This window comes from Schistocerca gregaria, chromosome 2 (genome assembly GCF_023897955.1).
Source record: "Schistocerca gregaria isolate iqSchGreg1 chromosome 2, iqSchGreg1.2, whole genome shotgun sequence".
Taxonomy (NCBI): domain Eukaryota; kingdom Metazoa; phylum Arthropoda; class Insecta; order Orthoptera; family Acrididae; genus Schistocerca; species Schistocerca gregaria.
In genome coordinates this window covers 344,511,075-345,087,790 of record NC_064921.1, presented here as the reverse complement: position 1 = coordinate 345,087,790, position 576,716 = coordinate 344,511,075, and the positions used below count along the sequence as shown (strand labels likewise).

Below are 576,716 nucleotides of genomic sequence, written 5' to 3'. Positions count from 1 at the left end.
TGATATTTAATAACACTGTGAGGATTAACTAGTTGTTAAGAAGCTGCATCAGAGCCATCTATAAACAGTATTGAATTTGAAGTGAAATGTAGTGTCCCTGAAAAAATGTCTTTTATGCAGTTATTTGCAACTGCTGCAATATCATTCTCGCAATGAGCTTTTAAACACCAAAGCATTCAAAAATGGAATGTTGTTCAGCCAACTGGTACAGTATTTTTTGAACTATTAACTGAAGTGCTTCAGAAACTAGATAATGGCAAAAATGTCATTGAAATATGTCTAGATCTCTCTTAAGGCTTTTGATATCATGGATCACACAAAACTATTGCCTAAGCTTGACAACATGGGAATTAGAGAAACATCTAACAATATGTGAATGACCTAAACAAATTGAGTTAGAACATCATCGCTAGTGGGAAAGATATGGAAATGTTTCAGAAGTCTACAGCAGAGACACTGAACAATATTGAAAACTGGTTGTCACAATAAATTGGTAATAAATGCAAGAAAGAATTGCTAATAAATGCAAGTAACGCAGTGGCACTGAATATCCATAATGTGAAAAAAGGGGAGCAAACTGTTCAGATTCAGATATCTGACAAAGACCTTCAAAATATACACAACATTAAGTTCTTTGGAGTATGGCTCCAAGATAATCTTAAATGGGGGATGCATATTGAAAAAGTCTGTAAGAAATTAAACACTACATGCTACTTAATGAGAATATTAGAGGGATACTGCAACAAAGATTCTCTGAAAAGTATGTAGCATGCCTATAGATACTCCCAACTGAAAACTTGAATTATTTTCTGGGGTAAATCTTCTCTTAGCCAAAAGCTCTTTAGGCAAACAAAAAAAAATAAAAATAAAATATTAAAGAATAATTGGATGTGTAAAATGGAACAAAATCTTTAGACTACTCTTTAAAAAGCAAGAAATCCTCCCACTTCCATGTATATATGTGTATGAGATAACAGTGTTGTGAAAAAATATTCAATGGAAAATCTCACTCTCTTCCAGAAAAATGAAAATATCCATTCCTATAAAACCAGGCAAAAAGGAAACTTTCCTTTAGAGCCCACACTACCATCCTGAATAAAATAGGAACCCTGTATTCATTAAATGAATAAATGACCTGGCAAATTTCAAGTCAACTGCTAAGGCATATTTGACTCATCACTGCTTCTATAGCCTCTTGAGTTCCTTCAGGAAGGTCACTAATGATTTGTGTCTTTGCCTTAGTGATGTATCATACAAATGTTACTAGAACTTTAATGATTTACCATGTAAATGTTGCTGTAATACAAATATTAATCTGCCACTACAGTACATGCTCTTTCTGCTTTAAAATATCTACCCTTTATTTTTGTACAATACTTGCTCTGTATATTGTAACTCAGTGATCATTTAATGTAGAAATAATGGAATTAATGCAAATTTAATATTATATTTTGTTATAAGTTGACTTGCCCTACATCATACTATACTATTTGTGTACTTTATGATTACCAGGACCAATAAAACTCTAGAGTAGGGAGTAGAAGTGAATCGAAGACATAGTTGTGACTGTAATTAAAATGAAACAGAGGTGAGCAGGGCATGTAGCCAGGTGAAACAATGGTGTAGATGGGCAAAAAATGGTCTTACTGGACTCGACATTTGTAACCGGTGAGGATGGCTGTAACTGTCAAACCACATTTACTAATAAATAAAAACGAACATCTGGGTAAAATGTAAAGAATAATTTGGTGTGTCTGCTTCAGAGGAAGAAGCATCTACTTGGATGTGGTCATTGGATTATCAGTCTGATATATCCTTACTTCTATTTCCTATCTTTTATTTCTTACTTCACTCAGATTCTTCACATAAGTATCTTAAGTTCTTTCCTCTTGCTTCTTTTTTCTTTAAGTTTGTTATTTTGGGCATTAATTATATCTTTTCTTGATACTGCATGCACCAGACAATTATTCTTTAAATACAATGACATGCTACACTGATAACTATCACAGCATTCAAAAGCATACCACACGCACAGTGAGTAGTAGCACCCCTTCATAGCTATATCTGTCTTTTTGTTTGTGGTCCACCAAATGAAATATAGTATTTGGTACTCACCAAACGTCCAGACTTCCGGCACAAAGAAGCATACTTGAGCCAAGTGTACATATCCTCCTGTGGAGAAACAACAAGTGTACGCACTTGTATGATGCGTTGCCAGTCTTCTACTACACGCTGACATCCCTGTGAAATTGAATAAGTGATTTGCAGTGTTTTGTAACTGTCCTTTAATTTATAGGTACACAGCAAATGAACATGAATATAAAGTTTGAAGTGAAAAAAGAAAATCAAACATTGTGAAAGATCATGTGACATTACATTGTTCAATTATTATTATGCTGAAAGAAGTGTAGAGTAAATAATAGCTAAACAATCTAAAGCTGGTAACAGACAATGCAAATGTTAGACCATAAAGATGCTAGAATAGCACATTGTTAACTGAAGATCCCATTAATTTGTATAAGAAGTTTAATTTAAACTACATTTTTACTGTCATACCTTTACACAGTCATAGGCATTATAAGAAATACTATTATTAATTCCGAGAGCCAGTTTATAGTTAAAATCTCTTCAACAGATATCATGTATATATCTCAAAATTTTGCTAGACAAAAATGTACATAGTAAATACTTTGACAATACATTCCTCAACTGCAATTACCAGGCAGAAATGAAGAGGAAAATCATAAATATAATAAAGTAGCAATTGACTGTATGTGTGCGGGCACTACACACATTGTCACTGTTATAAGAAATGTAAGTGGCCACATAAATACAGTGTAGCGATGAAATTTCTGAGGTTTATGCAGACTAACCGACAGAGCATAAATTTTCAAGTATCCAAATGGGTTGATAAGAATAGTTTTATGCACAATAAAAGGACAGTTTTATGCACAATATTTCAAGAACATGTCTTGTCTTCCTTTAAAAGGTGCTGTGAGTAGCCCTATATGTGCTTGGTGCCTAACTCCAATTAGCCTACAACACCTGTTGAAGACTACCAGGATCTGAGCTAATGTTACAGTTCATAACTGCAAATTACCTTGGTCTGACAATGAAATTACATATGAAAATTACTCAAAAAACAACAAAATTGAAAAATGCAGTGTCAAATGATTGGGAAAAATAAAAATTACAGGCAGGATCTCAAAGCAGAATATCCAAACTCGAGCTAGAATGGATTCTTAATTTTGACAAAGATTTTGTGACAAGATAAATTCTGAAACAAAAAAAGAAGGCAATAAGATGCAGCAAATCAACAGCAAATATGATTTAAAATTAAGTATCATTGGAAGATTCCCAGAAATAATGTTACAGATGCAAAATAAATAAATAAATAAATAAACTAATCCTCAAAATTTAACCTAATCACTCTTTAAAAAAGGAATTCTCATTTTAATAAAGAATAATGACTATGAACAAGAAATAAGGGAAAAGGTAACACAAATAGCAAATATAAGTGAAAACAATATATTGGGATTCTGCTCCATCTGCAAGTCTTAACAAAAGAGGCAAGACTATTAGGAACAAATATCACGCAAAACAGTCTATACAAAGGCAAGAAGTATGCCCAACATTTATTCAACATTAGTTGTTGTGGAACCATTAACTTATTATGGTATTTCTGTTAAACATAACCCAGCACACACAATATTATTACTAGAAATTCTTTGATGGCAAAGGATTAACTTAAATTAAGAATCGTTCCAGGCAGGATCTGTTTGGTCTAAAGCCTACTCGAAACTAACCAATTACAGGTTCTAACTGTTCATGGGCTCGATCAAGTAAACACTGTGGATGAATTTTGTACATGATCTGGAGAAGAGAGATTCCTCGATAGTTATTAACATTGCTTATATCCCCTTTTTTTATGCAATGGACAAATTAGGGCAGTTTTCCAGTCTTCAGGCATTTTATCAGTTTGCCAGATATGTCCTATTAGTTAAGTGATCTCTTATACTGTTAGGTTCAGCTGATTTTATTAGTTCTGCAATTATACCATCTTCTCTGGATGCTTTATCATTTTTAAGTCTCTTAATTTGTTTAGTTATTTAGATTTCATTGGGTTCTTTAGAGTTAGGGTTGGTGTTATTAGTCTGGTGCAGTTAGATTACTAGTAACAATATTGTATGTACATTTTGAAAAGGCCTATGACTCAGTTGATCTTTCTTCCAAATTTTAAAGGAACGAGGGCTAGATAATAAAACTCTAACACTGATTAAGGAAATGTTAACTGACACTAGCTCTAAAGTTAAATTCATGGAGAAATTCCTGAACCATTTGATATAAAGACTGATATTAGACTGGAAGATGGACTCTCCCCATTACTGTTTAACTGTGTTTTGGAAAAGGTGATTACAGAATGGTGAGAGCAAAAGTCGAGTCAAAATATAGACTGATCAATCAATCAAGTTAGGTAGAAGTAATATTAAAGTAGACTGCCTCACCTTTGCAGATGATCTGGCAATTTTAACTAGGGATATTACCACAGCTCAAAAACAAACTGAAATTCTTACAGAAAAAGTAGAACTACAAATACCATTAAAAAAAAAAAAAAAAAAAAAAAAAAAAAAAAAAAAAAAAACGGAATATATGACATTTAACAAACAAGCAACACAGTTTTTGAACACGAAATACGGAAAAATAAAAAGGGTTTCTCAGTTTAAGTACTTAGTGCAAATCGTAGAAAACAGTCTGAAAAAAGCTGCAAACGAAGTTCGGGCAAAAAAATGGCAACTGCATTCAGATTAATACAAAATATTTGTAATAAAGAGTCACTTTCTAAATTCACTAAACTTAGGCATTACAGCACCGTAATCAAACCTGAATGTCTTTATGGAGCAGAAACTTTATTTTAAATAGAAAGAGGGATACTGGAGAAATTCAAAAGAAAGAAGAAAGATTATTAGGAAAATATTAGGCCCCAAAATTACTGATGGATAAACTTATCGACAGAGAAGTAATAAGGAAATAGAAAAATACAAAGACATACATGCTGACATGAGAACTCGAAAACTTTAATTTTATGGGCACATTAAAAGAATGGCACCCACTAGGTTGACAAAACAAGTAGTAGAATTCTGTGAAAACAGAAGTAAGGCCAAAACTGAGCCAATTAAATGGATCCCTGTGATTAAGGAGGATCTTAAAGTAGCCTGTATAACTAAGACAGATGTTACATGTAGAAAAACATTCAGACAACAGATATTTTATTGGGAAATTGGTCTGAGGGAAATTAGAAAATGGACTGGAACACCATGGCCTGATGAGCAAAAGAGACTTCCTTCTGAAAGGGTGAAACAAATTTGAACACAAAGGAAGGCCAGCCGTCAAAAGTGACACTGATTGATTGTATGTCACATGGTCCTATTGGGCCCATTCGTGGAGAATAATAATAATAATAATAATAATAATAACACAGTACCACCATCAAATAAGCTTAAGTAAGATAAATGAGTTTTTAGACTTCTGCTGAACCACGCAGTGTGTTACCTGAAGCCTGTCCCACCACATTTTTCTTATTGTAGGTCGGCGCTCTGGAACTAACTTATACTGAATCACTTCCTCAAGTTCTGCCAACATCTGCACGGACACCATTGCACCATATGCACGTTGGTAGCTTTCTCCTGCCATTGCTGTGAGCTCAGTATCTAGTAGATCACGTGCTGAATCTATAAGCTGGACAGATGCAAGAAATATACATTTCTTAGTCTACAGAACAAAATTTATAAAATGATGTACTCTAACGATAAGGCTGTTGTCTATAACAATAAATAGACTGAAACTTTCTTCCTTAATGAATAAAAACCGAGCATGTTTCAATATAAAATTTTTGTTCATTGCAATAGGTTCTCCCTCTTATGCTTTTATTAAAAGGTAACTTTTATGTAAGAAGTACTTATGTCAATAGTTATTACACTTTAACATAACAGGTGGGTGGGATATAAAATGGCTAGGGCCATAAAATTCACTTCTGACCATCCAAATTGCAACACTATGAGGACAGTACACACAAATATCAAACTGGCATTGAGTGCCTTGCAAGCTTGGATATGCAAATGACAAGCATTTCATTGCAACGTAGGTAGGAGTTACACTAACCCACATTCTGTGTGTAAGGATGGATTTTACAGCAGGTTTCTCATTCAGAACTCTCAACGTTGGCTGCTTGTGAGATCACATTATGCCTTGCATCAGAAAGAGAAACATACATTAGGCCATGTTGGAATCTGAAAAGGGCAGGATAGTGGCCTATGGAGACATTTGCTGTTCTGTGATATTGCTGCTCAAACATATGGGACTCTCATGCGAAAATGGAATATATTGGGTTCAGGCCCTCAACAGCCCTGCATGACTAGTGCCCAAGCTAACAGATATATCATTCACTTGACTGAGCAGGATTGCAGAGCCACATAACATACATTGAGTCAAGAAATGAGCTCGTTTTCATCAAGACAAGTATCCACAAGGACAGTGTGACAGTGTCCAGAGCGACTGTCATCATTGCAAACATTGTCACAGCTACCCTCGAAGGAGCAGAAGACAGATATGCGCTGACAGTGGTGCACCCAATGACAACACCACACACGAGTGGCATCCTGTTGTCTTTTCAAATGGATTGTGGTCACATCTTGATGTGTCAAGGCTACTGACTGTGCCTTTCCATGTCTTCATTGCATAATCTTTCAACAAGATAATTCAACAACGGATTTTTCAGCCAACAGCAGAGTATGCTCTGATTTGAAACTTCTTGGTTTTTATATTTTGTTAATGAACTATTTGACTGCTCAATATAAACTTCATGATTTTTTATATTTTGTTAATGAACTTATTGACTGCTCAATAGTGTTGGTTTCTTTTCTACTCAAGAATTTTTTTTAAAACCAGTTTGATCCTACGTTAACTGAGTTAAGCAACTGGGGATCCATTTGCAAAGAAAAAGAAAAGTCAATTAATGTGAGGAAACTAATACATAGTGCTATAGCAAAGCAGTCACATTCGAAACAGCAATGCAATCATGTACGTACTCCTAGGGGTATACCATGTAATACTTGGATGTAGATACAAATCTTTTGAAATGTGTGTTCACTATTACATAGTGAATATTCATTCTCCTTATCTGATACCTAAATAGTGATGCGACCACCAAAATTAGAAAACATTAAATGGAAAAAAAAAAAAAAAAAAAAACATTTAAGATACCGTAAGCTCACTTATTGAGGAAACAAACTACTGTGTATTGAGATAATGGTAAGTAGACATAAAGATCGATAAAAATATATGTTTAATGAGCTCTTTTTAGTAAGACGAACACTGCCACTGAACAACTCAGTTGCCAGATGCGTGCAGAAAATACTGGATACATTCCTAAGACTTCTCATATTTAGCATATTTTCATGTGAATTGTGAAGTACATTGTAGAAAATACATTATTATTGCTCATCTGTCAGTTAAAAAATTAAATTTTGATTACATGAACAATTAAGCAAGTTAGTTTATAGTGAAAACAAAGATTTCAAGACTTACCAAGCGGGAAAGCGCCAAGAGACAGGCACAATAAAATAACACACAAATACACACACAAAATTTCTAGCTTTTGCAACCAACGGTTGCTTCTTCAGGAAAGAGGGAAGGAGAGGGAAAGACGAAAGGATGTGGGTTTTAAGGGAGAGGGTAAGGAGTCATTCCAATCCCGGGAGCGGAAAGACTTACCTTGGGGGGAAAAAAGGATACGTATATACTCGCACGCGCACATACACACACACACACATATCCATCCACACATATACAGACACAAGCAGACATATTTAAAGGCAAAGAGTTTGGGCAGAGATGTCAGTCGAGGCGGAAGTGCAGAGGCAAAGATAATGTTGAATGACAGGTAGGGTATGAGTGGCGGCAACTTGAAATTAGTGGAGACTGAGGCCTGGTGGATAACGAGAAGAGAGGATATACTGAAGGGCAAGTTCCCATCTCCAGAGTTCGGATAGGTTGGTGTTGGTGGGAAGTATCCAGATAACCCGGACGGTGTAACACTGTGCCAAGATGTGCTGGCCGTGCACCAAGGCATGTTTAGCCACAGGGTGATCCTCATTACCAACAAACACTGTCTGCCTGTGTCCATTCATGCGAATGGACAGTTTGTTGCTGGTCATTCCCACATAGAAAGCGTCACAGTGTAGGCAGGTCAGTTGGTAAATCACGTGGGTGCTTTCACACGTGGCTCTGCCTTTGATCGTGTACACCTTCCGAGTTACAGGACTGAAGGAGTGGGGAGGATTTCATGAAGGATGGATCTCATTTCGGGGCAGGATTTTAGGAAGTCATATCCCTGCTGGAGAGCCACATTCAGAGTCTGATCCAGTCCCAGGAAGTATCCTATCACAAGTGGGGCACTTTTGGGGTTCTTCTGTCAGAGGTTCTGGGTTTGAGGGGATGAGGAAGTGGCTCTGGTTATTTGCTTCTGTACCAGGTCAGGAGAGTAGTTGCTGGGTGTGAAAGCTGTTTTCAGGTTGTTGGTGTAATGGTTTAGGGATTCAGGACTCGAGCAGATTCGTTTGCAACGAAGGCCTAGGCTGTAGGGAAGGGACCGTTTGATATGGAATGGGTGGCAGCTGTCATAATGGAGGTACTGTTGCTTGTTGGTTGGTTTGATGTGGACGGATGTGTGAAGCTGGCCATTGGACAGATGGAGGTCAAGGTCAAGGAAAGTGGCACTGGATATGGAGTAGGACCAGGTGAATCTGATGGAACCAAAGGAGTTGAGGTTGGAGAGGAAAGTCTGGAGTTGTTCTTCACTGTGAGTCCAGATCATGAAGATGTCATCAATAAATCTGTACCAAACTTTGGGTTGGCAGGCTTGGGTAACCAAGAAGGCTTCCTCTAAGCGGCCCATAAATAGGTTGGCATACGAGGGGGACATGTTGGTACCCATGACTGTTCCCTTTAATTGTTGGTATGTTTGGCCTTCAAAAGTGAAGAAGTTGTGGGTCAGGATGAAGCTGGCTAAGGTGATGAGGAAAGAGGTTTTAGGTAGGGTGGCAGGTGATCAGTGTGAAAGGAAGTGCTCCACTGCAGCGAGGCCCTGGACGTGTGGGATATTTGTGTATAGGGAAGTGGCATCAATGGTTACAAGGATGGTTTCCGGGGGTAACAGACTGGGTAAGGATTCCAGGCGTTCGAGAAAGTGGTTGGTGTCTTTGATGAAGGATGGGAGACTGCATGTAATGGGTTGAAGGAGTTGATCTACATAGGCGGAGATACGTTTTAGGAAGTAGGTAGAAGGCAGGAGTGCGAGGTGTTGGTGGGGTCAGGAGTTTGATGGAGTCAGGTGAAAGGTTTTGTAGGGGGCCTAAGGTTCTGAGGATTCCTTGAAGCTCCGCCTGGACATCAGGAATGAGATTGCCTTGGCAAACTTTGTATGTAGAGTTGTCTGAAAGCTGACGCAGTCCCTCAGCCACATACTCCCGACGATCAAGTACCACGGTCGTGGAACCCTTGTCAGCCGGTAGAATGATGATGGATCGGTCAGCTTTCAGATCACCGGATAGCCTGGGCTTCGGCTGTGTTGATGTTGGGAGTAGGATTACGGTTGTTCAAGAAAGATTGAGAGGCAAGGCTGGAAGTGAGAAATTCCTGGAAGGTTTGGAGAGGGTGATTTTGAGGAAGAGGAGGTGGGTCCCGCTATGATGGAGGACGGAACTGTTCCAGGCAGGGTTCAATTTGGATAGTGTCTTGGGGAGTTGGATCATTAGGAGTGGGATCAGGATTATTTTTCTTTGTGGCAAAATGATATTTCCAACAGAGACTATGAGTGTAGGACAGTAAATCTTTGACAAGGGCAGTTTGGTTGAATCTGGGAGTGGGGCTGAAGGTGAGGCCTTTGGATAGGACAGAAGTTTCGGATTGGGAGAGAGGTTTAGAGGAAAGGTTAACTACTGAATTGGGGTGTTGTGGTTCCAGATTGTGTTGACTAGAATTTTGAGGTGTTGGGGGGAGTGGAGCCGGAAGTGGGAGATTGAGTAGATGGGAGAGACTGGGTCTGTGTGCAATGAGAGGAGGTTGAGGTTTGTTGGAAAGGTTGTGGAGGGTGAGTGAGTTGCCTTTCCGGAGGTGGGAAACCCGGAGATTGGATAGTTTTTTAAGGTGGAGGGTGGCATGCTGTTCTAATCTATGGTTGGCCTGTAGGAGGAACAGCTATGAACAGCTGGTGTGGATGTGGGAGAGGAAAGATTGAGGACTTTGATTTGAGATAGGAGTTGACGGGTGTGTTCATTGGCCGAGTCGATGTATAGGTGAAGGATTAGGCGAGTGAGGGCTATGGATTGCGCAGTTTCGAACTGGTATAAGGACTGATGGACAGAAGGATTGCAGCCAGAGATGGGAACTTTAAGAGTGAGGCCTTTGGGGGTAATGCCAAATGTCAGACAAGCCTGAGTAAATAAAATATGGGAGCGTAATCTGGCTAGGGTGAAGGCATGTTTGCGGAGGGAATGTAAATAAAATTTAATAGGGTCGTTGTAGGGATGTTGTGAGGTTGACATGGTATTAGAAGGTTATCTGGATACTTCCCACCAACACCAACCTATCCAAACTCCGGAGATGGGAACTTGCCCTTCAGTATATCCTCTCTTCTCGTTATCCACCAGGCCTCAATCTCCACTAATTTCAAGTTGCCGCCACTCATACCTCACCTGTCATTCATCATCATCTTTGCCTCTGCACTTCCACCTCGACTGACATCTCTGCCCAAACTCTTTGCCTTTAAATATCTCTGCTTGTGTCTGTATATGTATGGATGGATGTGTGTGTGTGTGTGTGTGTGTGTGTGTGTGTGTGTGTGTGTGCGCGCGCCCGCGCGCGAGTATATACCTATCCTTTTTTCCCCCTAAGGTAAGTCTTTCCACTCCCGGGATTGGAATGACTCCTTACCCTCTCCCTTAAAACCCACATCCTTTCGTCTTTCCCTCTCCTTCCCTCTTTCCTGAAGAGGCAACCGTTGGTTACGAAAGCTTGGTTGCGAAAGCTAGAAATTTTGTGTGTGTGTTTGTGTGTTATTTTATTGTGCCTGTCTACCGGCACTTTCCCACTTGGTAAGTCTTGGAATCTTTGTTTTTAATATATTTTTCCCATGTGGAAGTTTCTTTCTATATTATTTACGTCATTAGTTTATAGTGATATATACTGGGGTGACAAAAGTCATGGGATACCTCCTAATACTGCATTGGAACTCATTTTGCCTGGCTTAGTGCAGCAACTTGATGTGGCATGGACTCAAACAGTCACTGAAAGTCCCTGCAGAAATACTGAGCTGTGTTGCCTATGTAGCCATCCATAATTGTGAAAGTGTTGCTGGTGCATGATTTTGTGCATGACCGACCTCTCAGTTATGTACAATAAATGTTTGACGGGATTTATGTTGGGCAATCTGGATGGCCATATCATTCGTTTGATTCCTAAAACCAATCATGAACAATTGTGGCACGGTGACATAGAGCATTGTCATCCATTAAAATTCCATTGTTCGTTCTTTGGGAACATGAAGTCTATGAATGGCTGTAAATGGTCCATGACTGGTTCAGTTAAACCAGAGGACCTAGTCCATTCCGTGAAAACACTGCCCACACATGTATGGAGTCACCACAAGCTTGCACAGTGTCTTGTTGACAACCTGGGTCCATGGCGTTGTGGGGTTCTGCACCACAATTGAACCCTACCATCAGCTCTTACCAACTGAAATTGGGACTTGTCTGACCAGGCTGTAGTATTCGAGTCATCTAGGCTCCAATTGGTATGGTCGTGAGCCCAGAAACTGTCCTAACCGATACATTCATTTTACCTTCCACATTGATTTCTGTGGTTATTTCATGCAGTATTTCTTGTTTGTTAGCACTGACACCTCTATGCAAATGCCACTGGTCTAAGTCGTTAAGTGAATGTCGTCGGTTGCTGCCTTGTCCATTGTGAGAGGTAATGCCTGGCCTGACACTTGGTATCCTCAGCACACTCTTGGCACTGTGGTCTCAGAATAGTGAATTCCCTAACGATTTCCAAAATGGAATGTGCCATGTGTCTAGCTTCAACTACCATTCTGCATTCAAAGCCTCTTAATACCCACCATATAGCCATAAACAAGTCGGAAACCTTTTCATGTGAATTGCTTGAGTACAAATCACATTTCTGCAAATGCGCTACCCTTTTATATCTAGCGAATGTGATACTATCACCATCTTTATACGTGCATATTGCTATTCCATGACTTTTGTCACCTCAGTATGCTGGTGTGATGGGAGGAAACTATGAACAAATGCTGAGGTGTTTTCCTGTAAAACTTCAAACATGCAGCATTATAACTTGTGGTACTACTGTACTGATTGCATGTACCTGTTGTGCAACATGATACTGTTCTCGGTGCACAGCTAACACGGCACGATAGAATGCCCCATCTTGTGAATCTCTTGGTACACAGGCCACAAATTGCTCCATAGCTTCCCACTGGCCAAGACCCCAAGCTGAGGCAGCAGCCATGCGGGACATCCTTTGTCGCCCATCTTCATCAAAGTGGTTCCAGTTCTTACGAGCTACTTCGTGCAGTTGACCCCTTTGTTTCAATTAAAAATTACTTTTTACATTAAACAATAATAATTTATTGCTTTCCTGAATACAAAATTATTCTACTAATCATATACACAAACACACAACATAAGTATATCTATTAAAAAATTTAGAGTATATTATGTTAAAGAACTTTTTTTATGAGAAAAACAGTTTCAATTTCTTTTGTTTCATGATCAGTCACAAAGTTACATCAGTGTTACTAAAATGAAATGCAAGAAATATAACAATGCCTTTAGTAGTGATCATCTCATATTTCAGATACATGTACATTTACAGTGATCATAGTTTTTTGTATTGAACCAATTTTATACATTAAGTTAATATATACACAAAATTCATAGCTTTCTTCCTATTTCTTGAACAGGTGACTTTTACAAGCATTTTACATCTTTGTCATCACGCCTATCTTGAAGGACATTGTCAAGTATGGTGAGTGAATGTTTTAATGGCATTCTCAACTGAGAAACTTTTTCTGAAATCCAAACTGTGATTTATTAAAGATATTATTGCGTACTATTCTGGACTACATCAGACTCTCAAAAATTTTGGAAAATGATGTCGGTAATGAATGCGTTCAATAGCCATTGATGTATCTCCTGTCAGATCTTTTAAAGCACTGTTTAACAGTGGTGTATTTCAATCTCTCTAGGAAAATGTTCTGAGTCAGTGACGGATTACACATTTTGTAAAAGACACAACTTATTATGTGGGAACAACTTTTTAGTGTTGGGTTGGAAACACTATCAAATCCAGATGAGCTTTTATTTTAGTGCTAATTTATAATTTTTTACTTCCTGGATGAATTTCACTCTGCAGTGGCGTGTGAGCTGATGTGAAACTTCCTAGCAGATTAAATGTGTGTGCCGGACTGGGACTTGAACCCAGGGCATTGCAAAGCAAGGAGATGTACTGGCAGAAATGGAGATGTGAGGACAGGTTATGAGTTCTGATCAGGTAGCTCATTTGGCAGAGCACTTGCCCATGAAAGGCAAAGGCTCCAGGTTCAAGTTTCAGTCTGGCACACATGATGAAGCAAAATTAAATGGACTGCAACACAAATTCCAAAACATCAATTTATGAATAGCAGATGAAATGCCAAGGAGAATAACCTTGGACCATAACAAGTGAAGTGGATTTAAGGAGCCCACAGTTTATTTTGTTTGTTCAGGTGGAGGGAAAGAAAACAAATTTCATCGCAGGAATTCTGCAAAAGACTGCATGTGCTACAATTTAAGAAGGAAAACAACAATTTACCAACACAGCTTCAGGAAAAGTGTGTTTAATATAAATGAGAATGGAATTATCAGGAGTGGTAGGATAGTACTCACAATTACTTACTGCTCATCACGTTTGATCTTAAGTACTGCTTACAATTCTGAGACAAGACATTTGTGTTTTTTTTTTTTTTTTTTTTACAGCAAAACCGCCAATGACAGAAAATTGGGGAAAAAATTACGCAGTCACAAATTTTTGTATAGTGGCAGGATGGGGTGCCATGAACAACATACTAGAAATCCTGACTGGTGTGGTGTGAGGCTGGGGAAGGGGAGCAGTTAAAGGTCAATTTTTAACATTTCTCAAATTTATACAATGGAGTTATTTTAAGCTTATTAGCTGAGTACTTATTTTCAGTTATTAAGAGAACTATTACGTCAAAAAGTTCAACAGCTGGAGCTGTCTACTACACTGGAGAGCCTGTTCCAAGTGTAACATGTTGTCAATATGTATTTGATAATGTTAAATTTTGTCCACTATCAACAGCTGAAATATTTTTCATGGCATGATAGGTACCAAATAGATCATCCCAGCCTCAGCTCTCTCCCCACATATGAAGAGGCTCAGTGCTTAAACTGGCTCCCTTTGCAACAGAAGTAGGTCATTTAGGTATTGTGGAAAATCGGATATTTAAACATAAGTCATGCAATGCATTAGAGAAGATTACTGCCTAGGCTTGAACATAATCAGTCCACTGCAAATAACATATTCACATCTACCTTGCAAGATATACTGTGGATGTATGGAAAGAGCCTCCACTCAGTGCAGCCCATTTCTATAAGTGCCATTAATTTCTGAGTGTAAGAATTACACAGTCTACCATTAACACAAGTTATGGTGAGGGAAGTGCAGTTACTTTCTGATCACTCACTAATTCTAAATCAAGTGAATATAACATGGTCACACGGCTATACAATACACTGTCAATGAAAGACAGCAGCAAAGTGGCACATTTACCAATACCACCCTTTTCTCACCAACACAGTCTAGGTCACTGGCAACATCACACCAATAAATTAAACACTTCGCAACCACTGCTTGTAGGAATGTATTTTACATAAAAGCTCACTTAACAATTGGAAATATGTACTCACTTAACACTAAAAACAGCACTATTATATAAACTTGAGTACAGTGAAGTTCTTTTGACTACTCACATAAGAGAACTTGACAGGAAATGCTGAGAAGGTATAATAATCAACCTGTAAACTGAAAAGTGAGCAGTGCTCATAGTGGGTGATGTTGCCGTTCCAATAGGAACATTGTAGTTGCCATACAAGATGACTAAGAATCAAGTTTCCCATCTAGCAGTGTACAACATTGTGCAGAGATTTACATAGAATCTATCCACATTCATTTCTTGTGTTAGTATTACTAGTGATCATTACCATATGACATTTAGTGTTAATGCACTTTGTGGAAAGTACCCTTGCCCCCTCCCCCCAGGTATAAATACAAGCTATCAGCAGTGATTCATACGGTGAGCTGCAGAAGCTTCTGTATAACTTTGTGAAACACCCTATAGTTGCTTCTTGTGACACAGTGGGGTATAGAGAGTAGGGACTCACCTTCTTGCTCTTCAGTTTGCAGACCTACAAAGGAAGTATGTGCATGACCACAACACAATGATCTGCCATCCTTCACGCATCAACTCAATTAATCCCTTAATAGGGTTCTACTTCACTTAAAAATTGTACACGTTTGAAATTTGTTCTTAATCCACTTTTTTTAATAATAATCATTGATTTTATACCATTCAGTCTGTGATTTTTCCATCCTCTTTTTAATACCGTATTTACTCGAATCTAAGACGCAATTTTTTTCTGGTTTTTGTAATCCAAAAAACTGCCTGCGACTTAGAATAGAGTGCAAAGTAAGCGGAAGTTCTGAAAAATGTTGGTAGGTGCCGCCACAACTAACTTCAGCCGTTGAATATCATGCATTATCCAATGAAGTAAATACAAATTCCGTATTGTTCATCTTAGAATGTAGCACCATTTCATTGTACTACGAAAATCCGACTGGCAAGACTGTTTGGTTCTGCATTTTTTCCTACCTGTGAGAAGAGATGGTTGCTAATAGCAACTTTTATGAATTGTGAATCACATGCAGTATTCTCTTCACCATAAGAATAATACGAATATAAACATTTTGCCATGTATTCTTTTGTGTTTGCTGCTATCTCATTTAAATCCTGTCTGCCTAATAAATCAGAATGTGACAAACAATCCATGACACAGTACAGTAATGGATTTTCAGCTTAGAGTGACATAAACACCTATAACAAAAAGATCGTCACTTATGAGATCAAAGAAAAAGAAGCAATCAATTCAAACTAGACGAAGCACGTGAAAAAGGAAGGGTACCCGTATAAATACGGATGGAGCGCCTGACACGTAGCAATGGCTACCTGGTAAAGCTTAACTGCTAAGCTTACGACTTGAACCAAACTACTGTAGCTGTATCATCGTTCATGTGACTTAAATTGTGTCTCATATTAAAATGGACCAACTTTGTTTCGATTTGGAGGTGTGGCCTAAAACTTTCCTCTCCCCTTGAATTTAGAGTCTCAAATTCCAGGTGCGGCTTAGATTCGGGAAAATTTTTTTTCATTGGTTTCGAGTCTCATTTTTCAGGTGCAGCTTAGATTCGGGTAAATACAGTATGTTGTTCATGACACTCTCTCCTACCACCGTACAAAGATTTGCAACTGTACGAATTATTTCTGTTCTTCATCCTTTTTTGGTTTTCATTGACTGAGTTACACATATAATTTCTTATTTCTCTACCGAGCAGCTATTCTTTTCATTTTACTTTACCACAAACAATACACTCCTGCTAAAGCAAGAAAATGCAGACAGAGAATACATCCTTAAACAACTCACCATTCACCAAGGGCTTCGAGGCATCGCATTTGCCCAAGTGCTAACTCAACATCACCAGGACATTCATCTAGACGCTCTTCATATGAAATAAGAGCTTTCTCCCAGTTATGTAGTTTCTCATACCACCTCTCTTGGACTTTGAGATCTGCACCCTGGTGATTCATCACATATTCAAGCAGACCTGGATTAAAAAAAAAAAAAAAAAAAAAAACGATCAATATTACATTAACACCAATAATAATAATCATATATGCTTATCATTTCTCAGTGGTGTTTTTTTGTTGGTACACCATATCTCCCATATGTCTTAATCAAAATTAATGACTGATATATCATTTTCAGGATTTGGTACACCACTAATGAGTTCTTTACTTTATTTAGGAAAGCATTTGTACGTGCAAATAAACTGAATTACACCAATAGTCATCATCACAGATGAGCACTATTCACTTCTCTAACTTAATTTATACTTATTAAAAACAAAGATTCCAAGACTTACCAAGCGGGAAAGCGCCGGCAGACAGGCACATGAACAAAACACACAAACACACACACAGAATACTAGCTTTCGCAATCAATGGAAGCAGAGGGAAAGACGAAAGGATGTGGGTTTTAAGGGAGAGGGTAAGGAGTCATTCCAATCCCGGGAGCGGAAAGACTTCCCTTAGGGGAAAAAAAGGACAGGTGTACACTCGCACACACACACATATCCATTTGCACATACACAGACACAAGCCAAGCTTGTGTCTGTTGTGTAAGGATGGACAAGTATATTGTGTAGGTTTGGTGAACGGCGGAATACCACTGTGGGAGGGATGGGAAGAATAGTGGGCAGGACATTTTTCATTTCAAGGTATGACAAGAGGTAATCAAAACCCTGGTGGAGAATGTAATTCAGATTCTCCAGTCCTGGGTGATACTGAGTTATGAGGATAATGCTCCTATGTGGTCGGACAGTGGGGCTTTGGGAGGTGGTGGGAGACTGGAAAGATAAGGAATGTGAGATTTGTTATTTCACAAGGTTGGGAGGATAATTATGGTCAGTGAAGGCTTCAGAGAGACCCTCGGTAGATTTCAAGAGGGACTGCTTGTCACTCCAGATGTGATGACCATGGGTGGCTAGGCTGTACAAAAGGGACTTCTTGGTATGGAATGGACGGCAGCTGTTGAAATGGAGGTATAGCTGGTAGTTAGAAGGTTTGATGGAGGTACTGATAAAGCCATCTTCGAGGTGGAGATCAACATCTAGGAAGGTGGCTTGTTGGGTTGAGTAGGACTAGATGAAGAAAGTGGAAGAGAAGTTGTTGAAGTTCTGGAGGAATGTGGATGGGGTGTCCTCACCTTCGATCCAGATTGCAAAGATGTTATCAATGAATCTAAACCAGCTGAGGGGTGTAGGATTCTGGGCATTTAGGAAGGATTCCTCTTAGATGGCCCATGAATAGTTTGGCATAGGACAGTGCCATGCAGGTGCCCATATCCATACCCCGGATTTGTTTGTAGGTAAAGCCTTCAAAGGAGAAGTAATTGCTGGTGAGGATACAGTTGATCATGGCAACTAGGAAGGAGGTTGTTGGTTTGGAATACGTTGGGCATTGGGAAAGGTAGTGTTCAATAGCTGTAAGGCCATGGGCATTAGGAATACTAGTGTACAGGGAGGTGGCATCAACAGTGACGAGCAGGGCACCGTATTGTAAAGGGACAACTTTGGAGAGTCGGTGGAGGAAATGTTTGCTATCTTTCGTAGGAGGGTTGGTTCCAGGTAATAGGTTGAAGGTGTTGGCCTATGAGAGCAGAGATTCTCTCGGCGGGGCACTGTAGCCGGCCACAATTGGGCATCCTGGGTGGTTAGCTTTATGGACTTTAGGAAGCATGTAGAAGGCAGGAGGCGGGGAGTGGTAGAGGTGAGTAGAGAGAAGAACTGTGGGAAGAGGTTCTGCGATGCGCCTGCCCGCCGCCAAACCTGCAGCACTTCACTGTCCTCCATGCCCACCATACTGTCCCTCCCCCTCCCTGCCCCAGCCTTCTCCTTATCCCCACCCAGTCGCCACTCCCATCATGCACTGGTGCTGATGCTCACCATGTGGTTTCAGTTGCCTGAGACTGCAGGCGTGTGTGTGAGTTGCATTTGCGTGAGTGTGTGTGTGCGCGTTTGTGTGTCTATTGTTGACAAAGGCCATTGGCCAAAAGCTTTAAGTGTGAATATCTGCAATTCAGGATCTCTGCTATTTGGTGAGTGGCAACTTTCCTCCTCATAATATTATTACAATTCATCCTGGATTTTCCATTGATGAGACACCGATTCCCCATTTGACCTTATGCTTTATTAATGGTCATAGTGAAGGCTTTTGCTATGACCATTAATAAAGCATAAGGTCAAATGCTTCAAAGGGCAGGTTTGCATTTACCAGTACCTATTTTGCACATGGACAACTGACCAGATTGCATGTTCAGTGATATTTACATTAGTGCTGAAGACATGTACAGCCAAAAATGATCACAAAATAAGTGCTAACATTCTTTACAAAGAAGTTTGGTAAATCAGAGACAATATATGCTTTCTACATGTTTTGAGTAAGCCATATCATACTGAATGACGTCGATTTTTTTATAGTGGACTATAATTTGATACTAATATTGATGACTGATCAGGATCAAGCGCAAAAAATTTGCAAGGATCAAATAGTAATAGTAGTACTAGTATTTATTATAATATTTTTTCTACATAATGAAGACAGATGAAAAGCTTAAAAACTACTGCACTAATAGTTTACCTGCAGCTGCTTCTTTCTGTTGCAGTTTGTTGTTAATGGAGATAAGTGCCTCAAATACTTGGTTATTTGGTTCTTTGTGAAACTCATCCTCTTTATAATGAAGTGCTTTTGCATATGCTCTGCAGTGCATTGCACGTTCTCCTAACAACTGTGGATCCAGTGGCAATGGACCCTAAGAGGAAATTAATTCTGATAATAATATACACAAAAATTCACATAAGAATACTCACTTATCTACCATAAGCAGACATTTAAATGGCAAACAGATACTTTTGAATAAATGGAAATATAATGATACAATGCTAGAAATTGATATTTGATTTTCATAAAATGCTTTTATAAGATGGTAAAAGTGGGAGTTGCTCAAACGTTTGTGATGATAGTGTGAATAACAATACGCTAAAGCTGTACTGCTCCATTACTTAATAAACCATTTTCAAAAAATAGAATTTAGTATTTTGGTCTTCACTTCTTCATCATTTATTTCATTCCTGGTATGACCAACAAATAAGTGGTTAGGATATTTCCACCTGTTGCTTAACACTATGAAAGTTTTGGCAAATTAAGTTTTGCTTCCAAATTTATTGAATATTTCTTGCATTGCTGCTTTTAAACTGGTTTTGAAACTGTCTTTTTTTTAAGTCAGCAGCTTAGATTTGGAAAGAAACTCAGCTTTCACATACAGTCTTCTTGGAAAATAAATATGTAGCATGTTTGCTGCAGTATTCTGGAGTTCACACCAAAGATCACTGACATATTCCTCCAATGTGGCATGAAATTTTGCTGCTGGTTGAAGAGACAAAGACTAAGCCATACTGGGTGTCTTCCAAAATGTATTTGCATTATCAAAGTTCATTTTTATCTACTCTTACCTACCACTAGTACAGCAACAGTCATTTTTTACATCACGTAGTGACACAGGAAAAATACGTGTAAAATATTATTATCTGTGTTGTTTCTATTTCAAAGCCAATCACAAAAATTTTATTCTTACACATACTGAATCTTTGATTAAATGAAGATACATACCTTATCACAGTGTTCCATGAATTCTGCAAGGTTCAGAATAGTCTGTGTTATTTCAGGAAGGTCTGGAACCATAAGAGCCTGTTCCAAACTCTGAATTAGCTCATCCTGTAGTGATTTGCTAAGTTCAGTCCAGCAGGAGACAAATGCAGCATTGAAAAGATCACGTGGTAATTGAGAATATGTCTGTGCCAGAGCCCAACATGATCTGAAACATTTAAAAAAAAGAAAAACAAATGATACACTGTAGCAAGCACATTTTTCTGTCAGATATTGATGACTGTATCCAGCCTATTTCAAATAAAATTAGAAATATTTCGTAGAACACATTCAAAGTATATATCAAAACAGTCACAATTATGATTCTTGATGTTTTTAAACACTTAATTACTTTCATTTTTATGTTTTCTGGCATTCCTTAGTTACTTCTAAATTCTTAGGAAGTGATTTGTTTACTGCAGCTAAATGAGAGGCTGCTTTCCCTTCTTTTTATGTTGTTGTTGTTGTTGTTGTTGCGGTCTTCAGTCCTGAGACTGGTTGGATGCAGCTCTCCATGCCACTCTATCCTGTGCAAGCCTCTTCATCTCCCAGTACCTACAGCAACCTATATCCTTCTGAATCTGGTTAGTGTATTCATCTCTTGGTTTCCCTCTACGATTTTTACCCTCCACGCTGCCCTCCAATACTAAATTGGTGATCCCTTGATGCCTCAGAACATGTCCTACCAACCGATCACTTCTTCTCGTCAAGTTGTTCCACAAACTTCTCTTCATCTACATCTACATCCATAATCCGCAAGCCACCTGACGGTGTGTGGCGGAGGGTACCCTGAGTACCTCTATCGGTTCTCCATTCTATTCCAGTCTCGTATTGTACGTGGAAAGAAGGATTGTCGGTATGCTTCTGTGTGGGCTCTAATCTCTCTGATTTTATCCTCGTGGTCTCTTTTCTCTGATTTTATCCTCATGGTCTCTTCGCAAGATATACTATTCAATACCTCCTCGTTAGTTATGTGATCTACCCATCTAATCTTCAGCATTCTTCTGAAGCACCACATTTCGAAAGCTTCTCTTCTCTTCTAGTCCAAACTATTTATTGTCCATGTTTCACTTCCATACATGGCTACACTCCATACAAATACTTTCAGAAATGACTTCCTGACACTTAAATCTATACTCGATGTTAACAAATTTCTCTTCTTCAGAAACGCTTTCCTTGCCATTGCCAGTCTACATTTTATATCCTCTCTACTTCGACCATCATCAGTTATTTTGCTCCCCAAATAGCAAAACTCCTTTACTACTTTAAGTGTCTTATTTCCTAATCTAATTCCCTCAGCATCACCCGACTTAAATTGACTACATTCCATTATCCTCGTTTTGCTTTTGTTGATGTTCATCTTATACCCTCCTTTCAAGACACTGTCCATTCCATTCAACTGCTCTTTCAACTCCTTTGCTGTCTCTGACATAATTACAATGTCATCGGCGAACCTCAAAGTTTTTATTTCTTCTCCCTGGATTTTAATACCTACTCCGATTTTTTCTTTCGTTTCCTTTACTGCTTGCTCAATATACAGATTGAATAACATCGGGGAGAGGCTACAACCCTGTCTTACTCCCTTCCCAACAACTGCTTCCCTTTCATGTCTCCCGACTCTTACAACTGCCATCTGGTTTCTGTACAAATTGTAAATAGCCTTTCGCTCCCTGTATTTTACCCATGCCACCTTTAGAATTTGAAAGAGAGTATTCGAGTCAACATTGTCAAAAGCTTTCTCCAAGTCTACAAATGCTAGAAACGTATGTTTGCCTTTCCTTAATCTAGATTCTAAGATAAGTCGTAAGGTCAGTATTGCCTCACGTGTTCCAGTATTTCTACGGAATCCAAACTGATCTTCCCCGAGGTCAGCTTCTACTAGTTTTTCCATTCGCCTGTAAAGAATTCGTGTTAGTATTTTGCAGCTGTGGTTTATTAGACTGATTGTTTGGTAATTTTCACATCTGTCAACACCTGCTTTCTTTGGGATTGGAATTATTATGTTCTTCTTGAAGTCTGAGGGTATTTCGCCTGTTTCATACACATTGCTCACCAGACGGTAGAGTTTTGTCAGGACTGGCTCTCCCAAGGCCGTCAGTAGTTCCAACGGAATGTTGTCTACTGGGACCTTGTTTCGACTCAGGTCTTTCAATGCTCTGTCAAACTCTTCATGCAGTATCGCATCTCCCATCTCATCCTCATCCATATCCTCCTCCATTTCCATAATATTGTTCTCAAGTACATCGCCCTTGTATAGACCCTCTATATACTCCTTCCACCTTCTTGCTTTCCCTTCTTTGCTTAGAACTGGGTTTCCATCTGAGCTCTTGATGTTCATACAAGTGGTTCTCTTATCTCCAAATTTCTCTTTAATTTTCCTGTAGGCAGTATCTATCTTACCCCTAGTGAGATAAGCCTTTACATCCTTACATTTGTTCTCTAGCCCTCCCTGCTTAGCCGTTTTGCACTTCCTGTCGATCTCATTTTTGAGACGTTTGTATTCCTTTTTGCCTGCTTCATTTACTGCATTTTTATATTTTCTCCTTTCATCAATTAAATTTAATATTTCTTCTGTTACCCAAGGATTTCTACTAGCCCTCGTCTTTTTACCTACTTGATCCTCCGCTGCCTTCACTACTTCATCCCACAAAGCTACCCATTCTTCTTCTACTGTATTTCTTTCCCCCATTACTGTCGATTGTTCCCTTATGCTCTCCCTGAAACTCTGCACAATCTCTTGTTCTTTCAGTTTATCCAGGTCCCATCTCCTTAATTTCGCATCTTTTTGCAGTGTCTTCAGTTTTAATCTACAGGTCATAACCAATAGATTGTGGTTAGAGTCCACATCTGCCCCTGGAACTGTCTTACAATTTAATACTTGGTTCTAAAACTCTGTCTTCTCATTATATAATCTATCTGATACCTTTTAGTATCTCCAGGGTTCTTCCATGTATACAACCTTCTTTCATGATTCTTAAACCAAGTGTTAGCTATGATTAAGTTGTGCTCTGTGCAAAATTCTACCAGGCGGCTTCCTCTTTCATTTCTCTCCTCCAATCCATATTCACCTACTACGTTTCCTTCTCTCCCTTTTCCGACAACCGAATTCCAGTCACCCATGACTACTAAATTTTTGTCACCCTTCACTATCTGAATAATTTCTTTTATTTCATCATACATTTCTTCAATTTCTTCGTCATCTGCAGAGCTAGTTGGCATTTAAACTTGTACTACTGTAGTAGGTGTGGGCTTCGTATCTATCTTGGCCACAATAATGCATTCACTATGCTGTTTGTAGTAGCTTACCTGCATTCCTATTCATTATTAAACCTGCTCCTGCATTACCCCTATTTGATTTTGTATTTATAACCCTGTATTCACCTGACCAAAAGTCTTGTTCCTCCTTCCACCGAACTTCACTAATTCCCACTATATCTAACTTTAACCTATCCATTTCCCTTTTTAAATTTTCTAACCTACCTGCCCGATTGAGTGATCTGATATTCCACACTCCGATCTGTAGAACGCCAGTTTTCTTTCTCCTGATAACGACATTCCCTTGAGTAGTCCCCGCCCGGAGATCCGAATGGGGGACTATTTTATCTCCGGAATATTTTACCCAAGAGGACGCCATCATCATTTCATCATACAGTAAAGCTGCATGCCCTCGGGAAAAATTACGGCCGTAGTTTCCCCTTGCTTTCAGCCGTTCGCAGTACCAGCACAGCGAGGCCGTTTTGGTTATTGTTACAAGGCCAGGTCAGTCAATCATCCAGACTGTTCCCCTTGCAACTACTGAAAAGGCTGCTGCCCCTCTTCAGGAACCACATCTTTGTCTGGCCTCTCAACAGGTACCCCTCCGTTGTGGTTGCACCTACGGTACGGCTATCTGTATCGCTGAGGCACGCAAGCCTCCCCACCAACGGCAAGGTCCATGGTTCATGGGGGGAGGCTTCTTTTTATACGAACCATTTTCAATGGCCTGCAATATATGTTTCTTTTGTATATAACAATTGCTTCACATAGCAGTTATAGATTTGTTACTACATTACAGGTTTTTGTTAGTCTTTTGCTGTTAGGTGCGAAACAACTTTTTGTAGCACAAGTTTTGTGAGGTTGAATGACCTTTTTTTCCATTTAAAATTTTTGGACTTATTAGTGCCCATGTACCATCGATGAGATGTACTTAGTTTCGTACACACCATGTCCGATTTTTGTAATTTTATGAGCACGTCTCAATTGACTTCCACTGTTTACTGTGTTTTGTTTTGGTTTGTTTACTGTATGTAGTATTGCCAACTGTCACTCTGTGTTTTCCTTCATCTTTTGTTTGTGTTGTAGTGTCTGTATTGTTTAATCTTGTTTTGTTTGTTTGCAATGGGCATGCATATTTTTTAAGTTATTGTTTAGTCTGGGTATGTTCTACATCTCTGTTTGTTATTGACCAATGAGTTTTTACTTATACTGATTTGGTCATTTGTTACTTTCTTGTACATTGCATGAGCTCTTTGCATGTGAAAGTTTCCTGTAATATTGGTTCATGTCCTAGCTTTATAAGGTGTCCAGCAAAGCTGGAGTGGCTATTTTCGTATTTCCAGCTTCTTGTGTGTTCTTTTATCTAGCTTTGAAATGTATGCCTGTCGATTCCCAGGTAGATGGATTTGCAGTCTTGACATTGTAACTGACATACGTCGGCTCCTTGGTATTTGTCTTGTTGTTCCACTGGTGTTTATAAATGTGACTGGAGTGTATAATCCTTGTTTCTTCAGTACATCTGCTGTTCTGTGTGTCAATTTGCGTCTTTATGTCATCATTTCTTTTTGTTGCTCATGTCATGGGTGTTCCCGTTCCGTGCGTTTGGGTGTACGGGAATATCTGGGTTGTTTGTGTTCTGTTTATTTTCAATTTTTGTTAGTTTTGTTTTAATTTTGTAGTTGAGTTCTTGCATTACCTGCGTGTTACATGCACTGGTTTTGTCTCTGAGCTGTATTGTTTCTAATTCTTTTTCATCATTTTCTCCACCGAGTGGGATTTTGATCAGATGTATTGTATGTTGGATACCTACTAGTTTGTGGTTTACTCAGTGTTTCCGTGTGGCATGTATAATTGTACCTGTTGCTGTTGGCTTTCTGTAGATGTGAAATTGTGCTTATTATAGTATCTCTCTCAACTATATTTGTTTATAATGTAACTGGATAGATAAAAAATCTACTCACCAAGCAGTGGCAGGAGAACATACACATAAAAAAAGATTTTACTTTGCAAGTATTTGGAGCCACCGGATCCTTCTTCCAGTAGATGGATTGAAGGAAAGGAAGAGGGGTGAAGGAAAAGGACTGGAGAGGTTTAGAAAAAGGGGTAGAGTTTTGTAAAGTAACCCAGAACACCGGGTCAGGGGAGACTTTTACCGGATGGAATGAGAAGGAAAACTGATTTCATGGGGACTGCCAAAATCTCATTATTTCATTTTGTTATATTTGTTAGTGTGTTTCTTTTTCTATGGTGAGCTGAATATAAAAATCAAATAAATATTGTTCCTGAAATGAATATTTTTATTTATACTGTTTATGCCTGCATGCATGAAGCTGGTTTACTTTCTCTACTGATTCATCTACCATACTAAGCCATTTTCAGTTGAATTTCAAAATAAGGGTTTACGGAACTTCCTAGAACTGCAAATTTTGGGGTAGACTCAAAACTGAATATAGACAATTTATCATAAGCCAACATACAACGGACCTAATTATCATGACTGACTCAGGTCACCCAGCTGCACAATAATGTGTGTATTTTACATGTTCTATTGGGTGGCAAATTTATGATTGGAGAGTGTCACAGTTAATATAGAAATTAATAAAATAGTACAGGTTGGTTTAGCTAATGGGTTTGCAGTTTAAAAAAATTCAGATTTAGATAAAAAGATTTACAATAAAGTACAGAAGCAGACAACCTTGAGGTCGTCAGAGACAGAGTACAAGCTCAGATTGTTTGAAGGACGGGAAAGGAAATCAGTCATGTCTTTTCACAGGATCTAGCCCAACATTTGCATGCAGCAATTTGGGGGAATCACACAAAACCTAAATCGGTATGTCCAGATGTGGGTTTTAACTGTCATCCTCCCAAATGTGCCTATAGTGTGTTAACAACTGCACCACTTCGCTTGGTGAACTTCTGTGATACAAACCATCACTAGAAATGAAGTATTATTCACAGCATAACCTCAAAAAATGTTGAAATGCAAACTGATGACAGATATTCATGTATTCAACATCACTCTTCCATGCCAACGCATTTTCTTTATACTTTTTCCCACTCCCATCATTCGTACACCAGTTCTTTCAGTATGGACTTAATGTTGTGTTCATGGTTTTCTTAATTTCTCCACCCTCATAGAATTTCTTCTTTTTTGATTTGTCTAGCTCTGGGACTGACATCTCACATGATGTTCACAACATCACTCATGCCAATCTTTGTCTCAATTTCAATCTGAAACTTAGAATGTTGATTGAAATGATTATACTGGTAATTGCATTAACCCTTTGACTGCTGCGGACGTGTTAGCTCATCATGCCTCGCCGTTCCCCTGGCGCCCCTGATATGTAAACACACGGCTTTGGGTCTTCCCTACAGCATTAAGGACGTGTTTACGCGGCCGCACCACAGGCCTTCCCACCATTAGGCACGAGTTTAGGCACGCTGAGTCACAGCTACCTGAGCGCTACGGACATGTATACATGCAGAGCTGTCTTTCCGTCCTGCTCTTCTAGTAGCTGTTCAGTGGTCTAACTGCGTAGTTCGAGAGTGCTGTGTTCACTCTTTGCAGAATTTGACTTAAATTCCTGTATTTTCATCAGTTTTCATGTCTTTTATATGAGAAATGTCACATCATCATGGTTGCACAGATAAAGAAATCCTGGATATGCTCACTAAGAGTGACAGTGAGTGTGAATTATTTTATGTTGCTAACAGTGATGAGTCTTCAATAGAATCTCGAAGCTGTAGTCCTGAGCTCTTTACATGACAGGGGAGAGCAAGAATTAGTCCTCAGCCCTTTACATCACAGGGGAGAGCAAGAATTACAGTCAGCAGTTACTCTGAATCTGAGGAATCAGAAAGTGATTGTGAAATGGTTCAGAAAAGAGCATGCTTAAGTGACACATTTGACTGGAAGAAACCGATTTCCAGCCATTAAACCATTACTTCGATGACTCGAGTTCAGGATACAAATTTCAATTAGATACTGACCCAAGCATTCTTTAATTTTTTCTTTAATATTTATGTCACAAGAACTGTTGCAATTTATTGCAGACGAAACAAATCATTTTTACGTTTACACCAGAGAAAATACTACAGAATCTGTGAATTCTCAACTGTCAAAGTAGAAAGACACTGGATTTGAAGAAATGTATTGTTTTGTTGCTGTTTGCCTTCTATTGACACAAGTTAAGAAGTTAAAAACAAACAAAAAAATAATAAAAATAAATAAAAATAAAAAAGTTGTTACATTAACTTAATTATGCTGTTAAATTAACTTAATTATGTCATGTATTGGAAAATTTTGACTCGTTCCACATCATTACGAAATATCGTATTCATGATCCATGGAACTAGTATTAATCTAATCTAATCTAAGTGATTATTGGTCCAGAGATACACTTTTGAAGAAACCAGTTTTCAGTGAAATTATGTCCTGAGACCGTTTTTGTCTACTTCTGAGAATGTTACACTTCAGTGATAACGCTGGAAGTACTGGAGGCAACAGCCAATTTAAAATTAGGACGATTGTTGACAAAGTTTGTACAACATTTTGTAATTAATTTTGCCCACATCACAAGCTTTTTATAGATGAAAGTCTCTTGCTGTTCAAAGGACTACTATCTTTTCAGCAACTTATTCCAACCAAGTGAAGAAAATTTGGAATAAAGATATTTGTACTATGTGACTGTCAGAGAGGGTATATTTCAGATTTTACTGTGTATACAGGTTCAACAACAGAAATTGGGTTCCACAATGTGCAAAAATGTGGCGACATAGTGGCAACTCTTATGGGACCATATTTGGAACAGGGTCATATTCTATATGTCGATAACTGGTAATCCAGCCTGGACCTGTTCCCCTTGCTTCACAACCATTTAACACCTGCACATGGCACTGTTCGTAAAACTGGCGCAACATCCCAAAACTGCAGAAGAAATTAAAACAAGGAGAAACTGAGTTTAGGTCCACTGAAAAGGTCCTTGCTATCAATTGGTGCAATAATAGAGAGGTATACATAATGACAACAAGCCACACAACACAAATGGTTGACACAGAGAAGACTGACAGAAATACTGGTGAAAAAATAAAGAAACCGCAATGTATTGTAGATTACAATTCGAGTATGGGTGCAGCTGACCGTGGTGACATGGTACTGAGCTCAGTGGGATCAGTGCGTAAGACTGTGAAATGGCATAAGAAATATTTTTTTTCACATTCTGGATTTGTGTATTCTAAATGGTCATGCTCTCCACTGGTCGGTAAAAGGGCAAAAAATGACACTCGCAGAGTTTCACCTTCCTCTTGTAAGGGAGATTGTAGAAAAATATGATACGGAATGGAGAAAAACTGGTGGGGGAAGGCGTTACGATGACAAGAAACCTCTGCAATTCACAGGGAGACATTTTCCGGCTGTTATCATGAGTGAGCATTCACAGAAAAGTACGCTAATGCGCAGATACAGGGTTTGCACGAAACAGAAAGTGCACTGAGAAACTATATACAGGTACCTGTGCAAAACTAGCAACGTTCCATTATGTGTTGCACCCTGCTTTGAGACTTATCATACAAAGAAGCATTACTAATCACTGGTCCAAAGCCCAGATCAAAAAGAAGGATGGGAAATAGATGCAACAGGTGTAAAATTATTCAAACGAAGCCTGACTTCTTCATATGTAGCAGTTTACTGGCAAATGAATGGACTTGGTGATTGAGATTGTGCAATATCTGTACTGTGGCAAATATAATTATGCCGAGCACATTGCGCCAGTATAACAAAATCTATACATTAATCTCTGTGAACAATACATTTAAATCATTAACACGTAACATGGACAGTTATATTCTTTTATCCTTAGTAATACAAATGTAGATCACACTCAGTTTACTTGTACAAAACATATTTTCCATAACTGATTTAAACACCTTTAATCAACGAGAAAGAAAATGCCAAAGTTAAAACTATTTTCTAAGTGTGATTTTTCTTGCTACTTTGCCTCTGTTGCTAGCCAATACTGAAAATTAAACTCACTGTTCTGGGGAGGGTGGGGGGCTTAAAATTTGTTGTTCGAATGAGACTGGCTTTGAAGCATTAACGGAAAATGGTAGGGGAATAAAAATTTTTATTCCTTATCGTTGTGCAGTCAATTTATTGCACTCTAAATTTCATTTTCATCATGCGTTCACACTACTAGACATGCTAACCCGAAGTTTAAATTGTTTACAGGCCTGATTTTTGTGCTCAACTTTCATTCCAGTTGTACAGCTTTGTATGTTTTACGGAGCATAGTTTTTTAGCAAAATCAGAATGAAAATACTTTTGATGTTGTTACAAAATCTTCAATTTTGTGCTTAATTCATTCAGTACTGAAAAGAGCTATGGAAATGAAACTTTATATTTAAGAACCTTATGTTCTTAGGTTGCTACATTCCAAGTTTAACGTTCGTCACAGCATTAGTTCCGGAGATGCAAGAAGCCAAACTTCAAAATTTTTTCGGGCGCCTATTTTTTTGGCCGATTTACCTACAATTTTCTGGCTCAATGTGGCTCATAAAATTCTTTTCATTATTATTCTTAAGAGAATGCATAAAGTTGTACTAGATGGCCAAATTTTATTTCTTTACAAAAGCTATTGCCTGAGATATTACAGCTTAAAGGTGCCAAAAATTCACGCTGGCTCTGCACAAGTTGTATTCAGCCAAAAAATATTCAGCACAGAGCAGGTTAAGCAGAGTGGGCCAATCCGGTCCCGGCAGCGGTTCCGAGAAACAGGCACACAGTGCAGGTAGATGGATTATGCTACAGGCTTCGGCGCCTCAGCGCGCCAAGCCTTCAGCAGTCAAAGGGTTAAAGTTAAATCATTATACACATCACTTGTGAAATTAACAGTGAATAACATTATCTTAAATTTGAATTGTTTAGCTTATTAATCAGAACCTAAGAGAATATGATTTTGTTAAGCTTTGTATGTGATAGATATAATAAATGCCTTAAATATGCTATTAGATAAAAGATTCTGTAATTAATGTCACAAACCTGCAAATCAATTAAAAATAATGTAACTTCTCATTTTTAAAATTAAAGTTCTTACTATAAAATACAAAACCCTAATTCATGCATTTGCAGGTGGTTTTGAAACCAAAATGCGTTTTTGTTGAAGGATAGTAGTAAACCTTAATACAATCACATCTGCACAAAAGAAATCCGCCCTTGACTAATCTGTATGATATGCTAGACCTCATACACTGCCAACTTCAATCAAATGCGAAACTTTGAGCAGAGAATATCACCATGTCTTCCAAAGTCTCTCTACCCAAAGTTGCAGGACTAGCATCTCTATGAGGAAGGATGTCATGAAGAGCCTAAAATTTTAGTTTCGTAATGACTCTTTTACTTCACATTACAACAAAAAAACATTCCTGACATTAAAGTTGAATTGGTTCAATAGTCAGACTAAGGTATCTGCTATTTGCTGATGATACTGTGCTGTTTAACTTATTAATGAACAACTTAATATGAGAGTTACAAATGTTAAAAGAAACACTGTTTGAAATAATGATGTTATTAACAATCAATGAAACCATGGCAAATCCAGGATGGCATGTGAGAGTCTTTTTGTTGTGCCTATCTGCAACTAAGTATCTTCGCTATATGGTGAACTGTAACAATCAATGAATTCTTTTAAGTGCGTTAACTGCTTCAAAAGTGGCATTAAATATTTTCTCCTCTTTCTTACATAATGTGCACAGCTGCACAGATTTTAATATTTCTAGTATATACCTAAGGGCTGGAGATGGTGACTCTTTCAAAAGCTCAATACTCAATCTGCGAAGCCATTCTAACCAGTCATCCTTTGATACTCTCCTTGTTGCAGTCCAGGCGCGTTGCAGATTGGCTGGAGAAACATGCAACTGAAACACAAAGTAAATATTTCAGTAGACACAACTGTACACAGAAATAGAAAATTGGGCAAAGCCCAGAATAACTCCCAGAAAGGCAGATCATTATTCACCTTTACATTAAGTAGTAAAAAAAGAAATGTTGCTCCACTGGTGTATGAAATTGACTTTCTCTACCACTGAAAGCTGCTCCCAGCAGACGGGTAGGGGAAAATGCAAAAAAAGGGCTGAATACTTATTCATTGTTAATTTAGCAAGTAATATGTATTACAATTTATATTTAATCAATTGCCAGTACAAATGTTGCAATCAACATTCTAAGCTTCAGATTCAGATTGAAACAAATTTTTTAATGAAATTTATGAACATTATGCTGCTTATTGAAAGAACAGGCAGATAGAAAAACCCATTCTACAATGATTAGCAACAAAGGATAAAGATTATAATTCACAGCATGGGATGTTAAAAAGTGTTGCTTGTACCTAAAGAGTACATAAAAAGGAAACAAAAATTGTCTCAGATAACTTAGGTGCTCACCTTGTAGATGAAAATGGGTGAGAAGTGTGTCATTCAATCCTTATCATGAGATCAAAATTGTTACTATTGGGTTAAACAAACAACAGTTTGCAGTTGAATAGCTTTTAATGATATTTGATAGCGTGTCAAAATATAATTAAAGTAATACAACATAGTTTCAATGTCTGCAGTGAAATGTTTCACAAAAGTATAAGTAAATATGCATGTCGTCATGTACTTCTCTTTTTATGTGCTACTGTATGCCATAACAACTTGACTTAGAAAAGCAATAACTTGGTAAACATAAATGTTACAAGCATTAACTACATAGAAAAATACTTGTAGCTTTGTATACTATCAGCTGCTGAAATCCTTGCTTCAATATCTAACACTATTATGAAATTTTAAGAATACCTATTTCACTGAAGGGGTATCTAAATTTTGTGCCTTCTGGGTCTCTGAATGTCTCCCCCCCCCCCCCCTTTTTTTTTTTTTTTTTTTTTTTTTCAGCTGTTCATTGACTAGCAATCAATTCGGCAATAATGACACCAATAACTTTGCTTTACTGTGTTCTGATAGCAATAACTTCTCTCTTCACGGGACTAGAATCTTGTGTCCATTGTGTCCATAACAAGTAACATTAAATTATTATCAATAGACATAAGAAAAAAATAGACATGGGAAAAACAAACTTTAGGAAAAGTAGCTAGTCAGGCGCTCTTAGAATTTTTTGGGTACATACCTTATGCCTGCAGTAAACTTCTAGAAAATCTTTTGCACCATAATATAATTTTTAGAGTCATTTTACAACCTTGTTGGTGTATCCCAAGATTCCAATCTCAATACATGCAAACTGGGTTTGCTCAGTCTCATTGCCAGTGGCACACAAATCATTGTGTTTATGATGCAAGCAGTGCTACAAGGAAAGAACATGCCTCCCAGTGCCACATACCGCCATGTGGTAACAGCCAGCTTCTTCCAACTTGGAATAAAGATGCCAACACATCTAGTGAAGAACCACTTGCATGTGCTATCTTCAGCCGCATCATCATAAGACAGCGAGTATCTTGATGGTGTGGAAGTTTGTGATAGCAACCGTATGTTCACCTGAAGATGTGGGTTTTTGTGCCGCAAAACTGGTAGTGATCCAATAATGAAGGACTAAATACAGCTGATGAAGTTATTAATACCCAAGATGATTACTCATAGCTGTGGCTGACCCATGTACAAGGTCGTCTGCGCAACCCTAAAAGCCTCCTACTGCTTCAGGAGAGATCTGAGCACTGCCTCCATGCATGACAACACAAGGAACAACCAAGTGGACTCAGCACATGCAACTAAATGCCTTACTTGTCACCAATTGTGTCACAACACAGGACACAACTGACAGTGTGGCCACAATTAATCAAGTTTATTTACCTACACAGAAATGAACAACAAACATGGAGGCTGATAAAAGTAAATAGTAAGAATACATCTAAGAGCGAGTTCCTGCTGCACTGTTCCTATATAGAGGAAGGCTACCATAGATGGGATGGTGGTTGCCGTATGATGTGCACAAGTCCAGTGACCCACGGATGGTGGTTTCTGGCAGCCAGCCCACACAGATGGCATTGGCGGATAATTTAAAGTTCGCTGCCCAACAAAATGTTACACAACAATATAAAGAAACAAAAGTCACACTATAAACCCGAAAAATCTCTCTACTGATAACAGTTGATTCAGTACTCACAACACTGAATAATTAATCCATGTGAACTATTTATCAATGGTTAAGATCTAAATAATATCACACAGTAGCACACTAAGCCCTCCTTTTTTCCAACACAGACACATTACTATATTGCATCAATAGCTTCTTCTTTACACAGTCCATTATTTATAAATATTTTCTTTATTGAAGATTGAATCTGCCTGTGGTTTAAAAATTGCATGCAGATATTAATACACTATTTTTAATGCAAATGCAGTATAAGGACCTAGTGACATTTGCTACTGAAAGGGTATGAGATTGCAACAAAAATTAAATGACTAGTCATCACACTCACTCTTTTAATTGGTGGTGGTTCTGAGGAAGTGTGAGCCACATCACCTCTCTTTGGTCTTGACAGTCTTGGCTCAAAGAGTAAGGAATCATCTGGTTCGACCAAATTGTCATCCTAAATTAAAGAAAGATACAAAAGAAGAGTTTTTACAAGACAAACACTGACACTGACTCAAAACAAATTTATTAACACTCTGTGATAAAACTGCATAAATAGTGGTAGCAGTAATAGTAACAGTAATGATCAACAATATAACTGGTACTTAGCTGACAGCACTGTCACCATAGCAAAAAATTGACTGTCTATAATATTTAAGATAAAATGCAGTTTAGCATGTATGTACAAACTAGCCTCACAGGTTGACTAGCAAGTGTGATCAAAAGAAAAACTGTAAAAATACATTTGTACACCCTTCTGTCTTTCACATGACTAATTTACTGCATGTTTTGGATGTTTGTATATTAATGCTCATATGTTGCCCAATCACTGTACTATCCTGTAAAATATTTACTTCATTTCCAAAAGAGGATTCCAGATTTGTCAATAATACACAAATAACTTTTTTCAAAATTGTCGCTACTTGCTGTATTACTGTTATTCCTTAGAGAAGAACCCTAAATGTTCTATAAGCATCTGAAATACTTAGCTCTGTGGAAATGATGATTGTACAGCAACATTTCACTCTATCTACCTCAACAGTCATAGAAATTTTTAACAAGAAAGAGGGGGGAATAAAAAAGAAAATCGATAATACTGGTATGACGTACCCTATGCCATGCACTGTACAGTGGCTAGTGGAATATATACATAGATAATGCTCGCAAGATTAAAAGAACTGTCAACAACTTATCATTATACATAGTAAGTTTCTATGAAAAAAGATAATTAGAATTTGTGCCATGCTACCACGCTATGCTAAGTACCTCAACAAAGGTTGCACTGATGTGCAAGCACAGTGGAAAGCAAATCTGTATGAACAAGAAACCAATTTTAGTTGATTTCTGTAATTTTTTCCATCCCAATTGGAATTTATTTTCCGAAGTACCCAGTTATTTAAAATGAGTAAATTTAACAATGGATGACTTAAAAAATATTTTTATTCAACCAGTATCAAGCAAGGTAGCATAATCCTTACTGCCTTTGGTGGGTTATAGTTACCTTCCGATACGGTAGTATTGCAGTTATTGCAAAACTTTCAAAAACATCGACATACTTTATGCAAGAACATCTAAAAAAATTCTGATATATCTGAGACAAATAGTCTGCTGTTGCTGTTTGTTTAAGATTATCAAAGTGTTTTGAAATGCTCTTGTACAGTATATGTCATCTTTTGCTGCTTTTTGACTAATTGTATTGTGACAATTAAAACAGTAGTGCCACATCAGACCATGGCTATAATCACCAAAATCATTACTTGTGACTGGAGTAGGATGTGCCAAGACGATATGCATTGCACAGGTCTTGCATTTGAGTCTTCCACAGGGATATGACCCAGTGGCTAGGGGATGGAACCGGATGTGGCATAAGGTTTGTCTTATCCCTGTGGAAAACCTCGATGCAAGACTTATCCGATACACCCACCCAAAAATTCTGCTCCACTCCAGTCACATACCAGACTTATCTAATCCCATTACAGGCAGGGCGCCCTGTGAAAATAGGCATGTCACGTACCAGTTTGGTTGCAATTCTGCACAGTATTTTATGTGGGCTTCAGCACCAACCAGTGGTTCAACCGAAGTAATGGCCACTGCTAAACTGTGGTCAAGAACAGAGATGATCACCCAATGGCAGAACACACAGCTGAGCACCTCATGCTCAATTTCAATGGCTACTTCACAACCTGTGTCATTTCCATTCCTTCCCCCCTGCCTTCCCTCCCCCAACACCAGCTTCTCTGAACTTTGCAACACATCCATTATTTCCATAATCCTCCTGGCCTGAATCTCCACTAGCTCTCTGTCCCATGCAAACCTCCATCCTGCCTTGGGAGGGAGGTGTTATGCCCACTGTGGTGATACCACTCCATGACTTCACTATGACATGTATATGCCCAGTTTCAACCGTTTTGGATGTCTATCAATTTCCAAGGTGTACCGAGATCTGAGAAGTAATAGATGCCTTATCAAATTTTGTCATTTTAGTTGAAGCTCATATTTGATGGGTTTTATATTATAACTTTGTGTTCTATGAATGTACACCATTTTAAATATTGAGGATCTCTCAAAAACACGTCAGTTACTGGTACTAAAACAAACTAGGTACACCTCAGAATAAAAAGCATAAAGAAAAGGAATTAAAAGGTAACTTAGTCTCAGCAGTTTATAAAGTATAAAGGAAAATTTACAATCTAGTTATTTCAAGAGACTTCTTTTGCAAACAAGAACATCTTCAATTAAAGTACAAAATGTATACTGGTACTGGTACAGGAATCTTCCTGCTGCTGTTTTCTCTTGTAGTTTCAGTTATCCTCAAGTGCAAGGGAAGAAGTTCAATTTTCTTGCAGTGAACTGTAATTTTTTGTACAAATTACAACATACTTCACACAACCATTACACTTTTACTACTGGGAGAATTTATTGTTAAGTACTTTTCATAATACTTAGGTAAATACCAAGTATACAGTTGACAGAATTGCACTTTCATAGAAAGAAAATGCAGTAAAGTTTCAAAAATTGCAGTCACTATACTAATTGAATATTCAGTTAAAAGCTTTAATTCACATGCAAGAATGGCTATCACACAATGACTCTCTATACTTACAATCTTTTAATGGTTTCAGATGTTTATTATGGTGATACTACCATCATTATTCTGGTGTACAAAGCACATATAACTTTATATACATAACTAAACTACTTTACATTACGTGTATGGTTGCCAAATGAATAAACAAATCAATTAAAATGAGGTCAATATACAGGTTAAATCGAATAAGATGAGGCAACTGGGGGGCAATATGCAAATACCTTTCCATTTATTAACATTAACCAGGCATAAACAATGATTGTGCATTTGCAGACAGAATTTCTGAAATGAACATAACCTGGTTAATCACACATTACTTTCACGACTGGAAATAATTAGGTATTGAAAATGGCAGTCAGTCATACAATTTTTAGAATTACTACATCACATTAGCAAGTATACTAGAGGTAAGCTTCATTCCATGGGAGGCTCACCACAGTCAGACTTCATAAGGCCATCAACATTCCCAATGGTTGAAACTGGGCAGATAAAGGCCGTTGTGACATTACGGAGAGGTACCGTAACAATTCAGTGACCCTACCCACATCATCCTTCCCACAGTCTTCTTCCTTCTCTCTTCTATCAAGCCCTCCTAATTCACTCCTTCACATCATTATCACTGTCATTGCTCAAACTCACCAGTGACTGTGCCCATGTCACATTCTTATCTCACGCACTTGCTGCTTCTCCCTTCCTGTTATGTGCATTTGTTTCCTCCCTCCCAGCCACCAGCCAACCTTCCTGGACCATCCTTCCTGCTCATTGCTTACTTTCTTTCTTTGCCCAACTCCACTTGAAACAATCCCTCATCCTAGTCAAGCTGCACAACTACAGTCCTGGCATACTGTATTTAGCTGGCACAATTTAGTCACACAGGGGTGTACATGCATATGTGTATATATGTTTACTTTAGCTCAATAAAGGATTCAGCCAAAAGCCCAAGAAGTTTTCAGTCTTGTTTATATGCCTGTTGATGACTAAACCATTCAGCAAGTTTTTACCTTTCCTTAAAAAATAAAAAAAGTTAAGTTGAAGACTCATAACTGAGAAGTGATTCACCCTTCAGCATACAGAAATGCCTTGATTGATCTTCCATTTCTCACTTATGAACAACATGGAGAAATTGCTCTATCCAGTTTCTGTATACAAAACTCAAAAAACAATACTGTACAACTAATGGGTTAGGAGAAATGAAGCAATGGTTCATAACAAAACGCTTTTGCAAATGTATTCTTAAAAAGAGAGTGGAAATAAAAGTAGGAAAAAATTATTATGAGCCTTTCATAACTTCTGAGTATGCTTCACTGATACAATTTTCCATTCTGGTTGGACAAACCTATGGATGCAATTCTAATGCCATACATCTCCCAGAAATGTGTGTGGGAGGATGAAAGATCTCACCTACATCTACATCTATGTGATTACTCTGCTATTCACAATAAAATAAAGTGCCTGGCAGAGGGTTCAATGAACCCCCTTCAAGCTGTCCCTCAACCGTTCCACTCTCAAACGGCGCGCCTGAATAACAGGCACTTAAATTTTTCTGTGCAAGCCCTGATTTCTCTTATTTTATCGTGATGATCATTTCTCCCTATGTTGGTGGGTGCCAACAGAATGTTTTCGAAAAACGCGTTTGCTTTAATGATTCCCATTCCAATTCACATATCATGTCTGTGGCACTACCTCCCCTATTTCATGATAATACAAAATGAGCCACCCTTCTTTGTACTTTTTCGATGTCATCCGTCAAGTCCCACCTGATGTGGATCCCATACTGCACAGCAATACTCCAGAATAGGGCAGACAAGCTTGGTTTAAGCAGTCTCTTTAGTAGACCGGTTGCACCTTCTAAGTGTTCTGCCAATGAATCACAGTCTTTGGTTTGCTCTACCCCCAACATTATCTATGTGATCGTTCCAATTTAGGTTATTTGTAATTGTAATCCCTAAGTATTTAGTAGAATTTACAGACTTCAGATTTGTGTGACTTATCACGTAATCAAAATTTAGTGGGTGTCTTTTAGTACTCATGTGAATAACTTCACACTACTCTTTATTCAGGGTCAATTGCCACTTTTCGCATCATACAGATATCTTATCTAAATCATTTTGCAATTTGTTTTGGTCATCTGACGACTTTATACGATGGTAAATGACAGCATCATTTGCAAACATCTAAGAATATTGTTTTCTACATCGTTAATATAGATTAGGAACAATTAAGGGCCTATAACACTTCCTTGGGGAACGCTGGATATCACTTCTGTTTTACTCAACGACTTTCTGTCTATTACTAGGAACCGTGACTTTTCTGACAAGAAAGTCGCACAACTGAGGTGATATTCCATAGGCACAGTTTTGTTAGAAGATGCTTCGGTGTCAAAAGCCTTCTGAAAATCTAAAAATATGGAATCAATTTGACATCCACTGTCGATAGCACTCATCACTTCATGAGTATAAAGAGCTAGTTGTGTTTTGCAATAACAATATTTTCTGAATACGAGCAGACTATGTATCAATAAATCGTTTTCTTCGAGGTACTTCATATTGTTCAAATTCAGTATATGTTCCAAACCCCTACTACAAATCAATATTAGTGATATGGGCCTGAAATTCAACGGATTACTCCTATCACCCTTTTTGGGTATTGGTATGATCTGAGCAATTTTCTAGTCTTTAGGTACATATCTTTCTGTGAGTGAGCGGTTGTATATAATTGCTAAATATGGATTTATTGTATCAGCGTACTCTAAGAGGGACTTGACTGGTATAAAATCTGGACCAGAAGCCTTGCCTTTATTAAGTGATTTAAGCTGCTTTGCGACACTGAATATATCTACTTTTATGCTTGTCATCTTGGCAGTTGTTCTTGATTGGATTTCAGGAATATTTACTTTGTCTTCTTTGGTGAAGGAGTTTCAGAAAACGGTGTTTAATAACTCTGCTTTAGTGGCACTGTCATCAGTGACTTCACCATTGTTATCACGCAGTAAAGGTATTGATTGCATTTTGCCAGTGGTGTGCTTAATGTATGACCAGAATCTCTCCGGGTTTTCTGCCAGATTTCAAGACAGAGTTTCATTACAGAAATTATTAAAAGCATCTCGCACTGAAGTATGTGCTATATTTCGAACTTCGGTAAAACTCTGCCAGTCTTGGGGATTTTACGTTCTTTTAAATTTGGCATGCTTTTTTCGCTGCTTCTGCAACAGCGATCTGACTCATTTTGTGTACCATGGGGGATAGTACCATCACTTATTAATTTATGTGGCATATATCTCTCAAATGCTGTTGATACTCTCTCTGTGAAATCATTCCAAAACTTTTCTACATTTACATGATCAGATCGGAAGGAGTGAAGAATGTCTCTTAAAACGGCATTAAGAGCATTTTTATCAACTTTTTACAATAGATAAGATAAGGAAATGCAAGTTGACAGAAAAGTAACATTTGCAACATTCACTTTAGAGATACTGAAGATGAGGATGTATCTCAGCAGTGTTTAATTAATATTTTATTTGTAATCACACAAGACTGAAACTCAGAAATGAGATGAAACAGAGGATTAAACACTAAATTTTCTGTAATATACCAGTACTCCAGTGATCATGTATTATTTGCATGGCGAAAGTGCTCAGTATGCAATTAAGGCAATTACTAGAAAACATATTGCCTATACTATATAAAATAAATTTATAACAAGTGCCATATTTCAATTTATTTTTCAATACATTTCATTCATGCACATTAGTAGCAACTTTATTTGCATTACTAAGTCAAAAATTATAAAAATTCACAAACATTATGGTGCATCATATGTAATACCTGACTAAGGCCCAGATCAGATAGAGTATTGTGGCTTCAATGTTAAAAGCTGCTAAATACTAATAAATCATTGCAAAATCACAGAACAACATGCAACACTAAAAAGATATATAATTTTAACAAAAAAAATAGTTTTTTTTTCTGATTTGGTTGCATAGCCTATTTCGAATTTCTTTTAGATGACACTTTTTCCATTAAGACCGAATCTGTTAGTTTATTCACAACACTACAGGTCAATTTCAGCTGTACAGCCATTTTTAAGTGAACAAGTCCATTTTTGTGTTACGGTATTGAAGTTTTTCCGGCAGTTTGAATATTATATCATTTTTCTGGAGTACATTTGGGATGTTATTAACTATTGTACTGATATTTTTGCTAACAACATTTCAGCCATTCTCAATGTGAGCCACTTGCAATTTTAAAGCACTTTGGAATAAATGCACATACATCCAAGATAACACTATTGGTAACAAGAATGTCAATCACACATAAAACCTTATGCCTTTAAGTGTAAAACAAAGCTAGTGCAGAGTCAGTGAATCCACAGTGCTTATGAAGTATTTGGTTGATTACTGTGGATGGCACACGTTGGAATAGAAGGAGTGAAGGTTAGAACAAAATATCCTTTGAGAGCGCAGACATTAAATGAAGGGTTTCCATGATTTGTCAAGGTCTCTGTTCAGCAGGCTGGCTGTTAATTGTATTTCCACAGCATTCTTGACAATTGAATCCCAGTAGGATGATATGGTGGCCACTATCTTAACTTTTCTGTAGACCAAGGTACGGCCAGTGGAAATTTGTTGGGTTCCAGTAGGCAAGTGAATCGCTGGTGTTCAGTGTAACAGTCTTTTACAGTGTGTGTTGTCTGTCCTATGTACCATCTGCCACACTCACAAGGAATTTCATATACATATGTCTTTTGTAAAAGCATATTGTCCTTCACAGATCCCAGAACAGCTATTCTCTTGTTCGGTGGAAGGAAGATCACATCCACTTAATTCTTTTTTCTTGCAATTTTTGGTGAAATATTTCCCACATAAAGTAGAGTGACCATAGATTTTACATCTATTTCTTATTGCTCTTCTTCTGGTCGGTCTGGCATTTTCAACTGCAGAGCTCTCTTAATTTGTGGTTCTATGTATTTATTCTTCCATAATATTTCTTCGAAGTGTACCATTTCACTATGTAGGCTCCCAGTGCCGGATTTATTCAAAAACTGCCAGAATAATGAAGAACAACAACTTGTATGAAATCTTCCTTCCACCATCCAAGACAGCAGCTCTTCTGGGATCTTGCAAGGATGACCTGCTATTACAGAAGGCAAGTATATATTCAATTCCATGTGTGTGTGTGTGTGTGTGGGGGGGGGGGGGGGGGGTAGAACTATGCAATAAGTACTGTAATAAAATTGAACACCAGTGATACACTCACCTACTACAGCCCAACAAATCTACAGTGGGTGAACATTGTATTTCCAATGGTCATTTCTTGGATAATGGAAAACTTAAGATACTGGCCACAGTCTCATCCTACTGTGATTCAATGGTCAAGGATGCTGTAGAAATACAATTAGCAGACAACCTTCTTAACAGAGGAGGGTTTCCAGCTTGACAACTGACGGAAAACCTTCATTTCACATCTGCGCTCTCAAAGGCTATATTGTTCTAGGCTTTACTGCCTGCCACCCCAACATACGCCATCCACAGTAAGCAATCAAATGCTTTGTAAGCACTATTGATTCACTGACTCTGCACTGTCTTTGTTCTACTCTTAGAGGCATAAAGTTTTATCTATGACTGCAACTTTCGTTACCAACAATGTTATATTGGATGCATTTACATTTATACCACAGCATCAAGTGCTTTCAAAATCTTGCTAGTGACCCACCTTGAGAATAGCTGAAAGGTCATCAGCCAAAATATAAGTACAAGAAACAACAATATCCTGGATGAACTCTTGAAAAATAATGGTATAAATCAATTAATGTTTGTCATACAACATCAAAACAACAACGAGATCATACAATCGGACAACGTGTCATGCAACTGGTACTCATGAAAGCATGAGATGCAAAACTGGGCACAGTACATGTGTTCACTCATGCTTACATGGTTACTGACTGTGACATAAATTATACTGCTAGATACAACACTTCTTATTTGACTATCATAAAATACATATTCATGAACTAATCAACTTAAAAAGGCTATATAGCCATTAGTGGTTTAAATAAGAAATAACAAAGAAATTGAATGTGACATTTTTTCCCAATCTGTATATAAATTCCAAATTGTTTGGTTCCAGGTTGATGATAATATGCAATTACACAATGAAAATTAGTGCAAACAGTGTAGGGTGCAGGGACAGCCCTCTAATCCTATAGTGAGGACTTTGGGAGCAAATCACAGAAGCACCGAAACTCCAAACAGTTGCATGATACTGTTAGCACCCATAAGGTACTGATCTCAATGGATCAGTTTATGAGCAGGTGTGTTAAGGTGCTGTATTGATCCCAGGATTTATAAATTACATGCACTCAGATCTGGGCTGTGCCTGTGAGCATAACTCTCTCAAGGTTTTGTACTATTCATGTATCCCACTAAACACTTTCGGGCTTGGAAGGCTAGTTTGCCAAGAGGAGGACTGTCAAAGACACCGCCACCAAGTGAAAGTTCCTGAAAAGCCAGTATTCCATTTACATAAAACAATATTGAGAGTAATGGAGTCTAATACTCCTGCAACAGTTGCAGGCCATGTGGCATACCCACCTTCTTGTGTGCCTTAACAACACGCATAATGAGAGTTACTGGGAGGGAGAGGGAAACAAACACGACTCAAGTGATGGATCGGAGTAGTAGATATAATTATGACAGTAACAAAAATGGGTGAGTGGGATATTTAGCCAGGTGACTGGATGGTAGATGGGCCAAGAAAATTCTTTGCAATGTTCCAAGAGAAAGGAATAGACTAAGATGACAACATAACAGGGAAGGGATAGATGACATAGAAAACATCCAGGAAGAACATAGCTGAAGCCCATCATGTATGAGTATCATGGATGCATATAGATGAAGCCCACAAGGCGTAGTGAAGTTCAGAAGAGACTTTTATCAGCAGGGACGTCAAATGGTTGCTGCTGCTAATGAGAATAATGATTTAATGGAAAAAAAGTGATTATGTATAGATATGTTAAATGACATGTTCTGTAAATGGAAAAAAGGCATACCTCCTCACCAAGCAGAAAAACTGGTAACAATGGCCAAAGAAACAAATAAATCATTAGTGAGAGGTAATGAGTAACATCACTTTTCCACACTTTAAATATACATTTCTAATTTTTTTCTCTGAGTCAGTTTTGCAGAAACAAAACTGAAACATAAAGATTACAGCTTATAACACTCAATCCTTACATAGTATTTATTAAGAAAAGGTCTACATCTACATCTATAGCTGACAAGCCCTCTTTTAGTGTGTGTCAGAGGGTACTTTGTGTATCAGTGTCACTTCCCCCTCTTCCTGTTCTAGTAGTGTATGGTTTATGGGAGGCACTATTGCTGGTAAGCCTCCATGTGGGCTCAAATCTCTCTAATTTCACCTTAATGGTCTTTCACTAGATATGCGTAAGAGGAGGTGATATACAGAGGGGTCCAAAAAATGTATCCACTGTTTAAAAGTCCATAACTTGCAAACTAATTCGCCGATTTCTCTCATTTTTGGTGAAAGTGTAGCTCAAAGTCCAACTTAAAGATATCACTGTAGGTGTTCGAAATGGTCACCATTAACATCCACACACAAACGATGCTGCGAACTGCAGCACGAACTACTGACTATACGTGTTCAGTTGGATATTTGCACATGAATGTATGATGGATTCTCGAAGTTCATTCTGTGTGCATGACTTTTGTTGATAAACGACTTCCTTTAGTGTTCTCCACAAGTAAAAGTCCAGAGGAGTTAGGTCTGGGGAATGTGGTGGATACTCCACAGCACCTCTATGACCTATCCATCTTGCTGGTAGATTTTTGTCGAGATACGCCCTAACATGACTTTGGTAGTGGGCTGTCACACATGCTAAACAAGAAATATCTTCCTGTCTTTCTTGTATTCTTACTTACAAATGCTTCCAGTAAAGCTGTACTGGCCTCATGATCACATATTCCCTTTTCTGTGCTAACAGAGTCGAAAATGAAGATTTGATTTTTTCTTTGTTCTGGAATACTCAACACTTCAACAGCCACACACACACGAAATTGGTTTTAACACTGATTTATTAGATATGGTCCCGTTGGAAGTGGTATGCCAGTCCTCCAACATTTAAACCAACTTACACGCCAATTCCAGCCAGTTATAGGAGGACTACGAAGAGTAACACTGTAGCAAGGACTCGGAATCACAGTGCAGTTCACCATTTTTCACATTACCAAATATTGTCAGAGGTGGGAGAAGAGGTAAGTGACAGATAACAATCCTAGGAGTGACAGGGGATTAAAACCCAACAACTGGACACACAGTCTGGCACTCAAACCTGTGACATTTAAATACCCAAAAATTCAATGGAGCTGCATGGTCAGGAGTAAGAGTGTGGTTGGTGTGTGTGTGTGTGTGTGTTTGAGAGAGAGAGAGAGACCGGGGGGGGGGGGGGGGGGGGGCGGTGGAGTCAGTGTGTGAATGCATGCATACTCCCTCATAAATGCCTGACAAATTATGTGAAAGAACAGCTACTATCACCCTTTTCGATGTGCCTGCCTGCTGCTAAACACCTTCTCCATTCATTAATTTATATATGATACATGCAAAGTTTTGCATATCAGATGACATGAAATTGTTACACATAAGATTCACAAAATTTTTAACACCATGTGTTCTATTACATACAGGCATATAGAACAAAGATTTTTCATCACTCAGAAAAGAAAGTCACCCAGAATCTTTTAAAAGTTTCATCTTCGGCAACAACTACTTCCCTGGAAAAAGCGCTCCATGTTCCAAAAGCAAGGGGACTTGAAGCTTATATATAAATCTGATCTGATATTATCTAGCAAGTAAATGCTATTTTTTTTCCTCTAGGTTACAGCTTCATTCGGAAATACTTCAGATAATGATTTTCTATTTGTGAGCTTGTAAGAAAAAGGCCATCTCCTATCTGCATGAAACATCAAAATGAGGCATTATGTTTATTTGTCTGAGCTGCTAATGGTACTTTTGGCACTTTATACATCCCAAATTGCACAGCTGCTTTCATATAGGCCCCCATGTTTCAATCGGCTTAAGTTCTACTATTTTTCAATTTCATTTCAATAATTGAGCAGACACAAGATTCACTGAAAGTAGGTTTTCAAATAGCTGGCACTGTTTCTGCTCCAAGGACAAAAATTCAATGTTCATCTATCAAATTACCTCAGTGCTCAAATCACGCCACATTATTTAAACTTGAGCTTTCAAACAAATTCACCCTCTTCCTGATCAGGAGCTGATTGGCTTATTAGACTGAAATGTTTTGCTAAACTGGAGCTCTGTGTTAAAATCAGTGGTAGAAATTTGCCCATGCACTATTAAATTCAATAGAGACAGGCTATAATCTTAGTGGACCCTGGGGGACAGCTGCCGTAGGCAGGAATTCATTCACAAACAAATAATATTAAATACTTGGGCTCAAAGGGAAGTGGTGGTGCTATGGGTGGCCTCCATTCTCCTATCGCCCTGGGGTAGGGAGAACTGGACTCTCTTCATTGTCTGTGGCCCACATTTATGCATTCATATCCAACCTCAGGTGACATCACACGATCAGCGAGGAACTTCTGTGAAGTGTGGAAGGTAGCAGTCGAGGTACTGGCGGACGATAAGCTGTGAGGAAGGGTCATGACTCGTGCTTGGGTAGCTCAGTCAGTAGAGCCCTTGCCCGCAAAAGGCAAAGGACCTGAGGTCGAGTCTCAGTTGGGCACACAGTTTTAATCTGCCAGGAAATTTCAATATGAGGTCTGCTCAAAAAATTCTGGAACATTCGTAATTTTGTGCCAATGGTGTGTTCGAGTGAAATACAGTTGGCATAGCTGCACGTCTGTGTTTAATGCATAACTGACAGAAATATCATTGTTGTATGTCTGTTAGTTAATGTTCAGAACTGTATAGAGTAGAACATTGTGTCGCACAGTTTGTGAATTTCAAGATGGCAGAGTTACACTATGTGACCAAAAGTATCTGGACACCTCCAAAACCACATGTTTTCCGTATTGGGTGCATTGTGCTGCCACCTACTGCCAGGTACCTCGACTGTTGACTGACAGAGACCGCTGACAGTTGAAGACGGTCTTAATATGTAATAGGCTGACGTCTATCCAGACCATCATGCAGGAATTCCAAACTGTATCAGGATCCACTGCAAGTATTATGACAGTTAGGCAGGAGGTGAGAAAACTTGGATTTCATGGTTGAGTGGCTGCTCATAAGCCACACATCACGTTGGTAAATGTCAAACAACGCCTCGCTTGGTGTAAGGAGTGTAAACATTGGACAATTGAACAGTGGAAAAATGTTATGTGGAGGGACAAATCATGGTACACAACATGACGATCTGATGGCAAGATGTGGGCACGCCAAATGCCTGGTGAATGTCATCTGCCAGCATGTGTAGTGCCAACAGTAAAAATTCGGAGGTGGTAGTGTTTTGGTGCGGTCATGTTTTTTCACAGCACAGGCCTACATTGATGTTTTAAGTAGCTTCTTGTTTCCCACTGTTGAAGTGCAATTCGGGTTGACGATTGCGTCTATCAACATGATTGAGCACCTGTTCATAATGCATGCACAGAGTCCTGACCTGAATCCTATAGAACACCTTTGGAATGTTTTGGAAAGCTGACTTCATGCCAGACCTCACCTACTGACATCTATACCTCTCCGCAGTGCACCACTCTGAAGAATGGGCTGCCATTCCCCAAGAAACCTTAGAGCACCTGACTGAATGAATGCTTGTGAGAAAGGAAGCTGTCATCAAGGCTAAAGGTGGGTCAACACCATATTGAATTCCAGCATCGCCGATGGAGGGGGCCATGAACTTGTAAGTCATTTTCAGCAGGGTGTCCAGATACATTTGATCACGCAGTGCTGAAGAGCTGCATTAAATTTCATTTGGAACCCAAGAAAATCTTTGCAGTAGCACACCAAACGATGTAGGAAGCCTACAGTGATGTGTACTTATGCTGTACTCAGTGTTACAAATAATTCACACTGTTTAAAAATGGTCAGACGGAAGTTAAAGATGACCCTCATTCAGGATGCCCTTCGATGACTACTGATGACATCATATCGGGAACATCAATGAATTTGTGCAGTCAATCAAAGACTGGCAATTCAAGAGATTGCTAAGGAATGTGAAATTTTAATTGGATCATGTCATGAAAGCCAGATACCATCTTGGAATGCATTGTGTTACCTGTGGCTAATGAGTGAAGAAAGACCTTCGCCTTGCAACCTGTGAAGGGATTTGGGAATGCACAAATGAGAACAATATGTTCCTGAAGAGAATCGTAACTGATGATGACACTTTTTTTATTTCCAAAGTTAAAAATCCCATTGAAAGGACAAAGATCTGCAACAACAGATGAGAGGAAAGAAATTTCGCAGATGGCGCTTCACGCAATCCAGTAGGTTGCATACCAAGACTATTTTCGGAAGTGGAAATGGTGTTGGAAGTAGTGCACCAATTGTGGAAACAAATATTTCGAAGGAGACCATGCACAATAAGTAAAAGATATGCCATCCTCACAAACTCTGAGACCAGTCAATGCTCACTTCATCATGTTAAGCAACACAGCAAACGTTATAGATGATGGATATTAAAACTGTCACACCAGAAGAGAAACACTTAACTGACTTGACATTTGCCAAATGTCGGCAAATGTCAGATGGAAATACAACTACATAACTGGATAATGTAAGGTTCAATGTTCTGTACAGTCTACATAGTTGCGCTGCTGCTTTTCTATATGATAAAGGCAATTATACCATATCAATTCAATATATTACCTTTGACCACATGAATAAAGAACAAATGGCCATTTCCTGCACTGTAGACAAATTTATGAGTGGCACTGAAAATCAGTAAAAGATAGTTGTATATGTAAATGGAAAAGCATAGATCATCAATAAGCATTAGGAAAGCTGCAACAAAGGCACAAAATAAGCTTGGCACTCCTTAATCAACAGTGTGGCATGTCCTGAACCATAAGCAGCACAAAACTGCCACAGAAGCTACAGCTTTTGAAAACACTATTGGTACTGTTCTAAATGATATCCAACAGGCATGTTTTTCTTAACTTTTTTCCCTCAAATGGGACATTTCACTTGTCTGATAAAATTCAGTGCCATAATGTTAGAATTTGGGTGTGTGAAATCTTATTAGTAGCCATTAAACATGAAGCAAACTTACCAAAGGTTAATGTTTGCAATAATATTTCTGTACATAAAGTCTATGGTCTCTTCTTTTCATGAAGGAAACTAAGATGGATAATATTGTCTTTACACACAAGAGAGTAGTGGGTCCCCCTCAGCTCAAGATGATGTGAATAAGTTCATTGTGGATGACTTCATTGTTCACAATGACATCCAATTTTACCTGAACGCCACGGAGGGTTGTAAGTGGTGAATGAAATCATGTTCATCATCAGAGACTTTCTAGTACCCTACAGTTTTTATCTGTGAAAGTATATAAACAGTAAATTGTTTGTACTATCTATACCTGCCACTCTACAAGATCTGTAATGCTTAGTTATTGAGGCTGTAAATTTAAAAAGGAAAAGTAGCAAGTGATCACTGCATGGTGAGAAATGGTCAACCAGTTTATCATGTAATATTCTCTGCTCGTGGTCACTGCAATATACTTTAAACTTTTTGAACTCTTTTCAGGTATTCAGTTGAGTCATGTTACCCAAATGGTGTGAATTTCAGAAAGCTAACTTGTTGCTGTCTTCAGGTGGTTATGACGACTTTCTTCCATGGGCATTATCTTATATAACCCCTCCCTCTTGCTGTCGATCTAGCATCCATGGTACGTTTGTGAGCTCCACAAGTGAGGTGGAGAGAAAAGTGTGTGGTTCAGATATGATCCGTGGTCCTCAGTCCCTATGCCACCACTACAATGGTCAGGACACTGTCAATGCAGAGGAGGCACATCTTTTTGGTGTGGTGTCAGCTCTTCAGTTGAAGTAATGAGTAGATCTTCCCAAAGACTCTCACTGTGCTTCAATTACACTATGGGATGGCTCTCAAACCTTGCTTGTTTGGAAGCCAAAGGTATTTGAAAGTGATCAAAGAACAGTTAAGTTCTGTGGGAAAACTTACCCAGAGTACGCCAACTAAAGAGTTGAGACCACACCACATTGTTGTTCTTCAAGAATACAGAAATCATTACACTGTGTGTAAATGTGACAACACAGAGCATGCAGAACAAAGAGACAGCATAATATTCTTCTACAGAGTTCATGTTTCCACTGAATTTAAATCATAATGTTTGGGAAATTTTAATGGTGGGCTGTGGACAACTAGATTTGCAGTACAAAGAGTGTTGACAACCTCATTAACACACTGGTGCATATCATCATATACTTTTAAGAACCACAGCACATTCTAAGCTAAAGTGTTGCCCTACAGTCCATCAGTTCAAAAACTTGAAAAGAATAACTATTCATCTGTCTTTGTGTGGAACATGCATATCTGGATGCTGGTCTCTTCTATGTATGATATTGTATTATGAAATTGGCTGACAGTTTCAAAATGTGTTTCACATCAGAACTCTATTTCAGATCTCTGGTTTTCATGGTCAATGCTCTTACAAATTAAACTATTCAGGCATATCTCACAGTTTTCAGCTGCTAATACATCTCTTCTACTTTCTAAGCTGTATGAAGTTCCCCTACATATGTTGTTGGAGTAGCAACCATATGAGAACCTCTGTGATGTTCAGAAAGTAGGAAGAGCTACTAGGAGTTTTCCAATATAGAATGGAACACTGAACAACTATCACATGAAAACCATGCTCTATTTTATTCTTAGTCTGTCCCTTCACAAGATCTGATGTCAACTGAAGACACATTGGTTCTCAGTAAAACAATAACAGTATCCTCAAAGTTGCTCAGTTCGAATGAACGAGATATTTTACAAAGATGTTGACTTTAGATGGGTGGGCATTCCAAAAACAAACATTCAAGATATATTCATCCAAATGTAGCACAAGAAGCAGCAGGTGCTGGCAGTGATGCAGTACTTTTATGTGATCTCAATATCAAGCTGGGGATTATAGAGGGTACTGTCTTCCTCTAATTTCACAACACACACACACACACACACGTAGTTTCTCTTCCATGTTCTCTTCATCCCAAAGCTTCAAAGCTAGATTTAAGCACTGTCAATCTTCTGTGCAGTTTATATGACTTTGATAACAGCAGACTTTTAACATGTATCAGTTTTAATAGCCATAAATTGGTTACGCAAACTCATTTTCTCATGTCTGAAATGTCATCCTGGAAACACTGCTTAGAATCTAGGTTGACAACCAACTTCCGATTTACATATCTGAGTGACAATGGCAAGTACAACTCACTTCAATTTGTCATTAAAGTAGAAGAAAGCTCTTCTACCTAAAATTAATATTTTACTCTTCCTGAAAAAGAATCCAAATAACAAATAATTCATAACAATATTCTTAAAATATACTCTGGCTGAAATCTGAGCCCAAGTCAAAAGAAAAAAAAATAATATATCAAAGCTTCCTTACCAGGTCACAATCATCCCACATGTCCAAACACAAAGGTTTAGCTAACTGAAAGTCAAGATAAATGAAATTTAGACTACTTTTATAAACTCTGTTTGGAATACATGAGAAAAATTAAAGCCACATATGTGCACAATTTTGTTATGATACGAGTAATGTCATTTAATATAACCTGAGAATAAGTGAATTCATGCTGTGTGTCAGTGCTGGAAGGTTATTGCACATATCGTCACATTTTTTCTGGAGAAATTAATGGTACATTTATATTTTGTTTATAGACTATCCACACACATTAAATATCTTAAAAAGCATGGTATCCTGTTCAGGTTCCCACAAAAGTTAAAATATGGAATCTAAAGATTAGTATAGCCTACTATTAAGTTCCACATCAACACTAGGGATTTTATTTAATTATTATTTAAAAAAAAAAAAAAACTGTTCTTTACATCAGCGAGCATTCCAGACTTCGCACTAGAATTTAATTTTTAAATCACTAAGGAAAATACAACACGAGCTTATGAGCTTTATAAATGAATTACAGGAAGCAAAACATAGAGGATACAGGAATATATTTTCAAACAACTGTATTAAAATCTGAAGTAAATACTCTACACATTTGTCAACTAAATTTACTTCTTTTAATGTATGTAACGCTTAGGAAATAAAATACAGAGAACATTTTAATGCTAAACTGTATGAAGGTCGTAATAACAAGGTGCAGATAATATCGCATTGATCAGCAAACCCACAACTTCTTATTGTTAGTTAAATAATTATGTTTAGCAAAGCGCACTCCTCTAAAATAATCTCATAAAAATATCGTAACTAGAGCACCAGGTTTTACATACTTTGAAGGGTGAAGACAGGTCATTGATTAAAGTGTCATTTCAATACCAAGCCATTGCATAAACAATTCTATTTCTTATTTTTTTTAATTTTTTAGTCATAACAGCAGAATATTATTACGAACATTACCAGTTCCAACTACATATCTCGATAATCCATATGTCACATATGGTAAATAGATTCAGGGGGTGAGTGTATAGCTGAGACTAGTAATGGTTGTTACCACGTTCTGCAGTTATGGTTAAAAGAAATAAAAGGAAGCATGTAATAAATCACTAACTTTTCTTTTTAGACGAAATTTATCTTTTTCCTTTGTATAATCTTCTCAGAAAGGAACACATAATAAACAGTAAAAAAAAGTATACTTTCTGCTGCTGCTAATGATTATTTGTTTAAGGAGACCAAACACCTAAAGTCATCAGTCTCGTATACTCCCCTCCATGACAGAATCAGTGTATCCCATCTGTCTACATCCAAAGTAAATTCTGCATGCTAGTGCGATACAGTTTTCTAAATGTTTTTGCCGATGCATCTAGGATGGGACATGGATACCAGCCCAGTATTCACCTAGTGGGATGTGGGAAATTGCCAGAAAAAACACATCCACACTGACTGGCACACCGACCCTTGTCGTTAATTCACCAGGCGCATTCAAATCCATGGGCAGCATACCTCACCACCCCGAAAGTGGGCGCTTAAACATGCACAGCTATGCGGGCAGGAAAGTATACACTTTATCTTAAAAATTACTACCATTTTATCCACTTTATAATGTACTTTGTATTACAACCAAGAACAGACATTACTTTCTCCAGGACAAAATGCATATTTAGCAGGACAGACACACACTGACAACTGAGAAATACTGGACAAACCACAAATATTATAATAATAGAAATACCATGATGGAAACAATACACAATAATGAGGCAAGACAACCACTCAACTGAGCTGATTTTTGAGTGACACAAGAAATATGTAATAGCTCTTGAATGATACTAACTATTAAGTTACCCTATGCTCATGATCCTACTCCCATGGAACACTACCATTTAAAGCACCCTCCAAATATCGAACCACCACACCATTCCTTGTCCTTTTGATCATCTACATTCTGACCCTTAATTATTTCTCCTTCAACAACATTTTAAAAAAATATGTGTCGAACTGACATGGGTAGCTGTATGACACATGACACATTCCTATAACAGTTTGTGTACAGGTCTCTTAGAGGAATCCTTCCTATTCACTTAACACCTAAAACCCATTGCCTGGTTTACACGCACTGACAGAATCTTCTTGATGTGGATCAGTAGGAAGGACAGCACCTGGTTTTTCATCCACAATCTGTTCCACATTAAAAAGTTCCTACCCTACAGCCTCAGCACCTGCATTGCAAAGCATAAAGTTGGCAAATATGACAATTATTCTTCCAGAATCTTTCCAGACAGACAGTATCCCATCCAGCTAGTCCAGAGACGAATTTCCCATAACCTCTCCCCCTGTGCCATCAAAAAGCCTATTGCTGCATCATTCACAATTACTCCTTTACCACACAGGACACATTGTCCGGCAAGGTTTCATTTATCTCCCATCATAGTATTCTATTGCCACCCAATCTATGGAGTGTCCAAGTTCTATGACAACCACCCATTCTAAAACCATATGGGTCTGTTCTCTCTGGATGACCAATCTGTAACATCTGCTCAATATACTCAGCTGACATCTACTGCAACCTTGTTGGAAACCATTATTATTCTATAAAACCTGCTCTTCTAATGATGCCCTATGGGGCACAGGCACCTGTCCAAAGCACAAGGCCACTGGAATACAATACATACAATATGCTAGGGGTCAGCTGCCCACCAGACCCATGTGTGAAAGCAACCATGTTACATATCAGCTATGCTGAAATTACCGAGCAGAATTCTATGAAGAGATGACAACTAATCAGCTGTCTTAATCACACAAATGACCACAGCCAAAGTGTGACTAACCTCAAACTCAAACTTTCAGTTGTTGAACACCACAGACTTCAGAACGTGCTGCAGTACTCTTGCCATATCTGGATCTTCATCTCCCCCTTCCCAACAGGCACAAGCTCCTCTGAACTATGTAAATGGAGACTTTCCCGCAACTTATCCTTTGTTTTTGCCATCTCCCAGGTCTAAGCCTCTGCTAGTCCCCATACTACTCCTTCCATTCCATTGGGTTTCCTTCCTGTCATTTTCTGCATCACTCCTCGACTATCCAAATACTGTAGTTCTCTTTCCCCAGCCCTCCACACTTTCTCTCTCATATAATATTACGCCCTTAGTGAGTCTACTGTGTTTCTTTTTCATGCCTCCCATCCACCCTGCTCCCTCTTTCTACATCTACATGTGCACTCTGCAAACCATTGTGAGGTGCATGGCAGAGGGTATCTCTCATCGTACCATCCACTTCCATTCACATATGGAGCGCAGCAAGAATCATTGTTTGAATGCTTCTCTGATTACAGTAATTATTCTAATCTTATACTTAAGATACCTATGTGAGTGATGCACAGGGGGTGGTAGTACATTCCTAGAGTCATCATTTAAAGTTTGTTGTTGAAACTTTGTGAACAGACTTTCTCCAGACAGATTATGTATATATTCAAGAGTTTTCCACTTCAGTTGCTTCAGTATCTCTGTGACAACTCCCCTATGGATTAAACAAACCTGTGACCATTTGTGCTGCCCTCCTCTGTATACATTCCAATATCCCCTGTTAGTCCCATTTGGTATGTATCCCACACACCTGAATAATATTCGACGGGCAGTCAGATGAGTGATTTGTAAGCAATCTCCTTTGTAGACTGGTTGTACTTTCCCAGTATTCTATGAATAAACAAGTCTACCACCTGCTTTACCCATGACTGAGCCTATGTGATCATTCCATTTCATATCCCTACAAAGTGTTACACTTAGGTATTTGTACAAGTTGGGCAATTCCAACAGTGACTCATTGATATTATAGTTATAGTACACTACATTTTTTTTCCTTTTTTGAGTGCACTATTTTAATTTCTGAACATTTAAAGCAAGATGCCAAACCTTGCACAACTTTGAAATCTTATCAACATCCGACTGAATATTTATGCTGCTTCCTTCAGACAGTATTTCATTATAGATAACTGCAACATCTGCAAAAAGCATGATGTTACTATTAATACCATCTGCAAGTTCATTAATATACAACATGAACAGGAAGGGTCCCACCACACCTCCATGGGGTACACTCTAAGTTACTTCTACATCTGACGATGACTCCATCCAACATAATATGCAGCGTCCTCCCTACCAAAACAGTCCACAATCCAGTTACAAACTGCACTTGATGCCTCGTATAATTGTAATTATGACAATAAGCACAGGTGTGGTACAAATGCTTTTTTTGAAATTGAGAAATACTGCATCTACCTGATTGCCTTGATCCAAAGATTTCAGTATGTCAAGTGAGAAAAGTGTGAGTTGGGTTTCACATGACATGTTTTCAAAATCCATGCTGGCTGGCATTGAGGAGGCCATTCTATTCAAGATACCTCATTATGTTTGAGATCAGAATATGTTCTAAAATTCTACACCAAATCAATGTCAAGGATATTGGATGGTAGTTTTGTGGATTACTGCTACTACCTTTTTTGTAGCAGGATGTGACCAGTTTTTTTTTTCTCCCCTAGAACTGGGCATGGTTTTGTGTTCGAGGTATCTACAATAGATTAATAGTTAGAAGAGATGAAAATTCAGAATAGAATCTGACAGGGGCAACATCAGGTTCTGGAGCTTTGTTCAATTTTAACGATTTCCACTACTTCTCAACACTACTGACACTAACACTTATTTCTTTCATCTTTTCAGTAGTATTAGGATTAAATTGGGGCAGTTTTCCCAGGTTTTCTTTTGTAAAGAAACATTTGAAACAGGGTTAAGCATTTCAGCTTTTGCTTCGCTACCCTCAATTTCACTTCCTGTCTCATTTACTAGGAACTGCTCACAACTTTGATTTCACTGACATCCTTCACATATGATCAGAAATTCTTTGGTTTCTGTAAAACATCATTTGACAATATTCTGTAGTGGTGATCATTGAAGGAATCAAACATGCTCTCTTGACAGCCAAATGCATTTCATTCAGCATCTCCCTATCTGTATCTCTACACTTCGTTTTACACCAATTATGCAGCAATCTCTATTACTTTAGAACTTTCTTTACAGTGATTGTATACCATGGAGCTTCCCTCCCATTACGAACTGTTCTACTGGGTACATATCTATCCAGTGCATGGTCAACTATTATTTTAAATTTGAGTCATAATTCCTCTACATGCCCCCCCCCCCCCCCCCCCCCCCCCCTGAACCATGGACCTTGCCGTTGGTGGGGAGGCTTGCGTGCCTCAGCGATACAGATAGCCGTACCATAGGTTCAACCACAACGGAGGGGTATCTGTTGAGAGGCCAGACAAAGATGTGGTTCCTGAAGAGGGGCAGCAGCCTCTTCAGTAGTTGCAGGGGCAATAGTCTGGATGATTGACTGATCTGGCCTTGCAACATTAACCAAAACGGCCTTGCTGTGCTGGTACTGCGAACGGCTGAAAGCAAGGGGAAACTACAGCCGTAATTTTTCCCGAGGACATGCAGCTTTACTGTATGATGAAATGATGATGGCGTCCTCTTGGGTAAAATATTCCGGAGGTAAAATAGTCCCCCATTCGGATCTCCGGGCGGGGGCTACTCAAGAGGATGTCATTATCAGGAGAAAAAAAAAACTGGCATTCTACGGATCGGAGCGTGGAATGTCAGATCCCTTAATCGATCAGGTAGGTTAGAAAATTTAAAAAGGGAAATGGATAGGTTAAAGTTAGATATAGTGGGAATTAGTGAAGTTCGGTGGCAGGAGGAACAAGACTTCTGGTCAGGTGACTACAGGGTTATAAACACAAAATCAAATAGGGGTAATGCAGGAGTAGGTTTAATAATGAATAGGAAAATAGGAATGCGGGTAAGCTACTACAAACAGCATAGTGAACGCATTATTGTGGCCAAGATAGATACGAAGCCCACACCTACTACAGTAGTACAAGTTTATATGCCAACTAGCTCTGCAGATGACGAAGAAATTGAAGAAATCTACGATGAAATAAATGAAATTATTCAGATGGTGAAGGGAGACGAAAATTTAATAGTCATGGGTGACTGGAATTCGAGTGTAGGAAAAGGGAGAGAAGGAAACATAGTAGGTGAATATGGATTGGAGGAGAGAAATGAAAGAGGAAGCCGCCTAGTAGAATTTTGCACAGAGCACAACTTAATCATAGCTAACACTTGGTTTAAGAATCATGAAAGAAGGTTGTATACATGGAAGAACCCTGGAGATACTAAAAGGTATCAGATAGATTATATAATGGTAAGACAGAGATTTAGGAACCAGGTTTTAAGTTGTAAGACATTTCCAGGGGCAGATGTGGACTCTGACCACAATCTATTGGTTATGACCTGTAGATTAAAACTGAAGAAACTGCAAAAATGTGGGAAATTAAGGAGATGGGACCTGGATAAACCGAAAGAACCAGAGGTTGTACAGAGTTTCAGGGAGAGCATAAGGGAACAATTGACAGGAATGGGCAAAAGAAATACAGTAGAAGAAGAATGGGTAGCTCTGAGGGATGAAGTAGTGACGGCAGCAGAGGATAAAGTAGGTACAAAGACGAGGGCTGCTAGAAATCCTTGGATAACAGAAGAAATATTGAATTTAATTGATGAAAGGAGAACATATAAAAATGCAGTAAATGAAGCAGGGCAAAAGGAATACAAACGTCTCAAAAATGAGATCGACAGGAAAATTAAAGAGACCTTCGGAGAGAAGAGAACCACGTGTATGAATATCAAGAGCTCAGATGGCAACCCAGTTCTAAGCAAAGAAGGGAAGGCAGAAAGGTGGAAGGAGTATATAGAAGGTTTATACAAGGGCGATGTACATGAGGACAATATTATGGCAATGGAAGTGGATGTAGATGAAGACGAAATGGGAGACACGATACTGCGTGAAGAGTTTGACAGAGCACTGAAAGACCTGAGTCGAAACAAGGCCCCCGGAGTAGACAACATTGCATTAGAACTACTGACAGCCTTGGGAGAGCCAGTCATGATAAAACTCTACCAGCTGGTGAGCAAGATGTATGAGACAGGCGAAATACCCTCAGACTTCAAGAAGAATATAATAATTCCAATCCCAAAGAAAGCAGGTGCTGACAGATGTGAAAATTACGGAACTATCAGTTTAATAAGTCACAGCTGCAAAATACTAACGCGAATTCTTTACAGACGAATGGAAAAACTGGTAGATGCGGACCTTGGGGAGGATCAGTTTGGATTTCGTAGAAATGTTGGAACACGTGAGGCAATACTGACCTTACGACTTATCTTAGAAGAAAGATTAAGAAAAGGCAAACCTACGTTTCTAGCATTTGTAGACTTAGAGAAAGCTTTTGACAATGTTGACTGGAATACTCTTTTTCAGATTCTAAAGGTGGCAGGGGTAAAATACAGGGAGCGAAAGACTATTTACAATTTGTACAGAAACCAGATGGCAGTCATAAGAGTGGAGGGGCATGAAAGGGAAGCAGTGGTTGGGAAAGGAGTGAGACAGGGTTGTAGCCTCTCCCCGATGTTATTCAATCTGCATACTGAGCAAACTGTAAAGGAAACAAAAGAAAAATTTGGAGTAGGTATTAAAATTCATGGAGAAGAAGTAAAAACATTGAGGTTCGCCGATGACATTGTAATTCTGTCAGAGACGGCAAAGGACTTGGAAGAGCAGTTGAACGGAATGGACAGTGTCTTGAAAGGAGGATATAAGATGAACATCAACAAAAGCAAAACGAGGATAATGGAATGTAGTCAAATTAAATCGGGTGATGCTGAGGGAATTAGATTAGGAAATGAGACACTTAAAGTAGTAAAGGAGTTTTGCTATTTAGGAAGTAAAATAACTGATGATGGTCGAAGTAGAGAGGATATAAAATGTAGACTGGCAATGGCAAGGAAAGCGTTTCTGAAGAAGAGAAATTTGTTAACATCGAATATAGATTTATGTATCAGGAAGTCGTTTCTGAAAGTATTTGTTTGGAGTGTAGCCATGTATGGAAGTGAAACATGGACGATAACTAGTTTGGACAAGAAGAGAATAGAAGCTTTCGAAATGTGGTGCTACAGAAGAATACTGAAGATAAGGTGGATAGATCACGTAACTAATGAGGAGGTATTGAATAGGATTGGGGAGAAGAGAAGTTTGTGGCACAACTTGACTAGAAGAAGGGATCGGTTGGTAGGACATGTTTTGAGGCATCAAGGGATCACAAATTTAGCATTGGAGGGCAGCGTGGAGGGTAAAAATCGTAGAGGGAGACCGAGAGATGAGTACACTAAGCAGATTCAGAAGGATGTAGGTTGCAGTAGGTACTGGGAGATGAAGCAGCTTGCACAGGATAGAGTAGCACGGAGAGCTGCATCAAACCAGTCTCAGGACTGAAAACAACAACAACAACCTCTACATGCTCCTGCCCTGTGCTGAAAGTTTCAAGTTCCTGATTGAGATATGGCACTACTAATTTTTTTTATCTACTTTACTGAATACATGTATCTTTCTGCTTGTTTTACTTGTCCTTTGTACTGCATTAATTGCTGCTGCCACAACCGTGTCATGGTCACTGATACCAGTTTCGATGTAGACATCCTCAAAGAGGTCAGGTGTATTTGTTGCCAGTAGGTCCAATATATTTCCATCATAAGTCAGTTTCCTAGCTATCTGTTCTAGGTAGTGTTAGTGTCCACCACTAACAAAATTATAATTTTCTCAATTAATTGTTGAATGATTAAGGTCTCCACTGATGATTACAGTATGATTGAGGAACTTACATACGAGTGAAGTGAGATTTTCTCTAATGTTTTCTGTTACATTAGGAGATGAGTCTGATGAGTGATAGCAAGATACAATTATCCTTTTGTGCCCGCCCTTGATACTGAGTCTTGCCCAAACAACCTCACACGTAGCTTCAATTTCTACTTCAATCAATTTGGGTTTTTTGTTTACTGCGACGAATGCACAACCTCCATTTCCTATTTGCCTATCCTTTTGATATAAATTTAACTATTCTCCAAAAATCGCACTGCTATCAGTTTCAGGTTTCAAACAGCTTTCTGTACCAAGTATTATGTGAACTTAACTGCTTTTCATGAGCACTTCAAGCTCTGGCACTTTGTTGCAAATGCTTTGGCAGTTTACTATTACAATCTTAATGTTCTCATCTGCGGGAGACATTTCTTTCTCTCTTACACTGATACTTCTAGGTTTTCTACAGTTATTATCTGGATTGGATGGAGAGTTGCTTAATCTCAAAATCTCTTGTGTACACCCCACACACAGTCAGCTACCTGGGTAGCAGCTTCTTATGTGCAGTGCACAACTGACCTATTTGGGGGGGGGGGGGGGGGGGCTTCAGTTCTCAACCCTATAGGCCAAGTGCAGAAAGTTGCAGCCTAGCTTGCCACAGAACCACAGGGACATGATCATTTCTGGGGATCATGGTTTTCTCAACCTTCTCTGCCAGTCGCTGAAATGACCCAAATATGACCTCGGAGCTCAGATGACATGCGTCATCTGTTCCAATGTGCCACTATCTCCATTTGGTTGCACCTGGTTCCCACAATGGCTGCTGGAATATCCTCTTCAACATGTTGAATGAGGCTCCCAGGCATATACATTGAGTGCACCTGGTGTCGTTTCCTGTCCCTTGCTGCCCTATGGGGTACCATCATTTGAACTACCAATGATTAATAAGATCTCTATCCTTTAGTTTATCTCCTCTTGACACCAGACAAAACAGTTTCTCCAAAACAGGTGAAGTGAGTCCCACTGACTCTGTTTCAGTTTCAGTGAGAGAGAGCAACTCAAACTTGCTGATTATGGGGATCGGTACAACAACCTTAGTCCTTCCTGGTGCCCATCCTCCCTATACAGGAGGCCTAGATCTACCACTGACCCGCCACTCGGAGTCAAGTGGTCAATTAAGGACAGAGCCTGTACTTTCTGCAGAGGAGACTGTATTGCAGACTTTCTAGACTATGGAGCCACTACTTCTCAGTCAAGTGGTTCCTCAATTGTCATCATAAGGCTTAATGTATCCCATATCAGTAATCCCAAAAAATAAATAAATAAAAATAAAATCCTTGGCAGCTCCATGAATTGAATCCTAGTCCTCCACATGGCAGCCATTTATACTGACCACTCCTCCATGGAGGTGCACCTTTATCAATGGCCTGTGTCTTTTTGTCAGTCTTACACATCTTCTCACAATGCAAAGACATTAACATGCATTTACTATTTCTGTAATTCAAGGCATTTTTCTCCCTTCACATTCAACAAGATTTAGGGAAATGCAAAAATTAAGTAAAGAACAATTATAGTGTTTCAAAGATTCCAAGACTTACCAAGCGGGAAAGCGCTGGTAGATAGGCACAATAAATAAAACACACAAACACACAAACAGAATTTCTAGCTTTCGCAACTGAGGGTTGCTTCTTCAGGAAAGAGGGAAGGAGAGGGAAAGACGAAAGGATGTGGGTTTTAAGGGAGAGGGTAAGGAGTCATTCCAATCCCGGGAGCGGAAAGACTTACCTTAGGGGGGAAAAAGGATAGATATATGCTCGCGCACACACACACACATACGCATATCCATACATACACAGACACAAGCAGACATTTGTAAAGGCAAATAGTTCGGGCAGAGATGTCAGTCGAGGCGGAAGTACAGAGGCAAAGAAGTTGTTGAAAGACAGGTGAGGTATGAGCGGCGGCAATTTGAAATTAGTGGAGGTTGAGGCCTGGCGGATATCGAGAAGAGAGGATATACTGAAGGGCAAGTTCCCATCTCCGGAGTTCGAATAGGTTGGTGTTGGTGGGAAGTATCCAGATAACCCGGACAGTGTAACACTGTGCCAAGATGTGCTGGCCGTGCACCAAGGCATGTTTAGCCACAGGGTAATCCTCATTACCAACAAACACTGTCTGCCTGTGTCCATTCATGCGAATGGACAGTTTGTTGCTGGTCATTCCCACATAGAAAGCATCACAGTTTAGGCAGGTCAGTTGGTAAATCACGTGGGTGCTTTCACACGTGGCTCTCCCTTTGATCGTGTACACCTTCTGGGTTACAGGACTGGAGTAGGTGGTGGTGGGAGGGGTGCATAGGACAGGTTTTACACCGGGGGCGGTTACAAGGGTAGGAGCCAGAGGGTAGGGAAGGTGGTTTGGGGATTTCATAGGGATGAACCAAGAGGTTACGAAGGTTAGGTGAACGGCGGAAAGACACTCTTGGTGGAGTGGGGAGGATTTCATGAAGGATGGATCTCATTTCGGGGCAGGATTTTATGAAGTCGTATCCCTGCTGGAGAGCCACATTCAGGCACTTTTAGGGTTCTTCTGTGAGAGGTTCTGGGTTTGAGGGGATGAGGAAGTGGCTCTGGTTATTTGCTTCTGTACCAGGTCGGGAGAGTAGTTGCGGGATGCGAAAGCTGTTTTCAGGTTGTTGGTGTAATGGTTCAGGGATTCAGGACTCGAGCAGATTCGTTTGCCACGAAGGCCTAGGCTGTAGGGAAGGGACCGTTTGATATGGAATGGGTGGCAGCTGTCATAATGGAGGTACTGTTGCTTGTTGGTGGGTTTGATGTGGACGGATGTGTGAAGCTGGCCATTGGACAGATGGAGGTCAACGTCAAGGAAAGTGGCATGGGATTTGGAGTAGGACCAGGTGAATCTGATGGAACCAAAGGAGTTGAGGTTGGAGAGGAAATTCAGGAGTTGTTCTTCACTGTGAGTCCAGATCATGAAGATGTCCTCAATAAATCTGTACCAAACTTTGGGTTGGCAGGCTTGGGTAACCAAGAAGGCTTCCTCTAAGCGACCCATAAATAGGTTGGCATACGAGGGGGCCATCCTATTAAAGGGAACAGCCATGGGTACTCCCTATTTATGGGTCGCTTACATCTCTGCCCATACTCTTTGCCTTTAAATTTGTCTGCTTGTGTCTGTGTATGTATGGATGGATGTGTGTGTGTGTGTGTGTGTGTGTGTGTGTGTGTGTGTGTGTGTGTGCACGCGCGAGTATATACCTATCCTTTTTTCCCCCTAAGGGAAGTCTTTCCGCTCCCGGGATTGGAATGACTCCTTACCCTCTCCCTTAAAACCCACATCCTTTCGTCTTTTCCTCTCCTTCCCTCTTTCCTGAAGAAGCAACCATGTGTGTGTTTGTGTGTTTTATTTATTGTGCCTATCTACCGGCGCTTTCCCGCTTGGTAGGTCTTGGAATCTTTGTTTTTAATATATTTTTCCCATGTGGAAGTTTCTTTATATATTAAAAACAAAGATTCCAAGACTTACCAAGCGGGAAAGTGCCGGTAGATAGGCACAATGAATAAAACACACACACACACACACACACACACACACACACACACACAGAATTTCTAGCTTTCGCAACCAGCGGCTGCTTCGTCAGGAAAGAGGGAAGGAAAAGAACACACACACACACACACACACACACACACACACACACATGCATATCCATCCATACATACACAGACACAAGCAGACATGATTCCAAGACTTACCAAGCGGGAAAGTGCCGGTAGATAGGCACAATATGTCTGCTTGTGTCTGTGTATGTATGGATGGATATGCATGTGTGTGTGTGTGTGTGTGTGTGTGTGTGTGTGTGTGTGTGTGTGTGTGTGTGCGCGCGCGCCCGCGAGCATATACCTATCCTTTTTTCCCCCTAAGGTAAGTCTTTCCGCTCCCGGGATTGGAATGACTCCTTACCCTCTCCCTTAAAACCCACATCCTTTCATCTTTCCTTTTCCTTCCGTCTTTCCTGACGAAGCAGCCGCCGGTTGCGAAAGCTCAAATTCTGTGTGTGTGTTTGTGTGTTTTATTCATTGTGCCTATCTACCGGCGCTTTTCCGCTTGGTAAGTCTTGGAATCTTTGTTTTTAATATATTTTTCCCATGTGGAAGTTTCTTTATATATCTGTGACCCTGCACAAAAGATCACTGTACTATGTCAACCTATAAAATGAGCCAAATGACAAGACTGTCAAGTTTGAATGGAGACAAGCATAGGACTTAATGAAGATGGTCTTCTGTATCAAAGAAATCCAGGCCCTACAGAACACAATGCTGCTACAATGATAACACACACAACAAATGGGATGAAGGGAAAATGGTGAGTTTTAAATTTGGCTGTGGATGAAGACGAGCATATGATATGACACTCATTCTATCTGCATGGCAGTGATGGATCACTAACTACTATTTCTGGTTTTGGTGCACTACTGAATCAATGCCATAAAAGTTATCTTGCTTTATTCATAGTTTGCTGGAGGCTGCTGTGCTGTGGACTGTGGAAGCACTCTTTTCACAGGATAACTGGCTATAATGGAGTTATGAGCACACACAGTAGCATGTTAATTAGCTAGAAATTGTCTTTTATGATTGTCTTACTTCTGTCTGAACTACAATGTTTCCTAAGGAAGTGCGAAATGCTAGAGATGTGAATATTATCTCATAGAGAACATTTCCCAAGTATTTTAAGCATTAATCGGTATTGCTTGGTAACTGCTGAGTTCAAATTGGTAGCATTCCACCATCAAGCTGCATTTGAAAGAAAGGATGCTCATCCAAATATTTAAAGAAATATTCACAATGTTTTCTCTATACTTCAAATTCCACTTCCTTGATATGTTGCCAAACGAACAATTCTTGGCTCTGGTACACTATCAGAGACTCAGTGAAGCCACAAAGTAGAGGAGCCCTTACCCCAAAGTAGAGGAGCCCTTAGCTTTTGTGTGTGTGTGTGTGTGTGTGTGTGTGTGTGTGTGTGTGTGTGTGTGTGTTTTATGTTCCATAAAGAATACAGTGATATTGAACAGATGGCACTGAAAAGCTGTTCAAGTGAAGATAAAATAACTAAGTTTTGTTTATTACGTTATATGGGGCCAAATGTTGACCTTAACATGCGTAAAAGAGTTGCCCATTGGCATGCCACCACTTGACTCACATGCCAGCATATGCTGACTGTGCAAAAGATGGCACAGTGTTCTTTGGTATGCTTAGTTTAAATAAATTGTTAGTGTGTAGTGTCACTTTTGGGAAACCTGTCCAGGACAAAATGCACCCAACAACAAAGCTATTCACCATTGGTTCAACCAATTTCGAGGTTCAAGCTCAGTTACTGCTTGTCACGTCTTTCGTGCAATGCCCAATGTAACAGAAAATGTTACTTTGTTTCCCATTACAAACAAAAATATTTTTAAATCAGAATTTCACTTGCCCTTTCAATAGAGTGCTCCCACATTAGCATCATCCAATATTTGTTTGATTGATAATATGTATTAACAGGAACAGTAAAACATGGAGAATAAACAGCAATCCAGCAGCAGCTAAGCAGTGCTGCATGCTTGGCAGTAGCACCAGCGCAGGCACAGGCCAGGACAGTGCTGTCACTGCCAGAGTATTGCTTATTCTTCAAGTTTTACTGTCCCTGTTAACACAGCGATAAAACAAGTACCACACAAGACTAATCTGGGAGAGTTCTATCAAATGGGCATGCAAAATTCCATTTTAAAACTAATTTGCTTGTAATGGGGAACAAACCAATGCTTTACATTGACACTGGTCATCGCATGAAAAACATAACCAGCAGTAACTGTTGATGCTGACTCCATCTATACAATGCAAAAATGAAACTGCAAATATCTGTTCAAATGTCAGAGTAAATGTGCATGATGACTCGTAGGAGAGTCACCATGTATAGATATTAAAAATCACTTCTTTTTTGCTACTATAAGAGTTAGCTAGACTAAATTTAAATGATTTTGGGTGATTTCGTCAGAGAGTTTAAAATTTTCATGGGCAGTAATGTATCTGTGGAGAAATCTTGAACATTTAGCACTACCAAAATTTTTTCTTGGCATAAACTAGACATTCAGTTATCACGAAGTTCACATGGTGAATAACAGTTCAGTATTTTCAATTATGTAACACAGGAATAATTACCCACATAAAACAGTCATTTCCTTCATTATAAGCATTAAGACATTGGGTAGAATACAGAAGTACCAATATTACTGCCTGACATCCACCAGCAAACCTTACAATAATGTACTAAACACCAAATTTCAACATAAAAATGTATGGCCATTTCTCTGCATGTAATAAAAATTTGTCATGTTACAAACTGCAGTTGGAAAGCCATAACCCTTCCGTCTGCCTCTATGAATAGCTATGCTAAAATGCGACACCCTCCACTACACGGCTGCACAGTGTGTTCCTCAGCACAATGTGATCAACTTCAATAGTTCCCAGAATTGAGATTTTCACTCTGCAGTGGATTGTGTGCTGATATGAAACTTCCTGGTAGATTAAAACTGTGTGCTGGACCGAGACTCAAACTTGTGACCTTTGCGAGCAAGTGTTCTATCAACTGAGGTACCGCAGCAAACCTCACAATCCATCCTCACAGCTTTACTTCCACCGATACCTTGTCTCCTACCTTCCAAACTTCACAGAAGCTCTCCTGCGAAACTTGCAGAACTAGCACTCCTGCAAGAAATGATATTGTGGAGACATGGCTTTGCCACAACCTGTGGGATGTTTCCCAAATAATTTTCACTCTGCAGCACAGTGTGCTCTGATATGAAACATCCTGGCAGATTAAAACTGTGTACCAGATCGAGACTCGAAATTGGGCCATGAGTCGTGCTTGGGTAGCTCAGTTGGTAGAGCACTTGCCCACGAAGGGCAAAGGTTCCAAGTTTGAGTCTTGGTCTGGCATACAGTTTTGATCTGGCAGGAAGTTTCAACTTCTATAGTTGTTTCACTGCTCTCATATCTTGTAGGTCCCTTCTTCTAAAACACAATTTCTCTGGAAGACAGACATGGAAAAGAAGGCATCCATTGCTACAACACTTACATCCTTCATTACCACAAACCCCCCAGGTTACCTCTTAGATAGCCTTTGTCCACTACCTCCTTCTGGCTCCTTCCTAGTCCCCTGCCCACTCCTACTGCATCCCATACTGCCCCTGTAAGTTCATACTTTTTTGCCCGTTACTTTATTTGTATTTATAGAGCTACCTCTTTTTATTAAAATTTTCATTAGCTATGATCTAATTCAGGCACCTAGGATAAAGTCACTTTCTGCATAAAAGTGAGAGAAATTTATAGAGGATGTGTATGGTGGATGGAAATAACACTCTCCCCACAAAAGTAAGTAAGTAAATAAATAGACAAATAAAAAAAGTGTACTTTCAATCATTCGTGTGCAAATTATCCAGCTTGCAGATTATTTGCATATCTAAAAAAAGAAAAAGATATGTATTGCACACATAGGGACCAGCAACATTACAGGCCAGTGGCAGATGATATGCCAGACCAACAGCAGAAGACAATTGCAACGAGCCGTTCCTAAGCGGGTGCAGACATTGGCCACCGATGCTGGCACTACTACTCGTCCAGCATACACCGTATCAAATACATGCTTGGAAATATCTCAATTATCATGTTTTTTGATTGTTCACACTACTGTAATTGTAAACCATGAGTATTATGAGGCTATCAAATATAACTAAGTTCATCTGCTGGCATGAGGAGGTAATCCAGCAGAAGTAAAGCTTATAAGAAGAGATGAGACAAGCACAGAAAACCATTGTATGAAGAAAAGGTCAAGTTCAATAGTTGTCACCTGTTCCTGTTCATTCTACTGTGTCATCCTAAATATTTTAGTCAGGCAGAGAAGGAATAGAGATAAAGTTGTATCAACAACACCATAAGAGAGACAACATAAGCTTGGATTACAGAAGGATGGGCTAGATAAAGACCATGAACTTTTCTTAGAAACAATACTAACAGTAATGTGTCTAGTTATAAAAAGGGTGACAAAGAAATACTATATACATACTGATGTTTGCCTATTTAAGTTAACATTAAGGAATTATCAGAAATCCAGATGCTCAAACAACTTCTTGTGCAATGCCAAAAGATGGTCCGCAAAGGTTGAAACTAGCAGCACATTTTAATAAAGGCTACACAGCAGATGTTAGTGTTTATAAACATGTCTTTCCTTATACTAAAATATGTCTGAAATGATTTAGAGAAACCCCACAAACTTATACCTGGATGACTGGACAGGTATTTCAACTCCTCTCATATGTAAGTCTAGTGCGTCTTACATACTCTCCAAATATTCTATTAAGCATGATAGTGAATTATGGTCAAAGGGTTGTCTTTACTGTAGTATTACTGTACACTTTCAGCTTCATGTTTGCATACAAGAAATCAAAGCTAATCTTAAGATTTTAATTGTATTTTAAAGAAAGTATTTCTATGAATATTCATGCAGAGAACATTCATGTTTTGTAGAGAACAAATCAAACATTATTTTAACTGAGTTGCAAGACATCATGCAAAACGTGAAATATAAATTAAAAATTCAGTGGTGAACTTCTCAGTACCTAAGTGCTGCAGATATATGTAAAGTATAAAACATGAAAGTTGTGTAAAAACATTTACAGGTTCTGAAGTGTGTTGTCTAATGATCTGTACAATTATTCTTAGAATTCTTTAATATTTCTGCACAAAATGGTATGTAAAGCCATGGAGATCTTAATGTGGAGGATTTCATAGACATTTAAATATAAAATGTTTTAAATAAATAGGAACAACATCTGATCAAAAGTATCTGGACACCAATTTGTAGACATTAATACGGGGTGTGTCACCCCTTTGCCTCACAGACTTCGAACATGGTCAGGTGATTGAGTGTCTCTAGTGTCATACGTCTGAAAGTAAGATTTCCACACTCCCTAAACATCCCTAGGTCCACTGTTTCCAATGTGATAGTGAAGTGGAAATGTGAAGGGACATGTAAAGCACCAAAGCGTGCTGGCCAACCTCCCCTGTTGACTGACAGAGACTGCTGATAGTTGAAGTGGGTCTTATGGTGTAATAGGGTAATAGGCAGACATCTATCCAGGCCATCACACAGGAATTCCAAACTGCATCAGGATCCACTACAAGTACTATGACAGTTAGTGGGGAGGTCAGAAAACTTGGATTTCATGGTTGAGTGGCTGCTCATAAGCCACACATGCCTCGGTTGGTGTAAGGAGCGTAAACATTGGATGATTGAACATTGGAAAAATGTTATGTGGGGTGACAAATCACGGTACACAATGTGGCGATCCGATGGCAGAGTGTGGGTATGGCAAATGCCCCGTGAACGTCATCTTCCAGCGTGTGTAGTGCCAACAGTAAAATTCGGAGGCGGTGGTGTTATGGTGTGGTCATGTTTTTCATGGAAGGGCTTGCACCCTTGTTGTTTTGCGTGGCAATAACACAGCACAGGCCTACATTGATGTTTTAAGCACTTTCTTGCTTCCCACTGTTGAAGATCAATTCAGTGATGGCAATTGCATCTTTCAACACAATCGAGCACCTGTTCATAATGCACAACAATAACATCCCTCTAATGGACTGCCCTGCACAGATTCCTGACCTGAAACCTACAGAACACCTTTGGGATGTTTTGGAACGCCGACTTCATGCCAGGCCTCACCTACCGACATTGATACCTCTTCTCAGTGCAGCAATCCCTGAAGAATGGGCTGCTATTCCTGAAGAAACCTTCCAGCACCTGACTGAACATATGTCTGCGAGAGTGAAAGCTGTCATTAATGCTAAGGGTGCGTAAACACTACACTGAATTCCAGCATTACTGATGAAGGGTGCCACGAACTCGTAAGTCATTTTCAGCCAAGTGTCTGCATACTTTTGATCACAGTGTGTGTGTGTGTGTGTGTGTGTGTGTGTGTGTGTGTGCGCATGCGGGCGCGCTTTCGTGTACGCGCGCCCGCATCACGCACGCACGCACGCACACACACACACACACTCACACACTTTGTCACAAAATTATGAAATGTCCATCTGGTCATTGACATGTCTGTTTGCTGTATTCTAATTTGTGCATTGGTTGTGGTGTAACAACCATTTGCAATTGCAAGATATAAGGATGATATCTCCAGTTGTAGTACATATGTCCTATTTGTTCTACCTAAGTACCACATGTTATGACTCTTACATTCTGTTCTGCCAGTTGTGACTCTTCGATTCCTTTGTTTTAATTTTTCACACCCATTTATTTGTTTTTTTTTTTTTTTTTTTCATTTTTGTCAGATGTCTATGCAGCATCTCGCCTCCTCCCACTCTTCATTATATTTACTTGTGATGGTAATATATTCTTACCACATGAATCATATTTTATAACTCATGCGTACAGAAGGAGAACAGACTCTTCAGTGAACAGATGGAAAATTCAATAGGACATGAAGTGGGTTTGAACATGAATATCTGTGTTTGCAGTCCAACACCATGACCACGCAACCAGGCAGCATGATTGTTGCACATCTTGAGCTTGGACTGTTCACTGTTGGTATTTTCCTTGTTTTCTCACGGTTCGGTACACCTTGATCCTGTTTGACCTGTGTTCAGTTCTTAACGAGCTATCCACTGGGCCATTTTAACACAAAATCTGAGAGGGGTGCACTGGGGAGTTTCACTTGTCAGCTGACATCAAACTGACTCCCCATTCGAAGTCACCTGAACTCTCCTGAGCGACCCATTCTGCTGTTACTTTGTCTCCACTGACAACAAAATACTCCCCACCTCCTTTTATAGTGTCGTATCTGCCTCTCATGACATGTAGTGGTGAATTCCACATTTAACAGGGATGGTCAAGTACTTTTGATCAGATTGTGTATATAAGAATGAAATGTTACAGACTATATTTTAAATACATCAAAACCTAGAAATATAAGTCACAACTCCCATGGAATCATAAATGCTATCATAAAGAATTAATACTTGAGAGTCATTTATTATGGGAATCATAAAGGTCTGTAAAAATGAATAAATACTTGAAAGTGGTTTATTATGGGCTGTGTTCTACTAGTCCTGTCGTGTTGAAATTAAATTTTCTGTTACTTTTATATCATTCATGAAGAAAGAAATTGCACATAATACTAAAATCAGATTTCAGAATATGTGGACTCATCTTCAAACTTCTCCAGATCTCTCAAACCAACCTTCAATTTTAATTTTATTAATCACATAACTACAAATGAAGGGATCAGAAAAGGACAAATTTTGTTAAGGTTAACAGGCAAATCTACAGTGAACTGAGCATCTCAATATGCAGGCAAGCATTGACTTTTTATACATCCTTTTCAAAAGCAACACTAAAAATGATCAAATATAGAAGTGCAACTAGTAAAATATATCTAGATAAGTTAAATCAATATGCAGAATAGTTGTAACATTCAAACACTACATATTTGCCAATTACTTTGCCATTAAAATTGAAAGAACTGTACTTACTGTAACAATTTTACAAGTGAGGAGCTCATATCTTTGGCTGTAGATCTTATGCTTTGCAATAACTTTCTGCACAAGAGGAATAAAGATTTGGTATTTGCGACCAAGTTGTGTGACGAGGGAACAGAGTGTCTCCATTGCTGTTGTCCGAAGCTCTGGTGACGAATCCAATGTACGGACTAATGGATGTATAATTCTTGAGGCAAAGTCAGAGAAATCAAGTGTGTCAGCAAGGTGATCCACAGTTTCAAGAGCACAACGTCGTACTGGAGTGGGACAGTCTGGTGCATCAAACAGCCGAACAACAGGTGGCAAGATGAGATGCAGGTAGTCATCCAAATTATTTCCAAACTTCTGAAGGGCATTGAGTAGCTGTAACAAAGATATATAATTTCAATTTTCAATGATACAGGGACAGACAGATGTACAATTGTTGGACAAAGAGTGACAACAGAAAATCACAGTCAGAGTCAAAGTCTGGTACAATAGTGACACAAATGAAATACGTCATTTTACCCAGATTACATTGAGAATGTGTGAAAGAGGAATTATGAGTTGAAATATTAAACAAAAATACAACCTTCTGTATTCTAGACCTATTAAAAAAAGTTTTTCTGCAATTAAAATATACTGTTATTGGTTATAGATGCACTACATAGAACCGTAACATAGAAATTTTTGCTGGTCATCATTGTAGCTGAATGGTCAACCTGTAAGCTTCCTACATAAAGGTGCCGAAGTTTGGTTCGATTTCAAGATGTAACAGGTTTTTCCTGTCTCTTCCTTGCCATAAGAAACACATACTATATGGAAAACATCCCTCTACTCTGATGAAATGCAGTCAATTTTTCACAGCACATGTGACACGTATATCAACAAAAGCCAATTGTGGCAGCAAGTACGATATAGCTGACAGCAACATTTGCAGTTGCCACCTAAATGGGATAGCTCTGACTTCTATAAATAATAATAATAATAATAATAATAATGAAAATAACAATAACAATAATAGTATATTAATTCCAACACAGGTTATCAGAAGGGAGAAGATTATCAAAAGCTAATTATTCAGTCTACATAGCAGTAGCAGAATGAATACTGATGGTTTCTTATGATAATATTATTTTGACAAGGGGAAGTTGACCTGGCGACACTCTGAGATCGATGCAGTTTTTAACACACTGACTGAGGCCACTCAAAAGTAACTTTTTCAAAAGAGTTTAGGTCACTAGGATTTATTTATATATACAAAATAATCATAATGCATATAGTTTCACATTATCATTCAGACTGTCTTTTCCTGAACTCTGTTTTGACAATTTGTTGGGTGTGAAAAGTCATAAAAGTATTCAAAACACACAAAACAATCTTCTGTGGCATGCTTACTGAATAAAAGACACTTTGAAGTATGAACATATCACGAATAGAAACTGGGATCATATTCATGAAAAGCCTTGTCTGTGTAATTTGTTAATGGTATGAAGCAGCATGAATGACACCATGAAACAATATGTGTTATGATTATTTATAACTGCATATTGTGTTATTATTGTACTATCCTGTACTTTTTGTAAAAAGTAAAGTAAATCTTCAATTTTATCACATACTTTTCACTATCCACAAATAATTTAAAAAATGTAAGTGTTGCGATTTGACTCCATAATTTCTTGGTCAGTAAGTAATCACTTTAATTGCTGTAATACTCTCCAATTGAAACTAGTAAAACATCCAAATATGGTGACTGTTGACCTCAATTTTGTTTTGAAAACTAAAGCCTAGAGACTAAAACACTGTGGACACATTTAGAGAGACTAAATGCTTAACTTCCTTGTAGAACACATTACCTGAAGTCCCAAGAAAAATGCTGTAATACTGTTCACAATTATGCATATCCAAGACATGTACTGGAATCTTAAGCTCCAGGAATGGCTGAGGAAATGCCAACTGACTATATGATAACTTTCAACTGCTTCAACAAACATTTTAGTGTAACAACTGAAAGTAGGGAGCAGTAGAAGACTGAAACACAATACCGTTCAGGGGACATGGCCTTGTTTATTGATGGATCAAAACCAGACGATGGTACTAGATCCAGGTTATACAGAGCCACAGTCTAGAGTAGAGAGCGCAATCACTTGAGGGTAGTTGGCCATGGTACTCCAGGCGAAGATATTTGCTATCGAAGTGCACACAGAGGATTATCTATCCATGTGCTACAAGGATCATGGCATCTACATTCATTCAGAAAGCCAAGCAACTATGAAATCTCTATCAGCCAGAGCAACCACATCATAGATCATTGCAGAATGCCATGAATCCCTTGTGAGCCTAGGGGAAAGTAACAAGATAAAACTGCTGTGGGTCACCCAGGAATTAGTGATAATCAACAGGCCTGATAGGAAGCCAGGACAACTCCTTTTGTTGGACCAAAACCTGTCTTAACCATCACTAAAGTGATAGTAAAATCAAAACTATGTAGCTAGGTCAGGAGAGCAGTATGCACTAAATTCCAGAAACGAAAACACTGCAAGCTAATGATGTCGAAACCACATTTTAAGAGATGTTCTGCAATCTTGGTCTTGAACAGGAGGCAAATTAAACTGATGGCAGGACTAATTATTGGCCATGGGAACTTCAGGAAATATCTGCATAGAAAAAGAAGCCCTTAAGTGTAGACTATGTGGTGCGGGGGATGAAACCACTCTGCACTTTATCCTCTCATGACAAGCACTTGAAGCTTAAGGACACAAAATATCTGCTTCATTACGTTCTGAAAAAATAGTGTCTGATAAAGACCAAGTAAAGGGCTTCCTACTACTCTGCATGGGTGCTGGCAGGCTTTATTAGAGTAACAGGGAAAGAAACTGCACAATAAATTCAGTTTTGGTGGAGGTAACATAGGGTTAAGAGCACTGTTGTTTTGTCTCCTTGAGTAAATCATATCACTTTATAACAGTGGATGGCAAATTCTGCACACAGCTCATGAGTGCACAGCGCTACATGTGTGCTGCCCGCGTGCAATCGTCGACCGGGGCAGTGGCGACAGCCGGCAGGTTGCAGTAGTGTAATACCAGGCTAAGCTGCGGACGTCGATGCAAAGCGACCACCACGTAGTGAACGTTGCATTTCAAGAACCGGAAAATGCTCAGTGAATCAAGGAAATGGAGAAGTGGAGATTTGATATCTTTTAAAGAGGAATGAGAGAATCATTTTTTTCTTTGTGCAAAAACGTGAAAATTCAAAATGTTTAATTATCTGGCAGTATTCTCACTGGTCAGCAGAAGTTTAGTATTGAACGCCATTATAATAAATTTCACAAGGATGAGTACAAATTATTGTTGCATTCTGAGCGGATGAGGAAATTGACTGAGCTTAAGAAGAGCGATATGACGATACGAGATGAATGTGATGTAAGTTGCTGTTGTCTCGAGAGATCTGCAACTTTCTTTCGTCTTGTCTCTCATCTAACCGATTTAACATTTTATGGAGCATTATTTTCAGTTTTTCAGAACGACAACAATGATAGCCCAGCGGTACGTGCAAGTTATAAGATTGCACTTAATATAGTGAGAGCTGGAAAACCATTTGCTGAAGATGAGTTCAAAAAGGAGTGCATCAATGACTGCTGATTTACTTTGTCCACCGAATACAAATCAGTTTTGAGTTATCACTCTTTCTCGGCGGACTGTAAGTCATCATATAAATGCCATGGCAGGTGACATTTACCATCAATTAAGGAGTGCAGTGCAGGAGTTTACTGCTCTTTTCCATCGCACTTGATGAGTCCAACGCGCAATTAGTGATTTATGTCCGCGGCGTGGACACTGCTCTGCACATAACAGAGGATTTTTTAGATATGATATCTTTAAAAAGCACGACCACCAGTGCGGACATTCTAAAAGCCTGTCGATTCAGCTGGCTTAAACTGGGAACATTTGGTGTCAGTGACAACAGACGGAGCACCTGCAATGCAATGAAAGGGGAACAAATGGGATTTGTTGGGTTACTGAGGAAAACGCTACAGCATAAAGAAGAATCATTGTACAGCATCAACTGCATTTTGCACCAAGAAGAACTCTGTGCAAAAGCAGCAAAACTGGGGGACATCATGCAAATGGTTATTCGGGCAGTTAATTATTTGAGATCCCACGGGCTTACACATAGACAGTTTCAAACATATTTAGCTGAAATTGGGGAAGAGTAAAGTGACATACCATACCACAGTGAAGGCCGCTGGTTTAGCTGCGATAATGTACTCAAAAGATTTTTTGAGCTGAGAATACCAATAAATCAGTTTTTAAAGGACAAAGGAAGGTACGATCCCAAGTTAGAAGATCCAGAGTGAGTTGCCAACCTTGCATTTTTAGTGGACATTACTGGACATATGAATGCACTGAACACAAGTTTGCAAGGAGAAAATCCGCTAATTTGTGAAATGGCTGAAAAGGAGCAAGCTTTCACTAACAAGCTTGAGTTGTGGGAACGACAGCTCTTGTCAGGGAACGCAGTGCATTTCCCTACTCTGTCTACTGTGCGAGAATAGAATTGCAAAGAATATGTTTCCATACTTAGTGCAATAAAAGAGGAATTTCTCAAGTGATTTGGGGATATATCATATTTATCTCAAGCTTTTGAATGATGCTTGAGACCATTTGCTGTTTCTGTAGATGATATTCATCCCAATTTGCAAATGGAATTAATGGATCTATAGTGTAATTCTCACCTGAGAGACAAGTTCCTTTTGGCAAGACGTGTAATAGACTTTTATCACGACTTTACACAGCAAGAGTTTCCTCGTGAAGCCGTGAAGATAATGTCAATGTTTGGCTCGACATACGTTTGTGAGAGATTTTTTTTCTGTTATGAAAATTAGTAAGTTTCAATTAAGATCAAACATCAGTGATGAAAATTTACGTAACTGTTTGAGTTTGTCCGTATGTAGAAATTTTGTTCCAGACATTAAACGTAATGTAAACTCCACCTGTGATAATTAAATAAAACATATCATAGGTAATAGGTACTTGTTCAAACCATGATTTCTTTCAAGCACTCCTACTAACCTTATTCCTTCAGTCAATAAAGCAAGCTAGGAAACAAAATGCTTATGGAGGAAGGAGCGAAGAGACGGTATGGTGGGGAGGGAAGAGAAGCGGGTGGCCAACTTGCCCCTGTGTGCACGCAGAATACCTGTTAACTTCGCACGAGCAAGTGCACCACACACGTGCAGGATTCCTGCCCGCCCCATTAAAGAGTGTAACTGAAAAATCATTTACACTATATACATGTATTATTGTCAATCACTTTTAGTTATTATATATCTACACGAAAAATCATTTACACTATATACATGTATTATTGTCAGTCACTTTTTGTCATTATATATCTACACGTAGAATTTCCACACTGGGTTTCAAGGTGGAAATCTGTGTGCTTTTTAGCAATATATTGTAGTTGATAATAAATATTTTGCTTCTCATGTTTCTGAGAAGGGAGCAATGCCTGTGATTGTCCAGAATTAAAAGACAAAATACAGGCTGAATACTAAATAAGATACAAGTAATATAATTATTAAAACACTAGATAAATTATTTGATAGGATTCATCAACAAGGATAAAACCAGAATTCTCCTAGTTCAATTGGACAAAATGCCATACATTAATATGAAAAAATGTGGCTGTTGGTGAACAAAAAAAATTCTGCTTGTGATACTGCAGAATGATAATCAGAGTAATGTAGAGTTTGAAGCTGAGTATGTAATACATGTACCCATAAATTACCATAATCCATTCATCATCATCATCTACATCATCTTCTAGAAAGGAAAATCATGTGCAAAAGGCATAACTCGACTTTCTAAACTTCTTGAAAAATGAATTGCATTATAAAGAATGTCCATAAAAGAATGCCCAAGCTACAAATTTTGATAGTATCAACTACAAGCTTTGTTGCAGCTGAATGGCAACCCCTGAGTGTAAAGCATTTTGTGTTCTGCAGTTTGCTAAGAGCGAATCTGTCATTTCAGTTCAATGGGAGTTTCATTTAAAGTTTAACTAAGATCCCCCATGTGGCAGAAACATCCACTAATGGTAGAGTCAATTCAAAATTACTGGATGGGCATGTCAAGGGAAAAGCACAGGACAACTGAAAGTGTCTGAAGAGGATGTTGACTGTGTCAGAGCACCTTACCTTCATAGTCTTAAAAAGTACGTTCAGAAAGCGAGTCTTGAACTTCAGTTGTCAAAGAACGACAGTACGGAACGTTTTAAGAAAACGTTTAAAGTTGGTACAAGTTTTAAAGCCAGATTACTCTTGTGTACTTTATAGCATTACAAATGAAGTGTTGCAATAGGTGTTCAGTGATGATGCAACTTTTCATGTAAGTGGGAAAGTAAGTACTCACAATGTTCGTATCTGCAGTCAGAACATCCTCAAGAAGCTGAGCAATATCAAAGGGATTCCCCAAAATTAAATGTTTTCTGCACTTTGTCCTGATGTAAAGTGTACATACAATTTTTTTTCACTAAAGCTACCATAACAGGTGTGGCTTATATGAATACATGGTACGACTGGCTCTTTACCCAATTAAAAGGTGAACCTAAAACTTTATTTGGAAATCAGATGGTGCCCCTCCCCATTAGCATCTCTTTGTATGAGACTGGTTGAACACTGAAGTCTCTGATCACTGGATTTGTTGTAATGGTCAATACGATGCAGCTCTTTTCCGCTGGCCTCCACCTTCACCTGACCTCACACCATGCATTTTTTCCCTTTAGGGGTTTTATAAATCATTGTGTCAACTTTCTGGCACTAAATAACAATTTTTCAGAGTTGAGACACAGAACTGAAGAGGCTATGGCTTCCTTTATTCTGGACTTGATAAAATAAAATAATTGTATGGCATTGTTGGCCGTGAGGCCCCATCTGGGGAAATTTGGCTGCCGAGTTCTAGTCTTATTGCAGATGATGCCACATTGGGCAACTTGCATGCCAGTGATGAGTATGAAATGATGATGAGGACAACACAACACTTAGTCCACGAACTGAGAAAATCTATAAATAATAAATAAATAATTCTTTTGGCCAAGATAAAGGTACTGCATATAGCTTGTGATGAAGCAAGCTGGGATATTTTTACTTCCCCTCTTGTTTTGCTATCTGCCTCCTTAAAGTTCATTTTTTCATTAATTACCATTAACATATGTGAGTATAATCTGCATTTTCATAAAATAGAAAGGCTGGCCCTCAGTTTTAAAGAACAGTTCACCAGATCTAATTTTGTGCTTAGTTTTGGGTATGTAATTAATTTCCTGATTTACTTCAACTATTCCTAGTTAATATCTTTGTTATAGGATGAAATCCATAATCATTTTGTAACTTAAATTCTGTTGTTGACTTATAAACAAATATAAATTCTGTACTAATTATAAACATTTGGAAGACAAAACACTGGCATCTTTTAAGTGTTTATTTGGCTCTATTCAAAAACATGTTAGCAAAGCCAGCCCTCCATTAATTCCAAAGTAATTACCAGTTTTGTCAAAGCAATTTTTGCATAACTATATATGTTAATTTCATCATTTAAACAAATAATTCGGCCTAACTCTCGTAGTAGAAGAAACTGTTAAAAGGAATGAATTTTAATTTTTTAATGTATTCAGTTAATTTAATGAGTGATGTTTTAATTGTAATTTCAGTAATTTAAACATCAAACAGTGTATATTTTCAGTACCTTTTATTGTGATGATATATAAAGGACCAGTTTTTGATCCTGAGACAGTCAGTCCACAGCCAAGTTTCAGACGAGGAACCCGTATTGGTTAGATCAACAGCAATGCATCAACTTAAATGTGAAATAAGTGTAACATTACCATATTATGTGGCAAAAACTGTGAACTATGTTGTTCAGTTTTTACTGTGCATAGATATTCAACAATAAGGTATTGTAACAGTAAGCTGACATATGCCTGAAAACTATTAATGGGGCTTGTCAAAAATTAAACAACGGAGGACTGGCCATATAAATTGCGTATATTGGGGAGCTGCTAACAGTGAAAGTAAAGAACTGTAAAACACAACTTTGCATCTGTTGGCTACATTATTTGCAGCAGTCAGTGTTGAAATCCCCCCCCCCCCCCCCCCCCCATCCCGACCATTTTTCAGCCAGTGGCACAACGCAGTACGCCGACACTGAAGATCATCAACGAAGAAATAAAGCAGGCGAACGTCATAAGCTCCTAATTTACTTTTCCACCGTATCTTGGAGCATACTTTATTAAAAACCTCTGATGTTATTCCTGCAACTTTTAACATCCCACAGCAACTACAAAAATAGAACACTAAAAGTCAGCAATACTAAGAATTTGAAATAATGCCCTTTGCATAGTTTCTTTTAATTTTTTTCATACAAAAGTAACATATTTACCTTCACTGTCACAGCCCTATCCTTGCTCACATCATGTGCAAGAACGCGAAGGATCTGAGGCATCAGCTGAGGAAGATAGATCTTAAATTCTGCTCCCAAAGCCACAGCTATATGTTCTGCTAATAAAATTAATGTTGTCTGCAAGGGACTGTTTATAGTCCAAAATTCCTGAAACATACATCACTTTCATCCATGTGTGTTGAATACCAACAGCAGAAAAAATTAGTATGAGCAAACAATCACTTATAGCGTATAGGAGGCATTGAAAACCACCTTCATCTTCTTTATCGAATTTCTGTTCTTGATGAAAGCTTATACACAGTACACAGGACTCACATGTACAATCAATCAATCTCTCTCTCTCTCTCTCTCTCTCTCTCTCTCTCTCTCTCTCTCTCTTCTATCTTCCTGTTTATCTATCTTTCTCTGGGGATTGTGATCTAACTGTTGAGAGAAGTTGTCTTAGCTGCAGATGGGAACTGAATTTGTGTTCATACTAAACTTATTTTAAAAGGTATGTAAATAAGAGATCTTGCCACACAGTAAAACATGGATTACAGTCAGTTGAATTTTAAAATTTATAACCATATGTATCCCTTAAACTTAAATCCATTCCTTAAACCTGAACATACATACCTTTATCAAGGTGAATATGTCATCAAGGTAATTTCTGATATGCTGTCTGACTATAGCTATCAGAACTGCCAATTGTTGGAATAAAAATTCACGAAAGTTGACATCGGCTGTCCGCACCACATTGAGAAAACTTGGCATTACTTGAGAAATGTATGGGACACATTTAATACCAAGTGATTTAAAGATAAATGTTACAGCCTGAAATATAACCACAAGGCTTATAAGTACTTGGAAGAAGAAAAATTCCAGTGGTTTGTCATGTTCCAATAAACAGTTATTTCAAGTTACAAGTCTATTCATTATTCTCAAAACAAGATAATAGGACTATTACATTTATATATTTTTTGTTAGTAGCATAAAAATAAGCAGTACACTAAGATATCGTTCTACTACACTGCTTAAGTGTGACAATGTTTAAGCAGTTTGTGTGTGTGTGTGTGTGTGTGTGTGTGTGTGTGTGTGTGTGTGTGTGTAATGTTCAAGTGATGATGATAAATGTATTAAAATATGTTAAATTGGTGAGGTATATTTAAATATATTTGCTATGATATTATGTACTATGAAAAATGTAGCAGAGTCAGTGAGAATACAATGAAGTAAAATATTACAAATCTTATACTTCTGATAGATTTTTCTGCTAGTTACAATCTAAATATTACAAAAAGTGACAACAAGCTGCCAAAATTGAAAGAAGCAACAGCAGAATGTACTGCAGCACACAGAGTAAAATGTAATGCTTTCACACTTTCATAGCTGTATGAACCAAAGGGAAAAAGGATAGAGAAAAAAGTGTTAAAGTGGCACAAGTAGTAATAATATAACTTGAAATACTGTTACAGTGTATCACATAACTGGGCAAGGACTGACTAGGCAAAATCATTTATTTATTTGCTACTTGCACATTCTGATTTTTTTCAACAGAATGCAGTACTTTATGTACACGTTGTACCTGCACTGTTGATATGAAATGAACACATTTTATATGAGTTCATGTGATTGCAGATTATTTACATTCGATCTTCATGTAAACAGTAACTGGTGAACATGTTTGGTTTTTACATAATAAATACAGACAATATCATTTTAATTTTTAATAATATGACATCCAGCAATTTGAAAACAAATGCTATCCTTATGGTCATTACTCTGAAAGTACAAACAATCAAAAAGTAAGTTAGTGTAATTTCTTGACATAAACTAAGGCTATGACAGTATTTAAAATATGGGTTAAGTGGTATACTTCACTGAACTGTACACATTACATAATAATTTAATGGCTTCATGGAAGACTGTCTTACCTGCACAACCATTGTGTGATGTTGTGACAGTGTTGGATCGCGTATAATCCTCATCAAAGTTGCTATAGCTATTGCTGGATAATACTCTTCTAGTGTTGAGGAACTCATATTCACCAACATTTCGCTAGTGGACAGGTCTGTGGGTAACAAAGAAAAATACATATGAAGCTTGCTGTTCTGTTAATACAAAGAATTTTCTCATGGAGGTAATGACATTTAAGAAATTAAAACAAGAAAAATGATAAATGCATTTCATTAAAATGACCATGGATGGTATTTTAAAATAACAAACTATCACACTGAAATAAAAGAAAGCAGTCATTAACCAAAAACTTAAATTGGACACCACAATGATGTACTATAGGCTGTTCACAAATGAAAGCAGTCTGCGCAGGTCGAAGAACGGATGGAGATTGCAGTGTTGCAGATTCCAAGTGGCATTTGCGGTATGCACATAGAGGGGTTTTGCACTTGAAGAGAACATGTATCCTGCAAATTATGGTTCTCACTTCTTTATGTAGAATGCATCACTTACCACCATCATCAGCTAAGACAACATGCACCAAATGGAATAAAAATGCATTAAATAACTCGTGCAACCATGTTTAAAGTGCACACCTGTTGTGATATTCACAACAGAGAGCTCAGAACACCACTGAACACTCACTGGCTGTCAGACAATGCATGATGTTGGGTGTGCAGAAAAGCATAAACTTGATTACCATCATTTGTGACTCCAACTAATGGTCTAATTCAAGTGTACATGCCACTCTTCAGTTATGGCTTCACCAATAGATATAAAAGGGGACATAAAGTTTAATATGAAAAACCAACCACAGGCCACATTGTTTTTCTTTTTTTACTGAACTCTAAACTTTTTTTTCTTTTAGTGGGATACACATCCACACAGTACTTGGCCACACTTTCCCATGTACACAACCCCAAACAGATTCAAAATAATTTAATACAAATTACAAAAAATGGTTACAGAAACCCTTATATCTCACATAATCCAGTTGGTGCAACTGACATTATAATATTGAATAATTTGAACTGTCAAACACAAACAGAAGTTCACCCAGTAGCACTAATAATTACCACCGGTAAGGAAGCCTAAAAAAAGTTGGAACTTGTTTCCACACTACTTACTCAAATAATACTAATGATAAAATGCAATCAATCACCTATAGTTGACTGATGTATGGCACATAGAAACAGGCTACAAAAAGCAGTATTTACATTAGCTTTCAAGCTCTGCCTCTTTCTCTAGCAAAAGTACACACATTCACAGACACCAACAAACCAGACACCCAGACATGCACACCCACATCCGCGGTGAAACTGACTGTTGATTATCAATAGCTGAGAGCAGTTGCCTGGGCAGATGGAGGTGGGAATGGGGTGTGGAAGATACACGAGGCAAGGAGGGGTAGTGGGGTAGTGGGATAGTGTGAGTCAGGTTTTTCAACAGATAACTCAGCAGCTGCACAAAAATATGAAAGGGGTTGAGATGGTAGAGCATGTAAGTGGTAGACAGAGAGGGGGTAGTGAGCGAAGGAAAGTAGAGGAAGGTGGAGATGAAGAGGGAGACAGGGAGGAAAGAGAGAAAGGGGTAGGTGAGGGAAAGGGGGGAGACTGTGGGAGGGATGGAGAGAGAATCAGGGGGGGGGGGGGGAGAGAAAGGGAGGGGGAGAGAGGAAGGAGATGGGGGAGGAGGGAGGGAGGGAGAGACAGAGAGGGAGGGAGGGAGAGAGAGAGAGGGGAGGGAGGGAGGGAGGGAGATAGAGAATGTCTGCATGGGAGAAGCGGCAGGAGAGGTGGTGAGAGAAGCCGTTACATGGTCTGGATGGAGAGGGAGTGGTGTGGACGGAAGAGAGAAGAGAAAAGTTAATGTTAGGTAGCAGGTGTGCAACCCATGGTCTAGGGCTACTTATCAAAACTTCCTGGGTCCTGGGTTCAAATCTCACCATTGCTTAAATTTTGAATAAAAAATCACCAGCAACAGTAGCCTATGTCCTTCAGTATAAGAAGTCAATCTCATTCTGCCAACTGCACTGCCAAAGAGGGTGGACGAGAGGACAGCGGTTCAGGGCACTCTCTTGTCCTTGAAGTGGGAAAGTGCCCTTAAAATGTGGAAGAACCAGCAATGATCATCAGGATGTAGAAGGAAAGGAAAACATTACCTTACAGACACATAATGTATATCCACAGGACACGGGGCCTATAACTGAAGAAGTGATGATCTCTCCATTGGCAAAAGATACCAGATTTGTCCATCATTTGGATCTCTGGGTGGGGATTGCCAAGTGGAAGGTGACCATGAAAAAAGACTGAGTAGCTACTGAAAGGGTAACATTCTACAAATCGGGATGGGAAATGTTAAAGTTCGAAAACAGTAGGGAAGGAAGAAAATCTGAAAAGAGAAATGCCAAGACTCAATCTAGATGTAGGGGGGTCAGTGAAGTGGAGCAGAAAGAAGACAAGGATTTCTGGTCAGGTTAGTATAGGGTTGTATCAGCAGCACCAGAAAACAATACAACAGGAGTAGGATTCATTATGAGTAGAGAAGTGGGGCAGAGAATGACTTACTTTGAACAAATCAGTGATAGAGTTGTTCTCAACAGAATCGACAGCAAACCAGAACTGATAACAATAGTTCAGATATACAAGCTGAATCTGCAATCATAAGATAAAGAGATACAGAAGTTATTTGAGGATAATGAACGGATAATTCAGTATGTGAAGGAAGATGAAAATCTAATAGTCATGGGGGACTGGAATGCAGTTGTAGCGGAAAGAATAGAACAAATGGCTATGGGAGGATATGGGCTTAGTAGCAGAAATGAGAGAGGAGGATGACTTCTTGAGTTCTGCAACACATTTGAGATAGTAATAGTGAATAGTCTGTTAAAGAATCACAAGAGTAGCAGTTATATTTGGAAAAAGTCAGATGTGGGAAAATGCTTAAAGTTTTCTGAGGCTATAAATGAATAGCTCAGTTGGCAGTTCAGCTGAAAAGGAATGGACATCTTTACAAAGAGCAATCACAGAACTTGGAAAGAAAAGTGTATTTACAAGGAAGGTACACTATTTGATCAAAAGTATCCAGACAATCACAAAAACATATGTTTCTCATATTAGGTGCATTGTGCTCCCACCTACTGCCAGTTGCTCCATATCAGTGGCATAAGCAGTCATTGAACATCACGAGAGAACAGAATGGGACGCTCTATGCAACTCAAGGACTTTGAACGTGGTCAGGTGATTGGGTATCACTTGTGTCACACATCTGTACATGAGATTTCCACACTCCCAAACGTTCCTAGGTCCACTGTTTCCAATGTGATGGTGAAGTGGAAACATGAATGGACATGTAGAGCACAAAAGCGTACAGGCTAACTGTGTCTGTTGACTGGCAGAGAGTGCCGATAGTTGAGGAGGGTCTTAATGTGTAATAGGCTGACATCTATCCATACCATCACACAGGAATTCCAAAGTGCATCAGGATCCACTACAAGTACTATGACAGTTAGGCGGCAGGTGAGAAAACTTGGACTTCATGATCAAGCGGCTGCTCATAAGCTACACATCACACCAGTAGAAATGACACCTTGCTTGGTGTAAGGAGCATAAACATTGGACGATTAACATGGGAAAAATGTTGTGTGGAGTGACAAATCATGGCATACAATTTGGTGATCCGATGGCAGGTTGTGGGTGTGGCAAATGCCTGGTGAACGTCATCTGCCAGCATGTGTAGTGCCAACAGTAAAATTCGGAGACGGTGGTGTTATGAGGCACTCGTGCCTTTCAAGGAGGGGGCCTGCACCCCTTGTTGTTTTGTGTGGCACTATCATAGCACGAGCCTACATTGATGTTTTAAGCACCTTCTTGCTTCTCACTGCTGAAGAACAATTCGGGGATTGTGATTGCATCTTTCAACACGATCGAGCACCTGTTCATAAAGCACAGCCTGTAGTGAAGTGGTTACATGACAGTAACATCCCAGTAATGAATTGGCCTGCTCAGAGTCCTGACCTGAATCGTACAGAACACCTTTGGGACGTTTCGGAACACCGGCTTCTTGCCAGACCTCACCGACTGACATCAATACCTCTCCTCAGTGCAGCACTTCATGAAGATTGGGATGCCATTTTCCAGCATTACCAACAGAGGGCACCAGGAACTTGTAAGTAATTTTCACCCAGGTGTCTGGACACTTTTGATCACACAGTGTAACTGCAGATAAACGATGGGTAACAGAAGAAATACTTCACTTGATCGAAGAAAGAAGGAAGTGCAAAAATGTTGAGGGACATTTAGGAATATGGAAATACAAGTCACATTGGAATGAAATAAATAGGAAGTGCAGGGAAGCTACACAAAAAATGTGATGAAATCGAAACCTAAATGATTATCAGAAGGACTGGCTCAGCATATAGAAAACTCAGGGCAACCTGTGGTGAAATTAAAAGAAAGGGTGCTAACATTAACAGTGCAATAGGAATTCCACTGTTAAATGGATAGGTGAGAACAGACAGGTGGAAAGAGGACACTGAAGGCCTCTATGAGGGGGAGGGCTCATCTGATGAAGTGATAGAGGAAGAAACAAGACTCAGCAGGAAAGAGTTAGGGGATCCAGTATTAGCATCAGAATTTAATGGAACTTTGGATGACTTAAGATCAAACAAGGCAGAAGGGATACACAACATTCCATCAGAATTTCTAAAATCAAGGGTGTGTGAAACTGGAGAGATACCATCAGGTTTTTGAAAAAACATCATCCACATAATGTTACAGATAGCAAGATCTGACAAGTATGAGAATCATCACTCAACCAGTATATCAGTTGCTGACAAGAGCAATATGCAAAAGATTAGAATAGAAAACTGAGGACCTTTTAGATGACAATCGCTCTGGTTTTAGCAAAGGTAAATACACCAGAGATGCAGTTCTCACATTGCGCTTAGTAACAAAAGCAAAACTGAAGAAAAATCAAGATACATTCACATGATTTGTTGACCTGGAAAAAGCATTTGACAATGTAAAATGGTGCAAGACATTCAAAATTCTAAGAAAAATAGGATTAAGCTAGAGGGAAAGATGGATAATATACAGTATGTTAAAGAACCAAGAGGGAACAATAAGACTGGGAGACCAAGAATGATGTGCTCGGTCTAAAATGGCTGTAAGACACGGATGTAGTCTTTTAGCCCTACTGTACAATCAATATTTCATAGTAGTAAAGACAGTAATAAAAGAAAGGTTCAAAAGTGGGATTAAAATTCAAATTTAACTCATATCGATGACAGAGTCACTGTGGGCTTTGCTACCATCAGTGGAACTGAAGGAGAATTACAGGAGCTACTGAATGGAATGAATAGTCTAATGAGTATAGAATAAGGAATGAGAGAAAATCAAATACATACAAACATAATGAAAAGTGGCAGAAATGAGAATAGTCAGAAACTAAACTTAAGAACTGGGGTTCATACAAAGTTAAGGAATTCTGCTATCTAGGCAGCAAAATAACCCACAATGGGTAGAGCAAGGATGACAAGAAGAAGTTGACTAGCACTGGCAAAATGGGCATTCCTGGCTAAGAGAAGTCTACTAGTATCAAACACAGACCTTACTCTGAGGAATACATTTCTAAGGATGTACATTTGGAGTGCAGCATTCTAGGGTAGTGAAACAAGAACTTTGGGAAAACCAGAAAAGAAGAGAATTGCAGCATCTGAGATGTGGTGCTACAGAAGAAGGATGAAAATAATGTGAACTGATAAGGTAAGGAATGAGGAGGTTCTGCACAGAATTGGCAAGGAAAGAAATATATAGTAAACACTGACAAGGAGGAGGAACAGGATGATATGACATCTGTTACACATCAGGGCGTAGCTTCCATGGTACCTGAGGGTACTGCACAGGACAAAAACTGTAACAGAAGACACAGATTAAACAATGGAAACTCCAGGTAGGAATATCAACAATGTAGGAATAGATAAGACTGCTCACATGTAGCATTCGGCCACAGCCTTCGTCAGTAAACACACACACACACACACACACACACACACACACACACACACACACACACACACAACTCCAGCATCGCAGACTGGAATACAACATCATGTGGAATGTATGCTGCTATCTGGAGTGGGGTAGGAAGGGGAAGGAGAAAGTATAGTAGTGTGCGGGTGGGGAGAGAGATGAATGATGTCTGCTGGAGTGTGTAGTGACTAGACTCCAACAGGTACAGCATCAGGAGTCTTGGGGCACAGGGGTGGGGAAACAAAGGAACAAAAAACAAGAGGAGTGAGGAAAGACAGGCGGATGCATTGGCAGAAGGCTGCAAATAAACAAGATGGGAGATAAGAATGGTGAGGAGTTGATAGGACATAGAAGGTGGAAACTCTTGGGTGGAGAGTATGGGGACTGTAAGTTACCTGCTTTCATAGGTGGCCTGTCCCCTGACAAATAGGACAAACCTGTGACACAACTGGTATAGGAAGTGCTGGGTGGGTGGATTGTCAGGTTTTGCACCTGGATCTTCCACAGGGATGATCCTTGTGGCAAGGGGTTCAGATTGGGTGGTATAGGGATGGACTAGGATGTTGCAGAGATTGGGAGGGTGATTGAACACCATTTCAACGGTGGGGGTACAGGTGGGGATGGGTGAACGGGGGGGGGGGGGGGGGGGGGGGGAGTAACTCGGGTAGGATGTCCGTCATGTCAGGGCACGGCGATTGGTATTCAAAGCCCTGGCAAAAGATGTGGTAGTTGTTCCAGTAAGGAGTGCTACTGGGTGACGAAGGGGACACTCCTTTGTAGCTGGTTTTTAGGGGTGGTGGGAGGATCGGAATTGTGAGGGGAAATGGTACGTGAGACCTATTTGCAGACTATGTCTGTCAAGTCATTTACCAGAATGATCAACGGAAAATCTCATATAAAGATGTGAAACAAATACTAACAAACAGATAGAGGGGCTGGACAGTACTTACCTCAGCTCAGTACAGCCAATAGATACACAAAACAGAACAGAAAATTTACGTATCCTAGCTTTCGGAACTTTTTTCCTTCACCAGGGAGGAGAGAGGGGGAAAAAATGGGGAAGAAGGGAAAATGGATTCAGTTACTCACAAGCCAGGTTATGAAGCAACAGGGGAAAGGTAAACAGGGAGGGTAGCAAAGATGGAGGCATGGGTGCCAGAGGGAAGCCAAAGATATTCTACTGTAAGTACTGTGCCAGCTTCAAACCAAAGAGGATGCATCCAAAAGTAAAGAGGTATATAGGGTGTTACAAAAAGGTACGGCCAACATTCCTCACACACAAATAAAGAAAAGATGTTATGTGGACATGTGTCCGTAAATGCTTAATTTCCATGTTAGAGCTCATTTTAGTTTCATCAGTATGTACTATACTTCCTCGATTCACCGCCAGTTGGCCCAATTGAAGGAAGGTAATGTTAACTTCGGTGCTTGTGTTGACATGCGACTCATTGCTCTACAGTACTAGCATCAAGCACATCAGCACATCAGTACATAGCATCAACAGGTTACTGTTCATCACAAACGTGGTTTTGCAGTCAGTGCAATGTTTACAAATGCGGAGTTGGCAGATGCCCATTTGATGTATGGATTATCACGAGGCAATAGCCGTGGTGCAGTACGTTTGTATTGAGACAGATTTCCAGACCAAAGGTGTCCTGACAGGAAGACATTCGAAGCAATTGATCGGCGTCTTAGGGAGCACGGAACATTCCAGCCTATGACTCGCAACTGGGGAAGACTTAGAACGAAGAGGACACCTGCAATGGATGTGGCAATTTTTCGCGCAGTTGACGATAACCCTAATGTCAACGTCAGAGAAGTTGCTGCTGTAGAAGGTAACGTTGACCACGTCACTGTATGGAGAGTGCTACGGGAGAACCAGTTGTTTACATACCATGTACAGTGTGTGCAGGCACTATCAGCAGCTGATTGGCCTCCACAGGTACACTTCTGCGAATGGTTCATCCAACAATGTGTCAATCATCATTTCAGTGCAAATGTTCTCTTTACGGATGAGGCTTCATTCCATTGTGATCAAATTGTAAATTTTCACAATCAACATGTGTAGGCTGACAAGAATCCGCATGCAATTGTGCAATCACGTCATCAACACAGATTTTCTGTGAACGTTTGGGCAAGCATTGTTGGTGATGTCTTGATTGGGCCCCATATTCTTCCACCTACGCTCAATGGAGCACGTTATCATGATTTCATACTCTACCTGTGCTGCTAGAACGTGTGTCTTTACAAGTACGACACAACATGTGTTTCATGCACGATGGAGCTCCTGCACATTTCAGTCGAAGTGTTCGTATGCTTCTCAACAACAGATCCGATGACCGATGGATTGGTAGAGGCGGACCAAGTCCATGGCCTCCATGCTCTCCTGACCTCAACCCTCTTGACTTTCATTTATGGGGGCATTTGAAAGCTCTTGTCTACGCAACCCCGGTACCAAGTAGAGACTCTTCATGCTCGTATTGTGGATGGCTGTGATAAAATACACCATTCTCCAGGGCTGCATCAGCGCATCAGGGATTCCATGCGACGGAGGGTGGATGCATGTATCCTCGCTAACGGAGGACATTATGAACATTTCCTGTAACAAAGTGTTTGAAGTCATGCTGGTACATTCTGTTGCTGTGTGTTTCCATTCCATGATTAATGTGATTTGAAGAGAAGTAATAAAATGAGCTCTAACATGGAAAGTAAGCGTTTCCGGACACATGTCCACGTAACATATTTTCTTTCTTTGTGTGTGAGGAATGTTTCCTGAATGTTTGGCAGTACCTTTTTGTAACACCCTGTATAAGACAAGTGTCTGGCACAGTTGTTAGCTCAGTTACTGCTGCTATAATGGATGAAAAGATGTGTGAATGGCTGAAGACGAAAGGGAAAGAGGAGAAGACTGAAGAGTAAATGGGAGTTGTGTTTATCTTTATACTATATACCCATTTACTTCTGTATGCATCCTCTTTCGTTTGAAGCTGGCACAGTACTTACAGTAGAATATCTTTGGCTTCCCTCTGACACCCATGCCTCCATCTTTGCTACCCTCCCTGTTTACCTTTCCCCTGTTGCTTCATCATAACCTGGGTTGTGAGTAACTGAATCCACTTTCCTTTCTTCCCCTCTTTCTCTTCTCCCTGACGAAGGAACAAAGTTCTGAAAGCTAGGATACGTAAATTTTCTGTTCTGTTTTGTGTATCTATCGGCTGTACTGAGCTGAGGTAAGCACTGGCCAGCTCCTCTATCTCTTTGTTAGTATTTGTTTCAAGTCATTTACCAGCTTGGCTGCAATCATTGAACAGCTTCTTATATTTGTACGTCTACCAACCAGCTGTCCACCAGGATGAATGGCCACTGCAAAACTGTGGCTGAAGTCAAAGTACACCACCCTGTGACACAACATGCAGCTGAACATAACACACTTGATTTCAAGGGCTGCTTTATTACCTGGATCCTCCCCTCCACCACCAGCTATTCTGAACTGCACAGATGCGAGTTATCCTTACAACATATTCTCCACTCCTGAAATTATCCTGACCTCAACATACGGTAACTACTGTCCCCACCCCCTCCATCCCCTATGTCTTATCATCTCCTCCCTATTCTTGTCTCCCACCCTGTTTATTTACAGGCCTCTGCCAATGCATCTGCTCATCTTTTCTCGATCCTCTCATTTTTTATTCGTTTTTCTCACACCTCCCTGCCCCATAACCTCCTGATGCAGCGCCTGCTCGAGTCTAGTCCCTGCACACTCCACCAGACAGCATTCGTCTCTCTCTCCCCATCTGTAAACTACTATCTCTTCCCCTTCCCCACCCCTCCAGCTTGCTACTTGCATCCCATGGGACTTTGCATTCGAGCCCGAGATGTTGGAGTTGTCAGCCATGTGTGCATGAGGCATGCTTGTGTGTGTGTGTGTGTGTGTGTGTGTGTGTGTGTGTGTTGCCTCTCTTTACAGAGGAAGGCTGTGGCCGAAGCTATATTCGAGTGTCTTTTAATTGTGCCTATCTGCAACTTGACGTGTCTTCTTTATGGTAAGTAGCAGTCTATCGTTTTCTACATGGAAGACAAAGATAGGAACACACCAAACAATTGAGGACATAGGTTTCAATTGTTTCTCTGAAATGAAAAGCTTGACACAGGAGATGAATTCATGAGAGGCCACATCAAACCGTCTTAAGATTGATGGGAAAAAAAAAAAAAAAAAAAAAAAAAAAAAAAAAAAAAAAAAAAAAAGGAGAGAGAATGAGAGAATACACACATTGGTGGTGGGGGGGGGGGGGGGGGGGAGAATGGCAGTACATGATCACAATGGAGAAGGAGTGGCGTTGACAGAAGAGAGAAGGGAAACAGGTTGGTGGAGGTTTAGACTAGGGGGATTGAGAGTGTGCAGGATATGCTGGAGAGACATTTCCCATCTGCATAGTTGACAGAAACTTGTGCAGGAAGAGAGTATGCAAATAGCTCATGTAGTGACGCAACTGATGAAGTCATTAATGCTGTTGTGCACAACGTGTTTGGCAACTGGATTGTCAAATTTTCAGTTTTTTCCAGTTTGGTCATCGCCATTCATGCATGTAGACAGTTGGTTACTTGTCATGCCAACATAGAATGCTGCACAGTAACTGCAGCATAGCTGATATATTACATGATGGCTTTCACATGTGGTGCTGCCTTTTATAGGTTAGGAAATGCCTGTTACTGGACTTCAGTGGGAAGTGGTGGGTCGGTGTATGGGGCAGGTCTTGCATTTGGGTCAACCACAATGGAATTACCAATGAGGTGCAGGATTGTAATAGGGATGGACAAGAATATTCTGTAGGTTGGGTGAGTGGCAGAACACTACTTTAGGTGATGTGGGCAGGGTTTTCGGTAGGACATCCCCCATCTCAGAACACAAAGAGAGGTGGCTGAAACCCTGGTGAAGGATGTGGTTGAGCTTCTGAAGGCCAGGGTAACACTGAGCAGCCAGGGGAGAGTTGATCAGTGGCTGGTTAACTGGATTAATGGCGCCAGAGGAGCAGGTGGCACAGGAGAGTTGTCAGTCTCTAGTACGGTTATTGGAATATTTCAACAACTTCTACTTTCTACTGTGGACATGGTGTCCACAGGTGTTGAGGATGTAAGGAAGAGATTTTTTGACATGGAATGGGTGACAGCTGTCAAAGTGGAGGTACTGATTGTGGTTGGTGCACTTAATATGAACACCTGTATTTATAAAGGCATCTGAGAGGTGGCACTGACCCAACGTGTATAAGTCTTACTACTTCCTAAATGTCTCACCTTTAGCCCTAAACCCATATTTAACTGTGCTGGACTTGCAAAGGACATTCTTTCTTTTACTCATTCTCTGCAGTAAAAATATTTCTTTGGCAAAACCCCACTGAAAACAGCCATCCAAAAACCCAACAAAGTACCTTGTTTAAAATAGTTTCAGTCTCCCTTCAACTGTGACCCTCCTCCCCTTACACAGTCATCCACTGATAAACTTTCAAGAATTCCTCACTTTTATCCTGGCTACAGGTTCCTTTCCTAAATCCCTTCCCAGTGAATACAACATCACTCCTATGGAATACACAGCTATCTGTAACCTGAAAACCAATCCAGACCTTATCCTCCTCCCACAGGCAAAGGCTCCACCACGATGCTCATCAATCACAGCAAGTACATGGATGAGGTTCTCCACCTACGATTCAACATCTCTGCATACAAATGTTACAACTATAATCTCATGCCATAAGTCCAACAGGAGCTCCAACAGTTGCTCAGGGACTTAAATCTGACCCAAAACTTGGCTGCATCTCTCTCCTCTAACCGGCAACCACCCCCACTCCTACCATTTATGCACTCCCCAAACCCAACCACCACAGTTTCACCTAATGACCATCCCATTTTGGTTGAATGCAATGCTCTCACAAAGCAAACCTCTGCCTTTGTTGACCAACAACTCTACACTATTTCCAGTAACCTCTCACCCTAAATTCAAGACATCACTCACTTTCTCCACTACATTTCCACACTTCCTATCCTGTTACAATCGCACTTGTTCTTGGTCACTGTGATGCAACATTTTTATACATCAACATCCTCCATGCCCAAGGCCTCTTGCCCATGGAACACCACCTAGCCTAACATCCTTCTGATACCTTAATTTAAACAAAATTCCACATGCCACCTTTAAATGAAAGGTGCAGCACAAGAAGCTTCTCTTTGGTGGTAAATGCTACCTATACAGGTCACACTTAGATGTATTTTAAAAAAATAATGAGCTAAAGGGAATTATCACAGTTGTAAATGCTAAGACAGTGAAGCTCAATGTAAAAACTATAAATAACAGGTCAGTAAAAGACGAAATAAGAACTATGTTGTACATACCCTGACTTGACTCTGCTTCGCTCTTACTGTCACTCATGGAAATTAAAGCAGTTGACTCAACCTGAGTATCAATCTGGCCTAGATTCATTTTGTGCTTGTATGGATCCAGTGCTCCTAAAAGACCTAGAGCACGTATTGTTCCTCGTCTGAAAAGACATAACATTGTAATACATACTTGTACATAACAAGATCATCATAAATAATGACTAGGGATGGGCTAAATTATTATTAATTATGAGAAATAAGTTATAACATTCCAGTTCCAAGCTAGTACCAGGTTCCAACAATCTATTAATCATTTAATAGGCTTCACACAGCTCACGGGGTATACTCAAACCTGAAAAACAATTTACAGTATTGTAACAAGGTTTTCTAAGTTTATTACATTGCTATGGAAATAATTTTGAATTTTGTTATATATAATATTCTAAATAATGTATTTACTCTTGGCCCAAGAGTTCATATTTAAAAACAAAATTTTTGTACACATAAAATTGAAAATTGCTATACTTTACTTTGTTATAGTATATCACATCTGCATAATGTGTGAGTATAAAATTTTTCGCAAGAGTGCACAACATACACTGAACTGCAAGCATATTGAGGTGTCTGCAAGGGAATGGTATAACAGTGGCCTCTCATATTTTCTCGGTACATCAAAATTTGCAGCATCTGAAGGACACAACTTGGTCGGTCATGCTATAAATGAAAAAAAACAACTCAGCTCTATACTTGAAAGTACACCAATGATGAGTAATGGAACAGTTTCAATGTGATAGGTAACTGTTCTTGAAACAACGATAACAGTATAACCGTACTTTTACGTTCCCAGACCTGAAGTTTTCCTGCCGTTTATGACACTTTTCATCATTCCCGTCAAATTTCCTATGTCCACAACTTTAATTTGCACCCAATTTTGTGTCAACATATTTATTATTTTCCTTTAATTTGCAGATTATGAAAAGATGTTCGTGGTGAAAAAATATGACATTGGCATGATGATGGCCATCCCGTAGTGTTTACAAAAATTTCATGGTTAAGTTTCTTGACACTGAGCACATTTGAACCCATAAATGAGTAAAAGTTGAAACCCTATGTGCCTTATCTCCCACCACTGCACTCTATTTGGCATGGAGGCTGATGGGAGTAACTAGGTTCATTTGAATAAAGATATTATGATCAATCATGCAGAATGACACATATTCAAACTCTACAGAAAATATTTATCTACATATTTGCACTAGACAACGAGAAAAATTCTCCTAACGCGTAGTGCTAAGCATGAAAAATATATAACTAGTGCAGTATTTCATTATTTAAATAATGAATGACAGCTACAGACTTTCAAAAACATTGATTATGATGTATGAAATTGAGTCAAATGTTCCTACTTCCCAGACAGTTATAAGTTCCAGCTACATCAGTGGTTTTTATTAGATAATAAACCTTAATTAGATAATAAACCTTAATTAGGTAATAAACAAGTCACTGACAAATCTTTTGAAGTCTGTTATGCGCATATATCATACACAAAGTGTGAAAATGCAAGGGGTATTCTACACGTAGCTTTTACAGCTTAAACATTTCCCACATTTTATATTTTCCCACATTCTACACGATTATTTTGAAGTAAAATATGTAAAAGTGGAGTTTCACTGTATGTTGCAAGCATGCAAATGACACCCTGACTACATGGAGCTATATGTGTTTAAAAGGTTACAAGATGGAACTCTATTATAGTGACAGGGCACAAATGGTATGCTTTCGTTTTAAATTAGTGAAATTTTTATGTTGAGGATAATATTATTACTTGCAAAAAAAGGGGTGAATAGTGAAAATGCAATTTTCTGTTGGTGAATCCTAAAACACAAAATTTCAATATTCTGAAATCTAGGAAAAAGGAATCTGCTTGTTGCTCTTCATCCACAATTCACACGATATTGTGCATGAGAAGGGCAAGCCGAGTTTGGCAGAAACATTACTTTCTGAATACATGCTGATTTGTGGATAGAATCAGTTGTGTCACACTGAACTTTATTATATTCCAACTTCAAATTTGTTCAGGAAATCTGTAGCAAACCATTGTTAAGGTTATGCATCTGTATTTTGCCGGTCTGTCTTTTATCCTTCTTACTTATAGCTTGCACTTTTTTCTGGTCACTTGGGACTTGGTGATGGGCAAGTGATTCATGATAAATGCAGGCTAAGTAAGGGCTCAGTACCTTTGGGTATTCTCTTTAAGACCAAACTGAGATTCCATCTGGACTTGGCAACTTATTTGTTTTCCACTGCTTCAGCTGCTTCTCAATCCCAGAGATGCCTATTCCTACGTCCTCCATACGGAAGTCTTGTGAGATGGTCAAAAAATGGTGCATCTGTATGACTCTCACTCATGAATGACTTTTTAAATGCAAAATTTAAAACTTCAGATATCACCACACCAGACTGGGTGGCAAGTGTTTACGTACATTATCGGAAAGATCCTTCACTAAGGCATGATGGTGGAAGTAGTTGTATGCTTTGCAAATTGATCTTTTTGCAGACACACATATTTCTACTAAGTTTCAGCTGTCGACACTGTCATGTTCTTTTTTGACCCAAGACCATAACAATCTCTGCTTCCTCAGCATTTTTAAAATTTTGTAATTAAACCGTGGTGGGCTATCACTGACCTTAATCCACTTATTCAGCACATATTTGTCTAGTATGCAATTTATCAGTTTCAACTTTGCCCATGATTCCTCAGTGTTCATCAGCTGGGAACTAAATGGTGTCCATTCACTCTTTAAGTATGCTCTGAGCAATTGCTTTCCTGTTCTTTCCAGCTTAAATACTCTCATAGCCTTCTTCACTGATTAACTTTAACAACCACTATTGCTGTGATGACATGATCACTAATCCCTCTCTCTATACTGACACTGTCAATGAGGTAAGATTTCTATGTAGCTACAAGATCTAAAATAGTTCCAGTGTGTGAGAGTTGTGGAACAAGCTGATCAAGACAGTTTTTGGAAAACACACTCAGAACTGAAGTGCCAAACTACTGCTCAACATCTCTGCCATATGGTGAATGGTAATTGATCATCATATAGATTCTTAAAAAACAAAAATGTGTAGTAAATTGTACAAGAACTAATTTGCAACTTACATTTTGAAGTATCACATTTGTCCTAATTTACATGAATTTTATGTATCTTTTCTTTACTTTATTGCATTTTTTTGCTAATCATGAATAAAATCTCTACATAAACTTTGAACTTTTGTAAATTACAGTAATTTTTAAAGTTGTATACAGCTGGCGAGGTACACGCAACTACCAACAAAAGCTGAATCAAGTGAAGTAACGTACAGGAAATGACACTGCAAACGCAGTAGAATATACAGTTTCATTTGTTCTTTAAAGTTAAATGGTGTTCTTTTATGATGTTACTTACCGTATGACAGTCTGCTGCTCAGTTTTCAGGAAAGATATAAGCGTATCCAGGAGTGTAGGGTATTGCTCATAAGGTTTTACAACATGTCCTGTGGCACCTACAAGTTGGCCTAGAGCCCAGAGAGCAACACATCGCTTCTCTGGGGAACTTGCGTCTCCTAGCATTTCAAGTAAGATAGAAAGCAGCTCTGGCATCCACTGCTGCATTTCATTTCCATTGACCTTTAAAGTGGCAATAACAACAAGTAATAATAATTAGCATAATACAGTGTTGTCATAATATAATAACATTTATTATTATTTATCAATTGTCTGATGCAGTGTAAGTGCTTAGCTGTTATACTGTCCAAGCATTCTAACTTAAATAACACATCTTTGGCAAATAACAGCTGTTCCAAATATTTACAAACTCATGCAGTAATTTAAACAAAGAGTTTTGAAATTGAAATAAATTATCTAATACTCATACCTCTGCAAGATTTCCTATTGCTGTGAGAACGCTTATGACAACTCCTGGATTTGGTTCTAGATCTCGTAGCTTGGGTACTAAGACCTTAAGAATGGGGTCCATATAGTGCCGAATGAGACGAGGGGCATGCACAACCAAGTTGTCCAACATTCGGGATGCCTGTTCCTTATTTCGTCCCATACCACTGTGTTCTAGCTCTGTCAGTAACTGAAAAAAAAAGGACCAAATAGACACAACGAACAGTTATTGACACATGATAAGAGACAAACACATTCTTTTCAATGTCGTTAACATTAATTTTAAATAATAATTAAATTCTTCAGTTTGTTAAGCCATAAAAAAAGCCATCTCCACAGCTTTCAGTAGTGGTCATCCCATTTCACACTTTGTATGCACTCTAGTATTCAGACCAACCTTCTGGTTGCTGCTGCTGTTTTTAGATGCGGTACAACAAATTGATTATGACAGAAGAAGACAATTTACATGTTGAATGCTGATCATTAAAACAATAAAGAAATTGATCTGACTCCATTTTACTGATTTGACAGCAACAGATAATACACTTTCATCTTCCTAGAATCGCCATGAACTACAAGCCCACTGCACAGTCAAGTGTCTGACATCTGAGGACAAGATGATTTCCACAACAGGCTATGCAACCTACTCCATGAATTGGAGCCGGAGAAGGAACAGGAGGAGGAAGTGGAGGAGGAGAATACTACACTCTGATCTTAGGCAAAAGAGATGTCAGAACCACTGATGTGGCATATGCACCACACCCCATGTTTCAACATCTCAATTTTTCTACAAACTCAGAAAACTAGTAATGCTATGTGGACCGACACCTATCTGCCTTCCAAAAAAGCAGTCAACACAAGTACAACACTAATTCAGTTACTGGTAGAAATGAGAGAAGAGTAAGTACCCATGACCTATCCACAGCATTCCCTAAGCTGGAGTGATCTAGTGAAGCCCGTTATTTCACCACCTAACAATCTTTTCCATTGAGTTCTCTTATATAAAAAACATAGGCTGTACTGGATCAGTATGCTGTCAAAAATTTCTGAAAATTACAAAAATTGTGTAAATCAGGTTGATGGCCACAAAATATTACTCACTAGTACAAAATGCAAATTCATTTCTGCAGCTGAAATTTTTCTTACGTCCTCAAATACCTGCCCCATACCCCACTCTAATACCTGCTATACCTGTCCTATTGCCAATATATCCTACTCCATTAGAGGAAGCAACACTTAGAGAAACAACCATATCACATATCTCAATGTTACTACAACCAGTACATAGCTTTCTATGTGAGCAAAGGCATGTATCAAAAAGAACAACTATCCCAAACATCGAATTGCAACTACTATAAGCTATAACATGTAACTGCAAAAGAATATTACTCAGTATGCCTGGGGGCCTTGTTCAACTTGCTGAAGAGGCTATTCCAGCAGCCACTCAGGGAAAAAGGTGTAATCAACTGCAGATTGTGGCCCGTGTTGGAACAAATGATACCTGTCAGCTGTGTTCCGAGGTCATACTTTGGTCACTCCAAAGTGTGGCAGAGAAGACTGAGAAGACCAGACTAGCACGTGGAGTTTCAACAAAGCTCACAATTTGCAGCATTGTCCCCAGAATTGATTGTGGCCCTTTGGTTTAGAGTCAAGTGGAAGGATTTAACCAGAGACTACAAAGGGTCTGTGACAAGCTAGGCAAGCAAGGCAGTGACTTCCTGAACTTGCACCATATGGCTGAGAACTGTAGGGCCCCCTAAATGGGTCAGGTGTGCACTACATATCGGAGGCTGATACTCAAGTAGCTGACTGTGTGGGATGCACACAAAGGTTTTTTAGATTAGGCAAATCTCCATCCAATCCAGATACCTGTAGGAAACCCAAGTGTACCAGTGTAAGATCAAATGAAATGCCTCTCACAGGTGAGAGTATCAAAATCCTAATAGTAAAGTGCCACAGTTTGAAGCACTCATGAAAAGCAATGAAACTTACATAATACTAGGTACAGAAAGCTGGTTGAAACCTGAAGTTGATAGCAGTGAGATTTGCAGAAAATTTAAACTTATATCAAGAAGGTAGGCAAATGGGAAATGGATGTGGTGTATTTGTCTCAGTAGACAAGAACTTCAAATCCATCGAGATAGAAATTGAAGCTGCATGTGAGATTGTTCCCACAAGACTCAGTATCAGGAGTGGGCATAAAATGATAATTGGATCCTCCTATAATCCAACTGACTCATCTCCTGATGTAACCAAAAACTTGTAAGTTCCCCAATCAAACTGTAATCATTGGCGGAGGCTTTAATCATCAAACAGTTAACTGGAAAAATTAAAGTTTTGTTAGTGGTGGGCATGATAAGACATCCTGTGAAACTTTACTAAATGAATCCTCTGAAAACTACCTAGAACAGATAGTTTGGATCACCACTCATGATGGAAATATATTTGATCTAATGGTAACAAATAGACCTGACCTCTTTGAGGAGTCCACATTAAAACTGATATAAGTGACCATAACGCACTTATGGCAACAATGATTACCAAAGTAAAAAGGACAACAAAACAAGCACAAAGATATATTCAGTAGATAAGAAATCAGTAGTGTCATATATCAATGAGAAACTTGAAACTTTCGGCACAGGGCTGGAGCATGTAGGGAAACTATAGTTCAAGTTTGAAAGCGAAAACTGAGAAGACCAGACTTGTGCATGGAGTTCCAATGAGGCTCACATTTTGCAGCATTGTCCCCAGTATTGATTGTGGCCCTTTAGTTCTGAGTTGAGTGGAAGAACTGAACCAGAGGCTACGAAGGTTCTGTGACAAGCTTAGCAGTGACTTCCTGGACTTGCACCATATGGCTGAGAACTGTAGGGCCCCCTAAATGGGTTAGTTGTGCACAACACATCAGAGGCTACTACTCAGGTAGCTGACTATGGGATTCACAGGACAGATATGTGCCCATGTGCAGTTTTCACAAAATCAATTGGTAGTCAGGAGCTCATATTGTAAGCCAATCAACAGGTTGTAATAATACTTAAGAAGGGTTCTCTTTTTATGCAAACATACACTTTTTAAATGGAACAGTGTCTATTGACACTAAAAAAGTAAAAGTAGGGTAAATTAGAATGTCAGTGGTGTCTGTTGCAGGATTCTAGTGTGACTCATTTACGAGATATCGTATTTTCAAAAGTTTCCATACCAACACTTATTTGTCCCATTCAACCTGTGTAGATGGTAGGTACAATGTTGTTATGTTTCCTTACAATGTACTTGTGTGTTCCTTGAGTGCACTGTGAGTGTGTGACAGTCCAAGCAGTAGGTTGTGGTGGACGATGCTCAACCATCTCGGCAATTATTTATCAAACTCTTCAACCAGTTACGTGAAAGCGGTAGTGTAACACATAGACAATGAATAGGAGGAAAACAATGAACAGAAGGAAAGAAGTGATGACAGAGGAAGGGGGAAATTCATTTTCTTGCTGCTGTTGCAGTTGACCCACATGTTAGCTCCCACACAATCGCACAAGGAAATGGCACAAGTCACACAAGTGAACTACAAAATCTCCATCGATATAGGTTCCATCCCTATTACATCTTCCTCCATCAAAAGATGCATGGGAACAATTACAAGAATTGTTTTAACTTCTGTGCATGGGCATTATGGCAGGATATGTCAGATGTATCATGTATCTTGTTTAGCGATGAAGCCACATTTAGCAATCATCGCCAAACAAATCGCCGAACATGCACTACTGGTCTGTTGACAATTCCCCCTTGGCTTCAACAGGTGGAACATCAGTGTCTATGGAGTGTAAATGTACGTGTGTATGGGGGGGGGGGGGGGGGGGGGGGGCACATGCGATTTGTGGGCACTCAACAGCAAGGTTATCAGTGAGCGAGTGTAAACTTGTGGGGTGGGCCAGTGGACCATCAGCTCATAGGTCTGTTTCTCAGATATGGAACAATAAACATGCACAAGTATCACAGCCTCCTGACATACTATTTTTCATGGATGCTAAAAGAGGTTCCTCTGCAGACTAGGAGGAACCTGTGGTACCAACATGATGGCTGTCCTGCCCACAGTGCATGAAGTACTGCAGCATGCCTTCACGAATTTTTTCCAAATCGTTGCATTGGATGCAGCGTCTACAAGGACATACCAACCCAACGGTATGCAATGATGCCTGATCAGTCATCTTTGCTGAAATGTAGCAAATGTGCAGCACTCATTTCACACCAGACTGGAAGCATATTATCGCTGTCAGTGATCATTTTGAACACAACCTGTGATGGTCATCTGTCTCATAACTGACCAGAATCCATGTAATTAGCGTATGCACTTGTGTTGTTCTTTAGTGTGTGCTACTACATATATTGCACAAGTGTCAGTGTTGGAACTTTCCAAAATACAATATCTTGTAAATAGCTCACACTAGAATCCTGCAATAAACACCACTGACATTCTAATTTAGTCTGTGAATGTTAATAGGCATTGTTCTATTTAAAAAAGGTTATGTTTGCATAAAAATATACTTTCTAAGTATTATTACAATCTGTTGATTGGCTAACAATACGAGCCCCTAACTACCAATCCATTTTGTTAAAACTGCACATGAATAGCACTTTGCATTTCCACAATATTTGTGGTGCAAGTTTTAGGTGTTTCACCATGTACTTGCTTAACCTTTCCTGAAATACATGACCTTAGTATTCATGTCATTATGAGTACCTAAAGAACAATAGCACTTGCATCTACAGTATGGAGATGGCAGCTATTAAATGCTATGTTCTTTTGCTGCATCCTGTGTACAGCCTGTTTTCAGTATAATACTTATATTTAGCTGGGCTGATTACAGCAGCTTCTGTAATTTTTTATCTGTCTTTGAGAATTAAAAGCGCAATTTTTGATATTGTATCCTGGCAAACAGGCATAATTTAAGAAACAACATCTACTCCACAACAGGTAGTAGTAGGAGTATCTGAACCCTATAGTTAAAGCAGATTCATGTTGTTAAGTGCTTGCAGGCTACAAAGTCATGCCTCATTTCTTTACTACCATCGACAGAGGAAAAATTATACTTTCTTGATGGACAGTCTTAATGAAAAACATAGATGAACATTATAAATCAATTTTCTGTGTATACCTGTATCAATGTCTTTCGAAGAGAAGGCATTACGTACGCAGGATTCATCGAACTAAGGCGGCCAATGGTACAAATTGCACGCTCTCTTATTTCAAATACTTCATCATTCATTGCAACAAAGAGAGCACTTAAATTTTCTGCTTGAGCTAGGTGGCTGTCGAAGCTGTGGTCAAGAGAATCAAGGACACAGTACCTTACATCTGCATCTGAAAGGGAATATTTGTATTATTAAAAAGAAATACAAACTAACATATGGAAATACCAGAGACAATTTTGTTTCTGTCAGAAACAACACAACTACTAGAACACAGATTTTCTTCACTGAAGCAGTTAAGCAAGTACATAAATCGAGGAAATAGCAGAAACACTTGAAAACGTTTAACATATACTCTGAAGATGACAGATCACTATTCATTCAAGAACACACAACACCGAACATTGAATAGCTAACAATAAATATAACACTTCAGTTATTAATCTACTGATTCACCATGAAGACAGGTACAATTAACACTACAGTTAATTTAGACTGTTTTCACAGGCTCTTTTGACCATTGATCAAAGGTTCAGAAGGAGGAAATGTTTAAGAGTAAAATATTTTATCTATGTTGAGGTACAGACCACTTGTTCAGTTGGAGATGTACAGGGTGATTAACGGTTCAATAAGCTTCTTCATATCACAGAATATCATAGCCAGAAGCCAAAACGATTAAAAAAAAAAGTAAATAAATCTCCTACCTCAACAACACAAGAACTTGTGGAATATATACTGCAAACACTTGACAGAGAGGTATCCTATGGAGTATCCTATGATCTATAAAAAAATTTCGACCTAATTACAAAATGCTCCTTGAAAAACTGAAATTCTATGGGTGAGAGGCAATTGATTCGATTTTATAAAATGCTACTTAATGAAAAGATAACAAAAAGTGGAAATAACAGATGAAGAGAGAGATAACTACTACTCAGACACAGGGATGACCCAGAATGGCATGTCACAGGGAAGAGTCCTATGGTCACTGCTGTTCTTGATATACAGGGTAATTATAATTAAAGTTAAACTTTCAAAACACTGTAGAAATAATACCACTGGTCAGAATGATGTCAAATTGGAACGGAATATTATCGGAGAAGGGGGAAGGACTGTCTCAACTCAGGATCATGCTCTGCTTGTAAAGCTGTATTACAAGAATGATGCCTGTGCGCACATCACTCTGCAGAAGTTCTGGACACTGAAGGGATTGAAAAAAGGCATTGGTCTGATGACTGCCTTGGGTCTGGAGAAAATGATTCAAAAATTCGAAAAGACTGGTTCTTTTGGTGTACAAACTGGTAGAGGGAGGAAATGAATTGATTCAACATCAGTGGATGCAGTGGCCACAGCAATGCAGGAGGAGACGAGTGGTGGTGTGCAAACATGTAGTGCACAGAGAATTGTCAGAACATTGGACATACCCGTCAGCAGGGTGCGTAAAATCCTACAAAACATCCTTGTTTGCTATCCATTGAAAATTACCAATGTGCAAGAGCTGCTTCTGTTGGCCTGCCAGCAAGAGAGTCCTTTGCTTTAGAATTTATTGCTTGCAAGGAAGTGGACAATGATTGGCCATGGAAGATTTTGTGGACAGACAAAGCCCACTTCCATCTGACAGGACATGTAATACACAGAATTGTCGAATTTGGGCAATGGAAAGTCCACATGCAAATCAACCATTACCACTTTGTCCTGAAAAGGTCACTGTGTGATGCCGGTTTACGGCATCATTTAACATAGGGCCATATTTTTTTGAAGAGACACATGTGCTTCCGGTCCTGTTACCTTTACCATCACTGGTAAGCACTATGAGTGTCTTTTGCACAACAATGTCATTCCAGCTCTCCAACAGCGTGGATGTGATCATTTTTATGCAAGATGGTGCACCTCTGCAAATTGCTAATCCAGTTAAGCAGCTGCTGAAGGTCATTTCCAAAATGCTAGAATTATCAGCCGCCATTTCCCTACAGCCTGGCTATCCTGATCACCTGATCTTAATCCGTGTGACTTTTGTCTATGGGACTATCTGAAAGATGTTGTGTTCAGTGTTCCGATTGCACACTTAGTTACATTGAAGGTATGCATTGCACAACACATTCTGAATGTGACCCTGGAAACACTTTGATCAGTTGTGGAACATGCTGTTTCTCGATTTCAACTTGTTGCAGAAAACAGTGGACAGCATGCTGAACATGTTTCATGCCAATCACACAGAAATTAATAATCCAATTTGATTTTGATTTATGTTTTTTGTGCGGTTTTTGGCCACAGGACAATTAAAAACCAATGTGATTGATACTTTTTATGCAGTTTTTGGCCTCAGAATAATTAAAAACCAATTTTTCCCGTCCATCCATGGAGGATGAGCTTACGTAACTAAAAGTACACCCATGCACAACGGGTAGTACAGTTTGCTTAACATCAAACATACAGGCACCTTAGGCATTATTAAATGATTCATTTGCAATTTGTAGTCGATCACATGCAGCTTTACTGTATGAAAGAATAATTAGTGAACGCATTATTGTGGCCAAGATAGATACGAAGCCCACACCTACTACAGTAGTACAAGTTTATATGCCAACTAGCTCTGCAGATAATGAAGAAATTGAAGAAATGTACGATGAAATAAAAGAAATTATTCAGATAGTGAAGGGAGACGAAAATTTAATAGTAATGGGTGACTGGAATTCGAGTGTAGGAAAAGGGAGAGAAGGAAACATAGTAGGTGAATATGGATTGGGGCTAAGAAATGAAAGAGGAAGCCGCCTAGTAGAATTTTGCACAGAGCACAACTTAATCATAGCTAACACTTGGTTTAAGAATCATGAAAGAAGGTTGTATATGTGGAAGAACCCTGGAGATACTAAAAGGTATCAGATAGATTATATAATGGTAAGACAGAGATTTAGGAACCAGGTTTTAAGTTGTAAGACATTTCCAGGGGCAGATGTGGACTCTGACCACAATCTATTGGTTATGACCTGTAGATTAAAACTGAAGAAACTGCAAAAATGTGAGAAATTAAGGAGATGGGACCTGGATAAACTGAAAGAATCAGAGGTTGTACAGAGTTTCAGAGAGAGCATAAGGGAACAATTGACAGGAATAGGGGAAAGAAATACAGTAGAAGAAGAATGGGTAGCTCTGAGGGATGTAGTAGTGAAGGCAGCAGAGGATAAAGTAGGTACAAAGACGAGGGCTGCTAGAAATCCTTGGGTAACAGAAGAAATATTGAATTTAATTGATGAAAGGAGAAAATGTAAAAATGCAGTAAATGAAGCAGGCAAAAAGGAATACAAACGTCTCAAAAATGAGATCGACAGGAAGTGCAAAATGGCTAAACAGGGATGGCTAGTGGACAAATGTAAGGATGTAGAAGCTTATCTCACTAGGGGTAAGATAGATACTGCCTACAGGAAAATTAAAGAGACCTTTGGAGAGAAGAGAACCACGTGTATGAATATCAAGAGCTCAGATGGCAGCCCAGTTCTAAGCAAAGAAGGGAAGGCAGAAAGGTGGAAGGAGTATATAGAAGGCTTATACAAGGGCGATGTACTTGAGGACAATATTATGGAAATAGAAGAGGATGTAGATGAAGACGAAATGGGAGATATGATACTGCGTGAAGAGTTTGACAGAGCACTGAAAGACCTGAGTCGAAACAAGGCCCTCGGAGTAGACAACATTCCATTAGAACTACTGACGGCCTTGGGAGAGCCAGTCATGACAAAACTCTACCAGCTGGTGAGCAAGATGTATGAGACAGGCGAAATACCCATCAGACTTCAAGAAGAATATAATAATTCCAATCCCAAAGAAAGTAGGTGCTGACAGATGTGAAAATTACCGAACTATCAGTTTAATAAGCCATGGCTGCAAAATACTAACGCGAATTCTTTACAGACGAATGGAAAAACTGGTAGATGCAGACCTTGGGGAGGATCAGTTTGGATTCCGTCGAAATGTTGGAACACGTGAGGCAATACTGACCTTACGACTTATCTTAGAAGAAAGATTAAGAAAAGGCAAACCTACGTTTCTAGCATTTGTAGACTTAGAGAAAGCTTTTGACAATGTTGACTGGAATACTCTTTTTCAAATTCTAGAGGTGGCAGGGGTAAAATACAGGGAGCGAAAGGCTATTTATAATTTGTACAGAAACCAGATGGCAGTAATAAGAGTCGAGGGGCATGAAAGGGAAGCAGTGGTTGGGAAAGGAGTGAGACAGGGTTGTAGCCTCTCCCCGATGTTATTCAATCTGTATATTGAGCAAGCAGTAAAGGAAACAAAAGAAAAATTTGGAGTAGGTATTAAAATTCATGGAGACGAAGTAAAAACTTTGAGGTTCGCCGATGACATTGTAATTCTGTCAGAGACGGCAAAGGACTTGGAAGAGCAGTTGAACGGAATGGACAGTGTCTTGAAAGGAGGATATAAGATGAACATTAACAAAAGCAAAACGAGGATAATGGAATGTAGTCAAATTAAATCGGGTGATGCTGAGGGAATTAGATTAGGAAATGAGACACTTAAAGTAGTAAAGGAGTTTTGCTATTTAGGAAGTAAAATAACTGATGATGGTCGAAGTAGAGAGGATATAAAATGTAGACTGGCAATGGCAAGGAAAGCGTTTCTGAAGAAGAGAAATTTGTTAACATCGAATATAAATTTATGTATCAAGAAGTCGTTTCTGAAAGTATTTGTTTGGAGTGTAGCCATGTATGGAAGTGAAACATGGACGATAACTAGTTTGGACAAGAAGAGAATAGAAGCTTTCGAAATGTGGTGCTACAGAAGAATACTGAAGATAAGGTGGATAGATCACGTAACTAATGAGGAGGTACTGAATAGGATTGGGGAGAAGAGAAGTTTGTGGCACAACTTGATTAGAAGAAGGGATCGGTTGGTAGGACATGTTTTGAGGCATCAAGGGATCACAAATTTAGCATTGGAGGGCAGCGTGGAGGGTAAAAATCGTAGAGGGAGACCGAGAGATGAGTACACTAAGCAGATTCAGAAGGATGTAGGTTGCAGTAGGTACTGGGAGATGAAGCAGCTTGCACAGGATAGAGTAGCACGGAGAGCTGCATCAAACCAGTCTCAGGACTGAAGACAACAACAACAACAACAACAACTATTAAATTATGATGCTTAAAGTGCCATCTATTCTACATTTTGTAAATATTTATTTTTCTTCTGCTGTAAGTTTTCCCCCCTTCTACGATAATACTCCGTTGCAAGTTGATGTCATTCTGACCAGTGACGTTATTTCTACAGCAGTGTGGAAGTTTAACTTTAATTATAATCACCCTGTATAGGAGAAAGAAACGACTATGACCTGTTAACAGAACTGTACTGGACTTTGTCTATGATGGTTTCAAAAGCTCATGCAAAGGAAAGATGGAATATGCTACAGTGATCAGGAGGAAAAAGAGGCATAGATAACTGGAGACGTGCAGAGGGTAATTATGTCATAGAATACTAGGCCAAGAGAAGGAAATGCAAAAATAATCACTGAGGAAGATGAAAGTTTCAGACAACGGGATGAGAAATAAGAATGGACGTAGGAAAGTTGCAGTGTCACATGAAGAAGTATAATCAATGCATGAAAAAACACAGTGGAACTATAGACAGGATGAAACAAAGCAATCTGGAAGAAAAACAAAAGGGAACAAAAACAGAGAACTCTTTTTCTTGTTGAGGGGAGAGGAGCCTTTGTCGTGTGAGGGAAGAGGAGAGAAAAAAGGGGGGAGGGGGAGAGAGAATACCACACAGCAAAATTAAAGAGAGAAAGGATAGCACAGCTGGTAGAAGTGTTGGCCATAACAGGTAAGCATGTGGGTGGATTCAAGTCCTATTGCAGTAAACAGGTTTAATCTGCTCGGAATTTCACAAAAGTGAACATTCCAATGCAGGGCAAAAGGCTGATACACAAGGTATGGGCCTGAATGAAGCTCTGAGGTGGATCTTGAGTTATGCCTCGATTGCTTAATTATTAAGAGCATTGCCTAAAAACAGCAAAGGTCCCGGACTGAATTCCAGTTCAGCACAAAGTTTCAACAAGTAACGCTGTTTCAAATGAAGCAGGGTATGTGCATAAAATTCTGGGGAGATCAGTATTGAACCAAAAGATTATCTAATGATATCCCCCACAGCAGGAGATGAAATATTAATTCATACCATTGACATAGGCTACTGCATTAGAACTGACTGTCTACAACTGCAAAGAAGCTGTCAGGTAATAATCATGGTAGATATAATAAAATTCATGGACAGAACATATAAGAGAATTCTCAACACTGACTTTAGACCTGTAGTAATGTAGTAAGAAGCCGTTGCAATACATTTCCCAAATTTTTGTGGGTAAATTATGCTCTATAAAACTGAACAGTGCAGAGACCAAGTACAGCACCTACCTGTGTCAGTTATCCCAACAACAAGCAATTTTGAAAGAACTGCTGAGACAGTTGCAGTGACAGTTTCTGAATGCTTGCTTGAAGCTCCTTGTAATGCAAGGTGTAACAGGCGACTACAAGTTCGTACAGCTTCCAATCTCACTTCCTGTTCATTTCGTGACAGAAAATGGTCAGCACACTGTCTCACAAAATGCAGCAGTGAATGTCCTGTAAAACACAGATATTATCTGTTTACATGTATAGTATGAATCAGATGAAGACGATAATCTAGATACTATATTTCACCAAATCACTACATCTAAAATTTTATGAACTTATGTTACAATGTTGTTACATTACTGATTTGACATGGAATGTAATAATTCACTTTTTTACACATGTTAACATCTCTAATTTTATCATCAGTCCCTAAGCGTAACATGTAAAGGGAACAATAGGGGGATTAATACATTTTTGCATCTTTCTGCAAAGAATGGCTCTTAAATGTTAATGTTTAGGAATAGCTCTTCACATCAAACATTCCCAGTCAAATATCCTGCAGTGTGGCTCCAGTGCACGACTAGTGCAGCATACTATTTTTATGTTTCAGTTTTATTCATATTACAGATTTTTGGAATAACTTAAGAGATTTTATTGTTGTAGCCACAAACATATCAACACTGGAGCACTTTCTCATGGTACAAACAATGGTGGCTCCTACTATGTGATGAATCACTTGCTCATTCATTCCATATTCTCTGCAGGGATTAAGAAGCAAGTCACAGCAAACATTTTAATAACAGCATTGTAAAGATCAGTGTCATGCACTAAAGTGTTCAGAAATGTGCTCTTCTATTCATTCTACATATTTAAAGTTTTACGACAATATGTCAAAGTATGTTACATTCTTTATTTCCTTCCTTTTCTATTCAATTTATGCCACTCTTCTCATATATCCTCATTGCAGCAGATGGAATATCTGCACATATTACAATTTCTTGGTGGCCTGAACTTCTGTTTTTCAGATGCCACAATATAGAGAAAGCCTCTTTAGGGTCAGCAGTAGCAGATATCAGTCCTTTACACATGAAATGAGTTCAAAAAACTCAACAAATGTTTGCAATTCAGAATACATTAAGGCACAAACAGAATTGTAGCAAGTGCCCAATTATTTGTTAATGACCAAAGGAGTAAGAGAAAAATTCTAAAATCATTGAATATTAAACAAATTATGTAACTTCCTACCATCAAAGTTGAAACTGCCCAAAGTTCTGAGGGCTAATACAATGCTTGGTACATCCGGTACCTCTTGGGCATGCAGAGAGAGTGGTACAACTGCAAATCCAGGCGATGGTAAATGACGTGGCATACCAGGATGTCTAAGTGGCATTTGCATGAGTACCTGTGATAGCATCCTTAGCAATCCTGCAAATAAATGATAGAATTTCAGTGTGCAAATAAATGGACAAACACAGTAATAAATAAATTATCATGAGATCTGAGCACCAATAATGGGGTAAGGAAATTTCAGGTGAGGGATGGAAAGATGTCATAATCATCAGGTAACAGAGTGACAAATTTAACAATACAGACTGTTTAACATCTTCTTAAGGACTGGGGAACTATTAACCTCAATAGGAAAAGGGCTGACATAGTACAAGCACAACATACAAATGGCTACTGTCTCCAACCTCTGGGGCCCCATATGTGACTGGTTAACAATCCGGACTCAGTAGCTGCTGACAGTAGCCTTGTGTGTGTGTGTGTGTGTGTGTGTGTGTGTGTGTGTGTGTGTGTTTCTTGAGGGCTTTTTTTGTCTGAAAACTTAAATGTTTAGCAGTATTTTCATTGTGTCTGTCTGCAACTCAGTGCCTCCATTATGTGGTGAGTAACAATCTAACCTTTTCATATTGTTGTTACTCCATCCTAGACTTTCCATTGTTTGATTTTTCCACTGGCTTTCCTTCTACTCCACTATCCAGTGCTGTTTTCCTTCATTACTATCCCCTAAAGTGTTACTTTACTCAATGTCTGCACTTCTTTTTCTCATCTTTCCTTTGTTTTACTGTCAACTTCCATACCACACAGGCTTTGATTTTTGAGCCCCATTGTATCAACGGTCTTGTCCACATACACCACACAGCCATGTGAACACTTGTATTGTTGATGCAGCATCTCATGTCCCACATTCTTCCTACTATTATCATTATTCTGGACCTGCAAATTGATCACACTTTCTCCCACAACCTCGCATAACTTTCTTGCGTTATTTTCCATACCTTCCTTTGCTACACGTACCTTGTTGAACCCCGCAGCTCAGCCCCCAGCCCAATCTCCTACTTCCTCTCTCTCTCTCTCTCTCTCTCTCTCTCTCTCTCTCTCTCTCCCCCCCCCCCCCTCCCCTTCCCCTCTTCATTTTCATGTTTCGCTATTGGCCCTCTTCCCTCAGGTTTCAACCTATTTCTTTTTTCACTTTATTTAATCCATTTCATCCTTTTGCAATTTTTCCCCACATATTTTTATGCACTTTTTGTCCTTCTCTATGGACCCATACTCCTTCCATGTGTGCCAACAAAGAAAAGTTTCCCTGTCCATGGCCAGAACCCAGTCCCAGTGTTGCTGCCTACCTCATGGAATCCATCCCAATGGCATGACCATCAAATTACTCATCTTCAGCAACAATCCCTCCTTTCACAATGGTTCACAGTCGGACCCCAGAGGCCAGAGTTTGAAGAAAGAATTTTTCGTTGGGCCTCTCTGCGACTTAATCCCTCCTCTATGTAGTGAGTAGCAATCTATCCTTTTCATAGTCAAAATATCGTCACATAATGAAGAAAATCATCACTATGTGGCGAATTTTGTATCAGTTGTGTAGTAAACTAACATAATATGTGTGTTTGGGATTTGAAGTCTCATCAAGAAGGGAACCACTGAAACAGAGGCAGACCAAAGATAAACATTTGCTAGGTGATTTCACATCAACAACCTGCTGGACTATTCTTTTCCTCTAAGGACATCATCACTACTTACTTGTAGATTTATATATTGTAATTGTTTATTATCCTCACTTAACTTATATTAATCAAACAACTTGGATATTGTTTTCAACAAGATGACGTACAACCTCAATGAGTTATGGAGGTCCATATCTATAATAATATCACTTTTCCTGCACAATGGATAAACATACTAGATTTTTACACAGACTATGTGACCTGTCTTATGGAATACAATGACTGCCTAGAAATTTTTTACTGTATAATACAGCCTCAGATCACACAAATGGTAGAATTACTATTTTTGTCTTATTACCAGGTAATCACCAAATGACTTGGATACACCAAATTTTCTCCATGGCTAATGTCTAAACAAATCTTGTACAAGGTGCAGAAAACCTCTTTTCTTATATGTGCATTCTCCTGGAATCACTTGGTGAGTAGATTTTTTTGTCTATCCAATTATGTAATATTATGAAAAAGATAGATTCCTATTCACCATATAGCAGATGTATTATGACACAATAGACACAACAGAAAGACTGTCAAACAAGTTAGCTTTTGGCCAGAAAGGCCTTCCTCCAAATCAGACAATCACAAACACACACACACGCAAACACAACTCACACACATTTGACCACTCTCTCTCGCTGCCGAGGCCAGACTGTGAGTAGTCAGGAAGTTAGACTGAGTGCACCTAGCTGCCCTAACCTCGCAGTCTAGACTTGGCAGCCAGAGAGAGTGGTCACAGAGGAATGTGTTTTTTGCCAAAAGCTAATTTGTCTGACAGTCTTTTTGTTCTGTCTATATGTGACTCAACATCTCAGCTATACAGCAAGTAGCAATCTATCCTTTTTGTAATATTGTAAATAGAGATTGTGATGTACCAAGACTTGCCTTCTGAAATATCCCTTTTCAACTGTGGTATATTTGCTGCAAGTTCTCTCAAAGCCATTGTCAATGCTGGGCTGAGACCTGTGGCCAACATTGGTTCCAGGAGATCTTTCACATCCTGTCGTATCATCAACCCAACTGCATGTCCAAGGAGAGTGATACACACAAATACTGCTGGTTCCAAGGTGGCTGCTCGCTTTTTACTTGGTGTATCCTGGAAGCAAGCAAGCACACTACCTTATAAAAAATGTCTAAAGAACACATTGTACTTTATAGAAAAAAATTAACAAGTCACAAACTATTAAGAAGAATAGATTATGCAATTATTTCAAGATTTCATAAACCCGTTTCATATTCTCTCTCCTAATAGTCTAATACACATAAAGCTGTGTGTGTATTTTGTTCACATTTATGTCCCATATCAGAAAAAAAGTTTTCATTTTTTAAAAGAGTTTTTACTTTTACATGTAAACAGGATATAATTGGACATGCATATAGCATACAGCTAACACAATTGCAGTGGCTGATACAGAATTAAAAGCAATTTGTATCAGCCAAAACGACAAAGCTCGAGGTTAATTTGGGACATAGATGAGATACAGGTGACCAGTTAAACAATGGAAACACCAAAACAACCAATACTAGAATCTCACTCAACCACCTTGAGCCTGTCATGCAACTGAATCTTTCTTACAGATCATCATTTGCATTTGATAACCTAAAATAAGGATATAATCATTAGCTGTGTCTGTCCTTGGAGACCAACAGCTCAACCAAGCATAATAATGAAATGCCAGAAACTCAGTCTTACCAGATACAACTCAGATTGAACTGAACAGTCCACAATGGGTACATAGCAAACAGATAAAATCTGAACCTCACAAAGACTCATATCAAGCCATTTCAAAGAAGCAAAAATGGCTTAGAATGACTACCTTTTACCAGAAATAGTCCTTAACACTCATATTTTAAAGAAAACACTATTTACAAAATTCTTTGATGGTCAGAATGGATAAGGAGTTAAAAGAGTCAGTACATAAATAATTTAATTAAGTAGTTCAGTACAGCATGTTTTGCATTTAGAAGAGTCTCTCATTGTGTTGACCTAAAGACAAAAAATGTTGTTCTTTTTCTTTTGCTTCTGCTGTTTTTGGGATTTCTCTTGTGCAGTATACCTAAAGTCAAAATATGTGTTAACTTAGCAAATGCAAGGAGTAAAAGCATTGTGCAAAACTGTTAAAAACACATTAGCACAGCTCTCTTTAAGAATCTTGGAATACTTTCATTGACATTAACTCACACAAAAATAAGATTCATATAGACATTGATTCCTTATTGACAGTTCAGAGAGAAGTTTTTTACTCTGATAAAAAGGTAAGAAACAAGATCCTGTCTTATGTACAGCACAAAATTGGAAACTCCGACCACTTTAAATGACAATAAAAAATATAAAAAAGAAAAAACAGTGAAATGAAGCCATAAAATAACATGTGCTGAACCTGTAAGTATTTAGTCACGAATAAAGGACAAGTCTTAGAATTTATTTTGAAACTGAATCTAGGTAATCAAATTTAATGCATCAGATATATAATGAGAAATTCAATGAATCTGGGAACAAGTGCATTAAAAAACTGCAAAATTTTCTACAGTAAAAAGATATCCATATCCAAATCACAGACATCAGTATGACATATGTCTCATGACTGAGGAAGGGAATTTGACAGAAGGAATATATTTTGCCTGTGTGCAATGAAAGCTGCTATTTTTTTCACTTCTGAAATTAATCTAACAGCAAAACTGATGTAATATGCACATATCTGTGCTGAAAACTAGTCATGAAAGTAATCTAGCAGCAAAAACTGATGAAAAATGTACATTTTTGTGCTGAAAACTAATCACTTCCTAGAAATACTACACTCCTGGAAATTGAAATAAGAACACCGTTAATTCATTGTCCCAGGAAGAGGAAACTTTATTGACACATTCCTGGGGTCAGATACATCACATGATCACACTGACAGAACCACAGGCACATAGACACAGGCAACAGAGCATGCACAATGTCAGCACTAGTACAGTGTATATCCACCTTTCGCAGCAATGCAGGCTGCTATTCTCCCATGGAGATGATCGTAGAGATGCTGGATGTAGTCCGTGGAACGGCTTGCCATGCCATTTCCACCTGGCACCTCAGTTGGACCAGCGTTCGTGCTGGACGTGCAGACCGCGTGAGACGACGCTTCATCCAGTCCCAAACATGCTCAATGGGGGACACATCCGGAGATCTTGCTGGCCAGGGTAGTTGACTTACACCTTCTAGAGCACATTGAGTGGCACGGGATACATGCGGACGTGCATTGTCCTGTTGGAACAGCAAGTTCCCTTGCCGATCTAATAATGGTAGAACGACGGGTTCGATGACGGTTTGGATGTACCGTGCACTATTCAGTGTCCCCTCGACGATCACCAGAGGTGTATGGCCAGTGTAGGAGATCGCTCCCCACACCATGATGCCGGGTGTTGGCCCTGTGTGCCTCGGTCATATGCAGTCCTGATTGTGGCGCTCACCTGCACGGCGCCAAACACACATACGACCATCATTGGCACCAAGGCAGAAGCAACTTTCATTGCTGAAGACGACACGTTTCCATTCGTCCCTCCATTCACGCCTGTCGCGACACCACTGGAGGCGGGCTGCATGATGTTGGGGCATGAGCGGAAGATGGCCTAACGGTGTGCGGGACCGTAGCCCAGCTTCATGGAGACGGTTGCAAATGGTCCTCGCCGATACCCCAGGAGCAACAGTGTCCCTAATTTGCTGGGAAGTGGCGGTGCGGTCCCCTACGGCACTGCGTAGGATCCTACTGTCTCGGCGTGCATCCGTGCGTCGCTGCGGTCCGGTCCCAGGTCGACAGGCACGTGCACCTTCTGCCGACCACTGGCGACAACATCGATGTACTGTGGAGACCTCACGCCCCACGTGTTGAGCAATTCAGCGGTACGTCCACCCGGCCTCCCGCATGCCCACTATACGCCCTCGCTCAAAGTCCGTCAACTGCACGTACGGTTCACGTCCATGCTGTCGCGGCATGCTACCAGTGTTAAAGACTGCGATGGAGCTCCGTATGCCACGGCAAACTGGCTGACACTGACAGCGGCGATGCACAAATGCTGCGCAGCTAGCGCCATTCGACGGCCAACACCGCGGTTCCTGGTGTGTCCGCTGTGCCGTGCGTGTGATCATTGCTTGTACAGCCCCCTCGCAGTGTCCGGAGCAAGTATGGTGGGTCTGACACACCGGTGTCAATGTGTTCTTTTTTCCATTTCCAGGAGTGTATATTCAGGGGATGCAAGTGAATATTTTCATATTTTATGTCAAATACAACAAATATATCCACATCTTTGTATGACACAAGGCTGAAAGAAGAGTGTCAGTGAAGAATTTATATTCTGTATTGTTCAGTTTCTAGAATAGCAAGACATCTACAAGAATACAATTCTAACTTACCATGGCTGTTCATGTGAGAATAGGAAGCAGATTTCAACAAGTGATTTGGCTAACCTTTCTGTCTGACTTGTTCACCAACCAGTAAGACCTCGACTCACTTCACCAATACTGCCACTAGCTGTGATGCTAGCAGTGTGGCATAGTGCTTAGTTTCGCTGACTGGCATGCTATGAGTTGTCATTTCAAATTTTGTATTGTATCAAAACATGTGGTGTTTGCTAGAGATCTTTTCTGTGAGAAATCTATAGCATTCAGTGAGAAAAATTTACGTGTGCAATGATATGAATGCAGTGGAAATGTATTCACCTCTGTTGTACAAATGTAACAAAAACAAACACTCGAAACTGACATTTCATGTAAGTCACATCTAATGAAAATCTATAACACAGCCATCTATGTGGTGTGCTTATAATTATGTATTATTTGTATTTTAGGACAATTAATCTGTGAAAAAAACATTGTAATGAAAGCATGAACCATCTGAAGATGAATCATAATGATTCAAAGCTGGTAACGGTACCCTTTGAATGATGGAACTGAAAATAAATTTGTGGCTGGTTGCTATCTCAACACCGTCAACATTTGTCTTCAAATAACAGCCATGGTCTCCAACCATGTCATCATATGACAAAGTTGAATTATAGTTGACCTGTGAGGTGAAGCCCATTACTGAACCTTGGATGAAGTCATTCCCCAACAATCCAAGCCATTTCCCACTGCCAAATGGAGTTACCAGCTGCTGGTCCAGCCACCAAATTAAGGAAAATTGAGCAAGTAGACCAACTACAGAGGTGAGGCTGCCACAGATGAAAATCCTCCGTGGATGACAGTCACCAAGATGTCCAGAAATCTCAGTGATGTCATCATCGATGAAAAATCCATCCATATGTTAGTCATCTTAGGAGCTTCTTTTTCTGTAAAGTCAGATGCTTATTGTCGTCAGATAAAGAAGACTATGTTCCTTGATATTAAAAAAAAAATTGTGCTGAATTCAACAAATACGTCCACCCAACAGAAACATGAATAGCAAGAATCACTATCAATGACAGGACACAGCCCTTTTAATTTGTCATTTTAACAGATTGTAATCTCAGATGGGATTTCCTGCAGGCATCACAAGAAGATGAGAGCTCCAGGCCGAAGGGGCTATTGTGACAAGCACACACAATGAAGATCACTCAATGCAGATGTTTGCTGCTGAAGATGATGTTATTCCACGATCATCACAGAGACAAGTTCCAGTCACCAGTCAAGCTGTTCAGTTAAATTGTGAAGCGTTTGTCAATTGCAAAAAGCTATTCGGGTTGACAAAAGAAACCTACACACCAATGATAATCATAAGAACTGTGGGTAGTCAAAGAAAATTTTGAATCACTAATAATTGGAGCAGCCACAATTCATCCCCGAAAGGTACGTGCATAGGAGGAACAGCTGAACTAGTCCAGGAAGGGCAGCTTGGTGTCACCCTACGATTGTATGTAACACAGGGGAGGAAGCTACTACTGAACAGCCAACAAGGTCTGGCCTGACCAAGGAACAATGTCGGCAACTGATAGTCGTACTGCATCAATTTTCAAACCCAAAGCAGGGAAAAGGCAGACCAAGCAGTCCATGGCAAAACACCATATCAACACTGGGGATCACCCACCAATTAGTCAGCACTAATATAGTGTGTTGCCAGCTGAATGACAAATAATCTGGCAGGAAGTGAAGAAGATGCTGCAGGAGGACATCACTGAACCTTTAGAGTCCTTGGTCCTCTTCTTTGCTGTGATCCTTGTGAAGCAGAAAGACGGTACATGATATTTCTGCATTGGTTACAAAATCAAAACAAAAGATGTCTATTCACGTAGGACATTGATGACGCCCTAGACTGGTTGAAAGGAGCAAAGTACTTCTCAACAATGGACATGCAGACAATCTACCATCAAACTGAGCTTGATGAGGCTGACCAGGAAAAGACTGCCTTCATAGCCTGATGTCTTGTATGTGTCTAAGTTATGCTGTTTTGACTGTGTAACACTCCAGCCACATTTGAATATATGATGGACAATCTGCTTCAACACCTTAAATGGACAATGCGTCTTTTTTATCTGGTTGGCACTGTCATTTTTTGAAGACATTTGAAGAATGTCTAAGCCCCCTGACAACTGTGTTGAAGTGTGTCCAGATTGCTGGCCTTAACTTGAATCCGAAAAAGTGCCACTTTGTCACCAAAGAAATACAAGGGGCATTTGAAAAGTCCGTGCAAAGTCCAAGAGATGGCCGCACCAGAACGTATCAAGATTATTTTTAGTTATTAGCATCTTTGGAAATCATGCACACCAAGTTTAAGCCGTATTGGTCTATTTCTTTGTGTTTAGCATTCGTGTGAATAAAGGAAGTTGAATGATTGTCAAGAAATTGAAAAGAAGAATTTTGTGTGGTGATTAAACATTACTTTATGAAAGGCAAAATGTATCAGGAGACTAAAGATAAGCTTGATGAACATTGTGGTGACTCTGCACCTTTGATTAGAACAGTTTATAACTGGTTTCAAAATTTTCTGAGCGGCCATATGGGCACAAGTGATGCTTAATGTTCTGGATGCCCTGTGGAGGTTACAACTCCAGAAATCACTGATAAAATCCATGATATGGTGATGGATGACAGAAGAGTTAAGGTGTGTGAGATTGCTAGTGCTATGGGCATCTTGAATGAATTGGTATGTAATGTTTTGCATGAACATTTGGACATGAGAAAGCTATTCGCAAGATGGTTTCTGCGATTGCTCACGCTTGACCAAAAATTAAATCATGTGAAGTGTTGCAGGGATTGGTTTGCAGCTGGTCAGGAAGAATCTGCAGGACTTTAAGCGTCATTTCATCACTGTGGATGAAATATGGATACATTAATATACTCGTGAGACCAAACAACGATCTAAACAATGGGTTACCAAGGGAGAGTCTGCACCAAAAAAGGTGAAGACCAGTCCTACAGCCAGAAAGGTTATGGTGACTGTCTTTTGGGATTTGCAAGGGATAATCCTGATCAACTATCTGGAAAAGGGTAAAGCTATTACAGGTGAATATTATTCATTTGTTATTGGACCGTTTGAAAACCGGGCTGCAAGAAAAACACCGGCAATTGGACCACAAAAAAATCCTTTTCCATCATGACAATGCACCAGCACACACCTCAGCAGCTGTGGTCGCAAAGTTAATGGAAATAGGATTTCAACTCGTTTCACATCCCCCCCTATTCTCCAGACTACTATTTGTTCCCCAATTTGAAGAAATGGATGGCAGGACAAAGATATTATTCAAATGAGGAGGTGATTGAAGCAAGTAATACCTATTTTGCACACTTGGACAATTCCTGTTATTCGGAAGGGATCAACAAATTAGAATAGTGTTGTATGAAGTGTTTAAGTCTGAAAGGAGACTATGTCAAAAAATAAAAAGATTTACCCCAAATACGTAAGTAGTTTTCATTTTTGCATGGAGTTTTCAAACGCCCCTCGCAAAAATATTGGAGCACCTAGTTAATTGTGATGGAATCCATCCTGATTCAGAGAAAATAAGAGCAGTCATAAATTTTTCAGCTCCTCAGTACAATCATGATGTGAAGAGTTTTCTTGAAATCTGCTCATACTACTGATGATTTATAAAGAACATCAACACAAAGGAAAGTCCCTTGGGAGAGCTACTGCAGGGAAATGTCAAATTTTCCTCTAAAAAGGCACAAGAAAGAGATTTCCTTGTCCTTAAAGTGGCACAAACATCTTCTCAAACATTGTATGACAAGATTACCAAGATAGAACTTCACACAGATACTGGCAGTTCTAGTGGAAATTTAGGAGGGCACTGAAAAGGTGTTAACTTATGCTTTCAAGAGTACTCTCCAAGTTCGAAATGAACTACTCTACAACCAAGAAAGAGTTCCTTGCAAGTGCTTAAGCCATCAATAAATTCTGGCTGTATTTACTTCGCAAACCATTCACTATTGTTGACAAGCCTCCATTCTGTATGCTGGCTCAATAGCCCAAACAAGCCATCGGATATATTGGCAAGATGGGCAATGACACTTAAGGAGTACAACATCACAATCATACACAAAAGCAGGCAGAAACCAAAGGACGTTGACAGCCTTTTATGGAATCCTTTGGTGGAAATCAGTAGAATAGATGCAATCTCAGTTCAATGATGTAACTGCTGAACACTGAACAAAGGAGAATTCCAACAAGTAAATGGAACTTTGGACATCTGGAACTATGATCCAACGGGGCACAAATTGCTGTTCATCATACCATCCCAACTATGGTCAGCTACCCTGAATTATTTCCATGATACTCCAGCATCTGGTCACCAGGGACTGGTGAAGATTCTAGACAGGCATCACTGCCCATGCCACTACTGGCACACTAGACATTATGAGAGCCACTATAAGGATGCCAACAATGGAGGCATGTGCTGCAATTACCTCAGGGACATCTGGTACAGTCTTGCCTGAAACATCACTATTCCACCATCCACTCTCGAGGATGTCCTGAAGTAACCGTACCTGAATCTATGGATGACACACCACACTATTTCACCTGTTATGTTGGCACCAAAGCTGTGCCAACTGCTGGAGAAATTACAAAATTCCTTGTAGAAGACATCATTCTGAAGCACTGAGCACCCTATAGGATGATTTCTGATTGTGTTACAGTTTTCTAGTTGAGACTAGGATAAAAGGTGGGTTATGACACCACCCACAGGATGACAAATGCCTGTCCCTCATAGACAATAACCTCACAGAACACTTTAATAAGACATTGGCAGATATGCTCTGATGTCCAGGAGAAAGAACGAGTGTGCTGTAATGCCAAGCACCAGACAGAGAGATACAGTTCGGGAGGCTTGGTATGGATTTTTCTGTTTATGTGAAAAATAGTACTATCTGAAAAGTTATTAAAGCATTAATTTAGGCCATACGGTATCCTTTTAAACTTTTTGGACATGACATATTAAGTCAAGGATTATTACATTTTGTCAGGAATACAAAAGTGCAGATATGTCATCCATATTTTCTGCATGAATCCCTACTCATGTGCAGGTAGATGATGGAAGACTCAAAAAGCTGAAGACTCTCTCAACAATTTTGAAGCTTCGACAGGAAGGGCTACCTTCACTGCTCATTACTGTGAAGAGGTTGTGGAAACATAACCAGAGTGCAAAGACCTGCCAGTGGTGCCATACAGAGGGTAGCTGACAAGATGTAGATCCAGGGCATGTAATGAGCTCCAACAAGAACTTCTACAACAGTGGATCACTATCTCTCCAGGAGAAGGGGTAGTGTCATGAGTTGTGGTGCTACCAATGTCGCATTGTGATTGTCTCATTGGATGACGTGCTGCAACCTGACTGTAGTTTTGAAATGGCAATATGCCCAATTTCTACATTATGTTAACCATATATTTTTCAAAACTTACAGAGACCTTCCCTCTAATTTAGCACCCATCATATGCAGGATGATGGTAATTTATTAAAATGTACAAAGACAATCAACAGAGAAGACTAACAGCCATTTCTCCAACATGGAAATATAATTTGCTTGAGGCTTGAATCCTTGTCGTGTGTGAAAACACAGTCAATAGACACAAACAACAGCCACCTCAGCATCAGAGAAAGATAATTTGCTTGCCACATGAGCCCTTGTATGTCATGTACCATGCAATACGTAAGTGTACTCTCCATGATCACGACCACCTTGTAACAGATCAGTTCTATTTCCAAAATTTATATTCACCTATGCCTGTTATTATACAAACCCACTGCTTATCTCTCACATTGCTCTAATTTTAATTGATTCTTCCCAACCACTTTCTCCTTAAAACTTCTATCCCACAACTACAGTAAAGTCAGGAGACTGAGAAGTAAAGCTTTAATTCCAAGTAGTATATCATCGTCACTGAAGAAAATATCCCCATATTACTCTATCTGTGATGTCTATCTCGTGAGTAAGAGTGATAGCATTGATATATCTTTGCTTCCAATTTTATAGTACCAGCAATATCACATCTCACCACAAAAAGTTATAGAATGTAAATGGAAAAAGCTTGAATAATTATATACGTTGGTGTCTAAATTTACCTTTGATGGTAGAGAAGCACGAATAACATCCATTATTTTTGGCAGGTAACTCTGTATATCTTCCTGAACAGCCACTGCAATTAGTCCAACTGTTGTAAAGGCAGCACTACGGTCTTTCTCACGAGTTCGAAGACTTCCAAGCAGAAACAACATTGTTTTGTTCAAATGTCTGAAAACAGAAAACATAAAACTATAACAGATGCTGAATTCTGTCTAAATGTGTAGCTGTGGACTTCAAAATTTTTTATCAAATCTAAAGAGTGAGCAAATATATCAACATCCTAATCAGGACAGATCTGTCACATAGAAAATTTATGTAATAAATTGAAATCTGTTGGCAATTAGAAGAAAATGCTTATGGGGAAAAATCCAATATGCAACTGAATGAGTAATACCAAAAGTGACAAAATCCTCAAACAATACCTTCAGAGTTTTCGTGAACGATGAGCTGAAGGAACAGAACATCAGAGGAAACCTAATGAAAAAATGGCAGAGACATATGGCACAAAAAGCTCAAACTATAAAAATATGAGAGGCAGCAAATACTCTTTACAATTCAAGTTCTATCAGGCATCAGAAGACATTTTAAGTGCTAGCACAAAATGGACATAACAGATGAGGAGTGTGTGTGTGTGTGTGTGTGTGTGTGTGTGTGTGTGTGTGTGGAGACGGGTATGGGGGGGGAGGGGGGTGTAAAGAACAGAGAAACATAGAAACTGACTATAAGAAGACTGGAGGGCAGTTTATAATCTTTCTTTAATATGAACACAGTTGCCTTTTCACCAGTTCATTTGTTACATAAATGGAAGTGCAGAAGCTGCTATGCATAAATGGAAGTACAGAAGCTGCTAAGGATCATGCTGCAACACATAGAACTGACATGTATGAAGACACAGTAACATTTCTACGCCAAGAGTGCAACATAATTCCATCATCTTTCAAAAGAGCACCGGGAAAAATTATGAGGGTTATTCAGAAAGTAAGGTCTGATTTCTTATATAACATAAACTATCAAAGGTTTTTTTTTTAAAAAAAAAAGAACTGTTTTTATTTTATTTCTTACATGTTCCTCTGATTTTCTGCATAGTTTCTACATTTGTTAAAACATATATGTAATAACATTCTATAAATGTTTGTATCTCTAAGACACGGATGCCTGTTACCTTTGAGGATAACCAGTCTTTAACTGCTTCTTTCAACTCATAATCTGTTGCGAAGCGCTTGCCACTGAGAAACTCCTTTAGGTAGCAGAACTACCAAAAATCGCTTTGGACTGTACGGTGCATGGATAGTCTGTTCCCATCCAAAAGATCTGATCAGAGTCTGGACGTGAACAGTAGAATGGGATCTGGCATTGTCAAACAGCAACAAAACTCCACACTTCAGAAGACAACATTGTTTATTCTACACTGTATGTCAAAGTTTAGTCAGGGTAATGCATATTTATTGTAGTCCATTGGTGCATAAACACAACTAACAAGACTCCATATCTATCACAAAACATTATTGCCATAAACTTGTGTAATGGGTTTGTCTGTCTGACTTTGACTGGTGATGCCATGTGATACCATTCCAGACTGATGTTTTTAGACTCCTGGGTCAAGTGAGAAACAACACCTTTTATCCCCAGTGATGATAACCTTCTTATGATATTAGTCCAAAAAACCAAAAGAACAAGACATTGTTTCCCAGTATGCCGCCTGGGAACCCAACATGCGCACCATTTTCAAAATTGCAACTTTGCAGAGACAATTTTGTACAAAGTTTTTCAACTCACATCTGGAAATTCCACTGCTAAAGTTGAAATTGTGATCGCTGGTATTAATGAATCTTTTCATCCATGGCTTTGACCAAATCTTGCGAGATCAAAGAAAACAGAGAGAAAAGTCATGAAAGCTGCAGATAGACAACATGGAACAATACATAAACTCTCTCAGTATTAGAGGATGGTGCAGAAGTGCACTGGAGATGGCAGAATGAAGAAAACTCATTGAAGAGGCCAAGATTCAGGCAGGGTTCTAATGCCATAAGAAGAAGGATAACAAGAAGAAGAAGAAGAAGAAGATGATGATGATGATGATGATGATGATGATGATGATGATGAACTAAGGTGGTCATTGCTCCAGGGGATGAAGCATCTTCAACTGCTGCAACAAAGAAATTTCTCAAATCTTCCAAAGTAAGAAATTGTGTAACTTTCACTGCAGCAGAATCTGGTTTCCTGCCACAACTGATTATTTAGCTTCAAGAAATAGGGCAGCCTTTGATGAAGTCAGTGAAAATGTTGACTGATGCAGTGCAAAGATTCAAGGATTTGCCAGGGAAATGAGTTTCTTTAGTTATGGAAAACTGTAAAAACAGTGTTTTCAAAAAATCCTAACTTTGTCAAAAGTTAGAACCACATCAACAAAGTGGAAAAGACAGATTACTCCTTACTGCAAAGATGACATGTTAAGTTGCAGGCAGGTGTAATTAAAAGACACTTACACACAAGCTTTTGACTGCAGCCTTCATCAGAAAAAGAAAGACACACACACACACACACACACACACACACACACACACACACACACACACACACACTATTCATTTACATAAGTGAGCACACCTAATGCACACATAACCACCAACTCTGGCAACTCGGACCAGAGACACTTAGGCCAGAGCTAGCAGTCACGTGTATGTGAGGTGTGCTTGTTTAAGTGAATGTACAGTGTGTGTTTATTTTTCTTGCAAAGGCTGTGGCTGAAAGCGTATGGGTAAGTGCCTTTTAATTGTGCCTGTCTGCAACTTAATGTGCCATCTTTATATTAAGTAGCAGTCTATCTTTTCCTATAGCGTTGATAGTCCAACCTGGAATTTCTATTGTCAGAAACATATCAAAAATTCTACAATGTGACAGTCTTGTTGCAGTGAAAATGTGCCTTGCAATAGTTTAGTGTTTTAAGTTTGCTCCAATTACCTCTGTAGATGTTGAGAGCTCATTATTATTTTTTTTTTCATGTGTTACCTGACATGAGAATCAACATGACTCCAGAAATATAAAAAAAAAAAGCATTTGGTTGTCATGTACATCTGACTAGCCACTACAGCACTGTAATGCATATTCTTTCAAGAAACACATTCTTATTTTTTTATTTTTAAGTACAATTACAATTTGATTCAAAACTTTAAATTTAATTTAAAAACACAATATAACTTGATATCAACATGAATATGCAGTTTTTGTGATTATCTTAACATGCCCTCTAGTAAATAAACAAGCACAGCATAAGATTTTTCTGTATTACACTTTGTTGCATATTTTTGCTATTTACAGACCCTTTTCACCTGCCTGTTTAAACATTTTATATTGTCCCAACTTCCAATCTATTTCTAACCACAGAGATTCACACAAAAATCAAACACTCAGTTTAATGTAACATACTATAAGTACAGAGATTCTCTTTAATATACATAGTGATTATAACAAAGTTCAATCTCAAAACACTGCAAAAAAAGAACTGCTGTTCAGAACAACGTCAAATTTGAAAGGAATATTATCGAAGAAGGGGAAATTTAAAGAAAATTTTCATGCTAGATGGTGCTGTAAGCATCATAATGTAAAAGGGTTCAGCTACAAATGACAGATTAATCACAGTATGACAACTATGATGGGAGTTGCGCTTTAAACCAACCATACTGTACAAATGGGCAACACCGCAAAAGTCTGGCATTCAACAGTAGTGGCACTGTTAGATAAGCCCATCACTATGGCAAAGTACTACTGCCTCAGATGGGAAGAATATGTTTTTAATTGTCCTGACACCAAAAATCACACAAAAAGCAACAATGACATCAGTTTTTAACTGTCCTAAGCGCTAAACTGCATAAAAAGCAATAATTAAATCGGTTTTAAATTATCCAAGAAACCACATAGAAGCCAACAGTTGAATTGGTTTTTAACTTTCATGAGTCTGGCACAAGACATATTCAGTATGCCGTCCATCATTTTCTACCACAAGTTGAAATCCTGCTCCAAGCTCAAATCGAGAAACAGCATGTTCTATGACAGATTGGAGCGTCTCAGGGATGACGTACAGAACACTTTGTGCAAAGCTTGCCTTCAATTCAGCTAAATTTGGAAACAGGGCAATGAACACAGCATCTTTCAGATGACTCCACTGTGAGTGGTCTGAGGACAGTTAAAAACTGGTGTCATTCTTGCTTTTTGTGCGATTTTTGGCATCAGGACAATTAACAACAGATTAAGATGAAGTTCTGAGAGCCACCTTGCATAAAAATGAGCATACACATGCGTCCAGGCTGTTGAAGGGTTGTAATGTCATTGGGGTGCAAAAGACTTTCATAGTGTTTGCCCGTGACAGGGCATGTAACACGATCTCAGGACCCATGTCCTCAGAAAATTATGGCCCTACAATAAACGATGCCATCAAGCTGCACCACCCAGTAACCTTTGCAGAATGAAGTGGTACTGGTTGATGTGCAGGCAGATTTTCCATTGCCATATTCCTTAATTTGGTGTACTGGCATGTCCTTGGAGACAGAAATGAATTCATTTCCCCACGTAATGTTCCATGAGCATTCATTGCCCACTTACACATGAGCAAGGAATTATTATTAGCAGGACAGCATGAAGCTCCTCCTGAACATGAGTAATTTTGTGTGGACAGCAATGCAGGATGTTTTGTAGGATTTTATGTAATGTGCTCACAGGCTTTTCTAAAGTTTGGGCAATCCCTGTGCACTGCATGTTTGCACACCACTGTTCGACTCCTCCTGTAATATTGTGGTCACACTTCAACTGACACCAGGTTAATTGTTTTCTACCCTCTGCTGCGCTACACATTTAAATAGAAGACTAAAATAAAAAAGTCTTTTTGAAGTTTGTAATTATTTTCTACAGACCAGTGACAAACATCAGACCAACATCTTTTTTCATACCCTTCAGTGTCTGAAACTTTTACAAAGCTACTGGCACACATTCCCAGTTCTTGTAAAAGAGCTTTACCAGAAGCACACATTCCTGCATTGAGACAGTCATGTTGAGCTTTTAAGACACAAACTGAGGAACAGCTGTGTATCCTATTTTGCATATTCTTCTGTTCACAGCAGTTGAAAATATTTGTTACATTATTTTCTGTTTTCATAATGTTTCGACCTTCTTCAATAACATTATGTTCAAGTTTGACATCATTCTGATGAGAAGTTCATTTTTACAGCATTTTGAAAATGCAACTTCCTTGTAATCACCATGTCTATATAAGTAATATGTAGGTGCTTATATACTCTAACAAACAAATGTATATAATTTAATTTATTCATCTTAATATTAGGCACTATCGACATAACAACTTAAGAGAGTCGAGTATCAGAAGAAAATAACAAAATCATTAAAGCATACAATATTGTATATCTCAACTCAAATTTTAATTCACTGATTTGGTTGGAATATTGAAAACTGAAATAAAAAGTAGGCCTTCCTACAAGGTAAGACAGCTGTCTGCATGGCTTTTAACAGATGCTACTTACGCTTGGACAAACTTCTTCCTGTTGAAAGCAGACAGGCGGGGCAGGACTGCAAGAAGTGTGTGCTGGATATGTGGATTTCGAATTATGCGTTGTGACAAAACTGCATTACAAATTGTATCAAAGTTTTCTGTCATCAGCTGCCGACATGCTGCACTTTCATACAGGCTTGTATGGTTGTTACTTGGTAAAGACACCACAAGAGGACTATGCTGCATTTTTGGTGACCTTAACCACAGCAACATGGTCATTGTCTCCTGTATAAAAGATAAAGTATAGTTCGTATACTATGAGTGACTCGTACACACTACATATTTGCTTCATACTGATGGAGACAACACAGTTTATATATTTAACCTGAAAGAAATCAATGTCAGCCAAAATGTAACTTCAAAAGTATACTGCACAGTGTTGACATAAATCAAGACTGAGGATACATTTCATCATGTTGCCTAGATATGATCTAACAAAGCACCAAAAGAAAATTCTCCTAAACTTATGAGATGAATTCAAAGTCTACGGTTAAATCACACTTGCAACACCAGTGTCTTACACTTATTCTGCATGCTGTAAAAACTACTGTCTCTTTTATTTCTTTTCACATCATAGTATCACTGGAAGAAAGAGAGTATTTATAGACACACACCCACAATTCAGTGAATTAAGAAGTTTGTTCTGTTGACCCATGACAACCAAGAGGCAGTTCATAGCAGCAACCAGATTGATAACATGTTTCCTCATTCCCGAAAGATGTTTGGCCACTCTCACCTAATGAACAAACTCTGAGGTTACTGAACATTGGTTTTGTGATTAGACTGCAGGACACCAACCCTTAACATATAAAAACTATGAAATGTTAAGTGGCCTTCAGTGTAACCTATGGGAGGTTAATCACCACTTGTGATATATACATAAACTGCCTGGTGAATAACACTGAAAGTCTCACGAGGCTGGATGATAACATATGTAATAAAGTTACGTTTCAGTAACACTGTCGCAAAATGCAGGAAGATGAGTAGGTGATTCATACTTGCTGTAGGGACTGCGAATTACTCCTTAATACATATAAATTTAATGCATTCCATATAAACAGGCAGAAAGACCCATCATTCTTCGAGAACATATTTCATGAGTCAACACTGAAATTGTCACAACTGTTAAGAATCTAGGTGCATGCATCCACAACAATGATTTATGAAATGAATGATTTGAATGATTTATGAAATTAGTTATTAATCTGATAGCACCTCCAGGTAGGGTGGAGAAGATTAATGAAAGAGCAGCATGCTGTGTTATGGTTTCAAGGCTCATCTAACTTCAGAAGCAGATGTTATAAGAAACCCATAATGAATCAAGGAGAAATTTATTTGTAGTATTTTGAGAGTTCATGTTCTGCGAAGAGGCATGCAACATTTTACTTCCTCCAACATATAAGGGGGGACTCCACCGCACAGAAATGACCATGATGGTAAAATCAGATAAATTTGAGCTCACACGGGGGCTTACCAACAGCCATTCTTCCAATGCATCATTCAAAAATGACCCTGAAATGGGAGGAAATGACAGTGCCCCCTGAAGTACCCTAACCAAATATGTTCCCATACTTTTGAGTGATAAACAAAAGGAAAATTGTGTGTCAGTTTGCACAGAGTTGAAGGATCATCTTCATTTAGGTCTGGACTTCATGTCCAAAATTGTAAGTGGAGTTGGGTCTATGCATTTGAAACTGAGACAGAAATTCAACTTCTCAATGGGAACTCAAACGACTGAATCTTCTCACCCTACAAAGGCATGTCAGTCAAACCTGAATATCAAAGTCATACTCATTGTTTCTTTCGATACTTAGGGCATAGTGCGACCAGAGTTAGTTCCAAGGGGAATAACCATAAATGCCAAATTTTACAAGGGCATACCGCAACATTTGTGAAACAATGTATGAAGAAATAGACAAAGAAAATGGGCCAATGGCTTCCTTCTTCATCACACCAACATGTCATGCCACAACTCACATTCTATTCACGAGCGTCTGGCCAGAAAAAGTCTTCCTGTCTGTTTACGCCCACCTTACTCACCATATTTTGCACTATACGATTTCTGGCTCTTCACAAAAATTAAAACTGTACTTAAAGGAAAATTTTTTGACATCATTCCTGATGTTGAGAGGGCCATAACAACAGCTGAATGGTCTTCCAAAAGAAGCCTCTCATGTATTCTTCCAGTCATGGATTCAACATTGGGATACACACAGTGATAGTCAAGGGCAGTACTTTGAAGGAGATTAAATCAATTTCTGTGTCAGCTTATTACTTTGTTCCTAATACAATTATTCACCTTTTTTATCACACTTCAATTAGTACAGATATTTATATTAATTTGTTGACAGAATCTTTCAAAATCATGCAGCTGGATTATGGTAACACCAAGCTGTAAGTGAACAATCTTATAAATATCACAGAACAAAACCTTCTGAAAGTAACAAGTTGTGAACATACTGACGAGCTATTGCATAAGAAATATACAATATAGTTTGAGATTATGAGTAAGTTTCAAATTTCTAATTTACAAATGTTTCACTACAGCATACCATGTTTACACCTCCATAAAATGTCTGCTGAATTCAAGACTGGCATAAATGATGAATCCTCTTTATATCTGCTGAAACTGTGCTATGAGCACTATGATGGGCGTATCTTACACCAGTCTACTGACAGGTTTTGTTGAATCTTTTCTAGCAGTAACCTTAACTCCTCAACTGGTTCAGATTTAGTGAGAAGACCTAAATGGAGAGAGAGATATCACACTATCCTCATTTCTCCAAATTCTCAACACCTCTTTCCCCATTCACTTTGATAAACCCATGGCTCAGCATGACATCTGCCTTGATGTCAACCTCCAAATTTTTTTCTCATTATTGCAAGCAATATTTCAACTTCAACAGCTGCCACCTGTGACATACTGGAATATCCTTCATATGCAACATGGCCACTCATGGATGCTTCATTTGCATTGACAAGTGGTGCTTCTTCAAGTGTGCTGGAGGTCTCACCACATGCTTCACAAGCTGAAAATTCTCTCTCTACTTCCTCTGTATCAGATATCATAAGCCTTATCTCCAAATACGCTCAGTACCTCTCATATAGCTGCTGACCTTACACAAAACGGCACTCTCTTCCATCACTCAGAATCACCATGGACTGAAAGATAGTAACAAGTGAATCACATTCTATGCTAGAGCTTTGATCACTTTGTATCATAGCTTGAGTAATATATGACAGTGTTTGTTGGTAATGAGGATCACCCTGTGGCTAAACATGCCTTGGTGCACAGCCAGCACATCTTGGCACAGTGTTACACCGTCCGGGTTATCTGGATACTTCCCACCAACACCAACCTATCCGAATTCCGGAGATGGGAACTTGCCCTTCAATATATCCTCTCTTCTCGTTATCCACCAGGCCTCAATCTCTGCTAATTTCAAGTTGCCGCCACTCATACCTCACCTGTCATTCAACATCATCTTTGCCTCTGCACTTCCGCCTCAACTGATATCTCTGCCCAAACTTTTTGCCTTTAAATATGTCTGCTTGTGTCTGTATATGTATGGATGGATTTGTGTGTGTGTGTGTGTGTGTGTGTGTGTGTGTGTGTGTGTGTGTGAGTGTGTGTGTGTGTGTGTGTGTGTGTGTGTGTGTGTGCGCACGAGTATATACCTATCCTTTTTTCCCCCTAAGGTAAGTCTTTCCACTCCTGGGATTGGAATGACTCCTTACCCTCTCCCTTAAAACCCACATCCTTTCATCTTTCCTTCTCCTTCCCTCTTTCTTGACGAAGCAACCGCCGGTTGCGAAAGCAAGAAATTTTGTGTGTGTGTTTGTGTGTTATTTTATTGTGCCTGTCTACCAGCGGTTTCCTGCTTGGTAAGTCTTGGAATCTTTGTTTTTAATATATTTTTCCCATGTGGAAGTTTCTTTCTATTTTATATATAATGATGATGTAAATAAAATAGAAAGAAACTTCCACATGGGAAAAATATATTAAAAACAAAGAATCCAAGACTTACCAAGCGGGAAAGCACTGGTAGATAGGCATAATAAATAAAACACACAAACACACACACAGAATTTCGAGCTTTCGCAACCGGCGGTTGCTTCGTCAGGAAAGAGGAAAGAGAAGAAAAGATGAAAGGAACGTCGGTTGCGAAAGCTAGAAATTCTGTGTGTGTGTTTGTGTGTTTTATTTATTGTGCCTATCTACCGGCACTTTCCCGCTTGGTATGTAGTTCCAGTTCCCATTAAAATTGTTTTCCTTTAACCTAATCTCAACCACCTCCTTTACAACAGAATCCCAATATGATGATGCAGTAGCCAAGACTCTCATGTTTTTAATCTGAATTTATGATCTTTTCCAGGCAATGCCGAGCTATGGCCGACGCACCCGCCATTACAGGGAACATCATACACTCTATATGTCGAAGAGCTATGTAGTCTTTAACTGGGCAGTATTGTCTGGAAAATAGTTACAGAAGACAATTTGAAAAGATGAGAGTCTGGGCTTATGCATCGTCATATTGAGAGACCATCATACAGGAACTGGCAGAGGTTAGACTGAACAGCAACGATTTCAACAGAGACTAGGTGTACAAGTTTATCAGGGCATGTGGGAGAGGTCTAGATATTGAACGAAAGCAAAGATGGGTGATTGACACTTATATGGAGGTGGGAGCGACAGTTTCAAACATAGCACCGGCCCCTCATGCCACGTGACGTCATTGGTTCTGCAGTGAACTGGAGCTGCTGCAAGTAGCACAACTCACCTTTTCCGCATGTGTCACTTCGGCCCTCTTTAATTGGTTTCAGATTCTGCAATTGTGACCACATAAGCGGAATTCGAAGCCAACCCTGGCAGTGACCAATTTTTACTCCTGAAGACAATGATGGAGATAGCTGTTGAAAGCTCGAGTTTTTTATTTGAAATGATATAGCTTGTAAATCAAGAAGAGTTTATTCAGGCATCCCACCAAGAAAGGCTCTCGAGGACATAAGTGTCAATGAGTTGGAAACGCACTCAAGAAAGACACAATAGTTTCTTCTTGGGGTGTTAGTCCCACAAGGAATATAGAAAAGCTTCCATGAAGTCTGGAAAGCAGGACAGGGGAACTGGCAGAAGTATAGCTTTGAGTCATATACTTGGACAGCTCAGTCAGTATGGGATTGCCCGCAAAGGTGAGGTCCTGGGTTTGAATTTTGTCCAACATACAGTTTGAAATTGCCAGGAAGTTTCACACCACACATTCTACTTCAGAATGGAAGATTCATTCTGGAAGCTCGTGACAAGATTAATACACTTTTGCTTGAGAAGTTGTAAATTATGTTAACCCAGGATCCTGAGCAAATTAATTTTTTTAATGAATTTATGAATGAAAAAAAATAAAAAAAAGAAAGAAACGATCATATGGCACTGATGGCTGGGAGTCCATCTCGGGAAGTTCGACTAACGAGCTGAAGTCTATTCAGTTGACACCACATTGGGCAACTTGCGTGTCAATGGTGATGATGATGATGATGACACAGCACCCAGTCCTTGAGCGGAGGAAATCTCCGACCTGGCCAGGAGTAAACTTGTGCTTGCTGCACGGCAGACACACACATTAACCACTCAGCCACAGATAGCAGACAAATTTATAAATGCATTTATAACTTTCAGAAGTATATCAGCTTGAGTCTCCATTTTTCTTTCTTAAAAATATGTACTAAATTTATCATGAATCAGTTCTACATCAACAATACCCACATCTCATTCTGAGTGCATGGCAGAGGGCACTTCCCACTGTACCACTTATTAGGGCTGCTTCTCATTCCACTCACTTATGGAGCATAGGAAGAATGATAGCTTAAATGTCTCTGTGTCTGATTTAATGTGTTTAATCGTGTAATTGCATTCCTGATGGGAGCATATGTAGGTGGTTGAGCATATTCCTAGATTTCTCACTTAACACCGGAGAATCAACAAAAAATTTATTAAAAATTTCAGTCAAATGTTTTGTGAAATGATGTTTCTAAAATTAAAAAATAAACTAGATTACAAAAACATCTGACATACTTCATTTGTTGTACAAAGTTCTGAGCATCATTCAACAACACATCAAATGTTTCTATAACCTATTAGTTTTCTTTTTTTTAAAAAAAAGTGTTATTTAACAAAACATTTGACCAAATTTTTTTCTATTTTTCTTTTCTTCTCTTTTTTATTTTCAAATTTTGATCAGTAAGCATGCTCTTACCAGCACCTCGTTAGATTTCACAGCATCTTCTGTACTGAAATCTTCTGAATATAGTATGTGCTTCAAAGGGAGTTAATTTAAAAATAAAATACTAAACCAGTGCAACTTTTTATGCAAAATAACTACAGCTGGAGGAGATGAACTTTCTGGCACCTCATTTCCCTTCCTAATGTCTCCTGGTTTCAAATTGTCCTAAATTTAGAACTTGATTCAAAGGAAGACTTTTTAACAGTTAAATATAACACCAATGTAGCTTTTTATGTGCAGAATGGCAGGCCTTGAAGAGATGAACTTTTGGACACTTCATTTACATTGCTAGCAGCAGCTGTTTGTGTAATACATCAATTTTCTCTCAAACAACTACTTAAGTTTTTCTTCATTATGGTACCTGATTACTTTCAATCAATCAAATACTTTTCTTTGTGGAACTAAAACTCACACTAGTCAATAGAAGTAAGCATCACACTGGTGAATTCAATTTTCTATTTCTCCATTTTCCACTCTTCGCTTGACAATGAAAACTGGGTAAAAATTCATTGTTTACTTTCCCCTCAAATCAAAAATTAAGTAGTAGGCTTTTGTTTTTTATTTTATTTTTATTTATTTATTTTTTCATCAAACTAGACATCATCTATTCAATTTGATGCCTCATTTGTCCATTTTTGAGACTTTGGCTATGAAAAATCGGACAAAATTTTTTCCTCAAATCAATAATTACTTGTTTCTGAATTATGCTGATTGCTTTCAAGCAAACACTTATTTTTCCAAAACTAGATCTCACACTGATCAATTCGTTACCCCATTTGTCAATTTCCCACTTTCCATTCAGCTGTGAAAATTCAGACAATATCCCATTGCATAATTCACAGGAAGCCTTATTTTTGCTCTGTTCTAACATTTTACCAAAAGTTGTTCTCAATATTTGAGAAAAAGCCCAGCTCATATCCATCTCCAAGAAGGTAGCAGCAGTAATCCCTGGATAATTATACATCAGTATCACTGACATCCATCTGTTGTACAATCTTTAACATATTTTGAGTTCGAAACATAAAAAGGTAGTTCACTGTATTCCATTTCTTCCTCAACAAGGCTTTATTCTCTTCTGATAGCAAAATACATGAACAATATCAATTTATGTTTGACAACACTTTTAAAAACTTTATGGTACCTAAAAATGTAACAAACAGTGTAGTACTGTTAACAATGTGTTAACACAAACCCAAGTGTCACTAGTTTTCTCAAATGTCGGTAATTTGGATTGTGCATAAAGTTATGAAGGGCAGGCTGCTGAAATGAACAATCAATCTAACTTACCAAAACTTGTGCATTAGGTTCTTCATAATAATTTTGGTTCTTCCTACCTGCAATGCAGAATTCATTCTCCAAATCATATAATATTCGTTGTCTTCAGAACATTTACCACTTTCAACCAAAAGATCATCTTGTTCTGAGCTATTATTACAAGTGTTCCTGCATTTGTTACTTTGACAAATGATATCTATGAGTATTCCTATTTACATGTTTTTGCACACATGTGAAAGGAGGAAGGATATGTACAACAGAAAACGGCAGTTGATGCTAAAACAAACAACCTTCAACATCACTGTTGCACACAACGTTGGCATATGTGTGAGCTCAAATCTCACTAATTTTACCTTCATGGACTTTTCATGAGATACAGGTTTCATTACATGAAACACAGAAACATGTTACACAGTAGCAACAAATAAAGAACTTCAACTGTCCCCTAGCCCTAAACAATGCGAGTAAGAAAAATTAAACAACTATTGTCACAACTTACAAATTAATAGATATTTCAATAATTCAAAATAAACTAAAAGGGAATAATTTATTTCCTACATATTGAGAATTTCAGGCTAAAACAAAGTGAATGTATGCAGTATGTTGGTCATCTTCAATGTGTTAGCGCATTAGAAGATCTATTCAATAAAAGCCATGAAATATTTTAATAATTAATCACATTAACAATTATGATACATAAATTTAAATAATGAAACTGAGGGCAACAGTACAAGTGAAATGATGGTCCAAAGAATCATGAATGTCTTTCTTTTTTTTTTTTAGAGCATCGTTACTTATAATTACCATGTATAGTTTCTGTTTAGGTTGGTACAGACTGAAAAATACACAATGAATAAAATGGAGTGATTTATGAAACATGCTGTAGCACACGTTATTTTGTAGAAGTGCAATTGTTACAAAAGACGTTTCAGTTAGGAAGCAAATGGTCTGAAACAAAAGTATACATATATTTTGGTTTAAAACAAACAAATAATCACTTACATTATTTTGAGGATTGGGTTGGCAGACAATTTTTTCCATCAGTCCTTCATAATTTCGTTCCCATTCAGCATTACTACACCGCAAAAGTTCATTAAGGACAAGTAAGGAACCATGAATTCTATCATCCCGGTTCACTCCCTTTTCTCTTGTGTATATATCTTCAAATCCAGTAATTGCCTCATCATAGCACTGTTTATACCTGAAAAACAACAAACAAAAGACTGATAACTGTTAAGACTGTTAATCTGTACAAATAATCATACTGGCAGTAATTGCCAAACAGGTGGTACCAGCAAATATTCTCACCATTAGATTACTGCTAAAGGTTAAATTTGTTTGCGGAAGACATAGTAATTCTGTATCAAAAGGAAAAATTATAAAATTATGAGAGAACTGATGGCCAGTACTTCCATTCAGGAGGTAATATATTTATATTTAGCACAGTAAAATCTCAGTTATCCATGAGCGGATTATCCACGGCCTGTTATTTCTCCTTTAAGATGCTGAAAATTTTTCATTTACCTCGGAGTGATCATCAGTGAACAATGATATCACCTTACAATACAAGTGTAGTAAACAATTTGCTGCTCGAACACCTCAAGCACTGGATGGCACTATTATAGTGAACATTTTAGTCACTTGGCTTCTGTTAGTATCGAACAATGTCTGGAAATCACAAACTGGAAATAATACAGAAACTCGAAAAAGGAAATGGTACAGATTTACAATGTGAATGAAATTACAATCTGTGATATTTGTAAAAACAAAGAATCTGTGATATTTGGAAAAACAAAGACAAAATATTCAATCTGCTAACAGTTCTCATTCATCTAGAGAGTTGTCAATGCAGAAGGTTATTAAAATGTCTACATATGCAGAACTGGATAAATCCACGTAGAATGGTTTCAGCAGAAAACAGAAGAGGGCACACAACTATGTGGCCCAATATGCAGCAGAATGGTCCAGTTTTTCTTCGAAATCTTTGGGATTGAAGTAGATTTAAATGCAACTTCAGAGTGAGTAACAAGATTCAAACAGCATCTTGGCACCTGGGAGATTGCATGAGAAAATTTAAAGCTGGAGAAAATATACCACATGGATGAAACTGGGCTGTTTTGGAAGTGTCTACCAACAAAGACTTTAGCTTTCGAGAGAGAGAATAGTGCACCTGGCTATAAATCAAGTAAGGGAACGATAACTGTGTTCTGTAGTGCTAATGGTACAGGATCACATAAAGTTAAGTTTGATACAACAGGTAAATTTAAAAAATAATGCTGAGTTTAATTATGACATTGTAATTAATTTTACATTAATGTGCACTTCAACTGCAGGTTATTCGTGGAATTTCATTATGCATGGGTTTCAAATCCCCAATTACTGTGGATAACTGAGAGTACACTGTACTGCCAATAGACGTGCATAAATATAGATGACACTATTGTAAGTTTTGTCCACCTCAGTAGTTCAATGGCATGCGTACCTAAGTGTTATGTGGAAGACTCGAGTTCAATTCCCAGTGCTGCAACACACAAACATAAATATATATGACACTATCGTAGTTTTTGACCACTCCAATAGCTATATGGTCAGTGTATCTGAGTGTTAGAGGAGGTGGATTTGAGTTCAATTTCCATGGCTGCAAGGGATTCTTTCACAGTAGGAGAGCTAGAACGGGATGCACTCAGCCTCATGATGTCAACTGATGAGTTGCTTCAGTGACACGTAGCAGTGCCAAAGTCTGGTAAACTGACAATGGCAGGGAGAGAGAGATGCTGGCTCCTTGTTCCTCCATACCGGATCTAAATGATTGAATGACGCCATTGGCAGAAGATGATATGGAGGATGGCCAATATTGAATGACTCAACAGGGCCAGTACATGGAGCTGGTATTGCAGTTTTTGGAGGCGTTAGTTCCTTACTTCTTGGGAGTGGAGGGGGACAGAGTGGAGGCATAGGTTGGGGGCGGTTAAAAATGGAAAGCAGCAATGATAGAAAATTATCAAGAAAGAATATGTACAACTATGAGTACAAGATATGTATAAAAGAGTGTTACACAGATATTCATGGACCCAACATTGAAATTAATGGAATGAACATAGAACAATACTGAGAAAACTAAGAAGATAAGTAAAGAAATAATCCTGTCTCCTTTTTATATTACTTTTACAATCACAAAACTATGTAAAAAAGAACAGCATTAATAAACATCCTTGGAAATCACAATCTACTTCTATATCTACACTCCACAGGCCGTCTAAGGGTATGTGACATAGGGTCTTTCTGGTAGCATTACCTTTCTTCCTCTTCCCAGTTCCATTCACAAATGGTGTGTAGAAAGAGTAGAATAGATTGTAAAACTCCATACATGTTATAATTTCTCTGATTTTCTTGTTGAGGTTATTAGGCACATGTGGGAGGGAGTAATGTGCTCCCTGACTTTTCCTGGAGTATACACCCCCAGCATTTCAGCAGTAAACGTCTTCGTGTTGTACAATGCCTCTCTTGTAGCATATGTCACTAGAGTTTCTGAGCATGTCTGTAATACCTGAATGACATTGTGATGAATGTGCTTCTCCTCATTTAATCTTCTCTGCTTCTTCAATTAATCCAATCCAGTACACATCTTCTTTAATGGATATTTACATTTCTATAAGAGTCTTCCAGTCAGTCTCAAGCTGGCATCTGATTCTCTTAAAATTTGCTTTATGTGGTTGATCCACTTTAGGTTACTCTGGACATTTACTCCTAGATATTTTGTGGTAGTTCCTGTTTTCAGTTATTTGTTGCAACAGTGTAATATAACAGTAGTGGATCTATTTGTGTACAATGCATTATGTTGATTTACACTGAGTTTCAATTGCCAGTCCCTGCATCAATCATCAATCCTCTGCAAGGCTTCGATACAGTCTTTTGGTGTTGCTACCCTCCTACAGACAAAAACATCATCTACGAAAAGCCTCTTGCTGTTTCCAGTCTTACCCACTATACCATTTATACGCGTAGTAAACAGTAATGGCTCTATCATATTTCCTCTGGGTACTTGTACCTCTTTTCAATTTGTTTAATTAACAATGACATGTTAAATTGTGTCCACAAGAAAATCCTGAATGCAGCCCCAAATCTTGTCCGACACTTGGTAAACTTGCATTTGGTACTCTAAACAACAGTGCTGAACTGTAACGAATGTCTTCCCGTCACTATTGGATCTCATGGATGAACAGAACTTTGCGAGATTTCTGCTTGCAGAAACCATGTCGATTTTTATAGTGGAGACTACTGCTCCTCAAAAACATCACAAATGTGTGGGCATAAAACCTGTTCTACAATTCTACACAGACTGACATCAGCAATATAAGCCTATACTTATGCACTTCCGCCTTATTACCTTTAATGAAAATGGGAAAGCCTTGTGCTTCTTTTTTCTAACTGAATGGTAGCCTTCGTTCCTACAACAACCAATGATAAACTGCTACTAGAAGGGAAACAAATTCTACTGTTCAGTCTCTGTAGAGTCTCACAGGTTTCTCACTCACTTCAGATGCCTTTCCACTATTAAGTGGTTTTAGTTTATTTACTTTGAGACCACTTGTCAAAAACTGCCATTTTGGCATTAGTGCGAACATTGAAAGGAGGAACTGTGCTGGCGTAAGCACACCGGTCGGCAAAGATGTAGTGCAAAGATCAATAGTAGGCACTGGATCATGAGAGAGGCCAAAGACACACTGACAAGCAACACGTTACCAACGCCCTCTTGACAGCAAGTATTTAGGCCACCACCACTGACCACAGGGCCTAACTAACTCACACTCCATTTATGTATCTGTCAGTTTGATCGCAGAGTGGGTGTAGTTCATCTCAGGCTACAACAGTGGATAGCAACCAGACTTGGACTAAAGTTTGTAATAGCAAGATTACCGATACTGTCTGCAAGAGGGCTATTGCTGATGAGCTTGTACCACAACACATGGACTTTATTCCATGTAAATAAAGAACTGTATTAATCCACATGTGCATTTGTGTTGTAGAAAGAGGACCACCCATAACAAAATCCTCTTCCTTGCTTCCTTGGTACAAGACCCTATAGGAACCACATTATGATCTTCCACTATGAAGCAGTTTTGGAAGATGGAATTAAGTATTTTGACTTTGTCTGTCATCTTTTGTTTTTGTTGCAATGTGGCCACTGAGCAACAGAACAGGTAGTTTTGATCTGTTTACTAGATTTATGTAAAACTGAAACTTTTTAAACGAATGCCACAATAGATGATCAACTCTAACAAAGTTACACAATTCTAATCATGTCAGAAATAGAACTAACTGATTCAAATGGAAGGTGGCACACTGGGCTGAATTGTCACTCTGTGAAGTTTCCTTGTGCAACTGTTGCTGTGCAATGAACTATGGTCTATTTCTTTTATTTTGTGGCAATTGTCACTGGATGACCTGTCCCACTAAGTTGTTTCTATCACAAGTAGCACAGCAGCCACAAGATTTACTGTGCTGTACTATACTTTGTTTATTTGTGTGGTAAAGCCTGAAAACTGTGTAGTATCATCCTAAGACAATTTCTTAAAAGAAAGTACACAATACAGTGCTGACCTACTGTCAGCTACAAGTGTATGGTCCGTTATTTATTTGCATGTGTTTTTAAAGTCAAAGCATTACATGAATAATGTGACATACATTTACCTGTCGTGTACATCCCTTACAGTACGGGTTACTGGAGTACATAAATTGTCGGGAATGTTACATGTTACAAATTGTACAACTGTCGGTTTTATACATGTGAATGGCATTATCACTCTGTACATGTTACTTATCCTTATATTTTTAGTCTCCAATTTTAGAGTGGAACACTTCTGACACAATGTTTCCACATAAATTCTTTACTACCTTACATAACTTAAATAACACTTTAATACATTGTGTGTGTGTGTGTGTGTGTGTGTGTGTGTGTGAGAGAGAGAGAGAGAGAGAGAGAGAGAGAGAGAGAGAGAGAGAGAACATGAGAGAGAGGGAGAGGGGGGGAGAGAGAGAGAGAGAGAGAGAGAGAGAGAGAGAGAGAGAGAGAGAGAGAGAGAGAGAGAGAACATTCCTGAAAGACTTCACTGGTTTCCCTGTATGAATCAGAACATTTTATATACGTACGATGCAGCATTCAGGAGCACACACACACACACACACACAGAGGCAGAGAGACAGTAGGTAATGTGGGGCAAGAAGCATGTTTTAATTTGTTATGTAGCATGGCGTCCCACATTTGGACATCACCAAAAACAATTGGAACCACAGTCACACATAAAAATTGATTTAATTAGTTGATATATTAATTGAACATAACTGATAACTTACCACAATGGTTTCTGGGTTTGTTTAGCTGTTTCACGCTGTGTTGTCACGACAAGTGCAGCCCTGAGTGCCTCTACAGCTCCTTCGCGAATAACTGCTTTTGAATCACGAATAGCATTAAAGATGAGATCAAAGAATTGCTGAACTTGTTGAAAGAAGTATGTTGGCATAGAAACAGCCAGTTCCCTCAGTACTAAAACCTGCAAATTTAAGACATGTGTATCACAACAGCTCATTGGAGATACATTTAAAAATTACACACTGATGCATCAGGAAAATAAGATTGTATATAGTAAGTCACTAGAAGTTTACAGTAACAGAGAAAAACCCAAAGCTTTATCTTTGGATTCATAGTTATAAGAGAACTCAGGCTGACATAACAAAATCTCATGTATGAGACAACCTAAGATAAACTGGTAACTATACTCTTTGATCTTTATTATGGTGTGTTATGGATGGAAACTTGGGTACCACAGTCATTTCCAACCTTCCTGTTGCAGTTACAAATGGTGCACGGTACTGTTGGTAAGCCTCCATTTGGCCTTGAATCTCTCTATTTTTATCTTGATGGCATGCTTCCTGATGTTAAGCCGAATTGTTGTTCTCATCTTAGCCACCATATTTTGACATTCAATCTGTTGTCTTCTTCAAGTTATACTGTTATGTGTACTCACTGGAAGCGTAGCATTAATCAATCACGTCGAGAAAATCTGAGAGACCACATCACTTCACTCTACAGGCAGATGTTCCACAGTGTACACAAGTTGGATAAGCTGTGCCACAAGAAAGGTGGTCTTCTCAGTATGCTAACCTTCCTAATCCCATGTCAAGATAAATAAGTAATAAGTTAAAAAGCATCAAAGGACATTACAGATGTCGAGAGTCAAAACTGACTATAAACAGTGGCGTCAAACAGGCAACAGTTCACTGCTTGGTTGGAGTCCAGGAAGCAAGTACACATAACACAATTTTTCGCAGCACTTGAAGGAAAAAAAACTGACTCAGTTGTCAACATATTGTGCATAAAATGGGAATAACAGTTTGGCTGAACACCTAGAAGAACACCAGTAATCAATCATACTGAGAAAATCCGAGGGATCACATAATTTTATCTTCATGGTCTTTTTCTTAGATTTACATGGTAGGAAGCTATCTATCAGAATTTTATTAGCAATCCACATTGAGATGCAACATGCCTCTCTTGTAGTGTCTGCCACTGGGGTTGTATGAACAACTCAGAGGTGCATTCACACGTACTAAATAAATCTGTGACAAGACACACTATTCTTCTTTGGGTAATCTCTCTCTTTCCTATTAATCCTACTTATTAAGGATGACAGACTGATGAACAATGCTCAAGAACTGGTTAAGTGCAAGTTTTGTAAGCCTTCCCATTCATGTGTGGCATAACCTTTCTGATATCCTTTAAATGAATTTCAGTTTGGCATTGGCCTTTCCTACGATTAGTTTTACATGGTAGTTCCATTTTAAATCATTATGTATGCATACTTCAAATTAATGATGATGTAAATAAAACAGAAAGAAACTTCCACATGGGAAAAATATATTAAAACAAAGATTCCAAGACTTACCAAGCGGGAAAGCGCCGGCAGACAGGCACATGAACAAAACACACAAACACACACACAGAATTACGAGCTTTCGCAACTGGCAGTTGCTTCGTCAGGAAAGAGGGAAGGAGAGGGAAAAATGAAAGGATGTGGGTTTTACGGGAGAGGGTAAGGAGTCATTCCAATCCCGGGAGCGGAAAGACTTCCCTTAGGGGAAAAAAAGGACAGGTGTACACTCGCACACACACACACATATCCATCCGCACATACACAGACACAAGCAGACATATTTAAAGGCCACGTCTCCATTCGTCCCTCCATTCACGCCTGTCGCGACACCACTGGAGGCGGGCTGCACGATGTTGGGGCGTGAGCGGAAGACGGCCTAACGGTGTGCGGGACCGTAGCCCAGCTTCATGGAGACGGTTGCGAATGGATCTCGCCGAAACCCCAGGAGCAACAGTGTCCCTAATTTGCTGGGAAGTGGCGGTGCGGTCCCCTACGGCATTGCGTAGGATCCTACGGTCTTGGCGTGCATCCGTGCGTCGCTGCGGTCCGGTCCCAGGTCGACAGGCACGTGCACCTTCTGCCGACCACTGGCGACAACATTGATGTACTGTGGAGACCTCACGCCCCATGTGTTGAGCAATTCGGCGGTACGTCCACCCGGCCTCCCGCATGCCCACTATACGCCCTCGCTCAAAGTCCGTCAACTGCACATATGGATCACGTCCACGCTGTCGCGGCATGCTACCAGTGTTAAAGACTGCGATGGAGCTCCGTATGCCACGGCAAACTGGCTGACACTGACGGCGGCGGTGTACAAATGCTGCGCAGCTAGCGCCATTCGACGGCCAACACCGCGGTTCCTTGTGTGTCCGCTGTGCCGTGCGTGTGATCATTGCTTGTACAGCCCTCTCGCAGTGTCCGGAGCAAGTATGGTGGGTCTGACACACCGGTGTCAATGTGTTCTTTTTTCCATTTCCAGGAGTGTATTATTATTGTTAGCAATTTGCTTTTATAAGCTGATAAGCCTATTGTGCTATAGTTCTTGCACTTGTGTGCCCTTGTTCTTTTCAGTACTGTGTGGATGGTAGGTTTCGAAAAGTTTGATGATAGTCTCACAGCTTCTACACACCAACTTGAATAATGTTTGCTTGACATTCCTCCAAATGGTCTTAAAAATTTCAAAGTGATGTTATTTACCTTTCTGATTCATTTTATTAAAAGTCTTCCAAAGCCATATTAAACTCTGACTCTAATACTGTGTCCTCTGTGTCTTCCATACCGACTCCCTTTTGTACTTCTATCACACCATCATACATTACCTCCCATGTAGAGGGCGCAAATGTACTCTTTCCATGTATCTGCTCTCTCCTCTGTGATTAACAGTGGAATTCTCATTGCATTCTTAATGATGAGATCTGTGCTTTTAACATCAAATACAGCTGTTTTGACTTTTATGTATGCTAAATCAGTCTTTCAGAGGACCATTTCTTTTTCAATAATGTCATATTTTTCCTGCAGCTATTTCACCTGGGGTTCCCTGCAGTTCCTATTTATTTCATTCCTAAGTGATATGAAGTATTTAATTTGTTACCCAATGTTTCTTGGGAGTTGCCTTCCTTGTACCTGTTTTTGTCTTTGCGACTTTTGCAATTGCCTTTTTTAAAGATTTCCATTGCTCTCCAGTTGAACTGTCTACATTGGTAATCAATTTTTCTACAGTTTAGAGAGCTCCAAACACATCTCATCATTCTGTAACACTTTAGTATTCCACTTCTTCACACACTAATTCTTTTGCATGATTCTCTTACACTTCGTCTACTCTTCATCATTACTTATTGTGATCAGAGTCTGTACTTAATCCTGGCTACACCTTACAGTTCAATACCTGATTCCATAATCTCTATCTCACTATGATGTAATGCAGCTGGAATCTTCCCAAAGTATACATATAATGTTCATAATTAAAATATATCACACAAATGTGGCAGTAAAATTTTTAGCAGAGTCCAGTGACTTGTCCTCAAATTTTTCCACAAATAAATTAGCTACCTCAGGGAAGAGAGAGCTTCCCCATAGCACCACATCAATTTGCTCATAATAATGACATGAAGGTCTGATCTTCTGGGCTCAAAATACTTCTAAATGGTTCATCATCAAACGCTCTGTGATTTAAGAAATTCATCGTACATTCTCGCACAGGTTCAACTTGTATAAAAGGAAATTTACTTTGAAAGTAATACTTTTCAATCCACCATTCGCAATATTTTCCCATACCCTATTAGAAATAGGTTCATTTCAGTAGTCGTCAGAGAGCACCAAGTAACAGGCACCACCGTGCTTTGGCAGCTGCTATGACACAGGAAATCTGTATGTTTGTACGTGTAAAACATTAAAAGATCTTATGTTATGTCAGAAAAGAAAAAAGACATCAGAGGATAAGCCAAGAGCATCGGAATTCCATGAACCATACTAAAATGTCACATTTAAAGTGCACATTCGTATGTCCAGATTGCCAATGAAGTAAGCCTTGACCTGCTATTAAGCTTTTCAGTGTCGGTTTTGGGATGTAAATTTTCTTGGAGTACCAGTACTGTATTAATTCATTTTTGATTCTTTATTATGGCATAATTCCATACATACTAGAACACGAAAACGTGCACTTGAAATGCAGTGAGCAGTTGAAATTAGCCAATAGCATCGAACTAAACACTTTGTTTCAAACACAATGATTGCCTCAGTGTAAAAGATTAATAAAAACCAAATTTCTTTAGCAAACTGACAAAGATAGCTTCATTGTTCCACAAGACGATTAATGCATGGCTGTCAGTAAAGTAGAAATAAAATAAAATCTGAAACTAATAATATATATTAGCCTTCCATACTTATGTGAATGTATTTTAATTCACTTGATAGCTCCTGGCCACAGAAATCCATTTTATTTTGATTTGATGTGTCAGCAATAAACGAAGAGGAAACAGCAAAATCACTAAATGTAAACAAGGGTCACATGGAGACTACACACTTTCCCACTATAATTCAGACTGCGCATCAGCCTCGGATCTACGATATTTCTGAACCAGGGCAATGCTAAGATACTGGCGCACCCCCCCCCCCCCCCCCATGCGAGGGGCGTTTGAAAACTCCATGCAAAAATGAAAACTACTTACGTATTTGGGGTAAATCTTTTTATTTTTTGACATAGTCTCCTTTCAGACTTAAACACTTCATACAACACTATTCTAATTTGTTGATCCCTTCCAAATAACAGGAATTGTCCAAGTGTGCAAAATAGGTATTACTTGCTTCAATCACCTCCTCATTTGAATAATATCTTTGTCCTGCCAGCCATTTCTTCAAATTGGGGAACAAATAGTAGTCTGGAGAATAGGGGGGGATGTGAAACGAGTTGAAATCCTATTTCCATTAACTTTGCGACCACAGCTGCTGAGGTGTGTGCTGGTGCATTGTCATGATGGAAAAGGATTTTTTTGTGGTCCAATTGCCGGTGTTTTTCTTGCAGCCCGGTTTTCAAACGGTCCAATAACAAATGAATAATATTCACCTGTAATAGCTTTACCCTTTTCCAGATAGTTGATCAGGATTATCCCTTGTAAATCCCAAAAGACAGTCACCATAACCTTTCTGGCTGTAGGACTGGTCTTCACCTTTTTTGGTGCAGACTCTCCCTTGGTAACCCATTGTTTAGATCGTTGTTTGGTCTCACGAGTATATTAATGTATCCATATTTCATCCACAGTGATGAAATGACGCTTAAAGTCCTGCAGATTCTTCCTGACCAGCTGCAAACCAATCCCTGCAACACTTCACATGATTTAATTTTTGGTCAAGCGTGAGCAATCGCAGAACCCATCTTGCGAATAGCTTTCTCATGTCCAAATGTTCATGCAAAACATTACATACCTATTCATTCAAGATGCCCATAGCACTAGCAATCTCACACACCTTAAATCTTCTGTCATCCATCACCATATCATGGATTTTATCAGTGATTTCTGGAGTTATAACCTCCACAGGGTGTCCAGAACGTTCAGCATCACTTGTGCCCATATGGCAAAATTTTGAAACCACTTATAAACTGTTCTAATCGAAGATGCAGAGTCACCGTAATGTTCATCAAGCTTATCTTTAGTCTCCTGATGCATTTTGCCTTTCATAAAGTAATGTTTAATCACCACACAAAATTCTTCTTTTCCATTTCTTGACAATCACTCGACTTTCTTGATTCACACGAATGCCAAACACAAAGAAATAGACCAATTTGGGTGAAACTTGGTGTGCGTTCTTTCCTAATATGCTAATAACTAAACATGACCTCAATATGCACTGGTGGTGCCATCTCTTGGACTTTGCATGGACTTTTCAAATGCCCCTTGCATGTTCAAGGAAATGTAAGACATGTTATTTGGTCTTAAGTGTGAGAAAGTGCAGTGCCACCCCTCTTCCCACAGCATTCTTCTATTGCACATCACTGAATTTCACTCTGTAGAACTGAAACGTGTATTTTGAACTGGATGCCATCAAACTATATTCAGGACAGTGGAAATTAAAATGTCCTGTGGTGCCTCTCCTGCTCCAGTCGCCCGGATTGACATCCTGCTCCTCTTTAAAAAAAACGCAATTAATACTGGATGGGATTATCTGTGATCAGGAGAACAAGAACTATTGCCTGTTAACCAATAAATTTCTGTTTTGGGTGATATAAAATTAAATATAGGATACATAAAACCAGTAAAGACAAGAGACAAGCAATACAGTACACATTTCTTCAATCCTTACCTCCTAGCATTGTTTTCTCTCTAATATTGCTTTACATGGCACACTTTCCTTTCTGCGAAAGAATCCAATACCTCATCAAAGTTCATCAAACGTTTTGTACATGAAAAAATCGAAATATCGTTGTCTAATACTGCGTAAGCTGCTAGTACAAATAGTACCTAACACTGGTGTGGTTTCTCGATTTGATTACGTCTCTTTTGTCACTGTCTGCTACATAAAACAAAATAGGCCTTTCTAACACTGCAAAAATTGTAACAAACACCAAATAAATGTGACTGTTTTGGCACAAATGGTCATTTTTATAACACAACAGAATATAATTCACAAAGACCAACATAAAATGCCTATTAGGCCTACTACAAGCAAAAAGCATTATGTCAGAAAATAGTTTCACATTTCATTCATATGCTCCAGTTTCTCGAGCATGAGATCAAAAAGTAGTAGATTTTTATATAAATTTGGAATCATCTTATTCTTACCTAATTTGTGTTATGTCCCTTTTTTTCTCCTTCCTCGTTCTAACAAACAATCTTGTCATGACTAATTCTGGAACTATTCCTGCCTTCATCAAAACTTATTCGCTGGTTAACTTCACTAACCCTGCCAGAACCTCCAGTTTAGTTATCCCTGATTATTTTCCGGTTAGGCATTGTTATGTTCGCACAAACCATTTTCCACACTACTTCCAGAATAGAACTTAAGCGGCTGTACAACTGGCTCTTAATAGTGTAGCAATCTGGCCAAAAATGTTCTGACAAAATTTCATTTTTCTGGATACACCAAGAAGATAATACATAATCTTTCTTACCTGTTATTCCTGTTAGTCATTTATTTCCACTCTGGTCATCTGAATCTATGGATTTCCCTAATAATTATAGCAACACTTATCATTCCCAAACCAAATCAGACAGCGATTGGCGTTCACTCTTTCTCTTTACTCCGCTCAGCTTGTATAGCCCAGTCCCCTTTTGCCTGCAGTAAAGTTTATTTCTAGATGCAACAAGGATTCCCCTGACAGAGATATCACGTACACTATGCACGCATTCAAAAATCAACTTATGATTTTTTTTAAACTATGGAACCAAACTGCTGATGTCATCGGTCCCTAGGCTTACACACTACTTAATCTAACTTAAAACTTAAACTAACTTACACTAAGGACAACACATACACCGATGCCCGAGGGAGGATTCAAACCTCTGACGGGTGGTTGGGGGGGGGGGGGGGGGGGGGGGGCAAACCATGACAAGCCACCTCAGGCCTCAGACTGCATGGCTACCTCACGCAGCTTATGATTCATTCAGAAATCAGCTTACAGAGTGTGTTCAAAAACCAACAGGGGTGCAAATCAAAATCATATGAGTAATCGATAGACCAATGTGCGCTAGATGTGAAACAAGGTTTTTTCTCCTCAAGAGTATGAATTTGGTGCCCCCCCCCCTCCCCCCTCATAGATCCGGGCCTGCTGCACATCCAAGAATCTGGCAGCTTGGGCGCAGCAATAAAATTTTACCTCATTGCATCTAGCTGCTTGCTCCGACTCCTTACACAGCCAAGAGCGACATTTCTGTAGCCAGAAACAGGGAGAAGGTACTACTGATACGCCACTCAACTGCGCATACGTGTGAGCCCACTTGTAACTGCTAAAACAAATCTAATGTAAACAGTTGTGACATCATGCTCATGGGAGGCAATTTGTTGTTATGAAGCACTGCATAGCTTCCTAAGGGCTTTGACACATTTTGCTGTTGGCAAACGCTTATATGAGCACTGTGTTTTGTTGTTGTATATGGCACATTTCCTTTGCAATTTACATTTTATTTTTGTTTTTTTCTTGTTCACGTTTTATTGGTGCAGTATTGTTCTGCAGTAGTGGTATACAGTAATATCCTTTGTTAGAGGACTGATTCTTACCGGTCAAAATTACAAAAAATTAACTGAAAACTAAAACAACAAAACATTCCTGGAATTCTAAAAAAATTCCCAGTTTTTTCCCAGTTTTCTCCCAGATGAAAAAATTCCAGGATTTTCCCAGATCCCAGGTTGTATACACCCTGTAAATTATCATCTCCCTTTACATTCTGAATTACACATTTAGTATCTTCATATATTTCCACTGTCTCTATTCCTTCTGCTTCTGACATTAGAATGTATATTTAAACTATTGTTGTTGGTTTGCTGTTGATTCTTATTTAAATCTACAAAAGCTATAAAGAAAATCTTTCTAAATTTCTCTGGAGCCCAAGCTGATCTTTCTCACAGTCGGCTTCTATCATTTTTTCATTCTTCCATAAATAATTTGTGTCAGTATGTGCAAACATGACATAATTCGGTAATAAGCACATGTGTCAGCACATGCCTCCTTTGAAACAGAAATTACTATGCTCTTCTTAATATCCAACAGCACTTCACCCGTCTCATGTATCTTCCATAAGAAGGTGCAATAGTTTTGTCATGACTGGATGTATCTTGATAATTCTGAAAGGATGTAGTCTACTTTAGGAGCCTCGATTCCACCAATGTCCTTCAGTGCTCTATCAGATTCCTCTTGCAGAATCAAATCTCCTATGTCATCTACATTTAATTCTTCTTCTCTTTCTATAAGATTGTATTTGAGTTTTGTTTCATTTGTACAGAGCCTCTACATATTCTTTCCACCCTTCAGCCTTCCTTTCTTTGCTTAGTACTGTTTTCCCATCAGAGCTCTTTATATTCATAATAGTGCTATTCTTTCTTCCAGAGAATCTTTTCAGTTTTTCTGCAGGTAACATCTATCATTCTCCTAGCCATTCATGCTTTTACAGCCTTGTGTTTCTTATCCCACCATTCCTGCTTTGCTATTTTGCACTTTCTGACAATTTAATTTTTCAGACATCTGTACTGTCTTTTTTTCTGCTTCAATTTGCTGCATTTTTATATTTTCTCCTTTCATCAGTTATAATCAATATATTGTGTGTTATCCCAGGATTCCTACCGGGCCTCATCTTTTTCCATGTTGGGTCCACTGCTGCCTTCACTAGTTCATCTCTCAAGACTAACCATTCAGCTTCTATTCTATTCCTTTCCTCTCTTTTTTAGTGACCCCCCCCACCAACCACACACACACACACACACACACACACACACACACAAAAACACACATTTCCCTCCAATACTAAATTGGTGATCCCTTGATGTCTCAGAGTGTGTCCTAACAACCAATTCCTTCTTTTACTCAAGTTGTGACACAAATTTCTTGTCTCCCCAATTCCATTCAGTACCTACCTCATTTGTTACATGATCCACCCATCAAATCAGCAGCAGCCTTCTGGAGCACCACATTTTCTCTTCTTGCCTAAACTGTTTAGAATACATTTTTCACTTCTGTAGACGGCTACACTGCAGAGAATTAGCTTCAGAGAGGTCTTCCTAACACTTAAGTTAATATTCAATGTTAACAAATTTCTCTTCTTCAGAAATATTTTTCTTACGATTCCCTGTGAGCATTTTATATCCTCTCTACTTTGGCCTTCATCAGTTACTTTGCTGTCCAAATAGCAAAACTCGTCTACTACTTTAAGTGTCTTGTTTCCTACTCTTATCCCCTCAGCATCAACTGATTTAATTTGATTAATTCCATTATCCTTGTTATGTTTTTGTTGTTGATTGCACTTAAAGTACAGTTACCTCTATTGTAGAGGTACTCAGAGCCGCACCACCTATCTAATTTAAGTTTTGTAAAACACAGTCAATTCTCATACTGTGGCACGGCCCAGGTGGCAGATGGTGGGGGTGGGGGGGGTGGGGGGGGGGGATTGTCCTAACCAGCCTTGCTGGCACACATGATCAAAATAAAATAGCTCTCGTGGACCAAACCCACTCCACAATATCATTCATCATCCCACCATATTTCATTTATCACTTTTCCAGATCACATCTGGAATCATAAATCCTGACCACGATCAGAACACTGATCACTGATCAAACAATCAGCACAACATGGAGAGTCTCATTAGAATTAGAGAATCCACCTTCTTGGGTACAGAGCATCATGGGTCCAAGAAAAGTCCTTTGTGGGGTGGACATCAATTCAGATCATTACATTCCAAAGATAAAAATGAAGTTAACCCCAAGAAAGAAAACCAAACCATCAAAATCCATTAGAAGGAGAAAATATGACCCCAGCTATTTAATAAATAATGTGTTGTATTCAGAGAAATCCAAAACACTTCAAAGCGATGAACTGGGAATAATTATTGATAAACTGAAAAATATTGTCGAAGAGATTGCTCCCATCAGAAGAAGAAGAAAGAAACATGTCTAGTGGAATGAAGAATGTGATAAAGCAATACAGAATAAGCACAAAGCATGTCTGAATGGCCAGCAAAAGAAAACTGAAAGATCTCGAGAAGAGCTAATCACTGCCAGAAGACAAACAGCCAAGGAAATCAAAGGAGACCACCAAAAAGAAACCCTCAGTTTCAAAGAGGAATCATTCAAACAACATAAAACAAGGGACTATTTTAGGACATTCAGAAAATATCAATCAAGGTATTACACCACCCACATTCATGATGAAAAATAAAAATGGGAAACTAGTACACAATAATCAAGACAATGCCAACATTCTAGCTGATCACTTCAAAGAATTTCTAAATGCCGAGGAACTGAAAGAATACCTAGATTTTGAACCACATCCAAAAAAACAAAACACTTCCAGAGAAGATTAAATCACCAGATCTCAGTGAAGTGATCGAAGCAACTAGTTGGCTCAAGAGCTACAAAGCAGCAGGGGAGAATCAACTGGTCGCAGAGCTGTGGAAGAACGCAAATAAAAAAACACTTCGAACCTCCATGACCACGTAGTAGACATAAGGAATTCTGAAAAAATGCCAGAAGAGTGGAATACAGCTATAATCCACCCAATACACAAAAATGGTGATAGATTGGATCCAAACAACTATCAGGGGATTTTGCTGCTTGATGTCACATATAAGATCTTGTCTAGAATTATCTTTACAAGAATTCAGGAACAACTCCACCAATAACTTGGAGGTTATCAAGGAGGATTTTGTCCTGGAAGAAACTTTCCAGATAAAATTATCAGCCTTAAGTGCATCATGAAACATCAAAGAGTGATAAACAAGATGTTCGTCACCACTTTTGTTGACTTCAAGAAAGCATATGACAGTATCTATTCCGAGTCATTACTTAAAAACCCCGGAAATTGGATTGCCATCTGAAACTCATTAATCTTTTTGGACTCACCCTTAAAATACTAAATCAAAAGTTAAATTCAGAAAGGAACTACATGAATCATCTGAAACCTGGACTGGACTTCGACAGAGGGATGGTCTCTCATGACTACTATTTAACTGCACACTGGAGAAAGTCATGCGAGAGTGGAATAAGAAATGCCAACCAAACATCAAGATTGGCAGAAATACCAAACTCAATTGCCTGGCCTTCGCTGATGATCTAGCGCTGCTCGCAAATAGCGCGGAAGAGGTTGAACACCAAATTGAAGAACTCGAAAAAACAGCAGCAAAAGTTGGACTATGGATCTTGTTTGAAAAGACAGAAATGATGCCATACTTCAAGGTTGAAACATCAGCCATTACAATGAATGATAACAAACAAATTAAAATTGTAAATAAATTCAAATATTTTGGGGAGGTTATAAATTGGAATGCAAATGAGGAAATGTCAGTAGAAAGCAGAACAACTAAACTGAAACAAGTGCAACGCATCACATGGCCAACATACAAGAAGAAATGTCTCTCGATAAATGCAAAATTCACATACTACCATTCTGCTATTAAACCTGAAGCAACCTATGCGACTGAAACACTGTTCAAGGTGAATACCAAATCAACCACAGACAAACTACAGAAGGCAGACAGAAGAATCCTTAGAACAATTATAAACAAAAAATACCAAGTAGAGAGACAGTGATGACTGTTACCTAACAAAGTTGTATACCAAGAAACTGAGTCAATAATTGACACAATAGGAAAAAGGAGGGTTGCTTTTTTCTGCCACATTTCCAGACTACCAGAAACCAGGCTACTGAAATGATTGTTCACCTACTTTTGGAAAAGTAAGACCAAGAACAACTGATACAAAGAAGTTCAAGATGATTCAGATGAGTTAGGCTTGACAATGCAACAAACTGAAGGTGGAGAAGAGAAGAAGATCCTGAAACACAATGACCCGAGATTCAAACTAAAGACATTTACAGGCAAAAAATACACCATAACTGATGAAGAAAGGGCAGCCAGGTCGGAAAGGATGGGAAAGTTTTGGGAGCAGAAGAGGAAAGCCAAATCTACAACTAGCATTAAAATTGAAATGTATATGGATTGAATAAAGCGCTCCAATGTGGTCGTAAAATGTGTAAATAAATAAATAATTGTTGTTGCTCTCATTAGTGTATTCATTTTGCCTGATGGAATTTAAAATTTTAATAGTTATAATTTTTTCCTTAAAAAAAAAAAAAAAACTTGCGGATGTGTGTGTTAAAGACAGAGGAAGCTTAAATGTCTTATTGACAACCAGGTCCTAGGAAACACCACACGCTCCAAATGCATAAGTGAAGATATGGAAATGTGCTGTGTTCTTTTCAATGGAACCATCCCACACTTGCCTTAATGTAGGATCTTATCTAGGTATCTAGGGAATAAATGTCATATATCACTTTCTGTATGTTAACAGAATGTTGCTGTTCAATATGAGAACACTTTAATAGATAAAAGCTGCACAAGAATAAAACATTTAATGTTGGAAATTACCGCTGCAAGTCGTTTTCCCTCTTGTCGATCTCCACTGAGCCACTCAAATGCACGCTTTACCTCAAATTCAACATATTCAGCAGCATACGTTCCAGAAACTAGGGCTAATTTTCCTACTGTTTTTGCTGCTAATTCCATAACAGTGGTGTCATTTGATGGAAGCAAATTTCGAAGGTAATTTGCAAATCTGCTCACTCTTGTATTCATGTTTCCAACATCAGCATTGATCAAACACACTGTTGACAACAATGGTATTTTATTATACACATAATAAACAATTTAGAATCTTTACAACACACATTTCAAAGTAGTTCAGACACAAAAGTGTAAAGCAAATGACATGAAATGAATTAATTGAATGCATATCCTTAGATTAACTTACCTATTGCCAATATTCCACCTTTCTTTTCATTAACATCTGAGCCAGAGACCATTTCAAAAATATGATGATTGAATTCATCCATGAATGAAGTCTGTTCCTCCACAGACACTTCACGTAACTCTGTTTTCACCTGGAATTTTTTTTAAAAAAAGCATGTGTATCTGGACAATATTCACTGACAGGTCAATGGAAAATAAATCAATTACCTTAGTACAGCAAAAATTAATCCCACCATTCTCCCTGCTTCTAATATATAAGCAAATGACACACACATATTTAAGAATACGAACCATGAACAAAAAAATCAGACTAATAACAGCATGCACATGTATTAAGTCCCTTCTTCTGTGTTATATATGTGAATGCATACGATACAATAAAAAGGATCCTCTTCTGAGCAACTGACTATATTTGCAATGTGCAGGCACAGATGAGTAGAAATCGCTTCTCAATTTAACTACCCAAGCTAATTTAAATAATCACTGTCTGGCTGCAGTCCAGGGAGCAAGTACACACAACAGCAAAACTCACAGCAGCTGAAGAAGACATCAGGGTCAGCCGTCAAAATACTGTGCATAAAATAGAAATAACAACTCGGCAGCACATTATTGACTTTGTTCAGTTTTTTTCATTTTGTTTTTATACATAAAAGTCTTGATTGATTATTTATTAATTTAGCTTTTTATTCATTAATTACAGATTACATCTGTGTACTAAGATAGGGCCCAAAAGAAAGAAAGTTACACGTTTGACAGTTCATCAATGTTCTTAGAAACAGAGCAATAGCTCAGTTACCTGCCTCTGTAGCTGATATCATTAATACTATGGCTGTGAAATTTATAACCTAGAGGCAGGCAGTTTGTATCATCATACAGTATTTGGAAGGTAATGGGAGGAGAGGCAGTTCACAATTCCTGATCACTAGTCTGTGACTCAGTGTCCTAAAAATGTTCATAGTGCTTAGTTTCTTTGCATTTTCTGTTTGTTATCACATGAAACATGTCAAGTTTACATAAAATATATTTTTTCTGTAAAAACATACATGCTGGTCATTTTAATCTTAAATTAAAACAGAATTTGATGAATGTAACCCAACCACATATGTACTATCTACTCAGAAATCCATCTATACAGTAGGGGTGGTTGTCAAGTAGAAAATATTTAATTATTTTTTTTTTAAACTTGCATTACTGCTAACATCTTTAATTGGTAAGGAAGTTGGCAATTTATTTTTATGACTGCACACTTTGCTCTTTCTATGCAGAAGTACGGTCAAGTTGTGGGAAGTGGAGTCTGTTCCTGTTCCTATTGTTATACTTGTGAATCCTATTATTATTTTCAAATACTGTTTGATTCGTCACAACAAACTTTATAAGAGAGTAAATGCATAGTGAGACTGTTGTTAGAATGTCTAATTTTTTAAACAATTACCTAAATGAAATTCAAGGATGCCATCCTTACAGCATGTTTCTGTGCACTGAATACTTTGTGGCTATGTATGAAACTGCCCCATAAAATTAGTCTGTACGGCATCAATAAATCAAAGTATTCAAAATAAGCTTATTTTCAAACCTTTTTACCACCAAAACCAACAATTATATGTAGAACACCTACTGATGAGCTGAAGCATTTGAGAAGCTCTATAATAAACAATTTCCAACCGTAGTTCTGATCAATCTCACACCCCAGAATTTTGAAGAACTAGTTTTACATACTTCCTTTCCTCAAGCTGTATCGTTATTGGTAATCATATACCTTGCCTTGTGCATAACAAAAAGAAATGCTTTTTCTAACTTAAGTGACTGATCATTTACGAAGAACCAATCAATAATAATGTTAAATATTTGATTTAATGCTTGTTTTGTAGTTGCAGCACTTTTGGGCTTGATAGGAGTGAGTGCACGTGCACACACATGCATGCATTCATGCGCGCACACGCGCACATGCAGAGAGAGAGAGAGAGAGAGAGAGAGAGAGAGAGAGAGAGAGAGAGAGAGAGAGAGATCCATTCAACTTACACTGGCTGGCAAAAATATCTCAAGAATGGGAGTGGTCCCAGAATTGAATCCTGTGGAGCTCCAGTAACATTTTGTTTCACTGTTTGGAAGATTTATCATGAAGATGCATAACCCACCTGATAGGAGTGGGCCTTAGCTTCATATCAGTTAATTATGATGTAAACCACTTATTGAATACATCTCAGAAAGCATAAACTTCAAGTTTTTCCACATGAATGCTGTGATTTACACAGTTAAATGACTAGGCAGATTAAAAAACGTTACTTGCAGATACACTCAACCGTTTTTAAATATCATTCACTACCTTTTTGCAAACTTTTGAAAGGGAAATTAATAATGAAACAGACTGATAATTAGTAATAACCATCCTACTACTTTTCTTCAAGAGGGATTTAATACTGACACACTTCAGTCTGTCCGTGAATATACCTTATGAAAGGGATACATTAAATGTATGACTGAATACAGTAGCTTTCCCAAAAAGAGCGCATTTCCAATGTGTTACATGGAATGTTATTAACCTTACAAGAATTTTGCTTTTGAAATAATTAACTGTTTTCCTGATTTACTTGGAATGAGTTGGGATGCTCTCGAAATGATTGGATGCTTGTGGTGTTCATTGTTGCATAAACCGTAATACTTTTTGCTTTGAGCCCATTGTACCGAGGTTCTCAGGAACATTTAGACAGATAGAAGCCTCCATTTTCTTTCTCACTATGCAGTATACGTTTTTTGCTTTTGTTTTCTTAGCTCTGACATAACATGTAAGCTTTTTGATTTTCCAATAATTCTTCTCAATATAGAACAATGCCTCCTATAATAGGAAAGCAGTCATACATTGGTATTTATTCTGGTGATCCTGTATAGATCTTTCTTTCTTTTACACGATATTTTGATGCCTGTTGTTATACACATTTTCTCTGATATTCTACTGGTGCTGTATTTGACAGTTTCAATGGGCAACAATAGTTTAAGATGTAGAGTAATTTATTTAAAAATGTACTAAAAGACACTACCCTTGTTATCTATTAACTAACCACAGTTCCTGTCCCTTTATCACTAAGCACCAAGCTCATTACTGCCAATGCCACCTCAGTCAACACAAACATCCGCAATGCCCACTGCCTTGCCACCACTGAACACTATCTTTCCCAATGCTCGAATGACTCCAAACCCACAACGTTCCCCCTGGTTGCTGTGACCAACTATATCTTCACCTTCACCTTTGAATGCACTACCTACAAACAAATCTGTTGAATGGCTATGGGCACTTGCTTGGCACTATCCTATGCCAAATTACTCAAGGGTCATCTAGAGGAATCCTTACCAACCATCCAAAATCCCGAATCCCTCACGTGATTCAGATTCAGTGATGAAATATTCATAATTCTGATCAAGGGTGAAGACATGATACACATTCCTCCAGAACCTCAACAACTTTTCCCTCATTTGCTTCACCTTGTCCTCATCAGTCCATCAAGCTGCCTGAAGGAGGGCTCAATCAGCATCTCCATCCATATCAAACCCACCAACCAAACCCATCAACTCCATTTTGCCAACTGTCAACCATTTCACACCAAAAAGCCCTCTCCATACAGTCAGATTTGCAGGAATGAGCAGTCCATGAAATACATCCAGAGTCCTGCCCAGTCCTTCACAGATAGAAATGATCCTCTCCACCCAGTGATCTAGTGAGCTACCATTCCCCTTGTACCTACTGACTGGTAACAAAAGGAGCTCGTGACTTAGTACTACGCAGAACTGGAGCGAATGAATTATGTTCTCTGCCTGAGTTTCATCTACCTCTCATCATGCCCTGAAATGACAAATATTGGCCTCACTGCCCTCCTCACCCATCCCACAGTGGAAATCCATCATTCACCCACCTTAGGCTGTTTCCTTCTCTGCTCCTTTCGCATCTCTGAACCCAACCTCTGCCCCAAGTCTCTCATATGCCCCTAAAAGACCAGGTTGCAAGACATTTTCTATATATCCTCCCCCACAGCCATCTACTCCAGTTCTGTCACAGGCATTTCCTACCCTATCGGAGAGACAGCCACCTGTGAAAGAAGCTATGTAGACCACCAATTCAGCTGCAGCCACTGTGCAGCATTCTAAGCAGGCACAGCCACTCACATGCAATCTGTTTGCATGAATGGCCCCCATCAAACTGTGGCCAAGAGACAGCTAGAGCACCCAGTTGCCACTTGTGCCATGTAATATGATGAGCTTGACATCAATGGCTGCTTACAGCCCATGCCATTCTGACCTTACCAGAAACACCAGCTTTTTTGAACTGCTCAGATGGAAACTATCCCTGCAATATATCCTTCATTCCTGCAACCCTCCTGGCCTCAACCTTTGCTAGCCCTGTTCTCCATCCTCCAGCCTCACACACACCTTCTACCCACCCGGCACAGACATCTTAGTCCTTCCCCTTTCTACCTCTATCCTCCCCCCCCCTCCCCACCCTTCTATCACCCAGCAGATCTCTCCAATGTTACACAATCATCCTGTTCCCATCATATCAATGCTTCCAGAGACAGCACTTTCCCCAACCCCTATTGTGCTATTGCTCCCCTTCTCCAACCCGTACTTATACCGTACCTTCACTAATGAAGATCAACCAAAACCACTACTCACCCCTGTGTGAACACAGTGTCCAGGGAGAAAAGTGGTGATACATACATGTGTCTGATAGCTAAAATCTTGTAGTGTAAAAATGTGTGTGTGTATGGTTCAATATCTCCTCTAAATGGGTTTCTTAGTTAAATATGATTTACAAAAAATGGTTCAAATGGCTCTGAGCACTATGGGACTTAACTTCTGAAGTCATCAGTTGCCTAGAACTTAGAACTACTTAAACCTAACTAACTATGGACATCACACACATCCATGCTCAAAGAAGGATTTGAACCTGCAACCGTAGCGGTCGCGCAGTTCCAGACTGTAGCACCTAGAACTGCTCGGACATTCCAACCGGCTATGATTTACAGATGTTGTGTTGTCTATTATGGCTAATTAATCATCATGGTCAGATAACCCATTTAAAACTGGATGAACACTAACTAATTTGTTGTTATACCCTCACATACAAAAATGTTGTCTGTTAAGGTGGTACTGTGGTGCACAATAATAAATTACTATATCATGTGGACTCATTCAAAAAATTAATCTCAACATCCCAACTCTCACTTACTGTCAGGCATGGGGCATAATAGGCATATGGTTTCAATTTTGTAAAGAACTTTTGAAGATTTTCCTACAGAGCTCTGTAAAGCTTAATAATTAAATCTGTGCGATTACAAAATTTGCTTCCATTTGTTGTTCTGCAAAAGAGCTACTTGTGTTTATATGGTGCTCAGTCTAGTAAAGGACATCAACTAATTCCTGCTTCCTAGGTCATTAATATAAACAACGTGATTATTAACTTTGTTTTTCAAGTGTCTAATTTTTTGGAGCATGATACTTCATGTAGTTAAGGCTATAGTAGCAGTACTATTACATAGGACACCATTACAGCAAGCAGAAGTGTAACTATAATCACTGATGAATAAAAGAATCCGACTTGCAGATGATTTAAAAAATAAAAAATTAAATCCCAGCTTGTCATGTTATAGCTGTTGAAGTATATTCAAGACATGATAATCTCTAAGGAAAATAAAAGTCTAGATCAGAGTTGAAAGGAAGGTTTCGACTGAGGTTAGTTTTATCTAAAAAAATTTTGTTACTAACAATATTTTAAAGGCAAGGAAATGAACTAATAGCTCCCATTAAGAGTAGGTTCAAAGATGATAATCTGACGTTATAAAAAAATAATTTATTGTGATCACACATTTTATCTTGGCTCCTCTGTGATTGGTGGTTGTCAGTTGAGTTCATGCTGCTCCGGAATGTTTACAGTTGTTACCAGCCTCAGTTACATAACAGTACTGTGTGCCATAGCAATAAGTAGCCATTGTGGATGCAGTGCTGATCTACATGCAGTGTTGTCAATGTTAATTTATATACAAAAATGACTGAAGAAGCTGTACCTGTTCCTTCTAATGATTCACTATCAACTTTTATATGACTTCTGAGATGCGTTAAACCATAACATATTCATTTTGTCCAAGAGTCATTAGCTGGCTGCTCTGGGAGAAAGAGATGGCACTAGTCTCAGCAGCCACTGTGCTACGAGCCAACTGCGAGCTTCAGCTACCAGCATCCTATGCTCAGGGGCCAAATACAAGCACGCAGTCAGCCTTTTATTTAGTGGAATGTTTGGATTACTCCAGAAAAGAAGCATAACAAAAGGTGGAAGGTGATGGGTGTAAAACAAATAAAATGTTAAACAGTTAGTGAGTGAATTGCTATATTTGATTTACAGTTGATATATCTATAACTGAAACTATGAAAATTCAGAATCTTCTACAGCAGAGGAGTATTTGAGTAATTTTGATTTGTAGAATCAGAGATAATAGTATATATTTTGTTGTTTTAGAAAACAGCATGCTTACTTGGCTTTACAGTATATAATTATTTGATGAAAACCATTAAATAACGTCCTTTTAATGGGACAGTTAATCTTATATTTTCTTGAACACATTAGCTGCTGCACTCAACTGAAGAGGTAATCAACTACTGGACATGAGTTACAATTGTGCAGAAGTAGTGTAATATATACAAAACAGTTATACCATATTTAGACAGGACATAGGTTGTCAGGCTATACATCTATTACTATCATAGTTACTGTAGAAACTTTTCATTGGAAACAACATACGTGCAATCTTTTAAGTAACCTTGAGTATATTCGGATTAATGAGTCAAGTGGAATATCTTTATATTGGAAAGAAGGACAGCACTAACCAAGTACAACTTACGAGGAAAACTTTGAGGAAGGGAGACAACACACGTCAAGTGATGTAAAGTGGATATATTTTGACCACTGTGGTTACTCTGACCACTCATACACCAAAGGTTTTACAGCTCTCTGCTGGTTCTCAGTTAGTTGTTTAGTATATACTTGGTGGTAAAGTTCCATCAATATAAGCTAAATGGCACCATGTTGTGCCAGCTTTCTCGTGCAACAGTTAAAAATAACGGAGTGTGTTGTGACATAATTGTAAACAGAAAAGTGTGTTAAAATCATGTTGTCGAAAATCCAACATCATTTAATATAAGGCGTTTTCAACTACATCATATAAGCTACGCAATTAATTCTCAAAAAGGACCCCTGATTAGCTTTTTGTTCACATGTATGTATCTGCCACTATATTATGATTCCTGAGGTCATGTGCATGACTTCTCCGTTTCGGGGTTAGTTTGACCACTGGTCATTTTTAGCCCAGGATTACAAATACAGAATTTATTAAAGACTGCTGATGCCAATGAAAGCTGAAACCAAGGAATACAAACATTAACCACTGCTATGAAGATAAATGATAATTTGTGATTGTTAAGGTGCCTACAACCAAGAAAAACAGATGTCAGTCATATATTGCTCAAATTGCAAGTTGTTGTGGTTCAGGCAGAGATTCAGGTACTACACATAATGTCAAATATCTCTTGAAACAAGGAGTGAAGTTTGTTTGGCCACAAAGTGCCAGACATTGTCTCGATTAATGGAGAACCGATAACCTTAATTCTAACTGTAACAGACATTTTGAGATGAGGCTTTAGGTCTAAGAGACATGAAACCGAAGGTATTATGCTCAGCTAAATTTGGAGCTATGTGTGTGGTACTCCAACTTAGTACCTGTAATTATGTTTATAATTCCGATGGTGATGTATCTCACTTTTATGTACTGTACTAGGTTTTTTCCTTTTATAAGGCTTCATAAAGCGCTAAAGAAAACTTAAGATCAGTTTTTTTTTCCCTCGGTGGTCAAAGTTTCACTGTGTTTTTGAAATACTGACCACAATGGAATGGCAGCTAACTGTTGTGGTGGAAGTACTGGCTGGTCAATGTACCCCCAAATCCATGCTAACTTCGACCACCTACTGTTTTTCCATTATTTTCTCTGCATTTCAGACAGTGTTCTGTACTAATTCATACATAATCTTTCCATAAAAAGCCCCTATTTTCACTAACTAAAATATCACAGACATTAAAATACAGTCATGATAATCCCACTGAGTACCTGGCTTACAGTATGTTAGAGATCACCCATGGATAATATGTCTGAAGGAAACACTTGGCTGAAACCAGCTCAGCCAGACTAAAAAACTCCAAGAACTCATTTGTTGCCCGTTACTGGAAGCACCATTGGTATTACACTTTGTCATGCACGTCACAGTGGTTTGCAGATTATAATTGTAGGTGTAGATCACGACATTCAGGAACATAAAATTACAGTTTTAGTATATTCATCCTGAATGAGAGTCACTGTGTTAACAACTACACCAGTTTTCTGTAAGTAAGACCTCAGCTGTGATGTATCCAGACACTGCAGCCAATACTCTATTAATGACATTGCAAAGCATGCTGAATAATCTGATTGATATTTTTATGTGCCACTGTAACACTTTCTTCTTTTAAACATACCGGTAAGTCTTTTGCAGAATGAATCAGACATGAGCTATTGAGCACTCACTAACACTGCATTCAACCAAAGTAAAAAGTCTCAGTTCTATAATCTTTATGAGCTTATTGTTTACTGAATACACTGTGATGCTACACATACTTTAAGAAAAGTTGATGAAAACAATTACAAGATATAAGATGGTGGTTTGATAAGACTGGTAAAATAGCAAGTAAAATGCTTGTTTCATAAACAACTCACTTCACTTCTTGACATAGTCTCCTTTGAGGATACACTTGCTCCAGAGATCCTTCAAGTTTTTTCATCCCATCAGAAAAATAACCTCAATCAAACTCCATAAAATACTCGTTGACTGCAACTATGGTTTCCTCATTTGATGAAAATTTGTTTTCAGCAACAGAAAGTTTCAAGTTTGAGAACAGGATGTAGTCATTGGGGCTAATGCTGGTGACAGGGGTGGATGAGGAACCAATTCAGAGTACGATTTGCGCTCTTTTACCATTGTTATCACTGATGTATGGGATGGTGTATACTGAATGGCACTTTTTTTTGCACATCAACCTTGGTCTTTTCTTAGCCAAAGCAAGTTTCAAATGATCCAACAATGTGGCATAATTGGGTCCAGTTATGTTCTACATGGTTCCACATAATCTGTTACGATTATTCCTTTAGAATCCGAAAAATAGTGGCCATCAAACTTACCAGCTGACATGATGGTCTTTCTCTTCTTTGGTGCATTTTCATCATACTTTGTCCCTTATTTTGACTCTGGTGCATAATGATGGATCCACATTTCATCAACAGTCACAAATCGGAGCAAAAATTGTTGCAGATTGGGATTAAACAGCCCCAGATATTGTGTTGAAATGTGCCAGATGTGCTTATGGTCAACTGTGAGCAATCACAGCACACGTCTTCTTCATAGTGAATTCTCCATGAAGGATATTATGCTCTCACTCAGTTGAGATGTCTACAATCACAGCAATCTCTCACATTTTTATTCAGTGACCTTGCAGTACCGTATTAAGGTTTCTGTCAATGGTTTCCTTTGTGGTGACCTCAACTGGTCGGCCATAGCACACTTCGTCTTCAGTGCTTGTCCAACTACATTTAAATTCATTAACCCAAAAGTAAATGGTCTTCAGTGATGATGCAGAGTCCATGCGAACTTCATCCAGTTCTGTTTTGACCTGTGCAGCAGACCAACCTTTTAAATGAAAGTGTTTGATAACAGTATGAAACTCAGTTCTCTCCATTTTCTATCACAGTCGACAAACGACCAATGCAGACAGCTATCAACAATTAAATGTATGCATCACAAATGTTCCATTGTTTTATGGAAATTTACCAGATTTATCAAATCATCCTTGTATAATGAAAGAATTTCAGCTAGTTAATTAGTTTCATTTTTCATGAATAATTTGTATAAGTCATAATTATGTAGAATGAGTCGCACTACATGCACATTACATATTCATATGTAAATATGACTACTATTTCCAATATTTTTTTGGGTGTACAGTTGTGAGTTAGTAATTACTACCCACCACCTTCTGCACGGTACAAAAATAGATATTGTCACACAGAACAGACCATGTTGTCAAGGAGAAACTTTTCCATTATATTTTCAAATTTAATTTAGTTGTCAGACATTTTATATCATTTAGTAAGTGATAAAAACTTTGGTGGAACATTATGTCCCTTTTGTGCTAAACAAAACCTTAAAGAGGAGTAATGAATGTCATTTTTCTTATGGTATTGTAATTATGTACATCATCACTTCTTTTGAACTGCAGTGGATCATTTACAACAAACTTCATGAGGGAATAAATATACTATGAGGCAGTAGTCAAAAGGACTTACTCCTTAAAAATGTGTCTACAAGGTGGTTGTGAGTGAGGACCAAATGCCACAAACTTAGCAAAAAATGAAAAAAAAAACACAAATACTTAAAATATCTTTAACACTGCTTACTCAGTAAAAACAAACAGATACTTACATAATGGTATAGATCTCTTGCTGCCTTAAACCTGACTTCATGGTGTCGGGACTTCAGTCCCGTCACAAACTGTTGCATTAATGTATTTGACATCTTGACCCCTCAGTGTTGCCTATAAAAATGCACCCAGATAATTACACAAAATTAAGAAGTATTCTGAGCAATAATGAGAAGTTAACTGCATTACTTATTCATCACACACACACACACACACACACACACACACACAGAGAGAGAGAGAGAGAGAGAGAGAGAGAGAGAGAGAGAGAGAGAGGCACATATTTGTAGCTTATGGTTTCTTATGTCTATGGCACACTCTAAAAAAGTCTTGCAATTATTTTGTGTGACTTCAGGAACTGTATAATTTAAGAGACAGGTAACTCAATTTCACAGTGGCACAGCTTTGTTACCTGTTTCAAAAATGTTGTCTAACTTTTGAGTCTACATGAGAAGATAAAAGAATCATCACTCATATTCCCAATTGTGCACAACGATGTGTTAAAAGTCATGTTAATTTTTCAGCTTCTCTTCTAATTGTTATTGCAGTCTCTGGTGATAGAAGCGGAGAGAGAAAGGGAGGGGAAGATGTTTCAATATCTGCAAAAACAGCACAATATGCAAAAAATTCAAAATTCTGTGAAATTAATAAACACAGCAACTTAAATGATGTTTAATTCTTTATGGAAAATAGCTGCAAGATGATGGCAGATTCATATCACTGACCACAAAGAACAATGAAATCTTCATAACACAGGGAGAAAAACATGGCTATCAAAAGTAGATCCATTGGATTTGCATACTTCACCAAGAGACAGTGCTTGCAAAGTCTTAGAGATTTGGTCGCTGAAAACAAGTGACTCTTCTCACTACCTTGGTATTTCAACCACAGTACTTAAATCTTGCTGGCTTGGAAGTGGCGCTCTGTAAGTTGTTAACACTGTAATCAGTCAATGTGACAGTGTGTGTGTTGTGTGAAAGAGTGAAATAGCAATGGTTACTTCTATTTACACAAGTGGGGGTACATAAAATGATACCTACCTACAGGTAAGCCTCCCTCCTCCCTCTTCTCTAAAATTTTTTGAGAAAGTAGCTTCTAAAGAAATACTTCTCCGACATTAACAGTTTAAAAATTGCTAAGTTTAGCTTTCATAAAGGCATCCTCTACAGGGAAAGCAATATATTATATCAAGAGTCCCAGATCTGCTCAAACTGAACAATAAAGTTAACCTGCTGGTATTTTCTGCGAATTTGTCAAGGAGTTCAAATATGTAGATCACAAAATTCTACTAGGGAATAATCATCTTGGGGTTGAAGCTCTTTTTCTGTGTTTGCTTTAACAATACGTATGTTTTTGTATAGGGTCTGCCTTTAGCAAAACACAATTTTGTTTGTTAATCCAAACATGTTTCACTGCAGTTGCAGCATCTTTAGTGGGCTTTTGTTTCTCATCTGTTAAAGATAATGATTGCTCTTTACTGTATGTATACATGTACCTATTAGTTTTTAAATAATAATAATTACAGATATTTGAAAAAACATGTAAATTATGAATTCATACCTTTTCACCACATGGTATGGTTTTTCTGATGTGTTGTGTTTCCACAGTGTTCTACAGTGACTGTTTTGTTCCACAGTTTGTCATCTGAACCACTCACATCCAAATTATGATTTGAAATTGTTATTTCTATGCCTGAAATTAATTAATTCATGTATGCGTGTGTGTGTGTTTCTACTTACATAATGTTTCACTTAAGTTTTCTTTTTCCTCTTCTTCATCACTGTCAAACACTATATACTGAGTCGCCACTGTTTACAGCTGGTAAACAGTGAAACAGCGACAGTGGCAACTCAACACACACACACACACACACACACACACACACACACACACACACACACACACACACACACAGAGAGAGAGAGAGAGAGAGAGAGAGAGAGAGAGAGAGAGAGAGAGAGAGAATTAATTAATTTCAAGTGTAGAAATAACAATTTCAAATTGTAAATTTGGATTAAACAATTTATCTACTTTAAGGTGTAAGTAGTTGCAGATGACAAACTGTGGGACAAAACAGTCACTGTAGAACACTTTAGAAACACAACACATCAGAAAAACCACACCATGTGGTAAAAAGTTATGAATTCATAATTTATGTATTTTTTCAAATATCTGTAATTATGATTTAAAAACTAATAGTTACATGTATACAAACAGTAAAGAACATTCTTTATCTTTAACAGATGAGAAATAAAAGCCCACTGAAGATGCTGCAACTGCAGTGAAACATGTTTGGGTTAAAAAACAAAATTGTGTTTTGCTAAAAGTGGACCCTATCCAAAAACATATATATTGTCTACTAGGGAAATTAAAATTTCGTGAGATTAAAGGCAGCCGCTTACACTGATGGAGTCATATGTTAACAACAGAAAACAGAGGATTACATTAGCAAATGATAACAGACCAAGAAAACAAAATCAGAGTTGGGAAACATTAAATCTGGAGTCTTGAATTGTAAGGTATTTGATCCACTCACAATCTTGACTTACATGAATGATTTGTCAAAGGCTTTAGAAGAGTCTTCAAAAACAAAACAGTAATGTATCTGATGATACATATATACAGAAAAAGGACCAAACACTTAAATACTTGACACAGGCATGTCAGTATTGAAAAATGCTTACAACTGGTGCGTAGCAAACATCAGAATTGAGCAATTTTGGCTGTAGTTTTGTGCCATAATGTAATGGTGGTGAGATTTATTATGTCGTATGCATGCAAACAGAAAGAGAACAGAACTCTGGCAATATTTCTCGGTATCTATATGAGTTTTTGGAATGTATGACAGACTAATCTATTTCGGAGCCCAAGGTCTATATGATGACAGGCTAATCTATTTCGTAGCCCAAGGTCTATATGATGGAAGGTGACAGTTTGGTCTATGAGTTAGCAAAGGGATATCAATCACTTCAGTTAAACTAACTTCTAACCCTACAAAAAAACCATGTTAACACAATTTCAAACAAATAAAAAATACTTACAGTTAATAGAAGGAGATTAATGGGCAAATAAAATTCTGTGTGAAATTTCCAGGCACCCAGATGGATAACAAACTGAAGTGAGACAAACAGGTGAATAAGTTAACCTAAAGCTCAGTGTTGACAAATTTGCTCTGATAAATTTCTTTCTCTCTCTCTCTATCTCTCTTCCCCTGTGTGTGTGTGTGTGTGTGTGTGTGTGTGTGTGTGTGTGTACATAGGCCTATATTCGGTGCAAGCTTTCACTCAATACTCTCCTACTGCATCATCTTCTGAGGCAAAGAGGCTAAGCTAAGAAAAAATAACATAATCAATTTATAGAAGGCTGCATGAAGTAGAGCGCTAATACATGCCCAATGATATTTGAGGTCAGTAATAAGAGTGAATTTAGGTTGGGCTACAAAATATACTGTCATAATACTAAAAGTGAAAATTATTTGTATACAGACTATACATCTATGTCTATAGTACGCATAGGAGTTCTATATTCTACTGAAAAACTCATTAAGTGATTGTCAGCAGGCATCAGGCAGGAGGGCTGAAAATCCCAAATATTCAAAACTAAAGTAAAAGGGTGCCTTATTTGAAATTCGTAAGAATATTTAAACTTGAAAATGGAAACTCCAAAAACACTTATTTTCATATTAAACAGGTTCAACTCTAAATGATCTCTCAATGAATAAATAAATGAAATGAAAACAAGAACTGTTAAGTTTGAAGTAGGCCCTATAAAAACAGCAGGTAAGTCGTGTACAAGTAATTTTTTTTAATAACTAGTTTCTATTTATAAAATACACTAGAAGTAACTCCTGTAATTATCAGTTTGAGTAGATTATCACCAGTAAAAATTAGTTGCTAGTATATTTTACACAAGTAGTCTGCAGTAGCTGCTTCTGCAAATCAATGTATAATTATATTCATTCCAGATCTCTGAAGGCCCTCCATCATCAGAATATATGGAACACAATGACTGAATGAATGGACCAGAAAAACTTCAGCTGCCTCTTTTTTGTGCAATGGATGCCATGTTTTATAATACTTTGATCCCTAATTAAGTATCATCTAAAACCAGCATTTTCTATGTGGAAAATGATACAAAGTGTTCAACAACTCAGAATCATGTGACAGGACAAGTTTGGCATGTTGCTACAAAATAAGAGAAGATGTGTTACTTGTATATATTAACACGTTCCATGAGTATGCTTCAGATGATAATTAACTCCTTAACCCCTCCCCTGCGAAAGAAACTGTACATATATCTGTAACAAGCCACCAGCAAATCTAGATTACCTGCAGGATCAAAATCAACTGCTGAAAGATTAAGATGTGTGAGATGCCCAACAACTCATGAGTAACACTGAAACACCCAGTGCCCAACTACCGTATCTTTGCCTCCAAACTAAGACTTCGCTGCTTTAATAACAAGACCTTGAGTGACTCAGTTACTACACTACTGTGGGTCCCATGAACAACATGAGCCATCTGTATATTTCTTGGAGTATGACAGCTTGTCACATTGATGGTGTTTGGGACGTTTATGGAAGTGTATGTTATAGCTGTACAAACTGATTGTACATTTTGTTTATAACACATTATTTCTTTAGGCTGGTGGGGGAGGTGTCAATTCATTGGAGGAAACAATCTTTTGGACAGTGCTGCATTGTATGCTGTCAGAATACATTCTTATGTACAGAGCTTGTAATGCAAAAAGGTGTTACACACCAAACTCACTATTTAGAGCAAAAGTTTCAAGTTCATTGTAATTTTTGTAAGACAATTCCAAAGCACTTAATTTTGTGAGAATTACAAACGTTCCATCCTTGGTAAACTACCTGCTTATACATTTTCTTCCCAATGGCCTCTTCTGTTACATTTTTAAAAGATGTAAGACTGGCTGAAAGCTACAAAATATATTTTAATTTTACCCACAATACTCCCAGCAGTCGTGATTACACTGAACACGTAAGAGGTATAACATGATAAAGCCTTTCATCAGAAATATTTCTGCTGTATTTCTTTTATGCTCAATACTCATGCCCGTACCTGCAAATTACAAACGGAATTTGCCTCCAGGCATTAACAACTACTAATATCTGTTACTGTAGCTGATGTTTATTGTACTTCCTGAGGACCTAAAATATATTTTCGGATCTCTGCAAAAAACATTTGTTTATGAAATTTCTTCGGTTTTGGCCTGTATGTTAAACTTCTGTTGTGGAGTGACATAGTGTGCAATACATTTAAGAATAGGCCTAATTATACACATATCTTAAAATAATAGAAACATGATGCCCCGACCGGTGTCAATGCTGTCAGTCAAAATTTACTTGGTGCATAGTATCAACGCATACTGTTTCGTCCCCTTACCTGTAGATAATGTGGTGTAACTCTTAGTTTTTTGAATGAATTAAATTCGTGGAGGAAAATTTGGTCTCCCTGACAAAATTTATAAGGGGTATTAAATACTGTAATCCCAGTTAAGAAAAAATACGTATTTTCTTTAAAATACGATTTTCCGAATGATGTATCGCACGTCGTATGCGATACATCTTTAATTTTTTTGTCTTCCGGATAAGTACACTAACAAAAACGTCTAAGAAAACCCAATGTCAATAAACATTTCAAAGATATTCGACCATAAACGAAAATAAATACGATGCATTCGACAGAACCCAATCATAAATTCAAATTTCAGAGATAACGTAATATTTGAAATATCTTTGATCACTGTAGAGTTTTCGTGTAATTTGTGCTGAACTTGGAAAGTAAATTCTCAATCTTGTCAAAAAAGGAAATGTGTCGGTTTTTAAATGTACATGGAAATATTTATAAATTAAAAAGAAACTTTTACATACGGCTGTTTATCTCAACAAAAAATATACAAATAGAAATGGGACAGAATAAAAATAATTAAGTTATTCAGTATATTTTTATACGCATCGTTAAAGAATAAAATGTTTCATTTTTGTATGAAAAATATATTCACAAGGATTAAAAACAAAACAATTTTTCAACAGAGCGTTCGTTGTATTTTTGCAACTTTTTAACGCTATTATATTTCATATTAGACGAGTTAGGTGTTGCTATGTGATGCCCAATTTTGTGATTAAGTGTTATTGCCGCTTAGTATCATGGACAAAGTAAAAAGTAAATCCAACAATTACTTGTTTTTCGTAGCCCTATATACTTGAAGTATGTTCAGGTTTTTCCTGGAATATATTAAACAGTTATATTATGTTATCACAATACCTCTACTGGAAAAATATCTCGTAGGATGTTAGGACAATTCATTAGGCTTTCCCAGCGATCTGTTGACATTTTGAGGAGTCGGGTGTTCTGCCAGGTATCAGTATTGTCTGTGTACAATATTTCAACAACAGGACTCATTGTTTTCTTCAAACATACCTGCTTTTCTCAGATAGCATCTGATGAAGCCAACATTTCACACTGTAGAAACATTGTGCATGGACAACACTGATATTCAGCAGAACACTTTACACTTCAAGTTGCATTTCTGCACTTTTTTCTACACAGCTTTAGCTAACATTTTAATTGTGTAAGTATCTTTAACAAAAATTAAGTATTGTAGGAAAATATTATTTCAATGAACCAAATTTATATAAAATTTTGCAAACAACAAATTAAATGAATCGCTACAGCAAATAAACAACAAGTAGTACAAACGTTCTAAAAATCTGAAAGTAAAACAATAATCTAATTTTTTACTTCAATTTTTTTAGAAAATTTATACAATCTGCACCCCAAAGTGGAAATCACACTAGGCGAAGAACTATGGTACAGTACACAGATAACACTGGATAGATTAAGGAGAGGAGTTGCAAAATGTAAAGTAAATATGATTAGGTGGGACTACTCTGGACATGATCGTGTGACTGTGGAGGAACACAGATGTCTGAACATTTCCCCATGTTCCTAAAAACGTAGTTTGCTTGGACAACAGAATATCTATTTTTATGCTATGACAAGGCTCTTAAAACTGCAAGTTTTGCGAGAAGGGAGTTTAAATGTCCTTGCTCAGACACAGAAAGGAAAGGAAAGCACATATGAACCCACTGTGCATTGGTCTTAGTATTGTGTATAATAAAGAACAGATTTTATTGTTCTTAATTAATTCTTAATAGTGAATAAATTATTAAATTGAAATAAAAGATAAAGGGCTATAATCAAGAGACAAAAAAATATTCCTTTCAGAAATTGAGTTTTTATTATAATTTTATTTTTCTTTTCCTTGTGTTGAGTGACACTGAAGTCACATTTAGCAAACATCATATTCTTTCGACAAGTTATTGTTAGCTAAAGTTGACAATCTGATTATGCACTCTCTGGTATTGTCGTAAATATCATCAACACTATTTCGATGTTTGGATAAGTACGTCTTAAACCTCATTTTTACTAAAAAATAAAAAAAAACATGAAACTAATCCAAATAAGAAGTGGGAGTGTACATCCCTGTAATAGTGATTATAAACTTCAAAAGTAGAGGCAGCCATGTGCACATGTTCTGTTGTGATGACAGACAGGTATGGAAGAGCTGGCGTGAATGTTTTGACAGCTGAGCATGGAGACTGAGCTGGGCAGAACTCATTAGCCGCACTTGTGTAGTGGTGTCAGCAATAAATGGCAGCTCCATTAAAAGGTAAATGACCACATGGTCAGAAAAACGTGGGAGTGCAGCCTTTGGTGTGAAACATAATTGCGATGGCTGAATTGAGTGCCCAGAATAATTATCAAATAAAATTAACTCCAACAAAATATGGACACAACTAATGGGAAAGAAGCCATTACTATGGTTAGAAAGAAAAAATTAACAAAATCACATGATGAAAACACACACATGATCTGAAGAGTAGTATTTAAATTACTTCAAATTAAATGTAGTATATGTAAATTAAAGTTTGAAATTAACATTGCGATAACGCCATAAGCGATTTTCACAAGCAAAGTGTCTATGAATAGTCAACATTGAGCATTAACGGACGATCATAGTAGATTTTTCATAAACATTATCTATTTTAAATTATAGACTAAAATGTGAATTCCATTCATAAAAGTGTGAAGTTGCAGCTGAATAATAATGGAAACATTGAAAGTAACAGCAGGATCACGAAATAGATATAGATAGGGAACTTTCAAGTTAGTTTTAATTGTTTATGTACATTAGTGACAACACAATGTAATGTTGTGTTTACTTGAACAAAATCACTATTTGTGAACAAATTATTTAAGGCAAAGAAAAAATAACAATAACAATAGAAAGCTGAGGAAATTTACATACTAACTGATGTGTGATACATATATGCAATATTAAATTTATAATTTTTAAGTATGTTGCAGAAGTCAGATGTGAGTGTATGAGTGTACTTGACTTGCATCAAGGTGAGGGCTTAAACAGGGGCAGCCATCTTGTGCATGGTACTTTTTGGTTCAGATATTGATTCAGTCAGAACTGAGTTTTGGAAGACACAGTATCTATGTTGCGGCAGTAAGTTGTGTTTCGGGTGAGTCGAAATTTTTCTAAGTGTTGGTTTGTGTACTTGTGATATTTCTTTATGTCGATAGTGAATACTCAGAAATATTTTCACACTGTAATTACACTGCACTTTGTGAAGAGTTTTTGAGGCAAAAGCAATACGTTTTTCAGAAGATCCAATCTTTTGGAGCAGCCCTGCTTTGACCATAAGATGATGCATCCATGGCTAACATGGCTAACTTATCTGGGTCAAAGTAAATCAAACATCCACAGTTTAACAATGCTTCTTTCAACGGCTGAAATGTGTTCTGGTATTTTTGGACCCCACAAAAGGAACGTGTTTGCCGTTTAGCTGTTTAAGTGGAGCAGCAATTTCCACAGAATTAGGAACAAATATTATAAAAGTTTCCCCATCACTGGTAGATTTCTAATAGCAGCCAAGTGCAATATAGTCTGATGTATACCCTGTGCCTTTATTATGTGATCTAAATAGTTCATTCTTACTGGCAGCAGGAGCACTTTTCCTTGTTGCACTTTAAGCCAGTAGCGGAAAGAACCTGAACAAACAGTCTAAATTTACTACTTGTTCAGTAGGCATATGACATTCGACGACAATATCGTCCAGATAGTTAGTACAAGAAGGGACTTTCGCTGTTAACTGTTACAGGAACCACAGAAAAATTGCATTTTCTTGCCATCCTTGCAATTCCTGAGCAACTTGCTCACATATTGCATGGGTATAGGTCATGTGCGAAAAAGTAGCACCTTTGCATTGTCCTTTACAGTGACGTGTACTTGACAGTCTTTTGCATTTCCTTTACCTGATTCAGATAGTTCCTTGTACTTACTACACAGGTTCGAAACGTTAGTGCACCACTGATCTGTAACCCATTGTTCTGAATGCTCAAATTGAACAAATCAATCAAACCCAAGTATGTTTGCATTGCAGGGAGACAAAAGAGAAGTAGGCTGCTGTACCAGTAGGATACTGATTTCGGAATAAGTGCCCTTATTTATAAGGAACATATAAGCACCAGAGTCCAACTGGAACTTAATTGTGTTATGTTCCAGTTTAAAATGAACAAAAAGTTTATTTGCCTATTGTTGTATAGCGCTGGAAGATTTCCACAATGTAGAATTATTAGGTTCAATTCGAGCCTGAATGAGTGGCGCCATCCACACAGCAAAGCTGTGGCTGACATGTACTAGCTCAATGGAAGCTGTCACATTTACCCTGTCTGACACGTAAACATACAATTTGAATGAGACCTTCATGTCCACAATGAAAGCAACTTGCATCATTTCAGGGACAATCTTTCTCATCATGTCTCGAAAAGCACTGAGGAAATGATTTTCTCCTATAGATTTATAACACATGATGTGTGCTACGAGACTGAAAGCTTTTACTACCGCTGTTCTTACTCTTCTTACTAATCGTCTGAGAGTTTTCTGAACTACTTGATCGCTATCCTGTAATGATACTGAGTGTCTGGTGCACTAAAAACAATATAAATACTAGATGCCTCAAAATCAGTTTCTACATCAGACAGAACCATTTTTAAACAAGGGCCGACGGTTTTAGAATTACAGAATACACTGTGTAATAGCATCACACAACGTTACTCCACTAGAACTAATTCCATACAAACATTTAAACCTGCAATGCCTGGTGACACCTTGTGGTTCAACTATCCACTGTTTCACTGAGCAGACTGCTGCTTCAGACGATAAATTTAAACCGTGTAGTTGCTCCATGGACTCGACTGTCATAATATTCTTTTAGTAATTTCGCAACATCGTTGTATGTGACTTTCTCAGGGACAGTTTCGGCATACAGTTTAACACAGAGTTTGTATACTTTGGGACCAGCGTTGGACAATAAGTATTGCGCTCCATACCTTTTATTTTGTAGGATGTGAAGTGTGCCTCCTGTTGTCCAACAATCTTCCACCCTAGCTGTGGAACAGGCGAAGTTTTGCAGCAGCTACTGGGAATGGTGCTTCTTGTTTTAGTAGTAAAGACGTCAGCTGTCCAACAGTGAGCAGCAGGCATTCTATCTGCTGCACCTGAAACTATGCTAAATTGATCACAAACATTTCCTGTGCTGGCTTACACACTGTGAAACTTGGTACATACACAAATACAAGAGAACACAACAGGAACAGCAAGAAAAACGTGAACAACTCTCGCACAGGTGGGCAGCTGGCCTGGAATTGGAGCAGCTTAAGCCCCATTCATTGTCCCTATTTTTCATGAGCAGAAGAAACTACTTTCATCTATTCATAACTGTGGATTCTTTGATTGGACTGTGAGGAGGCAAATCAAACTAGACTACATGAAATATTAATTCACTTTACTAAATAAATGAATAAGAGATTACTTAGCTTTGCCACAGGACTGCTTGATAATTTACCATTGCCATTGAATATGAGAGCATCACTTAATGCACATATTAAAAATATGTTCTCTTGGAGTGCAAAATGCACCATTTACAAAAGTACATTTAGTCTTAAACTTTAATTGTCACTGTCCTGCATGATGATGCTGACTGCTGCAGCTCAGTTGACGAACTGGATATGAGCTCTTACATGTTCGAAACTGTGTTGATCACAGTATGAGGGTGCTGCTATGATGAGAGGTAGGCATGGTCTTCTGGAGTCCCTCTCATTGGTTGTTGCTGATTGCAAGTATTGTCTCATACAAAGAAACTCATAGAATAACCAATACTCATCACTATTGTTGAAGGACTTTCATACTCATATGAGAGATCACAGTGGCTAGAACAGGTGATGAATGTTTAAGGGCGAAATATTTGTGGTGTTCGCTATTTCAGTCATATTACCCCTGCCTCCGAATAATGTGCTAAGTAGCATAGAGGCTATGGATACCCTGTGTTTAGTTTCTCATCTTCTCTATTGTTGACTCCCCATTTTTCACTTCACTTCCTACACTACTCTCTGAACATGAGAGCGAGTATATTTGTTTTCAGCAACATAAAATCCTGTCGATACCAGTACATAACATGATATGCTGAAAATGTACTGGCACTTTACTGATACTAGTATACATGCTGATTAGTTCTGCCAGGCTATATGGACTGTATAGTGATGGATTTTGTTGCATTATATGCTCAAAGAGCTTGATCGGGTGGGGGATCTCGAGTAGCTAACATCCAGTATCATTATTATTGTGTACTTCACTCGATCCTGTGCCACATCCAACCAATATGCAAATGAGAAACTATTGCAAACGTTATGTTGCACATTCCCTAGCAATTGACCTTATTCTTATTGCAGGTTCCATTTCTAGTTACAGACATGTGAATTCTATTCAGTATACATCCAGCCATGGGGGAGATACAGAGATTTGAAATTCGTCCAACCAGCTCTGTAGGTGGAACCCATTCAGAGGACTGCAAAACACCTCCTATTATCTCACAGACAGGAAATGTCTAAAGGTAAACCCTTCTATTTCCTGTTGACAAAAAGTCTACTGACATGTCCCCCATACCACAAATAGGGACCACACATGAATCTTTGGACTGTGCTCATCTTCTTCCTCATGTTCTGATTGTTAAAATGTCATCCATTCTGTTCTACACTGCATATGTTGATTCCACTACCATTTGGATCACCTACTTCTGTACTACCTCTTCCAGACATTCATATAATTAGTGGTTAAGTCTTAGTGTCGCTTATTGATGTTATACTGGCCTTGCTTAAACTATAATAATGACCTAATCTCTTCTGACCCAGAAATTAGAGTAGGTAGAGTGCCTTCTTCACTTCTCTCTTCATTGCGGTAGGTAGAAAACAGGGCTACCAGCATATTTTTTGTGTCTGGCCTATTTTCTATCTATTATCAACTCAATTCCAAATCAATTTGAAGCACACCCTTTACATGTAGAGAAAAATAAAATAAAAAACTAAATTTCATTAACAAAAATAAATAAAAAGGGCATAAAATTACATATTTTAACCGAATATAAGGATAGATTAAAAATCAGGAGAAATAAATTTAAAAAACAGGGAAATAACATGAAAGAATCATATTTTTTGAGATTAAATTTTAACACTGTAGTCATATTCTTCATTCCATTGTTTATTAAATTTATTCTTATAAATGGAGGATAGAAAAAAACCTAAAAATAAAAGCATTAAAATAAAGACCAAAAGAATTAAACATTAAAGGATTTTCTGAACTAACTACATCTAAGCTTATTGAACAAATTGTTAAACATAGCGATGTTTTATTAATTTTTTGTAATCATCTTATATATGAAAGTACACATAAACATTTAGAATTTAAAGAATTACATAATATACATTTAGAACATGAAGCATGTAACATTTTATTGTTGATTATATTAAAAAAGAAGTATTTCAGTGAAAGTTATTTTTTTTCCTACAAATTATGTGAAAATTTTATAAGAAAGTTTAAAGCCAAAGTAAGCTCGAATTATATTTCACTATATCAAACATCATCAGAAGATTTTATTAAAGAATTTAAATGTAACGTATACTTGTTTATATTTTTGTGACTCAAAAACTATCAGAAACTTGTATGAAAGAATTTAAAGAAAAAGTAAATTGACATTGTATTTCTAAACCTAAAAATTATGAGAACATGTTATTAGACAATTTAAAGATTGTGTAGATTGTCGAATTACACACACACACACACACACACACACACACACACACTCACACAATTATAATTTATAATGAAATTATGTGAATCAATATCAGTGTTTCCATTCAATTGTGTTACTTGTTTAAAACCACAAAATGAATGATAAGCTTTTAAAAAATTGTTTGGTGGATCTAAAGCCCACTTTTCTTAGACAAAAATTGCATTTATACCATTTATAATAAATACTATGTAATTGAACATTATCAAACAATAAGCAATCAATTAGTTCATTATTTTTCTTTTTGTTTGAAAAATATCAAAAGTAATATAAGTCATATCAAACTATGTTGACTTTACATCTATTTCAGAAATATTTTTATTACTCAGTGCATGATTTCTATAGTTCAAAATTCAAAGAAAGATAATGGTTTTTTAGATTTTTATTCTTTGTTGTTTTAACTGAAGGCCATAATCGCAATTATATTTACAAATAGTTACTCTGATTTCCGTATTTTCTATGACAATTTTTCCTTTGTTTGGTAACATAGCTTTAATTTTGATCTAGTATTATTTTTATCAGATCACTGAAGAATTGCATCATTTATACTTGAACTGAAAGTAAAAAAAACTATCAAATCTCATTACCACATTACTTCTTCATATTCTTTAAAAAAACACCAAATATTTCTAATGGATAAAGTTCATAACTTCTTTTACTTTTTATTTTACCGATTTTAAGAACATGCCCTTTAACACAAATTATCAGAAAGAGATGGAGCTAAATTTAATAAAACTGATTAAGAAATAAAAGTATGTTCTACATCCAATAAAACATAATTTCCCTTTATGTAGTTTCAAAATAACATATGTTTGTAACACAATTTTCAATTAATTTTTATATGTTTTCCATCTTGAGTAAGGTAACCTGAACCATCATTCTGAACGATTTTCAAATTCATATACTATTTAGCATGATCAGAATCAACCCAACCATCAGCAGTATTTATATTAATTTCTACATCTTTATTAGGAGTCTTCAAATTATTTTTGCTTCCCTTATTCGCTAGAAAGGAATAAAACTGATAGCTGCCTCTTTTGATCACTTAAAAAGATTACAATTTATTATCAAATTAGATAATAAAATTAATTTTATATCTGACTATTATAAACATTATCAAAACCAAACCATTTAACAAAAACTTTATTATCTCTCTTCTGTATTACTTTTCCCACAAGATATACATCTGGAAATTTTGTTTTTTTCTAGTTCTTGTTCGTAAAAATTTACTTCTTCTCCATTAAAATCTTATAGTTTGAATTTGATTGAATTAGAATAAAAATTTAGTCAACTTCAAAAATTTCTTTTGACCAATTAGCTGTGTAGCCTTTTTCAGAAGTTCCATTTGTTTAGTTATTCATACTTCATCGTCTATTTTATATTTAACCTAGGTTCTTCAAAATTTGTTGCATAAACAGTTTGTAATACTTTCTTTGCTTACATATATTGGCTTATTTTTTATTATCTAATGTTCTGTATTATAATATTCAGCAATTAATTTAATAACTAGGCAAATTTATTTATAGTTTCTTGTATGTTACTTATTACACATTTTTCTTCTACTGTTCTATTAAATCTTTCAACAAGAGATAGTTTTACTTCAGTAATACTTGAATAAACATCACATATATTTTTGTAAGTCGTTGAAAACATTCATCATAAAATTATTTATTATATATTTTAAATTTATTATAAAATTGACTTTGTAAATCTCATGGACATCTTTGCTTAAAATTTTGTCAAAAGATGCTGAACTATTTTTAGTAGTTTTATTTTAAATTAGAGTTGATCAAGAATATTTTGAAAAATAAGCCATAAATCGTGGATTAAGAAATATTTATATCCATGTTATTCATTAATTACTTCTTCATGAATATAATTAAATTGTGAACGATTAGCTACAAATTATTATAATAAATTTAGTTTTTATAATAATACAATTAAACAAATTCCATCCTTCATCTTCCATTTCTGTTGTTGTGGTATTTGGATGATGTGTCTCAGTAAATTTATCTCATTTCAAACACCAAATATGATGGTCTGAGTGGTGTTCAAGGTTCTTGATTGCTATAAAAGATAAAAATTCACAAAATATAATTATTTTTATACCTAATGGAACAGTTTAAACCACATGCTATAATTTTACAATCAGTAAATTTTATTTGTGATTTTTTTTTCGATTGCTTAGCAATTGTTATTTTATAAAATTATCATATACACTTAACAAAATATCAAAATCATTAAAAGATAAATTTTTATCTCTTTATGGTAATGACAACAACTTTCTATGGTGAAATACATACTTCTTCATTTCCAGCTTTAAATGAAAATTCAATTATTTGTTTATCATAGATCTTATTGGAATCAATTAAATTCATCTAAAGGATAATTAGGTGTTGTATTCATGTTATGTATCCTACAAGGGGTTCATTACTATTCACTAGCGCACTTGAGCAGATTTAATTTCGATGGACTGCTCACGCACTTCCTGTGATATGGAATATCTAAAATATAATCACAGGTCAGAGCAGTGTTGGCAATAAGTCGCCTTTAGTAGCTCACAGACTCAATCGTGATTTGTAGCTCACACAGAGCATTTGAGTTCAGGACTTCGGAAAAGGCAGTCCAGCAGTTGACTTGTGTTGGGTCGGTTGTGCATAATGATGGCAATGGCTGAGTGATGTAGTATAAGGTAAAAAAATGTTCTTTATTGCTGCTTGCATATGTTAATAGCCACAATTTATTTAACCACAATGGTAGTGCTAAAGTCCCATGTAATTCCTTGCATAAATGTTTCAATAATACCTTTTGTTCTGAAGAAAACTACTCCCAGTCATTTATATGAGTTAAAAGATTTTATGAATTTTTCCTGTGCATACTCATGTTGATTAAGCAAAAGATAATCAGTTGTTTTCCTAAAAATGAAAATCTAGTGGCCAGCATTGCACTGGGCTGTGCCAAAAATTTCTTATAGGAGCAGATATATAGATAGCGTTATTCAGTGACATCATTGTGAGGTAAGAATTTGTCGTTTATTCAGGATGATTTCACAGGGCCATGATGCAGGGTTACTGACGTCAAAACTCATTAATCTCGATATGCAGTCAGTTTTTAATGGAAGGTCACATTAGAACTTGAAATTTTATTATTGGAAAGAAATTTTTCTATTGGGAGCTTACACAAAATGTAAATATTATATTTATTTTTCTGTTGGGGGATTACAATCTTTTTATAATAATCTTCTATAGCACTATTTTCTTCACACTCTGTAATAACATAATTATTAAATTGTGTTAGAATACTCTACATTCTGCTTTAGTAAACGGATTTTAATTTTCTATTTTTAAATACTTGTTGGTAACAGCATCATAGCCACAACTGAATCACTGCATCTACTTATCTTCAATTGTTAAAAGTGATAGAATTCTTACTTTTTGAAAAATTGTGACCTCATTTTTGCTGAAACTTTTTATTTACTTTCTCTATGTGTAAATCAATTTCATTTTTAGTTTTTCTATTTTGTGTTTATTAATTTTTTAATCTAATTCTCCTAATTCTTGATTATTAATTTTTATTCTATTTCTGAATTGCATTCCATTAAATTTTCTATTTTGATCTATTTGATTTTTTATATTTTTAATTCATGTTAGAAATTTTTGGTTCTTATTGTTTATTAATTTTTTTTATTTCTCCTAATTCATATTTATCAATTTTTTATTATTTTATTCATTCTAACATTTTTCTAATACTTCATACATTATTTTTATTTTAATTCCAAACATGGTCATTTATTAAATTGCAAATATCTTGAATTTATAATTATCTGACAATAGTGTCAACAAAAATAAACACAAATGTCCACAAATGAATTTATCAGAATGTTGTAGTCTTCCAATGTTATAATACAAATCATTTTCCCTACAAATTACTTATTTCTTCTGCATATATTCACCATAACGATTCAAAAGTAAATTTTAGTACTTGTTTTATAACAACAAATTCAGTGTTAACGAACACTACTAGAAATATATAAATTATCTTAGGATAGTCAATTTTCTGACTTATTAGGTATTTCATGAGTCATAAAAAGCCTCTACAATGTTTACTTTTTAATTTGTTATGGTTATTCTATATCAAAATTTGATAAAGCTTTATTACTGTTAGTTATTGTTTGAAATTTTTTATTCTGCTTTTGTTCTGTTCCATTGCTAAATTATGACTAATTTATTCTTCGATTTCTTTAGCTGTTAGTTTTTTATTTATTATTGTGTTTGCTAGTGTATTGGCTAGTGTACTAGCTGCATCTAAATATTGCAATGTTGCCAATAATAGTGGTAAAAATCCACCTTCTTGTATTTGTTAATCCATAACAATTTTTTCTCTTTCTTTATAATTTTTTTACCTTTTTTTGAAATACCTAACATCGTAAGTTATTTTCTCCTTTTTCGTCTTGTTTTTCCTTTGTGTATCAGCTAAAAAAATTATTAATACCATTTAACTGTTCATTATCTACTTTAACTTTAAATGCTTTAATTTAGTTTAGACACTTGCTAGCAAAGTGTAATGAACTGTAAAATTATTCATTTAATAAGATTAAACTGATATAAATTTTGACTATTTAAACTTTCCCAGCATATTAATATATCAAATTCTTGTTGGATTTCCAGCCAGATCAAACTGTCATATGGACACAATATTTCAGTGGTCCACCTGGTTGCCATCATCAGGAGAGACAAGCTATGTTGCTCTCGCTGATAACAGATTCCACTCGCAAATAACTTCACCTTTATATGTATCAATGTATATAAATTTATTATATGCATAAAAATATTTTCTCACCTGCTGATGGTGGCCAGGTGGACCGCTGATTTATTGTGCTCAGATAACAGTTTGATCCAGCTGGAAACCAGACAAGAATTTTATGCGATATATAATTTTGTTGGTGAATTTTATAAAAATAAATCAATTATTCAAAATTTGACTAAAATTATTTGGAAGATTTTATTTCGATTAAAATTTGACATAATATGGATTAAAAAGTTTTTACAAACATTTTAATCAAATTTTGATAAATAAATTTGTAAACACATTTTATCGAGTATAGAAAAGATTTTCGAATTTTGCAAAATATTTACCTGAAAGCTGGTGTTGGATTTTTTTCACCAAATGAAGCATATACAGCATACATTCTTTCTTGTGGAGTTAATTGTAGTTTCTATCTGCTTCATACTTTTTTCGAATTCTTTGTTATGACTATATGATACATCTCATTTTTACAAGCTTCATCTAACGAATTTATTTATTACCTCTAGCTAAACTCTTTTCTAATTTTGATCTTATACCACAATAATTATAGCCAGGCAGGTGTATTTCAAAAGGTGGTTTATTAATTAAGTGTTAACTAATGCCTTTCCATATTTTTTAGTTTCCATAATGTGTGATACATTTATTCAAAAATCTAATTAAATAAGGTATACATTTTGCATCAGTGATAGTAACATCACTAAATTTACTTGTTAACACTTTTGTTCTTCTGAATTTTCTTTGTTATAATTTCTAATTTGAACTAATTTTCTCAATGAATTAAAGCAAATCTGTCGATTAATTGATGGATATCATTCATATAAATATATTCGATTGTTTTTTTTAATTTTTAAATGCCACATTGTCCAAATTTTTCATGTAAACTTCAATTTGAATCTAAAACTACCGTTAATTTTACTAGATAATAAACATTGAAATTTCTTTTATTAATTATTTATAGTCATTGCCTTCACTTGATAAATATATCCACATAATGCGATAAATCAACACCTTTAAATTTTTTATTCATGTCATTCATAGTGTTCTACATTTTAGTGAAAAGATTTATTAATTTATTTGTATCTTCACATGTTTTATTATCAACCACTAATTTATCACCAAAAATTATTATATACTGTCAAATCGTAATGCAAAAACCGCATCTACACTATAATTAATCAAATCTAGCATTTTTTTACTTACATTTGTATTTTTAGTATTTAATGCTTGTTCAACATCTTTAAACTTTTTCATCTTTAACCTCTTCTTCACATTTATTCAGTAAGTCTTGTATTTCTCATTTGCCCTAAGGTATAAATGCTAACACATCGTTTTACTATTGGCATGTCCTTAAATTCTTCCAAATGATATTATTGTTGATTATAAGGAACATTTAGTATTTTACCTTTTCTTTTTTCTTCAATTGCTTTTACTAAATTAACACCTCATTTTTTCATTTACATCAATAACAGGTTGATATTTCTTATATTTTTCTTATTCTGTCCTAGGTTGTTTTTTCTAACTTTTAAATTACTCTCATAATTAATCTTTATTTTTCAAGTTCCTGTAGCTTTTTTAAAAACTCTGGATCATATTTTTAAATATTTAATATGGGTTAAAAATAAAATCATTTATTTTTAACTATTATGTTTAACAATTATGTTGTTTTCGTTTTTTGTTGTTAAAAACGTTCTTTAAAATTGATGTTGATAAAAATTATTAATTACATCATATTGTTTATGTTGCTTAAAAATGTTTTATTGGAAGTCTGCATTTCCCTTCATTTAGTTTTCTAGTCATATGTATTGTAATAAATCCAAATTATTTAGTGCACATTTCTTTAAATCGCCATCGTTGTTCATGATATATACACTGAAGTGCCATAGGCACTGGTATAGGCATGCATACTCAAATACAGAGTCATGCAAACAGGCAGAATACAGTGCTGCTGTTGGCAACCCCTATATAAGACAACAACTGCCTGGTGAAGTTCTTAGATCAATTACTGCTGTTACAATGAAAGGTTATAGAGATTTAAGTGAGTTTGAATTTGTGTTATAGTGTACATGCAAGTGATGGGACGCAGCACCTGTAAGGTAACAATGAAGTGAGGATTTTCCCATATGACCATTTCATGACCGTGCAACAAAAATCCAGTAAAACATCAAATCTAAAGAAAAACATCATGCAATAACCTACTAATTCGACGGAAGATAACCATTAAGTGTGACAGAAGTACAACCCTTCCACAAATTGCTGCAGATTTCAATGCTATAGCCATCATTAAGTTATTCATGTGAACATTTGACGAAACATCATTGACATAGGCTTTTGAAGGTGAAGACCCACTCGTATACCCTTGATGACTGCATGAGTCTAGGCTTTACACTTCACCTCAACCTGTCAACACCAACATTCGACTGTTGACGACTGTAACTATGTCGCCTGGTCAGGCGAATCGCATTTCAAGTTGTATCGAGTGGATGAACATATACAGGTATGGAGACAGCCTCATGGATGATGGACCCTGCATGTCAGCAGGGGACTATTCAAGCTGTGGAGGCTCTATAATGGTGTGGAGCGTGAGTAGTTGGAATGATATGGGACCCCTGATACATCTAGATATCACTATGACAAACAACACTAACATAAGCATCCTGCTCGACCACCTGAACCCAATAATGTCCATAGTGCATACCGACGGACTTCGGCAATTTCAACAGGACAATGCAACACCTCACACATCCAAAGTTGCTACTGAGTGGCCCAAGAAACAGTCTTCTGAGTTTAAACACTTCCCAGACATGGACTTTAGTGAGCGTATCTGGGATGCCTTGTAATGAGCTGTTCAGAACCGATTACCATCCCCTTCACACTTTTACGAATTTATGGACAGGCCGGCAGATTTCATGGTGCCAGTTCCGCCCAGCACTACTTGATACATTAGTTGAGTCCATACCACATTGTATTATGTCATTTCTGCATGCTAGTTGGGGCCCTCCAGGATATTAATCAGGTGTATGAATTTCTTTTGCTCTTCATATCTGTATCATATGACCTGAAAATATTTAATAATTTAAAATTATCTAAAATTTTTGGTATATTTGATAATGATTGGGTTATACAAAACAAACTATTCCTTTATGTCTTCATCTAGTATTCTGATTTTCAAGAGTAAAACCTTCAAATAAAAAACCTGAATTATATTCATGTTCATCTAATAGTAAAATTTCGTCTTAATTTTAAAAAGGTAGCAAGTTCTTGTTATATTAATTTTCAAGTTTTTAAATTTTTTATAAATTCTCTCTATTCTGGTTGATCAAAACTTTTAGAATAAATATATGATTGATTAATTTTATCTCAATTTCATCATTCAGAAGCTAAAATATAATTATCAGCCATTAATGTGATTTCTGCATATACACTTGGTGCTGTTATTTGAATGTAATTCTGTAAAACTTTATCACGTTTATCATGTATCATGCTAGGATTTCTTATTTTTGGTTCCTAATTGGTTTTATGGCTGCTACATTTAATTTAATTAAAGAAAACTTTATTAATATTAAACACATTGGTTATTTCAATGAGAAAGAATAAATCAGTTGTTAAAAAAGTATTATCTGTTAGTATTGGAGACAATTATAAAAAATTTAAATGTGCTACTGTGTTAGCTTATTTAGAATTGTTTTAATTATATTAAAATAATTGTAATAATATACAAATCTCAAATTTTGAATTAATTTTTCTAAATATGAATGGAATCATTTTTTAAAGAAGTTCACCTGAGTTAAGAATTGTACAGTATTGGTTTGTAGGAACTGTATACTGCACTGTGAACTGACTCAACAGGCAAAGCACAACTGGAAGAAACACCATTCAGTAATCTGCAAGAAACTTCTTTGAGTTGCGAGAGGTATCTGACAAAGGTCCACGCATTTACCCTTGATGACCGCACACCACAGAACTTTATGCCTTGCCTGGTCTTGTCAGGACCTACATTGGATTGTTGTTGAATGGAAAAAAATTGCCTGGTTGGACAAGTCTCATTTCAAATTGTATCAAGCACATGGATGCTTGAGTAGCTCAGATGGTAGAATACCTTCCCACCAAAGGCAAAGGTCCCAAGTTCGAGTCTCAGTCCAGCACACAGTTTTAATCTGCCACGAAGTTTCATATCAGTGCACACTCTGCTGCAGAGTGAAAATCTCAATCTGTAATATTCTTGCTGTTAAGCGTTAATGGGCCTGTGATTCTAATATTTTCACTAAAAGGTGGAAAATTGTTCTGACATTGGTGTCGTTTTTGCAAAAAGGGGCATTCCAAATAGAAAATGCAATGGAATAACTTTTTCTGCTATTGATGAAATTGGGACACTATTGTTTTCTCAAAACGTTTTGCAACGCGAGAAATGGATGTGTCGCCAAAACAGAAAAAGCTGTTAATACAGATATTACACACAACTGATGCTGTGTTTTGATTTGTGAAGTCTATTATGGCACTGTCTGCTAAATAAAAAAATAACAGTCCTTTTCGCTACTGCAGCAGCTGTAACACATGCCAGGTAAACAAGACTACTTTTGTACGAATCGGCATTTTAATGTGCCGAATTTACGTAAATAATACAATGGAATTCATGAGGTACTAAAATTGAATGCATATTACTACAAATAAATACTACCATTTAAGAAAACAGAGAAATATTCTCACCTGTCCGTCATATGCTCCACTTTCTCATGTACAACACTGCTAAATGAAGTACAGTTTCTTTTGATAAGCAAAATCTGGATATAAATTCGTAAACGGCGTCGTCTCTCTTTCTTTTCTTTCCTCACTCTCATGAACAGTTCAGTAAAATCTCGTCATTGCTGCCTGCAGCTGTCACTATACCTGCCACATTGAAAACTTATTCCCCAGTTAGGCTCTCTTATTGACCATAAATCGCTGGTTAAGTTACCTCTAGTTATTCTCCGGTTATGTGTTATTTCGGGTTCGTACAAGGCGTTTCTCGTGCTATTCCAAGAATGTAGCTTAACTGGCTGCTAACCAGAGGTTTAACAACCGACTATAGTCTGTGCTTCCCATTCGATTCTTAGTTCTTTCTGACCTGGATGGCAAAATTTCGAAATTTCTCGTCCAAATCATTTTGTATCTTATCAATCTTGGCCGAAAGCCATACACCAATTTCTCTAAAATACTGTGCAGAACGTTCCTGCTGCCTTTTTAATTCAGTTAATTGTCCACTTATATCATGGTACAACCTTTTACATCAATAACAGACTTTGACTAAGTCTTGATTCGTGCTCATTATTAAATTCTTAAGGCACTCCATCAATGGTGCTTGGTTAGCAGATCCATTAGCCAACAAATCCTGCTCATGCATTTGTGTTTCTCTTGCCACACAGAGCAAAGCTTGAAAGCCTGATACCTCAGCATAGTTATTTCCACAGATTAAAGATGTTGCTTATGCACAGTCTAATTCTACACTTGTACCACTGCCAAGAGATGCAGCATCCTTACTAATATCCATGGTTTTCTTTACGACAACCAAAGCTTTATCATCCTGTTTATTCACAACAAAATAATCCTCCAAAATTTATAGACATACATAAACATTTCATTACAACCCTTTGCAAGCAACGCAGCAAGACAAAGAAAAATAGTCGGACACGTGAAAGGAAATACGTTAATTAAGTACAGCTTTGCGCAGTACGACAGTTTCTTAGGGGATTTAAGCGATTAACACATGAGTCCAATGCAGGGTTCACAATGTAAAAGGTGTGGAACATGAGGAATGGTTGGGGTGGAAATGTACACTGTCCAATCATTGATGTGACCACCTGTCAAAAGCCTGAATAACCACAGTTTGCAGCACAGACAGACGTTCAGGAAGAAAGTTAATGAAGTTCTGGGGCAGTGAAATGCTATGGCTGCGCTAGGTTTCTCTGTTGAGGATTCATGGCGCCAATAGTCCAGTTGAGGTGGTCCCACAGATTCGCGTCTGAGTTTAAATCCGAGTAGTCTGATGGCTATGGGAGTACGATAAACTCATCCTGATACTCTTCAAACTAGATATATACACTGCAAGCCGTGTAACACGTTGCACTGTCCTGCAGGTGCATGAAATCATGCTGAGGAAAACCAAACTGGGTGTAGAGGTGGGTATGGTCCCCAAAAATTGATGCATACTTGTGTTGATACATTGTGCCTTCCAGAATGACGAGATCACCCAGGGAATGCCAGGGAAACATTCCCCACACAGTAAGGCTACTTCCTCCGGACTCATCCCTTCCCAGGATTGTTTCAGGGTGTTTTCTGTCAGACGTTTCTCGCTGATTGAGCATAAAACGTGATTCATCAGAAAAGGCCACCTTTTGCCACTCAGTGGACGTATTGGCGTGCAAATTCCACCCTTCATCACCGAGCGAGGTGGTGCAGTGGTTAGCACACTCGCAGTCAGGAGGACGACACTTCAATGGCGCCTCCGGCCAACCTGATTTAGGTTTTCCATAATTTCCCTAAAATCGCTACAGGCAAATGCCGAGATGGTTCTTTTCAAAGGGCACAGCAAACTTCCTTCCACATTGTTCCCTAATCCGATGACCTCACTCTCTGGTCTCCTCCCCCAAAACAACCCAATCCACCTTTCATCATCAATGAAGAACACCAGTCAGCATGAGTGCATGAACCAGCACCTGCTGTGAAGGCCCATACAATGCAAATTTCGCTGAATGGTCTTTGAGGAGACATTTTTGATAGCCCATTAGTTCATGTGAGTTGTCAGCTGCTCAACAGTTGCACTTCCATTTGCCACTACGCATCTCCACAGCTGTCGTTCATCTTGTCATCTATGGCAAGTGGTACACTATAGTTGCTATAGCTTTAGCTAAGATGTTACGTGGCAGAACGCTTATGGTAACACAGTTGCTATAACTTTAGTTGAGATGTTTCACGGTAGAACTCTAGTGGTAACTTTAATCATGATTACCATGTAATTACTCTGTTTGCACCAGAAGCAATGGCATTATGATTCCATTCATGTTGTTGCACCCCAGAGTGCATTTAGTGTGATAGCAAAAGGCAAGGCAATAGTCGAGTGTTGCCACACAATCTCCAAACGAGGGAGCAAAAGAGCAAACACTGCAGTATATCATAACAGGTCAGTATAAAATACCGCTCCAAAGGTCCAGGCCCCGAGCTCGTAAAACCAGAACAATTATAAAGCCATCACAGTCAGCCAAGGTACGCTATTGAGTCCAATAAACCAGGGAAAATTTGCTTATCAACCTAGAGCCACCGCATGACAGGCACAGGCTCTACTTCTTAAATAACAGGGCTTGCAGAGCTCACATTCACATTCACAATCTGTGTCACAAATACCAGAGAAACTGATGGTCTATTGAGTTTTCGCGGAATCGCGACAAGTTGTTGGATGACAGTCCACCTGCCACGTGCTTGCTGACTTCGACACTGGGAAGACACAGCCATCCAAATGCAAGCCACAGTTTTTGTCTGCCATTGCAGCCTACTTGGACATTGCAGATGGGGAGAAGACGATTGTGCCATCAGCGCTCCTCCAACTGAGGCTAATAGAACGGCAAGGAGAGAATGAGATAGCCTTCACCTCGACCTATAGTACATTCTGGGTATCATGACATCAGCATTACTACTTTCGCACCTGTAGTGTTGTATTACATATCTCGCTGACAGCAGCAGCAGCACTTATCTATCTCCAAGGCCATTTCAGGAATCATGACATACAGCCACTTGCCAAGGCCACCGAGGGGAGGACGAGAGAGCTTCGTGCTTCTGCAGTTTGTGTGAAGCACTCCCTCACCCGAGCGTCACTCCTCTGCAGCCCATGGCATGTGTGTTGTTAGAATGATCACAGCGCTGCATTCGCTATTTTCGTGGGAAAGAGAGTGGAATCTAGTTCGTATGCATGTTATATATCTCTCACATCTGCGTCAACATCTGACGACAAGCACCTCCACACGCCTACACTTTCCATTGTAGGTTGTCATAACGAAGTGCCCGTCCCCAGTGCCTCACACATGTGCTAGGTTTCACGGATACCAGAACCAACGCTTTCATATCTCCAAGGCCATAACGGGAAAACAGACACTGTGCATAGGTTGTACTTCACAGACGCCAGCATCGCCCCTTTCGCATCACTCCCGAAATCTAGACACCACACACTCGTGTGCACTCTTGCACCTCGGTCCCCATGACGTCACAACAATATAACTAATATGTATGAAGTGCTGTGTGCGTTGAAATTGCCTATCCACATAAGAAGCACAAGAAATTACTGTTAATATTCATCTTCATCTACCTATAAATTTTACTATGTCATGTATGACCCTATACTTGGCGTTTCTTTTTTCTTTTTTTTTTACTTTTACAGTAGCAGCAGGTTGAAGATTTTTTCAAATATCCATGTACCACAGCTCTCTCGCACTGCATTTGCGCCTTACCGATGACAACAACTGATGAAGAAGCTGGCTGTAACCATTAGAAAAAACTCCACCATTCTCAAATCATGCTGCTAAGCATTCAATTTCTCAGTATTTACATTTTTCTTTATATTTTTGTCCACTACATGATGTTGGCAATGCTAACGATGAACTGATTGAAGAAACTTGTGGTTGTTGCTTCTCTAGCAACTGTAATTATAATATTGCAAACAATTATGTATTAAGAAATAATTGTTGTTGTTGAGTGGTCAATCTGAAACCTTCCAGTGTCTCTAGGTCTCCTCCAAATGTTAGCGATAGTTAAATTGTGCTCTGAGAAAAATTCTAATAGGCGCGTTCCTGTTTCATTCCTTTCCTGAAGTCCATACTCACCGACTATTTTTCCTTCTCTTCCTTTTCCTACTATTGAATTTTGGTCCCCTGTGACTATTGCATTTTCGTCTCCTTTAACTATCTGAATAATTTCTTTTATTTCATCATACATTCCTTCAAACTCTTCACCATCTGCAGAGCTAGTTGGCATATAAATGTGTACTGCTGTGGTGGGTGTGAGCTTCATGTCTAACTTGGCTACAATAATGTGTTCACTATGCTGTTCATAGAAGCTTATCTACATTCCTACTTTCTTATCATTATTAAACCCACTCCTGCATTACCCTATCGTGTCTTTGTATTTATAACCCTGTATTCACCTGACCAGAAGTCCTGTTGCGCCTGTCACCGAACCTCACTAATTCCCACTACATCTAACTTCAGTCTACCCATTTCCCTTTTTAAATTTTCTAGCCTGCCTGCAAAGTTAAGGAATCTAACACTCCACTCTCCGATCCGTAGAACGCCAGTTTGGTTTCTTCTGATGCAAACATCCTCCAGAGATTTTCCCAACCACAGATCAATATGGGGGACTATTTTACCTCCCAAATATTAACTATACAGTAGAGCTGCATGCCCTTGGGAAAAATTATGACTGCAGTTTCCCCTTGCTTTAAGCCATTCACAGTACCAGCACAACAAGGTAGTTTATTTGGTGTTACTATCCCAGATCAGTCAATGATACACACTAGAACTGAACAGGCTGCTGCTCCTGTACAGGAACTACGGCATGCCGGCTCTGACTCTGAGGCGCTCATCAGCCATAAAGTGTGATATTCAGCACGCCACCTACATAGACACAGGTAAGATACTAATAATAAGGGCAGTAAAGGTTGCAAATATATATTTACTGTGATCGGTAAATAGTTTACCCACTTGCGAGGGAAATGTCATAGGGTAAAGATGTCACAACACATATCTCCCCTCCCTCCTGTGAGGTAGTGTAAGTATTAACGCTGATGGTGATGAAAAAAGAAAAAAATAAGCTTAACTAATAATACGTGTTTCCCTGCAGGCGAGGCGAAGTGGTTGCAGCAGCAGCCACCTAATGTAAACATAATGCTGTCCAACCAAACCTCCTTTTTGAACACCAGTGATTGTAAGCGTTTCAGTGTAGGTTTGATATTGAATAAAGAGTTCTACCCAGTGGTAGTATCTGATAACCCTCGATTTAGTGGTCTAAGTAATATTATCCATGGATATATTATGTCCACTATGCACTGTGTCAATGCAGACGTCAACCTTGTTCCATGGAAGTGTTTACTCTCGATTGGTGACACCGTATTTGCAAACAATCTCTGTACGGGACTTCCCTGGTAGAGTTAAAATAATTAAAAACTTGGAGTGTATACATATGCAGGAGTTTAATGAATACAGCATGATCTAGAGTGTCGACAAAGGTGGCAGTCATATGTCTAATAATGGCTCACAATGTAAGTGAACAGTTACCACCATGACAAAGTGGATGAAACGAATTCACCACAATGGTCTTGTATTAAGCCACTGGTCCTGTAGTGATGAAGGTAGAAACCAGAAAATCAAGACGAATGGATTATTACTTACTGATAATACACATTCTTTGATTATTGGGTCTTTGGGTAGCGCAAAATCTAGTCTTGCTCTAACCCTGTTAACACATCCAAAGCGAGTCAGCTTCGAGCATATATATATATATATATACTCCTGGAAATGGAAAAAAGAACACATTGACACCGGTGTGTCAGACCCACCATACTTGCTCCGGACACTGCGAGAGGACTGTACAAGCAATGATCACACGCGCGGCACAGCGGACACACCAGGAACCGCGGTGTTGGCCGTCGAATGGCGCTAGCTGCGCAGCATTTGTGCACCGCCGCCGTCAGTGTCAGCCAGTTTGCCGTGGCACACGGAGCTCCATCGCAGTCTTTAACACTGGTAGCATGCCGCGACAGCGTGGACGTGAACCATATGTGCAGTTGACGGACTTTGTGCGAGGGCGTATAGTGGGCATGCGGGAGGCCGGGTTGACATACCGCCGAATTGCTCAACACGTGGGGCGTGAGGTCTCCACAGTACATCGATGTTGTCGCCAGTGGTCGGTGGAAGGTGCACGTGCCCGTCGACCTGGGACCGGACCGCAGCGACGCACGGATGCACGCCAAGACCGTAGGATCCTACGCAGTGCCGTAGGGGACCGCACCGCCACTTCCCAGCAAATTAGGGACACTGTTGCTCCTGGGGTATCGGCGAGGACCATTCGCAACCGTCTCCATGAAGCTGGGCTACGGTGCCGCACACCGTTAGGCCGTCTTCCGCTCACGCCCCAACATCGTACAGCCCGCCTCCAGTGGTGTCGCGACAGGCGTGAATGGAGCGACGAATGGAGACGTGTCGTCTTCAGCGATGAGAGTCGCTTGTGCCTTGGTGCCAATGATGGTCGTATGCGTGTTTGGCGCCGTGCAGGTGAGCGCCACAATCAGGACTGCATACGACCGAGGCACACAGGGCCAACACCCGGCATCATGGTGTGGGGAGCGATCTCCTACACTGGCCGTACACCTCTGGTGATCGTCGAGGGGACACTGAATAGTGCACGGTACATCCAAACCGTCATCGAACCCATCGTTCTACCATTCCTAGACCGGCAAGGGAACTTGCTGTTCCAACAGGACAATGCACGTCCGCATGTATCCAGCGCCACCCAACGTGCTCTAGAAGGTGTAAGTCAACTACCCTGGCCAGCAAGATCTCCGGATCTGTCCCCCATTGAGCATGTTTGGGACTGGATGAAGCGTCGTCTCACGCGGTCTGCACGTCCAGCACGAACGCTGGTCCAACTGAGGCGCCAGGTGGAAATAGCATGGCAAGCCGTTCCACAGGACTACATCCAGCATCGCTACGATCGTCTCCATGGGAGAATAGCAGCCTGCATTGCTGCGAAAGGTGGATATACACTGTACTAGTGCCGAGATTGTGCATGCTCTGTTGCCTGTGTCTATGTGCCTGTGGTTCTGTCAGTGTGATCATGTGATGTATCTGACCCCAGGAATGTGTCAATAAAGTTTCCCCTTCCTGGGACAATGAATTCACTGTGTTCTTATTTCAATTTCCAGGAGTATATATATATATATATATATATATATATATATATATATATATATATATATATATATATATATATATCCGCTACTACTGGAGATTTTGATGGGATTGAGGGAGTAACATACCAGACGTTCAGTGAAAGCAATGGTATTCCACTGTCTGAAAAGGCAAAGCCAAATACCGTGCCATACACTTATTTGACGATATCATAGTGGAAAAACACGGTGAGATCCGTAGATATTTCTGCTTTGTTCGCCATATGCAAGGAAGTGCACTTTATGTGAGCCAGTCACATTCAAGGATCTCGAAGTAGTTGGTCCGGAATAATGTGAACATTATGATTGCTTCCAAACAGGACAATCTGAATTTAAAGCTTATTTACGAAGCACATGTAGGAATCGACATATCAGCCTATGCATTAGTTACCATATGCGTGGATTGCTGGAATAACTCGCAGTACACCTTTTTGGTTGTAGCTTAAACTATGAAATTGAATGAGAGTTCATATCGACGAAACTTCGATGAGATTCCTCATAATAGGTAGTGTATTAAAATGTAACTGTATCAATATACTGTAGGCTATGGACAAATTTGTGCGTGTGCATGTGGATCTGTAAGTTGACAGAAAAGTCGAGGCAATCAACGCTAAATTAATGGAACTAGACAATCTTATAAAGGCAGGTAGCTATAGATGTCGAGGAGTTGAAAGCTAGAATACATAAATGTAACTATATGTCAATGAGAAAATTGAAGAAATCAATACAGAATTAAGGAATTTGCCTAGACGTATCAAGGCGATAGGTACTGCACCTGACTCCCATCATCACTAGTAGTCTCAAAGTATTCATTAGTTGTACGCTATCTTAAAAACGACTTGGTATACAGCAGCGTGTAGTCGACAAACCATAAAGTTACTGAGGCCCGCAAGGCTATTCGACAGAAGTTACAATTGTTAAAGATAGGACAGTTGCAACGAGATCGGCGTCTTTCGGAAACATTTAAACCAGTAGCTGACAGTCTGAAGGGACTGTCTGACTCTAGTAGGGATGGTGGTAGAAAAGAAGAACGAGAAGAAGAAGACGATGGGGGAGTATATGCTATTACTGAGTCCATTAACCGTTACAGTTCTGCTGAGTTAAACAACATACAGGGTCAGCAGGACCAAATGATGTATGTTGTGTATACATCCAGTGCGTTTAATGAGAATGCAATACGAGTTGGGAATAAGGAATTTGAGAGAACGAGTGGTTTCTTAGAACTAAAATTTTTGAAACTTCGAACATCAAGAAGTGTACTCCAAAAGAGATAAAGGTATATGATCAAATATAACACACGCATAACGGACATGGGTCGAATGAAAGCCTCAAAGAGTGACAAATACAAGAATATAATTAAACCAGCATTAACAACTGCTCATAGCGTAGTAAATGGGTTGAAGTTCAGCAAAAGAGACTATAATCTATCGCTGGAGTATATACACTGCTGGGAAAAAAATTAAGGTTTGCAGTTGACTCAATATGTATCGTTGCAATAGTGCATATGAAGTACATGAAATGCTTACATTTATGGACAATAGCACAAGCGGTTCTGAGGTACCAGGTATGCTGAAACACCCATATGAGTACAAGGTGTAGTCTTCACAGGCGGCAATGCAGGCGCTGACTCTGACATCCAGTCGACCGTACAGATGGCGAATACTGTACCGGAATATGTTTTTCTACTCCTGCTCGACTCGTTCACATTGTTCTATAAGAGTTGTTGGGTGACGGGTCACACAAGTCACTGCTCGCTTCATCATATCTCACACATGCCACATTAGACGCAAGTGTAGAGATCGTGCTGGTCAGGGAAGTTGCGGCATGTCTTGCAGAGCAAGTTGCGTTTCATGGGCAGTGTGTGGGCGGGCGTTATCTTCTGGAACAACACGCCTACCTGTTGCAAGAACGGACTGCCAGTCTCGCTAGCGGGATGACAGCAGAGCTCACCATCTGCAGCATCGTCGACAGGACTGACTGCGGACCTTTGGTGCAGAGCTGAGTGGAGGGTCTGAATCAGAGGCTGAGACGGTTCTGCGACCGTGTGGGCTGCAGATTCCTCGACTTCCGCCATAGGGTGGTGGAGTTTTGGGTTCTGCTGGATAGGTCCGGAGTCCACTACACGCAGCAAGCGGCTACACGGCTAGCAGGGGTTGTGTGGCGTGGATTGGGCGGTTTTTTTAGGTTAGATGGCCTCGGGCAAGTAGAGAAAGGGCAACAGCCTCAAAGGGTGCGGGGCAAAGTCAGGACATCCGGGGCCCAAGCAGCAATCGGTATTGTAATTGTAAACTGTCGAAGCTGCATTGGTAAAGTACCGGAACTTCAAGTGCTGATAGAAAGCACCGAAGCTGAAATCGTTATAGGTACAGAAAGCTGGCTGAAGCCAGAGATAAATTCAGCCGAAATTTTTACAAAGGCACAGACGGTGTTTAGAAAGGATAGATTGCATGCAACCGGTGGTGGCGTGTTTGTCGCTGTTAGTAGTAGTTTATCCTGTAGTGAAGGAGAAGTGGATAGTTCCTGTGAAATATTATGGGTGGCGGTTACACTCAACAACCGAGCTAGGTTAATAATTGGCTCCTTTTACCGACCTCCCGACTCTGCAGCATTAGTAGCAGAACAACTGAGAGAAAATTTGGAATACATTTCATATAAATTTCCTCAGCATATTATAGTCTTAGGTGGAGATTTCAATTTACCAGATATAGACTGGGACACTCAGATGTTTAGGATGGGTGGTAGGGACAGAGCATCGAGTGACATTATACTGAGTGTACTATCCGAAAATTACCTCGAGCAATTAAACAGAGAACCGGCTTGTGGAGATAACATCTTGGACCTACTGATAACAAACAGACCCGAACTTTTCGACTCTGTAAGTGCAGAACAGGAAATCAGTGATCATAAGGCCGTTTCAGCATCCCTGAATATGGAAGTTAATAGGAATATATATATAAAAAAAAGGAGGAAGGTTTATCTGTTTAGCAAGAGTAATAGAAGGCAGATTTCAGACTACCTAACAGATCAAAACGAAAATTTCTGTTCCGACACTGACAATGTTGAGTGTTTATGGAAAAAGTTTAAGGCAATTGTAAAATGCGTTTTAGACAGGTACGTGCCGAGTAAAACTGTGGGGGACGGGAAAACCCACCGTGGTTCAACAACAAAGTTAGGAAACTACTGCAGAAGCAAAGAGAGCTTCACTCCAAGTTTAAACGCAGCCAAAACCTCTCAGACAAACAGAAGCTAAACGATGTCAATGTTAGCGTAAGGAGGGCTATGCGTGAAGCGTTCAGTGAATTCGAAAGTAAAATTCTATGTACCGACTTGACAGAAAATCCTAGGAAGTTCTGGTCTTACGTTAAATAAGTAAGTGGCTCGAAACAGCATATCCAGACACTCTGGGATGATGGCATTGAAACAGAGGATGACACGCGTAAAGCTGAAATACTAAACACCTTTTTCCAAAGCTGTTTCACAGAGGAAGACCGCACTGCAGTTCCTTCTCTAAATCCTCGCACAAACGAAAAAATGGCTGACATCGAAATACGTGGCCAAGGAATAGAAAAGCAACTGGAATCACTCCAGAGGATAGTCCACTGGACCTGACGAAATACCAATTCGATTCTACGCAGAGTACGCGAAAGAACTTGCCCCCTTCTAACAGCCGTGTACCGCAAGTCTCTAGAGGAACGGAAGGTTCCAAATGATTGGAAAAGAGCACAGGTAGTCCCAGTCTTCAAGAAGGGTCGTCGAGCAGATGCGCTAAACTATGGACCTATATCTCTGACGTCGATCTGCTGTAGAATTTTAGAACATGCTTTTTGCTCGAGTATCATGTCGTTTTTGGAAGTCCAGAATCTACTCTGCAGGAATCAACATGGATTCCGGAAACAGCGATCGTGTGAGACCCAACTCGCTTTATTTGTTCATGAGACCCAGAAAATATTAGATACAGGCTCCCAGGTAGATGCTATTTTCCTGGACTTCCGGAAGGCGTTCGATACAGTTCCGCACTGTCGCCTGATAAACAAAGTAAGAGCCTACGGAATATCAGACCTGCTGTGTGGCTGGATTGAAGAGTTTTTAGCAGACAGAACACAGCATGTTGTTATCAATGGAGAGAAGTCTACAGACGTTAAAGTAACCTATGGCGTGCCACAGGGGAGTGTTATGGGAGCATTGCTTTTCACAATATATATATAAATGACCCAGTAGATAGTGTCGGAAGTTCCACGCGGTTTTTCGCGGATGATGCTGTGGTATACGGAGAAGTTGCAGCATTAGAAAATTGTAGCGAAATGCGGGAAGATCTGCAGCGGATAGGCACTTGGTGCAGGGAGTGGCAACTGACCCTTAACATAAGCAAGTGTAATGTATTGCGAATACATAGAAAGAAGGATCCTTTATTGTATGATTATATGATAGCGGAACAAACACTGGTAGCAGTTACTTCTGTAAAATATCTGGGAGTATGCGTGCGGAACGATTTGAAGTGGAATGATCATATAAAATTAATTGTTGGTAAGGCGGGTACCAGGTCGAGATTCATTGGGAGAGTCCTTAGAAAATGTGGTCCATCAACAAAGAAGGTGGCTTACAAAACACTCGTTCGACCTATACTTGAGTATTGCCCATCAGTGTGGGATCTGTACCAGATCGGGTTGACGGAGGAGATAGAGAAGATCCAAAGAAGAGCGGCGCGTTTCGTCACAGGGTTATTTGGTAAGCGTGATAGCGTTACGGAGATGTTTAGCAAACTCAAGTGGCAGACTCTGCAAGAGAGGCGCTCTGCATCGCGGTGTAGCTTGCTCGCCAGGTTTCGAGAGGGTGCGTTTCTGGATGAGGTATCGAATATACTGCTTCCCCCTACTTATACCTCCCGTGGAGATCACGAATGTAAAATTAGAGAGATTCGAGCGCGCACGGAGGCTTTCAGACGATCGTTCTTCCCGCGAACCATACGCGACTGGAACAGAAAAGGGAGGTAATGATAGTGGCACGTAAAGTGCCCTCCGCCACACACCGTTGGGTGGCTTGCGGAGTATAATAAATGTAGATGAAAAGACTGGATCTAACGACATTCTACATGTACCAAGGCTGGTTAGCGTCCCCCCCCCCAGAAACACGGAGTATTAACAAGAGTTGTAGCTTATAGCGCCCCAGACAACAAGGCCTGGAGTGGGGCAGTGTGTTCTGGACGAATTCACCAGGTCTATGATATACAGGCAAACGACCATCACTTGGGTGCAGGCAGAATCTGCTTTCTTCGCTGAAATCCATGGCCCGCCATCCCATCTTCCAAGCCATTCTCTGACAGCACCAGTCGAGCTGTGCACGTCGATGCTGTGTCATGATAGGAAAACGGGCTAGAGGTGTGAGTTCCCGTAGTCCCACTGCTAACAATCAGTTTGGAATAATCCTTATCGACACGCCTGGGCTCACAAGCTCTCTGTGCTGTGGTAGCTGTGCAGTATGCTACTGCTGCCCTTACAATATGGCGATCTTGGTGGGACATCCAGGGCCTCGTCTACGGATGTGAGAATATTCACCTGACCACTGATACCAGCATTGTTGCACAACCGACGCAACAAGTACAGCTTGTGTCTTAACGGACCATCCCGCCGCTCAGAAAACCACAACATGACCCCTTTCAAAGTCGCTCAGTTGGCTGTAGAAAGCACCTGTGCGATTCCGTGGCATGATGGCCACTAGCTCCACACGTCTGCACCACATTGAGCCTTCTGACTACGAGCATTCCCTCGTAAATGATAGACACAGACGGTGCTCTACTAGCTATGCCATTACGCCATCTGTAAGAGCTGGGGGTTGAAGAGCACACAAGTCACTTCTTGCCCCATCATACTCCACACGTGCTCGACTGAGAGATCGTGCTGATCAGGGAAGTTGCTGCACATCTTGCGAAGCACGTTGAGTTTCATGAGCAGTGAGTGGACGAGCGTTATCCTGTTAGAACAACGCGTCACCTTCCTGTTCCAAGAACGGCAACTTTATCATCAGCACATCTACTATCCGCCTGGTGACGTGTACTGTCATCAGATCAAAATTGATGTCGTCTTTTCAAGTGCACTATTTTTTTCTGGCTGTGTATATTACGATGACCCAAATAAAATCACACATCCATTACGACTACTTGCAATTTCAGTTGCTGCGTGGATACACGTCACATGAAAGAAATAATATCGATCATATCTGAGCTTCGAGACAGATGCATCGTCAAATGGTTTTGGAGACAATTGCTCATGAGATACACGGGCCTGCACACGGATCATTCCTGTGCTGACATGTAATAATACAAGGATTGGATGATTTATGACAGGCTGATCTTATAGGTATGTGAGACTATTCACGATTGAATAACAGTTTCAAGTACATTGTAATGATTGTAGCTAACATTCCAGATTCGCTTGAGCTTTACCTGTGAAGGTAAAGATGGGGAAAGAGGTTTCACAGGTTTGAACAATTGCTGCAGACTGGAATGCGTTGGAGCTCCAACAACCCTCAGACTAACCGTGGAGGCAAATTTTACAATAGGCCTTTCAAAGTGGTAACGGAAAGGTATGAGATAAATAGCTACTCAACATTTTGCCATTTGAAAGCTAGTGTTGTTGAACAGTTGAACAGAACAATCATAAACCGGATGTGGAAGCAATCTTATCTTCAAGGGATGTAAAACTGGCCAAACATCCTACCACAAACCATTTACGATTATAATCGCACTACTCACCATACAATTAACAAGAAGCCTACTGATGTCTGTTATTCTGTAATGATGGGCTTTTAGATATATTAAGACGGAGGATCCATACAAGCAGAAGTTCAACATAGATAATTTGGTACATATTTCGAAGTTCAAAACCACGTTTCAGAAGTCCTACCTAGCGAACTGGTTAACCGAGATATTTACAGTTTCTAAGCTGCAGCACACAAACCCGAAAACATACATGTTAAAGGACAGCAATGGCAAAGATACTGCAGGGAGGTTTTACACATAGGAAATACAGAAGAACTCCGAGTGGACATGTTCCTTGTAAAATGGGTCATAAGATGTCGAGGGAACACGGCAGAAGTGAAAAGGTTTGGCTTCTCATCAGTGCCAACAGCTGCGTAAATGCTCACAATTTGCTATGTAATAGGTCACGCAGACCTCAAACCACATAGTAATGGTCCATTAGTGCTAGTATTCTTGAGGTAATCTACTATTCGAACTTAATATTCCTGGATACTATTTTTGTGGACCTGGAACGAAACTGAAAACGCGCCTAGCTAGCGATAATCAGGGAATTTATATCCCAAATGACGCATGCAAGGATCATGACATTCTTTGCACTACAAATAAAGATCATTGCATTGCAGAGCAAAGGCTGATAAGGCTTGACAGATACGTTGAAGAAAGGACATTAGTATAGGACAATATATTGCATTTGTGGTCGATAAGACAATGTGTACCAAATTTAAATCGGGTGCTAAAATAGCCTCCCAGCTAATAATGAATGCAGGTCGTTACACACTAAAGAAGAAGAAAAGAAACCTACTAGGTATTTAAAACATTACATACAGTCAGCGGTGACAGCGGTGAAAGGTGCCTTGGGGGCAGAAAGGAAGAAAACGACGCATTAAAACGCCCAGGGTCCTGCCAATACCATAGACAACTGGGGGAATTATTCTATTTATAATCCCTGAATTTGTTGGGCTGTCATTGGCTTTTTAGCTGGACGAGCCGCTGCCATAACTCACGCAGTATACACTGAGAAGCAGCTACAGGAAGCTAAAAGGCATAATATGATCATGGAGGTTATCGTTATCGGTAAAGGACTGTATTTAAAACCATACAGGGAAGGGCTCGGATAGTACGTAAACAAAAAAAGCCAAAAGCGATACTACCAGACAGACCAATTACAAACAAAGATCTGCTTAAACTCGTCAGAAAACTCGGATTTCGCGGTATGTTTATGTGGAATAAATTGCCAGCGGCGATGTGGAAATCCAAAGAATGTGGGATTGACAATTTAGATGTTGTCAGGGGCATGGCATTCGGCAATTAAAGACCGCCTGAGGAACTGTGTCGTTACTTTACTGACAGGAACCAGGCGTTGTACAACTTTTAGCGCTAGCAGGACTTCAATACATACCTCTGTAGACATTTCTGCCTAATGTTTCTTCTGACAACTGGATAGGAACAAGCAGTATGCATGCCATTGCATCATTCGAGATCGAGATGCGATGTTGTTCACTCTAACTGTAAAAGAACGTTCGTCTACATTAAAAGTGAACTACTTTCCTCCAATAGATCTGAGCAAGAGGAAGTGGACTATAGCACTGATCAGGCTGGAAACAGTAGCATTGCTAATGTCACTGACGTAAAAAATGAACTGTATCTATGGAGTGGGGAAGTTGTGGTAATATCTCCTGGCTCCTATGACTCTAACAATTTAAATGTGCGTCTAAACCGATTTGTAAATGGACTTTAGTTACATTCAAACATTCATACGTTTAAAACAGAGATAAAAACAACAGAAAAGACTGAATTTTAGTCAAAAAGGCTCAATAGGATCGCTGCTAAATTTCTCGAGAGGACATGTGCTGGTGCATAACACTGATAAAATTTAGAAGTCGAATCAGACAGTGGACGTTCTGCCAGTCAGTACGATTCATATAGAGTGTAATATCTCGACGAATTTGCACATTAACGACAAATTAGTCCATACCACACATATTTCCCTGCACTTTTTGGTTATAAAATTGCGGAAGTTCCCAGTAATCCATTGCGTCTGACTGTGATTTTTCAGACATTAGACCATTTCGACCTGGATACCATAAATCAGAAAGAGAATCGAGTGACTTCCTCTGGTGAGGAAATTGTTGTAAGTTTTAATACAGAGCAAAGCTATAGGTATTGAGTATAAACACGGCGTACCCAACCGTCGGAAGTCCACTCGGCCTTAGGCTCGGAATGCCTATAGAGATGATGTTTCGTTGAATGGTTCGCACGCTGACACTTGGTGATGGCCCAGCATTGAAATCTGCACCAATTTGCGGAAGGGTTGCACTCCTGTCACGTTGATCGATTCTCTTCAGTCGTCGTTAGTTACATTCTTGCAGGGTCTTTTTCCGGCGGCAGCGATGTTGGAGAAAAAAATGGTTCAAATGGCTCTGAGTACTATGGGACTCAACTGCTGTGGTCATCAGTCCCCTAGAACTTTGAACTACTTAACCCTAACTAACCTAAGGACATCACACACATCCATGCCCGAGGCAGGATTCGAACCTGCGACCGTAGCAGTCCCGCGGTTCCGGACTGAGCACCTAGAGATGTTGGAGATGTGATGTTTTACCGGATTCCTGATATTCACAGTACACTAGTGAAACTGTCGTATGGGAATATTCCCACTTCATTGCTACCTCAGATACGCTATGTCCCATGGCTCATGCACCGACTATAACATCAAGTTCAAACTCATTTAAATCTTGATAATCTGTTATTAATTGTAGCAGCAGTAACTGATCTAATGACTGCGCCACACTCTTGTTGTCTTATATAGGCGTTTCCAATTGCAGCACCATATTCTGCTTGTTTACATTTGTCTACATTTAAATAAACATGCCTATACCAGTTTCTCTGGCATCCTAGCGTGGGTGTGTGTGTGTGTGTGTGTGTGTGTGTTGTGTGTGTGTAATTTGTCATGATACTTATAGACTGCTGTGATGAGTGTGTTGTGTGTTTCAGAATTACTCGACGATCTCATATTGCCACCATTGCATGATGTGCACAGAGCCGAGCTTAGAACACATCAGTCATCGATGCCTGCATTACCTCTGTCTAGCGGAAGTGGAGTGATGCCATTTACGTGTGCATCAGCCCATAGGGGCCATCTGGCTACCACTTCAGCCTACCGGTAGCAGGACAGTACCACCAACGTCTATGTCACTCCTCTGGGGCCGTCTGGCTGCCGCCCCCTGCCTAGTGGTAGCAGGGTGATACTTTCCACATCATTACCGTCATCCCATCACAGATCTAGCAGTAGCAGCCCCGCTGCCCATCTTGTTCATCAGTACCAGGTAAATCACACAACCACATTAGACTACTCTGTGGTTGCTAGTGCTATCATGGATAGGTTCTTACTGCATTTTATGGTAGAGTATTAACCATAGAGTAAGTTTGGTTGGATACAAAGATCCTTAAGTGGAAAGCCACTGAGCTTTTATTGATAAAAAACAACTTTTCACTTTTATTAAGTCAAAATTTATTACAATTCAAGTTTTTTCATTCATTGGTGCTTGAACGTACTCATTTTTTGCAATATCTTTAGTCACTAAACAGTTAAAAAGAAAAAATTCTTCCTCTTCCTTTTTTTAATTTTAAAATCTCAATGGGCTCTATCCCACTTAGACTTCGAGCAAAGCAAAAGTTTATTTCTTAATAACAGGTTGCCAGGCCAATACTCTCAAACGTTTAGGTCACCAATTAGAAAACATTGACAGGCCTTACACTTTCAGTAATGAGATATTTAGTCTAATAACTAAAAAATTTAAAAAAAAGTTACAAACATTCACTGGCAGCCTGCCCCAAGCAGTTGAACACATCCTAAAGTCTTCTGCCCTCATGAACAATTAACACCAACATGGATATAGTCCCACAAGATAAATCAATTAATATTCTAAGAAAGACCATCAAAATTCGTAGTAGCAAGCGAAGTTTAAGTTAGAAGGCATTAAGAAACACTTAAGCAATGAAGATTAATCTTACAGTTGAACAAGAATTTTCAAAATTTTACTGAGCACTTGCCCAAATCATTATGCATCTAACTGACTTCCACCCACAGAAGTAGTTAACATAAACATGGACTATAGCTATTACAACGTTTAAGGAATTGAGACACTAAATTTCTTTATCCAGATTATAGTCGTAGGCAGTGATACTTATACACTCCTCTATGAGATCCAACAGACAAATTTTTTATGTCAATTAAATACATCAAAACAAAAACCTTTAAAAAAAAATACTGCAACAAGAGCATGTTAAGAAAATCGCATGTAATAAAACAGAAGATACGAAAAATAACAGCATCAATAAAACAACAGTACAAATTTACAATAGATTTGCTTCTAGAAATACAAGTGGAGTGTACATGACACCATTCCTTGTTCCAGTGCTGGCTCAGTCAAACTGGGTTAGTGGTGGTTTTATTTTTGGTTTGCCATTGGTGCCACCTGCCATTACCTCTACACTCCGCACTAATAATAGTAGGGAATCCGGTTATCCATAATAATGCTAGAGAATCCGGTTATAAAGGGGATCTAAAATAGACAGAGACTCTTTACACAGCTTGGCAGGCACATCCGCCGTAATTAATCTCTGCATCTCAGACTTGCACTAATAACAATGTTCATAGACTGAACAGAGGTATGAGAAAAACTTCTTGCTTTAACACCTTATTAGACTTATAGATGAGCTTGCAGCTCAACGCTAAACAGCATGCAAGTGACGCCAACACTTGTAACAGACTTAATTCTTCACGCTGGGATTCAAAACCAGAGCATAAAAGGTGAATGTCATTGACACTAAAGGTTAGGTTAGGTTAGTGTTGTTTAACGTCCCGTCGACAACGAGGTCATTAGAGACGGAGCACAAGCTCAGGATGGGGAAGGAAATCGGCAGTGCCCTTTCAAAGGAACCATCCCGGCGTTTGCCTGAAACGATTTAGGGAAATCACGGAAAACCTAAATCAGGATGGCTGGAGACGGGATTGAACCATCGTCCTCCCGAATGCGAGTCCAGTGTGCTAACCATTGCGCCACCTCGCTCGGTGACACCAAAGAACAAAATTCATAGCTTTGTGAGAAGTAGCAGTGCTAGACAAGCTACGAAAGATGCTCACCATTCATTCCACTACAGACAAATAAGATCATAACAGAGTCTCGGTATTGAAATGGTATGCACGCCTCGTACCACAACCAGCAGACCAGAATAATACCAGCCACTATTGCTCTCCTGTTCTTCGGTCAACTACGACTCCATGAACAGCACTGCCCAGTCCAGCTGTGATGAAAAATGGCCACACCACAAAGTCATCACCTGGCCCTCACGCTAACCGAAAACAAAATAAAGTCATCACCATACTTTCTGTGCACTGCTTGGCAACCATTCTTCCCTTCCTGCACGCCCCCTGGACCAGAGGCACAATACCTCTGTCCATGATTGCGATGGCAGAGAAAAATCAATACAGACACAGCACTTACAGTCACGCATTGATAATGTCAATGCTGGGCTACAAAATCCGACTACCTTCCTCCATGCCAGTCAGGCAGTGTTGGAAAGGAATCGCCATGAAATCATCAACAGCCATCGGTATCCCACCATCAGGTGCAAGACAGTGCTCCACAGTGAGCTGTCCACCACTCTAAAAAGGTAACAATGATGCTGCAGAGGTAAGCGTGGTCAAACTTTGGGGGAAGGACAGAGTGATATCAAAAGACCTGTCAGTTGCAGAATGGTATGGGACTTCTACCCAGAGTGTCATACTGAAACGTTTTTCCAATATGAAGGGAAGAGGCCCTGGAAAGGTGCTCAGCCTTGTACTCCATTTTGATGAGTACTCGCATGTTTTTGATTTAGTTAATGGGGGCCGAGTTTCATCCCTCTTCCACATGATATTGACCCTATCCAAGCATTTATTAAAGTCCAGAATGTAGATGAGAGGGATGAATATTGCTTTGCATGTTCACTTCTGGCTTGCGATAGTCATTACTCAAAAAAATTCAATCAACAGCATGAAAAATCACAAAAATAATTGCTTTGGTTGCATCGCAATACGTCAATTACATCCCGAGAAATTGAGAAGCGAAGTTCACACCTAATAAAAATGAAGTGCACAGGTAGCGCACGTCCTGAGACTCAAGCGTGCACCTCACGCTGCCTGTAATCGTGATGTGATTGACGTACTACGTCAATGGAGTGTTAATGTGTGGTGTGGTATTGTTTGACAACACATCATTGGCCCATATTTCATTGATGGCACTCCTAAAGAGGGATAGTTTAGCCCCTTACTTGAGCTGTACCTTACTTGAACCGGCCCACCTCTTATAATGTGTCAAAAATGTACACTACTGGCCATTAAGAAATGCAGATGATAAACGGGTATTCATCGGACAAATATATTATACTGGAACTCACATGTGGTTACATTTTCACGCAAATTGGATGCATAGATCCTGAGAAATCAGTACCCAGAACAACCACCTCTGGCCGTAATAACGGCCTTGATCTCCTGGGCATTGAGTCTCGCAGAGCTTGGATGGCGTGCACAGGTTCAGCCGCCCATGCAGCTTCAACACGATGCCACAGTTCATCAAGAGTAGTGACTGGCGTATTGTGACGAGCCAGTTGCTCGACCACCATTGACCAGACGTTTTCAATTGATGATAGATCTGGAGAATGTGCTGGCCAGGGCAGCAGTCGAACATTTTCTGTATCCAGAAAGGCCCGTACAGGACCTGCAACATAGGTTGTGCATTATCCTGCTGAAATATAGAGTTTCGCAGGGATCGAATGAAGGGTAGAGCCACGGGTCGTAACACATCTGAAATGTAACGTCCACTGTTCAAAGTACCGTCAATGCGAACAAGAGGTGATCGAGAAGTGTAACCAGTGGCACCCCATACAATCACGCCGGGTGATACGCCAGTATGGCGATGACGAATACACGCTTCCAATGTGCGTTCACCGCGATGTCGCCAAACACGGATGCGACCATCATGATGCTGTAAACAGAACCTGGATTCATCTGAAAAAATGACGTTTTACATTGGTGCACCCACGTTCGTCATTGAGTACACCATCGCAGGCGCTCCTGTCTGTGATGCAGCGTCAATGGTAACCGCAGCCATGGTCTCCGAGCTGATAGTCCGTGCTGCTGCAAACGTCGTCGAACTGTTCGTGCAGATGGTTGTTGTCTCGCAAACGTCCCCATCCGTTGACTCAGGGATCGAGACGCGGCTGCACGATCCGTTGCATCCATGCGGATAAGATGCCTGCCATCTCGACTGCTAGTGATACGTGGCCGTTGGGATCCAGCACGGCGTTGGGTATTACCCTCCTGAACCCAGCGGTTCCATATTTTGCTAACAGTCATTGGATCTCGGCAAGGCGAGCAACAATGTCGCAGTACGATAAACCGCAATCGCGATAGGTTACAATCCGACCTTTATCAAAGTCGGAAACGTGATGGTACACAATCCTCCTCCTTGCACGAGACATCACAACAACGTTTCACCAGGCAACGCCGATCAACTGCTGTTTGTGTACGAGAAATCTGTTGGAAACTTTCCTCATGTCAGCACGTTGTAGGTGTCGCTACCGACGCCAACGTTGTGTGAATGCTCTGTAAAGCTAATCATTTGCGTATCACAGCATCTTCTTCCTGTCGGTTAAATTTCGCGTCCGTAGCACGTCATCTTCATGGTGTAGCAATTTTAATGGCCAGTAGTGTATCAGAATGATGGATGTCCTGCTCATAATGTTTATTGTTGCGAAATGACAGCTAGCGGTACAATTAGTGGTAACAAACACACTTGGTTTCACGTTTCTAAACCTCACAAGTTCTGAAATGTGTGGTTTGTAAAGGATAGCAACGGCGTCACAGTTTCTGACTTAATGCATCGCATGTAGTACTGTGCACAGAGCAGGGGTTGCCTGCACTGGCGCCTGTATCCTGCCGTACACATACCAATATCACCACAGCATGGACTACCTTTCAGTGTACAAGTGTCTCCTAATCTGGTCTGCTGAACTGCTCTCGTACTGTAACGTAATTCACATACGTTGCCACGTTAAAAGCTGTTTTCTTGTGGCTTGTTACATATGCCGTCTAATAATCGATAATCCGGCCTTCAGTAATGAAGAAAAACTAGATACGATTTTAATTTATGGCGAACGTCACAGAAATTCAACCGCAGCTGTGACACTGTATGCTGAACGCTACCCAGATCGGCGGGTCCGTCACGTCGAACCATTAGTAACTCCTGCAAGACACTCACGGAAACAGAAAGCTGGGCTCCCACAAAACGTAGACGTACAACGCCAGCGACTGGCAATGGGAACGAAATTGCTGTGCTGGCTGCTGTAGTACAAGGGCAGATCGGCAAGTAACAAATATTACCAAAAAGTTTAATAGGTAACAAAAAATTCACAAATGAACTTACATCTTTAACCTACTTCTCTATGTAGTCACTGACGTTCTCAACAGATTTATTTGAGTGTGGTACCAATTTTAATACGCCCTCCTGTATAAGTCCATTTGGTTGGAGTATAGCCATCTGCAGACTACTGATTTCACTTCTGCATCTGTCGCAATGTGTCGGTCAGCCAGAAATTTCTTCGTGGGACCAAAGAGATGAACGTGCGACGGTGCACATCCCACCCACATTTGGCGATTTCTCACAAACAGGAGTAGTGACATGGGGGCGAACATTGTCATGAAGAAGTTTGTCACCGTCAGCATTAATATTGTGACGTTTGTCACGAAGAGTACGATGCAACTTAACCAAAGTTTTAATGTAGGGTGCAGCATTCACAGTGGCCGCATGTTCAGCAAAGTCCTCCAATAACATACCATGCATATCTCAGAACACTGACATAAGCACTTTCCAAGCAGACTGAGCCATTTTGAACTTTTTTGTACCGGAGAACCAATATGTTTCCACTTCATAGAGGCTCACTTGGTTTCAGGCATGAAGTGGTATGCTCGCAACTCATCGCCAATGCTAATTCCTTTCAGAAAGTGATGCCTTATGTTGGGTTATTCCAGCTCGTCATCATTCGTTGCTGGCCCCTTGTGGTTGTCTGTCAGGTTCTTAGATAACCAATGAGGACTATCTTTATGAAAGTTTAACGTGTCATGAACAATGTTGTACAAAACACCATAAGAAATGTTGAACTGCAGTGATAATGTTCGCAGTTGCACATGACGGTTGATCAAAATTGCTGCCTCAGTGGCTCCGACATTCTGCAGGGTTGCAGCTGTTGCCGGCCACCAGCAGTGGCGAATCACTAAGGATCGCACAGCCCATTTGGGAAGAATGGACACCACCTGGAGACATCTCTACAGCCCATGCTCTCGTCCCCTTATAGCCACGCATGTCCCTGTGAATTTCTCTGGGTTTCTGCCCTTTGGCCCACAAATAACGAACTAAAATTAGCAGGTATGCACAATTTGATGACAGTAACATGCGGGCCATGTTTGTTTCGTTGGTCAGGGTTCTCTCGTCAGGGTTGCATATGAAACAAAATACCCTCTGTAGTGAAAACTTTATATCATCATGAAATTTCAGCATTCCAGCTGCAATACCTTGGCAGAAATAACAATAATAATAATTAGAAATGATTTATGTAATACATACCATTAATCTCCATGTTCTCAGCTCATTGTTGCTGGTGGCGTGTCATGCTGGACGACAAATGATGGTGTCCACGCAATCACATTATTATTTTAATAAATGCTGGAGGGGTGAGGAGCTGAATGTGTACGTCATTGGGTGCAGAGTGGCGGCGCTCGAGGTGTGGAGGTGTGCTGCCTGCAAAATGCAGGAGCAAGGGCGGAGTGAGCACTCCCCTCACCTCCTTAGATGTAGCATGCGGTACCTGATATGACCCTGAAGGTAAGGAAGAACTGACGTTGCTGTCAGTGAAATATAACATGTGCAGTTGTCTCGGCTGTACTATGACACTGCAGATAAAAACCTGTGATGCTGACGTCAAGACTCGCACAATGACCTCCTTGCTCTACTACTGAGGATCGTTCGTGGATGATCTGCAAGCTGTCCTCACCATACTGTCCAGGTGTGGTGCATTTGTGCAGCTCCCTGGCCATACTGTGAGCATCTGCTGCAGTCTTGGGGGAAAACCAGGGCCTGTCCTAAACGACAACTGATGTGGACTACGCAGATGGCTGCACGACAGGTGTCTACGAGAGCAGTGAGCTGTAGTGCCACGCTGTGTTGTCGAAACATCCTGCAACTAAGAAAGCCTACTCATCTCCCCCGCTGCATACCTTAGCGGCGGCTGCCACTCATCCACCTGCTGCGCCAGCGTCACGACTCACTGAGGAGGCTCATCAGTGGTTCTCCCCAGCGTACCCCGAGGCCCGCAGGCCACATGACGCTACAAGGCAGCTAAATTCTTCCGTATAACCATTCTGACAATAAAATGTCATTCTAGATAACGCTGTGTTACAGCGCTCCGAGGTGTAGCACCCGAGAACTCCACATCACGGCTCTGCTCCCTGATCGGGTCGCTACAGTACTAACGTGCTAAGCTCTGTCGCGCTGCCCCTGTCTAAGTGTTTGTATTACGCCACTGTTCATGTTAACAATTTTCTTTCCTAATTCTCATTTCCCAGAATGCACCTCATTTGTTTATTATCTCTCTCTCTAGGGACTAGCCGATTTATCGATTTTATCATTTGTTTCTCAATGTTTTTCATGTATATTTTCTTGTCCTGCAGCAAGATGCGTTAGGTACATAAGGAAAAGCCCCAGCAAGCTACGCAAAAGCTAAAAAGCAATGATAATAAACACTAGCGCGATCTCTGTAAGCGTCGGAAAAGATGTATTTTGCTACGCCGGAGGGCGAATGATAAATGATAAAAACTTCGTTCACTTTTTTTGTCAATTATTACATAGACTCTGTCTTTAGTTCTCGTAGGGAGAAGACGTATTTTTTGTGAGAAGTGTGTAGTGTACATTGTGTTGTCTGAATAATAATTTCTATGGAAGTGTGAAGTGTGAGAGTTCTTTTTAGTGCAAAACCACGAAAGTTTTCTTTTCTTCCGCGCATTATGCTAACGTCATGTCACTGTAGCTGCCTGCATCTGAAAAGGAAGTCTGATAAAAATCAGTATTGTATCCACGGTCAAAAGTGAGATGTACTTATGTCGGAAGAAGGAGCATATAACTAAGTTCCGTAAATTTCAATGGCGTGAAGAAAGCAAAATCGACGTAAGTTCATGCTGCTACTAAGTTACAAATTACAAGATTTGTAATTTAAGACTGAAAGACAATTAATTCACTTCAAAATTTATAAAAATCGAATTTGTTAGTATTGTGGTTGATTCCATTAATAATAGTTGTAATATTTATTATATATTGTTTTATACATATATTTGCACAGATGGTAGCTTGCCACATAGCGTAGAATTGTGGGTAGGTTAAGTTTCATTCTTTGTGATAAGACTACCTTGCATTTATTATGATTTATCATCAGTATATAAGATTTATTTTCAATTCATGGTCTGTTACTGGTCTGTAGTTTTCCTCCTGACCCGGCCATTAATTAACTTATACATGCAGCCAATAGAATCACTTGCTGCAGAAGAAGAAGGCTGATGTGGCCATGGCCCAACGATTAGAAGACTGGTAGGTGACAGCGTTTTTAGCAGCTGGTAGGGAACAGGCATTATGCATCACTTAAACCCAATCACTCGTCGAGAAAACGCCATAACGGCTACAAAGTCTTCAGCGGTTACCAATGCAGGTCCTTATCAAAAGACCCAACAAGAACACCACATAAATTCTAGTCATATGTTTCCTGTCAGTGGCACCAAAGTTAGTGTCCAGACAATCACGGATGACACAAGCATGGACGTTGATGGTAACTAAGAATAAGGAGAACTGATGATAATGACGATGATGATTAGTGATTTGGGGCAATAAGCAGCTGTGTCATCAGCGCCCTTGCAGGCAATGAAAGAGGTGTCGGTGGCAAAGAAAATCTATGAAGTAATTAACGACAAATCTGAAAACCGAGGTGTATCAATAAACAAGATTTAAAATACACCCTGACATTGTGAGATCCATAAAAGACTAACCGTAATATCAGACTAACTAGAATATAATAACTAAATAAAATCAAGACTAAATGCTAGTATATACAGTGTCAAAAAGCGGACGTATTACTGTGGCTGGTTGACTATTTACAAATAACGGGAGATCAGTTTGCCCTGCTGCACATTAAAATCTCAGACCCAAAATTTAGGGACAAAGCCTAGACTTCGCATAAAGTCTTAAACAAGAAGCTCACTTGCCTTATTATTAGTAAAAATTTATACCGAATAAATTAATAAAAGATGATACTGATACCCCATGGTACACGAAACATGTCAGAACTCAGTTGCAGAAGCAACGCAAAAGGCATGCTAATTTAAAAAGAACACAAAATCTTCAAAGTTGCCCATGTTTTATTAAAGCTCGAAACCTAGTGCCGACTTCAGTGTGAGATGCTTGTAATAGCTTCCACAATGAAACTCTGTCTTGAAATTTGACAAAAAATTCGAAGAGACGTTAAAGTACGCCACCGAAGACACATTACGTGCCTTCACTAAGTGATACCAGTGTTAATAATACCGATGACAGTGTCACTAAGTGGAGCTCTTAAACACAGTTTTCCGAAATTTCTTCGCCAAAGGCCGGCCGCGGTGGTCTCGCGGTTCTAGGCGCGCAGTCCGGAACCGTGCGACTGCTACGGTCGCAGGTTCGAATCCTGCCTCGGGCAATGATGTGTGTGATGTCCTTAGGTTAGTTAGGTTTAAGTAGTTCTAAGTTCTAGGGGACTGATGAGCGCAGCAGTTGTGTCCCATAGTGCTCAGAACCATTTTTTTCTTCGCCAAAGAAGGTGAAGTAAATATTCCACAATTCGAATTAAGTACAACTGCCAACATGAGTAACTTAGAAGCAGATATCCTCGGTGTAGCGAAGCAACTTAAAGCGCTTAATAAAGAAAAATCTTCCGGTCTAGACAATAAACCAATTAAGTTCGTTTCAGATTACGCCGATACAACTTAGCAGTCATGTACAACTGCCCGCTCGACGAAAGATACGTACAAGAAGACTGGAAAGTTGCACTCCATTCTCAAGAAAGGAAATAAGAGTAATCTGTTCAATTACAGGCAAATGTCACAAACGTCGATTTACAGTAGGATACGGAAACACGTACTGTGTTCGAACGTTATGAATTACCTCGAACCCAATCAGCAAGGATTCAGAAATGATCGTTGTTGTGAAACACAACTGGCTCTTTATTCGCAAGAAGTAATGACTGCTGTCGACAGGGGATCTAAAATTGATTTCATATTTCTAGATTTCACGAAGCCTTCTGTCCCCGTCCATTACAGGAGATTTCTAATAAAATTGGGTGCCTGTGGACTACCGCTTCATTTGTGCGACTAGATCTATGATTTCGTGTCAGAGAGGTCACAATACGTAGTAATCGACGAAAAATCATCGAGTAAAACAGAAATTATATACGGCGTTCTCTAAGGAAATGTTACAGATTTTCCGCTGTCCGTAACCTACATAAACGATTTGCGAGACAATCTGAGCATCCTTCTTAGATTGTTCGCTGATGATACTGTCGTTTACCGCCTAGTAAAGATCAAAATCAATTGCAAAATCATATAGACATGATATCTGTATGGTGCGAAAAGAGAGAATTTTCTCTTAATAAGAAAAAGTGTGAGGTCATCCACATGTGTACGAAAAGAAATCCGTTAAATTTCGGTTACGCGATAAATCACACAAATTTAAAGGATTTCAATTCACCTAAACACCTAGAAGATACAATTACGAACAACTTAAATTGGAACGATCTTATAGATAAGATTGTGGGAAAGGTGAACCAAAGACTGTTTTATTGGCAGGACACTTAGAAGATTCAATACGCCCACTAAAAAGACTGGCTACATCACGCTTCTGGTAGAGTACTGCTGTGGAGTATGGGATCCTCACCAGACAAGATTGACGGAGGACATTGAAAAAGTCCAAAAAAGGGCAAATAGTTTTATATTATCGTGAAATAGGGAAGAAAGTATATGATAAGCGAGTTGGGATGGCAATCGTTAAAACAAAGGCGTTTTGCGTTGCTGTTAGATCTTTTCACTAAATTTCAATCACCGATTTTCTCCTCTGAAAGTGAAACAAATATCTTATTGTCGCCAAACTATATAGGGAGAAATGATCATCATAATAAAATAAGAGAAATCACGTACAGAAAAACTTCAGTGTTAAATTTTCGCTCGTACCAATAGAGTGTGTTACGGAGAGAAATAGTCTGAAGATGATTCGAAGAACCCTCTGCCACTCACTTAAGTGTGAATTGCAGAGTAACGCTGTAGATGTAGCTGTAGACTCGAAATGGAGGGCAAGTCTTGTGTCAGACCCAGAACTGCCCTCCCGTGGTCCTATACAGTACTCGCTTACTTACTCCTTGGCGCTACAGCCCGCGTAAGGCCTTGGCCTCCTGGACAACCTCCGCCCACTCTTTTTGCTGGCTCCCTTGGCTGTCCATCTTCTGACTCCCATTCTTCTCAAGTCCTCCTCCAAGTTGCCTAGCCATCTGGTCTTGGTCTGCCCCTTATACGGCGTCCACCTGCTCTTCCTTTGAAAACTTTCTTGATTGTGCTGCTCTCCCCCATTATTTCTACATGTCCCAACTAAGTTAGTCCATTACTCTTTATTTCTGTCACGATATCTGGTTTGTTGTAGAACTCTCTGATCTCATTATTTCTGATTCGGCAAAACCCCCTATCATGCACTGGCCCGAAGGTTTTCCTAAGTATCTTCCTTTCGCATCTTTGCAATAGCTCCACCTCATTTTGCGTCTATAGTCGAAGTCACCGAACCATACATCACGATAGGTCTCACTACTGCGCGATACACTGTCAGCTTCAAATTCCTTATGTTGAATCGACACGTGTGTTCCACATCTGTGACACACTGGGGACTCCTCGTAAAGTATGGGAAAGCCATATGTTCAGTTCCAAATGTTCTTATACAAAGGAAGTTACTGATGTACTGTCCCAGTTTAATTCTCCCGCCACTACAACGGTGAGTGACAAAGATATTAGTTAAGACCAAAGACTTACAGACATTGGCTGCGAGTGGCCATTGATTTAAATCAATGTGGTAAGTTGAAAATTTGTGCCGGACTGGGATCCAAACCTGGGTATCTTGCTTACTAAGTAGATGCTCTGATCACTAAGCCATCCGTACACAGTGTTCATTGCAACTGCATAGACTATCCTAGTATACCTCCCATCAGATCCAAATTCTCACCTACTAATGCAGTAGTGATCAGAGCATCTACCTACTAACCAGGAGACCCGGGTTCGAATCCAGGGCTGACACATATTTTCAATTTTCCCCATTGCTTTAAATCAATGCCCACTACCAGCCAATGTCTGTAATTCCATTGTGTCTTAATACACAATGGCTGCTGGATCAAAATGGTGGTTTGTTCTTTCGGATCAGGTTCAAACTCTTATGGGAATCGGCCGCGAATGATGAGAATAATGGGCAAGAGGCACTACATTTGTATTGCGTGGATAAGCTGAGAATCTGTGTCTGCCAGAAGGCATGACAGGATAGTCCGTGCAGTTGCGATGAGCTCTGTGTTTGAATGGCTTAGTGGTTGCCGGCACGGTGGCTCAGCGTGTTCGGTCAGATGGTTAGCTGCACTGTGTAATAAACAAACTGAATCGATGGATCAACATTGAACTCGAACAGGTGTCACGAGACTTCCGTCCCGAACAAACGCAATGAGCAACAACGAAAAAAAAATTAGATTAAAAATTAAGATGTCTGAGCATCTGCCTAGTAATCAGGAGAACAGGGTTCGAATCCCAGTCTGACACAAATTTTCAACTTACCCCATTTATTTAAATTAATAGCCACCAACACCGGCAGGAAATGTCAGTAATTCCTTTGTGTCTTAATTCATAATGGCTTCTGGATCAAAATGATGTTTGTTCTTTTAGAAATGACAGAAAGAATAGACACTACATGTATCATGAGATACTAGTGTCAGTGGCACTGAGAAACAACTGAAACCACTAAAACTAAACAAGAAGCCAGAATCCGATGAAATCAGTGTCAGTTTCTACATAACATATGCAGTCGAGTTACCCTATCTATTAACAACAATACACCATAGATCCCTACATCTATATCTACAATGAAGAGCCAAAGAAACTGGTGGTGGTGGTGGTTAGTGTTTAACGTCCCGTCGACAACGAGGTCATTAGAGACGGAGCGCAAGTTCGGTGTAGGGAAGGATTGGGAAGGAAATCGGCCGTGCCCTTTCAAAGAACCCATCCCGGCATTTGCCTGAAACGATTTAGGGAAATCACGGAAAACCTAAATCTGGATGGCCGGAGCCGGGTTGAACGGTCGTCCTCCCGAATGCGAGTCCAGTGTGCTAACCACTGCACCACCTCGCTCGGTCAAAGAAACTGGTACATCTGCTTAATATCGTGTAGGGCCCCTGAGGGCACGCAGAAGTGCCGCAACACGACATGGCATGGACTCGACTAATGTCTGGAGTAGTGGTGGAAGGAACTGACACCATGAATCCTACAGCGCCGACCATAAATCCGTAAGAGTACGAGGGGGTGGAGATCTCTTCCGAAGAGCACGTTGCAAGGCAGCCCAGATATGCTCTACAATGTTCGTGTCTGGGGAGTTTGGTGACCAGAGGAAGTGTTTCAACTCAGAAGAGTGCTCCTGGGCCACTCTGTAGCAATTCTGGACGTGTGGGGTGTCGCGTGGTCGGAATCCACAATGGACATGGATGGGTGCAGGCGATCAGACAGGATGCTTACGTGCTTGTCACCTGTCAGGGTCGCATCTAGACGTATCAGGGGGTCCCATATCACTCCAAAGTACACACGCCCCTCACCATTACAGAGCCTCTACCAGCTTGAAAGTTCCCTCCTGACATGCAGGGTCCATAGATTCATTAGGTTGTCCCCATACCAGTACACGGCCATCCGCTAGATACCAAGCAACACGTTTCCAGTCATCAACAGTACAATGTCGGTGTTGACGAGCCCAGCCGAGGCGTAACCCTTTGTGTCGTGCAATCATTAAGGTTACACGAATGGACCTCCAGCTCCGGAAGTCCATATCGATGATGTTCCGTTGAAAGGTTCGCACGCTGACACCTGTTGATGGCCGAGCATTGAAATCTGCAGCAATTTGCGAAAGGGTTGCACTTCTGTCACTTTGAGTTATTCTCTTTAGTCGTCGTTCGTTCCGTTCTTGCAGGATCTTTTTACGGCCGCAGCGATGTCGGAGATATGATGTTTTACGGGTTTCACGGTACACTCTTGAAATGATCGTACGGGACAATCTCCACTTCATGGCTACCTCGGAGATGCTGTATCCCATCGCTCGTGTGCCGACTATAACACCACGTTCAAACTCAATTAAATCTTGACTACCTGCTATTGTAGAAGCAGTAACCGATCTAACAACTGCATCAGACACTCGTTTTATATAGGCGTTTCCGACTACTGGGCTGTATTCTGCGTTTTACATATCTCTGTATTTGAATACGCATGCCTATACCAGTTTCTTTGAGGCTTTATTATACACTACTGGCCATTAAAATTGCTACACCAAGAAGAAATGCAGATGGTAAACGTGTATTCATTGGACAAATATATTATACTAGAACTGACATGTGATTACATTTTCATGCAATTTGGGTGCATATATCCTGAGAAATTAGTACCCAGAACAACCACCTCTGGCCGTAATAACGGCCTTGATACGCCTGGGCATTGAGTCAAACAGAGCATGGAGGGCATGTACAGGTACAGCTGCCCATGCAGTTTCAACACGATACCACTGTTCATCAAAATTAGTGACTGGCGTATTGTGACGAGCCAGTTGCTCGGCCACCATTGAACAGACGTTTTCATTTGGCGAGAGATCTGGAGAATGTGCTGGCCAGGACAGCAGTCGAACATTTTCTGTATCCAGAAAGGCCAGTACAGGACCTGCAACATGCGGTCGTGCATTATTATAGTGAAATGTAGGGTTTCGCAGGGATCAATGAATGGTAGAGCCACGGGTCGTAACACATCTGAAATGTAACGTCAACTGTTCAAAGTGCCATCAATGCGAACAACAGGGGACCGAGACGTGTAACCACTGGCATCCCATACCATCATGCCGGGTGATACGCCAGTATGGCGATGACGAATACACGCTTCCAATGTGCGTCCATCTCGATGTCGCCAAACACGGATGCGAGCATCATGATGCTGTAAACAGAACCTGGATTCATCCGAAAAAAAATTACGTTTTGTCATTCGTGCACCCAGGTTCGTCGTCGTGCCCACCATCGCAGGCGCTCCTGTCTGTGATGCAGCGTCAAGGGTAACCGCAGCCATGGTCTCCGAGCTCATAGTCCATGCTGCTGCAAACGTCGTCTAACTGTTCGTGCAGATGTTTGTTGTGTTGCAAACATCCCCATCTGTTGACTCTGGGATCGAGACGTGGCTGAACGATCCGTTACAGCCACGTGGATAAGATGCCTGTCATCTCAACTGCTAGTGATACGAGGCAGTTGGGATCCAGCACGGCGTTGGGTATTACCCTCCTGAACCCACCGAGTCCATATTCTGCTAACAGTCATAGGATCTCGGCCAACGCGAGGAGCTATGTCGCGATACGATAAACCGCAATCGCGATAGGCTACAATCCGACCTTTATCAAAGTCGGAAACGGGATGGTATGCATTTCTCCTCCTTACACGAGGCATCACAACAACGTTTCATCAGGCAACGGCGGTCAATTGCTGTTTGTGTATGAGAAGTCGGTTGGAAACTTTGTTCATGTCAGCACGTTGTAGGTGTCGCCACCGACGCCAGCCTTTTGTGAATACTCTGGAAAGCTAATCATTTGCATATCACAGCATCTTCTTCCTGTCGGTTAAATTTCACGTCTGTAGCACGTCATTTTCGTGGTACAGCAATTTTAATTGCCAGTAGTGTAGAAGAGCACGAAAGTACTGCACCAGCCGCTCAACATTTGAAGAATACCTCCGACATTAAATCCATATATAGGCATGACGTATGCATGTCGCAGCAATGTATTGATTAATAAATATGCATTACAGTTCGTTAATTTGCTCTGCACAGTTTCAGCCAATTATGTGTCTCTGATATATACTCATATCCCTTAATACGACTGAGCGAGGTGGCGCAGTGGTTAGACACTGCACTCGCATTCGGGAGGACGACGGTTCAATCCCGCGTCCGGCCATCCTGATTTGGGTTTTCCGTGATTTCCCTAAATCACTCCAGGCAAATGCCGGGGCGGTTCCTCTGAAAGGGCACGGCCGACTTTCTTCCCTATCCTTCCCTAATCCGATGAGACCGATGACCACGCTGTCTGGTCTCCTTCCCTAAACAACCAACCAACCTTAATACGATGCCAGGTCTTATAGGTCATATAGAAGTTATTTCCTCGATGATAAGATATGTGTTAGTCCACGATGACATGTCATTTAGGCAGATTTTTTTGAGATTTCAAATTGCACTTGAGAATGGCTACAAAGGGTAAATCATGATTGCGTGAAATAAATGAGCACAAACCTACAGTTAAATGGCGGTAATTTCTTTCAAAGAAAATAATGGAAAAAATCAGAAATAACTTCATAGCACTTCGATTTATATTCTGTTAACAAATTCCTCTTCTTCGGAAATGCTTTCCTTGGTAGTGCAGTTATGCATTTTATATCTTTTCTACTCCGGCCGCGGTCATTTATTTTAATGTACAAATAGCAAGTCTCATTTACTGCTTTTAGCTTTTCATTCCCTAATGTAATTCCCTCTGTACTGCCTCATATTTCAGCTATATTTCATTCACCTTGTTTTACTTTCGTTGATATGTTGTTGTTGTGGTCTCCAGCCCGAAGACTGGTTTGCTGTTGTTCCCCAAGCAAATCTCTGTCGGGAAAGCCTCCTCATCTATGCATAACTAATGCAACCTACACCTATTTGTACCTGTTTACTACAGTCAATCCTTGGTGCGCCTCTATAATATTTACTCCTACCCATACACACATACCCATTACAAAACCGACGATTTTTGATGCCTCCGGACGTTTCCTACAACCGATCTCTTCTTTTAATCAGAAGATGGCATAAATTAACTCTAATCTCATTCTGATTCATTCCTTCCCCACTACTTATTCGACCCACCAGTCTGTCTTCAACATTCTTCAATTTCAAAATACTCTATTCCATTCTAGTCTGCTGTTTACCGCCCACGTTCCACTTCTGTATAAGGCTATATTTCAGGAAAGACTTCGCAGCACTTAATTTTTTATTCGATATTAATACAAATAGTCTTCTCCAGAAAAGCTTTCTTCATGATAGCCTCTATGTTATATCCTCTCTACATTTGCTTTTATTAATAATTTTGCTGCCTAAATAGAAACACTTATTGACAACGTTTAGCGTCTCGTTTACTAGTTTTATTCTCTCGGCATCACCTAATTTACTTCGACTACATTCCATTACCCTTGTTTTACATTTGTTGACGTTCATCTTATAACCTCTTCTCAAGACATCATCCATTCCGTTAAATTGCTTCTCCAAGAATCTTGCAGCCTCTGACAAAACTACAATCTAATCGGCAAAGTCAAAGTTTTTATTCCTCTCTCTGAACTTTCTCTTTCCAAATTTCTCGCTGGTTTTCTTCGCAGCTTGCTCAGTGTTCAGGTTGAATAACCCTGTCTTACTAACTTCTCTTACTGCATTCCTTTCATGTCCTTCGACATTTATATGTGCATTCTGGTTGTAGATTATCTTTCACACCCTGAATTTTACCCTTGCTACCATCAGAATTTGAAAGAGTGCATTCCAACGATCATGGTCAAAAAGCTTTTGTCAATCTACAAATGCTAATAATATAGGTTTGCCTTCCTTCAGTCTATGTGCTAAGATAACTCTTAGGTTCAGTATTTACACATATGAGACTAATGTCACCAGAGCCCAAACTTTTCTTCTCTGACTGTTGACACGTATCGGTGGGTTGTACATGTCCAACATTCAGCTTTCACATGAGAGCAGATTTAAAGTTTTCAGATCATAATTATGCAGGGTGGTCAGAAACAGTCTGAAAAGCCTGTAAGGATGTTGTAAGGTAGGTTGTGCTGAGTTATAATTGTTAAGAAAAAATCGATACGTTGCGCCATTTCCGATTTAATTAGCATTGAAGTTAGCCGACCAGACCTTTGCACGTGCAGTTTCAAGAGACTACCAGAGACGGAGTCGCCAAACGTTTTCTTCGTTTGGTTGCCTAAAACTGAACAAGAGAGCGATACAAAAATTGGACATGGGACGGTAATAAGGATCGAACCTGAGCCAAAAGCTGAGCAGCACGTGAAATATAATCCACGCTAGAGCAACAACTGACAGTAATTGTGTGTGACGGTCCTCTTGAATCTTCGCGCACGTCTGCCTGATTGGCTAACTTCAATGCTAATTAAGTCGGAAACGGCACAACGTATCATTTTTTTTCTTAACAGTTATTTCTCATCACAACCTATTCTGCAACACCCTTACAAGCTTTTCAGACTGTTTCTGACCACTCTGTATATTTCTTGAGTAAATTAGAGCATGACAACAGCTTGTAAATGCAAACTTTCTATCACAAAGTATAAATCTGATGTTGAAAGGTTTTAACTAACTCAAAAGTAAACCTTTCAAAATCACTAGCTTGAAACAAATTATCTGGGAAAGGGAAATGATATTAAATATCAGCCTGAATTGTCATGCGTGTTAAAAGCACCACTTCCGAGACGGGGAGATTGCCGATCCCAGACCGAATCCGGCCGGCGAATTAATGTCCATAGTGGGTCTACTGGCTAGCCTGGATGTGATTCTTAGGCGGTTTCCCACATCCCACTAGGTGAATACCAGGCTGGTATTCAAGATCCGCCTCAGGTACACGCTAACGTTTAGAAAACTTCCGCTCTCTTTCACGCGAATAACACTACACGCAGACAGAAGGGGAGCACATATTCCCTCCCAGAGGGTAATGGGGGGACTAGAGGAAGGGCATCCGGCCGGCCACTCCTTAAACAGACCATGCCGGGTGTGTTAATAATCATGCCAACCATGCGCCGATGTGGGACAAAGGCACAAGAAAAGGAAGAAAAGTACTGTGTTTAAATGAAAGTTAACAATACACTTAAATGAAAGTTAACAATACACTCAAAAAAACTGAACTGTTACTCCCGTTTATTGTGAAGGCATGAAAATTCGTACAACGCCTTTATTTTGGTTTCGCCATGGTTTCGTCAAACTGTACATCACTGTTTGGAACGTTGCCACGACCACGTTGTAAACTTAGAAAGAAATGACGCTGTCCAGGAGGTATAAAGTTCAGTACATCCGCCATATTTTTTGTTTCCATTTGTGGCGTATTTTCCATCGGGAGAAGCTGTTTGAAAGTGAGGCCGAGCAAATCTCATTGACAGGCGCCCATCCCGGTTTCCAGAAGCACGCCATTTTCAAAAATTAGGCTCCTGGATTTCAACCTTGACATCCAATGTTTATTTATGAACACATACAGGCTGAGTCATTAACTATTGCCACCAAGAACAAATCCAAAAATATGATGGGAGCTGAAAATCATTTGGAACAAATGTTGCGTGGGGTAACGTGCGCCATAATATGACGTTGGTTTTTTGTTGCTAGGTGGGGTCGCGTCAGAGATATGAGGGTCAACTTTGTTTTTTTAAATGGGATGGTATAGTTTGGTACTTATTTTCTGATAGCAGCTATCGAGACGAATCCAATGATGTGTAACAGTGAGGTCTTTGGAGGTCTACGAAGGTCACAAAGGCGGCATGAACGTCCATTTACAGAAGGTGTTCGAAGTGGTGACCATTGTTATCAATGCAGTGCTGCAATCTTCTTATCATGGATTGAGTAGTATTCGTTATAATTTCGGCACTTGTCGAAGCACATGCCCTGACACTTCTTTTTCGTATATCGTGCAAATAGTAAATGTTCGCCGAATACAGCGTGTCCATCTAACGTGCCTTGACATGTAAACACCATTCGTCGGTTTCGCAATACAACACTAACAGGAACGATAAGACTAGTATTGTCGAATTAAGCGAATGTGAATTATGTATTCCTTTGAAGAACAAGTAGATATGCTTCTCTTTTACGGAGAATGCCAACGAAATTCAGTGAGAGCTAGAGACTTATACGGTAAAGATATCCTCAACTTACTCACCCTACACGTCGTTCATTTAAATATGCGTGTGATAAATTAAGAACAACTGGATCTTTAACGCATCGGAAACATATCTGGCAAAGGAAAGTTACTACCGAGAAAACAGAAATCGGTATTCTTGCCACTGTGGTTCGAGATCCTTGTGTTAGTTCGCGTCAAATAGCAAGGGAATCTGGCATGAGCCAGAGTAGTGTTGTTCGAGTTCTGCATCGCCATAAATATCATACTTACGATATCAGTTTCCACCAAGCATTAACTGGTACGGATTGTATGCGTAGCATTGAATTTTGCCGATGGGCTCAACTTCAGATTCAGAGGGATGACACATTTATTAATTTTATTTTATTTACTGACGAGTCTACATTCGCGAGCCGTAGAAATGTTGATTTGCGTAACATAATTATTGCGCAACAGAAAATCCATGTTGGCTGCGACAAGTTGCAAGATCGTGGTCGGTGAATGTATGGTGTGGGATTCTGTTGGACAGAATTATAGGCCCCTATTTCATAGAAGGAAATCTTAATGGTAGAAAGTACACAACATTCTTGCGAGAAACATTAGGTCTGTTATTGGAAGAAGGAACAGAATGTGGTATCAACACGATGGGAGTCCGGCACATTTTTCGCTGATGGCTAGAAATGAGTCGCAGAGACAATTCCCAAATCGTTGGATTGGACTCGGAGGAGACGTCTCGTGGCCGTCTCGTTCGCCAGACTTGACGCCTCTAGATTTCTTCTTGTGGGGATTCGTAAAAGACATTGTTTAAACAGACGCACCAATACACCTGAAGATATGCTAGAGAGAATTGTCAGGGCATGTGCTTCGATAAGTGCTGCTGTGATAAGGAATACCACTCAATCCATCATAATAAGATTGCAGCACTGGGTTGATACCAATGGTCATCACTTCGAACACCTTCTGTAAATGGACGTTCATGCCACCTTTATGGCTTTCGTTGACCTCCAAAGACCTTACTGTTACACATCATTGGATTCTTCTCGATAGCCGCTATCAGAAAATTAGTGCCAGAGTAGAGCATCCCATTTAAAAAAAACCGAAGTTGACTTTCATATTTCTGAAGCTACCCCACCTAGCAACAAAAAACAACTCATACTACGGCCCCCGTTGTCCCATGCAACTTTTGTCCCACAAACTTTTCAGCTCCTATCATATTTTCGGATTTATTCTTGGTGGCAATAGTTAGTGACTCACTATATATATATATATATATATATATATATATATATATATATATATATATATATATATATATATTCCATCGCTTTATTGTACATGATTTGCCGCATGTTCTCGTTGTGAGACTTTCTTTAATGCCTTTGTCAGAAAATCTGAACGTTGCATTTCGTAACCACAAACTTACTCGCTATGGGGCCTTGGGAGCAGACCTGACAGCCGTGAGCACTTGGACGTACACAACTCGACTGCCGAGGCGCTCAGCAGTTCCGTACACAGTGAGCGAAGAATTGAACTAGGACCCACGCCGCAAGTCAGGTACAAAGATCTGCCTGTCTAGTAATGATAAGAAGTGTCAGCCCATTTTTCAATTTTTGTGGCTTGCACCACTTGGAAGTCAACTCTTTTTTTTCCTTTATTGTTATTCCCCCCCTCGCCACTATACCCTATAGGGGCGGGGGTGCAGTGGCAGTAGTGAAAAAATCCTGCTTTCAGCTAGTAGAAATTGCCTATAACTTAGATTCTAAAATAAAAAAAAACAAGTTGACGTATGTATTATGAATTTAAAATTATTTTAAAAGATGATAGATAAATAAAAATGTCGTGTGACTAGGGCCTCCCGTCGGGTACACAGTTCGTCGGTGCAAGTCTTTCGATTTGACGCCACTTCAGCGAATTGCGCGTCGATGGGGATGAAATGATGATGATTAAGACAACACCACACCCAGCCTCTGAGTGGAGAACATCTCCGACCCAGCGGGGAGTCGAACCCGGGCCCTTAGGATTGACACTCTGTCACGCTGACTACTTTTTTTATGATATCATTTTGTTCTGTATTGTTCGTTGGATTTGTCCGGCTCGGACGGTCGATGACACCCGTTGAGGTTCTTCGTTGATCGTTCACTCAGTTTTTTTGTTACAGAGGGTAGCTAACGCTTTGACCGAAAACGCTGAGCTACTGTGCCCGCAGCACTCAGCTACCAGGGGGCGGACTTAAAAGATGATGTTAATGGGAGTAATATAATGCTGTTTTCATTGATTGTTTAAAAACAGTGATACAAATGAGAACAGACCGCACAGTGAAAAAAAGACTTGAGAAATACTTGAAGAACACTAAACACTTGAAAAAAATTGAATGTGACAGAAGATACACTGGCCATTAAACAAAACGAAGCACCATACACTTCCGCTAAAACGGGGAAAGGAGCTGCCCTGGGAAGCTAGATTATAGATGAAAATAAGGTTGGGCATGGAGGGTGGTGGGAGAGTGGTGACGAAGAGGTCTGAAGGCTGTAAGAGGTGGTGACGTGAAGGAGGTGGCTGCTGGAGACAAGGAGAGTGGGGTGCCTGATATTGGGATATACAGATCTGAAAGGAAAATGGGGTGGGGAGAGGAGAGACAAAGAAAGGAAAAAGTAGGAGCTGTGGCATTGCAAGAGGGGGAGGAGGGAGCCCTTGGGGGGGGGGGGGGGGTGAATGGGGGGGGGGGATGGATTCTGACTTGGTAGGACGGGTGACGGGTAAATGTCGAGGCGGAGCTCATGGTGTGGAAAAGGGAGAGGGTTGAAATTTCTTTGGAGGAGGACGTGGAGGGCGTGCAGGTGGAGGGATGGTGGGATGTGTAGGTAGAGGAGTGGCAGCGCACTAGTACTGGGAAGGAAGTTTACGGGTGGTATAGGTTATTAGGTGTTCCGCGTGAGTGACGAGAGATGGGAATTTAAAGAGTTCGTAAAAGGTTCTCGTAAGGGATGGGAACCAGCCCACCTGCGTCTGATTGTACCTGGAGGGAACATTGGCAGATGCGCTAATGTGGGGGGCTGCTCTCGCAGCACTGCGCATGCGCATAGCGAGCGCGGCAAGGCGCGCAGGTGTGTTCGGCGGCAGCCGCCAGGCTGAGCCGCAGTCGCGGACGCCGCTCACCGCCGTCTGGTGTTCGTCCCCTCAGCTCACCTCCGCCGTGTTTGTTTACCGTCACGAATCTATGCTCGCGTCGCGTCACTCCGACCGCGCTCCCGAACGCACGCTACGCTAGCGATTTCGCATACAGTGAATTTCCTGCAATCCACAGTGACTTCTAACATGCAATAAAACAGTTCTAAGTGCTCCGAAAACGACGCCGAAAACAATACGCCTTCGAATGCAGCGGCTGCAGTAAGTAACAAAATGTTTGAAAATGCTTCGTTCCACATTATTTCTATCTCGCGAAGTAAGTGCGACTCGAGATCGTCATTTCATTCCGCGTATTTTATACGCCACTAATTTCTAGCTAATTAGCTGCAAACGAAAATATTGTTGATGTAAAAATGTTGGCATTGCGGTACTTGCTACTTGTAATAACGCTACACTTGACACTTTAACCTGACGGCATATTCTGAGAATATGTGACTCCTTACTAAAAGAACTATCGTGAATTTAACAGGAAACGCATAGTCAGTTTGCGAATTCAAACGTAAACCATTCTTCAGGTGCTTCGGTACTATCTACGATCTATGTAAATATACATCAATGGATTTGTTGACAAATTTTTGGTAATTCGCAGAAACTGCAACATTGATTCAATGAAAACTAGACGGAACAACGACATGCACTTGGAGAGCCCTTCATTAAGCAATGTACGAAAAGGCGCGCACTATTCAGTAGGTTGCATTACCAACTGGCTTCCAGTAGGACTAAAAATAACGCTAAGCACAAAGTATTCACATCGCAGTTGAATGGTTTCCTCATATTCTGTACCGGAATTCCTCGCGATCGTTCAGCACTGTACTCTGTAATATGTTAATTATTCCTATATTCTTACAATTTTCTCGTGTTTAGTAATTATTTTCATTATAAATGTTCTAATCAACATCCTATAAATTAGGTACTGACTCGTTCCATGATAAAGTACCTTTGGTCCGTGTGGTACCACGGAACCTGATAAATAAATTTTAGAGTATGACATACAGAACCATTCGACATTCAACGTTTTCTTCCTTAATACGCCCTTGTATGCAATACTGAGGTATTGGTGCTAGATTAGTTTTACCATACACAACACGTTGACTATCGAATGTAATAGTAAATGTAGAATCCTTCATACAAGTCCAGAGCACAAAAAAGAAAAATCACTAGCGCGTACATTGTTAAGAGTCTATCGACATGTTCCCTCATTTAGTAATTGTCCTAAAGCCGAGGATAAATCAACCGATTTTACCCCAACATATATAGTTTTCGGCAGGTGTTTGGTTGGCTTATTGTATTAAGGAAGAAAGTTGTGCTTTAAACGCCTTTCTGCGACGCTGACATTGACGTTCTTACAGCGCTGTCTCGTCAACTTTGGGACACACGTAGTTTGTTGTTCGTGTGATGTAGGCCAACTGACACAAAAGGCCGTCTCACGGGAAGCTGGACGAGACTGTGAGAAAGATATGAAAGCTTTGTTCCCTATGGGAAGTTCAGATAACGATCATTTCTCATCTCGTCTTCCTCTGACAAAGGACGTCAAATCCGCAAATGAAGCGGGAATCGGATATTTGTGTTACTGGTTGTTAGGAAAGGTTTACAGTGCTCAGACGTCAAACGCTTTCTGTCCCTAACAGTGTTTCGGAGATAGTCATTTGTTATGTCCTACCGTAGCATTACACATTTACCTTGACAACACAACTGATTTCAGCTGGCCTGTTTCCGACGCAGGAACTTCTCTGTTGATATGCATTGCTACAATACATCGCATATTAATTTGATAAATACTTTGAAATAGAAAAGCATAGCAACTACAATAGAACATAACAAATTTCTGTAACTGGCATAAGATTGCGATCTCGCGGTCAGTATATCCCCGATGTTGTCACGCATTTGCTGTCAACGCGATAAGAATTGAAGTATATTTGTCACGTACATTTTCAAACTGAATTCACAAATACTTCAATTGTACAGATTTCATTTTCAAAGGTAGCAACTGGCGTTCAGATTAAAAGGAAATTATCTTTAGCTAGGTGACATGTGTAAGGAACCATGTAGCAATCTGCAAGAAGCGAGATATTACGTGGGTCACGTACGGCTGCATAGTCTGTACAAGCACCCATAAAAAAAATTTGCTGGGTTCGGGTCTTTTTAGCATATGGTGTCGTTTAAAAGGTGGTTTATCTGGGTAAGCTCACTGCAAATGATGAAAAAATGTAGACAGTGAAACACGAAGTAGACGTCCTGGCAATAAGGCAGCTCATCTGGATTAGTAAGCGATTGGCATGGGAAACTAGCTACAAAACCTGCCATTAATGTCTTTAATATTTCTTGAAGGCGCTAGATATATTGATCACTACTTCTGAAAGCAGATGGTGGTTTTGGCCACATACAGAGCCGAACAGGCAACCATTCAACTAGACAGAACTACTGACACGTGTGTGTGTGTGTGTGTGTGTGTGTGTGTGTGTGTGTGTGTGTGTGTGTGTCCGACGTAAGTTTTGTTAGTTAGGCACATTATAATTTTACGGAGATGTGTCAGGAGAATGGTGTGGCTGAAGTGTTCTTAGCATGCAGTGTTTATAGCTATTCCTCCTAGTTTGTATGTGTATTTCGAAATAGTAAAAGCGAATTAAGGTTTCTTGAACGAATTTGACTATAGTTACAAGAAACTGTCTTCATCTACATTACAGGTCACTGCTTTCAATTGTATCACACCACGGGGTGTCGTTTCACTTCATTAACAGTTGGAGCGTAGATGTAGGTTAATTAAGCATACATGATTTGCAACCGTTGCAAAAAGGGCGCTGAAGTTTTTCATTACGTGTATGCTTTACGATTTTGTCTTTCTTTTAATGAACTGCAGAATCGCATGCCCTAGGACGTTGCACATTTTCTTTCCTTAGATGTATCATGTTGCAAGGGAAACACCCAGTCGTCAACTAAGCTTACCGATACCGTATGTTACCTTCGTCTCGTAACATAATAATGTGGTATGTGCCGTCAAACGTTCGTGAACACAAAGAGAACATGACACTGACTCTTTCTATCGTGTATGTGTTGTTTGGAAAGTAGGTTCTAGTGTCACTATACTGTAACTGGGGGTCTAGATTAGGTTGAAAGATGACATTTTTGCCGGGAGTTACAGAGGCGGTATCGAACGCTTTGGTTAAGACACGCTTCGCTTGTGTTAAAGCAGTATCTCGTCTGTTCTACGAAAAATCTACCAAATACGTTAACGTAAGTCCGCTATTGTGCGTTAAGACTAGTTGCTGCTAGGCATTTGAGCGCAGATTCCAATCCCAGTGTATCATTTTATGAGTTTTTCTATTTGTGTTGCGTACGTTTGCCGATGACATTGTAATTCTGTCAGAGACAACAAAGGACTTGGAAGAGCAGTTGAACGGAATGGATAGTGTCTTGAAAGGAGGCTATAAGATGAACATCAACAAGAGCAAAAACGAGGATAATGGAATGTAGTCGAATTAAGTCGGGTGATGCTGAGGGAATTAGATTAGGAAATAAGACACTTAAAGTAGTAAAGGAATTTTGCTATTTGGGGAGCAAAATAACTGATGATGGTCGAAGTAGAGAGGATATAAAATGTAGAATGGCAATGGCAAGGAAAGCGTTCCTGAAGAAGAGAAATTTGTTTACATCGAGTATAGATTTAAGTGTCAGGAAGTCGTTTCTGAAAGTATTTGTATGGAGTGTAGCCATGTATGAAAGTGAAACATGGACGATAAATAGTCTGGACAATAAGAGAATAGAAGCTTTCGAAATGTGGTGCTACGGAAGAATTATGAAGATTAGATGGGTAGATCACATAACTAATGAGGAGGTATTGAATAGAATTGGGGAGAAGAAGAGTTTGTGGCACAACTTGACTAGACGAAGGGATCGGTTGGTAGGACATGTTCTGAGGCATCAAGGGATCACCAATTTGGTACTGGAGGGCAGCGTGGAGGGTAAAAATCGTAGAGGGAGACCAACAGATGAATACATTAAGGAGATTCAGAAGGATGTAGGCTGCAGGAGGTACTGGGAGATGAAGCATCTTGCACAGGATAGAGTAGAATGGAGAGCTGCATCAAACCAGTCTCAGGACTGAAGACCACAACAACAACAACAACAGTGTTCTCTTATTGCTATAGTTGTCCACGGTGCTTACCAGTGATACCCGCTGATTTGAGTACTAATACGGGGCTGCAAAAAATGCGGACAGTGTCTAAAAAAAAGTAAGACAAATAATTGACAAACCATTAACATCGAAATTGTTTGCCATATCATTTTTAGTAGCGTATTGGAAGACCGGAATTATGATTCAAAAGTATACCACTGGACGAGCTACAGGCCTTAGACTGTAGGGAAGATGCTCCGTAGAGGGTTTACATATTCCGTATTCAGCAATCGTATAAAACTGCTCACTCGATGACAAAATCCAAACCTAAAGAACAGAAAGTTGCACACGTCATGCCAATACACAAGAAAGGAAATAGGAGTAATTCGCTGAAATACCGACCCATATCACTACCGTCGATTTGCAGTAGCGTTTTGGAACATATACTGTGTTCGACCATTATGTACTAAGATTTGTTGACACGAAGTCAGTACGTATTTAGAACATATCGTTCTTGTGAGACACAATTAGCTGTTTATTCTCAAGAAGTAATGAGTGCTATCAACAGGGGATCTCAAATTGATTCCATATTCCAAAATTTCCCGAAGACTTTTGACAGTTTTCCTCATAAGCGCTTCTAATAAAATTGTGTGCTATGGCGTACCGTTTCAGTTGTGCGAATGGATTCGTAATTCTGTCAGAAACGTCACAGTTCGTAGTAACTGGCGAGAGTCATCGCGCGAAACAGACGTGATATCTGGCGTTACCCCAAGGAAGTGTTACAGCCCCTCTGCTGTTCATAATTTACATATTTGGTTTTGGAGGCAGTCTGAGCAGCTATCGTACATAGTTTGAAGGTAATGCTGTCATTTTCCGTCTAGTAAAGTCATCAGATAATCACATCCATTTGCAATATGATATAGACAAGATAGCTGCATGATGCGAAAGGTGCCAATTGACACTAAATAATGAGAAGTGTGAGGTCATCCACAACGGCACTAAAAAGAAATGCGTTAAATTTCGATTGCACGATAAATCATACAACTTTGAAGGCTGTCAATTGAAATGAACACCTAAGATTTTAAATGACTGAGTTGGAACAGTCATACAGATAACGTTATGGGGAAGGCAGACTGACTGCGTTTTATTGGCTTAAAAGATGCAACGGATCTACTAAAGAGACCACTTGCACGTCCTCCGCTAGGGCCGAGCGAGGTGACGCAGTGGTTAGCACACTGGACTCGCATTCGGGAGGACGACTGTTCAAACCCGTGTCTGGCCATCCTGATTTAGATTTTCCGTGATTTCCCTAAATCGTTTCAGGCAAATGCCGGGATGGTTCTTTTAAAAGGACACTTCCCTCCCCATCCTTCTCTAATCCGAAAGGACCGATAAACTTGCTGTTTGGTCCCCGCCCCCGAATCAACCAATCTTTGCTAGAGTATTGCTGTGCGATATAGGATCTTTACAAGATAGAATTGACAGATTACATCGAAGTTCAAAGAACGGCAACTCATATTATGGCGAAATAGAGGAAAGAGTATCATGAATGATACGCGATCTGGGGTGGCAATCAATAAAACAAAGGTGTAAATATGTGGCGAGATTTTTTCATGAAATTTCAATCTCCAGCTTTCTACATCGAATGCGAAAATCTTTTGTTGACGCCCATCTACATAGGAAGGAATTACCATCGTAATAAAATAAATCAGAATTAGCACGGAAAGATTTAAGTATTCATTTTTCCCACGCGCTGTTCGAGAGTGCAGTGGTGGTGAAATAATCTGAAGATGGTTCAATGAACTCCCTGCTAGGCAGTTAAGTGTGAATTGCAAGCAGCAATGTAACGCATATGTAGATGTCTTAAGTGTAGTGCGAAATACCGCTGCTGCACGGTCCGAACTTTCTCAACGTAGGATAGAGTTCTTAAGCTAGAATTTGTGGTCTGGCTCAAATAGCACAGGGTGTCTCGTGATTTCGGTGGAAACTTGAGAATGTAAATAATAGTAACGGGAGAACATTCTAGAAGATAGCATTCAGAAGAAAAGTCCAATTAGGAACAGGTGACCAAACCATTGCGATTCTCATTCATGAGGCCAGAGCTGATGGGTTGAAATATTAAACCCTGAACAATTTTTTGGAATTGCTCTAGATTCGCGATTTAGAAGTGTGATATACCTGAGATCTACAGGGTGTTTAAGAAGCGATAGTCAATATTCAGGCATACGACAGGAATCAACATTCGAAACTTGGTAGATACTCTAATCCGTAAATGCGGGACCGATTTATTCTGGAGAAAAAATTAGTTCCAATGTTGGCCACCAAGTGAAATTCTAGCGCTTTAGATTGAATGTCAGGATAACGTACACACTGTGATTTGACGTCATAGCGAGAACGAACAGTGTGGCTATCAAGAAGGGGGACCGTGCGCTGTTAGTCAAACTGTTTTATGTGAGCGGCAGTAGTTACGACGCTGTACTCAGAGCGTGTCACCCGATATCATTAAATGTTGTTGTGGTGTAATTCGGGAACACGGGTCAGCTTGATGTGGCACTTGTAAGAGACGGAGTAAGTTATCGAGGAGATTGCTTTTGCTGTAACTGTCCGTGCAGCACGTAACCGGTATAGTGTTAGTGTAGTGTCACGAGAAATGTCCAGCTCATGGTCAGCAGTACGGAAAATTTAGCGGTCTCCTTTACTCTGGTACCCGAAGAAAATCCAGACGTTGCAGAAACTGAAACTTCATGATCCGTAGCAATGTTCTGAATTTACTCTTTGGTTTCTGGTACGGATCGAAGCGGACGATATGTGGCTGGGCAATAGTCTATGGAGAAACTTGGCAAAGTTTGCACTAGAGGATGCAGTGTACACACAGAACTATCGAATTTGGGGTACTGTTAAGTCAAATGTTGTCCGCGAAGAGGTATTGTACTCACCGTAAGTGACGCTGTGGTGTGGATTCACAAGCGCCTTTATTCTCGGTCCGTTCTTCTTGGAAGAGGTGTACGGTGACATCTGCACGTTATCGAAACCTCCTTATACAGCGTGGTATTCCTGCTTTGGAAGAGCGCAATTATGTCGAAACCACTGTTTTCATATAAGACAGGGCAACACATCATGCCGCTCGCCCAGTGAGAGATCCGCTTTATGCAACCTTCCACGCACGAGTTTCCTCCAAAGGTTTCCCAGCGCTGATAACCTCGTTGTTGAGCGCCTGTAAGCTCCTTCTTCCAGGTTTTCCAACTGCATGGCCTGCAAGATCAGCTGATCTGAATCCCTGTGACTTTTGTCTCAGGGGATATCAAAAAGAACGCGTTGACCAGGGACACGTTCGGTCTGAAGGCCAGTATACAGGAACACGATATCCAGATTTCACCACAACTGCTGAGAGCAACTACTGATCACGTCGTTTTACGGATGCAACAACTCGTCGTCGTCTCCGGTGCTCATGTTGGAAGAATTATGTACTGGTAAGTGGTAGTCAATAACAAATTCAGCGTTGTCTTTGCACTTCTCCTGCCCATGTCTCGTTCCTAATCCACTACGAAGGGAAACATTTCTTTATACGTCTTTCTTGCATTCACAGCGCCAGATTTGCACCTGGTGGCCAAAATTGGAACTAATTTTTTCCAGCGTAAATCGATTCCGCAGTAATGCATTGGAATATCTACTAAGTTCTGTTGCCATACGATAATTACAGCCCACACTGGACCTCTGTCAGTAGCTATACTTTATTACAGTATAACCGCACAGTACAAAGTAGGATAGGATTAGGTGAGGATAGGGAAGGAAAACGGCCATGGCCTTATCAATGGAACCATACCAGAATTCACCGTAGCACCCTGGGAAAAAGTGACCGACAGGGTACTAATTCGACTACTTATGGATGAGAGTCCATTGCGTTAACACTACCTTAACAAACTAGTTTGCCACAGGATAGGAAACTCAACCACATATAGCCTACAAGGAAATTGCAAAATGCATAAGAAGTCGTCAGTGCCACTTCTGAAAAAATGTAAACGTTATGTAACACTGCTAGACAGTATAACACGTGTACACACGAATACCTCTCAACACTATTTCCATTACAACCAATGTTGCAACCAATCCCGTCATGGAGGTCGTGTTTTGCCGTGCACCTGAAACAGAGAAAACAGGAAACCATCAGCAGAAGCATTCTTGTGAAAAGACACACACAACATACATGGTATCTATTCGAAGATAAAAAAGTACCCAACAAGAAATGGGGCCTAGTGTTTCTGTGAGATAACCTGTTCATTTAAACTGTTAGAGCACTTTTTCAATAAGAAATTATTTTAACTCTTCTCTAAAAGCCTTTTCTTATTCCATCCTCTTTATATACGTTGGAAACGCATTATACAGAACACCAAAGTCACTAACGTCTTTGAGTACGAGTTGGTCATTTTGCCTGCACGGGCCCCACAGTTGCGAGTCTTATAGCCGTAGCAATCGCTATTAATTTGCAGATCTCAAAGATTAGCTCTTGTCATCAACATATGTTTGTCTATGTGTAGAGGGGGTACCGAAAGGACACACAACTTTTAAAACACGGTCTTGCTGTGAGCCCTTGAAGAGCTGTGTGACAAGATTCGGATAGCCTTTTCTATAATGCATAAAATTTCGTTGAAACCACTACTAGTTTAACCCCCCCCCCCCCCCACACACACACACACCGCCCCCCAAAAAGCTATTCGATAAATTAAAAAGTGCTGGAAGTAACGAAAGCAAGTCATTCTAAACACCTTCTGAGGAGCACTAGAAATGACTGTCAGTGCAAATCATGCAAAATTGTCTTTGGGAGAATGTTGTGAAATGGTCTTTCCAGTTTGTTTTGATCAACCTACGTTCCTAAACGTTCTGTGGATCGTATTCTTTTTAATTGATATCCACCCAGTACCAGTTGGAGATCTTAGTTTTGATTCGTTTTCTATATGTACAAACGTTAGCACTGCAGTAGGAAACAAAACAGCTGACCACTGAAGATGCTTTACAATAAAGTTAATCGCGTGTGACCTAAATAAAACCTTTATTACAATTACAAAAGATATAACCTATATTATTTGTGTAACTGCGACTACTGAAAAGAGGCAAAAAATCAAACAATATGAATTTAATTTACGTAACAGCACTCTGTTCAATTTAAATTTTGGAATTTTTGTACGGATTTTTAATTTTATATTTTTAGCTTATCTATCGCCATGCCAATCTGGTTCAGTAAATATATTAAAAAAAGTTATTTGTTTGTAATTCTTCCAATCCATATGTGGCATACAGTAAACCAGTGCTTAACAGTATTGGTTAAAAACGGTCTTGTTTGCAATTTTAGTTTTTTATTTTTCAACGACGCGTTTCGCCTTATTTAGGCGTCTTCAGGTTATCTTAATTTGGTATTTCTTAGAAGAATCCTTTAGTCAGTGTAGCCAAAGGGCATCGTCAAATATGAGGCCAACATCGCCTTCGTTAAACTCAGTAAAAACTTTTCAGGTGGACGCGAGTGACACCAAGATCTGCATAACGCGTTCCCGTTCACAGGAGCGAGTATGTGAACAAAACTGGCAGTCTGTGAGATACTCCAGTTTTCATTTTGATGCATTGAAGTTCCCGCAAAATTGGTCCCTTTAGTGATTTGGAACTGGACAAAAGATATTTTGAACTGAGACGTTTTGTGAATATGAGATATTTTGAATTGAGATGTTTTGTGAATATGACATATAGCTTGATTAACGAGATAAATGACGTCACAAGCCTCAGTTGCGGAAGAATCTGTCTCGGGCGAAGGTGGGCAAATTATCGAGAGTATCATCAGTGACAGGAAGATCTGCCGTTACATCTAAATATTCTGAAAACTACTGTGAAGTGCATGCCAGAGGGTATTTAACAGGGTGCAACATGTTAGGATTTCTCACTGTTCCAATCGCTTATGGAGCGAGGAAAGAATTAGGGGGATGAAGAAGGCTGTGGTTGGTCTGATCGCCGTGTGTCGCTTCTGACGGCGCTGTATTTTTGTTTTGAGTACTGGTGTGATAGGGACACCGATGGCAGCCATATTGGAATGCCTCAGATGCATGTTTCTGTTTGCACTAGAAATGAAGCCTAAGCACATATTCTCAATTTTTTTATTTATAACTCCCTTATCTCAGACATCAAATGAAGCTGTGGAGATGGAACCTTGCTCGAACTACGTCAACTAAGACCGGTATGTCAATAGGAGTTGTGGATTTGACTGTCTAATAACGGGAGTCTTGATTAGATACCATAAAATCGCCTGGGTGGGGGGGAGGGGGGCGGCGGCGGCTTCGCCTGCTCCTTGTCCTGGAGATGGTGCCTGACTTGTATACTTCCCTCTCTCATGCAATTTCGTCTCTGGCATCTATATTGCTTTCAGTGTCTCGGTTTCACTACTACTGCAATCACAATTCGACCAGATTTCTAGCTGTTGTTACTAACTCCAGATCGATCATCCCATGAATGATGAACTAATGACCTCACTGTTTAGAAATTTAAAAACAATTTAAGAAATGTCGCAATGAAGGACGTCGATCTCGATCCACTGTCAAAATGTATCTTTTACTAAACTAGGAGACTTTTACAAATAAAAGACCTTAGTGGTTGGTGGAACACACATCTCAGAGTTTCATAATCATTTTTGTCCGGTTGTAGTGGTTTTACCTGGGGCACTTTTCTTATAATGTCCGCCCCGATAGCTGAGCGTGTTCGGTCAGAGAGCTGGTTGGTCTCTGTAATAAAAAACTGAGTGAAAGGATCAACAACGAGCTTGAACGGATGTCATTTGACGTCCGGAGCGACCAAACACAACAATGAACAAGGAACAAAATGCAAGAAAAAAGTGGTCAGCGTGACGGATTGCCGTCCTACGGCCCCGGGTTAGATTCCCGGCTGGGTCGGAGATGTTCTCCGCTTTGGGACTGGGTGTCGTGTTGTCTTCATCATCATTTCATCCGACGCGCAGGTCACCCAATGTGGCGTCGCGTGTAATAAGACCTGCACCAAGGCGGCCGGACCTGCCCCGTCAGGGGCTTCCCGGCCAATGATGCCAACCGCTCATTTTCATTTTCTTTTCTTATGAAAATTAAGTAGAAACTTTCGCCCAACGGACCACGAGAGCTTCCCCCAGTCGCTAAAAATCCATTCCACTTGTTGCTTGCTCAAAGGGAATGCTTGCGACGAGGAACCTTCGCGTGCTGCTGGAACAGCCCATACGTGCCGGGGCGCGTGCTCCCCAAGGCCACACTGTGTGACTGCTGCTGGAACTGCGCACGTATCGGCCGTTGGAGCTACCCTCGCCTCGCCTTGCCTCACCTCGACCTCGTGCTGTTCCCTACGGTTGTGCCGAAAGTTCAGTCCCCAAGTGTAAAAGCCGGACGTTTTAGTTCTCGCTTCCCACGCCCGGGTTCCCGGGTTCGATTCCCGGCGGCGTCAGGGATTTTCTCTGCTTCGTGATGACTGGGTGTTGTGTGATGTCCTTAGGTTAGTTAGGTTTAAGTAGTTCTAAGTTCTAGGGGACTGGTGACCATAGATGTTAAGTCCCATAGTGCACAGAGCCATTTGATACGTTTTAGTTGCCTAAGTAATAATGCTTTCCCCTTTTGGCTGTGTTTCTATCTCCTTAGGTTCTTTTGTGATTGTGCTATTACCGCCCAAGCCCGCTGCTTTGAAACTGTTGAAGAGAATCTGTCCAAATCATTGAGAGAACTGTCAGCTTACTACAGGGAAAACCAGTTGAGACCAAATCCTGGAAAAACTCACAGTTCCTCTTTCCATCTTAAAAACCGACAGGCAGCTAGAGCCCTTAAAATCACTTGGGAAGAAACATAACTAGAACGCTGTACGTATTCCAAATACCTAGAAGTCACCCTTGACCATGCATCAACATATAAGAGGCACTGCCTAAATATCAAGCAAAAAGTGGCAGCCAGGAACAATATCTTCAGAAAGCTAACAGGCACAACGTGGGGAGCACACGCCAACACTGTGAGAACCTATTCCCTTGCGTTGTGTTACTCTGCCGGAGAATACGCAAGCCCAGTGTGGTTCAATTCTTTCCATGCCAAAACAGTAGATGTCGCTCTAAATGTTACTTGTCGTATCATCACCGGGTGCCTGAAGTCTACTTCTCTGGATAAACTATACAGCCTCGGGGGAATTGTACCCCCCGACATCTGCCGAGACGTATGTGCAAAAAGTGAGAAGAAAAAATCAATCTTCTGAAGCACACCCCTTACATGGCTACCAACCAGCAAACTTACGACTAACATCCAGAAAGAGCTCCCTCAGATCTACCGAGGCTCTAGCTGGGCACCACAGCATTGCCGAATCGAACTATGGCGTGCAGGGCTTACCAGTACTTTGGGATGGACTACACCAAGCGAAAGACTACCACCCGGCTACACAGAGAATTGGAGATCTCACAACAGACTATGTTCGGGTGTCACGAAATGTAAGCGCAGTTTCACTTAATGGCGTTTCCTAGAGGAGCCGCCGCTCGGAGAGTGTGGAGCAACGCAGACAACCTTCCACCTGCTCCCGTGTACCCAACGTGCAGCAGCATGCACAGCAGAAGACCTGCTTCATGCAACGCCAAATGCAATAGAGGTCGCTAACTTCTGGGCGGCAATAGTGTAAATAATTCTCTTGTAAATACACACACACACACACACACATGTAAATATTGTACATCATTTTATAGATTGTAAATGCTTCTGACATGAATGAATGAATAAATAAATAGCGGATACGCTGCTGCAAAATCTGCCTTCTAGCAATTAAATGGTTATCCAATTAATATGCATCGAGTTGACAAGTCATGGGATAGCGATATGCACACATACAAGTTGCCGTAGCATCGCGTGCGCTATATATGAAAGGGCAAAGCATTGGCGGAACTGCCATTTGTACTCGGCTGACTCATACGAATACGTAGGTGTCTTACGTGATTATGAGTGTACGACGGGAATTTACATACTCTGAACGCGGAATGCTTTTTGAAGCTACACGCTTGGGACAATCCCATTTGGGAAATCGTTAGGAAATTACATATTCAGAGATCCGCAATGTCAAGAGCGTGCCGAGAAAAGCAAATTTCAGGCATTTTCTGACGCCACGGATGAAGCAGTGGCCGACGGCCTTCGCTTAACGACCGAGACCAGCGTCATTCGAATAAATTTGTCAGTGCTAACAGACAAGTAACACTGCGTGAAATAACAGCAGAAATCAGTGTGCGACGTGCGACGAACGTATCTGTTAGGACATTGCGGCGAAATGTGGCGTTAATGGACTATGGCAGTGGACGACCGGCGCGAGTGCCTTTGCCAACAGGACGAAATCGCTTGCAGCACCTTCCCTGAGCTCGTGACCATATCGGTTGGACGCTAGACAACTGGAAAACCGTGGACTGGTGAGATCAGCCCCCTATTCATTTGGTAAGGTTTGATGGTAGGTTCGACCGTGGCGCAGACCTCACGAAGCCACGGACCCAGGTTGTGAAGGCGTTGAGCATGCTGGTGATGACTCCATAACGGCGTGGTCTTTGTTTGCATGGAATAGTCTGGGTCCTCTGGTCCAACTGAAACAAACATTGACTGGAAATGGTTATGTTCAGCTACTTGCAGACCACTTGCAGCCATTCGTGGACTTCATGTTCCCAAACAACGATGGAATTTTTGCGGAAGACAATCCGCCATTTCAGCGGACCATAAGAAGGTTGGTTTGAAGAACATTCTGGGCAATTCGAGTAAATGATTTGGCTACTCAGATCGCCCGACATGAATCCAATTGAACATTAATGGGAAATAATCGAGACGTCATTTCGTGCACACAATCCTGCACCGGCAACACTTTTGCAGTTATGGGCGGCTAAAGAAGCAGCGTGGCTCAGTATTTCTGCAGGCGACGTCCAACGATTTGTGGAGACTATTCCACGTAGAGCTGCTGCACTACGCCGGTGAAAAGTAGATCCGACACGATATTAGGAAGAGTCCCATGAAAAAATCTTAGCGACTGAAGGAAGCTCTCGTGGTCTGTTGGGCGAAAGTTTCTACTTAATCATCATAATAAAGTACCCCCGGTAGAACCACTACAACCGGACTAAAATGATGATGAAATCCGCAGATGTGTATTCTACCAACCACTAAAATTGCAAAATTCTCCAAGTTTAGTAAAGAATGCATTTTCACAATGGATAGGGATCCACGTCTTTCATTGCAACATTTCTTAAATTGTTTTTAAATTTCTAAACAGCGATGTCATTAGTTCATCATTCATGAGGTAGTCGATCTGGAGTTAGTAATAACAGCCAGAAATCTAGTCGAATTGTGATTGCAGTAGTAGTAAACCGGAGAGAATGGAAGGCAATACCGATGCCACAGACAATTGTATGTTAGAGAAAAGTATACAGGTCAGGCACCGTGTGCAGGCCAAGGAACAGGCGAAGGCTTCGCTGCCGATTTTCTTCAAAAAAGAAAAAAAAATGGTTCAAATGGCTCTGAGCACTATGGGACTTAACATCTATGGTCATCAGTCCCCTAGAACTTAGAACCACTTAAACCTAACTAACCTAAGGACATCACACAACACCCAGTCATCACGAGGCACAGAAAATCCCTGACCCTGCCGGGAATCGAACCCGGGAACCCGGGCGTGGGAAACGAGAACGCTACCTCACAACCCGAGCTGCGGACGGCGATTTTCTAATCAAGACTCCCGTTATTAGACAGTCAAATCCAGAACTCCTACTGATATACCGGTCTTAGTTGATGTAGTTTGGAGCAAGGTTGCATGCTCACAGCTTCATTTGATCTCTAAGGTCAAGATTATAAATAAAATAACTTGAGAATCGTAAGATTGTTGCGCAACTTCGTCACAAACTCCCTCGGAAGACTCTATGAACGAGGTGTAGTGTATCACGGGGAGGCTTACTGTTGACATTCCGAGAGATAAGTTTCCAAGAACAACATAGTATTTCCTTACGCACACATATCACGAAACTGCCAAGACGAAAAAACTTAGGAATTAGAGCTTATATGGAGGTTTATCGATACTAGTTCTTCACATGCACCATTCGCGATTGGGATAGGAGAGCAGGGGAAAAGCACAGTAGTGCGAGAAGTATCCTCTGCCATTCGTAGCAGCGGGTGCACAGAAAAACGGAAGAACCACAAACACAGCATATTACCGTGCCTGATACAGTGTGGGATACCCATTGCCATTCAAAACAGCTTACGGTCCTGTCGGAATGGATCTTACACCATTCGTCCTACAAAAGAGCGTCAAGTTAAAGTAACGATGATGGAGGTGCAAAGCGATCATGCATCCTTCTCTTCAAAGTAGATCACAAAGGCTCAACAGCCCTGAGATCTCGTGATTGTGGTGGCCAGCGGAGATTTTACAAATAAGCCTAGTGCTCACAAAACGAGTTATGGACGATGCGAGCTGTATGAACATGCGCCCTGCTGCCTTGAAACACTGCATCACCATTGGGTAACAGGCAGTTATCATGAGATGGATCTGATCAGCCAAAATAGCCACATAATTCTTGCCAGTAATGCGACCTTGCAGAGTAACCATGGCACCCGTGGAATACTAAGATATGGTTCCCCAAAACATCACCTAATCCCAATCACGTTTCACTCTTGTGAGTAAACTCGACCAGAAGTTGGAGACCCTTTGAAACTACAATCAGACGACCAAATGATTTTCTTCCATTGCTCCATAGTCCAAGCTTTATGGCTTTGTCACCAAGTTATGCTGTTACGGGCAGTTGCATCACTGATGTGTGCTTTTGGAATTCCAGCTCACGTTGCACTTGTGGGCTTATGGGGCTCCCTTTGCGTTGTTTTCCTGAGGACAGGGTTCGCGAGTGCGACATTCACTTCTGCATTTCAGTTTGGTCTTCTTCCCCCGAAATCAACCCAGCCCAACTTCTGCATTTACTTTTTCCGCTGTCGTCCACGTATGTCACAATTCTCTCCAATGGTCATCTGTCCGAACATTCAGTACACACTTCTGTCTACGTTGTCACTTAGCGGACGATGTTTTTCCGCTTTCCCTTGTGAGGGGTCGATCTGTACGTGGAGCCCGATTTTGTATTATAATTGCAACACCAAGAAGAAATGCAGATGATTAACGGTTATTCATTGGACGAATATATTATACTAGAACTGATATGTGATTACATTTTCATGCAATTTGGATGCATAGATCCTGAGAAATCAGTACCCATGGGAACAACCAACTCTGGCCATAACGACCTTGCTACGCCTGGGCATTGAGTCAAACAGAGTTTGGATAGCGTGTACAGGTACAGTTGCCCATGCAGCTTCTACAAGATACTACAATTCAACAAGATTAGTGAATGGCGTATTGTGAAGAGCCAGTTGCACGGCCACTATTGACCAGACGTTTTCAGTTCGTGAGAGATCTACAGAATGTGCTGGTCAGGTCAGCAGTTCTGTATCCAGAACGGCCCTGCAACATGCTGTCGTGCATTATCCTACTGAAATGTAGGGTTTCGCAGGGATCCAATGAAGGGTAGAGCCACGGGTCGTAACACATCTGAAATGTAACGTCCACAGTTCAAAGTGGCGTCAATGCGAACAAGAGGTGACAGAGACGTGTAACCAATGCCAGCCCATACCATCACGCCGGGTGATACGACAGTATGACGATGACGAATACACGCTTCCAATGTGCGTTTACCACTATGTCGTCAAACACAGATGCGACCATCATGATGCTGTAAACAGAACCTGGATTCATCCGAAAAAATGACGTTTTGCCATTCGGGCACCCAGGTTCGTCGTTGAGCACACCATCGCAGGCGCTCCTGTCTGTGATGCAGCGTCAAGGGTAACCGCAGTCATGGTCTCCGAGCTGACAGCCCATGCTGCTGCAAACGTCGTCGAACTGTTCTTGCAGATGGTTGTTGTCTTGCAAACGTCCCCATCTGCTGACTCAGGGATCGAGACGTGGCTGCACGATCCGCCACAGCCATGCGGATAAGATGCCTGTCATCTCGACTGCTAGTGATAAGAGACCGTTGTGATCGAGCACGGCGTTCCGTATTACCCTCCTCAACCCACCGATTCCATATTCTGCTAACAATCATTGATCTCGACCAATGCGAGCAGCAGTGTCGCGATACAATAAACCGCAATCGCGATAGGCTACAATCCGACGTTTATTAAAATCGGAAACGTGATGGTACGCATTTCTCCTCCTTACACGAAGCATCACAACAACGTTTCACCAGGCAACTCCAGTCAACTGCTGTTTATGTATGAGAAATAGATTGGAAACTTTCCTCGTGTAAGCATGTTGTAGGTGTCGCCACTGGCGCCAAACTTGTGTGAATGCTCTGGAAAGCTAATCATTTGCGTATCACAGCATCTTCTTCCTGTCGCTTAAATTTCGCGTCTGTAGCACGTCATCTTCGTGTTGAAGCAATTTTAATGGCCAGTAGCGTATTTCATGAAAAATGACATGACATGGCTTTCACATGTAGAAGAGATTGTATCTTTGACACCGCTTAACAAAAGATGTTGCCTGTGTGGCAGAATAGATTGTAAGTAGGGACGCGCAGAACGCAGTAGCAACTGCCGTTGCACTCTGTTAAAGGTAGGATGTTAGACTTTAAGGTAGTGGGTAGCTGTGAGTATTTAGCTGTTGTCCCACGGACGCAGCATAATACTGTTTTGTAAGGTAATGAAATTTTGTATATTTAGTTTGAAGTATGCAGCAACGCAATGTGGATTTTGCTAATTGTAACAGTACCGTCTCTTGAATGTAGGAACCAAGCATCTTCCATCAGATTTAATGTATAGTTTGATTAGGTACACCCGATTTGTGATTTTGTGTATTTTGTAAACCTGATACAACGAAGTTAAATTTTGGTATCTATTCTGTCAGACGGTCAGACTTTTTGTCATGTAACGATCCTTGTATTGTTAACTACATTAGTGAGAATTGTAGAACAGTTGAGAAGCTCACTGATTTTGAAGTTAATGTAAAATATTTCGTATTAGATTTTGTGAAGGAGAAACTTTATTTTGAATACAATTATCGAACTGAAAAATTCGGTCATAGCATGTCATGTTATCAGTACCACATCCTCAACCATGTCATGTGGCATTATTTGTATGAAGCTGTTTTACGGCCGGCATCGCACTTCGCTGAGCCAAGGTTGAATATTTTGTGTGCCTACTGTGGAGAGAACAGAATACCAAGATTATATCCGTTGCGACTCAAGAGCCAAGAACATTGTATTTCATTGTTTATTTGCATAGGGGCTTTTATCAGTTTATTGCACAGGGCCATAGAACGCGTTGCTCAGGAGATTGAGTAAATTTCAGATGGGTTGATTTTATTATAAGCATTACATACTGGTTCTCGAGATTAAGTTGTTTAATTTTTCTTTGGATTACTTAAAACTGATTAAGCACATCATTTGCTCAACAACGCATTACTCAGCGTTTATTTTTAAAGAACCTTACATCCTGTATGCGGTACAAATTTTCGATACGTTGCCTCTTGAAACACCAAACAGTTCGGCCCTCCTTGGTTGGTGAAGTACCCACCATAGGAGCACCAACAACTTGTCCGTTTTCGAATTAACTTAGTCCGACATTATGCAGTCACAGAAACACAGAACACAGTTCTGACCACAGCTGACGTTTGACATATTGAGCACAGGTGCCGTTGGTGGTCAAATACAACAATGCACCATGCAGGCTTGACCAGCATCTGAAAATTTGTCAGGCATGTACGAGCGTATTTCTCGCGGTATTTCTATTTTTGTCCATTCCCTGTAGATCGGTTGTAGATTATATATACAGATGCAAAAATGCTTTTGGACCTTAAATGGGAATCTTTGGAAGAAATTAAACGTTGAACGCTCGTGAATCTATTGCGTAAATTTAGACAATCGATACTCTCGGAAAACTGATATTTCTACTGCAATCAATGTAAATACAGCGTAGGGATCATGACAATGGGACAAGACAGATTACAGCGCCCAAAGGAATAGGACAGAAAATCGATAAGACGATTTGACGAATGATCTACTCCATACCAACCCGAATGGATTCTGAAAACACGGATAATGCGAAACTCAACTTGAACTATTCTCACAGAACATTCTGAAAGCAACGGATAAAGTAATCTGATGGGTGCAGTATTTTTGGACTTCTGACAAGCGTTCGGCTCGGTACCCAAACATCATTTATTCACTGTAGTACGATTTTTTTTTTTTAATATCAAACAAAATGTGACCAGATTGAGAATTCTCATCGCAAACCCTTCTACTAGGTACGTATGTATCCACTGTTTTCCACTTCGCTGAGCAGTATTACGAAAGTGTTTACTTACAGACTGCGTGTGGTCCGCATCGTAATGACCTCGAAAGAAATCTGGGCCGTTGGTGCGTGGCCGAGAGGGGCACAACCTCACGGCACGTAGGTTCGCCGAAAAGACGTCCGCTGTTGTGGTGTGGAGTGGATGGCACGCAGTCCCCTTATCGGCTGTATTCCCAACACGCATGACAATCTCACGCCTCCGGCTACGGGGCGATTCTTCGCAGAACTCTTATGATAGCTGCGTGCTATAGGGTATCTGTCGTTCTAGTGAAACACGTGGTAATAAATACTATCGAAAGGAGACCTCGAGTTGGTTGTAAATTTACTAGTTGCCAGAAGGCTGTAGGCAACGCTTTTCACAAGCACCAATATGTGTACCTCTGAAGTTTTGTCTGAGTTGTGCGACTAGATTCGTGATTTCCTATCGGAAAGGTCATAATTCTAGTAACTGACTGCCAGTCATCTAGTGAAACAGAATTTAATATTTTAAGGTTTCCCTAGGAAGTATTATTGGCAGACTGCTAAACTAATGCAAAATATCTTGGAGCCTTAGACGATTTCTGCGAAATAACAGAAAAATCCCTAAACTGAGGGCCTACACAAAGCTGTAAAATAAAGTTGTCACCTCCATGGACTATGTAACAAACCGAAAATTTCTAGGAATGAATATTGATTCTCAGTTGAAATGGTATGAACAAGCAGATACTTAAAAACAGATTGTCGTCAGCATGTTATGGCCTTAGAATCCAGTCACAAATGTGTAAAAGGCACTGTCTTTCAGCTACATACTATTTATATGTACACTCAGTTTTTAGCTATGGAATTCTTTTCTGGTGAACAAACGCACATAATATTAACACAGGCCGCGCGTGATTAGCCGAGCGGTCTCGGGCGCTGCAGTCATGGACTGTGCGGCTGGTCCCGGCGGAGGTTCGAGTCCTCCCTCGTGTGTGTGTGTGTGTGTGTGTGTGTGTGTGTGTGTGTGTGTGTGTGTGTGTTTGTCCGTAGGATAATTTAGGTTAAGTAGTGTGAAATCTTAGGGACTGATGATCTTAGCAGTTAAGTCTCATAAGATTTCACACACATTTGAACATTTTTTTATTAACACAGTTTACAAATTACACAAAAGAGCCATAAGAATAACAACCGAAAATAGTATTTTAATGATCTGTCCAAGTTACTGGGAATTTTAACTATACCAAGTGAGTACATTTACCAATTGGTTACAGAAATCAAAAATATTTATAATTATTGTGAAGATAGCTCTTTTAATGATTATGGAACAAGATCAAGGTTGAAATTACGTTCACCAGGAAAGAGTAAACATAGGACAGAAAGGAATAAAACTGTACAATGAAATGAGATTAAAGAGATTACTAAAACTAACTTTTTTAAAAAGCTAGTTAAAAAGCACATGTCAAGCAAAACTTCCCATCCAGAGAAATATTGCTTAGCCGTACACAAATGGTTATTAAATAACTCCGTTGTAAAACAGTACTGTACATCGGGGATAAACCGAATGAAGTAGCATTGTGTTAAACAGGCAGGACTTGTATTCAAGAGGATAGTAGCCCCAATCTTCACCCGGTCGTCCTGATTTAACTTTTACGTGGTTTTCTCAAATTGCTTCAGGCAAACGTCGTGATAATTCCTGCTTTATGGTCACTGCCGACTACATGATCCATCCTTATCAAAGTAGACCTGTAAGTACAGGGTGATTCCGTGATGTTACAAATTTTCATGAACGATGGAGAAGGTAAATGTATACATCTGTGGTAAGAGACGCAGCTCCGGAAACGACAGAGTCGAAAGCGACAATCTTTCTGATACTTCTGATAGTGGTATACATGTACAGATACTGTTGTTAAAATAGGACATAACTTTCAGAGGTGTTATTGTTGACCAAAAACACGAACAAAAGTCTACTAAACGTGGGCTCTAAAATCATACCTTGAGAGCTATGCGCATTTATTCTGAAAAAGAGATGTTTGTACAGTAGCGATGATATAATAGTGCTCAATCTTTTAAGGTATGCATCTTAGATACCTCATGTTTACTAGACTTTTTTTCCTTGTTTTGATCCGTACTACGACTTCTGAAAGTTTCTTACCCTAAAATACTAGCAACAATACCACTGGTACATTTATTCCACTGCCGGAGATATCAGAAAGCTTTTCGCTTATAACTTTAGATCGTTTTCGGACCTGGATCTCATACCTTAAATTGATACATTTACCCTTCTCCATTGTTCCTGAAAATGTGTAACATCATTACGGAATCACCCTGCCAGTATGAATTACAGTACTAACATGACTGTAGAAGATGTTGAAAGTGACCGCCATCTTCTGGCACTTTTGGGCCCTGATCAGCAATTTGATGAATGTAGATCGAAGCTGGACTGCTGTAATTAATGCAATCTCATCCGAAATATTCTGCTGCATTTCTTGAAAACTGAGGGTTGCTGCGACGCTTAACTTCGACTTGAGGGCTCGCCACACAAAGTAATCGCAAAGTGACAGATCAGGTGACCTGGGTGGGCAGCTAGGGCTGCGACCAGATTCACCTCTGCTAACAGCTCTGTCAGGAGGTTCGAGTCCTCCCTCGGGAATGGGAGTGTGTGTTGTCCTTAGCGTAAGTTAGATTAAGTCGTGTGTAAGCCCACGGACCGATGACCTCAGCAGTTTCGTCCCATAGGAACTTCCAAGTTCCATCCTGTTTGAAGTAACTGTAGGCCTTTTCATCCTCTGTTATTTCTGCCAGAGATTCACATAAAATCGTATCCACTCATCTGGGCCGGTTTTATTTGCCCCACTCTGTATAATAATAATAACAGCAATAGCGCGCGCGGACACACACACACACACACACACACACACACACACACACACACCACTTCTTCCTCCCACATCCGTCTGGCGAAGTGACTAACACGAGGAAATTCGAGAAATTACAGCTAATACGATACGGAAGTTTATCGATAATCATTTTTCCCACACGCCATTCGCGAGTGAAGCAGAGAAGGGGGATCACTGCTACCAAAAGTACTTCACGCCTCACACCGTCAGGTGGTTTGATGAGTTTTGATGTAGAAACAGGTTTACGAACTATTTAGGAGACAATTTGAGTAACACATTACGCTATCCTTTGGCATCTAGTGAGTGATCAGATGATGAAAATGAACTACAAAATCATTTACACAAGCTTTTTGAAGGACATCATCTTTACGCCAGTGACTGTTATAAGTTTTTATTATACACTATCGCAATTTCAGCCTTATTCCATTATCAAGTACTAATATTACGGCTTTAAGCCATGTCAACGTAAAGCCGTAATATCAGCACTTGATAATGGCCTAAGGCCGAAATTGCAATAGTGTGTAATAAAAACTTATAAAGGTCACTGGTGTAAAGATGATGTCCTTCAAAAAATTTGTTATGACTGTGAATCCCAACTACAACAAGTGGATTTACACACGGTATCTGTATGTTGCGAGAAATGGGAATTGACCCTGTCAATAAAAAGTGAGGTCCTTCATATGAGTAGCAAAAAATGTAGATACATTTCGGTTGCACGACAAATAACACAAATTTAAAGGCTGTCAGAAGAAAATCCATAGGCAATACTATTACGGGCAACTTAAAGTACAGGTGCAACATAATTGTATTTGTGGTGTAGGCGACCCAAATATTGCCTTTTATTGGCAGAATTTTTAGAGGGTGTATCACACCTACTAGACAGCCTCACTTCGCTTGTTCGTCATCTTCTGAAGCATTGCTCCGCTGTATGGGATCCTTACCAGATATGTCTGATGGCGAACACCACGAAAGTTCAAATAACGGAAGCTCGTTTTTTGTTATTGTGAAATACAAGGTGGGGGGAGGGGGGGTAGAAGAATCACAGTATGATAAGCGTATTACGCTGGAAATCTTTTTAAAAAAAAGTGTTGTTCGTTGCATCAAGGTCTTTTCAAGAATTTACAGTTTTGTGCCAAAAGATTTTCTTGACTTCCACCTACATAGCCAGAGATAGCCATTGCGACAAAATAACAGAAATCGGAGCCCACAAGGAAATACGAGGGAATTCATTTTGCTTACACGGTATTCGAAAACGGAATTGTTTCTAAAAATGGTTCTTTGAATACTCTGTTCAACACGTAAGTGTGAATTTCAGAGGGACCGGAAATGAGTGTAATGCCTTATCAATGTCAATATCAAACCCGATGAAGGTCCACTCAATGAGTTTCCGAACGAACATTGCATAGGGAACTGTACGGAAAGGACATCTGGAATCTGATGCCTCGCAAAAGGCCATTTCTCACAGCGACGCACATAGTTGCACGTTTTCAGCGAGCCAAACACTGAAACTATTTAGCAACTGTTTTGAGGCCAGTAGTGTGAACCGACGAGTTGAAATTTTGACTCTTTTCAAATGATGCAAGGCGTAGAGTGCCCCGATGGCCCAATAGTGTGTTTAATCCGCAGTGTGTGCGACCGGAGGTGGTTTTGTAAAGTTTTCGGCTTGTTTTTCCTACCATGACTTGGGCCAACTGATTCAGATTACGTGAACTTGAATCAGAATGTTTAATTCAACGCTCCCCGTGACCAAGTGTTGCCCATTATTTATAGATCTTCGTGGTAATTATTCTGTGGACACTCCCGTCTTCCAAGATAAGAGAAGCGTTTACAATGCTGCACGCAATACGCTCCTGGTTTGATTACTGAGGCCCATTATCTGAGCTATACAGGCACGTCTATATGACGCGGTCTTAATCTTACAGAAAATGTGTGAGACTATTTGTACACCGGGGAAAAACAATTTGGTAGCTGAAACTATCTGGAAGATTAAAACTGTGTGCTAGTCCGGGACCTTTCCTTTTTGTAAGCAACTGCTGTGCTGTCCGAGCACGACCCATAACCCGCCCTCACAGCCTTATTTCCGGCAGTACCTTATCTCCTACCCTCCAAGCACACAGCAGTTCCCTTGTATATCTTGCGGACTAACACTTCTGGAAGAAAGTATACTGCGGAGACATGGCTTAGCCAAAGCCTGTGGGGTCTTGTTTCCAGAACGGTTTTTTTTCCACTCTACAGGAAGTTTCATATCAGCGCACACTACGCTGCACCGTGAAAAATTCATTCTGGAAACAATATCCCAGGCTGTGGCTAAGCCACAGTATCCTTTCTTCGAGGAGTGTTAGTCTCGCAAGGTACGCAGGAGATCTCCTGCGTTGTTTAGTGGGAAGAACATTAGGTACTGACGAAGTAAGATTGTGACAACGGTTCGTGAATCATGCTGGGGTAGCTCAGCTGGAAGAGCACTTCCCGCGAAAGAGAAAGGTCCCAAGTTCGAGTTCCGATTTGGCAAAGACATTTAATCTGCCACGAAAATTCACTATGGAAATTTGGTAGCTATGAATGAGATTTTCACTCTGCAGCGGAGTGTGCGCTGATATGAAACTTCCTGGCAGATGCCTTACGCGGGCAAGTGCTCTATCAACCGAGCTACCCAATCACAACTCACGTCCCGTCCTCACAGCTTTACTTCTGCCAGTACCTCGTCTCCTACCTTCCAAAGGTCCCGAGTTCAAGTCTCGGTCCGCCACACAGTTTTACTCTGACAGGAAGTTTCAATTTGGTAGCTGTACGCAATCTAGTCGTCAATGAGTGGTTTCAATTGACTATGGCATACCTGAATAAACTTTTCGACTCTTTCTTGCCGAATTGAGGCCATTATTAATGGAATTAAACGGAATTATCGTGATTAACTTTGTGTCCAGTGTATTTACCTCATAATTAGTGGGGTGGCGCATCAGTTTTTTATACAATTTTGTCAAACGTTACTGCGAACGTCAGCGTTGTTGCTTCAGAAAGATCATAGAATGTTCGATATTTCCTTCCCTCCCCCTTGCCTAATTGATGCTACACTTCTTTTGATTTTCATGTCAGTGGTATGTTAAACCCCCCCCCCCTCTCTCTCTCTCTCTCTCTCTCTCTAAGATGATGATGCTATGTTGTGTAGCCGGAAAAGAGGCTGAGCAAGAGCGGAAAAGGTGTGATTCATCAGCGCATGAGTAATGAGAGCTTCCGGAGTTGTATTCCTTTATGTTGCAACACGAATGGCGAGCCACAGGAAACCAGTTTGCAGATGCGTTGCCGCTGTAACCATTCTCTGCTGAAATAATCAGCGGTGGACATTTAACTTCTTGCTGAAAGGGCCTACTTGTACCCTGTTGGCCCTAAAAATCGCGGAGTAACTTCTCGTGCAGTGACTGACAGCGATGTAAAGTGTTTTAAAGGACATTGTCTCTTTTGACGGTGAAATTATTTATTCATAAAATCAACAATTGAAATTTCGGTCGTGTTGCCATTATCGAATATAGCGATAATTGTGCTTCGGCACCTGTCAGAACTTTAAAAATGTCTGAAATGTATGTACGGTATCATCAGTTTCGTATGCTGAGTATTTAGTGTTACTGTAATCTTCATATACGTAGGTCACAGCAAATCACTACGCCGGTTCAGTATACAGTCGCCCTGTCGGCAGTCCGGGGTTCTCCAGGCGTCGTTTCCGGATGTACACACGGCACGGAACGGCACGGCAAAAAAGCAGGTCTGTTGAGTCGAGGTACATAACGTGGCAGACCAATGTCTGTCACACAGTGGCGCTGATTCTGTATGGAGTTTGATATGGCTCTCCTGAACTTTTTTGTCATCAGTCTTCTGATTTGACGCGGCCCGCCACAAATTCCTCTCCTGTGCTAACCTCTTCATCTCAGATTAGCACTTGCAGCCTTCATCCTCAAATATTTGCTGGATTATTCCAATCTCTGTCTGCCTCTACAGTTTTTACCCTCTATAGCTCCCTCTGTTACCGTGGAAGTAATTTCCCAATGTCTTAACAAATGTCCTATCATGTCCCTTCTTCTTGTCAGTGTTGTCAGTAATTTCCGGTCCGATTCTGCGTAGACCTACCTCATTCCTTGCTTTATCAGTCCACCTATTTTCAGCATTCGTCTGTAGTACCAGACCTCAATCGCTTCGATTCTCCCCTGCTCGGGTTTTCCCGTAGTCCATGTTTCGCCACCATTCAACGCTGTGTTCCAAACACACATTCTCAGAAATTTCTTCCTAAAATTAACGCCTAAGTCTGATACTAGTAGATTTCTCTTGGCCAGGAATGCCCTTTTTACGAGAACTAGTCTGGTTTTTATGTTCTTCTCGCTTCATCTGTCATTGTACTTCTGACCATAGATCCTAATGTTAATTATCTCGCTACTCTCATGTCTGCTACTTCTCATTACGTTCGCCTTTCTTCGATTTACTCTGAGTCCATATTCTGTACTCATTAGACTGTTCATTACATTCAGCAAACTTTCACTGAGGATAGGGATGTTACAAGCGACTTTTATCGTTGATATCCTTTCTCCTTGAATTTTAGTTCCGCCCTTGAACCTTTCTTTTATTTCCGGTATTGCTTCTTCGATGTATAGATTGAACAGCAGGGACGTAACACCACGTCTCTGTCTTACACCCTTTGTAACCCTGAACTTACCGATTTCGTATTTGCATGACACTCATAGTACGCCGACCAACGCGAGCAGTAGTCTTCCGGGACAGTACAAGCTGTCTATGGGTCAGGATTCAGCAAAAGGCTAATCCCGATACGTAGTGGTAGAAGTTTCTCGTTTTTTACGCGAGACACAAGCGATCTTCTTCCAGACAACAATATCCAAACGCGATTTATGAATAAGAAAACCGATGTGTAATCTTTCCTTATATCCAGAATGTAGAGAGCATTATTCCTACCTGCTCTGTATGTATGCACTGAAATAATAAGTTGCATATCCAAGCTCGTAGCAAGTTTCATGCTAATTTGACGTTAGTTCCATGGCGCCTGCATTGTTTTGCAATTTAATGGCTAGCAGCATGGGCGGTTCTTAGTTACATGCTCTGAGGCATTCGGGAATTACACCACATGAAAACAACGAGCTATGGCATAGTGTGTAGATGGATTTGTTACTACATGCTTTCTGTGTTTATTACAAAGTGCTAATCATTTACATATCCAAGCATGTACAGTAGGTAGCTGAGAATAACTCCTGCTGAAGGTGAAACAAGGAGCGTGGAAACGTTCTTCCCTTCGCTCCCTTCCACCTCGCTGCTGCTAATGGTCAGTATCATTGGATGTCGGAAAAATATTGACTTAATTGTCAACGGTATTGTGGTTCATTGTTAGTCTTTTAGGATCTCTGTTTATTTTTTATTGACACCACCAGCGAGAACGAGGAAAAATTCTAGTGAAGTTATGCAGAAACATTGTGGCGAAAATGTACTACTCATGATGTTTCAATTGAATGAACGGAACGCATACTGTGACGAAAAGGCTCATTTTTTGAGTTTTATACACAATACCATTATTAATCACATACTGATACAGCAGCAAATGATACCAAGTACGCTGTATGCTATCAGTGAACATCAATATACGGTGTGTGCATTCCACTTACGGAACAGAGAGGCTCGGAGGAAACTGAGAATAAACTGGAGAGGTCAACAGTTAATCCATTGACACCCCAAAATACCTCGGAGTAAAGTTGGACTGTTCCCTCACCTTCAAAGACCACTGCACAGATACAAAAATGAAAGTCTGTGCTAGGGATGACGTTATTGGAAAACTGACCGGCAGTAACTCGGGAGCACATCCACGTGTCTTCTGCACAGCTGCCCTTTCTTTGCGCTTCTCCGCTGCAGAATATGCAGCACCTGTATGGCAGAGCCCCAGCCATGCCGAACAGGTAAATATTGCTCGAAATGAAACAAGACGAATTGTAACGGGCTCCTTGCGGGCAAACTCTGTTAACAAAATCTACTACCTCATGGGTGTAGCACCTCCAGACATCCGAAGGAGAACGGCAGCTGAAATAGAAAGAAAGAAGCAGGAGACGGACCAAAGACACCCCCTGTTTGGAAGAGAACATCAACAACCAAGACTCAAATGAGAAAAAGTTTCCTCCAGACAAAGCAACCAATTCAGACAACACCTGCAAACCGTAGGATACAACTCTGGCATAGCTCATTATCAGAGAAATATTGGGACAGCCCCAAAGAAGAACTTGCTGCATATCATTGCCTCCCACACGAGACATGGAAGATCCTCAGTAGACTGAGAACTGGAGTATCTCGGTATAAGGTGAAAATGAGGAAATGGGGATACATCTCAGGGGACGAACTGTGTGAGTGCGGTGAACCTCAAGACCACCAGCACCTACTCAAGTGCAGGAAACTATCAGAACATGTTTCCATGGACGATCTGGTTGTCGTCAATAAGAAGGCAGTCCGTGAAGCGGAATTCTCGGCAGCACATGGAATACACACACACACACACACACACACACACACACACACACACACACGTATAATATGTTCTGTCCTAGACACGTATCAATAAATATACTGTGTATACTTTTCGCCTTTGACTTTTTAAACGCTGCTGGGGCACTTTCCGCGATGTGTCTGAATGTTTGTGGGGGGAATGGTAGCCCTTTCTTTTAGAATCGAAACCAGAGAAGGTAGTGATGTTGGATGCTGTGGTCTGTAGCGATGTCGACGTTCTCATTCCAAAGATGTTCGGGACTTTGGTTTCGCCAGTGCATTGCAGGAATGTTATTCTTCACAAATCATTGCCTCACAGGTGCTGCTTTATGAGTGCATTGTCGTGCTGTTACAATCGTCGACTCCGAACTGTTACTCTACTGTACGCAGTGCACAACGTGGTAAAATGTGTTCATATCATTCCATATTTAGTTTTTTTTATATAACGCAGTGGGGGAACACACCCTAATCATCACGAATATACTTGAAAGCAGCTAACGTTCTCCAGGCACTCGCGAAACCCAAATCCTTCCATCGTTTCCCACAAGGAATAGCGCTTTCGCCACTCACTCACGCTCTTCTACTGTAGGCATCCACTATCCATTGATATGTCTTTGCACCAACTTAAGCGTAACTTGGCACTAACCAAAGAAATTTGTAGCTTATGAGGAACTGTCCGACCACTGTACACTATTCTTTTTAATTCACTGCGCACAGTAACTGGTAGTATAGTGGGACTCGCGAGCGATTCCTTCCGCCGATTTCATGTGCTTTTTACAACAACCCTCTCCAATGCTCGACGGTCCCTACCGTTCAGTATATGAAGCGTGATCTTGGTTTATCTGTAGTTGTTCCTTCGCGTTTCCACTTCACAATCGCATCACTAACAGTCGACCTTAGCAGCTGTAGAAACACTGAGATGTCTCTGATGGATTTGTTACTCAAGAGACATCAAGCGCCTAGCCCGCATTCTAAGTCACTGAACTGTTCTGTCTGATCCATTCTGCTATTACTGTTTCTCTGCTGACAACGACATACTCCCTGCCTCCTCTTATTCTGGGCTGGTTCACCTCTCGTGACATTTAGTGGTCACTTCAGCATTCGATAGCGGTGGCAGGATACTTTCGATCGATAGTGCGCAAACACGTGGATAATTTGATATTTTTCGGAAGTGAAACAATTTAATACTTTTAAGTCGCTCGAAGGTCTTATAGCCTACGACAGTTAGCATCAGGTTAAAGCATCCACGCAGAATGGCACGTACCATTATATTTACAAGACGTCATCGATCTCCCAAACTCGCAGCCGAATTCCTGACGTGCGCATTCTTGTTGCTTGTGGACAGCAGTTGTCTGATGCCTACGTAATCAATTTCAATAAAGCACAGTACAGCAACCGAAATACATTCTCTCATGTAATGCATTTTTCCCACAGTATCGTAATAGAAATAGATCGTCACAACTAACAAATTTCCAGCTCCTTCGATTTGGACACATCTTCCGGTTGAGCAGGAGACAGGCTTGTAAGTTGACCCTCGCAAATAATAGGTTTCCGGAGATCCTTGTCTCGGCCACACCCTCCAAGAATCAAACTATAAACATTTTCCGTCGCTGGGCTCTGTTGAAGGTTTCTGGGAGAATCTCTTGGTTGTGAGCCAGATTCTTGCGCTGAAAATTCCTTCCAAAGCCTTTCAATTAGTATTCTTTCTACTCCACTATCAGGTTGCCTGGCATTTCTCTGGGAAGTCTCAGGCTCTTGAATGGGTCAATATTCAAACAGCTAGTTCTATCTTTAGGAAAAGGTAAAGAGATTTACCTGCTGTCACCTATGACAAAGTTCACCATTTGAGCAATTGGTGATAGATGCTAGTCAGTACATAAACCGGCTCAACACGTCATCTGGAACACCTGGAATGAAGATGGTCGTCATGACAGAAACCTGTTACTGGAAGTGAAAATAATTTATTGCGTTCTCGACTGATTTTTTTTTGTTAAAATAAAGTGCTATGATGTCTTTTCTGAAGATATTTCTATTGAGTGTAACTTGTAGGGATTGAAATGTGGACGATAGGCTATTCACCCAAGAAGATTCCTTTTGATATTTGGTTGTATAAAAGAATACTGAAGATCAGATGGGTAGATCGAATAGGAAGTGATGAGTTACTGAATCGACTTGGGGGGGGGGGGGGAGGGAGGGGGGAAGAATATAGTGCAACTTGACTAAAGGAACGGATCGGTTTATAGGACATATCCTGAGGCATCAATTGATAGGACCCATGCTGAAGCATCAAAGAATTGTCAGTTTGGTAATCGAAGGAAGTGTGGGAGGTAAAAATTGCAGGGGGAGACCAAGGCATGAACGCTGTAAGTAGGTACAAAGGAATGTAGCTTGCAGTGGTTAAGTAGAGACGAAAAGACTTGCAATACGGTAGTTAGCATGGAGAGCTGCATCCATCATGTTTTCGGAGTGATGAAGACAACGATGACAACGTAACGTGCTAAGAAAATTACACTTTATGCCAATTCGACCTTCTTTGAACGCCGCCTTCATGGTACTGCATTTTTAATGGCCAGATTTCTATTAAGGTGCGTGCACGTTAGGGCAACAAGGGCCAACGAACGACAGCCAACGGCTTCGTTAGTACCGGCGGCAAACGAAGCGCTTGGCCTTGTTTTACGTTTAGGTCTACTGGCGGTAACATCAAAGCATTGGCCGTTGTCCTCTCCCGTAGTGTGGGCGCCGGGTCGAATGTTCATAGGTTCAGTAGCGATTTTCTGTGTGTCTAGAACGGGCGTGTATTGACACGTCGCACTTAGTATGTTTTATTGATCTGTTTCGCTCTTTAATTTAACAAGATCATCAGAACCTCTTGAATTTAAAGTGCATAAGTTGGTTATTAAACTAAAGAGCGAAATCGGTCAGAAACACATACTGTGGTGCTTATGGCCGTCCTGAAAACTTTAAATTAAACTGTCACTGTTTCCCCTTCAGGCAATGTCTGCTATCGCTAACGGTATTTATTTATTGTACTTAAAAATAGTAGAATACGGCGAGAGCATTAAAGCTGAGAGAGCTTTATCATGAACTGAAATGTTAACGGACTCCTACGAACTGTGATTATAAAAACGAACTTGAAAGATTAGATACTTGGAGTTAATGCGGATGAGTACGAAAAACAAACCTGTAATGTTCGGCTGGAGCGTTAGCACTGTATGCTTCACAGTCACGTCATTTAAATGTCTGAGCGTAACGTTGCAAAGCGATATGAAATAGAACGAGCATGTGAGGACTTCGGTAGGGAAGTCGAATGGTCGACTTCGGTTTATTGGTCGAATTTTAGGAAAGTGTGGTTCATCTGTAAAGGAGACTGCATAAAGGACGCTGGTGCGACCTATTCTTGAGTACTGCTCGAGCGTTTGGGGTCCGTATCAGGCAGGACTGAGGGAAAGCATCGATGCAATTCAGAGGCGGGCTGCTAGATTTGTTACCAGTAGGTTCGGACAACACATGTTAACGAGATGCTTCGCGAACCCAAATGGGAATTTATAGAGGGAAGGTGACATTCTTTTCGAAGAATACCATTGAGAAAATTTAGAGAACGGTGTATGAATCTGACTGCCGAGTGATTCTACTGCCGCTAACATATATTGCGCGTAAGGACCGCGAAGATAACGTACGAGAAATTAGGGCTGACACGGAGGTACACTACTGGCCATTAAAATTACTACACCAAGAAAAAATGGAGATGATAAAACGGGTATTCATTGGACAAATATATTATACTAGAACTGACATGTGATTACATTTTCACGCAATTTGGGTGCATAGATCTTGAGAAATCAGTATCCAGAAAAACCACATCTGACCGTAATAATGGCCTTGATACGCCTGGGAAATGATTCAAACGGAGCTTGGTTGGCGTGTACAGGTACAGCTGCTCATGCAGCTTCAACACGATACCACAGTTAATCAAGAGTAGTGACTGGCGTATTATGACGAGCCAGTTGCTCGCCCACCATTGACCAGACGTTTTCAGTTGGTGAGAGATCTGGAAAATGTGCTGGCCAGGGCAGCAGCCGAACATTTTCTGTATCCAGAAAGTCCCGTACAGGCCCTGCAACATGCGGTCGTGCATTATCCTACTGAAATGTAGGGTTTCGCAGGGATCCAATGAAGGGTAGCGCCACGGGTCGTAACACTACTGAAGTGTAACGTCCACTGTTCAAAGTGTCGTCAGTGCGAACAAGAGGTGACAGAGACGTGTAACCAATGCCACCCCATACCATCACGCCGGGTGATTTGGCAGTATGGGGATAACGAATACACCTCGATGTCGCCAAACACGGATGCGACCTTCATGATGCTGTAAGCAACACCTAGATTCATCCGAAACAATGACGTTTTGCCATTCGTGCACCCAGGTTCGTCGTTGAGTACACCATCGCCGGCGCTCCTGTCTGTAATGCAACGTCAAGGGTAACCGCAGCCGTGGGCTCCGAGCTGATAGTCCATGCTGCTGCAAATGCCGTCGAACTGTTCGTGTAGATGGTTGTTGTCTTGCAAACGTTCCCATCTGTTGACTCAGGGGTCGAGACGTGGCTGCACGATCCGTTACAGCCATGCGGATAAGATGCCTGTCATTTCGATTGCTAGTGCAACGAGGCCGTTGTGATCCAGCACGGAGTTCCGTATTACCCTCCTGAACCCACCGATTCCATATTCTGCTAAGTCATTGGACCTCGACCAACCCGAGCAGCAGTGTCGTGATACGATAAACCGCAATCGCGATAGGTACAATCCGACCTTTATCAAAGTCGGAAACGTGATGGTACGCATTTCTCCTCCTTACACGAGACATCAGAACAATGTATCACCAGGCAACGCCGGTCAACTGCTGTTTGTGTATGAGAAATCGGTTGGAAACTTTCCTCATGTCAGCACGTTGTAGGTGTCGCCACCGGCGCCAACCTTTTGTGAATGCTCTGGAAAGCTAATCATTTGCATTTCACAGCATCTCCTTCCTGCCTGTTAAATTTCGCGTCTGTAGCACGTCATCTTCGTGGTGTACCAATTTTAATGGCCAGTAGTGTATATAGACAGTCGTTCTTCCCTCTTTCTATTTCCGAATTGAAAAGGAAAGGAAATGACTAGTAATGGTACAGGGTACCCTCCACCACGCACCAGAAGGTGGCTTGCGGAGTATCTATGTAGATGCACAAATAACTCGGCTATTAGAAAGAAATGTGCACGACGTGAAAAAGAAAATGGAGTCCTAATGGAAATCTTTTCTCTGTGAATGACAGACAGACCAACAAAATTGGGGGTGACCCTTAAACTTTATGCTGCAGATTCAGCTCTCCTAAAAGAGGTGTAAACTTTGGAAACTTTATGGCCTACGCAGTTCACTAACAAATCCACATCTATAGCTTTCATTCAGGGGAAAGAATTATGAAATAGCCCATATATTCACCTTTAAGGTAGACGTTAACTTCCTCCCACCACATTGCTCTTTACTATTTAAAATAGAGGTCGTCCACCAGCGTTGTTTCGTATTCTTCTTTTTCTGATGATCAGCTTCTTGCAGTAAAATAAATGTTGCACACGCAACGCCTGCTAAATCCCCCTCTTCCTTCATAAAATCGGACGGTGAAATTGTGATTGAAATATTACTTCATACCAATAATCAAACGGGGGCGACGGCGGCAAGTTATCAGAGCGAACTGCGGTTCCACATGGCCGAATCCCTTGACCCAAGCGCTTCGTTGGGTCTGGATGAGTAGCCGAACGCCAGCGGAGGTGCTAGACGAAACTGGACAAATTAGCTTTGCTAGGCCGATTTCATTTTCCAGCAGAAAGAAAATACTGAATAAATGAGCTGAATTATACACTAAAAATAATTATACACAAATTTTATTTGCATACATGCAAGTATTAATACTATGACAGAAATTTCAGTAAACAATCACTATTTAAAATAGACGAATTTTTCGGCTTTTTGCCTCACTGACTTTTATTAAGGTTACGTCATAGTTCAAATGAGCCGCTATTTCCGCTTCAACTGGTACTCCTCACAACGCAGTGTGTCTTCCTTGGCTCATCGTGCTTCTCAAGTAGGTTTTAGTTTTGACTTTGAGCGGCTTCTCTCGGCCGAAGCTGTACTGATCGGAACTGTCAGTGTAATTATTCTGATTGTTATGTATACATCTGGACACACTTTTTCCAAATTATTTTCTAAAATGTACTGAATAAGTTGTTTTGCATCTTTGATTCAGTCCAGTGGACTGGATTTTAAAAGCTGGAATTCCCCATAAAGTTCGAAAGGTTGTATGTTGCTATTTACGCCTTCTCGAAGTAATGTACCTAATTCAATGCTTGAAAAGGTCCTCCCTGAATAAGGATTTCAGATAATTGATGTCGTAAACAAAACCAAATCGTTCAAAATATTCAACTTTTATAGCATCTGTCTGTGTTAGAGAAGTTAACTCTGTACTGCATTTCAACAGATTGTATCATCATCATCATAATTTAAGACTGATTATGCCTTTCAGCGTTCAGTCTGGAGCATAGTCCCCTTATAAAATTCCTCCATGATCCCCTATTCAGTGCTAACATTGGTGCCTCTTCTGATGTTAAGCCTATTACTTCAAAATCATTCTTAACCGAATCCAGGTACCTTCTCCTTGGTCTGCCCCGACTCCTCCTACCCTCTACTGCTGAACCCATGAGTCTCTTGGGTAACCTTGCTTCTCCCATGCGTGTAACATGACCCCACCATCTAAGCCTGTTCGCCCTGACTGCTACATCTATAGAGTTCATTCCCAGTTTTTCTTTGATTTCCTCATTGTGGACACCCAACATAGGTTTCTTAATTTGTTCATAATCGAACATTCTTTTTTCTGTGCTATTTCTTTTTTAAAAATTGAGACTCAGTTTCGTAATTACTTTTTTCAACAAACAATCGAGCTTCTGCAACGCTTGTTTCAGATCCTGTATTACGGAATTCTTGAATTCAGGCGCGAAATGAACGTAAAGTATCAATAGCGAGTTTGAGGTTCACCTGTACCAATTGCCATATTATATTTTCCATAAGTGGTAAAATCTCGTCCCACACGTGCATTGCAACAGTATACTCAAAAGTTAATATTTCGTTCAAGACTGCTTCTTAGTCGCTAGGAGTTTCGGAATCCTCAGTTTTATTTTCAGGTCATTCACTCTTTCGATGGCATCGTCAAATATATATCGCTTTTACTGCTCCAATTATTCTTTCCCGTCATGTTTGAGACAAAAGTTTTATTGTCAATTTTAATTTAGTGTTTATAAGATCCCAACACTTGCTTGTCTTTGTAAAGAGCACTTTATTAATGAAGCCGAAAAATGTGTTAGGTGCTTTAGAAGTGTTAGTTGTCTCTATCAAAAGCCATTTCGATCAGTGACATCGTCAGGGCGTGAAGAATGCTCGTGGATTAATATTGATGATTCTTATTCTGACACATTTATTGATGCCGACCATATTGGCGCAGTTACCATATACCTGTCTTCTACAGTTTTGATTATCTTCTCTAGTCCCATTAAAATAGCATTTGTTAAATACTCTCCCGTTGCTTCTGCTACGGCAATAAACCCAATGAAATGTTCCACTATCCCTCCAGTTAAGGAATTGCAAAACCTTAATAATACTGACATTGACATTTTTTGTTTGACTCTGTTTATAATTTCGTTAATAACAGATTTGGGTATGAATGTAATTAATTCATTTTGGATGTCGTGGCTTGATAACGTTGACAACGTTGCTTTTCATTAATACGCTGCAAGTGCTCTTTTGGTGTTAGATCATATTTGGATAATAATTTTAATGGGTCTATAAAATTTCCACTGCTTCCTCTTGTTCACATTAAGGTATCCTCGATCAGCTCTAAATGCCAGATTGAATGAGGCTAAGTGGTTGACAACAATGATCAATCTTCCACACAAGTTATACCAACAATTTTGTGATTCCCTAAGCAGTTTCTCGTTTTCCTTATCTATTGTTTTTCCTTATTTGAGTCCTTTACAGAATTTAGTCCATCTAATCATGCTCTCCATGCGTCCTTGACTTTTTTCATGTCTTTGAAACATCCTACTCAAATCTTTCCAATAACAACATTCTTCTTTTACCATTTGTGCCTGAAAATGTGAAAGAAGTCTAGAAGGAAAGCAATAAAGTTAATCTTGAGATATGAAGTAAGCTAACCATCTGCGATTTGCTTTTCGCTGTTACTCAATGTTCTAGTAAAATGAAATTTAGTAAAATGTCTTTTATTGGCGTGTTTGGGGTAACTTTAATCGATTCTCTAGGTTTTGTTGGAGGCAGTCATGACTCTGCGAGTCTGTCACTGGAAATATCGACTTCCCCGGATCTAATTCTGTAAATGACTCTTATATGAACAGTTCGTTCTTGATTTCTGTCTCAGAAATTTTTTCAGTTTTTAACACTATATTCAAGTCATATCTTGGAGCACAGTATTTTCGCCCAACTCAGAAAGGGTAACAGACTCACTCGACCCTGAAGCTTGTTCTGTTTCAGAAACTAAAGAAACTTGGAGAAGATATTAATCAGAGGCCTATGGAGCAGTAACACCTGAAGAAGGTTTCTTAAGAGATTTCATGGTACCTGAACTCAAAGCTTGGTTGGGTGCAACCTTCTCAGCCTTTCTTCTTCTCTTTGATGCAGCGGATTCCCATTTCCTCCTTGTCTTTCTCTTGAGGATCCGTCAGACATGATGATGTAAAACGTATTTTTTGTTAAGTTGGTTGTCAAGTACAGCACTTGGAGTACTCAATGTTATAGCATACAGAGAATAGGATGTGCTGCCTTTATATTTGGCAGAATATTTTTCTTATTGCGTCATGTATGGTGGAAGAATGAAAAATATTAAAATACAAAAATTATTTACGAAATACTCAATAACATTTACGACAGTAAAATAAATAATGTTCTACAGACAAATATATATGCTGAAAAATGTATTAGGATAGTAACATGCCTTACAAATACGAAATAAATCCCAACCCTATAATAAATGTATCAAAATATAACTAATAACTTATTTGCAATAACCAAATAACCAATTTTCACTTAGTTATTAAATGAAACGTAGACAGAAGTTCTGCACATGAGTTGATGACGCTTCAACACTGAAGCGCCAAAGAAACTAATATGCGTATTCAAATACAGAGACATGTAAACAGGCAGAATAGAGCGCTGCGGTTGGCAACGCCTATGTAAGACAAGTGGCTGGCACAGTTGTTATAGCGATTACTGTTGCTACAATGGCAGGTTATCAGGATTTAGTTGAGTTTGAACGTGATATTATACTCGATGCACGAGCGATGGTACACAGCATCTCCGAGGTAACGGAGAAGTTGGGGATTTTCCCTTACGACAATTTCACGAGTGTCCCGTTAATATGAGGAATCCGGTAAAACATCAAATCTCCGGCATCGTTTAGGCCGGAAAAAGATCCCGCAAAAACGGAACTAACGACGACTGAAGAGAATAGTTCGAATTCATAGAAGTGCAACCCTTCCGCAAACTGCTGCAGATCTCAATGTTGGGCCATCAAGAAGTGTCAGCGTGCGAACCATTCAACAAAACATCATCGATATGGGCTCTGAGTTGCAGGCCCACTCGTGTACTCTTGATGACTGCACGACACAAAGCTTTAGGCCTCGCCTGGGCCCGTAAACACCGACATCAGACTGTTGATGACTGCAAACATGTTTCCTGGTCGGATGAGTCCTGTTTCAAATTGTATCTAGCGGATGGACGTGTACAGATATGGAGACAACCTCATGAAGCCATAAACCAGGGGACTGCTCAAGCTGCTGGAGGGTCTGTAATAGCGTGTGACGTGTGCTGTTGGAGTGATATGAGACGCCTTATACGTCTAGAGACGACTCTGGCAAGTGACACGTACGTAAGCATCCTGTCTGTTTACCTGCGTTCATTCATGTCTGCACATTCCGACGGACTTAGGCATTTCCAGCAGGACAATGCGACACCCCACAAGTCCAGAATTGCTACAGAGTGGCCACAGAAACTCTCTTCTCAGTTTAAATAATTCCTGTGGCCACCAAACTCCCCAGATATGATTATTATTGAGCATATCTGGGATGCCCTGTAACGCGATATTCAGAAGAGTTCTCCACCGCATCGTACTCTTGCGGATTTATGGACAGCCCTGCAAGATTCAGGGTGTCAGTTCTCCCCAGCACTACTTCAGACATTAGGCGAGTCCATGCCATGTCGTGTTACGGTACTTGTGCGATCTCATGGGGGCCCTACTCGATATTAGGCAGGTGTACCAGTTTCTTTGGCTCTTCAGTGTAGTTTAGTGCTTGCTCGGACACGCAGCAGGAATATCCACGTGTATCGTGTAATCGTTCTAGCTGAACCAGTCCACAGTTTCAAACATTCACATTTGAAGCGTTGCTGCATAGGTGTACACTTCAGATGCATCGTGTAATAGGGGCTTAATTTTCATAATGTTAACAGACGACCCTAGATAAATAATACTACACTAGTACGGAAATAAATGCGGATAATTAAATAGCTAAAATATTAGCAACTTGAACAGCCTTTTTGCGAGGACGCGACAGGCACGAGGCCGTCAGCGGTCGCCGACGCCACTAACGCCAATGCATTGGCGGCTAACGTTCGGATGACTCCAATGTGTGCCGTTCGTTGGCATAGTGTGTAGACGCCTTTACCGGAACGAGGTACGTTCTGTCGTCGACACAGAAGGAGACGCCCGGTGACGCGGAAGAGCGGATCCGCGGATCGGGAGTCTCGCCGGCCGCTGGACCGGCGCGGCCTTCCGAACACAAGCTGGTGGGAAAACGGCGGCCGGCGGATTCTCGCGCCAGCTGCCGGGCTCCGGGCTGCGTTAGTGGAGCGTGCACGCTGCCAAACACCTGCCGCACGACACGAGCCGGCTGGGCGCCGCGCACCGCTGACCTCCCAGGCAGAGGGCTGCGCGGGAAGGCGGCGCGCAACTCGTGTCGCGGCTCTCTTGCCTTTCTCTGCGCTCTGCCACCAGTTGCCCACGGCTTACTCTCGCGTCTTGGAGGACCTCTATGTTGGAGCAGCGATAAAAGGTCTGAGGGATGGGGTGAGTAGCAATCTGCGACTGCTGATGATGCTTTAGTCGCAGGAAGATACAGCCTGACGAGTGATGAAAGGTAGCTTGCTCTAAACGCTGTTTATTATGGAAAAGTGGGGAAATAAGAACAGCAATAGTCACAAGGTGATTGTTGTTATTTATTATTTGCCTTATGATGGCAGGAGAAAATACTGGACAGATATGAACAACAAATATACGGGGCGCTACAAAAAGGTACGGACAAACTTTCAGAAAACATTCCTCTCACACACGAAGAAAGAAAATATGTGGTCATGTGTCCGGAAACGCTTAATTTCCATGTTAGAGCTCACTTTAGTTTCGTCAGTATGTACTGTACTTGCTCGATTCACCGCCAGTTGGCCCAATTGAAGGAAGATAATGTTGACTTCGGTGCTTGTGTTGACATTCGACTCATTGCGCTTCAGTACTAGCATCTAGCACATCTGTACGTGGCATCAACAGGTTAGCGTTCATCACGAACGTGGTTTTGCACTAAGTGCAATGTTTACAAATGCGGAGTTGGCAGATGCCCATTTGATGTACGGATTAGCGCGGGGCAATAGCCGTGGCGCGGTACGTTTGTATCGAGACAGATTTCCAGAACGGTGTCCCGACAGGAAGACGTTCGAAGCAATTGATCGGCGTCTTAGGGAGCACGGAACATTCCAGCCTATGACTCGCGACTGGGGAAGACCTAGAACGACGAGGACACCTGCAATGGACGAAGCAATTCTTCGTGCAGTTGACGATAACCCTAATGTCAGCGTCAGAGAAGTTGCTGCTGTACAAGGTAACGTCGACCACGTCACTGTATGGAGAGTGCTACGGGAGAACCAGTTGTTTCCGTACCATGTACAGCGTGTGCAGGCACTATCAGCAGCCGATTGGCCTCCACGGGTACACTTCTGTGAATGGTTCATCCAACAATGTGTCAATTCTCATTTCAGTGCAAATGTTCTCTTTACGGATGAGGCTTCATTCCAACGTGATCAAATTGTAAATTTTCACAATCAACATGTGTAGGCTGACGAGAATCCGCATGCAATTGTGCAATCACGTCAACACAGATTTTCTGTGAACGTTTGGGCAAGCATTGTTGGTGATGTCTTGATTGGTCCCCATATTCTTCCACCTACGCTCAATGGATCACGTTATCATGATTTCATACGGGATACTCTACTTGTGCTGCTAGAACATGTGCCTTTACAAGTACGACGCAACATGTAGTTCATGCACGATGGAGCTCCTGCACATTTCAGTCGAAGTGTTCGTACGCTTCTTAACAACAGATACGGTGACCGATGGATTGGTAGAGGCGGGCAAATTCCATGGCCTCCACGCTCTCCTGGCCTCAACCCTCTTTCATTTATGGGGCATTTGAAAGCTCTTGTCTACGCAACCCCGTAGCAAATGTAGAGACTCTTCGTGCTCGCATTGTGGACGGCTGTGATACAATACGCCATTCTCCAGGGCTGCATCAGCGCATCAGGGATTCCATGCGACGGAAGGTGGATGTATGTATCCTCGCTAACGGAGGACATTTTGAACATTTCCTGTAACAAAGTGTTTGAGGTCACGCTGGTACGTTCTGTTGCTGTGTATTTGCATTCCATGATTAATGTGATTTGAAGAGAAGTAATAAAATTAGCTCTAACATGGAAAGTAAGCGTTTCCGGACATATGTCCACAAAACATATTTTCTTTCTTTGTGTAGGAGGAACGTTTCCTGAAAGTTTGACCGTACCTTTTTGTAGCACCCTGTATACATTAATGGTGCATTTCTGTTGCCGTATTATGGCCCATCCTGATTTGGAGCTCTGCCTCGATGCCCAACTCCAGCTCATGTTCTCCCAGTTCCGTTTCTGGGATCCTCTTTTTGACACCAAGCTTACTAGGTTGCCTCATATCAGTCATCTGAAGGTTTGCTGGTTTCGTAAACTGTCTCCTTTGCTTGCTTGCCCACACTGCTTGGGAAGCGGATCATTCGACCCTTCTCCGCCTTTAACGGGCTTTAGTTCCATCCCATCTGGACTACGGTAGTCATATTTTATGGATCAGCTGCCCCTTCCATGCTGCTCGTCTTTGACTTGTTTCACCATCGTGGTATTTGTTTAGCCACTGGTGCCTTCCACACTAGCCCTGTCGATAATCTTGGGGTTGACACGGATTCCTCCCCTTTTGATTCGGCAGTCCCAGCGCCTGGTTTCCTATGCCTTCACTATCAGCTCTTCCCTTTTTCACCCTTTTCTTTTCGTGGCTTCGGGCCAATGCTCACCCGCTGCTCACCCACAGCTGAGTTTACCTGTTGGGCTCCGCTTTGCTTCTCTCCGCTGTGACTCCCATCTCCCCTCCTTGTCCTCTTCCCTCTCTCCAGACTAGCCCGCCCTTGGTTAGTTCCTTGGGCACAGGTTTGCATAGACTGGGGACTGAAGGCCTGCATAGCTTCAATGATGTTTTATTGTTTGTTCTGAATGGTCTTACAGGAGTTACAGGACGCCATTGTTTTTACAGCAATGGCTCTAAATTCGCTGATCGTGTGGGAAATGCCTTCGCACCTTCTGTTGGTATGGAACACCATCTCTTACCTGTCATGTGAGTTGTTTACTGTAGAATTGATGGCCATCTGTCAGGCCATCCCTCATCAAGTTTTGTGATGAACAGGCTCAAAGAATGGCCTTCAGGCTGTTGCTTGGTGTTTTTCCCGCCATCCCTTGGTCTCTGCCGTCCACGACCTTCTCGCTGTTCTTGGTGATGCTGCTTGTTCGGTTGATTTCCTTTTGGTTCCCAGGTAATGAACTTGCTGGTCATCTGGCTTGGGGGACGACCCATTCTCCATGACCCGTTAGAGGGCGGATTTGCGGCTTTACATCAGTTTATCTTTGCTGAATCGTGAGCTGAGTCTTGGAGGTTACCTCTCTGTCTAATAAATTCCGCGCCATCAGGGGGACTCCTACCGTGTGGCGCTTTTCCCTTTACCTCTCTCGGCGGGAATTTCTATCGTGTGCCATCTTCGTGTTGCCCATACTATGTTGACCCATGGTTTTTCACATCACAATCAGCCGCCCTCCTTTGTAGCTGCAGGGTTCTGCTCACATTGATCGATATTTTTCTGTACTGCCCCAATTTTTGACCCTTCACACTAAATATACCCTTCAACCTTCCTTGTCTCGAATGTTAGCGGACGACCCTAGTATGTTTACATTTTCTTCGTGAACGTGGCTAGTTCTCCCAGATACAAGTCCTTGAATTTTCAGCGGAATTTGAATCGCTCAGCGCAGGAGTTGGTTATGGAGGCCTTGGTCTACCCTCCACACCAGCCACGTTCTCCTCGCGTTTTCCCTACATTTTGTCTGATCTGTTGTGTTGTTTGTTTTCGCTTCTCTTATGTCTTGTTCCCCTGGTGTTGTCCCCATTGTGTTGTGATAATGATATCGTGTGGGTGTCGGGATGGATGGGTGGGGGGTGGCAGTGCTGGTGCCCCACTGCGCATAACGTTTCTGAGGTGCCACTGCTCTCCCCATTTCCAGCCACCCCCTCTTGTTCTTTACTCTTCCTGCTGTCCCTTCTACCTCTTTGTTCGCACGTTCTGTTTCCCTTGACTGGACCGTGCTCTTTGTGTTGACCCTCTCTTAATTTCTGCCGTCCTGGGTCATGGAACAGACGACCCCGGTGTTTGGTTCCACTTGAGACCGTGTAGACGAAATATCATTTACCTCATAGGTACTCAGGTTTATAGGAAAGATGTTCGGACTGTAAGCTGCAGCATTTGCATTGTTAGAAGTGTTAGTGCCATGGCTTGTCATTAAGCGCTGGTGATGGTCGGCGACGTAGGGTTGAAACGGAAGCATCAGTGGGCATTACAGTTGCAGTCAGACAACATGGCTCTGGGCAAGGCGAGCAGAGCTTTACTCATAAAGCCGTCTTATCAAAATAACAGCAATAGTGCTGCTGCTCTTCGCTAGTATCGACGCAGTAAAGGAATACAGAGAGGTTCTCTTTCCGCACCATTAACTGGCAATTTCGGAATTGCACCTGGGAGAGGTCAACAGGAAATTGTACCACAATTTTTTGGAGAAGCTACAGTTGCCAAGGGAGAGAATGATGGACGCAGTGTGCAGTCCTCAAGCAGTGCACGAGCTGTGTCAGGGCAGCTGAACATTTTATGGTCCACCTTCGAAAAGTGCTGCGAACAATTGTGAGATAGTATCACTAGTGCAGATGGTCTTCACACTGAGCAAAGTTCGTTAACTAGAACGTTAACGTGGCACGCAATTAACAAGTCTTAGCCTCTAATGTAGAAATTAAAATGTTTATTTCAATTGTTTATTCGTTATTTCTCTTTCTCATGTCTTACAAATGTTGTGCGCCACCTTTATCTCTTCAAGCTTGATGGCTTCCACGATGGCAAAGGTAGTTTCCAGCAGAATAACTGTCTATGTCACAAGGCTAGAAGCACGCCACAGTGTAATAAGGAGTTAGTAAAATCAAGTTCATGTCTTGGCCAAATGCATCTTATATGAACCGGATGGAACACACCTCTGACACTATCGGGCGCCAGTTGCGAGCTAACAAACCCCCGGCCTGTAATTTTGCGTAACCTGTGCGTAGACACCTGGTACCTCACTCCTCGGGAACCTAGCAAGAACATGTGGAATACATGCCATGGAGAATCGCTGCTGTACTGCTTTTCAAAGATGGACTAATACCATTAAGTATGTGGGGGCTCAGCAGTGAATTACATTCTGAAAGTCTGAGGTTATATCTCCTGTATCTTGAATACCAAATAAAATAATTTTGTCGAAAGAAAAACCCTTTAATTGCAATAAATATTTCCTTGAGACTTTCTCTACCGAGATGTCATTTGCTGCTCGTCCTACACCAGATGTATCCTCTTGGAAGCTATTTTTTTTTTTTTTTTAGGATATTTCATCCTGTAGTGTGAATAACTAGATATGGGATGTTTTTTCGTTTTCAAAACATAAATAGGAATGTACAATGTAGATAACTAAATGGGAAGAGTTGCGCAACCAGCGTTGTTGTCAATAGTTACTGCTTCAGTGTGGCGTATTTCCACTCCGAGAGATTATGTTCTCCTGATGTGGCAAACCCCCATGCGCTTTAGAGAAGATCGCTCCCGATTAATCAATATATGCGTTGGCATTCTCGAGAATCTGTGACACATCCAAATTATCATTGATATTTTATGCTCTTACCTCATGTGAATAAGGTCGACATTTAGTGCTACCAACTCCCATCAGTTGAATGTATGAATGTCCAACCATCGCAAGACATTGCTGTCAGTGCGCCCTACACATCGTCCTGCAGTATCGTACTCAGGCAGGATTCGGTACCAGTACCGCTTACAGCCACCACCATATGGTCTACACAGAACAGGGTTCGCTTAGTTGTATCTCCAAAGACTGCGGCGCCACGCAAAAGTCGGCAACGCACATTGATACCACAGACATTAGCAATGTCTCACTGCAATCTGCAACGACAAATTGGAGAGGCTGAAGAAGAAATAACCCCCCTCCCCCTTCTTTCTCTCTCTCTCTCTCTCTCTCTCTCTCTCTCTCTCTCTCTCTCAACTCAGCTCAGCAGCACCCTCACACGGAAGTCATAGCGTCGGGCATGGAAATGCTCTGACCAGTTCGTGACCTCTGCTGAAGCAGTCAGTATTATGAAATAAGATGAAAGTGCTGCTCAAGTCTGAGTGGAATGCGCTTCTGTAAATGTGTCACGAGAACAGTTTGTTAATTAGTGCATCGAGTGATGCTTGAACGGTCAATGATAGTTGTAAATTGTTAAGCACTCTTGTGGCAAAGGACTGTATCAAGCTAAGTAAATCTTTTAATTATTCACATAATAAAGTGAACTAATATTTCACGCGTTGTAGTTCGATGAGCCCTCTTCCATAGCAATCAAAGAACCCACAGTTTTGGCCGGACGATTCTAGTGCCGTCTGGTTATAACATGCTTGATATACTCCATGGTGGTGAGGCGATCCATACAGCCGTCGACATTGACGCTCGAATCTTTGGACATACTGGACAACATGTGGCACGTACCGTCCATTTCAGAATCCATGCACGTATGCACTCTGTGTTTCATCCGACGAAACTGGCTGTGTATAACACGCGTTCCCGATGGACAAGTTTGCAGTTGATAGAGGTATGATCGAACGGAAGGCAAGGTGGATCATGCTGACGATGTAAGCGGGCCTTCCGTACAGAACACCTGGGTTTTAAAGTGTTCTTTAGTCTCTCGGAGGCTAGTCTTGAACCAGATGTCTTGTAGTCGTTCCCTGGCAGAGATGGCTAGATATGTTATGATGTGGGACTGTTACGTGAAGACGAGTTGTCCAAAATTCTTCACGACTGCCACGCCGCGTTACTGTGATTCCGCGATTGATATTTGACTGATGGAGAGGCACTGAGGTCCACACCAACACTTCTTAAGGAGTGAAGTAATTGCCCTTGCGGCTTGTACTAAATATCCTTACGTAGCACTGTATGTGGCCTATCGAAAATATCCCCCAGAAATAACTGACGCCTGTATACATCATTACGACGAACCTGTTGTCCCATTGCTTGCAGTGCAAAGTAGGTTGTAAATGGTGGATGCCGTACACTGAGTAGCAAAGGTCTCAAGCTATGCAATAAGGTTACTGGAACGTCCATTACCAACACAGAATTAAGGAACTCGATGTCCAAAACCATATTACACTTATTGTTTTGAACACTGAGCTATATAAAGTCGTTAAAGGAAGCGTATTTCTTAAATGGCACATTTTAATACGTCAGCCTATCTTCATCCATCATTCATTACTCGATAAGCGTATTCGCATCCGTACACAGGGCATTCGCTGCTAAAATAAGATTTTGATTTCACTTTTCAAATAGTTTTTTATTATTTACAGGTGTCTTGCAGCTGACTCCCTTGTAGCTAGTCGTTAATCCTGGGCTTCTCTGAATCATTTCGTATGAGTACTACGATGCCTCTTTCGAAACATTTGATTCCGTACCACCTCTTAGGTCATTTAGGTTGACGATGTGTGTCCAGTGAACTAGATGACGACCCGGTGGTAAAAGATTTGGAAAAGACGATTCTTGAAAAATTCTGCTTGTTCAAATGAAAATAATCAAATTGTGCAACAAATGGATTCAGGCCCCTGTCAGAATTAAAATTTAAAGTACCGGAGTACATTGGAAACCACACGTGTAGCATCATCGCCAGAAAGACAGCTACAATATGTAAAATGAGCCACATCTCTTCGCCGTCTTGCATCTCTTGCACACTGTCCGTTCTAAAAGTTCAGAGACTGGTTTTATCTCTGGTGTAAGGGACATCGGCGCAGTAACTATGGTGGCAGCTTGAACTAACAACTGTGAACAATAGATGTACATTCGATCAATCAGTTGTTAGCAGACTGTGTTAAGTAGTGGACGTCCGGAAGTAGTGTCAATGTAGTAGTGTCTCGAGGGGAAAAAATCGCTAAATCAACTGTTCAAGACATTTTCCTGAGTGTTTCGCAGAAGAGAAAAGTGCGTGCAAAGTCTGTACCGTACAACTTAAGTCACGAACAAAAACAAGGACGCATGGACACCTGCTACGACTTGATTGAAATGCAAAACGCGGACATTCCTTTGCTGTACAAAATTACCACACGCGAGAAGACTTGGTCTTACCAGTACGAACCTACCATGAAGCAAAGTGCAGAAATAATTCACATGATCAGTCTTTGGAAGTCATAATTGGCATTCAACCCAATGAAAAAGGAGAGTTGAACATCCCACAGAATGACTTCTTTGACAGTTTCACATGGCTGTATGAACGTTCCGTGCGTTGTACGCAGGGAGGGGGGGGGGGGGGGGGGGGGCGTGTGCAATGTAGAATGCATGAAGCATTAATAACCACCATCTTAACTTTATTTATTTTTGTTAATCCAGTCTCAAAACTGTTGATACTGACGAAGTTCCCAATGCTGGAACTTATGGTAATATTAGCTATTTTGTTACTGGATAACAGACTGTGGCCGACATAGAAGATACGCAATGGCAGAGGATTTATGTCGGACTAATCTAAAATCCAATCACTTTTGTTCGCTAATTCTACTATTTTTCGCCCTGGATTTCTGGCGACGAGAAGGTGTGATCAGTATGGTCTGACAGCGATCAGGCTCGAAAGAAAGGAACAAAGTGAAACTGCTGCTATTCCTACAACATCTCTGTGTTCTTCGGTACTGTTCGTCGGGCACGGGTAGTAGAGTGCACCGTTGACTACGATAATGACCAACGGCAGCAGTACGACGGATCCCGATCGTAAACGTCCAGGTCATGCAATCTAATAAGCAGAAGGCTAACTGGTCCTGTTCTCCGCTGCACTCGCAGGTCTAAGGTGAAATCTGGAACTGAATGCCATTCTAATTGCGCATTCTTTCATTAGTTTGTACATGTTGGCTTCTTCCTTTCTCGGCCTTTTCCTCGGCAGTCGCAGTTACAAGAGTTACAGAGGATAATACCGTCTTTTGCGACTATAATGAGCCTTATTTAGACAATGCGCATTTCGCTTCATTTTAAAGCAAATTCAGTAGTCACTGTAACTAGTTTTTCTTAAAATTCTGTTTTGCTAGGATCGTGAACAGTTCTCACGCGTACTACTATTAATCAGTATTAAATTGTCATACTTGCTGTTTTTTGTTTTCTAGTTCATTCTCAGCGTTCTTCTACATATGTACTTGATTCCTGATCAAAAATGGTCCCAATGGCTCCTGAGCACTATGGGACTCAACTTCTGAGGTCATCAGTCCCCTAGAACTTAGAACTACTTAAACCTAACTAACCTAAGGACATCACACACATCCATGCCCGACGCAGCATTCGAACCAGCAACTATAGCGGTCGCGCGGTTCCAGACCTAGCGCCTAGAACCGCTCGGCCACTCCGGTCGGCTTGATTCCTGTGATGGTCTGTCAATTTGACATGAGATATGACTTTCAGGTGTCTGTACAATTTCACTGGATAATTTCGATATTGCTCAGCTTCATAAGAATATGGGATGCTTTCAACTAATGTTGTACCCTACATCCTCGATGATGGTTTATAACAGAAACCGATAGACGACTAATGGGACAAATAAACAGATGATGGTTAAAATGCAGTTTAAAAATAATTTACTGCTGTTGAACCTCATCTTGCGGAAACATTACTCGACACTTCGCCACATAGTCTAGGGCTAACAGACATGCTAACTTATGGAGTGCTTCGCAATCTGAACGACTCGACGAACATTTGACTAATACGACATGCAACGCACGGCCGCCAGTGTCCGTCAGTACAGGAGGTCTGGCTGGCCTTTGGTTAGTTGTGGTTGTTCCTTCGTGTTTCCACTTCACGATCACAGTCGACCTGGACAGCTTCAGAAGGTTTCAAATATCCCTAATAGATTTATTACTTACAAGGTAAATTCCCCATCGCACGCCCCGCAGACTTAGTGGTAAAGTGGCCAAGTGGATACCCCGTCAAAAACTGAACACAGATCGAGCATGGAAACGGGAAGAAGGTGTACTGAACTGTGGAAAAAGAAACAAATTATAAACAGTGAACGATTCAAGCTCAAGATGTGCAACATCGAGCGAATTTGAATAGCAACGGCATTGTGGTTGGACTACCAAGCGGGATATCCCGGTTCAAAGCTCCATCGTGCCCCATTCTTTTTTTTTCACTAAATAGTGAACTTTCCTTGTAGCCATTCATATGTCTGTTCCCCTTATGTACTCTTGGCAATTACTATACATTGACTGTAGCATATGAATTGAAGACGAATGCAAAAGTAGTAGAAGCCGACTTCGGGGTAGATCAGTTTGGATTGCGTAGAAATGTAGGAACACACGAGGCAATACTGACCCTCCGACTTACCTTAGAAGATAGGTTAAAGAGAGGCAAGCCTGCGTTTCATGCATTTATAGACTTAGAGAAAGCTTTTGACAATGTTGTATGCAATACTCTCCCTCAAATTGTGAAGGTGGCAGCGTTAAAATACATGGAGTGAAAGGCTATTTACAATTTCTACAGAAAACAAATGCCAGTTATGAGTTGAGGGGCACGAAGGGGAAGCAGTGATTGATCAGGGAGTGAGACAGGGTGGTAGCCTATCCCCGACGTTATTCAATCTGTATACTGAGCAAGCGGTAAAGGAAGCAAAAGAAAAATTTGGTGTAGGAATTAAAATCCATGGAGCAGAAATAAAAACTTTGAGGTTTGTGGACGAGATAGTAATTGTCAGAGACAGCAAAGGACCTGGACGAGCAGTAGAACGGAATGGACAGTGTCTTTGAAAGGAGGGTACATGATGAACATCAACAAAAGCAAAACGAGGATGATTGAATGTAATAGATTTAAATCGGTAATGCCGAAGGAATTAGTTTAATAAATGACACACTTAAAGTAGTAAATGAGCTTTTATATCTGGGAAGCAAAATAACTGATGATGGTCGAAGTAGGGAGGATATGAAATATAGACTGGCTGTGGCAAGGAAAGCCTTTCTGAAGAAGAGAAATTTGTTTACATCGAGTATGGATTTAAGTGTCAGGAGGTCCTTTCTGGAAGTATTTGTATGGATTTTAGCTATGTATGGAAGTGAAAGATGGATGACAATTGTTTGGAGAAGAAGAGAATAGAAGCTTTCGAAATGTGGTACTACAGAAAAATGCTGAAGATTAGATGGGTAGATGACGTAACTAATGAGGAGGTATGAATAGAATTGGGGAGAAGAGGAATTTGTGGCACAAACTTACAAGAAGAAGGCAACGCCTGGTAGGACACGTTCAGTCATTACCAGTTTAGTATTGGAGAGAAGCGTGGAGAGTAAAAATCGTAGGAAGAGACCAAGAGATGAATACATTAAGCAGATTCAGAAGGATGTAGGTTGCAGCAGTTACTCGGGGATGAAGAGGCTTGCACAGCATAGAGTAGTGTGGAGACCTGCATCAAACCAGTCTTTGGACTAAAGGTGGTGGTGGTGGTGGTGGTGGTTAGTGTTAAACGTCCCGTCGACAACGAGGGCATTAGAGACGGAGCGCAAGCTCGGGTTAGGGAAGGATTGAGAAGGAAATCGTCCGTGCCCTTTCAGAGGAACCATCCCGGCATTTGCCTGAAACGATTTAGGGAAATCACAGAAAACCTAAATCAGGTTGGCTGGAGACGGGATTGAACCGTCGTCCTCCCGAATGCGAGTCCAGTGTGCTAACCACTGCGCCACCTCGCTCGGTCTGGACTAAAGGTAACAACAACAACATAGAATATAAGTCATGTGGAAAGAATATACAGTATTATCGTCTTAAGTATATGTGGCACTAGTATAGAACAAATAAGAGGTACCTCCTTCTGGAGGTCTCTTCCTTACATTTCGCTGTTGCAAACGGATGTTACACCATGACACAAACAAAGATTTGAATACAGCGAAGAGACACGTCAGTGACCAGACGGACAGTTCATAATTTTGCGAAAAAAAAGAATGGGGCATAATGGAGATTTGAACATGGGACTCCCCCTTCGCAATCTAACACTGTGACCACACAATCACCACGCAGCTGCTATACAAACTGTCTCGATGTTGGACATGTTGACCTCGGGCCGTTCACTGCTTCGAATTTAATTCTTTGTTCACAGTTGAGTACACCTTCTTGCTGTTTCCGTACTTGGTCTGTGTTCAGTTTTTGACGGGTTATCGACCGGGCCATCTTACTAATCAATCTGAGGGTGGCGCGAGGGGGAGTTTCCCTTGTCAGGTGACATCCAGTGACTAGTCCACATTCGAAGTCACTGATCTTTCCAGGCTTTACGGCTTCTCTACTGACAACGCAATACTCCCCACCTCCTTTTCTACTGGCGGGTCTGCGTTTCGTGACCTCCAGTGGTCCATTCAGAAATGTGTGGGAGTGAACGGGTGCTTCTGATCAGATGGCGTACATAAACGACTTATCAGACAATTTCAAAAGCTCGACAAGATGGTTCACTAACGACATAATTCTATACAGGAAGAAAACCATTGTTGGGCGATCGGATGGAATTACAGAAAGACTTAGATAAAATTTCCACTTGGTATAATGAATGCCAGCTCTTTTTAAATACAGATAAATCTAACATAATGCCTATGACAGATAGGAAGAAGCCGATAGTACCCGATTATAAGATTAGTGGTGAACATCTTCACCACATTACATCATAATCGTTTAGGGTAATACTAAGGGACGATATAAACTGGGACGATCACTTCCAATCATTTTCAGGGAAGGCAAAAAGAAGGCTCATATTTTTTGATAGAATTCTGGGTAAAGCACGGTACTTCTGTATAGTAAATTGCATAAGACGGTTGTGCAACCAATCGTAGAATACTGTTCGTGTTTGGAGTCTTCATCAAGTAAGCATGACAACAGACAGAACAAAATCGTAACAGGTCGGTGTAGCCCATACGAAAGTGACACAAATTCTTCACCTTGGAAGAAAGTCGGCGTAGAGAAACTGTATATGAAGAAGATTGTATAAGACCGGTTTTCTGTGACCAATTTACTTCTCGCTTACGGATCATCAGACAGAGAGAGGTAAAACTTGATATCGTATTGTACAGTGACGTGACAAGTCATGGGATAGCGATATGCACATATGCAGATGCCGGTAGTATCGCGCACACAAGCTATAAAAGAGCAGTGCATCGGCAGAGCTGTCCTTTGTACTAAAGTGATTCATGCGTAGAGGTATCCGATGTGATTATGACCACACAATGGGGATTAAGACTTTGAACGCGGAATGATAGTTGGGGCAGTACGCCTGAGAAATTCCAGGTCGGCAAGCGTTAGGGAACTCAAAATTACGAGATCCAGAGAGTGAAGAATGTGCTAAGAATACCAAATTTTGTGCATTACCTCTCGCCATGGACAACGCAGCGGCCTACGGAATTCACTTAACGACTGTGAGCAGCCACGTTTGCGTAGGAGGTGGTGGTGGTGATTGGTTTGTGGGCCGCTCAACTGCGCGGTTATCAGCGCCCGTACAAATTCCCACCCTTTGTTCAGTACAAACACTCCACTTTCACGATGAAATGATGAAGACAACACAAAAACCCAGTCATCTCGAGGTAAGTGAAAATCCCTGACCCCACCGGGAATCGAACCCAGGACCTCCTGCTCGGGAAGCGAGAACGCGACCACGAGACCACGAGCTGTGGACCCTTTGTGTAAAGTTGTCAGCGATAACAGATAAGCAACACTGTGTGTAATAATCGCAGAAATCAATGACTGACTACGACGAACATATCCGTTAGAACCAGTACACCGAGCGAGGTGGCGTAGTGATTAGACACTGGACTCGCATTCGGGAGGACGACGGTTCAATCCCGCGTCCGGCCATCCTGATTTAGGTTTTCCGTGATTTCCTTAAATCACTCCAGGCTAATGCCGGGATGGTACCTTTCAAAGGGCACGGACAACTTCCTTCCCAATGAGACCGATGGCCTCGCTGTCTGGTCTCCTTCCCCAAGAAACAACTACAACAGAACCAGTGCCGCGAAATTTGGCGTTAACAGGCTATGGCGGAAAACGACCAAAGCGACTGCCTTTGCTAACGGCACGACATCGCCTGCAGCGCCCCCTCCCCCCACCCCCTCCCCGAACTCGTCACCATATCATTTGAATCCTAGACGACTGGAAAACCTTGGCGTGGTCAGATGAGTCCCGATTTCAGTTGGTAATAGCTGATGATAAGGTTCGAGGGTGACGTAGATCCCACGTAGCCATAGGCCCAAGTTGTCAACAGGGCACTGCGCAAGCTGGTGGTGGCTCCATGATGATGGTTAGGCTGTGTTTACATGGAATGCTCCAGCTGAACAGATCATTGACTGCTAATGGTTACGTTCGGCTACTTCGAGATCATTTGCAGCCGAATAACTATGCAATATGTCAAGCTGCAACTGTTCGCAATTGGTGTGAAGAAAATTCTGGACAATTCGAGCGCACGATTTGGCCACCCATACCGGCCGACACCGAATGCCATCGAACTTTCATGGGGCATAATCGAGAGGTCAATTCGTGCACAGAATCCTGCACTGTCATTACTTCCGCAATTATGGTCGGGTATAGGGGCAGAATGGCCCAATATTTCTGCAGGGGACTTCCGTCTACCTATGGAGTCCATGCCACGTAGTTGCTGCACTAAGGGGGGCAAAAGACGCTCCAAGGCGATATTAGGAGACATCCCATAACTCTTGTCCCTTCAGTGTAGCTGCGACGTACCTTCCGCCATGCGCAGTAAAATGGCTTCCGGAGCAGTTGCGCAGATCTGCTGAAGTATTGTTCGGCTTGTGAAGCGCGACCAGTTCCGCGGTGTGTCTCCAGCAGTGCCGCACGACTGGCGAACCACCGCACCGGCGTCCACGGCTGGCACGTAGACCGGCCCTACCGTGGTCAGTGGCTCGTGACGCCTGCCGCCTCTGTCCCCTCAACACAAATCCAAGCGCATAATGCGTTCCCGTTTCCTGGCGGTCAGTCACCCATGTAACCTCCAGTCAAATGTAAACCGTATTGTTTGGGTCACTGAAAAGCGCGGGACAATTGGAAACTGAGCATGAGAGAAGCGAGGTGGTGTACAATTACTTCACTACTCACATGCGCTGCAGTAGCTGGTTCTGCCACAGCAGTGCTTCGTAATACGTTCAAACCTGCATGTAAATTGTGTTTCAGAATAACAGCGAAAACTGATACATATGGAAGTGTACCTTAATACTAGCAAAGTCATTTACGTAAAACCGGCACCGTCGTTCGCTAGCAAACTGCTAATATGTGTTTATGGGCAGCTGCGGGCATAATGAAATATCGCCCCAGTAAGTACAAATATATTTTTGGATAATGTCCTTATACAGTTTGTCCCAGAGAGAATGTATTTGAAACGTAAACTTTTGGATAAGGTCCCTATACAGAGTAGCCCCAAAGTGTCCGTCCCCGGTAGCTGCTTCGGGACTGCCCTTCTGTCCACTTAATTTACCCTGGAAGGAACACACACCAAGGATTTACTGAATGATTAATTTGGGTCTGGGAAATGATGATGAGTAACCTCAGGCTGCAGAAGAAGAAAATGTGCATGCTGAACTGCCACCAGTTTAAGGTGACAGTGAAGGTGCTAAATTGTGCTACCGCTAAAGACTCATTCTTTGAATGCTGTAATTTATTACTGCAATTATGTCACCTTATTTTTGTCATTTCATTGTAGCAATTTTTGTTACTGTTTTTGTGGAATAAACAAAAAAGTGGTCAACGCGACAGAATGTCAATCCTAAGGGCCCGGGTTCGATTCCCGGCTGGGTCAAAGATTTTCTCCGCTCAGGGGCTGGGTGTTTTGTCGTCCTAATCATCATCATTATTTCATCCCCATCGACGCGCAAGTCGCCGAACTGACGTCAAATCGAAAGACTCGCATCCGGCGAACGGTCTACCCGACGGGAGGCCCTCGTCACACGACATTTACATTTAACCCGAGAAAGACAAGAAAAAAGAACACTTCGTGTAGACATATGCCTTCTTCCGAATGGTATCAGAGATAGAACAAATTTAATGTACATTACGTATATTTTGTATTATTCAGTACATTGGTAAGTTTACAAATATACACATGTAAAACAATTAATAAACATTACACCATGTTTTCACAAAGTATTGGTTGAAAAGTACTTATTTGTAACATTTTCATATGTGTTTGTGGGATATTGATACGTGCAGGAAGCCGCTGTGTGATGGTAAAGACTACGCAACACCATTTCAACAATGTGTTGCTGTTCCTGCAGAGGTTGTTGAACTACTTGTTCGCAACAAAATAGGAAACTGGAAGAATACCTATTCCACGAAATGCACTGAAAACCCTAGTAAACAATCTATGATCACGAATTCGACAAAACGAAAAGCGCAGACAGTATTCTTAGACAGCAGGAGTTCTAGCATCGCAGTAGCCGTTAACATAATATCTGCATATTCTTCGTTAGTGTAGATGTGTGGCATTTAGCCAGCGCGCGTACGAACACAGTTAAACGATTCTTATCTCTGATACACTCTAAAACCATCGCACTACCTCACTCGCAACAGGCCATGGACAACTGCTCGTTCAACGGGCTGCCTTCGTGGCAGAAACACATAGCGCGCAAAGACGTTCAAAGCATCGAGAAAGGTTGGGCTAGAATAAAACGACGATGAGGTTGAATATAAACGTAGGCTTCCACGGCCATTGTCACACTCAATAAAATTTTTCTGGGGTTGTGACAGCATTGTCAATATGCATAACTACCGACGTTTTGGTCACTGTTACAAATTACTTCCTTCAGGGTGTTTTTGTTTTACAAACTGTTGCAAGTGACCTTCAGACTGTTCTTGTTTTACAAAAACATCCTGAAGGTCACTTGCAACAGTGACCAAAGCTTTACATATTGACAATACATTCACAAATCCAGAAACATTTTATTGACTGCGACGAAGAGGTTGGTTGGGTAAGACACATACGTGCGCGCCAATAGCTCAAGCACGAATGTACATTAACTGTGTTCCATCTCGGAAACCATTCAGAACAGGCCACATATCCACATGAGGATTTTTTTTGCTTCAAATGAGCGTTCCTCTCCCCGAATATTAACCATTTCTCCTGGCGGGACACCCCTTGTAATGGGCCTCAGGTTTGACCCATGTCCCATGTCTGTGGAGTGTATTAGAAGCATATGGGTATATGGAACACCAGCATATTTTGCTGCTGATGTAAGGGATCAAACGCACCAGTACTGTCGAAAATGGCCAGGTCGAGAAGGGCTTGCACCTTGGCATCCAAAATCCTCGCCTCAATCGTCCGGATTTTCCTGTCCGAAGCCAGCTCGGAAGTGAAGTGTACAGCACTGCCACTAATGTGGTTGAAGAACTGGTGCAGCGAATTGTACAGTAATGTCAAGATTTATGAGAACATACGTGTTTTTAGAACGAATTCGTAATTGATTGTAGAGACAAGTGCAGTATTGCATCAAATGCAGGGCGGCACGTGGAACACCACCTTTAACTGGTAGGAGTCAAAAGAACTGTGACACGTGACGGCCTGAAGCAGTAATTTTTTCCTTGTTAAAGTAGTCCAAGGATATCTGTGCCCAACGAGATGGAGACTTAGTCGACAAGCTTAAAATTCAAATAAATTTGTACTAACTAGGAGAACATTTGTTAGTGAAGTCAGTTAGTGGCTCACAACAACACGTTCGCTTTTAGCACCCTAATGTTTACTGGAGCATTTTGCCTCTCTCAGAAGAGTTTCACTCTTGTCAAGGAAGATGAAAAATTAACCTCCCAGATCCCAGTCCACTCCGATGCGCATGTAGTTAAAATGAGCCGATTAGAATCCAGGAACTCACTCATTATATTGGTAGAATCATTGCAAGCTGTGGATTTGCACACGAAACATTGCATTCCCCATGAGGATTATCAGACTCTCATAAGACCTGGTACAAGACAAGGCGAGTAGTTCAGCCTCTGTAGGAACACACATCCTTGAAATGGAGCAGTGTAGTACTGTTGCCAGCACTCGGCGACTTTGTGCGCGTAACAGCATCCCACGAACACATGTGTAAAAATACGTGTTTTTCAACCGATACTTTCTAAAACCAGGATGTAATGTTTATTAATTACCGCGATGTGCTTGGTAGACAATTACGAGGATTTGTACAGTCCATGGAATCCGTGCAGAAAGCCTCCACCGACGAAGAACTGGCAACTGCAGACATTTGCTGTAAAGACACTGGCAATCTTGTCTTATAGAGAAATAAATATATTACGTTATGGAGAAAACTTTGAAATAGTAGACACTTTACTTACTTTTTCCATCTGTCTTGTTTTCATTTGAGTGTCAGTTTTACGTCGTTTATGTATGAATTGCGTGATATGTATATTGAATCTGCCTGGCATATGCGCTCTCTGCACCTTCAGTCGCTCCGGACTCGTAATCCTAGATACTTTACGGTTTCGTAGTACCAATGGCTGATGTTGAGGTCTTCCTGGGTTTCTGAGTAGCGACTTCGCTATATAAGATCGAACCGACCGTGAACAGTTTCAGGGAGGTTAACGCACAACTCAACAGACCATTTCTATCTGTTCGTTGTGAAGTATATCGATGACACAACACTTCCTCGGGGAACTCCAGCATCAACTTTCAAAAATGGCTATTGTTATCCCATGAGAGTGATTTATGCCTGTAAGGTCCGAAATTGATGTAGAAATTCTTGTGAAATTAAAATACCTCTATACATCGCTGTACTGCCGCTCTTTAAATGGCAGTGTTAAAAATGGCGGAAATCATGTTTATGTTGATCTCTATTCCAATTTTCTGTACAGTTTCCGGAACTCTCGGAACCGAGGTAATCCAAAAACTTTTTTTGATATGTGTATAACGAAATATTTTCTTAAGTTTTCATTCCCTATTTGACATTCTTTATGGTTCAATTTCCAAAAACATTGAAACAAGCATTTTTATTTCTGACTGACAATTCAAAGACCAGTTTTCATAGATGGAGATATAAAAATGCGTCAGTAGTTCTTTAATAATTTATTTGAAAAAAAAAACATTCACCCACTATTTTACCCCTTAATGGTTCAATTTCCAAACATGCTCAGACATGTTTTTTTCTGACTGAGAACCCAAATACCAATTTCCGTAGTTGTAGCTTCAAAATTGCCTTAATATCGACGCATTTTCGAAAACCCTGTCATCCCCTGTTTCACACCCTTAAGATGTGACTTTCGTTCTTAAACGGTGCTTGCAGTATGAGATCAAAACCCTCTCCAAATTCCAAGTTTCTATCCTTAGCGATTTTGACTGGGCGATGATGAGACATTGAATGAGTCGGATCCTATTTCACTCCCTTAGCGTTTCAATTTTCAAAAACTATGAAAATAATTTTTTCGTTTCTAACTGAGAAGCCAAATACGTATTTCGGTAGATTTAGCTTTAAAATCCTTTCACAATTAAATACTTTCGTAAAACTCTTCACCTCCTATTTCACCCACTTATGGTTTTAATTTCAAGAACACTGATGTACGTATTTTTTTTATTTCTAACCAGGAAGCCAACCCCAAATTTTTTAGGTTTATCTTTAAAATTTCTTTCATAATGACACATTTTCAAAAGTTTTCAACCACCAATTTATCCCCTCAGGGGGTGAATTTCCTAAGACACTGAAACATGGATTTTTTTAAATTTCTAAGCAAGAAGTCAAACATCTGTTTTTTGTAGTTGTAGCTTTAAAAATGCTTTTATAGTAATGACCCATTTTTTCACCTCGTTAGTGATAGCATTTCCAAAATGCTGAAACACCGAAGTTGGATTGCGGTGAAAGGAAAGAAACGAAACTATTGATGTCAGCTGCGTCGGGTCTTTATGCGGAATCAGCGGCGGCGAGTGAAAATGTGTACCGCACTGGGATTTGAACCCGGGATCTCCTGTCTACTAGGCATTTGCGTTAACCACTGCGCCACGCGGACACAGTACTTGCCACAACTGCGCAGACTAGATCGGCACGCCTCTCGACGGACCCACATTCACCTCTAACCTGACCTATCTGCCGTCTCCGTCCATACGCTCCACGCTCGCTAGTCAGAGATTCCCGGACAAGACCGAACGCAATTGTGCATCCGCACTGAAGGTGGTCAGTTCATTGCATATCGAGGTGAATCTGCGTGCTGTCTGTTATTTCGGACATGTCTGTATTTCTTTGTTTCTTACCGGGAAACTAAATACCAAATTTCGTTACCAAATTCCCTTAATTACAATAAATTTTCAAAAAAATTTTCATCCCGTATTTCACCTCTTAGGTGTGGGTCTTGGACAAATCTCACTTAAACGCCAACAATGTAAGATTAACACCCTCTCCAAATTTCAAGTTTCTATTCTTAGCGGTTTTGCCTGGGCGACAGTTAAGTCACTTAGGGCATTGCCTTTTATATAGATCGATTGTAACAGATCCTTTTAAATTTGTATGTGTTATTGCGACCTGAGCGTGGATTTTTCCAAGGATTGAAAGCCAGGGGTTCGTGCTGTAGCGAATTCACTCTGTTGTCCGAAGTGAAATGGAAACTGACGTAAATGCCCTGTGTTAGTTGTAGACGACTGGAGGATGACGAGGAGAATAAGCGCCAAAAAAAAGGAACAGTTATCTTTTAGCTTTAATTTGAATCTTTATCTACAAATTGAGTTTCTTAACTAAGGCGCGCACTTCCACGATGAAGTCGTTACACAGTCAGTGATGATGTACTGTTCCATCTGCTAACTGTATTCCCCATATAAAGGGGAACTCGCCATAGGGTGCTCGCTGATATGAAATTTGAGATATGATGTCCTGAGCGTGAATTGTTAAGTCTCCGATCTTATTACTGTAAATAAGTTTTGAAGTAGAAAAACATGCAGCAGCCTACAAATTTGTGAAACGTGTAGGAAAACTGTGGACGAATATTCATGGTATGGCGATTTACTAGCACAATGATGGAGAAGCCTAGCCTCTGAACAAAAGAAAAGATGGGGTACGTGTAGCTACTCAATAAACTCCTAGAAATTGAAATGAAGGACATTGATGATGCAAAACTGGAAAACACAACCTCCATTCCAGTGGATTTTATGGTCTTGAAATTCCCGAAATTGTCAAGTTCAAGCATGTTGATCTACACTCCTGGAAATTGAAATAAGAACACCGTGAATTCATTGTCCCAGGAAGGGGAAACTTTATTGACACATTCCTGGGGTCAGATACATCACATGATCACACTGACAGAACCACAGGCACATAGACACAGGCAGCAGAGCATGCACAATGTCGGCACTAGTACAGTGTATATCCACCTTTCGCAGCAATGCAGGCTGCTATTCTCCCATGGAGACGATCGTAGAGATGCTGGATGTAGTCCTGGGGAATGGCTTGCCATGCCATTTCCACCTGGCGCCTCAGTTGGACCAGCGTTCGTGCTGGACGTGCAGACCGCGTGAGACGACGCTTCATCCAGTCCCAAACATGCTCAAAGGGGGACAGATCCGGAGATCTTGCTGGCCAGGGTAGTTGACTTACACCTTCTAGAGCACGTTGGGTGGCACGGGATACATGCGGACGTGCATTGTCCTGTTGGAACAGCAAGTTCCCTTGCCGGTCTAGGAATGGTAGAACGATGGGTTCGATGACGGTTTGGATGTACCGTGCACTATTCAGTGTCCCCTCGACGATCACCAGAGGTGTACGGCCAGTGTAGGAGATTGCTCCCCACACCATGATGCCGGGTGTTGGCCTGTGTGCCTCGGTCATATGCAGTCCTGATTATGGCGCTCACCTGCACGGCGCCAAACACGCATACGACCATCATTGGCACCAAGGCAGAAGCGACTCTCATCGCTGAAGACGACACGTCTCCATTCGTCCCTCCATTCACGCCTGTCGCGACACCACTGGAGGCGGGCTGCACGATGTTGGGGCCTGAGCGGAAGACGGCCTAACGGTGTGCGGGACCATAGCCCAGCTTCATAGAGACGGTTGCGAATGGTCCTCGCCGATACCCCAGGAGCAACAGTGTCCCTAATTTGCTGGGAAGTGGCGGTGCGGTCCCCTACGGCACTGCGTAGGATCCTACGGTCTTGGCGTGCGTCCGTGCGTCGCTGCGGTCCGGTCCCAGGTCGACGGGCAAGTGCACCTTCCGCCGACCACTGGCGACAACATCGATGTACTGTGGAGACCTCACGCCCCACGTGTTGAGCAATTCGGCGGTACGTCCACCCGGCCTCCCGCATGCCCACTATACGCCCTCGCTCAAAGTCCGTCAACTGCACATACGGTTCACATCCACGCTGTCGCGGCATGCTACCAGTGTTAAAGACTGCGATGGAGCTCCGTATGCCACGGTAAATTGGCTGACACTGACGGCGGCGGTGCACAAATGCTGCACAGCTAGCGCCATTCGACGGCCAACACCGCGGTTCCTGGTGTGTCCGCTCTGCCGTGCGTGTGATCATTGCTTGTACAGCCCTCTCGTAGTGTCCGGAGCAAGTATGGTGGGTCTGACACACCGGTGTCAATGTGTTCTTTTTTCCATTTCCAGGAGTGTATATAATCTCTTACAATTAAAATTGCTTAAACAACTTTTTCATAAAGCATAATGAAAATGACGTATTGAAAAGGTTATTTGGTAAGCGTGATAGCGTTACGGAGATGTTTAGCAAACTCAAGTGGCAGACTCTGCAAGAGAGGCGCTCTGCATCGCGGTGTAGCTTGCTCTCCAGGTTTCGAGAGGGTGTGTTTCTGGATGAGGTATCGAATATAGTGCTTACCCCTAATTATACTTCCCGAGGAGATCACGAATGAAAAATTAGAGACATTGGAGCGCGCACGGAGGCTTTCCGGCAGTCGTTCTTCCCGCGAACCATACGCGACTGTAACAGGAAAGGGAGGTAATGACAGTGGCATACGAAGTGCCCTCCGCCACACACCGTTGGGTGGCTTGCGGAGTATAAATGTAGATGTAGATAGCCAATTTAGCTTCACATAACGACTATGTATTTCCGTTACTTATTTCTCAGTTTCAGGAATAATTACTGAAATGAAATGCCTTGTTTTGAAATGCGAAACACAGTTCAGACTGGTTGATACGTCGCCGGTTACTAGCGAACTAAATGTTATCGCCGCCCGTTTCGCTGCAGTTTCCCAAGCAGAAAATCTAAAATCTCGCTGCACCCTCCTGATGTTTGCAAACAAAACGTCGCCGTCACTTCGTGTTTCTCGTACCTATGTTATTTAGATATTGTTTACACATAGTCGCATTGTGTTTTCTTGTTCTGTCGTCTTTTCATCCCAATAAACGCAGCTCAATCTGCTGAGCAAAGAAGGGGGTGCTTCGCTAGCCAGTCATTTGGTAGTTTTACTTAGAAAGTTTTCAGGGCGTTTCAAAAGTAGGAATTTTTATAGATTTGGACGCACACTCTTCAAATATGTACTTTAGCACCTCGTATCTTTGATGCCCGCTTCTTCGTATTGGAAAAAAATGTCGAAAATAGCTTCTTAACAATATCTCCTTTCCGACTCGCTTTGCGATGAAAACTGTTACCTAATAAATTCAGCTAGAAAATATTTCCTACAATTTATGCGGCAACCTTTAGAATGTAAAAAGAGTAGTTTTAGTTACCGAGCGCCGCAAAGTCTACTCCAACGTGCGTTTTGGCCAAGAAACTTATTTCACACAAAAATAAGGTAGAGTAAGTGACGCGTTCTTTCTTCCCATCGCCAGCAGGCCTAATCCACATGCTGGAGAATTACGAAATTTCGTGCAATCTCTTTCGCTTCCCTCTCCTTGATGGACCGGGTTTTGCGAGCTCCTTGCCTTCAGTACTGAGCGAAACGTCAGAGACAGAAATTTCTTCCGCGTTAGGGTTATCAGCTTCGTTGTAATCCTCTTGTTCCTCGATTTGTTTTAACCGTGGAACGTTATGATCTGGAGCAGTAGCATTTCTAGATGTTACACAGTAGATACCGCCCATAGCACCAAAAGTGTTATGACCATCTATGTCTGCGTAGTGAAACCAGCATTATCGAGAACAAATAGCGAGAAGGTGTTATCTATATCCAGCCGTGAGCGCATTGCACCTGAGATCAAAAGCATCACTTCAGTGTACGAGGAGCTGTAATACTGTGCGTCCAATGCGACCAAATCATTGACATCCTCGAGACTCTAAACAATCGCTCGAGTCCTGTCCTGCTGCTGCGCACATAAAACTATGTTCTCTGAATGAGACTGTGGGGTAGTGTATTATAGTTGTGGAAGACGCAAAGGTGCAGAGAATAATTTCTCATTAGTATAACATTTTCGACACACGTCACTAACCGCTTGATTCTCAACCCCTCCTAGAGTTTGCCCTTGTAGTCCTTTGAACACTTTCTTACGACATGTCTTCAATCTTTTTCCTTCACTTCAGTTAGCTCACTTCTTTGGAATGGATTTTCACAACTAAAACACTTCACTTCGTCGGAAGCCATGGCTCTCAAAATGCGGACGACACTGTGGAACGATTGAGTCGTAGTGATAATTTGGACAGAATATTTGATGTCCCGTAAGGGAGGAGCCCCAGCGTCTAGACGGCGCGTCCCTTTATACCTGCGGCAAAGAAAAATTACCACAGACAGTGTAGCAAATTTTCTTCGGATAAATAAGTTTTCATAGTAATTATGTCTTGGAATGGAGATATTGCTATTTATGTATTTTCGGACGCTGTTGGTTCAATGCGGCTCCACGAGCGGAGAACTTCGCAGGTTTCATTTCGTAGCACCAAATGCTTTTACTAAGAGCACAGTATGCCAGCGAGTGAGCAGTGCGCGCTTATTCGTCTATCATAGCGCAAAATATTCATTACAGAAATGCAACTCTCTGTTCTGAATACTGCTGAGGTTTAAATCACCGCCACGGAGGAAACTGACTGAGAGACTCCGGCACTTAGCCACATTGTGAAATCAGAGGATTCCTTCCGAAACATCTACTGAGTACAAAAATTCCAAGAAAGTCTTTTTGAAAATTATAAATATGTCAACGTGGAATATAAATGTAAGTATTGTGAAGTGTTTCCTGAAGCTACTTGTAGTGTAGCCTTGAACAAATGTGAAAAGTGGACGATCAAGTACAGACAATATGAGAACTGAATTTTTAAGTGTGGTGCAACAGAAAAAGGCCGAAGGTTAACGAGAAACACTGAATTGAATAAGAGAGAAATTCATAGCACACCTTTTGGAAAAGAATGGGTAGTTTGATGGGACATGTGCTGAGGAATCAAGAAAGACTGTATTTGGTGGTGGAGGTATAAAACTTAAGGGCCACACCTTGATCTCCGTAAGCAATTTAAAGTGGGTGTACGTTGTCGTATCTATGCAGAAATGACGGAGCTCGCACAGGACAAGAGGTGACCAACCTTTTTGCTTACATGGACCACATTGGAAGAAGACTAGTATTTTCGCGACGCACGTAATACAGTTAACAATAACCACTAAAAAAAAAGGGACGGTCGAGGCTATACAGTTAATACATTTCAGTAATTTATAATTTATTAACTCAAGAGTCTTTAAGCTAAAAAATAAGAGGGAATTAATTCGACATTTTTATATGAGTTATCGTGACTTTTACGTGAACGGAGTTTTAAGTTTTTCCAATCATGTGACAGATGCTCATTTCTTGGGTCGCACTGATAGTTTGGCTTTGGGCTGCATACGGGCCGTGGGCAGTAGCTTGGACACTTCTGGAATAGACCGTCGGGGAGAGCCGCATCAAGTAAGTCTTCGCACCGGAGGACAAGAACTGTATTACAACATTGCTAGGAGGGCAGACAGTTTGTCAGTACAGCATATGAAGGCGTTAAAGGTTAAATGCATGGTTCCGCCAGGGTTAAAAAATTCTGCAATAAATAAAAAAATTATTTGTAAATTGCTACTGGCCAGTTTAGGCTTTGAATGCCATTTTCAAGCGATACAGAGATGCCGCCAAATGCCTCACCTGTCTTCTCGGGAAACGGTTGATATATTAGAATGCTCCCAGGCAACAGTTGAAAAGATCTCTCTCATATAGTCAACATTTATTGCACAGTACAGAATATGTTTTTTAAGTGCAGGGAAATGACAGTGCAACTGTCTCTTTGTTCATTTCAGAGGGTAACACCACTACCTACCGATCCTATATAATGTCACTCTTTTCAGGTTTGTAGATCACTTAGACATTTAAGGAAAGCTAAGCTTCCAGGCCTCTTTTTCGCTCATCTCCGCTTCCTATTGCTCTCATTTTCCCAGCATGTAGCAATTGTAGACGTAGCACTTGGGAGTTCCACATTATAGAGCGACGACCTGTTGGCTACGAAGTCAGGGCTCTATCCGATGCGTCCCACGCATATATACTTCGTAACAATATAGTGCCGTTCTTGCCCTCTGACTTCCGCGCAATGTAATTGGAGTCCTGCTGGGCTGTTCATAAATCCGTAAGAGTGGAGAGCTCTCCTGAACAACACTTTGCAAGGCATTCCAAGTATGATCAATAATGTTCATGTCTGGGGAGTTTGGTGGCCAGTGGAAGTGTTTAAATTCAGAATAGTGTTCCTCTGTTGCAATTCTAGACGTGTGGGGTGTCGCATTGTCCTGATGGAATTGCCCAAGCCCGTCGCAATTCACAATGGAGAATTGATGCAGGTGATCAGACAGGATGCTTACGTGTGTCACACCTGTCAGAGTCGTATCTAGAGGTATCGGGGCTCCCATATCACTCCAATTGCACGCGCCCCTCACCATTACAGAGCCTCCAACAGCTTGAACAGTCTCCTGCTGACATGCAGGGTCCATGGATTCATGAGGTTGTCTCCATACCCGTACACGACCATCCGCTCGATAAAATTTGAAACGAGACTCGTCCGACCATGCAACATGTATCCGGTGATCAACAGTTCAATGTCGGTGTTGACGGGCCTAGTCGAGGCGTAAAGCTTTGTGTCGTGCAGTCATCAAGGTTACACGACAGGGTTTTCGGCTCCGAAAGCCCATATCGACGGTGTTTCTTTGAATGGTACGCACGCTGATACTTGTTGATGTCCCAGCATAGAAATCTGCAGCAATTTTCGGAAGTGTTGCACTTACGTTGAACGATTCTCTTCAGTTGTCGTAGCCGGCCGCGGTGGTCTCGCGGTTCTAGGCGCGCAGTCCGGAACCGTGCGACTGCTACGGTCGCAGGTTCGAATCCTGCCTCGGGCATGGATGTGCGTGATGTCGTTAGGTTAGTTAGGTTTAAGTAGTTCTAAGTTCTAGGGGACTGATGACCACAGCAGTTGAGTCTGAGTGCTCAGAGCCATTTGAACCATTTTTTTCAGTCATTGTAGGACGTAGGACCCATTCTTGCAGGATCTTTCCGCGGCCGCAGACATGTCGGAGGTATGTTGATTCGTCGGTTTCACGGTACACTCGTGAAATGGTCGTACGGGAAAATCCCCACTTCATCGTTACCTCGGAGATGGTTCAAGTGGGTGTGAGCACTACATCTGAGGTCATCAGTTCCTAGAACTTAGAACTACTTAAACCTAATTAACCTAAGGACGTCACACACATCCATGCCCGAGGCAGGATTCGTACCTGCGACCGTGGCAGTAGCGCCGTTCCGGACTGAAGCGCCTAGAACCGCTCGGTCACAACGGCCGGCCACCTAGGAGTTGCTGTGTGTCACCGATCGTGCGCCGTCTATAACACCACGTTCAAACTCACGTAAGTCTTCATAACTTGCCATTGTAGCAGCAGTATCCAATCTAACAACTGCGCCAGGAACCTTTCGTATATAGGCGTTGCCGAACGCAGCGGCGTATTCTGCCTGTTTACATATCTTTGTATTTCAGTACGCTTGCCTATACCAGTTTCTTTGGCGCTTCATTGTATTTATATACCTCTGGTCGGTTGCGAAATGGAAAAAGTGCAGCATTTATCTATGTTTTTAAACTACTTGCCTCTGTAGTCGCCGCTCCGACTTAGACATGTTTCCTAGTGTGGTAACATTTTGCCGATATCCTCGTCGTAGGAGGCAAACTGCTTCTGTTTCCCGAAAATTGTCTAGGTTGCTCTGCAACTTATTGTCTGAGCCAAAATGCTGTTCTTGTTCATGTGAGTGAGGAAATGAAAATCAGAGGGAGCCATGTTCGGGCTGTATGGTTGATGATCAAATAGCTCACATCAAAAACGCTGCAGTAGCGTCTCTGTTTCCTTTGCAATGTGCATCCGAGAATTTTTCACGAACAAGGAAACATGACAGCTATGTTATGTGGGCTGTATGAAATTAGGCGAAACCTCTCACCACGCACTTCACATTTGGCGCCACACACCATTTTCCCTTTGGCGCCGCCACTATTTTCTAAGCATATTTACGCGCTGATGGTACCACAGTAGTACAAGTTTATATGCCAACTAGCTCTTCAGATGACAAAGAAATTGAAGAAATGTATGATCAAATAAAAGAAATTATTCAGATAGTAAAGGGAGATGAAAATTTAATAGTCATGTATGACTGGAATTCGGTAGTAGGAAAAGGGAAAGAAGGAAACGTAGTAGGTGAATATGGACTGGGGCAAAGAAATGAGAGGAAGCCGCCTGGTAGAATTTTGCACAGAGCACAACTTAATCATAGCTAACACTCGGTTCAAGAATCATAAACGAAGGCTGTATACATGGAAGAAGCCTGGAGGTACTAAAAGGTATCAGATAGATTATATAATGATAAGACAGAGATTTAGGAATCAGGTTTTAAATTGTAGGACATTTCCAGGGGCAGATGTGGACTCTGACCACAATCTATTGGTTATGACCTGTAGGTTAAAACTGAAGAAACTGCAAAAAGGTGGGAATTTAGTTACATGGGATCTGGATAAGCTGAAAGAACCAGACGTTGTACAGAGTTTCAGGGAGAGCATAAGGGAGCAATCGACAGGAATGGGGGAAAGAAATACAGTACCAGAAGAATGGGTAGCTTTGAGGGATGAAGTAGTGAAGGCAGCAGAGGATAAAGTAGGTAAAAAGACGAGGGCTAGTAGAAATCCTTGGGTAACAGAAGAAATATTGAATTTAATTGATGAAAGGAGAAAATATAAAAATGCAGTCAGTGAAGCAGGCGAAAAGGAATACAGACGTCTCAAAAATGAGATCGACAGGAAGTGCATAATGGCTAAGCAGGGATGGCTAGAGGACAAATGTAACGATGTAAAGGCTTATCTCACCAGGGGTAAGATAGATACTGCCTACAGGAAAATTAAAGAGACCTTTGGAGATAAGAAAACAACTTGTATGAACATCAAGAGCTCAGATGGAAACCCAGTTCTAAGCCAAGAAGGGAAAACAGAAAGGTGGAAGGAGTATATAGAGGGTCTATACAAGGGCGATGTACTTGAGAACAATATTATGGAAATGGAGGAGGATGAGGATGAGATGGGAGATAAGATACTGCGTGTAGAGTTTGACAGAGCACTGAAAGACCTGAGTAGAAACAAGGCCCCCGGAGTAGACAACATTCCATTGGAGCTACTGAGGGCCTTGGGAGATACAGTCCTGACAAAACTTTACCATCTGGTGAGCAAGATGTATGATACAGGCGAAATACCCTCAGACTTCAAGAAGAATATAATAATTCCAATCCCAAAGAAAGCAGGTGCTGACAGATGTGAAAATTACCGAACTATCAGTTTAATAAGTAACAGCTGCAAAATACTAACGCGAATTCTTTACAGACGAATGGAAAAACTAGCAGAAGCCGACCTCGGGGAAGATCAGTTTGGATTCCATAGAAATTTTGGAACACGTGAGGCAATACTGACCTTACGACTTATCTTAGAAGCTAGATTAAGGCAGGGCAAACCTACGTTTCTAGCGTTTGTAGACTTAGAAAAAGCTTTTGACAATGTTGGCTGGAATACTCTTTCAAATTCTGAAGGTGGCAGGGGTAAAATATAGGGAGCGAAAGGCTATTTACAGTTTGTACAGAAACCAGATGGCAGTTATAAGAGTCGAGGGACATGAATGGGAAGTAGTGGTTGGGAAGGGAGTGAGACAGGTTTGTAGCCTCTCCCCGATGTATTCAATCTGTATATTGAGCAAGCAGTAAAGGAAACAAAAGAAAAATTTGGAGTAGGTATTAAAATCCATGGAGAAGAAATAAAAACTTCGAGGTTCGCCGATGACATCATAATTCTGTCAGATACAGGACTTTGATGAGCAGTTGGACGGAATGGATAGTGTCTTGAAAGGAGGATATAAAATGAACATAAAGAAAAGCAAAACGAGAATAATGGAATGTAGTCGAATTAAGTCGGGTGATGCTGAGGGAATTAGATTAGGAAATGAGACACTTAAAGTAGTAAAGGAGTTTTGCTATTTGGGGAGCAAAATAACTGATGATGGTCGAAGTAGAGAGGATATAAAATGTAGACTGGCAATGGCAAGGAAAGTGTTTCTGAAGAAGAGAAATTTGTTAACATCGAATATAGATTTATGTATCAGGAAGTCGTTTCTGAAAGTATTTGTATGGAGTGTAGCCATGTATGGAAGTGAAACATGGACGATAAATAGTTTGGACAAGAAGAGAATAGAAGCTTTCGAAATGTGGTGCTACAGAAGAATGCTGAGGATTAGATGGGTAGATCGCATAACTAATGAGGAAGTATTGAATAGGATTGGAGAGAAGAGAAGTTTGTGGCACAACTTGACCAGAAGAAGGGATCTGTTGGTAGGACATGTTCTGAGGCATCAAGGGATCACAAATTTAGCTTTGGAGGGCAGCGTGGAGGTTAAAAATCGTAGAGGGAGACCAAGAGATGAATACACTAAGCAGATTCAGAAGGATGTAGGTTGGAGTAGGTACTGGGAGATGAAGAAGCTTGCACAAGATAGAGTAGCATGGAGAGCTGCATCAAACCAGTCTCAGGACTGAAGACCACAACAACAACAACAACAACAACAACAACAACAACAACGGTGCGACGTGTCACGGTATATGGGTATACAAGAGATACTGTGCAACATATCTGCACTGTCGTTTTAATTTCGCGACCCATATACAGGGTGGTCCATTGATAGTGACCGGGCCAAATATCTCACAGAATAAACGAAGAAACTACAGAGAACGAAATTCGTCTAGCTTGAAGGGGGTAAGCAGATGGCGCTACGGTTGGTCCGCTAGATGGCGCTGCCTTATGTCAAACGGATATCAACTGCGTTTTTTTTTAATAGGAACACCATTTTTATTATATATTCGTGTAGTACGCAAAGAAATATGTTTTAGTTGGACAACTTGCTTCACTTTGTCATAGATGGCGCTCTAATAGTCACAAACGTATAAGTAAGTGGTATCACGTAACATTCCGCCAGTGCGGACGGTATTTGCTTCGTGATACATTACCCGTGTTCAAATGGACCGTTTACCAATTGCGGAAAAGGTCGATATAGTGTTTATGTATGGCTATTGTGATCAAAATGCGCAACAGGCGAGTGCTATGTATGCTGCTCGGTATTCTGGACGACATCATCCAAGTGTCCGGACCATTCGCCGGAAAGTTACGTTATTTAAGGAAACAGGAAGTGTTCAGCCACATGTGAAACGTTAACCACGACCTGTAACAAATGATGATGCCCAAGTAGGTGTTTTAGCAGCTGTCGCGGCTAATCCGCACATCAGTAGCAGACAAATTGCTCATTTTGATCACAATAGCCATACATCAACACGATATCGACCTTTTTCGCAATTGGTAAACGGTCCATTTGAACACGGGTAATGTATCACGAAGAAAATACCGTCCACACTGGCGGAATGTTCTGTGATACCACGTACTTATACGTTTGTGTCTGTTACTGCGCCATCTATCATAAAGCGAAAGAAGTGGTCGAACTAAAACGTTCATATTTCTTTATGTGCTACACGAACATGTAATAAAAAATGGGGGTTCGTATCTAAAAAAAAAAAAACGCAGTTTATATCCGGTTGACCTATGGCAGCGCCATCTAGCGGGCCAACCATAGCGCCATCTGGTTTCCCCCTTCAAGCTAGACAAGTTTCGTTGTTTGTAGTTTTTTCATTTGACGGTTATTTCGTGAGATATTTGGCCAGGTCACGATCCAATGGGCCACCCTGTATATATACACCTCGTAGAAAGGAAGCGTGGTATTGCTCTTGCTGCTGTTTCAGAAGACAGTTCGCCGTACGGTATCCCTGCCGCTGCCGGCCCGCTTTGCTTCGGTTCGGAGCTCCGCCGTTACTTGGGCACGGCACACGCCAGTTACACACCACACGTCTGCTGACTCCGCTACTCCCAGGTCACCGCTCCGATAACCTCCCACGCTCTTCCTCAGAGCTTCCCCGTGCTTCCCCTGACATCAGTTCATGTTCCCTGTACTCTCCTACTTGTTACACGCAGGTGGTGTCTGTAAAACTAGGATGATTCTCCTTTATCTGATGTATTCGATACGGTAGAGTGGGGGTTGTAGAGCTGTAATTAACTCTAAGGTTGCTCTGAACACAACAAAGCTTTTTCAAATTAACAAACATGAGGTGAAAGAAGTGATAAGGAACATATAAAACCTAGGACTGACCGAGGGTCAGACCCGAGACCGTTGATTAGTACCACATAGATAGCCGTCGACGCAGCACACCTCAATCTTCCATCCGAAACGCACGGCAAATTTATAATTTTTGACTTATCCAAGGGGTCAATACGAAAAAAAGAAATACAAAGACATAATGAAATCTTTAAGGGCTTCTTTATCATTTCTTTATCATTGCTTTATACACAACTTACAAGAAACTGAGGAATGTAGCAACTAGACTGCCTGAAAAGTGTTTGACAACAAAACAAACCAACAGCTTTAATAAACATACGGACGGAGCAACACAGCGCGTCAATAGCTGGGTATAAAGCTGCAGCATCCCTACAAATGAGACTTGTCTCGAAAGTCTAAATGGAGTCGATACCCCAGGAACACCCAGCCACGATGAACCTCCAGCTGCAAATTAGAAGAGCAGACAAAAATCCTAGAAATTGCATATTAAAAGTCTTCTCGTAAGTGTTTTTGGTGTGAAATGTTGAATCATTTCCAATATAGATTGTGACGTGAGCTGAGTAAGTTCAAGATAACAATTTTTAAAAAGGCATAAGAAAATATCGTCAGTAACTTCTAAGGTTTTCAACTGACGTTCATCACTTTCACCTCTGGCTACGTTTGTTAGTTCGAGAAATTCCGTGTTGCACCGTAAGTCAGAGACCACATTAAACTGCAGACCATCCCTGTAAATGGCCGATTAAGTCAGTTCAAAGGTCGAAGGAAGACAAGGGCGCAACCACCTCCAAATGGACAGTGCCAAGTAAAGCACTGTGGTGTTCAAAACAACCTTCAGGTTGACGTCAGCTTCACGGTGCAGCAGGCGTGTTTGATAGCCTTACCTCTGACAGCCATATACTTACCAAACTCAGTCTGCGCCGCATTGCTTAGACTTACAGTTGACATTAATGAAGAAACATTAGTTTTATTTTAAAACTAGCATGCTTTAATTTACCGACGATTAATTAAGCAACAACAAATAAAAAGCTACTTTTGTTATGTGCGTTTTAGAGTACTCACTTTTTCTGTGATCTGTTTCAAATCAGTTCGATAACTGTTAAGTGCAGTTCGCACAAGGTAACTTCAATGTTCAACGACTGGCATAGAACCACATTTCGATTTAAAGCTTTCAGTAGTCCCCATAACTGAGGTCTTCTGGCAAGTGTTTTGTCAGGGAAAATTTTTCTTCTGGAATCATCTTCTAAAATTCGATACTTGAACAACAAGTTCGTTTCGGTCGTTGTTCCTTTGTCCTCCTGATGTTAGAGTAGCTCAGACTACAGATGCTGAATACCGTCAAGATGAAAAGCGACAGCTATCTCCCACATCAGTTACAAATGGACTAATCCAGAAATTGTTATGAAAATTTGTGTCTTCAAATAACTAATTCTGGTATATATTCCTTTCACGGGGGTGCCAGTCAGTTTACATACATTACCTTCGATTTCAAATGCACGAATGTTTTAATGTTAATGTCTCACCGACATTTAATTTGTTGAGAGAGCTGTCATGCGTTCGTTTCTCACTCCCTTGTAACATGTTTAGCGTTTGTAAATGGTGAACATCGTCTGTAATAAAATCTGTTACTAATAATTGGATTGGGCCATCTAGCTCAGCGAAAGTTTTTCCTTTTTCTACCAAAAATTAATTGGATCCATAAAGTGCAAAAATCTGCCTAGAAGGTTGCCTACCGATAGCCGGCTCAGTAAACAACCAATATACGTCAGGAAGCTCGTCATTGTGCATTTCTTTACGATATATCGGTATACTGCGGCATTTGAGAGGACGTCGATAACTTTCAGAAGTACCTACAGAACACGCAAATCTTGTCTTGCTTGTGTACCGAGCTGACAATTTAAGATTGAGGCAAGTGTAGCATCGGCTCGCGATTGACGTTGTTCGATGTACAAGATCTCCTTTTTTCCTGATGTTCATCCCATCTTCTACGGTGTTCTTTTTCCTCCAGGATTTGGCAAATTTTATTTTATTATTTAACCCCATACCGGGATGCCTTTCCTGATGCCACAGTCGTCAAGGTAACCTACGGGAAAAAGGTCGTATGTGCCATCTGTCTGTATACGGTGTAAACTTTGTTCTCCGTGTTATCGTATTTAAATTGTTGTGTATCCTAGCCGCTGATGTGGCACTGGGTGACCGTGCCATATAGGATAAAACACCTAATTACAGCACTGATTTTAGTTGAATGAGAGAAGAAAACGAGGACAGAAGTCATGTTGCAGCTCACATCGCTAGGACGAGGAGTGTGTTTGTCGGCCTGGCAACGAAGACTTATTTGTAATAAATTCACATCTTTTCGACGTTGGCATACATTAGGTCGACGTGACAGTACCCATCTGCTGCCGTAATCTTTTCATTGAAACTTTTTCTTCACATTGAGCTTTTTTCTTTTGAATGGGAACTTTTTTTCTTTTGAATGGGAACTTTTTTTCTTTTGAATGGGAACTTTTTTTCTTTTGAATGGGAACTTTTTTTCTTTTGAATGGGAACTTTTTTCTTTTGAATGGGAACTTTTTTCTTTTGAATGGGAACTTTTTTTCTTTTGAATGGGAACTTTTTTTCTTTTGAATGGGAACTTTTTTTCTTTTGAATGGGAACTTTTTTTCTTTTGAATGGGAACTTTTTTTCTTTTGAATGGGAACTTTTTTTCTTTTGAATGGGAACTTTTTTCTTTTGAATGGGAACTTTTTTCTTTTGAATGGGAACTTTTTCTTTTGAATGGGAACTTTTTTTCTTTTGAATGGGAACGTTTTTCTTTTGAATGGGAACTTTTTTTCTTTTGAATGGGAACTTTTTTTCTTTTGAATGGGAACTTTTTTTCTTTTGAATGGGAACTTTTTTTCTTTTGAATGGGAACTTTTTTCTTTTGAATGGGAACTTTTTTCCCTTTTGAATGGGAACTTTTTTCCCTTTTGAATGGGAACTTTTTTTCCCTTTTGAATGGGAATTTTTTTTCCTTTTGAACGGGAACTTTTTTTCCTTTTGAATGGGAACTTTTTTTCCTTTTGAATTGGAACTTTTTTTTCCTTTTGAATGGGAACTTTTTTTTCTTTGCAACTGGAACTTCTTCAGTCACATCATATCTAATGATACGAGCAAAGAAGGAAGTCGGGAAGATGGAAGTTCCATGAATCCATACTAACTTATTCCTCAATTTACCGATTTAAATACCTTTGTTCACATGTGACTTGTTTTGGTAAAAAAGAAAGAAAAATTCTTTGGAAATCAAGGCCATTTGTCGCGTAGTTTGATCCAGTTGTTCCAAAAGACAACGCAATGTTCGGTAATTTTTCTATTACACTTTGCAATGAAGTCAAGAATAAGGATTCCTTTTACATCTTATGAATTACTGACAATAACATTCCCGGCAGGTAAAATGCGTTTTGCATTTTTGGTCTGCGAATATCAACTTCCTGTTAATACTTTGACCACTCTTTCGTTTCTGGCGTGATATGGTGGACTCGCAATGCATCCATGACACGAAGTGGTAACCTTTAACTGTTCTAAAAATAAAGCTAGTGAGTCTAAGAAGTTTTGAAGGTCCTTGAAACATCCCAAATTATATAAAAGAATTAGTTACCCCACCTCCGTAGACATACCGCTAACACCACCTATAGCTTTGGCAATGGCCTCAGTTCGTCGAGGAAGAGGGTGCACAAGTTTCTTCAGGAGTCCAGGTGAAGCAACTCATAGACGATTAGACCCCATATTACTGGAATGTTGATCGCTACATTTCATGTGTTGTTTCAAAGAGTCCTAGACATTTTCTATAGCAATTTTTATGTCAATTGATGTGGATCGTGCCGTGGGTAGGCAGGTAGAGTGTGATAGTGTCTTCGTCAAACCAGGTACGTATGGCTACAGGTCTATGGCTACCATCATCTTGGAAGAAGATGTAAAAGAAAGGACAGCATTTAGCCACCCAGAATGTTGAAATAAACTCCCTCGTTCGTGTTCGCTGTAAACTTAATGAGTCGCCCCAAGTCTATCGTGCGGAAAACACGCCCAAACCATCACATAGCTATCTCCGAATTCTACACACTGCGTGTTAAACGCCCTTACGGGACCGTGTATGCGCTTGGCGCCTTTCATACTTTGGAAAGAGGCAAAATCGCTACTTGGTGGATCAAAATACTCGCCTTTAATCAGCTGATGTCCAGTTTCCGTATTATCTGGCTCACTGAAGACGTGGAACTTAATGTGCCGCTGTGAGAAATGGCCTACGGGCTTCAAATATCCATTATATTCAGCTTCCTCCGCAGCTTTCGCTCGGAAACTTATTACATTGTGCTTGTATTCAGTGACAGCAGCAGTTCTTGTCGGGATTTAAACTGTCTCACTGCCAAGGCGTGACACATGTCTCAAATCGCTGTCGATTAGGATCGTTTCGCGATCGCTACGGTCGCAGGTTTGAATCCTGCCTCAAGCATGGATGTGTACGATGTTCTTAGGTTGGTTAGGTTTAAGTAGTTCTAAGTTCTAGGGGACTGATGACCTAAGATGTTAAGTCCCATAGTGCTCAGAGCCATTTGAACTTTTTTTGCCTTACGCCGTGTTAAATGGCTGCGAGCTGTGAATCAATCCTCGTTCACAACTTGGACAGTTTGCGTTGATACATCTGCAAAACGCACAACTTCATTCAAAGTGTGGACATGAGCACCTCTACACACGTGAGCATCTTTCTGACATTTTCTCATCTCTACGTCGACGCACCATACTGTCCTGAGATATGAGAGGAGATACAGAGAGGGCAGCAGGGTAGGAAGAAATCTTAGTGATCAAATCTGCTGTCAGGTCTCTGCACCAACAGATGTGCAGAGTTGGCTCAGAGGTTACATATAACTCCAAAAAACACTTTAAACATAATTATTCCTTCATGTAAAAAATATACTTAGAATCGTAAAAAAAACTCTGTTAATAATATTCTGCGCCGGCTATCTCTCACGTCGTAGCTTGTAAAAGGTGGAGTATATCTTTTGATAAAAATAATCTTCGCAACATCAATAAATCAGTCTATTACTCTCTGATAGTATTTAACCTCACATCAGCATCATCGACTTAAGCTCAATAGTAACTTTTATTGACATGTCAGTATGGCAGAGCCTCAACAGCAACAGCTCGCTTGGTTGTCAGAATGATGCATAACAATGAACATAACTGCAACGAACCAGAGCTTTCGTAAATCCTGTGGGCGCCTCTCGGAGCAGCGACGCAGACATCTATGGTCAGATACGAGTACACGCGGCTCTGTTCGCTCCAGCGGTGCGCCGCACGTTGTCCGCGTTATCCATCTACCCGAAATATACAAATAACACCCGCTCTTCCGCCTACATAAAACAAACACAATGCACATGCAACTAACTCTATCAACAATTTAACTATATAGAAAATGAATCATCCATTCAGTCGCCTACCATAACCTAGTGTTCGTACTACTTTGGGACACTACATTATGTGCCTGTATATTTTTGAGCTCTGCATTAAATTAAGTTTTGCTGCTGATTACATTCAAAAATGTAAGTTTTCTTTATGGAGTTTTCTAGACACTCTCCACAGTTGACAGAACACTGTGAACCGATTCTCACAGGTGGTTCTGCTAATAAGCCGATTCTAAAGAAGTGTCGTGGCACGGAAGGAGAGTTTGAAAAATTACGCTTCGTGTACCCATCACAAATGCAGTGAAGGATGACACGATGTTTGCTCAATTTTACGATGAGATTCCGGTCTTTGAACTTAATCCGAAAGATCAATTTTTAATTAGTTACTTTCCAGAAAGCGAAGCGGGATCGACTCATTAAAAGCAACTTATCGTTCCTCGATACTGTTGCTCACGTTGTTCGGGATTCCACTACTTTCATATGAATATCGAATAGATGGGTTCAGCACGGTCATACTCAATGTTATGTAACACCCGAGAGGACAGATAGACAGTATCTGATCAGAATTACGCGTACACCCTTAAGTATAGCGGAAATGTCAACTTGATGTCAGGAGAGGTGAATCCGCCGTTATAAAAAGAGGTAAGGGAGGAATTTGTGATCAGTTGAGAAGCAATAACAGAAGAATGGGTTGGTCAGCAGATCTCAATGACTTGGAACGTGGACTAGTCACTGGATTTCACCTGAGTAAGAAATCCATCAGGGACATTTCAACCCTTCTCAAGCTACCCAGTTCAACTGCTCATGAAGTAATTGTGAAGTGAAAACGCGAGGGAACAACAGCTAAACCAAGACAGACGGACCTCATGCACTGACGGACAGGGACAGTCTCTAACATCTTGATCTGCTTATGCTTGTTTTAACTAAAACAGATTGCCTCCAGTACCACGAAACTAAATTTGACTGTGACGTTTAATATCACGCTGATGTTGATGATAGAGACAGTTCCCAGTAGAATGAAAGTTTGATGATTTAATATCTGTTGCTACAGGGTCTCTCCACAATGTCTAATAAATACTGGACTGGCATTTCAGGATGTAAAACTCTCCATTTTCGTATGTGTAGATCAATTGTGGCAATCGACCTGCCAGGGTAGGCGAGAGCGCTAACGCGCTGCTTCCGGGACTCGAGTAGGCGCGCTGGCCCCAGATCGAACCCGCCCGGCGGATTAACGACGAGCGACAGTGTGACGGCCAGCCTGGATGGGGTTTTTAGGCGGTTTTCCACATCCCACTAGGCGAATGCTAGGCTGGTCCCCACGTTCAGCGTCCGTTACATGGCTCGCAGACAGTTGGGGTACACTAATTCCTTCCCAGGGGGTACGGGGTGGTGACAGGAAGGGTATCTGGCCAGCCCTTGAAATTAACAAGCCAAATCTGTTTAACCAGCAAACCCTGCAAGTCGGGATTAATGCCTGGAAAGAGAGAGATCAATTGTGGCCATCATGTTTTCTGTAAGCAAATTCACAAGAATGGCACTTTTCTAGTTCTTTTCTTCCTACGAGGGATATTCAGTAAGTAATGCAACATTTTTTTTTCTGAACGCAGCTTGGTTTTATTCAGGATTTCAATACACCATATCCCCACTCCTTTTGCTACAAACCCTACTTTACAATATATTCTCTTTTCAATGTGACGCCCTTACGCCATCTTATTGGGAAGGCCTTTATACCCATATGGTCGACGTCGGAGCCAGGTCTTGCTGCATCAATAAGTCCCCAATCATCCACTCACTACTTCCCACAGAGTGCATCCTTCATCGGGCGAAAGAGATGTAATTCGGAAGGTGCGAGATCCGAGCTGTAAGGTGGATGAGGGAGAACAGTCCAACGAACGTTTGTGAGCTGCTGTTGTGTGCGCAGACTTGGGTGATCCACAACCGACAAAGACATCCAATTGAGCAGCGAGGTGTTTGACAGTGATGCGTCGACCACCTCGAAAGTGTCTCTAGGCGTCCCAACATTGCAGAAGTCACAGCTGTGTGCGGTCGGATGCCGCAAGGGAGATCGGACAGGTTTGATCGACTTTGTTGCGAAGATTACAAACGGCTCGTCCAGCGACTCACTGGCAGGTCTCCGAAGACTTCTGCAAGCGACTATGAATATCTGCGATGCTCTGGTTTTCCGCTAAAAGAAAATCAATGACACGTGTGCTTGAAATACACCTCCGTTACAGACGCCATTTTAAAGGCTACTTCTGGCGCCACCACCAATCGGCTGCACCACGAATTCCGCATTTTTTAAAACCAATAATGGCCGAGAAAAAATGTGTTAATTCTTAACTGCCGGGCGTATCTTTGTTTCTTATCCGGTCATAATTTCTGGTGCATATTATTGATGGGCTTGTCCCCAACATTTTCAACAGCTGACTTCAGTGAGTGTAGGATATAAAATGACGCAGCACAGTTCAGAATAGTGCGGGGAACGAGCTGGGCGTTGCCTCACAGCTGTGCTAAGGATGAAAGTGAAGAAACGCGATATCCGGGGCAGGAAATCAGCTTCACGCGCCCTGGCCGTAGAAGTGACGCTGACGGGAAGCAGTGACTGGCGCATTCCGACCGCTGGGGAAAGGGATTGTCTGTTACTACGTTTACGTGGGACTCCCGAAACCGGCTAACAGTAGGTCTGTGATGGGTATACTATGTGAGGAAAATACTGTTCCTACATTCGTTTCATAAGCTGTAACCGCCACAACATTGTCTCACGCGTTAATGCTAGAATTCGAGAAAAAAATTGTCACTTATGTCATCACTATTACGGTTTTGCAAGAAAGCGATAATAGTAATGATTTTTTTAAATGTTTAGCTTCATGAGTAAAACACAACTGAATCCTTTTGTTTCTGACCCTCAGAAAATTACATTTTACCACCAGACTGGCAACCACTGCTCTGCACGCTATCGAGTAGTTCGAAGAGTGGCTAGCAAGAGGCTTTGACGTCGCTCCTCCCTACGAAATGCATGCAACAACGATACAAAAGCGAATATTTGTGTGAAATCATGTCTCAAACTAAAATTGCGATCAATGTGTTTGGAAAGAGGTTCCTCGTAGAAAAAAGATTCCGACAGTCGCAAATCTTCCTATTTTTTTTAAATATTTAAGCAACCAGTTTCATTAGCGTCATCAGCAGGCAATGCGAAAAACGAATGGAGACATTCAAACATTGGCGCACATAGAATGTGAACCATATACTGAACTGGATACCGTGGATTTCTGTTCATTCGAAGTGTGCTCTGCGCTAGCATACAACGACCGTCAGTTGTGGTGGGCTTTTGATGAATTTCAAATTGGTGTGTACTGTTCTTTGTTCTAATGCTAAGATCTAAAACATTTATTCTGTCGCTGCTTGGTGTTAAAGTGTGAACTTCAAATTATCACAACACGTACTGCCATCAAAAACTCTTAGTCACGCGAGAGCCCATAAAATTGCAGCATTCGGGCATATGAGCGACAGAGCTATCAAAGTGCCACTGTCTGAAGATAAATATAAGCAAGAGATAAAATAATAAAACAAACAGCCATTGCAAATGCCTATAAGAGCTCCCTAGTAGAAACCTTAGAACACTCAATAAGGGAAAAGCAGTCACATCATTAAAAATAAAACAGGAAATAAGATCTTTCCCACAGTCCTATTCCCATGTAGTATTTATCTTCACACTGACAGTGTCTTCAAACGAAAAGGCATAAGCATATCAAGTACCACCGACAACAGGATTGGGCAAAAGGTGCCTCAAACAACAACACGAGAAATCCTCTTCACCATACAGGTGTGCATAAAGTTGAATGTTCGGACTGTGACCGTTTCTACAAGGTCCAGACACCAAACAAAACTACACAAGTATCAACGTCCTACGAATCCGGCCTAAAGGCAAAAAAACGAGACAGCCTTGAAACGGTCCAGATGTACAATCAGCAAAGAAACACCTGAGTCCATCTTCAAAAATGGTTCAAATGGCTCTGAACACTATGCGACTAAACATCTGTGGTCATCAGTCGCCTAGAACTTAGAACTAATGAAACCTAACTAACCTAAGGGCATCACACACATCCATGCCCGAGGCAGGATTCGAACGTGCGACCGTAGCAGTCGCGCGGTTCCGGACTGAGCGCCTAGAACCGCGAGACCACCGCGGCCGGCGAGTCCATCTTAAATGACAAAATTTACAATACTATCGTCTTAAATGACTAAATTTACAATAGTATCGTCTCTGTATTTAACGGAACACACACACACACACACACACACACACACACACACACACACTACATTCTCCAAACGGACAGTGGAGCGACATCTTTTACAAATATACCAACACACCAACATCTTGTGCCCCCCTCGCAGCTTCACACCACTTACATATCACTTATTAGTACAAATAGTATCTCTATCTACATATTTTAAAGTATAATGAATGTATTACTGCAACTTTTGCTTAGTTATAACATGTAACAGATATCCTTTTAATAATCCCCTGCTCTGAAAACCTTGCCCATCACTCTCAGCCTCTCTCCCTCCCTCCCTTTTGTATATTTTCTTTGATCTTTTCTAAATGAACAATAAATTGCCTAACTCATAAAACTCAATCGATGCACCCAAATAAAACCAACTGTTCGTACCTGATGTCGCCTGATATTACATACAGGTCAAACCCGCAGCTCTAGTACCTCCAAAACTTAGCTCTCTTTCTCGCAATCCTTTCATCCTCTATCTTCGAATCCAAGCAAAAATTGCTACTTATGTATAACTGTAAAACTGTTGGCAACATAACTGGCCAACTTAAAGTTTGTAACATGTCACCTGAGTACATAAATGAGTACAAAATTTAGGCTATATAAATTTGACACAAAAGATCTTGTGTTCCACTTGAAAAATTTACTCTAACGTACGTAATCAACGCAACCAAAGATCGCCGCAATGCTTTAAAACTTACTATGAAATAATAGTGTCGTTTTGCTATATAATTTTTGTCCTTCGAAATAACATTTCTGTTTTTGCTACATGTTCTTTGCAACTAGTAGTTTCCAATACCACCTTTGTTTAAAAAATGTAACAGTTTATATATATGACGATAGAGAGAGGAGCCTATGACCGCTGGAGTTATTCTATTTTGGTTATATTATTTTCACGTTTACGTTTATGTTTAGTTTTTAGCCAAAAACTTCCCCAAAACCGTGTACTGAAATAGCGTTTTGCTTATTCACTAGCAGTGTCACAAGTTACACCAAAGTCGTAACACAACACATAAGATAGATGTCTATAAAGTACAAATTTTGATATACTTGTGAACAATATTCTGCAATTCCCATTCTGAATATCTAGCGAAAAGAGCTACGGTTATTTTACGGAGGACTGTGCAAGAGCACACACCTTCAACATAAGCAAATACACTGACTTAAAAAAATCGCAACATCAAAAAATTATTAATCTAATGAAATTTCTGGAATACATTTGTCTAGGTAACATGTGATTATCATTGCAAGATCACAGGCTAATCTACGAGCGAAATAGTCGTTGCAAATGTGAAATGGTACATTAACAACAATGTTGATGCAAACATGCATGCATTATGTCGTACAGGTGCCGGATTTTAGTTTGTGAGGTGGAGTCCCATGTGTGTTGCATTTGGTCGGGCAACAAAGGGACGGTTAATGCTGTTTGTGGACGGCGCTGGAGCTGTTGTCCAATGACCTCCCATATGTGCTCTAATGGAGAAAAATCCGGTGATGGAGCAGGCCAGGGCAATATGTCGATACTCTGTAGAGTATATAGGGTTACAACAGCGGTTTGTGGCTGAGCGGTGTCCTGTTGGAAAACGCGCCCTGGAGTATTGTTCAAGAATGGCAGCACAACACGTCGAATACCATGCTGATGTACAAATTTGCGAGTCGGGATGTGTATGGTAAGTAGGAGATCGCTCATGCTGTCATACGAAATCGCACCCCAGACCATAAATCCAAGTGTGACTACTGTCTAACAAGCAGACAGGTTGGCTGCGGGCCCTCTGCTGGTCTCCTAACAGACACACGGCGATCATTGGCACCGAGGCTTTCATCAGTAAATACAACAAACCTCCACCTTGCTCTCCAATGAGTTATCGCTAATGGCAGTACTTTGGGGTCAGTGTTTGCACGCTGCAGGGAGTCTGGCTCGGAGCTATCCTCGAAGTAACCGATTTGGAGCAGTTCGTTGTCACTGTGGTGCAGCTGTTGCTCCAATCGCTGCTGGAGAAGCAGTGGTTTTCCGGATTTCCTAAATCGCTCCAGGCAAATTCCGGGATGGATCCATTGAAAGGGCACGGCCGACTTTCTTCGCCATCCTTCCCTAATCCGATGGAACCCATGACCTGGCTGTTTAGTCCCCTCCACCGAATCAATCAACCAACCAACATCCTCGGGACAAGACACTGATGTACTTCTTTTTATATGGCTACGCCTAACACCTTGGATATGCACCTCCTTAGCCGACAACAATTCCACAGCTCAAAAACCGCATTTCTAATAGGCACATTGATGACTGCACACACGCCAGATTGTATTGTGTACATGTTTTCATAACAAAGAGGAGTAATATGGACATCTATGAAGTAAGCAAGGTGTGGTGTGCGTTCTGTAAGACCTTCAGTACACACACCATCGGATTATTTGACTTGTCGCTCTAACGAAGTAGGCGAGTGTCAGCAATACGTCTCGTGGTCTTATCGTGGCATGTTTATTTCTGCCGTTAGGTCAGATGATAGAAATGACACTTGCACGCTTAGAGTAGCAGATTGACAGGGGCCAACTTTAAACAGAACTTGATTAATTTTCACACACATTTATTAAAATAACAAGCATAAAAATTACTTAATTTGGTTCTGGATGCTATTTACAACTGACAATCTGAAGTTCCTTTGGTATTGATACGTTAATCTTATTCTCGCATCTTTGATACTCGACAAAAGTGTCTATGGCTATGTACAGGAATATGGTAATCTTATTAGGTGCAGACTGAAACTTGACTATAGACTGGTACAGACAAATGTAGAACTTATACAGACTGGTACAGACTAATGCAGACTGACTAATCGGAGGTCTGTACACTCGTTATAATACCTCGCGTGTTCATGCATCACTGCGCGAGTGTGATCCGCGGGGAGAAAAGGTTCTATGCGCAAGCGGAATTTGGTCCGTCTCTATTTCAGCGCCATCTCGTAGTGTGGAGACTGACGAGCGCTGCGCTTGAGCTGTTGTGCTTAGCGGGACGCGCTCTAGTGGGAAAGTTGTGTACGCGCTGACTACGCGGAACTATGTACACAACACAAGGGTATCGGTTTATTCTAGCTGTATTGAGTTTGAATTGTCCTGTATATTTATGAAATGGTAAGACTCCAGTAAGACGTTGTCATCCATACATGAATATTTTCTACACATTTCAGCTTAGTACTTAAATACTCGCTAGAAAAATGGTTGAGAAAATGCGTGCACCTAATACCGAACTACCTAGCCGAAACAGTGAACGTTCAATAAAAATTCTTCCTCTTGCCATCATGATACAGTTGTAGGGCTATTGTTGCCGACGTTAAGTGCAAAAAGTAAGGACATTATTCTGAGCAGGAAGCTGGGGAAATTCTTTCTGTGGAATGTATAGGAGGGGAAAGGAAGGAGAAAATCTGTCACTGATGTTCAGATCACGTGTCATAGTTACAGGGTGAGCTGTTTTAATGGAACTACCAGTACACTGTCATATAGTGCACGTGTGTTCGTTCCAGATGGCCCGGTGACGCAGAACATGAGATGGAGAAGCTGGCGCGCCTGCTGTTCCTCGTGGTGCTATGGGCTGTCTCGGTCACCGCGCAGTGTGAGTACAGTCTTTATGACTTTTCTATGTCTACATCTACTTTTGTACGCGCTTAGTAACTATAATGTGTATTTTGCGGGATACAATGCGTTATAGAATCTTTTCTACTAAGTAGAGAGATATATCTAGAGCATCCACGGCTCCCTTCTTCACTTACAAATGATGCGGCAGGAGGTGTCACTTTCCTAGGTAATGGCACACAAGGGAATTGAGCGGAATGAAGCAGCGGATGTGGCAGGCAAGGAAGAGAATATTTTAAATCAGATGGCTCAGTGTGCTGTGTCCCTACATGCCGTCTCATCACTGTTGGGCTATAGCGTCATGTGCCGGTGGGAAGGAGAGCGGCTGGAAGGGATGAATAATAATTTACTGTTCATAAAAGAAACTTCTCGGCCGTGACGCTCCACCTTCCGGCCACTTAAGCAACATGGAGTACCTCCGGATAGAACACAGTCCGATGACGCGTGGCTTCCTCATCTGCCATGAGGACTGGCCAAAGTAAGATGTTTGTGGCGTACTGATTCCGGCCGGAGTGGCCGTGCAGTTCTAGGCGCTACGGTCTGGAGCCGAGCGACCGCTACTGTCACAGGTTCTAATCCTGCCTCGGGCATGGATGTGGGTGATGTCCTTAGGTTAGTTAGGTTTAAGTAGTTCTAAGTTCTAGGCGACTGATGACCTCAGAAGTTAAGTCGCATAGTGCTCAGAGCCATTTGAACCATTTTTTTGGGGTACTGATTACAATACATCACATTTTAAATAAGTGTGTTTCATATTCAGGGCAAGAGGACGTAGCTTAGTCTACCAATTGATAAGTCGTATTTTTGATGGCAGTGAACGAAAGTGGTATGACTCAAGATTTTGGGACGTGTCCGACATGCTCCCTAAACTATTAGCGAAAGTTTTTGATCAGTTACCAGGGTGTCCAGCTCATCCTGGTTTCTTGTAAATGGTCAGCCACTCACGCATTCCTGAGATATTAACTTCTGTGTTGTACTTCAGCTAAGATATTACCAACACATTTTAACAAACCGCAGATTTTAAATTCTTCCTAATTGAATATGTACACTAAGTGAATGTGTGTGAAAATGGGAGAGAGTGATCATAATTTTAAGTGACTCTCCGACAAGTGAAGTAGTGCCACAAAAGTCTTCGTGTTGCAACAAATGTAGCAAGCACGTCACTCGGCACCGCTTCTTGTGTGTCATTTCAGGTTGGTCTGGAACACTGATATATGCTGATAAAGCGATTTCGGATGGAATAGACTGCGCACTGAATTTCATCTGAACTTAAGAAGCACAGAGCCGGGTTATAGGCATATTGTCTCTTCGCGAGTTGTCGGTGTTCCCTTTTAGACCTCATTCTTGAATTTCCTGACACACACAAGTCCAGAAGTGTTGAGCCTTTACGCTGTGACGTTTAGTCCGATGACTGTCCAGATGCACCCACTGGAGTCTTCCGAACGATCGATGCAGTGATCTGGATATGGTGCGCAAATGTAACATGTAAAGGTGGTTTGTAAATATCTATGCGAAATGAATGGAGCATTCATAATGTTGGTACCACTTGGGTTGCCTTACGTCCAGTGAAATTTCTTCTAATGATTGTGGCAACATACCATTCAGGAACTATAGACACGATTCCCCTTATTAATATAGGAACGAATGAAGTGATTTTTGAAAAGCCTGCACCATGTGCCTGACAATGAAAGATCGTTCTTTATCCACTTCTCATTCAGCATGTATTTTCAACTGACCAGTAGTGCATATCGTGGAGATTGATTTGGCTATGGCTTGCAAAAAATGCTTCAACGTAAACCCGCGGTCTGGGGAAGGTCGCCGCGAACGACGCAGGGGCAAGGACGTGTGCTGAGCGTCCCACCGGTCTAGCGGCGTACCCGAGTTTTTTACTTCCTGTGAGCGCGAGTCGCTTGGCTCTGAGCACTATGGGACTTAATCTTCTGGGGTCATGAGTCCCCTAGAACTTAGAATTACTTAAACATAACTAACTTAAGGATATCACACACATCCATGCCCGAGGCAGGATTCGAACCTGTGACCGTAGCGGTCGCGCGGTTCCAGACTGTAGCGCCTAGAACCGCTCGGCCACCCTGGCCGGTCGAGTCGCTTGTTGAAAGTTCATTGAAGTAACATGGCGAACTCGTACAATAAGAACACTATCAAGATTACGTCCCACGACCGCGAGCATATGAACTTCTTCTATATCCACAGGACATAATTGGTATCCACTTCTCGATCACGGCCAGTGTAACCGATGTTAAGATGATTGACGAAGAAGCGTGCACGAAGGTGGTTATCGGTGCTGCCAGGAAACTACCTACCTTTTGAGGTATGCTCCGAATCTGTTATTTCCGTTCTTAAGCCGTACGGAACTGTCATTAGCCACGTGATTGAGAAGTGGCAAACTTTTACAACGTATCCCGTACTCAATGAATCCCGCGTCCGGCCATCCTCATTAGGTTTTCCGTGATTTCCCTAAATTCCCTAAATCACTCCAGGCAAATGCCGGGATGGTTCCTCTGAAAGGGCACGGCCGACTTGCTTCCCCATCCTTCCCTAATCCGATGATACCGATGACCACGGTGTCTGGTCTCCTTCCCCAAAACCAACCAACCAATCAATGGAGTAAGACAGCTCAAAATCGAACTCGCGAAGCATGTTCCTTTGTGCTGAACACTACCAGTTGTCATGCAATTATCATGTACGATGGACAACGCGCACATGCTCAGAATATGGACAAGACGGTCATGTTCACTCTGATTTTGCAGCGGCGGAACACCCACATTCCATTAGGAGAAGCGGCACAACATATTGTTCCTTCGATTCTACCAATTACGTACACTATGTGATTGAAAGTATCCGGACACTCCCAAAAAACATACTTTTTTCTATATTATGTGCATTGGGATCCCACCCACCGCCAGGTACTCCATATCAGCGACCTCAGTAGTCATTCGAAATCGTGAGAGAGCAGAATGGGGCGCTCCGCGGAACTCATGGGCTTGGAACGTGGTCAGATGATCGGGCATCACTTGTCATACGTCTGTACGCGAGATTTCCTCACTCACAAAAATCCAGAGGTCCACTATTTCCGATGTGATACTGAAGTGGAAACGTGGAGGGACAGCACAAAAGCGTACAGGCCGACCTCGTCTGTTGGCCGACAGACAGGCCGCTGACAGTTGAAGAGAGTCGCAATGTGTAATCGGCAGACATCTATCCACACCCTCACACAGGAATTCCAAACCGCATCAGGATCCACTGCAAGTACTATGACAATTTGGTGGGAGGTGAGAAAACTTGGATTTCATGGTCCAGAGGCTGCTCATAAGCCACCCTTCACGCTGGTGAATGCCAAACGACGTCTCGTTTGGGTAAGGTATGCAAACGTTAGACGATTGAACAGTGGAGAAACGAATCACGGTACACAATGTGGCGATCCGATGGCAGGGTGTGGGTATGGCGAATGCCCGGTGTATGTCATCTGCCAACGTGTGTTGTGTCAACAGTAAAATTCGGGGGCCGTGGTGTTATGGTGTGATCGTGTTTTTCATGGAGGGGGCTTGCACCCCTTGTTGTTTTGCGTCGCACTATCACAGCACAGGCCTACATTGATGTTTTAAATACCTTCTTACTTCCCACTGTTGAAGAGCAATTCAGGGATGGCGGCTGCATCTTTCAACACGATGGAGCACCTGTTAATAATGCACCGCCCTGTAATGGACTGGCCTGGACAGACCTGAATCCTATAGTACACCTTTGGGATGTTTGGGAACGCCGGCTTCGTGCCTGGCCTCACCGACCGACATCGATACCTCTCCTCAATGCAGCACTCCGTGAAGAATAGGCTGCCATTTCCCAAGAAACCTTCCAGCATCTGATTGAACGTATGCCTGCGAGAGTGGAAGCTGTCATCAAGGCTAAGGGTGGGCCAACACCATATTGAATTCCAACGTTACCGATGGAAGGCGCCACGAACTTGTAAGTCATTTTCAGCCAAGTTTCTGGATATTTTTGATCACATAGTGACGGCACCTACGACATCTGGCGGTGGGGATCGGGATAGGTTACCACCGCAGACAGACTGACTCGTTATTGTTGGGGCACATACCGCCCGCTAGCTGCAAAAGGAGTCGCCAGATAAACCCGTACAGCAATTGTACCGCACAATGAGCGGGTGGATGTTAATCCACGACTCATGCCAGCCCAAATTTTCCTCTCAGAAGGTGTACAGGAGACAGATCTACACTCCCATTCCCACATGAAGACGCACGTCCAGAAGCAGCGTTCACCCGGCAAACACAAGAAACACCGACGGACGCCGTCTGACGACTGTCTCTTGCGGTCGGATACACACCATCGTACTGCATCAGACAGCGGCAGTAGCGTCGCAATACTCCTCAAAGAAGGTTTAACAGCCATCGGTGTACGTTGCCTACGGAACGCCAGTGACATGGTGCGTACGGTCCAAGGGATACTCTTAATCATTGTTTAACCACCGTCCGGTACCAGCAAGAACCATGAACGTTGCCTATTCTTTACTGAGGAGTTTGCAGTTATGCCAAGGCAGGATAGATGATATGGTGACCAGGAGCGATTTTAGCTGCACACAATTTCCCAAGGACCATATTCCTCAGTGTTCAGCATGCCCATCACTCGGCAGTGCCATTATCGAGCTCCGTTTGGTAGACACTTGGGAGGCAGGGTATCACGCACTACACGGAATATTAGTCTAGCACAATTGACAGGATATATACCTCACGCTGCCACGCGGTGTAGCCTAGTAGCCTAGCCGCGCGGTCTCGGGCGCCTTGACACGGTTCGCCCCCCCCCCCCCCCCCCCTCCCTCCTCGCACAGGTTCGAGTGGCGTGTGTGTGTCGTCCTTAGCGTAAGTTAGTTTAGGGACAGATGACTTCAGCAGTTTGCTCTCATAGGAACTTACCACAAATTTTTACACGTCTCTCTCTCTCTCTCTCTCTCTCTCTCTCTCTCTCTCTCTCTCTCTCTCTGGGATGCGGTCACAGCAGCCGAGTTGTGACCAATAGCATTTACTCACCAGACTGCTTACGTCAGTACCATCATGCTTGGATGTCAACAGGTGTGGCGCAGCCGCAGCCAGTGGAAATTTAACACCACACACCTGACCTTACCAGAATGTCAAGTGGTGCCTACGACGGCGAGGAGCGCACACGTCTGTTTTACAATGGTGGCTGAACTGTGCCAAGCCGAGGCATCGACGCACCTTTAGTAGGGGAGCTGCGGCATGCAGGTGCAGCACTACAGAGTTCTGCTACGCCATCCTCGGGGACTGTTCCGTTATGCCCCATCACCGGAGGCGGCCTGATGACTGTCACCCAGCAAAAGTAACGATTTTGACCTTGAGGCGTCAACAATTGGAAGGGACCATCACCCGTCCCTATCAAACGGTCGGAATCGCCCACCATGTTCCTAACAGCCATGGATAGAAAGCGCAGACACGTGACATTGATCCATGATGTGATGACGTAAGACGGGACCCGTCAAGCAAAGTGAGACAAGGAATGCATACAGTACCCTTTATTCCCACTTATACCCGAAGGAGAGGTCTGATCCAAAGATCATTGCTGCGGTTGCTGGTTTGAAGCACGCCACGGTTACTCTGGAACTCCAGCAGGAAGTGTTAGAACCATTGACTGAAGAACTAGTGCTGAATGCTGTAGGAAAGAAAAGGGGCACCCAGTAAGTCACCAGGACGGGATGGGTTACCAGTGGAGTTTCACATGAAAATCCAGAGGCTATTGGTACGCTATTGAACTACTATATGTGAATAGCCCATGACGCCAGAGGTGCAACTTCAGGCTGCCTTTGTGGAACGTGTCATCATCCCAATCCGTAAATTACGCGGAGGATCACGTATTACGGACTACCGACCATTAACTGTGATATGAAAATCATCACAGGTTTCCTAGCAGCACGTATTGGGCGTACAACGTATCGTGTCCGATCAAGGGAGCCGATATCTGTGGGTGGGACGCATAATATTCCCGCCGCCCTGTGCCGCTACAACCATAGCGCCATCTGGTTTCCCCCTTCAAGCTAGACAAGTTTCGCTCTTCGTAGTTTTTTCGTTTGACGCTTATTTCGTGAGATATTTGGCCCGGTCACGATCAGTGGACCACTCTGTATAGTCAGCAAACTGAAAAGTCATACTTATGGCTTATCGGATAACGATTAGATAACTACTGTAGAATCTGAAATTGCAGTAGCAGTAAAGAAGGCTGAAGGTCAGTGAGGGAGGGAGGGGGGGGGTTGGAGACGGACAGGGGTGGGAGGAAATGGACACAGAAATCGGAAAGGGGGAGACAGATAGAAAGAATGGCGGGAGGAGAAGACGGACAGAGAAAGAGTATAGAAGGTGATAGACACAGAGAGGAGGAGGAGGAGGAGGAGGAGGAGGAGGAGAAAGAGAGGGGATCAGGAAATGGACAGGGACAGGGGAAGAAGTAGATTAAGGCTATATCCAATATGTTTTGACACAGACGAGATGTTATGATGGTAAAAATAATTTTAGTTTGAAATAAAGACGAAACAGTAACAAAAAGGCAACTATTCGAAAGTGCCCATCTGTACAATACAAATCTGCTGAAACGTATTAAATTTATAGCTCCACTCCATGCATTGCATGAAAAATGAACTCTTTGAACTTCCATGGCTTACTGTCCCAGTGGCGTGTGAGACGTCACTGCTCAAGCCTGTCCCACTTTTCGACATCGGACTTCCCGAGATCATCAAATGTGTGATGAGGCTTTCTGCAGTGACGCACTGCAAATGTCAACTGGTACCAAACATGCTCATTTCGGTTCATGTCAGTAAATAGGCTAAGTCCATTCAGTTGACTCTTGCCGCCCCCCCCCCCCCCCTCTCCCACACCCAGAGACACTGTTACGAAATGGGTGCCATCTCTACTCTTGCGTTAATGTCTTGCAAGACAAAGCCGTCGCCGAAATATTGGGCAATAGATTGGACGAGCCTCTTCATATACTACACAGCCCCCAACTACCCTCGTTAGCAATCAATGTAAGATACTGTCCAGAAACATGAATGATTCAACTCCTTGGAACACCTTTGAGACTGCATACTTGAAACATATATTTGCAACAGGTCGCCTCCATACTCGTCCTCTAACATCCGGCATCAGACCAACCCTACCCAAGATTAACGAACAGAACCAGGCGCCACTGATCCATGTAGAAGTCCATGGTGCCTTTCCAACCTTCTTCGCACACCATGGAGTTGAAGAGATAGTATCGATTTTTGTAATGGATGCATAGGGCAAATTCACCAGTTTTGCGTACTGTCTGGGTAGGCACAGCCCTCCCAAGTTCTTCAAAAAGAAAAATGCTTAAAATGGCTCTGAGCACTATGAGACTTAAGATCTGAGGTCATCAGTACCCTAGAAAATAGAACAAGTAAAATCTGACTAACCTAAGGACATCACACACATCCATGTCCGAGGTAGGATTCGAACCTGCGACCGTAGCGGTCGCGCGCTTCCAGACTGAAGCGCCTATAACCGCTCGGCCACACCGGCCGGCAAAAAAGAAAAAGAAAAAGGGGCAGCGTGTAGTTCTGGATCATTCTCATCGAACGTGGTGATAATCTTTCTTGCTGTTAAGTTTCACTGGGAGTCCACTCTAAACCTGAAATGCCCTTTCTTCAATAGCGCAACATGGAATACTACCGTCTACCAGCCCATACGTTCCAATCAGCATAAAATACACGAAATTGTTATATACATTATGTACCGAAAAGAATTATCTGATTTGGCAAGTCTATATTTTTGAAACTAATAAACATATAGAATGAATTTTATTTTTTGATGAACGAGAAAATCAAAAGGTTTTTCCATATCTTTTCATAGGTGTTCAATGTATGCCCCCGCCCCCCTTAGATGCACGGCGTATGTCAATGCGACATTTGAATCGTTCCCACACTGCAGAGAGCATGTATTGAGTTAGTTTCCACAGCTGCTGTTATGCGATGTCTCAGTTCATTCATTGTTGTTGGTAAGGGAGGGCCGGCCGATGTGACCGAGCGGTTCAAGGCGCTACAGTTTGGAACCGCGCGACCGCTACGGTCGCGGGTTCGAATCCTGCCTCGGGCATGGATTGTGTGATGTCCGTAGGTTAGCTGGGTTTAAGTAGGTCTAATTTCTAGGGGACTGATGACCTCAGATGTTACGTCCCATAGAGCTCAGAGCCATTTGAACCATTTGGTAATGGAGGTACAATAACAGTCTTTTGTAAACCTCCACTAGAAATAATGGCGCAGTCAGGCTTGATGACCTTGGAGGCCAATAATGTAAGGCTGACTCATTTTGTCCAGTGCGACCGATCCTGCGTTCAGTAATACTTCGATTTAAAAAATTCTGCACTTCCAGATGCCTGTATAGCGGTGCCTCAATCTGTTGGAGAGTGAAGTCGTTGGAAGCAGTATCTAACTGTGAGAAAAGGAAGTTATGAAGCATATCGACATATGTGCTTCCTGCAACAGTGCTCTCGACAAAGAAAATTGGAACATACACCTTCTATTGTGAAACTGCACAAAACACATTAAATTTTGGAGAGTCCCCTCTCGTGTTGTACAACTTCATGTGGTTGTTCCGCACCCAATATTATCACATTATGACGGTTCACCTTCTCATTTAAATGGAATGTTGCTCGTCGCTAAACACCAAGCGTGAAAGAAAACTGTTATCCTCCATTTTGACAAGAACGAAATTATAAAACTCCACACGTTGTTGTTTGTCACCTTCACGGAGAGCTTGCAGTAGCTGAATTTTGTTTGGTTTCATGTGTAAACGCCGACGGACATCGGGGGCATGTTGAGCTGTCGAGCTGCATGGCAAACGGATATCTGCGGATTCCTTGGGAAACTATGGCGGATGCGTTCGACATCTGTGTGACACACTCGGGGACGGCCCGGCGATTTGCCTTTACACAAACAACCTGTCTCTTGGTATTTTTCAAGCTATCGTCTAATGCTCTTTCCTGTACGAGGATCCACACCATAGACACGCTGAACAGTTACTGACCCCGACTGCTCACTACGTAGAACACAAAACGCTTTCTTTTGTCCAGACACCATTTTTACTAGGACTGAAGTGAGCGCACACAGCTGCCACCTAGCGGGAACGATGTAAAACTCGAGTGTTTGCTGTTTCCAATAGTATGTTGTTCAGAAATATATTCTCAAATAACATAGTAGTTATGATTTTTTAAATCGGATTATCGTTTTTATAGACGCTGTATATAACGCAAACTACTCACAGTTCACAAATTACCCAACAGGATGTGAGAAAGGACTGTTCGAAAGCCGAATTCCTTACTGACTGAACATGTTTCGCGGATACGCCTTTCCCCTTTTGCACCATTATGTTTGCGACACCTTGCATTTTCCATAATTTAGAGCAAGAAAAAAACGTAGGAGTTAATTGGTAAAAGCACCTCGCGAAAGAGGCGCGTGAGATGTGGAAGGCGGAATGCAAATGCAGGAGGAAAGCGCGCCCCCCGCCGCCTGCGTCATCGTTCCGCTGTGTGGCCGTAGTAAGGATGCGGCGCGCTGTGGAGTGGTGCATTGTGACCGCGTAACACACAGTTGCGACATCCGCGGACCATCCCGTGCGGAAGTGCACGTTGCCTGCTGATGCAGCGCGTAACTCCCAGCACGAGAGCTTACCGACGGTTCTCAAACTTCTGAGATGTACGCCCTAGTGCCCTTAGCTTCCGCGAAATCATTTCTGGTGAGAGATTTTTTTGGAGCCGATCGTAGAGAAGATAAGTCTGGGTCACGGAGAATCGTAAGAAGACGCGAGGCAATACTACCCCTGTGACTTATTTTACAAGTTAGGTGATGAAACTGCAACATGCGGTCGTGCGTTATCCTGCTGAAATGTAAGGTTTCGCAGGGATCGAATAAAAGGTAGAGCCACGGGTCGTAACACATCTGAAATGTAACGTCCACAGTTCAAAGTGCCGTCAATGCGAACAAGAGGTGACAGAGACGTGTAACCAATGCCACCCCATACCATCACGCCGGGTGATACGACAGTATGACGATGACGAATACACGCTTCCAATGTGCGTTTACCGCGATGTCGTCAAACACGGATGCGACCATCATGATGCTGTAAACAGAACCTGCATTCATCCGAAAAAATGACGTTTTGCCATTCAGACACCCATGCCCGTCGTTGAGCACACCATCGCAGGCGCTCCTGTCTGTGATGCAGCGTCAAGGGTAACCGCAGCCATGGTCTCCGAGCTGACAGCCCATGCTGCTGCAAACGTCGTCGAACTGTTCTTGCAGATGGTTGTTGTCTTGCAAACGTCCCCATCTGTTGACTCAGGGATCGAGACGTGGCTGCACGATCCGCCACAGCCATGCGGATAAGATGCCTGTCATCTCGACTGCTAGTGATACGAGGCCGTTGTGATCGAGCACGGCGTTCCGTATTACCCTCCTGAACCCACCGATTCCATATTCTGCTAACAATCATTGATCTCGAGCAATGCGAGCAGCAGTGTCGCGATACAATAAACCGCAATCGCAATAGGCTACAATACGACGTTTATTAAAATCGGAAACGTGATGGTACGCATTTCTCCTCCTTACACGAGGCATCACAGCAACGTTTCACCAGGCAACGCCCATCAACTTCTGTTCGTTATGAGAAATCGGTTGGAAACTTTCTTCATGTCTGCACGTTGTATGTTTCACCACCGGCGCCAATATAGTGTGAATGCTCTGGAAAGTTAATCAATTGCATTTCACAGCATCTTCTTCCTGTCGATTAAATTTCGCTTCTGTAGCACGTCATCTTCTTGGTGTAGCAATTTTAATAGGCAGTAGTGTACGACTTAATTTAAGAAAGAAATTTCTGAGATGTACCTTTGCTGCTACAGAAGAACGTTGAAGATCAGGTAAATTGGTAAGGTAAGGAATTGAAGTTCTCCAGAGAAACGGCGAGGGAAGAAATTTATGGAAAACACTAATAAGGAGGGGGGAGCTGTAAAGGGGAAAAGCTCTAGAGAAAGACAGAAATTGGAATATATCCACCAAATAATTCGGTTTTTAGTTGAAATTGCTACTTTGAGATACTAATGTCGGCACAACAGAGGAATTTGTGACGGGCCGCAACATACCAGTCAGAAGACTCAAAAATATAGTAATGGGAGAACGTAATAAAGGAGGTTGTTATAGTCTGTGTAGGGGGGATTGCCTCTCTAGACGAGAAACTCTCTTTTTGGGGGATTGGCGAAGTAGCCCCTCTCCGAGCGAGTGAGCAAGTGTCCCGTGCCGCAGTGGGCAGCCCGTTCACGGTGCGTGGTTTCTCCGTCCGTGTATTCAGCTGCACGGTTCGCCGTGTGCGGGAAGTGTGCCGTGGCGCACAGAGCACACGAGACCAGAACAGGCTGCGCTCGGAACAAGGCCAATTGTTCTGTCATGTCATCAGGGCCGGTTCGCTCTCTTCTCGTGTAGCTATGCACCTAGTAGACATCCCTTCGGCATCTCTGCGGCGCCAAGAGGCGGCCACAAAGTGTGTTAAAGCTCCCTCCTGAATATATTATGTGGAGGTAACTATAAGAGCTGAGTCAAGCTTCAATTTACTTTACATCAAAGTTGTTGTTGTTGTTGTCTTCAGTCCTGAGACTGGTTTGATGCAGCTCTCCATGCTACTCTATCCTGTGCAAGCTGCTTCATCTCCCAGTACCTACTGCAACCTACATCCTTCTGAATCTGCTTAGTGTACTCATCTCTCGGTCTCCCTCTACGATTTTTACCCTCCACGCTGCCCTCCAACGCTAAATTTGTGATCCCTTGATGCCTCAAAACATGTCCTACCAACCGATTCCTTCTTCTAGTCAAGTTGTGCCACAAACTTCTCTTCTCCCCAATCCTATTCAATACCTCCTCATTAGTTACGTGATCTATCCACCTTATCTTCAGTATTCTTCTGTAGCACCACATTTCGAAAGCTTCTATTCTCTTCTTGTCCAAACTAGTTATCGTCTATATTTCACTTCCATACATGGCTACACTCCAAACAAATACTTTCAGAAACGACTTCCTGATACATAAATCTATATTCGATGTTAACAAATTTCTCTTCTTCAGAAACGCTTTCCTTGCCATTGCCAGTCTACATTTTATATCCTCTCTACTTCGACCATCATCAGTTATTTTACTTCCTAAATAGCAAAGCTCCTTTACTACTTGAAGTGTCTCATTTCCTAATCTAATTCCCTCAGCATCACCCGATTTAATTTGACTACATTCCATTATCCTCGTTTTGCTTTTGTTGATGTTTATCTTATATCCTCCTTTCAAGACACTGTCCATTCCGTTCAACTGCTCTTCCAAGTCCTTTGCTGTCTCTGACAGAATTACAATGTCATCGGCAAACCTCAATGTTTTTACTTCTTCTCCATGAATTTTAATACCTACTCCAAATTTTTTCTTTTGTTTCCTTTACAGCTTGCTCAATATACAGATTGAATAACATCGGGGAGAGGCTACAACCCTGTCTCACTCCTTTCCCAACCACTGCTTCCCTTTCATGCCCCTCGACTCTTATGACTGCCATCTGGTTTCTGTACAAATTGTAAATAGTCTTTCGCTCCCTGTATTTTACCCCTGCCACCTTTAGAATCTGAAAACGAGTATTCCAGTCAACATTGTCAAAAGCTTTCTCTAAGTCTACAAATGCTAGAAACGTAGGTTTGCCTTTTCTTAATCTTTCTTCTAAGATAAGTAGTAAGGTCAGTATTGCCTCACGTGTTCCAACATTTCGACGGAATCCAAACTGATCCTCCCCGAGGTCCGCATCTACCAGTTTTTCCATTCGTCTGTAAAGAATTCGCGTTAGTATTTTGCAGCTGTGACTTATTAAACTGATAGTTCGGTAATTTTCACATCTGTCAGCACATGCTTTCTTTGGGATTGGAATTATTATATTCTTCTTGAAGTCTGAGGGTATTTCGCCTGTCTCATACATCTTGCTCACCAGCTGGTAGAGTTTTGTCATGACTGGGTCTCCCAAGGCTGTCAGTAGTTCTAATGGAATGTTGTCTACTCCGGGGGCCTTGTTTCGACTCAGGTCTTTCAGTGCTCTGTCAAACTCTTCACGCAGTATCGTATCTCCCATTTCGTCTTCATCTACATCCTCTTCCATTTCCATAATATTGTCCTCAAGTACATCACCCTTGTATAAACCTATATACTCCTTCCACCTTTCCGCCTTCCCTTCTTTGCTTAGAACTGGGTTGCCATCTGAGCTCTTGATATTCATACACGTGGTTCTCTTCTCTCCAAAGGTCTCTTTAATTTTCCTGTAGGCAGTATCTATCTTACCCTAGTGAGATAAGCTGCTACATCCTTACATTTGTCCTCTATCCATCCCTGTTTAGCCGTTTTGCACTTCCTGTCGATCTCATATTTGAGACGTTTGTATTCCGTTTTGCCTGCTTCATTTACTGCATTTTTATATGTTCTCCTTTCATCAGTTAAATTCAATATTTCTTCTGTTATCCAAGGATTTCTAGCAGCCCTCGTCTTTTTACCTACTTGATCCTCTGCTGCCTTCACTACTTCATCCCTCAGAGCTACCCATTCTTCATCTACTGTATTTCTTTCCCCTATTCCTGTCAATTGTCCCCTTATGCTCTCCCTGAAACTCTGTACAACCTCTGGTTCTTTCAGTTTATCCAGGTCCCATCTCCTTAATTTCCCACATTTTTTGCAGTTTCTTCAGTTTTAATCTACAGATCATAACCAATAGATTGTGGTCAGAGTCCACATCTGCCCCTGGAAATGTCTTACAACTTAAAACCTGGTGCCTAAATCTGTCTTACCATTATATAATCTATCTGATACCTTTTAGTATCTCCAGGGTTCTTCCACATATACAACCTTCTTTCATGATTCTTAAACCAAGTGTTAGCTATGATTAAGTTGTGCTCTGTGCAAAATTCTACTAGGCGGCTTCCTCTTTCATTTCTTAGCCCCAATCCATGTTCACCTACTATGTTTCCTTCTCTCCCTTTTCCTACACTCGAATTCCAGTCACCCATTACTATTAAATTTTCGTCTCCCTTCACTATCTGAATAATTTCTTTTATTTCATCGTACATTTCTTCAATTTCTTCATCATCTGCAGAGCTAGTTGGCATATAAACTTGTACTACTGTAGTAGGTGTGGGCTTCGTATCTATCTTGGCCACAATAATGCGTTCACTATGCTGTTTGTAGTAGCTTACCCGCATTCCTATTTTCCTATTCATTATTAAACCTACTCCTGCTTTACCCCTATTTGATTTTGTATTTATAACCCTGTAGTCACCTGACCAGAAGTCTTGTTCCTCCTGCCACCGAACTTCACTAATTCCCACTATATCTAACTTTAACCTATCCATTTCCCTTTTTAAATTTTCTAACCTACGTGCCCGATTAAGGGATCTGACATTCCACGCTCCGATCCGTAGAACGCCAGTTTTCTTCCTCCTGATAACGACATCCTCCTGAGTAGTCCCCGCCCGGAGATCCGAATGGGGGACTATTTTACCTCCGGAATATTTTACCCAAGAGGATGCCATCATCATTTAATCATACAGTAAAGCTGCATGTCCTCGGGAAAAATTACGGCTGTAGTTTCCCCTTGCTTTCAGCTGTTCGCAGTACCAGCACAGCAAGGCCGTTTGGTTAATGTTGCAAGGCCAGATCAGTCAATCATCCAGACTGTTGCCCCTGCAACTACTGAAAAGGCTGCTGCCCCTCTTCAGGAACCACACGTTTGTCTGGCATCTCAACAGATACCCCTCCGTTGTGGTTGCACCTACGGTACGGCCATCTGTATCGCTGAGGCACGCAAGCCTCCCCACCAACGGCAAGGTCCATGGTTCATGGGGGGGAACATCAAAGTAGCAGCAAAAAATGAAAATAACGAAAGCATCATTCGCTGAACTCTTCTCTAAGCTGTGCTTCTTTGTATAGTGTTCCGTATCTGGTAGTCACTGACAAGGCGGGTTTGTCGAGATGAACTGATAGGGAGGGGCAATATCTGAAACATTTGGACTACCAGATATAGGTGCAGGACTTGAAGAAAACGGTACAGTTATGGCATTTTGATAAGAGATGCTAGATATAACAAACAACGTTTAACACTGATCAGATTTCTGGGAAATGGCAATACGAGAATCAAAATTAACTGTCACTGCATTCAACATGAATACAATAATTTATAACGCCCAAAATTACGATATTGTTAAAAGAAATATGAATCACGTAATTAACTACTCAATATTAAATCCAATCCTGGCGCTGCTGAGTTTTCGGATAAAAATTAACCGTTGTCAGTTTTGAATTGTAAATCTTTTCTTTTTTTTAGAATTACAGTTGTATTGCGTTGCAGCACTGTCAGTAATAGATCGCTGACATAAAATTATAACTGCTTGAAAAACGAAAGTGAAGCTCCCAAAGCGAGAGGATAAAAAGAAATCAAACTTCATGGATCGAGCGGGTATATTATTTCAGTGATTACGAAACTGAGTCGAGTCGTGTTTGAGCCTACTTAGTAGTATGGCATCGCACCTCTCTCTGACCTGGATTCAAACCCTAATACTGCTGGGAATGGTGTCATAAAACCTTAGTGTGCTCACCTGAGGCAAGCTGGCCCACAACTGTTGTAACTGGTCCTTGTATCCCCGATACTGCCACTAGGATCACATTGACGCCCGAATTTGTCCTACAGACGTTCTATCAGGCACAAATCTTAGCTTCTCACTGGCCACGGGAGAACCTAAACATCACGCATAGAGATACGTGTCATGTGTGGAGAAGCATTGTCCTGAAAATAACACCAGTGTACTGTCGCACGAGAGATAACACACGAGGACGGAGGATGTCCCTGATGCACGGTGTGCGTCACAGTTCCCTGAAGTCATACACGATGGCTCTCCCACCACGACGCCAGGAGCAAAATCGCTGTGCCTCTCCAAAACATTGGAAGGTTGGGACCTCTTCCTTGGTCGCCGCCATACTGACGATCGTCATTCGGAGTAGTGCAGACTCGAGATACACCACTGAACAGAATGTGACGCCTTTCACCAGCAGTCCATGTTTCACCACTACTCCTAACGCAGCAGTTTGTGTAGTGATAATCGTGGAATGGTAATTTCTAGTTGGCTAAAATGATTTCTGCATTTTAATTGCTCTCGGAACTACTGCAAAAAAGTTAGTAATATTTCAATCGGTAGCTAGAATTGACTAATGTATTAGGTCAGTCCGAGTTAACGATTCCAATTTTTGTTGTACACCGCAGTAGTTTTAGAGAGCAGTTACAAATGTAGAAACGGTATTACGTTTCACTGAATACAACTGCAAAAATAATTTACATATGAATTATGGAGCGGTTGGCATCTGTAACTGGAATTTACCTACATATGTTAATTCTAGTTATCGAGTCCAATGTTCTTTATTTTTGTAGATATTCGTTTATCATGTACTCGCTTTTCTTTTAGAATTTAGTGTGTCGCTTCTCCACATTTTATGCTACTGTTTCGTATATGTTGTAATTCATTTAATCTTCCCGTAATTCTGATATACTTTGTATTCTTCCTCCCAAAACTCCCACTTCCCTGTGCTTCTCCCGTTAGATTTAATAAAATTAACACTATTTTATAACAGTAAGACTTCACCATGCGGTTTACTATAATGCAATTTAAAGGTTCTCTGTGTTTTTCTAGTCGCTTAAATTACGAGAATACTTTACACTAGATATGAATATTTGTTTTTAATTCTTGTTCTTAATTATTTTCGTTATCTTCAGTTCGTTTCGATATAATTTATGACTAAGTAACTGTGTGAATGTGACTGTAATTTTATCGCGTGTTACATTCGTCCGTTCGCGAACATGATCCGTTGCTTTCATAGATTGCCTATACGTAGCGTCTTTGCCTTGTACATGCATTATTATTTCCTAAAGAGGATTACGGTATATGTTCAGGTAAGACCTGAGAAGCTGCATACGAATAAATTCCAGTTAATCAAAGTATATAAAAAATTGACTTTTGCTGCTTTATAAAATACATACAATCGGTACAATTTCGACCATAGGCGATACTAGTAATTATACAATCGATTTTATTTCAGATATGTGGTGAACATTAACAAAACCAACTTATGATACTCATAACCCAGAAGCTATTCAAAACATATATAAAATAACAAAACAGTTATCATAGTATACAAGAAGTCATATACACAATCGAAACAGTAATCAAAATATAAATGTATCAAAGAGTTTGTTTGTGTGGAGAATTGGGATGAGGAAGCTTATCTTTCGTAATACGTCTCATCAGTCTCTCTAAAGAAAATCCAACTGCAATCGCTCATCGTAGAAAGATTCCAGTGTTCACGGTTTCACGGTAAGAAAATGTTGGTAAAGCGTTCATCCTGTTCATATATATGACTGGGTCAAAGTTCTGCGAGAAAAAATAATTTTGCGAATGTAAAGTGTATCTGTTCACTGGTGAAGTCACTTTCGCTCGTGACTTCACTAACACCAGTAACTCGCATCGGTGGTCCGACGAAAACATTTTCAAGAGTGCTTCTCTGCAAAAGGGTGGTGTGGTACGGTAGATAAACCGCTGATTGTGTCTGTTATGTTACTGCAACGCCTTACAGGGCCCAGTAATTTGGACGTTCTTGAAAACGAGCTTCTAGTTTGGAAGAGTTTCTTCTGGCTCCAAGGAGGGCTATTTTTTAATATGACGGGGCACCTGCTCATGCTCTTCGGCAGTTTACAGATGATGTAAACTGATTCCCAGGTAGATACATCGGCAGAAACAATAGTTTTTTGGCCATCAGTATACCCGGACCTTAACCCCTTTAGATTTTTGCCGGTGGTACGTTGGCAGACGAAGTTTACATAGAGAAAGAAAAAAAAACGAGACGAATTGATAGTTCGTGTTATGAACAATGGCGCCCTCATAAAAGAACGCCAAGACGACCTCAGAAGACCTAAATCCTCGCGAGGATTCGAAATTGCATTGAAATCAGAGGAGGAATTTATTAAAAGCGTTTGAAATTAATCCTTTGCCTATAACACCTTCTGTGATTACGTCCTAACAACGGTCTCCCTGAAACCAATAAAAATTGGTTACATGGTACGGTATCTTTCATTTGGATTAGTCTAGGCTACTATAATTTTATCCATCTCTAAAACCTTAGATGGTACCATTTATCTAAGGGTACGTTTTGATTCTGCACTCTTTTGTGCTTTGGAATTGACATCTCACACACCATATTCAAAATGGCTGTTGACGACGGTTATTTACGGTAACACGATGTAGGTGTCTAATGACACCTAACTCCATTTTATAGGATGCTAATATCGGTTAGCAATATACCAAATTGGTTGTCAGTCAGACTTTCGAATCACTCCAACAAATGTCTCTGACACTAAACTGTATTGGTATAACTTTATAGTAGTAGAGCACGATCTCTGTACCACTAGCACATAGGCTCCATCGTTTCAAAGTCTCTTTGTTCGTGTTTGTTGTCTTGCTGCTGGCAACGGTCGTGTACCAATTCCAGCACCTCGAAAAGTGGCATCGCGGCCCTGTGAAAGCCTTTCTGCGACAATACGTGGAAGGCACTCTCCTCCCGTTTTCTTTTAGCCTGTGCGAGTGTCGTGGTACAGTGGCTGGATTTCCGCGCGCTCAATGTTCCGGAATGGGGGCGAGACAAGCGGAGCAAACGCCTGTGAGAACGAGCCAACAATTTTACGATGGCCGGGGGAAAGTTTTTCACGAACCTTTTCTTAATGACGCTCGCAGTCTGACCGCGACACGCTCTCTTTCACGGTGCGTATGGTTTTACTGTATGTGTCGTTCCATTAATTATGACCACTAATGACTCTGGTAAAAGGCGATCGGCTACGTTGGGGAAAGCGTATCTTCTGGGGCAGGTTGATGGTTAGAAATAACCTTCTGAACAAATGTATAAAGGGGAAACTTTGTCTCCAAAAATCTCAAAAAGTTGTTGAGCGATTTACTTCAAATTTTTACTCGCGGTCGGAAAGAGAGAATAATTCTTTTTGAAGAAAGTACAGATTTTTTTTTTGTTAAGAGACTACGAGAATGAAAATGCTGTGCTGTGAAAATGTGCTGTTTAGTTTTTTTTCCCTCACAGTCGGTTTTAATTACAGGGTGACAATTATTGAACTATATGAAAAAACGTAAATTAGTTACAAACCTAGGCGTGCACACACTTTATTCAACATGTAAACGTCACTACAGGTACTCGGATTTAAGTTATATGTTCGATGTGCCTGCCGTCATTAGCTATGATGTGACCCAGACGAATAGAGAAAACTGCATGACCCGCCGACGTGTCGGAACATCGATGCTGTCGATGACCTCCTGAATGGTTGTTTTCAGCTCAACAATGATTTTGGGGTTATTACTGTACACCTTCTCTTTAATACAGACCCAGAAAAAGGAGTCGCATGTATTCCGATCTGGAGAATATGGCAGCCAATCGAGGCCCGTTCTAATGGCCCCTGAGTACCCCAGAGCCAGAATGCGGTCCCCAAAGTGCTCCTCCAGGACATCAAACACACTCCTGATTCGATGGCGTCGAGCACCTTCGTGCATGAGCCACATCTTGTCGAAAATATGGTCACATTGGATAAGGGGGTGAAATCATCTTCCGCAACCTTCACGTACCGTTCATTAGTCACCGTGCCATCAAGGAATATCGCACCTATTAATTCCGTGACCGGACATTGCGCACCACACAGTCACCCGTTGAGGGTGGAGAGACTTCTCGATCGCGAAATGTGGAATCTCTGTAGCAAAAACGCACCAATTTTGCTTGTTGACTAACACATCCAAATGAAAGTGGGCTTCGTCGCTAAACTAAACCATACAGCGTAGACTAATTCCTATCATGCCCCGTGACCTACTGTGCAGTTTGAACGTTCTAACGCAAACTGTTCAGAAGTTACGACGATTTAATTTCATGTAGTTCAATAATTGTCACCATGTACCTTGGCAGGACATTTAAACCACTAGGCAAATTCTTCTTTCCGTACAATATATTGTTTCTCCGTACCATAATTTTAAAGATAAATATTGTTTCTTCGCCACATACATCCATAATTCCACTTAGTCAACATTTATAAAAGGGGCTTACATGCTACTACAAACATTAAAGAAACACCAGCAGCTAAATCTGACGTTTGCTTTCTTCCTCGCAGTCTGCGTAAACTATGACAACAGTGCATCTGAAGAATCAGAAAATTTGTTCGCATGCTCTTTCACGAAAATTATTGTATTTATATTCCGAAGTTTTGAAATTGTAATGTGTACAAGAGTAAAAAAGGAATATTTAAAATGAGCAAAAATCAAAAACGAAAATAAGTGAGGCTTTTTATTCAGATTGTATATTGATTTATTATAATGTCGAGTTCCATACCTTCAAACTGGGCGATGTCACAACGAGAAAATCTAGGGATAATCTAGGTTAAGACATAAATCAAATTCCTATACGTATTTAGCAATTGTGAAACATTGCCGGGATTGCCAGTGTTCATATAAAGGTGACCAATGTCAGTAGTGCTAAGGGACCGATTTATCCTGGTCAACTATGAGTTTTTCCTCGTTTTCAACATGGATTTCGCCTCTTTCTTCGCCACATACATCCATAATTCCACTTAGTCAACATTTATAAAAGGGGCTTACATGCTACTACAAACATTAAAGAAACACCAGCAGCTAAATCTGACCGAAGATCTAGAAAATTACAGATAGAGACAAGCAACCTCAGGAATGCAGCAACTAATTTTATTATTACATTTTATACACAAATCCCCAGCCTGTTGTTTCAAAGAATACCCACAAATATCGTATTACACGTTTACTATTACGGTCTTCCTTTTATATAACAACTAGCGAATCCGGCAATGCTTCGCAGTTGATGGAAGATATATATCCGTCCGCATATTTGTCAGAATATCGTGTAAAAATTTGTAATACATGGGTCAAGAACTTTACGATACTTTAGTAACAACGTTACGTTATATAAATTGTCAAACTGATTTTTTTTACGAAAACATGATACCAGAACTGTCAAACTGAACACAATTTTTTATTGTGTTTTTCATACCAAAAATACGATTACCATCCACAGTTACGGCCAAAAAAAGATGAACAAAATCGGTCGAGCCATTCTCAGTTGATTATCTTTTACACACGATTTTAATTTCGGCCTTTTCCCGTGTATTTTCCACAAACACAACAAAGACAAAAATCAACTAAATGTGTCGAGCCGTTCTTAACTGATATTTATGTATGTCGCAAATAACGTTCGACTTTTCCGTTGGATTTTCCAAAAAATTTCTTTTATACAAACCTTGTCCTGACAATAACGAACACAACAAAAAATCAACCAAATCGGTGAAGCCGTTCTCAGGTGATGATCTTTCACACATGCGGCAATTGATTTTTATTTACATAGATAGTAAGTAAGAATCGTGCACAATGCCAAAACTTTTCTCCAGTCATAGTAACCTGTATAAATTAGTGTTTTCAAGTAATGTAACAATTTATTACTGATGCCATCCATACATGTCCTTTTCCGTTTTATATTTCTTAACCCCTTCAAGCTAATACGACAAACTGTAAGCTGTCTTAGAAGGCTACTCAAATAACCCATACTTTTCGTGTGAAACGTATCATTATCAGCAAGTCATTTTGTGCGACTGAAACACTAATTTCCCCTCTAATATCACATACGTTCTCGCTTCCGAAAATACAGCGTACGGAAATATTGCCACGAGCCGTGCTGCACGCAGTGTGATGTAGTCGTTAACATTGTTGGCTGCCGTTCTGCGGGTCGCCAGTTCAAATCCGGTCACCAGCGAATATTAATAATTTAATACCTATTTATCATTTCTAGAAGGTATTCTAATTGTCTTACATTTGAAGAGTTTAAATATTCAAGAATATTCTATGTTTGTATAAATAGCAGCACTCTCCCTCAAGGAGGCAATCCTATTCTGTCAGTACGCTGGTGTTCGTAATAAACGTTCTTATAGTGCGGAGTTTTGAAAGGATTCGCGAGCGTTGCATTTCGTTCTGCAGTGATTTTCCAGGTATCGTTCTCTCACTTTTCGTCGCAATCCTCTTTAATGATTGTCTGTCGCAATCACACTTAGGTCCGCGGTCTGACTTCACGGATGTTTTCCCGTTTTCATTATATGCGGTATAGACTTTCGGTACAGTGCTTCTTGAACCACCAAAGATTTCGGCTACCTTAGTTACGGGGTTACGGGAACGCACATCATACGAACATGAACAACTGCCCATGTTCGAATACACCAAGACGTAATGCACTCAGGACTACATATAACCTGTTCTGACCGCAACTGACACTTGCAACGTATTGAGGGCATGACACAGGTGCCGTTCGTGGTCAAATACAACAGTGTCACCTAGAGGCTTGGCCAGCAACTGCATTTATATTCCAGCATGCATACCTCGCGGTGATTCCATTTTTTTGACCGACATTTCAACAGGAGCGAGATATGGTTCTCGGATCATAGACTGGTAAACGCATACCATCTGCGTTTCTCTCATTGCTAATAAAGGTCTGTGGAGTGAATACAGGCGTTGTTGAATGTTGACTACGTTATTTTGAGATGGACTCAGTTACAGGAAGGTGGCGGAAGGATTAAAGGCACGTGTCTATTAGGTTTACAACAATAATTCAAAATAACGGTTCTTTAGCGTGTGCTCAGGAAATACGAGCAAGCGATAAACCATGCCTCCAAGCATTACGGTACATTATTGGTTTGTAATGAGTATTATCACGTCTCCAGAAGTAATTTTTAACACTTACCTCCTAAGTCTCTAGAGATAATCGGTGTAAACTGTTTGTGATGAATAAGTAAATATATTTGATCCCTTGTATTGCTGAAAAGTATTTCTCGCGCTTGTAAAGCTGCATATGAGGATAATTCATGCCGAGCGACATTTCCTTAGTGACAACGGTCGCCTGTCTTACAGGTGGCCTCACAGTAATGTTCGGGCACCTAAGCGTTATTTTAACCGTACGGGCTCTAAGCTTTATGTGGGCTGAGAGCGGTTTGCCTCCTCTGGCAGGCAACTAGCGGAAGAATCGCTAAGTGCGTTCCTCGAGCGACACGCACACGACTACTCACAGCAGCGGTACATTCCGGACGAGCACCAACTCCACGGCTTCAATTACGGAGATGATTGATGAGCCAAGTTTCTGCGCTGTCCGTTTCCGTGGTCATGCGAGAAATTACTGGTTTTGTATGTAGGTGCAATTCTAAGACGTCAAGGTTATCCTAATATCACTCCGAATGTTTATAGGCGGATATTTTCGTGGAACAAATCCTCCGATACTTCTTAATGTATCCAATTACCCTATCAATAAACAGTAAAAGATCTCGGCGTAAGAACGAGCATCTAAACTGGTGGCCGTGCGGTTCTAAGCGCTACAGTCTGGAACCGAGCGACCGCTACGGTCGCAGGTTCGAATCCTGCTTCGAGCATGAATGTGTGTGATGTCCTTAGGTTTAATTAGTTCTAAGTTCTAGGCGACTAATGACCTCGGAAGTTAAGTCGCATAGTGCTCAGAGCCTTTTGAACCATCTAAACTGCTAAGAATAAATTGTTACACAACGTGGAGGAAATCTTTCTCACACATTCAATCATACAACCTACCGATAAATGTATTTATGTACTGCATACTTTTTAAGTACAATACTAAATAAAATACAAACAGTAGCATTTGTAACTGACGAACAGACATTTAAATTTAAAATATATTCAATTATGTCGTTCGTTGTCATAAGGAAATGGTTGAAAGTTTCACGATATGCCCAGCTGGGACATTTTGTGGCAATATGGCGAACGGTTTGTCTCGCCGCTCCACAATCACATTTTGGAGAGGGAGCCTAAACCTGTCTATAAAGCGTCCGCGCCTATGTCATGATTGGTACACATTCCGTTAACCATTGTCCATTTTCTGAGCGACTGGCACAAGGCAGGGGGTTTCTTTCTCAGGTAGGGCAAGTTCTGGTAATGTGGACAGCATACCGCTGCCCAGTCTCGTTCCCATGAATGTACATTTCTGAAATTCCATTTATTCATTGCTATGCATATATTATCATTGTAATCACTAATATAACTGTTGTGAACAGGTGAAACTACTTTCGTCCCGCCTCACCTGTGGCTTCTTTGATTGCTCTGGGAGAAGGCTCATCATACTAGAACACATCGTAATAAGTTCTAAGATGGTATCTGTTCTTTCGGACATGTCCGAAAGCCAAAAGAACAGATACCATCGGTGACCATGCAGCTCGTTAAAATGAAATTACAATGAAATGAATACCCTTAGCAGCTTACAGGCGTTGACATACGTATGTGTTCATTTCATTGTAATTTCATTCTAACGAGCTGCATGGTCACCGATGATATCTGTTCTTTCGGTGTATATATATATATATATATATATATATATATATATATATATATAGAGAGAGAGAGAGAGAGAGAGAGAGAGAGAGAGAGAGGGGGGGGGGGGGGGGGGAAACATTCCACGTGGGAAAAATATATCTAAAAACAAAGATGATGTAACTTACCATACGAAAGCGTTGGCATGTTGATACACACACACACAAAATTCAAGCTTTCGCAACCAACGGTTGCTTCGTCAGAAAAGAGGGAAGGAGAGGGAAAGACGAAAGGATGTGGGTTTTAAGGGAGAGGGTAAGGAGTCATTCCAATACCGGGAGCGAAAAGACTTACCTTAGGGGGAAAAATGACAGGTATACACTGGCACACGCGCGCGCGCGCGCACACACACACACACACACACACACACACACACACACACACACACACACACACATATATATATATATATATAGACACATGCAGACATTTGTAAAGGCAAAGAATTTGGGCAGAGATGTCAGTCGAGGCGGAAGTACAGAGACAAAGATGTTTTGAGAGACAGGTGAGGTATGAGCGGCGGCAACTTGAAATTAGCGGAGATTGAGGCCTGGCGGATAATGAGAAGAGAGGGTATACTGAAGGGCAATCCCATCTCCGTAATTCGGATAAGTTGGTGTTGGTGGGAAGTATCCAGATAACCCGGACAGTGTAACACTGTGCCAAGATGTGCTGGCCGTGCACCAAGGCATGTTTAGCGACAGGGTGACCCTCATTACCAACAAACACTGTCTGCCTGTGTCCATTCATGCAAATGGACAGTTTGTTGCTGGTCATTCCCACATAGAAAGTGTCACAGTGTAGGCAGGTCAGTTGGTAAATCACGTGGGTGCTTTCACACGTGGCTCTGCCTTTGATCGTGTACACCTTTCGGGTTACAGGACTGGAGTAGGTGGTGGTGGGAGGGTGCATAGGACAGGTTTTACACCGGGGGCGGTTACAAGGGTAGGAGCCAGAGAGTAGGGAAGGTGGTTTGGGGATTTCATAGGGATGAACCAAGATATATGGCTCACCAGCCACTTGACCATCTTCTTCTTCTGTGCGAATGCTCAAACAGCGCCCGAACTCTTACGGAAATCGGCAATGCGTCGCGAGTAATGAGTGTAATGGGCGGGGGCACTACGAATGTAGTGCGGGACAATACGTTGAGAATGTGGGTTTCGCGAGAGGAGTGCCAGAGATAAATCCCTGCAGTCGCGCTATCCTCTGTGTCCTCGGTGGCTCAGATGGATCCCGGCACGGTAGCTCAGCGTGCTCGGTCAGAGGGTTAGCTTCTCTCTGTAATAATAAAAACTGAGTGAACGGATCAACAAAGAACCTGAACGGCTGTCATCTGACGTCCGCCACGAACAAATTCATCGACCAATATAGAGCAAAATGAGATTTTTTTTAAAAAAAGATAGAACGTCTGCCGTGTAAGCAGGAGATCCCGGGTTCGAGACCCGTCCCTGTTGACGTATGTCAGCGCCTGTAAGCAGCGAAGGGTGTTCATTTCATTGTAATTTCAAATAATAGTTCATTTTATTAGAGAAATGAAGAAAAGATTTTCTTAACTTTGCCTTACTTCTTTGCCCCAGAGGTACTGAATAATTTACAACTATAATGGACTAGAAAAGCATCACCTGATGCACTTATCAACAAACTGTTCTCTTGCAGTACAATGTTCAACACTGCCAACACTAAAACTTCATCTGAAATTTGCCATTGCCGTACTCGATGATGTTGACTGCTGTAGCTGACGGTCTGGAACTGGGGCAGCACTCTTGCTACTCGACACTATATTGACCTCAGTGTGAGGGCGCTGTAACACGGAGAGGGGGGCCTGGTCTTCTGGAGCGCCCCACATGCGTCGTTGCAGATTGCAGCGAGCCCTCACTAATGTCTTAATGTCTGTGGAACTGATTCGCATTGTCAACTTTGATGTGGCGACATGTCCTCTGTGCGATACCGCAACAATAAATAAAGCAAAAGGCTGCTGTATACTGAGTTTTATCTTTTATCATTACTCTGACATTGCCCGAGCATCGAAGACTGCGTGGTGTATCGGCGCATAATTCGTCCAGATACCGACAAATTGGCGTTTTGTAATTGGCAGATGGAAATTTTGTCCATGCCAATGGCTGTAATGTGCCCACTACTTGCAATATCTTTTGGCAGTGCTCACAGTGTGTCGAGAACCATTGGTTCCAAAATTGCTGTGGTTCGATTTTTTTTCCGTCCTTCTGCCCGGTAAATTTTTAAAGTTGTTTTGCATCGATTTTGTCATCACTTTGGACGGGATGTCAATAAGCTACACTTTCTTTTCCTCCACAATTATGATGTTTTGTAATTAGTTCCAGCCATCTAGTGTTCAACAATAATCTGGCATATTCGTTTTCCACAATATTTCTTCCTTGCGGTCCCACCAATTCTTTGCCATCGGCGGACGGTAATTTTGGCATACGTTTCACTGGATCATTTGTGCTACGAGATCGTGTGTCTGCTTGTATCAGGCTGAGCGATCTTGTTGCAACAGTGAAACCTATGGTCAATTCTCTCATCAGCTTCTTTGCAGCGTCTGTATCTTGTATCTTTTGATGATTTGCTGGCTTTCATGGCTTCAGTTCTAATGGCTTGTTCCTGTTCAGTAAAAATCAGTTGTTCAGTTCGTTTCTTTAGGGTTCCGTTGGCAGCTAAGACCAAATCTTTTCGTTACGACCTTTGCTTCGATCTTCGCCAAAATCGCTCATTCAGTGCTTATTTTGCGAGGTGTCAGTCCGGCATTGGTGTGCAGCTTTCCGATATTGTAATTCTTCCGATACAAAAACTCGGAAATTTCACTGAACAGAATCAAAAGTTTGCATGTAACATTCTTTTAATAACATCATGTAAAAGTCGGGTGACATAAAATCTATTGCACACACAACACTACAAAAATTAACACTTCGATGTTCATAAACAGGTTAATGAAGTAAACCAACACATTATACTTGACTTCATATGCCAGAGTATTGACACACAAAAAGTATAAGCGATTTACAACGAAAGGGCACGTTATTGCTTTTTTAACAAACTGTTCATTTAGGATAAGTTGTAATCTATCCATACATACATCAATTCAGCCATTTTATGAACACGAAATGTTGCGTAGACATTGCAAGTTCGAAATCGCCACTTGTGTAGAATAACTAAGTGGCTGTGTCGGTGAACAAAGACGTTTGCGAACTTATCAGCCGCGTTAGTGTCTGTTACGATACTATGTCCAGCGTCACAAAACCGTTACAGTATGTTATGTTGATTGGGCCTTTTATGGTATACGGCCAAACACTGTTTTAATTTCTGGTGTGATGTTGTGGACCGTGGGGGATTCACACCAACAAAGCGCCGCAAAAATTCAATTCTTTTTTTAAATGAGTTAAACAATCATAATAAATTACATTTAGTATGTGATGTTTTTTAAAGGAGCCTACGGCCGCATTTACTTTGCAGAATATCTTCAGATCAGTCATAGTTGCAGATCAACAGTAATGTGCTGCACACGGCTTCCACGCGTTCTGAGCCACGTACGGACACTGTGTACAGCAAATGGAACAGACTGCTTGCTCTGCAAATATGCTCATCGTGCACAATTTTAGTCACCCTCTTAAAAGAGCATACCGATGACTGGAAGGCTGTATACAGTATAGAACTTTATCGATGAAGTCATTCCTCTTTATGCTGCTGAAATATTATTTACTGCCATTGCAGTTTTGACACATGGTCCCTATCGAGCACTCCGAAAGCAGTCAGTCATCATATGAAATACACGTAATTACAAAATGGACAAACGACGAAAACTGAAAATTCCAGAGCTACTTACGTGGGATGTTGTAAACCAGTCGATAAGATAAAACTGTAACATGCTGGAACATAGTTCCCACCATTAGAAAAGCAAATGCTTGTGATGGTGTACATTTGTCTGCTCTTCTATGCAGTATGCAAGCACACGTTAGAGAACAAAGTAACACCAGCAATAATTGTAGATCGTCATTTCGAACCATATTTGGGCAACCAAACACAGACAACATCGGAAACACTTTAGAAATTCTCCATATAACCGGAAGAGGAAGACAGTTTTATATTTTTAGGAGAAGTAGAGTTTTGTAGAACATTTAGAGGCCAGCGAGAATACTTTGAATGAACAGAGTGACGTTAAAAATAGGAGATTCCTAGAATGCTTCAGGAAGATTCTATAATCTGGAGTTCTTCGATGTGGTTGGCTTTAGTTTATCATTAATTATCACCTATTTCTTTCCTAAATTTGTGTTTTCCGGGTATTTTATCACGCTCCGATTCCTTCCGCTTGTTTTACATGTGTAGACCGCTTCAGCCGGCCGCTGTGACCGAGCGGTTCTAGGCGCTGAAAGTCCGGAACCGCGCTGCTGCTGCTGCGGTCGCAGGTCCGAATCCCGCCTCGGGCATGGATGTGTGTAATGTCCTGAGGTTGGTTAGGTTTAAGTAGTTCTAAGTTCTAGAGGACTGATGACCTCAGATGTTGAGTCCCATAGCTTAGAGCCATTTTTTGTGGGCCGCTTCTTTCGTCTATAACGGAGATTTTAGACGCTCTTTTATTCTTGTATTTTATGGGTATTGTTTTATTGTGACCTGATAGTCATTTCACCTTATTACCTACTTTTAATTTACACTCTAAGTATTACTGGTCGATTCTGTTTATACGTGGCACGTATTTCTGTCACTTCCTTCTTGTCTGTGTTTACAGGCGTATCGATTCTACCAGCGGGAAAATGCTGCTATCAGAGCACAAAAAAAGGCGAATATGCTCCTCATGAAAAGACTGAAAAGTGGGGGTACCAGCTGCCTCATTCAACTTTCCTCGGCACTTTCAAGAATTTTTGCAAAAATATTGGCATGTGAACATAATCGCGCTCTTCTTAACGTCCAGCTCACCTCTCGCTCCCACAAGTTGCACTCTCTGTAACTCGCTCTCGTCCACTAGTGTATCAGTGAAAGTCACTCGTGCCCCATCCACTCTGAGTAGTCCATTCTCACTCACTCATTTGGCCCAAATAATTATTATCTCCTCGTGTCTCTTACTGTTACTGCCTTCTGTTTCAAAGTAACATTCTCCCACGTTCTGTCCTACTACTACTACTACTACTACTACTACTACTTCTCTCTCTACTGTTTCATTCGTTCATTCATTCATTCATTCCTTCCCACTGCTGCTGTCTCTTCTCACTGTCACTACTTCTCTTCCTCGTTGTTATTATCGTAGACTCTGTCTCTCATTATCACTGGTCTCACCCACTTTCACTTTCTCCTTATCTTTATTCCTCTCTCACTGATAATTTCTCGTTCATTCTTTTCCTAGCACAGTTTTGTCACTGTCCGCTATGTTCCATTGATAACGCGCTCCTCTCTCTCTCACGAAGCCATTGTCTCCTTCGCTCTTTTTATATCATAACTGCTGTTTACTATCTTCCAGTATTATTATGTCTCCGTCTCCTTCCCCCTGCCAATGTATCCTTCTGTTTCAGCATAAAAAAGCGCAAATATGTTCGCTTGCCAATATTTTTGCAGAAAAATTTTAATGTGCTGAAGAGGGCATAATGAGGCGGCAGGTACATCACTTCCCAGCCAGTCTTCTAACAAAGAGGAGCATACAAAATTGTTAAGCCTTTCGTGGCGACTTGTTGACTTGGTGCCTGTTGGCTTCTGTCTCGTGTTCTTCGACTGACGTTCGTCTGATGACTTTACTGACGTTTCGCCAGCACGAGTGGCTGGCATTGTCAAAGTTTCATCTTCAGTTGCTGGTGGTGGACTGGAGCAGAGCTCGCAGCCGCAGACTGTATGTACCTGGCGCGCCAACGTCCAAGGGCTCATCCGCGGTCATTTCAGGTGCTGTTCTCTTGCTACCTGCGACGGTTGTTCGCTGCAGCACGGGAAGCGAGGATCCGTTTACCTTGAAGCTTTCTTCTTCAAGCTATTCTCGTGTTTGTGTATGTCTATAGCGTGTTTGTGTATGTCTATAGCTTCTCTGACAAGCGGGTGTGAGAGTTATTCTCTACAGCTGGAACTTCGGTGTCGGCGAATTATACTACGTGAACGCTCACACAGCGCGTGCTCTTCCACGGCCGATTTCTCCACCTGCCCCAACCTGCAATGTCGCTTATATTCTGTGATCCTGAAGTTGATTGATCGTCCGGTCATTCCAACATAAACCTTTCCACATGTGCATGGTATGCGGTACATTCTCGACATTGCAAGTGGATCTCTTTTCTTCTTTGTCGATCTCAGACACTCTTTGATCTTTTTTGTCGGTTTGTAAATAGTTTAAACGCCGTGTTTGCGCAATATACGGCTGATTCTGTCCGTCACTCTGGGACTGTGGCGAAGAGGCAGTCCCCGACTTTTCTTTTTCTGATTTGTCACTTTGCCGAGTGTTTGGCTCTGTTACACTTCTAGCTTATGCAATAACCATTGCTCCTCAGAAAACTTTGCATTTCGCATCTGAAGTGCTGCGACTCACATATTCGTCTTGCTCGCCTTACGAGCGTATTAGTCATGCCTCTTTTCTGGCTTGGGCGGTGCTTTGATAGTTTATGCCGGCATCGGTCCGTGTGTGTCGGTTTTCGATAAACGCTGTGTCCCACCGAGCTGCTCTTCCTGAGACACTTGAACAGCTTCCATGTTAACCTAAAATTTGCCATGATAGTGGAAAAGGAAAGAAAACTACAATTTCTGGATGGACTGGTCACAAAGGATGGTGAAAACCTGTGACTCGACTGTCGTTTGCTTGCTCCACATTGGCCATACTTGGCTGACTCGGTCACCTCCTCCATCGCAAGGACCGACCACACAGCCGTCGTGGTTCTCACTTGATGCTGATCCACATTTTGCTGGAATCTCCCATCCTAGCCTCCTTGCGACACTCTCTCCATCTCCCTGACTTGCTACCCCTGGTATTAGGAGACGATGCCTCAGCGGCTGACTTCGTTCTACGTTTGGGCTTTTACCACTTTCTTTAACGGAAGACCCCTTGACCTTACCAGCACATTGATGGATTCGTAGAACACTCTGTTGCCTTCTGTGCCTAGACTGACCTGTGGTTGTCTGGGCTTGGTGGTCCATCCAGGCCGACACCCTACCTGCTCTTTTCCTCTTCCTCCTCCCCTCTCGCATGTTCTCTTCTGCTTGTTCATCTTATATCTACCTGTGCTTCTCTTGCCCTCTCCGTGTTGCTAGTCTTCCCTAGGCAACTTCTGAGTAGGGTGCCTCTGGTAAGTGGCGAGGATTGGGGCTGTATGTTGCCTCATTACATTCCGCTTTTGGGGGATTCCAGCGGCTCCTACATAGAACACCCCGCCTGCCTTTCTCACTATATCCCCCCCTTTCTTCTTTCTTGTCTCTTATCTATCCTTTCTTGATCTTTGGTAGATCTTGGAATTTTCTTTCCCTGGGTTTTGCGCAGTAGGTCATCTTTGATCTGCAATCTTGTAGACCTGTCTGTTCGAGGTGGTGGTAAGTTCCAATGGGACCAAACTGCTGAGGTCATCGATTCCTAGGCTTACACACTAATTCATCTAACTTTAACTTACGCTAAGGACAAAACACACACACACACACACACACACACACACACACACACACACACACACACACACACACACACACATAAGCGCGCTGTATGTTGCCTCATTACATTCCGCTTTTGGGGATTCCAGCGGCCCCTACATAGAACACCCCGCATGCCTTTCTCACTATATCACTTTCGCGCTAGTAGTTTGGTTCCTTTAATCATCCAACCAGCCGCATTTTACGTGCATGTTTCACACGCACAAGCAGCATAACTTTTAACCCCTGTATCTCAGAAACACACAAAGGTATCTAGAAAATTTTCGAGATTGTTCCAGATCCGTATCTTAGCAGTACATCGTAAAAATTATAGCCTTTTCTGTGCATAGTAGTCTTGGAATCCGCGACTAGGGGCCTTGGCTGCTGCTGACTGCGAAAAAATGTTGAAATTTTTTTTAAAAAATGAGCTTTCCTCAGAAACTGTCCATAAATTTACGAAAATGCATCATTCATTCATTCATATACCCGTCAGTTTAATTAAGTCATTCGTTTATTGCAGGTGTACCAATTATCAATCAATTTATTTAATTTTACATGCATATTTTGTGTGTTACGAGTAGAGAAACTTTGAACCTCTGTGTCTGGGAAAGAGAGAAAGGTATCAAGAAAATTTCCGAGGTTGTTCGAGTCGGGAGCTTTGGTATACATCGTAAAAATTTCAACCATTTGCTGTGCGTAGACATGGGAGGTGTCGCGTTTGGACTTGCCTATGACCAGAGCAGGAGAGGAGTGCTCTACCAAACCCCCATGCAGCGAATGAGGGCCAAAAAGCCCTACCTTCCAGGGATGAACAGAAACCACCTTTGTGGGCAAAACATAACACCAGGTCAGCCACTATGGCGTAGTCCGCTAGCACCAGAGGTAGCATGCCTTGAAGATTGAGATGACTCATCAAAGCAGCTTCGCAAAGGAAAGGTGCATACAAGTTTGAAACACAGAAATACCTTTCCAACTGAGGCGGTCGAACCTGCTCTTTGCGGTCCCCCAGCCATTTATGCCACAGGACTTTACTTTTTACATCTTTATGATGAATATGCTAAGGACACTAAAGTCTTCCTAGATGTCTCGCAATTTATTACCTCTATAGGATTTAATCACAGTAGCTTCAGCTGGATATGCCATACCCAAACGAACCTCTGAACTCTTTCTTGCCGACCTGAGGCCATTATCAATAGGCCTACTGGAGGTTGTGTTACGGCATTTGCATGATGTCTACTGTGGGGTAAGTTAATTTTTGTCCGGTGGGCGTAAGACTGATTTCTTTGTGTTCGTTAAGGAATCAAATCGGTTATTTATTTTATTAGTGTGACAACAGACTGCATAATTCATAACAATCCGCTAGTCGCGTTTTTTCTCCTCTTAACAGTACATCAAGTTTACATACATTAAATTTCGCAGTTATTCTTCGTTGTTATTGAACAAATTTGCCACCCACCACTGACAAAACTGTTTCACATCTCATTTTTCTTGTAAAGTTAAACGGTCAATTCCTTCTAATATGATTAAGGCGTCAGCTGTCCATTACGCCTTTAATCAGCGATCGTTCACTGTTGCGTTGTGCAGTCCAGTCCTCGATGTTTTCGTTTGCGATTTCAGTTTTGGGACGCATTTTGTGTGATCTACAATAGTGGAACGGCTGCTTCTAAATTCAGGCGCTCATTTCTTAACTGTAGCTTTCTGTCGTCACTGCCATTACAGATTTGATACGGACCGCCATGAAATTCTCAGCTATGCCAACCTCTTCCTCAGGGAGTAGCCTTGCACCTAATGCATTCCATTATTCCAGCCTCTGCTTGTATTACAATTTTTACTCCATACAGCTCGCTTAAGTCCATGGAAGGTATTCTCTGATGTCTTAACAGGTGTCCTATCATTCTGTCCTCTCGACGTGTCAGTAATGTCCACATATTCTTTTCCCCGCTGATTCTGCGGAGAAACCCCTCATTTTCTGTCTTACCAGTCCACCTAATTTTAAATATCGTTCCATAGCGCGTCATCACGAATGCTTAGATTGTCTTCGTTTCCGGTTTTCCAGCAGCCCATAATCCACTTCCATACATTGCTGCGCTCCAAAAGTAAATAGAGACTTCTTCCTCAAATTAACGCCGGTCTTTGACACCAGCAGTCTTCTTTTAGCCAGGATTGCCTTCTTTTCCTGTGCTATTCTTCTTTCTGTACCCTGCTGGGTTCGTCTCTCATGTATTATTTTTCATCAAAAATTGCAGAATTTCTTCACTTCGTCTACTTTCTGATCCCAACTTTTGATATTAAGCTTGTCGCTAATTCCATCTCTGGTACTCCTGATTAATTCCGTTTTTATTCGGTGTAGATGCTATCTGTAGTCTGTTCTCATTAGATTCCTCATTACATTCAACAATTCCTATAATTCTCTCTTCACTTTCACTGAGGGTGGCACTGTTATTAGTAAATCTTGTCACTGATAACCTTTCACACTAAATTTTGATCCACTCCCGAACCTTTCGTTTAATTTCAGTCATTGATCTTTCGATGTATATTTTTGTTCTGTAGGAGCGAGACTCTATCATTGTCCTAGAGCATTTTTAACCACGTCTTTGTTTTGGTGTTCCATTCTTGTTGTTCTCTACTGATTCTCGTACGTGCTATATATTATCCATCTTCCACTTTGGCTGTTTTCCTGAGTGCTTCGAAAAAATGCACCGTATTACATTGTCGAGCGCTTTTCCTAGTTAGACAGATGCCATGAATGTTAGTTAATTTTTCTTCATTCTTGATTCCATTACAAGCTCAACGTCAGAACTGCCCCTCTGCTGCCTTTGCCTGTCCTAAAGGCAACAGATAGTCATCACCCTATGAAACTTAAAGGGCTATGGATGATTGTTCAGTGACAGTAGCATAAAATTTTACAGCGATGTAGTATTCTAGCTTGAGCTTTTGAACGAAAGACACAACATATTTCAAAAATCTGCATGAACTAAACTTTTCGACAGATAAAGTCGCACTCTCACGTTTTTTGCTTCATGTAACGGTGTAAGCTCAACGCAAGCTCTGTGTCACTTCGAATAGTTTTCTCTTTGCTCTCTTTCATAGTATCTGTTCCTGCGTTTATTTCGTTTCTGAAAAAAAAAGGCTTTGCCGGCAGTATGCTTCAGCAATTACTATATTCTCGTAGTCTGTCATCTTTGCGCTGAACAGTAGAAGATCTCACAGTAGATTACATAAGCTGCAGTGGTACCTGTTGCTTGATTGATATTCCTCTACACATCTGTATTTCACACAGCAGCACATAGTTACGCTATTGAGATGTTTAAAAAAATTGAAAAAAAAAACAAACGTAAATACGTTAGTACTGGAACGATGGCTACGCAGGAACCAAGACTTAGCGAGGATTCATATCGATAAAACGGTATCTGAAGCTGACATCTCTGGGCATTAGGTAACGGGAGAGATAGAGAGCAGCTTTTAGTGACGTCACTGGGATCGTCGACCTGTTGCACGCAGCGCTTAGCGAGTCGTTACAAGAACGTGGACCCAGCCCGTCACACCGCCCACGACTCGACTCTTGGTTGACCCAGTCGCAATAGCTGACCTGTTCATGTATGTGTTCCACCGCTCCGAAAAGCAACTCAGTTGTGGCTCTCGTACCACAAAGAAATATACCATCAATTTACACAATAACTTTTCGAGGAAGAATGATTCGAATGTCGCTGCTCGGGGGATACGTGAAGAATGGTAAAGAAAAATTTCTATAATTGCCACAAGCAACTGTTTTTGTGCCAAGCTGTACTTGCTTCTGGAGATCCGAAAGTTAAGACATAATTGGTTTTAGTAGACTAAAATTCTACTAGTTAAAATGGAACTTGGAACTAAAACTTTTTTCCTACTATTTTTTCGGAAACAGACATTTTTGAGATCATGGCTGTGTACAAAATGCGAATTGAGTATGGCAAAGAAGAAAATAGCAACAAACCACTGTTAATAATGCCATTTAATTACGCAAACAGCACCGTTAGAGGTTCACGTTCATATTACATTTGATGTTGTTTAGCCGGCCGCTGTGGCCGAGAGGATCTAGGCGCTTCAGTCCGAAACCGCGCTGTTGCTACAGTCGCAGGTTCGAATCCTGTCTCGGGCATGGATGTATGTGCTGTTCTTAGGTTAGTTAGGTTTAAGTAGTTCTAAATTCTAGTGGACTGATGACCTCAGAAGTTAAGTCCCATAGTGCTCAGAGTCATTTGAACCATTTTAATGTTGTTTACGTTAGCTTATGGAAAAAGTCAGAAACTAATGCAACAGCAAAAAAATGTAATACAGGTATGAACAGTCGTCTCACGGTGAACCTGTCGGCTCAAAACCGGTAACTGGTGTGTTTGCGTAAGTGAACAGCATTATTAACAGTGACTGGTTGCTTTTCGATATACATGACAGAGTTTATTCATCAATAATATATTCTCCCTCAATATTTACCAAAGTCTGCCAACGCTGGGGTAACTTTTCGATTCCGCCACTGTAGAAATGACGTAGTTTTGAGGCGAAGAACTCGACGAGTCACGAGCCATGTTCGGAGCGCATTTTAATTCAGAAATTCCTGGAAGGTTGTTCGACTGACAGCGGAAAAGGAGAAAATCTTAGGGCGAAAGATGAGGTAAATAAGGTGGGGTGCAGAATGACTTCCCAACCGAACTCCCGTGTAGCCCAGCTCCTGTATAGCGTTTTTTGCCAGTCTGACAGAATGCGGGCCTGAGTTATCTTGGAGTGGCGTCACTTCACGTAATCTTCCTGGTGTTTTTTCTTGGACTGCATGACGTCTAAGTTGATGACAATAAATGTCAGCAGCGTTGGTTACACCCAGGCGAAGCAATTCTAAGTACACCACTCGGTCCTTGTTCCACCAGATGCATAACATTCTGTAAGACGTCGTGGTCTCCTGACCTTCATTGCTTACATATTCCGCCCTCATAATCATATTTCGCACATCAAGACGCTTCATTCGAACCCAAACTCGATAAGGTAAAGTCAATGTTGTATGAATTCATGTAAACGATATGCAGATAACTAATAAATCGCAAGTGCGCACTGTGGTTGAAATACTCGAGGCTGGCGTACACACATACATTCCAGACACGACGGTCACAGGAGATTTTAGTTCGAGAGAGGCAACCGCACGCCAGGAGGCCAGTCCCAACCCATCTACGTCGGTCGGTGGCCGCCCGTGGAGCGGACAGCGTTCGCCCGAGGGAAAGGAGCAACGACCCCGTGTTCGGCTTAAAAGCAAATTCCGCTACATTGTGTGGGAGCGTCCAACCTATGCATTCTTTACACATAGCACGTAGTTTGAGATTTTCACAGGGAGACAGCAGACGCCAAACGCCGATACTACAGATTTCCGGATTGGTCGCGTTAAACGAAACGTCATTCTCCCGTTTTAGAAGAGCAATGCTGATTGGCAGACGATACTTCTGACGCCTTGAGCTGAAGTTGTAATGGAAAAGACCGAAAGATATACCCCTTCACGTCTGGCGTGGAGAGGCGCCGTTCCGTTGTCGCTCTTGGAGTGAGGACCAAGTCTCTCCTCAGTACTTCACTGGGAGAGAACCTCTGTTGAGAGTGAATCGAAGTGCGACTCAATATAGAGTCGAGAGTGAATCGAAGTGCGACTCAATATAGAGTCCTTGCGATTGAGCGTTGTTCACTGTGTTGGCCGACACACTTATTGTGTGGTGTAAACGGACAAAGTTATAGTTAAACGCCTGCTAGCGAATTTCTGAGTGCCATCGCGGTGTACTGGTTATCGACCCGTGTACCACGCCAATAGTTGGACTAGGAGCGAATAGGAATCCTTGACTTCTTCAAGGCGTAGGGAGAGTTTGATTGGCGAAGGTCAATCCAGATAGAACGAGAGTTATCTTATTTGTCAGCAGCGAGCGGCGCAGACAGCAGTCATCGCAGTTTACGGTATTGTGCGCTACAGCTATTGCGAGCCCCATATTTCCTCAACAGTACACTTCTCTGCATTTCACACGCGACTGCCTCGACCGTACCTAGCAACATTATAAAGGATAATTATTCAAGTTGAGCAGGCGCGCCTCTCAGCCATTCTGCTAAGTCAACAACAGTCTTAAACTTTGTATAGAAATTTCATTAGCGAATCCTATTCTTGAGAGGTAACTTCAAATTCTGAAAAGAACCAGAATGTAACATGTTCAGTTCATAACTAAAAGTGCCATTGTGATTTCTCAGAATTTTTGCAAAATAAATAATAAAATTCTCTAGCTTCATGTTTTTCTTAGACTAACTAGCACTACTCCAGTACCCAAGTATCCCACTAGTTACGTAAGAAATTTTGTGAATTTTTGTGTCATTTCCTTACAGCGGACGACTCCAGAAGATATTTATTGCTGAAAGTTTTTCAGGCATTTCTCTTTAGAACGTTAGGAGCGTCTGTCTGACTTCCGTAGTAGAGTGGGAGTGGAAATTGCATCTTGCAGGAGTCACGGGGTAAAGGGTACATTTCAGATTAATCAGTTGCGCAGAATAACAGAATCTCAGATTAACCCCACGCTCACAATCCTTTTTGTGGCTGCACGCAGGTCTTCGTACGGGGATTTGCTGATTTGTTGGGCTCGAACACTCATTTTTGTTCCTTGTCTTAGCATACAGCCACCGTTTCTCGTCACCAGTAACAATACAGGATAGGAATGGTCGGTGTTGTTCACGAACCAGATGGTGACTAGCAAGCAGGGATACGCATATGATCACTGCTGATTTTTGTTATTTTGGCTTAGAACATGCGGTACCCATGTTTGAACCTTCCCCATTGCATGCAAATGTCGCCAGTTCTCGAGTACACTGGCGTGGGTCATTGTGGATTGATGCGTTTATCTTATTCATGCCCGAAAGGTCTTCGTGAACGTGGAGTCACTAATGTCAAAACGATCATTCTTAAAACGAGGAAACCAATTTCTTGCCCGTTCTGTGTCTAATGGCATTGTCCCCGTACAGGGCGCAAATATGTCTGGCTGCCTCCGCTGTTATCACTATATTGAACTCGAACAGAAGGGTATGTCGGTAATGTTCAGATTCCTCCATTTTCTAGTTTCCGCAGGTCCACTCGCGATCTCCAAACGACAAAATGACAGCTCAAATAGCAACATTCAACTTCAAATTAAAATTGACAGTATATATATATATAAACCCATAGCAACGGTGTGCCAAAATGCAGAATAAAAAAGTTACGAATTCATTATCGAAAAACTTAATGTAATGTCCTGACAGATGTCAGATTTGGCACTTGCATAGTTTTCCATTTCCACCCTTCACGTGCAAGAAATAAATAGTAAGTCACAGAGAGGTGTCCGAGGGATGGGCGTAAAGTTATCCCCATAACCTTCACAAAATAAGATTACTAATTAATTTTCGGTTTCTGCGCAGGCAAATGTCTGCAGTCCTATACTACCGGCCATTAAAATTGCTACACCACAAAGATGATGTGCTACAGACTCGAAATTTAACCGACAGGAAGAAGATGCCATGATACTCAAATGATTAGCTTTTCAGAGCATTCACACAAGGTTGGCGCCGGTGGCGACACCTACAACCTGCTGACGTGAGGAAAGTTTCCAACCGATTTCTCATGCACAAGGGCAGTTGGCGGCGTTGCCTGGTGAAACGTTGTTGTGGTGCCTCGTATAAGGAGGAGAAATGCGTACCATCACGTTTCCGACTTTGATAAAGGTCGGATTGTAGCCTATTGCGATTGGGGTTATCGTATCGCTCGCGTTGGTCGAGATCCAATGACTACGAGCAGAATATGGAATCGGTGGGTTCAAGAGGATAATACGGAACGCCGTGATGGATCCCAACGGCCTCGTATCACTAGCAGTCGAGATGACAGGTATCTTATCCGCATGGCTGTAACGGATCGTGCAGCCACGTCTCGATCCCTGAGTCAACACATGGGGACGTTTGCAAGACAACAACCATCTGCACGAACAGTTCGACGACGTTTGCCGCAGCATGGACTATTAGCTCGGAGCCCATGCCTGCGGTTACCCTTGACGCTGCATCACAGACAGGAGCGCCTGCGCTGGTGTACTCAACGACGGAGCTAGGTGCACGAATTGCAAAACATCATTTTTTCGGATGTATCCAGGTTCTGTTTACAGCATCATGATGGTTGCATACGTGTTTGGCGACATCGCGGTGAACGCACATTGGAAGCGTGTATTCCTCATCGCCATACTGGCGTATCACCCGGCGTGATGGTATGGGGTGTCATTGGTTACACGTCTCGGACACTTCTTGTTCGCACAGACTCCACTTTGAACAGTGGACGTTACATTTCAGATGGGTTGCGACCCGTGCCTCTACCCTTCATTCGATCCCTGCGAAACCCTACATTTCTGTAGGATAATGCACTATCGCATGTTACAGGTCCTGTACGGGCCTTTCTGGATACAGAAAGTGTGCGACTGCTACCCTGGCCAGCACATTCTCCAGATCTCTCACCAATTGTAAACGTCTGGTCAATGGCGGCCGAGCAACTGGCTCGTTACAATGGTTGTTCTGGGTACTGATTTCTCAGGATATATGCACCCAAATTGGGTGAAAATGTAATCACATGTCAATTCTAGTATAATATATTTGTCCAATGAATACCCGTTTATCATCTGCATTTCTTCTTGGTGTAGCAATTGTAATGGGCAGTAGTGTAGTATACATTGAAATCCGCGTGCCACAATACCGTAGCACATCGCTAGAACAGCGAAAACAAAAATGCAGTTCTTGAAGTAGAGGTTTACGCGGTGATTAGTTTCGTGCAACTGAAGGGGAAAATGCCTGCAACAGTCCTTGATGACTTGGTGGAAGTGCACAGCAGCAACACAGTATCATATGACACAATGGTTAGGCGGTGCAGACGCTTACAATGTGATAAAGAAAATTCTGGATGACAAAAGAAGTGAAAGACTACATCTCCGTGAAGATCCTGCAATCAAGGGTAGCAGCAACCCCAGTGCTGGAAGACCAGTGTTTCACAATCGAAACATGGTGTAAAAAATAAAAATCAATCACAGAAACTATTTTTATTATCTTGCTCGACATTTTGATTTGTACATGGCAATGTTACCAGCCCGCTATGATTCTGAGTGCTCGCTGCCACTGAAAAAACCTGCCGTATCGGGGCGGCAGCGGAAATGTTTAAGCTGTGTCAGACCACTCCAGACGAGTTGTTGAGTCGATACTCACGCTGACGAGTGCTAGGTGTATCGACATGACCCTGAGAAACAAATCAAGCAGTGGAAACGTGTGCAGTGACCATTTCTGAAAAAAGGCGAATACCCATTCGTCGTTGAAGGAGGTGATGCTGAGTGTTTTGAGACTGCCACAGTGTGGTGTTGATAGGATACGCTGCTAAGGGGCAATAATAATTCTAGTCAGTATTTTGCAACAATGATTTCTTACCCAAGGCATTGAAACAGGGTACGTGGTGACTTACGAGGAGAACACGGCAAGTGCCATAATCCAGTTTCCAAGGAACTTCGCTCAGTGGAAGAGGGGTCAAAATTAGCGCACATATGTCTCGGCTTATCCCTAGACATTCGATCGTTTCTCAAGAAACGACGGTCAAAGTTTTCGAAGTAATGTAGATGCCTCTTATCCAGTAAGTACCGTAATTCAACCGGAGCGGTGGCACAAGGCCAAGCGTTGCGGCTTCACAGTTCTGCGGCCAGTGTTCTAAACCTGATTATTTTTGCTTTTATTTTTTAGATTTATTTACCCACGTCTACACGAATATTTTCCAATGTATACTAAAATAACAATGTCCTTAATCGTATACTAATTCTAAGTCTGGTGAATGAATTTAAAAAAAAATAGAAAAATTATGTGAAATTGTGTTCCGTAAAATTCCTGTAATATCTTGATTTTGGATCAATACCAAACGCCAGTTTTCGGAGAAGTGATCTGCAAGGTTCACCGCGAAATATTCGCCGACACTTGAAACCTTCAGCAATGTTAACGACGTTTCTTTCCCGAACGAGATTCATACGAAGAAATGTTGACTCACACCTGCCTTCATACGATGCGCATGGTGTTCGTAATTTCTATTTTTAGAATCTCCATCTACATTTATACTCCGCAAGCCACGCAATGGTGTGTGGCGGAGGGCACTTTACTTGCCACTATCATTACCTCCCTTTCCTGTTCCAGTCGTGTATGGTTCGCGGGAAGAACGACTGTCTGAAAGCCTCCGTGCGCGCTCGAATCTCTCTTATTTTACATTCGTGATCTCCTCGGGAGGTATAAATAGGGGGAAGCAATATATTCGATACCTCATCCAGAAACGCACCCTCTCAAAAACTGGACAGCAAGTTACACCGCGATGCAGAGCGCCTCTCTTGCAAAGTATGCCACTTGAGTTTGCTAAACACCTCCGTAACGCAATCACGCTTACCAAATAACCCTGTGACGAAACGCGCCGCTCTTCTTTGGATCTTCTCTACCTCCTCCGTCAACCTGACCTGGTACGGATCCCACAATGATGAGCAATGTTTCTACGATTGATGTCATCCGACTGAATCTTCACGACCTTCCTGAGGAATAAACATAAGAATAAAATATAAGAAGTAAGAAGTGATATAAGAATGAAAATACCCTACACACATATTGTAAAATGTATGACACTTGTTGTGAAACGTGATTGTAATTTTACAGCTAATATAACGCCCTTTTACCCAGCAACTTGATAAGAAACCTTCATGTTGTAACTCTGTGAGAAAATGGGTAAATAAATTTAAAAATGAAAAAGAAATAAAAACAACAATCGAGTTTCGAATACGGGACGCAAAAGTGAGAGGCTATAATGCGAGCAGTTCGGCGTAGCTTTCCGCCAGCTAAAAGGCTTCTAAATTACTTCGAAAACTTTGATAGTCCTTTTCTCATAAACGGTCGAGCACTACGGATAAGCCGAGACGTGTGTTCGCTTATTATGGGTCCCCTTCCACTGAGCGAAGTTTGTGGGAAATCGGGTGATGGGACTTGCGGTGTTCCCGTCGTTAGCGGAACGTGCCACCTTTAGCGAGCTCGGTGTGAATCTGCGGAATGTGGTGCCGCGACCTCCCGGGACGTAGGCGGTCCTCGGTGTGAGCGCGCGCCGCCTGGTCCAGCTGGATGCGAGTAACGGCTGCGCGCCGTAACCCACAAACCCGCAGCAGCCGGGGATTAACGGGACGCCTGCTGGCTGGTGCGTAGCGTCGGACCAAGGTCGTGCGGCGTCTGCATTGCACAGCTGCTGCGGCCACCAGGCGTACAACACGCGTGGTCTAGGTGTTAGCGTTGCTGGCCGCTAACGCGGAGGCCCCGGGTTCGATTCGCGATGACAACTTCGGATTTTTCTGTGTTGGAAAGATCTGGACCGATGTCCACTCGGACTCGTGAGGTTAAATGAGTAACCTCTCGATAAAGTAAGCAGTGATAATGACACGTTAGTCGCCGTAATGGTGCCTAATACAAAAGCTTTCACCACTCTGGTATCAAAGACATTTATATATTAATTTGGTTAGTAGCTTTTTGCCCTCGACTTCGACAGCGTAAGGAAACCCCAAACCTATTCAACACATACATGAGGTGACAAAAGTTATGGGATACCTCCTGGCATCGTGTCGGGCCTCCTTTTGCTACGCGTAGTGGTACGGAATCAACAAGTTGTTGCAAATCCCCTGCAGGAATATTGAGCCCTAATACCTCTACAACCGTCCACAACTGCGAAAGAGTTGACATTGCATGAATTTGTGACCGATCTAACCTCTCCATTATGTCCCATAAATGTTCGATGGGGTCCATGTCAGGCGATGTGGAATGCAACATAAAAAAAGTGGCTCTGAGCACTATGCGACTTAACTTCCGAGATCATCAGTCGCCTAGAACTTAGAACTAATTAAACCTAACTGACATAAGGACATCACACACATCCATGCCCGAGGCAGGATTCGAACCCGCGACCGTAGCGTTCGCTCGGTTCCGGACTGTAGCGCCTAGAACCGCACGGCCACTCCGGCCGGCTGATGGCAAAATCATTCGCAGTAACTGTCCAGAATGTTCTTCAGACCAAATGCGAACAGTTGTGGCCTGGTGATATGAAGCATTGACATCCATAAAATTTCCAACGTTTTTGATAACATGAAGTCCATGAATGGCTGCAAGTGATCTTCAACCGAACATAACAAATTTCCAGTCAAGGATCGGTTCTAGCCGCTACAGTCTGGAACCGCGCGACCGCTACGTCGCAGGTTCGAATCCTGCCTCGGGCATGGGTGTGTGTGATGTCCGTAGGTTAGTTAGGTTTAAGTAGTTCTAAGTTCTAGGGGACTGATGACATCAGCAGTTAAGTCCCATAGTGCTCAGAGCAATTTTTGAGTAATCGCGAAAGCGTTGCGGAGATGATAAACTCCAGTCTAAGACTCTGCAGGAGAGACGCTCAGTAGCTCGGTACGGGCTTTTGTTGAAGTTTCGAGAACATATCTTCACCGTGGAGTCAAGCAGTATATTGCTCCCTCCTACGTATATCTCGCGAAGAGACCATGAGGATAAAATCAGAGAGATTAGCGTCCACACAGAGGCATACCGACAATCTTTCTTCCCACAAACAATGCGAGACTAGAATAGAAGGGAGAACCGATAGAGTTACTCAGGGTACCCTCCGCCACACACCGTCAGGTGGCTTGCGGAGTGTGGATGTAGATAATCACGCCGGAAAGCTTTTCACATGAATCACCTGAGATCAAATGACAGCTCCGACAATGTAAGCACTTTTATTACTTGTGTATGTATATGTGCATACCGCTATCCAAAGACTGCTCAGTCTATACGGGGTGTAAGAAGCTATATACGCAAAATCTGTGTGTTAAGAGGAGAGAGGTAAACCCTTTTTTACGTGACAAAAATGTCACTGTGTACTGTTTATTGTGTGTGACAAAAACTTCAGAGGTATTCTGTTTCGCATCTAGAAGCTATTGAAGGCTATAAAACTAGCGATACTCAGAAACTGTGTTCAAAATGCTGTGTGATGAACATAGTTCTAGAGGTGGTACTGGAAATGTCGTTCGTTAACATTAATGAACATTTGGCATTTGCGTGCTAGTGATCAGCTAACACGCTAAAACGACCAGGTGGTTCACGAATAATGACTGCAGCTTCAGCCAAAAGCGCACCCAGTTCTTCTGGAGTGTCGGTCCGTATCTCGAACACGTACGATACTCTCCTTAACATCTCTGAAACAATATTCATCACGCGGCAGTTTCAACACCTTTAACATCGAAACCTTCCGGGCCCTAAATGCGAAACTGTGCACCTGTGAAATTTTTGTCACATACAAAAGGTTCCTTTTTATTTCCCATGAACATTATAAATTTTGGGTACGTAGTTTTTTACATCCTTCTTGTAGGTTGAACTCGAACTCTTCCGACAAAGTTTCGGAGGCTGCTCAGTGACATTTTCTGAGTATTTTGGTGCTAGAGATCCGTAGTCTCTAATAGCTCGTTCCAGATTACATTTCGTTTAATTTCTCATCCACGTTTATCGTTGTACCGGTATTTCATTGCAAATATCTGCACATCAGTTCCGATGTTTACGGCATGTTCCGTGTGTCTCGTTTGGAGACACTTTCACCGTTGACTTGCAGTACTTGCTGTAAACAACAGTAATGCGGCCTTCATTCTTCGCCCTCAAGCTTGCAATCAATAGTGCTCAGTTCTATCTCGTGTTTGCCCTTCCGGCAGAGTTAACTGTGTGGTAATATTGATACCCATCAATATGGATAAGTTTACTACCGAAGAATTGGTCGATATACACATTGTGTAAGGGTTAGCTGAATGCGATGGAAGAGTGATACGACGATACTTCGCTGACAAGGGGACCGTAGGAAGAACCCCTTACCAATTTGCCCTCCCTCCCCGCCCCCACCCTCAGAAGTCTCACGGTTCTTTCGTGAGTTCGTGCGTGGCGGCCACGGGGCCTTCGAGCTATAGCAGCCCATTCTTCCTGTATTTAATTCCCCATGCACCTCCCTCCCCATACTTTCCTTCTACCCCCTCCTCGCCCCCTCTCTGTGTTCGTACTTGTGTCGCCCTGCTTATCCACCTGATTTCTTGTATTCCTTGAGATTTTATTGCGATTTCGGTGCACCTTTGGTGTTTGACCTCCACTTCTAAATTTTCTGTCCATATTGTGAGCCATTTAGGGAAGAACTCCCTCCCTAGCGTCTAGGGCGTAGATTCGTCTTCCTCCTTCCAATCCCTCTTCCCTCACCGCTGTAGCTCCCCTCCACTCCGCCAGGTCGCCAGCTCGTGTAGCCAGTCTGTATGGTGGGGCTGTTATGTACCCATTTGGCTGAGCCCCTGATAACACAGGGATCACACTTCTGATACCTGAGCTGTTGCCTCCCCATATATGCGTAGCAGTAGCTGCTTGTCATTCTGGAGTATTGGAACTCCCAGCAATGACTGCCATGCCAGAGGGCCCTTGCTGTGGCTGGGTAGCGCCCATGGGTAGAACCCCTGATCGGAATGGGAGGTATAAGGGCGGATGCTTTGCATATGAAATATATCAAGCTCCAAATATTTGGTCATTCTTCTATGGCCATCTCTTTGATTGATAATGGATCATTGAATGCAAAATGGAGTTTCTCAGTAAAATGCAGTTAAGATCACTATTGATGAAAACTACTTCTGAGCCCTTTATTCTTGTGATCATCTTGGCGGCTTCCTGTCTTTGTATGTGTTTCAGGGAGTCATTTTTCATAGGGACCTCATCCCTCAAACTGATGAGGAACTCTGGGCCAGTCTGGAACTACAAGGCATACGTGTTCTCTGGTGTGTTCAGAAAGGTAGTAAGAACAATCGCACTGACACTGGCGCCTTTACCCTAGCATTTGAGGGAGACGCTCTCCCAGAGTTGGTAAAGGTTGTGTGTTATTGGTGTGATGTGGAGCCATATGTCCCGCCAACCATGAAGTGTTTTCGGTGCTTGCATTTTGGGCACGTCTTCCCACTGTACAACAGACCTTCTGTGCAGTGTATGTGAACACCCACTCTATGAGGGAAGCCCTGTGTTCCGCCGCCCGTGTGTGTTAATTGTCATGACCGTCACTCTCCATGCTCACAAGATTTCTTGGGTTATAAGAAGGAAAAGAAGATACAAGAGTATTGATTTTTGATCGTTTATCTTATACTGAGGCTTGTCAGAAATATGATGGACATCACCCTGTGTCGATGACATCTACCTTTGCCTCTGTTACATCCTTTCACCCTCCTCCCTCTTCCTTACCCCAGTCCTGTTCCCCTCTCCTCTCCTCTCCTCTCCTCTCCCCTGCGGTCCCCATGCCCTCCCCTCCAGGTGCTGCTCCCCCTCACATGCCAAAGCGGTGTCCTCCTCCTCCAGCACCTGCTGGTGATGGGGCTTCCTCCCAGGACCCCTCCCCCCTGTACCCCACCTCTAGCATATCTCTGGCCAGAGGCCTACTACTACAATGTGCCCGTGGGACACACAGTCTGTGCACCTGAAGTTCGCCCAATCCCTTTCAGTTCCTGATCTTGCAGAAGCCTGCCCTCCCTCTGTGTCCTGCCCTCCTTAACCTATGAAACAGGAGGAGGAGGAGAAGGAGAAGGAGAAGAAGAAGAAACATAAACCTTAGGACAAAGCCCGCCTCCATGCCCCCAGAGGTGCTATCTCCCCCCTCCCCCCACAACCTGAGTCTGACCTCATACTTACAGAAGTCACCCCATCCTCAATGATGATCGCTGGTGGCTCTGGCAGCATGATTGGCTCTAGCCTGTTTGCCTCTCGTCTCAATACCCACTCTCTGCTTATTTAGTGGAACTGTAATGGATACTACTGTCACCTCCCAAAGTTACATTCCCTTATTGCCTTTTATTAGGCAGCTTGTCAATCTCCAGGAATCTCATTTGATTGATGCTTACTGACCCTTAAAGAGTTCTGTGCTTTGTTAGAACTGAGTTGGCTCTTTGAGGGCTTCCAGGGGCATTTGCGCAATGGTCCATGTGGAATTGTTAGTACATGCATCTCACTTTGTACCGCATTGGAAACAGTTGCCATCTGGGTCCACCTGGACTCTACAGTGTTGGTTTGCAATCTTTATCTCCTTCCTTCAGGTCACCTACATCTGCTGCCCCAACTGCCCTCCTTCAGTAGCTTCCCCCTTCCTTCCCCCTCCTTAGGTATTTTAATGTTAATCATCCTTTGTGGGTCAGTGCTTTTTTATCCAGGCAGAGGTTCCTCATTGACCTATTTGCTGCATATGACCTGTGTTTTCTTAATGGTGGATTTCCCTAATCATTTTAATGCTGTGCACGGCACTTTCTCTGCCATTGATCCTTCACTCTTTCCCTCCAGTTTTCCTTCCTTCCACTGGTCGCCACACAATAATCGGTGATAGTGACCACTTCCCATTGATTCTCTCGTTCTCTTCCCACCTCCTGATGCCAGATTACCCCATTAAGCTTTCTATTGTGCTGATTGGCTTTTATATACTTCCGAGGTCGTGTTTTCGCTCTCTTTGTCAGGATGTTTGCTGAAGTCGTCCGTGATTTGTCCCATAAGATAATCCACGCTGCAGGCATTGCTTTTCCTCATTCACCATCAGCCAGTTCCATGGTGCAGCATGGCTATTGCCACCGCCATCTGCGGTTGTTGTCACACCCTGCAACATCTTAAGCAGCACCCATCATGGTGCTGCTTAAGATGTTGCAGGGTGTGACAACAACCGCAGATGGCGGTGGCAATAGCCATGCTGCACCATGGAACTGGCTGACGGTGAAAGAGGAAAAGCAATGCCTGCAGCGTGGATTATCTTATGGGTCTTATTACCTTTAAACGTCCGTCCTTTTGGGTGTGAGCTACACTCTGCACCTTCAAAGGTTGTCATCAGCAGTTTTCCATTCCGGTCCTTACCCTTAGAGGTGACATACATACATACATCCATACATACATCCATCAGTTCCTGTGGAAATCTCGGGGTCCATTTTGTGATGGCATTGGCTTCAGCCACCTTCCCCCTCCAGAAACAACAGATTGAAAAATTCCCATCTATCTTTCACCCCTTGACAGGCGGAATGGTACTATGAACCTTTTATCAATCTTTTACTTCCTTCTGACAGTTCAACTCCTGGCCCTGATTGTGTCCATAACCAGTTGCTTCTAATACCCAAATCCTCCACAATGACAATATCACCACCAGGTGTTTAACCTTATTTGACTCTGAGGCACTTTCCCCCTCTCAGTGGGGAAGACGGTATTTTGGTTCCTGTCCTCAAGCCTGGCAAGGACCTGTTGTAGCTTGATAGTTATTGGCCACTAGCCTGACCATTGTCACCTGCAAGTTACTAGCATTTATGGTGGCTGGTAGGCTCAACTGTGTCCTTGAATCTCGGGACGTTGTATCTCCCTACCATTGCAGCTTTTGGGAGGGACTTTTTCAGTCGATCATTTGCTTCAATTGGGACCGCAGTTCGGTAGGCCTTTACTCAGTGCCGCCATCTTCTCGCAGTTTCCTTCGATCTTCATAATGCCTACAACACAGCTTGGTGCCATCACATCCTCCTTATGCTCCATGAGTGGCGAGTTTGGGGCCCCATCCAGATTTTTATTCGCTAGTTCCTGTCCTAACGGTTGTTCAGAGTTCAGGTTGGTGATGTTATCAGCTCTCCACAGACCCAGGAGTATGACATTCCATGTGGCTCCATATTAAGTGTCCTTTTTCGCGTCGCTATTAATGGGCTTAAGGCCTTGGTGACCCCCCCCCCCCCCCCCCCTGCTCTGTATGTGGATGATTTCTGTACTTGGGCTGGCTCCCATTCGGTGGTCCTTGCGGAATGGCAACTACAGGGTACGATCTGGCGCACTTCTACTTGGACAATCTTGCACTGTTTTCAATCTCTCTCTTTAAGTCGGGGCAGAGCATTCCTGTCAGTGTGTTATGGTCTATCCCGATCAGAACTCTACCAACACGTGACCGTTGCCCTCCAGTTACCTGATTCTTCTTTTAGATAACAAACTTATTTATTGCCCCATATCTGTCATATAAAGGTTTTCTTTCTTCGTAAACTGAGTGTCCTTCACTTCCTTGCCCACAGCACTTCGGGGCACAGGTCTTTTGACCCTTCTCTTCCTTTACCAGGCATTAATTCTGTCTCATCTGGATTATAATTGTCAAGTTTATAGATGAGCTTCCCCTTCCACACTGCTCCTCTTGGACCAGATTCACCATTGTGGTATCCATTTAGCCCCTGGTACCTATCTTATTAGCTACCGTAAGGCTACACACATTCGTCAATTATATAAATGTAAAAAATTCAATAAAAAGAATATAACAGGTGAAGCGTATGGCGGACTTACCAGGAGTAACAGTTTTTACAGTGATAAAAATGCAATATATTAAAAACGCCACCAAAATTAAGTTTACACTGTTAAAAGGAAATGGTTAGGAGACGATATGTAATTTTTAAGACGCTGTTTTAAGACGATTTAGATAAAAATATGACATACATAAGAAGAAGTGTCTTTGACGATTCCCTTATGGCTTCTTTATATTATGACATGTTTTAAAACAGGTATGCCTCGTCATATTTTAAAAGCATTTTTTCTACATGTATGCCAGTAACACTTTTCATTATGGCGTATGTGGGCGTTTTAAAATGTAGACAGTCCACTGTTTGTATTTGGTGTTTCCCTATGTGTTGCTGCCACGCTGTGGTCCAACATAGATCTGAAGATGGTCATCGCTGACCGAAATCGGTAGTCTAAGGACCTATCAATTTTGTGATCATAGACGGAAATAAGGGTGATTTATTCTACAGTTTCTGGATCTTTGTTCTGTTCGCGAGAAAAATGGTGTGTGTGTGTGTGTGTGTGTGTGTGTGTGTGTGTGTGTGTGTGTGAGTGAGTGTCTGATTTTATATGCATACAGCGTGATGTCGGTGACGTATTCGACATGCGCAGTGTCCAATTCACGTTCAGTCTGCCGAGCTAATAAATTAAATCATTTAAATGTGACAGTCAGAAGTACGTATACACCGGGAAGCTGTTTGATGTGCTAACATAATATGAGACCGCCATTAATATGTATGGGCTCCAGTTGATCCAGAAGTCAAGGACCGTGCGAAATTGATGGAGACAAACCTGAGAGGATGCGCGGCGAACAATGGGCAGTGTTGGTGTGTGTGGCCGCATTGTGTGGCGGGCGCGGCCGCCCAGCCCAGCCCAGGGGAGGCGCCCGCGACCCACTTGGCCGTCCCATGGGGCGCGCCGCGTTGACACATCCCGACCGCGGCTCCTCTCGCAATGCCGGACGTCCAGTCCTGGCCTTCAAATACGCCACCTTACAACCCTGTGTTCAGATACTCAGCCAACTGTCCGTATCCGTGACGGAAGTAGCACCCCTGAGTGTTTCTCCAAAGACACGATGCGGACAGAACAGGAGTCGGTCACATGCTATTGGTATAATTACTATTACGCCACGCCAACCTTAGATCTTGCGTTAAGTTATGTCGTTCATAACTTACACTCACAGGAACGGAGAGTGACACCATGAAGCGAAAGTCCGCTATTCACTTAACTTTGTGGAGATGATAAACACACAACGGATACGAAATGATTAAAAGTTCATTACATTCGGAATCTAGTAGATAGTGTGGGAAGTTACATGCGGCTTTTCGCGGATGATGCTGTAGTATACAGAGAAGTTGCAGCATTAGAATATTGTAGCGAAATGCAAAAAGATCTGAAGCGGATAGGCACTTGGTGCAGGGAGTGGCAACTGACCGTTAACATAGACGAATTTAATGTATTGCGAATACATAGAAAGTAGGATCCTTTATTGTATGATTATATGATAGCGGAACAAACACTGGTAGCAGTTACTTCTGTAAAATATCTGGGAGTGTGCGTGCGGAACGATTTGAAGTGAAATGATCATATAAAATTAACTGTTGGTAAGGCGGGTGCCAGGTTGAGATTCATTGGGAGAGTCCTTAGAAAATGTAGTCCATCAACAAAGGAGGTGGCTTACAAAACACTCGTTCGAGCTATACTTGAGTATTGCTCATCAGTGTGGGATCCGTACCAGATCGGGTTGACGAAGGAGATAGAGAAGATCCAAAGAAGAGCGGCGCGTTTCGCCACAGAGTTATTTGGTAAGCGTCATAGCGTTACGGAGATGTTTAGCAAACTCAAGTGGCAGATTCTGCAAGAGATGCGCTCTGCATCGCGGTGTAGCTTGCTCGTCATGTTTAGAGAGGGTGCGTTTCTGGATGAGGTATCGAATATATTGCTTCCCCCTACTTATACCTCCCGAGGAGATCACGAATGTAAAATTAGAGAGATTCGAGCGCGCACGGAGGCTTTCAGACAGTCGTTCTTCCCGCGAACCATACGCGACTGGAACAGGAAAGGGAGGGGTAATGACAGTGGCACGTAAAGTCCCCTCCGCCACACCCCGTTGGGTGGCTTGCGGAGTATAAATGTAGATGCAGATGTAGAACAGAGGTTCTATCGGTCCTGCCGCATTAGCTTCCTCCGTTGATAATAACACTTCTCCATTTCGCTCCTGGATTTTTTCTTTCTGTATTACACTGCTGGAAAAAATTAATACACCTGGAAAGACGACGTCGATTTTGATCCGATGACGGGATATGCCTCTTCGGGGATATTTGACGTACCGATACTTGTTTGAACGTCGTCCGCCGACAGATAGCGTAGTGGCATGGCTACCAGAGCGCCATATGTGTCTGCACTTTAATAGGGAGTGCTGACAGCCAGAGGGCTCGGCGTAGTGCAAATAAACTACTGGCCATTAAAACTGCTGCACCACGGAGATGACGTGCTCCAGCCGCGAAATTTAACCGACAGGAAGAAGATGCTGTGAAATGCAAATGATTAGCTTTCAGAGCATTCACACAAGGTTGGCGCCGATGGCGACACCTACAACCTGCTGACATGAGGAAACTTTCCAACCGATTTCTCGTACACAAACAGCAGTTGACCGGCGTTGCCTGGTGATACGTTGTTGTGATGCCTCGTGTAAGGGGGAGAAATGCGTACCATCACGTTTCCGACTTCGATAAAGGTCGGATTGTAGCCTATCGCGATTGCGGTTTATCGTATCGCGACATTCCTGCTCCCGTTGGTCGAGATCCAACGGCTGTTAGCAGAATATGGAATCGGTGGGTTCAGGAGGGTAATACGGAACGTCGTGCTGGATCCCAATGGCCTCGCATCACTAGCAGTCGAGATGACAGGCATCTTATCCGCATGGCTATAACGGATCGTGCTGCCACGTCTCGATCCCTGAGTCAACAGATGGGGACGTTTGCAAGACAACAACCATCTGCACGAACAGTTCGACTAAGTTTGCAGCAGCATGGACTATCCGCTCGGAGTCCATGGCTGCGGTTAACCTTGACGCTGCATCACAGGCAGGAGGGTCTGCGATAGTGTACTCAACGACGAACCTGGGTGCACGAATGGCAAAACCTCTTTTTCTCGGATGAATCCAGGTTTTGTTTACAGCATCATGATGGTCGCATCCGTGTTTGGCGACATCGCGGTTAACGCACATTGGAAGCGTGTATTCGTCATCGTCGTACTGGCGTATCACCCGGCGTGATGGTATGGGGTTCCATTGGTTACACGTCTCGGTCACCTCTTGTTCGCATTGACGGCACTTTGAACAGTGGACGTTACATTTCAGATTTGTTACGACCCATGGCTCTACCCTTCATTCGATCCCTGCGGAACCCTACATTTCAACACAATAATGCACAACTGCATGTTGCAGGTTCTGTAGGGGCCTTTCTGGATAAAGAAAATGTTCTACAGCTGCCCTGGCCAGCACGTTCTCCAGATCTCTCACCAATTGAAAACGTCTGGTCAATGGTGGCCGAGCAACTGGCTCGTCACAATTCGCGAGTCACCACTCTTGATGACCTGTGGTGTCGTGTTGAAGCTGCATGGGCAGCTGTACATGTACGCTTAAACGCCATCCAAGCTCTGTTTGACGCAATGCCCAGGCGTATCGAGGCCGTTATTACGGCCAGAGTAGGTTGTTCTGTGTACTGATTTCTCAGGATCTATGCACCCAAAATTCGTGAATACGTAACCATATGTCAGTCCCAGTATAATATATTTGTTCAATGAATACCCGTTTATCATCCTGCATTTCTTCTTGGTGCCGCAATTTTAATGGCCACTAGCGTCTGTGAAGCAGCTAGGCAATAATACCACGGAGATGCTCTCGTGCTTCCTACAGCCAACTGAAGGAGTTCGAAACAGGTCAGATTTTTGGATCCTGAGTCGCTGGATGCCCGTTTCAGATAATTATTAACACGCAAGTTGGACGTACTGCATCAGCTGTGCAACGATGGTAGTACCAGTGGTCACGTGAACATTGTCTCACACTTAGACAAGATTCTGGACGTCTATGCAGCACGGACGCCTGCCAGGATCGTCATACTGCAAGGGCAGCTCTGGCAGATCATACAGTTATCATGGGACAGGTAAGAAGACTTGTGAGCCCAGACGTGTTAACACGAACTGTTCGAACTGGTTATTAGCAGTGGGACTACTGGCACGCTCACCTCTAGCTCATTTTCCGCTCACGGCACAGCATCGACGTACACAGCACGACTGGTGCGTCAGAGGATTACTTGGCAGATGGACTGGCGTGCGGGAGTCTTCAGCGATGAAAGCAGATTCGACCTGCAAGGAAATGGTGGTCGCAGACCTGGTGAGCGGTGTCTCATAGATGGCGCAACCTCAGGCCTTAGGGTCTAGGATGCGATAAGCTACAGCTCTCACTCACCTTTGGTGTTTCTGGAGGGGACGCTAACCAGAGCTCCGTACGCACAGAAAGTTATGTCAGTTATTTTGCCATTCTTGCAACAGGGAGGTGTTGTATTGTTCCAACAGGATAATGCTCGTCCACACACTGTTCGTCAAACTCAGTGTGCTCTGCAAGACGTGCAGGAGCTGCTCTGGCCAGCATGATCTCTGAACTTGTCTTCGATCGAGCACGTGTGGGATACGATGGGACGAGAAGTGACTCTTGCAACTCCTCAGCCAGAAACTTTTACAGAACTACGTGGAAAGTTCGAGCAGAAGTAGAATAACATATTCCAGGACAATATTCACAATCTGTATGATCGACCTGATGCCAGTCAGTATGTTCATTGCTGTTGGTGGAGGCTGCTCCACGTACTGACATCGGTGTTTCAGCATGGGTCAGTACCAGGTGCCTCAGAACCGCTTGAGTTATTGATCTGTAAATGTAATCATTTCTTGTACTCTATATGCACTGTTGCAACATTAAATATTGAGTGGGAAACCTAAAAGGATGTACTATGTTTTTTTTTTTCGAACTGTGTGCTTAATGATTGATTGGGTGCAGTCCATTAAGCGCAATGGATTGAGATACCACCATTTATTGTATCCACTGTCGAATGGTAGCACTGAATCAGTAATACAATAATGGCACGAAATGCGAACGATACATCAACTTTCATGAATGCTTCGCTCTTGGACGGCATTGTCTACGTGCGAATTAGTCTTCGAAATTCTTCGGACATGCGACCGTAAAACAGAACACATTACTTGACTTTCTCCGACCAGTAATTCGCGACCGACCACACCCGAGAACGTCTCATTAACGACTGCCGCGCAGGCGGGCGCCCAAGAGAAGCCACAGTAAAAAGTCATTGGTGAGACTAAAGATGAACAACCGCGCGTTATCGCACATCACACAGGTTGTGAGCTTTTGTGTCTTTAGAGACGCAACAACCCTGACCTTACTCAGGCATCTACAGTAGTATATAGCGATCCACAAAGGCCCGAATACACTTGTATTGGTTGTATAATGAAAGGAAACAGCGTCCGAATGTCATCTAGAGAGATTCCTCACCCTGCTTTAAATGTACGCTGTGACAGATCATGAGCAATGGTGCCACTGGGCTGGTGTGGAAGTATGCACCTTTCCCAGACATGCTTTATGGGAGACTAATTAGGGGATCCGGCAGGCCAGTCAAAGATGCATGAATAGGATGACCAGATGCAATTGTTTAAAAAGGAGGACAAAGGAAGAAAAAGAGGACACGTCAAACGGGTCAACTGCAGATGAGGATATCACCCGTCAGCTTTGGACAAGTCACGTGACTGCCGGTAAAACTAGTAGTTAATTGTTACTGATGGTCAGGTGGTGGTTCACTGAGCAATATAAAAAAATTAAAAACATTGATTGTGGCGACAGTGTGACTTCAATTGTTTTGTTATGCCAACACGGAAATGTTTACAAAGCGAAAAACGTAACACCATTCACCTCCCTTCATTCGACGCACCGCTACCAACATCGACAATTCAAGTAGCAGCTGACGACATGTAAACTGCACTTTAACCTTCCGAATAGAAATAAATTTAATGACTATGAAACAATGAACTAAAACCATGACAGATAATCTGTCGATTTATTTCTTACCTTTATTAGCCACTGGGACCTAAGTTCCAGCTCCACATATCTTACATTCCGTTTCAAAACGAAAATTTTAAATAATCGATATTTGCATTCGTTTGTAAGTAGATCAACGATAACATCGACGATGCTGGTGCCACCTACTAACACCGCCTTCGTGCGTGTTTGTCACGAAAGCCTTGCCAGTAGTTAAAGTATTCAAGGAAAGGGCACTAGAACGGGACGACTTGTAAATTTAACTGTATTACGCTCAACTTTGCGAAAAAGCCGGACACTGTAAAAATCCGCCCGGACCCTGGACAAAGAGCTAAAAAGGAGGACAAGTCCGGATTAATCCGGACGTATGGTCACCCTATGCATAAACACCTTAAAAATTCTGATTTTTCGTTCCTGTCTCACAATTTTAAATAAAGCGCACTCAAAGTGGCTTGTTCTTGGATAAAATTAATCGGTTTATTAGCGACAGTCAGAAACGCAGTTAATAAATAAACAACTAAAACGTACAGTTCCTTTAGTAAGGATATTTTTTTATTATTACTTTTCATTCCCTACTCTCCTAAAGATAGTCTGCTATTGGGGGACTACTTAGCCAAATACCTGGTGAGCTGCTAGAGGGCAAATAGATTTCCAGGTGGGAATATTTGGAACGTAATTTACAGTTTCGGCATTTGCCGCACAAACCATGCAAAGCCTTCTGGAAACCTTGCTCAGAACGTAGGGATGCAAGCTATTTTTAATTTAACTCTGGGACGACATGTACCAGACAAAAAGTACACGTGTATTTATTCATGTATTTACTATTATAGTCCATGATTTGCTCGACGTGTAAAACGCAGTAAAGGTAATTGTGCAGCTTGCTTCACTGTCTCTGTTTATACGTCAAACACAGGGAATTGTGTTTGTGTGTGTGTGTGTGTGTGGTGGTGGGGGGGGGGGGGGTGGTCCAAGTTAACAAACTTACGTTTGTGAACACGTAATAGGTAGTATTTAGCACAAGTTTCATTCATGAAAACCTGATATCCACACTGTCAACGGTACGGGACGCTACATGCAATTGTTACCCATTGCAAATTCACGAGGCCAAAACACTAATATTGTTTGTTGGTCGTTGTTGTGGTCTTCAGTCCAAAGACTCATTTGATGCTACTGTCTTCCTGTGCATCTCTGAATAACTACGGTGCCCTTCATCCTTCTAAATCTGCTTACAGTATTCACCTCTTGGTTTCCTCTATGATTTTAGCCCCCCCCCCCCCCCCACACACACACACACTCACACTTCCCTCTAATTCTAAATTGGTGATCCTTTGATGTCTCAGAGTGTGTCCTATCAACCGATCCCTCTTTCCATTCAGAATGTGCCACAAATTTCTTGTCTCCTCAGTGATGATGATCAACTCTCCTTCATTAGTTATGTGATCTACCCATATAATCTTCAGTATTCTTCTGTAGCACCACGTCTCAAAAGCTTCTATTCTCTTATTGTCTAAACTGTTTATCGCCCATGTTTCACTTCCATACATGGCTACACTCCAGACAAATACCTTCAGATAAGACTTCCAGATACTGAAGTCTATATTCGATGTTAACAAGCTTCTCTTCTTCAGAAAAGCTGTTATTGCCATTGCCAGTCCACATCTTCCATCCTCTCTACTTCGGCCATCATCAGTTATTTTGCTGCCCAAATAGCTAAACCTATCTTCTACTTCAAGTGTCTCATTTCCTAATCTAATTCCTTCAGCATTACCTGATTTAGTTAGACTACGTTCCATACCCCTTGTTTTGCTTTTGTTGATATCATCTCATATCCTCCTATCAAGACACTGTCCATTCCATTCAATGCTCTTCAAAGTCCTTCGCTGTTTATTACAAAATTTCAATGTCATCGGCAAACCTCAAAGCTTTTGTTTCTTCTCCCTGGGCTAATTCCCGCTCCACATTTTTCTTTGGTTTCGTTTACTGCTTGTTCAATATACAGATTGAATAGTATCCGGGATAGGCTGCAACCTGTCTGACTTCCTTTTGATCCACTGCTTCCCTTTCATGCCCCTCGACTCTTATAACTACCACCTGGTTTCTGTAAAAGTTGTAAATAGCCTTTCAGTCCCTGTATTTTAGCCCCTGCTATCTTCAGAATTTCAAATAGTTTTTCAGTCAACATTATCAAAAACTTTCTCTAAGTCTACAAATGCTATAAACGTAGGTTTGCCTTTCCTTAACCTGTCTGCTAAGATAAGCTGTATGGTCAGTATTGTCTCGTGTATCTACATTTCTCCGGAATCCAAACTGATCTTCCCCGAGGTCGGCTTCTACCAGTTTTTTCCACTCTTCTGTAAAGAATTTTAATGTTTTGCAATCATGACTTATTAAGCTGATAGTTCTGTAATATTCACACAGATCAGCACGGTCTTTTTGGAACTGGAATTATTATAGTTCTATTGAAGTTTGAGATTATTTCGCCCATGCTATGCATCTTGCACAGCAGATGGAAGATTTTATCGTGACTGTCTCTCCCAAGCCTATAAGTAGTTCTGACGGGATTTCCTCTACTTCGAGGGTCTCTGTCTAATTCTCCTCACAGTATCATACCTCCCTTCTCATCTTCATATACATCATCTTCCCGTTACTGTTTTACGGCCATCAAGTTCATCTCCCTTGTACAGACCCCCCCCCCCCCCTCCCTATGTACTCCTTTCAGCTTAGTACTGGTTTTTTGTGTGAGCTCTTGATAAGCATACAGCTGATTCTCTTTTCTCCAACAGCTCTTTAATTTCCTGTAGGGGTTGATATCTTTCTCTTAATGATATATGCTTCTGAATCCTTGCATTTGTCCTCTAGAGATTCCTATTTCGCCGTTTGTCTTCCCTTTCGCCTGCTTCATTTGCTGCATTTTAATATTTTCTCGCTTCATTAATTAAATTCAGAACCTCCTGTGCTATCCAAGGCTTTCTAGACCTTGTCTCTTTACTTATTTGATCCTCTAATGCCTTCAGTACTTCATTTCTTAAAGTCACCCATTCATCTTCTACTGCATTCGTTTCCCCTGTTCTAGTCAATCGCTGCCTAATGCTCCCTCCGAGGCTCCCAACAACGTCCCGGTTCTTTAAATTTATCTAGGTCCCCTCTTCTTAATTTCCTATCTTTTTGTAGTTTCTTCAGTTTTAACCTACAGTTCATAAACAATAAATTGTGGACAGAGTCCACATCTGCCCCCTGGAAATGTCTCACAATTTAAAATCTTGTTCGTAAATATCTAGCCATTACGTAATCAATCTGAATCCTTCCGGTATCCCCATGTCTCTTCCACGCTTACAGACCTCTTTAATGATTCTTAAATCAATTTTCGTCGCTCTCAACAATCTGAATAAGTTCTTTTATCTCGTCATAAATTTCATCAATCATTTCATCATCTGCTGAGCTTATTGGCATTTAAACTTGTACTGCTGAGGTGAGTGTGGGCTTCGTGTCTTTCTTCGCTACATAATGCGTTCACTGTGCTGTTCATAGTAGCTTACCCGCATTCTTATTTTCTTATTCATTATTAAACCCACTCCACCTGTATTACACCATGCGACTTTGTATTCATAAATAGGTAATATTTTTTCTCAGATCTGTTCGAATTATTTTCGTTTTGCAACAATATTCTCGGTTTATTTGCCGCTACGTAAAGCACAAGATGCATAGTCCAGATTTTTCTCTACTCCCAAACAAGTCCTTTTAGTTTGCTGTGTGTAGATGGTAGCATCAGTGCTCCACCCAGGTGGCTACTGTTATCAGTCATGTAGCTCCCGGGGTAGTGCGTTTCTGCCGGCGACCGCGCACAAGTAAATGCGTGTAGTCAGCGATCCCGCCCTCTTGAAACGTTAATCGTGTCGGTGGTGTCGGCAACCCTGGTAAGCAACCGAGCAGCACATGTGACGTAATGCGCAACCACCGGAACTCCCGCCGGCCTCGTTGGGAAACGTCGGTCGCTTCCAGCTCCCTCTCCCCTGTGTGTGTGTGTGTGTGTGTGTGTGTGTGTGTGTGTGTGTGTGTGTGTGGCGTAAAAGTACGAGAATGTTAAATTTATTGGGAGGTGATGTTGTCGCTGTACCATAACTGATCCAATTAATTTCTGGAGTGCAGCCACATAAACTCTCTTGTCGTTGTTGTTCTTTCTGCCTTATATCTTTGGAACATCTTCAGAGTGAGCCAACAAATAAAGGCTACAGTACTCGTTCGTTTTTTTTTTCAGGTCGAAAAAAATCGATTTTCGGTTTTCATCATATTTCGATAATTAAGATTTTATTTAAGTACTCTCAAAATGATTTTTTCGAGCATTTAAAGAGCATTTTCTTACCACGTGTGTTCATGTGCCACTCCCACTTTTCTGTCACCCTTATTTCTGCATATATTTTAGATCTTTATATCCCCTACATTGCACGTTATGGATTTTTTTAAATTCCCGAGTGTGTTGGCTATCCTTGGAATGCAACGGTCGATATTGTTTCGCTTCTGCTGTTTGTAAACAACACGGTTTCAAACACCCGTTTAGTTTGGTTCAAGTGTGATTGCGAGTAGTTACACTTAAGTTTGCAGTGCTTGTTTACAAATGTACTCACCTCTTTCACAGCTATTTATGTAGAAGCTACTGCAAGTTAAGCCTATACATAACGTTCTCTACTGGTGATAAGCCATGTCATGGATTGTGTCCATCAGGAGACAATTCGTGGTGCAAATACAATAGGGCTCAGGCAACTGGAGAATCTTATTCTCACCAGCACTCTCTTCCTGCTGCTGTTATTACAGCAATTAATCCTATTTTCAGAGACTTGGCTCATCCTGACCTTCTGAGGAAATATCTACATGGGCAGACACATGACTGAAATGAATGTTTCAACAGCATAATATGGAACCACCTTCCTAAACCTGTATTTATAGGCGTGCATACAATGAACCTAGGAGTTTATGGTGCTGTTATTACGTTCAATTGTGGTAATATTGGAAAGTGTTGGGGACTGAAAAAGCTGGGAATTAATCCTGGTGAAAATATGATCACTGGGCTGCAATATTGCGATAAAATGAGGATAGCCGATGCAGACAGGTCTGCATCTAATATGGCCAAGAAAGCAAGACAAACATTCAGGAAGGTGAAAAAGAAGCTGGAAGACCTGATAGAGCCCAAAGAAGGGCCATCATATGCAGCAGAACAGTTTTAATTAACTGTAAGTAACAAATTTCAAAAATTTTTTCTTTAAAGTCAATTTCCTGCAAACTAAAATTTTCAGTACATATGCCCCATTATATCTGAAACTATCATAAATAAATGAATGAAATTTTCAGAGGCTCTGCATAACATGAAAAGCCACCTCTGGTACTACATTCATTCATATTAGGAAGTTCGTAAAAAATATTTTCTCCTGAAAAAGCATAAGATTTTATGTTAATTAATTTAAAAAAAGTATTTCTTAAAAATTATAAAATGGATAAAGTATATTTTAGTACAGTTGACACTCTTAGCATCATATAACATACAGTAAAAATATTAAGGTCCTGCATCACATAGTTTTTTCAGAAATGGGTCAAATACTTGCCTAAATTAACATGGGTTAGATAGGCAGGGTGTGGTCCCCGTAAACCACAAATTACAGTTGGGCAAACGATACTCTCGTTCGAACGAGCTCGAGAGACACACTTCCTTGAGGTACTTGAAACACTACTTCCGCTTACAGGATGACGCCACCTTAACAAGCAATGTACTGAGTTAAATTTGCTAAAAGCCCTTAATACAGTCTCATGCCCTTCCTAATATTCCTGAAACATATTTTCTTTTCTGGTGGATTGTGCGGTGATGTATCGAGAGCTTTACACAACACTGTGAAACGTGTACCATAAGAAACCAAAGATGGCATTTCTGACCAAGAGAAGTCTACTGTTATCAGACAGGTCTTAACTTGAGGAAGAAATTTCTAAGGATACACTTCTGGAACACCGCATTATATGGTAATGAATCATGGACAGTAGGAAAATCGGAACAGAAGAGAACTGAAGCGTTTGAGATGTTGAACACTAGGTGGTCTGATAAGAAATGTGGAGGGTCTCCGTAGACTCAGGAGGAAAGGAACACACGGAAAACACTGACAAGGAGGACGGAGAGGGTGATACGAAATGCGTTAACAAATCAGAAAGTGGCCTCCATGGTACTAGAGGGAGATTTAGAAGCTAAAAGCCGTAGGGAAAGACAGAGATTGGAACGCATATAGCAAATAGCTGCGGACGTATGGTGCAAGTGCTACTCTGAGCTGAAGGTGTTGGCACGAGCCATATCAAACCAGTCAGAAAACATAAGACTCAAATTTTTAAAAAATCTACAACAAACTGTTGTTCACTGTAGGTCTGTTCTTTTGCGCATGTGTGTACACAATTTCTTACTTCTGTGAAGCCTTGAATAAACAATGCGTGTGTGGGACGCTTGTGTACACAGCTTAAGTTTTCGTAAAGAACAACTTTCTGTCGCATCAAATTTGACGCCTTTACCTTCAAAAATAGTACACAATCGTTTTTGGTGAGTCTACAGTGAAGTTCAGCATTGTTTACAGTTCGGGATGTAAGATCCCTAATTTCCCGCCGTGAGCAATTAACGCAGTAGATAAACATCCAAGTAGAGCACTTAAAATTTATTCGCCAGATTAGAGGTTGGGCACCAGTAGCAATAGGGTGGACACTTCAGTGAGAACGCTCGACAAGTTGACACAAATTTCTCCACTTAATCTGTCGTGATACTTACGGAAATAAAGTTTCAGATTATTGAGAAGTTTAACAATATAAACCGTGAGCTATCACGCTGAATCTGTATATTAATACTGTGGCCTCTGACGTTTCAATTTAACGGTATCGACATGTGTGACATGCGCACAGCCACTCTTACGTCTTACTGATATCGAAGCCGCTATAGCGTTGCGCATTATTGTGTAACAAGTACACATTTACTGAATGTTACATGTGTACTAAATGGCTATTCTCATCGGTCCAGATAGGACCATTCCCATCGGTCCACGGGCGACCATTATCATCGGTCCACGTATTGGGATAATCTGACGACTGCTTACAATGTGGTGCAGAAAAAACCCATAGAAGCAGTAGAGATACTCGTTTGTGGGTTCTTAGGTGACTGTCTGCTGTACAGCGGACCCTGTTGACACTAGAGTGTGCGACAGTTATGCGTTGTTGTAATGTAGGCATTGATACTTAGTTAATCAATTTCCGTGAGTATATTTTGATGAGGTAAGCTGCTGTCAGTTATCGGTCTATCAGCTCTGGCACAATTTGTTAATGTGGAAAATGCCGAGCATCTTAGTTTATGATACACGTTAAATATAGCTCCCCCTGTCTTCTGTCCACAAATGAGCAAATCTTGCGAACTATGGATGAATGACAATAGGCAGATTCTATGTTTCTGGAAAGCTTTACGCAGTTCCTCATGCAGGCTGCTAACGAAGATTTAAGCACGCGGAATAGTCTCTGTATGTGAGTGGCTCGAAGAATTTTTAAGTAATAGAACACAGTATCTTGTCCAGGACGGTGAGTGTTCTTCAGTGACACGGGTATTGTCAGGAATGCCACAGGGAAGTATGTTATAAATAGGTGTGACAGTAAAGTAATGAGACTGATTTTGTTTGCAAGAGGTGGCAACCCTGCAGGCTTGTGTAGGCACAATATCTTTGACCTTGGTCTATAAGCTGCTTCTAGTCCAAACAGCACATCGATGCAACTGCTCAGTCGTGAGTTGTGATGTAATAAGTTAACACGTGTTTGTTTCTCTCGTCACGGAAATGGAACCGCATAGTATTGCGCAACGATATGCCATTTCTTTTTGCATAACATTGGTTGAAAACGCGACAGCTTGCGGTAAGCTTCAGGAGGCTTTTGGAGAGGAGGTTATGTCAAGAGCTCAAGTTTTTCATTGGTATAAAATGTTTAGTGAAGGCACAACGAATGTTGAAGATGAAGACCGCACTGGACGACCATCAACCTCACAGACCGATGTCAACTTGGCCAGTGTGCGTGAACTCATACGATCTAATGAAGATTATCCGTGAAAATGATTACAGAAGAACTGGACGTCAATCGAAAAACGGTTAGTCTAATAATAACTGAAGATCTTGGCATGAGAAAGATTTGTGAAAAAAATGGTCGCCAAAAATCTCTCACCAAAACAGCGAGAAACACGGAAAAATGTGGCAGCCGATCTGTTGGATCAAACGGAAATCAATCCAGAATTGTTGAGCCGTGTTATCACTGGTGATGAAAGTTTTTTTTTTTCAGTACGATCCTGGGAAAAAAAACCCCAACGTTCGCAATGGTGCTCAAAGGGATCACCCAGACCAAAAAAAAAAACTCGCATGTCAACGTCAAAAGTGAAATGCATGCTTGTGTGCTTCTTTGATTCCAAGGAAATTGTTCAGAAAGAGTGGGTGCCTTCTGGACGAACAGTTAACCAATACTACATAGAAATTTCAGAAAGACTTCGTAAAGGAGTTCTACGTGTCCGTGCGAACATTGCTGATTATTGGATTCTGCATCACAATAATGCGCCATCTCATACTGCTGCCAGTACAGCAAATTTTAACCTCAAAACGAATTTCAGTACTAGCACAACCACCTTATTCACCAAATATCGCTCCGTGCGACTTTTTTCTGTTTCCAAGAGTTAAAACGGCTGTCAAGGGACACCATTTTCAAACGACACAAGATGTCCAAAAAGCCGTGACGAGGGTCTTGGAGGATATTACAGAAGATGAGTTACCATCAATGGCAGAAGCGCTGGAAAAAGTGTGTGCAATCTGTAGGGGACTACTTTGAAGGAGACAACACTAAACTTGACTAAAACGGTAAGCAACATTTTATTTCACATCAGTCTCATTACTTTATTGTCGCACCTCGTACATATATTAATTTTCTGCCGGATAAGGTGGGCAACAATCGGCGACTATTTGCTGGTGACGCCGTAGCGTACGAAAAATGTTATCGTTGAGTGACTATAGGAGAATACAAGATGACTTAGAATTTGTTTCATGTGATAAATGGCAGCTTGCTCTAAACTTGGGAATATGTATGTTAATGTAGATGAATAGGAAAAAATCCTGTAACGTTCGAACACAGTATTAGCGGTATGCTGTTTCACACAGTCACACCGATTAAATATCTAGGAGAAGCGCTGCAAATGAAATGGAACGATCACATAAGGTGGTCTAGAAAAAGTGAGTGATCGGGATCGGTTTATTGAGAGAATGTTTGGAAAGTGTAGTTCTTCTACAAAGCAGAGCGCGTATTGACACATGGGCAACCCATTCTTGAGAACTGCTCAAGTGTTTCGGATCTCCACCAGGTCGGATTAAAGGAAGACAGCCAACCTATTCGGGGGAATTCTGCTAGATTTGTCACCGGTAGGTTGGATCGCCACGCGAGTATTACAAATATCCTCCCTAAACTCAAATGGGAATACTTGTAGGGAAGCAGAAGTTCTTACTGCAAAACACTTTGAGAAAGTTGCGACAGACTGCAGAATAAAGCTGCTGTCACCTAAGTACATGTCACGCAAGGACCGCGAAGATGATAAAAGAAATCAGGACTCGTATGGAAGCATACAGGCAGTACTTTTTCCCTCGCTCCATTTGCGAACGAAACAGGACAGGGAATGACTAGCAGTAGTAAGAAGTACACTCAGCCATGCACAATGTGGCGGCTTGAGGAGTATGTATCCAGACACGTAGAAAAGCATTTCTCTTGTAATCTGCAAGTCTTCCTTCGCTTCCTTTCTGGGGCCAACACTGATGTTTCATTACAGAGCGCACTCAATCGTTTATGTATTTGTGAATACATTCTTCACATACATCTCCCTGCTTTATTTGAGAAACAGGATGCAAAAGGTTACAGTTGGACGCTTGAGCAGTACAAAAAGGGGCGCCGTGTCGACCATGGACCCATTACTGTTATTGCTGTAGCATTTTATTTGAATCAGAAAGCAAAATATTACCTAATTCAGACGACTGACTTCGTCACTTGCTTACTCTAGCCCTCTGGAGCACAGGGCATTCGGAAGAGCTCGCCATCCATCTGTATATGGCCCTTTCGCCCAGCTCCGACCAGATCTTGCCAAACCACCTTGCTTCCCCTTCCACCGTCGTCCTCCATGTCCCTTTTGGTCTGGCCCTCTTCTTGCTACAATCTTTTGCAGATAATACAAGAATTTTAATCAAGCTGATCAAAGAGGCATCCATGACGTCTTTGTAAAAGTTATTGACTGGATTCATACAAAATGAATTTTTTAAACTTTCAAGAAAAAAAGAACACAGTCAAGAAACTCATCTAGTTCTATTCTGTCAAAAATAACCCACCTACTATGAATTCAGTTTATGAACAAAAATATTATAAACAAGCTGAATAGAGATTTCTAAGTTCTTGGGAGTGCATGTTCATGAAAACATGTAGACTTGCTATTCATAGAAACTTGTGGACTTGTTAAAGTTTAGCTCAGATACATTCTACATCTACATGACTACTCTGCAATTCACATTTAAGTGCTTGGCAGAGGGTTCATCGAACCACAATCATACTATCTCTCTACCATTCCACTCCCGAACAGCGAGCGGGAAAAACGAACACCTAAACCTTTCTGTTCGAACTCTGATTTCTCTTATTTTATTTTGATGGTCATTCCTACCTATGTAGGTTGGGCCCAACAAAATATTTTCGCATTCGGAAGAGAAAGTTGGTGACTGAAATTTCGTAAAAAGGTCTCGCCGTGACGAAAAACATCTATGCTGTAATGACTTCCATCCCAACTCGTGTATCATATCTGCCACACTCTCTCCCCTATAACGTGATAATACAAAACGAGCTGCCCTTTTTTTCACCCTTTCGATGTCCTCCGTCAATCCCACCTGGTAAGGATCCCACACCGCGCAGCAATATTCTAACAGAGGACGAACGAGTGTAGTGTAAGCTGTCTCTTTAGTGGACTTGTTGCATCTTCTAAGTGTCCTGCCAATGAAACGCAACCTTTGGCTCGCCTTCCCCACAATATTATCTATGTGGTCCTTCCAACTGAAGTTGTTCGTAATTTTAACACCCAGGTACTTAGTTGAATTGACAGCCTTGAGAATTGTACTATTTAGAGAGTAATTGAATTCCAACGGATTTCTTTTGGAACTCATGTGGATCATCTCACACTTTTCGTTATTTAGCGTCAACTGCCACCTGACACACCATACAGCAATCTTTTCTAAATCGCTTTGCAACTGATACTGGTCTTCGGATGACCTTACTAGACGGTAAATTACAGCAACATCTGCGAACAGTCTAAGAGAACTGCTCAGATTGTCACCCAGGTCATTTATATAGATCAGGAACAGCAGAGGTCCCAGGACGCTTCCCTGGGGAACACCTGATATCACTTCAGTTTTACTCGATGATTTTCCGTCTATTACTACGAACTGCGACCTTCCTGACTGGAAAACACGAATCCAGTCGCACAACTGAGACGATAACCCATAGATCCGCAGCTTGATTAGAAGTCGCTTGTGAAGAACGGTGTCAAAAGCTTTCCGGAAATCTAGAAATACGGAATCAACTTGAGATCCCCTGTCGATAGCGGCCATTACTTCGTGCGAATAAAGAGCTAGCTGCGTTGCACAAGAGGGATGTTTTCTGAAGCCATGCTGATTACGTGTCAATAGATCGTTCCCTTCGAGGTGATTCATAATGTTTGAATACAGTATATCCTCCAAAACCCTACTGCAAACCGACGTCAATGATATAGGTCTGTAGTTAAATGGATTACTCCTACTACCCTTCTTGAACACTGGTGAGACCTGCGCAATTTTCCAATCTGTAGGTACAGATCTATCGGTGAGCGAGCGGTTGTATATGAGTGCTTCGTAGGGAGCTATAGTATCAGCGTAATCTGAAAGGAACCTAATCGGTATACAATCTGGACCTGAAGACTTGCCCGTATCAAGCGATTTGAGTTGCTTCGCAACCCCTAAGGTATCTACTTCTAAGAGACTCATGCTAGCAGATGTTCGTGTTTCAAATTCTGGAATATTCCATTCGTCTTCCCTGGTGAAGGAATTTCGGAAAACTGCGTTCAATAACTCCGCTTTAGCGGCACAGTCGTCGGTAACAGTACCATCGGCACTGCGCAGCGAAGGTATTGACTGCGTCTTGCCGCTTGTGTACTTTACATACGATCAGAATTTCTTCTACCAAATTTCGAGACAATGTTTCGTTGTGGAACCTATTAAAGGCATCTCGCATCGAAGTACGTGCCAAATTTCGGGCGTCTGCAAATTTTAGCCCATCTTCGTGATTTCGCGTTCTTCTGAACTTCGCATGCTTTTTCCGTTGCCTCTGTAACAGCGTTCGGACCTTTTTTGTGTGCCACGGGGGATCCGTTCCATCTCTTACCAATTTATGAGGTATGAATATCTCAATTGCTGTTGCTACTATATCTTTGGATTTGAGCCACATCTCGTCTACATTCGCATAGTCAGTTCGGAAGGAATGGAAATTGTCTTTTAGGAAGGCTTCTAGTGACACTTTATCCGCTTTTTTAAATAAAATTATTTTGCGTTTTTTTTTTCTGATGGATTTGGAAAAAATGGTATTGAGCCTAGCTACAACGACCTTGTGATCACTAATCCCTGTATTAGTCATGATGCTCTCTATCAGCTCTGGATTGTTTGTGGCTAAGAGGTCAAGTGTGTTTTCGCAACCATTTACAATTCGCGTGGGTTCGTGGACTAACTGCTCGAAATAATTTTCGGAGAAAGCATTTACGACAATCTCGGAAGATGTTTTCTGCCTACCACCGGTTTTGAACAAGTATTTTTGCCAACATACCGAGGGTAGGTTGAAGTCCCCACCAAGTATAACCGTATGAGTGGGGTATTTATTTGTTACGAGACTCAAACTTTCTCTGAACTGTTCCGCAACTGTATCATCGGAGTCTGGGGGTCGGTAGAAGGAGCCAATTATTAACTTAATTCGGCTGTTAAGTATAACCTCCACCCATACCAATTCGCACGGAGTATCTACTTCGACTTCACTACAAGATAAACCACTACTGACAGACACAAACACTCCAGCACCAATTCTGCCTAATCTATCTTTCCTGAACACCGTCTGAGACTTCGTAAAAAAATTCTGCAGAACTTATTCGTCGTAAGAATTATCGACATTGGGACACAGAAATCAGTACCGAAATGTATTTTGAATATATTTATTCACTGATGTTCTAAGGGATGTTATTCTGGGGTAACACCACACATTAGCAAAAAGTATTCATTGCACACAAGAAAGTTATATTAGAATTCTATTTCGAGTTCACACATGTAAATCTCGCAGGCATCTGTTAAAAAGAGTTAATAAGATTATAACTCCAGCATCGCACTACATTATTCGCTCATTAAATATGTTAACAGCAATCTATTAATTTTCAGAATCATGGGAATTTTCGCCAGAAGGAAAACCGGCCAGGTGCAAGTAGGACTCGTGTACTCTGAAGGTTCCGCATGAACTTAATTGTATACAGACATTCCCTAAAAATTATCTAGATTTACCTCTAGTGAATCTAACCTTGGCACGGAAAGGAGTTTAGTACTCAGCTACAAAATTTTGATCTGCCCACTAAAATAAAATGTCTGACAGACAGCAGAAGTATTTTCAAATGCAGATTAAGGCTATTTCTCTTTAATAACTCCCTGTATACCAATGACGAATTTCTCGATAAAAGGAGTAATTTCTTTTTTTAAATTTTTGTCATCGGTGTTCTGACTGGTTTTATGCGGCCTGCCACGAACTCCCGTCCTTTGCCAACCTACGTCCTGTATTATTTGCTGGATGTATTTCAATCTTTGTCTTCCTCTAACGTTTATGCCTCCTAGTAGTAACATGGAAGTCATTCCCTGATGTCTTCATAGACGTCCTATGGTCCTATTCCTTCTCCTTGTCACGGTTTTCCACACATTCCTTTCCTCCGACTCAGAGCAGAACCTTATCAGTCCACCTAATTTTCAACATTCGTCAATTACAAACTTTTAAATGGTCGGTGTATAATTGACGAGCCAAAACCTTGTGACCACCTTTGGAACGCAACGCAGCAGCCCTCCTGCATGGCACAGAATAGTAAATCGTTGGTAGGTTCCTGAAGGTATATAGTCGAGATATGTACGCACAGGTCACAAGCAACTCTTTTCAATTACGGGCCGGTGATTTGTGAAGGCGTAGCTGACATCCGATAACATCCGACACGTGTTCCATCGGGTTCAGATTACGCGAAGTTGATCAGTAAAAACATCAACTTGAGTTCACTACCACGCTCCTCAAACAATTGTAGCAAGATTTTGGGTTTGTGGCAAGGACGATCTGCTGGAAGGTGTCATCGCTGTCGAGGAAATCGTCAGACATGAAAAGATGGAATACGGTCCGCAGTAATGTTCACGTAGTCTACAGCCTTCACGATACCTTCGATTACCACCACTGGTCCACGGAAGCCCAGGTGAATGTCCCCACAGCATAACACTGTCCCCACAGCATAACACTGTCCCCACAGCATAACACTGTCCCCACAGCATAACACTGTCCCCCAACGGCCAGTATCCATGGCGCAGTGCATGTTTCGAACAGGTTTTCGTCTGGATGACGGCCTATCGGGACATAACAGTTCACGTAGTGTAACAAGAAGGGTGATTCATCCGATCAGGCGACACATTTCTACTGACGCGCGTTCACATTGCTATGTTCTCGTACCTACTGCAGCCTAAACTGATGATAGGGGTCTCTGCTGCGGAGCCCCATGTTGAACAACATGCGCCGAAAGATGTGCTCCGAAACATTCGTACCTCCATCAGCGTTGTACTCTATCGTCCGATGTCAGATATCGCTGCCTATCCTACTTTACAGAGGGGAAAAGGCTTCTACATCCACGTTCTGTGATGAGGCGTCTATGCCCCTGTCGCTCAATCGCGGTTTCACTATCGATAAACCTGTTCCATAGAAGCTGAAGACAGCAGCACGAGAACAGCGGACCAACTACGCAATTTCCGACATGCTCTTTCCTAGGCGCCGGCCCATAACAGTCTGACCTTTGTTGAAGTCGGTTATGTGTCTGGACTTCCCCACTTGCGGCATGTATTTTCGCTGGAATGATTCCCCATTCATCTATGCTCTGCTTATACAGGGTGATTCAAAAGTAACTGTAGACACTTCGTAGGACTAATGTATGCGTCAAAATAAGAGTAACATGTTAAATAACGTTTTGTCTGAAATTGCTTATCTCCGATTTATGATAAATAACGTAACTTGTAGTAGGCATTACATCATAGACCAGTACAGGCTTTTGGTGTGTGCTCGCCTGCATATCGACTGGTGTTGCTTTTTACATCCTTCTACACTGGTTGGTGGATTCTGGCACGAATACCTTTATTTACTTGACTTCAGTGTAGTGCGTTGTAAACTATGGCGCTGTTGTAGCTTAGCAGCAAGAGACGCACTATGTACACTACTGTCCATTAAAATTGCTACACCACGAAGACGCGAAATTTAACCGACAGGAAGAAGATGCTGTGATCTGCAAATGATTAGCTTTTCAGAGCATCCACACAAGGGTGGCGCCGGTGGCGACACCTACAACGTGCTGACATGAGGAAAGTTTCCAACCGATTTCTCATACACAAACAGCAGTTGACCGGCGTTGTCTGGTGAAACGTTGTTGTGATGCCTCGTGTAAGGAGGAGAAATGCGTACCATCACGTTTCCGACTTTGATAAAGGTCGGATTGTAGCCTATCGTGATTGGGGTTTATCGTATTGCGACATTGCTGTTCGCGTTGGTCGAGATCCAAAGACTGTTAGCAGAATATGGAATCAGTGGGTTCAGGAGGGTAATACGGAACTCCATGCTGGATCCCAACGGCTTCGTATCACTAGCAGTCGAGATGACAGGCATCTTATCCGCATGGCTATAACGGATCGTGCTGCCACGTCTCGATCCCTGAGTCAACAGATGGGGACGTTTGCAAGACGACAACCGTCTGCACGAACAGTTCGACGACGTTTGCAGCAGCAAGGACTATCAGCTCGGAGACCATGGTTGCGGTTACCCTTGACGCTGCATCACAGACAGGAGCGCCTGCGACGGTGTACTCAACGATGAACCTGGGTGCACAAATGGCAAAACGTCATTTTTTCGGATGAATGCAGGTTATGTTTACGGCATCATGATGGTCGCATCCGTGTTTGGCGACATCGCGGTGAACGCACATTGGAAGCGTGTATTCGTCATCACCATACTGGCGTATCACCTGGGGTGATGGTATGAGGTGTCAATGGTTACTCGTCTCTGTCACCTCTTGTTCGCATTGATAGCACTTTGAACAGTGGACGGTATATTTCAGACATGTTTCGACCCGTGGCTCTAGCCTCCATTCGATCCCTGCGAAACCCTACATTTCAGCAGGATAATGCATGACTGCATGTTACAGGTTCTGTACGGGACTTTCTGGATACAGAAAATGTTCTACTGCTGCCCTGGCCAGCACATTTTCCAGATCTCTCACCAACTGAAAACGTCTGGTCAATGGTGGCCGAGCAACTGGCTCATCACAATACGCTAGTCACTACTACTTATGAACTGTGGCATCGTGTTGAAGCTGCATGGGCACCTGTACTTGTACATGCCATCCAAGCTCTGTTTGACTCAATGCCCAGGCGTATCAATGCCGTTATTACGGCCAGAGGTGATAATTCTGGGTACTGATTTCTCAGGATGTATGCACCCAAATTGCGTGAATATGTAATCAGATGTCAGTTCTAGTATAATATATTTGTCCAGTGAATACCCGTTTACATCTGCATTTCTTCTTGGTGTAGCAATTTTGATGGACAGTAGTGTAGTTTTATTCTGCCTGTAGTTCATAGGCTGCAGTCGTCGTGTACGATACGTTGCCGTAATGAAACAGTGAATACGCGTATATATACCACCTTTTCGGCGCAGCAGAAGGTAACACACCAGCAGCAAGATGACGAAGTTTCGAAACAGAAGAGTACCAAACCATCATTTTCACAGCTGTGGACAGGTGTTTAAAGGAATATGGCGTTCGTGGTGTACCACGGTTAGGTCGGCCTAAACGTATCTTGGGAATGGTAGATGAAGATCAGACTGTAACTACAGGCCGCATAAGTGCCACTGCAAACATTTCTGAATAAACTGTATGGCGCCTGCATCGGAGACAGCAATTCCACCCATTTCACCTGCAGAAGGTACAGGAGCGAACACCTGTAAACTACTCTAGACGTCATAATTTGTCAGTGGTTACTCGAGCGCCATGCTGCTGATCCACTGTTTGGTCGTTGGGTAGTGTTTATGGATGAGAGCCTCTTTGCCTGTGCGGATATCGTGAACGCTCTTTACATGCGCGCGTGGGCGTATAAGAATCCTCCCGTAACGACAGTACCAGGATTTCAACATCGATTTGCCCTGAATATTTTGTGTGGTATGTGGACAATAACTTACTCGGACCGCATTTTATTTCACAGCGCATGACTGGCTGAGTCTGTCGACAGATTTTGGAACATGAATTGGGTGGTGTGCTTCATGACGTCCCAGTCGCTGCACGAACAAACTTGTGGTTTACGTACGACGGTGCCGCTGCACCTTTCAGTCGAGAGGCAAGAGTGTCAAGGTAGCTTATCCGATGTATGGATTGGTCGTGCAGGAGCGGTTACTTGCGCGGCCAGATCTCCAGATCTTAACCCCCCCCCCCCCCCCCCCTTGACTCACATTTTTTGGGGCCATCTCGAGGAACTCTTATTGGTGTTGCAACTGGGAATGTTGCGCAACTACAGCAACCGAACTGAAAATCGCTGTGGAATTGTGGAGAACGAGACAAATGGACCCCTCAGCATTCAGAGAGCGGTAAGATGTCGAGTACATCACTGTCTTCGACTACGTGGACATCATTTTGAACATATTCTTAGGTGAATGTAGAGTACGTAGTTGTGTTGTTTTCTGAGTAATTTCGTGTCGTTGCTTTCCGAGGAGGATTAATTTTGTGCCGCGTGGGATTAGCCGAGCGGTGTCATGCGCTGCAGTCATGGAGTGTGCGGCTGGTCCCGGCGGAGGTTCGAGTCCTCCCTCGGGCATGGGTGTGTGTGTGTGTGTGTGTGTGTGTGTGTGTGTGTGTGTGTGTGTGTGTGTGTGTGTTTGTCCTTAGGAGAATTTGGGTTAAGTAGTGTGTAAGCTTAGGGACTGATGACCTTAACGGTTAAGTCTCATAAGATTTCACACACATTTGATTTTTGATTGATTTTGTGATGCAGTTGTCAGCCCTATTCTACTGCATAACACTGAAATACAGCAATGTGAGACAAAACTTTAACATTTTACTCTTTGATGCGAACATTATATCCACGAATAGTGTACAGCACCTGTGTCACGCGCGGCATTGGATCTCGCGGTGGGCAGTGGTTATAACGTTTTGGCTCAACGTGTGTGTGTGTGTGTGTGTGTGTGTGTGTGTGTGTGTGTGTGTGTGTGTGTGTGTGTGTTTGTAAATATATTGTAATCGATCAATATTTTGTGCCTCTGACACGCTCCAAATCATAACGTTTATCGTGACGGACCGATGGAACAAACAGAAAGCAGACTGGGAAGTTCACACTGGTATAGTTCAGTGATCGCATTACGGTGCGAGGTGCTGTTTGTTGTAATTCCGTGGCGGTCTCTGCCTGGGCAGAAGAGTCGACGTCCTTGCTGCGTCACGCTTCGCCCGGCGCCAAAACTTTGCATACAAACAGCTGCTTATTCGGCAGCCTGAGGGCCCTCGAGCGTTGGCCTCGTCTAGTTACGCTACAAGGGCAGCGCGGTGACCTCTAGCTGTTGCAGTTAGGCCTGGACACAGTGCACGCGCCAATGGCACGCCAGAGGGGGGGTTCGGCGTGTGTGAGGCATGCGCTCCAATCAGGCACCGTGTAAGTTGTGAGCGCACAGAAGCGCAAAGCAGTCAGTCAGTCGGGTCAGCCACGTAATTTTGTCAGAGCGGCGCACTTCTGTTTTATCGCAGAGTTTTTTTCCTTCTCATTCCCTCCCCCCTGAACTGAAAGAGGAGGTTGTTTTAAGATAGGCATTGTCCTTTTCAACCAGATTTGGAAATACTGTAGTTCACTCTCTTTATTGGTTTGTACTGTGATGTTGGGAATTGGGGGAGAGGGTTGCTTACCCCTTCCAAATTGGGAAATTATCCGAGAAGATGTGGTATTCACGTTTCAGCTGGTGAAAACTTCCAAAAATCCTGGGCAGAGCTGCTGGTGGTGATATAGATCATCAGCGCCAATACTGACGATGATTCCATCTGGGAGGGCGTCTGACTCCAATCCATTCAGCTCTTCTGACAGAGATTAACCACTAAACCTCCGATTCCTTAAAGAAACGAACTGCCGTCTCATTATCTTACAAATGAGTTAATGGAGTAAATACTGTATGTGACGTAAAGCATGAGAGAGAAAAACTTTAGAAAAGGTTTGAAATTATTTAAGTTCGCTGGAACTTCTTAAGTGGTCTCATTCTTAAACACAAAGTGAGTATAACAGAGCAATTTGAGCTCCACGCAGCTCAACGTTTATAGCTAATGACGCTGTGGTGTGCCGGTAGGTGTCGTCGTTGAGTGACTTTAGGAGCATAGATGATGACATAGACAGCGTTTCTAGTTGGTGTCATAATGACAGCTTGCTCTAAATGTAGAAAAATGTAAGTTGATGTGGATGAAGAGGGAAAACAACCGTGTTACGTTCAGATACAGCATTAGCAGGGACATGCTGGACACATTCCCATCGATTTAATATCCAGGTGAAAAATTGCAGAGCGATACGAAATGGAATGAGCACGTCAGTTTGGTAGTAGGAAGGCGAATGCTCGACTGCCTTTTATTGGGACCATTTTGGGAAAATGTAACTCATCTCTCATCTACGGACGGTGTATATAACCCCCCCCCCCCCCTTGCCGGCGCCGCTGCTAGGTTTGTTAGTGGTGGGTTTGATCAGCCCGGAAGTATTATGAGGAAGCTTCGTGAACTTAAATCAGAATCACTGAAGAGGCGACTACGCTCTAGCCTTGAGGCACTACTGCAGAACTTTACAGAATGTGCATTTGAGGCCGACTGTAGAACGATTTTACTACCGCCGAAGTACATTTCGCTTAAGGACCACGAAGCTGAGATAAAAGGGCTTGTGCAGAGGCTTTTAGGCAGTCGTTTCTTCGTTCTGTTTGCCAGAGGAACAGGAAAGGAAATGACTAGTGATGGTACGTGGCGCCCTCTGCCATGCAACGTGCGGTGGCTGGCGGAGAGTGTGCGTAGCCTAGACGCAGATGACGTCATCTCCTGAACTATGTGTCGTACGATGATATAATTTTACAGTTATATACGCAGATACTAAGTGTAAAGTGCGTTGCGAATAGTTAGTAATGAAGAAGTAAAGAGTTATAACGCGATGCCTGATCCGGAAGTTTTACTGTATGAACAGTGAAAATGTAGTAAGCCATGAACTTTTTTCAGTTCACCATTTGGTATAGGGTATCAGCGAGAAAAAGCGTCTTTAAAGTTTGAAATTATGTGTAAATTTCATTTGAGTCGCTAAGTGCTCTCTCTCTGAAATACTGGATGAATATAGTCTGAGTAACTTGGGCGCGTTGCGTTACGCTGCTTCATGACATATACACACACAGTTTCTAGCTGTAACACTTTACTTACTGTGTTAAACCTTTACTCAATCAGAAGATTATGACAATTTGAATTTTTAAATTCCCTCAATAATTATATAAAATACTAAAAATCAAATTTTTGTTGTCCCTGGAATCCGTTAGACAGGAACCTGCAAATGAGCCTGGGAGCCGTGAACCGTGTTACCCGTTAGGTAATATACAGGGTTGGGCAAATAACTGGCCCGGAGGACAATTCCAGATTACAAAGAAACACAGCAGATGAAAGAAAATACAGTACTAACCCGAGTCTAGCAGATGTTGAATGTGACCACCACCCCTCTCTAGGCTCTTTTGGGACCTGGTCAGTAAATTCGCGAAGGCGGATGGAAGCGGGACTACTGGTTTCGATACAGTCGCATCCGAAATGTTCTGCTGCAGTTCTTGAAGACCGAGTGTTGTTGCAATGCACCCTAGACTTGAAGGCTTCATACACAGAATAATTGCACACAGACAGATCAGGTGACCTGGGTGGCTAGGTAGGGTCGCGACCAGACTGACCTCTGCTAACAACTCTGTCAGACGTGAATATTGTGTAAATGTGCTCCAAGGTTCGACCTGCTGTATGAGCAGTTGCTCCATCCTGTTGGAAGTAACTGCAGATCTTTTCCTCCTCCGTTAATGCTGCCAAGAATGGTTTCAAAATGTTGGCAATGTAACGCGCCTAAGTCATCGTATGGTGAAAGAAGATGGGATCAATAAAACGCTGTACACCGAACCCCGACCTTCTGATCATGCAATGGTGTTTCGTGGAAGTTATGTTGATTCTGTGAGTTGACATAAGCACCCAGGTGAAACCAGGCTTTATCAGACATAAAAAACGGATTTATGTCCAAGCATTTTCTGAGAGAAGAGCCATTCACAATACTGGAGATGGTGAGGAGCACATGCTTGATTTAATGCATGAACAACAGGGATTCATGGGCAGGTTCAGGTGAAGTATTCGTCGGAATGATCGGTCTCTTGCGACAGGCATCGGGTTGATTTGGTAGGACTCTGAAGGTTTTTTTTTTCTGGTGAACTGCAGCCACAATTTCTGGTGTTTGGGTACGTTTCTGAATGTTTTTTGAAGTGTTCAAAACAGATCCTGTATCACGCTATTTTCAGACTAAGCATTGCACGGTATTACTTGCAAGCACTTCGACACCATCAAACTTCTCAGCAGACAACTGACCACACGGTTTCCATGATTTCATTGTTACGTAATTTCTCCCCAACGAACACCCGCTCTACACTGTGAGTACCATCGTTCGCTTTGGACAGCTCCACCCACTCACACAGCCCGTACTACGCTCTGAATCGGTGTGGATCACATGGCGGTCGTACAAGTGGTGTGGTTATATGCATACATTAAAGTCCAATCGAATCCACTCGTCCGGGCCACTTTTATTTGTAGGTTATCCTACGCTGCAGTTCGCTTTTCAGTAGTTGCCAGTTGATTGACATGTTCATCTACGTCTCTGTCTGTGATGTTGAGTTCAGCGTGTCTGGACGGGACACCTGCCTCCTGTGTGTGCGAAGCCGCCCCTTCTCCAGATCCATCGTCTGCATACTCCGACTGTCCTCCTCTGTATGTTCCTCACACGCACTTGTTTCGGTTCCGTGTGTTCCCTGGGGCGCCACCAGCTCTGGTCTTGAGTGAGTCTCCAGCAGCAGACGACAAGTGCGATCATGGCTGCCTATCTCACACTAGGTGGCTGCATTATCTGAGAGCATCGCATGTTTTGCCAATCAGCGTTCTGCCGCTATTGAGGATTCCGCAGCAGAATGCACGTCTGCAAACATAATCCACTTTCGTTGTTAATACAGAGTCATTTTTGTGAAATTCCTCAGTCATATCACCAAAAAGAAACAGGTGCTTTACAATAGTGGTCATCTGGACTGTATGAGGAATAAGGAGACGAAAGAGAAATAATACTTAATAGCATAAACAACTACTAAGAAAGAGCTTATAAAAAACACTTTGTGTGAATGCATTGAAAGAAGAAAGCAGTGTTTTACATCAGTTTTTCATATATGTGTGTCTTTCTACCAAAGACATGCCAAAAACCGCCCAGGCGTCTCTAAAGAAGAGTGTTTCAGATCGTATCTTAACAGAAGAAGAAATATCGAAATCAGGCGTTACCATAGTCAGTCTTGTAAAAAATGGTTCAAATGGCTCTGAGCACTATGCGACTTAACATCTGTGGTCAACAGTCGCCTAGAACTTAGAACTAATTAAACCTAACTAACCTAAGGGCATCACACACATCCATGCCCGAGGCAGGATTCGAACCTACGACCGTATCTGTCGCGCGGTTCCGGACTGAGCGCCTAGAACCGCGAGACCACCGCGGCCGGCAATCAGTCTTGTAAGCTGCCCGGAAGTTTGGCGGTTTTATTAAAATGTTCATTGGCTCCATAAGCATTTTGATCTGTTGTTTTCTGTCGCAGTGATTCGGCATTGGGCAATTAGTAGGCAGCATTGCCGAGCAACTTACTCCCGAAGTACACGTCTCTCTGCAACAACTTCCATAATCGCCTCATATGTGACACCATCCTCTGTGTGCTACTGCCACTTTCAATATAACTAACTCAGTAAACACACTATGTCTAGTATCTTGAATCAATCAGTCGTTATCTTCACTGTTTCAGAGTTCACGAAAAGGTCCTATGTCGACCTAAAGTCCACCCAAGAGTACATGAACACAATGTTTTCATGTAAACAGCAGTACACTTTCAGCTATAAACTTGGAACTCTTTGTTACGGTACTCGATTCAAAGTTCAGACTTTATCACTGAAGGTGTACTGCTGTTTATTTCAAACTGACCAAGTGACTTGCCAACCACTATCTCGTACAAAGATGGACATACAAAGAGACAATGTTTTCACGTGAGTTATCGGTGGCCATTGCAATTCAGTTCCATCAGCATGTATAAAACAATATAATGTTCCATATTATATGCTGCTAATCATAATATAAATACTTTGTGCCCCTACTGGGCCCAATGGGAGCTGCGCTCTGCTCGTACTTTTCCACTCCATGAACCCATCTCACAGACGAATTGCCTAAGCACCTTTTTCGCAGTCGCCAAAATTTCACCATAGCCAAGCTGACGCGGCATCCCCGCGCCACCTGTAAGCTTGGCTCCAGCAAATATAGGTTAAACGTAATATTCGACACACAGTACCGGTATCTATATTGTCTATACACTTGCGTTCCCCATAAGTGGCCTACTCAAAGAGCGTGCGCCACTGCAAATGTAAATAGTGCAACTACTGCATAAACTTCGGAATCTATTGTACCGATATGAGTTCTGAAACATCAGACCACATCCATGAGCGTAAATAAGTGATATGTATTACTTCTTTCAATTCGTCAATTCACATATCAATTTGACTTCACTGAATTGTAACAGATATTGAAAGAACATATAATTTATTTTAATCTCACAAACAGACAATTATTACGATAATTCATATTAACAGAATCTTCCGTCTGTTCCTGGTAGAACAACATTATAATAAAGAAAAGCACCAGTTTGCTTTTGTTCTACAATATTACTTTTATTGTCAACCGGTTTTCGGCTTACAAGGCCATCTTCTGTCATTTACTGAGTATTATCACCCCCCCCCCCCCCCCCCATGAACCATGGACCTTGCCGTTGGTGGGGAGGCTTGCGTGCCTCAGCGATACAGATGGCCGTACCGTAGGTGCAACCACAACGGAGGGGTATCTGTTGAGAGGCCAGACAAACGTGTGGTTCCTGAAGAGGGGCAGCAGCCTTTTCAGTAGTTGCAGGGGCAACAGTCTGGATGATTGACTGATCTGGCCTTGCAACATTAACCAAAACGGCGTTGCTGTGCTGGTACTGCGAACGGCTGAAAGCAAGGGGAAACTACAGCCGTAATTTTTCCCGAGGACATGCAGCCTTACTGTATGATTAAATGAGGATGGCATCCTCTTGGGTAAAATATTCCGGAGGTAAAATAGTCCCCCATTCGGATCTCCGGGCGGGGACTACTCAGGAGGATGTCGTTATCAGGAGAAAGAAAACTGGCGTTCTACGGATCGGAGCGTGGAATGTCAGATCCCTTAATCGGGCAGGTAGGTTAGAAAATTTAAAAAGGGAAATGGATAGGTTAAAGTTAGATATAGTGGGAATTAGTGAAGTTCGGTGGCAGGAGGAACAAGACTTCTGGTCAGGTGATTACAGGGTTATAAACACAAAATCAAATAGGGGTAATGCAGGAGTAGGTTTAATAATGAATAGGAAAATAGGAATGCGGGTAAGCTACTACAAACAGCATAGTGAACGCATTATTGTGGCCAAGATAGCTACGAAGCCCACACCTACTACAGTAGTACAAGTTTATATGCCAACTAGCTCTGCAGATGACGAAGAAATTGAAGAAATGTACGATGAAATAAAAGAAATTATTCAGATAGTGAAGGGAGACGAAAATTTAATAGTAATGGGTGACTGGAATTCGAGTGTAGGAAAAGGGAGAGAAGGAAACATAGTAGGTGAATATGGATTGGGGCTAAGAAATGAAAGAGGAAGCCGCCTAGTAGAATTTTGTACAGAGCACAACTTAGTCATAGGTAACACTTGGTTTAAGAATCATGAAAGAAGGTTGTATACGTGGAAGAACCCTGGAGATACTAAAAGGTGTCAGATAGATTATATAATGGTAAGACAGAGATTTAGGAACCAGGTTTTAAGTTGTAAGACATTTCCAGGGGCAGATGTGGACTCTGACCACAATCTATTGGTTATGACCTGTAGATTAAAACTGAAGAAACTGCAAAAATGTGGGAAATTAAGGAGATGGGACCTGGATAAACTGAAAGAACCAGAGGTTGTACAGAGTTTCAGGGAGAGCATAAGGGAACAATTGACAGGAATAGGGGAAAGAAATACAGTAGAAGAAGAATGGGTAGCTCTGAGGGATGAAGTAGTGAAGGCAGCAGAGGATAAAGTAGGTAAAAAGACGAGGGCTGCTAGAAATCCTTGGGTAACGGAAGAAATATTGAATTTAATTGATGAAAGGAGAAAATATAAAAATGCAGTAAATGAAGCAGGCAAAACGGAATACAGACGTCTCAAATATGAAATCGACAGGAAGTGCAAAATGGCTAAACAGGGATGGCTAGAGGACAAATGTAAGGATGTAGCAGCTTATCTCACTAGGGTAAGATAGATACTGCCTACAGGAAAATTAAAGAGACCTTTGGAGAGAAGAGAACCACGTGTATGAATATCAAGAGCTCAGATGGCAACCCAGTTCTAAGCAAAGAAGGGAAGGCAGAAAGGTGGAAGGAGTATATAGAAGGTTTATACAAGGGTGATGTACTTGAGGACAATATTATGGAAATGGAAGAGGATGTAGATGAAGACGAAATGGGTGATACGATATTGCGTGAAGAGTTTGACAGAGCACTGAAAGACCTGAGTCGGAACAAGGCCCCCGGAGTAGACAACATTCCATTAGAACTACTGACGGCCTTGGGAGAGCCAGTCATGACAAAACTCTACCAGCTGGTGAGCAAGATGTATGAGACAGGCCAAATACCCTCAGACTTCAAGAAGAATATAATAATTCCAATCCCAAAGAAAGCAGGTGCTGACAGATGTGAAAATTACCGAACTATCTGTTTAATAAGTCACAGCTGCAAAATACTAACGCGAATTCTTTACAGACGAATGGAAAAACTGGTAGATGCGGACCTCGGGGAGGATCAGTTTGGATTCCGTCGAAATGTTGGAACACGTGAGGCAATACTGACCTTACGACTTATCTTAGAAGAAAGATTAAGAAAAGGCAAACCTACGTTTCTAGCATTTGTAGACTTAGAGAAAGCTTTTGACAATGTTGACTGGAATACTCTTTTTCAAATTCTAAAGGTGGCAGGGGTAAAATACAGGGAGCGAAAGGCTATTTACAATTTGTACAGAAACCAGATGGCAGTTATAAGAGTCGAGGGGCATGAAAGGGAAGCAGTGGTTGGGAAAGGAGTGAGACAGGGTTGTAGCCTCTCACCGATGTTATTCAATCTGTATATTGAGCAAGCAGTAAAGGAAACAAAAGAAAAATTTGGAATAGGTATTAAAATTCATGGAGACGAAGTAAAAACTTTGAGGTTCGCCGATGACATTGTAATTCTGTCAGAGACGGCAAAGGACTTGGAAGAGCAGTTGAACGGAATGGACAGTGTCTTGAAAGGAGGATATAAGATGACTATCAACAAAAGCAAAACGAGGATAATGGAATGTAGTCAAATTAAATCGGGTGATGCTGAGGGAATTAGATTAGGAAATGAGACACTTAAAGTAGTAAAGGAGTTTTGCTATTTAGGAAGTAAAATAACTGATGATGGTCGAAGTAGAGAGGATATAAAATGTAGACTGGCAATGGCAAGGAAAGCGTTTCTGAAGAAGAGAAATTTGTTAACATCGAATATAGATTTAAGTGTCAGGAAGTCATTTCTGAAAATATTTGTTTGGAGTGTAGCCATGTATGGAAGTGAAACATGGACGATAACTAGTTTGGACAAGAAGAGAATAGAAGCTTTCGAAATGTGGTGCTACAGAAGAATACTGAAGATAAGGTGGATAGATCACGTAACTAATGAGGAGGTATTGAATAGGATTGGGGAGAAGAGAAGTTTGTGGCACAACTTGACTAGAAGAAGGGATCGGTTGGTAGGACATGTTTTGAGGCATCAAGGGATCACAAATTTAGCATTGGAGGGCAGTGTGGAGGGTAAAAATCGTAGAGGGAGACCGAGAGATGAGTACACTAAGCAGATTCAGAAGGATGTAGGTTGTAGTAGGTACTGGGAGATGAAGAAGCTTGCACAGGATAGAGTAGCATGGAGAGCTGCATCAAACCAGTCTCAGGACTGAAGACCACAACAACAACAACATCACCAAAGAAGTTAGGTGTTAGCAGACAACATTGGAAGAGAAGTAAAACATCTAGACTGAAGTAGAAACATACAGTAGGTAACATCTTTGCAGTGAAAAAGTAAAAATTGAACAGTACATAAATAACAATGGAGTAGACAGGAGAACCTTTAGCACAAAATAGGAATAGCATGCCTACATAATAGTTTCTATTAATAATAGTTTCTATTATGTAGGCATGCTATTCCTATAGTTTCTATTAATAATAGTTTCTATTATGTAGGCATGCTATTCCTATAGTTTCTATTAATAATAGTTTCTATTAATAATAGTTTCTATTAATAATAGTTTCTATTAATAATAGTTTCTATTAATAATAGTTTCTATTAATAATAGTTTCTATTATATAGGCATGCTATTCCTATTTTGTGCTAAAGGTTCTCCTGTCTACTCCATTGTTATTTATGTACTGTTCAATTTTTACTTTTTCACTGCAAAGATGTTACCTACTGTATGTTTCTACTTCAGTCTAGATGTGTTACTTCTCTTCCAATGTTGTCTGCTAACACCTAACTTTTTTGGTGATAATACTCAGTAAATGACAGAAGATGGCCTTGTAAGCTGAAAACCGGTTGACAATAAAAGTAATATTGTAGAACAAAAGCAAACTGGTGCTTTTTATTTATTACGATAATTTGCTTTAGGAGATATGGAGTCGCACAAGTTCCTTGATTTTCCTCTTACGTCTTCCTCTACTAGTGCGTGTATCTCTTCAAACTGGCCTCAGTTTAAATTGAAGCATCCCTAGGATATTTTATCAGGAACTTATGTAGACAGCGCTTATTTCCCATATGATTTTTGCTTTTGCATGTATCTGTAATTCCACAGATAGCTTACTCTGCTGCTACGTGCACTGTTCAACAAAACGTTTCTGAGTTTCGAATCACTCAAAACCTAATTTTTAATTGCACCGAGAGCACTGCAATGGACGTTTCAGGGGTGGGCGTGTTTGCCATCGTAAAGCCCGCCAAACGTGGTTGGTGCACGATAGGACACGACTTCGTATGTCACAAGGAGCTATTCCGGCCGCAGCGCTCTCTGGCGGCAGTCGTCGGCTATATCAAGCACGCAAACCTCCAGATTTGTTTACGAAAATGAATGTGTGCAAAATAGCTTCGTTAGCGCTCCTACCAATCATAGATGATGAGTAGAAAGAATGGCGAAGAAGATTGAGAACACGTCTATGAGTTGAACAACTAATTGTTGTACATGTATAACATAGATGATGTTTGCTGTGCCGGGCTCTGTGGCCGAGCGGTTGTAGGCGCTTCAGTCCGGAACCGAGCTGCTGCTAAGGTCGCAGATTCGAATCCTGCCTCGGGCATGTATGTGTGAGATATCCTTAAATTAGTTGGATTGGATTGTTTGGGGGAAGAGACCAAACAGGGAGGTCATCGGTCTCATCGGATTAGGGAAGGACGGGGAAGGAAGTCGGCCGTGCCCTTTGAAAGGAACCCTCCCGGTATTTGCCTGGAGCGATTTAGGGAAATCACGAAAAACCTAAATCAGGATGGCCGGACGCTGGACTGAACCGTCGTCCTCCCGAATGCGAATCCAGTGTGCTAACCACTGCGCCACCTCATAAATTAGTTGGGTTTAAGTAGTTCTAAGTCTAGGAGACTGATGACCTCAGATATTAAGTCCCACAGTGCTTAGAGCCATTTGAACCATTTTTTTGAGTTTGCTGTGTCTTTCGTTATGCGTCATTAAATCTACCCTAATGCGTTAAGCTTTTCAAATTACTGGGAGAGGATCTTAGCTCGGCAACGTTTATTATAGTTCTTTAGTGTATTACATGGAATTTTCACAAAATCAAACAATCCTGAAAAGATAACACTCTAAATTGTATGTACAATCCAATACTCCAGAACATATTCTATTAGATCGGCAAGGAAATTGTAGAATCTTTTAGAAAACATGAAGAGGAATAAAAAATATTTGTAAGAAGCAGGACACATACTGATAATATTTTGATTCACGTTCCAGAGCTGTAGTCACTACACTACAATTGGCACATCTCCCCAACAATACGTGCCAACGGCCGTGCCGCAGTGGTAACACCGGTTCCCGTCAGATCAACGAAGTTAAGCGCCGTCGGGCTTGGCTAACACTTGGATGGCCGACCGTCTGCCGAATGCTGTTGGCAAGTGGGCTGCACTCGGTCCTTGTAAGGCCAATTGAGGAGCTACTTGGTTGAGCCGGCAGAGCTGTGTGCTGACCACATGACCCTCCGTGTCAGCATCTGGTGACGCCTAAGGTCTGAGGATGACACGGCGGCCTGTCTAAGCCTATTCTGGCGGCGTTTGTATTTTTATGTCATTTCCTGTCATTTTATTGCAAACAAATTTTGCCAAAAACGACTTTTTTCGAAAGCGCTCCATGTGCTGGCGTTTTGAAGCCGCACATATTCGTAGCACGTAAGTTATAGTACGAAAAATACCAAATAATTGCTTCAACTGCAAAATACCTAATCCAGTATGGCGTTTGCCAATGCCCGGTTGTGGCGTAGCAAGTTATCTTGCATCTTATTGTCCACGTTGTTCTTCATGAAGCAAAAGTTTGATGAGTCTTATTCTGCCTTTCATACCTGGGAATGCTCCAGCAACGTGAAATTGCATGTTGTGGCGTGAAAAAACTCGACCAGCTCAACGTTGGCGTTCACGTTCCGAGTGGGGACTGTTCAGTGTCCTGCACACGAGACTACAGCTGCAGTTGCTCGCCAGAATGAACGGGACAGCAGCACGCGCGTCAGCTGAGAGGCAGACGTAGTTTCAAACGGCGGGAAATGGGAACTGGCGCCGAAATTCGAAGCCACACCTGGCGAGCCAGTGTCCTTGCGGTTTCGCTCTCAGGTGCAGCGCGCGGCGAACGAGGACCTAAAAGTGCTCTCCTGAGGTCGCTCGCGAGTTTCCCTTGCTTTCTATCGTGGTTTCGCTGGCTAGTGTGGCCTTACACGGGGCGGAAGCACCGACGAGCTCGGTCTAACAGGCATCCTAACGAGAAAGTCGGCTTTGCTTTGTTACCGTCTTAATAGTATTGCCATGATAAGGTTCAAGGTTTTGATTGTTAGAATCAAACACGGCTCGAAGGTTGGCATGATTTGCAGCCATGATGTTTCACGTAATGAGAAGCAGTCATGAAATACGAGGCAAAAAATCTACTGGTGTAGATGGAATGAAAGGACATGCGCTTCGAAACATCGCGTAAACTTTACAGATTGTTGTGACAAAAACCCTGAGCTACTGACGCATAGCAAAGACATTCATTTGAAACATACTATTGTCGGTGACTTAATTTCGGCTCCATCAGAATCCATTCGGTACAATTTACACCTGCTGGCTATTATGAGAGACGCCTGCCACTGAATTTTCGATAGAGACTTCCACACGCATGCCTTCAAAACACGAGGACAGTAAATTTGTAGGTGTATGCACACTGGACGTAAACCAAAAATGGCGCTACGGTGATGAAAGTGCAATGGTGCGTTAAATGACAACGGAGGCGGAATGTCAACGTAGTCACGTCTTTGTCCTGATGTGAATGGAGAAAGTCAGGCTATGACGGTCGTCTGTCTAACAAAATTACGAAATATTGCTATATAAATGCAGCTAACTGGGACCAGTCACTTAAATAACTTGTTTCCATAAACTAGTTCTCGGACTTTTTCAGGTTTATCTTCAGATGTACCGTGCCAAAGTTACTTATTTATTTTCGCAGCGCAGTGCTGCGTGCTGCCTAGTGACATTTACATTTTCAATTTCCGCTGGCCACAGAATTAATCATTATTCACAACCAGCGGAAAAATGCTCCTATAAAAGAAAAAAAAATCCGAATATATTCCTCGTTATTTAAAAGACTGACTGAAAAGTGGGGTACCAGCTATTCTGCCTTCCGCAGCACATTTTAAAAGTTTTCCCAAAAATTTGGCCATGCGAACATATTCGCTCTTTTTTAACATGCAACTCATCTAAAACACCCGCAAGCTTCTCTAACGTAGTTTTTGGGCTCTGATAGCATTTTCCCAGTGGTTCCCTTCTTTTCCCTGCTGCAGCAGGGCATGTCACTCATATGAAAAGAACTTTATGGATCAGTAAAATGTAGATAGATTACTTATGTGTATCTAAAATAACGCGAAACTTATTTCACACTACAGACCGGATTTTATGTGCAAAAATATTTATCATGTACGTCAGTACTGCAGCTAAGCGTTCCCAGATAACGGAGACACTTTACAGCGTATTTCTCCTTTGGTAAAAAAAAAGCACTGTCTTCAGTCCACGAGTGGCCTACCGGTACCATCCGACCGCCGTGTCATCCTCAGTGGAGGATGCGGATAGGAGCAGCGTGGGGTTAGCACACCCCTCTCCAGGCCATTATGATGGTATTCTTGACCGAAGCCGCTACAATTCGGTCGAGTAGCTCCTCAGTTGGCATCACGAGGCTGAATGCACCCCGAAAAATGGCAACAGCGCATGGCATCCTGGATGGTCACCCATCCAAGTGCCAACCACGCCAGACAGCGCTTAACTTCGGTGATCTTACGGGAACCGGTCTATCCACTGCGGCAAGGCCGTTGCCATTTCTCCTTGGTATGTCACTTTATAAACTAAGTTTCCGCCTGGCACAGATTCTATGAACGTATTTTACATATATAAGTAGAGTAACTTTGAACCTCTGTACTTCGGAAACGGATTAAGATACGAAGAAAATTTTAAAGTCTGTTAGAGATTGGGATCTCAGGAATACATCGCAAAAATTACAGTGATTTAACGTGTTTAGCCGTGGTTGGGTATTGGTACCTAACAACCATTTTTTGGGGGGTTTCTAGATAATGGATACATTACATTTTCCGGATTCCTCCCATTATCAGCGTTGAATGGAGATACTGAGTAGAATATTCCTCTTCTGCGCACGCCGTAGGTGGAAAAGTGACAGTCATGAAAAACTATCACATGCAGTATAGAAGTCTCTCTACAATGAAATTTGTCGCAAGTAATGAGAGATTTAGTTTTGTGGATTCTGGTTGCCGTTTTTTTCTTTCTTAATATAACCTGTTCTATCCAGGGCCAACAAGTCTTCGTCTCGGTGCATCATTTCGTAACCAGCAATATTTTTTATGTTATTGTTTTCCTGTGATCTCAGTAAACATTTTCAGTTCCCCAATTGTAAGCACGGAGATAAAGTTCAGCGTGCCTAACAAGTACTGTCCTTCCGTGTCGAGTTTGTGGTTTTCAGAAAACTTTAAGTACCGCTCGTGTCGTGCTGCAGTCCCTATAGAAACCTCTCGCGAACTTCATTAACTTGTGACTGGATATTTTTCCTTCTCGAATAACACCAGTAGTAATTTCTAAAAATTGAATTTCTAGATCATACAAGTTCACAGGATCAAGGCTGTAAATCGTAGAGCTACTGCACACAGCCACCCCTGACGCACACACGCGTACCAGCGCACATGCAAGCAAATTGACAGTACGGTTGAACAACTATGAGGTAAAATCATTTGCCTCCGTCTCCATACTGGATACTGCGCTAGCTGCATTCAGATGTTGAGGTCATCCTCGTATCCCTGGCAGCCCCCCTGAACTGTACCAAGAAGTTTTGGCAGAAGTGTTATTTTCCGCCACAACACTTCTGCACTGCGAAGCATGGAAAACCAGAGAACGTGTTCACATCAAAATCAGCGTAAGATAGGGACTGAATCTTTCTCCTCTATTTTCAGATTGCGAAAGCAATTAAAGAATTAAGAGAGAGTTTCGAATACGGAATGAAAAATTAGGTTCTAAGGATACCAATGATAAATTTCGTTGATGAGATTGCTGCTCTCTGCGAAATTGAAAAAGAATTCTAGAGCTTGTTGAATGGAATGAAAAGTTTACTTGTAATCTAATTAGGATGGCTGACCGTTTATACAAATGCTTTTGAACAAATAAGGCCACATCAAGATTTTTAGTAAAAAATTGGTCATTAACTTCACGGTGGGCTTTGTTGTTGCAGTGCATAATAATAGTAACTATTAATAATAGTGAGTGTAAATTATCTGTGGCAGTTTTCAGTTCTACCAATTTTAAATGACGAAACGAAACAGTTTTCCTGTCAAACTGATATTGTAAATCGTTATATTGTATAACGCAATGATGAATTTCAAAGATTCGGTAGTAACAATTACTTAAGAAACATATGCGGAAATGAAAGGAATTTTCTTAATTACAAAATCACTGTGTTCACACACACACACACACACACACACACACACACACACACACGACTTTTGATTGATTTAAAAAGAAGCATCTTCCAGTATTTTAGTAGTGAGCAATTAATACAATATTTTGCGCATGAGTCAGTCACAAAAGTGTGTGCATTGGATTCGCTTTACATCGTGACTGTGTTAAAACGTTCCTCGATGACATCGGTCAGCGGTCGTGAATTTGAAAAAAAAAAACTTCACATTCATTGAGATAATGTTCTGTTTATTGTCTTCCTGGTTCTTAGCGTCGAAATTTTAATACTATAGGCTTCCGATATGGAGACGTAGACATAAACATGCGCCACACAGAATTACGGAGCAATAACAGCACACACACACACACACACACACACACACACACACACACACACACACACACACACTATCCCATTCCGCAGCACTCAAACAAACCGTATTTGCTTATTTAGTTACACAATCTATTTCAGTCCTTTTTCAAATACTTGTCATTCTCTACCTATAAAAGTGGAGCGGGCTGTTCTAGTGGCGACCCACTGTGGAGTGAAGGACTTCGCAGGCAAATACCAGGCGAACCGGTGATGGGCCACAGGGAAGCCGGATTAGAAGTGTTACAGAGTCATTTCCAGTTCCGGCATTCGTCTTACAGTCAAGGTACTCCTCCAGAAAACTTTATTCAGAACTACGGATGGCAACTATTTTTCATTTAATTCTTGTCTCAGACAAAAAATATCACGTATGTATAGATGTAGCTGTTAACAACATGTGTACATGCACGCAGACGTGCGCGAGCGCAGTATATTGTGTGTGTTGCTGACTTAGTTCAGCCACGTTGTGGGAACAATGAACACGAGAATACTACCTCCTTAAACGCTCCTTCGAGTGCTGTTTAGACTAAACTTGTCTTCACCGTCCCTACGAAGCGACACGTAGGGGGGTGAAGAATGTCTCTAAACTTTTAGTTCTTGCCCTTGAAACTATGTATGTAATCTTTCACAGAATAATTGGCGTCAATCTTTACCGTTTGCCAATTCAGGTTTTTAAACAGTTCAGTGATGCTCTCCCGTTGTTCGAACAAATCTGTGACCATCATCAAATCTGTGACCATCATTACACCTTTCTTTGTATACGTTCAATATCCCCTGGTAGTCCTATTTGGTACATCCCTGCACATTTAAGCAATTTTTCAAGATGGAGCGCACAAGTAATTTGTAAGCAGTATCCTTTCTAAAGGGAATGCATTTTCGCAGTATCTGCCAGTGAAGCAATGTCTGCTACCTACCTTACCTATGATTGTGCCTGAATGACCATTCCACTTCATATTCCGTCAAACTGCTACACCTAAGGAATTGTAAGACTCTCATGACTGCAATTCTCGCTGCAAAATATCCGATCGGGGTTGTATCCGCGTTTCCATCGGTCACTGTTGAAAAATGCAGGTTGCTTAGGGTCATGTATAAGGCTCAGATGATAGCCTTGCGCCCATTCTTGTAATGCTGTACCATTCTCATCATGATGCTCACAGCCCCACGTGGTGCTGTGACAGTTGAAGTCACCAGTCACCATTTGTGTGTGTTGACTATAAAAGTCATCAGGTAGGTTGATCTTGAGATCAACGTCCGGCGGTTTGTATACGGATGTGACTGTACAGCCTTTGATTTCCAAAGTTAAGATTTCAATATCATTTGCTTCAGTAAAGGCTGATGATATTATCTGTATATCTGGTTAGACAAATATAGCACTTCCGTATTGTGGGTGGGGTCTTTCAGTAGCCAGTCGCTTTCCGTTTACTTTTGTTCTGCGCATTTCACAGCTTCTGCGGGTCTCCTGTATGCAGAGTACATCGCACTTGGTTTGTCTGTACATCTCTTGTAACAGTTCTTTTGGTGATGATATACCTTCTATATCCATCGATATGATGGTAAACTGTGGTCCTGAAAAGGACCAAGATGATGATTCTGGTGTGGAAGGATCAGCCGCCAGGGAAACCTGACGCCCAGGGTACGCCCGATTGCAAGTCTTATCTTGGTCGGAAATCATTGCAATCTTCGTGGATCTCACAGCAGCGTATGATACTGTCCATCATCGGTTACTCCGTGCAAAATTATACAATATGATCAAGAACGCCCACCTCGTTACACTACTCGGCACCCTCCTCCAAAACCGCAGGTTTTTTTTTTTTTTTTTTTTTTTTTTTTTTTTTTTTTTTTTTTTTTTTGTTGAATTTCAAGGACAACGCAGTCGCTGGAGAGCGCAGAAAAATGGTTTACCTCAGGGAAGCGTCTTGGCTCCACTTCTTTTAAACATTTATACCAACGACCAGCCATTGACCCCAGGCACAAGGAGATTCTTATATGCAGATGACCTAGCCCTTGCTACGCAGAGCTCATACTTTGAAAGAGTGGTAAGAAACCTGACAACAACACTTAGAACACTTTCAAGCTACTAAAAACGGAACCAACTTAGACCAAACCCGTCGAAGACACAAGTGTGTGCCTTTCATTCAAGGAACAGGGAAGCTAATCGTGAGCTACATATTTCATGGTCAGGCATCCAACTCCAGCATCATCACGCACCTAAATACTTGGGAGTTACTCTCGATAGAACTCTGACATTCAAAACTCGCTGCAAGAACACCATAATGAAAATCTCCGCTCGAAACAACCTAATTCGCAAACTAGCGGGGAACAGTGGGATCACATCCACAAACTATTCGCTGTTCTGCAATGGCACTGTGCTTTTCCACTGCTGAATATGCTTCTCCAGTCTGGTACAGGTCATCTCATGCCAGACAAGTAGACATTGCTCTCAACGAAACGTGCAGGTTGATCACAAGTTGCTTAAGATCTACCCCAAATGATAAGCTCTATTGCCTGGATGGAATAGCGCCACCGTGGGTACGCAGAACACTGGCTGCCAACAAGGAGAGACTGAAAAGGCACAGGACAGTGCCCATCCACTGCACGGACATAATCCACCACAGCAATGGCTGAGATCGCGAAAGAGCTTCCTGAGAACTTGCGAGAAGCTCACCATTTCACCAGAGAAGGCGAGGCTGGAGTTATGGAAGAAGTCGACGCCTCACCTGCAGACTCCAGAAGCTGAAGAACTACCACCTGGACACAGCGAGAGCTGGCTGGTGTGGAAATCTTTAAACAGATTACGATCAGGAGTTGGGCGATCCAGAGACAACCTGAAGAGATGGGTCTTCATAACAGGAGATACGTCTTGTGATTGTGGACAAGAACAAACCACTTGCTCCAGTGCATTTTTTGCGCCCTACATCCTGCACGAATATTGATCTCCTGCAAGCGCCTTGGAGGTTGCAAGGTACCGGGCATATATGTAAATTTGTATGTTTCCAGACCACTGCAGGCTGTTCCAGTGCTCTCGGAGCTGCTAGCCGTATGTTGCCGGCCACATGCACAGCCGTTCCACAGCCCGCAGTAACAGACAACCCACAAAGCACTGGCCGCCGTGCCCCCAAATCATTCGATGCCGCTTTCCTCGTCTTTTCGACCAGGATCCACCCATCCCCCTCCCATGAGATGGCTTAAAACTCCGATCCGTATGCTGCCCGACACAATACCACCTCAAAGAGGAGGAGGAGGAGGAGGAGGAATGCATGGGGATATATAAGCTAATGTAACTTCCGCTGTCTGAGAGATAATCGAACCATATTTTGCACATGCTGTCGTTATGTTATTGGATGTAATCAGAAATTTTTAAATCTTTTTGTCAAATAATTTGATCAGGGCTTTGCTGGATACTTTTAGAACATATATCATACGAAGAATATTCTTTTCAAAGGGTACTTTGAAACACCCCCTTAGAAAAATTTATAAATGACAGTGCTGGAAAACCTCTTGCGTTATTTGATTTTCAAACAGTTGAGCAAAACTGAACGTACTCAGACATTTCTCTCTACTTATTCTGATCAACACTAAACTGACACACAATATTTTTAGCGTAACGCAATCTGACTTTCAATAATCCCTACAAAAGAATGGCCCTGACTAACAATAACCAATACCTTTCATGACTCACTTACCTCACAAAAATCTTCGTTACTCGAACTACTGCAATACAGCGAGCGCCAATACTGCCAGGTAAACAAAAGGATTCTAACTACTGAAGGCACTAACTACTGATAGGAATAGTTAACAAATGAAACATTTTGATAGAGAACAATAATCAGTTCATGATATCCTATATTACAAATTTACTCTTTCTGATGGACACACGTCCAGATCATCCGCTCTCAAACTCTGCCATCTCTCTCTCTCTCTCTCTCTCTCTCTCTCTCTCTCTCTCTCTCTCTCCCCACATCCATCACTGCTGGAGGCTCACCTCCAACTGCACAACACTACAACAGCAAATATTCCAACAATGCAAACCAGCCACAGACTTCACACAGCACAGTCAGTGATTTTCGTATAGATCGCTACGTGGCGTTACCAACATAAAAACCTAAACAGCCTGCTTACAACTTTACTTATCACTTACAAAATATGGTATGTTATGCTTACATCTACCTCTACCTAGATAATCCGCAGGCCACAATACGCAGCATGGCGAAGGGTACTCTGTATCACAACTTCTCATTTCCCCTCCTGTTCCAACAGCAAATAGAGCAAGGGAACAACGACTGTCTGCATGCCTCCGTATGAGGCCTAATTTCTTGTATCTTATCTTCGTGGTCCTTACGCACATTGTATGTTGGCGACAGTAGAATAGTTCAGCAGTCAGCTTCAGATGCTGGTTCTCTAAAATGTTTCTCGAATAGAACGTCGCCTTCTCTCCAGGGATTCCCATTTGAGTTCCCATAGCTTCTCCCAAACACCACCGGGTTGTTCGAACCTACCGGTACCAAATCTACCAGCCCGCCTCTGCGTTGCTTCTATGTCTTCCTTCGATCCGACCTGGTACGGATTCCAAACACTCGAGCAGTGCTCCAGAACAGGTCGCACCAACATCCATATGCTGTCTCCTTTACAGGTGAACCACTCATTCGTCAAATTCTCCCAATTTAACCGAAAGCGACCATTTGACTTCCCTACCACAATTATTAGCAATTAGATAAACAAATCTGTGTATCACTTTTTTGTGTATATTAGAACCCTGGCAACAGTTTTTTTTAATTTGTGTATGATATCTAGCAATTTTTATTCCACAAAAATTTAAATAAATTTGGTAGTAGTACGTTAAAAAACTTTTTACCGCGGAAAGTTCTGTTACAGTACGTATAAAATTAGTAGCAAATTTCATCTTTGTGTCTGCAATGGTTCAGCTGAAAATGTTCCTTATACACTGAAAAATGAAAGTAGTTGAAAATGGAAAAGAAAGATTTTATTAGCATTTACGTAACAAAAAGTACCATAATGTTGGCCATAATCATACATTAGGTATTCTTGATCTTTATGTAGCTCTCTTCTTCCAGTCCGGTACTTCCTGGCTGCCCTTTAGGCAACATCCTTGATTTACATGTCAGAACTAACAATATTCATCGCGCATTATCTTCAGTGATTGAGCCTGCACCAAATCCTAGCCTGTTTAGGGTCCTCATTCTTCCAAGATTATCACCGTTGAACAATACACAAGCATCATATCAGTCAATTTTAACATCAGACGCATCTTTTCCAAATGAAGTTATTAAAGCTTTCAATCTGGCTTTGTATTATTTCTTTAATAAACCGTAGTTTTAATCGCATCGTAAATAAACTCTGAAAAGTGGAAACAGTATTTGTAAGATCTGCATAGTGGCACAAAAAAATTCAAGTTTTTGACTAATTTTATGTATTTTTCCTCTTAACGCTGTCGCGTTCGCCCGTTCCCGTTTACTATTAATGAAGTGTTTAAAAAAATGGCCAGCTGCGAGCAGTACTCACTCACTGATGGTTCCGTACAAGCTAACTGTGTATAGCTGACATATGAAATGACAAACTTTCAGAGACTTTATTGGTCTCATACAGATACGATTTTATGTACATAGACTGAAGTGACGAGTGAAAATTTGTACTAAGGCCGTGAATTGAATCCGTGTCACCTACTTTAAAGGCAACTGCATTAGCCATTAAGTCTCTGAAGTTGTCACTTCATTTGTATAAATACTTGCACCAGGGTTCCAGGCTGGATGCCCCATTTACGCTCGATGCTGAGGTGCTATTCCAGAACATGGAGAGCCCAGCAAATCTGTTCTTGTGTAAGGGAGAATTTATTTGGAGAGCCCAGCAAATCTGTTCTTGTGTAAGGGGGAATTTAAAGTAGACGGGGGCGGCAGTGAGAATTTGGATCGAGGTGGGAGGCGTACCATGATAATCTGTACAGTGCATCGCTGTGTCAGGTGACTCAGGGGCTAACGCACCTGCCTAGTAAGCAGGAGATGCGGGTCCGATTCTCGGCCTTGGTACAAATTTTCACTCGCCGCTCCAGTCTATATACATAAAATATACAGTTCACACATCTTGGAAATCTAAAATCTCAACGAGTTTTGCCTGTTGTCGATATCGTTACTGTAAAGGTATTCGTCCCGGTAATTCCAGAAACGTATCAGAATCTCAGTAATAGATCCTCAGACTAGCCCGACATAAAAAAAGAGGACGTAAGTTTATATACGAGGGTAATCCCAAAAGTGAGGTCTCCTATTTTTTTTATAAGTACTTAGACATATTTATTTCTACAATGGTTTACATCAGTTTACAGCTTGAACGTTTAGCTATTTCTCAACATAATCACCATTTCTGTCGATGCATTTTTGTAGGCGCTGTGGCAGTTTTTGTATGCTCATGTCATACCAGCTCGCCGCCATGCTGTTAAGAAAGCTATGAACATCTTCTTTCACGTAGTCGGAGCTGAATCGCTGGGACCACAATTAACGCTGACGGGTACTGCGAGACTCTGAAGAAACTCAAACGGGCAATTCAGAACCGAAGAGGAGGAACGTTCAGCAAGGGCGTACACATTCTCCAAGACAGCGCTTGCCCACCCATCGCTCGGCAAACCGTTCCTCTCCTGCAACAGTTTCAGTGTCAAAAAAATAGCTAAATGTTCAAGCTGTAAAGTGATGTAAGCCATTGTAGAAATAAACAGGTCTAAGTACTTATAAAAAATGGGAGACCTTACGTTTGGAATTACCCTCGTATGTAGAGAGAACATAGGTTAAAACATTTATTTACTTACTAAAACATGACTATAACTTAAATTTCATGTTAACATGCGGTTATTTTCATGTACAATGCTTTTGACGGACGATGAATGGAATTTTTGTTTACATGACAAAAGATGTTTTTTGTGTGATATAATTACAATTTAACAAGCTTAAAAATTTTTCTCTTCTTGTACTGTGGAACTTTGCTTCTTGCTGAGATTCATGATTCTAGGTCAAAGGGAAGTACCCAACAGGCGTTTATGAGTGAGTTTGCGATTATCAAAATATGTCACATGAATAGCCGTACCTCTTAATTGCGTGTACTTAGACGCTTACGTCTTTTACGCCGTCAGGTGTACGTAGACCTGACTTAATATGTGGTACATATTTGAACTTATAACCTCTCTTCTTTTTGAGTAAAAGGGTTCGTAACAATCCGACAAAGAGACAGACGGCCGGGCAATACTGCAATCCTATAAGTGTTCCGTTTTTACAGACTGAGGGGTGGAACCCTAAAAATGGACTCTGGGGCATTGTGCTCGGCTGGTTTGCTGCTTCCTGCGCCCTCTGCCGGGTTTCGACGCCAACTGCCGAGTTGGGCGGGCCTCGAACTGTGCCGCGTGATCGCAGCACCCGAGTCGAACGTTTCTCACAAGTCAAGAAATGCTGCATCTAACTAATTGTATTGATCTAAGGGTTTCCACACCGAAGCGCCAAAGAAGCTCGTTTAGGCAAGCTTATTCAAATACAGAGATACGTAAACAGGTAGAATACGGCGATGTGGTCGGCAACGCCTAAGTAACACATAAAGTGTCTGGCACAGTTGTTAAATCGGTTACTGCTTCTACAATGGCAGTTTATCAAGATTTAAGTGAGTTTGAACGTGGTGTTACAGTCGGCGCAAGAGCGATGGGACACTGCATCTCCGAGGTACCGATGAAGAGAGGATTTTCCTAAACGAGCATTCAGCGAGCGTGCCATGAATATCAAGAATTGGGTAAAACATCAAATCTCCGACATCGCTGGGGCCGGAAAAACATTCTGCAAGAAAGAGACCAACCACGACTAATGAGAATCGTTCAGCGTGACATAAGTGCAACCCTTCCGGAAATTGCTGCAAATTTCAATGCTGCCCCATCAAGAAGTGTCAGCGTGCGTACCATTCAACGACATATCTTCAGTATGGACTTTCGTAGCCCATTCGTGTGCCCTTCTGGGAGACAGAAGGCTTTACGCCTCGCCTAGGCCCGTCAGCACCGATATTGGACTGTTGGTGACTGGAAACATGTTGTGTAGTCGGGTGTGTCACGTTTCAAATTGTATCGAGCAGATGAGTATGTATGGGTATGGGAGATAAGTTGCATGTCCGCAGGGCACTGTTAAAGTTGGTGAAGGCTCTATGAAGGTGTGGGAACACTATTCTGAGTTTAAATACTTCCGATGGCCACCAAACTCCCCAGACTTGAACATAATTGAGCATATATGGGACGCCTTGCAACGTGCTGTTTAGAAATGATTTCCACTCCCTCGTACTCTTACGGATTTGTGGACAGCCCTGCAGGATTCACGGTGTCAGCTCTTTCCAGCACTACTACAGGCATTAGTCGAGTGTATGCCACGTCGTGTCGCGGCACTTCTGCATGCTCGAGGGAGCCTTACACGATATTAGGCAGGTGTACCAGTTCTTTTGGGCCTTCAGTGCAGGATGTCATGTAGGAAAATGAGAGTTCGGTTATATGGCCAACGTTTTCGGAAATCCGCCATTCACCCTTCTTTCTGGCTTGTGCAGGAAGAGCTTCGTTTCCCAAAATATTGGAACCAGAGTCACAGGTCGGTAATTTTTCGTAGAAACAGAATCACTCTAGGCAGTCCGATAATCATTAACCACTGTCTGACGCATTTAAAAATAATATACAGGATGTTTCACTAAATGTGTTTGCCTTTGTAAGTTACGAAGTAATAGGCGACGGAAATATTTATTGCGATAAGTCGCCATAAGAAACGTTACACTGTCTGTGGATCTATTAACATAGTTTATTGTGTTATTATCCAAAGAGTTACAGCAAAAAGGTATAATTTTGTTAATGGAACACCCGCTGTGTGTACATAAATTTAAATTAAATTACTTTGGGAGCTATAACCCTTCAATGTTTCAGGGACTGATACCACACACTGTACATTATACATGGCTGTGTGGTGGATGATGGATGTTCTGGTGGTGGGAAGTTGATTTAAATGAGATGTTCAAATGTGTGTCCATATTTCTGAATGCACAAGGGAATGCGCCTTGTAAAGGATCTGCGGACGAGATGCGCCGTTTTAGATCATATGGGGATGTGGGCTCAGTGACATAAACATGATCCTTTAGATATCCCCACAAAAAGAAATACAATGGTGTTAAATTGGGCGACCATGCGGGCCCTGAATGAGGACCATGGCGTCCCAACCACCTTCCTGCAAACCTGTTGTTTAGTTCTTCCACAACCCCAAGTGCAGAATGGGCTGGGTGACATCCTGCTGAATCCACATATGGACACTCGTGTATAGACACACATGTTCAAGCAGACAACCCAAACTGTCTACTATAAACGCGCGATATATCTCACCTGTCAGTGTACCTGGGTAGTAGTGTGGACCGATGATTTCATCCCCAAGGATTCCACATCATACGTTAATAGACCACCTACGTTGACAGTCGACAGGTCGTACCCACCGATGATTGTCTGTGGCCCAGTAGTGTACGTTATGGCGGTTCACTGCACCGTAACTTATGAACGTGGATTCATCAGAGAACATAACACCTTGTAAAGACTCCAGCGTGAAATTACGCATGGCCCATTCACAGAATGTAACTCTCGCACGGAAATCGTTCCCATGCAGCTCCTGGGTCAGTGGCAGCCGGTACGGGTGAAACCTGTGGCCGTGTACTATACGACACACAGATGTGAGACTGATACCAGCGACTGTAGCAACGGCTCGTAAGCTGACATGAGAATCGTGGTCGCTACGGTCGCAGGTTCGAATCCTGCCTCGGGCATGGATGTGCGAGATGTCCTTAGGTTAGTTAGATTTAAGTAGTTCTAAGTTCTATGGGACAGATGACCTCAGAACTTGAGTCCCATAGTGCTCAGAGCCTTTTGAACCACTTTTGAGAATCGCGGTGTACTGCAGCTAAAACAAACACCTCCGTCTCCTCATTTCTTGCAGTTCTTCGTCTGCTACTGCTGCGCATCACCGAGCTGCCTGTTTCCCGAAGTCGTTGTTCGGCACGTAAGAGCGTAATGGCTGCCGGAGCTCTTCGCCTGGGATATCCCACGGCGTACGCCATAGCTGCTTCAGTGGCGCCGTGCCGGCACTCGCCGAGCATCAGCAACATGTCAATGTACTCGCTGTTCGCGTATGCCATCTTAATCCGATGTCATTAACTGTGGTATATTGAGCCCCGTTTGTCTGTATGGCTAGAACTGTCGGGTATACGGCAGTGTGCGGCGACTGTCGGCAGTCTAACAGCACATCGAGGAAGTTTCTCGCTCCTTGACATCGGCGATGTTATAACTAGTTCGCACCACATTTAGAAGGCGCATTGCGTTATGCGCACCGTATGTGGTATCTGCCCCTGAATCTTTGAAATGTTGTAGCCCCCAAGCTAAAAGTGATAGGAATGTAATTTAAATTGATGTATACGCAACTGGTTTTACCGATTCCAGTACATGATAGGAACAACTATTGTGCCATTTCAAAAAATTGTATCTGTTTGCTGTAACTGTTTGAGTAACAACACAATAAACTATGTTCATAGCTCTGCAGACAGTGTAACGTTCCTTATGGTGACCTACAGCAATAAATATTTCCGTCGCCTATTACTTCGTAACTTAGAGAGGCAAACACATTTAGTGAAACACCCTGTACAGGTCGATATTGTTTAGAAGGTTGTGAAGTAAGCTAATTGTAAAAGTTGGAGAAGGAAGGCGGCAACTGCCATCGCGGACCCCGGATTGCGCAGCGACGACTTCCGGCGACGAGTCCGCCTGCCCGGCGGTGCCTGCTTCCGCCGTGCCCCTCGCCACCCCCAGCTTTCGCTCGCTTCGTCGCGTCGCCTGTTCGCGGCACCCCGCCTCGGGCGCCTAATCGCGCGGCAACACGGCTTGCACGTTGTTCTCGCGCAGCGGCTGCGAATCAGGCGCAGCGGCGTCTCACATCGTACTCTCTTCTTTGCAAGAGCCAGGTGCGGCTCGTATGTAACGGCTCTTGGGCGGTCCTGGGTGAGGGGTCTGAGGCGGTGCCGCCCCAAAAGGTATCACAAAATTAAAATCAATGTATGTTATTTTAAAATGTATTCTATCATGAAGAATTCCAACACGCATTTAAATAATGAAAGCCGGCCGCGGTGGTCTCGCGGTTCTAGGCGCGCAGTCCGGAACCGTGCGACTGCTACGGTCGCAGGTTCGAATCCTGCCTCGGGCATGGATGTGTGTGATGTCCTTAGGTTAGTTAGCTTTAAGTAGTTCTAAGTTCTAGGGGACTGATGACCACAGCTGTTAAGTCCCATAGTGCTCAGAGCCATTTGAACCATTTTGAAATAATGAAAATCGACAGTTCTAAAACCGTTGATACGAGTGATAATACCTTGTCTTAAGGCTGTGTCTTGATTTGCTGGTTAGCTTCCTGTAGCAGAGGTTTCGGGGCACGGCTTCTAGGATGTATAGCTCTTATCCACTTCTAGAAGACTGAGCTGCCCGAGTCTGATATTCGTAGCAACCTCCAAAGGTTTTTCATTTTCCGCTGCTTACCGGTACGAATCAACTCAATGGTTGAACCTTGACTCTCGAATTCCTGCCTCTGTATCCATTTTTCTTTGACGCTTTGTTATGCGATACATCTACCGCAACAGTTATGAAACTTCGAAAATAATGTATATAAACACTGTAAGAAAAAGACAGTTCGCAAATTGCTACCCATCAGCAGGGAGGTGCATGTGATAAAGCTTCAAAAATGTTTAGAAGTCTTAAGAACCAGTGTGGAACAAAATTATGGCCCACTGCTGCAGATGTTATCTGTTACGATGGTAATAGCAACTACGTCCTTTTTTTATTGTAGTCTTTGTATGTATTACTATCTATGTTATACACTCCTGGAAATTGAAATAAGAACACCGTGAATTCATTGTCCCAGGAAGGGGAAACTTTATTCACACATTCCTGGGGTCAGATACATCACATGATCACACTGACAGAACCACAGGCACATAGACACAGGCAACAGAGCATGCACAATGTCGGCACTAGTACAGTGTATATCCACCTTTCGCAGCAATGCAGGCTGCTATTCTCCCATGGAGACGATCGTAGAGATGCTGGATGTAGTCCTGTGGAACGCCTTGCCATGCCATTCCCACCTGGCGCCTCAGTTGGACCAGCGTTCGTGCTGGACGAGCAGACCGCGTGAGACGACGCTTTATCCAGTCCCAAACATGCTCAATGGGGGACAGATCCAGAGATCTTGCTGGCCAGGGTAGTTGACTTACACCTTCTAAAGCACGTTGGGTGGCACAGGATACATGCGGACGTGCATTGTCCTGTTGGAACAGCAAGTTCCCTTACCGGTCTAGGAATGGTAGAACGATGGCTTCGATGACGGTTTGGATGTACCGTGCACTATTCAGTGTCCCCTCGACGATCACCAGAGGTGTACGGCCAGTGTAGGAGATCGCTCCCCACACCATGATGCCGGGTGTTGGCCCTGTGTGCCTCGGTCGTATGCAGTACTGATTGTGGCGCTCACCTGCACGGCGCCAAACACGCATACGACCATCATTGGCACCAAGGCAGAAGCGACTCTCATCGCTGAAGACGACACGTCTCCATTCGTCCCTCCATTCACGCCTGTCGCGACACCACTAGAGGCGGGCTGCACGATGTTGGGGCGTGAGCGGAAGACGGCCTAACGATGTGCGGGACCGTAGCCCAGCTTCATGGAGACGGTTTCGAATGGTCCTCGCCGATACCCCAGGAGCAACAGTGTCCCTGATTTGCTGGGAAGTGGCGGTGCGGTCCCCTACGGCACTGCGTAGGATCCTACGGTCTTGGCGTGCATCCGTGCGTCGCTGCGGTCCGGTCCCAGGTCGACGGGCACGTGCACCTTCCGCCGACCACTGGCGACAACATCGATGTACTGCGGAGACCTCACGCCCCACGTGTTGAGCAATTCGGCGGTACGTACACCCGGCCTCCCGCATGACCACTATAGGCCCTCGCTCAAAGTCCGTCAACTGCACATACGGTTCACGTCCACGCTGTCGCGGCATGCTACCAGTGTTAAAGACTGCGATGGAGCTCCGTATGCCACGGCAAACTGGCTGACACTGACGGCGGCGGTGCACAAATGCTGCGCAGCTAGCGCCATTCGACGGCCAACACCGCGGTTCCTGGTGTGTCCGCTGTGCCGTGCGTGTGATCATTGCTTGTAAAGCCCTCTCGCAGTGTCCGGAGCAAGTATGGTGGGTCTGACACACCGGTGTCAATGTGTTCTTTTTTCCATTTCCAGGAGTGTATATACTACTGGCCATTAAAATTGCTACACCACGAAGATGACGTGCTACAGACGCGAAATTTAACCGACGGGAAGAAGATGCTGTGATATGCAAATGATTAGATTTTCAGAGCATTCACACAAGTTTGCCGCCTGTGGCGACACCTACAACGTGCTGACGTCAGGAAAGTTTCCAACCGATTTTTCATACACAAACAGCAGTTGAACGGCGTTGCCTCGTGAAACGTTGTTGTGATGCCTCGTGTAAGGAGGAGAAAAGCATACGTTTCCGACTTTGATTGTATCCTATCGCGATTGCGGTTTATCGTATCGCGACATTGCTGCTTGCGTTGGTCGAGATCCAATGACTGTTAGCAGAATATGCAATCAGTGGGTTCAGGAGGGTAATACGGAACCGCGTGCTGGATCCCAACGGCCTCGTATCACTAGCAGTCGAGATGACAGGCATCTTATCCGCATGGCTGTAACGGATCGTGCAGCCACGTCTCGATCCCTGAGTCAACAGATAGGGACGTTTGGAAGACACAACCATCTGCACGAGCAGTTCGACGACTTTAGCAGCACCACGGACTATCAGCTCGGAGACTATTGCTGCGGTTTCCCTTGACGGTGCATCACAGACAGGAGCGCCTGCGAAGGTGTACTCAACGACGAACCTGGGTGCATAAATGAGAAAAAGTAATTTTTTCGGATGAATCCAGATTCTATTTACAGCATCGTGATGGTCGCATCCGTGTTTGGCGACATCGCGGTGAACGCACATTGGAAGCGTTTATTCGTCATCACGATACTGGCGTATCACCCGGCGTGATGGTATGGGGTGCCATTTGTTACACGTCTCGGTCACCTCTTCTTCGCTCTGACGGCACTTTTAACAGTGGACGTTACATTTCAGATGTGTTACGACCCGTGGCTCTACCCTTCATTCGATCCCTGCGAAACCCTACATTTCAGTAGGATAATGCACTACCGCATGTTGCAGATCCTGTACGGGCCTTTCTGGATACAGAAAATGTTCGACTACTGCCCTGGCCAGCACATTTTCCAGATCTCTCACCAACTGAAAACGTCTAGTCAATGGTGGCCGAGCAACTGGCTCATCACAATACGCCAGTCACTACTCTTGATGAACTGTGGTATCGTGTTGAAGCTGCATGGGCAGCTGTACCTGTACACGCCATTCAAGCTCTATTTGACTCAATGCCCAGGCGTATCAAGGCGGTTATTACGGCCAGATGTGGTTGCTCTGGGTACTGATTTCTCAGGATCAATGCTCCCAAATTGCGTGAAAACTTAATCACATGTCAGTTCTAGTATAATATATGTCTCCAATGAATATCCGTTTATCATCTGCATTTCTTCTTGGTGCAGCTATTTTAATGGCCAATAGTGTAGTTTTGGTCATAGATGTATCACATTAAATTGAGGGCCCTCTGATGTGTCCACTTCAACATTCTGGTACACAACCAGAAAATAGTGCCTCTATGTACGCGCGCTAACTGTGGAACAGAAGCAGAACAGTGTTTTACCGCACATATTATGTTCCTTTGCACTGAGACGCTGTATTAGTGAGAACAAGGAAGCAACGCTGAGAGTGAAAGGGAAGCAGCTACAGGGGTAGCTGGTTGGTTCGTTGGTTGTTTTGGGGGTGGAACCAAACAGCGAGGTCATCCGTCTCATCGTATTAGGGAAGGGTGGGGAGGTAAGTTGGCCGAGACCTATCAAAGGAACTATCCCGGCATTTGCCAGAACCGATTTAGACGAATTACCGAAAACCAAATCAGATGGCAGGACGCGGGTTGGAATCGTCGTGCTTCCTAATGCGAGTCCAGTGTGCTAACCACTGCGCCATCTTACTCGGTACGCAGGTAGATATGGCACAGCCATACGAAATATTGTCCTTCTTGGACGTTACCGGCAACGCCTCAGCCTCACAATGTTGAGCCAAACGTATAACCACAAGCTTAACATAGCGTATAGGTCCACGGAGGGAATGCAATACAAGCATTAGTTCGGTGTTGCATGTATTCGATACGTCCTCTTCCAGATGTATGTGGCTCCAGGTATCAACGCTCGGCCACACAGTTGCCGATACCTGTGGCACGGAGCTGGTGTCCGATATCGTTCCGTGTGTGTCACATTCGGTTCATATCAGGCGAATTTGGTGGCCTATACGTTATCGTGAGTTCACTATCATGCTCCCGGAACCACTACAGTACGAAAAGCCCTTGTTATTCTGTTGGAAGATGCAGTTGCCGTCAGGGAAAATATCGAGCATGGAGGCTTGCAGGTTGCCTGTAAAAGTTCGCGCAGCCCACAGCTGTCATTGTGCCTTCGAATATTACCATAGGTCCCATGGTAGACCAGGTGAGTGTCTCCTACAGCGTAATATTGCTACCCTATATCGACCTCGTCCCTCCCCCGCCTGCGTCTTTGTCGCAAGGCATATTCGGAGCACCAGTTCGCCTGGATGAAATCATATCAAGTCGTGACCATTGACATGGTGTAACAAGAAACGTGATTCATCAGACTAGATGACACGTTCCCATCGACACAGGGTACAGTCTCGGTGATCTCATGCCCACTGCGATCGTAAGTGACTATGTCGTTGGGGCAACATGGGGTTGTGGAGCTTGTGCGCTGAACGATGAATTGCGAAACTGTAGTACCTGTCCAAGCATTGTATTCCGTCTTCATTTTGCCGTAGATCACCGCCTATCCTGTTTTACATTGTGTTCTACACTGAAGAGCCAAAGAAACTGGTACACCTGCCCAATATCGTGTAGGGCTCCCGCGAGCACGCAGAAGGGCAGCAACACCAAGTGGCATGGAATTGACTAAAGTCTGAAGTAGTACTGGAGGGAACTGACACCATGAATCCTCCAGGGCTGTCCATAAATCCGTAAAAGTACGAGGGGGAGGAGAACTCTTCAGAACAGCATGTTTCAAGGTATGCCAGATATGCTCCACAGTGTTCGTGTCTGGAGAGTTTGGTGGCCGGCGGAAGTGTTTAAGCTCGGAAGTGTGTTCCTGAAGCCACTCTGTAGCAATTCTGGAAGTGTGGGGTGTCGCATTGTCCTGCTGGAATTTTCCAAATCCGTCGGAATGCACAATGCACATGAATGGATGCAGATCATTAGACAGGATGCTTACGTATGTGTCACCTGTCAGAGTCGTATCTAGAGGTATCAGGGGTCCCATATCACTCCAACTGCACACGCCCCACACCATTACCGAGCCTCCACCAGCTTGAACAGTGCCCTGCTGACAACCAGGGTCCATGGATTCATGAGGTTGTTTCCATACCTGTCCACGTCCATCCTCTCGATTCAGTTTGAAACGAGACTCGTCCAACAAGACAACATATTTCCAGTCATCAACAGTCCAATGTCTGTGTTGATGGGCCTAGGCGAGGTGTAAGGCTTTGTGTCGTGCAGTCATCAGGAAGCACGAGTGGGCCTTCGGCTCCGAAAGCCCATATCGATGATGTTTCGTTGAATGGTTTGCATGCTGATACTTGTTGATGGCCCAGCATTGATTTGCAGCAATTTGTGGAAGGGTTGCACATCTGTCACATTGAAGGATTCTCTTCAGACGTTGTTGGTCCTTTTCTTGCAGGATCTTTTTCCGGTCGCAGCGATGTCGGAGATTTGATGTTTTTTCCGATTCCTGATATTCGCCGTACGCTTGTGGAATGGTCGCAGGAGAAAATCCCCACTTCATCGCTACCTTGGAGACGCTGTGTCCCTTCGCTCGAGCGCTGGCTATAACACCACATTTACGCTCACTTAAACGTTGATGACCTTTCATTGTAGCAGCAGTGACTGATCTAACAACTGCGCCAGGCACTTGTGGTCTTATATAGGCGCTGCCGACCGCAGTGCCGTATTCTGCGCCTGTTTACATAGCTCTTTATCGAATACGCATGCATATACCAGCTTCTTTGGCGCTTCGGTGTATGATGTGAGACGCCGACGTCCCAGCACCTTGTTATCCACTCCTGCTTTCACCGTCCTTCGACCACTTTCCATAGATGCTCACGAGCACGTTCGCCCTTTCCGAGGTACTTTTACCCAGGCACCAGACCCTAACAGTTTGTTAGTGGATTTTCCCATTTGTGGCTCATATCGTCACCAGAATGAGTCCTCAATCGTCTCCGACGTGTCCGCAACGCCTCAAGGCGGCGTTCAGTCTCGCGCTGAACCGTGTCGCGGCTTAAGTACAGTGTCGGCGGAAGACTCTGCCCCGGACTATTGGCGGCCACATGAGAGGAACGAAGCAAATGGATCCACACAAGCTGTACCTCCAACGACGATGTGGCTGCAGCCTGCCGCAGAGCTAGTGACACGGATCGCTGCGGCGGTGTCCTGAGTTGGCCTTCACTGCACGCCGTGCACACCGTTCGGAGCTCGTGCTGTTTTGGGTCTCGTTTCCGTGGTCCCTAAGAGCTTGGATATCTGCTACCACTGCCACTTTCCTGCTAAGTTGATGGGCTATATGGCCAGACATGGCATCTGCCTGTCGCCCTCTGCCGAGCAAATATAATAAAGCTTATGACAGGTTGCCTTATTACAACTGGTGAATAAACACTTTAAAAGTAGCAGCAGAAATGAGAACACTGCCCAGTGCGAGTCGCCTGCATTAAAATGAAACGTGGAAAATGCTCATGCACATAAATTGCGGCTTAGAAATGGCACAATATGCGAAATTTGCCGGATAGTGGGAAACAAACAGTAATTCCCGTTGAAGGCGTAAAATGTTGTCACCTTAGAAACTCTTTACGACTGCGGAGCTTGTCCGACGAAAAGGTACCGGTGATTGGAGAAGATTGGACTGAAAAATAAAATGGAAACACTTGCAGCTTATTAGGACTAGTCAAGTAAGTTCTTGTACCACGGTTTTCTAAACAAAGCAGTTAAAAGTATGACGTAAAAGAACTTAATTCCTCTTCACGTGTTTCAAGCTAAGGGGTTAGGAGCTGTTGGATTCTTCCCTCTGGTATTCAGTACAAATACCATCAAACATATATGGAACTTTACTCGTTTTCTTGTATTTTTCCTCAATACATTAGGGCCAGTTTCTATGCTTTCCCCACTGTATCATTAGTATCGAATGTAACCTTTTCCTTACAGCAATTTTATGTTTATGTTTTTGAACCTTGAGGTGTGACAAACTGCTCTAAAACTAGTTGCTCAAAAATTCAAATTTGGACTAGGCGCAGGGAAACGAGACAGAAAAATATCACTAAACAAGAAGAAAAATAAGATTCACCTTCTGCAAATGGAAAATATTAGATATCACCGCCAGAAAAAGACTAGTTCATAAACTGACGACTGTAAGTGGAAGACATTCGATTGAAGAACAATGACAAACCACTAAAAATGCAATTTCGAAAACAGCGGACGAGGTTCTTGGCAAAAAACCAATGTACACAAGAAAGAAAGGATTAAAAATCTGGGACGAACAGATAGAGCAAGCAGTGGAAGAAATACAACAAGCGTATAATACACACCTACAATCACACACTCAGGATCATCATCTGATGTATGGTAGGAAAAGAAATACAGCTAGAAACATAACCAGGTAAAGCAACAGGAATCGTGGGAACTTTTCATTAACAAAATTGAAAGTGACTTTCATGGACGACAGTCACCAGCATAGAAATTAATGACACATGTGAACCAAAAAGAGAAAGATACAGCCAAGATAAATGTAAAAACTTTAGAACGATGGGAGTAACATCACAAGAATCTCTGGTTTGATGATTCAGCCGCCGAAAAATACTGTGAAAACTGTACAATCAACAGAAACATATACCTCGACGAAGTGAATGGGTTAGGTGTAGCAGTGCAAAAACGGAAGAGCAAGAAAGCAACGGAGACAGACGAAATAAATCGAACCGTTTCAATACAGGGGTCTTTCAGTGAAGAAACGATGCTACATCTCATTCACCTATGTTGGACTGCGGATAAGGCACCTGAGGAGTGGAATATGGTCAAAATTTTCTCCTTATTCAAGAACAGCAACAGAAGCGACCCAAACAACCACAGAGGAAACAGCCTCGTCGATGCAAGCTATAAAAACTATAACGTTTTAGAAATACACCCGCCTCGCGGGATTAGCCGAGCGGTCTCAGGCGCTGCAGTCATGGACTGTGCGGCTGCTCCCGGTGGAGGTTCGAGTCCTCCCTCGGGCATGGGTGTGTGTGTTTGCCCTTACGATAATTTAGGTTTCGTAGTGTGTAAGCTTAGGGACGGATTGCCTTAGTAGTTAAGTCCCATAAGATTTCACACACATTTGAACATTTTTTTGAAATACACTGCATCCTATCTTTGATATAATTTTATGAGAACAACAAACGCGCTTTAGAAAAGGACGATCCTCCACTGATACTATTTTAGAATAAAATTTCTTGTAGAGAAATAAAAGAATTTATCTTAGAGACGCACATAACGTTTGTAGATTGTGAAAAAGCTTTTATCAAAGACAACAGACATGTATTGCGTCAGATTATCGAAAGAAGTGGTCTCCCAATGCATCAAATTAACTGTGTTAAGTCTCTCTTCAAAGAGACTAACATTTTGATCGAAAATGAAGATAACGTATGTAAACAGTTAACACCAATTCTTTCAGACATCTACATAGATGACCTAGTCGGAGCTTGGAAACAAACTAACCTACGGCGTAAAGATCAACAGAGATGTTCCAGTATCCTACTATATTCAAATGATCAAACAATAATCCAAGAAAATGAAGATAATCTTCAAAGAGCCATTTACAATCTTAGTTTGTTGACTTTAAATATAACATGAAAATCTTCACTAATTAAACAAAAGTTATGGAAACCAAGGGAAAATCGTCTACCAGTTCTAAAACTGTAATAAATAATATAATACTGGAACAGTAACCCACTTTCTGTATCTCGGCTGCAGGACGAAATTTCGACAGTGAAATTGATAAAAAGATCCTACAACTTAATACAATCTATGGGACAATTAGAAAAACGCTACAAAATAGCCACGAAAGAAAGGTAGATGAAGTTTTACAGAATTATGGGAGTACCTTCTATGTTCTATAGATATGAAACCTGGTTTCCCACATAAAAGGTTACGAGAAGGATCCAGCCTGCGGAGAAGAGGTTTCTCCGTAGCGTTAAAGCGTACATCAGAGAACATCGCTTAAGAAATGAAGACATTATGAATTGATTAAAAGTTGATTCAGTGCACAAGAAAACAGAGCTAAATAGAAACAGATGGTGGGAACATGTCGACAGAAGTAGACTTTCATAACTAATTCGGACCACGAACCACGACAGCCAAGACAGAGGGGAAGACCACAGAAGAAATGTATAGACCTTGTTACCCGGAACATGTGAAATCACGTAATCCATGAAAGAACTAGTGACCAGCCACTTCTTCCCTTGTGTCGCGAAAGTAAAATCGTGGCGAGCTTCACGAGTAAAGCATTTTGTAATCCATGCAATGTCGATACTCGGCATAATTGCACTGCTGTGAGTGAAGGAACTCTTTAAATATCACTCCCATATCAACTCTCCAAAGTGCTGTATAAAGTGAAACATTTCTTGATACGGATCGCCGACCTAGCTTACAGTAAGTGCAAGTTGACTGAAATGTAAAAATGCTGACGCTACATATAGTGATACGAACATTACGCTAATAGGCAGTGTTTGTTATTTAGAGATACTGTTTTAAAACAGTCACTCGCGTATGTGAAAGATATAACAGAAGAGTAAATTGTGAGGCTCTCTCGGAGTCACGTGGTCCTCGATTGTGTGTCGGGACGGTTCTGTACGATGGCCGCATCTTGGGCAAGGAAGACAGAGACGATGCCAGCCAAAGGCCTCGCGCAAGAAATTCAACAGAGAAAAATTCTTCTGTCGTTTTTTAGGAAGGAACGTACCAACAAGACCAACTGGGTTGGAAACGTGGTTCTGTAAACCGCCGGAGAAACGGCCTATGGTTTTCATGGAACAACAAGAGGCAACTTCTGGGTGGGTAGTGTCAGGGAGCAGATGGGACGTGCAGTCGTCTACGAAAATGATGACACTCTGATAGATTATTAAAGAAAATCAGAACTCCTAAGTGCGGTAGTTACCCATGTTCGATGAATGCTCATGGATATGCCAGACTCATTTACACTGAAGCGCCAAAGAAACTGGTACAGGCATGCGTACTCAAATACAGATATATTCAGCAACACCCATATAGGACAACTAGTGTCTGGTGCAGTTGTTATATATGTTGATGCTGCTATACGCCTGCTGAAATTCGTCTTCCCACCACATACCACACGTGCTCGGTGGGATATACGTCGGGGGAACTAGCAGGCCAGTCCATGCGTCGAATATCTTCTTGTTTCAAGAGCCTCTCTACCGGGGCTGTTCGATGCGCTCGCATATTGTCATCCATAAAAACTAAATCAGAGCTGAATAAACCCCTGAAAAGACATAAACGAAGAAGTAGCGTCCGAATAAAGGTGGCCAGTTTGTGTACCATGTTCAAATATTTGGAGGACAGTACGCCCACGCAAAACTAATACTCTCCACACAATAACACCTGGCCCACCAAAAACGACCATGTACGGCAATATTTCTGGGAAGTGGGGGGTTACGTGTTTCCATCTCTCACATTTGACGGGATGTTAAACGTTGTCAATGGGACGTTAAACGTGATCGATTTTCACGCGATCATCAGTCCCGCTGCCTGTCCAAATCAGGAGAGTGTCGCAGTCTACAGATGGTGAGTTGAAATCTACACCCAAATCTATATCATGACCAGAAAAGTTACGCGAAATATTCTCAAAAGTTTCGCCCTCAACTGTTCCACCACTGCTGCTGCAGGGGGTCTACTTTCGACCCTTATCGTCACCCAAGTCAGTGTGTGTTCTGCATCTATACTATTCTCACTATAGATTGTCGTATTTTTGTTGCTATAAACACGCCTCCACCGGCAGTGTTCAACCTATCTTTGCTATATACATATCAGTTAGTTTAGAACATAGCTTCCCAGTATTTGCAGCAGGCGGACCCCTTCTTCAGTCGAAAATCCATGGCGGACCCCCAGTCAGTCAAGAGCACAGTAACATTAAATTTCAGAGCAAAACCCATAGGAACTGAAAGCTTCTTAATGCAAGTGTCATGTTCCCAATGACCTCCCCCCCACTCCCCCGAAGTATCAATAGTCTTTGGGTTAGAGATGAATGAAAACAACTTGAAATTAACGATCCAATTGTGAGATTTTCTGCAATGGTATGAGCTTTGCCTGTTTTTGCCACTCGATAACTAACCAAGAAAGAAGCTTTTAATGAATTTCCATTAATTGTTTTTGCATGACTTTTCATGCAATGCTGAGAAGCAGCTAGTTCAGCACTCTTCCTTTAAAAAAAAATCGATGTTTTTAGCCTGGAAACCCAGCTGAGTACCTTCAAAATGACGGCGCAATTTAACTGGAACCATTGAACTGTTGGGAAGGACAGGCGCACAAATTACACACTAAGCTTTTCCCTCCTTTCTCTCCATAAAGCCCATTTCTAAATACACTCCTGGAAATGGAAAAAAGAACACATTGACACCGGTGTGTCAGACCCACCATACTTGCTCCGGACACTGCGAGAGGGCTGTACAAGCAATGATCACACGCACGGCACAGCGGACACACCAGGAACCGCGGTGTTGGCCGTCGAATGGCGCTAGCTGCGCAGCATTTGTGCACCGCCGCCGTCAGTGTCAGCCAGTTTGCCGTGGCATACGGAGCTCCATCGCAGTCTTTAACACTGGTAGCATGCCGCGACAGCGTGGACGTGAACCGTATGTGCAGTTGACGGACTTTGAGCGAGGGCGTATAGTGAGCATGCAGGAGGCCGGGTGTACGTACCGCCGAATTGCTCAACACGTGGGGCGTGAGGTCTTCACAGTACATCGATGTTGTCGCCAGTGGTCGGCGGAAGGTGCACGTGCCCGTCGACCTGGGACCGGACCGCAGCGACGCACGGATGCACGCCAAGACCGTAGGATCCTACGCAGTGCCGTAGGGGACCGCACCGCCACTTCCCAGCAAATTAGGGACACTATTGCTCCTGGGGTATCGGCGAGGACCATTCGCAACCGTCTCCATGAAGCTGGGCTACGGTCCCGCACACAGTTAGGCCGTCTTCCGCTCACGCCCCAACATCGTGCAGCCCGCCTCCAGTGGCGTCGCGACAGGCGTGAATGGGGGGACGAATGGAGACGTGTCGTCTTCAGCGATGAGAGTCGCTTCTGCCTTGGTGCCAATGATGGTCGTATGCGTGTTTGGCGCCGTGCAGGTGAGCGCCACAATCAGGACTGCATACGACCGAGGCACACAGGGCCAACACCCGGCATCATGGTGTGGGGAGCGATCTCATACACTGGCCGTACACCTCTGGTGATCATCGAGGGGACACTGAATAGTGCACGGTACATCCAAACTGTCATCGAACCCATCGTTCTACCATTCCTAGACCGGCAAGGGAACTTGCTGTTCCAACAGGACAATGCACGTCCGCATGTATCCCGTGCCACCCAACGTGCTCTAGAAGGTGTAAGTCAACTACCCTGGCCAGCAAGATCTCCGGATCTGTCCCCCATTGAGCATGTTTGGGACTGGATGAAGCGTCGTCTCACGCGGTCTGCACGTCCAGCACGAACGCTGGTCCAACTGAGGCGCCAGGTGGAAATGGCATGGCAAGCCGTTCCACAGGGTTACATCCAGCATCTCTACGATCGTCTCCATGGGAGAACAGCAGCCTGCATTGCTGCGAAAGGTGGATATACACAGTACTAGTGCCGACATTGTGCATGCTCTGTTGCCTGTGTCTATGTGCCTGTGGTTCTGTCAGTGTGATCATGTGATGTATCTGACCCCAGGAATGTGTGAATAAAGTTTCCCCTTCCTGGGACAATGAATTCACGGTGTTCTTATTTCAATTTCCAGGAGTGTAGCTTTCGTTGTACTTACGCTTCTCGGTTATCCCACTTCCACAGGATATTGCAGCCAATGGAGTACTTGCAGCATTTTCACATAATAAATCCGGCTGTGGAGCTTCTTGTGATTGTTCTTCCTTTGGTCGTCCTCCCTCCCTCATTCATTTCAACTGGAAACTTCCCTTGTTATGAAGGCTATGGAGAAAATGCATCCTTCTTCAATGGTCCTGACTTCAGCCACCGATCCATGTTAGAAGTAATAAACTGGTAAAAAATCGACTTATAAAATAGGTAGTGCACTGACAAAGCAAGTTTAACATTTAATGTTGGCTGAGGCCGCATACGTGCCAGCGAGCGCTGTGATTGGTCGACAAAGCTCCCTCCGCGCATACGTAAAAGGTTTCAGTGCATCTAGCGCCGTGAGCCGGCGCGCAAACGATTCCCGTATTGTTGCGAAATAATCGATCAGAGTAGCCGCATTCTTCAGCACTAAACTGTGTATGTATTCTCACTTAGAACCGCAGAGGCTGCTTGGGAATACGACCTGAAGTAAAAGTATACATGTTTTTCACACGAAAAAAATAGTGATGAATTTGATTTTCTCATTTTTATTCAATAATTTTAGTCATTATTTTACACGATTTGGTGAAAGGTGGCCGCGGACCGACTAGAAAGAAGCGGCTGACCCCTAAGGGGTCCGCGGACCACACGTTGGGAAGCCCTGGTTTAGAATATCATTGCTATTAACATCTGGTTCAGCTAGCATTCTACCTCTAGTGCTAACAGGCGTTTTTACCCTTGACAAGCGAGCCTAATTCTGGGACCTTCCCTGTCTAGACTCAGAACGCGTCTTATAGGACTTGTGGATGGATTTCTCTATCCTGAGAAGCTCACACGTACTCTGCTATCCTAGTGGCCGCTTGCTGCGTGTAGTGCACGGCAGACATATTAATTGCCTCTTGCAGTGGCTGCCACTGGAGTCTGTTGAGTATGTCCGTAAAGGTTCCTGTAACGAAACGGACACTTTTTCGTTGGATCATCTCCCTCTTCCCTTAGTCGAACCTGGTAAAGGTCCCATACTGATGAGCTGTACCCAAGAATTGGTAGCTGTTCTACACTAAAGAGCGAAAGAAACTGGTACACTTGTCTAATATTGTGTAGGCCCTCCGCGAGCACGCAGAAGTGCCTCAACACGACGTGGCGTGGACTAGACTAATGTCTGAAGTAGTGATGAAGGGAACTGACACCATGAATCCTGCAGGACTGTCCATAAATCCGTAAAAGGACGAGACGGTGAAGATTTCTTCTGAACAGCACGTTGCAAGACATCCCAAGTATGGTCAATAATATTCATGTCTGGGGACTTTGGTGCCCATCAGAAGTGTTTAAACTCAGAAGTATGTTCCTGTAGCTACTCTGTAGCAGGTCTATAAGTTTGGGATGTGGCATTGTCCTGCTGGAACTGCCACACCATTACAGAGCCTCCACCAGCTTGAACAGCTCCCTGCTGACATGCAGGGTCCATGGATGCATGAGGTTGTCTCCATAACCATACACGCCCATCCGCTAGATACAACCTGAAAAGAGACTCGTCCGACCACGGAACATGTTTCCAGTCATCAACAGTCCAGTATCGATGCTCACGGGCGAAGGCGAGGCGTAAAGCTGTGTGAAGTGCAGTCATCAAGGGTACGTAAGTGAACCTCCGGCTCCGAAAGCCAATATCGATGATGCTTCGTTGATTGGTTCGAGCGCGCTAACACTTGTTGATGGCCCAGCATTGAAATCTGCAGCAATTTATGGAAGGGTTGCACTTCTGTCACGTCGAACGATACTCTTCAGTCGCCGTTGGTCCCGTTCTAGCACGATCTTTTTCCGACAGCAGCGATGTCGGAGATTTGCTGTTTTACCGAATTCCTGATTTTCACGGTACACTCGTTAAATGTCGTTACCTCGGAGATGCTGTGTCCCATCGGTCGTGTGCCGGTTATAACACCACGTTCAAACTCACTCAAATCTTGATAACCCGGCATTATGGCACCAGTAACCGAGCTAACAACTGCGCCAGACACTTGTCTTATATAGGCGTTGCCGACCGCAGCGCCGTATTCTGCCTGTTAACGTATCTGTGTATTTGAATGTTCATGCTTATACGAGTTTCTCTGGCGCTTTAGTGTACAAGCCACTTCTTTCGTGCATGAATTAAATTTCCTCAAGATTTCTGGTGTGAATCTTAGCCTGGCATCTTTTCTTACTATTTATCTCATGTGGCCATTGCACTTTAGGTCGCTATGTATGGTTACTCATAGCTGTTTTATGATGGTAGGCTACTGCTTCCAATAGTTTATAGTCCGCACTGTAATAAGACATTTGTGGATTTTTTTCGCCTGTTTATGCACAATGAGCTAAATTTCTTTGTTCAGTGCCAACGACCAGTGCCTGCCCCCACCATAGATTCTCTTCGGATCTTCCTGCAATAATCTAATCTTATGGCGTTGGTGCCTTCTTATAGATGACTGAATCGTCAGCATAAAGGCTTACTGAGCTTCCGTCGTTATCCAGTAGATCATTGTATGTACAGTACGTATATTGTAAACACTAACAGTCCTATCAGACTTCCGTGGGATACTTCTCAAATTGTCTTCACTTCTGTCGGTTTTGTTGCGGTAAGAGCAACATGTTAAGTCTACAAGCAAATCTTGAATCAAGTCACAAAACTGGTCCGATATTCGGTAGGCTCGTATTTTGTTCACAAAACAATAATGAGTATCTGTGTAAGTTTCGAAGCTTTCCCTGCCATCTAATGACATGTTGAGTTGTCGGTTGTTCTGCCGGATATCAGCGTCATTCTTGCACGATATTTCGGTAAAATAGCTCGAAACGTTCATCAGGTGCTACCTGAGACCGCTCCTCGAGCCGACCTGGTCCAGTATTTGTCATTTGATGTAAGTTTTCAGGCTTTCCCGGCAATATAATGACATCTTTGGTTGTCGGGTGTTCTGCCGGATGTCGGTGTCGTACTTGCACGATATTTCGGCAGCGTAGCTCACAACCTTCATCAGATGTATTGAGGAACTCTTGTTAGATGGCTTCCTGAAGCCAAAACGCACGGAGTCAACCTGGGCGCCGATGTCTACCGCTTTCTGGATCTCATGGACGAATAGAGCATGGCGTGTTTCCCAAGATATTTGTTCAGGGAATTCATTTTGATTTTTATAGAGGAGATTTTAGTTCTCCAAGCACGTCATAATCCGTGAACGTCTGTACTCTTACAACAATTTTTGTGAATGATGTAGAGCTATAATTCTGTGCTTCAGTCTCGCGTTCGTACTCGAAAACGGAGATGTCGTGTGGTCATTTCCAGTCACTAGGTATTTTTCCTTGCTCCAGCGACTTATGATAAACTACTGCTAGAAGGGGGGCAATTTCTTTCGCGTGATTCCGGAAAGCTTTCCCTTTAATTCATCTGTGAATACGTTGTCTTTCGCGGGCGAGCAAAGTGTTTTGAGCTCGGGAATGCTAGGCAGTAGCGCAACGAGGCCAGAAAGGTTTCCCGGACTTGGCGGGTGGAAGCGGCGTCACGCAACGGCGGACCGGAAGCACGCCGCGCGCGCAGCTGCCGCCGCCGCCGCCGCCTTGCAGGGCTGCCGACGTGGAAATCCCTGCTGTCCACGTACGTCGCAGCTCCTTGTTTTGGAAGTAAGGTCACACTTGTTTACCGACGTCACTGAATTGGGAGAGACGAACAAACTTCAGCGCCAAGTCCCTCACCGCACGCTGGTCTTAAATTTATTGGCGGGACTCAGCGGTAAGCGCCTATTGGTCCGAAAATATCGGAGCGATCGGTTTGTGTCTGCGCAGTAGCGTGCGCACTGCGTAGATGCTTGCGCGGGCTGTACAACCATATGCTGTGGCAACGCAGCCGTCTGCTACGGGTTCTGTTTTCGTCAGAAGTTGTTTTCTAAATATGTATACTCTTCAGTTTTCACTTTTGATAATTAATGGAACAATTCGTACTAGCTTTGTATGGAGATAAGTTAACACACATACACCAATAGTCATTAAAACTGCAAATCATGAAACACAGTAAATAGAAATTTTATTTTTCGTAGGTGTTCAGTATACTAAACGGAATGTTGTTGTTGTTTTTGTTGTCTTCAGTCTGACACTGGATTGATGCATCTCTCCATGCTACTTTATCCTGTGCAAGCTTCTTCATCTCCCAGTACCTAATGCAACCTACATCCTTCCGAATCTGCTTAGTGTATTCATCTCTTGGTCTCCTTCTACGATTTTTACCTTCCACGCTGCCCTCCAGTACTAAATTGGTGATCCCTCGATGCCTCAGAACATGTCCTACCAACCGATTCCTTCTTCTAGTCAAGTTGTGCCACAAACGCCTCTTCTCCCCATTTCTATCCAATACCTCCTCGTTAGTTATGTGATCTACCCATCTAATTTTCAGCATTCTTCTGTAGCACCACATTTCGAAAGCTTCTATTCTCTTCTTGTCTAAACTATTTATCGTCCATATTTCACTTCCATACATGTCTACACTCCATACAAATACTTTCAGAAACGGCTTCCTGACACTTGAATCTATACTCGATGTTAACAAATTTCTCTTCTTCAGAAACGCTTTCCTTGCCATTGCCAGTCTACATTTTATATCCTCTCTACTTCCGAATATATGTTTAACTTTTATTTGGCGATGTACCATGAGGAATGACCAGTATTCAGGGACATGACAGGAACGATTATTTGAAACACAGAATTTCTGAGATAGAACAAAATTAATGCAAACTGTTATTTCCTCTCTGTATTATATAATATATTGTCAGGTTCAGATATACTAAACAGTTTGTAAAACACATGTTGCAATATTTACTAAGTATTAATCAACAGATTCATCTTTAAGCATTATCGTATACATGTCTGCCGCTCCGCCCCCGGTAGCTGAGTGGTCAGCGTGACAGAATGTCAATCCTAAGGGCCCGGGTTCGATACCCGTATGTGTCAGATTTTCTCCGCTCAGGGACTGGGTGTTGTGTTGTAATCATCATCATTTAATCCCCATCGACGCACAAGTCGCCGAAGTGGCGTCAAATCGAAAGACTTGCACACGGCGAACGGTCTACCTGACGGAAGGCCCTAGTCACACGACATTTATTTATCGCATACGTCACATAAAAGTCGTTGTGCAGCTCGCAATAAATGTTCGAATATCCCACCGTTAACTAAAATGCATTTGTGCAATCCTGGGAGAACATGTTGTGTTGCTTGTCAGAGCGACTTCCCACATTCCCTAGTGAGTGCAACAGCGTCCATGATACGATCATACAGTTGATCTCATGTTTTCACCTTTCGTTTGTACACCTCAGACTTCATACAAAGCCGGCCGTTGTGGCCGAGCGGTTCTTGGCGCTTCAGTCCGAAACCGCGCTGCGGCTTCGGTCTCAGGTTCGAATCCTGCCTCGGGCATGGATGTATGTGATGTCCTTAGGTTACTTAGTTTTAAGTAGTTCTAAGTCTAGGGGACTGATGACCTCAGGTGCTAAGTCCCTTAGTGCTTGGAGCCATTTGGACTCCATACAACCCCATAAACAAAAATATGATGTAAGGTCGTCCGATCTTGGTGACCAGTTAATTGTAGTACCACGGCAAATCCAGCGATTAGGGTAAGTGCAGTTCAGATGATACCTCATCCGTCTGGTAAAATGTGGAGGGGCTCCGTCATTGGAAGTACTCTGTAGTGGCGTGGCCAAAGGAACGTCCTCAGGGTGCTCGAGGAACAAATTTTCAAAAAATAAAAAAAATAAAAAAAAATTGCAAGTAATTCTGTCCTGTCATTCGCTCTTCTAAAATGACTGGACCTGTGAACACGTTACCGATCATGCCGCACCAAACAATGATTGAAAAACTAACTTTTAAACTGGTTTCCACTGTAGTGTGTGGTTTTTCCGACTAGCGATGATTATTATATGTGGTGTTGATTTCATTCAGTGGAAACGTGGTTTCACCCGTGAATAGTGTTAATGGAAGCAAGTAACGATTGTTATTTAACCTGTGACACAATTGAAATCGTATGGCATTGTCGCCAATATGAACACGCTGTATGCGAAATAGGTACAAGTTTTCCGCATGTAGTGTTCGTCATACACATTTGTGGGACCTTAATTTGTATAGAAAGTTGCTATGCGCTGGTAGTGGGACTATGCTGCAACATTTCAACAATGTGTTGCTTTTCCTGCACAGGTTGTTGATCTTAAAGTTCAGAAGAAAAATTATAGCATGTAAGAATACCTGTTTCATGCAATGTGCTGAATGCTCTGGTAAACACTCTACAATCAGGAATTCGACGTATCGGAAGGCGCGGACGGTGTTCTTATGCAGCAGCAGGAGCACACCATCACAGAAGCCGCAAACGTACACCTTATCTGCATACTCTTCATTAGTGTACACGTGTAGCACTTTAGCTAGCGCATGTACAAGAACGGTTAACCGGTGCTTCTTTCTGATACTCTATTCCTTGCTCTACTTGTGTCGGGTGCTATTGACAAGGGATTTCAGATAGATTCCGGATTTCCGGAAGGCTTTTGACACTGTACTACACTAGAGGCTCGTAGTGAAACTTCGTGCTTATGGAATATAGTCTCAGTTATGTGACTGGATTTGCGATTTCCTGTCAGAGAGGTCACAGTTCGTAGTAATTGACGGAAAGTCATGGACTAAATCAGAAGTGATTTCTGGCGTTCCCCAAGGTAGTGTTATAGACCCTTTGCTGTTCCTTCTCTATATAAACGATTTAGGAGACAATCTGAGCAGCCGTCTTCGGTTTTTTGCAGATGACGCTGTCGTTTATCGATTAATAAAGTCATCAGAAGATCAAAACAAACTGCAAAACGATTTAGAAGAAATATCGGAATGGTGCGAAAAGTGGCAGTTGACCATAAATGAGAAGTGTGAGGCCATCCACATGGCTGCTAAAAGAAACTCGTTAAACTTTGGTTACACGATAATCAGTCTAATCTAAAAGCCGTAAATTCGACTAAATACCTAGGTATGACAATTACAGACAACTTAAATTGTAAGGAACACACAGAAAATGTTGTGGGGAAGGCTAATCAAAGACTGCGTTTTATTGTCAGGTCAGTCAGAAAATGTAACTGACGTACTAAGGAGACTGCCTACACTACGATTGTCCGTCCTCTTTTAGAATACTGCTGTGCGGTGTGGGATTCTTACCAGATAGGACTGACGGAGTACATCGAAAAAGTTCAAAGAAAGGCAGCACGTTTTGTACTACCGGGAAATGTGGGAGAGAGTTTCACAGAAAAGATACAGGATTTGGGCTGGACATCATTAAAAGAAAGGCTTTTTCGTTGCGACGGAATCTTCTCATCAAATTCAATCACCAACTTTCTCCTCCGAATGCGAAAATATTTTGTTGACAGCGACCTACATAGGGAGGAACGATCACCACGATGAAATAAGCGAAATCAGAGCTTGTACTGAAAGATATAGGTGTTCGTTCTTTCCGCGCGCTACACGAGTTTGGAATAATAGAGAATTGTGAAGGTGGTTCGATGAACACTATGCTAGGCATTAAAACGTGAGTTGCAGAGTATCCATGCAGATGTACTTCAGTCACAACACATCACGAACAACTGCGTGTTCAAAGGGCTGGTTTACACTGAGGCGACAGAAGTCATGAGATAGTATTATACACACATTCAGATGGCGGAAGTATCTCCTACACAAGGCATAAAAAGGCAGTGCATTGGCGGTGCTGTCATTGGTACTCAGTTGATTCATGTGAAAAGGTTTCCGACGTCGTCATGGCTCCATGACGGTAATTAACAGACTTCGAACGTGGAATGGTAGTTGGAGCTAGACGCATGGGACATTCCATTTCGTAAAATGTTAGGGAATTCAGTGTTCCGAGATCCACAGTGTCAAGAGTGTGACGAGAATACCAAAGTTCGGGCATTACCTTTCACCACCGTCAACGCCCTGGCCGATGGCTTTCACTTAACGACCAAGAATCCGGGTTTATATAGAGTTATATCAGTGATAACAGACGAGCAACACAACGTGAAATAGCCGCAGACGTCAATGTGGTACATACGATGAACGTATCCGTAAGGACAGTGCGGCGAGACTTAGCGTTAATGGGCCATGACAGTAAACGACGGGCGCGAGTGCTTGCTAACAGCAAAACATCGCCTCAAGCGCTTCTCCTGTGCTCGGGGCCATCGGATGGACCCTAGGCTACTGGAAATCTTTGGTCTTCTCGGACGAGTTCCGATTTCAGCTGGTACGAACTGTCGGTAGGGTCCCAGTGTGTCGCATAGCCCACGGAGACGTGTGCTCTAGTTGTCAACAAAGGACTGTGCAAGCTGAAGATGACTCCATAATGGTGTGAACTATGTTTACCTGTAATGGACTGGGTCCTCGATTATGTTCGGCTACCTGGAGACCTTTTGCAGTCACTCATGTACTTCATGTTCCCAAACAACGATGGAATGTTTTTGGATGATAATGTACCATGTCACCATGCCACAATTGTTCTCGATTGGTTTGAAGAACATTATGGACAGTTTGAGCGGATGATATGATCATCCAAATTGCCTTACACGAATCCCATATAATATTTACGCGAACTAATCGAGAAGTCAGTTCGTGCACAAAATGCTGCACTGGCAACATTTCCACGATTATGGACAACTGTAGAAGCAGCATGTCTCTGCAGGGGACTTCCAGCGACTATTAGACTTCTCGAGTCCACGTCGAGTTGCTGCACTCCGCCTGGCAAAAGGAGGCCCAACACGATATTAGCAGGTATCCCACGACTTCTGTCATCTCAATGAAATAGCGGAAAAACCTTGCCCGCAAAGAGGTTGAAAGCAACGGGGCAGATTGGGCTAGAATAAAACGTCAAAGAGATTAGTTGAGTAAGACACGTACGTGCGCGTCACTAGCACAAAAATAAATTTATATTAAATATGTTCTATCCGCCAGGTTAGCAGAGAGGGCTAATGCGCTGCTCCCTAGACTCGAGTAAGCGCGCTGGCCCCAGTTCGGATCCACCCTGCAGATTACCGACATCGGCCGGTGTGCCGGCCAGCCTGGATGTGGTTTTAGGCGGTTTTCCACATCCCCCTATGTGAATACTGGGGTGGTCCCCACGTTCCGCCTCAGTTGCACGACTCGCAGCCATCTGAACACGTTTGCACTATTTCGTGGATTACACTAGACGCAGACAGCTGGGGTACACTAATTCCGTCCTGGAGGGGGGGGGGGGGGTGGTACAGGGTGGTGGCAGGCAGGGCATCTGGCCACCCCTTAAAACTAACCTTGCTGAATCCATTCCTAACCGTGCCGACCCTGCTAAACCGCAGGACGAGGCACCAGCAAAAGAAGAAGAGGAGAGGAAGAATAAGAAGATTAAATGTGTTCTATATAGGAAACCATTCGGGCTAGCCCGCTAGCCCATATGTCTTTATGAAGTTATTTTGCTTTAGATGCTCGTTCCTGTCATATCCCTGAATATGGACCATTACTCCTGGGATACCTTGTGTACCAGGTGCGAAATACAGTACACAGAGCTGCCATCTCTAGCAGCAGCAGCAGCAGCAGCAGCAACTGCACTAACCCACCTGGGCGCAGAGTCCAGGAAGAGTGGATGACAGACAGAATCGAGGTAGCATGGATTGACGTACTGGCATCTGACTTCATTAATCGTAGTGGCATGGCAGTCTCTTGGCATTTCATGATCAGAGGCTTTTACTGTGTAAGAGGTCTTGGGAACGTGCCGGTCCAGGCGGTGGTCCATCAACCTCTGTGTGGGCTAGATCGAGATACCACGGGCAACATGATGTCTTGCATTATCTTGTTGAAAGACAATGCCACAGAGACCTCGAAGACAGGGAATAGACACCGGTCTTGACACGTCAGAAATGTAACGACTCCCGTCCAAATTGGGAGCTATGCGAACTGAGCTGATACCCACTGAATCCCCCACCATCACGCAGTTGGCAACATTAATTCTTCTCAGAGTTACCACGCACGGATACTCCATGGCAATGCTGTACTCAGACGTGGGGCTCGGCGCGTCCAGTGTTGTTCTTGAGCTGAGGTGACCAGCTCTTCCGTATTTGCCGGGATATCGCATATTACAGCTATATTTTTTGAAATCCTTCTGACTCTCGTATATTTCGCCAGTAATCGTTGTTGTAAATATTAATCCCGCGAAATACTACCGATAGTTCATTTTTCATGACCGGCAACTCTCGAGAAGCTTTCGTATAATAATCGATCCTACTGTCGCCATTTAGCCTATTTTTTGTTCGTGTTTCTATGGAAAGAAGACGGTTTGCTTCAGGGGATTGCAAGGAGTGGGGAAAGAATGACAAACTACGCGCCTAGGGTGGGGTTGAGAGGGGGATGTTTACTTGTTTCTCGGCCACGGTTGCGCACACCTCGTACCATACAGCAGCTGTGGTACAAATAACAACACGGAAGTAACAAGGACTCGCGAAGGATGATTATAGAGACGTTCACGTTTATACGTGCTCATTAAGCCATAAAACATAATGTGAGCAACGTATTTAGAATGCTAAACTGTAACACTCATTTCTGAATGACTCCTATTAACGCTTTTTCATACTAAAAACTTTTTCTCGGTTTGTGGAGTTACTCCAAATATGATACTGTATGACATAGCAGAGTAAAAGTAAGCAAAATATGCCAGTTTTTTAATATCCCCAGTGTGACCCATTCCAAGAAAATGCAATGTAGTTCTGCCCTTGAAATTTATTGCCACCAAATCTCCCATAAACCTTAAAATCATGGTCAGATGATGGTCATTTCCTTTAAAACGATGATCAAATGTTGTTCCGCCCTACGTTGAGCGCTCACCTCCTCCCCCCCCCCCCACTCCCCGCGCAAAGCTAGCGCTCTCTCTCTCTCTCTCTCTCTCTCTCTCTCTCTCTCTCTCTCTCTCTCTCTCTCTGGGAAAAATATTCCCTTAGGGGGAACTTTCGGCGAAAGGGAAACGTTGGGGAATTTTTTGCGAAAGAAAATTTCGGTACCGGGGAAGTATTTTATCTGCCTAGGCTTACTACTTATGCCATATGATATTTTAGTTCAGACAGCCTATACTTAGTTTCTGGATATTCATTAGATGTTACCCTCTCTTCAAATAAATGGGTACACCCTCCCTTTGTGGGAGACGTTAGGCTCACCGCAGGGCGCAGTGACACCTCTCTGCCAAGTCACTCTGAAGTGTGCATGGCCAGTTTAGACCCTTTGGGATGTTTATCGACTTTCGTAATCGTATAGAGTTCCGATGAGAGGCCATGCTGGATTTCGTCGTTTTAGTTCACGCTTGTATTTGTTGGGTTTTGTATTATAACGTATGTCCTGTGAACATAAGCTATTTCAAATACCTTAAGGATCCCTCGAAAAAAGCGTCAGTATCGATATGATTTATATGTAATTCAATGTAAGGTAAGGACAGAGGGGCGGTTCCGAACCTTCAGGAGGTGTAAGTAAACAACACAGGCACGGACTTGGTGTGTTCACTGTAGCGTAGTAAACAGTTGTGAAGAGAGAGAGATAGGTGGTGCGCTAATGGGAAATCAATAGAAATTGAAAAAAGTATGTAGAAAGCAAATGCGGCGCCCCTGGGGCAGGTTTTTTATTTTTCTAGTCCTGCTATAGTTTTTAATTACAAATTTAAAAAATTACTTCGTGTTAAAAAAAAATTTATTTGCACGATAATTTTAAGGCCTTGAACACACAATTTCATCTCTTCAAGCTGCCAACACTGATAATAAAAACTAGCTTAAAGGAATAGTTAGGTTGAAGATATTTGGAGAAAAGTTGCCTTAGAGGTATCATTTGAGATTTTTTCTCGGTCCCGGGTTCGAACCTCGCAACTGCTTGAATTTTGAATAATAATCATTAGAATGGCGGCCTATGACTTCTGGCATAAGAAGCGGCCATCGTCCTGCCAACGGCGTTGTCAAAGAGGACGAAGAAGCAGCCAGAAGTTCCACTTTCTTGCCGTTGTAGTGGGAAACTGCCTCTACAATGTAGAAGAATCAGCAATGATCAACGGCATGCAAATGCAGAAGGTAATGGAAACCACTGCATTAACGACACAGAATGTGTATCCACAGGACATGTGGCCTGTAATTGGAAAGTGTCATGATAATACCTCCATTGCCGAAAGATTCCAGGCCAGTCCCCCATTTGGATCTCTGAGAGGAGACGGCCAAGGGGAAGTGACTATGAGAAAAATACTGAATAACCAACAAAAAGATTACAGTCTACGACTCGGGACGCGGAATGTCAGACGTCCGAACGTGATACGGAAGCTAGGAAATGTGGAAACGGAAATACAGAGGCTCAGTCTAGATGTAGTGGGACCAACGAGATGAAATGGAAAGGAAACAAACATTTCAGGTAAGTTGAGCAGAGGGTAGTATCGGCAGCAGTATAACAGAGTAGGATTCGTTATGAATAGGAAGGTAGAGCACAGAGTGAGTCACTATGACTAATTTAGTAATAGGGTTGTTCTCATCAGAATAGTCAGCAAATACACACCAAAAACAATATTTCAAGTATACATGCCGCCATTACATGCAGAAGATGAAGAGATAAAGAAAGTGTGTGAGGATATTCAACGAGTAATTAAGTAAAGGAAGATGAAAAACTAGTAGTCACGAGGAGATTGGAATGCGATTATAGGGGGAAGGAGAAGAAGAATGGGTTACGGGAGAATATGGGTTTGATATGTACGGGAGAATATAGGTTTGATATTTACGGGAGAATGTGGGTTTGATATTTACGGGAGAATGTGGGTTTGATATTTACGGGAGAATGTGGGTTTGATATTTACGGGAGAATGTGGGTTTGATATTTACGGGAGAATGTGGGTTTGATATTTACGGGAGAATGTGGGTTTGATATTTACGGGAGAATGTGGGTTTGATATTTACGGGAGAATGTGGGTTTGATATTTACGGGAGAATGTGGGTTTGATATTTACGGGAGAATGTGGGTTTGATATTTACGGGAGAATGTGGGTTTGATATTTACGGGAGAATGTGGGTTTGATATTTACGGGAGAATGTGGGTTTGATATTTACGGGAGAATGTGGGTTTGATATTTACGGGAGAATGTGGGTTTGATATTTACGGGAGAATGTGGGTTTGATATTTACGGGAGAATGTGGGTTTGATATTTACGGGAGAATGTGGGTTCGATATTTACGGGAGAATGTGGGTTCGATATTAGCAATGAGAGAGGGGAAAAACTGAGTTCTGCAATAAATTTGTCAGTAAAAGCGAATACTCTGTTCAAGATCACAAGAGGAGGAGATATACTTGGAAAAGGGCAGGTGATACGGGAAGAATTAAGTTAGATTATGTCATTCAGTAGATTGCATCATGGTCAGACAAAGATCAGATACTGGACTGTACAGCGTACCCGAGAGCAGATATAGACTCGGATCACACTGTGGTAGTGACGAAGAGTAGGCTGAAGTTTGAGACTAGTCAGGAAGAATCAGTGCTTAAAGAAATGGGATGCGGAAGTACTAAGGAATGAAGAGATACACTTGATGTTTTCTGAGGCCATAGATACTGCGATTATGAACACCCCAATAGGTAGTCCAGTTGAAGAGAAATCTCTAAAAACGGTAAGCACAGAAGTTGGAAAGAAAAAAATAGGTACAAGTGGATAACTGCGAAAATACCATGGATACCAGAAGAAATACTTCACTTGATGGACTGAAATGTTCAGGGAAATTCAGAACTACTGAAAATGGAAACTAAAGCGCAATGGCTGCAAGAAAAATGTGAAGAAATTGAAAAAGAAATGATTGAAGGACTGACTTAGCAGACAGAAAAGTCAGAAGTCAGTTTAAAAGCTAGGATGGTAACAGAAGAGTGCAATTGGAATCCATTGCTAAATGCAGAGGAGAGAGGGGATAGGTGGAAAGTGTTCATTCAAGGCCTCTACGAGGGCTAAATGGTTCAAATGGTTCAAATGGCTCTGAGCACTATGGGACTTAACAGCTATGGTCATCAGCCCCTAGAACTTAGAACTACTTAAACCTAACTAACCTGAGGTCATCATCAATAATTTGCTTAATGTATTCCAGTCTCTGTCTTCCCCCAGAGTTTTTCTACCTATAGGCTCCTCTGCTTCCATGGGAGTTATTCCCTGGTGTCTTAACAGGTGTCACATCATCTTGTCCCTTCTTCTTGTCAGTGTTTCCCTCAGATTCCTTTCCTAGCCGATTTTGCAGAGAATCACCCGATTTATTACCTTATCAGTCCACCCAGTTTTCGAAATTCTTCTGTAGGTCCACATCGAGAAAGGCTTCGATTGTCTTCTTTTCCGCTTTTCCCCACTGTCCACGTTTCACAACCGTACTATGCCGTGCTCCAATATAATATTCCCAAAAATTTGTTCCTCAAATGAACGCCTGTATTTGATGTTGGCAGACTTCTCTTGCCAGGAATGCCAGTGCTAGTCTGATTTTTATGTCGTCCTTGCTCCGTTCGTCGTGACCTCATGATCCCCAGTTTAGTTTCTCGCCGTTCTCGTTACTTCCGTCTTTCTGCTATTTTCCCTCAATCCGTATGCTGTACTAAGACTGCTTCCAATCAACACATCCTGTAGTTCAATGTCATCAGTGAATCTTTTTCACCTTAATTTTAATCTCCCCCCCCCCCCCTTGAACGTTTCTTTTATTTCCGTTATTGCTTTTTAGATGGTGTAGATTGAACTGTAGGCGAGAAAGACTACGGCCCTGTGTCACATCCTTTTTAATCCGAGTACTTCGTTCTTGATCTTCCACTCTTAGCGTTCTCTCTTGGTTCTTGCATATATTGTATGTTATGTATCGCTTACCCTTTTTTTTCTCAGAGTTTCGAATATCTTGCACCACTTTATATTGTCAAACGGTTTTTTCAGGTCGACAGATCCTAGAATCTGATTTTTCTTCGGTGTTGCTTCCATTATCGACAGAAACTTTAGCAGTGCCTTTCTGATGTCCTTACCTTTCCTAAAGGTAAACTCGTACTCATCCAGCAGATCAATTTTCGTTTCCACTGTTCCGTATATTATTCTTGGCAGCATATTGGATACTTGAGCTATTAAGCTGATTGTGCGATAATTCCCCTACTTGTTGGCTCTTGTCATCTTCGGGATTGTGTGGATGCTGTTTTTCCGAGGGTCTGATGGTATATCAAGAGTCACACACCAACGTGAACAGTCATTGTGTTGCCACGTCCTCCAATGATGACAGAAATTCCGATGGAATATCTAAAACTTCTGCCTTATCTGATCTTTTCAGTTCTGGCAGGGACCCACCTTTGCCTTCTCTGTCAACTCCTGTTTCTTTTTCTATCACATCATCAGACAAGTCGTCCCCTCGTACAGCCGGCCGCCTTGGACTCGCGGTTCTAGGCGCGCTGTCCCGAACCGTGCGACTGCTACGGTCGCAGGTTCGAATCCTGCCTCGGGCATGGATGTGTGTCATGTCCTTAGGTTAGTTAGGTTTAAGTAGCTCTAAGTTCTAGGGGACTGATGACCTTAGAAGTTAAGCCCCATAGTGCTCCATTTGAATCTTTTTTTTTTTTTTTTTTTTTTTTTTTTTTTTTTTTTTTTTTTTTTTTTTTTTGCATGAAAACATTGAAGGCATAGGGTGCCCTGCACAGGTTTTACACAATAGTGTGCAGACATTTCATACATAGCACTAACCGAACACTACTGGATCCTTCCTCAGAAGACGCGATTTAGCAGCACGTATACAATTATTATAATCACAGAGATCGGCTTCCATTAGAAAAGCTTTGCGCGACATTTCGCGAAGTCGAATTTTGAAGCCTGCAATTAACTGTTGCGACTGGGTCACCAGCATCAGTGCCGTGTAATGACATAGTGTGGTGGTTAGTGTAGAAACCTGACGTATGGAAAGTCGTAGGTTTGAATCTCGCCAAATGCAGCGAATTTTTATTTTCCCCAAATCTTATCAAGGCTATCATTTTTTTTTTAAATTAATTGGTTTAAAAGAATTTTCGTGTTTCTAATACGTTGCCGCATCATTTTCGACATTGCATTGACTTTTTAATTTGCTCTTTTTTCTGGCTATCATTCTTTTTCCGTTTGGAATCTGCTTGTCGCCTGTAATCATCAACCTAGGGGCAACCAGGACTGCTCATCGGTTGGTAATGCGGCACCCCATGTAGTCAGTGTGAGGACAGTTTCAGGTAACCAGTGACAGCGAGAAATTGGTTTGCTTTTACCGCTGAAACTGAAATTTTGCTGCGGAAGGTGCCTATGCAAGCATACATATTACAAAATTTTTCTGTGCGGAGTTTACTGGTAGATGTTAACCTCAAACGCCGTGAACAAAGCGATTGTGAACTAAACTGCCTCTTTCTCGGATACATTGCATGTCACGAGGTTGTGATAAGATTAGGACACGAGTTTAAATTCAGGACTACAAAATGTATCGTCTACCGCAGTTCGATCATTAGTCACGTAAAATCAGCTGTCGACAGAAATTCTCCTACTTGCGACATACCTTGTGGGGGCCGCTTCCAACACTGCTCCGTGGACCGTCACGTTCATGTGTCTCCTATAATAGAGCGGTAGCCGGCAGCAGATGTGGCAACACGGTAGCAGTAAGTGACATACGTCAACAATCAAGTAATTTTAATCGGACTATAGTCTATACTTGTTGCATCATCAGCCGTTGGGAGAGTACGGCCAGTGTAATCTTCTGTTGGGCGTGCTGTTCTTTGCAACAAGATCGAGTGCGGTGTATCAAATTGATCATATTGATTATTTGTTAAATACCATCAACAAAACAAGTTATAAACAGAAAATATTAAAGGAAGACAGCTCATTCTTTCGTCTCTTCGTCTCTCGTCTCTTTTGGACTGTGGTAGGTAATTGTGGTATCAGGAATTTTACCGCAATCAGAGTTAAAAATTTCAATGTTCATCAAACAGATAAGCTTTTGACACATTTTGCAACAATATTCTGCCACTCATTTTTTTTAGTATTCAGGTATTACACCTTTTCCTCTTGCTCAGTTCCGTTTTTCTCTATTTCTGCTTCAGTCTTTTGGTGTTTCTTGTAATGCCCACCAATAATGCTGTAGACTCAATTGAAGATCCCTATGAATTCCTGAGGTGCCCTGACTTCTTTGAACCAAGAGAGGTAAAAATAATGCATGAGACAGTTGTTTCAGGAATCCGTTTCTTCTGACACAATTATCAATGTTGCCACAATAAATTACTTGAGCATTGATTCCACTCATATTGACCACTGCAAAAAGTATAACCATAGGCCAGTGGTGAACATTTCGCGCAACATTGTATGAAGTGGTCAACTTACCGTAGTGTCGACCCCATCTTTGGTACTGTTTTAAACTGTCACAGTGGATGGCTTCTGTTTATCTCCATTTGTTACAAAGTGTGATACAATCTACAGTTGGTTTCACCCTATTCCCTCAAGGACTGCTGGAACAGCCTCTTCAACATATTGAATGAGGCCCCCAGGCATACACACTGAGTGCACCCGATATCCTTCCCTGTTTCTTGCCACCACTTCCCTAAAGGGTATCATCATTCGCTGTATGTTTGGCGATTAACAGGCTCTACCCCTTTGCATTTGCCTCCTCTTGGCACCAGACAAAACAGGTTTCCCCAAAACATGTGAAGTGAGTCCCACTGGCTCAGTTTCAGTGATAGACAGTACCTCGTACTTGTTCGTTAGGGGGATCGGTACAACAGCCAGAGTCTTCCCTGGTCCCTATCCACCCAGTACAGTATGCCTTGATCTACCATTGACAGGCCACTACAAGTCAAGTGAAAGATGTTGTACTTGGTAATGGCTACCACAATTGTTTGTTAAAGTTGAAAGTGTCATAAACGAGGTGCTGCAGGTCAGCCCCAGCTGGTATCTTATGCAACTGTAGCACAACACTCCTCCTCAACCTAAAGCTGACAGATTAAAATGTCTGCACAATAAAGAAACAGCATCACTATCATGGCTGCTGTAGTTCTTCTTGTAATGACGCTATTCAGGGAAAACGAAAATGCTGACACTCTTAAATGGTAAACACTATGTAGCCTTCAACTTGAATGCATTAACAGAGGGCTCTTTCCTGCAGTTCTGCAGCCAGCCTCTGGCTGCAGTATCAGTCAAGCAGCACACTGTACTGTTGGAAACTTGTGTGTTTACATGTCATGAAGTTCACAAATTTCACTTAGGAAAAGAAAAGTGTTAACAACAAATGGACAGCTATATTAAGGCTTCCTTATATTTCTGCAGTTTATAGTTTCAACAAATTGTCTCCTTAAAACTGATTAATATAAGCCCATTATACTGTACAGTCAGTGAGAAATAATTTTATGGCTTTCATGCCAGTTCAGAACCAGAATGAAAATAGAGAGCTGACAAACTTAACATTTAACAGTACTATAGTAATCAAAGCAAGTCTGGTAGCAGTAGCAGAGTTATCATTAGACTGTTCATTGTACTTCTCAATAGGCTACGTGCAAACATACGAACTTATTGTGGCTTGCTGCAGTTGTTAAATTTATAGGGCCTAGTGGACACACATTCCACCCACTCAAGTCATAAAAGCTCTACTAGTAGAAGGCACAATGGTTGAGTATCTCAACCTGCTAGATTTATCTGTAGACTGTATATCAACATCACTACTTGGCCAAAGTTCAGATACCCCACTTGCATGTTTTTATTTGATTCGGATACAGACAATAGTGGTTTGCAATTCTAGTTAAACAGGTGGCTTGTAAAATGTAAAGCATTTTATTTAGTGCAGTTCTGATGACTATTGTTTTCCTTTGCAGTACCGCCTGACAATCGCTGCTACCTGGATTCTGGAGGCTCAGGGGAGACTTTCTTTGTCAGTGAAGACGCACCTGTGGGCTCTCTCATTGGTGAGTGGTGGTAATAATAATAATAATAATAATAATAATAATAATAATAATAATAATAGGCCTCCGGTATGTTCTGCCAGTTGTAAAAGGTGACGAAAAGAACAAACCACTAATAGGGCTAACTCTCCTTTTAGTGTGATTAGTTGGTTCAGGGCAGAACTAATGAAGCCACGGGCAAGCGCTGTCACGGTCAGGGATGGCGCTTGAACGCTATGCCCGTCCACAATGGTGACAACACTGCTAGCCACACGGAAAACGATTTAAATCCAAATAGAGGTGTTTTGCAGGATATGCTTCCTGCAACCACTCTAGAAGGAAAGCAAAGACAGAGGATGAGATGGTCAGATGAAGTTAACCGACACATGTTCTGTTATTACCAAGCAACAAACTTAGGAACCAACACAACTGGATACAGATCGCAAGTATACACAAAATTTATTACCAGATACTCAGAATTAAATTTTTTAACAGAACAACGACTAGCTGATCAGATTCGTGTAATAATAAAAAATAACAGGATACCCCAGTCAGAATTTGAAAACATCAAACAACAAGTATAACAAATACTAGAACAAAATAATGTGCAATCAGAAGAAGGAGAAAATACAGTAATGGACTCGAAACATCCCAGAGCAAACAAACAAAGAACACCACACATCAATTAAACAATCAGAGGAAAACGAAATCTTAAGACAGCCACCAGAACAAGCACAAATGGAACATGAAGTGGCACACATGTTAGATACAGAAGAAAAATTTCAGCTAACATATATAGAATACAAAGACACAAATACAGACATTAGACCATTCTTGCATAGACCACCAAACAACCCACAAGTCAAAACAACAACAACAACAACAATAACAACTATCAACACAATCATACACAACAAAATAAATGAAAATACAAATATGGAAGAGTTAAAACTACTGGTTTATATAGGAGCACTCACTACACTAAATATACACAGTAGGTAGAGATCAGAACAAACCAACCCACAGAAGAAACCCACAAAACCAGCATGGCAACACAGGCCACAGATCAGAATAGAAAAACTGATAAGACATCGGACAGCTAACACAATTTATAAGAAATGAAATATCAGACAAAAAACGAAAAAGGTTAGGTAAAATCTCACAACAAGAAGGGATAGAGCAATTAGATGAAAAGATGCAGAAATTACAAGCATTGGCCAAACGACTTGGAAGAGACAAAAAAAAGTGAAAATAGAAGGAAACAAAACCAAACATTCAACGCAAACCAAAAGAAATTTTATCAGACAATAGATAACACACGCATTAAAATAGACAACCCACCAAACAATACAGACATGGAACACTTCTGGAGCAACATATGGTCAAACCCGTACAACATAACAGGCATGCACGGTGGATACAAGCAGAAACAGACATACAAGAAGATACCACAAATGCCTGAAGTGATAATTTGCCTATAAATATCTAGGATACAGACACAAAATAGGAATAGATAATACAAATATTAAAGAAGAACTAAAAGAAAAATATAGACAAAGACTAACAAAAATACTGAAAACAGAATTGACAGTAAGAAACAAGACAAAAGCTATAAACACTTATGCTATACCAATATTGACCTACTCATTTGGAGTAACATAGACCTAGAAGCACTCAATACACTTACACGATCACAATGCCACAATTATAGAATACATCACATACATTCAGCAATAGAAAGATTCACATTAAGCAGAAAGGAAGGAGGAAGGGGATTTATTGACATAAAAATCCTACATTATGGACAGGTAGACAATTTAAGAAAATTCTTTATAGAATGAGCAGAAACTAGCAAAATACACAAAGCAACCACTAATATAAATACATCGGCTACACCATTGCCATTTCATAACCACTTCTGCAACCCTTTAGATCACATAACATCAACAGATACGAAGAAAGTAAATTGGAAAAAGAAAACACTACATGGTAAGCACCCATATCATCTAACATAGCCACACATCGATCAAGACGCATCCAACGCATGGCTAAGAAAAGGCAATATATACAGTGAGACGGAAGGATTCATGATTGCAATACAGGATCAAACAATAAACACCAGATATTACAGCAAGCGTATTATTTAAGATCCCATTACCACAACAGATAAATGCAGACTTCGCAAACAGCAAATAGAAACAGTAGACCACATCACAAGTGTATGTACAATACTAGCAAATGGAGAATACCCCAGAAGATATGACTATGTAGCAAAAATAATAAATCAGCAGCTTGCCATACAACATAAACTAATAAAACAACACGTTCTCACATACAAGTATGCACCACAAAATGTACTGGAGAATGATGAATACAAATTATACTGTAACAGAACCATTATAACAGATAAAACACCACCACATAACAAACCTGACATCATACTCACCAATAAAAAGTAGTAGTTAACACAACTAATCGAAATGTCCATACCCAATACAACAAAAATGCAGAAGAAAACAGGAGAAAAAATTGAAAAGTACATCCAACTGGCTGAGGAAGTCAAGGACATGTGGCATCAGGATAAAGTTGACATTGTACCAATTATACTATCAACTACAGGAGTCATACCACATAGTATCCGCCAGTACATCAAATCTGTAATTATTGGTACATGTTCAATTACCCGAAAGTTCCTAAATGCAATTTAACATATACCGTACAGTTAAAAGGAAGTCACGCTTGATCAAGGTCTGCGTCACTTTCCATTTTTAAACAGACTAACGTCTGAGACAGGAAAGAGAAATAATAATAATAATAATAATAATAATAATAATAATAATCAGTGGCATGAAATTTTAATCTTAATTTAATATTATTGATTTAATGGTTTGATTTATTGATCCATTTTCATCTACAGCTGCACTATGTGCAAGAGTTATTTGGATTTTTATGTTAATATTAACAGTTTTACATATAATATATCTTTGTACATAATAACACACATTAATATATCAATTAATGATGAATACTTAAATAAATGTTGTAAATAAAATAGAAAGAAACTTCCACATGGGAAAAATATATTAAAAACAAAGATTCCAAGACTTACCAAGTGGGAAAGCGCCAGCAGACAGGCACAATGAACAAAACACACAAACACACACACAGAATTACTAGCTTTCGCAACCGGTGGTTGCTTCTTCAGGAAAGAGGGAAGGAGAGGGAAAGACGAAAGGATGTGGGTTTTAAGGGAGAGGGTAAGGAGTCATTCCAATCCTGGGAGCGGAAAGACTTCCCTTAGGGGGGAAAAAAAGGACAGGTGTACACGCGCGCCCGCCCGCCCCCCCCCCCCCCCCCCCCACACACACACACACACACACACTAAGGCACTAAGGGAGAGGGTAAGGAGTCATTCCAATCCTGGGAGCGGAAAGACTTCCCTTAGGGGGGAAAAAAAGGACAGGTGCACACGCGCCCGCCCCCCCCCCCCCCACACACACACACACAAGCAGACATATTTAAAGGCAAAGAGTAAGGGCAGAGATGTCAGTCGAGGCGGAAGTACAGAGGCAAAGAAGTTGTTGAAAGACATGTGAGGTATGAGCAGCGGCAACTTGAAATTAGCGGAGGTTGAGGCCTGGCGGATATCAAGAAGAGAGGATATACTGAAGGGCGAGTTCCCATCTCCGGAGTTCGGATAGGTTGGTGTTGGTGGGAAGTATCCAGATAACCCGGATGGTGTAACACTGTGCCAAGATGTGCTGGCCGTGCACCAAGGCATGTTTAGCCACAGGGTGATCATCATTACCAACAAACACTGTCTGCCTGTGTCCATTCATGCGAATGGACAGTTTGTTGCTGGTCATTCCCACATAGAAAGCGTCACAGTGTAGGCAGGTCAGTTGGTAAATCACGTGGGTGCTTTCACACATGGCTCTGCCTTTGATCGTGTACACCTTCCGGGTTACAGGACTGGAGTAGGTGGTGGTGGGAGGGTGCATAGAACAGGTTTTTCACCGGGGGTGGTTGCAAGGGTAGGAGCCAGAGGGTAGGAAAGGTGGTTTGGGGATTTCATAGGGATGAACCAAGAGGTTACGAAGGTTAGGTGGACGGCAGAAAGACACTCTTGGTGGAGTGGGGAGGATTTCATGAAGGATGGATCTCATTTCGGGGCAGGATTTTAGGAAGTCGTATCCCTGCTGGAGAGCCACATTCAGAGTCTGATCCAGTCCCGGGAAGTATCCTGTCACAAGTGGGGCACTTTTGGGGTTCTTCTGTGAGAGGTTCTGGGTTTGAGGGGAAGAGGAAGTGGATCTGGTTATCTGCTTCTGTACCAGGTCGGGAGGGTAGTTGCGGAAATGCGAAAGCTGTTTTCAGGTTGTTGGTGTAATGGTCGAGGGATTCAGGACTGGAGCAGATTCGTTTGCCACGAAGGCCTAGGCTGTAGGGAAGGGACCATTTGATATGGAATGGGTGGCAGCTGTCATAATGGAGGTACTGTTGCTTGTTGGTTGGTTTGATGTGGACGGATGTGTGAAGCTGGCCATTGGACAGATGGAGGTCAACGTCAAGGAAAGTGGCATGGGATTTGGAGTAGGACCAGGTGAATCTGATGGAACCAAAGGAGTTGAGGTTGGAGAGGAAATTCTGGAGTTGTTCTTCACTGTGAGTCCAGATCATGAAGATGTCATCAATAAATCTGTACCAAACTTTGGGTTGGCAGGCTTGGGTAACCAAGAAGGCTTCCTCTAAGCGACCCATAAATAGGTTGGCATACGAGGGGACCATCCTGGTACCCATGGCTGTTCCCTTTAATTGTTGGTATGTCTGGCCTTCAAAAGTGAAGAAGTTGTGGGTCAGGATGAAGCTGGCTAAGGTGACGAGGAAAGAGGTTTTAGGTAGGGTGGCAGGTGATTGGCGTGAAAGGAAGTGCTCCATTGCAGCGAGGCCCTGGACGTGCGGGATATTTGTGTATAGGGAAGTGGCATCAATGGTTACAAGGATGGTTTCCGGGGATAACAGACTGGGTATGGATTCCAGGCATTCGAGAAAGTGGTTGGTGTCTTTGAAGGATGGGAGACTGCATGTAATGGGTTGAAGGTGTTGATCTACGTAGGCAGAGATACATTCTGTGGGGGCTTGGTAACCAGCTACATTGGGGCGGCCAGGATGTTTGGGTTTGTGAATTTTAGGAAGTAGGTAGAAGGTAGGAGTGCGAGGTGTCGGTGGGGTCAGGAGTTTGATGGAGTCAGGTGAAAGGTTTTGTAGGGGGCCTAAGGTTCTGAGGATTCCTTGAAGCTCCACCTGGACATCAGGAATGGGATTACCTTGGCGCAAACTTTGTATGTAGAGTCGTCTGAAAGCTGACGCAGTCCCTCAGCCACATACTCCCCACGATCAGGTACCACGGTCGTGGAGCCCTTGTCAACCGGAAGAATGATGATGGATCGATCAGCTTTAAGATCACAGATAGCCTGGGCTTCGGCTGTGGTGATGTTGGGAGTAGGATTAAGGTTTTTCAAGAAAGATTGAGAGGCAAGGCTGGAAGTGAGAAATTCCTGGAAGGTTTGGAGAGGGTGATTTTGAGGTAGAGGAGGTGGGTCCCGCTGTGATGGAGGACGGAACTGTTCCAGGCAGGGTTCAATTTGGATAGTGTCTTGGGGAGTTGGATCATTAGGAGTGGGATCAGGATAATTTTTCTTCGTGGCAAAGTGATATTTCCAGCAGAGACTACGAGTGTAGGACAGCAAATCTTTGACAAGGGCAGTTTGGTTGAACCTGGGAGTGGGGCTGAAGGTGAGGCCTTTGGATAGGACAGAGGTTTCGGATTGGGAGAGGGGTTTGGAGGAAAGGTTAACTACTGAATTGGGGTGTTGTGGTTCCAGATTGTGTTGACTAGAATTTTGAGGTGTTGGGGGGAGTGGAGCTGGAAGTGGGAGATTGAGAAGATGGGAGAGACTGGGTCTGTGTGCAATGAGAGGAGGTTGAGGTTTGTTGGAAAGGTTGTGGAGGGTGAGTGAGGTGCCTTTCCGGAGGTGGGAAACCAGGAGATTGGATAGTTTTTTGAAGTGGAGGGTGGCATGCTGTTCTAATTTGTGGTTGGCATGTAGGAGGATGCTATGTACAACCGGTGTGGATGTGGGAGAGGAAAGATTGAGGACTTTGATTTGGGATAGGAGTTGACGGGTGTGTTCATTGACCGAGTCGATGTATAGGTGAAGGATTAGGCGGGTGAGGGCTATGGATTCTGCTGTTTGGAACTGGTATAAGGACTGATGGAAAGAAGGATTGCAGCCACAGATGGGAACTTTAAGAGTGAGGCGTTTGGGGGTTATGCCAAATGTCAGACAAGCCTGAGTAAATAAAATATGGGAGAGTAATCTGGCTAGGGTGAAGGCATGTTTGCGGAGGGAATGTAAATAAAATTTAATGGGGCTGTTGTAGGTATGTTGTGAGGTTGACATGGTATTAGAATGTGGAAAGGGTAATATGAGGTTAAAGTGAAAGTAAATAGAAATTTATATAGGGAGAGGTAAAGGTGTGAAAAAAGTCGAAAAAGTGTTGGTTTGAGATGAGCTATGTTGATCCTGTGCTGAACTTAGGTTGGTGAACAACAATGGGTGCAAAGGTTAGATAGTTATGTTGTCTCCAGATCACGTTGAAGGGCGGGGAAATTCAAGAAAATTTCGAAAAAAATTTTTCGAAAAAAGTTTCGAAAGAAGAAATTTTTTGAAAAAATTTTCCCAGTGAATTGACTGATCAAACAAATTTTTGACTTGCAGCCGATCGTCGTTGCTGTTTGCCACGGCTGTCAACACACTCTGTTGTCTTCGATTTGAGCAAATCGTGGAGATGATGGGATTCCATGCACTGTCCAGCTGGTAGCCTTCATTTTATCAAAAATCTTGTCTTTCCTTCGTCAGAGATTGATGTTCACAAAGATATTATTTGTCTTTATTTTTTTCACAGCTACTGCCGTCTGTCAGCCAACAGCTACTCTGTCCTCCAAGCTTCCTCGCGCAACCACAATTGTTTCCAATGCAAGACACCACCAGAAATCATATCATTTAGCCTGCGTGAATTGCACAGTTTGTAAAAGAAAATACAGAAGTAAATGAGCTGCAAGGCAGCTGTAATTGGTGATTTATTTGTCACAAATGGTTTCACTGCATTAAAACAGCATTCTCAGGTGGATACAGTATCACATTAGCACACCAAGATACCCCCAATGTTCATAGTAAAAAATCAAACCCCTAAAAAAGCAAAGTCATCAAAGTAAATAAAACAGGACATTGGGGTAAATAGTGTGGCGGCATACGTGTGGTGCTTGCATACAACACAGAAGATGCTCAGGTGTGTACATACACCACTGGTGCACCGCCACACTGTTCACCCCAATGTCCTGTTTTATTTATTTTGACGAATTTGCCTCTTCAGACATTTGCCTTTTGACTATGAACATTGGTAGCATCTTGGTACACTAATGTGAAACTGTTTTTACCCGAGGATGTTGTTTTAATGTGGCAAAACTGGCTGTGACAATCGTCAATTACAATGGTCTTCCAGTTATTTTACTGCCATTCATCATGAAGTTAAATGGTTGTGGCCGCCCACATTACTAAGTTCTGTGAGAAAATAGAGAACGTATAGAGAATATCGACCTACCAAAATTTGCCCTTGTGGATGCAGAGGAAAAAATCGAAGCATGTTAGCATGAAGGGGGGGAAAAGTAATTGATAGTGAACAATACTAGTCCATTACATTGGCCTACCCTTCAAACAAGCTACAAGTGTTACCTTGTAATGCATATACAACCTCATTTGTTTCCATCAGGTTGATTATGTAAATATTATTACCCTTTTTGGAAATGTATAAGTTACATATATATTTTACTGAATTTGCAAAAAGATCAGAGGTTTAATTTGCTAAGATTATCATTATTCATTGCTATGTAGGAAGTCTTTTTCTCTGCTCCTACATAGAGAGCAAGTGAGTATTTTCCAGTTCTTTGTGGATGCTCAGGTATGATGTACTAGATTAACAGTCAGTGTTACTGACATTCAGAATAATTATACATATATTTGGTTAGGGAACACAATTGCTCTTTCATTATGCAAATGAAGTAAGTTATTGTGTTGGAACTATAATTTCCCACATACTATCTTATCTTGCTGCACTGTTTATGGTGTTTTACTGAATATCCATTATCCAACTTATACCACAAGTGAAGACTACACAGGACCCACTGAAAGAAAATACAGATACCAGTTTACTTCCAAATCAGGTAGTCTTAGCTGTCCCCAATAGCTCCACCTACCTCATTTATCCTAGAAACCTAAAACGAATAACCCTATATCGTACTTATAGCCATACTGTCTCTTGACCCTTGTTTGTTTCTATTGCTATGATTGATATGTTACACCTGTCATCCTCCATTTGTGCATGCTCAAATGGAAGATGTTTCCTTGCAGCCATGACAGTGAGGATTCCACCAGCAGATAACATAGATGTAATCTTGTCTGGGTCAGTGTCATAGGGGAGTTTGTAGCTGTGAGTGAACTGTCTAGGAAGAGATCCTTCATCAGCCTGCATTCTCCATACTATCCTTCATTGGTAAGAAAGTCGACAACACGTCCTCCAGTTGAAATTGCTGCATATTGAGGCAAACCATGAAAGTGTCACTCTCTTCCAATGTATCTGATGCACTGACATTGTCTTGGGTGGTGTGTAAATTGGTGTCTATGTGGGTCGCAGCATTGTCAGCTATACTGGGGGTATCATGTAGGATCCACACAAGCTTGAGACATTCACTTTAACATCTGACAGTTTTCCATAGAGTAGAATATTAAAGGTGTACAAGAAATGTATTTACAGTTGCAAATGTGGACAACCATCACTAGTATAATGGAGTAGCAACATCGAAAATTTGTACTGGACGGAAATTCAAAACCAGATTTCTCACCTCTCGCGAGCAGTCACCTTACCATTATGCTAGATGAGCATGCTTCATGGCCTGACCAAACTGCCATGTGTTGTCAGCCATGAGTCTGAAGGAACATTGTATCGTACCCCTGACCAACACAGACATTGCAGTATTGTATGAAGGTGTTGTCGCTTTGTTTAATCAGTTTTTGGGGGCCGGAATAAGGTGGTTCCCTCAGCATAACATCATTTGAGTCTTTTAGGGGTTTATGAAAGGATTTTGTGTAGTCTGTGTGCCTGCAGGGGTGGTATCCTGAGGTGTGTGATGTGCAGATTGATCTAGCAGATGATGGAGTTCCTTGTCCATTGGCAGTTGCATTCATGATACTAAGTAGTGTCTGCCAGTAGTGTAAGAGGTTCACCATTTAGGAGTTGTGGAGGGCTCATTATACACTGGACACATGTCTAAGAGCATACACAGCAGATATTCCATCCAACCACCTCTGTGACACATGACCACTATTTTAAGTATGTGGTGCCAGTGCTCCAGTAAACAATTGCTTTGATGATTGCAGGCTGTGGTTTGGAGCCCCTGAATCCCACCCAAGTTGCAGTGTTTGGTGGAGAGTGCGGATTCAGATTGGTGGACTTGATCAGTCGTGATAGGGTAAGGGCAACCAAAAAGGAACATCTGTAAGGGAACAAATGCCTTCTCCATGGATTCTGGCATGGCATCTGAATGTGGCATGGCTTCCACACAATGGACAACACAACTGACAGCTGAAAAATGTAGTGGAAGCCACCTGATTCAGGGAGTGCTCACAAACAGATCCAGGTGCACATCCTGGAAGTGATCTTCAAGTATCGAATAGCAGCTGTGTTTGAGCTGTGCATGCCAGCCTACGTTAGTGGGTTTGCAGGCTGTACAAGCTTTGATACAAGGCTTACAATTACATTTGATATTCAGTCATACAAAATGGTTCATGATCAGTTTTCAGATGGACACACACATGGATGTGACAACTGTGCAGTCAGTAGAAAATAGCCTTCCTTGTAATGAGTTAGAAAAGGAATCTTAAGTGCTCTGTGACACATCACACATGACTTATGTTGACAAACCAGGAATTGTGTAACATTTGATTTGGAAGTCGGTTGTGGTGTTGCATAGTTGGTCTAGTAATTGTGTATCCTATAGTTGCGTCTGGACCAGCTTGTTGTAATGAATATCTACTGACAGTCAGTTCATAGGTTGCAGATGTAGTCAGTTAATTGTCATTGATCAGTGTTGATGGGAAGTGGTCTGCCTGAATGTCATCTTTTAAATGGCATGCTGGTTCATACACTGTGCATAATTTCATATTATATGCCAACCCATTGAGCTAAAAATCGATCATGCAAATGCAACTTGCACACGTGTCTGCAGTCTCAGATAAGTGAAAGGAGTGTGGTTTCAGTTATCGGTTCAGCTGTATGAGTCATACTATGTTGACCCATGGTTTTTTACTCTGCAATGAACCTCCCCCCCCCCCCCCCCAATTGCCCTATTGTACCTGCAGGGCTCTCCCCCATGGTGAAGCACATTTTGCTGTGCTGTCCCCATCTTTTGGTCTTTTGCACTAAATAAACCCTCCCATCTTCCTTGTCCTGTGTTTTAGTGGACAACCCTCACTTGGTTATGTCCAACCTTGGTTTTTTTTGCGAAAGTGGTTTGTCCTCCAATGTTAACCTGAATTTCCTTCTGGAATTGGAGACCCTCAGTTAGCATAGGTGTTGCTTATGGAGGTCTTGAGATTGCCTTCACACTGGCTGGTTCTCCTGCCCCTTTTCTATACATTTTGTGTGATCTTTTGTGCCATTTTGTTTCCACTTTTCTTGTGTCTTCTCCCCATGGTGTCATCGCCGTTCTCTTGATCATGGTATGGTATTGGGATCAGGAAAGGTTGGCAGCATTGCTGGTGTCTCATACTGAGAAGCATCTCTGGGGCAACCCAAGTCTCACAGTCCCCCCTCCCTCCCTGTTCTCATCAAACAAACCAACCAAATCATTTCCTCTTGAGTCTCAAACTTTCCCCTGGACTAGTTTTTCTGCTATTTGGCTTATTTCTTCTTTTGTTATGTTCTATTATATGCAGTCTTTTTTTATTGTTAGGCAAGTCAGCTACATCCTTTTTAAAATCATACCCAATGTATAGCCCTAATTTTTGTTGTGACATGGGGTCTTTACTAACTAGTGCATTGAGAAGTCGAATTTCTTTCGCCTCAAATGATCTTTGACGAAGATTGAAAAATTTCTTAATTTGCCTACCCATTTTATCATAATCATGTGAATCCTTAACAATACTCATTCTCTTACCTAATATTTTGGAAAATCTGCTTTCTGATTAAATTTCGTATAGTAATCTATAGCTTATTTTCTAATTTTTGCATTAACCATTTTTGTCTATTGCTTTTTCTTAATCTCTCTGTTCTGCCCATTTGTTGTTTCGAGGGTTGGTTCTCCCTCAGTACACTCATATAGTTCCCTTTGGTGCTATCCCTTTACTCTTATGTGTAAATTGTTATGAATGGTTTCAAGTTCTTTTTATTTTATAACTAATTTTATTTGGTCTGGCAGCATGTTGTTGGCCTTTACAAGTTCCTCACCTGCTTCATTTCCCCCACACACTGTCTTCAGTCAATATGTTACTACATTTACTCTTACTCTGTGAGGTTTCTGTATCCACCCCACGAATCAGTGCAAACTCTTGGTCCCAAAAACTGTAACAACCATCTTTTTTTGCACACCAGATGACCAAAACTGGGCTTTTAAATTCCTTTCAGATTGAGTATAGGACTCAACCTGATGTACTTGGCTTATTTCCTGTTGCTCTTCTGCAGAGCATAGGGCTTTGATGAAGCCCAACCATCCAACAGGCTCTCTTAGTTTCTTTAACATATTAATTTCAAGCAGTTGTGTCTTGTTAGCCTACAACACCAATTGCCACAGTGGGGCTACCACCTCTGAGCCTTGGCACTTGCTCCAACCAAGGAGTCTGCCATACAAATGGCCTTTTCCCACTGCCAACCCCTTATTGCTGTCTTTCGTGACCTGATGAAAGCATATGACACCACTTGGCACCACCACATCCTTGCTACATTGCACAGGTGGGGTCTCCGAGGCCAGCTCATGGTTTTTATACAGAACTTTTTGTCACTCCACACCTTCAGAGTTAGTCGGTGCTTCAAAGTGTTCCCCTCCATATTCAAGAGAATGGGGTCCCGCAGGGCTCTTTTTAGTGGCCATTAATGGTATTGGAGTGGCAGTCACATCCTCTGTATCACCCTTTTTATATGCTGACGACTTTTGTATTTCATTTTGCTCTTCTATTGTTGGTGTGGCTGAACACTGACTGCAGGGAGCCATATGAAAGACACAGTCATGGGGCTATCACTCACAGCTTTCAGTTTTCGTGCTCCAAGACTTGCATCATGCACTTCTGTCATCCACCCACACCCACATCCAGAACTTTACCTCAGTGACCAACTATGTAGTAGAGACCTATCACTTTCTAGGACTGGTTTTTAATTCCCATGTAATTTGGCTTTCCCATCTTCATCAGCTTAAGGAAATCTGCTGGCAGCATCTCAGTATTCTTCAATGCCTTAGCTACACTGCCTGGGGTGCAGATCACCCTACACTGCTGCACCTGCACAAAGCCCTTGTGCAGTCCCATCTTGACTTCGGGAGGGTGGCATACGGTTCAGCATCACTCTCAGCATTGTGGCCGCCAGGCACAGAGTAAACGGCTTGTCTGGCACCAATGTCCCATAAGGAAACTTAGTAAGGAGTCTTGTGTTAATGTGCCTCAGCAATGCCTCCGCGACGTGGATATCATCGTCACTGGTGGTGCAGTGTTCCTATTTGCAAGACATTGAGGGCAATTGATATTGATCTCACTCCAGGCGCTAACATCTTGGGTTGGAAGACATGGGGTATAGCAGAGTGTACAGGACTCCTTGCTAAGGTACCTTATGGGACATTGGTGTCAGACAAGCTGTTTACTCTGTCTACAAGAAGAAGGAAGAAGCGCTGCTGTGGAGTTCGACTTGCAATGGGAGCTTTGCAAACGAGCCCAGTGAACAGCCTCCTTGTGGAAGGTGGAGTTCCTCCATTGCAGATCAGGATACAACTGCTTGTGCTTTATACCTCCCATGTTTGTAGTTCACCTCAAAATCCAAATTACCGTATCCTTTTCCCGTAAAAAGACTACACATCGGCCACAACAGTGGCCCAGATGGGGGATTTCAGTTTCAGTCTGTGACCGGTCCTTACTCATAGAACTTGAGTCTTTCCCTCTGCCACCTTTCCTCTGCGTCCTCTCACGTACACCTCCATGGTAAATGCCTTGGCCACAGCTTCTTCTGGACCTGTTGTAAGGTCCAAAAGACTCGGTTCCACTTGAGACCCTCCACCAGCAATTTTTCTCTACTCTTGGCAAGTTCTAGGGTTCAGAAATAGTCTGCACTGGTGGCTCGACAGTCGATGGTCACATTGGTTTTGCTTACGCTCATGCTGGATGTGCTGAATGGCACTCCTTATCTGATAGCTGGAGTGTTTTCACTGCAGAGTTGGTAGTTGTCTCTCTCACTCCTGAGCATATCCACTCCTGCGCAGGTAAGTCCTTTGTCATCTGTAGTGACTCCTTAAGCAGCCTACAAGCTTTCGACCAGTGCTTCCCTCGCCATCCTTTGGTAATCACTATCCAGGAGTCTCTTTATGCCCTCGAAAACTGTGGAATGCCAGGGTCCTTCATTTGGACTCCAGGACATGTCAGAATTCCAGGCAATGAACTTACTGATAGGCTGGCCAAAAAAAGCTACCAGTAAACCAACCCTAGAGATCAGCACACTGGAGACTAATCTCCGATTGGTCTTACACTGTAAAGTTTTTGGGATCTGGGATACTGTCAGTAGAACAAATAAACTGTTATCAAGGAGGCAACAAATGTGTGGAGGTCATCCATGTGAACCACTTCCAGGGACTCTGTTGTCCTTTGATGGCTCTGCATTGACTTGGATGACTCACGGTGACCTCCTATATCACGAGGACCCATCTCATCATTGCTGCGGTTCCCACTTGACTGCTCAATTTTAGCCACCCTGAGGCAGGCTTAATCTTCCTGCCACACTGCCTATGGTGTCAGGAGAAAATGCCTCAACAGCTGGTCTAGTTCTACCTTTTTATCACTCAATCTATGGGTGGGCGTCTGGCATTCTCTCCCAGGCCTTCACCCTCACTCTTTTTTAACTCTTCCTCACTGTTTCTTTGCTGTTGGTTTGCCTTGATGTTAGTCTTTACCCTGTTTGTGTTTCTCCAGCCTTTGTTTTTTTGGCTGGAGATTTCAGTATGTTAGAGAGTGGCTGGTGCATCCCTTTTATTTTTGTGATCAACCAGCTCAGGCCCTGTGCTATATTATTTTAATACCTTCCACCGCTTTCTTCCTTTAAGTGCACATTTTCCCCTTTTGGTTTGCATCTTTTGTCTTCTCTTTCAGAATGGTTCCCAGTTAATTTTATGCCTTTTTTACTTTCTCCCTGGAATACATGAGTAAAAGGCACTGATGACCTTGTAGTTTGGTCCCTTTACTCTTCAAACCAATATGGGGGCGAGTGCCATTTTCTATAATTCTGTTTGTCCAGTTTGGCTATGCCACCAGTACTAGGTTGCCGGAGCCTCATCTGTGGTAATGGGTACACCATGCAAAGGTGAGGTTGACATTTGCACAGGAGAGGCTATCAGAGTTGCATCACTGAACCTTGCACCTCCTTACAGGGCTCGAATTGGTATACATTTAATAAACTCCATTGATGTGCATTACCCTCAATGTGATTGAAACATTAAAACATATCTTCTCTTTATCATCCTAAACTGTTCACAAAATTCAGTGGAAAGAACTTAAAAATAATACTGATGGGTTTTTCCATGAGGATCAAATTTTGGAAATTTTTGTACTGTTCCTTTGTCTATAGAAAACATTAAATCCTCTCTCAAGTTACCACTGTTTCCTTGATTTACCTCGCCTTGGTCTTCATTCTTATAAACATTGTTAGATGATGATGTTTCATTCTCTTGTATAGTCCTTACCCTCTAACAAATTTAACACTGCTGTCTGGTTCCTTGTATTATGGTGAGTCTTGATCATGACTAATTGATTCCTTTTGTTGCATCTTTACATTTCTATTGATTCCATACCAGTTATCCTAAGAGTATTTACTGACAGGGCACTCACTCAGCCTTTTTATAATTCATGTCTGAGCTTCTGGTATTCTGCAGCTGTATTATTGTTCAGTGACTCTAATTCATGTTGAACACAGTAACTACCATTTTTCACTAACGGTGTCTCTTGCTTGAACACACAGTACATAGTTCAGTTTACCAGTCTTTCAACATTCTTCTATTGCTCTTTTACTGTAAGCTCAGCAACAGAATCATTCGAAGTTGTTACTTTGTCTTCTACTTTATTTAATATATAATAAAACTTACTATCAAGCTGAGATGAAAAATGTTGTAATTGTTGGTCTACTTTGATATTATCTGCTTTCACAATACTTTGTAATTTGTTTAAATCTTCTTCCCTTACCTTATTTATAATTTCTCTTTCTTCATGTTTGCCTTTTTCCTGATTGGCTATAATAGTCAAGTGTTCACCAATATCTCTCTCTCTCTCTCTCTATCTCTCTCTTTCTCTCTTTCTCTCTCTCTCCCTCTCTCTCTCTCTCCCTCTCTCTCTCTCTCTCTCTACATTTTGACTACTTTGCAAAATTACAGCACTATGTATCCATAGAAAAAAGAAACCAATAGCCTCATTAACCTACTAACCACACCTCAAGGAGAAGAGACAAGTCCAATTCTACTGACTATAATCTCATAAAACCATTCATGCAGTAACCTTACGCAATTTGAAATTCTTGACAGTTCTTTCAAATAGCTGACTGCTGATACAGTCACTGCCCTGGATGCTAGCAACTGAGTCACTTTTCATGCATTGCAGCACTGTGTATGAAGCGCACGTTATTCTCTTGTCTGTCAGTTACTAAATTCAGCACTGGGGTGTGATAAGGTCTGCTAACTAGCTATGCAAATGCAGCCAAGATTTGTATATTATTTATCTTACTCCTTGTACTTGGTTTGGTCTCCTGTGTTATTGTCCAGACATCCTCTAAAGAATCACTGCCAACAGATCAGTCCATCCGCAACTGCAAGTTAATCGTTCCTCTTCAATCTTTAATTCTCTTATCTCAGTTATAAAAATTGTAAAACATAAACTCAGGGCAATAGTATCTATCATACCTATTATGTATGCTTGAAGTCCCTGAGTTCACATAAACAATAGTGAGCAAGCAGAGTAGAAATCTTTCTCTTTAGCAACGCTTGTGAGAACCATTTGACATCCAAAGATTGCAGGTCCTGTCAGTAGCATCACTATTTGAGAATCCCTTTATGAACACACACAAACAGCAGTGCTAGCCATAACACTGGCCATTCTTTGTCTTTCATAGGTTGGAAACTAAAAATAAATATAAAAATAATTGTGAATGGAATGGTCTCATGGCCTATGGGGTGCCATTTTGTATGGCTTCGGGGGTCATGCATGACTGGTAGTGAGTAAGGGAATTCTGATAGCACAGTGATGTCAGATATTCTGCCACCTCATGTGTTATCTCTCATGCAATAGTATTGTGGTGCTACTTTTCAACAGGACAGTATCGTCCTCACACAGCATGTGTGTGTATGAACTACCTACACGATGCTGAGGTACTCGCAGGGCCAGTAAGGTCTGCAGATAAATCCCCTATAGAATATGTGTCTGGCCAGCTTGGACATTAAGTCCATCCCAACACTTGTATCCAGGATATCAAGGTCCAGTTAAAACACTTGTGGATCCAACTCATCTCTGAAGAGGATACAACAGCCTTCTGACACCCTTTCCAACTGCACCAGTGCATGCATTCAGGCCAGAGGGGAGTGTGATGTCATTCTGAGAAATGGACTCACTGCAAAGTTCTTTGTAAATTGGACTTGATTTTGTAATAACTGCAATAACATCACATACCCGTTCAACCCCTAAAGTTTAGTATTTATTCCTTATCCCCTTCAGCATACTTCACTTTTTATCAGCAGTATATATACCTCTGTAGTGGTTTATTTACAGTTTCAAAACGTTTCCACCCCTGTCGAAATATATGCATGCGTAATGGTGTATGAAGTCTCACATACTGTGAGAGTTGGATACAAAGAAATAGAGGTGAGTACGAAAATTTGCTGAAAAGTTACACTTCGTCTTGTGCACTGACCAGTCAAATGGTAGTAAAGCGAGCATGTGAATTTGACAAGGTCTGGCATACCACCCTTGTCTTCTTGAAAAACTAAGTAAGTAGCTCTTGTTATCTGATTGAAACTCCCTAAAAGTAAGTAGCAGTAGTTCTCATTTTCATGAATGGTCTCTCTCATGAATAATGTTTAAAGATTATTTACAGATTTTTAACATCTTTGCAGGAATACTTCACATTTTGGGTGATCCAAGCCTTGGTGTGGGTAACATAGAACTCCATCTGCAAGAAATTGATAGTCCACTGAGGATAGTCCCTGGGACAAAGAACCTGACACTAACTCGCCGTCTTGACAAGGAAGTGAGTAGCTAATGATTGTGTCCTGCAAAAACTAAAGTTAACAATTACATAGACTACTCATTGTTAATTGTATGTAATTTAAATCAGTTCTATTAACAATTTGAAAATAAAGATTTTGCTATCCAAAATTACATCTCACAACAAGTACTATTCATAAATTAATCACAGATGTGCTATTAAAGGAAAAAAATAGATAAAATTTAGTTTATATAAAGTCTGTACCAACATGTTTTCATAACTTTTTGATGGAGTCGCTATCAAAATTCAAACATTTATCAAACCATGATACCATCTTCTTTACTCCTTCACCAAAGAATGATGCCACCATTTGCTTCAACCGGTTGTTGACAGCGTCCTTGAGCTCACTGTCAGTTGTGACATGCTGAGTAGCCGGCCCAGGCCTCCATCTTGGAGAAGAGAACAGTTAATTGCTCTCAAATACAGGCTATTGGGAGGATGTTGATAAATCTGCCAGCCACAAGGCCTGAGATTTTATGTTACGTACAGACAAATTCTAACATAAAAAAGATAATTTTCCCAGTTAATAACCCTGTTTGGCTTGTTAAATTAAACAAGGTAAACAAAAACAGTTATAACAGGTGTTCAAAAAGTCTTTCCGAAGTGCCGCATGATTGTTAGCCGCTTGTGCCATATGATTGTTTGCCTGCCTCGGTTACTTCCCTTCAAGTGGACTCTCCCAACATTCCACTGTTTTGCTTATCTCAGCCAGCGTCAGTAGTATCATTGGTGTATGTCGTTACGTGTTGACGTGAACGTTTAAGTTTAGTTCCTTTATTCATTTGTTCTGTTTTGTCACTGTTAAATTGCTAACCATTGAAGAACACATGTTTTTAGTTGAATAAGTGTTCAAAGCTGGTAGTAAATACACAGTTTCAGTTCGTCAAACATTTAATTCAGTTTTCCCAGAGAAAACACTCCCACATCACTATACTGTACGAGATTTGGTTAACAAATTTCAAAGTATAGGTTCAATGACAGATGCACCAAGAAGTAGTTGTCCTAGTGTTTTGTCTGAGGATTCCGATATTTCCAATAAAATGTCCATGAGTCCTAACAGTTCAGTAAGAAAACTTGTCTAGGAAATCGATGTTAGTGTCAGAATGGCCCACACAGCTGTAAGGAAAAAATTAGAACATTTCCCATACAAAGCAACAATTGTGCAAGAACTGAAAAATACTGATCCGGCAAGAGACTGCATTATTGTCAATGGTTCAAAAATTTTGTTCAACAGAATGGAAAGGATATTCTTAGTGAAACGCTGAAGAGGCGTGGTTACATGAACTTGCAAAATTCTCATATGTGGAGTACTGCAAATCACTTCATTCTGTGAAAATAGGAGTTTGAATTGCAATTTCTAGATGTCTGATTGTGGGGCCCATATTTTTCAGCAAAACATAAACGCACAATGATACAGCAGTGATATTCATAGGAGAACCTGTGTTAAGTGAAATACTGAACAGTTATTTTCAACAAGATGGTGCAACCGTGCATACAGCTTGCATTTCAATGTCACTGCTTACTGATGTTTGTGGTGGCTGCTTGATTTCACAGAGACTTTGGCCTCCGTGATCGCCTGACCTAACACCACCTGACTTTGTCTGTGAAAACATGATTTGATGTATATTGTGTATTCAACAACAGGGGGGACACTTTCAACGTTTAATGTGAAAAATTGTAAGTAGAAATGAATATTCAATAAATTAATAATTTTGCTTGTATGAATAAATGTAGGTATGTATTTCCTTTTCTGAAGAAGGCTTTAGCCAAAAGCTGATGTGTAGGTGTCTTTTTCATTGTGTCCTATAGTGTTCTTTGTATGTATACAGTAAGATAGTCAAATCTAATGAACATGTTGAGAGATAAACATAATCGTACAGAGCATCATAGATAAATATTTCTAATTATATTGTAGTCGTAAATAGCGGCTGAAATATTTTGAATGGTTGCTAGGAGATGAGTATTTAAACACTGAGAGATACTGAGAATAAAGAATACACAGCATGAAACTGTCCATATATTGGTGAATGGTACTAGTGTAACCATCCCATTAGATTATGTATCCATTTGAATTCCGAAAGTATTATATAAATCATACCATAATTTTTTAAGTGGCTTCTTACTAGAGGTTTAAAACACTTCCATACATGTTTCCACAAAAATGCTTGTGGCAGTTAACACAAAGTAACTAAGTGCATGCCTGTACTACATATATTCTGGCAAGAAAACATTAAATAGTGAGAAAAGCATTTTCTTGCAGGAACATCTGGATGATAGATTCAGTTTTTTCATGAATAGGGCAACGATATCGCCCTCTTATTCGTCATTCATTCGGGAGTCATTTGATAAATTACAGGGGAGCTACGCATAGTGAGCATACTTTGTTCCAGGATCTTACTCATAGTGTGAAACACTCTGTAAGCAAAACAATTTTTCCCTTATAAATTAATGTAAAATATGATGTGTGTTCCATGCAGAAAAAGCACTAAAAGTTTTATCTTATTTGTGTTATTCAGAGAGAATTATATCTACAGTGTTACATACTTTATTATTCATAAAATAGAAAGAAACATTCCACATGGGAAAAATATATTAAAAACAAAGATTCTATGACTTACCAAACGAGAAAGTGCTGGCAGATAGACACAATAAAAAGACACACACACACAAAATTTCAAGCTTTCGCAACCAACGGTTGCTTTGTCAGAAAAGAGGGAAGGAGAGGGAAACATGAAAGGATGTGGGATTCTTTTTAAAGAAAAAAAAATGCCTGCCTGCCTGCTTGTGCACGCGCGTTTTTTTTATTGTGTCTATCTACCAGCGCTTTCCCGTTGGGTAAGTCATGGAATCTTTGTTTTTAATATATACTTTATTATTCATGATACATAACTAATTCTTTTTTACGAGGAAACTATCTATAGTAATTTGTTTCTGCTGAAGATTCAACACTTAGCGAAAATGTGACACACCATTATCGGCAAATAAATTTGTAGTGTGCATAGCTGCTGATTCTTTGTGGTGATGATTTTCAGTGTATGATGCCACAGATTATCTTGCTTTCAGTATTTCTCTTATTGCACCAGATGATTGCTGCTTTTCTGTTACCCCCTCCTCCTCCTCCTCCTCCTCCTCCTCTGAACTCGTCTCCACAACATCCTGCTGTGAAACACATTGCAACTCCATAAGCTCTTTGGTCGTCGTTTCTTGGCTGTGATCTTCCACAAGCTCATCGATATCATCCATATCCACTTCTAGTCCCATGCTCTTGGCGAAAGACACAATCTCGTTGACTACAGACTCCACAGGTGCCCTCAAGTGCCTCAGAGTGACATTCAGCAACATACTCCAGCGAAAGCTTCTTCCATGCAGAAGTGAGAGTTCTCTTGGTAACCCTTCCCATGCCTTTTCAATCATCTTCATGCAGGCAAAGATGTTGAAGTGAAATTTCCCGAAATTTCAGAGAGTGAGATTGGTAGCTTCAGTCATCTGAAAGCAGTGCTTAAAAGAGTGCTTTAGTGTAGAGCTTCTTAAAGTTATAAGTAATCTGCTGGTCCATAGTCTATATCAATGGAGTGGTGATAGGAGGCAAAAACTGGATATTGATGATTTGAAATTCTTCAAGGAGGTGGTCTTGTAGGCTTGGAGAATGGGCAGGAGCATTGTCCATAAAAAGCAAGATATGGAGTGACAGATTCATCTCAAGCAAATATTTTTTCACCAAACGACCAAACACTTCATTGATACAATCATAAAGAAGATCAAGTCACCTAAGTCTTGTTGTTGGACTTGCACATCACATTTAGCCTGCTCTGCTGGACTTTGTACTTCTTGAAGACTTGATAAGTTTCGGAATGGTAAAGAAGCACCACTTGCATTGGCATTGAATAGCAGTGCAAGACGGTCTTTCATTGGCTTGTGAGTGGGCAATGCATTCTCCTCAGCTGTTATAAAGGTATGCTCTGGCATCTTTGTCCAGAATAGACCTGTCTCGCCATAATTAAAAACCTGTTAAGGCAAGAATCCATGAGCATCTAGAAGTTGCTGAGGAAGTTCTCTGCTGCCTTTGTGTTGGAGCTGGCTGCTTCTCCATGCCTCATAATACTGTGGATGCCAGTTCTTCTCTTAAGCTTCTCAAACCACCCACAGCTTCCCTTAAACACTTCTTCAGCCACTGATGAGCCTGGTGTCATCTTAACAAGATTGGCAAAAATCATTCTCGCCTTCTCAGAAATGTTTTTCTCATTAACAGTGCTGACTTGCAATTGCATTTAATTTATTCATATAAGGAGCAACCTTTCTACATCATCCAGAATATGAAACCGTTTGTTTAGATACTCTTTTCACTTCCTTTGAAGCATCAGTCTCCTTAATCTTGTCCTTGCTCTTGAGGATAGTGCAAATAGTTGGTGTAGACTGAGTGTATGTGCCTGCTAAACAGCAATGCTCACACCATATGTGTGTTTCAATGATGATAAGTTTGATTTACACACACACACACACACACACACACACACACACACACACACACACACACACACACACACTGTACTTGTTTAGGTCATTAGAAGTGTGATGACATTCAACAGTTTTCTACAAAAATAGATCCATATGTTGTTGAGTGCCTGCTTCATTTACAATTGCTTGTCAGTATGAAGTCTTATGTTGCATTAAATAATGTTGAACAGATGTAAAATGAGTCTGATGGAATAAAGAGAAAAGGAAAGAATGGTAAAAAGGTCTTGATTTGACTTAGAATCAAGTGTTATCAGTTGCCTGTATGTAAACATTGTCAATACTCAATATTGTCATCTTTGTAGCTGCCAATTGTAGATAACGGTAATGGTGATGCTCGTTACCATTGTCATTGTAAATGAGGTTCATAGGGTGAAGTGCAGTACTAGCATACTGCTTCCTCTTAAAAAGCGCAGTGGGCACTGCCAGGCATAATTTCTTCTCATATGATTGAAACTGAGTACTTCTCTTGATATTTTGTTGGTAATAATTGGTGAAAAACAGTTGATAATTTAGTCACAAATCAAACATTTAGAATGAAGACAGCCCTGCATGTAATTGCTACTTTGAACTTGTAATTTCATTAGTTTATTTGCTCCAGTCATAAAACAAACTCCTTTCTAAACTGTTGTGAAATACTGAACACTCAGCATTCTGTTTCATATGATTCAAATGCAGTTTTCTTTTTCAGGGTGTGGATGGACCATCTTCAGTATTTGTCAGTGTCATATGTGAACGCAAGAGGACTTCAGACCCGGTGAGTAGTATCCAGTATGGTATTGAAAATGTTCATAAAGGAAAGTAAGTAGTATTGAATTCTAAGTTGATTCTTGGTAATGAATTTGAATGATTTCACCAAAAGATAAAGTAACTTTACAAAATGTGGAAAACATTAGCAGAATGCTTTACAATGGGACATATTTTAAGTGTTTTATTGAGTGTAATAATAAAAACAGGAACAGATGAAATATCTTGGTGGACATCATTCTTGAACCTCTTCCTCCACTAACTTCATGCAGCATTGCTCATATCAGTTGTGTTTATGATGAATATCACTTAATTGGTTAAATATAAGAATATCACACACACACACACACACACACACACACACACACACACACACACACACACACACACACACACTCTTCCACTATTATGTACTGTAATGGTTGTTCAGTGGTGGCAAAAGATTATTCTAAAATGTTCTCGAGCTTTTCTGGATATTCTCATCTATTAATGAATGTTTTTGAACATTTTAGAATATTTATTTATGGATATGGCCATTTAAGGTATTTCAGTTGATACATGTTGTTTCAACACATATACACGTTGAATATACACACTCTGACAGTTTGATTATACAATAATACACTCCTGGAAATTGAAATAAGAACACCGTGAATACATTGTCCCAGGAAGGGGAAACTTTATTGACACATTCCTGGGGTCAGATACATCACATGATCACACTGACAGAACCACAGGCACATAGACACAGGCAACAGAGCGTGCACAATGTCGGCACTAGTACAGTGTATATCCACCTTTCGCAGCAATGCAGGCTGCTATTCTCCCATGGAGACGATCGTAGAGATGCTGGATGTAGTCCTGTGGAACAGCTTGCCATGCCATTTCCACCTGGCACCTCAGTTGGACCAGCGTTCGTGCTGGACGTGCAGACCGCGTGAGACGGCGCTTCATCCAGTCCAAAACATGCTCAATGGGGGACAGATCCGGAGATCTTGCTGGCCAGGGTAGTTGACTTACACCTTCTAGAGCACGTTGGGTGGCACGGGATACATGCGGACGTGCATTGTCCTGTTGGAACAGCAAGTTCCTTTGCCGGTCTAGGAATGGTAGAACGATGGGTTCGATGACAGTTTGGGTGTACCATGCACTATTCAGTGTCCCCTGGACGATCACCAGAGGTGTACGGCCAGTGTAGGAGATCGCTCCCCACACCATGATGCCGGGTGTTGGCCCTGTGTGCCTCGTCGTATGCAGTCCTGATTGTGGCGCTCACCTGCACGGTGCCAAACACGCATATGACCATCATTGGCACCAAGGCAGAAGCGACTAGGAACTTAAATTTTCGGTTGTTTTTTGTGTTTCTATCGGCTGTACTGAGCTGAGATAAGTACTGGCCAGCCCCTCTATCTCTTTGTTAGTAATTGTTTCACATCTTTATATGAGATTTTCCATTAATTAGTTATTTCCAGCTCAGCAACTCTTACGACTGTGTCTCTGTTTTTCTTAAGTTTGGCTTCCATGATCAGTTGCAGTTTCAGAACTTCCTGTCTGGTGCCCTTACTTTTTTGAAAGTCAAATTATTTTCATCCAACATAAGATCAGTTTTCTTTTTGATTCTTTTGTATAGATTTTTAGTAGCTTGGATGCAAGAGCCATTAAGCTGTTTGTATGATAGTTCTCACAGTTATCTGCCCTCACTATATTTGCTATAGTAGGGATGATATTTTTCCAAATGTCTGATGGTATGTCTCCAGACTAGCAGATCTGTACACCCACTATAATAATCACCAATTGCCATTTCCCTCAGTGATTTCAGAGTTCTGTTGAACTCTGACTCAGATACTGGATCACATTTGTCTTCCATACTGAATCTCATTTCTTCCTCAATCATGTCATCAGGCAAGTAATCTCCATTGTAGAGGCCTTCAGTGTGTGCTCTCCACCTATCTGCTCTCTCCTCTGTGCCTAACAGTTGAATTTCCAGTGCACTCTCAACATTCAAACCCTTGCCTTTAATTTCACTTAGGTTGTTTTGACTTCTCTGTATGCTGAATCAACATCTATTTTATGTTATGGCAAAAGACAGAAAGTGTGTGGAGGGGGAAAAGGCAGATGAAGCAACAAAAATAGTAAAGCAGTGTTAATCAGTGATGAGACCTTGATAGCCAGGGTGGCTGCTGAATTAAGGGGTGCAGAGAAGTGGACATCTTACTCCTCACATTGTGTCCACATGGCCTTGAACCTTGGATTTTGTCTATCTACTCCACCGAGTACACTTAACAGTGTAGAACATTTTTGTCATTTAAAAGTTATAATCTAAAATGACGAGAGAAAATTAAAATAGGACACAGTATTGCTGTAACCCAAAACAAGTAATTGGATGATTAAAGATTATTCAGATATATATTTCCCTTATTTTTTAGAAAAAATATTCTGATCGGGATATATTTTCTTAACATTTTATGGCGTTGTAAGTTACCTTAGGAAGACTACTCTGACACAGCCAAATAGTCTGATGAAACATTGCTGCATTGTACATACGGTTAAACCTTAGCTGTCATTTGTCGCACACTGTCCTAGGTGCGGTCTGAGTGACCACTGTAGTTACATAGCCGTAAATATTGCATTCAAAAATTTCAGAGGAACAGTTCAGATTTCATTTAAAAGGTTGCATTAATACCACACAAAAAATATATTCAGATAAACTTTAAAGTTAATTTTTATGAAAAAAAACCTCATTTAAACAGAAAACTGTACCAAATGAACATAATATTAAATGATGATGTTAATACTATGAAAACTCGCGTAATTTGCGCACCAAATTTTACTTTTTACTGTTATTATTCATGTAATAATAAAACATAAAACTACCACAAGACATTGATAAAAAGAAAATTAAACTAGTACTTCTTAGGTGTTTAGTTTCCTTCTTGGAGGTTTTCTTTGCATTTTCTAGTAATTTTTGTACAGATTTCAAGTCAGGTTGGCTTCTTTGCAACAGTGGCAAGTATAAGATGTTTTTCTCTTCCTTTTTGGGTCACAGGTGGGGCATGTTTCGCTTTCTTCCAATCATTCTGCAATGATTTTTACTCTTCATTCTGCTACACCCAAAACATGGTGAAGGATCCATGAAGTTCATAGGGTGCATTGTACTTGTTTTCTCACTTTTTATCTGTGGTGTTACCAACTTGTTTAGAAGCTTCTTCAACAATTAAACCAGTTCACTTGAGTGTTATTTTTGTAGGAATTGTGAGGACAAACGCATTCACTCCAATTATGTCCAACATACAGAAAAATAATGCCATTGTCCATCTTTGGAAGAGGCTTCGATGACCAATGATATTTGTTTTGACCTAATGTGTGTCTAGCAGAACCTTTAGCTAAAGATCCAGTCTCCACACTTCTGTCTTCATCACTTTGATCACTTAGTTCATTCAAGGAATTCACAGGTGTCAAAATAAACTCGACTTCACTTTCGCAATGTTCCTATACTGAATTATGTTCACTTTCAAGTTTGTTGTCACCATCTGGCCCAGCATCACTTCCTAAATTGACCTCATACTATTTTAAAACAATATTCTCAAAGTCAGGATCCATAACATGAACAGTAGACATAGATCTGGCTACTGAGTCCATAATGCCAAGTCCCAGGTGCTAGCATGAATGAAGCAGAAATAGTATAGGTCATGTCATATTCAAGGGGCTACCGACAAAGGAAACAAAGTCAGCTTCAAGAAAGTATTACTACTCAGTTCTGTAATCTCCTACCCCACCACTATGCATTAGCAACAGAGTAACAATAAATGCTAGTGGTCTGTGAGACCACAGCTTGGATGTCTCCTAGACTGTGTGTCTCTGGAAACTGTTAATACAAAGCAAGACAATTTTATAGCAACAAATTAGTTGTATTAAAGGAAAGAGTTCAGTTCAAGTTGATATTTCTCCAACAGTGTTGTATTTTCAAATGCTGGTGTTGATATACTTTCAGATCTGTACTAATATTATAAATGCAAAAGGTATGGGATAGCTTGAATGCTGGGAAAGAAAATGGGCTACTTTAGTCAGTGTGTAGCACAACATAGTTATTGGTTTGAAGAATATGACATGAAATATGGAACAATAATTACTCCTTGTGAAAGCTATTTAACTTTGACCTTTGAACTTTATCATATTTGTGAAAAGACTTTTATTGTTTGATATGTTCCACATAATATGATTCAATATAATCAGTACAATGCTTCTTGAATTCTCAATGTGTTTAATCCACACTTTCATACTAATACCGGTATTGTTAAATGCAACAGTAGTTCTGTCTGCCAAGTTTCCATGACTCCACCACTGTACTGATTCCGATGAAATTTTGTATAGAGTTAGTTTGAACCCTGAGAAAGAGCATAGGGTACTTTTGAAAGTTGAGTTATTTTTGGTATTATTAACATTTTTAAATATGGTATATGTGAGGGGGATGCAGACAATGGCTACAAACCCGTCACATTTTAGACACTGAGCATCATGCGTCTCTTATAGCTTCCAAGACGATTGAAGGCTCATGACGACAGCATCATTTAAAGGCTGTATGACAAACGGCTAGGCTTTAGAGGACAAATGTAAGGATGTAGAGGCTTATCTCACTAGGGGTAAGATAGATACTGCCTACAGGAAAATTACAGACTTTTGGAGAAAGGAGAACCACTTGTATGAATATTAAGAGCTTAGTATGAATATCAAGAGCTCAGTTGGAAACCCAGTTCTAAGCAAAGAAGAGAAAGCAGAAAGGTGGAAGGAGTATATAGAGCGTCTGTATAAGGGTGATGTACTAGAGGACAATATTATGGAAATGGAAGAGGATGTAGATGAATATGAAATGGGAGATATGATACTGTGTGAAGAGTTTGACAGAGCACTGAAAGACCTAAACCGAAACAAGGCCCCGGGAGTAGACAACATTCCATTAGCACTATTGACAGCCTTGGGAGAGCCAGTCCTGACAAAACTCTACCATCTGGTGAGCAAGATGTATGAGACAGGTGAGAACACAATAATTCCAATCCCAAGGAAAGCAGGTATTAACAGAAGTGAAAATCACCAAACTATTAGTTTAATAAGCTACAGCTGTAAAATACTAACACGAATTCTTTACAGACGAATGGAAAAACTGATAGAAGCCGACCTCGGGGAAGATCAGTTTGTATTCTGTAGAAATGTTGGAAGATGTGACGCAATACTGACCCTATGACTTACCTTAGAAAATAGATTAAGGGAAGGCAAACCCACATTTCTAGCATTTGTAGACTTAGAGAAAGCTTTTGACAATGTTGACTGGAATACTCTCTTTCAAATTCTGAAGGTGGCAGGGGTAAAATACAGGGAGCGAAAGGCTATTTCCAATTTGTACAGTAACCAGATGGCAGTTATAAGAGTCGAGGGGCATGAAAGGGAAGCAGTGGTTGGGAAGGGAGTGAGACAGGGTTGTAGTCTCTCCCAGATGTTATTCAATCTGTATATTGAGCAAGAAGTGAAGGAAACAAAAGAAAAGTTCAGAGTAGGAAATAAAATCCATGGAGATGAAATAAAAACTTTGAGGTTCGCTGATGACATTGTAATTCTGTCAGAGACAGCAAAGGACCTGGAAGAGCAGCAGAACAGAATGAACAGTGTCTTAAAAGGAGAATATAAGATGAACATCAACAAAAGCATAATGAGATTAATGGAATGTAGTTGAATTAAATCAGGTGATTCTGAGGGAATTAGATAGGGATTGAGACACTTAAAGTAGTAAAGGAGTTTTGGTATTTGGGGAGCAAAATAACTAATGATGGTCGAAGTAGAGAGGATATAAAATGCAGACTGGCAATGGCAAGGAGAGCATTTCTGAAGAAGAGAAATTTGTTAACATCAAGTATAGATTTAAATATCAGGAAGTCATTTCTGAAAGTATTTGTATGGAGTTTGGCCATGTATGGAAGTGAAACATGGACGAAAAATAGTTTGGACAAGAAGAGAATAGAAGCTTTTGAAATGTGGTGCTACAGAAGAATGCTGAAGATTAGATGGGTAGATCACATAACTAATGAGGAGGTATTGAATAGAATTGGGGAGAAGAGGAGCTTGTGGCACAACTTGACTAGAAGGAGGGAACGGTTGATAGGATACGTTCTGAGGCATCAAGGGTTCACCAATTTAGTACTGGAGGGCAGAATGGAGGGTAAAAATCGTAGAGGGAGACCAAGAGATGAATACACTAAGCAGATTCAGAAGGATGTAGGTTGCAGTAGGTACTGGGATATGAAGCAGCTTGCACAGCGTAGAGTAGCATGGAGAGCTGCATCAAACCAGTCTCTGGACTGAAGACCACAACAACAACATGACAAACCGAGCTGCTGTACCTTTATATGTGGAATGTGGGAGGCTTTTAGTGAGGCTGCATTTTGATTACAATCTATTAATTGACCATGTTAATCACAAATTAGTCTTCATAGCGAGTGGATCAGAAATGCAGGCACCATAATGCATTAAAATGAAAGGACAAAACGGTTGGTATGTCTTGCTCTGGTGGCAAAATATCACATCCAGCACTAGGTGAGCCAGAGGAATACCAAAAAACTCTACTTCTGCATGACTGTAATGAATCAAGGCAGTCTTTATACATAATTAGAAAATATCATGCGTACTTAAAGATTCGACATACAGGAAAATAATGGAAACACATTCATTATGTGCCAACACAGCATTCATTTTTTATACGTACGTCTTTATACCACTACATACACAGACATCTCGCAAAATTACTAACTTTCTTAGTCACCATCACTCATAATAACAAAACTACTAACATGCAAGTGAACCAGTGACTAACAGCTAATACCATACTAAAGGATATAAAAATTAATTGTAATGAAAAAGAGAGAACAAAAATTAGCTAGCATAATTCTAAGTAAATGACAATCCATGATACTCTTAAATTAGTGCATTACTGACTTTTGAAAAGCATTCAACTCAGTACCACACTTACACTTATTATTGAAAATATGATCATATGGGGTATCAAGCAGATTTTGTGACTAGATTGAATATTTATTGGTACGTAGTACATAGCATGTTATCTTCGATGTAGACTCATTGACAGGTATGGAAGTAAGTTCAGTAATGTTCCAGGGAAGTGCATTGGGACCCTTGCTGTTCATGTTGTATATACGAATAAATGACTTTGCGGCCATTAGCAGTAACCTCATATTTCTTGCAGATGATTTGGATGACTCTATAAGGGGCGTTCAAAAAGAAATGAGCCGGAGGCATAATTACAGAAACCGGCTCCTGTATGTTAGAAGTATTGAACCTGGCTGTTGACACTTATCCCACTGTGGCACAAGGCACTGAATGGCTGTCTCATAATATTCCTGGGGCTGCGATGTTAACCAGTTCTGCACGTACAGCTGGACGTCGTCGTCCACACGAGTGCAGGAAAGGTTAAGCTGACGTTCTTCTTTGACCAAAATGGCCCCCTTCTAATTCACTTCCTACAGCACGGGACAACAGTGAAGGCCCAGCATTACTCACAAACCTAGAACGCCCTTCACCAACTGATCAAATCAAAACGACCAGACAATCTGACTCGTGGGGTCATTCTGCTCCATGACAATGCAATGCCTCATATGGCCAACACAGTTGCGGCACTCTTGCAGGAATTCAAATGAGAGGTTCTCGGCCACTCTCCATGTAGTCCATACCTCTCCCCCTGTGATTATGCCATTTTTGGTCCCCTTAAAATGGCTCTAAGGGGCAAACGATTCGCCTTGGACGACGACGTCCAGCTATACATGCGGAACTAGTTAACATTGCAGCCCTAGGAATTTTATGAGACAGCTATTCACTGCATTGTGTCACAGTGGGAAAAGTGTCGCAATGGCCAGGGTCAATACTTCTTACATACAGGTACCGGTTTCTGTAATTATGCCTCTGGTTTGTTTCTTCTTGAATGCCCCTTATACTACCAATAAGCCACAGTTGGAACTGACTAACTTGTGCAGATATGTGGGTGTAATAATTTGTTGGGATATGAAATGGAATGACCATTTAGGATCAGTTGTGAATACAGCGGATGACAGACTGTGGTTCATTGGTAGAATACCGATTTCAGTAATACCATCCAGTATAATGCTCAAGAGCATCAATAATATTTACATCAGGAAAGCTTTAGAGAGCACAGTGACCTGAGAGAGAAAAACAGGAAATTAGTGATCCTGTAATGCTACTCTTCCTCCTATTGACTATGCTTTATTGACTTCATGTTATTGCCAATTGCTAATATTTGTGTGATTTTTCCCTTGTACATTTTCCTTACAGGTAAACATTGGTAGAAATCAGTATATTGCTGTTAATAATAGACTGTATTCATGTTAAAAAATAATATGTGTTTCATTACCACTCTCTTTTACAGGGATTTGTAATTCCGGTGAACATCAGAGTTACAGATGTCAATGATAACACACCTCAGTTCATTAATGCACCTTACATACTCAACATATCAGAGGTATATTATTTCTTTGTATTACTTGTATCTGCACATTGATAAAAGAATCAAGCTCACTGTAAATATGCCATTAGTAACTCATTGTTGCACTACAGTGAATTAAATTACTTGGAGTAAGAAATGATACTTATTGTGTTAATCACCCTAGTCTGAGAGTCACACATTTCTTTATTTCAGTTCATAGTAGTAGATCTTAATGTGGTTGTTAGATAATTACATGTGCACAGAATACACCCTAGTACAAGGCTTCATTTATTTAAAACATTTCTTGTACCAAGTAAAGTTAGTAGTATTAACATGTTAATGTGTTGTAAAAAAAGTCCTTGAAAATTACTGCCTCTTTCGCAGATTTCATCATCTTCTAATAAATACAGTTGGAGCACACAAGTTCGTAACACATCATTTGTATGAAGGTGTTTTATTTCTGCTACTGATTATTCAGCATTAATGAGCCTGAAATATGTAAATAGTACATTTAATGTTGGAAACTCTAGTTTGGAATATCAACAATATTAGTAAAAAGCATACAATGGAAACTCCAGTTGGGAATATCAATAATGTAGGAAAAGATAGCTTGCTCTTTACTGTAAAGATGACACATTAAATTTCAGACAGTCGTAAGTTTTTGGCTACAGCCTTCATCAGAAAAAGAGACACACACAACATTCATTAACATGTCAAAAATAACATGTCATCTGTATGGTAAGTTGCAATCTCTACACACACACACACACACACACACACACACACACACACACGTATATACAAATAAGCACAACTCACTCACGTGTGTGATCTGTGCTTGCTTGTGTGCACGTTGGTGGTGGTTCTGAAAAACATGGAATTCTCAAGGAATTGTAGGAATTTTGGAGGTCTTGGGAAATTCTGCATTTTTAAATTAACATTGTAATTTAATTGAGTTTTATAAATCAAATTTTAAAATATATAATAGTTCAAAGTGTGTTTATTATTTGAATATTAGTCCTTACAAATTATTGTGTGCGTGTGCGCGTGCGCGCTTTTTTTGAAGAAGGCTTTTTGTTGTGTCTGTCTGCAACTACACATATCATCTTTATGGTAAGTAGCAGTTATCCTTTTCCTAGATAATACATTGATATTTATATGACTAGTGTCTTTTATGCCGAGTTACAATAAAGCTGAAGCTAGAGCAACAGAAATGTGTAATAAGTTCCTTGTATTCCTTTTGGATAATAGTTTAAATATTGCCTTGCCATTATCTAAAGCTATCTATTGAGGAAAGAATTATGTCACAGGTTACTGTAGTTGGCACAAGAGTTCTGCAGGGTGTAAAAGCAATTGATGCAGACCAGCAAGGCCCTTTCTCTACAGTCCATTACTCAGTACTTCCAGGACCTCATTCGGTGAGTTAATGAATTACTTTTAGAAATTATTTATGCCTGTGGAAAAGTCGGTCTTCAGTATAATAAACTATACTAGAACTGGTTGCTTGTGTGGTATTTACTTTATTGTACATGCACAATGTATCAGAAAAAGGACTTTTTTTGTCTATTTTCTTGGTGATAATTAACACCATATTTAATTGGTAGGATGGCCAGAATAAATAAAGTGTTGCAGATTCTTAATTCTGGTGTTTAATTTTCAGGACTACTTCATTTTTGTAAACCCTTTGGAAGGAACATTGTTGCTGAGGCGTCCACTGGATTATGAGACACTGTCAAATTTTACTCTCACAATAAGGGCACAGGTAAATTGGCACATTATTTATTTAACTTAATCTCATAAGGATGCATATTTAACAACTCTTATAAATATCCAGTATATTTATGAACTAATTTACAAAAATGTGTGCTTCTATGTAGAAAATAACATTCACATTTTAATTTGTTGTTCACTGACTGTGTTAAACACTAAACTCTTTCTTGGGAAGAATGAGGTACAGATTTTGGTACAGATATATCGATTCAGTATTTTTACCCTCAAATATTGAACTATCTATTTTCACAAATTCTCAGCAGAGCATTTGTTTTTAGTCTGCACAGCTTTGAGGTTAATCTTGTCTTATTGCATTGCACTGCTCTACACTCAATGTTTTTGTTCAAAAAATGCCACACTGAATAATTATAGACTGTGACTATTCATATTTTTTGAATGTTAGTTGCTCTTATGCCACTGTTCATCTTTATACATTCCTCCATTGTCACTTCAATATCTTGTTCAGTTCTTCTGCAACATGATCCAAAACCATGGGTCACCATATGCTGTGATTGTTCCCTACCAGCATATCATGGCAAGTGCTCAAGGTATTCTAATGTGCTGTCTTGGTGAAATAGCTGAAAACTCTTTTCTATGACTGTGCAAATGACTACTTTACACAGTAGTTACATTTAATTGGTTCTTTCTGCATTTGTTAGCACTGTAAACAATATGGTAGCCAGGCACAGTTTTATGTTCTTGTGTTTTTACAGAACAAAAACCTAGTTACATCATCTCAGATCTGTAGCACAACAGTCAGTGAAAACAATGTTGGCTTGACACAGTGGTAGCATAATGAAACGAAACAGCACAGGAGAGCTTCTGTGAAGTTTGGAAGGTAGAAGATGAGATACTGGTGGAATTGAAGCTGTGAGGTCAAGTCATAAGTCCTGCTTTGGTAGCTCAGTTGCTAGAGCACTTGCCCTCGAAAGGCAAAGGTCCCGAGTTTGTCTCAGTCCAGCATACAGTTTAAATCTGCCAGGGAGTTTCATACCGGTGCACACTTATCTGAAGAGAGAAAATTTCATTCTGGGAAGATAATCTTGCCAGTGAAGTCACATCAGTGAAAAGTCAAATGATGAACCAATCACTAATCCAGATGTTAAATAGTAGGCCATTCTTGTGGACAGTGTTCTCATAGGTGTTTAGAGAGTAATAACTGGCAGCAAACTTGACATAGTTTTTTCTTGTGAGCTTTCAGACTGCAAGCTACAGTTGTGAGAGATTAACATGAAAAAGTTAGCATGGTGCACAGTTCTAGCAGGCTTTGCAACATTATAATAGACACTGATCAGAGATGTTACTTGTTTACTAGTGCTTCCAGGATTGATTATTTTGGAAGGTGTCTGATGTTATGGATTAGGAAACCAGAAAAAATTGTAGTACCATCTTGGGCATCTACGTTGGGAAGCCCATACTCATGCTATTTTGGTAAATTTTTAATGTGATGGTAAATTATGCAAAATTGTAGGGACTTAATTAGTGAAGTACAAGTGGCTCGCTTAAAGTTTTTCATGTTGAACTGTTATTTTCATTTAGGCATAATTTCTGATTAGCAAAGCTTTTGTGAAAACTCCATTAAACTGATCCACAGACTACATTTTGAAATATTTATGTATGTGCGACCACAAAGGCAATATGAAAAGCAGAAAGAAATTAGTTATGAAACATCATACATTTAGAGGGCACATGGTGTTATTTCACTGCTTACAAAATTGACTCAGATTTACAAAGAGCATAGCAGTATGAACCCCCTTAACAGTACTGTGTTGCAACCTTTCTGGCCTAGATACATGCACTTATTCAGTTGGGAGGAGTGTCATAAAGCCATTGTATCCTCTCCTTAGGAAAGCTGGAAAGGAAAGCTGTTGTAACTGTTTCCTGATATCCTGAATTCTGGCCTCTGGGGCAGAGTTGATGTCAGAGCTGGTCACACACATCTGCTATTGAAGACAGATCTGTTTATCTTGCTGATCATAGGAGTACCTCAACGTACCTGCAGAACTGTGATACATCACTGGAACACATACAATGCCATTCATCAACAGTCCACATGTCCTAGTCAAGGTACCACTCCAAACACAGTCATTTGTGTTGTGGTTTAATGCCAGACTGTGTGTCAGATGGTAATTCCGGTTGCTGCTTGTCTCTGACCGATGGTGTGAGATGACATGAAATGTTGCAGGGCGACCTTTAAGACTTCTCATATGGTAGATGAAAATGTAAAGGGGTTAAGATGTGTTCAGTGCAAAATATGACAGTTCTCTTCCTGGTCAACCACTACTTTGACAATGAGTATGCCTGTTGTCATGCTGCCATACAGTTTAACATTGGGCCACTGTCACATCTGAGTGCCCCACAATCTGAATATTGCACAATTCGACGTGCCAGCCAAATGGAGACTCTCAGTGATGCCTCTTTCAGTCATTGCCAGGTGCTGATAGTGCTGTCCCACATGAGTATGTGGCATCTCCATGTCCTTCTCAGTGATCACTGAGTGTCTGTCATTGTTCTTGCTTCTTAGGTACCCTCCTAGGCCTTATAACAACATTTAATGTGAACAACACTAACACAGTTTGATGGCTGTTCTATCTGTCAGAAAATACCAGCAATAATCAAATACATGACCATCAGTGGGGTGTATGTGTATGAACTTAACACTGAAATCTATGTCTTCTCTGGGTGTTGAGATTTTTTTTTTTTGTGTGTGTGTGTGTGTGTGTGTGTGTGTGTGTGTGTGTGTGTGTGTGTGTGTGTCCGTGTGTCCTTCCTGAACAACTATAGATTTTTTGCCTCTTTTTATGTAGTGGAATCATGAATTTTGTCATATTTTTAAGTATTGTTGGTATATATTGTGACAAACATAAAAATACGCAGCAGGTAATCATCCATTTGCTGTTCCTGATGTTATGATAACATATATTTAATTTTATTGTTTTCCACAATTCAGGACCAAGGATCGCCACCTCGATATTCTGATGCCGTCATCTATGTGTATGTGATAGATGCAGATGATCAGAATCCAAAATTTTTTGATGAAAGATACACAGCTGAACTGCCTATTGTGCCATTACAGGTTGGTATAATTAATTTATCCTCTCTCTCTCTCTCTCTCTCTCTCTCTCTCTCTCTCTCTCTCTCTCTCTCTCTGTTTGTGTTTGTGTTTTCAGGTTGAAGCTCTACCTCTGATCTAAAAATATGAATTAATTTTTCAGAAAAGCAAGAGAACCAAGGACACTCAGACTTGTTGATAGTGGACAGTAGGAATACTTATACTTAAAAAGTTGCCTGTTGTGAATCGTACATGCGCACGTGCGCCCGCGCCCACACACACACACACACACACACACACACACACACACACACACACAGGGGGGAGGGGGGAGAGATCTTGCATGTGGATCGCACACAAGATGTCAGTGATGTAGAATCTGTCTGATGGTGGCTCGTTTGTACCAGAATGTGATGTACTGTTGTTAGGACCATGTTACCCATCTTACTGTTTTTTCATTATTGGTTGGTTAATTCACAGCATTGCACCTGTTTCTGTGTACCAGTTACCACTTATAACTGTCACTTATTTTGCTGTCTTGTAGATTTGTGATGACAATCTGACATTTGCATATCCTGACACTGAAATTTTTTTGTCAAATTGTTGAACACTCGGTACCTAGAGATTGTCTAGTCCTGGTTGCAAAGCCCCTCAGCTATACGTAGGGAAAATCAGATACCCACATTATCAAGCTTGAAGAAATTGTCGTAGTAGCAGAAATGTAAAATTGTGTAGAGTGTTTTAATGAATCATTAAAAAAACACTTGTATTTGTTTGCTTATTTGTTTTTACTTTAAGGGGTTGAGTATTACTCTGTATGGTACGAAACTCCCTCATGTACACAATTCAATGAATGAGTTTACCATTATTATGACGATTTTCGGATAAATTTTGTGCTTTTGTGTCGTGTTGCTGTTGCGGACATTAGTTTGAAGACTGGTTTGATGCGGCTCTCCTTGTCAGTCTCTCATGTACAAGCGTCTACATATTTGCATAATTCCTGCTGTCTATATCCATTGGAATCTGTTTGCTATTGTTAAATGTTGGTTTCCATCTACAAATTTTTACTCATATCTCTTCCCTACAAAAACTTTTCCTCAATTTTCAGATCAACTGGAACAGTTGCCTCGGGATGTATCCTATCAGCTGGCCCCATATTTTGCGAAAAGTTGTGCAATGAACATATATTCTCCCCGTTTCCATTCTGTACCTGCTTAACAATCCAATCTACACACCTAGTCTTGAGTATCCTTCTGTAGCATCATACTTCAAAAGATTCTCTTGTCTTTTTGTCTAATTCATGGTTCCCTTTTAGCCAAGTCTACACTGCAGGAAAATACCTTTAGGAAAGACTTTGCACTATTTATATTTACAGTTTATAACAAATTTCTCTTTTTTACAGAACACTTTCTCTTGCTTTTGCCGTCCTGAGTTTTACATCCTCTCTACCTTAACCATTGTTTGGTATTTCCTGCCCAAGTAACAAAACTCCTCTACTACTCTTAGTATCTCATTTCCTACTTCAATTACCTCAGCATTAATTGACTTAATTGGTCTACATTCATTACCTTTGTTTTACTATTAGTGATGTTCATCTTATAACCTTTTCGTGACACTGTCCATTTCATTCAGCTGATCTTCAAAGTCCTTTGCTACGACTGGTGGAATTACAATATCACCACCAAACCTCAAAGTTTTTATTTCTTCTCCTTTAACTTTAATTGGTTCTCCAATATTCTCCTTGGTTTCATTCACAGCTTATGCAATGTAAGGATTGAATAACATCAGGAATAGGCCACAACCCTGTCTCACTCCCTGCTCAGCCACTGCTTCTCTTTCGTGCCGTTCAGCTCTTATAACTGCTATATGATTTCTTTATAATTGTAAATAACTTTCACTCTCCTTATTTTTACTTCCATAATTTCATGTAGAGTATCCAGTCAATATTGTCAAAAGTTTCCTGTAAATCCTCAGTTGTTATATCAATAGGTTTGCCCTGTTCAGTCTGTCTGACATGATATGTCTTGTGAGAAAAATCTGATATTTCAGCTGTAAATACCAGTGAAAGCTTAACAAATGGTAGACATCAGAAGATACCAAATTGCCTGACTTTGAATGAAAGATTGAGATATTTGTGACACATTCTTTACATTCTAATAAAAGTGGTATCCACTTTTTTAACCAAAACTTTCGTATTGTAAACAGTTCTTATCAGTTCATGTAGCGGATTAATAACAAAAACAATGTTGAAGTATGTAGGAATCAAAGAGGGGAAAACAAGAATGTAAGAAAGGTTATAGTAAATCTACCACTATCACGTGCAGGTAAATAACATTATTAATCAGAATTCTCTGTATTTACACAGGGAACACGCTTGAAGGTCCTGCCAAGAGAAATTGCAGCATATGACCAGGATGTTGGGATCAATGCACCTATTTATTACACTTTCAACTCTGGTGAGGTCTTAGTAGTAGTGAAAGAATGTATTTCTTAAAAACAGAGTTAAAGAAATATTGTACTAAATATTTATATTACAATTCTGAATGGTATCTGTACATTTTTAGTAAATAATCAGTAATTTCCTGTTTTCATTCAGCACACACTAGATCATGAAACCAATGTTTGGAAATATTTTAATATTAGGAGCACAAATTGATCTGTTACTGAATAATTGGATGCAATATGATTTCCCTTCCAGCAACTCAGGATTACAGATTTTTTGAAATTGACAGAAGTTCAGGTCATGTAATTTTGCAAAGAGCCGTGCCTGACGATGAGCTCCTGCAGCCTACAACTCTTGTTGTTAGGGTATGTTACACTTCAGATTCATCCTGTCTGTCCTATATTTGTAACATAATCAGATGTTACCAATGTTTAAATAAATTGTATAATTCCACAGATAATGTAAACCATAATTATCATTATGTTCTTATATTGCACAGATTATCTTTGTATTAAACTCCTGCTTCTGTTCATTCTAACAGTGTTACATTTTTACAGCTTAAGCAAATCATGAAATTATTTTTACTCACTGTTAAATTGTAATGACATTTTCAAAATTTAAAACTAGTTCTTAAATGAGTCCAAAGTGTGTGGTGCTAGTGCGGTTGGAGTAAATTTTCACTTTAGAAAGTTATTTTAGTGGTATCGGGCTTCTCATGGTATTGTGGATGATAAACATCCATAACATGAAATATACACAGTTATTTCTAGAACAGCCTTCAGTTATTATCTGTCTTGGTCTTACCTTAAATCTTATTAGATCTCAAAACACCAACATGCAAATCATACATTTATGGTGCTAGGAATATACAATAACTCCCTAGTTATTGTTCAGTTAAGGACAACAAAGATAAGATTACAGTAAGGAGAATGGAAAAGGAGGAAACCCTAATATGTAGTGCAATGAGAAATACCCTCTGCCATCCATTTCACACCAGTGTGCAGAGTACGGATGTACGTGTAGAAGCCAGCAGTTTTGCACCTCCAACCTCGTACATTTCAGTTCACAAGATACAATAGTTCTTTTCTTAACAGTGTGGCACACAGCATATTTTCATATCTCTCTCCACACTAAACTTTTCCAGACCATTCCAGTTGGCAGAGTAGCTCTTTACTCTAATACCCTAAATTATTTGTTGAATTTATTCTAAGCTCTATCTTCCTCTCTAGTTCCTATCCTTCACAGCTCCCACAGGTACCATGGAAATTATTCCTCAATATCTTTGCATCCAGGGTGGTGCAAGAAATGTGTTGCCAATTGTTTCTTTCGCAATTTACGACACACATTAGATATCCCTCTGGGATCTCTACAGTGTAATTCACGATACTGCCACTAGGAGACTAGTAAGCAGCAATGGCTGACAATGGAAGACTGGCGACACAGCAACGATGGGCAGTTGTGTTACTTTTTCATTAAATGAAACACCTTGTTGTCACTCAGAGGTGTTTTTGACAACAGTTTAATATACGATGGATCCCTTGCAAGAAGACCATCCAGATGTTGTAAGATAAATTTGTACAAGAAGGAACAGTATTGGAAGCGAAACGACCTCGGCAAGCCTGTTTGTTTGCCGGAGAATATTGAAGCGTTACGAGTTGCTGTACAGAGAAGTCTCAGGGAAATCGTGTAGAAAGGCAGCAGCGCAACTGGGAATATCTAAATGCTCCATTCAATGCATTCTTAAGTGACCTCCATATGTACCCATACAAGATGACCTGTGCACAGAAGCTCACTGAAGGACACAAGCAGCAGAGACTATTGTTTGCTCAGTGAGCGGAGGATAGGGAAGAAACTCTCAACAACGTTTGGTTTTCAGACGAGGTGCATTTTCATTTAGACAGTGTGGCTAACAAACAAAATGTATGCTTTTGGGGCACTGAAAACCCACAAGTGCTTCATGCTACTGCCTTGCTCTCCAACACGCAGTGGTTCATGCAAGATGGAGCAAGGCCACACACTGCAAACACTGTGTTGGAGTTTTTACATGAGTATTTCAACATGCGGATCATTTCAATCAGGTTTCAAGGTCACTTCAATGACAGACAAAATTGCCCCCCCCCCAATAGTCCAGACCTCAATCCATGTGACTTTTTTTTCTTTGGGGGTACCTAAAAGAAAAATTTTCCCGAAACGTCCACACGATTTAATGGAGGTCAGAAGACTTATTCTTCAAGCTTGCGGTGAAATTATGGAAGATATGTGCTGTAGGGTAATCACTAACTTCAGTGTTCATTTGAAGGAAGTTAGGAAACAAAATGGTGGACATATTGTGCATGTGCTGAGTTAGAACAAATCTCCATGGATGGCTTTTCATTGAAGTATATGTTCCTTTCAGATTGTATTGCCAATAAAGTTTATATTCAAAAACAAAATGGTAGCACATTTCGTGTGCCACTCTGTTTGTCATACCACACTGCCTCTTCTTGTCAGTGTTTTTGACATGTTCCTCTCCTCCCCATATTTTCAACATATCTTTACACTATATCTCACATGCTAAAATTCTCCTCTTTTTCAGTTTTTCTATAGTCCACAATTCCCTTATGTACATTGTTGTGTTTCAGATGTGAATTCTCAGAAATTTCTTTCTCAGATTAAGGCAAATGTTTAATATTAGTAGGCTTTTTTTCACCAGGTAAGCCCTCTTTGCTTCAGCAATCTGCTTTTATGTCCTCCTTCCTCTGTCCATTACATGTTGTTTTGCTTCCAAGGTAGCAGAATTACTCACTTTGTCTACTTAATAACCACCAGTTTTGCTAAACTTACAGCTAATCTCATTTTTGCTAATCCTCATGACTTAAATCTCCTTTTGATTTCCTCCCTATCCACAGTGTTTGCTCGTGAAACTGTTAACTGCATTCAAAAATCTTTGCAGTTCTTCCTCACTTTCACTGAGGGGAGCAATGTCATCAATGAATCTAATGGACGATATCCTCTCACACTGAATATTAATCCCTCTCCTGAAGCATTCTTTCATTTCTTTCATTGTTTCTTTGATGTGTAGATTGGAATGATGGAAAAATGCTCCTATCAGAGCACAAATAAGGTGAAAATGCTTCCGTTTAAAAGATATTGACTAAAAAGTGGGGTACCAGCTGCCTCAACACTTATAAACATTTGGCATATGAACATATTTGCACTCTTTTTAAAATGTAAGTCCTATCTCACTCCCACAAGCTTCCCTAACTTTTAACTTGCTCAAACCCACTATCCCAACACTGTAAGTCACTCATACCCATCCACTCCCACTTGTCCATTCTCATTCATTCATTCATTCGCTCACTCACTCATTCAGCACAACTCATTATCGTCTCTTTCGGCCTGCCTGTGACTGTCTCCTGTATCACAGCCACAGCCTCCTTCATTCTGTCCTGCTACTACTGTCTCCTCTTTCTCTCTCTTCTGTTATTATATCACTCATTCCTCCCCACTCTGTGCATTCTCTCTCTCTCTCTCTCTCTCTCTCTCTCTCTCTCTCTCTCTCTCTCTTTCTTTCTTTCTTTCTTTCTCTTTTTCTCTCCCCCCCCCCTCCCTCATTGCCATTGTCACAGGCTCTCTCTCTCTCTCTCTCTCTCTCTCTCTCTCTCTCTCTCTCTCTCTCTCTCTCTCTCTCTCTCTCTCTCTCTCTCTCTCATCATCACTAGCTCTCATCCAATTCCACTTTCTTCTGCTCTTCATTCCTCTCCCACTGGTACTGTCACCTTCACTCTTTTTCCAGCACTGTTCTGTCACTGTCGACTATATTCCACTCCCACTGTGCCCCTCTCTTTCTCTCTCATTGCTGTTGTGCAAAGGAGTCATGTCTACTAGCTTCCGTATTCAGTAATTTTCCACCTCTTTCTGACTGCCCCCACTCCCGATTGTGGTAGCTGGTACCTCACTTTTCAGTCTGTCTTCTTAACAGGAGCATTTTTGTGCTACAAAAGGAGTACTTTTCCACTGGTTCCCTTCTTTTTCCTGCCACAGCAGGGCATATCACACACATGAAAAAAACCTTATGGCTCAGTAAAATTTTGATAGTTTATTCCTGTGAAACTGAAATAATGCAAAACTAATTTTACACCACAGGCCAGATTTTACTTTACAAAAATTTTGCATGTCCTTCAGAACAACATGGGGTTCTCAGAACCTTCCTGATGGTAACAGAGACACTTACCATTATATTTCTCCATGCTACATCACTTTATAAACCACATTTTTGCTTAACATCAGATTTTATATGTGTTTTTTACACAGACAGGTAGGGTAACTTTAAAACTGTGTGTCTTGGAAGTGGTAAATATATCAAGAAAATTTTTAAGGTTGTTAGATATTGACACCTTGGGAATATATCATAAAAGTTACAGCCATTTACTGTCAATAGCCATCTTTGAATCTATGGATTTGTTTTGGTACCCAAAAGCCACATTTTTGTGGCGTTCCTTGATAATGGATAAAGATTTTTTAAAACAGTTAGATGGAACATCTAGATAAATGCCTAGAGATAATAACATTAAAATCTGACCAATTGTGATTTATTATTTAGATTTTGCATCTCCCCAGATTTTACATACAAACGGTTAAAGATATTGTTAAAATTTTTGAGATTGTTTGAGATAGTGATAGAGATTTCAGGAATATATCACAAAAATTTCAGCCATTTGCTGTGCATAATCATCTTGGGATCCACTGCTCTGTGTTGGTACAAAAAATTGTTAAAAATATAAACTGTCCCTGGCCCAAGGGCTATCATAGATACTTGACCCTACCTAAGAACCCTATTTTTATGTGTGGCTTTTTGAACTTATTTGTAGCAGGTAACACAAGCTGTCAGAAGCGTATCGAGAGGGGAAATGAAATACAAAATTCCTGTCTTGTACCCCTTTTAACCTGATAACTTCATTGTTGAGCTTTCATTCTTTCACTACTGGAAAATTTTTTTGGGCACTCTAAAAAGAAAACTCATGAGGGAACATGTGCATATTATTGTAGTTCCACTAATTTGGTACTATTATTGTATCATTTAAACTGTAGTTCTTGTTGAAAGTTAAAATGTTGTTCTGTATTCCTAAACAGAAACATTTATCTGAAGTAATCTTTAGTAGTGAGCCAAATGCCAATGCACTTTAATTTATTGTGTGACTCAGTTGCTGTTTTTCTTGTGGTATTTTTAGTACTTGATAAAGATAGAAAGGTTAACTAATTGATTAAAGTGGCAAATTTTTCCCTTATCAGAAATACAAAAAGGAAAATTGTATTGATAATTTGTACCTGTTATGATGTGTGCAAATACACATAACTTTCCTTCTGGAAAATCCAGGTTGGAATAACAACAGTATTATGAAAAGGAAAGATGGCCATACATGTTGATCTTTTAGCCGAAAGGCCTTTTTCTGAAGTAGACGCTACCCACAAAAGCATGCCACATACACAAAAAACCACTGTCTCTGGCCACTGAGGCCAGATTGCAAGCAACTGTGCCTGATAGGAGAAGCTATGGGAGGATGGGGGTGAGAGAAAGTAAAGTGCTGCTTGTGGGAGCATGCAGGGATATGGGGAGAAGGTAGGTGTAGTTGGGAGGCTAGAGGGATGGGATGCGTGGGAGGGGTGGGGGGTGGGGGGTGGAAGTGGAGTGGAAAAGGAGAAGAGTAGAAGAGGAGAAAAAGACTAGTCAGTGCATTGGTGGAATAGAAAGCTGTGTCGTGCTGGAATGGGAGCTGGGAAGGAGATACATGGGTACAGGACAGGGACTAATGAAGGTTGAGATCAATGGGGTTACAGGTACGTAGGATTTATTTCAGGGAGAGTTCCTACCTCTGCATTCAGAAAAGCTGGTGTTAATAGATAGGTTCCAGATGGTGCAAGCTGTGAAGCAGTCATTGAAGTGAAGAACATTGTGCTGGGCAACGTGTTCAGCAATTGGATGGTCCAGCTGTTACTTGGCCAGTTTGTCAATGGCCATTTGTGCAGGCAGACATCCATGATGTCTGTAGGCATGATGGGTGCTGGGCAGGAGGTGCAGCAGTTGGGTGGTCGAGGTGCTTCTTGGCCACAGTTTGTTGTTGGCCAGTTATGCGGGCAGAAATGTCTAATGTCTGCCCACATAAACGGCCAAGGACAAACTGTGGCAATCCAGTTGTTGGGCACTCTGCCTAACACAATGTCATTCACTTCAATGACTGCTTCACAGCCTGTATCATCTGGATCCTTCCTACCAATACGATTTTTTGAATTGCACAGGTGAGAACTTTCGATGCAAAATATCCTATGTTCCCGCAACCCCATTGGTTTCAACCTTCATTAGTCCTTGTCCTTCACCCACCTATTCCATTTCCTGTTCCCGTTACAGCAGTACACAGCTTTCTATTCCACCAATGATATTGATGCTAGTTTTGTGTATGTCTTCTACTTCTCTTCTTTTGCGCTCCTCTCCCTGCCCCCCATCTCATACCTCTTGTGACTGCACCCAGCTGCTCTTTCCTACGTACCCTCACAAGCAACACTTTACCTTCCTCCACTCCTATTCCACTGTCCCACCACAGAGAGAGAGAGAGAGAGAGAGAGAGTGTGTGTGTGTGTGTGTGTGTGTGTGTGTGTGTGTGTGTGTGTGTGTGTGTAGCTGCAGTCTTTCCTGTACATAATACTGTTGTTATATAAGCTTCTTATTACAAAGTAAGCAAATTTCAGACTATGACTCTGACCTGATAGTACAAGTACAAATGATAAATGTAAATCTAATTCAGTGTTGCTTTGTCACCATATACATAACTCTTTTTTAGTCCCACTATATGATATGGCATTTTTTCAGGCTACACAGTATGACAACCCAGATCGGTATGCATTAGCAACATTGACAGTTTCAAGGCCTGGTGTTGTTGCTGGTGATCTGATGTTTATTCAGAAGCATTTCTCAGCTTCTGTGCTAGAAAATGTTCCTCTAGGAAGTGTGTTACTTACTGCTGTTACCAATAAACCACGTGACAGGGTATGTCTACTTTAAAGTTTGTTGCCAGATGTTATATAAATAAGGCATTGAAGTAATTCACACACTTTTAACATCTTCGCACTATAGTATACTTGAGGTTGTGTAAGTAAACATAATACATGTTGGTAAACATTTCTATTAAGGTTTAATGTGGTAATTTGTTATACTGAATGCCAGAATTTGTGGAAAACACTAGAAATCTTGTATTTACTGGGCATCATTTAGAAAGAAGTCCACACATAAATTATTAAGCCCCATGTAAATCAGAGAGAAATGGTAAATTAGTATCATAAGAAGTGAATTATACATATGAACTATTGTGCAGTCCGTAGTACATGTCAGTAATAAACAAACAAAATTTATGTTGAGAGAGAGAGGGGGAGAGGGGGAGAGGGGGGGGGGGATGAGGGAGGGGGGGGGGAGAGAGAGAGAGAGAGAGAGAGAGAGAGAGAGAGAGAGAGAGAGAGAGAGAGAGAGAGAGAGAGAAGGGGGATATTAATGTAAATCTCTTGATTGATACTGATGCTAGTTTTGCATACACTACTGGTAACAAAAATTGCTACACCACGAAGATGACGTGCTACAGACACGAAATTTAACCGACAGGAAGAAGATGTTGTGATATGCAAATGATTAGCTTATCAGAGCATTCACATAAGGTTGGCGCTGGTGACTACACCTACAACATTCTGACGTGAGGAAAGTTTCCAACAGATTTTTCATACACAAACAGCAGTTGACAGGTGTTGCCTGGTGAAATGTTGTTGTGATGCCTCGTGTAAGGAGGAGAAATGGGTACTATCAGGTTTCTGACTTTGCTAAAGGTCGGAGTGCAGCCTATCGCGATTGTGGTTTATCGTATCGGATAATCAGGTAATACAGAACGCCTTGCTGGATCCCAACGGCCTCGTATCACTAGCAGTCAAGATGACAGGCATCTTATCCGCATCGATGTAATGGATTGTGCAGCCTCGTCTCAATCCCTGAGTCAACAGATGGGAATGTTTGCAAGACAACAACCACCTGCATGAACAGTTCGATGACGTTTGCAGCAGCATGGACTATCAGCTTGGAGACCATGGCTTCAGTTACCCTTGATGCTGCATCACAGACCTGCAATGGTGTACTCAGTGATGATCCTGGGTGCACAATAGGCAAAACGTCATTTTTTCGGATGAATCCTGGTTCTGTTTACAGCATCATGATGGTCACATCCATTTTTGGTGACATCACAGTGAACGCACATTGGAAGTGTGTATTCGTCATCGCCATACTGGCGTATAACCCGGCGTGATGTTATGGAGTACCATTGGTTACACATCTCGGTCACCTCCTGTTCACATTGACGGCACTTTGAACAGTGGACGTTACATTTCAAATGTGTTACAACCCATGGCTTTACCCTTGATTCGATCTCTGCGAAACCCTACATTTCATCAGGATAATGCACAACTACATGATGCAGGTCCTGTACGGGCCTTTCTGGATACAGAAAATGTTCGACTGTTGCCCTGGCCAGCACATTCTCCAGATCTCTCACCAATTGGAAACGTCTGGTCAATGGTGGCCGAGCAACTGGCTCATCACAATACGCCAGTCACTACTCTTGATGAACTGTGCTATCGTGTTGAAGCTGCATGGGCAGCTGTACCTGTACACGCTATCCAAGCTCTGTTTGACTCAATGCCCAGGCATATCAGGGCCGTTACTATGGCGAGAGGTGGTTGTTCTGGGTACCGATTTCTCAGGATCTATGCACCTAAATTGTGTGAAAATGTAATCACATGTAATCACATCTGTGTTTCTTCTTGGTGCAGCAATTTTAATGGCCAGTAGTGTATGTCCTAATTAAGCAAAAATATTTGGAATTTGGAATATTTTTTTTTGCAAGGTTTCTTCTGAGATTTATTATTGTAACTGCATCTGGAAACCTTAAAATCATTTCACAGTCACCTATCTTATCATTAGAGTTTACTGACAAGACTGGGAGGTTACATCAACAATAGAAAAATATTTGTCTTGAAAAATGTTGACAACGTATCTGTCCTGTCAAGAAGATATGTCATGTATGTACGTTTATATAAAGTAAAGAGTTTGATTACATGAAAATGCTTAAAGATGGATTAAATAAATAAATAAATAAATAAATAAATAAATAAAATAGCTCAATGCTCTAGGCACCCCTGAAATTCGTATTGTATACCTTCATGCCATTGATATTGCTTTAAAGATGTGGACAGTCCAGACTGAGAATTTAGGTTTCAACAATTGGTAAATGTCTTACATTTATAGTATTACTATATTTTTCTAATTTCTGGCTATATTGCAATTGGCAGAGAGTACGATTTTGGCTGGAAGATCCCACTCACTCTGGCACATTTAGCATTACTCAATCTGGAGATTTGGTTCTAAGACGTGCACTTGACTATGAAACACTTGACAACTATCAACTGAAAGTTCATGCTACTGATGGTCGAACGGTGAGTAATTTTTTTAATATGATCATGTCATAAGAGTTGTTTGTTGTCTCATATTAATTAGTAGTTTATGATGATATGTTATAAGTCGTTGTTGTGGTCTTCAGTCCTGAGACTGGTTTGATGCAGCTCTCCATGCTACTCTATCTTGTGCAAGCTTCTTCATCTCCCAGTACCTACTGCAACCTACATCCTTCTGAATCTGCTTAGTGTAGTAATCTCTTGGTTTCCCTCTACGATTTTTACCCTCCATGCTGCCCTCCAATACTAAATTGGTGATACCTTGATGCCTAAGAACATGTCCTACCAACCGATCCCTTCTTCTGGTCAAGTTGTGCCACAAACTTCTCTTCTCCCCAATCCTGTTCAATACTTCCTCATTAGTTATGTGATCTACCCATTTAATCGTCAGCATTCTTCTGTAGCACCACATTTTGAAAGCTTCTATTCTCTTCTTGTCCAAACTATTTATCGTCCATGTTTCACTTCCATACATGGCTACACTCCATACAAATACTTTCAGAAATGACTTCCTGACACTTAAATCTATACTCGATGTTAACAAATTTCTCTTCTTCAGAAACGCTTTCCTTGCCATTGCCAGTCTACATTTTATATCCTCTCTACTTCGACCATCATCAGTTATTTTGCTCCCCAAGTAGCAAAACTCCTTTACTACTTGAAGTGTCTCATTTCCTAATCTAATTCCCTCAGCATCACCCAACTTAATTAGACTACATTCCATTATCCTCATTTTACTTTTGTTGATGTTCATCTTATATCCTCCTTTCAAGACACTATCCATTCCATTCAACTGCTCTACCAAGTCCTTTGCTGTCTCTGACAGAATTACGATGTCATCGGCGAACCTCAACATTTTGATTTCTTCTCCATGGATTTTAATACCTACTCTGAATTTTTCTTTTGTTTCCTTCACTGCTTGCTCAATATACAGATTGAATAACATTGGGGAGAGACTACAACCCTGTCTCTCTCCCTTCCCAACCACTGCTTCCCTTTCATGTCCCTCGACTCTTATAACTGCCATCTGGTTTCTGTACAAATTGTAAATAGCCTTTCGCTCCCTGTATTTTACCCCTGCTACCTTATAAGTCATTCAACACATAATTATAAGGAACAAAAAAGACTTCTTTCCCCAATTATCATAAATTTTTGATATCCTGTTCACACATGTAAAAAACAAAGTATGAATTTAAAATGTATGCAGGCAGTATTTCTCAGATCTTACTTCTCTCACATGACATCCTGAAAGCCAAGGACCAAGACAATTAGTTGTCTGTAGTACTTTTCGACATCCAAAATGCATTTGACTCAGTGCCACACCACTGATGATTAACAAAATAGCTATCTGCCCTGGCTTTGGGTGGATAGCACTAAATATCTACAGCCGGACAACTTGTCTTTCATGGTAATAACCAATTACATACACAAGCTTTCCTCATGAACCATCTCAAAATCTCGAAAGCTGTTTATGAGATTATCCTTCGCATACATACAGAAAATGTGTTGGGATATATATATATAGAAAGAAACTTATATATATATATAGAAAGAAACTTCCACATGGGAATAATATATTAAAAACAAAGATTCCAAGACATACCAAGCGGGAAAGTGCCGGTAGACAGGCACAATAAATAAAACACACAAACAGAATTTCTAGCTTTCGCAACTGAGGGTTGCTTCTTCAGGGAAGAGGGAAGGAGAGGGAAAGACAAAAGGATGTGGGTTTTAAGGGAGAGGGTAAGGAGTCATTCCAATCCCGGGAGCGGAAAGACTTACCTTAGGGGGAAAAATGGACCGGTGTACACACACACACACACACACACACACACACACACACACACACACACACACACACACACACAACACAAGCAGACATATTTAAAGGCAAAGAGTTTGGGCAGAGATGTCAGTCGAGGCGGAAGTACAGAGGCAAAGAAGTTGTTGAAAGACAGGTGAGGTATGAGCGGCGGCAACTTGAAATTAGCGGAGGTTGAGGCTTGGCGGATATCGAGAAGAGAGGATATACTGAAGGGCGAGTTCCCATCTCCGGAGTTCAAATAGGTTGATGTTGATGGTGGGAAGTATCCAGATAACCCGGACGGTGTAACACTGTGCCAAGATGTGCTGGCCGTGCACCAAGGCATGTTTAGCCACAGGGTGATCCTCATTACCAACAAACACTGTCTGCCTGTGTCCATTCATGCGAATGGACAGTTTGTTGCTGGTCGTTCCCACATAGACAGTGTCACAGTGTAGGCAGGTCAGTTGGTAAATCACGTGGGTGCTTTCACACGTGGCTCTGCCTTTGATCGTGTACACCTTCCGGGTTACAGGACTGGAGTAGGTGGTGGTGGGAGGGTGCATAGGACAGGTTTTACACCGGGTGTGGTTGCAAGGGTAGGAGCCAGAGGGTAGGGAAGGTGGTTTGGGGATTTCATTGGGATGAACCAAGAGGTTACGAAGGTTAGGGGGACGGCAGAAAGACACTCTTGGTGGAGTGGGGAGGATTTCATGAAGGATGGATCTCATTTCGGGGCAGGATTTTAGGAAGTCGTATCCCTGCTGGAGAGCCACATTCAGACTCTGATCCAGTCCCGGGAAGTATCCTGTCACAAGTGGGGCACTTTTAGGGTTCTTCTGTGAGAGGTTCTGGGTTTGAGGGGATGAGGAAGTGGCTCTGGTTATTTGCTTCTGTACCAGGTCGGGAGGGTAGTTGTGGGAAGCGAAAGCTGTTTTCAGGTTGTTGGTGTAATGGTTCAGGGATTCAGGACTGGAGCAGATTCGTTTGCCACGAAGGCCTAGGCTGTAGGGAAGGGACCATTTGATATGGAATGGGTGGCAGCTGTCATAATGGAGGTACTGTTGCTTGTTGGTTTGTTTGATGTGGACGGATGTGTGAAGCTGGCCATTGGACAGATGGAGGTCAACGTCAAGGAAAGTGGCATGGGATTTGGAGTAGGACCAGCTGAATCAGATGGAACCAAAGGAGTTGAGGTTGGAGAGGAAATTCAGGAGTTGTTCTTCACTGTGAGTCCAGATCATGAAGATGTCATCAATAAATCTGTACCAAACTTTGGGTTGGTAGGCTTGGGTAACCAAGAAGGCTTCCTCTAAGCGACCCATAAATAGGTTGGCATATGAGGGGCCATCCTGGTACCCATGGCTTTCCCTTTAATTGTTGGTATGTCTGGTCTTCAAAAGTGAAGAAGTTGTGGGTCAGGATGAAGCTGGCTAAGGTGACGAGGAAAGAGGTTTTAGGTACAGTGGCAGGTGATCGGCGTGAAAGCCTGCCAACCCAAAGTTTGGTACAGATTTATTGACGACAACTTCATGTAGTCAATTACAGTCATTGGAAAAGGAATGGACAAGGTACAGGGACACAGTAGTAGAAGTGGCTGAAGAATGTCTTGGAACAGTAGTGTGTAAAAGTAGGATGAAGCAAACAGCTTAGTGGAATGACACAGTCAAGGCAGCTTGTAAAATGAAAAAGAAGGCATATCAAAAATGGCTACATACTAGAACTAGACAGAGAAAGGTATGTTGAAGAATGAAACAAAGCCAAACAGATAATTGCAGCATCCAAGAAGAAATCTTGGGAAGACTTTGGAAACAGGTTGGAGACTTTGGGTCAAGCTGCTGGAAAACCATTCTGGAGTGTAATTAGCAGTCTTCGAAAGGGAGGTAAGAAGGAAATGACAAGTATTTTGGACAGGTGAGGGAAACTGCTGGTGAATCCTATGGATTCCTTGGGCAGGTGGAGGGAATATTTTGAAGAGTTGCTCAATGCAGGTGAAAATACAATCAGTAATGCTTCAGATTTCGAGGTACAATGGGATAGGAATGATGATGGAAATAGGATCACATTTGAGGAAGTGGAGAAAATGGTCAATAGATTGCAGTACAATAAAGCAGCTGGAGTGGATGAAATTAAGTCGGAACTCATCAAATACAGTGGAATGTCAGGTCTTAAATGGCTGCACAGGATAACTGAAATGGCATGGGAGTCGGGACAGGTTCCATCAGACTGGACAAAAGCATTAATCACACCAATCTTTAAACATGGAAACACAAAAGATTGCAACAACTACAGAGCTATCTCTTTAATCAGCGTTGTGGTAAAATCTTTTCAGGTATTGTTGAAAGGAAAGTGCGAGTGTTAGTCGAGGACCAATTGGATGAAAATCAGTGTGGGTTTAGGCCTCTTAGAGGCTGTCAGGACCAGATCTTTAGCTTACGGCAAATAATGGAGAAGTGTTATGAGTGGAACAGGGAATTGTATCTATGCTTTATAGATCTAGAAAAGGTATATGACTGGGTTCCTAGGAGGAAGTTATTGTCTGTTCCACGAGATTATGGAATAGGAGGCAAACTTTTAAAGGTCTTTACATGGATAGTCAGGCAGCAGTTAGAGTTGATGGTAAATTGAGTTCATGGTTCAGAGTAGTTTCAGGAGTAAGACAAGGCTGCAACCTGTCTCCACTGTTGTTCATATTATTTATGGATCATATGTTGAAAAAAATAGCCTGGCTGGGTGAGATTAAGATATGTGAACACAAAATAAGCAGTCTTGCATATACGGATGACTTACTTGTGATGGCAGATTCGATTGAAAGTTAGCAAAGTAATATTTCAGAGCTAGATCAGAAATGTAAGGACTATGGTATGAAGATTAGCATCTCCAAAATGAAAGTAATGTCAGTGGGAAAGAGATGTAAACAGATTGAATGCCAAATAGGAGGAACAAAGTTAAAACAGGTGGACGGTTTCAAGTACTTAGGATACATATTCCCACAGTATGACAACATAGTGAAAGAACTGGAAGCGAGGTGTAGCAAAGCTAATGCAGTGAGTGCTCAGCTATGATCTACTCTCTTCTGCAAGAAGGAAGTCAGTACCAAGACTAAGTTATCTGTGCACCGTTCAATCTTTCGACCAACTTTGTTGTATGGGAGCGAAAGCTGAGTGGATTCAGGTTACCTTATCAACAAGGTTGAGGTTACGGATATGAAAGTATCTAGGGTGATTGCAGGTACTAGTAGATGGGAACAATGACAGGAGGGTGTCCACAATGAGGAAATCAAAGAAAAACTGGGAATGAACTCTATAGATGTAGCAATCAGCGCGAACAGGCTTAGATGGTGAGGTCATGTTACACGCATGGGAGAAACAAGGTTACCCAAGAGACTCATGGGTTCATGAGTAGAGGGTAGGAGGAGTTGGGGCAGACCAAGGAGAAGGTATCTGGATTCGGTTAAGAATGATTTTGAGGTAATAGGCTTAACGTCGGAAGAGGCACCAATGTTAACACTGAATAGGGGATCATGGAGGAATTTTATAAGGGGGACTATGCTCCAGGCTGAACTCTGAAAGGCATAATCAGTCTTAGATGATGATGATAATGATGATGATGATGATGATGATGATATATGATATGATATGATGTGGTGGTGGTGGTGGTGGTGGTGGTGGTGGTGGTGGTGGTGGTGGTGGTGATGATGATGATTCCACTTCCAACTAGTGTTTCAAATGCAAACCCACTAAGAGGTTAGTTTAGTGTCCCCCTTTCCCCTTTTTTTTACTTCTTTTTTCCTCCACACAGGGCTATATATCTTCTAGTTCAGTAATACAGGCTATTCCAATGCTGTCCCATTAGCAAGGCTGCTGGGAAATGTCTGTCAGTTTGTTCGCAGGCAGCTGCAGCTGCTGTAGGTTACTTGCCAGGTAACCCTATTGTATGTGTTTCGGGCCACATGCTGCTCACAGGCACAAGGCCTTGGCAGTATGGACATTGAGCTACAACCAGGGACTGCCTGACACATTTCCATTTCTGTGGTCTGAAAGGAAACTGTTTCTCTTTCAAATTATGCACAAAAAAATCACATTGGTTTAAATCTGGACTTAAAGGAGGCAAGAAGAATCCTCATGATGGGACTGCTGGTAACTTAGGGACGTCACATGATTGCTGAGTATTTCCTGTAGAAAATGGGAGTATAGGGTGTTGCGCCATATTGTATAAACCACTGTGTGTTCATTGGAAGTTTGGTGGCAAGAATATGTAGCACAAAGTCATTTTCCAATGTCCTGTATCACCCAACATTGATAATTTCATTGAAAAACTCTGGTCTGATTTGGCCATGAGTGAATAGAGCTAGCCACACTGTCACATTTTCCCCATGCATTGTTTTTTTCCTGAACAGTTGATGGCCGAGGTCATTTCCCTTCCAACAAACTACCTTCTTCTTCAAATTTTCTTGTTAATAGGAAAATTGAGTACCTTAGTGGAGCCGATGCATGTGGAATGTTACCCTAAATTATCTTTGTGTTGCTGTGACACTTTTCAATGTAGCATGAAAGAGAACAGCCTTAACACTGCTGAACAAATAAACATTCGATCTCAGGCACAGTGAAATGCTAACTGCAGAACAACGGCTGGCAATATTGCAGCAGCACAATCTGTACTGACATTTCCATGAAACAGAGCTCGTTGGAGCAAAATTTGAATGAAATACTACTAGAGTTAAAATTTTTATTTAGTGTTAAAATATGTGAAGATTGGTCTTTCACCAGAAGAGGTGAAAGTTTAGCACAACTAAGATTCAAATTGAATTGAGCTACATAAAGTGCTGTGCAGTAGCAATTCTTAACAAATATGTTTTGTATACTTATCTCTGTTTCTGCTACATATACTGAAATTCATCATCATTTCCCTGAGCATCTTGACACAGATAAACTGAACTTCAGTACACATTGGGAGCACTTCGTACTTAACAAGATCATAGTGTATGGTAATCTATATAATACAGTCAGCCTACATTCCTTCGTCATTCAGTGCTTCTCAGCTTAAACGAAACTAGTGTGTTTGAGTGCCAAGGAATAAAAAAAAGCAGTGTTATAGATTACAGGAAACAAGAATACATTCAGAAGGCCAGCAAAAATTAATTGGTTAAAAGGAGAGATGTTAAAGAACTTCATAGAAATTGTAAGTTAAAGGGGGAAAAGTCAACTTCAAGGATTTATTACAAGGCTTATCAGTGTAAGTTACACACTGAGGTGCCAAAGAAACTGGTATAGGCATGTGTATTCAAATACAGAGATATGTAAGCAGGCAGAATAAGGTGCTGCAGTCGGCATTGCCTACATAAAGCAACAAGTGTCTGGTGCTTTTGTTAGTTCGGTTACTGCTGCTACAATGGCAGGTTATCAAGATTTAAGTGAGTTTGAATGTGGTGTTATAGTAGACACATGAGCGATGGGAAAAAGCATCTCCAAGGTAGCGATGAAGTGGTGATCTTCCCGTTTGACCATTTCATGAGTGCACCGTGAATATCAAGAATCCACTAAAACATCAAATGTCTGACATCACTGCAGGCAGAAAAAGATCTGCAAGAATGGGACCAAGGATGACTGAAGAGAATTGTTCACTGTGCCGGAAGTGCAACCCTTCCATAAATTGCTGCAGATTTCACTGCTGGGCCATCAAGTGTCAGTGTGCAAACCATTCAACGAAACATCATCAATATGCTCTTTCAGAGCCAAAGGTCCACTTGTTTAACCTTGATGACTGGACAACACAAAGCTTTACACCTTGCCTGTGCCCATCAACACTGACAATGGACTGTTAATGACTGGGAAACATGTTACCTGGTCAGATGAGTGTATCAAGTGGATGGACATGTAGGGGTATGGAGACAACCTCATGAATCCATGAACCATGCATGTCAGCAGGGAACTGTTCAAGATGGTGGAGGCTCTGCAATGGTGTGGGGTGTGTGCAGTTGGAGTGATATGGGGCCCCTGGTAAATCTAGCTACGACTCTGACAGGTGACACGTACGTAAGCATCCTATCTGATTATCTGCATCCATTCATGTCCATTGTGAATTCCGATGGACTTGGGCAGTTTCAGCAGGACAATGCAACACTCTACAAATCCAGAATTGCTACAGAGTGGCTCCAGGAACAATCTTCAGAGTGTAAACACTTTCGTTAGCCACCAAACTCCCCAGACATGAACATTATTGAGCATATCTGGAATGCCTTGCAATGTGATGTTCAGAAGAGATCTCCAAACCCCCATACTCGTACAAATTTATGGACAGCCCTGCAGGATTCGTGGTGTCAGTTCCCTCCAGCACTACTTCAAACATTAATCGATTCCATACCACGTCATTTTGTAGCACTTCCGCGTGCTCGCAGAGGCCGTACACGATATTAGGTATGTAGGTATGTGTCGCAGTTCCTTTGGCTCTTCACTGTATATTCTCCTTTGTCTGGCATTCTGTAATGTATATTCTTTCACATGACTGAAATATCACATTTAGTTTGAAGATACAATATACCTTGCTCTACTCAAATGAAGCAAACTGATTTCTGTACACTGTGGTGCGTTTACTCCAATTTGACTATTCCTTAACATATGCCCCTTACCCCAGACATCACAGATAAACTTCTGACACAAGAAATTATCAAACTGCATAGGGCTATGCACAGCACTTTTGAAAAGCAAAATGTGATAAAAGCAATAAGCCATGACCTCTGAAAGAAACTGTAATTGGTGTTCTATGGACAGATGAACTGAAAATGAAAGTAGTGTGAATATATATCCAGTGGCATAAAAATTGTGTCCACATCCAAGTCTTCTGACTTAAAACTAAAAGTCTGGCCAGCCAGGAAGTCCAAGAAGTAGTAACTTTCAAGAAAAGTTACTGAAAAACTCACAGAAACATTTTTGCAGTGATGTGTGTATTTCCTCAACATGTTGATACAGTTATCTCTGTATATAAAAAGCAATTTCCTGACTTACAGATGTACTGTCCTGACTGACAGACGTACTCACTCATTGTTGCCCAACCCAAACCGCTAAGGATAGAAACTTGAAATTTTGAGAGGGTGTTGATCTTATTTAAGAAGGGATTTTTCGAAATTCCACTCCTAAGAAGGTGAAATAAGGGAGGAAATATTTTTTGAAAAAGTCACTATTAAGGCAATTTTGATGCTAGACCTACGAAAATTGGTATTTGTTTTTCCGTTATAAATAAAAAAAAGACTTCAGCACTTTTGGAAATTTAACCTCTGTGGGGTGAAATAGTGGTTTAAAGTTTTTATGAAAACCATGTGTTGCAGTGTTTTTGGAAATTCAACCCTGAAGGGGGTGAAATAGGGGATGAAATGTTTTTATGAAAATATTTTAGTGTGAAAGTATTTTTAAAGCTAAATCTGTGGAATTTTAAATTTGGCTTCTCATTTAGAAGTGAAATGGTACATGTTTAACTGTTTTTGGCAGTTCAACCCCTAAGAGGATGAAATAGAAGATGAAAATTTTTATGAAAATATTTTGTTATATTAAAAAATTTGAAAAGCTAAACCTATGAAAATTGATATTTCGCTTTTTGGTTAGATATAAAGAAAAATGTGTTAGGGGAATTATACCACAAAAATGCAAAAGACATGATTTTTAAAAAAAATTGGACTCCAGCTACCACTTCTGTGGCTGGGTGGCTAGTGGCTTGGAAGAAGGCAGCTAGTTTGCTGGTTAGTAATGTGAGAGGTAAGGGTGGTGGGTACACAGGCTATGTACGTGATGCATTGTTGTTAGATCAAGAGGGAAGGACACAGACTCAAGATTAAGTGGGTGTGATGAAGCATCTCTCTACTTCCTCTCATTTTGCCATAGGCCTCCTTAAATTCATTTTATTTTCCTTTTTACCTAATTACCATTAACATGCATGCATGTAATCTGCATTTCCATAAAAGAGGAAGGCTGGCCCTCAGTCTTAAGGAGTACAGCACTAGGTCTAATTTTGTGCTTAGTTTTGTGTATGTAATTAAGTTCCCGATTTATTTTGACCATTCCTAGTTAATATCTTTTGGTACAGATCATTGTAGGGTGAAATCAGTAATTGTTTCATGTCTTAGGTTCTATTGTTTACTTATAAATAAATATAAACTCTGTACTAACTATAAACATTTGAAAGAACAACAAGTAGGGTTCTTAAAATATTTTTTGGCTCTATTCAGCAAAGCCAACCCTTAATTAATTCCAAAATAATTACCAGGTTTGTCAAAAGTGTTGTTTGTATAGCTGTATCCACCAATTTCAATATTAAACGAATAATTCGGCCTAACCTTTTTGGTAGGAGGAACTGTTAAAAAGAAAAAAAAAAAGAAAAAATGATCGAAGTATTCAGTTAATTGGACGAGTTATGTTTTAATTGTAATTTCTGTAACTTAAACATCGATCAAGGTATGGTTTCAGTGCCTATTATTGTGAGGATATATAAAGGATCGATTTTTGGTCCCATGACAGTCAGTCACTCCACGGCCAATCTTCAGATGTGAAACATGTATTGGTTATATTAACAAAAATGCATCAACTTAACACTGGAATAAGTGTAACACAAATAGGACATGTGTTAGAGCAATTAATCACAATGCCTGTTTAATTTATTTGAAAAATAGTGTCACACATACCATAATATTCTGCAAGAACTGTGAACTGTGTGGTTAGATTTTCACTGTTCATAGATGTTCAACAGCAAACTACTGTAGCAGTATGCTGATGTTGCCTGCAACCTATTAATGAGGCTTATCAACATCTACCAATAGTGAACTGGCTGTATAATTGCGCAATATTGCAGCATTGTGAACAGTGAAAGTAAAGAACAGTGAATTGCAATTGTGCAACTGTCAGCTACGTCATTTAGTATTGAACTACCACCCCCCTCCCCCCATTTTTCAGTCAGTGTAACAATGCAGCAAAATGACACTGAGGACTATCAACGAAGAAATAAAGCAAGTGAACGTCACATGGGGATGTGCATTGGGACAGGATGGCAGTATGCAGGAAGATGAAACCTTTGGATGTAGGGTGTGGGGTCAGTGGGCTACCGAAGATTGATGCCGGGACAATTAAAAGATTAAAGGATGTGTTTCAAGAACAACTTTCATCTGCACAGTCCAGAGAAGAAGCTGCCGGTGGTAGGAAGGATCCAGATGACCTAGATTGCCAAGCAGCATATTGTGACACCAGGTGGTCAACTTTATCAGTAACAATTCGGTGGAGGCCATTCAGATCCATATTAACAGCCATTCGGTAGTTGTACCGACATAACAAGCTGTGCAGAGTTTGCACCAGAGTCGGTATGTGACATGGCTGCTTTCACAGGTGGCCCGGCTTCTGATGGGATGGGATAAACCTGTGACAGGACTGGATTAGGAATTGCTGAGTGGGTGGCTTGGGTGGGTTTTGCGCAATGGTCTTCAATAAGGGTATAGTTCCTGTGGCAAGGGGTTGGGGCTGGGTGTAACACAGGGATGGACTAGTTATGGGGTGGTTGGGTGATGGAACACCACCACAGGTGGGGTGGAAAAGATTTTGTGTAGGATGGCCCTCATTTCAGAGTATAATGAGAGATAGTTGAAGCCCTGACAAAAGATATGTTTCAGATGTTCCAGTCCAGGGTGATGAGGGGGCATTTCTTTGTAGGTGATTCTTGGGAGTGATGGAAGGATTGGGAGGGTGTGAGAATATGGTACAGGAAATCCTTTTGTGTACTAGGTTTTAGGGGTAGTGCCTGTCTATGTCCTTCATGAGGCCTTCATCATATTGGATAAGGGAGTTCTCTTCACTGCAGGTACATAGTCCAGGGGTGACTAGGCTGTAAGGAGAGATTTTTTGGTGTGGAAGGGATGGCAACTGTCAAAATGCAGGTACTGTTGGTGGTTAGTGGGTTTAGTGTGGGCAGAGCCATCAGAGAGGTGGAAGTCAATGTCCAGAAAGGTGGCATTGTGGATTCTGGAGGACCACATGAAGTGGATGGGGAAGAAAGTGTTGAGGTTTTGAAGGAGTGAGGATAAGAGGTCTTGGCCCTGAGACCATTTCATGAAGATGTTATCAGTGAACCTGAATCAAACCAGGAGAGAGAGTTTTGGGAAGCTAGGAAGGTTTCCTCTAGCTGACTCATAAGCCAGGTGGCATAATTACTTTAGCATTCGGCTTTTCAGTGAATGGCCTCCTTTAATACAAAAGTATGTATTTGAATATTATTTTTATATGATCTTAGGATCAGCAATCATGATGAACAATAGACATTTACATTCAATAATATGCATTGCTGACAATACTGGCTTTCTTAGCTCCAAAAGCTATAGCACCAGTGAATTTCTTAATTGGTTTGTTTATTAATTTTTTCTGGTTTGTCTTCTTTCTGTTCTGGTAATATGTAGCTGCTTCTCACCAGTAGAAACATTTTTAACTGTTTTTCTTATTGTCATTTGATATTAGGTATTGTGTTCTTCCTTACTGAAAAATATATCAACTGCTTGGAATTTTAGTTGTTGTTTTACTTGCAGAATGACACTGCCCAACTTGAAGTCTCAGTTCTCAATGTGAATGATTGGGACCCACGATTTCGATACCCACAATATGAGTTCTTTATATCGGACTTGGATGTTCAGCCAGGAGATGTAGTTGGAATTGTAGAAGCTGCTGATGGAGACAGAGGAGATACAATCACATTGAGTCTGAAAGGTCCAGATGCCAGGTATGTTGAATCTTCTTTGAACTCTTGCACAATATTATAGCAGAAACATTTGAGGCTAGCTAGAGAAGTATCAGTTTCTGACATTGTTAAAATATAGCTTTGCTTAACCTCACAATATTTTGATGACTTATCAACCTTAACTCCTTTTGTTAGACACTATGAACATCACATGCAGATTGTCTCCATGTCTGGAGTGTTCTAGCTGTTCTGCATTTTATAGGGAGATTCCATTCCAATTATTACAGAATTTGTCTGCACGATATCTGTACTCCTGCCCAATGCAGGACATCCAGATAGATATGATATACAATATTCCTCGAGATTTTGGAAGTGTAGATCTATAACATCATATAATAGATATTGTATTTGTGAGCTAGCATTATATGACATGAAAAGCAAGAATTTATAGATGAGTACAGATTTTTGCTAAGACTTACAACTTTCTTTTTGTCTCTAAACCTGTTACATTCATTTATTTTGCACAAAGTATGGTTTATCTGTTACTGTGTGTATCCAAGTCATTGAGGAGAAGTCAAGGCTTAGGCAGAGGCATATTTATGGTTGTTGTTTCCTTGCATTAGTTATGAGTGGAACAGGGAATGCAAGTAGTGATGCATACCTTCTGTCATGCACAGTATTTACGTAAATGTAGATTCACAGATCATAAATCTTTGTGACAAAGGCCTACTTGATTAACAGCATCTGGTCTCTGGGGATCTTAATTGGTGGGGAGGGGGGGGGGGGTGATGATGGGATGGCGAAATGTTGGTGGAATGGGGTGAGTTGCTGGGGATGGGGATGGGGTGGTGGTGGTAATTACAGTCATGTCGAAATTCAGATGACTGAAACTGTGGCAAAGGAGATGTACTCCAGAAACAGATCTTCCCTACAAAGTCCAAAGGATCTAGAATTTGTTGCAGTGCGCAGAAAATGGGTAGTTGAACTTCAAAGTATATGTAATTTGACAGTGTACAGATTTGCAGACAAATGGTTGGTTGTCATAGTTTGCAAAGAACACTGCACAGTGATTGCAGCGCAAGTGGAATGACAGATAGTTGCCTTTTTTTGGCTATAAAATGTTTGAGTGCACTGCAGTAGAAAGTGGTGGATATTTTTGCATATTAATTCTCTAAGGACTGTAGCAAGAGTGGCATAGCAGTGGACTAGGATCCTGCACAAGTTTGGTGAGCAACAGAATACCATCTTGATTGATGTCAACATAGTCCCCCCCCCCCCTTTTTTTACTAGCATACACCTCATTGCATGGCTCCTTGAACATCCATCTTCTACTGTCTCTTTATCCATTCCTCCCAACCTCCAACACATTTCCACATGGTCCTCACTTCTTCTTCTTCTTCTTCTTCTTCTTCTTCTTCTTCTTCAACACTGCAGCCTTTGGTGAGCCTTGGCCTCCTCAACAATCTTCCTCTGTATCTCTGTTCTCAGCTTTTTTCTTCCATTCACAGATCCTCATCTTGGCAAGGATTTCCAGCACATTTTCCATCCATCTAGCTCTTGGCCAGCCCTTCCTTATGGTAGAATACAGTCTAGCATTCATTATTTGTTTTGGCATCCTGTCTTCTGCCATCCTCTCCAATGTATTCTTTGAGATTTGATAAATTTCACTACATATTTCCCTTGTATAAGCTCCTGTATTTCATGGTTATATCTCACTCTCCAATCTTCTGCCTCCCTCACAGGCCCATAGATTTTTTCATAAGATTTTTCTTTCAAATGCCCTTAGCCTGTTACTGCCTGCTTCTGTCACTGTCCACGTTTCTGTTCCATATGTGGCAACAGGTCACACAAGGGAATAGTATAATCTCAATTTAGTTGTTCTTGTAATTAGTGTTTTCTTGAGTATAACTAGTTTTGCATAATAGGCTTTGTTTACTGCTTGTATCCTTTCTTTAATACATTTTCTCATACATTATCATGGGTTAGGGAGACACCTAAATAATGGAAGCACCTAACAGCTTTGAGCATAGATCAGATATCTTCAGGTTCTGCGGTGTTCTTCAAGCTTCAGAATTTGACATAACCATATATTCTGTCTTGCTTTCATTTACAATAAGTCCAATTCTTGTTCCTTCTGTTTCCATTTGTTTATGTGTTTCTTTAAGAGATGTTACATTCCTTGTCATGATAACAGTATCATCTGCATTTGCGCATATCTGGCTGGACTTTGTCATTATTGTTCTCTTTTAACTACTTTAATGGCCCTCACTGGTTGAGTGATTGGAATGGGTGCTCAGTTACCATCCTCTCTGGGTATTAGTATCCAGACAGCTCCTTTTCATTTTCAGTGTATGTTTAAGAGATACCACAATAGGTAAGCTGAAGGATGCAGCTGTGCAATAGGTTTTATTGTGCAAGCAATTTCTTTGGCTTTGAGAAGGCCTTAAAGGCACACACAGAATTTCGAGCTTTCGCAACCGGCGGCTGCTTCGTCAGGAAAGAGGGAAGGAAAAGGAAAGATGAAAGGATGTGGGTTTTAAGGGAGAGGGTAAGGAGTCATTCCAATCCCAGGAGCGGAAAGACTTACCTTAAGGGGAAAAAAGGATAGGTATATGCGCACGCACGCACACATCCATCCATACATACACACATACACAGACACAAGCAGACATATTTAAAGGCAAAGAGTAAGGGGAGAGATGTAAGTCGAATGTGGAAGTTTCTTTCTATTTTACATAAAATAGAAAGAAACTTCCACATATGTCTGCTTGTATCTGTGTATGTGCGGATGGATATGTGTGTGTGTGCGCGAGTGTACACCTGTCCTTTTTTCCCCCCAAGGAAGTCTTTCCGCTCCCGGGATTGGAATGACTCCTTACCCTCTCCCTTAAAACCCACATCCTTTCGTCTTTCCCTCTCCTTCCCTCTTTCCTGAAGAAGCAACCATCGGTTGTGAAAGCTAGTAATTCTGTGTGTGTGTTTGTGTGTTTTGTTCATTGTGCCTGTCTGCTGGTGCTTTCCCGCTTGGTAAGTCTTGGAATCTTTGTTTTATTTTCTAGCATTGTTTTTTATTGTGCCTGTTTGCGGCTTAATGCGTCATCTAAGTACAAAAGTCTTGTTTTTTAATTTCTTTATCAAGACAATTGGTCACCTTTGTACAATCTTGTAAACGACATAATGTCTGCAGTTTTTGTTTTTACAAGAAAGAGCATTAATTAAACAATTTTTCTACACAGTTGCCACTGTGTTCAGCCATTTATCTTAATGGTTAGCCAACTTCTCTTGTATCCATCAATGGATAGGTACCACCAATGAAGACAGCCACTGCTGAACACGGTTTTTTGCGTTTCAATCACACTTATAGTTCAAGAATGAATGGTCGTCGGAAGGTGTGAGACTGGGGCTGTACGCCAGGTGATCAAACTGCTCCCAACTAAATTGTGAGATAAGGTTGTGAGTGACACCAGATAATGGAGACTTGCATTGTTATGTAGCAACACAATGCCTTACTGAACATTGCAAGCTTTTTGTTTTGAATTGTGCCTTAGTTTCACAGTATTGTACTCCGCTGATGATTTCACCTCAGGGATGGAACTCAAGAAGCAGAATGCCATGTCTGTCCAGAACACAGTTCACATGATTTTTTTTGTGTTGTCAACATAGTTTTGAATTTTTATTTTGCGGGGGATGGTGAATGCCTCTGCTCCATCAACTGCTATTTTGTTTCTGGTGTGAAATGACAAACCAAGTTTCATCACTAGACACAATTCTGTTTCAGAATTCACTCCTCACCATTATATTGGGTAAGAAATATCGAAGTAATGGCAAATCGCTTCATTTTGTGGAAATACACAAGCATTTTCTTAACTCAACAGGAACACAATTTATGAAAATTTGTCATTTGTGACAACCTCATGCAAAACAGTTTTTGGAAATTTGTAGAAACTCATCACAAAACATTCTTGTTGTGAAATGTCTGTCTTCACAAATTTTCTCATTCACTTTCTCAACCAAGCAGTCATTTTGTCTCACCCACTTTCTCACCATTCCATCAATTATTACATCTTCACCATAAATATCTAAAAGTTGATGATAATGAATTTAAGCTCTCTTAACATTCTTCATGTTCAAAAATCATAGTAACGAACACATTTCACAGTTGGCAGTTTCAGATATTGTCTTAAACATTTTGAATGATCGCTAACAAATGTTAGCACAACACAATCTGGCTGTTAATGGCGTCAGTGGAAAGACAGTGAACCAGAGAGATGTGTGAACGTGCTGTATTGTGACACTAGCATTGCAGTGGTGATAGAACAAAACAGTACTTACTTTCTAGACATGCCTCGTATAGATGCCCTGTGTATAGATTCATTGGATCGTTATACTTAGAAATAGTGGTTCAGAATTAGACTGGCCACAGGGATATTTATGACCAGTCTCATCCCTAGCATATTTTTTGAGGCTTGCGAGCTGCCACTGTGAATTTAAATGTGGGGAGGGGTAGGGGAGGTTCTGGCGACTCTTCTAGCAGAAAGGTGAACATACTGTGTATTTCACAATTTGATGTATTGTCTGTAATTCCATGTAACTTTTCAGGATGGAAATTTTAGATTTTTGTATTACATGGAGGCTGACTCATCCATTATTTGATTAATGATCAGCAAGCAGCAAAACAAATTGTACAACTTCTGAAATTCTTCTGTGGAGTGAGAGTAGTTGTGCAGTTTGCATCTATCATGTGGGGAAATGCTGAAATATTTTTGTTGCTGAATACCTTACTCCTCCTTGTGCAACACTAAAAAAAGGCTGTGTTGAATAGAGTAAATCACTTCTCCATCTGGTATTATGTTTATGAATGTTGCTGCTGTTTTCAAATTGTGACTGACTGTTGACAATAAACTTCATAATGCACCATGAGAACAGCGGTGGCTTGTGAAAAATTTTACCACTGTATGATAATATGTAAAAAATAAACAAAAATAAACCGGTCTTGCTTCACTATATCATCATGACTGGTGGACTTAATACTGGTAAGATATTAGTTGTAACTATTGCACTAAGACCAGGTATGTTGTTTACATGTTTATGATCTCAACAATGCTCCATTAATGCATTGATATAGCCTAGGTCTTTCACTCACTCCACACATCACTGTTCCTTAATAACAAACATGGAAGCTAAAATGTGTGCTGTGAACACCACACCTGTAGATATAGCTCTTTTCATACACTTTTATACTAATTTTCCTCATATACTCACTTTTTTTACCGCCACCTATAGCACTTCAACTTGCAGGGGTAAAAATAGGAACAAAATTGACTATATGTATTTTATGTATATAAACTGAACTTTTTATTTCAGTTTTATGATTAACAGTTTCACACTGTGAGGAACAAAATAAAATGAATAAAAAATGGTAGTAGCAAGAATCAAGCCTGAACAAAGTAATTGCCAGGTGGTGTGCTTGACCATTGCACCACAGCACCAATATGTCAAATATTGCTAAAAATCCTTCATACTCTACTCATAAATCCTTAAAGAGCATTTTACCTTTTCCGACACCCTACTGAGGCAAAATATTCTAGGAATTCTAAAGGGGTTTCTACCTGCTTCAGCTAACATAGTTTGTACCAAATATGAGCCCCGCCCCACACACCACCCTCTCCACCCTTTAGTTAGATTTAAATTTAGAGTGGGTCTACCTAACACTTTAACTCTTGATTTCTCCTTCGAAGGTCTACTGACTGGAAAAGGACCTCTTTTGCAGATCATCTGCAGAATTTGCCATGTTGCTTGCTCAGTACTTAACACACACACTTTCAAAGAAAAATACTGACCTGGTGCTGTGAACAGCATGGTGCACTTAGCACCGGCAGAGGTGATGTCACATCAGACCATGTGCAGTCAAAAATGGACAGCTTGCTTCCCTTCTCTGAAATGATCATAGTACAGCTGACCCTCCTTTCAGAACTCAACACTACTTTCTAGTTATTTCAGAGAGGGTGCTACAGAACATTTCTTCAGCCATTTCATTTGCATACCAGCATTCATTTGGAGGGAAATAGCATAATTTTAGTGTGGTATTTCCAGTGTGCTGTGAGCACATGATTACTGGCCACCATTGTGTGAGGCTGTTGTCACTATGGCTAATTGTTTAAAGAGCTATCTACAAGAAGTTGTAGAGTCGACATCACACATTATACTTGCTGTATGTGTCTGTGCAATCAACATTTTTTTTCCTCAATGACAGCTTACACCAAAATATGATGCCATAAGACATTAGTGAGTGAAAATGGGATACTTGGATAACTTTTTTGTTAAAACTTTCTGGCAGATTAAATCTGTTTTCTGGACTGAGACACAAACTCAAAACCTTGCCTTTGACTGACAATTGCTCTACCAACTGAGTTACCCAAGCACGACTCGTGACCCATCTTCACAGCTTTACTTCTGCCAGTTCCTCATCTCCTACCTTCCAGACTTCTTGCTTGTATTGTATTACTTTTTCTTCTGAACTGTCCGTGCCAATCTGCTGTGTGGCTTCATTGAAGTGATCATTAAATGCATTGGATACCTGGCTGCTATCATTTATTATTTAGTTGTTTTATTTAACAACAAATTCCTCATTTGGTACTCACTTTTGAACACATGTTTACAAAATTTGTTGAATAAATAAGTGTTCATATTTTAACCAAATCTACAATATAATTAAAGAACATGCAAGTAGAAGTTAGTTGATAGCATCTATTTGTGTACAGCTTCTATGTGTTTGATTTGGCATTTAATATCAATTTTTAAATCATCATACTTTTTGAACCACGTCAAACAAGATGTTGATGTATTCAATATAAAATTATTGAGTTTTAAATGAACTAAATTTAATTTCATTATTAGTTCATAACACATTAAATTAATGTAAGACTCTACCTGATAGAGAGACAATGATAATTCCATTATTAAAACATATTATTATTATAAATACTGGCCTTTGAGAGATAGCTATCAAATTGTTATTTTTTTCAATTTGTCAACTAAAAAATGGGGTACACTGCTGTTAAGCCTCTTTAATTAATGTTGCAGTGATATGATGATTTTCATTCCAGGGTGTTCAGCATCAATGACAGAGGAGAAATATCCATTCAGGATATCTCAAAGCTGAATAGTAGTTCAGCACATTTTGTAGCAGTTGCGAGAGATTCAGGAATACCACCAAGAGAGGTTAGTACACTACATATCTACTTATTTCCTTAATTAGTGATAGCAGTTGAAGGGTAAGTAACTGTGGTACATTTCACATTCCCATTTTGATTCTTATCACGTTCTTTCACTTTCAACCTCTAAACAATAAGCAGGGCAACTATTGCCTGTGCCTAGTACCCTCTTCATATAGAGTGAGTTTCAGCATTTCTAAATATACCTGCCCAGTCACAAATGTAGAGTCGAAGTCCTAAGTAGTCAAGAGGTCTCAGAGAGGCAATCATCACACATTTGGTGCTAAAGTGCAATGTCCAACTAAACACTGCAAATTTCACAACAACAAAAAAATCCCTTCATCATCCTGATCATGTTGTCATGTGAATTTATTGAGAGAGAGAGAGAGAGAGAGAGAGAGCTGAATTTATGTAGACAAGGCATGCTGTCTTAGGGAACCAAAGTGACTGTCCTGTAGGCAAAAGTGCACATAAAACCATTTGGTATGACCTGAGACTGGAAACTTACAATAAAATAAATTCCTATTTATCTGTGTATTTTCAATTCCCTTTTGCTGTGATGCACGCATCAGCTTGTGGCACGTATGTTATATCAACTTAACTTTTTACAACCATAGGAATTATCAAATGTGAGTTATAGTGGCATCAGTAAAATACCAGAAGAGTTGCTTAACCAGAAATTTTATGTTGCAGGCATCAGTTCCTGTTACGGTGTTCTTTCCTGAAGCCCTTGTGAGAGCACAAGGTGCATGGTCTCCTGGAGGAACAGGCTTCCTCCTCATGGCCATATTTGGAACACTCCTTGCACTTCTGGCCTTAATTATATTTGCTTTAGTTTTGTACATTTATAAACAGTAAGTAAAATTATGCATTTATTACAAAACATTTTCATGTATCCAACTAAAATAATAGTTAATCAAATAAATGCACCCCCAAGGCCCTGTTCCAGTGGATATATATCTCATCACTGTGTGAGCATGCAAACAGCTTGCGTATCTCATGGTGAAACTGAAACTGTTGCATTTATTAGACTGCAAATCAATACTACAGCAGAGGAAATTTATCCACAGTGCTCCAAAAGCTGGACATACTTTGGAGATGAAATACGCAGGCACAATCTGCCAGTTAACCTATTAATGGGAGATAACAGAAATGTTTTCAAATGTAGACTGTGTTTCTCCTTAACTGCTTCAATACCATAGAGAAATTCTGAAATAGAAATAATTCGTCATTTTTACAGAAAGAAACCTTCAAATTTGTATGACTACATGCTGGCTATTTACAGGTTTTTCTGTAAAAATAACTAATTATTTCTGTGCCAGAATTTTTGTACTGTGTTGAAGGAGTTAAGGAGAAACATCTTTAATCTACATTTGAAAACACTTCTGTTCTCTCTGAAATTTTATTTCCATTAGCAGATTGTCAAAGAATTTTATATGTACATGTTTCACCCCTTTCTATTCCAAAATTAGATTAATTAGAGTAAGGCAAATTATTTCTCCTTCTACTGTTGTATTAGTGAATATACCTGTTACTCCAAAACTCAGGTGTATTGTTGAAAAACAATGTGTATAAATGTGCTGTGGTTAATATTCCCACCTGCTTAAGAAGGTGCGTGCATCATATCTGTGTGTAAACCTCGGACACATTTACAATTAAAACTATTTTCTTTTTGTGTTGAATATTTTTTTGCCTAAGTGAGCAATATCCCAGAATATTATCCCATAATACATCAGTGACTGATAATATGCAAAATATGTTAACTTACTGACTCATATATTCCCAAATTTAGCAGTTGCTCTTAAGGCAAATGTAGCAGAATAAATGTTTTAGCAAATCTACTGTTTGGTCTTTTCAAATAAAAAAGATACTGCACCACAGACAAGCACAACAAAAAGACCGCTATACATTTAAGCTTTCAGCTTTAGAAGGAGGCCTTTTTGGCCAAAAGCTTAAATGTTTAGGAGTCTTTTCATTGTTCCTGTCTGTGACTCAGCATCTCCTCTATTTGATAACTAGCAAATAATATTGTCATTATTGTATCCTGGATTTTCCGTTGTTTGATATGATTTATCCATTTGATTTCATGAATACGCACAAGCAAAGCCTTTGAATTGTGTACCCTGTTTATTTTTTCTTGTTGGTATGCTAGGTTAATAGGAGGTGGAATATTTTTCACACTATTAAACTGGATGAGCTGTGTTTTTCAAAGATTAAAGTTACACCACTTTTGCAAAACCAGTCAGAAATTTTCACAAAAATAATATGTAATGCTCTCTCTCTGTGTTGATGGCTCTTTCATCAGCTCCACAACAGTGCTTGTATCATCTTCAAACAGGACTAATTCTGCTTTGTGATTCAAATTAAATGGTATATCTTTAACATAAAGCAAGAACTTCAGTAGGCCACTGATTCAATCCTGCGGGGACTCCCATTGTAATTCCTCCCCATACAGATGTCGCAGCATCCCTCATCGTATTACTTCAACCACCCCGGGTAGCCTTCTGCACTCCACTTGTTAAATAAGAACTAAACAAGGCATGTGCTGAACTACATGTTGTGAAAAAACGTAACTTCTTTAACAAAATATTACAACTGACACAATCAGATTCTATAAGCTCCTGAAGTCATAAATGAACTAGATTTTGAAAAGAAGAGATTGCTATTTGCCATATAAAAGAGACATTGATTCACAAACAGGCACAATGAAAGGAACTGTTTACAAAATGTCTATGAAAGGAAGAACTGAGCAACCTACAGCATAGTGTGGAAGACACATTAACTCTTTGCATCTAGTTCATTGAAATCTGAGGGGAAGGTGAAGCTGGAGATAGGTTTAAATTATAGAGAAGGAAAAAATTTTTCGGTAATGGATGATAATCCTATACCATTGTTATCTCATAATCATTAATTTCTGTAACTGCAACCACAATTAGATTTTTTTTTTCCGGAATGAATATTTACTCTGCAGCAAAGAGAGTGCCGATTTCAAATTTCCTGCAGATATTTATTGTATTTATTTTACAACCAGGGTTGCCATACATTCTGGAAGTCAGGGGATTTCATACACATCATGAAAATGTTGAGGAAATTTTAAAAAAGCTAGAAAACTTCATTTTTACTCAACAGATGAAATGGTTTGGAGCTTAATTTTGAAACTTTAATATTATGTTCACTGTGTACTCTTTCTGTGCTTCCTGCCTGATCTGATCTGATCTGACCTGACACATTCTCACCTGGAAAGCTCATAAAACCTATATGAGAGAAGAAGTAAAATCTTGCTGTTAATTCAGAGCTCCAGTTAACTCAATGAACACAGAAATCCTTTAACTAAAAATCGCCTTTATTTACACAATTTTCCCTTCTAATCATAGATCTTGTAAAGGAGACAATAACATGCTGTTCATTCAAAATTAGGCTTAATTACAAGTTGAGAAAAGTCTGCAAATTTTTTCATCAACTTAACTGCTTGCTTACCATTCAGATCCCAGAATTTCCCATGGGAAAATGCTAAAACTGTGTCTGGAAATTAGAAAATTGTCAGAGAATTTTATGTGGGGCAACTTGTAACAACCCTGATAATGTGAAGGTTGCTACAAAGAATAAATGTTTTTTGTGTGCATCATGTGTCTAACATTAGTCTCTTACATGTTTCTACAATGTAGTTCACAGAGACTCATATGTTCACATTTTCAGTATATCTGCCCACTTCTCAACTTTGTATCCAGCATAAATAAATTCACTGTACTGCTTAGGTACATTATTAAATATTAAATCTTCACTATTATTCAGAGCTCTACAAATCAGTTATTTGATTGAAATTTGTAATTTAGTGTTAGCTTATGTATATAGCACATGCAACATACCTCTAGTTCAGTTTGAGTCAGTAATAATAATGGGATATTTTATCTCATCCACAAACAGTAAACGTCGGAAAGCTGCTACAAAGGCTGCTGGGTATGCAGCCAGTGAAATACAGCATAAGAAGTTGCCACCTGGATCAGCAGATAAGGTGGAAAATCCTGTTTTTGGTGACTCTGAAACTGCCACAGTGAGAGGTAAGATAAGAAATATTATAGACAATAACTAAAAGCAGTAATGACAAAAAATTAATATTACTGCTGACAATGTCTCCATTCATATTTCAAACATGCTGACCCTCATTTGCCTGTCCAACCCAATCTTTGGAATACCAATCATAGACTTGCTTCTGAATGAAGTAATACAGTACTTAAACTAGGGACTCTTCTTCAGAGGAGCAGGAATGATGGTTGAGAATTGATTGTACTTTGAGATTTCAGTGACTATTTCATCTTGTATAGTTATGACAGGATACTTGGCCCCCACAATAACATCTCCGACAAGAATAGAGCAACATAGTGAAACTGTGATTGATTTATTTCTAAATCCAGCTCTTTGATGAAGCAGATGCAAGCAACTTTATAGATGATTTATCTGATCATAATGGTCAAATGATAGCAATGAAGCATCTCCAAAGTTAGTTTTAACTTCGAAGGCACAAGTAATGTTCTACAGGAACACAAATGCTATTAAGTTACCTTATTCAGAATGAATTTACTGTTTGAACAATAAGAAGACATTTATGAAGGATTCACATTAGATAATAAGTTTGATATTTTCATAAAAAATCCTTGCAATTAGTGGATAAAGATTTCCTTTACGTTAAGTCACGAACAGTTACAGTGGAAGCAGAAAGAAAAGGTTATTAACATCTGAAGTGAAAGCATCTTGTGCCTTATTTTAATGCAGAGGACGAGCTGTAATCAAGAATTAAAGCAGCACTCTTAGCTGTATTACAAAAAGTTTTGTGCTGTCAAAAAGGCAAGTACCATGCAGTACCCCCCCCCCCCTCCCCCCTGCAGGTCGGGGGTTAGAATGGGTCCGAGGTATTCCTGCCTGTTGTACAAGGTGACTAAAAGGAGTTTTAACTCATTTCAGCCTTTATGTGATGCTCCCCTGCAGGGTTTGACCTCCATTATTCAAAATTTTCCCGAAAAGTGAGCCAGTTGGGGAAGGATACTTTACAAGGTGCATCGTGTGCACTGTGTCCATCGTGCATTGAGATCTTTAGCACATTGTCGCATTGCAGTCCTGCCCATTCTCCATCTCTTGGGTGAGAACACCTTCCTGGATGCGTTTTCCACCATGCACTATGCAGTGTAGATTTCTGCATCAACGATGACCATGGACTTCCTTGCACTTGATATCCAGCATGGTAGCCAGTCCATTGTGGTGGGGCCATCATGTACCCTGTTGGTTGTAGTCCCCTGACAACACAGGGATCGCTCTGCTGATGCCTGCGCCATTAACTCCCCATGTATGCGAAGGGGTAGATGCCCATCCCCCTGGGGCATCGGGACTCCCAGCAATGGCCATCCTGCCATCCTGCCAGGTGGCCTTCGCTGCGGCTCGGTGGTGCCCGTGGGGAGGGCCCCTGGTCGGAGTGGGTGGCATCAGGGTGGATTACATACAATGAAGTGTAGTCCATCATCTCTTGCTGGTTGTGAAACACCAGCAGTCTCTAAGTGATCATGAGCTCAATTCGATGCACAGAAGTACGACCCCCAAATCGTTCCTCTCCCTGGCCACACCATGGGAGGAATGTCGGGCTCAGGATGGCAGTGGATCTTATTGACCCCGGTACCTTGTACGTTATAGAGCTGATGGGGCATCTTTCATGATGATGAAGCCTCAGTTTTTTGTTGAGCATTTAGAGGACAAGTTCGGAGGGCTTGTCCAAAATGAGATCTGGATCAGTCTTGATCAAAACAACATCCTCTGGCCCATCCTCTGTGCGTGTGACATCTTATGCCACCACTACAACAGTTCTGACACCATCAGCTGTGCCAACCCAGGTCACTTCTCAGAGCCCCATGGTGGGGGGCATTTCCCTCCCTGTTGTTCCTGCACAGGAGTTACTCACTTGTGACAAGCTGGGGGATGTTTCTGTTACCATCACGCCACATAAGAGCTGAAATATGGTCCAGAGACCTTCTTTTGCAGTCCGACTATGAGCTGCATGCTAATTTAGAGCGGTGAGGTGTACCTTTCGTCTCGTATGTCCACTACGGCCCGAAGAATAATTAGGTTGCCACTGGTGCCTTCATCTGGGCCTTTGAGGGTGATACATTGCCCGAGAAGGTCAAGGTGATGGTCTACTGGTGTGATGTAAAGCCCTATATCCCTCCCCTGATGCGGTGCTTTAAGTGCTGGAAGTTCGGCCATATGTCTTCTCACTGTACTTCCAGAATCACGTGCTGAGATTGTGGATGCCCATCTCATTCCAATACTCCATGTGCTCCGCCCCCCATCTGTGTCAACTGTGGAGAGCACCATTCGCCTTGCTTGCCTGACAACAGGATTCTCCAGACAGAATGGAAAATCATGGAGTACAATACTCTGGACAGACTGTCGTACACTGAGGCTGAGAGAAAATTTGAACACCTGCATCCTGTGCGTGTGACATCTTATGCCACCACTACAACAGTTCTGACACCATCAGCTGTGCCAACCCAGGTCACTTCTCAGAGCCCCATGGTGGGGGGCATTTCCCTCCCTGTTGTTCCTGCACCCCAACCATCGGGGACATCTGTCCCCCCTTCTAAACTGGAGAAGCATAAGTCTTCTTTGGCTTCCTTCACTAGGAAGGGGTCCCTCTTCCCAGGTTTCTTCCAGTGGGAAAGACGACACCCACCAGTGGCTGAAGAGCCCAAAAGCAGCTGGTCATAGGGCTTCACGCTCATCCTCAGTCCCGGAGACTGAGCCAGTGAAGTCCTCGCAGCGAGGGAAACCCAAAGAGCAACGAGAGAAATCCAAAAAGAAAACCCCTAAGTCCAAGGGAATTGCGATGACACCCACACCAATGCTACCTAAAAGCTCTGCAGCTGCAGCTGAGGATGGGATGGAGATTTTGGCGTCCGCTAAGGACATAGATCTCACCAGACCCTCAGACACAATGGATATAGACTGATCAGGCAATAAGTCGATGGCAGCAGGTGACCCTTTGGTGTAAACTGGCTCACTGAATGTTCCATGGCTTCCCAGTCTCACAATGTTATCCTCCAGTGGAATTGCGGTGCTTTTTTCCACCACGTGGCTGAGCTACGGCAGCTGTTAAGCTTTACACCTGTTCTCTGCATTGCCCTCCAGGAAACCTGGTTCCCAGCAAGGTGGACCCCTGCCCTCCGCGGTTATAAGGGATATTACAGGAACCATAGCAACTATAATCGAGTGTCAGGTGGAGTTTGTGTTTATGTCCTAAACTCGTTCTGTAGTGAACATGTGCCCCTTCAAACCCCTCTTGAAGCTGTGGTTGTCAGGAGGAGGATGACGCAGGAAATAACTGTCTGCAACATATACCTTCCTCCAGATGGTGCAGTACCCCTGAATGTATTAGCTGCACTGATTGATCAACTCCCTAAACCTTTTCTACTTCTGGGAGATTTTAATGCCCATAACCCCTTGTGGGGTGGTACCTTGCTTACTGGCCGAGGCAGGGATGTCGAAACTTTACTGTCGCAATTTGACCTCTGCTTCTTAAATACTGGGGCCACCACACATTTCAGTGTGGCTCATGGTAGTTACTCAGTCACTGATTTATCAATTTGCAGCCAAGGACTTCTCCCATCTATCCACTGGAGAGCACATAACGACCAGTGTGGTAGTGACCACTTCCCATCTTCCTGTCACTGTCCCAGTGTCAGGTACACGGATGCCTGCCCAGATGGGCTTTGAACAAGGCGGACTGGGAAACTTTCACCCCTGATGTCACTGCTGAATCTCCCCCACACAGTAACATGGATGTGATGGTTGAGCAGGTGACTAGCGCAGTTGTTTCTGTGGATGAAAACGGGATCTCTCGCTCTTTAGGGTGCCCGAGGCATAAGGCAATCCCTTGGTGGTTGCCAGAAGTCACTGAAGCAATTAAGGAGAGTTGGCGAGCTCTACAGCAGCACCCTTTCCTGGAGCATCTCATAGCCTTTAAAAGGCCCTGTGCCCATGTTCGCTACCTTATCAAACAACGGAAGAAGGAGTGTTGGGAGAGATACGTCACCTTCCCAGGTCTGGGCAAAGAACAAACGTCTTTTCAGGTACCAGACCCCAACAGCTGTCACTTTGCTCGAGCGCTTTGCTCGAGCGCTTTGCTCGAGCCTCTGCATTGGAGAATTACCCCCCAGCCTTTCGCACTCACAAACGGCGGCTGTAACGGAACATCCTGCCATTCGCTACATGCTGCAGTGAATCCTATGACGCCCCATTTACAGTGTGGGGCCTCCTCAGTGCCCTTGCACATTGCCCCAACACAGCTCCTGGCCTGATCGCATCCAGAGCCCGATGATTGAACATCTCTCATCTGAGTACAAGCAACATCTTCTCATCGTCTTCAACTGGCTCTGGTGCAATGGCATCTGTCCATCGCAATGGCAGGAGAGCACCATCATTTTGGTGCTCAAACTTGGCAAAAACCTGCTTGATGTGGATTGCTATCGGCCCATCAGCCTCACCAACGTTCTTTGTAAGCTGCTGGAATGTATGGTACATCAGCGGTTGGGTTGGTTCGTGGAGTCACGTGGCTTGCTGGCTCCATGTCAGGGCAGCTTTCGCCAGGGTCGTTCTACCACTGATAATCTTGTGTCCATTGAGTCTGCCATCTTAACAGTCTTTTCCAGGTGGCAACACTTGATTGCCATATTTTTTTTACTTACGTAAAGCATATGACATGACTTGTGATATATCCTTGCCACATTGTATGAGTGGGGTCCGGTGACCAGCATACTGGTGGAGGCTGGTGTCCCTCCACTGCAGATCAGACGTGTGCAACTGCTCACCAGTTACGCAGCACACATTCATAGTTCCCCTGAGCATCTGAATTGCTGTCTCCTTTTCCCACCCGTGGCACTCCATCTCCCGTATCGGTGGCCCAGATCGGAGCTAACGATTGTGGTTCGCGTGCTGTCCCTTCTCTCCAAACTGGAGTCCTTCCCTTTACCACTGCTACTTGCAGTCCGTTCAAATACGCCTTCAAGGTATATGCCTCAGACGCAGCTTCATTTGGATCTTTTGCATGGCTGTATGGACTCAGTTAACCCCACTACCCTCCACTGTCACTTCCTCTTGATTCTTGACATGTTCCGGAGGTCTGAAGCAGTTTACAGTGACATCTCAATGGCTGATGGTCACATATGCTTTGCATATGTTCATTGAGGACATATTGAGCGGCACTCCTTGACAGTTGGCTGCAGTGTTTTCACTGCAGAGCTGGTGGCCATCTCTTGTGCTCTTGAATACATCCGCTCATGCTCTGGCGAGTCATTTCTCCTGTGTACTGACTAATTGAGCAGCCTACAAGCTATTGACCAGTGCTATCCTCACCACCCTCTGGTAGCGTCCGCCCTGGAAGAGTCCCAACGTTCCGTGGTGTTTCTGTGGACCCCAGGACACGTCGGAATCCCTGGCAATGAACTTGCCAAACAGGCAACGCGGAAACCACTTCTGGAGGTAGGCATCTCCGAAGCTGACCTGTCTTACGCCACAGGGTTTTCCATCTTTGGAAGACAGAATGGCATAACAGCATGCACAACAAACTGTGTGTCATTAAGGAGACTATGAATGTGTGGAAGTCTTCCATGCAGCCCTTTCTCAGGGAATCAGTTATCCTCTAATGGGTCGGCATTGGTCATATATGACTAACACATGGTTACCTACTCCATCGCGAAGACCCACCTGTGTCGCTGTGGCTCCCAAATGACAGTCATCCACCTCTTGCTGGACTGCCCCCTTTTAGCCACTCTGCTGCAGACTTTTAACTTTCCTAGCACCCTGCCTTCCATGTTGGGCAACAATGCCTCCACAGCAGCATTAGTTTTACGTTTTAGCAGACGTCCTTTATCCCTCTGTGTCCTCCACCCAAGTGCTTTTAGGGTAGAGGTTTTAATGTGTTTGCAGAGTGGCTGGCTTTCCGTTTTTATTCTCGTGGTTGGCCAGCAACTGTAATCTGCTTTCATGTTTTACTCTCTTCTGTTTCTAGCATCTCTCTGTTGTTTTCTTGTCCTCTTTTGCTCCTTTTAGTGTTTGTTGCCTTCCCTTTGTTCTTGTAGCTTTTTCTTTCTTTCCGTTTTGTGCGATATATTTCATCTGTTTTATTCTCACACTTGTGGCATTGTTTTATTAGGAACAAGGGACCAACGACCTTGTAGTTTGGTCCCCTTCACCTTTAAGCAAGCAAACCAACCAACCATGCAGTATGGACAGAAAATTGTAGATTCCAAATAGAAACCAAAAGCAGTTTGGAGCATTATTAGTAGTGTAAAGCACAGGAATGAAAACATGACCATCGAAACTAGAGCGAGTACAGTACCTTAGGTAGTCATTGCAGGCTTCACCATCCAATACTAGTTTCGCCATATCATCTGTTAGAGAGATACAAAATTAATCTACTTCTGCATTCACATTCTGCAAGCTGCCATATGGTGTGTGCCAGAGGCTACCTTGTTCCACTGTTAGCTATATCTTTCCTGTTCCATTCGCAGATGAAGTGAGGTGAAAACTACTGTTTATATTCTTCTGTGTGAACCCTGATACCTCTTATCTGTTGTGTTGGCAGCAGTAAAATTGTTCTGCAGTCAGCTGCAAATGCTGATTCTCTATATTTTCGCAATAGTGTTTCATGAAAAGAATGTTTTCTTTTCCTGAGGGATTCCCATGAGCATTTCATAATACTTGTGTGTTGATAATAAATCTAGCAGCATACCTTGCTTCCTTTAATCTAACTCAGTGGGTATGTCAAACACTTGAGCAGTACTCAAAAATGGGGCGAACTAGGGTGCCATAGACAGTTCCCTTTGTAAATGAGTTACTTTTGTAGAATCATCACAATAAACCAGAGTTGACCATTTGCCTTTCCTACTACCTATCTTACATGCTCATTCCATTTCATATCACTTTGCAATGCTATACTGCTTAATTGACAAGATGGATTCAAGTACACCACCACAGATGCAGTATTCAAACACTGCAGGATTGTTTGGCTTTTTATCATATGGACAGGGCGCTTCAACTAGCTCTGGATTGTGACGTCTGATGCACCAGTTGAACAAAATTTGACAAAATACCCCTTAGGAATATATCCAAAACACTAGCAATCAATGTCAAACAAAATATGTGCTTGCATAAGATCTAAAGATAGACCAATACATAAATGACTTGCTTAATTTTTGCATCTCTTTCTCTTGAATAAGTTAACAATTTTTCCAAAGTGTAGTGATTTGTCTGTCTGTACATGTACATCACATCTACCATTTTCTGTGCCATTCAGATAATTCATGTTCTCTCTCTCTCTCTCTCTCTCTGGAACGTATAAAAGGAAGAGGGGGAGTAGTAGTTGGACAGACCAAGAATAGAGGGTTAGATGTGTGCAACATAGATCTGAAGGCCAGTGTACATGAAACGCTGCTCAGATTCCACAGTTGCACAAGCAACTGATGGTCACATCATTTTATTGATGCAGCATCTCATCAATGTCTCGGGCACTCATACTGGACAAGTTGTGTAAGCAGTAGTTGATAATAAGATAAACATTGTGCCTCTCTGATTTGTTTGTCTTTTTCGGCTACATCGTGTTCCTAATCCATTACGTGTGGAAACATTTCTATACATATTTCTTGCATTCACAGCACTAGATTTTCACCTTATGACCAAAACTGGAACTAATGTTTTCCCAGCATAAATTGGTTCTGTGTTAACACATTAGAATGTCTACCATGTGTTTCTGCCATGTAATTATTACACCCACACCAGACCTTTGTGTGTAGCTGCACTTCGATTATAACCACCCAGTACCATCCAGGCTTCTTGTTTTGTGTACTTAAATAGTAGTTTACAAATGATTTTAAAGCATTTTTCGTACTGAGCCATCAACAATGTTGAGAGACTATTTTCCAAGGAAGTACCATCATTCTTAGATTGGAGCATGTCTTTTAAACATTTGAGCTGACTTATAGATGTAGTAAAATTTTCTATTTTCCTCTTGCTTAAAATTTCTAGAGCCGTTACTTTTCTACTGCGAAGAATCAAATACAGACAGCATGGCATATCCATTGCATTAAAAGTTTCTCCAGCTCAGCATATTTCCTAAATTTCACTTTCTACAGCTTCATAAAAAGAGAGGAGCAGAGCATCTTATGTGTAAAAAGATCACTTTAAGTGGGAGATATTTTATACAAACTCTTATCAACTTTTTGTGGGACACATCCAAGAAATGTGTTACTTGGGGAAAATGTTTTAAACGGGATTGTCTTAACAGTGTTTTACTGCACACTCTAAAAGCATTTGTGATTAATAAAAAGTGAGCTAGGAATGAACTTAGAGATTCACAATGAAAATGATTTCCATTACAATATGTGCCCTGTATAAGCTTCGAAGTGCAGTTTTATATTCTGCTGCAAAAGTGTCTAACAGGTTACTTGTATATGTCAAGAGCAAACAGAAAACCCCCAAACACTTAAAAATAAAAGGATACCTCATTATTTATTCCTTTTGCAATTTATCTGAATATTTGGATGTAAATATAAATAACTCTAGATTGATTTAAACAGATCTTGACTTTGGCTGGATGTAGATGGCCTATTGTGTATGTGAGAAGTTACATAAATGCTTTGTTTTGGGTGTTGTATGGAAGCAGCACCAGCTGATGCTGTATAATGAGGAGGAGAGGCTTTTTTAAAAGTAGCTGTTTTTGTCCTTATGTACATTAATTAATCTGGGAGTAATTCCCACTATTATCTCAGGGTTTTCACTAGGTGCAATTAATTATTAGGGTACTCACAGAAGTAACTGTCAGTGACTGCTACTGCATGTCAATTCATAACTTGATTTCTTCCCCAACCCTGGATGCTCCCTTTCTTCGTGGTACTTACTGAATACAATGTGAATGATTGATTGAATGAATGAATGAATCACTCAGTCAAATCCCCATTCAACTTCCTCCTGCATTCCCTCCTCTCTTCCCCCTTCCCCCTCTCTCTATCTCCTACTGTCCACTCACTCTCTCTCTCACTCTCTCTCTCACTCTCTCTCTCACTCTCTCTCTCTCACTCTCTCTCTCTCTCTCTCTCTCTCTCTCTCTCTCTCGATCTCGATGTGGGGGGGGGGGGGGGGGGAATATGATTTTCGTTTGTTCCCTTGAATCAACGCCAGTGTAGATGAATGGTCATTAATAGGCCTATGGCATACAGATACAACCTGAGTAATGCACTTCTTATAGTTTATCAGTATTTATGCAGGAATATTTTCTTTTTTAATATTTTACTGATTGTGTCTTCATTGATCCATGGTTTGTAGGAACTTTACATTTCCTTCTTCAACACTGTATCACACCATTTGTGTTTCCCATTATGTACCAATAGACTGATCAAGATATTTAAAAATGTTGGTATCTTGGCTCTCTAGGTCTGAAGCTGTAAGTGCTGGAAGACTGGACCATCAGTACTTTCACTGGTAACTGCTAAATGTGGGAATTGATCTATACTGTGTGTTGCATCACTACGGTAACCATTAGTGAATAGTGTGTTTCAGTTCATTGTAAGCTGTTTGTGCAACAATAATATATTTGCTGACCATTGTGACACTTCCTTACACTCATTATGATAGCATGCTCTCTAGCGACTGTGAGGACAGATTTTCATTACAAAATGCAAAGTTCAACTATACTGACTGGACTGTGTGAATGTGATATCCTGTGTCCTGTGTAGGGGATTTACCAGATTCCCCTGTTGCCTAGACCCATCTCTAAAATAAAAAAAAGGTGCACATTGCGGGTGATTTTTGACGAAAGATTCCATTATGTACTGAAAAAAAAAAAAAAGCTGCGAGTACTTTTGCTTATAGTAATATTAATGTTCCTCTTGCTTCAAAATTTAATTTTTCTGTTGCTGTAGCTGGGAATGAATTTCATTTTTTATTGTACTTAACATGCTACATAAAATTTTATAGCATAACAATGTCTTACTCACTTCTAACTATTGGAGATATTTGTTTGTGCAGTTGGTGGTCGATCTGCAACAAGTAAAGTAGCTCCAGCACCACCTACAGTTCCTTCACCACCAGTGCCTCCATCTGACTCAACTAGAGGTATTGGGTGGCCAGCTGGATCTATTCCCAGGCGTGTCAAGAAACTAAGTTGGGATGATGAAGCAGCAGCACCTCAAATCCCCAAGGTGGGTGACTGAGAAGGAAACAAATTTAAGTACTGAGACAGTGAAATGTACGTACTTGCAAATGTATGAAGGTTCTGTGGATACTTTTAAAACAACTACCAACTGTCTTACAGTTGGCATCTGGCAAGGTCTGCGAGTAAAAGGGGAATAATAGATCAAGAGACAAAAACTACTAGAGTGTTCTCTGTAGGTCACTTTCACAAGAGGTTCAGAAGCTGTAAATTAAAGAAATTGGTGCATCCAATTGACAGGGTGTATGTTGGGAATAAAACGCCTTTCTACAGGAAAGGGATGGGGGGGCGGTGGCAGCCAACGCAACATGTGAAGTCCCAAAAGGATTGGTCATGGATCATTCTCTTATTTAGCCCTACACACACGATACTCCAGTGACATTAAAGGACAGTTAAAAAGCTGTAATTTTTGCTGATGACACTAGCATTCTAATCAGAAGTACTGATTTCTGACATTATGTGCTTGTTCTTTGATCTTTTTATAATCTTTTTTAATAATTTCAATTAGTTTTTGTTGTGTGTAACTACTGCAAGACCCCTACTTATTCTTGCTAAAAGATCCATGGATTTTTACATGGCTGTTTAGTGTCCTTTATGATTAGCTTATGTGGAAAGCTATTTTAAAATAATTATATGAATTTATCTTGGAATAGATTAAACTTTGTTACCATTTGGTTGATTGTAAATTACATTCCAGGTCATCTCCTGTAAACTATTCTTAAAAACATTTTTCTGAAATTATTAATTATTCTAACTGATTTAAACTGAGGTACTATGTTATTTAACCTAAATAACTGTGCATCATGATCAGGGAGAGCATTTGTTGCCAGGTGAACACTTATTTTCTTACTTTGAACCTCATCAAAGAAAACATTATCAATTAGGGTCCTACTGTCTTTATCCACCCCATTGGAAAGTTAATTACTGAAACCAGATTGTAGGGTACAATAATTATACTTCAAGGACAAAACAGTTTAAAAATTACTAAGATATGTGATGTTGTTGTTTGTAGTTGTGACTGTAGCTTAGCTGGCAATTCCAAAGAAATTAAACATAATTTTTAACCTTCACATCAGTTATTATTCATTGTATCTGGCTGTTACTTGCAATGACAGACATGTTCTTTTGCAGACGGAGCTTGACCCGGATGTAAGTGTAACCCCCATTACAGGAGAGCAGGATTCAGAACAAGCTAACCTCACAGTCTATTTTTAGAAACCAATGATGAGAAACTGGTAATTTATATATGACAATTGTTAAGTTTATCCTGAGTCTATAACCATAATCTGTACTTTGAGCTATGAAATGCTCCTAAGACTGAAATATAGAGATAGAAATGAAGTTGTATGCCAGGCACTTGGAGTACTGACCTTGGAATAAAATTCTACAACCTCTTGGTGGTTCTAGTAATGTAAGAAATCTGAATGCTTCATCCAAAATTATATCAGGTCCTTTATAAACTGTATGGATTTGCTATTTGGGGTGATACTTATAGAGGCATTAGATCATTAAATGATCTGAAAAGGAAAAGTGTTTAATTATTTTCTTAATGTATTTGTCTGTTAGTAATTATTGTATGACAAAACTCGTATTTCACCTGTATGGAACCGTGAAATACTGCAGACTGCATATCCTGTACGGCCTTACTGTAATTTAATTTACAAGATGCCTCTGGGAAACCGTGAAAAGAATGTAAATTGAATGCCTTCAGTTCCTTAATTAGTGGACAATGAATATGCATAGTGACACAGGTCATAACATTATTAATTTCAGTAAAATGTATAACACTGCATATGTATTGTAATGATATTTCACTATATCAAGCTCAGTTTGCTGTAACAACGAAAACTTTAACAAAGGAATCATAGTCTGTGATACATATGCAGATTGTACATTATGTATTGTTCAGAAATGAGAAAGAATAGTAATATCCTTACAAAGCCACAACCTTATATGGAATTCAGTTCATTTGTTGTTTCTAATTTGTTTAGTGATATATGCCACTGTACAGTTTCCTACACCATGAATTAATAATTACTTGTTTATTAATGTCTGTGTAGAGTTTGACAGTATCAAAGTCAAATGGCATTTCTTGTGATAAAAAATTGAGATAATGAGTTTTGTAAAGATAAACCAAAGACATGGAAAGCTGTTTGCTCCACAAATTAAACTTTTACTTGAATAAATTACCATTTCTACCTCAACTGTTAAGCAGATTGTTAAATTTTTGAATTTTTTGTTGTTTAAAATTGTTTAACAGATAATCTTTTTATGTTGGAAAATGTATTTGGCTTCACTCTTGTCATACATTCGATTACCATAAACATTTAGAGGTGTGTGTGTGTGTGTGTGTGTGTGTGTGTGTGTGTGTGTGTGTGTGTGTGTGTGTGCGCTTGTTTGTTTGATATCATTACTGTGGACCATAAATAACTACAAATATCATGAGACTATTAATGTTATTGCAGAGCCACAGATCTGTAATTTGCAGAAAGTACATGTGATGCAAAACTACTGTGGTATTGGATGTACATAACCACTTCTTATCTTCAAATAACTGTAAATTATATGTGTAAAAATTGTATCATAACTTACTTGAAAGATGAAATATATTTTGCTCTAACTTATTTGTGTCATTATTTACCAAAGTTAACTAACCTGATGCTAATACTGTGAGGTAAATATTTTAACAGGCATGTACTTTGGTACCAATTTCAAATTAAGATTCCTTACTTAATGTTGACCACATGCAGTGGAATAAATTTTGTCGGCGTTTGCGTGTTACATTGGCAAATTAAACTATTAAAAATTAATATTCAGACTACATGTACAAATTACTATCTTACATTACATTTACTTGTTATACAGCATTAAAAAATTTAGGTAGCGATAAACATCGCGCTGGTGGAACAGGAGAAACAGAAATGAAAGCCAGTGAAAACGGTACTAAGAGCCCATCATGTAAATGGTACAGTGTGCTTTTCTTAATGGACAATCACAGCAGAAGCTTGGCAGGAGTTAAGAAACCTCTGAATACAACTGTTACAATGTTACCTATTAGGTATGACCTGATATGCAAGTTTTGTATCACCAGTGAGATGTGAAACGTTCAACTGAAACAAATGTACTTAGTTTCAAAAATGTCAAATAGTAGAGGAAGGTAAACTGGAAAGACACATACCAAACATGGAATACACTTAAGTTTTGAAGGAAAAACTGCTTTGTGAGAATGCTGGTGAAAATGAGAATGGCATGATTTTGATGTCCATGTTTTTGATGATGACAGTTATTCATTTGTAAACAGTTGAGTGAAATGGTGATGGAAACAGTCCACTGTGAAGGGTTAAAAAGTGACAAAGTGAAAAATTTAATATTGTAATACTTATATAAATATATTTGAATGAAAGTGTATGTTTTGTATTAATGTATACTCAAAGTGTTAGTCAGTGACCTCATTGTTTCCACAAAAAGTCTCGTGCAGTTCTCTGTGGAGTACACACTGCCCAGACAGCAGGGATTTAAATAAGAGTATGAGGAGGTGCCCAGTATCTGCATTGTGGAGACCAAAGGCTTAAACAAAATTTTCCATAATAAAGACAGTAGGGATAATATATATATAATTTTAAAAACAAAGATTCCAAGACTTACCAAGCTGGAAAGCGCCGGTAGATAGGCACAATGAATAAAACACACACACAGAATTTCGAGCTTTCGCAACCGGCGGCTGCTTCCTCAGGAAAGAGGGAAGGAAAAGGAAAGATGAAAGGATGTGGGTTTTAAGGGAGAGGGTAAGGAGTCATTCCAGTCCCGGGAGCGGAAAGACTTACCTTAGGGGGAAAAAAGGATAGGTATATAATCGCGCGCGCGCGCGCGCGCGCACACACACACACACACACACACACACACACACACACACACACACACACACACACACACACACACACACACAAGCAGACATATTTAAAGGCAAAGAGTATCTACCGGCGCTTTCCCACTTGGTAAGTCTTGGAATCTTTGTTTTTAATATATTTTTCCCAGGAAAAATATATTAAAAACAAAGATTCCAAGACTTACCAAGCGGGAAAGCACCGGCAGACAGGCACAATGAACAAAACACACAAACACACACACAGAATTACTAGCTTTCGCAACCGATGGTTGCTTCTTCAGGAAGGAGAGGGAAAGACGAAAGGATGTGGGTTTTAAGGCCTTTAAATATGTCTGCTTGTGTCTGTGTCTGTGTATGTGCGGATGGATATGTGTGTGTGTGTGTGTGTGTGTGTGTGTGTGTGTGTGTGTGTGTGTGTGTGGGCGCGAGTGTACACCTGTCCTTTTTTTTCCCTTAAGGGAAGTCTTTCTGCTCCAGGGATTGGAATGACTCCTTACCCTCTCCCTTAAAACCCACATCCTTTCGTCTTTCCCTCTCCTCCCTGAAGAAGCAACCATCGGTTGCAAAAGCTAGTAATTCTGTGTGTGTGTTTGTGTGTTTTGTTCATTGTGCCTGTCTGCCGGCGCTTTCCCGCTTGGTAAGTCTTGGAATCTTTGTTTTTAATAAACAAAGATTCCAAGACTTACCAAGCGGGAAAGCGCCGGTAGATAGGTACAATAAATAAAACACACAAACACACACACAGAATTTCTAGCTTTTGCAACATATATATAGAAAGAAACTTCCACATGGGAAAAATATATTAAAAACAAAGATTCCAAGACTTACCAAGCGGGAAAGCGCCGGTAGATAGGCGCAATTTATTCATTGTGCCTATCTACCGGCGCTTTCCCGCTTGGTAAGTCTTGGAAACCTTATATATATATAATCATAGTAAAAGTAAATTAACCCATAGAAGTGGTATTGATAATCTAAAAAATGAAGTTAATTTCTTGTACCAAAAATGATATACAATTACATTGGACATATGCCTTACTGAAACTAAACCAAATTTCATCATCATGAGGGAACTCGATTACATGCAAGATCAAACATATGGATACAGGCTAAATAACTACACTATTGTAAACTTGTTCTGTGGAAAGAGAGACATGTGGAAGGACAGGCATTTATTGCAGAAATGATACAGTATGTGAAAAAGTAGAATGTATTGATGACCCATGTACCAAAATGGTACTTGGGTCGTGCCAAGAAATTACAAACTAGGGAAAAACAGCTTGGTCATAACAGCACAGTATACATCACCTGGAAGCAGCTTTGGACATTTTTTTGTCTAGAGGACTTGATGGACAAAACATGAGGGTATAAGAAATTTATTTGTTGGACACATCAACTTAGATTAATTAAATAATAGCATGAATAATTAATGTAATGTTGACTTATTACAGTCTTATAATTACAACCATATAAACTCTGCATGTGCAAGAATTATTGTAGATGCTGCTGCTGCTGCTGCTGCTGCTGCTGCTGCTGCTGCTGCTGTCTTCAGTCCAAAGACTGGTTTGATGCAACTCTCTGTGCTACTCTAACAACCTATGCATGCCTTTACATCTCTGAGTAATAACTGTGACCTACATCCATTTTAAACACCTTACTGTTTTCATATTGTGGTCCCCCTTGGTTATCCCCCCACTCCCCTCGTTCACATCATTCCAGTAGAGATGGGCAAACTGAAACACTTAACTTTTTCGAAACAGTGAAACAGGTTGTGTTTTGTGATCTAATAAACCTACACATTTTATCATCTTGAACGTCTACTGTATAAGTATGTCCATATAAACACAAATGGGGTGCAAAAGCGCTAATCATTTCGCAGAAAGTATGAAACTATCACTTGGGCGTCTTGGCAGTTTTGTATTTCCTGCAGCAAATGCGCTGCTTTTGTATCATGTGACTTTCATACTTTTCAATTGGCTGAGGACAGCTATAGCTGAAGACAGAAGAACCACCACGAACGGAACTGGAGGTAGGAGCAAACTGCAGAAACAATGGATTTGCTACTGGGATTCCCACATTCCGTAAGTATGGGTAATATACCCATCCTGCTAATTTCCATGCACACAAAGGGAATAATTGTGGATAATAGGCACAGTGACTATAGACTCACAAATAACGCCAAATAATTCGAATAAATAACAAAAAATACAGAAAAAATTTTGTCTTTCAAGGTGTTTCGAACTGTTACTATTTAGTCACCATGCTTCCCAGCCCTTCCCGTACACCATTACGCTAACAGTGATATGCCAAACAGATTGCTTGCAATTATACCTAGATCAAATGTATGTATATGTCTAATAACTGTGACTCTACGCCTTTTTTTTTATTCAAAATGTTGTAGGCTTACTTGCGATTCTTAATACGATTACTGTACATGAAAAGAGAAGCTATGTTATAAAAAAAAAAGTGTAATTTAATAGAACGATATTCACATATTTATTATTTTGAATGTGAATAGTATTCGTTGTTTTATTGTTTGGTTAGTGTTTATAAATCAGATGTTGCGCCATTTCATAATAGGACAGTCAGCTAGAAACAAAGCTTTATTTTCGGATATCTTAAGCTTCATTCTATTGCTTGTCAAAAAGATTTCGACATTCTTGAAAGTGTTTCATGAAGTGTTATGTTGTGTTTCAGTATCTGTGCTGAGCCCAAATCTCGTACGACACAGAGCGGAATGAAACCACTGTTTCGATACAATTAGTCCGTTCCAAGTGCAGGTGGACTGAAACAGCCTTATTATGAAACAACGGTACAGTTTCTGTGTCTGGCTCCAGATCGAATTTGGTGCAGTTATCCGAGACAGGGGCTGAATGAAACACCACTGTTTCGAAACAATGAACCACAGCTGTTCTGAAACACTGAAACAGTTCCACGTATCAATACACTGTATCAAAACATAGAAACAGTAGCCAAGTCTACTTTCCAGTCCTAAATTGAAGATTCCTTGATGCCTCATCATGTGTCTTATCAACCAGTCCCTTCTTTTAGTCAAGTTATGCTACAAATTCCGTTTCTCCTCAATTCTCTTCAGTACCTCCCTATTAGTTATATGATCTACCCATCTAATCTTCAGCTTCTTCACTAGCAACACATTTCAAAAGTTCCTGTTCTCTTCTTGCTTGAACTGCATATCATCCATGTTTCACTCCCATACAAGGCTACAGTCCAATACCTTCAGAAAAGACTATCAAACAACCAAATTATTCTTCAGAAACCCTTTTCTTGCCATTGTCAGTCTGCATTTTATATCCTCTCTACTTTGGCCATCATCAGTTATTTTGCTGCCCAAATAGCAAAACTTACTGTATTGCCTCAAAACATAATCTAATTCCCACAGTCTTGCCGAGTTTAATTAGTCTCCATTCTATTACTCATGTTTTACTTTTGTTACAGTTTAACTTACATATTCGTTTCAAGACAAGTCCATTCAATTCAACTGCACTTCCAAATGCTTTGGTGTCTCTGGCAGAATTACAGTGTCATTGGCAAAAATAAAGGACTTTTTTTCTTCTCCCTGAACTTCAATTCCTTCTCCAAATTGTCATTTGGCTTCTTTTACTGTTTGCTCAATGTACAAATTGAATAACATTGGGGATAAGCTAAAACCATGTCGCTTTCCCTTTTCAACCACTGCTCCACTTTTTTGCCCTTCAACTTTTATAACTGCCATCTGGTTTCTGTCCAAGTAAATAGCCTCTTGCTTCCTGTATTTTATTGCTACCACCTTCAGAATTTCAAAGACTGTATTCCACTCAACATTGTCAAAAGCTTTCTCTAAATCTGTAAAAGATATAAATGTAGGTTTGACTTCCTGTAAACTATCTTATAAGATAAGTTGTATGGTCAATATTGCCTCACATACTCCTACATTTCTCCAGAATCCAAACTGCTCTCCCATGAGGTCAGCTTCTACTAGTTTTCCCATTCACCTGTAAATAATTCATGTCAGTATTTTGCATCCATGATGTTAAACTGATAGTTAAGTGAGCAGCTGCTTTCTTTGGAATTGACCTCACTACATTCTTCTTGAAGTCTGAGGTTATTTCCCCTCACACATCTGGTGGCATAGCTTTCTTATGGCTCTCCCAAGGATATCAGCAATTCTGAGGGAATGTTGTGTACACCTGGGGCCTTGTAACATCATATCATCTCCCATTTCATGTTCAGCTTCATATGCTTTCTCTTACCATTGTATAATAGTGACTTCAAAGTCGTTTCCCTTTCATAGACCCCTATAAACAAAGAAGATGTGACTTACCAAAGGAAAACACTGGCAAGTTGATAGACACACAAACATACACACAAAATTCAAGCTTTCGCAACCAACGGTTGCTTCATCAGGAAAGAGGGAAGGAGAGGGAAAGACGAAAGGATGTGGGTTTTAAGGGAGAGGGAAAGGAGTCATTCCAATCCCGTGAGCGGAAAGACTTACCTTAAGAGGAAAAAAGGACAGGTATACACTCGCATACACAAACACATCCATCCGCACAAATTTTTTTTTCCCCCGCTTTCAACACTACCGCTGCTACAAAATCCACCATTTGCAGTTCACAAACAGTTCCTTTCACCTATTTACCGTCTAGTAAGGTCATCCGAAGACCAGTATCAGCTGCAAAGCGATTTAGAAAAGATTGCTGTATGGTGTGTCAGGTGGCAGTTGACGCTAAATAACGAAAAGTGTGAGATGATCCACATGAGTTCGAAAAGAAATCCGTTGGAATTCGATTACTCGATAAATAGTACAATTCTCAAGGCTGTCAATTCAACTAAGTACCTGGGTGTTAAAATTACGAACAACTTCAGTTGGAAGGACCACATAGATAATATTGTCGGGAAGGCGAGCCAAAGGTTGCGTTTCATTGGCAGGACACTTAGAAGATGCAACAAGTCCACTAAAGAGACAGCTTACACTACACTCGTTCGTCCTCTGTTAGAATATTGCTGCGCGGTGTGGGATCCTTACCAGGTGGGATTGACGGAGGACATCGAGAGGGTGCAAAGAAGGGCAGCTCGTTTTGTATTATCGCGTTATAGGGGAGAGAGTGTGGCAGATATGATACACGAGTTGGGATGGAAGTCATTACAGCATAGACGTTTTTCGTCGCGGCGAGAGCTTTTTACGAAATTTCAGTCACCAACTTTCTCTTCCGAATGCGAAAATATTTTGTTGAGCCCAACCTACATAGGTAGGAATGATCATCAAAATAAAATAAGAGAAATCAGAGCTCAAACAGAAAGGTTTAGGTGTTCGTTTTTCCCGCTCGCTGTTCGGGAGTGGAATAGTAGAGAGAGAGTATGATTGTGGTTCGATGAACCCTCTGCCAAGCACTTAAATGTGAATTGCAGAGTAGTCATGTAGATGTAGATGTAGATCTCTCTCTCCCTCTCCCTCTCTCTCTCTCTCTCTCTCTCTCTCTCTCTCTCTCTCTCTCTCTCTGAACAGTCAGAAAAATACAGCTATCCACCTAATAGTTAGTATGTCTATCATTGGCACAATAACAGCATCACTGTGGCCTTGTGGCAGTGCAGTTTGTGAAATGCTCGTGCCAAACCTGTGGGCCATCACAATCTGTCCTCGGTTAAACTCAGCTCCTATAGATCGCAAGCCTTCATTGCACACACGGACAGCAGGCTCATCGATACTACATGCACTGTGCATTTGTCTGACGAGCAGTCATTGCTTGGCAGGTGATGCTGCTATGGCCTTGACAGGTTTATATTGGTAGTAGATTGGTGGTCATAATGTTCTGGCTGATCATTGTGTGTGTTTATAATCTGTGTGGATTTCCTATTGCAGTCAGAGATTTCTTCTAGGCCTTATATTTTTACCTGTTTGATCCTCTACCACTGACCCATTCATCTTCTGCTATATTCTTTTCCAATTTTTCAATCAATGATTGTCTAATGCTCCATTTCAGATTGTTAACAACCCCCTTCTTCTTTCAACTTCTTCAGAACCCACCTTAATTTTCTACCTTTTTGCAATATTTTAGATTTAATCTACAGTTTGCAACCATTAAGTGATGGTCAGAGTCTGCATCTGCCCCTAGAAATATTGCACAGTTTAAAATCTGGTTCAAAAATATTTTTCTTTCCATAATCATTCTGAAACCTTCCAGTGTCTCCTGGTCTCTTGATGTATACAACCTTCTTTCACAATTCTTAAATCAGATGTTAGTGACGATTAAATTATGTCCTGTGCAAAATTCTACCAGGTGGCTTCCTCTTTCATCCCCTTCTCGCAGTGTATATTGTCCTATTACTTTTTTCCATGTCTTCCTCTTTCTACTACCAAATTCATCACACATCGCAATTAAATTTTCCTCTCCCATAACTGTCTGAATAGCTTTTTAATCTCATCATACATTCTTTCAATCTCTTCATCTGCAGAGGTATTTAGCATATAAACATGTACTACTATAGTGGGTGTTGGCTTTATATGTATCTTGGCTACAATAATGCATTCATTATGCTGCTAATGGTAGGTTATTCAGACTCGTATTTTCCTATTCACTATTAGGCATGCTTCTGCATTGCCCCTATTTGATTTTGTGGTTATAACTCTAATCAGCTGACTAGAAGTTGTGTTCACTCTGTCACTGTACTCGACTAATTGCCAGTATATCTGACTTCAACTTATCCTTTTCCTTTTTTAAGTGTTCTAACTAATGGCTCTAACCTTCCATGCTCCAATCCGTTTTCTTTTTCCTGATGACTACATCCTCCTGAGTAGCCCCCACCTGGAGATCTCTATGAGGGACTGTTTTACCTTTGGACTATTTTATCCAAGAGAATTTCATTAACATTTGGCCATGCAATAGAGCCGCATGTCCTTGGGGAAAAAAATAATGATTTTAGTTTCCCTTGCTATCAGTTGTTCATGGTATCACCACAGCAAGGAAATGTTAACTAGTGTTAAAGGGCCAGATCAGTCAATCATCTAGACTGTTGCTTCTGCAACTACTGAAAAGCCTGCTGCCCATCTTCAGGAATAACATGTTTGTCTGGCAACTCCAAGAGATACCGTTGGGATTTCACATACAGTAAGGATAACTGTATTGTTGCATGAAAGCTGCTTCACCTCAGCACTGTCTGTGGTTCATGTCCTCATAACAGAGGGGAAAGTGCACATAACCATATTAAAAAACTACATATCTGACCATAGAATGGGTGCTTGCTACAGAATCTGATGTAGGGAGTGTTGACATAACAAAAAGATGATAAATTAATGCACTTAAATTTTCTTTTGTGTATCAATGTAATGGAGCATCAGAAAATGAAAAATGGGAACTAGTACACAACACACATGATGCAAGTTGTAAATGTGACAAATCTGACAAGTTATTCAATGAGACTTCAAACCTAGCTTGTCTTGTAGTAAAAAAGCTAAACAAAGCTGATAAGTTTTCTCCTGAAATCATTGCCCTGGGAGAGAACATGAAAGATTATTATATAGGCTAACCAGGAAAAATCCAGGGACGCTTTCACTAACCTAATATCTGAAACAGGACTATCAAATAAGTATATTGTAAAAGTAAAACAATCAGGGCAATAATGTTTAAAAAAGAGTGGGAAGAGCAGTACGATGAACACAACAGCATAGTGTTAAAAGAAAATTATGAAATAATGAATGATCCAAAAGAAATTCATGTTTATTTTATTTATTTGTCCAGTAAATCTTAGATGTACGTACGTACATATGTTGGACATATTGCACAGTACAATAATACTAAAGAATTATTCTGCTTTGTTACTCATAATCTGACAAACTGTAAAAACAATCCTTCAATAAAATGTTTCAGCATCTTTTTAAATGCATGTATATGTTTCGCATTCTTAATAATTTCTGGCCGATTATTTTAAATTCTTAAACAAGACTGGTAAGCACACTTTTGAGATAGGTTTGATATTTCCCCTTAACCTCGTACGGTGCTCATCCACAGCAGTGTTTTGGATAGAGATTCTCTTGCGCCATCATACACACACACACTCTCTCTCTCTCTCTCTCTCTCTCTCTCTCTCTCTCTCTCTCTCTCTCTCTCTCTCTTCCCCTCCCCCCCCCCCCCCCTCACTTTTCTGAATACCAGTAAAATTTTTGATACTGTGAATTGTACCATTGTATTCCATGAACCACGGATCTTACCGGGGTGGGATGCGTGTGGGTCTCAACACGACAGACAGCCATACAACAGTTCCAATCACAACAAAAATGTATCTGGGAAGAGTTTAGACTAAAGATGGGCAGCAGCGATTTCCGTGATGATTTTCTTCTCTCTTTTGTAAAATCTTCCAGAGGTAAAATGGCCCACATTTGGATCTCCAGGTGGGGACCACTAAGGAAGATGTCATCTGAGCATTAATTATCAGATCTTGTAGTTAAGCAGGTAGCTTAGAGAATTTAAGATGGGGAATGGATAGGTTGGAGGCAGATATGATGGGAATTATTGAAGTAAGGTGGCAGGAAGAACAGGACTTCTGGTCCGATCAACAAAAAGGAGTAGACCTAATAACGAATAACAAAATTTGAATGCACAGAAGTTACCATGTGTAGCACAGTGAAAGCATTATCATAGCCAATGCAGATAAATAGCCAACATCCAAGTTTACATGCCAACTGGCTCTGCAGATGATAGAGGTGTAAAGAATGTATGATGAGGTAAAGGAAATCATTCAGATAATTAAGGAAGATGAAAATTTAATTATGATCAGTTATTGGAATTTAGTAATAAGAGAAGGAAAAATTGTAGGAAAACATGGACAGGAAGAAAAAATGAGAGAGGAAGTGGCCTGGTACAATTTTGTACGAAGCACAGAAAAAAAATTATAAATTTTTACTGAAGTAAACACTAACTACGAGAGTCTGCAGTCTAAGATTTTAAAATTGTAAGACATTTCCAGAGGCAGATGTGGTCTGTGGTCTTAATTTAGTGGTAATGATTTGCAGATTAAAGCTAAATAAATTGCAAACTGGAAGGAAATGAAGGAGATGGGACCGAGATAAACTGAAATAACCAGAGGCTGTTGATAGTTTCGGAAAGAACATTAGGCAACATTGGACTGAAGCAGGGGAAAGCAATACAATAGAAGATGAATGGGTAGTCATGTGAGATGATGTGGTGAAAGTAGCAGAGAATCAAATACGGAAAAATTGAAATAGAAATCCTTGGATAACACAATAATTAAATGATGTGAGGAGAAAATATAAAATGCATTTAATGAAGGAAATGAAGATATCTGCAAAATGAAACTGACAGGAAATGCAAAATGGCAAAACAGGAATAGCTAGACGCATGCATAATTAGGGGAAAGATATATGCCAGGTATACAAAAACTAGAGAGATCTTTGGAGAAAAGAGAAGTAGCTGTATGAATAAGATGTAGAGTAGGTAATGAGCTCAGATGGCAAGCCATTACTATTCAAAGGAGGGAAAGCCAGTAGATGGAACAATTATGTAGAAAAGTGATACAACAAAAGTGAACTTGAAGATAAAGGAAAGGGAAGAGAGAGTAGATGATGATATGGGGGTATAGCACTGCAAGAAGAATGTGACAGGGTGCAGAACAATGTTGGTGGAAAAATGTCCCCTGAAGTACATGACATTCTCGCTAATTGTTTTAGATGCTTGAGTGGGCCTGCCATAACAAACGTATTCCTCCTGATGCTAGTATACACTAGACAGGGGAAATACCCTCAGACTTCAAGAATAATACAATAATTCCAAAGAAGGCTAGTGTCAATGGGTGTGAATTCTATTGGACCATCAGTCTTGGTTGCAAAATAGTGACGCACATTACTTACTGAAGAATGAAAAACTGACTGAATTTGATCTCAGGACTGATCAGTTTGTGTTCTGCAGAAATGTGGGAATTTGCAAGGCAATGTATTTATAGATTTAGAGAAAGCTTTTGACAATGTTAAATGGACTAACTCTGAAATTTTGAAGCTGGCAGGGATAAAATACGCAGTTCAAAAGGATATTTACAACTTGTACCAAAATAAATTTGTGCAAAATTGAGAACAACATTTTAGTGTGTATAATAATTTTAGATGAGCATCTTTATTGGCATTATTGCAGTATATAATTGTCAGACAACAGACTGAAATTCTGATGTTATATTTTGGTAATGTAATTAATTATTAAAAGCTCAAAATTGATGTCTTAAAATACATTTAAAAGATACAGAAATTGCATACAATGTAAATATACAGTTCTGCATTTTATAATACTACTGCAGCATTCCACAACAGTAGTCTGTGTGTCATCATCTTGACTGTCATTCTTTACAGGTCATGTCAAAATTTCTTCAGAGAAGGACAAGTGTTTGTCAGGCAGATAACATTGGAGTTTTTCCAAGTCACTGATTGTATTTGACTTACCTGGAACTTTTTCTGATGGAATGAGAAATTTACCTGGTTTCAGACTTGTAAGCATCGCCCCTTCAACATCATGCACATCAAACGAATCTGTCATGTTTCCTTAGTGTCCTTTTTATAATGCTGAAGAGTCTATCCCAGGGTAAAAAACCTGTGTTCTCTCACTGGAAATTAATATTGAATATTCTTGAATTTCCCAGAATCAGGTACATACAACAGATCTGTTGAGTGTGTGATTATTATTCTATGCTGAGCAATTATCTGAGGCTAAATGTATTATTGTGGTATAATCTTGGAAGCACTCATTGTACTATAAACAACTGATAAAAACTACTGCCAACCTATAATACAATTGCAACATATTATTTTCTTGTGAACACTACTGATAATACTATTTTTATGGTGTGGGTAGAAAGTATTAAATGATATGTAGCATTGTCAGAGCTACTATCTAAGCTTTATTTTAAAAGAGGCAGAGTCATTAAAATGAAATTGTTTGTTTATTGGATTCTTAGATAGTTTACACTGGCAGATGTCTGTCTGCTGAGTTACACATGTAGAGCGTGAAGCAACAGAAAAACCAAAATCACCATACTAGGAGCTGAAACCCTTTTAAAAATATATGATTCAGTTATACAAGACAAAGTACATGCAAAAGAATCAGTGGTTGATGAGGACTGGGACACAGGGTCATAGCTTATCAATGATGCCATCCAATCTGAACACTGAGCAATGAGTACTGGAAACGGGGGAGAGAAATTTGGAAAGGGAATTGCAGTTCAGAAGGGAAAAAATAAAAACTTTGAGGTTTGCTGATAACATTGTAATTGTGCAAGGTGATACTCACAGAATTAGATTATGAAATGAGATACTAAAAGTAGTAGATGAGTTTCGCTATTTGTGCAACAAAATAACTGATGATGGATCATGTAGATAGGATATGGAATACAGTAGCAAGAAAAGGATTTCAGAATTTGTGTAAGGAAGTCTTTTCATGAAAGTATTGGTATGGAGTGTAATCATGTACAGAAGTGAAACATGATCAATCACAAAGGGAATAGGAACTTTTAAAATGTGATGCTACAGAGGAATGCTGAAGGTTGTGTGGGTTTATTGAGTAACTGGTGGGTCAGTAGGTACTGAAATGGATTGAGGAAGAAAAATTTATGACGCAACTTTACTAAAAGAAGATATGAGTAGACAGGACACATCCTGAGGCAACAATGACTAGTGAATTTGTTAATGGAGGGTAAAAAGTGTAAGAGCGAGACCTAGGCATGAATACGTTAAGCATGTAAAACTCAAGTGGATGATGATTGCACAGGACAAGAGGCTGGCATAGGACAGACAAGCATGGAGAGTTGAATCAAGCTAGTCTGTAGCCTGAAGATCATTACAAACAAAAACAGCTGCTGCTTTAAAATCAGAATCTTAAGAATCAATTTCATTATCTTGCATATGAAAGACTTATCTCAAATTGTAGAATGGGTTATCAACTAAGAATTTACACAGTTTATTGTTTTTAATTGTTGAAAGGTATGGTCAGAGCAGAATGTAGCAATTTATTTAATAACTTCAGATATGAAACTTGGACTGAAACTCAAACTCAGGACCTTTGCCTTTTGTGGGCAACTTCCCACAAAAGGCAAAGGTCCTGAGTTCGAGTCTCGGTCTAGCATACAGTTTTAATCTGCCAGGAAGGTTCATATCAGTGCACACTCAACTGTAGAGTGAAAATCTCATTCTGGTAACATCAGATAGTTCACTTAACAAGACTTTTCTTTTGTCAGTTTGTGGCTAGGAATGTTAATACTCATTTTATGTCTGGTGTCATAATAGCATATTTTCTCTCTCATGTCAAAATCTATTATGTTGTTCTTAAAGTAGAACAATAAGATATAGATGTAGAGACTCACATTTGTCAATATTTTGACCTTAGTGAACACATGATGGAAGCATTCCTTTTCAGCATAAGAACAACATCTCTGATATGACAATCTGTAAGACATCTTAGATTGAAAACATCTGATATTCTTAGAATTCCTTGCTGACAACATTAGTTATTTTCCAGATGAGATAGATCACCCACAAAATCTTCTTACAGACATGAATTATGTGTGTTTCCCAGTTCAGTTTTTTTTAGTATGAATTCCTACCAGTTTTATATATTTTGCTTCAGCCTCTTTAGGTACCCTTTGGAGAAGGGTTATGCACAAATTTGTTATATGAAAACTAATTGAGTACCAGAGCAAGAGCTTCTTGTGAGTTATGGTGTAAATTTGAAATTTTAATCTGTAGTTAGTGATGCTGTATCATCTAGATGGTGAATCATTAACTGCTATAATCATTATGAATGGCTGAAGAACAGAGCCCTAAGGCACGTCAGATGTAACTGCTAAGTTGTTGTACCATGTTGTCAGTAATAAGTCCCCAGCTTGCTTACTTTGAAATATATTTAACAGTGTTACTAAAACTGATATCTCCATTGCATGTATCCATGAATGATATGAGAACTCTAGAACTTCTTCAGTGTAGTTGGTCACAGTAAATAAACTATTGGTAGGATAAGTGAGAAAGAAGTCTTGAGTTTTACAAAGCTTTGTCTCATGTATGTTTTAGAAGGTTAAGAGAATTGTCATAAGTTCATCAAGATGGTTTGGATAAATTTGTTGCCATGCTTGAAAATGATGTACATGGGAGACAAACACTTGCATATAAAATGGTAAGACACTTGAATAACAATGAAAAGGATGTGGCAGATATCAATGTAATAAAGAACAAAGACTGGCTGCATTGTTACAAGGAAATGTGGACTGATGAAATGAACACAGAAAATGATGAAGACCTTGAAACAATTCCAGATCATCTTGAATGCCATGAATTAGAACAGGCTCTCAGATATACAAAGAACGATAAAGCAGTAGGGAGTGATGGTATTAACAGCAAACTAATAAAATATTCTTCAGTAGCATTTAAAAAAAGATCCCTCAGATTCTTTGAATCTTTGCTGGATAACAAAGGAAATACCAAAAGAATGGAAGATCACACTTATACAACCAGTAAAAGGAGACAGATCAAAATCCGAAAATTATAGAGGCATACCACTATTAAATAAAACATATAAGATCTATGCTAGAATGATAACTGAAAGACTAAAACTCATAATCAAGTGCTTGCTGTCAGAAGAAAAAAATTGATTCAGAAAGGAGAGAAGCTGTACAGACAATATATTTATACTACAGCAAATTATAGAAAATCATAAGGAATTCAATAAACAAACACATATCCTTTTCGGTGATTATGTAGAGACTTTTGATAAAGTAAATAAACAGCTATTGTGGGAAATTTTTATAAGTAGAGGTATACCAATACATACTGTACAGGTAGTTCAAAAGATGCTAATACAAGAATCCAAATAACTGTAGATAATGAAGAAACAACAAAGGTTATTAATTTAGGAGTTTGACAAGGTTGCAACCTCTCTCCACTGCTTTTTAATAATACACTGACGACATTATATGCAAATGGAGAAGAACTATACATGTAACTTCAGCCAAAAAGATTACATTACGACTTTGTTATTCACAGATGACCAAGTGTAAGATTATAGAGCAAGTAGATAGAATTAAATTTCTAGGGACCATGCTGTCGTACAGGGGAGACCTAGATCAAAGAGACAAAATTGAGATATTTACCTACTTAAATGGCATTATCAGAAGAGCCCCCCAACACAAAGTAAGAGCAGAAACATATGTAAAATTTTATAAAGTTATGTCAGTACAAACATTACTATATGGAAGTGAATCTTGGATACTGAAAAAGAAAGATAAAATAATATTACAAGCGAATGAAATGAAATTCCTCAGGTACATTGCAGGATACAACAAGTTAGACTACAGAAGAAATACACATATCGGGAAGGGATTAAATATTTTGAGTATAAACAGTAAGGTTGACGAATACCAACAAAAATGGATATCCCATCTGTCACGAATGGACAAATCAAGATTATCACTACATTTTTGGAGATATACTCTACAAGGTAAAAGATGCATTGGAAGACTTTCAAAACAATGGAAGGACCAGGTGTAGCTCCAACAGGCTGAGAGAAAGCCTAATGCATGGCGGAAGAAGAAGTAGGAGAATTTTTTGATGACTTCTATTGCATGAGTAAGAAGTGCAAATTATAGTAAGAAATGAGGTAGTAATGTCAGAAAAAAATGGAAACCTTTTCCTCATTTTCGTAATTAGCAAGTGTGTGGAAGGCACTTCAGATGGTTAGTGAATTTTATATATTCCAGATTGTAATGCTTCAGGGGACATAAAAATACACTATTCTGATAGGAGCTACTAGAGTCCATACACTATTGACTTTAAAATTTACCGGGTGACTATAATTAAAGTTCCACTTTCAAAATCCATTAAGAAAAGAACCATTGCTCATAATGACATCACATTGAAGAAGGGGAAAAGTTATGGGGGAAAAAAACAACAAAAATTTTTCCATGGGCTTGGCTACAAATAACAGATGAACTGCAATGTGACAGCTATGGCATGAGTTGCACATTAAACCAACCATACTGTGCAATGTGCATGATCACAGAAGTTTGTAATTCAACAGTTATGGAACTGTTAGTTAGGTAAGCCCATCCACCACGGAAAGGTCATACGACATCAGATGGGAAAAATCTGTTTTTAATTGTCCTGATGCCAAAAACTGCATACAGAACAACTATGAAATTAGTTTTTAACTGCAATGAGGTAGGCACAAGACATATTCAATGTGATGTCCATCATTTTCTGCCACAAGTTGAAATCAAGAAACAGCATTGTTCCACAGCAGATCAGAGTGTCCCAGGGGTCATGTTCAGAATGCACTGCACAATGCGTGCCCTCAGTTCAGCTGTGTTTGTAATCAGAGTACTGAACACAACATCTTTCAGATGAGCCCACAGCTAGAAGTCAGACGTATTAAGATCAAGTGATTTGGATGGCTGGGCTGTAGGGAAATGACTGCTGATACTTCTAGCATTTCCACAATGCTGCTCCGGCAGCTGCTTCACTAGCTGTGCAATGTGTAGTAGAGTTCTTTCATAAAACTGATCCTACCCATATATCCATGTTGTTGAAGCGTTGGAATGACATTGGTGCACAAAAGATTCTCATAAAATGGAAAATCCAAGGTGGAATATTGACAATACTATGAAAAGGATAGACTACTGCTCTCTATATAATGGAGGTGTAGAGTCACAGACAGGCACAATGGAAAACTGCTAAACAAGTAAGCTTTCAGCCAAAATCCTTCTTCTAAAGAACACACAAAAATCACTCACACTCACATTTATGCAAGGACAACTCACATGCATGACTTCTGTCTCTGGCCACTCAGGCCGGACTGTGAACAACTGCACACGATGGGAGAAGCTATATGGATTATGGGGGTACTGACGAGGCTGGAGCAAGGTGGTGGAGGGATAGCAGGACAGGGGTGGGGGACGGTAAAGTGCTACTTGTGGGAGCATACAGGAGCATGATGGGGACTAGATGAAGTTAGACGGAGGGTGGGGGAAGGGGACAGAGGGAGGGGAGGGGGGGGGGGGGGAGCAAGTGGAAATGGAGAGAAGTAAAATGACAGGATGCCTTAGTGGGATAGAAGGTGTGCAATGCTGGAGTAGGAGCAGGGAAGGGGATGGGTGGGTGAAGGACAGGGCCTAATGAAGGTTGAGGCCACAGGAGTTATGGAGTTATGGAAATGTAGGATATATTCCAGGAAGAGTTCTCACCTGTTCAATTAAGAAAACATGGAAACATGGTGTTGACTGGAAGGATCCAGATGCCATAGGTTGTAAAGCAGTCATTGAAGTGAACAAAGTGGTGCTGGGCAGCATGATCAGCAACTGGGCAGTCCAGCTGTCTCTTGGTCACAGTTTGGCAGTGTCAATTCATGTGGACAGACAGCTTGTTGGTTGTCACATGTAGAATACAGCACATTGGTTCCAGTTTAGCTTGCAGATCACATGACTGCTTTCAAAGGTAGTCCTACCTTTGATGGGATAGGTAAAGCTTGTGACCAGACTGGAATAGGAGGTGTGGGTGGGAGGATATATGGGACAGATCTTGCATCTAGGACTATTACAGGAATATAGGTCATGAGGCAAGGGGTTGGGGGCAGGGGTAGCGTATGGATGAACAAGGATACTGTGTAAGTTTGGTGGGTGGTAGAGTACCAATGTGGTAGTGGTGGAAAGGATAGTGGGTAGGATATTCCTCATTTCAGGGCACGGTGAGAGGTAATCAAAACCCTGACAGAGAATGTGATTCAGTTGCTCCAGTCCTGGGTGGTACTGTGTTAAGAGGGGGATACTCCATTGTGATCGATTGGAGTGACTTTAAGAGGTTGTGGGTGATAGGAAAGATAATCCATGAGAGATCTGTTTCTGTGCAAGGTTGGAAGAGTAATTTCAGTCTGTGAAGGCCTTAGTGGAAGTTTACAAATCTTTAACACAGTGCAGCACTTTAGTACATGAGTACTGAAGAATAAATAAATATTTTTTCATAAGAATGTAAAAGCACCTTACTTTTAGAACACACCTCGTATTGTGAATTGCACTGTCATGATGCAAAATCCATGAACTGCTTTCCACAATTCTGGACGATTTTGGCATATTGCTTCTTGCAAATAGTGCATAACATCAAGGTAATACTCCTTATTAACCATATGACCCTAAGGCAAAAATTCATGATGCACTATGCCATGGTAATTGTAAAAAACAGTGAGCAAAACTTTGACATTTGATCAAACTTCGCATGCATTTTTCGGTCTTTGCTCTCCGGGATGCTTCCATTGGGACGACTGGGCTTTGGTTTCGATGTCATAACCATAAACTCACGTTTTGTCACCAGTTATGATCCTTTTGAGTAATTCAGGATCATCACTGATGTCGTTAAAGAGTTCCTGAGTGATGCTCATGGAATGGTTCTTCTGATCAAAATTGATAAGTTTTCGAACAAACTTCGCTGACACATGTCTCACACCCAAAACATCTGAAAGAATTGTGTGACATGACCCAACTGATATGCCAACATGTTCAGCAACTTCTCTTATGGTAATTCAGTGATTTCTCATAATAATTTTCTTCACAGCTTCGACACTATCCTCTGTTGTTGATATGCTGGGGCGTCCAGAGGGAGGTTCGTCATTGGCATCTTCTCGGCCATCTTGGAAGAGTTTGTACCAGGTAGATTCAATGTATGCCACTGTCAAAATTTCAAGTGTTTTAGAGCACTTGATTCCATTTTTCACCCAAAATTTGATGCAAATTCAATGCTCCATTTTTTATAATAATCAAAAATTGCTGAGCATATTAAAACATGTCTAACCTTTTTATCTGTCAAAAACAAATGAAATTTGCTGTACGCTTGAAACTGTGAACATGTTTTTGTGACATGTGTACTAATATAACAATGAGAAAACATCAGTAATCGAATGTATGTTGTCTGTGCAATTTGAAAAGTCACCTTATTTTTTGAACAGCCCTCGTATATCCTCTTCATAGTACTGTCAAAGACTCTCATAGCACTTACCAGTGATGGGACAGGTAAAGGAACCTACTGGACTCATCTCCTTGAAATAATATGGTCATATTATAAATGATGCCACCAATGTGCACACACAATGATCTTTGCAAAACCAAGTAGTGCCGTTTTATGTGCTAGCAGATTTACCTTTGCCCATATTCTGCAATTCTGTGTATTGACATGTCCTTGTATCTGGAAATGTCGTCTGTCCACAGACTTCTTCCCCCTACAATGCTTCCCCCATCTGTAATATTCTGTTGAAATTTGACATCATTCTGAGAAACTTTTTTAAAGTGTTTTGAAACTAGAAATTTAATTATAATCAGTCTGTATGATATTTTTGTTTATATCTAGGCTGTATCCTCAGTAAAATGCCAACAATGTAAAAATTTCTGGTGCTGTATACATGCAACTGAGTCACAAGACATCTGAAATTCTTTTCAACACCAGATTCTCATATCTTCATCTGACCATCCAGACCTATTTTTTCCTATTTTCATACAAGTTGTAAGACTTTGCTTCCACCATTTTTTCCCCAACATTTCAAGCTTTAATGAAACAAATTGGTTACACATGTATCATTCAAAGTATGTTCCATTGCTGGTCACTACTTTATCCCATCTTTCAGGCAGTGTACGAATCCTGCATCAAAAAAGTTGTTCATCTTTTGAAGCGATCCACAAGTCGATCCAATTTGTGTCTTCTTCATGAGATTGGAAGTGTTGGTCAGTCAGGCCATATGCCATTGATCTAAACAGGTGATAGTCAGAGGGAGCAATGACTAGAGAATGTGTTGGGTGTGGTAAGACTTCCCATTTTAACGATTCCAAGTACGTTTTGCCCTCTTTTGAAATGTGGGGTCAAGCATTTTCGTGCTGCAGAATCACTTTATCATGCCTCTCGCTAAATTTTGGATGTTTGACTTTTAATGCTCTGCTCAAACACATTAATTGCATTTGATAATGAGCACTTGTGATTGCTTCACTTGGTTTTAACACCTCTTAGTACATGATACCGAGCTGATCCTACCAAATGCAGAGCATGATCTTGGAGTCGTGAATATTCGATTTGGCCATCAACATGGAAGCATGGCTGGGATATTCCTATCATTTTTTGCATTTAGGGTTATTGTAATGAACCCATTTTTCATCCCTGGTCACAATGCGATGCAAAAATTTCTTCGGTTTTTGCCTCTGATGCAATTGTTCACAAACATACAAATGCTGTTCAATGCCTCATGGTTTCAGCTCACACGGGATGCAAGTTCCTTCTTTCTGAATCATGCCCATAGCCTTGGGACATTTTGAAATGGCTTGGTGTGTCACTCCCACTAATCATGCCAATTCTTCTTGAGTTTGACACGAGTCTTCACTCAGAAATGTCTCCAATTCTGCATCTTCGAAAACATTCTCTCTTCCACCACTATACTGGTCTGTGATGTTAAAATCGCCATTCTTGAAGCATTGAAACCACTCACAACATGCTCTTTCACTAATAGCTTCCTTGCCATACATACTTGAAAGCATTCGATGATACTCAGCCGTTGTTTTCTTCATATTGAAACAAAACAGCAAATGGCGAGAATTAGGCTCTTAAATTGACATTTTCAATCAAGAACAAGTTTATGATGCATACACAAGTCAACTAATGTTTGAATGATGTTATGTTGACTGAGGCCGAAGCTAACTGCCCCTGACCCCTACTTACCATTGTCGCCACCTATTGGCAAACGGTGGAAGCAAAGTTGTACACCTGGTATATTAATTAGGTGAAACGTCGGAAAAAAAGGTGCACTCAGCCTTATGGGGGCAAATTGTGGAGCTACTGAATGACACAAATGTTTGGAAAGCTGACATCTAGGAGAGCAGCATGTCCCTCCATATCACTCACAAATACGGCTGTAGGGCAGAGTATGGCATGGGAGTAAGTAGGCACTCCAAGGTCCACTGGGCCTGATTGTGGAGTTATTCTCAAAAATATGCTATTGATAACTCAAAGAAATAATTGTGTGGTTACATTTTTCTAAAACGAAGAATCAGAAATCCAAATTTTGAGTTTCAGCTAACACTTTCTTTTACACTACAAGCACAAATGTTCTGGAAATAATACAGGCAATTGAAGTGAAATATACACTGACTAACACAACTAAAGGATTACTTTTTCAAAACCTTGTAATTGTCTCCCATTGTGACAAACAAGTTTGAACTTTGACTCAAAGGTGCCTACAACATCTTCTGTAATCTTGTAAAAGTGTGGCACCATATGTCACCATCCTTGGACTCAGTGATGCTTCAACTGCCAGGTGTTGACACTAGTGGTAAACAGGACTGCAAGTCAGAAGTTCATGTGAGATGTAAGGTGAGTTAATGATGTCACATTGGCACCAAATTTCACCACAGTTCTGCACAGCACCATTGTGGATGTGTTATGGCGAGTGTTATATTTATAACACAGAAAACACCACTTACTTTCACTATGCAATATTTTTATTGGCACAAGATAAATCAAAACACAAAGAAAGAGTTTTCAACAATCACAGTAACAGTCATGACGAATGTCTCACACCAACTAGTAAACAACCAAAGTAAGTAAAACAAAGTACAAAAAAGCAAAGATATTAATATTTTCTGGCAGTTCTGCCACAGAGCACACCCTCCCCCCCACCCCCACCCCCCACCCCCACTCCGAGGAGCACGGAGCGCATAGGAGGAGTGAAGAGGAGTAAGTGATAAAAGGGAGGTAAACATTTAAGGCATGACGTAATCTTGAAGTCTGAGAGGTGGCCATACGGTGCGGCCAGCACGGGTGATGGCAATAGGGGTAGGAGGATTCGGGGAAGATGAAGGAGAAGGGGGGATTACTCTTATAAATCAAACATTATTGGAGTCTACATAGGCTGAAATGTCATTTTGTGAAGTTCCAGGAGCCACATTGCAGCACTGTAATAGCTTAATGTCTTTCTGGTCAGATGGCATAGAATTGTTTTGAATTTCAAATAAAAATGAAAAGTATTCACAAGATGTATTTTTATAGAGTCCACATCTTGGCACTCAAGTTCACTTGAAACACTAGTTCATTACTGCTGGCACTCGGAGGCGTGAAGTATAGAAGATGGGGGCCTTGACTTGCAGAGAGTGCTTGATTAGCTTGTGGAGAAGGGTTAGGACAGGCCTCTGAAGTTTCTTGCAAAACAAATTCATTATCGTGTATGTCGGTGTTGTTAAGGATCCATGCTGGTTTCAATCACTCAATTGACACGAAAGATGGTTTGTTCTTAAAGAGGGTCCTATAAATATTTTCAGAGCGTGACAGGACCCGGTATGGGCCAGTGTAGGGTGGAGCAAGGGGTGGACACACGGAGTCTTCTCTAAGCATCACATAGTTACAAGAACTGAGGTGTGGGTGAATGGAAACCGGAGGGGTAGCATGCGATTGAGGTTGCGGAAAATGTAACTTGATGATATGCTGTCGAAACTGTCATACCAACTCAGAAAGTAGATCCTCGGGAAGTAGAGGATCATCAAGCAAATCCGCTGGAAGTGCGAGGCATTCTCCGTATACCATCTCAGCAACTGACGCTTTAAGGTCTTCTTTGAAAACCGTCCTCAAACCTAAAAGGACCCAGGGGAGTGCCTCAGTCCAAGAGGAAGAATGACACATGAGAGCGACCTTCAGGGTGCGGTGCCATCATTCTATTAGGCTGTTAGATTGCGGGTGATAGGCTGTAGTTCTGAATTTGTTGATACCACACAGTTGACAGAGGCGATTAAACAGATTAGATTCAAATTGTCTCCCCTGGTCTGTGGTAAGTGAAGTAGGGCAACCAAAACGAGAAAGCCAATGGTGGACAAAAGTGTTAAATACAGTGTCAGCTGTAATGTCCGTGATGGGGATAGCCTCGGCCCAACGTGTGGTACGATCTATCATGGTCAGTAAGTAATGGAAATTGTTAGATATCGGTAACGGACCGACAATGTCCAACTGGACATGACGGAATCTACCTGAGGGCACAGTAAATTTGCCTAATGGGGGCTTAGTATGTTAGTGTATTTTGGCTTTCTGGTAAGGTATGCATGCTCTTGCCCACTGATTACAATCTCTTTTTACATTAGGCCAAACACATCTCTCTGTAATGAGGTGCGTACTCACGCGAATGCTCGGGTGAGCGAGATTGTGGATTGCATCGAAAACGTCTTTCCTAAGAGCTTCAGGGACTATAGGACGAGGATGACCTGTTTTAATGTCATAACACAAAGGGCAATCATCATTAGGGAAGGGAAGTAGAGCAATTTGTAAGGAAGTATCAGAGTCAGAGAGAAGGTGCTGTATCTCTGGGTTGGATAGCTGGAGCTCGTGTAAGCGGTGAGGATCAATAGCTGTCTTCAGGGAGAACAGGCGTGACAGGTAGTCTGCTGCAACATTGTCATTACCCCTGATATATTGAAAGTCTGAAACATATTGTAATACCAAATCCATATGGTGGAACCTTCTGGGTAGTACATCTAGTGCTGGTTTGCTGAGAGCATCGACAAGGGGCTTGTGATCAGTGTAAACTGTCACAAGTCGGGCTTCAATATCTGTACGAAAGTACTTTACGGCCTCATAAATGGCATAAAGTTCACGATCAAATGCGGACCACTTTCTTTGCATTTTGGTGAGCTTTTTTTGAAAAGAAACGCAGGGGTGTAGTACCTGTTGCAAAACTGCAGCAATGGCATTATCACTAGCGTCTGTGGTTATTGTCATGGAGGTGTTAGGGTGAGGGTGAGACAGGGTAATAGCGTTCACCTAGATGTAATTAAGCGAGTCGGAGGCTCACTGCAGGGTCTGATCCCATTCTATGTGTCTGTCGCCTGTGGTATTCTTTCCCTTTAAGGCCTCAGTGAAAGGGACTTGAAGAGATGCCGCATGTGGAATGTGGAGTCTAAAAAAAATTACCATTCTGAGGTATCTACATAACTCTTTATAGGTTTGAGGGAGGGGAACATCAAGTATTTGTTGTACTCTATCTGAGGTGGGACGAATGCCCTCATTATTGACCAAATGTACCAGGAAAATAACCTCTGGCTTCTCCAGTTGGGATTTGTCATGATTAATCTCAAATCTGCGTCGTGCCAATCTATCAGAAACCTATTGGAGGTGTTGTTTGTGTACCTCTGCAGTTATGGAGAAAATAATAATGTCATCTAGGTAGGCATAGCAAAAATTAAGGCCACGTAGAATGGTGTCAATGAATCTTTGCCAGGTCTGAGTGGCATTCTTCAATCCATAAGGCATAAACAAATATTCATATAGTCTGAATGGGGTGATGACAGCAGTTTTGGGGATATCTTCTGGGTGCATCAGAATCTGATGGTATGCCTTTTTGCAGTCTAACACAGAGAAAAACTTGGCACCGAACATGGATTGTGAAAAGTCGTGGAGGTGTGGGACAGGGTAGTTATGAAGTATTGTTCTGGTGTTCAAACGCCTATAGTCTCCATAGAGTCGAAAGGAATTGTCCTTTTTGGGAACGACATGTATTGGGGAAGACCACGTACTGTCCAAGGGGCAGACTATACCCAAGCATAAAAGTTCATTAATACATTCTTTGGCAGCGGTAAGTTTTTTTGTATTGAGGTGTCAGGGGCGAGAACGGACAGGCGGTCCCTCAGTTGTGTTAAGCCAGTGACAGACACCCGTAGTAATGGCCTTGATTTTATGAATAGGTGTGGCCAAAATACATGGAGGGATGCAGGAAGGAGCGATGTTATCGTCGGTACGTGGTAAGTATGAAAGGGAACTAACCTGAAACACATTATCATTGAATGATAGTTCAGTGAAAGCTGCGGAGCTGCGCTGTGCAGCAGCCAGCGGGATTCCATTGACTATGGTGTTACTGCACAAAGGAATCATTGCACGCGCATGCGCAGCATCGCCTATAACAGCTGTCGCCTCTGTGTTTTGAGGAAAGGCGGACGGTGAAGCGCAGGGTGGGGGGTTGCTGGGCAGGTTGCTGTCTTTGCTGTCCGGGTCAAGGCAGGCACTGCTGTGGCTGTGTATAAACAGCGGTGCAGTATGCAGGTCCCATATAGTTCCATGCGAGTTATTACTATTAATCTTGATGTCCTCTCTAAACCTGCGCAAGTCATCAGTCAGGGCATCACAACATTGAAATAGCCTTGCATTGTCTTCAGACAGTTGGTTGATTTCAAGGCGATGTGTAACTAAGTTCACTATGGTAGCTTTGACCTCCTGAGATAGAATAGAAACTGTCTCTTTGTCTTGTTGACAGGACATATTCGAGCTGCATTCTGTCGGTGTGGATGGGGAAAATCTCGACGAAAATTTTTGTTTAAAATCCACTGAGCAGAGGGCAGGTGTAATTAAGTCCAAAGAAAAGTTATGAGCAGTTAAGAAGTCCAATCCTAATACTGGCTCGTTGATTTCAACTACCGAAAATGTCCAATCATAATTATGTGTATCATCGAAGTAAATGCGAAGTTGCGTTACACCATAAACCTTTAATGAGGAATTGTTGGCTGCTCTGATTTGGTGAGGCGAATGCTTGATTGTAGAAGTGACCATTGAATGAGGAATGATGCTCACATCGGCAACAGTGTCAACTAAAAACCATTTCTGAGAAGCTATTCCTGGATATACAAACGTCTGAGAGAATAATTCGGAAGTACTAGCCTGTGATCTGTTAGGTGACTTGACGTCACAATGCAGACCGGTGCCTATAGCAGCCTGCCGTGCATGTTTGGGTGCATTGCGCAGGGTGAGTGGCAATTCCTGGCTGTATTACCGTAAACAGAGTGATACCAGCAGAGAGGATAAACTTGCTGATCCTGTGTTGTTACCGGGTGAAGGACATCACTTGAAGCTGTGGTATGGGATGGTGAAGGACGGTGTGGAATCTGGTGCTCAGCCAGTGTACTCTGTCTGTTGTTTTGGAAAGATCGGCCTCTGCCGCAAGGGGGAGGCGTAATATCGAGGGGGACACACGTAGATAACTTTCTTTTCTTGATTATCTTATATGTGGCGTCGGCCAGCAATAATTTCGCTTGTAGAGGTTCCTGGTCGTGAGATAGGAGCTGCAGTTAGATAGCTTGTGGCAGCTTTGCAACCCAGAAAGAAAGTAAAGCTTCATCTGGCATGGTTTTGCTATCAAAGACTGCTCTGATACGTCGCCAAAGTTGGGAAGGAGTCGAGTCTTTGAGATGTACATCTCGCAGTATGTATAAAACAGACTCTTGTGTAGTCTTAGCTAGACGTTCACGGATCTGTTGTTTTGCCAGTGAGTAATGGTTTGCTGGGGCCACCGACAGCACTAAGTCCTGTACCCACTCAGCTTGGTCCTCTAGGGCATTAATAAGACAATAAATTTAGCACTGTCTGAATCAATGCTTAGGGCGGTGAATATAGTTTCTGCCAAAATAAACCACGTATGCGGATTGTCCATCAGGAACCTTGGTAATTTAGGAATTTTCTCACTCTTGTGTTGTGGATATAACAGGTTTGATAGCACAGCAGATGGGAGTGGTGGAGTGTTTATGAAGCTGTCGCTCGTGGCGTTCACGGCGGTTGGTTTAAACATGGCTGGCGTGGGAGGCGCGGCAGGCGCAGCCGGGCTGCGGAAACAATCGAGGCGGGACGACTGTCCAACCAGTAATAGTTGTCACTGAAATTTGTACCCATCTGCTTTTGTAGTGAGAATGTGTCCAAAACCGATTTATCAGCAATATATGGGGAGCTCCAAGTGATCTGTGGGCTCGAAAAGTCTGTGAGGTTCATAGTGTTGGGGCATTGTTGCACACTACATATCCCAGGAGGTTGTACATATGACACACTGTGAGCCACAAATTTAGGTACAGCACTCATGATTGGTTTGTTATAGATGAACGTAGAAAAAGATTTCATAGCAGGTGACATCACTGACAATGTTGGATGAGTCCACAACAGCATTGTTGATGACGGAGAAAACTCCACGGCGTTGTACTTATCTTTGAATTTTATCTCAGTTGTTGGTGGCATTGTGCATAGGAAACCATGGAAAGGCATTGTAGAGGCACCATTAGTATCATGTTGTAGTCTGAAAGGAGCGGAAGGTGAGCAATGTGGAGATGTCGAAGTAAACGGCCACATTGTCGATTCGGACGTATGTTGTGCATCGGAGGTCACCAGTATGGTGAGTGTTATACTTATAACACAGAAACACCACTTACTTTCACTATGCAATATTTTTATTTGCATAAGATAAATCAAATCACAAAGAAATAGCTTTCGACAATCATGGTAACATTCATGGCGAATGTCTCACACCAACTAGTAAACAACCAAAGTAAGAAAAACGAAGTACAAAAAAGCAAAGATATTAATATTTTCAGGCAGTTCTGCCACAGTGTCACACACCCTCTTACCCACATTCCACCCATTCATTTGATGCCTCTAAGAAGGAGGTCAGAACCATGACACCCAGCATTTAAATCACACAGTTTTCTCAAGGGTGGCCAAGGAAAACATTTCAGACACACTGCAACTCAGAATTGACAAAGAAAGGCCTCAGGAGGTAGCATAAAGGGCATCAATGAAATTTCCCCTTCCCATGGGGTGCTTGTTTCCATATACCTCATAGTTGAAAGCAACAGTTCACAGTATGGTGGGCAACAGGATAACATTCCTGTCAAAGGTCAACACTGCTGATACCCCTCTGTATGATTCACCCTTTCTGTAAGGATATCAAGAGCCAGCAATACAATTGAATGCGCTCTGAACCTTTTGTACAGTAAAGTGACCACAATTTTTGCTGTCCTTTATAGGGTGGAATCACTATGAAATGTCCAAAACTGTACTGTGGTATCAATATTGTCATTCGATTTGAGTTACAAGTCTGTTGTAGTATGGTCTTTGTCTCAACAGATGTGAGTACTTTCATCTTGGTATTGAGAAAACAAGATGTCTAGAGCACACTTGACATTCAACCAACAAAAATGTATTGTGAAGTGGTTTTTCAAGTTTGATAATGCTGCTGAAGTGCAACATCAGTGGAGGTGGGAGTTTGAAACAGAACTGCCAACCCACCTAGCAATTAAATGCATCATTAACAAGTTTGAATTGCATGGAACAATTTGTGATATTCACAAAGGAAGATCAGGAAGATAGCATACAGTTACAAGAACTGATTTGTCGGCTCTTGTATTGGAAACATTTGCTAATCCTCCACAGAAGTCTGCAACACAATGTCCACCATGAAGTGGGGGTTATCAGTACAGGAGTACAAAAAATTCTGAAAGCTACAAAGTGGAAAGTTTACATTCCATAATTACTGCACACAATTAATGATGACAATCCTGATTGCTGAATGCAATTTTGCGAATGGTATCAGCAAATGGTAACTGATGATGAACAATTTGTGATGAAGGCAGTGTGGAGTGACAAAGCACATTTTAAAATTAATGGAACCATGAATCAGCATAACAGTGTGCACCGGGCACCAAGAAACCGCATATTTATGTGGGTAAAGCGGTCACTCTATCAGGATTTCATGAATGGTGTGGACTGTCATCTAGTGGCTTAGTAGGACCCTTTTTCATTTACATTGAGTGACTAATGGGGCATTCTTACATTTTCTTTTTGAGTATCTGGGAATTTTGAATTTTCTGCCTGATGTCTACCAGTAGCCTGCTATAGACTTTTGCACATTATAAAATTGTATTCCATTTGGAAAATGTTTTTACCTCTAATATTATGGTTGTAAGTTGCACAGTTCATCCTCAAGTCAAGTTAATGTTTATCATGAATATGACATATGAAATGTGGAACTAACTTGCTTCCTGTTTTTACATCCTCTTTACCATAAATTGTCTAAATCTTCATAGCTTTTTTGTGTCAATATTTTAACAATATTCTATACTGATTTTATTTATTCAGTGTTTTTGCTCAAGCTATAAATTTCAACTAAGATATATGACTGCTTGGATACTTTTTTCACCTTTATTAGTGTGTTGTAATACATTACAATTGCATTTAAAACATGAAAGTACTTCAGAATCATTGTTGATTATAGCTATTTATAATTTGTCTCTGCAGTATTGGTAGAATCACATTTTTAAAAATTTTTTGAAAATAGCTACAGGCCCATTAAGGAACATGTAGACTTTGGTACTAACATTAGGTAAGATTGAAAAATTTGTGCAAATAAGACTCTATAAAAAGTGGTATGTTATCCATTATCATCCTATTTCCAAGCTTTGCATGCAGGTGACATATGTAATGTGACTCACTGCTCACCATGATCTAACAGTTCATCGATGCATGTACAGGCGGGCACACACACACACACACACACACACACACACACACACACACACACACTATACAACACAAAGGATCACTTTCTTGGAAGCCCTTCTCCTTGTGATGCATAAGTTAAATTTTCTGTCCAGGTATGCATTTATTCCAGTCTTGTATTACTTCTTCTCCTCCTTCCCCCTCTCTCTGTCCATCTCCTCCTCTTTCATCCCTCTCGGTCCATCTCTTCATCCAATTCTCTCTCTACCCATGTGTTCATCCACATTTCTTCTTCCCTCCTCTCTCTGTCCATCTGCTTCTCCACTTTCTCTCTCTGTCCATCTCCTACATGATATGTCAAGCATGTGATTTATTATTGTTCATGGAGTTCTATCCATTAATGACCACACTTTCATACAGTGAAAAGTGCATTAAATCCTAAAAAAAATAATCTCACCTAGATGTGAGGTTCAAGAGTGACACATAGTTTCATTTTAGAGGTTACAAAAAAAGAGTATTTGTTAATAACAGAAATTGGCTTTTTTAGTCCAAGATATGAGGACCCACCCATTATCAATCTGAGTACCACAGTAAAGCAAGAGTGAGCAAATGCTGCACAGCATCTACAATACGTAATGGTAAGTGAGACATTGTGCAGTTTGCAGCAGATGGAACTGCCACATTATCAAAAACTTTATTCTAATACTAAAATAATTAAGAAACTCATTTTGTATTCTGCATGTATGTATAATTAAATAAAAGTGAAATACCATAACATATTACACCCAGAAATGTTACATACATTAAGCAAAAAACATTATGCATCTGAATGCATTTTTACTTCCCGTGGTTACACTGCCATTGATTTTTCTTTAAAAATATGATTTTATTAATCAAATGGCCTTTTAGTCTGCTTCTTTATTTGTTTAAGTAGTCTTGTTTTGGAAAATATTCTCTCTCTGGGAACAGAATTGCAGGTATTGCTAGATTTTTTTGCCACGACAACTAGATCTGGATACTGTTACTGTTCTCACTTTTCTTTCAGCACCATATAGGATTCTTTGTGCATCATAGGTATGTTTATTTCAAATATTGTTCGAGCTCCAGGTTCAAGGGAACCTGTACAACGGGGGCGAGAGGATGCCATGGCCCTCTTCCTAGCTCTCAGGCAAAGAAACAATACAGCGCAGTCTTTCTTTAAAGAAAATTAGTTAAAAAGTGGTATCACATGGGTTTTTAACAGGGTTGGGTTGGGAACATTTTTATGGCTACTTACTAATCATCATTTCTCTTTCAAGATGTTAAGAATACTCCATACCCCCAGGTCTAATAGTTTTACTTCCAGTGAGATGATCCATGCAAGTAAAAAGCAAAAATTTCAGTGCTTGTGGTACTAAACAATGATAAGAATACTGTGTGGTTCTCTAAATGGGCTGAACATATCAATAAATATTCACACCTTCCCCATGTGTCAAAGATATTATAGGGAGGTGTGATTACCTCAGTTACCTAATAGAAAGCTTAAGGGTAAACTATCAATTATTTTATGTACCTCATTTGTTTTTCTCACTGGTCTTATATCTGTCAGTCTTTTGAACTGGTTTGATAAAGACATATGTAATTGTGCACTCCCAGTATGGTGTTAATTAAAAGTTATAATATGTGGAAGTCGCAAGCTTTCATTCTCATACCTCGCTACGTCATATTTTCCATCTCCCAATGCGATGAGATCTTGCATTTTTAAATGGACCTTTTTGAAGACGAAGTCAACACAAAGAGAGGATCACCACCACAGCATTGTTGTACATCATTGGGGAGACAAGGTAAATACCAAGCTACACGCCAAGACTAAAAGGAATTAACATTGAATTAATAATCCAGAATTGCCACAATGTTTCATAACACAAATGCATCCATGCCTGCACATTTTTCTGGACATATAATTCTAGTATGGCTCAATGATACTTACTTTAGTTCTGAATAATTCACACACTCTCTCTCTCTCCCCAACTGCTGTTTCTGATGACCTACACTAAGACATTGCCATTGGGAGAGTGTTAGCATGTTTGTAATAATTTGCAGTGATTATATAATTTTGTAAATTTTCTATTATACTAATTGTTGTCTGGCTGGGAAGTGGAGAAATTGGGTTCAAATCTTGAGGAAACTATATGGTTTTCATTTTTTTAAATTGTAGTTTTTCATATCAGAAATCATAGGGATAGGAAGGTTAATAAGGTAAGCAACTGAACATGGAATAATAATAGTAATGAGGTAGGCAAACTAATTTCCCAAACAATGTGCATTAGTAAAGAATTAAACTTTTAAGCAGTTGTAAAAGTTTCTTACCACAATTTCTGGAAAATATGCATTTGTAGACCCCATACCTCATTATGAAAAATGCTCAATTTACAGTTATCTATCGATCCTGCCAATTTTTAGTTGATTGCTCGCCATAACTTTTAGGGGTGATTTTCTTGAAAATGGGAGGGTGTTGAGCCAAAATATCTTAGAGTCCTTCGTTTTAGGTTGTACAGAAGCAACATGCCAAATATGAGCAAAATAGATTGGCCGTGTCTGAGGCACAATTGTGCCAGAATATAAATAAACTTGCAGGGATCGTTGACGGATTGCAAATGGCATACAAAGGTCTATCTGAACAGGTGCAATACCTGTCATTGGAACTATGTAGCATAAGTTTATATACTCAGTTCATGAGAAAGGAGCAAGAAAGGATAGACAAAGACATTAAGGAAATAATGGATAGAGCTGAGGGTGGTGTACTAGACCAAGGTAGTACCCTGGCGCAGAAGGTAGTCCAGGGATAGGTTACATAGATGTGATCGAGGAAGCAATGAAGGTACAGAAGCCAGAACTACGAACTGAAATAGATCAGAGGTTGAAAGCCGTGGAGGAAAAACTGCAGACTAACATCACTAGTAACATTGAAAAGGAAAGGAAAATTTCAAGCCCAAGTTGCCAGGTGTCAACAGACAGGATAGATAATCTGAACACCTATCCGCACTTGAACCCTAACATGTCAGGTGAAATAGAGTGCAACTGTAATGTGCAGCAGGTGCTATCAACTTCTGTCAGAAGGTGCTGATGCTGCCGACTCCGATCTCTGTCGCGCAGAAGTATTCAGAACACAACCTGATACATTAAAACTATGTCACACTGACAATGGACAATGCTGATTGCTTTTCTGCTTTGGTTGCAGATGAAGGCTTATTATGATACAGGCAGTTTCGAATTGTTTCTTTTGAAGGTAAACATAAAAACCCAGCCATGTTCATAAGAGCCTTCTGGAACATTTTGACAAGGAATCGGACTGAAGCGCAGAAGATACACTTTGTGATAGGTTGTACACAGGGTGATGTTTTGTTGTGGGCCACTAACATGGCAGAAAAATGTTATACCTATGAACAGTTTGAAAGGGCCTTCCTAGAAGAGTTATGGTTCATTGCAGTTCAAGAGAGACAGTGGCGCAAAGTGTTTAACTTGGTGTTATTCAGCAGTAAACATGGAGGGACCAGAAGATACTTTGATAAGCATCTAAATAAAACTCATTACTGGACAAACCTGAAACCATATGTACATGTCCTAAAAATATTGATAACTCAGATACTGTCTGAACATATGTGAGAAATTAATCACCATTCCTAAGCACAATATGGAGAATTCCCTCTCAGTTCTAGATTCCAGTGATCTTATCTATAAAGAGAGATCTGTGCAACCACAAAGTTACAGTGTACAGGCAGACCTCACACGAACTAATGAACAACATGGGAGGAAAGGCAATAACAACCAACATGATTGGTGGCCATATCCTCCTTGCAGCAATACCAACACAAACCAATATGTTAATAGAAAGGGACAAAAATGCAAGTGAGGATATAAAAATAGCCAAGGATGGAATTTCTCTTGTTAAGGATTTAATGGTGAGAGAAGTTATAGTCAGCAAATGTACAATGCACCGAAGATCAGGGACAGTGACCCAAACAGCAACTGTCAATGGCTGAACACAACCAAACGACAAAATAATCTGCTGCCATTTGACTTTAATCAGAACAATTAAAATTACATTTTGAATAATGGTTGGGGAAAATGAAATTTCAAACCAAGAGCTGCACAAGATATGAACTGGCGGAACCAAACACGTAATGAGCAAATAGTTGAGGTCACTCCTAACAAAAAAGTCAGTGTTCAGGGTAATTTGGAAAACTCAAACTAGTCTCGATAGGCCCCCGTTCAATGAGCAGTAATAGCGGTAGGGGCATGGAACTAGTTAAAAGTTGTTTTCTTTTATATGGCAACTGTGGTGATATCAGTGATGACCTGTGTCAGGAAGATATTTCCAACTGTGTAGATGAAAATGAAGACACAGTACTGGCAGTAATCAATATGCAAATACTTGGTTTAAGGGTACCCATAATACTGAACAATGGAACTACCATGAATATAATTTCACTTGTCTGTTTGATTAATTACAAAAGCAAAGACACATACTGACACTTACAGCCCAAAATTGTTAAATACAAACAGCTATAGGATGTAAGTCTAAAGGCATGGATTCCTATTCCAACTGATAGCTTTTCTCCACCCATGAACCATGGATCTTGCCGTTGGTGGGGAGGCTTGCGTGTCTCAGTGATACAGATAGCTGTACCGTAGGTGCAACCACAACGGAGGGGTATCTGTTGAGAGGCCAGACAAATGTGTGGTTCCTGAAGAGGGGCAGCAGCCTCTTCAGTAGTTGCAGGGGCAACAGTCTGGATGATTGACTGATCTGGCCTTGTAACAATAACCAAAACGGCCTTGCAGAGCTGGTACTGCGAACGGCTGAAAGCAAGGGAAAACTACGGCCGTAATTTTTGCCGAGGGCATGCAGCTTTCCTGTATGATTAAATGATGATGGCGTCTTCTTGGGTAAAATATTCCGGAGGTAAAATAGTCCCCCATTTGGATCTCCGGGCGCGGACTACTCAAGAGGATGTCGTTATCAGGAGAAAGAAAACTGGCGTTCTACGGATCGGAGCGTGGAATGTCAGATCCCTTAATCAGGCAGGTAGGTTAGAAAACTTAAAAAGGGAAATGGATAGGTTAAAGTTAGATATAGTGGGAATTAGTGAAGTTTGATGGCAGGAGGAAGAAGACTTCTGGTCAGGTGACTACAGGGTTATAAACACAAAATCAAATAGGGGTAATGCAGGAGTAGGTTTAATAATGAATAGGAAAATAGGAATGTGGGTAAGCTACTACAAACAGCATAGTGAATGCATTATTGTGGCCAAGATAGATACGAAGCCCACACCTACTACAGTAGTACAAGTTTATATGCCAACTAGCTCTGCAGATGACGAAGAAATAGAAGAAATGTATGATCAAATAAAAGAAATTATTCAGATAGTGAAGGGTGGCGAAAATTTAATAGTCATGGGTGACTGGAATTCGGTAGTAGGAAAAGGGAGAGAAGGAAATGTAGTAGGTGAATATGGACTGGGTCAAAGAAATGAAAGAGGAAGCCGCCTGGTAGAATTTTGCACAGAGAACAACTTAATCATAGGTAACACGGTTCAAGAATCATAAAAGAAGGCTGTATACATGGAAGAAGCCTGGAGATACTAAAAGGTATAAGATAGATTATATAATGGTAAGACAGAGATTTAGGAACCAGGTTTTAAATTGTAAGACATTTCCAGGGGCAGATGTGGACTCTGACCGCAATCTGTTGGTTATGACCTGTAGATTAAAACTGAAGAAACTGCAAAAAGGTGGGAATTTAAGGAGATGGGACCTGGAAAAAACTAAAAGAATCAGAGGTTGTACAGAGTTTCAGGGAGATCATAAGGGAGCAATTGACAGGAATGGGGGAAAAAAATACAGTAGAAGAAGAATGGGTAGCTTTGAGGGATGCAGTAGTGAAGGCAGCAGAGGATCAAGTAGGTAAAAAGACGAGGGCTATTAGAAATCCTTGGGTAACAGAAGAAATATTGAATTTAATTGATGAAAGGAGAAAATTTAAAAATGCAGTAAATGAAGCAGGCAAAAAGGAATACAGATGTCTCAAAAATGAGATCGACAGGAAGTGCAAAATGGCTAAGCAGGGATGGCTAGAGGACAAATGTAAGGATGTAGAGGCTTATCTCACTAGGGGTAAGATAGATACTGCCTACAGGAAAATTAAAGAGACCTTTGGAGATAAGAGAACCACTTGTATGAACATCAAGAGCTCAGATGGAAACCCAGTCCTTAGCAAAGAAGGGAAAGCAGAAAGGTGGAAGGAGTATATAGAGGGTCTATACAAGGGCGATGTACTTGAGGACAATATTAAGGAATTGGAAGAGAAAGTAGATGAAGATGAAATGGGAGATACGATACTGTGTGTAGAGTTTGACAGAGCACTGAAAGACCTGAGTCAAAACAAGGCCCCCGGAGTAGACAAGATTCCATTGGAACTACTGACAGCCTTGGGAGAGCCAGTCCTGACAAAACTCTACCATCTGGTGAGCAAGATGTATGAGACAGGCGAAATACCCTCAGACTTCAAGAAGAATATAATAATTCCAATCCCAAAGAAAGCAGGTGTTGACAGATGTGAAAATTACCATACTATCAGATTAATAAGTCACAACTGCAAAATACTAATGCAAATTCTTTACAGACGAATGGAAAAACTGGTAGAAGCCAACCTCGGGGAAGATCAGTTTGGATTCCGTAGAAATGTTGGAACACATGAGGCAATACTGACCCTACGACTTATCTTAGAAGCTAGATTAAGGAAGGGCAAACCTACGTTTCTAGCATTTGTAGACTTAGAGAAAGCTTTTGACAATGTTGACTGTAATACTCTCTTTCAAATCCTGAAGGTGGCAGGGGTAAAATACAGGGAGCGAAAGGCTATTTACAATTTGTACAGAAACCAGATGGCAGTTATAAGAGTTGAGGGACATGAAAGGGAAGCAGTGGTTGGGAAGGGAGTCAGACTGGGTTGTAGTCTCTGCCTGATGTTATTCAGTCTGTATATTGAGCAAGCAGTAAAGGAAACAAAAGAAAAATTTGGAGTAGGTATTAAAATCCATGGAGAAGAAATAAAAACATTGAGGTTCGCCGATGACATTGTAATTCTGTCAGAGACAGCAAAGGACTTGGAAGAGCAGTTGAACGGAATGGATAGTGTCTTGAAAGGAGGATATAAGATGAACATCAACAAAAGCAAAATGAGGATAATGGAATGTAGTCGAATTAAGTCGGGTGATGCTGAGGGAAATAGATTAGGAAATGAGACACTTAAAGTAGTAAAGGAGTTTTGCTATTTGGGGAGCAAAATAACTGATGATGGTCGAAGTAGAGAGGATATAAAATGTAGACTGGCAATGGCAACGAAAGTGTTTCTGAAGAAGAGAAATTTGTTAACATCGAGTATAGATTTAAGTGTCAGGAATTCATTTCTGAAAGTATTTGTATGGAGTGTAGCCATGTATGGAAGTGAAACATGGACGATAAATAGTTTGGACAAGAAGAGAATAGAAGCTTTCGAAATGTGGTGCTACAGAAGAATGCTGAAGATTAGATGGGTAGATCACATAACTAATGCGGAAGTATTGAATAGGATTGGGGAGAAGAGAAGTTTGTGGCACAACTTGACCAGAAGAAGGGGTCGGTTGGTAGGACATGTTCTGAGGCATCAAGGGATCACCAATTTAGTGTTGTAGGGCAGTGTAGAAGGTAAGAATCGTAGAGGGAGACCAAGAGATGAATACACTAAGCAGATTCAGGAGGATGTGGGTTGCAGTGGGTTCTGGGAGATGAAGAAGCTTGCACAGGATAGAGTAGCATGGAGAGCTGCATCAAACCAGTCTCTGGACTGAAGACCACAACAACAACAACAACAAGCTTTTCTTTACAATGTACTTTTCTTGTGGTTCAAATGGTACTAGCAGACAGCCTTATCAGTATGAAAACTTTTACAAAGGACCAAGCACAAATTGACATTGGTAGGGGAAAGTGTCATTTCATTATGGATGAACAAAAATATTCTGCAGACCCAGTCAAGTAAAAAACCAGAGGAAGCAAACCAAAGCACACAGCTGAAGTTTGAACATGATTCTTTCGTCCTACTGTCATATTTGTAAACACAAAGACCTGCAGGAGCTTCTAATACGTTATGTTCAGGGTTTGAATGACACACTGGCTTAAGAAAAGAATACAAATACAAAATGGAGATGCACCCACATGAAACCCTCTGCTTTTTGTCTTACCCCATTCCACGGGCCGAGAGGGAGGCTGTAAGGAAAGATCAATAGACTGCTAAACTGGGAAATAATACAACCCTCTTTATCTCCATACTGTGGACCCGTTTTTGCCTTAGCAGATCAGATGGTAGTGTCTGCCTTATGCTCAATGCCCGCTGAGGAATATATGAAATTATTGTGTCTGTCAGGACACGGCCTGACAGCCTGAAAGAACAACTTGTAAAATTCTATAACAGGCAAATAGCAATAAATACACTGACTTTGTATGTGAAGGCAGAAGCTATGAGTTCTGCATTCTCACTTTTAAACGTCAGTACAGGCATATTTATTTCTGCTTTAGATCGAGTCTTAGGACCTGAACTGTTAAGTAGAGTCACTGTATATGTTAATGATTTACTGATTGCTACGCCACATGGTCAGAACCCTTAAGGCTCTTGGCTTAAGTACTATATAGGTTTTCAGAATACAGAATCACAACCAACCTAATGAAGTCACATTTCAGTGAGGAAAGGGTTAAATTCCTTGGACACATAATATCACCTTAAGGCATCCTTCCAAACCCTAAGGAGTTTGATGCTATCAGACACTGCCCTGTATCTCAAAATAAAAAAAAATAATTTAAAAAAACCAGTTGAAGAGATATCTTGGATTAGTGTGTTTCTTCAGAAAATTTATACCACAGCAGCTTTTAAATAGTGATGGTACATTGAATCTTCTAAGGAAGAATCACCCCAGGATGGACAAAGTATTATAAGTTGAATCGCAAGTGGCAACTGCTGCACACAGGGTCATTTGTTATATTAAAAATCCCTTACCCAGGAGCCTATAACTTGGATACTTAAACAGTGGTAAGGTAAAAGGGCTCTACCCACATAGAAATTTATGTGAATTTCTGCACTAAAAAGAATTTGATGCTGATCAAGCACAGCTTGGAGCAACATGTATAAGTTTATATAAGAGATGACATACCGTCCACTTGAATATACTTATTACAATTGATGTTTACTATTAAGGAAAGATTTCATTTTGCCTATTTCATGTGTGTTACCTCTTTGGGATGTAAGTTTTAGTTATGTAAAATTTTCATTGTATGTTTATGAGTCAGAGAAGCACAGAAAACATTACCCTCACCAAACGCAAGAAAATATTTAGTTTGAACTACACTATTTAAACACACAGTAGGCACATGATTGAGACACGGCACATGTAAGTAGCTAAGTGGAATGAAAACAGAACAGCGCACTCACAGCAGCTAGCTTTAAGGTTGACAATCTCTGTGCATGTGCACAGCACAGCGTAAGCTGACAGATAGCCACCAGATGATGATCATAGCTTTCCAAAGAAACACCAAGCAATCTACACTTAGAGAAAACTATGTAAAATGAGTTAACCACTAAGAAGATAAAATGTGTACACTATAGGACTAAACTAAGATTAAGAAATTGGACAGAACTAAGCCAAGGAATGTATATATGGAGGACAAAGTAAACACTATCTACAGAAAACTAGCTACACACTATGATACTACAGTGGCTTTTGGGAATGGCTGTGCTCCTGCATTATGGCTACCACAGCGAGAGGGGCAGTAAGGGGAAGGCAGTTTAGGCTGCTCACAGCAGTGCTGGCACCACTACCCGAGTTTTTTGCTTAGCACGAAATTGCAGGTGACACTCATGGAATTATTGCCCACTTAAGTAACACCTCCAATGGATTGGAAATCACCTAATTTGTTGACATATTCATGCTCGAGAATTTTACCTATAACTCACGTATTATTTATCTATCGAAAACAACAAACAATGAACTTACATGAATACCCACAACTTATGAAACTATGAATAAAAAGCAAGAAACTGATGTTTGGAATGTGTTTGCACATTGCATTTATTAAATGCAGACAGGAGTAATGTTTACAGAGTTTAATTAATTGTTCCTAAAACAGCTGTCAAAATAATGTTCACAAAATAGATCACTGTCATTTATGTTTGTTTCAAGATGATGATCATCATCATTATCATCACTTGAAAGCATGGTACTGATGATCACTTCATAAATGGCCATTTCCATTACTCGTGTTCAATACTCCTACTCCAGCTGCTGCACTTCCCTGCATTAACCTGGCCAGTCCTGTGCAGTAACTGAAAGGAAAGCATCACTGACAAGATTCTGCAATCTTTCCTTCGACATGTCACCAGAAACATTGTTCTCCCTGAAATTGTGTTTTATTTTGACCTATGCCAGTTCTGTCAGATTTAGGTCATAGTTGTCAGGTGGTAAATGCACTACTTTGTGGCCTCTGCTCTCAGAAAATTTATCCTCGATGTACACATTCAAAGTTGGTTCGTTCTCCGTTATTGTAGATAACAGTTCAGCCTTCCTCATCGAGTAGTTGCAGTTCACTTGCCCATCTTGCAACCACTTTCTTTCTTTCTTTCTTTCTTTGCTTGTGCCATGTTTCCCATGGATACGCTGGGTCAGCATGGTTAAGTGGATGTGGCAATGTTGGTTGAAGGGGTGGCCGGATGCCCTTCCTGCCGCCACCCCATACCTCCCGGGAAGGAATTAGTGTACTCCAACTCCAACATCATAATCCTAAAATTATATTTATTAGGCATTCTGTCAAACTTCCTGCTGTGGTATGGCACATTATCCATACAATCACAGAATTGGGTTGAATATTATGAACGATCATATCTCCTAATCTGAAATTGTAGCACATCCGTGGAGAGCTAAACTTAACTGCAGCATTAACAAATTCAAGTGCATATGCAATGTAAGTCACGTGAGCTGCACACACTGGATCATGCCGCAACACCAACGGTTAGATTTCAGTAATCAAACTACAGTCTCTGAATTCAAATGCACCTGTTGATGCAACCCCTATTATTTATTATTATTATTATTATCAGTAGTAGTAGTAGTAGTAGTAGTATTAGTAGCAACTTGTAAAGTGTACATTAAACAAAATCAGATATATATTATATAATGACTCATTGCAGGAGCAAACGAGGTAAATTTGGCCACGAATAAAGGCCTCAGTACCCTAACAGGCCAAGAGTTTAAAGTACAAAAATGGTGCAAATAGTGTAGTGCACCACCACGGTATGCTCACATCTAGTAGTATAGATCCTGCAAGTATACAGGGGGCAGGAGGGGGGCGGGGGGTAGTTGTGTAGGTTCTCTAAATGGCCACTGTCCCAGTGCAGCACAGGTATCTTAGAGAGGCAAGATTATCTCAGTAAACAAACAGAAAGTTGAAGGGAAAACTATCAATTATTTTATGTACCTCATTTGTTTTTCTTACTGAGCTCGGTCTCTGTCGGTCTTTTTGAGCTAGTGTGATAAAGACATATGTAACTCCACTCTCCCAATATGGTATCAATTAAAAGTTATAATATGCATGCCACAAGTTTTCATTCTCATACCTAGCTACATCCTATTTTCCACCTCCCAATGCGTAGAGGACTTATATTTCAAATGAACCTTTCTGGAGATGAAGGTAACATGAAGAACTGCAGCCACGCCAGCATAGTTGCACATAAGTGAGGAGACAAGGTAAATGCCAAGTTGCACACCAAAACTAAAAGGAATTAACACTGAATTAACGTTCCAGAACTATCGTAACATTTCTTAACAGGTATGCATCCTTACCTGCACGCATTTCCTGCATGAATTACTTCAGTTCTGAATAATTCACACTATTTCTCTCCCC

The 576,716-nt window shown here is 41.0% G+C and overlaps 2 protein-coding genes and 1 pseudogene across 5 annotated transcripts in view; 1 reads left to right on the top strand and 2 right to left on the bottom strand.

The window, feature by feature from the left end:
* LOC126337021 (serine/threonine-protein kinase mTOR) overlaps positions 1-173,150 on the bottom strand; it is a 236,436-nt gene extending 63,286 nt beyond the window's left edge. Inside the window, exons 1-29 of one of the 4 annotated variants that reach the window (XM_050001291.1) lie at positions 172,814-173,096; positions 167,821-168,007; positions 167,411-167,522; positions 156,867-156,996; positions 156,485-156,720; positions 143,341-143,537; positions 137,989-138,187; positions 129,408-129,661; positions 123,876-124,044; positions 114,255-114,465; positions 111,607-111,786; positions 110,383-110,589; positions 103,930-104,135; positions 98,769-98,975; positions 98,301-98,521; positions 94,867-95,012; positions 82,429-82,565; positions 81,131-81,328; positions 80,495-80,662; positions 72,075-72,443; positions 51,727-51,771; positions 34,393-34,503; positions 31,710-31,840; positions 20,639-20,843; positions 19,610-19,781; positions 16,836-17,016; positions 12,442-12,658; positions 5,551-5,736; positions 2,116-2,241 (exon numbers count right to left, since the gene is read on the bottom strand). In XM_050001291.1, coding sequence (XP_049857248.1) covers positions 2,116-2,241; positions 5,551-5,736; positions 12,442-12,658; positions 16,836-17,016; positions 19,610-19,781; positions 20,639-20,843; positions 31,710-31,840; positions 34,393-34,503; positions 51,727-51,771; positions 72,075-72,443; positions 80,495-80,662; positions 81,131-81,328; positions 82,429-82,565; positions 94,867-95,012; positions 98,301-98,521; positions 98,769-98,975; positions 103,930-104,135; positions 110,383-110,589; positions 111,607-111,786; positions 114,255-114,465; positions 123,876-124,044; positions 129,408-129,661; positions 137,989-138,187; positions 143,341-143,537; positions 156,485-156,720; positions 156,867-156,996; positions 167,411-167,503 — 4,902 coding nt within the window. In that variant the 5' untranslated portion in view covers positions 167,504-167,522; positions 167,821-168,007; positions 172,814-173,096. Of the gene's footprint in view, positions 1-2,115; positions 2,242-5,550; positions 5,737-12,441; positions 12,659-16,835; positions 17,017-19,609; positions 19,782-20,638; positions 20,844-31,709; positions 31,841-34,392; positions 34,504-51,726; positions 51,772-72,074; positions 72,444-80,494; positions 80,663-81,130; positions 81,329-82,428; positions 82,566-94,866; positions 95,013-98,300; positions 98,522-98,768; positions 98,976-103,929; positions 104,136-110,382; positions 110,590-111,606; positions 111,787-114,254; positions 114,466-123,875; positions 124,045-129,407; positions 129,662-137,988; positions 138,188-143,340; positions 143,538-156,484; positions 156,721-156,866; positions 156,997-167,410; positions 167,523-167,820; positions 168,008-168,133; positions 168,332-172,813 lie in introns of those variants that run through there. The other 3 variants (XM_050001293.1, XM_050001292.1, XM_050001294.1) reach the window with 3 other exon arrangements.
* A 57,432-nt stretch (positions 173,151-230,582) lies between these two features.
* On the top strand, positions 230,583-535,202 carry LOC126337022 (fat-like cadherin-related tumor suppressor homolog). Its single transcript, XM_050001295.1, has 19 exons — positions 230,583-230,854; positions 316,057-316,145; positions 450,399-450,488; positions 467,923-468,056; positions 473,278-473,343; positions 481,774-481,866; positions 483,141-483,248; positions 483,491-483,592; positions 486,551-486,676; positions 489,018-489,108; positions 489,351-489,460; positions 495,940-496,116; positions 498,453-498,596; positions 510,971-511,161; positions 518,226-518,340; positions 519,027-519,187; positions 522,258-522,391; positions 532,395-532,567; positions 533,710-535,202. The coding sequence occupies exons 1-19, from the start codon at positions 230,841-230,843 to the stop codon at positions 533,791-533,793; spliced, it is 2,202 nt and encodes a 733-aa protein (XP_049857252.1). The 5' UTR covers positions 230,583-230,840; the 3' UTR covers positions 533,794-535,202.
* Positions 405,071-405,188, bottom strand: LOC126337179 (5S ribosomal RNA; annotated as a pseudogene).
* Positions 535,203-576,716: the final 41,514 nt, after the last annotated feature.

What these genes read in the sequence shown, in the direction of transcription:
- LOC126337022 (XM_050001295.1), top strand. An exon ending in TTATTACACTTTCAACTCTG is followed by an intron (nt 489,109 to 489,350) that starts GTGAGGTCTTAG and finishes TTTCCCTTCCAG; the next exon opens with CAACTCAGGATTACAGATTT. An exon ending in CAGCACCTCAAATCCCCAAG is followed by an intron (nt 532,568 to 533,709) that starts GTGGGTGACTGA and finishes GTTCTTTTGCAG; the next exon opens with ACGGAGCTTGACCCGGATGT.